This window comes from Acomys russatus, chromosome 16 (genome assembly GCF_903995435.1).
Source record: "Acomys russatus chromosome 16, mAcoRus1.1, whole genome shotgun sequence".
Taxonomy (NCBI): Eukaryota; Metazoa; Chordata; class Mammalia; order Rodentia; family Muridae; genus Acomys; species Acomys russatus.
Window position 1 is genome coordinate 40,780,774 of NC_067152.1, and position 520,425 is coordinate 41,301,198.

The following is a 520,425-nucleotide window of genomic DNA, read 5'->3' on the forward strand; positions in this document are numbered from 1 at the left end:
CTCTTGAAAATTTCAACTTCTAAGTTGCATGTGGTGGAGCTGTCCTAGCCCTTGGGAGGCTGAGATAAGAGGATTTTGAGATTGAGTTTAAGGCCAGCCTCATCTAATAGTGAGTTTTGGGCTAGCCTGAGCTACATAGCAGATACTGTCTCAAAACAAACAAACGAATAACAACAACAAAACTGATGTACTCCACTATTGTGATCAGGCTGTGTGCTCTGCCATAAATTACTTCGTATTGTGTGAAATACTTTTCCAGATTATGTCTTGCCACAATGAAAGATTTCTATTTTTTTAAAAAAGATTTTTACATTTTATTTTACATATGTGACATGAATGCCCATAGAAGGGAGAAGAAGACGCCCGGAACCACAGTTAAAGAGGTTGTGAGTCTCCATGTGGGTTCTAGGAACCACATCTGGGTCCTGTCTGAGAGCAACAAGCGCCTTATCCATTGAGTCACCTTTGTAGTCCAGAGAGAGAGACTATACTCTGTGAGCAGATTTTGACTCTCTTTTGAGGAATGGGGGGAAATTGCACACACCTTGCTGGACACACAAACACTATCATCCAGCTCTACCTACAGGGCTCAGATTGATAGCTGACTTATTCCTGGCAATAAAAGGGGGTCACCCTATAGATTTATTGGGGTAAACTGCAATAGGTAGGGCCATATGAGCAATATAGAAAGAAAGAGAAATTATGGGGACATAAGAAAGTGGAGCCCCCTTTCCCTACAGTCTGGTGGGAGCCTCTCAGTAGCAGAGGAGAACGTTCTAAGATAATATTTGCTATAAAGGTTGATGTCACAGAATTATTCATTATACATATTGAATATATATTCATTGTGTATGTATGTATGTATGTATGTATGTATGTATGTATGTATGTTTGTATGTATAATGTCAAAGTAGAAATGATCCAGGCTTAAGGTTTGAATGTGCATGACCTTGGGTAAGACTTTTTTCTATTCCTCACATGGTCCAAGAAAGTGGTATCTTAGAGATACCCTGCTTCAAAATAAAATAAAATAAAATAAAAAAAAATAAAAAAAGAACAAGAAGGAGGAGGAAGAGGAAGAGGAGGAGGAGGAGAAGGACAGGAGGAAGAGAAAAAAAAGGAAAAAAGAAAGAAGCATTTTTAGGATTATTAATTGTTTTGATATACCGTACTCCATTAAACTGGGAGCCCAACTCCTTCCTCCCTTAATTTTGCATCTTGTCTGGTGTTTTGTTACAGGGAGAAAACTGATACATTGTAGCAGCAAGACCAACAGGAAGCATCCAGAGCTGGTTCTTGAACATACCAGCTTGTCTGGATTCTTGACACTTGGTATAGCTCAGTGGAGGAGATGGATCTAGGCATCATTTTCAGTTCTTTTTGTAGTTGCCTCTTAATGTGTGTCTGTAAAATGGGGACAAATGCTGTCTTCTCTGCTAGGTCACAAGTGGTTCATAGGCTTACATGGTATTAACGGCCCATATAAGACCCGCTACTGTAGACCCCACACACTGCAGAAAGCACATGGTATTCACCAGCCTACACTTCAATTGTTTATTGTTATTATTTTTTTCCATTAAAGATTATTTTGCTCATAGTATGTTTTCTAAAAGAGAAGGCTCTTGTGAGTCATCTTTGGAAGTTCTTGGGCTGTTTCAAGACCACGTTTGCTGGACTGAGCATTTCAGATGGACTTGGTGTCATCTCAACTAGAAAGAGTGAATGGTGAGGAAAGGTGAACACTGAACAGCGTCATTTTGTGTCAAGTGAGAGACTGAGCCAGCTGAGGACATGGAAGATGTGGGAGTCTGTGGGGCCAGACTGTTCGACTGTCCACCCAAGTTCCAAGCTGAGCATTAGTACAGTCTTCATGTCTCCAGATGGAGACTGCCTTCCATCTCCAGGGTCCTCACACTAGGAAACTGGATATGATGGTGTTCTCGGAATCTCCATGCAGCCAGTGGAGAGCAGGAATTTGGTAGACACTGATTTAATCAAACCTAAGAACCTTCCAGACTTTGCAGAAAGGAACCCGCCTCTCCAGTACATAACAACAGGGCCAGGACAGAAATGCCTTTTGTGGTTTTGTTTTTGAGACAGGGTTGCACTATGTAGCCAAATCAGCCTTGAACTCAAGATTTTCGTGCCCTGCCTCCTGAGTGCTGGAATTACAGGCATGAGGCATCACACCCCACGGTTTGTTTTATTTAATACAATGTCCTCAGGTTCTTTCGTGTTTTCATGAATGTCAGAACTAACTTGAGTATTGCAAAACACGTACAAACATCAAAATAACACGTTGTACCCCATAAGTATATGCAATCATCATTTTAATTTATTTCAGTCAAATAAAATCCTAACAACATACAACAAACTTGAAAGTGTGGACTATAAAATATACAATGAATAGAGGTTCTAGTTTCTCATAATGTGATTTCTTTTTTCTTTTTTCTTTTTCAAGACAGGGTTTCTCTGTGTAGCCTTGGCTGTCCTAGACTTACTCTGTAGATCCGACTGCCTCTGCCTCCTGAGTGCTGGGATTAAAGGTGTGCGCCACCACGCCCAGCTCAAGTTTTTGTTTCTTTATTTATTGGTGGGGGTGTAGTGTTCACAGAAATCAGACAGCAACTTTACAGAGTCAGGTCTTTCGTTCTACTTTGTGGGTTCTGGGGGTCAGACCCAGAGTGCCAGGCTTATGTGGCAAGCACTTTCACCCATGAGCCATCTCTCCGGTCCTAGCTTTGTTTGTTTGTTTGTCTGTTTGTTTGTTTATTCATTTTTGTTTTGGTTGTTGGTTTTTGCTTTCTCTTTCTCTCTTTTTCTTTCCTCCTTCTCCTTTTTCTTTAGACAAGCTCTCCCACCCACTCCCCTTGCCTCAGCCTGAGAGCTAGGACTATAGAGTGTGGCACCCCACCTGGCTATTTCTGTTCATTTTATATCAGAAACCACTTCCTTTCTCTTTGCCTTTCCCCTGCTTGCTCTGGAATTGTCCCTTCCATCTCTCCCCTTCTCATTCTTCATCCTCAGTCTCACAATATAATATAACCCCATATGGGTCTCCTTTATAAAAATATAAAATGACTGCCTTTTCCCAAACCATGTTTACAACCTTAGCTGTATACAGCGGGTGGAGGGGAGTGTTATGAAAGAGGGCAGTACACTAGGGCTGACATACTGAAGGAGAAGTGCACTGTATGTCAGTACAAATTACTTCAAAATTTAAATCTGGGCATGAGCACTCTGCCTGCCTAGGTGCAAATAAACCCTTGGTGAAAAGGCGAATGAGCAAGGGTGGGGAAGCCAGCCCCTGAAGGATGGGTAAAAGAGATTTTCCTCACCTTAGCTGCACTGAACTACAGCACTTGGGGGATTTTGTCAGATGTAAACAAGCTGATTCAAAGAAGCAGCTGTATGCTGGGAGTGGTCCTGCTCTGTGGTGTTTGTGACTACTGTGGTATCAATATTCTCATCACGTCTGATGTGAATCTTTCATTTCCTGTAGAGAGGGAAAAGCCAATAGCCAACTCTTGTGAGCTGGGACAAGGCAGCTCCATTGTTTCTGAAATCTACTTCAGTAATTACAAAATTTCGGCCACACTCTCCGGATTGTCTGAAGATTATGTCATCAGCACCATCACAATCATCGTGATAATCACCACCACCGTTGTCATCTTCACCACCCTCGCCACTAACCTCAGCATCACTATCACCACCACCATCATCAGATCATCACCACCGTCATCTTCACCATCCTCGCCACTAACCTCATCACACTATCAACACCACCATCATCAGATCATCACACCATCATCTTCACCACCCTCGCCACTAACCTCAGCATCACTATCACCACCACCATCATCAGATCATCACCACCGTCATCTTCACCATCCTCGCCACTAACCTCAGCATCACTATCAGCATCACCACCACCATCATCAGATCATCACCACCGTCATCTTCACCATCCTCGCCACTAACCACCGTCATCTTCACCATCCTCGCCACTAACCTCAGCATCACTATCAGCATCACCACCACCATCATCAGATCATCACCACCGTCATCTTCACCATCCTCGCCACTAACCACCGTCATCTTCACCATCCTCGCCACTAACCTCAGCATCACTATCACTATCAGCTTCACCACCATCATCATCAGATCATCACCACCGTCATCTTCACCATCCTCGCCACTAACCTCAGCATCACTATCACCACCACCATCATCAGATCATCACCACCGTCATCTTCACCATCCTCGCCACTAACCTCATCATCACTATCACCACCACCATCATCAGATCACCACCACCGTCATCTTCACCATCCTCGCCACTAACCTCATCATCACTATCACCACCACCATCATCAGATCATCACCACCGTCATCTTCACCATCCTCGCCACTAACCTCAGCATCACTATCACTATCAGCTTCACCACCATCATCATCAGATCATCACCACCGTCATCTTCACCATCCTCGCCACTAACCTCAGCATCACTATCACCACCACCATCATCAGATCATCACCACCGTCATCTTCACCATCCTCGCCACTAACCTCATCATCACTATCACCATCACCATCATCAGATCACCACCACCATCATCTTCACCATCCTCGCCACTAACCTCATCATCACTATCACCACCACCATCATCAGATCATCACCACCGTCATCTTCACCATCCTCGCCACTAACCTCAGCATCACTATCACTATCAGCTTCACCACCATCATCATCAGATCACCACCACCATCATCTTCACCATCCTCGCCACTAACCTCAGCATCACTATCACCACCATCATCATCAGATCATCACCATCAACATCGCCCCGCCGTGAGAGTAATCCAATCCACCTAATGGTCTAACTTACCCTAAAGATCTAGATTTTGTTTTGTTTTTGTTTGCTGTTTTTGTTGGGTTTTTTTTTTTCTGAGACAGGGTTTCTCTGTGTAACCTTGACTGTCTTGGACTTGCTTTGTAGACCAGGCTGGCCTCGAACTCACAGCGATCCGCCTGCCTCTGCCTCCCGAGTGCTGGGCTTAAAGGCGTGCGCCACCGCGCCCGGCTTTTGTTGTTGTTGTTTTGAACCAGGCTATCGTGTAGCCAAAACTGACCTCAAACTAGCTACATAGCTGAGGGCTCCCCTGAGCTTCTGATGTTCCTGCCTCAGTCTCCCAAGTGCTGAGATTACAGGTGTGTGACCCAACACCTGTTGAAAGATCTAGATCATGAAGGTGTTGAGGGATCCGGGAGATCACCCAGTCTCCTCTCATTTTACCTACCAGAAAGCTGATCAGGGGTCATCAAGATGGCACAGTGGGCCCTTGCTGTGCAAACCTGGCTCCTAGAACTCCCATAAAGGTGCAAGGAGAGAAAGGACTCTTCAAAATTGGTCTCTGACTTCACATTCCCACCCACGACTGCACATACTGTGCACACACATAATAAAAAGAGAAAAAGGAAAAAGAAAGGCGTGTGTGTTTAGAGGCACTCAACTGGCCTCCTTCCTTTAAATCCTAGCCGTGACTGAAGAAAGAATGCAGGTAGACACAGGATAGTTTCTACGTCCTGTGAGGGTCCTACACCAGGACACATACACACACACACACACACACACACACACACACACACACACACACAGAGAGAGACAGAGAGAGACAAAGAGAGACAGAGAGAGACAGACAGACAGAGACAGAGAAAGAGAGACAGAGAGACAGAGAGAGACAGACAGAGGCAGAGAGGGGGGGGGGAGAGATCCATCTGCAAAGATGGCAAATATCCTCTAATTTTCATCCTCAACTATTTCTCCTAGGAAAATGTGTTTTCTTCCTTTTTTGTTTGTTTGTTTTGAGACAGGGATCTCACTATGTAGACAAGGCTAGCCTCAAGCTCACAAAGATCCACCTCCATCTGCCTCTCAAGTACTGGGACTAAAGTCATGCACCACCACATCTGGCCTAAGTATCTTTTAAAGATTTTTTAAAATGCAAGATCTCACTAGGTAACTGAGGCAGGCCTACAACTTGCAACCCCCCTGCCTCAGCCTCCTGCATGCTGTGAAACAGCTGCCCAGCACCACTCCTGGCTGTGCGTTATTCCTTACAAATCTTTCTGACCTCTTTAAATTAAATTTCAGCAAAAACAAGACCTTTTCTGACTTCCGCACTTATCACAACCTTTAAGATCTCTATCTACACTTAGTATAAATCATGGCTTTTCTGTTTCACTGGCTGGTTCAGCCTTCAAGCCTGACTTCTGTGACACCTCACTGAGGCTCTCCGTGCCTCTGAGAGCAAAACTAGTTCCTGATGTAGTCGATTTCTGCATGGTCTGTGTTGCAGCAAGTCCCACCCCATAGTATAATGACTTGACTCCCTCATTCAAATACGATTCCCTTGACTGGGGAAGTTACTTTATAGTTACAGCATTCAGAACAATCCAGGGATGCAGTTGGTGCTTAATAAAGGTTTGTAGAATCCAAAGATGAATATATAGCCAGACAGCAGAGAAAGTGTGTGTGTGTGTGTGTGTGTGTGTGTGTGTGTCCCGCCCCCACCACTTCCGCTGACACCTTGATTCTGGCTCACACCCAGGACTCCCACTCCTCCACCCTCTGCAAAATTAAGCTCACAGATCCACAGCCCCACTCACCTTGGAAGCAGAGAAGGAGCAAGCCAGGGCACTGCCACATGCTCCTGCCTTGCTGGGTGCTGTGTCCGGAAAACCCCATGTCGCCGCTGGAATCCAGATGTGTGTGACAGAGCCCCGGCACCCACCTTCTTGTTCAAGTTTCTCTGCAGTTGTTTGTTTGTTTGTTTGTTTTTTTCCTCACTTATTCTCACTCTGTGCTACTTCCTAATTTAACAAAAGAGGAAGAGTCGATCCAGAGAACAAACAAGAGCAAGTTCATCACATGAGCCTGCACTTAACGAAAGCACATTTGTCACTGCCTGAACCTTCAGGAAAACCAATTGCTATGTACAAAAACGCCAGTCCAGGAAATTACCGTTTAGTACACTCCTTGGATCTCCGTAGCTTCCATTTGCTATGGCTACTGACTTTGGGGTCATGAGTGCCCCAGTCAAAGAGCACAGAAGAGGACTCTGTGTCTTTCTCAACCATGACCTCTGTGTAGTAGACCTCAGACCTCCTCTTCCTCCAACCCAGTGTCTCAAAATCCCTCCAGATACAATGTCCTAACTTCCTGTGGGCAAGGGTTACTCAGTTATCAACTGTTTGCCTAATTCAGAGTCAGGCTTCCCCATTCAAGGTGTAAGTCCCAGGGTCACGCCGACTCAAATTCTGTCTCTATCATTTTATGATATTATGTGTTTATCCACTGTGTGTATACACTCATGTCACTGTGCATGTATGGAGATCAGAGGACAACTTGTGGCAGTCAGTTCTCTCCTTCTACCATGCGGGGCTTCAGGATCAAACTCGGGCCATCAAACTTGGCAGCAAGCACCTCTAACCACTGAGCCAGGCCCCTCCCCCATTTCTACCATAAGCTACCACTGCACCATTGAGCGTGTTGTAACGCCATTCTTCCTTCTCACTTCTTAACCTATGAAGCAGAATAATCATGACAATTCTTGTGTCGCCCCTTTCGCTTGTTTATTTATTATTGTTTGGCAATTTTATGTGTGTGTAGCATATTTTATTTTCACTTGCATTACCCTTTCTCAACTTCCTCCCACTCCCACTAAATCTTTTTTTTTTTTTCTTCTTCTCAGCACACCCCCCTCCTACTTTCATGGGCTTTGTTTGTATTTTGTGTTTTGTTCTGTGACCCACTGCGTTCAGTTACAGTTGCCTGAAGGAGCATGGGGTGGAAGCCTACTTAATGGAGCATAGACAACTTCCTTCTCTTAGCAAAATAACAATTCTTTTTGAAGGTTTTATTCATTTTTAGTTTGATGTATGTGAGTGTTTACCTGAATGTTTGTCTGTGTGCTACATACATGCCTGGTGCTCAAAGAGGTCATTGGACCCACTGGAGCTAGAACTATAGAGAGTTGTGAGCCAGTGTGTGGGTGCTAAGAAGGGGAAACTTCAGGTCTCTCCACCAAGAAAGTCAAACTAGGGGCTGGAGTGATGGCTCAGCGCTTAAGACTCCTACTGCTCTTCCAGGGAATAAGGAAGTCCCCAGCCCGGCAGGGCAGGTCACATTCATCTACACCTACAGTGCTAATGGGTTCAACCCCTTCTTCTGGCCTCTGTGAGCATGAACTTGTGCACATACACACCAACAGGCAAACCGCTCAGACACAGGAATGAAAACAAATCAACGTTTAAAAACAAACAAAAAAGATTAAGCAGGTCTCTAGCTCTCTCTCTCTCTCTCTCTCTCTCTCTCTCTCTCTCTCTCTCTCTCTCTCTCTGTGTGTGTGTGTGTGTGTGTGTGTGTGTGCAGCCGTGTGTTTTTCCCTGCTGAATCTGATCTCTAGAGTTGTTTGTTTAAACTAAAACACTTCATACGAATGTCTGAAACTCTCAAAGCATAAATAAAAAATTGAAAACAAAACCAAGCAAGTTTTAAAGCCAAAAATCAAAACCAAAATGGCAGCTGGTTGTGGTGGCACAAGCCTGTAATCTTAGCATTCCCAAGATTGATACAGGAGGGTTGTTGCAAATACAGGGTTAGTCTGAGCCCCAGAAGTGAGTTAGGGGCCAACCTAAGGTACATAGCAAAATGCTGCCTCAAAAAAAAAAAAAAAAAAAAGCAATAAATAAATAAGAATAGTGGGAGTGGGAGCTAGCAAAGGCAAATGTGCTTTAAGAGATACAAAATAGGTGTAACTTGATGTCATCTCATTGTACCCCAAGTTCCATAGGCATCACTAGGTTGTGTCCATAAGAGCCTCTCCCAGAAACTCCAACTATGGAGAGTCTCTACAAATTGTAGTGCCAGGGTTTTCATCCTCAGTGAATAAAGACAGAAAAGAAAACTGGCCAGAGTTGGAACTGTACAGGCAACAGAAAGGCTACAAGCATAAGGTGGTGGTGGTGCTGCCAGAAGGCCAATAGGGAAGTGGCCATAGGCTCTCTTCTCAGGGAGGAGAAATCTAAACAGGCAGGATGGGAAAGAAGCCAACAGCTCAAGCCTCTGCCAGATAAAGTTCAGCAGCTGAGCTCCCCACTGCAAGTGGGGATCCCCCCAAGGGTCACTGCAGCCACAGAACAGCAAGGGAGGTGCTCATAGAAGCACTGAGCTATCTTGGGACTCATGAGCCACCAAAGACTCCTAGAAAAACAGGCACTTAGGGCCAGCGAGGTAACTCATTGGGAAAAGGAGCTTGCTGCTAAACCAGACAGCCTTAGTCCTTGTTCTGTTTTTGGAAATGCCTTCTTTGATAAGAAAGAACAGGAAGTTGAAAGGACACTTTTAAAGGGGCTGTGAAGATGGCACATACACAGGCACATACAGAGACATACACACACATACAAAGGCAGACTCACACACACTCACAATCAGCAATATCTATATATATATTTAAGGGGAAAAGGAGAAAGGAGAAAGGGAAGCCAATGCTACTTCTCCTCCCCCCACACCGGTGCTTCCCACCTGTAGTCACACTGGCCAGCTGCCTCTGTGGTCATCACTTCTTCCCCACCATGGTGAAGCGTACCCTCAAACTGTTGGCCACACCAAACCCTTTCCTCACCTAACTTGCTTTTGGTCATGTTTATCCCAAGAAAAGAGAACAAACTAGGACAAATGTTCCCAGCTCATGGGACTTTCAGTTAAAAAAAAAAAAAAAAAAAGTATAACTCAGAAGCCAAAGGCTCATTTGTCAGAACAGATTTCCAAAGCAGCCAAGGCCCTTGCGGCCCTCAGTACCTGTCTGCTATGCATCATGTGTTGATGACAGCCCTAAGAGCACCCAGTTATAGCATCACATCTACCTCGAGCTTAGCTCATCCTCCATGTAAATCAAGTTTCACTATGTCTTTCCATGAAAAACTAAAAGCCCAGACATGGGTGACTGAAGAATTTCCATGAGGCCAGTATCCCAGTTGCTAGCTTCCTGCCACCTGCTTTGTCTGTCTCTGCCCTTTGTACATGAGTTAATATATCAAAATTGCCTGCCTGTCTCCACAGAGATCCCACAGTGTTTAGCAGCTGAGATCATCAGTACAGTCGGTGGTCTCACTGTGTGCTTTTCTTGCTGTTTGTTTAGAGCTGAAGGCACAGTCATGCCCTTAAGAGCTCCACAACACACACACACATACACACACACACATACACACACACACACACACACACACACACACACACACGCATACAGTGCTGTTCCTAGACCTCTGGAAAACCAGCCTTGGCTGAGTGGCTTTCCTTGGCTCTTTGATGGGCAGAGACCCCCTGCCCACCTAAGGCTGGAGCCTGAAACTCTATCCTCCCTTCTCTCCCTGTCCCTCCCTAGAGCAGCCCCACCCCTGTCCACGCTCTCCCCACCCCATCAGGCCAGGTCTCCCTAATGACCCAGCACCAACCTCCCACACTGACCCAGAACCAGAGCATTACCTTGCCCCTCTGCCTCCTGTGTTGAAACCAGGCCTGGGGGCTCTGCCAGCTGGCTTGAGGCACTTTGTCCCGTCCCGATTTTCTCACTTGCACTTGGGTTTCTGTTTGTTCCTCATCTCAGGAGTGGAAACTCCAGCTTGCCAGAAAAAAGAAGAACTGGAGGCAGGAAACCCGAAACTTTGTGGCTTCATAATAATTAACATAGGACTCCCAGTTTCTAAAGAGTGGCCCCCAGCTTCCGCAAACAGACAAGCCGCGCTTTTATGTATCACTGATTTCTCAAGTTCATGGTGCAAGCAGAATTATCTGTAGGCAGGACTGGAAATTGGACATTCAATTCTTCTTCTTTTTTTATTATTTTTCTTTTTAAATATTGTGTGTGAAGTTCCTGTGTAGGCCAGAAGAGGACAGTGATTACCCCAGATTTGGGGTTTCAGGCAGTTGTGAGCCACTGGGAACTGAATGGGGGGGGGCTATATGCTCTTAAGCAGCGAGTTATCTTACCACCCCGACACTAGCAAATCTTGGCAAAATATTGCTGACACAATCAGTGTAACATACATTATCACTAGTTGTACAGTCTGTTAATGAATATTTTAGTTTAGATCACTACTGTGGGGGGTGTGTGGGGGGGTGTCAGTGAGCATCCTGGTAGCAGGCAGACAGCATACTCAGATGCATAGTGGAGGAGATTTTAATTAGGAAAGAGTTAAGGAAAATCAGCAAGAGACAGAAAAACAAACAAACACAACCAGGAGTAATGATAGCAGGAAGCCATTACTTCTCTAATCAGAGCTCAGTAGGCACTGACGCTCAGTGTTCTAGCCTGGTTGGGTGGGTCACAGCACTAAGCGGGCTTGAGCAGGGCCACCTTCAGAAATGTTAAGAACAGAGAGGAAAGGCTCATGGCTTTGTGGACAGGAAGAAAAGGACTTGTTGGTTTGCTCTCCTATTTCTTCAGTGCCCCCATGTGACCCCATCCCTGCTCCTAGCAACACCAACTGGAATGGCTCAGTGAGTTATAGCCATCAAGGGCATCTCCCAGGTGAGAAGGATGCCAAAAGTGAATCTTCAAGTCAGAGGCACTTCTACATCAAAGACAGGCCACAGAGTCATCTGGTCTACCCCAGGTCTCTAGAGGATACTGCAGACCACAGCATGTCAAATTTCTACAAGCCCTTCTGCCTCTGTCATCTGAAGTTCACTTCCTTGGAACCCTATGGACCATTTGTGCAACACAAATAAGCCCCAAGATAGAATGACTTCAAAAGTTAGCACTTTAAAGCTCTTATTTATTTTGCTTTTAGCTCTCCTGGAACTTTTTTTTTCCCAATAGCTGCTTTTCCATCTGAAATCTATTTGAGGATTATTTTCTGTAAATTTCTCCAATAAATGTCTCTTTTGTTTTTTTGTTTTTTTTTTTTTCTTCTGGTGCCAGAGTTCACTGGACGCTCACTGAAGGCCAGTGCAGCAGAGCATGTCAAAAGCAGGGCCAGTTCACTGTCTTTTTATATCCCTCTCACTCGTCGATGAGGTATCTTGAGGCTAGACCTTGAGCTCTGTAGCAAGAGATGACACAGAAATGCACCCGGGGGATAGGCCTTTAAAGTGTGTCCTACTCAGCCACAGCTTAATTACAATTTATGGAATATATATGAAAGGGAGCTCAGGACCACATATGGGGGTACCACAAAGATGCGCCAGGCAGCTCCCAGCCCCAGTGAGACTTGCATGTAGCAGGTAGAGGCACACACATCCAATCATAACACCTTGTGACAAAAGGAAAGGAGACAAGAGGGAGGGGCAAGACCAGCTGAGGTTGGAGGATCAGGGGAGGCTTCAGAGAGGAGATGGTGCTGAACTAAATGTGCCAAGAGTCATTCTGTTAAAGGAGTTCACTAGGCATGTGTGCTTTCTGGAAGGAATCTGGTATTTTGCAAGGTCTGTACCCGCCCCAGAATTGCTTCCAGCCTCTGGCATGATTTCAGGAGCCGTTGATTTGGGGAAGTTCAACAGGCACGAGAGATCTCTGGAAGGGATCTGGTATTTCACAAGGTTTGTACTGTGATGCACCCCAGAATTGCTTTCAACCTCTGACAACCCAGTCAAATGTGCATGGCTTTATCTCTCTAAAATCTGGCATTGGTGTGAACTGTCACTTTCTGGGTATTAACCAGCTCTGATTGAACAAACTTCTATGGGATCTTATTGAAGACGTACTGCTGTCCAGATGAATTAATCCCTGATTATGGGATTTCCTGATTTGATCCAAACAATTTTAAAAGTTAAATTGTTTTAGATCTTCTAAACCAATTTAGAAAGTTTATGGCTGCAATGAACACTTTTGTGGACCTCCAGATGTCTCACTAGGGGACAGTCTTGAAGCAAATTTGGATCTCAGATAAGCTTTCACTCCAGACAGCGCCATGAATCCTGGTATACACTATAAATATAGGCAAGATAGTTTAAACTTCCCATGAACCCAAAACATAATGGGACTACCAATAAATGTCTAAATTAAGTACAAACTTTAATGTCCAAATATACAAACTGTTCTAATTCCTTATACCCTGTCACCATATGGGATTATATGGTGTCATTTTAAATTTACTTTGTTTCTTAGGGTGAAAGACAAATAAAATTATTGTCCTGAACTCACTATAAACTAAGAGATAGCTGGAAATGTGTAGCCAGGTCAGTACTAATTGAAAAGATACATATTCTTGTAACTTTTTAGACCCTGTTAACCTTTAAGCCTTGCCAACCTTTGTCATTCTGAACTCACTATGAACTTATGTAATGCATACATTGATTAAAATGTCTCGCTTTAAAGCACGCAACCTGTTATATTTTAGAATTCATCTATTTTTGTGATTAATTGCCTTTTTGACTATGAGGTAATTCCTTTTCTCAGAAGCATAAATATAATGAGCAACAACAAATGGCATTTAAGTTAAGATGCTTAACTTCATCCACTTTCTCTCTCTCTCGTCTCTCTCGTGTGTGTGTGTGTGTGTGTGTGTGTGTGTGTAAGAAAGAGAGAGAGATCTATTTTCTATCTCTCTCTTATTTCTTATTTTTCCATGTAAATTCATAAAGTTAACAGACTCAGGGCTCCCCATCAGCCCTCTCAGACAAGCAGACATATTTTAGCTTACTGGAGATCTCCACAAAGAAGAAAATTGTGGTCAGCTTAAGTTTCCCTCCTTAACTGCAGTACAGCCATCACTAGAGAAAGAATGCTGGGCTCCCGCTCCTCTTTCTTCTTTCAATCCTCATCAGTTGCCTGAGCCATCAGCCCCAAGAGATAAAGTGAATAGCGATTCTGCATCTAGTACCAGATCCTACCCTGGACCTTGCCAGAGCAAAGAGAGGCCCTGACATACATGTCATGAGGAATCTAAGAGCCAGAGTGGATTTGTAGAAGAAACTGTCTCAGCTCTGAGGACTCACACCTAGGTGGACAGAGCATGCTTGAAAACCCAGAAATAGGGAGGCAAAGGCAGGAGGGTTGAGTGTTCAAGACCACTCAGGGCTACATAGAGATCCCAGGGCCAATCCTAGACTACATGGTGAGATTTCATTCACAGAACAGCAAGAGAGATGGGCCAGCAAGATGGCTCAGTGGGTAAATGTAACTGCCACTAAGCCTGATGATCTCAGGTACATCTGCAGAACTCACATGATGGAAACAGAACCAACTCCTCCTTCAGGTTGTCCTCTGACCTCCTATGTGCGTTAAAGCATGTGCTTGCCCGAACACACACACACACACACACACACACACACACACACACACACACACACACCACAATTAAAAGAAAACAAAAAAACAAAAAGTGTTTAAGGGTATGTGGTTAAAAACCACTGGTGGTCACCTCCTGAACACCGTAGCCCTTTCTCACTCAGCACGCATGTTCCTAGCAGAGGAAATAGTTTGACTCCAGGGGAGCAGCTCACCCAGCCTGATGCCCAAGATACTCCAGTGTTGCTGATACACCATGACCCTGCTCTACCCAAAGAAAGCTTCTAGAATAGCAGTGCTTATCTCAGCCCTCCTAACGCTAACGCTGTGCCCTTTAATGCAGCTCCTCACGTTGTGGTGACCTCCAGCCATAGCATCATTTCTGTTGCTACCTCATAACTGTAATTTTGCTACAGTCGCGACCCACAGGTTGAGGACCGCTATCCCAGATGGTGCTTCCTCCCAGTCCTCTCTAGCCTTCGCTTCCACTACGTCATCACTGGATAAGCCCATCCCTGTCACCGCTGCTTGACTTGCCCCCGAGGAGCCCAGCAAAAGTGGCAAAGCCGAGTTGGTGGCCTTTCTTTCTTGGCCCTCTGGTTTCTGCATGAGCCACGGGCTGTTAGGGCCAGTCTTCAGACCACCCATGGCTCCAGTCTCGAGCCCCTCAAGTCTGCTTTTTTTGCAATCTACCTTGCACTACACCAATGAACATCCACACCCAAACATGTGCATTCAATGTGGTAGCCAGAGTTTGCTGTGTTGTGGGGTTTTCTTTCTCTCTTCCACCCTTCTCCACCCATTTACTTCTTCCCTTTCAACCCCCTAATACTAGATAGGAGAGAAAAAAAGATAGAAGGAAAGAGAGATGTTGATATCATTTAGACTACTTCCTGCTGATTAGGGGCATAGAGTTACTTGGGGGCAAGTTTCATCTTTGCTATCAGGATATCTAATTTCTTCTTCTTGTTCCTTTGCACATGACTATTTGACAAACTACAACCAACCACAACCAACAGCATCCAAAGACCAACCAGCCACACCCATTGTGGCCCTAACATTTATATATCCGCTGAAAAGTCCTCAGAATTCCCAACATCACACACTTGCAGAAACTATCTGCAGTCAGCAAAACCAAGCCCCTGCCAGAGCATGAGGCAAGTCACAGTCAGGTGTTGCAAGCAGCCCTGTGTCCCCATGGCTGGGATTAAAACAAATACATATTCCCATAACATTTCTGTGTTTTAAAAGAAGCCAAAATCACACAACTCTCATTACAAAATGTAGTGTGTAACACATGCTCACAAAACGGACAGACACACAGACCCAACACCCCAATGTACAAAGAACCAAAACCAGAACCTATTGACCCATCAGACACATCGCCTCTGATATCCTGGTTGAAAACACAACAGGTACCACACGAATGTGTGGAACAGATACCCAAGTCACGGTCACCCTCTGTGGTTGTCCGTCTTTGTGGTTGATGGGACTTAAAATCACCTAGGAGACATACCTTTGGGTGTGTCTATGACAGTGTCCCAAGCAATTTAACTAAAGAGGGAAGACCCACCTTTTATGTGCCAGCACCAACCCAAGAGCTCAGGTCCCTGCCCAAAGAAAGGAGAAGCGAGCTGAGCACCAGCATTTTCTCATCTTCTTCCTGATTGTGGACACAAGATGGCTACTCACGCTCTCATCCCCATGCCTCCTGCCACAGTGGGCTGAATCCTCTCAAAGTATGAGGCAAAACAAGCCTTTCCCTCCGTTCTTCAGTTGCTTTTGTCTCATACTTTTCCACAGCAATGAGAAAGGGTAACTAACACACACTACAGGACACACCGCAACATAACACACACACACATGTAAGAGATATAGAAAAAAGCAAACAGGGCGGATCGGATGAGTAAAGATACATGTCATCAAGACCGATGGCCCAAGTTCGATCCTCAGGACCTACATGGTGGGTGGGGAGAACTGAACCTCAAAAGTTGAGCTCTGACCTACACACACCGTGGCATATGTACTCCCCTGATACATAAACAACGTTTTTCTAAAATTGCAGATGCACAAAGCATGCATACAGAAACAGAGAGCATAGAATTCAGCACACACAAACACAACACATTACACAGATACTCACAAATATATACACAGCCAGGTGTAATGGTTCATGCCTATAATTCCAGCACTGGGGAAATTGAGACAGGAAGATCTTGGATTCAAGACTAGCCTGGGCTACACAGCAAGACACTGTTAATCCCATCATGAGGGAGATAAAGGGATATATGTATTAAGTTACAGGCCACTCAGGGCTGCATTGTGAGAAGTTGTCTCAAATCTCAACTAACAATAACAATGACAATAATTATAACTATAATAGGAACTCCTGTTTTCTGAGGGATTTCTGTGTCTATTATCTCATTCCATGCTGACAATCACCCTGAAAGAAGAACCAATTATTGTACCCAATTTTGCACAGGAGAAAACTGTATTGTACGGAGAACAACCGGTCACACTGAAATGAATGCCACCATTCAGCAAAGCCAGAGTTCAATACTGAGGCCTCGCCTTCCAAAGCCAACACCTTTAGCCAGTTTACTCACAAATTCTATATCTGAACAAGGACTGTGAAGACTGAAGAGCAGTCACGCCCACCCCTAACCTTTCTGTCCCTGCTCTGGATTTAGGGTTGTGTCACTCACACTCTACTAGTCACTGGTCAGTAGAACCACAGAAAACAACTTCTAATTTGGGAATCCCAATAAGCTACACTGCAGTCATTGCCAGGAATTGGCCAGCACTTCATTGCACAATTCCGTCCAGGCCCAGCCTGCAGGTTCACTCCCACAGAAGCTTCGCTGTGACCACATGTGGTGAGGAAGAGGGCTCTCTCTCTGTCTCTCTGTCTGTCTGTCTGTCTGTCTGTCTGTCTGTCTGTCTCTCTCTCTCTCTCTCTCTCTCTGTGTGTGTGTGTGTGTGTGTGTGTGTGTGTGTGTGTGTGTGTGTTCAGCCAAGTGGAAAGGTATAAAGCAACAATGAGCCATGGCCTCAGAGCAGCTTGGGACCTTTTGGAATCACTGGAGAGGAGAGTACAGCATATTACTAACCTTCTGTTCCACGAAATCTATAAGCAATGGTACGCAGTGACCAATGGGACTGTAAAGAGTAGATTCATGGTCAGTTGACTGTCAACCACAACAAGGCAATTAGATGGAGAAGCAATGGTTTCTGTGGCTGGGGAGATGGTACAGTTGACAAAGTGCTTGCTGCCTGAACATGAGGCCTCAATTTGATCCTCAACGGGCATATAAAAAGCCAGGTACAGAGATGCGTAAGTGGAACCCCAGTGTCAATGAGGCAAAGACAGGAGGATCCCTGGGGCTCCCTGGCCAGCAAGATCAGTGAGCCTCAAGTCCCAGTGAGAGACCCTCTCTCAGAAACCAAGCTAGATAGTGCCCAAGAAACCATATCCAAGGTTGTCATCTGGCCTCCACATGTCCATGTACACAAGCACACACACACATACACACACACACACACACACACACACAGAGAGAGAGAGAGAGAGAGAGAGAGAGAGAGAGAGAGAGAGAGAGAGAGAGAGAGAGAGAGAGAGAGAGAGAGAGAGAGAGTTCCCTTAACAAATAGAGCTGAGAGCTGGATATGATGGCACACAAGGGAAATCCCAACATTTAGAAGACAGAGGAGGCAGGAAGACAGTATATTTCAAGAAGTCATCTTGGGCTGGAGAGATGGCTCAGAGGTTAAGAAGACTGCCTGTTCTTCTAGAGGTCCTGAGTTCAATTCCCAGCAACCACATGCTGGCTCACAACCATCTACACTGAGATCTGGTGCCCTCTTCTGGTGTGCAGGCACACATGCAGGCAAAACACTGTATACTTAATAAATAAATAAATCTGAAGAAGAAGAAGAAGAAGAAGAAGAAGAAGAGGAGGAGGAGGAGGAGGAGGAGGAGGAAGAAGACGTCATCTTGGGCTCTTGGGCTCTGGTTGTGAAACCCTGTCCCAAAGTAAATAAATAAACAAACAAATAAATAAATGAGATACTGAAGTATAGTTCTGCGGGCTAGGGAGATGGCTCAGTGTGTGAAGACCTAACTTCAATTCCCGGAACCCATGAAAAGGTAGAAGAGAACTGACTCTGACCTGTACATGCGTGCCAGTAATGCACCCCTCCCAATATCATGTGCATATGCAATTACAATAAAGTTTATGGTGGATAAAATAGACTTGCACTACGTAAATTTTACATGAAAATAGCAGACAAGAGGGACATGGACACTTAAGAGATTGCCCGAGCATGGGTATCATAATCCTTGGGAAAAGACGTGGCTACATAAAGGGGCTGCCCCCACTGCACACAACATCAAGGCCACGACACAGGCCCTGGCTGCAAGAGACCTGCCAGCCTCTCAGACCAGTAAAGGTTTCTCTCACTGTTTTGCCTTTGAACAGACTCTATGTCTGTTTTTCTCCATGAACCGATTTCTCACACTATGTATATATATACACATGTCCACTCCATTCTGTTTTCCTCTCTGTTAAGCCAGGCATGATGGTGCACATCTGCAATTCCAACACTCAAAAGGCTAAGGCAAAAGAACCAAGAATTCTAAGCCTCTGTCATCAACCTCCCACCCCAGTGTGTGTGTTTGATTGAGTATGAAGCCCTATGGTAGTAATACATGTGTGTGTGTGTGCATATGTGTGAAGGCCAGAGGCTGATGTCCAGTGCCTTCCTCCATAGTGCTCCACCTTATTTATTTATTTATTTATTTATTTATGAGGCATGGTCTCTTGATGAACCTGGAACTTGATTCAGCAAGTCCATCTAGCCAGCTTCTCCCAAGAATTCTTCTGAGCACCGGGACTGCAGCCCAACCGGGCATGGCTTCTAAGGATCCAAACATGACTTTCCAGGCTTGTACAGTGCCTATTAGGTTTTTGTTGTGTTTGAAACAGGGTTTTACTATGTAGCCCTGGATAGCCTGGAACTCACTGTGTAGACCAGGCTGGCCTGGGACTCACAGAGATTCACCTGCCTCTGCCTCCTGCTTAGTTTTTATTATCAACCCCACACAACTAAGAGTCACTGAGGGAGATGAGCCTCAGGTGAGGGATTGTTCAAAGCAGAGTGGCCGGCAGCCATGTCTGGGGCCGGGGGTGGGGGCAGGGGGCAGGGGGTCATTGTCATGACTGTTGCTAGATGCCAGAGCACCCTCCCTGGGCAGATGGTCCTGAACTATATAAGAAGCCAGCTGAGCCAGGCAGTGGTGGTACATGCCTTTAATCCCAGCACTCAGGAGGTAGAAGTAGGTGGATCACTGTGAGTTCGAGGCCAGTCTGGTCTACAAAGCGAGTCCAGGACAGCCAAGGTTACACAGAAAAACTCTGTCTGGAAAAACCAAAAGAAGAAGAAGAAGAAGAGGAGGAAGAGGAAGAAGAAGAAGCCAGCTGAGCGTTATTCCATGGTTTCTGCTTCCGTTCCTGACCAGACCCCCCTCAGGAATGGCCTGTGACCTGGAGGTGTAAACAGAAATAGCCTTTCCTCCTCAAACTGGTTTTGGCTGTGGCATTTATCACAGCATCGGGGAAAGCAAACTAGACTCACAATAGAGCCTTATCCACCAGGCATCCCCCAGCCCTTCCTCCCAGCAGGGAGAACCACACCTTATCCTCTGGATAAAGGATGTTCAAAGATGCAGCAGAGACGGCCAACCTTCAGCTGAGAATCCACCACACACTCCGTGCTTGGCTGGGCTGTGGACAAAGGCTTCTAGGGCATTCTTGTTTACAAAATTGCGTGCTCTCCTTTTTCCCTCTTATCTCCAGAGATGCCTCGCGCTTTCAGCCCAGTAAGACATCACTATCAGTCACGTTTAGTCACCGGATACTGCCCTGCCGGACACAGCAGCATGTGCTTTATCAGCCTCCTCATTTTAAGTTAGAAGTAACAATTCTTGTTTCTGCTCCTACTTGGAAAACAGACTGTCCTTTTAGAGAAAAAGAGAGAGAGAGAGAATACCTGAGGAAGCTGGAGGCTCACTCTGAGCCACATTTGGTAGAGACAGAATAAGTCACTAGAAGGGTCATTGGCAAAGGTTCCCTGGGTGGAGCATGCTGTTTTGTATTCTATTGCAGGCTGTGCCACCTCGGCAATAGACTGCCACTTCCTGCTGGATGGACATTAACGTGTTGTCACTTTTATTTATTTATTTATTTCTAGATTCTTTCCTGGTTGTTAGCTTGTACTTAGGCTCAACCTGTCTCAGAAACGGAAAAGACGGAGAGGAGGATAGAAGGGCAGGGGACTAACAAAGAATTGGAAGGGAGGAGGGGGAGGAGGGGGAGGAGGGGGAGGGGGGAGGAGAAACTCCACAAGTGAATGCTTAGGGGTCTGGCTTCTCAAACTTGGCATCTGCTTCCATTCCTGACTCCACTGATCAGGGCGGCTGTGCATGAGCTGCTGGTGTCGCCACACACCTTCCTGTCCTGGGCCTGTGGCCAGCTGTGACTGCAATTCCCCAGGAAGCCCATCCCCATAGGTAAAGATGCCTGCTAAAAAGTTACAAATAAATCATGCGGTTGAAAACTTGCACATGCCCTGGCATAGTGGCACACACCTTTAATCTCAGCGCTCAAGAGGCAGGGGCAGATGGATCTCTGTGAGTTCAAAGCCATCCTAGTCTACAGAGCAAGTTCTAGGACAGCTAGAGCTATATAGTGAGACCCTGTCTCAACATAATTAAAAGAAAGAAAGAAAGAAAAGAAGGAAGGAAGGAAGGAAACGAAGAGGAGAAGAGAAGAGAAAAATAAATTTCTACTTGCAGAAGCTAGAGCGATGCCTCAGTGGTTAAGAGTCCATACTGTTTTACAAGGACCTCAGCTCCGTCCCTAGCACCCTTGTCCACTGACTTACAACCAAAGCCTGGGTGAGACCTCTGTGTCCCTAGCACCCTTGTCCACTGACTTACAACCAAAGCCTGGGTGAGACCTCTGTTCCCGTGGAGCCCGTCCTAGCCAGGACCATTTTGTTTGCAGATATCATAAACCCACCTGGAACACACATAAGGAAATGGGACACACTTTAGATGAATGCTGGCTTGTCACACATCTTTCCTTTAAAAAAAAATTCCAAGGAGACTGCTGAGGCTCAGGGACAGTGGGAACTAAGCAAAAGGGCCCCAAGCCAGGGCCTCTGTTACTTGTGTCCTGTGGCTCTGTTTTCTCCTCCCTCCACACAGCCTCCTCTAAGGGATAAAAATATATCCCTGACATGACCCAGATTCTGTATCTCTGAGAAAGGCCTCCCTTCCTGAGTTTCCATTTAAAGGAAAATGAAATTCTGGGAAGAACTGAAATTGGTTTGACAATCGTCCCAGCAACTGGGGGGATATCCAAGACTAAAAGTAGCAGTGGATCCCAACCACGGGGGTGTGAGGGGGGGTGTTTGGGAGGGTCGGCATCATAAAAGTGGCTGGAAGGGGGCGGAAAGGGCAAAACCCAGGGTGAAAATGGGGCACCCTGTAAGGAAAGAGGAAGTGATGAGAAGATGAGAACCAGACAACCAGAACCACAGGAGCCAAGAAGTCTAGAGGCTGAGGGAGGGGGCCCAGCGAGCTATGCAAAGGAGGCCCTGGGATCTGCTGGTAGGAACCCACTGCGCATCTGTTCAAATGCCACCTTGGTGGAAGGGTAAAGTGGAGGCCAGGTAGATGCAGCCCCAGGAAAGGTGAGCATGTGGGTGAGAGGCAAAGTAGGAGGGACAGGAGGCATTCCCCCCCCCCCCATGATACCATAACGCTAAGGCCTTTGCACGCAGCCCTCCCACTAGTCAACCAAATCACATCAAAAGCTTGCATGCACAAATACACAAATGCAAGAAACAGTTTCCACTAATAGCAGCTAATTCTTTTTTTTTTTTTTTTAGTAGTAAAATCTTTATTTTTATTTTTATTTATTTTTTATTAATTTATTCTTGTTACATCTCAATGTTTATCCCATCCCTTGTATCCTCCCATTCCTGCCCCCCCCCCATTTTCCCATTCTTCCCCTCCCCTATGACTGTTCTTGAGGGGGATTACGTCCCCCTATATATTCTCATAGGGTATCAAGTCTCTTCTTGGCTACTTGCTGTCCTTCCTCTGAGTGCCACCAGGTCTCCCCCTCCAGGGGACATGGTCAAATGTGAGGCACCAGAGTACGTGAGAAAGTCGTATCACACTCTCCACTCAACTGTGGAGAATATTCTGACCATTGGCTAGATCTGGGAAGGGGTTTAAAGTTTACCTCCTGTATTGTCCTTGGCTGGTGCCTTAGTTTGAGTGGGACCCCTGGGCCCAAATCTGCCTATCATATTGTTCTACTTGTAGAGCTAATTCTTATTGTGGTGATTCACACTGACCTGGCTCAAGGTCGCACTGCCTTCTATTACTATGACAGTCTTGGTGTGAGTCCTGAGACTCTGACTAGGGCTGGTGAGGGAACGAAGCAAGGACAGGCACACAGACACACATCCAGGAAAGCTGCAGTCGGGGTCGGGGTGGGGGAGCGGGGGGGGGGGCTCATTCTGGTGGGACACTGCTGCTGGAAGCCAGAACCGCAGCGTGTTTATAGGCACAGCACAGGGGAAGGGGTTAACCAGTCTTGCCAGGAGGGCTCTATGGGGTGCAGTCTCAGGCTGTAACATGTGGGAAGTGGAGGAAGTTACAGTTGCTAGTTTTTGTACAAACTGGTCAATTATCGGTAAATACTTACACTCGGGCAGAGGAAGGCTTTGCCAGCCAACTATGAGCCTGGCCCATATGGAGAACAACTTTGCCAATTTCCCACCAGTTTGCGTATTTGCATCTTTGGCATGGCTCATGCCCACAGCATAATACATAATTCGCCCAGAACTTCACTCAGGGCTTCTTCCATGTCCTACAATCCATTTTATTTTTTTTTATTTCATGTGCATTGGTGTTTTGCCTGCATGTGCATTTTGTCTGTCTGAGGGTGTTGGGGGCCTATGGAACTAGAATTACAGACAGTTGTGAGCTGAGCTGCTATGTGGATGCTGGGAACTGAACCCAGGTCTTCTGGAAGAACAGCCAGGGCTCTTAACCACCAAGCCATCCTCTCCAGCCCGTACAATCCATTATTCATGCGTGTGTGTGTGTGTGCGTGTGTGTGTGTGTGTGTGTGTGCGTGTGTGTGATATTTGCACATGTGTCGTGTATGTATAACTCTAGGATACGCATGTGGAGGCCAGAGGTTGGCACTGGTTATCTGCCTCGGCCACTCTCCACTTTATTTACTGAGGCAAGTTATAATGGTTAGTTCTGTCAACTTGACATAGTCTAGAGACATCTAGGAAAATCAGGCCGGCCTGTGCTCATATCTATGGGAGAGTATCTTGATTATGTTAATTGAGGTGGGGAGCACTGTCCACTACATGTGGTACCATTCCCTAGGCAGGTGATCCTAAACTATAGAAGAGTGGAAAAATCAGGCTGAGCACATGCGTGCATGCATGCATTGATCTCTTGCTGGTTATGGATGTGAAATGGCCACCTCCCCCAGGTACCTGCTGCTGCGACTTTCCTTCCATGACAAACCTGGTCAAGGTATTGTATCACTGCAACAGAAAAGGGCATTACAGACTCTTGAAGCTTGTTGATGTGACCGGACTAGTTAGCTAGCTTGTCCTGGGGAATCCACCTGCCTCTACCTCCCTCATGATGGGATTACAGATAGGTTTCCATGCTTACCCGGGTTCTGTATGCGTGCTGGGGATTCAAAATCCAATCTTCACACTTGCAAGGCAAGTGTTTTATGCACTGAGCCATCTCCCCGGTTCCCTTTCCCCTTCTCTACCCATCTACCTCGCTGTGGTCCACACAGTGGAGGGGACACCGGGCCGTAATAGAGCAACAGGAAAATCATGCCCACAGACTGAGGGTCTCCTCCTAGTCACGGACATTCACCTCCACTCTACAGGACCCCACCAGCTCCGAGGGAAGCAAAGCCCGCGGGGCTACATTTTCAGGCCCTAGCATTTGTTTCGAACCAAACAGCGATTTCACGCAGCCACAAAGTGTTCTTTGCACCCACCCCTGTGGAGTCCACACTGCCCCTTCCCTGCACCTCACACGACACAGAAACTGCAGGGTAGCAATGAGGTTGTAAAATGACAGGGTTACCTCAGAGATACAGACAGTGTGAGACTCCGGAAAACTATTCCTGGCCGGCTTTATTTAGTGTGTCTCACAGCCAGCAGCCACTCATTACCTGCCAGCCTGTGATGTCACAGCTGACAGAACAGCACTATAGCATAGACATGACCCTGCTCTGTGTCCCCAGGAAAAGATAATGCAGAGTACCAAAGCCCCTATCCTCTGAATTTGTCTTGAACCTAGATCGCCCTGTGCTCAGCCGCATCCTCTGCCTGGTGGCCTCAAACTCCACTGTGGTTGGATGTCACTATGCTGCTGATACTCACGTGACTGTCTCAGACCTTGTCCTTTACTATCTACTCCCAGTTGAGGACACTATTTGTCTTCCTCCCTGCCCATCCATGCTAGTTTTTAAGGGCAGACTTTGTTCGTTCGCACTGCTAAAACACCAGGCGTAAAGGAACAGTCTCTCTGAATTAACGGGCTTCCACTTTGAGGCACTAACTTGAAGGTAACTATTTACTTTTCCCCTTATCTCTTCCTTTCTTCCCCTTTCATCCCTCTAGTCCACCCCTGTCTCTACTTCCATTCTGTCAGATAGCTAGTTAAATATTAGCAGGCTTAAAGGTCACTGAAGATGGGCGTCCTCCCTCATAGACAGCAGCTCGCAGAGCCAGGAGGGGAAAATGAATCTCTCTTCCGGTTACTGGTCTGAAAGATGAGGCCTGAGTCCTAGTTCTGGTCCTAGGGAGGGGATGTGGCATTTTGAACTGCATGAAAGGCTGTGAGATTACTCTGCAGCTGAGAGTTTCTGGTAAAGAACAAAGCCCTCTGCCAGGCGTGGTGGTGAACGCCTTTAATCCCAGTACTCGGGAGGCAGAGGCAGGTGGATCACTGTGAGTTCGAGGCCAGCCTGGTCTACAAAGTGAGTCCAGGACAGTCAACGCTACACAGAGAAATCTTGTCTAGAAAAACTAAAACAAAACAAAACAACAACAACAAAACAAACAAACAAACAACAACCAAAACAAAAACAAAGCCCTCCCAGAAAAGTCATCACAATGGTCTTGTCCATCACCTGGTCAGGAAACACCCCCGCCCCCCCAGGAAAGCAGTCTATGTGAGGGACTTTAAGAAATAGTAATATTAGCTGGGCATGGTGGTGCATGCCTTTAATCCCAGCACTTGGGAGGCAGAGGCAGGTGGATCACTGTGAGTTCAAGGCCAGCCTGGTCTACAAATCGAGTCCAGGATGGCCAAGGCTACACAGAGAAAACTTGTCTTGGAAAAAAAAAATCAAGAAAGAAAGAAAGAATATAAAGCCTATCAAAGGTATGGGTTGACATGATGGTCACTTTGGCCGTTGCCTACTCACACCCGGGGGAACACTCCACTTTATACTATAATAAATGCTGTGTGTCTTTTGGCCTATACTCTCTGTTTCCTCTGAATGCTTTCAAAGAGGTCACAGGGGTAGGGAGCTCAGGGGAGTTCAAAGTAAGACCCCAGTAACACTCTCTTTTCTCTGGTTCCTAGTCTTCTGGGACTCAGCCCCACTTCCTTCCACGGTCAGAACTGCATGAAGATAAGAGAGCCACACTGAGCGAAATGTGGGGAGTTCTTGGACTAGCACAGTGGTTCTCACCCTTCATAACGCTGAGGCCCTTCAGTACAGCTCCCCACGTCCTGCTCATTGCTAACTCATAACTGCGATTTTGCTACTGCTGTGAATCATACTTCTGGAGGTAGAGGTTTGCCAAAGGGGTCGCGACCCAAAGGTTGAGAACTGCTGGGCTGGAGGGCTGGCTCAGCAGTTGAGAGCACAGTCTGCTCTGTATAGAGGACCTGAGTTCAAGTCTCAGCCCTCACATCAGGCAGCTCACAGCTGCCTGTCACTCTACCTTCAGCAAACCCGACACCCTCTTCTGACCTCCACAGGGGGGGCTGCATGAAGGCACACAAACCCACACACACATCTACACCTAAGCACAAATACAAATATACATTATGTAGTATATTGCACATATGTGATGTGTATTGTTTGTTTGACACAGGGTCTCTCTCTTATAGCCCAGGCTTTGAACTCTTGGTCCTCCTGCCTCCCTGTCTCAACTGTTGAGATTACAGGCATGCACTACCTTGCTTGCCTCTTCCCTGTGTTTTCTCTTTGTATTATCAACAGAAGGCTTTCCATTCATCCTTCCTTATTCTTTTGTTCTTTTAGGCCACCTAGGAAAACGGTCACCCCTTAAACAGTAAACAATTACATTATTTAGTAATAAAAGATAATTTACCTGGGCCATCTATGAGATAGAAAGTATCTGTTTAGCTGGAGGTATAGTTCAATGGTAGCATGCTGGCTTAGTATGTTTCAGGCCCTGGGTTCACTCACAAGCACTGACAAACAGAATGTAGTGAGGGGTGTCACTCAGTGGTCTGACAAGAAGAGAGGCTGGATCTAGGGTTTGATGCCGAGCACAAAGGAAAAACAAATTTGTTTTTCTTTCCTCCAACATTCCAAAGTGAATAGTCCAAGGCTGGTGTGGCATCTCTGCGGGCCTCAGGGCCCCTCTGGTCCATGACTGAACCCTGCAGTACTTGGTCACCATTTCAAGGCAAGATGGCTGCTCTAGCCTCTGTAGCCACCAGCAAATTCCATCCAGGTGGAAGCGGAAGAGAGAGAGAGAGAGAGCTCGCCCTCTCCTTTTAAAGGATTGACTTCTGACCCAATTCTCATTGGCCGTAAGTTAGTTATGTCACCACACCTTGTTGCAAGGGAGGGCGAGAAATGTGGCTTTTATATTCCAAACTATGTGCCCAGCTCACACTCCTGTTTCTGTGAAGTCGCAATAGATTAGCGGCAGTGGTTTCCCTGTTTTTAATTGTACTGAGAATAGTATGTTTCCCCTCAAAATAATTAAGGAGCAAAAGCCCATCGCTATGTTCCTTCTTTGCTTTTATTTAAAAGCACCGGTTGTATTCTAAGTGATCAAGGAGTCTTGCAGGTAGAATTTATGATACGATGATAATGGTGCTGATGATGGTGGTGACAAAGACAATAACAAGGTCGATGTTGGTGATGGCGATAGTGATGATGGTGATGATAGCGATAGCAGTGATGGTGAAACAATAATGGTGCTGATGATGGTGGTGACAAAGACAGTAACAAGGTCGATGTTGGTGATGGCAGTGATAGTGATGATGGTGATGATAGCGATAGCAGTGATGGTGAAACGATGATAATGGTGCTGATGATGGTGGTGACAAAGACAGTAACAAGGTCGATGTTGGTGATGGCAGCGATAGTGATGATGGTGATGATAGCAATAGCAGTGATGGTGAAATGATGATAATGGTGCTGATGATGGCGGTGACAAAGACAGTAACACAGTCGATGCTGGTGATGGCAGCGATAGTGATGATGGTGATGATAGCAATAGCAGTGATGGTGAAACGATGATAATGGTGCTGCTGATGGTGGTGACAAAGACAGTAACAAGGTCGATGCTGGTGATGGCAGCGATAGTGATGATGGTGATGATAGCGATAGCAGTGATGGTGAAACGATGATAATGGTGCTGATGATGGCGGTGACAAAGACAGTAACAAGGTTGATGCTGGTGATGGCAGCGATAACAGCGATGGTGAAAAACCAGAGATGTGGTGCCTACGTCTCACTTTCTAAGTACAGGAAGCTATTCTGAGCCCTTTTATCAAGCCATTTTCCTAGTTTCGTTCTGCTGTTGTGATAAATGCCACGATTAAAAGAAACTTAGGGCAGGAAAGAGTTCCTTGGCATATGCTTTCATGTCACTGGGCATCGCTAAGTGAGGTCAGGGAGAAAACTCAAGGCAGAAACCTGAGGCGGGGACCTTGGAGGAACACCGTGTCCTGGCTCACTGGCAGCTCATGCTCAGCTATGATTCACACACAGCCAAGGAAATGTGCAGCCCACAGTGGGCTGCACCTTCCTGCAGCAATTAACAGCCAGGGAAGTGCCCCACAGGTGTGCCCAAAGGCCTTCGTGACCTAGGCAGTTCCTCACAATGGAGACTCCACTCTTGGATGACTCTAGGCTGTGTCTGGTTGACAGTGACAGCCAAGCAGGACAGATATATTATATTTCCACTCATTGCCCTTGCAACAATCATGGGAAATGTGTACCATCAATGTGATAGTTCTATAGATCATGTCACTAAGACACAGAAGTCAGTGACACGGCCAAAGTCCCATAGCTAGAAAAGGCTGGCCTCAAACTTAGTGTATTAGTTACTTTCCTCTCCATGTAAAAAAAATACCCCAACCAGGGCAACCTGCAGACGGAACGAGTTGTTTTGGTATAATGGTTCATCGTGCTGTGCCCAGCATGGCAACAAGCACAGGCCTGTTGCCTGGAGCAGCAGCTGGGAGCTCTCATTTTAGGGCACAATCCAGATGCAGAGAGATCTAACTTGAAATGACTTGAGTCTTTTGAAACCTCAAATGTCCAAGACCTATGGGGTGTGGGCAGGGGGGTAGGGGCCAGCATCTCACTCAAATGACCATACCTAGGTGTTCCGTTCTTAAACAACAATAATAACAAGATAAATAATGGTGAATACTGACCGTCTAGTTGGACATGCCTGTGAGGGATTTTATAGACTAGATTAATCAAGGCAAAAAGACCCTCCCTAACCGTGGGCACCCATGTCACCGGCTAAGGTTCTAGACTGCTCTCTGCAGACTCAATGTGACCAGCTGCCCCACAGTCCTGTTGGCATGGCTTCCCTCACCTGCTGCCTCACCCTCCTGTGGCCATGGCTGCCTCACCTGCTGCCTCACCCTCCTGTGGCCATGGCTTCCCTCACCTGCTGCCTCACCCTCCTGTGGCCATGGCTTCCCTCACCTACTGCCTCACCCTCCTGTGGCCATGGCTTCCCTCACCTGCTGCCTCACCCTCCTGTGGCCATGGCTGCCTCACCTGCTGCCTCACCCTCCTGTGGCCATGGCTGCCTCACCTGCTGCCTCACCCTCCTGTGGCCATGGCTGCCTCACCTGCTGCCTCACCCTCCTGTGGCCATGGCTGCCTCACCTGCTGCCTCACCCTCCTGTGGCCATGGCTTCCCTCACCTGCTGCCTCACCCTCCTGTGGCCATGGCTGCCTCACCTGCTGCCTCACCTTCCTGTGGCCATGGCTTCCTCACCTGCTGCCTCACCCTCCTGTGGCCCATGGCTTCCCTCACCTGCTGCCTCACCCTCCTGTGGCCATGGCTTCCCTCACCTGCTGCCTCACCTTCCTGTGGCCATGGCTTCCCTCACCTGCTGCCTCACCCTCCTGTGGCCATGGCTGCCTCACCTGCTGCCTCACCCTCCTGTGGCCATGGCTGCCTCACCTGCTGCCTCACCTTCCTGTGGCCATGGCTTCCCTCACCTGCTGCCTCACCCTCCTGTGGCCATGGCTTCCCTCACCTGCTGCCTCACCCTCCTGAGGCCATGGCTGCCTCACCTGCTGCCTCACCTTCCTGTGGCCATGGCTGCCTCACCTGCTGCCTCACCCTCCTGTGGCCATGGCTGCTTCACCTGCTGCCTCACCCTCCTGTGGCCATGGCTGCCTCACCTGCTGCCTCACCCTCCTGTGGCCATGGCTGCCTCACCTGCTGCCTCACCCTCCTGAGGCCATGGCTGCCTCACCTGCTGCCTCACCCTCCTGAGGCCATGGCTGCCTCACCTGCTGCCTCACCCTCCTGATGCCATGGCTTGCCCTCACCTGCCTGCCTCACCCTCCGGAGGGCCATGCCTGCCTCACCTGCTGCCTCACCCTCCTGTGGCCATGGCTTCCCTCACCTGCTGCCTCACCCTCCTGAGGCCATGGCTGCCTCACCTGCTGCCTCACCCTCCTGAGGCCATGGCTGCCTCACCTGCTGCCTCACCCTCCTGTGGCCATGGCTTCCCTCACCTGCTGCCTCACCCTCCTGAGGCCATGGCTGCCTCACCTGCTGCCTCACCCTCCTGAGGCCATGGCTGCCTCACCTGCTGCCTCACCCTCCTGAGGCCATGGCTGCCTCACCTGCTGCCTCACCCTCCTGAGGCCATGGCTGCCTCACCTGCTGCCTCACCTTCCTGTGGCCATGGCTGCCTCACCTGCTGCCTCACCTTCCTGTGGCCATGGCTGCCTCACCTGCTGCCTCACCCTCCTGAGGCCATGGCTGCCTCACCTGCTGCCTCACCTTCCTGTGGCCATGGCTGCCTCACCTGCTGCCTCACCCTCCTGTGGCATAGCTTCCACTCTATGATAGAGACTGGGTGCACTCAGACTGTAAGTTGTGATAAACCCTTCCTCCTCAGAGCTGTTACCCTCCTCTATCTTTGGAGCACGGAAAGGCCTTTCACACCGATTCTCCAGGGCACACTGACTGAAAGGGACAGTAACAGGCACTTAAACCTTTGCTCGTGCCTGAGCCCTGACCCCACCCCCCACTCCAGAGGTCGCAACAAGGCAAATTTCCAAGCCAAATCCCAAGAGAGACTGAATCAGAGAACCTTGGAGTGTGTTTCCAGAAAGACCCATGGGCAGTCTCTATGGGGAAGTCTAAGTGCTCTCTTATGGCTTCTATTGCTGTGATAAGCACCATAGCCAAAAGCACCACGGGAAGGAAAGAGTTCTTTTCGCCTTACAGTTTATAGTAGGTCATCCAGAGAGCCAGGGCAGGAACTCAGAGCAGGAACCTAGAGGCAGGAACTCAGAGTAGGAACATGGAGGCAGGAACTCAGGGCAGGAGCTTGGAGGCAGGAACTGATGCATAGGCCGTGGGGGAGTCCAGATTACCATCTTGCTCCCCATGGATGGTTCAGCCTGTTTCCTTAGACCCATACAGGATCACTGACGCAGGGGCCACACCACCTCGGTGGGTTGGACCCACACCAAATCAATCATTAATCAAGAAAATGCTCTGCAGAATTGCCTACAGGTCCAATCTGGTGAAGGTGTTTTTTTGTTGTTGTTTGTTTTTTAATTAAGGTTCCCTCTTCCCAAATGACTCTAGCTTATGTCAGGCTTGCATAAAAGTAGCCGCCTTCCCAGATAAATTTGCTGTGGGATCTAACACCTCTCTTCGTCCCCACCCAGGGGAGGACACTCAATCTATGGAATCAGCTCACACAGTGTCTGGTCTAATAACACAACCTACTTCTTGGGCATCTATTGTGAGCCAGGCTCCAGGGAAGATCTGTGGCTATCTCATTTAAAAAACAAAACAAAACAACAACAACAATCTTGCCAGGCAGTGGTGGCGCACACCTTTAATCCCAGCACTTGGGAGGCAGAGGCAGGCAGATTGCTGTGAGTTCGAGGCCAGCCTGGTCTACAAAGTGAGTCCAGGACAGCCAAGGCTACATAGAGAAACCCTGTCTCGAAACAAAACAAAACAAAACAAAACAAAAAACAAAAACCACCCCAATATTTCATATATTTACATGTTTATTTGCATATGTGTGTCTGTGTGCACATACATGTGTGGGAGCATGCATGTCAAGGCACACATGTGTACATCAAAGGACAGCTTGTGGGAGTCCGTTTGCTCCCTCCACCCTGGCAGTCAGTCTCAGGGATGGAATTCAACTCACCGGGCTTCAGGCAAGGATCTTTACACACTACACCATCGTACCAGTCTCTGGATCAATTCATTTAATCCACATGGGAGTCCTAATGGCTCAGATCAGTTTCTACCCAGCTCTGGGCAGAGAGACGTCAAGTAGCAAGCATATGCCCCAACGAGGCTTTGATCTGTGACCGTCACATGCTATTCTTGGTCCCCAAATTCCTGTAACTTGCAAGTTTTACTACACACAATGTGTAGCCTAGCACAGTGGTGATAGCATCCGGGGGTGCTATAATAAAAAAAACTTCTTCTTCTTCTTCTTCTTCTTCTTCTTCTTCTTCTTCTTCTTCTTCTTCTTCTTCTTCTTCTTCAATTCTTCTTCATTGCTCTCCACAGTCCTGTAAAGTGAAGGATATTGTTGCTCCTTTTATTTTATTTTAAACATTTGTTTCATTTTTTATATTTATTTTTTATTTATGTATGTATGTCTGCACACATTTATATGCAGCAATACACAGAGGCACCTGCAGGTGGCAGAAGAAGGCATCAAATCTCGTGGAACTAAAGCTACAGGTGTTTGTGCACTGTCTGAGGTAAATGCTGAGAACTGTATTGTAACTGGTTAACCATTTCTCCAGGCCCAATTCATTGTGTTTTTAAATATGCGTGTGTAGACACGTATGTGGTGAAGGGGTGGCAAATGCACGTGAGTTCAGGAGCCTGCAGAAATCAGGAGAGAGCTTCAGATCCCCTGGAGCTGTAGTTACAAGTGGTTGTGAGCCTCCCCACACAGGAATTGAACCCTTGTCTTCTGAGAGAGTACCAAGTGCTCTTAGCTGCTCAGGCACCTCAGACCTGCTGTTCCTCATTATTGCCAGATGGCGGCAGCACTTGCAGTTGGTTTTGAATAAAGGACTCATGCAGAAACAAAGCCGACCTCTTTCTAAACCGACAACAGGAAACATGTGTGTGCAAATCCACAGCCGTACTGTTTGTATCAAATAAAAACCAGAAGCCACCATGTGTCCTTGGATGGGAGAATGGGTGAACACTTGTGCGTATTCATTCAACTTAACACTACCACGCAGCAAGTGCTCAGAGAGCTAAACTACAGCCGCAGGCCAAATGACCTGAAGCGAAGCCAAGTGTGGTAGCTGTTGCTTGTTAATCCCAGCCCTTGGAAACTGAGGTGGGAGGATTGCAGTGGATTGAGGCTGACCTCGGCTACATTTCAAAAGTGAAAAGCGACCAGCAACTCAGACTGTGTAGTACTCTGGAAAACGATTTGTTTCCCAGCAGCCAACTCAGGCAGTTCAGGAGTGCCTGTAACTCCAGCTCCAGGAGATCAAATGCCCCCTTCTGGATTCCAAGGGTACCTGCACTCACATGTGCCAGGCATGCACCCCTCCCCCAAAACACAGAAATAAAAATAAAAATGTTAGCCTGGCAATGGTGGTGCACCCTTTAATCCCAGCACTTGGGAGGCAGAGGCAGATGGATCTCTGAGTTCAATGCCAGCCTGGTCTAGAGAGCAAATTCCAAGACAGCCAGGACCACATAGAGAAATCCTGTCTTGAAAAAAATGAAATAAAATATTTTAAAAAAAAAAAAAAAAAAAACGAAGAAAAGCAGCTGGGTGGTAGTGGCTCACTTCTGTAATCCCAGCACTCAGAAAGTAGAGGCAGGTGAATCTCTCTGAGTTTGTTCCCAGCCTGGGAAGTTTCAGGACAGCCAGGGCTACACAGAGATATCCTGTGTCAAAGAGCGCGCGCGCGCGCACGCGCGCGCACGCACACACACACACACACACACACACACACGCACACACACAGAAAAGAAAACAAGAAAGAAAAAGAAAAGAAAGGAAGGAAGTAAAAGAAAAAAGAAAAGCAATTAAAGTTTTTAAAAAATGCATTTTAGGAAAACAATTAGATACTCCACCAGATCAAAGATTGCTGAGAAGTGTACAGTTAAAGCAGGATTACCAACAGGCTCTTGGCCTCTCCTTAGGGTTTCCATGCTCCTACTGTGTGGAATGAAAGAATGTATGAACAAATACCATTTATACATGAATGATAAATGTGCCAGAATTCAATTTAGCTCAACCACAGTCCAGTCCGATTTCATATACCTTGAGTTCCATCTTAAAGAAAATCTAAAAAATAAAAAGATAAAAAACAAATGAAATAAAAATAATAAATAATAAAAAAGAAAATCTAGCTGAGAATTGAATAAATGGTTCCATCGTGGACAGAAGAGTTAAGTTATCCTCTCCCCGTCCTCATGCTCAACTGTACACCTCAGGGTAGGGACAAGTAGCCGAGAAGACCTGGGAGGACCGTCTGTCTCCTTTCGGGAAATGCCTGAAATTAAATCCACAGATCCCTGCGAGCAGGTGGCAGGCTGGGCAGGAGAGGACGCTGGGAAAGGATCATAGCCGAGTGAGGCATGACGTCAACACAGAAAGAGCTTCAAAGGTGTGATGCCACCCTCCAAGAGATGTTCTGCCACTCGTGCTCTGACAGCTGCTGCCGACTGTGGGGGTTATCTGTACTGTAATCGTGACCAAGGTTGGTGCTTAAGGAGCAAGCTCCTCCCCAGTGGACAATATGCATACTTGAAATCACAGAGCGTGGGCAGTCACAGACAACTTCTCTTAGCAAATAATAAACAAATAAATAAATTTAAATTACTTAATTGGAGAGGGCATGGGAGGGAAATCAGAGGACCACTTCCTGGAGTTTGTGGCAAGCACTTTTACCTGCTGAGATGTATTTCTGATTCTGATTTATTTTTGTTTTGTTGTGTTTTGTTTTTTCAAAACAGGGTCTCTTTGTGTTAGCCTTGGCTGTCCTAGACTCGTTTTGTAGACCAGGCTGGCCTCAAACTCTAGAGATCCACCTGCCTCTGCTTCCTGAGTGCTAGGATTAAAGGTATGCACCACCACTGTCCGGCTGATTTATTTTTAATTGACAATTATTATTGATGCATTTATATAGAACTATGTGATGTGAGATATTTGCCATACACCTTGTCGAGTTATGAACTCTGCCACCTGGAATTTTTGTGGCAAGACTTTCTGAGATGTATTTTATTTTTAATTATATGTACATGTGGGAGTGGGGTTGCAAAGGAGTGCAGGTACAGAAGCTTCCAGAAGCATCAGATGGTCCCTGGAACTGGCGTTACAGTGCTGGTGAGCTGGGAGTCAAGTCCTTTGAGAGAACAGCATGTGCTACTCACTGCCGAGCCACCTCTCCAGCCCTAAACCTTCCAAAATGGAGCGTTACTGTGACCTGTAGTCACCGTGCTGTGGAACTGGTTGCTAAAATGTGCTCAGTAAATTGAGCATGCGTCCTTCTTCCAGACTCTTTCCTAGAAATAAAAGTGAAGGAATGGAGCAGGAACAGCAGCTAAAAGGCTGCAATTAAATTGTTTGTTTGTTTGTTTGCTTGCTTGCTTGTTTGTTTTGGTCTGGTGTGTTCTGAATATCTGATGAACTATTCTCTCTTCTCTTGGGGGACTCTGAGTTATCCATTCCCAATATTAAGGTTGCCAGGAGACCCTGCTGAAGACAAATGTCCACTAGGAGGTGGCAGTGAGTCACAAAGAGCTTCGCACTCCAGAGGAACCTCCTGAAGGTTCGGCCTCTTCCTGGGAGAGAGTGGAGGGCTGAGGAACCAAGGGCTCCTGGAATCCACGCCATGAGCTGTCTGCATAGGCAGAATGTTGTAGTAGACGTGACATGCGACGGAGTCCTTAGATGCTTCCCGAACCCCTCTGGAGAAGCGAGTCCTCTTAACTCTGGAGCAGCAGGGAAGGACTGAACTAAGAGACGAAAAAGTGGCTGAGCTGGGAATGTCTTGTTTTTGTTTTTTGTTTTTTTCAACTACTGAGCTGAAAGCTCTGTCTAAATGTTCACAGCCTGAACTGGGTGTGGTTTGGGACTCTTTATGAAGCAGCAGCAGCAGATGATGGGAAGGGCCTCAGCCCGGGTCAGCGTGGCTGGGGGCTGCCCACACTCTGCCCACCATCGGCGTGAACTTGGTAGCACTCACCGTCTCCACTTCTCATCTTCACAGCTCTGAACTGGGAACGGTACCCTCCACCAGGAGGTTACCGGGCGAGATTAAATTATATCAATTAAATAGGCAAAAGAGCCCAGCATGTTGATTGCCACAGAACATGGTTCATTCATTATTCATCCTTGATTCTCCCAAAAACACATGCTAAAGGAAGACAAAGGGTGACCAGGTGGCAGCCTGTGTCCTGGAGAGTTACCTAAGTCTCTCTCTCTCTGTCTCTATTTCTCTGTGTATGTCCGTCTGTCTGTCTCTGTCTCTCTCTGTCTGTCTGTCTCTGTCTCTGTCTCTCTCTCCTGTCTCTGTCACTCTGTCACTCTCTCTCTCTCTCTCCTCTCCCCCTACACGCTTCCTTGAGACAAGGCCCTCTCACTGTATAGCCCAGGCTCACCTCAAACTCATGATCATCCCACCCACAACGCCCAGATGGAGCGCATATAGTGGGCCTGACACTGTGCCAAGTGCTTCTACGCATCCTTCAGTGAGTTTTCACAACAACCTCGTGAAAGAGCCACGTGAAGATTAGCAGGATGCGAGAACAAGCCAAACCACACACACGATAAAAGTCAGGTCAAGATGGAAACCCATGTCTGCTGGGTCCAACCCTTGAGTTGTAGCCGTTTCCACTATTCCTTCTCCTTCATGGGCCAGGCTGGCCCTAGTCACGTGGTATATGTGGCTGTACCTGTCAGTCACACAGAGCACACTGCCCCCTTGTCAGAGGCAGGAACTGCGGCTCTTTTGTCTGTGTGCCCTGAGCACTGGCACAGGCCTGCCTAAGGATGAATGGATGGCTGAAGAATGCGCCTCTCGATGCTCCCAGGAAGAAGCCAGCACCATTGTTTTCTCTGGGTCAGTACAACCCATAACCTCCATTCCCATCCAGGGAGGGCAGGCTGCGTTGGTGGAGGTTGCCCCCTATGGCGCAGCCCTCACTCCTGTGGAACTTAACCCTGGGACCCATACAAGCCCTTCCAGAGAAGAGACACTGATAGAACTTTGAGGATGGGAAAGCCGGCCCACACCCCATATTCACAGCCTTCTTCAGAGCTGATTGTGGAGTTTTCTATAAACCCTGACCATTGGACTCTGCAGTTTGCCAGCCGTGCCTTTATCAGTATGGTTTAGGCACAATTCCTTAATGACCCATAGTGCACCTGGTGATTAATCTGCACTTTAGATCCAATTTAAAACTTCAAGATGCAAACAGTTTTCTGGTTATGAATGGGTTCAAATTCCAGATATCTCTGTATCTTGGTGTGTGTGTGTGTGTGTGTGTGTGTGTGTGTGTGTGTGTGTGATCTTGTGCAATGGTGGAGCACACCTTTAATCCCAGCATTCAGGAGGCAGAGGTAGGTGGATCGCTGTGAGTTTATGGCCAGCCTGCTCTACAGATTGAGTTCTAGGACAGTTTGAACTACTACACAGAGAAACCCTGTTTCAAAAAACCAAAATAGCAATGAAGAAGAAGAAGAAGAAGAAGAAGAAGAAGAAGATGATGATGATGAAGGCAGCTAAACAAGCCAACGGAAGTAAGCTAGTAAACACTGTTCTTCCATGGTCTCTCCTTGGGTTCCTGCTTCCAGGTTCCTGCCTTGACTTGCCCTGATGATGGAAGTGCAAGATGAAGTAACTTTTTCCTCCCTAAATTGGGACATTCCAGAGCAAGGCAGAAAAGGGCAAAGAGAGTGGATGTGGGTTGTTATATAAAATGAACAAAAGTAGCCAGGCCACACCCATAGTCCCAACAGTCAAAAGCTGAAGCAGGAGGATAATGAATTGGAGGCAACCAGGGCTACAGAAAGAGGCCAACCTGAGCTACAGAAAGAGGCCAACCTGGGCTACAGAAAGCATTCTTGTCCAAAAATGAAAAGAAAAAAAGGGGGAGAGGAGAAAGACCCAAATCAAACAGCAAAAATACAAATAAAATGAACAAAACTAGAGCCAGTGGGTGGGTAACAGTTCTTGCTGCCAAAGAGACCGACCTAAATAGAATGATTCAAAGAATAAACTTGTCATTGAAAATTAGCATCTTATTTTTTAAAATTTTTCAAAAGATCCAGAAGCAGATATTGAAGATTGCAAATATTTGGGTGCTCCCCTCCCCAAGAGAGATACTACTTCAATTCTAAATTTGGGGTTTAGTGACAACAGGTAAAAAGCCGGAGATTGTCATTGCCAGACGGACATCAAGAAAAAGTTGGGCAAATTGAAAAATCAATAACAACTCTTGGCCCATCTGAGAGTTGGGTTTCCAGGGCAAACTGCTGCCCTGGATGGAATCTGCAGAGACCGTGGACTCAAAAAGCCCCAGTCGAGATCTGGCCCCACAGAGCCGGAGCCCCAGCCTAGTGGGGAACCTTAACCGTGGATGCTGAGAAAGAGCCACGGAAACTGGATGTGGACCAACGTGAGTGTGGCTGCCACCGGCCAGCGATGCAGACTCACAGACAAGGATCACACTGGAGGACTCCCACCAAACCGTCGCTGAACTAGCAAGGCTCTAATGTCAGAACTGTGGGTGCAGCTGGAAAGGCTGTGAGACACTGGGCCATTCTCTATAAGCACAGTGATTTAGGGAAGCCCTGTGTTAAGAGGGAGAAAAAAATGCTGGAAGGTTTTTTAAAAAATACTTCTGGAAAAAAATACTTCTGGAAAAAAATACTTCTGGAAAAATACTTCTGGAAAAAATACTTCTGGAAAAAATACTTCTGGAAAAATGCTTCTGGAAAAAATACTTCTGGAAAAAAATACTTCTGGAAAAAATACTTCTGGAAAAAATACTTCTGGACTTATTTAAGATAACTTGATAATGCATTCAGGGCTATTGTTAATAAAGTGAACAACGTGTGGCAATGTGTTATAAACAGCAGGATGTTAAGTGTGAGAGGGGCTGAGGAGATGGCTCAGCGGCTAAGAGCACTCACTGCTCTTGTAGAGGACCTGCCTTGCCTCCCAGCACCTACGTGATGCCTCAGAACTGCTTCACAATCCAATCCCAGGGACCCGATACCTTCTTCTGGCCTCCAAGAGCTTCCTGCCTACATGTAACTTGTGTACACTCACGCAGGCACGCACATGTACACATAAAATTTTAAAGTAAACATTTTCTAAAAAGTGTATCAGCAGTGACCTTAATGGGCTTGGCAGTAGACTAGAATGCCTGAAGGAAGAAATGCTAAACTTGGAGAGAGGCCAGTTGAAAGTTCCCACATGAAAACACAGATGCCCAGTTGCCTACTGGGTAAGGCCCTGCCGCCCCCCCCCCCCTCGATGAAAAACAAAAACAAAAGACAAGAAAAAGAAAGAAAGAAAGAAAGAAAAAGAAAGGAGTTCTAGAAGATTCAAGAGCTGTATGACAATTTCAAGCTTTATAAGCATACATGTAGCTGGAATGCCAGGAGAATCAAGAGAAAACAAAGCAGAAGAAATCCGTGGAGTCCTGGTTGTTGAGAATTTTCCAAAAGCAGTTACAGATCACACACCGCATATCTTAAACATAAAACATAGTATGTTTTAAATACTCATTTTAAATATAAAAATATTTATTTTCGTTACTTTAAATCATGTGTATGTACATGTGTGCACATGACTGCAGTGCCCATAGTAGCCAGAAGAGGGCGTCAATTCCCCCAGGAGCTGGAGTCACCTGCGGTTGTGAACTGTCCAACATGGGCTTTGAGCCATCTCTCCAAGCTCCCAGAATGATTTTGTTTGTTTGTTTGTTTGTTTGCTTTTCAAGAGAGGATTTCTCTGTGTAGTCTTGGCTGTCCTGGACTCACTTTGTAGACCAGGCTGGCCTTGAACTCACAGCGATCCGCCTGCCTCTGCCTCCCGAGTGCTGAAACCAGAATGATTTTTTAAAGCCCCACATCAAATTGTATCTTTTTCAAAAAGCACCCAAGGACAAAAAGATCTTTTTTAAAAATTTTATTAATTTATTCAGATTACAACTCAGTTGTTATCCCATCACTTGTATCCTCCTGTTCCTCCCTCCCTCCCGCTTTCACCCTATTCCCCTCCCCTAGGTCTAAGACCGAGGGGTACCTCCTCCCCCACTATATGGTCATAGGCTATCAAGTCTCATCTTGATAGCCTGCTTATTCTTTCTTTGAGTGCCATCAGGCCTCCCCACGAAGGGGAGGTGGTCAAATATGGAGCACCAGAGTTCATGTCAGAATCAGTCCCCACTCCCCACATAACTGTGGAGAATGTACTGCCCATTGGGTAGAACAGAGTAGGGGTTCAGTGTTTACTACTATTGTCCTTGGTTAGTGCAATAGTTTGAACAGACCCTCCTAGGCCCCGATCCACCCATCATGATGTTCTTCTTGTAGGTTTCTAGGACCCTCTAGGTCCTTCTATTTCCCCATCCCCTCTATTTCTCTTACCTAGAGTCCCAGTAGGATGTCCTCACATCTATCCCAATCTCCTGGTAGGTGAAGACTTTCATGGGACATGCTTTTTTTGGGCTAGTGCCCAATTATAAGTGAGTATATACCATATGAGTCTTTCTGCTTCTGGGTTAACTCACTCATTACGATCATTTCTAGTCCCATCCACTGAACAAAAAGATCTTGAAAGACCGAGGGAGGAAAAAATAGCCTTCACACAGGGACAAAACCAAATGCAAACAGGAAAGAGGAACAGCATATGTTAAATGCTTGTGAGAGCGTTTGTCAATGTAGACTCTTTTCAGATTTTCTCAGACAAACAACTGAGAGACGTACCATAAGATGGAATGAAATGCTAACAATCAAACTTCCTAGCGGAGAGCTCCTGTGGTGTTAGAGGCAGCCACCAGAGCTCTGTCTACTCACCTGGAGAGTGTACTACCTGCATTTACTAAGCTCTGAGTATATTCCAGGCACTTTTCCAGGCATGTGAAGTCACCCACTAAATCTTCAGAACCAGGCCTGGACAGATGGCTCAGCAGTTAAGAGTGCTTGCTGCTCTTGCAGAGGACTGGAGTCCCCATATGCAGCATCTCACAGCTGCTTGTAACTCAGGGGATCTTATGCCCTCTTCAGACTTCTGTGGGTGCCTCTGCCATGTGTGGATATACACAGATACACACACGAAAATAAAAAGAAAATAAATATTTTGTTGTTTGAGACATGGACTCTCCATGTAGCCTTGGCTGTTCTAGAACTCAGTATGTACATGAGACCGGCCTTGAACTCATGGAGCTCTGCCACATTTACCTCTGTCTTCTGAGCATTGGAATTAAAGGCTTGTGTCACCACACCCAGCAAAATATTTTTATTTTATTTTAGTGTCTATTCTTTTATATACATTTTATTAATTTATTCATATTACATCTAAATTGTTATCCCATCCCTTGTATCCTCCCATTCCTCCCTCCCTCCCGCTTTCCTCCTACTCCCCTCCCCTATGCCTGACTGAGGGGTCCTCCTCGCCCCTGTATATGCTCATAGGGTATCAAGTCTCTTCTTGGTAGTCTGCTATCCTTCCTCTGAGTGCCATCAGGCCTCCCCATCCAGGGGACGTGGTCAAATATGGGGCACCAGAGTTCGTGTGAAAGTCAGTCCCCACTCTCCACTCAACTGTGGAGACTGTCCTGTCCATTGGCTAAATAAATCTTTTTAAAAGCTTATTTAAAAAAAAAAAAAGTCCTGCATCGTGGTGCACACCTTTAACCCCAGCATTTGGGAGCAGAGGCAGGTGGATCTCTGTGAATTGGAGGCCAACCTGGTCTACAAAGCAAGTCCAGGATAGGCAAAGCTACACAGAGAAGCCCTGTCTCAAAAAGCCAAAAACAACAACAAATGTCTACACCATAGATATTACAATCATTTATTTATTTTGCAGTACTGGGTCTTGCACACATTAAGCAAGCACTCTACCATTGAGCCATAGCTCCAGGAAGCCCCATCCCCAACATCCCACCCCACCCTCATCCCCACCAACCCCCTTAGGAAAGAATAAGTGGCTTCTACCCTCTCTCTCACCCTCTTACCCCCTTCCTCTCTTCCACAGTCTCTGTCTCTCTGTGTCTCTGTGTCTCTGTCTCTCTCTCTGTGTCTGTCTCTCTCTCTCTTTCTCGGGTAACCCCCCTTTCCTTCTCTCCGCATACTCATTTAATAAGCCTCATATAGTCTAATACCCGAAAGAGAAAGAAAGAAAGAAAGAAAGAAAGAAAGAAAGAATGATTAAGTGTCTGGCTCAATGTTAGAACTTTCAAAGTTGAAGTTTGGGATCCTGTGCCCTTACCATCCTGCCTCTCCCGAGTCAACCGCTCTTAACTTTAGGGTCATATGTCTTGAGAGGGTCTGTGTACTCTCCCTCAGCTGAACAGAAGTTTGCCTATTTCAAAGATCTCAGCCTCCACTTTCTATCAACCGCTACCAGCCTCAGGCCAGTTATTTATTTCCCGGAGGGAACCGTCTAGAGACCAAAGGAAAAGCGGAGCCAGCACCACGGCTGAGGAGAGCTGAGTTGAGCGCTGAGGGAGGTACTGGGTTACTGAGGATGGGGAACCTGGAGCTTTGGGACCGCAGCGTCTGGAGGGCGCATAGCTGAACCTCCAGAATGCGATGCGCACATACATTCCTCAGCTAGCCTCAAAAGCTTGCGTCGCTCCCAGCATCTTGGAGTCACAAGACAGCTGATCCTGGGCTGTGAGTATCTCAGAACTCTGCTCCCGGGTGCACAGCGGAGATTCTCCTGCTGAACTCTGGGATCTTTGAGGGGAGAAAACCTGTCGGTATCGCCCCAGCCGCCTTAGGAGCTGTCCAGTGCTGACCACGGATGCCTCTGGGCCCCAGGGGTGCTCGGACCAGAGCCTGCCGCGCCCCGCAGAGCCTGGGCTAAGCTGCTGGGAGCGCTGACGCAGAGCGCTTGGAAAGCTGGGAGCAGTTGGCTCTGAGCTGGACATGGATCTGCAGAGACCCGACTCCTACCAGGGCGGAGCTGGCCCTCAGTTCAACGAGCATGTCCTACATAAGGTAAATCTCTCCTCCGGGAGCCCACCTCAAGTTCTCTCTGCTCCCCGGACTTTTTGCTTTGGGACTTAAAGGAGAAACTAGCTAGTATCTGTGCTCCCGGGCAAAGCCTTTCTGTGTGATCCTGTTTGATGCTCAAAATACGTGCGCGTTGGGGGAGGGGCCGCCTCCTGAGGCCCAGATTATCGTGTGCTGTATTCATTCATTCATTCATTCATTCATTCGTTCGTTCAGTTAACCCTCTCTTCCCCGCACACGCATCTCTTCCCCTCTCCCTTTCCTCTGCCACTTGAAATCCTGGGCGCAAGTGGCTGAGCTCTCCCTAAGGCTTGTGGGAAGCTGCATTTCTCCTCCCAGGTGTGTATGTAACCTCCAGCTCCATGGAATCTGGGAGCAGTGGTCCACCTGGCTGAGACAGTCATTGATAGCAGTGATCTGGAGGTGGGACGGAAGTTGCACGCCTGTAATTTTAGTATTTGCAGGAGGCAGATGGTGCTGGGAAATCACGAGTTCAAGTCCAACTTGGACTACATGGGGAGTTCCAGGTCAGTCTTGGCTATGTCAAGCCAAGAGCGTGTGTGTGTGTGTGTGTGTGTGTGTGTGTGTGTGTGTGTGTGTGTGTGTGTGAGAGAGAGAGAGAGAGAGAGAAGGAGATTAGTGTTCAAATTGCAGACAAATTGCTATATTCAATGTAGACGCACCACACATACACACCCCAGCAAGAGGTCTATAGATGCAAGCCTTGAAATAACCTGATTTGTCCTTCTCTGTCTTAAAATTAAAAGTCCAGAGAGGCAAAGTGACTAAAAGCCAGGGACCATGAGTCCAAGTTCAGCCTCCTGTTTGCTGCACCCCTACAGAAGCTCTCAGCAGAGTGCAGTCCCGGGGCCAGCAATGTGAGCGTTACCTTGGGAAGCCTCCGTTAGGAAGTCACAGCTCAGATCCGCTGAATGATTTTTGCATTTTAACAAGAGTAAGCATGTGCCTCTAAGTTTCAGGTGTATGTCTTCTGCCCTGCTGGTTATTTCTGATCCGAATGACAGAAAATCACTAGTGGGGGTCGGGGGAGCAGGTGCACAAGTTTGAGAAGCCTGGGTGCCCTTTCCCTCCAACTCTCTGAATACTCAGCCCAGAGAAGGAGAACTCTGAGAGTTTGAGGTAAGAGAGTAACGGCTGTGTTCTTTGGAGGCTGTGAACACAGCCCACTGTAAGCCACATAGGAACAAGGGACGGTAGTAATAGGCCAATGACAAAACCAGCTTGGTGACTAAACATAATAAATATATGGTCTCTCTCATATTTAAAAAGACTTGTTTATTTTTATTTTATGTGTATGGGTATTTATTTTGTCTACATGCAAGTCCATGTACTGTGTGCACCCAGTGCTGGCAGAGTCCAGAACAGGCCATTGGATCTCATGGAGCTAGAGTTACAGGCTGTTGCAAACCACCATGTATGTGGGTGATGGAAACAGGACCCGGGTCCTCTGGAAGAGCAGCCAGTGCTCTTTACCACTGAGCAGTCTCTCCAGCCCCAGGCTTTCCCTAATTTTTTGTTTGTTTTTGTTTTCTTGGGTTTTTTTGAGACAGGGTTTCTCTGTGTAGCCTTGGCTGTCCTGGACTCACTTTGTAGACCAAGCCGGCCACAAACTCACAGCGATCCACCTCCCTCTGCCTCCCGAGTGCTGGGATTAAAGGCGTGCGCCACCACCACCGCCCGGCACTGTAATTTGAAAACACGATATAAATACATAAGCATTTTTGAAAGATTTAAGATTGGGAAGCCATAGTTTTCACATTATTGATGAGCTGTGGTCCTTCCTGCTTCTCTCAACTACACACAAAAACCTTCGCTTCCTTTGGGCTTATTGATCACCAGAAAAAGAGTGATCTTATTCTACCAGGTATCATTCTGCCTGAAAACAGGTGTCCACTTACTGCAGTGAAAGCCTGGTCTTTTCGATGTGGCTGTGAGCATCTTGACAGAAGTTCACCTTGACTCTCTGTGGAACTCAATGCAATGACTGTGTGTGTGTGTGTGTGTGTGTGTGTGTGTGTGTGTAAGGAAATCTCTTGTTGTACAGTGCTGACGATCTCCTCTTAGAATACTTTTATTGTTTCACATGACTTTTTAAAGATTTATTTATTATTTACACAGTACTCTGCCCGCACACCAGAAGAGGGTCCAGACTGCATTATGGATGGTTGTGAGCCACCATGTGGTTGCTGGGAATTGAACTCAGGACTTTTGGAAGAACAAACAGTGCTCTTAACCTCTGAGCCATCTCTCCAGCCCCCCCCCCTTTTTTTTTTCCTTTTTAATTGTGATCCACCTGCAAAACCCTTTGTGAAGGATCCGGGCATCAACACAGTGGGATTATTTTTAATTTTGCCTTCTACTAGAGTACAGGAAATTCCTGTTGATTCATTAGAGCACACTATCAAGAAAGGCAGGTTCTCCAATACAACACTAGTGGCTAGGGTTTTATGTGTGTGCAAATGGTGTGCACCTATATGTTTGAGCACCTGAGCATACATGTGTGGAGACCATCGGGTGGTGTCAAGTGTCTTCTTCTATCGTGTTCCACCCCTAGCTCTCCTCTTCACCTCCCAGAGATGAACCTACAGAGGAAGAAGTGCCCTCCAATGGGTGATGGGGCTGTGCTGGGTGGCCCAGAAGCTCACCAGACAAGGAACAGTGTGGTATGTCAGGAAGAAGCCCCTGACTTGGGTGCCCTCTGTCCCTAATATGACTTCTAGCAACATCTGTAAGCCTCACTTGTCTTCTGTTTCTTACTAACTTTTTGTTAATGTTTAAACACAAACAAGTGGGTTTTGCTATGACGCCTTTAAACACCTGTATCATTACTCTCTGCCCTTTATCTCCACCACCCACCCACACAGACTTGTTTTTCTAAGCTGTGAAATATTATCTGGCTTGCTGTGTTTTGAGCGTGGATCTCAGACACCATAATGCTGAGCACTGGTGTAATCTTGAGAATATTGGGTGTATTTAATAAATGGCAGTTGCTGTTAAAACACACATCTTGGGCTTCAAAGCAAGATCAGTAGGGGTCACGATTCTTTGTGAGAAAGTAGTCTCATGCCCTGAAACTCAAAACACACACACCATGCACACGCCACACACACACACACACACATACACACACCACACACACATGCTTACACACACAAGCACACAACACACACACACATACACACAACCCCATCAGAACAGCTCATGCTGAAAGGATGACTTCTGTGCCAACATCCAGTCCCAGTTTCCCAATGGGGCCGTCTCCTTTCTCAGAGAGGTGGGGCATGAGACGTGCTGAACCCCAGGAAGGTTCACTTCTGGGACTAGGGTTTCCAGCTGAGCTTCAGTCAGTCCTGAAGCAGCAGCCTGGACCAGAGGGGCACAAGTCACTCATAAAACATGCAGTGTGGGCTTGCTGCAGGGACTACTGGGAGCCACTCAGTTCATCCATCGAACGCTTGGAGTTTTAAAATAGAGTTTCTATTGTTCTCACATATCTGAATATTTGATGCAACTAAATAATTTAGATCATATGGACAACCATGTTGCACTTTTCTCAGAGAACTCTTGGTCGCTGTCTAGAGCCACACAGGGCGATGATGACGGGGAGAGGCTCAGAAGCAGCTCTTGGGTTGGAGCCTTGTGGTTCCAGGCCTGATCTTGGTGGAGCTTTGGGCCCAGACAAGGCAGGACACAGGGACGTCAGCTCCTGCTTACTCATGCTAAGCTTGTCCCAAGAGGATCAAGCAGTTAATTACTAAGCTGAAGTTAGCCTCCTCCCTGCATCTCAGAAAAACAAGAAGAGCAGAAAGACTTGGCTGTTCATTCATTTGTCCCAGGCTTGGTCTTTTTGTTGAATGAAATTAGCAGACAAATAAGGGCAAAAAGTCTGAATCTGCTGTGGTTCCACCTCTAGTGGATGATGAAGGGGGGCAGGGACTCTCAGCCACACCCTGTCCTCTTTTGAATTTTCATCTGTCCCTGCTCTCGCTTTGTGATGATGACATCCCATAGTACCCCACGCATCTCCTTTATTCATTCATCAAACATAGATCAGGCATTCCAAAGTGTAAGGATGTACACTATGGGGCACTACAGAGCATTTGCACAAGGACCTGAGTGTAACCCCCTGCTTCTCCATACAATCTGGACACAGCAGTGTGTGCCTGTCATCCCTGCACTGGGGAGGCAGCCACAGGAGGATCCCTGGGATTTACTGGCTCCAGAGTCTGAGTCCCAGGCTCAACAGTAGCAGCAACCAAGCACAATAGAGAACAACACTCAACATCAGACCCTGGCACTCCCACACTCATCACTCATACACACACACACACACACACACACACACACAGAGGCACACACACACACATATACACACGTATACACAGACACACATACACACACATACATGCACATACACAGACACACAAACACACAGACACACACATACACACAAACACATATACACAAACACACATACACACACATACACACAAACACGCATACACACACATAACACACACACATATACACACGTATACACAGACACACATATACACACATACATGCACATATACAGACACACAAACACACAGACACACACAGACACAAACACATACACACAAACACACATACACACATATACACACAAACACGCATACACATGCATAACACACACACATATACACACGTATACACAGACACACATATACACACACATACATGCACATACACAGACACACAAACACACAGACACACACATACACACAAACACATACACACACAAACACACATACACACACAAACACGCATACACACACATAACACACACACAGACACAGACACACATGCATACAGACACACACATATACACGTACACATGTACATACATACACGCATACATACATACACACACATACAGAGTTTGCTTTAATATTGTACATCTTGTCTCAAATGCATTAATAAAGGCTTGAAAAGCAGGCCACGGTGGCTCACGCCTTTAATACGAGCACTTGGGAGGCAGAGGCAGGCAGATTGCTGTGAGTTCAAGGCCAGCCTGGTCTACAAAGCAAGTCCAGGACAGCCAAGGCCACACAGAGAAACTCTGTCTCAAAAAAAACCAAAAAAAAATAAAATAAAATAAAATAAAATAAAATAAAATAAAGGCTTGAGATTTGTAGTGGAATAACCTAGAAAGAAGTGACCCCTTCCAGCACAATTTGGAACATTCCTTTCACTTAATAGCCTCAGACTAAAGTTAACATCTGAGGTAGGGGTGTCATAGTTGCACATCTGTAAGCCTAGCACTTGGAAGACTGAGGTGAAGACTCTCTGATCCAAGGCCAGCTTGGGCTACATAGGGAGACTCTGGCTCACACAAACAAAGTCAGCATCTAAGACAGACAGAATCCCACATGCCAGCCAGCCTTCCCCGTCCACTGAGCTATCACTCACAGGTTCTGAGGAAGGCCGTATTAAGCAGGGCTGTTCTTCCTTACCCACGCCTACCCAAGTTACGAGGCAAAGACAAACCAATGGAAGACTGTACCCACTATTCTGTTTTTCTCTACAAATCCTTTATTGATCAAAGTATCTTTATCAAGTAAACAATGTAAGTAGAACTTGATGTTATGGTCAAGGGACCCAAACCCACAGGAAAACACATGCATGCTCTGTGAGTGAAGAGATAGTTACTTTTAACCGGAGGGAACAGCTCCAGATCTTGCCAGATTTTCGACCTCAGCTCAAGAACAAGCTGGAGAGCCAAGGAGAGAGAACTGCTGGCTGTATAGTGTTTCCATTTGCTTGCTTTCCTCTCCCAGGCACCCTGGAGGCTCTGGATAAATAAAGGAAGTGTAGGTTACATCACTGGCAATCTGGAGCCATCTGGGACTCTCTGGGCTGAGGAACTGGCCCTGCCCAGTTCCCAGAGCAGCCAGCTGGCTTGGGGAGAGGCACTGGCTTGTTCCTTGAGATCATTTTAACAGGAAATGGTGGTGACCTGGGCCAGCATTAGTGGCTTTTCCAAAGCCCCCAATTTTCATCCTTTGAGAACTCGCCCCTTTAATTTAAAATCTCCCAAGTATTTTGTGAGAGAACATGTGAGACTCACTAGTTTGAGGTACTGTTTTCTCTTGAGAGCTGGTCTGAGGAAAAGGCTGAGCTTAGGTATGTACACTTGTGTGTTCATGCATGTCTGTAAGCATGCATTTGTGTGCACATGGTATAGGTACGTGTGCATGTGTGTGCATGGTGATATGCACTCTGAGGACCTGGTAGGTCTCCAACTTTTCCCACAAAAGACCCTGGGGACTCCAAATCAAAGGGAAGCTACTGGGAGGGGGTGGGTTGGGGGGACTCAGAGGCATTTAGAAAATTACCACTTTTCTGGCCTCTAGCTGAGTTGGGTGGAAACACAGGTGAGTGCAAGGCTGGGCAAGTGCACTTGCAGCAGCACTAAATTTACCCCAATGTGCTGTTTGCTTCCTTCCTCAACTGCCTCAAACAAGAGACACAAGTCCCCAGGGATGCAGGTGATGGGTAGAGATCACAGCTCCTTTGTTAAGGTGTGGAGAAGTGCTGTGGGGCACTGTTTCCTAGCAGAGACCAGCACTGGGCCAACCAACCACATGAGGTAGATCTTCTTGCCCAAGTTAGAGAGCTGCAAGCCAGCAGCAAACAACAGATCCAGAGTCTTTGCCTCCAAGTGACCCTGAGGCCCTACAGGGCACTGTTCAAATCAGCCAGCTGTCCACAGTTCCTGCTTCCCTGAAACCAAAGCCTATGCCCTCCTCTCTATGCCCTAGTTATTGGTAGCTAGATTTACATAGGCTCATGAGAGTGTTATTTAACAATTGGGTCCTCAGCAAATGCCTCTGGTGTGTTTTGAGGTATCTGAAGCCAGGTTACTATGTATTCAAGAGAGTGTGCACATGTGTACACACACACACACACAGACACATGCACACACAAGTATGCAAGCATACATAGATGAACACACACCTGTCTCATAAGCGATACACTAGTGACAGCGAACATGTTTCCAGCGTTTTCTGGTTGTTTTGGGACCGGGGTTTTTTGTTTGTTTGTTTTGTTTTTGTTTGTTTGTTTGTTTGTTTGTTTTGTCGTTTCAGAGACAGGGTCTCCCTAGGTAGCCTCCTGCCTCAGATTCTCAAGAACCGGCATGACAGGTGTGTGCCTGCCACCCATTCAGCTATTGTGGGCCTTTTAAAAACAAACCTTTCACTTCCTTCTTCTTCCTTGTTCCTCTGTTTAAATTTTGTTCCTGCGTCACACCCTAGCAATTTGCTTTTTTGTTGTTGTTGTTGCTGTTTTTGTTTTTAACAAGTAGATCTATTGGGTCAGAGAAGTGCCCAGTGGACAACTAAGTCTAGTGAGCCCTTCCTTCTGAGAGATGCCCACACTCACATTGAGAAATCACGAAACCTTGGCAAGGGAATGAGACGGCGCTGCTTCTCGGCTATCAGTGAAGCAAGGCCCCTGAGTTCCTCCCCCTCCGAGGCAGTGGCAGACCTCCATAGGTGTATTTTTCTTCCTCCTCTCTGGGGTCCCCTTTACTAGTCTGATTATTTTTTGAACCGAGAAGCGTTCAAATGATTTCTGCACAATAGTCTAGAGGGACCTAGCAGAACTCATCATTATTAATAAAAAAATAATAATTTTTAAAGCACGTGGCTCATCTGTGAAGCAATTTACAATTCACAATTTTTAAAAATATGTGCTATGACACTTTCTTACCACACGCCTTTTGGGTGGCTGTCATTATTAATTCCGTATTATAGCTGGGAAGATGGAGACCAGATGGGGGGTGAAAAACAGAGTTATACGCTGAAGGCCACATCTGGTATTGTGGAAACTCTAATTATGATGGCAGACACTTACATGGCAGGCCCTTCTACAGAGTGGAGATTGCTCCAAGCGTTTATATCTGTGAACTCGTTAAGTCTACTGTCTTCCCACTTGATCTCATTTTACAGACATTAAGATGTCTACGTTTAAATACAAGGAAGAGTGGGGGTGCAGAGTGAGGGAGTTGGGAGGGGACAGCGACTTTGTTAAGAAGGTCACCTATTTGTCATTGCGGTGCAATGTTTAGTTTTCAGATCCATAGAATCAGTTGTCAGTTGTTTTTCCCTCTTAATTTTTGTGTGAGGTGTGGTGTGTGTGTGTGTGTGTGTGTGTCTATGTGTATGTGTGTAGTGTGTGTGTGTGGTATGTGTGGTGTGTGTGGTGTGTGTGTATGTGTGTGGTGTGTGTGTGTGTGGTGTGTGTGTGTATAGGTGTGTGTGTGTATGTGTATGGTGTGTGTGTGTGGTGTGTGATGTGTGTGTGTAGTGTAGGTGTGATATGTGTGTGTGGTGTGTGTGTGGTGTGTGTGTGGTGTGTGTGTGATGTGTGTGTGTGTGTGTGTGTGTGTGTGTGGTGTAGGTGTGTGTGTGTGTGGTGTAGGTGTGTGATGTGTGTGTGTGGTGTAGGTGAGGTGTGGTATGTGTGTGGTGTGTGTGTGTGTGTGTGTGTGTGTGTGTGTGTGGTGTGTGTGTGTGTGTGTGTGGTGTGTGTGTGATGTGTGTGTGGTGTGTGTGTGTGTGTGTGTGGTGTAGGTGTGTGATGTGTGTGTGTGGTGTAGGTGAGGTGTGGTATGTGTGTGTGGTGTGTGTGTGTGTGTGTGTGTGTGTGTGTGGTGTGTGTGTGTGTGTGTGTGGTGTGTGTGTGGTGTGTGTGTGGTGTGTGTGTGTGTGGTGTGTGTGGTATAGGTGTAGTATGTGTGTATGGTGTGTGTGTGTGGTGTGTGTGTGTGTGTGTGTGTGTCTATGTGTATGTGTGTAGTGTGTGTGGTGTGGTGTGTGTGGTGTGTGTGTGTGTGTGGTGTGTGTGTGGTGTGTGTGTGTGGTGTGTGTGTGTATGTGTGTTGGTGTGTGTGTGTGGTGTGTGTGTGTATAGGTGGTGTGTGTATGTGTATGGTGTGTGTGTGTGGTGTGTGATGTGTGTGTGTAGTGTAGGTTGTGATATGTGTGGTGGTGTGTGGTGTGTGTGTGTGTGTGTGTGTGTGGTGTGTGTGTGGTGTGGTGTGTGATGTGTGTGTGTGGTGTAGGTGTGGTATGTGTGTGTGGTGTGTGTGTGGTGTGTTGGTGTGTGTGTGTGTGTGTGTGTGGGTGTGTGTATAGGTGTAGTTGTGTGTGTGTGGTGTGTGTGTGGTGGGTGTGTTGTGGTGTGTGTGATGTGTTATGTGTGGTGTGTGTGTGTGTGGTGTGTGTGTGTATAGGGGTGTGTGTGTGTATGTGTATGGTTGTGTGTGTGGTGGTGTTGATGTGTGTGTGTGTGTAGGTGTGATGTGTGTGTGGTGTGTGGTGTGTGTGTGTGTGATGTGTGTGTGTGTGTGGTGTGTGGTGTGTGGGTGTGGTGTGTGTGTGTGTGGTGTGTGTGTGATGTGTGTGTGTGGTGTGTGTGGTATAGGTGTAGTATGTGTGTATGGTGTGTGTGTGTGGTGTGTGTGTGTGTGTGTGTGTGTGTGTGTGGTGTATTCATGCCCATGTGTGAGTGTGGGTATGCCACAGAGCATGGGCGGAGGGCAGAGGACAACGTCTGATGCCAGTCCTCACATTCCACCTCATCTGAGACAGGAAGGAGATCTTTGCTGTTTACCACTGCCTACGCCTCCACCTCCATCTCACTGTAGGGGCACTGGGATTACAGATGTATTTCTGTTCTGGTTCACATGAGTCCTGGAAATTCAAACTCGGATTTTGATGCTCGCTAGGCAAGTACTCTGCCCACTGAGCCATCTCTACAGCCTTTCTGGAATCAGCTTCGCTTAGTCCCCCTGGGCAGGTTTGTGTTGCCCAGACTTTCATGATCCCTCTACTGCCCTAAATGCCAAGGCATATTATAATCAAGAGATCACTTGTTAAGGGAAAGGGGCTTGCAGGATTCAGGGTATAATGCTGCCAAATGATAAAGTGTAGCCACTCTGTCCCCTGTATGAGGCTGGCCTCAATCGACAGCCCCTGTGACCCCTTTGGCCTCCTCCCCACCTCACCCCAGCCCCCATCAGCTGTGACTGAACACGGCCTTAGTCAGACAGGCAGTCCAGGCTTTCCACACCTATATTTCCTATCATCCTCCCAGGAACCACTTGCCTTAGAGGCAAAGAGTGTCCTGGATATGACCTGGCTGCCAGAGGGGGAAGTGGGAGGAAAGGATGCTACCTTTCAGAGACCTCCATCAGTTATCCCCAGACTTGTCATCTCACTCTCCAGCCTCCATTTAATCCAGGGCCAGTGCCAAGGCCTTGGGGAGTCAGGGCTTGGGAACCATGAAAGAGAAAAAGAAGTAATGGTGAGGGCCTTTCCTTACACACATGACCCTCACTCCAGATGTCCCCGGGGTATCTGCTGTTTCTGGTTGGGGATTTTGAAAATTGATTCAACAACAACAACAAATTGCAGGGTCAAGAGCCCTCTTCTGAGTTGGGAGTGGTGGCGCACACCTTTAATCCCAGTGCTTGGGAGGCAGAGGCAGGTGGATCGCTGTGAGTTCGAGGCCAGCCTGGTCTACAAAGCGAGTCCAGGACAGCCAAGGCTACACAGAGAAACCCTGTCTAAAAAAAAAAAAAGAAGAAAGAAAAAAAGAAAAGAAAGAAAGAAAGAAAGAAAGAAAAAAAAAAGAGGCCTCTTCCACCCCCAGGAAGCTGAGGCCAGTAGGTTTACAGGTCAGAGAGGTGACTTGGGTCTCATGACTTCAGGCCATGTGATACATGGACCCTGGTTCCTGTGATGACGCCTTAAAGGTCAAGAATTTGAGTCTTATATAATTGAACACTGTTCTCTGAAACCTAGCACTAGGGCCTGAATAAACAACTAATTCCAGAGGCTATAAAGCTGAGGGTCTGGGCCAGCCAGATGACTCAGCGGGTGAAGGTGCTTTCCACACCAAGTGTGATGGTGATCTGAGTTCGATCCCAGGACCCAACTGATTCCTAAAAGCGGTGCTCTGACCCCACAGGCGCACTGTGATGTGCATGCACGCGTACACACATATAAATAGACAGACAGACAGACAGACAAATGGAAACCCTCTCTCAGATCCCAAAATGAAGCAGGCACCCCACCCCGTGTCCCCAGATATCTGAGTTGAAAAGTTCCAGACGAATTAAAAGGCATCAGGGCCCTGGCTCTTCCTGATGACAGCTCGGCCCACGAAGAGAAGCTATTGAAGAATGGAGGCTGAGCCCACGTGGACTATAGGATCCTGTCTTCCCGGCCCTGAGCCAGGTCTCTTTCAAACACCGTGATCCAACACCCCAAACTCAAAAGAAGCCACAAGGCGGAATCCCTGAGCATCCCTCTCTCTCTCCCTCTCCCTCCCCCTGGCCCTCTCCCTCACCCTCTTCCCCTTCCCCTCCCCCTTCCTCTCTCCCTCTCTCCTGCCCTTTCCCCTTCCTCCTCCCCTCCTCTCCCTCTCCCCATTTCCCTCCCTCCTCTCCCTTCCCTCTCTCTAATCCTCTCTCCTCTCTCCCTCCCTCTCTCCTCCCCCTCCCCCGCTCTTCACGCTTTGCTATGGCTTGCCTTGATTCACAGGTGAGTGGTTCCTTATAAAGTCATATGATCATCAAAAGCGCCTAAGTCTTAACTTCACAGCAACTAGAGTCAACTGAGACCTGAGGCTCATTGGAGACTGAAATGGTCACATGCTCATCCCTGACCAATCATTGTGGAGGCTGAAACACTCTTGCCCATCACTGAACCAATCGCTGTGGCCAATAGATAGCACAGCTACATGCCTTCCCTCGTGTTTCACCCCAACACCCTAATGATCAAAAATGGGAGCAGGGCTGCCGGCTGTGGTGGTGCATGCACACCTTTAATGCCAGCACTTGGTAGGCAGAGGCAGGCAGATCTCTGTGAGTTCGAGGCCAGCCTGGTCTACAGAGTGAGCTCCAGGCCAGCCAGGGCTACATAGTAAAACCCCATCTCAAAGAGAAGGAGAAGAAGAGAGAATAGGAAAGGGGTGGTTTTGAGAGGTGCTGGCAGCCAAGGGTGAGTCATTTCAAAGCAACAGATGCCCCTGTGGTAATCCTGGGTGAGGTTGAGTCTCAATGTTTTTAAATCTCTAGTGAGCAGAAGCTGAAAGAAAAAAAAAAAAAAAGAAGTCTTTACCATCAGTCCAGCCTGGACTGTTGGTGTTCCACATGTGGTAACAGTTATGGCTGAATAACAGGGCTTGGGTCATTAATGACTAGTCTTGGGAAGGCGCTGGTCCAACCTTATAAATGGAGCCGCTCACTGGGGAAGGCAGATCTCATCCTCTGATTGGGATAGAAGTTTGCCTGATGGAAACAGATGATCCAGCTGCCAAGCAGGAGGTTGGTTTGAGGCAGAGAATCAGCAGTCAGGAGGTATAGTGGTACGGGCAGCAATGAAGGGACCAAAGAGACCTGAACAGCCTACTGCCACTTCAAACGTGGGAAGTAAAGCCAAAGGCCTGCTAAAGCAGGACTAACTTCATGGGTGTGGGATTGTGCAAGCACACGGGGACCTGCCTCCACTTCACAGGGTCTGGGCTCATCTCTATGCTCGGCAGTGGGCATCTTGAAAGCCTCGGTAATTTTTATGCAAAGAACCCATAGATTGTTCCTACTTGACCCTGCAAGACCACCCTGCAGTTGTCCCTACAGGCACATTACAAACCCCTGAAAGGTCAGCATCTGCCTCCGTGCAGGGAGTCTGGGTTGCTCCTAAGAGTGTATTTCCCCTCTGTTGGCCCCATACCATTGAAGATGTGCCTTGAGTAATCAGGAAATGCTCATCTTCTGCTTTGGGTCAAACGGCACAAGAGTGGACAGCTCTCTTCTACCTCAGGTTTAGCTGTGTTAATAGTAGTGTTTCCCGGCAGGGACAGGCTAGCTGCAGGACAGGGTCACAGGCAACAGATAGTGTGATGTTGAAGTCAGGTGACAAAAGGAGGAGTGGGGGCCCTGGCTTCGTGCAGGTTAAGTGAGCTAAGTGGCTGTGACAGGATGGAGGAAGAAGTCAGAAGCCTCTCTGTCTGATTCAAGCATGGCAATGGGTTAGCAAGGGGCCTTTAATACTTGCTGGTAGAAGGAGATTTTACAATAGAAGGATCCATTGTCATTAATACAGTTTATGCCATTTGGAAAATGAAAATGAACAAAACAGTTGCCTGTAGCACTGTTGACGCAAGGTAAGTACTTTCAGCGTGGCAGTGCACGCCTGTAATCCCAGCACTCAGGAGACAGAGGCAGGCGGATCACTGCTGCAAGTTTGGGGCTAACCTGGTCTCTGTATAGAAAGTTCCAGGTCAGCCAGGGATAAATACTGAGACTATGTTCCCGCCCCCCCAAAAAAATAAATATATGGGGGTTGGAGAAATGACTCAGCTGTTAAGAGCACATCTGGATCTGCCAGAGAACCAGAGTTTGGTTTTCAGCACCCATATCAGGTGGGCCACTACAGAGGGCGTTACATCCTTTTATGGCCTTCTTGAATACACATAACCACCCCACAGACACACACACAAGTAAAATAAGTTTTAAAGAAGAGGATGGGACATAGTAGAAAACTTCCTCAACCTAAAGAAAGAGATGCCTATAAACATATAAGAAGCTTACAGAACACCAAATAGATGGGACCAGAAAAGAAAATTCTCCTGCCACAAAATAATCAAAACACTAAGTGTACAGAGCATGAAAGATGAGGGCTCTAAAAAAAAGTCTTATTATTATGCAATGAGGAAATGAGATATTTTAAGAGAGAATTTTCATTCACATAATTCATTATAGTATGTTGTTATAATTGTTCTATTTTGTTATTATTAGCCTCCTACTGTGTCTAATTTATACATTAAATGTTATTTGTATGCATATATGTACATATGCATGTATAAAACAAAAAAAGACATGGATAGATATGGGGTTCTGTACTGTCCGTCATCATATGGAGCTACAGGGTACGTTGGAACACACTGCCCAAGACTAAAGGAAAACTTTGCAGCCACATCTTTATAGGAAATCAAGCCAGACGCCAGACTTCTTAGACACCAGCTCTGTGGCTTGGTGGCCTCTCCCTCGCTTCCCTTTCCCTCCTGGCGACTCCCATGTCTTCCTGTATCTAGTGGTCAAATACTTCTCCACCCCCACACTGGCTCTTTCACTTGCCACCTTCCAGACCATGGGACATTTCTACGAAAGGTCACCTGGGCTCTGGGAGTGTCCTCCTTCTGCTTTTGTGGCTTATTATTAGTGAGGGAAGGCTGTGAGGATTCTCAGAATGAGTAAACTTTTTGCAGCTGCTTCCAATGACCAGCAAGCAGAGAGGCAGCGGGCACTGGCTCACACCAGAGTTGTGACCGATTGCTTCTTTTTCTCACAAACCCCTCAGCAGAGGGGGCTGGAAAGGGGGCTCAGCTGGTACAGTGCTTGCCATGCGAAAATGAGGACCCGAGTTCCGATGCCTAGAATGTATATGAAAAGCTAAGTGTGGTGGCATGCAACTGTAAGCCTAACACACACACACACACACACACACACACACACACACACATACACACACACACACACTCTCAGAGGCCAGATCTTCAACTTCCTAAAGAGAAGGCAGCATTCTTTGTGGGAACACCAGCAATGCCAAGCAGCTAGCCAATAACCAGTTCCTTGAATAATTAGTTCAAGTCCAACTGGCCATTGGCTCATTGACAGCAAATACTATGAAAGTAAGAAGCTCTACTGAGACCTGCCAGCTCATCCCATAGGTAATCTAATAGAGTCCTCCGGTACTTTGCTAATTTACATGGGGCAAGGATGGCCAATGATGGACTCTTGGGCCACCTTATACAAACACATTCCTGCATGGAAAATAAACATGTGAATAATGAATTGTCAACATTGATGCCGGTGATGCCCCATTCTCCAGCAGGAAGCAGGCACGTACATGCCTTACTGTGTAATTTACCTAAAACCTGAGGGAAATCTCTGGTGTGGTGGCATAAGTTTATAATCCCAGCACCAAGAAAGCAGAGCCAAGCAGATCCCAAGGGCTCACCAGCTAGACAGCCTCGCCTAACTGACAAGTTCTAGACCAGCGAAAGACTTTTCTGAAACAAAACAAAACAAAACAAAAAACAATGCGAAATATGACTGAGGAATGGCAGCTGAGGGAACTTCTGGCCTACGCACACACCCACGCACGCACGCACACACGCACGCACGCACGCACGCACGCACGCACAAAGCTAGCAGATGATGGCATTAGAGATGGCTGGGTTTAGGGCACATAGGTGGGTGATGAGAAGGAGGCAAAAAAGAAGACTCCAAATCTTCCACAGGTCTGATTTGGATCTAGGATCTGTCATACTGATCCCCTTGCTTCTCCCGCATGTCTGACCACCCGAGCCTCCCTTCCCCTCCTTAGCTATAAGCTCCTCCTTAGACAAATAAGACAAATAAGCAAGTCACCCTCCCATGAAGCTATAACTGCAAACCCTCAGGAGCGGAGAGGGACATGTGTGGGGATGAGGTCACAGGAGCCTTCTGTGTTGGTGAAGGGACATGCACGGAGCCAAGGGGAGACTGATTGAAGGGCTCTCTTCACAACCGATGGATCATGGGGTCCACATGAGTGACCTCCTTAGTCAGCGTTCAGTCCGCTGTTTGAGACTCTCAGGGCGGGGAAGCCCGTCCACACACGAGCTGGGACACAGAGAAGAAAAGCCCCGTCTAGAGACTGGTGAGGCCCAGACGGATGGCCGCCAATCCCTCATCCGTGTGTAAGGGCCAGCCCTTCACAGAGTAGCAGCTAAATATGTGGGAAATTATGCAAACGTGGCAAAAATAGATGTTGGCATGAAAGCACCTCTGTTGCTTCCTGGAAAAGTGTGTGTCGGTCCGAGGGCAACCTTGAACGCCATCCCTCAGGCACCCATCCACCTTGTTTCCCGTCTTTAACATCTGTGTGACCTGTGTGTGAGTGGGTGTGCGGATCCGGCTGAGTGTGCACATGGAGCCCGAGTTGGTCATTAGGACTCACTCTCACTCATTCTCCGCCTTGTCGCTGAGACAGGGTCTCCCCATCCAACCCACAGCTCACCAATATGGTTTGTCTGTTAGCCAGATTGCTCTGGGGAGCCCCTGTCTCTGCCAGCCGCCACACCCACCTGGTATTTAGGTGGATTTCTGGGGATCCAAACTCCAGGCCTCCTGATTATGTAAGTTTGCATGGCAAGCTCTTTGACCACTGGGCCATCTCCCCAGTCCATGTCCCCCTTTTCTTTGGAGACCAGGTCTCCCACTAGCCTGGAGTTTGCACAGCAGGCTAAGGCTGGCTGCCTGGTAAGCCTCAGGGGTCTGCCCGCCAGACTCTGCCTCACTAGCAGAAGGATGGTAAGTGCACGCCACTGCATTCAGCTTTGTAAATGGCTCTTGTGGGTCAAACTCAGGTCCTCGCACTTACAAGGCAGCCACCTCCCTAGTTAAGTAGCATGCAGAGTCCCCTTAGGAAATATCTTTAGCTGGGCAGTGGTAGGGCATGCCTTTATTCCCAACACTTGGGAGGCAGAGGAGGGCAGATCTCTGTGAGTTCGAGGCCAGCCTGTTCTGGTCTACAAAGAGAGTCCAGGACAGCCAAGGCTACACAGTGACACCCTGTCTCAAAAAACAAAACAAAACAAAGGAAATATCTTTATTGTAAGCCTGAGGCTCTTTCTCTTATAAAAAACAGTTTTAAAACAACTTTCTTTCTTTCTTTCTTTCTTTCTTTCTTTCTTTCTTTCTTTCTTTCTTTCTTTTTCTGAGACAGAGTTTCTCTGTGTAGCTTTGGCTGTCCTGGACTCACTTTGTAGACCAGGCTGGCTTCGAACTCATAGTGACCCATGTGCCTCTGTCTCCCAAGTGCTGGGATTAAACCACACCTGGGTTTAAAACAACTTTTTAAAAATAAATTTATTTAATTTTATGTGCACTGGTATGAGAATGTCAGATCCCTTAGAACTGGAGTTACAGACAGTTGTGAGGTGCCATGTGGGTGCTAGGAATTGAATCTAGGTCTTTTAGAAGAGCCGACAGTGCTCTTAACCACAGAGCCATCTCTCCAGCCCCAAAAACAACTTCCTTAACTTACCCAACTTATTAGACCAACTGATGCCCTCCAGGCTCTTGGTGAACGACTGAATCCGTGTGGCAGTGCTGCATGCTCGCTGTGGAGAGGGTCTTCTCTGGGAGGCCCCTCGCTTCTGCTGTCCCCACAGAAGCTTTTGGTTAGCCAGCCTGTTGTTCAGGGGCCCCCACATTTATCTATACCAGTAATACATGATGTCATTGAGTGCATTCCTCCATATATAAATAAATGAAAAAGTATTCACAGGAAAGATATGGAGGCTGAAGGGATGGCTCAGTATGTAAAGACATTTGCCACCAAGCCTGAGGACTTGAATTCAAGTGATCCCTGGAGCCCACATGGTAGGAGGAGAAATCAGACTCACATAAGTTGTCCCCTGTTTCACACACACACACACACACACACACACACACACACACACACACACACACAACTAATGTTTGAAACAATATTAACCAATGGAATAATAATGTGAACAGGACTGTTATATTGAATGATGAGAATAGAATCTACATAAAGTCTGTGTTTAAAAAAAAAAAAAGATGCCACCAACATCTGGGGAGCTAGTTTGGAGTTAAGAACTCTGGCTGCTCTTCCAGAGGACATGGGGTCAGTTCCTGACACCCACACAGAAGCTCCCAGCATCTGAAAACACTAGTCCTAAAGCATCTGATGTTCCCTGCTGTCCTCCTTGGGTACCAGGCATATCCATGTGGTACACATACATGCAGGTACTGGTACATATATACATTAGATATGCCAATAAAATGCTATGAAATTAAGAATTCATTAGGATTTAGATATGAAACATACCCCGTTGGGTTATGAACTGGGGGACTTGGTTGCCAGCTAACATGCTTTGGGGGAGTAAATGGATCCTGAGGGCTATGAATCAATAGATTGAGTCTTTGATGGTACATGAAACCAATGGATTTGGCCATCTGGTCTTTCTAAACCTCATGTGTCAAGTAAATTCTGTTTTCTAGGTGTCAGACCAAGGGCTGGAGATAAAACCTAGTGCTAGAATGCTTGCCTACCATACACAAGGCCCCACGTTCAATCCCTAGTGCTAAAAACCAAAACAATGTGCTTTGTGCACAATAGCTAAGGTGGTACAGATGCTCAGATGCAAGGCTTGACTGCAAAGCTCTCCTCATTGCTCAGCTTCGAACCGTTCAGTTTAAAGAAGTGCCCATGTAGGCACTTCTTGCTCCATAAATCTCAAAAAGAGTCTCACTGCAAGCAAATTAGTCCAAATAACCAACTCAAGAATAGTCAAGTTTTGGTCAGGTGCAATGGCACACATCTTTAATCCCAGCACTCTGGGAAGCAGAGGTAGGCGAATCGCTGTGAGTTCAAAGCCACCGTGGCCTACAGAAGTGAGTCCAGGACAGCCAAGGCTACATAGAGAAACCCTGTCTCAAAACAAGCAAATAAAGAACAGCCAAGTTTGGAGCTAGAGAGATGGCCCAGGAGTTAAAAACACTGACTGTTCTTCCAGAGGACCAGGGTTCAATTTCCAGCACCTACATGGGAGCTCACAACCATCTGTAACTGCAGACCCGGGGGATCTGATGCCCATCACTATACATGTACATGGTGTGTATACACATCCATTCGGGCAGACACTCATACACATAAAATGAAAATAACAAAATCTCAAAAACAGGATAGTTACACTTGGGGGTCAGCAGGACGGTTTAGCTGGGTGAAGTATTCATAACACAAGCCTGAAGATCTGAGTCTGTCTCCAAACCCAACAGGGTGGAAGGAAAAAGCGTTCCTGCATGCCGTCCTCTGACCTCCACACTCATATGCCCACCTGTTGGAGTGGGTGGGAATAATAAAGAAGGAATGGGGAGAGCCGAGCCCTGAAAAGGCAACAGTATTACTTTGTTAGTCAGATTTCCATTGCACTGACCAAAAAAAAAAAAAAAAAAATCTGAGATGATAACTAATAAGGAAAAACGAGTTGCTCATGGTTTTAATCCACAGCTGCCTGGCTCCATTGCGTTGCACCTGTGGCCAGAGAGAGCATCGTGACGGGGTGCATGTGGCAGAGAAAAGCTGCTCTCTTCACAGTGGCCAGGAAACAGAAAGAAAGGAGAGGCCAGGGTTCCTACATCCCCCCCCCTCAAGGATATACTCCCTGTCACTTCCTCCCTCTAAGCCCCGCCCTCTAAAGGTTCCACAAACACCACCCAATAGCACCGCAGACTGGGGATCAAGTCTTTAGCACCTGGCCCTTGGAAGACATTTCTGGTAAGGAAAGAGGAGAGGCTGGTGTGGGATGGACAGGGCAGAATGAGGGAGAGTAGATGGAGATTGGGTTCACGAGGCAGACGGGGGCCCATGGGTTCAGAGGAAGAGGCCATGGAGGTGATAAGGCAGGAGCCATCAGCTCCAAACTTTGAACAGACTACTCTGCTTGCTCGGAGGAGCATTAACTTGGGCAGAGGAGGGAAAAAAAAAAAAAAAAAAAAAAAAAAACAGGTAGAGATGAGATGGCTGCTTGGACTAGGCAGCAGCACCATGAAACCAAGGACATATTCTGAGGGGACAATTGCTAGGACCCCAGAATAAAGGCACTAAGCCTGATGACTACACCTACTGTATTCTAAGCTGGGTGATGATGGCGCACACCTTTAATCCCAGGACTTAGGAGGCAGAGGCAGGCAGATCTCTGTGAGTTCGAGGCCAGCCTGGTCTACAGAATGAATTCCAGGACAGCCAGGGCTACACAGAGAAATTCTGGCTCAGGAAAAAACAACACCTCTCTTCTTTCATAAGTAGCTATATGTATATATAAGTGTATATGCACGTGCCCAGGAATGCGCGCGCGCGCACACACACACACACACACACACACACACACACACACACACACACATACACACACACACACTCACCTTTCTTGTACAAAGTAGCTAGGGTACTGGTGCAGACTCCAGACTCTTAAGCCTAATCTGGGTTCAAATACACCCACTAAATTATTAGCCATAAACGGCGCTAAATCCCTCAGCCTCTATTCAGGCTCCTCATATGTAGAATGGGACAATGATAGAAGCACCCATGTGAACGTTCAGTCCTGTGCATGAAGCATTTAGAGAAGTTGGCTTCTGGTAGTCCTTGTAACAGATACCCAGTGGCTTAATTTAAAACAATGCAGTTTAGCCAGGCGGTGGTAACAAACACCTTTAACCCCAGCACTTTGAAGGCAGAAGCAGTCGGATCTCTATGGGTCTACATGGTGACCAGAATAGTCTCTATAGTTCCAGGATAGCCAGGGCTATGTAGAGAGATCCTATCTCAAAAAAAAAAAAAAAAGATAAATAAATTAAAACAATACAACTTTATTCTTCTACAATTCTGAAAGCCAGAAGTACACAGTCAATTCAATTCATCTCAAGCTTTAGCATGGGCAGGCCTAATTCCTCTTGGATGCCTCACCCAGGGGACAGTCTGATATGTGCCTTCTTTGGATTCTTGCTCCTGCTGCATCACTATACCTCTGACTCTGTTGTCATTTTGTTCTCTCTCTGTCTCTCTGTCTCTTTCTCTGTGTCTCTGTCTCTGTCTCTCTCTCTGTCTCTCTCTCTGGCTTGCTGTATTCCTCCTTAGAAGGATCCTTGTGATTTTATTTTGGGTCGACTTGGATAAAACAGGCTCATCTCAAAACCCTGACTTAAACACACATAGACCTGTCTTTCATTGTATAAGACAATTCACAAATTACGGGCATTAGGATAAAAATGTCTTGGTGGGAGGGATCATGTGACAAACAATAAATAAAGGTTGACTTGCACCTTCCAAGGTACATTGGCTATAAGAGGGGATCTGAAAGGACCCTTAATTCATTAGAGCCCCTGAGGCTACATGTGAGCTCAAGGTAGAGCTGAAAGCCACAAAGGCTAGATGGACCGAGCTCCAGTCACTCACTAGGCCTGGTAAGAAAGCAGGTACGGAGGCAGGCGTGCAGAAACATGCTCTCAGGCCTTCTTCAGGGACCAAGATGGAGGCATCGCCACAAGCTAGTACCTCCTGACCCTGCTGTACTCTGTGGTCTCCTCAAGGCTTGTCCTGGGAATCTGGGTGACGAGGCATCCAGTGTTGCTGTAAGTGGGCTCCTGACCCAAGGCCACCAAAGACAGAGCTGCGTATGAAATCTCCTCCCTGGGAAAGGGAGCCTGGGATAGAGAGGGTCACAAGGTCAGAGAGGTTAGAGGGGAGCCTTGACTACCCGATGAGACAAAAAAGTCCTCAGAGGAGGCAGGCCAGGGCTCCAGCTTCCCTACATTCTGTTGGGAGCCCCGGATAACCTCCAGCCACAACACAACGGAGGGCCCACTTGTGCCCCAGGAGGAAGGCTTCCAACAGGATCCTGAGCCATTTGGGCAGCCTGACTCTTCGCTACCTCTGGTTGAGATGTGGTGTGGAGATGCTTCTGGAAGCTGCTTGCCCTGCTCAGACTACCCCACCCTCCAATCAGCTGTGTCAACATGGGCGCAGAGTTCACTTTCCAAGGGGGTGGGGCAGTGACAGGCTTACATCTCCACAGCCCCATGAAAGACATACCATGGTGACATACTCCACTTCCTCCTGGTGGGCCTTGCCAGAGGAGGGCATGGAGGAGCCAGGAGAGGCTCTGGGCTGCTTCAGAGACAAGTTTGCATAACAGAGTTCACCCTCCAGAGACTGCTGTACCTGAGGTTTCGGGGAGACAGGATGTGAGTCACGGAATCAGCCTGTGGAAACAGGTTCTACTTTCTCTGCTTTCCTGTGCCCTGCCCCTCCCAGCTCCTTGTGCTCCCCATCACCAACCCCATTATCTTCCCTATGGCTGTTTCTAGACCCTTCATTCTCCTTCCCTCTGGCTGTTTCTAGGCCCCTCGTCCCACAAGCCCTGCAGGGTCCAGGAGTCTGTGGATACTTTGGTATGTGGCTTATCTGACGCAGTTGTACATAGAGGCTCCCGGGAGGTGGAAAATGAGGAAAGGGGCGGGGCACGAAGCCTGCTGGTCTCTCTTGTCTGGCATCTGGGACACTTTTACCTGTTCTGAAGATGGCCCAGCAGCTAAAAGACAAAAAGAAAAAGCAGGGCAAGAGTCTTCAATTAGAAAACCCATCCTTGAAATCTGTGAGGTCTCTCCATGCAAGGGGCGGGGGACACAAGTAAGCCTCCAGCTCAGAGGCAGGACATCTGGTTTCAAATTCTAACCGTTTGGGAGGAGCGCTCTGTGGCACTGGGCATCTCTGAGGTGAATGTTTCCATTTCTCTACTAGAACTGTGCCAACGCCCAGTGGGCTGGCCCTGCCAGCTCTCCTGGAGTTAAGATTCTCCCTGAAGGCTCCTGGGTGTCATTTGTCACTTTGGTTATTATTCTCATCATTCCTCCACCCGACACATCCTTCGAGGCCACCTCAAGACCATACCTGTCCTTGCTTAGCAACTGGACCATCTTGTCCTTCTCATGGCACCTGTCTGTCCCACCACAGCCTGCTACTGAATTCTAGCTCATCTTCAGTCAGGCTGGGAGGCACAGGGTGGCCGGGTCTGTCCCTTCCAGATGCTTGACTCTGCCTGAGAGCTGAGTGTTCTGCCCCAGATAAAGTGCTTGAGTTGGGCCAGCATGGTATAGACAAGCCTTTTGGCGGGGGGGAGTGGGGAAAAGAGGGATTGCTGGATATTTTTTTTTTCTACTCTTGATGCTCCTCCCTGGTCTACATCCCATCCCCTGCTCTGGAGACAAAAGCAGAGACAAAAAATTAGCCTCAGCTTTTAGTATCAAATGACCTGATGCCTAGGAATAGAGAAAATACTTAAACTTGGCCGTGGCCAATGCATTTGGGAGTAGAGGGATGACTAAGCGGCAGCATCTTGGGGCTGTCAGGACAGCTTAGGTGGGCAAAGGTGCTTGTCAACAAGCCTGAGTTTAATTCTCAAAACCTATATGGTAGAAGAAGAAAGCCAACACCCACAAGTCAAGGTGTCCTCTGAGCTTTACACGTGTGCTATGGTACGCACAAGAGGATGCATGATTATGCACACACATACACATAAAAAATTGTTCTAAAGAGCCTAGTCTACCCAGGAGTAGTGGCATGCGCCTTAAGCCCAGCACTTGGGAGGCAGAAGCTGGTGGATCTCTGAGTCCAAGGCCAGCGTGGTCTACATACTGAGTTCCAGGACAGCCAGGGCTGCACAGAGAAACCCTGTCTTGAAGCAAACAAAAGAGTGTAACCTGTCCTCTGAGACTGTGAGTCTCCTAGGCAGAGGTCGGGGTGGAGATGGAGGGGGAGTGGAAACACCTCAGGTCTAGGGTATTCTGAGAAATGTTATACAACCACTTGAAAATGTGGAAGTGAAGGCAGACAGGAAGTGAGGCCAAACCTTGTGATCTCTGAGAGACCTTGTGATCCTGAGAGAAGGGGCTCTTGGCTGAAAAGCAGGGGCACCCAGAACAAGTAGGTCAGCCTGGAAAGGGGCTGATGGGCAGAGGAGGAGCAAAAGTTATAGTCACATTGACATTCCTGGTGCCTACAAACACATGCTCGTGTGTGTGTGCGTGAGCATGCGCGCGCGCATGTGTGTGTGTCTTTCTTCTCCCGTGTGAGTTCAGCACCTCCTTCACAACCACATATCCCTAGATGGGCTGCTCTTTAAAGTCACTGTTATCTCTGCAACCGAGAACCAAACTGGGAAATACAGAAGGAGGCAGGTCAGAGAGGAGCAAGGCTGCGCAGAGCAGGCAGCTGACTCCACACCCTGAAAATGGTATTCAAGCTCCAGATCACCTCCAGCCTCTTGGACGGCCCGCTGCTGGTGGCCTTTCCTGCACAGCCTCTCCAAGACTACATGGATAGTCCCTCAGGCCCACTCTCAGACAGATGTGCTAGCTAGCCATCAGCCCACTTCACCATCCAACCAGCCCCAGCCCGAGGGCCAGACACACTTACCTTTCTTCTGCCTCCTCACCATCCTCCAAGCAAAGATGGAGGCCACCATCAGGAGAAGCAACAGCACCGCAGAAATGGCTGGAAGGAGCACACTGAGATTCCAAAGCCCGCCTTCATCATCACTGCCGTGCCTGGAATGGCAGGAGACATGTACATCCAGGCCTGTGCCTCCCTTCTCTGAGCCCAGTCCCAGCTACCTGGGAGCAGAGGAAAGCCAAACACCTCATGTCCTACAGAACCTAGGCAGGAGATCCTAGCTCTGGACACCTTCAAAGACCGTGTCTAGAAATCCAGCAAGAACTATAGAATGAAAGGCTTGAATCTGGCTTCCCCAATTCTATTCAGACCCTCTCTACAGACTGAATAGTGTCTGCCCAAAGTTGTGTTTTTCAACTTTAAAAAGAGTTAGCCCAGGGGCCGGGCGTGGTGGCGCACGCCTTTAATCCCAGCACTCGGGAGGCAGAGGCAGGCGGATCGCTGTGAGTTCGAGGCCAGCCTGGTCTACAAAGCGAGTCCAGGACAGCCAAGACTACACAGAGAAACCCTGTCTCAAAAAACCAAAAAAAAAAAAAAAAGAAAAAAGAGTTAGCCCAAAGGATCAATCCAAAAAAGACTGGACAAAAATAGATACAGTTAGCTTTTCCAGCGCTTGGCCAATATCTTATTTTTCTAAGGGTACCCAAAAGATGTTTTCCCCCAAACAACAAAAAGTAATTTTGAGAAAATGATGCCCCCATTCCCAATAGGTGGGGTGGTTGTTTTCGGTGGGTTATCAATGTTCGTTTTTGCCTAGGGGAGTTAGTTATAAGTTAATAAAAGTTTCACTTAGGGATTTCTTTCTTCTATCCTTCTTTCTCTCTTATCTATCTAGCATTAGAGAAAAAGGGGGAATAAGGGAAGGATATAAGAGAGGATATCGATTTATAGAATAAAAAGTAGATTATTGAATCTACTATCCTCAAATGTTTTACATTGGTATTCAAATATTTTACATTGGTATTATAGATTGATGGAAATTTAAGACTATTTTATTCAACTTTTACTTTATGCATTGTATATTGTGTGTTGATAGAAACTTAAAACTGTATATTGTACGTTGGTTGAAATTTAAGATAATTTTGTTCGATGTTTACTTAATGAATTATACATGTGCAACTCATTTGAAAAGGTGATATACAGTTCTATTCTTAAGAAAGCTAACTGTTATAACTTGTTCAGGATGGTTGGAGATAGAAATTGGTAGTTGGTCACTTATAAATCTTATTAGATACTAAATTACTTAATTATAAAATAAGCTTTATTTAGTTTCTTGTATATGTTTTTAAAAGGAATAGATAGATGATGGATAGGATAGTTAAATAGATGGTCTTCAAACACTTCAGAGATCCACAGAAAATGGCATTTAATAAAAAAGGGCCTTTATGACAGAGAGACACATCTGCTCCTGTCAGCACCTCTAGTCTAATTATGAGGGCATCAAGAAACGATAGTGGCAGATAGCCATTGGGCTGAGGAATTGTCCTTATCTCTACTGCTGATGACGGATTGATCGTCCACAATGATCAAGCCTGATACTAAGAAATTGGCTGCCCAGCCTTGCAGAGACCAGGTGGGCCAGTCATTTGGGATTCCTGCTTCAGAGCAGTCTGTCAGATGGTTTTAGGCCAACAGGCTGGAGACTGGACACTCCGATGATGAAGAGGAACCTGTGACTGTCCAGGCAGTCAGCTCTCTCTGTTCTGTCTATACTTTTGGAAGTTGCTTGCCTGTACTTCCTTTATATTAGATAATATTTCCTTCTGGGGTCTCTGATGGGGTTGAAGACTAGATAGCCACAGTGTTACTATTTTTGAAAAATAGGATAAGACTCAGTAGGATAGGATAGATAGTGAAATAATTTCTCTAGGATTGTCAAATACGAATGGACTGGTCTTTGTAGGTGTTACTTTTACTGAATAATTCTTTTTTTTTTTTTTTGGTTTTTCGAAACAGAGTTTCTCTGTGTAGCCTTGACCATCCTGGACTCACTTTGTAGACCAGGCTGGCCTCGAACTCACAGCGATCCGCCTGCCTCTGCCTCCTGAGTGCTGGGATTAAAGGCGTGCGCCACCACGCCCGGCTCTGAATAATTCTTATAATTATTTTTATTGTATATAGTTTATTATATTTAATAGAAAGGGGAAGATGAAGAGGAGATAAATGTTTTTGTGTTGATCCCAAGTGTGGGATGGGGAACAGACTTGTGAACAGGATGTTTTTCCACTTAGAAGTCAAACCATTTTGTTGGGGGAGCATGGATGTTGCCAGCTGAAAACATCCTAGTAGAGACTCTGAAAGTAGATATATATATGAGCCCAAACCAAGAGGCTGGAGAAAGAGGACTTGGGATTGTTTTGGCTGTTCATCAAGACTTCGAGAGACAGGGAAAGCTTTAAGGCTGTGGGCTCCAGCTGAGGCTCTGGGCCTCGGCTGCTGTTCCAGGTTCCTTGGTTGAATTGCAGGTTTGCTGAGGTCCTGCTGGCTACACCCAGAGAAGCGTTCCTCAGATCTGATATCCTTAAGGTTTCATTATTATCGTCTTTAATCTCCCTTTCCTATTGTTTGGGACAGTTGGGTTGTAAGTGAGGTATGCTCTGTTAGTAAGTTTACAATAAAATATAATTGTTTTAAAAATTTGAGCCTATAAAATCCGGCTTCCCCAATTCTATTCACACCTTCTCTATAGACTGAATAGTGTCTGTCCAAAGTTGTGTTTACCAAGAGACTATGAGTGTGACCTATGTGGATGGAGGATCTTTGCAGATGTTACTGAGTAGGTTAGAGTGGGCCCAACCCAATGTCCATTATTTTTTTTTTCCAGAGAGAAAATTGTTTCAGGTGTTTGCTTTTGTTTTCATCCTCTTGTCTTTGATGTGTGGTTATTGTTTTGCCATTAGCTGTTGTTTTGTTGGTTTGGGTTTTTTAAGACAGAATCTCAGGTAGCCCAGGCTAATGTCAAACTCAATATGTAGATGAGGATGACCTTGAACTCCTGACCTTCATGCCTCCATGGCCTCTTAGAAGTTGGACCAGAAGGCATCCCTGTGGCCTTACAGCCCTGTGTCACACTCACACACATCCCAGCCATCTTTCTAAGAATCTCTCTCCCACTGAGCACCATACTCATGTCTCTAGAACTCAACACATTCCTACCGGAAAGAAATTAGCTCCAATTTAAAGTAGGATGAATAAATAAATAAATAAATCAGGATGAACGAATGAACAAATGAACCAACAAACCTACAAACTATGCTGTCCTAGGATTAGGGCTTGCTGGGAACTGAAGGCAAGTTGGGAGGGCCAACGTTCTTTTTTTTTTTTTTTTTAAGATGTATTTATTTATTTATTTATTATGTATGCAGTGTTCTGCCTGCATGTATGCCTGTACACCAGAGAAGGCCCAGTTCTCATTATGGATGGTTGTGAGCCACCATGTGGTTGCTGGGTATTGAACTCGGGACCTCTGGCAGAGCAGCCAGAGCTCTTAACCTCTGAGCCATCTCTCCAGCCCCAGCACTCTTAACTATACAAATGGAGGCTAAGACTTGCGAGGCTATTGGAAGAGTTTGGGTGAACTGGACCACAAAAGACAGCATCCTCCAACTGGTTTACCTGTCATCGGAGTAGTGGTTGCTCTGCGTTGAGAACGTGCTGGTCTCTTTTACAGCGACTGTCTCTGTTGTGAACATGGTGGTGGTGGAGGTGATGGGGAGCGTGGTCGACACTGTAATGGGTGCCTCAGGTGCTTGGCATAAGACAGATTATAACACCATTCCAGCCACCCACTCGCAGTGTGCCCTTGCTCTGAGCCTGTGAGGGAGTGTGGGCCATCCCAGCCAGAGGACCCTGGAGCCGGGCTGTGACAAGCAATTATAACTGGACAGCTAATATCCCCCTTGGTCTCTAGGAGAGCCCAGAGCTTCTGGGGCAGTGGGGCTGGAAACAAGTCCAAGGACGATGATGAGCAAAGGGCAGCTAAATTCCCCAACTGCTATGACAGTGCTCCAGCCAATGCCTCCCTCCAACTTTATCAGGCAAGGCCCGGGACCAGACAGGAAACCTGAAAAGTGGCTAGCGCAACCTAGATTCAATACTTGTAAGGTCAGAGTCATGCTGGGGGAAAAACATCTAACATTGGGGTTGAGGAGATGGATCAGCAGTTAAAATTGCACAAGGTTCTTGCAGAGGACACAGGTTCAGTTCCCAGCACCCACATGGTGGCACACAATCATCCGTAACTCCAGTTCTAGGGGATCTGATGCCTTGTTCTGGCTTCCATGGGCATCTGACATGCATGTGATGCAAACACACCCATGTATAGAACATAAAAAAATTCTTCAATAGCAAAAAGCATCAGGAAGATGCTTTCTTGGGACATGTTGTCAGGGTTCAGCAAGGTAATGCAAGGGAGCCCTGGTGACTGTGCACTGACTGCCCTCATCTGTCACCTGTATTTACAAGGGCCCTATGACCTGGTACTGCCTGTCAGAGGGTAGCAGAGCAGAACCCAAGAGAGGAACTACTCCAAGCCAATGTACCAAGACCTCTGAGCTGACACCATCACCACCATCACCGCCACCATCACCACCACCGCCACCATCACCACCACCACCACCATGAGTTTCTGCATAGAGTATCTAAAGGGACTATCAAAGAGAACATAATTAAGCCAAAGATACAAACGGGCTCCTTGGGACATTACAGACATCAGAAATGCAGCCTTTGAAGACCTTGGAAATGAGACCACAACACCCCAATTAAGCTGGTACCATTTCCCTCAGGATAGATACAGAATGTGAGCGAGAAGGGCGTCAGGTAAAGGCAACACCCAGAGCTCCTCAGAGAGCAAGGCACCCACCCTTCCCATGGAACTCCAGGAAAGCATTGGCAGGAACCCTCAGAAGGGGTATCTTTGGCCTATGAGCTGGAGATACAGACGACCACCCTATCCTCTCCTGGTAAGAGACCCAAGATGCAGCTGTGCAAAGAAGAGAAGGGAAAATGCATGGTCTCCTTGGAGTCAGGACACATTTAAGAGAAGCCCTGTCTCTTCTAATCCCAAGCAGTCAATCAAGGGAATATGGGACTTCAGGACTCGACCTTCCCCACAATGCAACAGTTCACATGAGTGACAGCTAATTCCTTTAGGTGGGACCTGAGGGACCAGAAAGGGCACTTAAAGAGATGTGCACACACTCTTACCTGGGTCAATGTTCACAACAACTTTAAACTTGTAATCATATCCAAATCTGTCAATTGCGCACCAGTAAACGTCAGCATCGCTCATCCTCAGATCCTCCATGGTCACTGTGACAATGAGGTCTGTCTGGTTGTCCATGATGGACACACGGTTCTTCTTCACCTGCTCTGATGCATCAGTTTGAATGAGAATCTTACAGGTACTCCAGTCAGGTCCTTGGCACCAGTACTTTCTGTGACTCCTCCAGGGTGAGGTATAACGGCACTGCACAGTCAAGGAGCCCTGCTCCTGACCTCTCACCTCTTCTGGGCCTGTGATTAGATTCTGAGCAGTGGAGCAGCCTGGAAAATACAAACCCACGGACCACTGATCTCCTACTCCAAGGATGGGGCATAACACCAATTCCAAAAGCATCATTAATTGAATAGTGGTCAAAGGGGGGACAACTCTTCTCCAAGACAGGCTGCCTGCCACCCCTTAACATCCTGCTGAGTCAGAGGAGCCAGGAAAAATCTGGAGAGAACAGTTACAGCTCTCAAAAAAAAATGGCTGGGGCTGGAGAGATGGCTCAGCAGTTAAGAACATTGACTGCTCTTCCAGAGGACCGGGGTTCAATTCCCAGCACACACATGGCAGCTCATGACTGTCTGTAACTCCCAAGATCTGACACCTTCACACAGACATACATGCAGGCAAAATACCAATGCACATAAAATAAAAATAAATAAATTATAAAAGTTATGAATTTTAAGAATGGCCAAGCATGGTGGAACAGACCATTAATTCCAGCCCTCAGTAGTCAAAAGCAGGCAAATGGCTGAGTTCCAGGCCAGCCTGGCCTACATAGCAAGTTCCAGGATAGCCAGGACTAACCACAGAGAGAGACTCCAGTGTGGGGCAAGACCCTGGGTTCCATCCCTAACACCTGCCCTTCCCCCACCATAGAAACAACATGCAGGCATGGTGCTGCACATACCTAAACCCATAAGTGAAGAGATTGGAACAAGTGGATCATGAATCTAAAGCTAGCCTGGGCTACACAGTGAAACTCTGACTCAAAAACCAGTTACTCTCCCCCCAACAACAACTTCTTCTTCTTCTTCTTCTTCTTCTTCTTCTTCTTCTTCTTCTTCTTCTTCTTCTTCTTCTTCTTCTTCTTCTTCTTCTTCTTCTTTCTCTTTTTCTTCTTCGCTTTTCGGTTTTTGTTTGTTTTGTTTTTAGAGACAGGGTTTCTCTGTGTATCCTTGGCTGTCCTGGACTCACTTTGTAGACCAGGCTGGCCTTGTCCACCAGCCCCTGCCTCCCCTAAGTGCTGGGACTATAAGCATGCACCACCGTGCCAGGCTCACTACCACCCCTGCACTTCTTTATACCCAACACATATGCCTGTGTGTGTGTGTGTGTGTGTGTGTGTGTGTTGTATGGGGGGCAGCACATGCATGTTTGATGCATGAACCTGACTGAATATGTAGACGGCAGTGAAGACTTGGACGTCCTGTTCTGTTATTTGCTGCCTTATTCCTATATAAGATGTACTTTTATTTTATGTTTGGGTGTTTTGCCTGCTTATATGTCTGTGTGCCACATGAATGCCTGGTGCCTTCAGAGGCCAGGAGAAGGTGTCAGAGCCCCTGGAACTGGAGTTACAGATGGTTATGAACCACAGTGTGGCTGCTGCCAAAGAACCAGAGTCCTCTGTAAGAACAAGTGCTCTTGATGGCTGAACCGACTCTCCAACCCCTCTGCCTTATTCCTTTGAGAGTCTCTCACCTGAGCCTGGAGCTACACTAGTGGCCAGCAAGCCCAAAGAATCCACCCTGTCCCTACCCGCACAGCACTGGGGTGACAGGCACACGAGCAGCCACAGCCTGGTTTATTATGTGGGTACTGGGATCCGAACTCAGGTCCTCTTGCTCACAGTGACGGCTCTTACCGACTGAGCCATCTCACCAGCCCAGAAATCCACATATTGGTGAAGATTCTCTCACAATGACCCTCATGTGCCAGTGTGAGAGGGAGGAGTAGAAGACTCACCTCCACAGGACAAGGACTCTCAGAACCCACCATGAGGAGGTCCAGCGAAGCCACAGCTAACCGCTCTGAGGGGCTGGAGGTTACAGTGGGCTCCTAAAGTCACCCATCGTGGATGAATAGCTCTGATTTCTCTACTCTATGGCTTGTAGCACACAGGCCCTACTGTCTGCATGAAGTGAGTGGGTGCATTTGTCAAAAAAGCAAACCTTTGAGCTTCAGATGGATTTTTCCGTTCTGTTCCTTTGCCTACGTGTGCATCCCACACTGATATTACACTGTCCTGCCACTTAGTGTCACATGTGTTCTAGACAATGAGAGGAGTTTCTTCTGAAAATACATGTTGATTTCTCACCTTTGAAAGATTCAGGACACACTGAAATGTTTCTTTGCAAGAATAATCTTTGGGAGCTATCAAGGCGGCTCCGTGGTAAAGGCACTTGCCGTCAAGCCTGATGACCTACGTGGGTAGAAGGAAAAAACTGACTCCTGAAAGTTGTCCTCTGACGTCAACACCCAAGATCACACGCAATATACTCACGCCCAAACAAACAAAAGGAAGGAGGAAGAAAGTGGCTTCGCAATTATGAAATAGCCTTGAATTTAATTAGGCTCTTCAGTATTTTAACCACGTTTTTATTACACATGCTGGACTGTCATTTCTCTCCCTCCCTTTTTTCTTTATCAAAAAAGTTTTGAAATTTAGTTGGGACATTGGTTAGGTTTTTTGTTGTTGTTGTTGTTTTTGTTTTGTTTTTTGTCTCTGTGATAAAATACCTGAGAAAGGAAGACATTTTATGACTTGTTGTAGCAGGGAGGACATGACAAGAGCTCACAGAGAACTGACTTCCATAATTTATCCTTTGACTTGTGTGCTCACTCTGTCTGTCTGTCTGTCTGTCTGTCTCTCTCTCCCTCTCTCTCTCACACACACACACACACACACACACACACACACACACACACACACTAGAACAACAACAAAACCTGAGCTCTGGGCATGGGAACACATGCCTGTAATCTTAGCACTGCTAGCAGCCAGCATGATCTGTGTAGCTAGTTCAAAGCCAGCCTGAACTACATAAGGAAACTTTGTCTCCAAAAAAAAAAAAAAAAAAAAAAAGGCAGAAACATGGGGACCGCATACATAACTCGATGGTAGAGTGCTTCCTTGGCACCTTGAGGTCCTGGGCTCAGTCCTCCCAGCATGGAGGAAGGTGCCAGGCTGTTAATTAACTGAAGCACATTTAAAGCTAAGAGTTTATGCAGTTCTGCCTTTAAAACTGATACATAATTCACATGCAGTAAATTTAACTCTTTGAACACACCCAACGCAGTGGATTTTACAACATTCATAGCCTTAGGACCGTCTCTGCAGTCTTAGTCCAGAACTTTCTTTTCTTTTCTCAGCATGAAGAGCTACCTCACAGTGCTGATCATTGCTTCCCTTGGAGCCTGTCTCACTACCTTCTCACCACTCACACTAGTCCACTTTCCTGGCCCCATGGATTCACCTGCCCTGGACATTTCATAAGAACAGTATCATGGGGTGTATGGTGTTATCTCGCTTCTTCCACTTAGCATCATGTTTTCTAGTTCCATCTGTATTGTAGCCTCTGTCACTAGGTACTTCAGTCTGGTCTTAACAGAGTTATGTTCCACTATATGGCTATGCCATGTTTTACTTAACCATGCACTAAAGTGGGCCAGACATTTAGACTGTTCCCACCTTTTATAGATTATTAATACCACTATCATGTCCATTCATACTCTCAGCTTTTTCCTTTTTTTTGTTTGTTCATTCGTTCGTTTGTTTTTGTTGTTGTTTGTTTGATTTTTCGAGACAGGATTTCTCTGTGTGTAGCCCTAGCTGTTATGGAACTTGCTCTGTAGACCAGGCTGACCTCAAATTCATGGAGATTTGCCTGCCTCTGCCTTCTGAGTGCTGGGATTAAAGGCATGCACCACCACCTGGTGTATTCTTAGCTTCTTCGTGGATGTGAGACTGTAGTTCATTTTGGTCATGTGGCAACACCATATCTATCATTCTGAAGAGCCACTGTATAGTTTTCCAGAGTGGTCTTGCCACTATACATGTTCATTAACAATGTACATCTTCTGCAGTTAATTATAGACTCTTGGGAGCTGGAGAAATAGCTCAGAGATTAAGAGCATGCAGTGCTCTTGCAAAGGACCCAAGTTCCATTTTGAGCACCCACATCAGGCAGCTCATAACAGTCTGTAACTCCAGCTCCAGGGGATCTAACGCCCTCTTCTGGCCTCTCTAGAACACATGTGCTCTCTCTGTCACTGTCTCTGTCTCTCTCTCAGTGCTAGTCTTTATTTTTATTGTCATTGTTGAAGACTGTATAGTACAGTATATTGAATAAAGCCAAAGCCAGCCATATATCTCATTCCATCAGTGCCCTATTGTTACACATACTAAATAAAATCTTAACAGAAAATGTATTCTTTTGTTGTCGTCGTTTTGTTTTTTTGAGACAGGGTTTCTCTGTGTAGCCTTGGCTGTCCTGGACTTGCTTTATAGATCAAGTTGGCCTCGAACTCACAGCGATCCGCCTGCCTCTGCCTCCCAAGTGCTGGGATTACAGGCGTGTGCCACCACCGCCCGGCCAGAAAACATAATCTTAATCGTTTAGTTCTAGAAAGGTAGAAAGACGGGAAGAGCAATGTCAAAAACAACCATATTCTCTCTAATGGAGGCATTCATTCATGTACCTTCTGTTTGCTAGTTGTCTGATTAGTACTCGCTATGGTTTCAGGGACAAAAATCTCTGCCCTCTGGAAGCTTCCATTCTACTAAGGTCAAGGGGTGAGGCACAGACAATGGGGGAAGGAGCACAAGGGGCTTCTTGTTTTGTTTTTGTGTTTGTTTTCTTTTTGAAGCAGGCTCTCACATAGCTCGTGCCTTGGCCTCTGTAGGTGAGAATGATCTAGAACTCCCATTCCTTTTGTCTATGCCTCCTGTGTGGAGTTGGCCAGACCCTGGAAGGAGCATCAGTTTTAATTAAGGTCATCAGTGAAGGTCACGGTGAGAAATGAGGACACAGGGGATGTGAGGAACCCAGGTCCACACAGGAAAGAGCACTCAGGGCAAAGGGGACAGAAAGCCCTGAGGCCAAGCAAACCTAGTGTGGTCAAAGCCGTATGGAGAGAGGAGCTGAACCAGCCAAGGAAGCAAGAGAGAAAACAGGACCAGGGGTGCGATGCAGGAAGGAATTGGGTAGTGAGCACCTTGTAAGCCCTCTAGGAGGACTCAGGATTTTAATCCAAAGTCAGGGAGAAGGTCACTGGAGATGGATGCCCCTCCAGGTTTGGTCTGCGCACTAAGAAAACATGGAGTTGCCGAACACTAAGACAGGGAGACACAGGGAAGAGGGGGATCTAGGAAGACTTGATCAGGCCATGGTTGAAATTCCTTCCTTCCTTCCCTTCTTGCTTCCTTTTTAAGTCGGGGTCTTACCATGCCTAACTTCTTTCTTTTTTTATGTTATATGTGTGTGAATATACGCTTATGGGTATGTGCGTATGCCCAGTGGTTGCCATGGAGTCCAAAGGAGGCACCAGAGATACATACAGGTGGTTGTGAGAAACCCAACACTGGGTGTTGGGAATCAAACATGGCTCCTCTGGGGAGGGGGTGGGGGGTTGGGGAAGTGAGCCTTTCAGATTGCTGAGCCTTCTCTTCAGCCCCAATGTTTGAAATGTTAGTGTCCAAATGCGAAAGCTGAGCACACAGTTACCTATAGGAGTCTAGAGCCCTGGGAAATGTCTGTGCTAGGGGTATGACATTGAAAGCCATTTTACTGATAATATTTCAAGGCAAAAGAAGAAGCCCAAGGGCACCAGAATACAAAACAAAACCCTTCCGCAGTCGGACTCAACATGCTCTCGGGTGGCAGTTCTCAGCCTTCCTAATGCTGTGGCCCTTTAATACAGTTCCTCATGTTATGACCCAGCAAATAAAAGTACTTTCATCACTACCTCATAACTCCATAATTTTGCAACTGCTATGAGTTGTAATGTATATATTTTTGGAGACAGAAGTTTGCCAAAGAGCCCACAGGTTGAGAACCTCTGCACTAGCGTTAACTGTAGACCCATTTATACCGCAGCGCTAGGCACAATAATCAAGCCATGGGTCAAAGTCCACTGACAGATGACTAGATAAAGAAGCTATGGTGAAATCATATCCGCAGGAAAATACATTTAAAGGGAGATTATCATGCTAAAGAAAATAAGCCAGAATAAGAAAGACAAATAGCACATGTTTTCTCTCATGCACAAAATCTAGATTAAAACAAAACAAAATAGACACAAAAGTAGAAAAGGTATTTAGGAAGAGGGAGGGAACCAGTAGAAATGGGGGGGCGGAGAAGATAATCATCTGAGTACATGATATACACACATGAAAAAATGACACAACGAACCCATTATTTTGTGTGATTTATTTTGAGATAGTGTCTGTCTCACTGTGCACACCCAACTAGCCCGGAACATGCTATGTAGACTAGGCTGTCCTTAAACTCACAGAGACCCACCTGCCTCTGTCTTCCAAGTAAGGAGACTAAAGGTGTGCCTCACCACACCTAGAACTGTCGTTGCGTTCAAATGTAAATTCTCTTCCTTTGAACTCTAGACTGTATCCATCCACTTAAAGCTACATCGATTCAAGCGTGGTGGAACATGCCTATAGTCCCAGGAAAAGAAAACCCCCTGCTGTGGTCTAACTCAGAGTGCACTACAGCAACAGTTCTCAACTTCCTAATCGCTGCGGCCCTTTAATACAGTTCCTCATGCTGTGGAACCCCCAACCGTGAAATTATTCTTGTTGTGGCTTCATAGCTGTACTTCTGCGGCTGTTAGGAATCATAATGTGAATATTTTTGGACATAGAGCCTGAGGCAAGAGGATCATTAGTTAGAGGGTCAGCCTTGGCTACATAGGGAGCCCACCCCCCAATCTCAAAACACAGTAAGTGTTGTCAGCCTTCTACCGGGGGGGCCTTGTCCCTTGCCTCCTCCTCACCTTTTCAGTCCCTCTGCCACTTCTGTTATTTCCTTCTGTGCCAGCTGTCGAGAGTCACCTCCTCCATCTGTTCTGAACAGCAGATCTCTTCTTTTTTTTTCCCCCTTCAGTTCCCTACTCTCATACTTGTTCTTCCCCTCAAAGCCTTCCCTTGCTGAAACACATTCACAAGATGACGACCCAGTTCCACCGTACATTCTCCTGAGCATCCAGGGCTGCCCTGTTTCTCAAAGACCAGCGGGACCCATCAGTGTGTCTGTCTTAAAGACCACACAGCCTCGCAATGGTCTGGAATTGTGCCTGGGACCGGGTTTTAAGGGCTCAATAGTTCTGCCACAAAGGCACCACGACAACGGGGTAGTAAACAGATGACACCTTCTTGCTGGGTACCGTTTCCTTAGAAAAATCACTTCTTCAGTTTGTCTAAGTATTTGCCCGAAGCACAAATCCGGATGCTCACCTGGAATCCAGAGGAGAAAGGGGACCAGCAGCGGCAAGTGCATCTTCTCACACCCGTTCGCCTTGGCGGAACCTGCCAGTGGAAACAGGCTACATGCTCCACTCCTGTGGCTCCTGGGCCTCTGATTTCCCTCACTCTCACTCCGGCACTTCCTCCTAGTGATTAAAACCAAAAGAGGAAGGAGGCACAGTGAGTGAGATGTAATGCAAGAAGTCAGACTTGTGAAAAGGGTTTTTGAGAAACACTACCGGAGCCAGAGTGACTGCTATGGAAAGAGAACTTGGGGGGGGGGACCCCCAACTCTGTATATGTGCACCCAGTGATGCTGGATCCCCTCAGCTATAGCCAGAGTTGCTGGAGCCCAGAAGGCCAGAGCTTCCATAGGTTGAAGGATGTCAGAAGAGAGATTCTAAAACAGTCTGGAATGGGGAGACAGAGAAAGCTGAGGAGGTGTCGAAACCCATCTTCATCATGCGTGGTGGGCACAACTGTAACCCAGAAATGTAAGAGGCAGAAGCGGGGGACTTGGAGGTTTGACAAGAACTTGAGCTGCATAGCAAGTTTAAGGCTAGCCTGGGCTACATAGCGGTACCTATAGTGTTACTCAGTGGAAGAGCTCTCACCTAACATAAGCAAGACCCTGAGCTTGACCCTCAGCATCCCCATCCATCACAAAATTACAAAGAGAGAGGCTCAGATAATTAGGACATGTGATCAGGGGTCTACCTACCTACATCAGAGAGGGTTCTGCTTTGAGAACACGCCTGTTGGTCTGTCCCAGCCCACTGGGTAATAGATATGGACTTAACCTAAATTCCCCCAGAAGTTCAGTGAATATCCCAGGGCTACGCCAACATACAAAGAAACCATCTTGTTGTTCATAACCTCTAACCCTCACTCCCATATGCCCCCCCCACCCACAGTAACCATTTGACCAAATAAGAAAGGAAGGAAGGGCAGCTTTGATGGCTACTTTTCATTCTGACATTATGTCTCCTCCATCTTACACACATACATACCCTTTTCCAGCAAGCCCTTAGAGAGGGGTCACTTTTGGTAGGTGCTGTACACACCCTGGGATATTTTGAATTCACAGTGCCCTCAAGACCTGCCTGGCCAGGCTAACTAGAAGTGAGGAGGCATGTGGGAGGGTTGTTTACATTGAAAATAACCGCTGCTGAAAAGCCACAGCTTTTCCAGGATGTGGCCAGAGGTGGACATTTACTTTACATATTTCTAGACCATAAAGGAAAGGCCAAGAAGGGAGCAGGAGTCTTTGCTCACCACTGCTGATCAAACAAGTCTCTTCCCAGGGCACTGCCCAGATGTACTGAGACAGGTGGCCTCTGCAACGCGGAGGGGAGTGCCTTTCAGGGACACATGGTCAACAGACTAGGGGAGACCTGAGAACCGAGGGCACATGTTCATAGCGGGTCTAGGAGTGACTTTTCCTTTCTTGGGCAGAGGTAGCAAAAAACAAAACAGCACCAGGGGGAGGGGGTAGAGACAGAGAGACAGAGAAACAGAGAGAGAGAAAGACATAGAGAGAGGGGGAGGGAAGGAGGGAGAAATAGAGAGAGAGAGAGAGAGAGAGAGAGAGAGAGAGAGAGATGTCTGTCTATCAGGAGCCTATGGCCAGATTCTGTGATTCTGATGGAGGGCCACCCTTTGAATTAAGAACACAGACTTACCTAAGCTATTGTGAGCAATAACAAGACTGCCCCTCAAACAATGGCCTGTGTGGATTCTGATAGAGGCAGGATAGTCAGGAGCACAGAGTCCTCAAGAGCCACCAGAGGCCCAGGTCTGCCTTGGTCATTGGTTTCCGCATGTCTCAGTTACCTCCCAGGCTGTGTGTCCCCATTGGTAAAAGAGGGCATTGAATCCATTCATGACTGTACACACCAGAGGATCAGGAGTTTGAGGCTATGTGCATGCAATCACCCTATAATAATAACTCTTAAAAATAACTGACATGATAGAACTGAAAACCCACAGAATGGCCAGGCATGGTGGCACACACCTTTCATCCCAACACTTGGGAGGCAGAGGCTGGCGGATCACTGTGAGTTGGAGGCCAGCCTGGTCTACAAAGTGAGTCTAGGACAGCCAAGGCTACACAGAGAAACCCTGTCTTGAAAAAAAAAAAGAAAGAAGAAAGAAAGAAAGAAAACCCACAGAACGAAATCTCACAGTGACAGGCAGCAACTGTCAGTCACAGGTTCTTGAACTTGTTCTCTAAATCCTGACCCTGCCACCGTAACTCGGGCTCCCTGACCTCCTGCTCCCCTTCTCGGCTGCACTTAGTAGGGCTTCTAGAACTTTGTTCTATAGTCACTGAAGCTGAATTCACACCCCTAGCTGGATGGGGCTCCTTTCAAGACCCCACGCTAAATTCAGTATTCATAATTTGGAAACCCTTTTCTTCAAAAGCCCACAGGGTTGCATCAACTTCAGGCCTGAAATAGATCTGCAGTGACCCCTCCCTTGCACTCACATCCTCTTACCTCAGAGCTTTGTCTCAAAAGAGAGTCTGTTCCCTTTGACTGTAAGTCTAACTCGTGACCTGCTTTGCCTACTATGACACAGCAGAAGAGGGGTGTGCCAGCCTCCAGCCCTACTTAGGGTCCCTATCTTTCTTGCTTCTCCCAGAAGCCTGTTGGCCTGCTGGCTGGGCACCAGAGACAAACAGCAGAGCTGAGCTGCCCTGGTCACCAGCCAGCCGACCCCAGACATACCAGGGAGCTCAACTGAGGGCAGAATGGCCACCCAGACCAAGTGCTGAGTCAGATTGTACCCTTGACTTTGGAACAGTTCTCTGCAGCATTATAGTGATGGTAGAGAAAAGCTAGGAAGCCCTGGAAGCAAGACCTGCCCTTCTGCCCTCCAGCTGGAGCTGTGTCAAGCGCTGGTGCACTCTTCTATCTGGTTCTCTCATAACACTTACCCATGGCTCCTCCCGCCTTCGTTCCCCCAGGTCCTGCCTCAATGTCTCCTCCACACTGTTCAGATCACAGCCATCCATGGACCTGTGCCGTTCTTTTAAAAACAGCACATTTGTCTGGGTGACACAAGGTTAAGAGCACAGACTGCTTTTGGAAAGGCCTGAATTTGAGTCCCAATAACCACGTCGGGTGGCTAACAACCACCTGTAATTCCAGTTCCAGGGGATTTAATGGCCTCTTCTGGTTTCCATATGCATATGCCCATAAGCGAACATAGATATGATGTAATTAAAAATAAAATAAAGCCAAGCGGAGGTAGTGCACACCTTTAATCACAACACTTGGGAGGCAGAGGCAGGTGGATCTAGATCTCTGCGTTCAAGGCCAGCCTGGTCTACAGAATGAGTTCCAGGATAGCCAGGGTTACACAGAGAAACCCTGTCTTGAAAAACCAAAATAAAGAGGCTGGAGAGATGGCTCAGCGGTTAAGAGCACTGACTGCTCTTCCAAAGGACCCGGATTCAATTCCCAGCACTCACATGGCAGCTCACAACTGTCTATAACTCCAAGATCTGACACCCTTACACAGACATACATGCAGGCAAAACACCAATGCACACGAAATAAAAATAAGTTAATTAAAAAAAGAAAAACCAAAATAAACAAATAAAAATAAATACTTCAAAGTAGCACATTTGTCCACATTACTAAAGTAGCACACTTATTTATTTTAGAAAACAAAGACGGCAGAAAGGAGGAAATTAATTGCCCCTAATTTCACCATGAGAGATCATGCTTAATATTAAGGTTTATATTTCATCCATCTAATCTCTTTCTACAGAGATGCATGGTCTGTCCTAGAAACCAGACAGGCACACTGATGTGAAGCTCACATCACCCCACATGTTACTGTCTGTCATGGGGAAAGCTGTCCTGTGAAACACTGTCACCAGGAAAGAAAGTGCTGATGGCCGGCCTTAGCACTCTAAGGGTTTGTGAACTCTGATGTGTGGTGGAAACAACACCTGGCCCCCAAGGATCGGCCATAGCCATGCCTCTGTCCTGCCATGACAGGCTCTTATCCCTCTGGGTCCACGAGGCCAAATAAGCCCTTCCTTCTATAAGCTCGTCTGGTCATGGTGTTTTATCGGAGCCCCAGAAAAGTAACTAACACATAACACAGTAATGCTTTTACCCTCTGACCCATCTCCCTGGCCCAGTTTTTCATTCATATGTCTCCACTATTTATATTCTAGGCTTGGTTTCCCTAAGACCTCCTTGATGAGTTATTTCTTCTAGTGAATGTTACTGTGGAGCCTCCTTATCATCTTGGTGTGTGTCTGTAAAAAGAGCCAAAAGAATTTGCATCGGAAAAAAAAAAAAAAAAAGAATTTGCATGGGGAGGGGGAGAATTTGCATCGGCAGCTTTGATATTGTTAGTTGCTCTCCTACAGTTTGCCGGCTACCACTCTGAATGCCCACTCCCCAAACGCAAGCCAGGGTCACCCATTCTCAAAGTTTGTAAACATTATGTTGTCTGCCGGGCTCCTCTAGAACTACACCATGGCTTCGCTGGCTTTTTGTCGTTGTGATCAAAACACCTAAATGGCTCATGAGAAGAAGGAACTACTTTAGTTCATGGCTTTGGAGAGTTAGGTCCACAGCCATTGGTTCCATGTGCTCGGGCAGAACACCAAGCGGCAGGAACGCGAAGCAGAGGAGTACTGATCACTACGAGGCCACCCAGGAAGCAGAGACTGGGGAATACCAGAACTCACCTAGCTTTCTCCTAGTTCCCTTCCATTCCATCTGGGGCTCTAACCCATGGCATGGCGCCACTCACATTCAGTGTATGTCTGCCCAGCTCAGCTAATCCTTCCTGGAAATTCCCTCACAGGCTCACCCAGAGTGTGTCTTAGTAGTCCTCACATGTCCCAGTTAAAGTTGACGGTAAGGATTTACACTCACATAGCAGTTTGTTAAAAGAAATTGGCTTACATGATTGTGGTCACTGGTTAGTCCAAAGTCTAATATAGTGACAATATAGTGAAAGCCACCAAAGCCTGGACATTCTCCAGTGGGAACTGAGGCTGCAGGCATGTGTGCATGTGTGTGTGCATGCATGTGTGTGCATGTAGATATGTGTGCATGTGTGCACATGCATGTGCTTGTGTTGGTATGCATGTGTACATGTATATGTGTATGCGCACATGTGCATGCATGCGTGCATGTGTGTGTGTGTGTGTGTGTGTGTGTGTGTGTGTGTTTGATAGGATCACTGAGCAGCCCAGTTTAATCTCCAACTCACTACATGGCTCCAGTCTGGCCTCTAACTTGCAATCTTCCAGCCCTAGCCTTCTGAGGGCTGGTATTAGACACCTAAGCCAAGATGCTATAGTCTTGAAGTAAAATTTCTTTCCCCTTAAGGAAACCAGCTTTGGTTTTAAAGTCTTTTAACTGCACAGTTGAGGACCGCCGAAGTTGTAAGACTTCAAGTCAGCCGTAGGGAGACGTGAACCATATCAAGTTCCTCTGAGGCAACAGTGAAAGTGAAAGAGGGCTGAAGAACTGGAACCAGTGTCCAGCTGTACACACACACACACACACACACACACACACACACACACACCATGTGCACACCTGCCTGTTCACATACTTTGCTCACTATGCTATTGTGTTCTTTTTCTGGGAGCAGTTTGTGCTATGAAGGATGTTAACTCTTTATCTGTCGTGTCTTACAATATTTTTCTCTCAGCCGTCTTTTTTTCAAATGTCTTCAGAACACCAGGACATCTGGGATTTGTTTGCTTGTTTCTGGGTTTGTTTTTGTTCTGTTTTATTGAGACAGAGTTTCATAGAGCATAGGCTGCCCTTAATGTTGATATGTAGCCCAGGCTAACCTTCAACTCCTGAACTTCATGTATCTGCTTCCCAAATGCTGAGGTTATGGGAGTTTACCACCACATCTAGCTAGATGCATGGATGGCTTTGTTTGGGGAGTTTATCTTGAGTATCTGTTTGTTTAAAAACAATTCTTATGTATCCCAAGCTGGCCTTGACCTCACTATGTAGACAAGGATGACTTTGAACTTCTTGTTCTCCTGCTGGACAGTGCTGGACACTGAACCAAGAGCTTCCTGCATGCTAGGCAAGCGCTCTACTGCTGAGGCTCAGCTTTGCTCTACTGCTGAGCCACAGCCCTGCTAGGCAAGCGCTCTACCGCTAAACCACAGCCCTGCTCCAGATAAATTGGCCCTGATGGCATCTGAATTTCTTGTCTGGTTAAGGAGATCATTCAAAGCCATTTTAGGAGCCAAGAGGGCCACCCCTTCGCCTAGTTTCTAAATATTGACACTGAGCGATGGAGTCCAGGAAAGCAGCATTCAGTGTGGCCCAGAGCACAGGGAGGCCCCGTTGCTCTGGGATTTACTATGGGGCTCCTGCTTTAGCAAGAGTGTGACCCACAGGAACTATAAAAAGAGCTTTGCATCTCTTGCAAAAAAAGGCTGCTGCTCATTTTGTCACTGAGATGACTCTTACTGTCATATGTCTGGAGATAATGATGATTGGTCAAATAGACTTTGTCATACAAATGCCACAGAAGCCTGTCTGGTTTCCATTTTGTCTTGACACCCAAGGAGTTAAACCAAATGTAATGTACTGATGGCTATCTGATCCTAGTGCTCCCCCCCCTCCATTCCTCCCTCCCTCTCTTTCATTTCCTCCCTCCTTCCCTCCCTTCCCCCTCCTTTTTTCTGGCCCTGGCCCTTTCTCAGACACTATCTTTAACCACCCTTTAGCACACGTGGGTCTGCTATAAACTACCTCATATTCCATTTGTAAATGGGGGCGAGACAAAGGCAGACATTAATCAAATGACTTAAGAAAAGCCGCCCAGCCCGTGGTGGCGCACAGCTTCAACTCTAGCACCTGGAAGGCAGAGGCAGGAGGATCAGGAATCCAAAGCCAACTGAGCCACGTGAGGCAGAAGGAAGAGAGGAGGAAATGCAGGCAGTTAATGCAGAAGATTGGGCCAGAAGCAGGATTCATTAACTTTTTACTATTTATTAGTATTATGGTGTATGAGCACAGTGTGTGTGTGTGTGTGTGTGAGAGAGAGAGAGAGAGAGAGAGAGAGACAGAGACAGAGAGAGACAGAGAGAGAGACAGAGAGAGAGAGAAGAGGGAGAGACAGGGAGAGACAGAGACAGAGACAGAGACAGAGACAGAGAGAGCAGGCACACATGTGGAGATCAGAGAACAAAGTCAGTTCTCCTTCCACCTTTTCATGGTTCCCAGGGAGCGAACTTGGTTTCTCAAGTTTGCAAGACAAGCACTTTACCCACAGAGCCATCTTGCTGGCTCAGCTTCATCAACTTAGTTATTAATTAATCAAAACTTCAGAAGCCCATTGGAAGGAAGAAAACACAGTAAAAGATCTGGACAATAGAGGCTAGAGAGATGGCTCAGCTGGTAAAGGTGCCTGTTGCCAAGCCTGATTCCCTGAGTTCAACCCCAGAGAAAAACAAGGCAGAAGGAGCGGGGCATGGTGGCACACGCCTTTAATCCCAGCACTCGGGAGGCAGAGGCAGGCGGATCTATAAAGTGAGTCCAGGACAGCTAAGGCTACATGGAGAAACGCTGTCTTGAAAAAACAAAACAAGGCAGAAGGAGAGATGGAATCCACACGCAAGAAGAAAAAAAGCAACACCTGCCAGTTGTTCTGTGACCTCCATACACACGAACCATAGCATGGGCAAGTACACACACACACACACACACACACACACACACACACACACATACACACACCACACACACGATAGGCAGATGATAGATAGAGATAGATAATAGAGTTTAATAACTGTTTGCTTTATTTTATTTTTTTGGTTTTTCATGACACAATTTCACTGTATAGCACAGGCTGTCCTGAAACTCACTTTGTAAGCCTGGCTGGCCTTGAACTCACAGAGATCCTCCTGCCTCCTGCCTCCTGCCTCCTGCCTCCTCTGTTGGGATTAAAAGCATGTGTCACCATCAACCTGTTGTAATAACTTTCTATCTAGACTATGAACAGGTCTAAGGAAGGTTCTGGGTCTGAGGGAAAGCAATCAACAATGCTTGTTGTTGACCAGCACAGAGCTCTCTGATGGCCCAAAAGAAAAAGAAAAAATTCTTGACAACCGGGCAGGATCAGCACATGTCTGTCACCCCAGCACTCAGGAGGTGGAGCCCGAAGAACCCCTAAATGCTTGAGGCCAACCTGGTCCACATAATGAGTTCTAGGGCATAACTATATAAGGAGACATTTTTTAAAAAAATTAAAATCTCTCAGCACAATTGTTAATATATTCTTTTTAGAAAGATTACTTTATTTTCTGTGTATGGGTATTTTGTCTGCATGAATATATGTGCACCATGTGTGTGCCTGGTGCCCATGGAGATCAGAAAAGGGCATCAGATCCCCTGGAACTAGAGTTATGGGTAGTTGTCAGCTGCCTTGTGGGTGCTGGGAACCAAACTTGGCTCCTCTGCCAGAGTATTAAGTGTTCTTAATTACTGAGCCATCTCTCCATGCCCATTAGTAGATTCCTGGTGTTAAAAAGACCAAGTGAGAAGCCGGGAGTGGTGGCACATGCCTTTAATCCCAGCACTCCGGAGGCAGAGGCAGGGAGATCACTGTGAATTCAAGGCCAGCCTGGTCTACAAGGTGAGTCCAGGACAGGCAAGGCTACACAGAGAGAAACTCTGTCTTGAAAAACAAAGCAAACAAACAGACAATAACAACAACAAAAGACCGAGTGAGAGTAGGCCCCGCCCCAAGCCTGCGTCTCCAGTCCCCATTAAGTTGACAAAGATCCCACGACAAGACTGCTGTTGTGTGTTCCTCGCCCCATAAAGGAAAAGGGGCACAAGAAGAAATGATTGAGTCCACCATGTTCCCTAGGAAGTGAACCAGGGCCTGCAGGCTCTTCTAGACCATTCTCTCTAGGAAGTTTAGTGTAAGATGCAAATTAGCAAAGCCACTATTTATAACGGATGAATGATGCCCTTTAACCCAGGAGGAAATGAAAGCCCAGTTGAATTGCCTTTGGGAGGTAGAAGCTGAAGAGCCATAGTCAGGAGATATCCAAAAGCAACATCACACAGACTGTGCCAAGTTCAACCTACGCTGCTGTGGATTCCCTTCCATGCCAGTCAAGCAGAAAAGTGGCAGGGCACACACCCTGACCCCAAGAGGCCCTAGCAGTCTCTCTGCTCCTGTGTCTTTGTGAATGCAGATGAAGTTTGCCTCTCTTGAGCCTTCCAGAAACCTCCAGTAATTCCCTTTAGAAAGAGTCTACTCCCCAGCTAGAAATCAAGACCTTTTTGTCTTCTCGTCCATCCATTCATTCCTGCACTGAGAGCCCCTGGACGTGGCCTCATAGTTCATGGGTGGTTCTGTCCCATGGCTTAAGATTGATTCTCTTTGGAATATTTGCCCAAGTTTCCCGGCTGGTTCTCACCCTGCTTCCTCTCAGTGCTGACATCCCAGTGGAGTGCGACCTTTGTCCCGTTTCCTAAAACCCTCCTCTCTCTGGAATGCTGCCCTCTCCATGGGTTTGTTCCAGGGTCAGCTGGGAAATATTCCCAAGACTTGCCATAGGCATCCTGATCTTGCGTTCCACACCTGGGTCTTTTTGGACTAGTGCACACGGGAGGTGCATCCTGTTATCTGGCTTTCCGAGGAGCAGACACCAAAATGAAATGGGCCAGGATTTTATTGAGGGAAATAAATGCCTATATGAGAAATGAGGTACATGCTGGCAGGCCAGGGGACGTGTCTGACATTGATCAGAATCCCAGGGGCGGCAGTCCTCCAGCTGATGTCAGCTGTTAGAGGAGTCCAGTGTCCCCACAAGAATAGGCAGACAGTGTCCCCACCATGCTCTCTGCCTTTGCCTCAGGATTGTCCATGGGCCATGTGACCCCAGTGCAAACACAGAGAGTGTGGATGTCAGAGCAGAGCAAGAGGGCTCCCCATCAGATAAGCCGGGATGGGTGGGAATCTGAGGTTATCTAGGTACTATGAACTTGGTTTGGGATTGTTTTCTTTTGTACCCTTCAATACAAATCAGGAGTATGTGTGTCTCTGTGTGTGTGCGTGTGTGTGTGTGTGTGTGTGTGTGTGTGTGCGCGTGCATGCACGCGCATGTGTGTGTTGCCAGGGGTGGGGCACATGCCACAGTGTAGGTGTGGAGGTCAAAGGACATCTTGCTAGAGTCTCTCCTTTTACCCAGTCGGTATCAGGGATTGAACTCAGGTTGTTGTTAGGCTTGGTGGCAGTCCCCTTTACCTGCTGAGCCACCTCATAAGCCCTATCTGTGTGCTTTCATATCGGTATACATATTTCTATATATGCATTTGTGCATTATATATGTATATGTCCGTGTTTTGGCTGTCTGGCTGTATATCTCTGTGCACTGTATAGAAATGTATGCTGGAAGTTTTAATATTTGTGTGTGTTGTCTGTGTTTGGGCACTCTATATGTGTGTAGGGGTGAGAGAGAGGTGGTGTGTGAATGTGTGCATATGTGTTCACACGCACACCACCTCCTGCAGTCACAACTAACCCGCCTGGAGTCCTTACCCCGTCCCTGTGGCTGCTTTTCAGACCATCCTGGTTGGTGACAGTGGCGTTGGGAAGACATCTTTACTGGTTCAGTTCGACCAGGGAAAATTCATCCCCGGCTCCTTCTCAGCCACCGTGGGCATCGGCTTCACAGTAAGTACTCAGAGCCCCTGCCAGCTCTGGAGTCCCAGTAATGTACGTCAGGGTCCAGCCGGAAATAGGCTGGTGCTCATATGAGACAGGTAAAAGAATCTGAGTAAACAGACCATCTCCACAGATGCAGGCCAGTTGATGAGGACTGGAAGGGGCTTTGGTCTTGGGTGGGTTGGAGGCCCCATTCCACTTTGAGATAAAAGACACAGGGGTATGTGGATGTAAACCCTCAGGTTAACCCCACGGCAGCAAAGAATCTGGAAGGGCTAAAAAAAAAAAAAAAAAAAAAAAAAAAAAAAAAAAAAAAAAAAAAAAAAGACAAAACGCAATGTGCAAACAGCATGGCCACATGGGTTGGGAGGCAGCAAGCAAGAACTGAAGTCTGGCTTTTAGCTCCTGCTCTCTCCTGGGACACAGCACTGGGGATGTGGGGGAGCGGTGAATGTGGGAGAAGGGGTGAATGGATGGGAAGTGGAGTCAGGCTCCTTCCCCCACAGTTCTCCACAGACTAGCAGTCCTGCTCTGCCATACACCCTCACCTCCCTGGCTTTCCCAAAGCTGCACATACTCTCTGATTCCCTTGAATTCTTGGAAGAAACTTCCATAGGCTTCCCCCTTTCTGATGCTGCTGGGTCTCCAGCGTCCTAGCATTTCAGAGACTGGGAGAGCAGGTATCCTGTCTTGGACAGTGTGGGAGTTTGAAAACCTCCAGATATGGGCTGGAGGTATGGCTCAGTGGTTAAAAGCACTGACTGTGTTTCCAGAGGTTCTGAGTTCAAGTCCCAGCAACCACATGGTGGCTCACAACCATCTATAACGTGATCTAATGCCCTCTTCTGGTGTGGAGATGTACATGCACACAGAGCACTGTATATATAATAATAAATAAATTTTAAAAAGAAAGAAAAATAAAACCTCCAGATAGGCTAGAGAGGTGACTCAGAGGTTAAGAGGTCCTGAGTTCAATTCAATGGCTCACACTATCTATAATGAGATTTGGTGCTCTCTTCTGGGCATACAGGCAAAATACTATATACTTAATAAATAAATATATCTTTTTAATATAAATTTACTTTTTAATTTATTTAACTTTACTTTGTGCATTGGTATGAGGGTATGAGATCCCTTGGAACTGGAGTTACAGACAATTGTGAGCTGCCATGAGGATGCTGGGAATCAAACCCAGGTCCTTCGGAAGAGCAAACAGTGCTCTTAACCACTGTGCCATCTCTCCAGCCCCATAAATAAATCTTTTAAAAGAAAGAAAGAAAGAAGGAAGGAAGGGGGAAAAAAGAAAGAAAACCTCCAGACAAACCAAAGCACAAGGCCTGTGAGGTCACATTTGAGGCAGGGACATAACATCTATACTGGTGAGAAGAGAGAGCAGGAAAGCCAAAAATGGGCTTTCCCAAGAGGTCAGAAGGAGGAAGCCAAGGGTCCTGCCTGGACACAGCTACAGGTGACTGCCCAGGAGGTAAGTGGGAAGGGCCAGCTGGCCAGCTTGTGAGATGCTTGAGCTAGAACCTGTCTCAAAACACCAGCACCCATGTGCTCCCAAAACTAGAACGAGTTGAACCCTGGCCTTCTCTAGGAAGAAGGCAGAAAAAGGCAGAGCCGAGTGCCAGATGGCCAAGGCTTTTTGGACAGTCCCCAAGGCTTTGGGTCAGTCTGTCTGGAGGTGAGATGTGAGCCTACTCCAGCCGATGCCACTCTGCCTCCCAGACACACCCACATCTTTTCACTTACCCTTGCACCTGCCTTTGGGAGCAGAGTAGGCGATCCCAGGTCCGAAGATTCTGATACACACTCACAGGGTATCTTCTCTGAACTCGTCTACTAGTTTGGCAGGAAAACTAAGGCAAGTCTATGAGCAAGAAGAGTGAATTTAGTCAGACTGAGAAAGCCAAGCAACCCAGGCAGGGTGGGAGACGTCTCCTGCTAACCCTGGGGACAGCCTTCTACATCCTCCGCTGTGCTTAGGCCAGGCCAGCATCCACACAGTTGGCAGCTCGAGTGAAGCTTGCGCCTGGCGACCCCTGTCCCACTGCAAGTCAGATCGTCCTTGTTACAACTTGTCTTTATTTTCCCAAGACTCTGCAGTTTCACCTAAACAGTGTTGCGAAATTTACCTCCAAAGGCCTTCCCCTGTCCATCTCCCATCATCTCACTATTTCCTGTTAAATTTTAAACTCCTCATGGTAGCACACGAGGCCATGGCTCTTAACACTCATTTGGTGTGTGTAAAAGCCTGCAGAGGTGCCAGTTGTAGTAGTACACGCCAGTAGGATTTGCCGAAGGAGGCAGAGGCAGGAAGATCATGAATTTGAGGCCATCCTGGGCTACACAGTTTGGGGCTGGAGAGATGGCTCAGAGGTTAAGAGCACTGGCTGCTTTTCCAGAGGTCCTGAGTTCAATTCTCAGCAACCACATGGTGGGTCATAGACATCTATAATGAGATGTGGCGCCCTCTCCTGGCCTGCAGGCACACATGCAGGCAAAGCACTGTATACAAAATAAATAAATAGATAAATAAATCTTTAAAAAAAAAAAACTGCAGAGGCTGCTTGGGTAGGATCAGAATAGGGACACAGAGCCTGCATTTTGACATGACCTGGGAGCCTTGCTACGGGTGATCTATGCACCACAGTTTGCCAAACCTGAGTGTTGATCTTGTTGCTCCAGCCTCTACCCTAGTCTCCCTTCCACATGTGGGCCCTGCAGACACTGGTCTATGTGGTTCACAGCCTCGGGGTTCTCTTCAGCCCACCTGTATGTCTGGGAGGAACCCAGTATTCCTCTAAAGAGGCAGTAGAAGCACCAGTGTCACTGGTCCATCCTGTGTCAAGAAGGCTGTGTGAGCTGGGCGTGGTGGCGCATGCCTGTAATCCCAGCACTCGGGAGGCAGAGGAGGCGGATCACTGTGAGTTTGAGGCCAGCCTGGTCTACAAAGTGAGTCCAGGACAGCCAAGGCTAACACAGAGAGACTTTGTCTCAAAAAACCAAAAAAAAAAAAAAAAAAAAAAAAAAAGGTTGTGTGAGCCGAGCAGCGGTGGTGCACGCCTTTAATGCCAGCAGTGGGAGGCAGAGGCAGGTAGATCTCTGTGAGTCTGAGGCCAGGCTTTCTACAAAGCTACTCCAGGACAACCAAGGTTACACAGAGAAATCTTGTCTTTAGAAAAAAAAAAAAAGTTGGGTATGGGGCTGGAGAGATGGCTCAGAGGTTAAGAGCACTGATTGTTCATCCAGAGGTCCTGAGTTCAATTCCCAGCAACCACATGGTGGCTCACAACCATGTATAATGTGATCTGATGCCCTTTTCTGTCATGCAGGCAAGCACTGTATACATAATAAATAAGTCTTGAAAAATATTTTTTTAAAAAGTTGTGTGAGTGTGTGGGTGTGTGGGCTGTGACCTCAGCACAGTAGGGCAGGGGCTTCTGACTGGAGAGTGATGTGGTGCGCGTTTCCCATCTGCTGGGGGGACATGAGAGAGGCTGGGTAATTTACACATCAAGTAAGGATTTGAGATACGGGGTCAGTTTGAGGGCCTATGGGCACCGATCTGTTTTATGTGTTTGTAGCCTAGTGACAAATTCTCTCGGTAGTTTCCATGTGGTGACAGACATGCATCTGTTTGGAGTGAAGTGAGGTATGTGTCTGAGGGTCGTGTAAGACATCGTATGCTTGTGCTATGGCAAGAAATGTGTGTTGTGACGTTCCATAGCATGTAGTACATAGTATGTGTCTGTAGCATGAAGCTTATATGTTAAGGTGTGATGTGAGGTGAGCACATGAGGCATGTCAGTGTCAGAGTGCTATGACACGAGGTGTGAGCAGCCATGGGAGAGAATCGGGCTGCCAGGGCATGTACACAGAGCAGAGGTCAGGAAGCCTGGGTGTTGTGTCCTCATCGTCCCCTCTCCTGAAGGCCACATCGAGTGATCCCCTGCCCTTGGTGAGCTCCTCTTCCACACAGCACCACTCTTGCTTCTGGCTCACTCAAGACTGCCCTTGAACACACCCAAGAGATCGCAGTATCCCAGGGGTCGGTCGCTGCATGATGCATTCATACTGCAGACTCAGGGAACAGAGCCCAGAGGTGCTAACAAGCATCACCCAGAAAGAGGACTGCACTCTCCCAGATCTCTGTAAGAATGCTTTTATCAGCTGGGAATGGTGGTGCACGCCTTTAATCCCAGCACTCAGGAGGCAGAGGCAGGCGGATTGCTGTGGGTTCAAGGCCAGCCTGGTCTACAAATTAAGTCTAGGACAGCCAAGTGAAGGAGAGAGAAACATGTGTTTTGTTTAGATCACAAGTGGGGGATGAGAAAAAGACTTGTGAGAGAGCAGGTAATGTTTATCCCCTTAGAAGTTGACCCACCATGTGGGGGAGATTGGTTATTAACCAGCTGAAAAACATCCTTGAACAAATTCTGAGAGGAGATATGAATATGAGCCAAAAACAAGAGGTGGGGACTTTGGAGAGTTGGGATAGTTTTAGCTGTTCATCGCTCCACTTCGAGATGCTCCTAGAGAGAACCGTCAGAGGGAAGGTTTCGGGGCTCAGTGCTCCTGCTGAGGATCCAGGTTCTGGTTACTCCAGGTTCCAGCAGAAGAAATCCTGCTGACTACACCAGGAGAATTGTTCCTTGGAACTGATATCCTTATGGTTTTGTTATTGCATGCTTTAATCCTCTTCTCCTATTGTTTTGGTTTGGTTGGGTTATAAGTGATGTACGCTCAGTTAATAAGTTTGTAATAAAATATATTTGTTAAGAAAATTTGAGCCTACAGCCAAGACTACACAGAGAAGCCCTGTCTCGAAAAAACAAAACAAACAAAAAAATGCTTTTCTCTCTGGAGGTGCCTGGTCTGCTCCAAGTCAAACCCACCCCTACTTCCTGTGACTTACTTCCTCCAGCTAAGCCCCAGCCTCTTGAAGCATCTACCTCCTCCCAAAATAATATGGCGCCAACAACACAAACCAAAGTCCCAAACCAAGGTGTCGGCAGTATCACAGTAGAATTCTCCCTACCGCTTCCCAGCTTCCATTAGCTCCAGGCATCACTCGTGCTCCTTGGAGCCATCAAATATTCCTGTCCCTGCCTCTGTCCTCACAAGGCTGTCTTCTTCCCATGTGCCTTAAGTCCTTTCTCACATCACAGTCACATTGGACTAGGGGCTTGTCGCAGTTACTGTTCCTGTTGCCATGATAAAATACTCTGACACAAACAACTTGTTAAGAAAGGAAGTTTGAGAGCTGGGAGAGATGGCTCAGAGGTGAAGAGCACTGACTGCTCTTCCAGAGGTCCTGAGTTCAAATCCCAAAAACCACATGTTGGCTCACAATCATCTATAATGTGATCTAATGCCCTCTTCTGGCCTGCAGGTGTACATGCAGGCAGAGCACTGTATATTTAATAAATTTTAAAAAATCTTTTAAGAAGAAAGAAAGGATGGAAGGAAGGAAGGAAGTTTGGGGGTTGTGTCATGTCCATCATGTTGGGGAAGTCCCAGCAGCAGGAGCCTGAGGCAGCTGGTCACCTTGCAGCCACTAATAAGCTGCTGAGTGTGATGGGTGTCTGAGCTCAGCTGCTTCCTCTCTTATGCTGCCCTCCTCTAGAGTGGGTCTTCCTAATCAAGATAGCTCACAGTCACGCCCACAAGCTCACCTCCCAGATAGTTGGACCTGCCAAGTTGATGGCCAATGTTACCCAACCCGGGACTCCTGTTCCAGTTTGGCCTGATTCTAACTTACATCTGTAATGATCCTGTTGCCAAGGAAGGTCAGACTCTTGGGTACCAGTGCCTGGGGCTCCAGCATATCTCTTGAGGTGGGGGCACAATGTAACCCATAACGTTAGTTTTCAGTGAAGGTGATCAAGGGGCAAGCTACTTTCCCTCTCCAATGCCTACCTTGACAAGGTCACCTCCATCTGTGCTCTGGACTTTCCAATCAGCTGTCATGAAATAGTTTCCGCTGATGCACATAGCTAGTGCCCCAAGTCTGTAGTGACCCAAAAGCCAGCCTTGCCCTTGCCCGCCTCACTGCCCTCACCTAAAAAGCTTAGGGGAGGATTCCCCTTAGTACACCCCACACCCAGTCCCCCCATCCTGTTTCCTTTTATACAACGTTGGGATATGGATAATTGAAAGATTGGCCTACAAGACATGCAACCCCAGTTCTCCACATCCCCTGCCATCAGGAGCCACGGGGTTCCTGGGCTGTACTGGAAACTCCTCAAAACGACCCATGACTTCATGAATTTCATGTGGTACCCACCTGGTGGCCAGGCCTGAGCCTCACCTGAATAAAGCTGGCCTTACTTTCCCCCTCGGAAAGATGGGCTTCAAAAGCCCGAATTTCCGTGGTGGGACATTAGGAGCTTATACCAGCAAATCAGGGAGAAACGAGAGATGATACATTGCCAAGGGCTCAAAGTGTTAGCACCACCCAGGAGCTCTCCAGATGGCAGTCAGTGCGCTCCAAAGTGAGTTGTCAGTGAACAAACATAGACTCAGATGAGCTCAAGCTGAGGTCTATCAATAAAAACAGAGCTGCCTGGGTGCTATCCTCAGATTGCCGCCCATTGTCAAACACTGCTCAGGAGCATCCCCCAGCCTCCTACTTGCAGGTAAATTCGGGACTTTCAGCTGGCTGTGGCTCGGGCGCCCCCTGCTGGCCACGCTGCACAGCCGCACCACTCCTTCCACTGCTTGCCAGATCTCCTGGGTCAGCTGCCTCGATGGCACCTAACCCCACCTCTGCGACCATAGCGGACTGGTCCTGTACCAGGATTCATACCGTGCTGTAAGAGCACTAAACTAGGCTAATGTCTCTTGGGAGGCAGGTGGTGGTGCTGCCAGTCCCTCGGCCGTGCACTCCGCGAGTCTCAGATGTCTTAGCAGGCGTCGTCGAGTGGATCGCGGGACGGAGGGAGGAGCCTATTAGGGTCCAAGCCGGTTGGTGGATGGGGAGGAAAGAGTGGGCGGGGCCTGGGGCAGGGCGGTTCCGCTCTGTCCCTCGCCTGCAGCCAGCCTAGCTCACCTCTGACTGTCTGGGGACATGACTGGCACGCCTGGAGCTGCTACCGCTGGGGATGGTGAGGCTCCTGAGCGAGGTTCCCCGCCCTGCAGTCCGAACTACGATCTCACGGGCAAGGTGGGTGGGCGCTGCGCCCAGTGCTGGGGACCCCCAGGCCGGCACTGAGGGACATCTCTCCCAATGTCTTTTCCCATAGGGCCCCATTCCTCCCTGTCTACGCCTTCTCTGGGACTATCTAGATTGGACTCAGTGGTTCCTCAGTCAGCTGGGTCTGGGGTCTGGGGCATAACCTCTGGGCCCATCTCAGTCTCTAGGGATATAGCCTGACCTCAGAGGGCGTGGGATAAGGCAGATCAGACTGAGACTCCCCACCTTCCGGACAACAAGCCAGTTCTCTTCTGCCACAGTTTGGAGGTGCTAGGAGATGGGGATTCCCCTAAAGACGCAGACAAGGCATCTCTGCCAGCGGAGGCATCTCAAGGTTAATGCCCTTTTTTGAGCTAAGCCTCAAAAAGTGACACCTGTCACCCATTTTGAATGCTTTAGGTCCCCACCCAGCAAATCCCACCCTTTTCCTCCCCCCCCTCCCAGTCCCTCCAGACAGAGTCTCACCGCTTCTCCCAAACCTTAAGCTAGCGACACCCTGGACCCCACCCCCACCCCTAAGCTGTGTGTAGCCAGCCTATAAGTCCACTTGGGAATTTTCAGAAGCTGAGAAAGAGCATGGCAATTAGTGACAGTGGCCCACCCTCCCTCCCCTGATAGCTGTTAGGGCACGCTCTGGAGTCTATACCTTCTGCAGGAATGCCCTGTGCAAAAAAAAAAGGGGGTGGCAGAAGCATGGGTACTAGTCTGTCTTCACCTCCATTGTCTGTGACCTTGGCATAACCAAGTACACAGGACTCTAAAAGGAGATGCTGAGCCACCCAGCAACTTGCACTCTTTCTCTACAGGATTAGGGAGAAATAATCGAGGGCACCGCCAGGAAGAGCCGATGCCAGGTCTTGAAGGATACCTGCCTCTTTCAGTGTCTTGATTCCTCCCCCAACACCAGGTTTCACTCTCACTAGGAGGCTCAGGTCTCCACCCCAGGGTTTCAGGGGAAGCCAGTCTGCTCGCCTACCAACCCAGAGCCGTTGAGATAGGCGTCCTGTGTGGGCTTGTGGCAGGAAATAGGGCTCTAAGTCCTCAGGGGAGGGGGACTGCTGATTGCCAGCCCCCAAGGCTGATGGGGGGGGGGGGATCTCCTGGCCTCTTTGCCCTACGGCCAGCTGAGCTGTTTACCTAGGAGGTGGTAAAGGCTGAGCAGCTGTTTGTGTTTGGTGGACTTGAGAGGCTGAGTGACTGGCTGCATTGTTTACTCAAGGCAGCTGTGATCTGTAAAGTACACAAATACCAGTATTTGGCCCCCTCCCTCCCCTCTAGGGCTGGGGCCCCAGAGCCATCAGAGTGCCTGACTGGCAGTATATGCAAAATAGCTGGCCCCAGCCTGCCAAGCCTTGGCCCAGTCCTGAGTCCACAGCTGTGTGAAAGGAACATGGTGGAAAAGCTCCTTAGAGCACCTTAAGAAGTCTAGGGTCTCAGGCAGGCAGTACCCCCGCCATGCCACTCCTCTGAGCCCTGAGTGGTTCATATCAATCTTGTTGGCCCTAGACACTGACAGACTCAAAGAAATGAGCCCCACTCCCCTACTCCCCATTTTTCTCCTATTATGGCAAGCAAATTGCAAATAAATAAATAAGAAAATTTCCCCACAGCACACAGTAGGGTTTTTATAATAGAGGCTCTCAGTCTTACATCCCTTCTAATCAGACCCACCCCTACATCTCTTCACTAAAGTCAACTAATCAGTCCCGAGACCCCATGATCTATGGAAGGAAAGCTTTTTGGCTCCACCATCAAATTCAGTGCACCCCAAATAGTTCCAACCTTATTAACAGTCTAACCAGGCAGTTGGAACATTCTGTGTTGACTCTACATGTCTGTTCTCCAAGACGACTAAGCAGAGACTTCCCTTCCACCATACCTATGTGTTCCCCACAGTGACCCAAAGATGCCAATTTGCAGCCATTTGTCCCTCTTGGGAGGTTTCTGCTATTAAAAAAACTTCAAACTAACTGTCTCCCCCATCTCAGAATAAATTCCAACCTTCCCTAATTCCTGCAAGCCTATTATGAACATAAGCCCTCATTAGACACTTCCAAATAAATGTCTGACCCCAAAAGGAAACTCAACCAATAGTAATTTAAAGACAGTGTCCCGCCCATCAAGTTTTGGTTTTTGTTGTTGTTGTTTTTTGTTTTTTAGGACAGGGTCTCACTATTTAGCCTTGGCTAGCCCTTGAACTCACCAGCCACTCACTGGCCTAGATCTCAGAGATCTGCCCAACTCTACCTCCCAAATACTGAGACGAAGGGCATGCACCACCATAGCCCCACCTACCCATCAAGTCTTGGTAGGTCCTTTTCCCTGTATGGGAGCCCCACCCATCTGTGTATACCTGAGTGCACACTCAAACCAGCAGTGATCTCTCTGCACTGTTCAGCAATGGACAAACATACATGGAAAGGATAGGCCAACAGGATGTGAAGTTCTCTGGGGACCTCCAAGCACTTTGGAGGGCTCAGGTCAGCTTCAAGGGCATTGGCTAGTACAAGAAACTCAGAGGGAGAGCCTGGGAGGCTGAGGCAAGGAATGGAGATGAGAGCCCAGTGATAGCACGGGCAGGTTCGCTGGAGGCGAGTGTTCCCGTGTCCTGCTGGCATCCTTCAGCCTTCTCACCATCTCTGACCCTCTCTCCAAGACATCCCTCTCTGGAATCCCAGAAGACCCCTCCCCCTCCCCAGTTGCCATTAACTGCCTGTGCCCCCCCCCCATCTCCTAGGTGATGCTTCTGGGAGACTCGGGTGTCGGCAAAACCTGTTTCCTGATCCAATTCAAAGATGGGGCCTTCTTGTCCGGAACCTTCATAGCCACCGTCGGCATAGACTTCAGGGTGAGGTGGTGGCTGCAGGCTCCTCCTGCAATGAGCTGGGCTGCAGCTCAGGCTCAGGAAGGGTTCCCAGATACTTGTCTGCTTTGACTCCTGAGGGCACCTGGGGCTCACTGCCTGGGAGGCCCCAGAGGTACTCCCACCAAGACCACAAAGATGGCCAGATCAAAGGAGTCTGGGTGGAGTTGGCTTCTTGCCCACCTGCTCTTGGAGAGTGTCCCCAAACAAGGTTGTCTCGTTTTATGGTCTTAAGTTCTGAAAGCCCCTTGCCCATGGCCATGTGAGCTCGGCCCTTCTGTCAAGGTCAGTCTTCAAGAAGTAAAGGGCTGGGTTCAGAGACAGCAGTTCTTGGGGATGCCTCCCACCCCCCCTCAAGGTCTCTAAGATCTCTGTCTTTATCAGTATGCAAGTGGGTACTGTATACCAAAGGATCCTGGAAGGGAAGAGTCTAACCTAGCAGGTGGGCTTGCAGAAGCTCTGTGTGTCTCCCGGAGTGCTGAGGCCGCATGAGAGAATTATGGATAGCTGAGGCAAGATGGTCCTTCAGGTCAAGCCTCTGAAGACTCTGGGATGCCAATGGGTGCCTTATCTCTAAAGTTGAACTCTGGGAGACAGAAACTGAAGTGGGAAAGGGGCAGAGCCTCCCACACCCTCCCTGCTGCCTGCTGAGTCTAACAGAGCACTAGGCAGCTTTGAAGGTTTCCCTTGCCTGCCTGGGTTATGAGAACACTGCCTGGAAGAACTTTGGAGCAGGTCCCCACTGCTCTACTGACTGAAGATGTCTTAGGCTTTACCACGCTGCCTGTAGGTGGGCCTGGAGAGAGACCAGGAGAGGATGCTAGCAGAGCTGGGAGCCAGCCTCCCCGCCTCCTCCCCTCCCCTCCTCTCCTCCCACCCCACTATCTGCCCTTTTCTCTTTCAGAACAAGGTGGTAACAGTGGATGGTGCCAGGGTGAAGCTTCAGGTGAGAGCAGAGGCTGGAGTGGGGGAGGGGTTGGCACTTGCTCCTCAACCTGAACCACAGGCCTACAGCCCAGCCCTCAGCCTGGGGTAACTTCCTGTGGGGCCCATGAGAGGAAACTGCTTTTGCTTGTTTGATATCTGCAGAAAAAGCAGTTCACAGGCATCCTTTCTCCTCCCATGAAAGGCAACTTCAACTAGGCTTACCCTCCCTTGTTGCCCCTCCCCCTCCAGTTTTCTGAGTCTCTACTGCTCTAAGCAGCCCCCCAAGCCCCCCTGGGTTGGAGAAGAGGAAACAGCAGTAAAAGGGTTTAAGACCCCAGAACCACCATTTAAGAGGTCATCAGATGCTCAGAGGCTCGTGAGAACCCACAGAAGGAAACACACCCCACCCCTCCCCCATCTCACTGACAGCTCACACCACAGCATGAGGCCTCCAGTCAGCAGCTAGCTTAGCCCTGCCTCCTTCCCACCTCTCTCTCTCTCTCTCTCTCTCTCTCTCTCTCTCTCTCTCTCTCTCTCTCTCTCTCTCTCTCTCTTCTCTTCCTAGATCTGGGACACTGCAGGACAGGAGCGCTTCCGCAGTGTGACCCATGCTTATTACCGAGATGCTCAAGGTAAGTCCCCTTGTCCTCTGTCCCCTCCCCCCTCCACAGCACCTCTGCTGATGCCCTGATCTCCTGCTGTCTGTCTCTCTCCAGCCTTGCTCCTGTTGTATGACATCACCAACAGATCATCTTTTGACAACATCAGGGTAGGTCCTCTCCTCCCAAGGTCCTTTCCCCACCCCAACAACCCTGCCTGTCATGAGCAGCCAGAACAGGGCCTCTGCAGGCCAGATTGCTTCAATTCTGTATAAACAGGTAGACCATAGAACCTGTCACTTTTGAAAAACCCTCAGCGGTGACTAGGCATTTCATTGCCATATGGGCATAGAAAAACCAAGCAGGCCCATGTGCCCTGTGTGGCCTGTATAGCCCTGACTGTGATTCATGAGTGTAGTTTTGTTTTGTTTTTCTGGTTTTTCAAGACAGGGTTTCTCTGTGTAGCCTTGACTGTCCTAGACTCACTTTGTAGACCAGGCTAGCCTCACTCACAGTGATCCACCTGCTTCTCCCTCCTAAGTGTAAGGATTAAAGGCGTACGCCACTACCTCCAGGCCATGAGTGTGGTTTTTTTTTTTTTTTTTTTTTTTTTTTTTTTTTTGGTTTTTCGAGACAGGGTTTCTCTGTGTAGCCTTGGCCATCCTGGACTCACTTTGTAGACCAGGCTGGCTTCGAACTCACAGCGATCCGCCTGCCTCTGCCTCCCGAGTGCTGGGATTAAAGGCATGCGCCACCACGCCCGGCTTTGAGTGTGTTTTATATCCAAGTTTTCAGTACAGTCCCAGCTCCACCCTGGACAGTTATCTACAGGGACCCAGAGGAAAGCCCAAGCAGAAAACTCCACATGCATTCAGGCCAAGTTGCAATTCAAAAAGACAGAGTGAGTGGCTGTGTCCTCACAACCAAACCATTAGGGAGGCAACAACCAAGAAAGACAAGCGTGACTCTGTGCACAACATTGTTACGGTTTTGCTTGCTTCTAGACCTTGAGGATTGACAAGCAAACTAAGAGGATAAGACAGATAGGTATAAAAGGATGGCTAATGTATAGCATTGCCGCCTCCAATCCTATACTCATGGCAGACATCACTAATCGATCACAGTACCTTTTGATCAGAAAGGCAATACAGAAAAATGAAGCCCAGAGCCTTGTATAGTCAATGTAAATATCTCCTGTAATATATCTCCAACCAAGCTTAGTTGTCTCTACCTCCATCTCCACCTCCAGTTCCTATTTGTTGTTGTTAGGTTGTTTTGGTTTTGAGGCAGAGTCTAGATATACAGCTCAGGCTGGCCCCCAGTTCTGTTCACCTGTGCAGGGAATATAACCCCGTGTCCCCACACATGGCCAATCACGTTGCTTTTGATTACTGAGCCCTTTTGTAGCTTTAAAATTCCAACAGAGAACTCTAGGAGAGGAACACCCTGGTCCTTGGCCTCAGCCCGGCTCGGCTTCCCCTCTCCCACAGGCCTGGCTCACAGAGATTCATGAGTATGCCCAGAGAGATGTGGTGATCATGCTGCTAGGCAACAAGGTGAGTGGTTCTGTGGTACGGTCAGTGTACTCCGGCCCCTCTCTCCCACTGTCTCAGCACTGGCCCCACCCAGCCCTATAGCCACATAAATCCTACAGCCGAGGACTCTGAGGTCTCCAGTGTGGGAGTTCGACATGTCTTGTGGCTTCTGCCTCTCCCACCCCAAAGCTTTAGCAGTAACCCCTTCCACCATCTGCCTCAACTGCTGCCAGAGAGATGCCAGGTGACTCAGCTGCCAGCCATCACTAGAACCTTATGGACAAGGCCAAGGTCAAGGGTTAAGTACAAAAGGTTTAACTCAGCTCCTATCACCTGGTAAAGCTGAGTCACCGCACCCTTTGCTAGAGTTACACACCTCCCCAAGTGCTCAGGGCCAGCATCTGGCACACAGCCTGAACACAGAAACTCTGGCCCCTGGCCAACCACACTTGCCTGCAGTCCCTCAGGCCACCAGAAGAGGGCAGGCAGTGCTTGCTCCTGGAGCAAAAGATGGGCTTCCTGGGGTCAAGGCTTCCTTCCCAGGAGGTGATTGACCCACATGGGCTTGACAGGCGGATGTAAGCAGTGAAAGGGTGATCCGTTCAGAGGATGGAGAGACACTGGCCAGGGTAAGTGACTGCCAATAGGGTTGGGTGAATGGTGAGAGAGGCCAGAAGCAGGCTCTGAGAACATTCTCTCCTGGGCAGGAGTATGGCGTTCCCTTCATGGAGACCAGCGCCAAGACTGGCATGAACGTGGAGCTGGCCTTCCTGGCAATTGCCAAGTGAGAACTGAACAAGGAAGGAGAGCCTGAGGTGGGGTGGGGGGGGGGGACAATCTGGAAAGCCAGTGTTGGGGGGTAGGGAAACGCCCAGGTCTACACTCCCAGCCCAGCACATGACTTTCTATTCCAGAGAGCTAAAATACCGTGCAGGAAGACAGCCTGAGGAACCCAGCTTCCAGATCCGAGACTACGTGGAGTCGCAGAAGAAGCGCCCCAGCTGCTGCTCCTTTGCATGAGTCCCAGGGGACGAAGAGGAAGCCCAGAGAGACTCTTGGGGATGCAGTTATTCCAACTGCCATACTAACTAGGAGAGAGATAGGGGTTCAGTGGGCAGCCCCTGCCAGGGAGAGAGCTCTCACCCTAGGGTCTTTAGCTTCCCTGTGTCATGGGAAAGATAAAATATTCATATTTTATTTTAATATATATAAACTAATACCAAGAGAAAAAAAAAGGTACCAGCGTGCCCCCAAACCAAAATAAGTAGGACTTGGTAGTCCTTTGCTTTCTGGGGCTAAGTTCTAAAAAGGCTGGGTGTCCCTCCTAGCCAGGGTATTACTGTATCGGCATGGTGCCAGGGGATGCCGCACTGCTAGGGTGTGGCAGCTGGTTGTGATCTCATCACCATCCTCACTAAGGAGGCTAAGGAGACCTCAGCCTTCTCTTCCTCCAGCTCCCCGAGAGATAGCCCTTCCCAATAAGAAAGACCTTAGTGCTGGGAGCTAGCCCAAAGCCTCAGGAAAGATAAACACGGAGACTGGAGTTGGGGATGTGTGTTAGAAGATGTTACTAGGATGGTCTGCTTAGCTACCTCTGGCTTGCCTCCCCTTCCACCTGGGAGTGTGCCCATTTCTCTCTAGCACACAAGCACAGTGGGGCACCTGAAAACATTACCTCCTATTCTCTGGACCTCACATCACAGGGGATGCCCCAGCATCCCACAGAGTCCCTCTCATCAGCTTTGTGCCTGGGGTTCCTAGACACCAGAGGTCAGAGCCAGGAAAAAAAAAAAAAAGTCCCCTCCTTCCCAATCCTGTGGCAAGGTATACAGCACCACAGCTATTTAAGGCAGAAGTCAGAGCCAGATAAAGAACCTGCTGCTGGCTCCTAGAATAGATGGAAGGCAGAACTGAACAACCCCACAGTCCATCTCCTTCACCCCCCCCCCCCCACCAATTAAGCCCCAGCTCTGTCGTCCTCCCTACTCTTTCCTTTAATACCAGGGCCAAAAGTGTTTTATTTTCTCCTCTGCCACTAAGTCAGGTGAAAGGGTGGGAAGTTGTCCATTTCTGGATAAGACAATGTAATATGTACGAGGCAAGGTAGTGTGGGCAAGCCTGGGGTAAGGAGAGGGGTAGCAAGAAAGTCCTATAGGCCCAAGACCTCATCCTTAGGGCCTTGGAGGTGTGCAGACCCGTGACATACAGGCACCTTTACTGCATCTCTGTAGGCTGGGCAGAGACCAAGGCATAAAAAAAGGATGCAGTGCACATTTCTGAGGTTACCACATTTTCTTTAAAGGCAGAAATCTCGCTCTCTGAGCAGAGTCAGCATTCTAAACTCGGGTTGATAAGGAAGCGCCCTCTCCCTAACCTCTCACAGACAGATCAGGGAGGAGCCTGGGCTTGCCCGTTCTCTTCTGGGGCTCTGAGCGGATTACAGGAGCTCTGGTCACATAGCTCTGGGCCTCTGGCATTTGTGTTTTTTCAGAATTAAATTGCAGTATTTTGGAAAGTATACCATGACTAGTTTTTTTTTTTCCTGTTCATTCCCAGAGGAAGAAGGCTCATCCTTCTGCAGAGTTTGTTATGTGTCTTGTTGTGGGAGACTGGTACCCAGTGCTCAAGTCATTCCATCCTCATCCTTCGGTGTCCCATCAGTTCACCTCACCCCTAACTGATAACCCTTCCCAGCTTCTGTGACCAGCATCTCCCCTGACAAGAGGGAGCTGGAATGCTTATCAACTATCTAGGTCATTTTTCTTTCTCTTGAAAAAAGCCAGTCCTTCATTCCCTCTGAAGTGAGTCCTGAGATTGACCCACCTAACTGTCCCCCACCCCCACCCCCCTAGCCAAAGACTGCTGCCAAAACCAAGCCTTAAAAAAAAAAAAAAATCTGCCCTCAGGCAGCTTGTCTTCCAAGTGGGCTTGAAGGAGCCCTTTGCCCAACCCTCATATTCCTAGAAGGGATAAGAGCCCAAACCTCGCTCTATTGGCCAAGTCCTAGGATGGTCCGGTGATTCCACAAGTAGAAACTTTGTTAAACAACCCTACTCCGGAGTTACTCTGTTACAGTTACCCTGTTACAGTGTTACTATGTTACAGAAGACATCCGTCCGGTTCGTAAACTGGCTCAGGGGAGGGGGAGGAGTGAGTGGGGAGGGTATGGGATGGTTTCCTGGGCAACTGTCGCTCCCCCCCCCCTCCACCCCAACCCCGCCCACGGCCTCCTGAAGCCAAGCTGTGCAACAGGCTTTGGCTAAAGGCGGTTAAAGCGTTGAGGATCCTTTACTCCGAGACTGGCTCTTCTAAATCCCCCTCCATGGCGTGGAAACAAGAGCGGAGCCCGCAGGGGCCCCTTGGGCTCAGTACCTGGAACCCGGCCCCGTCCCGGGCCCCGCCCCATCTGCCCAACTCGGCACTTGGTAACAAACACTTCCACTTCCTGGGCTCTCTTTTCTTCTCCCGCAGCGGGGAGCCGCGCCGAGCGCAGGCCACACCTCCACCGTCCTGATTGGCTAGATTCGTTCACCCCGGCGCAAGGGCCCCTGTTTTTGATTTTTGGTTGGTTCACGGTGATCCACACCCACGGCACGGTCCCGCCCCCGAGTTTAGGTGCTGGGGCGGGCTCTGGAACGCGCAGACGCCGCGCAGGGCGGGGATTGGCGGGCTTCTTTCCTGTGCGTTCGCAACCGCGGTTCCCAGGACACCTGTTCGCTGTGCCCGGTGCGGTGCTCAGCTTCTTAACTTGAGCTCCGTGGCGCTGGGAGAAAGGTCCTGCGTCCCCGGCCTCCGACGGGACCCGCGCTGAGCGTTCGCAGGGCAAGATGAGCGCGGACGCGGCGGCCGGGGAGTCCCTGCCCCGGCTTTGCTGCCTGGAGAAGGGTCCGAACGGCTATGGTTTCCACCTGCACGGGGAAAAGGGCAAGGTGGGCCAGTTTATCCGGCTGGTGGAGCCCGGCTCGCCGGCGGAGAAGTCGGGGCTGCTGGCCGGGGACCGATTGGTGGAGGTGAACGGCGAGAATGTGGAGAAGGAGACGCATCAGCAGGTAGTGAGTCGCATCCGCGCAGCGCTCAACGCCGTGCGCCTGCTGGTGGTCGACCCTGAGACCGACGAGCATCTCAAGAAGCTGGGCGTCCCGGTCCGGGAGGAGCTGCTGCGCGCTCAGGAAAAGTCCCAACAAGCCGAGCCTCTGGCCGCCGCCGACACGCAGGAGACTGGGGACCAGAGTGAGGCCGAAAAGAGCCACCTGGAGCGGGTAAGTGCGGGCTGGGCTGAGTATGTGACTAGGATTGCGGGGAGACTTGGGCGCCCAGTACGTCCAGCACTTTCTGAAACGCGAGGAGCGAGAAGGAAACGGCTTCCGCCCTCTGATCGCGGAGCCTTCGCAGTTTCTAAGACAAGTTTCGGACTGCTATCCGCAACCCCATCACCCTGTCCCGGCTGGCTGGGGAGCGGAGCGCCTTTACCGCACCTCCTGTCTCCTTTAACTTTGAAGAAGCGGCGCAAAAGAGCTCAGTCCCCCGGTGGTGGCACACGCCTTTAATCCCAGCATTTGGGAGGCAGAGGCAAGCGGATCACTGTGAGTTCGAGGCCAGCCTGGTCTACAAAGCGAGTCCAGGACAGTCAAGGCATCACAGAGAAACCCTGTCTCGAAAACAACCCCCCAAACAAAAAACAGCTCAGTCTCCTTCTCGGCTCCCATTCCTTGGATTCCGGCCCCACAATTCGGACTCTTTCCTGGACTTCCCCTGCCTACAGCTAAGCTAGGAGCGCTCGCGCTCTCTCTCTCTCTCTCTCTCTCTCTCTCTCTCTCTCTCTCTCTCTCTCTCTCTCTCTCTCTCTCTCTGTCTCTCGCTCTCTCGCTCTCTCTCTTTCCAGTCCCTGTAGCTGAAAGTGGCGTGAAGACTGAATAACAAAGGGTCCCAGCCCTACCCGCACCTCCTGGGTCCCTAGTTTGTGCATCATTAACTCACACCGATTGGACTTCATCCTCCTCAAGTCTAAAGTGACTTCTAAGAAAGAGAGGAAGTCCCAACGTCTCCGAGCGACGGGTGGGGGTGGGGTGCAGGGAGGAGGCGCAGAGGCGTCTGGGGAGGGGGGTGGCTGTGCCACCCGGGAGGATTTATGGTCCTCTGGAATGTGAGGAGTAAGCTCTCGCTAGCTGGTATCTGGGAGCCTGGTGGGAGGATCTTGGAAGAGGAGAAAGATGGTTGGGGGAGGGAGCAGGAATAAGGCCAGGCGGCGTCCTGCAGCGCCCACCGTCTGGCAGGTGGTCTCGCCCTGGTATTGTCACTGCTCACTCCAGTGTCCCGTTAGTGAGCCGGCTGGTTGGTTTTTGCCGGTGTTTGGTATTTCCCCTAAACAATCCCAGTTTGGATCAGCTGCTAGAGGGGTAGCTGGCAAAACAGGAGCTGTTGTGCTGAGCCTCCAGGTCCCTGGAGAGCAAGGAAGAGGAGGAGGGAGGCCAGGTTCAGACTATAGGAGCAGGGTCCCTTCGCTGTGCACTAGCTCTCTACCTGACGTACATGTAGCAGCGGTATCCGCTGAGCCAGGAAGATCCTTCCTCAACCGGGAAAGGGCACTGTTTAGCCTTAAGATTTAGAGGCGGAGCCTGAGAGTACCAACTGGTTTGGTGGAAGTGAGGTCACAAGAAGCCCTGTCCTGCCAGAGTTTGGTGCTGGGAATGCCAGGGCCACCAAGTTCCCACTTCCTGCCAGTGCCAAATTGGAATTGGCAAGCAGTAGCAGAGCCCCTGGCTGCAAGTTGGAACAGGCGACCTCTGCTCCTAGGCACAAACCCAATTTGAACTTTGTGCTGAGTCCATGGATTCCCCATTACCTTCGCCTCCACCTCCTCCCCTCCCCCCCCACTTCGGACTTTGGCACCAGAACCGAGAGCTAGCAGCTTCCTCTCACAATCCAGGTACACACCAAGTTGCAGTCGTACTCAGCTCCTCCCCTTGCCCTTTTGGTTGTCCTGCTGGGTGCTGGGTGCCGGGTGCTGGAGGGCTGCGGTGCGGTTGTTGTGGAAGGCACCATATCACATTGCCTGGTATCTAAAAAGGCAGTGGGCTGGGGCTTCCTGCTTGGAGATCTGTCCTCTGAGAGAACACAGAATCAGGGTCCCCATGTGGTAGTGGGACACCAGACGCAAAGTAGAACCATCCTGGGGATGATGATATCATGGGCATGCCAGTCATTTTCTGACTTTGACTTTTCCCAACTCTAAAACAGGGTCAGTGGGCTGTTAACATGGTCTGTTTTCTCAGCAGTGATCAGAAGCGTGGGGAGTGTTTGTGCCCTGCCAGGTGGCTAAGGACATTGTTGTCCCAGTCCCTTCAGCTTTATTCTGCTAAGCTCCTCTAGTATAGAGATCCCATCTCCTGGTGTGGGGAGCTTGCAGAGGACACTCTGCCACACCCCATCCAATACTGCCAAATATGCCACTAAACACTGAGAGGCATCCCATCCCTCTACCTAAAGCACCCAGCTGAGATTTGACAGTTAGCTTTAGCCTGGATTTGTTTGCAGAGTGGGAGCTGCTCCCTTAATCGCTTCAGTTCTCATGTGACAAAGGTGTGAGCAGGAAGATGCTGTTGCAGAGACAGGCTGAGTGGTATCTTGGTGGGCCAAGAGCAAACAGGCCAGGTCATGAAAGGAGCCTGGAACAATGTAACAGTCCTGGTAGCCTGCTGAGGTCCAAAGGGCAAAAGGAAGTTTCTTTTTCTTTTCTTTCTTTCTTTCTTTCTTTCTTTCTCTTTTTTAAACATTTATTTATTTATTTTTGGTTTGTTTGGTTTTGGTTTTTCAAGATAAGGTTTCTCTGTGTAGCCCTGGCTGTCCTGGACTCAGTTTGTAGACCAGGCTGGCCTCGAACTCACAGATCTGCCTCCATCTGCCTCTTTGAGTGCTGGGATTAAAGGTACACCAGGCTGGAATTTACAAATCTGGCTAAGCTGCCTGGCCAGTGAGCCCCAAAGATCCTTCTGTCTCTACTTCCCTAGTGCTAGGATTACAAACCTAAACCACCACTGCAGGCTCTTTGGGAGGGGTGGGGGTAGGGGTGGGGGATGGGGTTGCCTGGGGATTGAACCCAGGGCCTCATGATTGTACAGTAAGAGCTTTACCATCTGAGCCATCCCACCAGCCCGTCTGCTCCCCTGTTGTCTTCCCCTGTTCACAACCAGACAAGGGACAAGGCCTAAATCCTTGAGTTTTGGCCCCAAGTGGGGCCTGGGCAGACCTCCTGAGCCAGCTCAGCTGCATTAGCCGGACTGCCTGGAGGCCAGTTTCTTCATCTCCCTAAGCCTCTGTTTCCTCCTGTGTAAATTGGGGGTGATGGCAGTGACCTCACAGGTTATTAGGGTTACATAAGGATGTGTGTAAGTCACTCAATACCTGGCACCAAGTGAGTGCTCAGTAAATGTTGATTGTTGGCATCTGAAGTAATAAATAGTTCACAGTGATGATTCCTCCCTACCTGCGCAGGTGCAGCTGTGGCCAAGCCCAACTCCCAGAAGCGCTCAAAGATCACTGTTGTTTAATGTTTATGTGATGAGCTGGGTGTGGTGGCTCAGGACTATAAACCCAGCACATGGGAGGCAGAGGCAAGAGGACTGCCAGTTCCAGGCTAGACTAACAGTCGTCCTCCGTAAATTTGGCGACTCACTCTCTCCTCACCGCCCTGCTCATTCCCGGCCACACCAAAGTCCTGAATCCCCTCAAGCAAGCTGTGTGTCCCTGTGGCTCTGCACACACACAGGGCTGTAGGTCGTGTGTTCACAACTTCCATCTCAACTGCACAGGAAGCCTTGGGGGCACAGCCTTGGGCTTCTCCTATTGCTGTCACCGACACTGCTCTGTACCTACTGTAGGAAGGTGTTCAATAAATGTTTCTGAATTAATGAGTGAACGCCTCGCACCTCTAAGGGACCTTTATCCCAGTTCACCAGGCCAGCACACCTGGGCTTGTTTGTGCATCCAGTCCTCCCAGAGATGGAATCCCAGATAGAGTCAACCCCACTCTTTGCTTACTGGCAGCTTCCCTTTGGACAGGGAGGCCAGAAGTCTAGGCTTTGGGGTCAGGCCCAGTACTGTGGAGAGTCTCCGCTCAGCCGCTTCCGGGTTCTAAATCCCAGGTAGTTCCTTAGTCTCTGCAAACCTTAGCCTCCTCTCAGTGAAATGGGGTCCCAGTTCCCAACCTGCAGAGTTGTTAGGAAGATCACTCAGGTTCGCGCTGGCTCCTCCCAGCTTTGACCCGGATCCTAGAGTCAAAGATAGAGTAGCTACTACTCCAAGAAGCATGGCAGGGGGGTGGGCACGACCACAGACGGGCAGCCTACCTCCTCCTCAGGCACCTGGCAGGTTTACTTTGGCCAAGATGGCGCTTCAGAAGGGCAGACTTTGGGAGGAAGCCACTGGATGTTTGACTTTGAAATGACAGGTCAAGGCCCTGTGTGGTGGTCCATGCCTTTAGTCCCAGCAAAGGCAGGTGGATCTCTATGAGTGTGGGGCCAGCCTGGTCTATGTAGCAAGTTCTGGGCCAGCCAGGGCTACACAATGAGACGCTGTCTCAAAAAGAAAAAGAAATAGACAAGTCATGGCACATTTGGGGTCATTTTCTCTATGGGTTAAACTCCCTATTAGCCTCAGGCCATTGGGAAGTTAGTCTGTCTACAATGACTGTCCTAGGGACAGAAAGGGGTTTCCTTCTCAGGAAACCTCAGACCGATGGGGAAGGGACTCCCTGTCCCTGGAGCCTCTGGGAAAGTGGGGGAATGCTGGGGAGTTAGACGGGCAAGGAGCAGTGTTCAAGTCTGTTGGAGCTATGGTCTCTTCTCTGGGGAGAATTGAACTGCAGATGCTGATCCTCAGGTCCTAGCCTGCCCTTCTAAGGAAGAGTGGCCCTATTTGGAAAGGAAATTTACTCAATGCATGCGATCGCCATCACTCCAAGCCTCTCTTGCAGGCACGGAGATAGCTATTAAGACTGTTCTCACCTAGCAAGCGAGGCCTCTGTTTCCTAGCCATGACTCCATTGTGTGTGTGTGTACCTCTCCTTGGCTACACAGTTGGCTTGTGCTCTCCAGGTCAATCCGGACCACATCAGGACCATCACAGTAGCCTAGGGGCAGGCTTCTCCATGCACAGTGGTAATTTGTCAGATATACAAGACTGGCAATTCGGACTACTTGAGCCATTTTCCCATAGGGGTGGAAGTGGTTGGGCTCCTGATGGACCCAGAAAAGTGGGATAACCCTGCATGGGTGGGGTGGAGCCTGGGGAACAAAGTCTTAACCCCTACCCACCCTTTCTAACCCTACTTTCCCTTGCTAGTTCTCCTGCAGCTCATAACCACCCCCCCAACACACACACACACACACACACACACACACACACACCACTCCCCGCCAGAGGCTGGCCTTGATTGTTGACTGAGCCTTTCCCCCCTCAGGAAGAATAGCCTACTCTTCTTCATATCCCAGCCTTGACGATGTTTCAGTCCCTATATCCTAAGGAAGGACAAGTGCTAGAGATTCCCCGGGGTCAGATGGCTTCAAAGGTGACAGGCTGAGAACACTGGCCAGATTCAAATCTCACTCGATCACAGACGAAAGTGGCCTCTCCCTTTGCTTGTCAGGTCAGGGCCCAATGCCCATAGCAACTTCACAGGGTAGGGCATGTTTGGGGCTCTCGGACAACATAGCAGCGGAAAGTGGGGTGTCTGGATGCTCAGCCATTGGCCACATGAGGTGTCCAAGTGGAAGTATGCTGGACACGGGGTCTGGTGCAAGGTGTACCCCTTATCTAACATTCTTGGGACTAGAAGCGTTCTGAATATTGGATGCTTGCCAACTTTGGAAGACATACACAAACCTGAGCTATAGGGGCAAGATCCAAGTCTACGTGAGCAATTCACCTGTGCCTCACATTTTGTTTAGGGACCAAAGCTTCCTAGTATGGAATTTTCCATTTGTGGTATCATGCAGGAATTTTCAGATTTGGGCACAGTTCTGTCGATAGAGTGCTGTCCAGCAGGTTTGATGGCCTGAGATCTAGCCACAGTACCACATAGAACTGGTGGCGCTCTCCTGGACTCCCTAGTCTTCTCAGAAGTAGAGGTAGAAAGGGTCTTTGATTCTTCAGTGAAGTTGAGGCCAGGCCAGACTGGGTTACTGGAAACCCTGTCTGGGGGAGGAAAATCAGATGATTGGAGCAATTTGCACCTTAGAGTTTTAGAGTAGGAATGTCCAGTCTGCACAAATAAAAAGAAGTAAACTATAGACCAGGCTGGCCTTGAACTCAGAGATCCACCTGCCTCTGCCCTCCAAGTGCTCGGATTAAAGGCATGCGTCACCACACCTGGCAACTATTTTCAAATCTTTAAACAAATCTACATGTTGGCATGATAACATTTTATATTTTGATTACGTTGTAACTATCTCCTTTTATTTACTTGTTTATTTACTTTTTGGTGGTGCTGGAACTCACGATGTTAGACCAGGCTGGCCTCCCACCCACAGATCTGCCTGCTGTTGCCACTGTGCCTGGTTCTTTTTGAAATTCCCCGTGTCTGGTATATTTGTACTCCTTAAATCGTGGCTTTTCCTCTTATCAACTGTGTGTAGTTGAACAACTTACTCTTATACCTGGCTTTCCTCTCTATGAAATGTGAGCATAGCTCCCTTACAGAGTTACAAATGGGAGGTTTATATGTATGTGTGTGTGTGTGTATATATATAAAACCGTATGTATGTATGTATGTATGTATGTATGTATGTATGTATGTATGTATGTATCCCGGCATAGTTCTGGACATTCAGTAAACCATAGTTGTTGTTTGTTACTTCAAAAATGAGCCCCAGTTTCACAATGAGCTCCTTGAATGTCCTTGTCCTCGCTTAGTCTCATGGGACAGCCCAATAATCAGCAGCTTCTTGGAGAAAGGTTGGGGGTTGGTTAAGGGCTCACTGCCTGAGGGGGAAGCAGGAAGGCACCTGGCGGGCAGCCTTGGATGGTGTCCAGCTAGGCAGCGGCCCAGGTACCAGTCTGCTCTGTCTCAGGCCTCCGCAGCCTGGGAGAGAGAACTCAGCCCAGCTCTACTTGACCGCACTGAGAGGAAACACTGGGCAAGTAGTCACAGTGAGGACCTGGCTCAGGGCCTCTGTCCCAGGAGTACCCCTGTCTCTAAAGCAGCACCCACGTTTGCTCTCATGGTTCCTCCTGCTACCTAGCTCCTACAAGGAGCACCACCATATGCATGCACACAGGTGAGCACGAACACACACACACACACACACACACACACACACACACACACACACACACACAAGCAAACTAGCAATTGGGACCAGTTTCTGGTCCCAGGAAGCCACAATATCAAGGACCGGGAATAGCATCCTTGTTTGCAAAACATTACTTGGCCTGAAGAGATAAAAGAGGAAGGGTCCTACAGGGACCATGAGATGAGGCTAAACTGTTCCTAGCCTGTGGTCACTCCCCAGCCTGCCTAAAGGATAGCAATCCATGCAGCCATTACAAGGCAGAATCAAGCCTGTGTTCCAAGGGAAAACCACCAGCTGTTTCCCACAACAGAGCAGAGATGTCCCCAGCCCCTTCCCCCAGGGCTCCTCCTCCTGCCTCCCTCAGTCCCTCATCTCTATCTGGGGCTGCTTCTCCTGTGTGGGATAGTAGGGGCCAGGCATATTTCTATGAATAAGAGCCCTGGGCTGGGCTGGGCTGGGGAAGAAGTCTTAGAAAGTGTTTCCGGGTCACCTGGTGGTCTTTCCACCCTCACTGCCCGTCTCTCCTGGGGCTTGGAGCTGGCTGGCCTTTGGGAAATGGTAGAAAGTATCCGGCTGTTTCTACTGATCCCATCTCCATAGCATCAGCCAAGGAGGGGCTGGGCCCAAAGGGGCTTTGGTCCCCCGGCCACCTAGTAGCCCTCCCTTAATGGGGAGCAGGGAGCAGCTTTGGGCCTGCTCCCAAGAGACAGCACTAGGATTAGGGTATCGACTTTCCCCAGCTTTCCAGGTGGCTGTGGATGCTGCCTATTGAATTCCGTGCCCCCATCCCCTCCCTGGCATGCAAAGCGTGGGTGGGGGTGATGGCTCAGCTACTTAGGGTGGAGTCAGGAGCCTGGGTCAGACAGCCAAGGGGCAGCCCAAGAACTGAAGAAAGGAGGGTTTGGTGGCAGTGCTCCTGGTCCTCTCTGGAAAGCTGAAAGATGGCTCCAGTCAGTGCAGCCCTGACCCATTCCAGCTTATTGACACCACCCTCTGCCACCATTGTCTGGGCCTCTCCTGAACCAGTCCTGATTTTTACTTCCAGCTTGGAAGTTCCTATGAAACCTTTACGCAGGCAGCCTCTGGGCCCATGTTTCCATGAAGGTGTACCCCCCCCCCCACCTCTCCCCTATGTGCATGCCCCTGAATCAAGCACAGAGTCACCCAGAGAGCAACAGAGGATGCCTTATCCCTTTAGGCAGGATCCTCCAAGTCTTCCTGGTCCTCATGTTGCCACAGGGATGTAAGGTGGACCTTTGACTTCTGATGAGATGTGTCACTAGAAAGGGGATACTGATATTGAGGTACCGTAGGGAAAACCCAAAGCACAGACTTGAAACCAGAAGGTGGGCATCACAAGGGCACCTTGGCACAAGTCCCAAGGTTACTTGGGGTAGCAGGGACACACACACCAAGTCCAGGATAGTATGGAGTTTTCCCAGAGACAGACTCCCAAGCTCTAGTAGCTTGCCCCCTCCCCCACCTCTACTTGGCTTGGGAACCAGGGGCCTGCCTCCAGGGGACTTCTCCAAGCTCCACCCAAGCCGGGATGGGCTGACTCAGCAGCTGCAGTGACATCTTCTGGGGACAGGCTAGTTTCTCTCTGAAAGTTTAGGATACTTCCCCTCCCCTGCTAGTGAAGGAAGAGACTCTCTAGAGGTCTAGAGGGTTCTCAACCCTCCTAATGCTGCCACCCTGTAATGCAGTTCCTCGTGGTGACCCCCAAACCATAAAATTGCTTTTGTTGCTACTTCATAACTGTAATTTTGCTACTGTTAGGAATCAAAATGTAACTAACTGATGTGCAGGAGATCTGACATGTGACCCCTGTGAAAGAGTCCTTCAACAACCCCCCCCCCCCAGGAGGTTGCGACCCACGGGTTGAGAACTGCTGCTCTAGAGACTTTGGGAAGGGTCTGTGAGTGCTGCACACAGAGGGTGGGGGAGCTTTCTGGGTAATACTAGTCACCCTATCCCACCACCCACAGAGCCTGAATCAACCACAGAGTCACCCAGAGGGCAACAGAGGATGCCTTATCCCTTTAGGCAGGATCCTCCAAGTCTTCCTGGTCCTCATGTCGCCACAAGGATGTAAGGCGGACCTTTGACTTCTGATGAGATGGTTACTGATACTGAAGTGCAGTAGGGAAAACCCAAAGCACAGACTTGAAACCGGAAGGTGGGCATCACAAGGGCACCTAGCTCAGCCCTGCCCACTAGGGAGCCACCTCCCCTGAACCCTCAGCCTGGTTTTAGCCACAGTGCCAGCCCAGGCATGCTCACAGCCCGTCACCTAGGCCAGCTTTTATCCTTCCACTCAGGCTGTGGCTCTGACTGCATAAGGTGTGGAGCTCCCGGAAGGAAGCCTGTGCTTTTGTTAGCTCCCAGACACCTGGTCAGTGTGAGGAGAGCCCCCACCATCTGCCCTTCACTAGCTTTGCTCCAAATGGGCTGCCTGGCTCTAGCAATGGTAAAGGACACAGCCCGATGCGGTGGGAGTAAGGCGGGCTGGTCCCCAGTGAAGCTGAGGTGGGCTTTAACAGTGAACCAGCTTCAAGCTGGCTATTGCGGGAAGCTTAGGGCAAGAGAACCCTAGGGAGGGTGGGGAGGAACCAGAGGCAAACTGAGATTCCACAAGCTGAGGGCCACAGGAGGTGTGTGGCTGAGGTAGAAAGCTGAGCCTGTCCTGGTGGCAACAACTGGTCAGACCTGTTCCGGCTCACCTAGGTAGCCTGGGGGAGGGCCCCGGCTGGCAGCTCTGTGCAGGGATTATTAGCTAGAAAGAATCAAATCCTAGTTCCCGGAATGGCATGGTGCTAGGAGTCTACAGGAGGGCCTGGGTCCCAGCAGGGTTAGGGGCTAGGTAGGCTGAGCGAGGGAGAGCCTCCTGGGGGCATCTTCTTTTTTGCTGCCAATTTGGTTGTCTTTGCTGTTTGAGGTGAGGGGTAAGTAGCCACTGGTGAAAATCCCAAGTGTCATCTTCTCTGTACCGTCCACAGTCCCCCCACCCATGCTCCAAAGCAGGTACAGTGCCTTCTCAGGCATTCTTTTTACATCTTTAAATTTTACTATGTGTGTATATATACATGTCTGTTGTGTGGGGGTGACAGTGCCATAGTCAGAGGACAACCTGTGGGGAGGGGGGTGTCACTTCTCCCCTTCCACCATGTGAGTCCCAAGGATCAAACGCACAGGTTGGGCTTGTCAACAGGCACTTTTACTGGATGAGCAGTCTCTTCTGCCTCCACCCAGAGTGAAGGGATGGGACGGCAATCCTGGTAAGGCGGGGCTGGAGGCCCTCAGGCCCTCCCTTCACTCTTTCTCACCCCTTCCTTGCCTTTTGTACCTCCAGCTGAGGATTTGGGTTTCAGAGCAGCCTGGCGCACCACCCTCCCTCCCTTCCCCAGTATCTCACAGTTACAGGAACAATGGTAAAGTCCCCGTATGTACAGGACTTAGTAAGAACAATGGCAACATCCAGGCCTGCGCAGGGGCACTTAGGAGTTCCCAAGTGTTGCCTTATACCATGTCATTATGTCATGGGGCCTCCAGGACAACCATAGGAGGTAGGTAGCAATAAGCATCTGTAAAGGAAGACCCTGAGGCTCAGAAACAGAAACGATAGATAGCCTCAAGTCACAAGCAAGTCTTGTTGCCCCATAGGGTAGGTGGCAACCCAGGATTAGCCAACTAGCCAGTGGCTGACCACCTGCCCCAGGCTTGGAGTTAGGATTAGGGTGTTGATCGGGCTCCAGCTCTGCGGGCTCGAGTCCATATTCTGTCCATCTGTACGCTATGTCATATGAACATCAAGGATATGGCTTCAGAGCGGAGCCACCAAATAAGAATGAAAGATGTTCCCAGCTGAGTGTCAGGGTGCACAGAAGACGCCTGTGTGTGTCCTTTGGGAGGCTGGTGAGATGATGGCTCAGCAGTCAAGGCAGTCACCAAGTCTCACAACCTAACCTCTCACAGTGAAAGGAGAGAACCAACGCTCACAGTTGTCCTCTGACCCTCACTTGTGGACGTGGTGGCTGCACGCTCTTTTTCACACACAAAATAAAATGTTAAAGTTCAAAGTAACAGGCCCTGCCTTCCAGGCCACGGTCTCTGACGACACTGGCCCTGCCCTGCCTTTCATGGGATTAGTGAGTAACACCCCACCCACCCCACCTTCCCATTCCTGTCCTGTTGCTCCTCCTGTCCTGGGCTGGCTATGGAGTACATGAGGGTGATCCCATCCACCCCAGGACCCTTCATCCTGACACCTCCTGGGGTTCATGTTCTGCGGCTCCCATTCGGCCAGGCCATTAGGTTCGCCCGCTAGAGATGAAAGGCTTTACTGTAAACAGGCTGTCCAGCTTTCAGTAAACAGCTATTGTTGACTTCACGGCAGAGGACAGATACGTGGGCCAGGTCCCCACTCAGGAGCCTTGGGTGGAAAGGATAAGACCAAAACAACACGTGTGTGATACAATGGCGACGAGGGAGACCAGCCTCGGGCAGGGACAGTGGCTTATCCAGAGCCGCTCAGTTTGTTTCAGTGCCAAGTGTCCTTTCATGTCTTTTGAACCCTGGGTCAGATTCTCTTACAGTGCTCTATGGGTTCTGATCACATTAGATTATTCCAGATCCTTCTAGGTGGGGAGGTAGAGTTGGGCAGAGGGAGGTAGGAGGAGACAGAAACGGCAGGGTTGGGATGTTGTGGAGTGACATGGATGCTTCCTACATCCCCACAGCGCGAGCTCCGGCCTCGGCTCTGCACCATGAAGAAGGGCCCCAATGGCTATGGCTTCAACCTGCACAGTGACAAGTCTAAGCCAGGCCAGTTCATCCGAGCAGTGGACCCAGACTCACCGGCAGAGGCCTCTGGACTCCGAGCCCAGGACCGCATTGTGGAGGTGATACCCTTTACAGTGTTCCCCATACTCTTCCAGGCTCTTCTTCCTAATCTTTGGTGCTCTGGGGGCAGCCTTTTTTATTAACCCATGGGAAATGGCCAGCCCGGGGATGCTGGACGGTCAGCAGCTGCACAGGCCAATAGGAGGAAAGGGAAGGATAAGTGGTGGGTGAGCACACAGACAGGCTGACTGACTTATTTTCCCATCTCTTGGGGTCTGATTTACCAACTATACACTCTACACCCATGATTTGCCTGCCAAAATCCAGGCAGATACCTGCCAGAGGCCACCCAGTTGGCCTTCTTGATGCCTGAGAACTCCGCGCCAGGCACGAGGAGATATTAAACCCTCTCCTGAGTTCAGCTTTGAGACACTCTGTACTACTGCTGTGCTCACGAGAGAGGAAACGTGAACTAAATGCTTGGGCTTGTCCCAGAATCACAGTCTGAGAACCTTAGAGCCACAGATCAGCTCTTCCAAGACTTCTCACTTTACACGTGAGAAAACCAAGGCCTGGAGAGGGAGGTCGGAGGAGAGCCCAGCCCAGGCTCCCAGGCCTCTCCTCGCTAGCAGCTGTGTTTGTGTAGTCTCCTCTGGGTATTTTCCTTGGCTCTTCCCATGTGTCTGGATTCCCAGCTGGCTGTCAGAGAAGCACTGGCCTGGGTTCTCAACTAAGCAAATGAGGGAATGCAGCATTCCCAAGTGGGACTTCCTCTACCTGCCCTCCCCAGCACGGAGACCTGTGTGGGTAACCCTCCACACCCTTATCTCTGTCCTGCCTCACAGGTCAATGGTGTCTGCATGGAGGGCAAACAACATGGGGACGTGGTGTCTGCCATCAAGGCTGGAGGGGATGAGGCCAAGCTGCTGGTGGTAGACAAGGAAACAGATGAGTTCTTCAAAAAGTGCAAAGTGATCCCATCGCAGGACCACCTGGATGGTGAGCACACAGTTGGGTGCCCCCAAGCCAGGGATGTAGCTAGTGCCTAAGGCCTGGCCAGAGATGGAGGTGGGTAGCTTCTTAGATTGCTCTCCTTTCCCCTTCAGAGGTTGGTAGAGAGTGGAAGCAGGGATGGGCCCATGAGTGTCTGAAGGTGGCAGGTGACAGGGATTAAATGGCATGAAAGAAAGGTTAGGGGGTTCAGTCAGTACCAAGGCGTGGTCCAAGCCTCTCCCTAACACAGTGAGTTCTAGCATGATTCCTCTGAGAAGAAAGAGTTAACTCTGGGGCAGCCTCCAGCCTCCCTGGGTAGATCAGAGTCCAGTGACAGGGGCCCAGTGCTCCCCTCCCCCTTTCTGTCAAGTTGCCTTGGAAACTCAGGCTTGCTGGCTCTAGAGAGCAGTGGGTCCCCTTCAGTCCTTGGGCCCCTGCCCTCCCCCTCCCCCATCCTCATCCTGCCAAGCCTGGCACCTCCCCCTGTCTAAGCCAAGCCAAAGTGAGTAGGGCCCCTACACCAGGCAGGAGGGGGCCAAGCACCCCCTACTCCTGAGGCCAGACTTTGTCCCTGGGGAGACCTGTGTGGAAAGTGAAACCAATCTGGACTTTGCTGTGGGTGGGGCCTCCCTGAGGATGGCAACTGTAGTAGTAGGTCAGGGTCCACATAACTCAGATCCCCAAGAGGAGGGGTAGGTACAGTGGCCCAGCCCAGCAAGAGGTACCATAACCTAAGTCTACAGAAGCATCCACCCCTCCTTGCTCCCCTTCACAGGCCATGTGGGAAGTGACCCGAGGCCTGCCTTTCTCTTCCATTGGCCTCCTGACTCCACCCAGGACACTGTCCTTGAACCTTCTTCTTGTCCCCTGATTTCCAGGTGGCAGATAGTTGGCACTGTTTTCTCTCCAAGGCAGCAGTGCCAGCTATGTAATCTGAGGTGTGGCCTCAAATCTGCTGTCACAGCATCAACCCCTGGGATGTGTGAAAGCCAAGGCCCAGCCCTGGGGTGTATGTGGAGGCCTGAGGGCGGGTTAGATGACTCAGTTCTCCCCATCTGCCTTCTGGGTCATCAGGCTTGGTGGCAGGTACCTACCCACTGAGCCATCTCTCTGGGGGGACCTGCCTTTGACTTGGCTACCCTAGAACTCCATCCTGTGTTAACTCTCCAACAAGCTGGCAACTTGACATTCTGAGGGCACTTGTTTAGTCCATGTGGGGCTGTGTGTCTGGTCCCCAGCACTGCACAGAGCACTGCTCCATTATGGGGAGCCGTCTTGTTCATCACAGATTGCTAATCAGCATCAAGTAGCACTCCTCAAGTATGATCTTTCCTGATACCTACCCCCACCCCAAAGTTCCCCCAGTTTGCCAAATGAGGCATTTTAAAAATAAATTTTAGTTGAAAATAACAAAGTATTGCACAGTAGTAGGGTCTTGTTTTCTGAAACTGTCAAAAGTATGTGTACTGGGTCATCAAAATGTCAAATGTACATGCCCTGGTTGTAGCCACTGACCTCTGGAATGAAGTCTGGTGAGCTGCCCGAGCCATAGGTCTGGTCTCCTGCAAAGTTTCTGGACTGACCTTTGCCCTCTCCCTCTTCTAGGCCCCTTGCCTGAGCCCTTCACCAACGGAGAGATCCAGAAGGTAAGGAAGGGGTCCTACCCGCCTCTCTGTGGAGACAGTGCAAGTGGTGGCGTGGATGGGAGGCTGGCTCAGGCTACCATATCAGGGCCTAGCTCCAGGTCCTTCCAAACTACAGGACTGCCAGAGTACCCCAGCCCTGGGCAAGGGGTAAGGCTGTCACCAGGGAGAGGCTTGCCTGGGGCCCCTCACCACTACCCCCTCTTCCCACTAGACTCCAACTCCCACCACACAGAAGAGGCCATTCTTCCCCTAAGAACAGAACCTTAGTGTCTGCCTGCTGGTCCTGCTACTTCCAGCCCCTCCTCCTCGGGCAGAAGGGAAGGGGGTGAGGCTGGGAACCAGCCGAGGCTGTGGAAGGACCCAGGAAGAGGCTGGGTGCCAGGCTCACGCCCCAGCCAAAACCTCTACCCAGGCATGGGCTGTCTCAGAATCAGACCACAGAGCGGGAGTTGGCAAGATCTGCTTGACGTTTCCTCCACAGGGACCTAGTGGAGGCAAGAGTCAGTCCACGACCCCAGCCTTCTGCCACTCCATCCATGGTTCTAGAATGCTCTACCCATCTTAGTCCTTAAAGACCCTGGTTGGTTACTTTGGAGTTAAGGCCTGGAGAGGGCTGCAAAAGGTTAAGAGGGAGGGCCCTGCTGGGTCTGTGCTGCAAGAAGCTGCTCCTGGGTCACTGATGCAAAAAGTGAGTCAGTGCTCAAAAGTGTTGGGGAGGATGAGAGTTCAGCAGGTCCCTGCCCCTGCCTAGGTGATGGATGGAGCCAGCCTGCCCCAATCCTTTTAGGAATGCAGCAATGTAAATCTGGAATTTGGATGATGGCTAAGGCCTGAGTGAGGACCTTTCTCTAATGAGGTCTCTCATCAGGAAGTTTCCCCTCCCCATCCCCTGCCAACCCATACCTTTTCCTCTCTGTGCTAGGAGAGCAGCCGTGAAGCTCTGGTAGAGCCAGCTTCAGAGAGCCCCAGGCCAGCCCTGGCAAGATCTGCCTCCAGTGATACCAGTGAGGAGGTAGGCTGGCCCTGTGGGGGTTGGTGACTGAGCCATTTCCGGGCCGCTCTGGTTCCTGGCACACTAGCCTGCCTCTGAGGTCACATGCTAAGGTGCAGTTTGTTCTTGTGACCTGGCTACCCTGGCCATGGCCCCAAGGGATCCACCTCTCTGAGGCCAAGGGACAGGGAGCCCTGAGGGGTGGACACTGACTCCTTCCTCCTCGTTACAGCTAAATTCTCAAGACAGCCCCAAGAGACAGGACTCCACAGAGCCCTCATCTACCTCCTCCTCCTCCGACCCCATCTTGGACTTCAACGTCTCCCTGGCTGTGGCTAAGGAGAGGGCCCACCAGAAGCGCAGTAGCAAGCGGGCCCCGCAGATGGACTGGAGCAAGAAAAACGAACTCTTCAGCAACCTCTGAGCAGCGGCTGCCTCCAGCTGGCTAGTGCTGGAAGGGTGGAGCCACCCACCTACCACCTTAGGGCCCCTTCTCCCCTCCCCAGGTGCCCACCAATCAACATTCAAATCAGCATCTGCCCCACTTGCTGACAAATCTATTTCCCTAGGAATTCTGTCCTTCCCTCACCGTAGGGAAGGAGGATGTTCCTGTCCTGCCTCCCTGCTCCTCCCTGAGAGCTTCTTCCCACCAAGTCCCCCCTCACTAGTCTGCCTAGGACATCACTGGGACCTGCACCAAGCAAGGACTTTTGGACCAGACAAGAAGTCCTCCCTCAACTATGTGCGATGACCAAGTTCAGGACTGACCATAGCAGCCACTGCTTATCATGGATAAGGTGCCCACGGTCATCAGAGCTATGCTTGGCATCTTTAGTTCATTTGATTTCTTCTTCCTTTTCTTCTTCTTCTTTTTTTTTTTTAAAGAGTGTAGCATTGAGAATGTAGAGGGATTCTTATTTCCATGATTCCTGTGATTCTCATGGTTGTTGACCCCAGGGCATGGTAATGGCCTCATCCTTAAATTTTTATTTCCACCCTCACCCTGAGAGACCTGGGCAGCTTGGGGAGAAGCCTGGTTGCCTCTACCTGTGCTGAGCCAGGTGCCCCCACTGTAAGGAAATGCCTTCTGAAATTCACTGGTTCCTTCAAACTGCCTGAGCCTGTGTCTTCCTTTAGAGCTTTGCCTTCCCGCCCATACCGTCCAGAGTGGATAGGGAGTGGGTAATGAATGGGGTTCCCAGGTAGCTGGCCTTTGGTTGAGAGGAAGGATACTCACCCCTGGGGGACTACATAGGGCTCCCACAATCCCAAGCTTGAGTGGCCTTGCAGCTACTCTGGGGTCCACAGGGCCCTTAGCTCCCTGTCAGTGCACCCTAGTGCACCCTGGGGCACAGGATGCGGGAAGAGGAAGCCGAGGTGAGGGCTCTGGGAGGACTCCTCATTCCAGAAGTACTACAAATGACTCATTACAGAGCTGGGCTCAGGATGTGAGGACTTGACTTCCCCCGGCCCTCCCCCACCCCCGACCAAGGAGTACAGGGTTCTCAGCAGCCTGAGCCTGACACACATGCGCACGCACACTTCCCAATGGCCTGCTTGGAAGGCAGATAGAGATCCAGCACAGGAGAAGCCCACTTAGCCCCAGGACACACTGTGTGGTGGTGGGATGGAAGGGACTTTGCAGCGGGGTATACACTGCCTCTGCCAGGAGGCCTGTGAGTGTCAGGGCTGCAGGGCCAGAGGGTTCTAGGACAGGTATTCAAAAAAGGAAGTGGATGTGGCCCCAGACGAGTTTCCATTCACCTATTCTATAGACAGGCCACTCGACCAGGTTGCTGGTCTGAAAGGAACAAGTCAAAACAGTGGATTTGGTTTAGAAGCCCTGGGGCCCTCTGGGTTGGGAGAAGGGTCAGTCACTATCTGGCCATCTCAGCATTAAGGGCTGGATTCCAGCAGCCTTAAGGAGACCATCCAGAGCCCTTATGGCAGTACCTATCACGTGCTGCCTGCTCAACGGGGCCTGGCCACCCATGCTTCTACCCTTTGACCCCAGGCTGGTGTAACTGGCCTCAGGATTGCCCCACAGGGCTTGGAGGAGCCCCTCCCTACCTCACCTGCTGGGTGGAGAAGCTCTGGGGGACCTTTGGCTCTAAGCTGGACCAGAAAGGTCTGGAGCAGAGTCCAAACAAGCTTCATTCCAGATTCTTGTGTTCTGGAGAGCAGTTTCCCCCGGGACTGGGAGCCATCACTCTCTCACAAATGCACTTCTAACCCCCTGTCAGCTGTTCTGAAAACATGCCTGGCCTTTTGGATAACGACAGGGTATGGGGGCACCCTCCTGCAAGATTCAAACCCCCCGCCCCCCCCCGCCGCCCCTGCATTGCAAAGAGAACGTTTGCTAGCAGTCATCTAGAACCCGTGCCTCTGCTGCTCCCTAGTGGCCAAGTTCAGTGCAGCTGCCGGGAGGCACGGAGCTATCCGCTTAGTGAAGTCGCAGGAGGGGCTGAGGGTGGCTTCTGGTTCTCTCACCCGCTCCAGGCTTCTCTGACAGGGATGCTCCCCAGATACAAGGAGCTGTATGCAGAAGTCATTCTTCTTCCCTCGGACCTGTCTGGCTCTAAGAACAGAATAGGACCAAGGACACTAGGCTGAGGGGCCAGCCCACTCCTTCACTAGGTTGCCTGTGTTTCCAGGTTCAAGCCCACTTGGTCACTCTGGTCTGCTGACAACAGGATTGAGCACCCTGCCTCAGCCTTCTCCATGAGGAGAACGGATGAAGGAACAAGGGAAGCTGCCTAAACAAATGTTTTACTCAGCCAGGACCCTAGGGAAAGGCTGGTTCTCCACACACTTCCGGCTTCCGGTTCCCACCTCCACCTTGACTTCGATGGACTACAGCCATCCATTCAAGCACAGTTAGGGTCAGCTTATGGTTGGGAGTAGGAAGGAGTCTTCTTGGCCACTGGCAGCCAGGGGAGGCCAAGGCAGGCTCAGGCTCACGAGGGCCTGGCGCAGACTGAAGGTACTGTACATTTATCTCCCATGCAACTGTCTGGCCTTGGGAGTGGGTGGTTCCAACTCTCCTGCTCACACTGGGTAGCTGTCACAGGCTCTGTCATCCCACCTCTATAGGGTTGCTCTTCCATGTGGCTTGTCCGCTCCAGAATCCACTGCCGCTCTGGCTCACTCACTGCCAGCCTGAGTGTCACCTCCTGGAAGACGTTGCTCACAGCCACCTGTAGGAGCCAGAGGAGTTATAGCCTCCAGTTCTAACACCAACTGCTCTACTTCCCTAGGGCTCCCCACCAATGCCCTTACCTGCTTAAAGTGAAGTTTCTGGAACATCCGGATGCTGGGTTCATTTTCTTGCCCGATTTTGGCCTCAAACTTGGTCAGACCTAGCTTTGTCACTCCTCCAGAGTTATAAGAGAGGGGCAAAGAGTAAAACCTCCACTCTTCTAGCCCTTTGTCCCAGTCTGCAGTACAGGGACCTGTCAACTGCCTCTTCCTCCCTGAAGAAGGCTCAGCTGAGGCCTACCCATGTGGTCAATTATGTTTGTCTTACCATAAGCCATCATCAGGAGAGAAGCCTCGGAACCAAGGCCCTGACCTCTGCAGCTGGGCTCTAGGAGGAAAAGCACAGTGTGACTGGTACCAGACGCCAGGCTCCAGTGTGTATACCTGACAAGCACCGGCTCACTGATCTACCAAACTCTACTGTTAGCATTCTGCCCAGGAAAAAGAAAGGCACAGAGAAGGGAAAGGACACGCGAGGCTCCCAGCCATCTGAACTCTTGGCAGAAGCTAAGGACCAGGGATGCAGAGGCAGAAAGGGCTCCTCCACAGCATGCAGACATCTCCTGGATCGCTGCTTTTTGGAGGATCCCTCCTAAGCAAGGAACAGAGAGAGTTTTGAAGAGTGAGGAGATGGCTCAATAGTAAAATGCCTGCAAGGAGGACCAGAGTTTCATGCCCAGAATCCATATAAAAAAGTCAGGTGTGGTGGCATGCATTTTGAAGCCCAGTACTGGGTAGGCACAGGCAGCTAGCCTAGCCTCCAGGCTGGTGAGAAACCCTGTCTCAAACAAACAAAAACCTACATAGAATAAGGTTGATGGCATGTAAGGAACAAAAGCCAAGAATGTTCTCTGGCCTACATACCAAACACATACACACACACACACAGGCATACACACACCCCCACCGCCCCGAGACAGCAGACAGAGAGCGAGAGAGAGAATCAAAGGTTAACTTCATATGAAGACATATGGCAGAAAGTGAAGCCAGGGGTTAGTCGCCATACCGAGTATTGGACAGGAGACAGCCAGCTCTGCCACAGTCAAGAGCTGGCTGACAACCAGGGTAACCAACTGAGGTACCCTTGGGCAGCTGCTAAGCTCTCTGAAGTTCTGGCTGAGAGGGACACACCTGCAATCATGACCTCAATCTCCCCCAAGGTGGGGTCCTCTAGATCTGTGAGGAAGAGGTTCACATCTCCCACCATGCAGCTCTCTTCGGGGGGGCGGGGCTGGGCCTGCCACTTCTCTGCATCCAGCACAATGAAGGTACACTCTGAGGGCGGAGGCAACAAGGTTAGCGCTCAGCGTCTTCAAAGGAAAGAGGCAAGGCTGGTGTTCCCACCCAAGCCAGAGAACTGCATTGTTCCCTGCAAGAGAAAAGGAGCCCAGAGCCTAGTACAGAGTGCAAGGTCACGTCTGATCTCAAATGGAAACAGCCTTCTCCAAGAGGCATCTGTATAAAAAGGAACAAGGAATTCAAATGGTAGGACCTATTCTAGGCTACGGCAAGGGACATGAGAGCAGAGCCTAAATTAACAACTGGAGATCGACTTGCTTTATTCTCTCTAAATCCCTTCAAGGTGGTGTCTGCTCAGGCAAGAGGATGTAATGTCAGCTGCAGGGACCACTTCAAGTGGTCCAAGTATAAGCAACCTCCAAAGTTTTGACCATGGTCTAGTGAGGGCCCCAGAGGGGCAGTAGCTGAGGTGTGGGAGACAGGGAGGAAGAGTGGAGGCTGTCTGTGGGCAGGGGAGGGGTCTCCTCACTGTCTTCATCTTCACGCCAGCTGCACTGCATCGCATATTCCTGCTCTAGGGTCAGGGGCTCTGAGGCTGTCAGATGCCGCAGTTCCTCCGACTTCATCCACTCATGGTACCTGCAGGGGGTGGGGTGGGGGGAGACTTGTCTTAGATGAGTGGTACTAATTCAACAACATGGGTTCTCGCTGGGTGTGGAGGGACAGGCCTGGCTGCTCAGCACCCGGGAGGTGGAGGCTGGAGGATCTGGAGTTTGAGGCCAGCCTGAGTTACAGGAGATCCTTTCCTCAAAGCCGGTGAACAAGGAAGAGGATGAGTGTTCAAGCTTTGGCTGTGGAGAATTCCCTTCCCGCCTCTCAACACCACAACTCCAAGTAGCTATGAGGCATGAGGTGCAGACAAATGAACGAACACACAAGAGTCTGACACTGGGTGTGGTGGCACATGCCTTTATCCCAGCACTGGGGAGGCTGGGTATTTCTGTTTGAGGCTAGCCTAGGCTACACAGTTCTAGGCCAGCCAGGGTTGCATACACAGTGAGACCCTGTCTCCAAGCTGACTGGTTCAATCTGGCTTCTCTCTTGGTTTCAGACAGAACTGCTCTGCTTGGTCTCAAGCTAACTCCAGCAATCTGCTCTAATCCTCTGGCTCCTTCTCATTCTCTGGCTCCTTCTGTCTTCACCTGTGTCGAGCCTGTTCTGTAAAACTGTCCTGGTAAAAACTGCCTCTGAATTGCACGAACTGCACTGCCTCTCAACTGACTGAGCCAATGAACTCACGCCCATGTCTTCTGAGTGCTGGGATTAAAGTTCTGAACCACCACACCTGGACCTACGTCTCCTTGATCTGTCTCTCCTGTGTCGTGTCGGCATTCAGCTGGGTCACACAGACCTAGAAGGTCTTTGGATGTGATCCCTTGCCAGAGCAGGCATGTGGATGGATTAAATCCTCTACAGACCTCAGCCAACAGAGTTGGGCAGACCTTTACAAGACAGGGTGTCGGGGACCGCCCACAAATAAAACGATTGGTAGAGGATGCCCCAGTCCCCTACATAGCCAGTTTCTCAACCTATCAGATGTTTACCAATTAACCCCACAGAGTCCCTGTAACTCACCCGGGCCGTTAAACTGTAGGCATCAAAATAACGCAACATTCAACACCTGGGACAAGCCCAATATAAGTCTCCAGAATGAGAGCATTCCTATTTACTGATACCAGGAAATGCCACCAGTAAGTTAGAACAAGGGAAGGAATTTCTTTGTTCTTTGCGACATAGATTTATATGATGTAATTCCTAATTGAAAAGCTAAAAAGAAAGTCAAGGGATGAAAAGGGGGAAAAAATGGGAAATAGGTTCTCCACTTCAGCTTTATTCTTCCTGCATGTGAGTTTTTTTTCTCCCTCTTTGAGATGCAGTCTCACTACGTAGCCCTGACCGTCCTGGAAATTACTATGTAGACCTGGTATCAATCTCACGGCAGCCCACCAGCCTCTGCCTCCAAAGTGTTGTGCAGCACCACACAAGAAATGCTTCTTAGAACAAAACGGGCTCCTAGATTAGGACTGAGGTAGGCCTCGCCCTGTTTCCAATAGCCCTTCAAGCTACAAGCAGTCAGGTGAATAGTTACCTAGGCACATGCTCGGAAGTGTAGGGTACCAGGACCACCTTCTTGCCCAGCAGAACTGTGTTCTGATTCAGCTTCATTGTAGCTGCCTAGAAATGGGGGCAGTTCAAGATTTCTGAGCTTCAAGTGTCTTCAAGTGTCTTCAAGTGTCTTCCCACACAGGGCAGGAGGAATTCAAGCTCTCCCTGTAGAGGCAGGCCTGTGTTGACAAGGGAGCGTCCTGCCTTTCCCTCGGGAGTACTAGAAAGAACAGAGATTCTTAAAACTCTTGTAAGAAAAAGAATCGAAAGTGGCCAACAAATCTCGGCTCTCATCTCAGGGGGCAAGTTTTGGCTGCGGGTTCCATCCCCAAGAACTTGCATCTATCAAATCTGAGCGCCAAATAACCAGGATTCATAAGCGACGTGCCCCAGTCCAGGGAGTCCACCCAAAACGACCGGTTAACCCTCTTTTAAACCTGTTTTCAGCCCTTCCCTCCAGCGTCCACGCCACCCTGCTCTGGCCCTCCCCTTTTCCCGTCCCCAGGCCCCACTTGAAGTCCTCCGGCCTCAGCCCTTTTGCGTGGCACGAAGGCGGTTCCTCGACCCTCTAACCGCCTTAGTCTGCAAACCGCCAAACTCACACCCATCCCCCGCCGAGGAAGGCGTCCCCAACAACAGGCGTCAGCGCCGCTGCCAGAGAGCCAGGCTTTCCGCATGCGCGTGGGTGCGCACCGCCCGCTTCCGCCAAGCCGACGGCAGCCGCCGGGGCCAATCCCGGCCCCGCCCCCACGAGGCGACCAATCAATGCACTGTGTCCCTCTCCAAGCCCTCGCCTGGAAGGTGGGGCCGGAAGCATGCGCATGCGCGCAGAGGCCGCCGGTGCGGGAACAGCTGGTGCCGGGTGGCAGCAGCGGAGCTGGAGGTGGTGGCCGCTGTGGCCCGGAGCTAACTGTGCTGCAGGTCTGGGACGGACAGGAGGGTAGAATGGGGATGGAGATAGATGGAAATTTTGGAGTCTCACCAGGAGGGGAGGGGGAGTCTCGGAGATGGGCTCTTGAGAAGAGAGGGTGGCTTAAGGGTGGCGAAGGCAAGGTAGAATGCAGGTGAGGGAGCAGGAGGCCCCACTTAAAAGAAGAGGCTTTGGGGCAAGGAGTCAGCATGGAGGGACAACCTAGGAAAACCTGGCTCGCTGCTGTGGGCAGAGAGGCAGACAGTTGCATGGGCTGTCAAGTGTAGTCGTGAGCTCACAGATCCTTAAATGCACCGGACACAAGCGCCTTAGGGTAAAGGGGGCTGTGATGGTGAGCGAGACTTAGTGGCCTCGGAGGCCCTTCAGTTACTTGAGTGTTAGCAGCACCCAGGCACAAGGAAGTAAAGTTAGAAGGCATTGTCCAAGCAGCTACGTCCCACCAAAGCTGCCTCATGACAGATAGTGAGGCCGAAGTATCTGAGACAAAAGGAGTACAGGTGAAAGGGACAGGTCGCAAGCCTTCCTCCGTTCCCATCTCTGTCATTAGAAAAATTAATTCTACTGTTTTGTCTTAGGAGCCGCAACAGCCACCTGCCTTGCACAGAAGTAACGTCTCCGGCCGGATCTGTCTCACTCTTTGGAGATGGCGGGTGAAATCACGGAGACTGGGGAGCTCTATTCTCCTTATGTGAGTTTTTCCTCTGTGAAAGTGTTCTGCTCGCCACCGTGCTCCTGGTTTCTAGAGAATGCCCCTGCTGTGTGTGAACTGTACTCATGTTGTTGCCCTGGGTTAAGTAGACCCTGGTGAAACCGAGACTGAAACCTCAGGTAGCTGCGGTCAGCGTCCAGCTGTCTCGGCTTGGACTATAAATATCAGACTTATTCCATTTCTGTTGATTTATTATTTTTTTGAAGTTTTACTTTTTTGATTGTGTGTCTGTGGGTGGATATGCACATGCCTGCCAAAATCCAGAAGAGGGCACCAGATGCCCCCGGAGCTGGAGTTGCATGTAGGTGCTGGGAATTGAACTCAGGTCCTCTGCAGGAGTAACAGGTGCTCCTAACTGCTGAGCTGTTTCTCCAGTTCCACGTCCCTTTTATGATGCCTATCAGAGATTATCAAGCCAAACAAACCGCTTGCTGGTCTCCCATAGCATCTATCTCAGGGCTGCCACAGATTGCAGACAACGCTGCCGTCAGACGGGCAGTCAGTCACTGACAGCTGTTGCCTTGGAGTTTTGTTCATCTCAGCAGTCTGTACCCTCCTTCATCTTCACTGAATTTTAAGTTGCACAACTTTATGGTTTGGGATGTTGAAAGAGGTGCTGAACTGCAGAGACCTCCAACTGCAGTTTGCTAGAGTCAGCAATTATGGCAATTAGCGCGACCGATTTCTCTCTGTCTGTACTCCGAGGCCCCCTCACTCCCCCACACACTGAGTTTATCTTCTCTGTGTGGTACCCAGCCGGCGGTGGTTCTTGCATCACAGGGCCTTAACTGGATACGTAGCTGGAGGGAATCGTGTTAACAGTCAGGACTGACTCACATTGCTACCAGCTCTCACCACGGAAAGCGGCTCTTTTTCGTGGAGTCTCCTTTCTAAACTTTTCCCGGTGTCGACAGCAGCCCTGTCATTCCCAAGCAGCCACAAAGGCTCCCCTTCACCTCTGCAGCTTACCAGGGAAAGCCTCTCTTGAACGCTGGGATGGAATGGAGAGTCATCCTCTTTGTGAGGTCATGTGATAGTTCCTTGTCTCCCCCGCCAGCAGTAAGATGTCTGCACTATCACTTATAAGTTGCCGCAGTTCCTGCTTTTTCTTACAATAGCTGCAAACTTAGAGATGAGGAAATGAGTCACTGCTATGACTGAGTTTTAGAAGGAAAGTAGTTTATGGCCCCATTTCTTGTGCCTCCACTTGTTCAAGTAGTCACTCACACCTGCCACCGTGTGTCCACTCAGGCCTGGACAGTTAGGCCTGCATGTCACAGCAGCTCCACTCTCCCTACCCCTTATCCCTCTCTTTAATTTACAAAATAATAATTTATTTTTATTTATGTGCATTGATGTTTTGTCTGCATATCTGTGTGAGGGTGTAGGATCCCCCGGAACTTGAGTTGCGGACAGTTGTGAGTTGCTGGGAATTGAACCTGGGTCCTCAGGAAGAGCAGCTAATGCTCTTAACCACTGAGCCTTCTCCCTGGTCCCTCCCCTTCCATTTTGTATGTGCTTTATTTTACCCAGGGTCTCAGCAGTTGCCATGAACAAGTGGTATGTTTCCTTATCTTAATAATGAAGAGAAAGATGTGGGGGGAAGATGGGTGCTGGTGGTGATCGAGTCATGTTAACCAGGAGATGATGGTCAGGGTTATGAGGAAAGAAGCCATCTTCTTCCTATGAGTATTTGTTTTTCTTTTAAAGATTTATTTTTTATGTGCATGAGTATTTGGATATATATATTTGATAGATTATTTGCGTGCAGTACCAACAGAGGCCAGAAGAGGGCGTCAGATCCCCAGAACTGGAGCTATATCTGGTTTTAAGCCACCATCTGAGTGCTGTGAACTGAACCAAGGTCCTCTGCAAAATCAAAAAGTGGTCTTTATCACGGAGCCATCTCTCTAGCTCCTAAAGGTTTTTTTTGTTTTTGTTTTTGTTTTTTTGAGAATTTTGTACACTGTGTTTTGAACATTGACCTCCTCCTCCTTCAAGTCCTCCGAGATCCACCTCGCTTCCCTACCCACTCAACTCTGGGTCCTTTTCTTTTTTTGGTTTTTCGAGACAGGGTTTCTCTGTGTAGCCTTGGCCATCCTGGACTCACTTTGTAGACCAGGCTGGCCTCGAACTCACAGCGATCCGCCTGCCTCTGCCTCCCGAGTGCTGGGATTAAAGGTGTGCGCCACCACGCCCGGCTTGTGTCCTTTTTAAAGACAAAAGCAAAACAAAAAACAAAAGAAGCCATCAAGTTCAGTTTGTGCTGCCAATACATCCTGGGCCCTGTGGCGACCTACTAGAGCATGGGTCCGTTACTGGGGGCTACTGATTTCCCCTCCCTTAGCAGCTCTCAATTGCCAGTAGTCACTTGACTTCACACCCTCTTTCCCCCTCGATGCTGGTGGCACTGGGTCTGGCTCGAGCTTGTACCAGTCTTGTGCACGCTGGTCTTGTGCATGCTGTCACGACCACTGTGAGTTCACCCGGAAGACACTGTTTGCTTATACTCCTCCCCAGCCTCTGGCTCTTTTACTCCTTTCCCCTTCTGCTGCTTCTTCTGAATTACCTTAGGGTTCCTTAATCCACCATCCTAGAAGAATTAGGTCTGGTGTGTTGGGAGGGGGTTGGTTGGCTGGTTGGTTGGCTGGGTCTCTATTGTTTTTAAGTTTTATGTGTTTGCATGTATGTCTGTGTACCATGTGCCTGGTGCCCACAGAGGCCAGAAGAGGACATCGGATCCCCTAGAACTAGATTTACAGATTGTTGCGAGCTGCCATGTGAGGAGCTAAGAATTGAACCCTGGTCCTCAGAAAGAGCAACCAGTGGCCTTAACCGCTGAGCCATCTCTGTAGCCCCGTTTTTGGTTTTTGAGACTGAGTCTTGCTGTGTAGTCCAGGTTGTCCTCAAACTCATGATCTTCTGCGTCAGCCTGTTGAATTGCAGGCATGTGCCACCACGCCCAGCTGAGGAGTCATCATCTTTTAAAGATTTATTTATTTATTTATTTATTTTGTGTGTGTTAGTGTTCCAGGTGGTTGTGAGCTGTTGTGCAGATGCTGGGAACTGAACTCAGGTCCTTTTCAATAACAGCCAGTGCTCTTAACCACTGAGCTATCTCTCCAGTGGCGTAATACCCCCACCCCACCCCACCCCCGCAGCCACTTCTTTCTTCCCTCTTCCCCTCCCCTTCTTCCTCTCCCTCCTCTTTTCCCTGTCTGTTTAGGTTTAGTCTTATTATTTAAAGCTCTGTTATGTGTATGTGTGGTGATGGGGCTGTGCAGATGCCCTTGTAGGCAAGAAGAGGGCATTAGACCCCCACAACAAATTATACATGCTTGTGAGCTGCCTGGCTGGGTGCTGGGGACCAGACTCTGATCCTCTGCAAGAGCAGTAAACACTCTTAACCTGTAGTTTGCCAATTCAGTTAGGCCAGTTGGACAGCAAGAGGCCTCCCATGTCCACCTCCCTAGCACTGGGATAATAAGTGCGTGCTCCCATCCCAGGCTTGTTTGAGTGTTTATCGTTGTGAGACAGTCTTACTATGCAGTGGCTAACCTAGAGCTCACTATGTAGACCAGGATGGCCTCAAACTCACAGAGATCCACCTGCCTCTGCCTCGTGCATGAGTGCTGGGATTAAAGGGATGTACCACCACACCCAGTTGAAAGGGAGGCAGGCAGATAGAACCCTGCTCTCTAGGGCGTGGAGCTGTTGGGACTGCAAATCCCTAGTTCAGCACAGAGGAGTCAGGCGAGCCCATATGTGTATGTTTATCTATGGAGAACACAGCAGGGTCTTATTCCTCCACTTTCTGCCACCCTTCCAAGGAGGTTGCCCTCCTCCCCCACTGTCATGTGACCTCTTTTTCCCTTTGCATAGCTCCTTTTAACCTGGCCTGTGGCTGAGTTGAGAGTGGCTTCCTTTAGCTGCTCCTCATGACCAGGGTTCACTGAGTGCCTTTCCTGAAAGTAAAGAGGATTTAATATGTGCCCAGACTGCTGAGGCCCACAGATGGCAAGGAAATCTTGCCTTGCACAGCAGGGCTCTGAGCTCCCAGCGGACACACAGCAGTTACTCTGCACCTAAAAATAGCAACAAAGCAGGACAAACAACTTCTGTCTATTTCCTAGTTTACTTTATTTTTTAATTAAAACAATTTACGGTGTTTTCCCTGAGTGTATATATGCCTGTCATATGATTGTAGTTCCTACAAAAGGCAGAGGAAGGTGTCAGATCCTCTGGAATTGAAATTTACAGATGCTTGTAAGCTATCACCTGATGTTGAGAACAGAACCCATGCCCTTTGGAAGAACAGCTAGTGCTCTTAGCCACTGACCCATCTCTCCAGCCCTACAGATGTTTACTGGTTTGTTTGTTTGCTTGTTTGTTCTCAAGACAGGATTTCTCTGTCTAACCTTGGCTGTCCTTTGTAGGCCAGGCTGGCCTCAAACTCACAACGATCCGCCTGCCGAGTGCTGAGATTAAAGGTGTGCACCACCACACCCGGGTTCTACAATTGCTTTTTTTTATATTACTTAATTCTCCCATAAACTGTCTAAATAGTGTCACTTTCTCAAAGCCTTTTGCCTTTTCCTTGCTTCTGCCATGAGAAGCCTCACCCAAACTGTGAGGATCTTACCCCTGCTTGGTGTTTCTTTTAAAAGTGTTAGGTGGAGAATAAAGCTGGTGGGACTCCAGAAGCAGTGTGTACGGCAGTTGCATCTGTTGTTAGTGTACACGGGGAGTTCACCAGAGATGACCGCCCATATCCTGTGTGGAGCCAGTTGCAAGTCTTTCCTCGAGCTGGCTGGGACCATACCCAAGTGGGGTGTGTGTGTGTGTGTGTGTGTGTGTGTGTGTGTGTGAGTGAGTGACACACACACAACGCATGACGGGGACCTAGATGTGGCACCGAGTCTCTGGAACATGGGATGTTGAAGGACAGAGACCTCATCCAGACACCTTGCTCATCAATTGGAGAGTGGAGGGAGGGCACAGTTAGGTGTCTTCACAGAGTCCGCAGTTTGAAGCAAGCAGTGTTAGCAACACTAGCCTCTGAGATAAGAGGTTATCTGGAGGAGCCTCCTCAGAAAAAGACTTAGCACCAGCTCATATGAGTTGGTTAGGACATCCTGACCTTTGCTTCCTAGAATAGAGTTGTGTAGTTTTCCATGGAATTCTCCATCAAGACTATCAGATTCTAGATAAGCCTGGAAAGGGCTTCAGCAGCAATGCAAGATGGAGGAGTCTCAGCCTGTCACACCTGCTTGACACCCTCCAAACCATGGCATGCCCATCTCTTCCACAAAGGCCTGTGTTGTCCGAGGGTTGTTGACCTCAGCTGCTCTGTGGCTGCCAGAAAACCCTACAGATACCTGTAAGAATGGGATGTTAGGACCCAGCTCTGGCTCAGACCACAGTTCCTGCAGTGGCCTTCCCCCTAAAACAGACACATTCCCACACCTTTCCCTGCAGCCCAGCAGTCAGAGAGCCTGGCTGCAGGCTACCTGAAACCCTCCTCATCCTAAAAGCTATGAGGCACCTCCCACTTATGCCTTGAGGGACCTGGTTCCTACAGAGCCCTCACCAGGCTGATGTTAACTGTTCGTCTACCCATAGCATTATTAACTCTTAATAAAGTCCCTACCGCCAGCCATCTGTCTCAGTGTCCCCTTGAGCCCCATTTGAGGCGCTACAACACTCCCGCCTCTCCCACTATACGCCTTTGCACCAGGAAGTCCCTTTGACTTTATTTCCTTGTGAAGGGGGTCGGCACACAGAGTGGGGGATGAGCTAATGGTGCAGGCCATGTGTGAAGGTCAGAAGACAATTTTGAGAGTTGGTTCTCTCGCAGCGTCAGGGTGTCAGAGCGTCGGGCTTTCCCATAAACACTTTCACCTGCTGAGCCATCTCATCACTTCATAGTTTTCCTTTCCTTTCCTTCTCCCCCCCTTCCCCAGTATCTCATTGTGAAACCTAGGTTGGCCAGATCCATATCCCTCTTCCCTTAGACTCCAAGATTATAAACCTGGGCCACCAGAGCCAGCTGAGCACCACTTATTTAAAGTACTTTACATTATCTCTTGCAACAAAGCCACAGGTCTTCTCTTCATTCCATTGTCCCACACTGTAATCGCTGTCCCTGCCCTTACTGTCTCTCCCCTCTGTGGCCCACCCGTGGCTTTATCCAGTGAAGGGGTGTAATCTGTCTGGTGCCATTGAATCCTCATCTCCGAGCACAGGACAGGGCCCACTGGAGGCCCAGCAATGGCTGAACGAGAGAATGAGCAGAACTGAACTAGCTGATTTGTTTTAGCCAGGTACACACTGGCTTCCATGTGCTAGTGATGGAATTGACCGCAGCCAAGGTATCAAAAAGTGTTTGCTATAGACACAGCCACTTGTAAAACACCTGATTACAATTCAGAAGGCCAGGGCTGTGCTGTCATGCCCAGGATAACCTGAGCAGGGTCTGCTGCTGTCCTCTGAGTTCAATTATATAGCATGTGAATTATGTGCCAGCTTTTACATTTTTATTCAGTATGTGTATGTGTGTGCACATGCATGCGCTCACAGGGGTGGCAGTCAGAGGACAACTTGTCAGATCAGTGGGTCCTGGGGGTTGATCTTGGGGTTGTCAGGCTTGGCAGCAGGCACCGTTACCCGCTGAGCCATCTCTCTAGCCCTGTTCCAGGTCTTACTCTTGTTTTAAATCCTGAACTTGGTAGTTAACTATGGCGATGCACGACTATAGTCTTGGGACTTGGAAGGCTGAGACAGAAAAATTGCCATGAGTTTAAGGCCAGCCTGGGCTTCGTAGTAGTAGGCCCAACAGGACTATGTAATAAGGCTTTGTCTCAAATAAAACAAAACAAAATAAAACATAAAGCCTCAATCCTGAAGTTGGTATAGCAAGAAAGATGTAGCCAAGTATATGAATGTCACTGCCCAGTGGACAGTGGCAAGAGTTGGTGCAGGAGAGGAGGGAATCAAGGGACCAGCCGTCTCTAGGTTTTCTAGAGGTCAGCAGTCTTGTTCAGCCCTGCGCCAGTGTCCTACCTGTGGGACTCCGGCTTCAGGAAGCCCCAACCAGGTTGAGGAGAGCACAGCTGACTGTGACACGGCTTTGGATAGCCAGAGACAGACTGAAATTGACAAGAATGACAGTCATGGAGCTGCCATCCTCTTCACGTGTCCATGGAAACGCTTGGCTTCCCAACACTTGCCTACAGATCCTGGCTCCTTGGGATTCAGGTGCAGTCCCTCCCCAGGTTCCCTGGTGAAGACCTAGGAAGACCTCCACAGCTGTGAAGTCACCCAGGGCTGTCCCTGGGTTCATCCCCTGGCTGACTGTTGTTCCTGTTTCCAGGTTGGCCTGGTGTACATGTTCAACCTCATCGTGGGCACAGGCGCACTCACCATGCCCAAGGCCTTTGCCACTGCTGGGTGGCTTGTCAGCCTCATCCTGCTGGTCTTCCTGGGCTTCATGAGGTAAGAGCTGACGGGGAGGGGGAGGCTGCCACTCTGGGGCTGGTGACAGAGATGGAGGAAGTCCACCCAGGGAGACTGAATGTCACTTAATTAACAGAACTCTTGAGGGGTTGTTTCCATATATGTAGGTAAGTGAGTCCTAAGCTAGATGGCCCAGAGCAAGGAAAATGGATCCAAAGGTCACCAGGGACTTTTGCTTCAGAACAGTTTCACAGTCCTAAGCAGTTAAGCCAGGACACCAGACACGGCCTTGGGGGTGTCTCTCAGGTGATTGCCAGCTAGTCCTGACAGACTCAGCCTCCCAACTCTGAATTTTCTCTCTTTAAACATCATTCCTTTCTCTCTGAGAAGATAGCACCTAGCCACTGAAGAGGACTCTAGCAGAAATGAAGACAGGCTAGGGAATCAGTTTGCACCTTAGACTTTGCTTAAAATAATTCACCACAGTTACATGTGCACATGTACACATGTATACACACATGCATGTGTATATGCATGCACACACACATATGGGACAGTCATTTTCTTTTCTTTTCTTTTCTTTTCTTAATCTTTCTTTTTTTTTTTCTTTTGTTGGTTTTTCCAAGACAGTGTTTCTCTGTGTATCCTTGGCTGTCTTAAACTCACTTTGTAGACCAGGCTAGCCTGGAACTCACAGTGATTCGCCTGCCTCTGCGTCCCAAGTACTGAGATTAAATGTGTGCACTACCATGCCCAGCTATAGCCCAGCTATCGCAGTTGGTTTCTTAAGGACCTGCCTGGTATCTGCCACACTCACCCAGGCCTTCAGGAACACTTACTTGTTTGAGCAGATGTTAGAGGGGTCAGCAGCTGGTGCCTCTTGGCGACTCCTGTGTCACTCTGAAGTCCCATCACAGTGGCCCAAGCTGTGAAAGTATTTCGAACAAGGCAAGTCAGCCCCCTCCACCAGGAAGGAACCCATGTTAAAGAGATGGGAGGGTGGCTGGAGACTTGGCTCAGCAGTTTGGAGCACTTGTTGCTCTTGCTGAGGAGCCAGGTTTAGTTCCCAGATCCCACATGGTGCCTGGCAACCATCTGTAATTCCAGTTCAGGGGATCTAATGGCCTAACCTCCATGGGCAACGCAGTTTTTATGATGCACATGTATACATGTAGGAAAAAATATATAAAAATTAAAATAAATAAAATTTAAAAGCAGAAGAAAGCCAGGCGGGGTGGTGCACACCTGTAATCCCAGTACTTAGGGCAGCTGCAGGAGGAACAGGAGTGGAAGATCATCCTCAGCTATATAGTAGATTAGTCCCCCTTCCCCCCCCCAAAAAAAAGTGAGAGGGAAACTTGGAGACCCCTCCAAGGGGTGCCTCCCTTGGGAGACAGCACTTGTCCTACCCCATCCTCGGTGTTTGGGACTTTTCACTGACTAAAGTGAAGAGCTCTCTGTCCTTGTGGACTTGACCACATCTTGGGTGGTTAAAGATTAGGGAAGTCCGTTCATAGTGTAGAGCAAATTGCAAGGTGATAAGAAAAGGAAAAGATAGCCCAAAGGGGGCTGGGAAGGCGGAGACTGCAGCTTTAATTAGGACCTGGGCTGTGGGGAGGGGCTATACCACATCAAAGGCTTGAGGAGAAGGGCCCCCTAGAAAGAATGAAACAGAGTTGAAGGAAACAGACCCAGAAGAGGCTCATGAGGGGGGATCACATCCAAAGTTTGGGGGGGGGGTTGTGCACTTATTTTGAGGACCTTGAAGTCTCCTTGACTACTTTTGGCTTATTACATACTTCACGCTCTTGTTACCAAGAGCTCTCGACCAAGAGTTCTCAAAAAGTCCTTGTCCTTATGTCACTGTGTCCCCTTTAAAGGCTTCTCAGCACAGGCAGCCATCTGAACAGGAAGTGCTTATCGGAGGCCCCAGGTAGGGGCTGCCATGCCCCTCTCTGCTAAGCCCACTTATATTTGAATGTGATCAGTGAGTTGGTTTTGTGCAGCAGCAAGAAGCTTTCTTATGCCTTAATTAAGATTGATTTCAGTTTCGCTCCCAGTAAGAAAGGCAGAGTCCTTAGAAGGGCCAGTTAGGCAAGATAATGAGAAACTTTTCTGAGGGCTTCCTCAGGCTTAGAGCCACAGCTCCCACCCCTTACCCTCCAGGGGAGGGATGTGGTTTCACTGTGAGCTGCCCAGGCCCAGCAGGTCCTTTCCCGCCTGATTGTAGGGCTGAGTATTTACTGCTGGCTGCTGTCTGTATTGTAGGGCATGGGGACAGAGCTATGCTGGCCTCAAAAACCAGTAGATTTGTGTCCGGGGTTGCAGCAGCCACAGGCAGCAGCACCTTGTGTCTCCTGTGCCTGGGAGCATGGTACATTCTAGCTGCCCTCCTTATAGGCTGTGGACAAGTGTCTGGTACCACTTCCCAGCGCCCCTTTAGAGAAACAGCTTATTTTTAAAATGAGCCAAGTTGCCTGGTGGTGGTGGCGGCAGCGGCGCACACCTTTAATCCCAGCACTTGGGAGGCAGAGGCAGGGGGATCATTGTGAATTCGAGGCCAGCCTGGTCTACAAAGTGAGTCCAAGATAGTCAAGGCTACACAGAGAAACCCTGTCTTGAAAAACAAACAAACGAAAAAAAAAAAAAAAAAAGAGCCAAGTTATTTAGATGAAAGAGCTGCCACAGGAAATGGGTTTGGACCCCAGAGTCAAGTCGCATTTCAGTCATCCGTCCCCACGGCTCTCACTTTAATGTGCAGTTGCAAGCTGGCTGCTGGTCTGCATTCTGGTAAGAAGTGAAAGTTGGCCTGCTGTCCTTCCAGAAGTCATGAGTTAGCTTGCCACCTCGGACCACCATTTAGTGTGTGCCCCAGCAGGCAGGCCCTTCCTGGGTAGCAGGGCCGCATGACTGCTTGCATGCCGTCTCCACCCCAGCTTGTCAGTCACCCTCTGTCTTGCGAAGCATCACGATCAGAGAAACCTGGGGAGGAAAGGGTCCACTTGGCTCAGTCTTCACATCACTGTCCACCAGGGATGTGGTGTTAGGACGGGAGCTCAATCAGAGCAGGAGCCTAGAGGCAGGGGCTGATGCAGAGGCAGCTTGCTGCAGGCAGGCTGTTTACTGGCTTGCTCCCCGTGACTGGCTCAACCCGATGCTTTCTTATGGAACCCAGGACCACCAGCCCAGGGATGGCCCCACCCTCACCGGCCTGAGTCCTTCCCAATCAATCACTAATTAAGAAAATGTCCTATAGGCTGGATCTCATGGAGGGATTTTCTTAATTGACATTCTCTCCTGTCAGTTAACTCTTAAGTTTTGTCAAGTTGACTTAAAACTAGCCAGCTTGTTTCATGCCCTTTCTCCTGTGCACTGGAGATGGACTCTGATGTCAGTGGTGACAGTGACATCAGGCAAGACAGTGGTGCACAAGTGTGCACAATGACACTTTATTTATTTATTTATTTACATTTACTTAGCATGTGTGTGCATGAACATTCCTGTAGGACTGGTTCTCTCTTTCCATCATGTGGGTTCCAGTGGTCAACTCAGATCATCAGTCTTGGCAACCAGCACCTTTACTCACTGAGCCGTCTTGCTGGCCCAAAAACCATGGGTTTAACCAGGGAGTACAATCTTGGAATGTCTGTAGGGAACAGTTCTCGGGAGAAAATGCTGTGGGCTTGCTGGTCGGGTCAGATTGTACTTCCTGCAGCCTTCTTCACATGCCATTAACATGTGGCTTCCCCCTCAGCTTTGTGACAACCACCTTTGTGATGGAGGCCATGGCTGCAGCCAATGCCCACCTCCGCTGGAAGAGGATAGAGACCCACAAGGTGTGTGCACCACCCTCGTCCTCAGTGGTACCTGTGTTCAGTTGCGCACCCAGGGCAGCCTCGGCAGGCCTCTCCTCAGCGCCGCTGGCCCAAGTTCCAGGCCTGCAGCTAAGTAGCCACATAAAGTCCAGGGGACACACACAATGGCTGCTGTCTTAGCATTGCGACCTTGGTCCCCAACACAGCCGCCTGGAGCTCACTCAGTCATTCTGGTCCTGTGTCCCAGGAACTCTGCTGCCTCCACCTTCTGATGTTACAGGACACACAGAGCCTCCAATGGACACTTCCAGAGAAAATGAGCAAGGGAGGGCCACTGTTAACTGGGGTTTCTCGGCACTGTGCACTCGGCTCTCTCTTGACTTTTCCTCCTCTTCTTCTGCCTTGTCTGTCTTACTCTCCCCCAGGAAGAGGACGATGAAGATTCGTCCACAGCCTCAGACAGTGACATCCTCACCCAAGACAACTATGAGCGGGCAGAGAAACGGCCCATCCTGTGTGTGCGTAAGTCTTGGGCTGCTGGGCAGGCTCCACCCCTCCCCCTTTCTGTGGAGACAGGCTCCTAGGGATTTTCCCAGCAGGCATCTCAGTCAGTTCAGATGGCCTGGAGTAGGGCACAGGTCTCAGTCTCGGGATCCAGAGCACAGGCCTGGCCTCTGCTGGCTCTGCCTCCCATGTGTAGCTTGGCACATTACCTGAGCTCTGTGCCTCAATTTCCCACCCTTCTCCTATGACTGAAGTAATCAGAGATCTCCTGCATCCTTGGGGCTTCTCTGGCTTCATCCTCTCACCCTCCCACCCCCACCCAAAACACACACCCTCCTCAGCTCACTGCCGCATCCCTGTGCAGGGTTCTCCTCAGACCTCTGGCTGGGGTGCAGCTTGCTGGCAGTACACTTCTCTAGTGTGTCCTGGCCTCTGGGCTTCATCCCCAGCCCCGCACACACAGATAAATAAACAAAAAGACTTCAAGTGCTTGAAGCAAGAACTCTTAGGAAAGGAGAAACAGAGGTGCTGGAGAAGAGTGCGTCTCCGTGGGAGAGTGCCCACTCGGCGTGTGAGGACCCGGAAGTGAGGGGAGGGAAGGTTTGAAGGGTTGGAGAAGCTTGGTGATATACTTGTTCTAGAGAATTCCCAGAGTTCAAGCAGCACCCCCCTGCCCCCCAGGGCTCTTCTGGTGAACAACCCTCACCCTCTCTTTTCCGGCCCCACAGAGAGACGCTCATCAGCCAACCTTTTTGAAATCACAGACCGGGTGGAAATGGGACAGATGGCTTCCATGTTCTTCAACAAAGGTAACAGTCATCCTGGGGTGGTGTGTGGGGCAGAGGTGCATTGGACCTTTGCTAAAGTCCCGCCCTTTGTAAGGGGTTCCATGTTGAAGGGCAGGGCAGATGGGCGGGAGCAGAGCACCAGAGGGACCGTCATGCTGTGAGGCCTGACCTGCTCTCCATCTCCATCTCCTTCCTGGGGCTCCCTGCTGTGCACTAGCCGGAAGAGTAGAAAAGTAGGGCTTCTCCATCCACCTAGTCGGTTTCCAGCAAAAGAAGCCAACAGTTATAGAATCAGCCTTACACGCCTGCCCTCTGTCAGCCAGCAGAGGGCGCTAGGAGCCCACACCGGTATTGCCCAGTGACAGTCAAGCCCCTGAGAGCTGAGGCGACACGTGCCTTCCGGGCTCTGCTTGTTCCTGGCTGGCATTTGCTACAACCTGCAGGTGTCCACCTGACTCTGGTATCTGCCAGTGGTAGCCATTTCTGCCTCTGTGGTAAATCTTATTTTTTGGAAAATGAGCCGTTTTAAGAGTTTAATATTTAGTGCCTAACCTATCCTGTCCTTACTTCCTTGGGTGTGGAGCACAGCCTCCGCAAGGCCTTCTCTCTAAGCTGTCTTAGAAGATTTTATGTCCTTTTGTCAAAGCCTCCCCATTTGCCAGGTGGGCATCTCTGCCATTCTTTCTGGTCCTGAGTGTGGCTGTGGAGAGAGGGGAGCATTGCAGAAAAGGGAATCGTCTTGACTTGGACTAAACACCAGGCCCACTGTTTGTCATCAAAGGTGCAGGTTGATGATTGGTCCAGGAAAGGTGATTATGGGCACAGGCTGGCTGCAGCTGGCTCTAACCTCCTTTCTGGGCCAGCCTAGAGAAGATTTCCACAGTTCATCAAAGCCCACTTTTGTGCCTTTTCTTTGTTCCGTTTCTATCATTCGCCATCCACTAAGGGAGAGCACATGAGCGTCCCCTCCCCTCCTGGCAGCCGCTCAGAGGTCTCCAAATCCAAGGTTGTAAAACAAGGGCACCTCACTGGGAGAACACATACATTCCAAACCACCTTATTCATCGATATGCTCTGTAGCCTGCCCTGATTTTTCCTGTTATTTGTATGTGGCCACGTATAGAGGCCAAAGGCCGACATCAGATGGCCCCTCCCCCTCTTTCCTGTTTATATTTTGAGACAGAGTCTCCCACTGAACCTGGAGCACACTGATTCAGCCAGGCTGCCTGGTCCACGGTCTTAGCAACTCTCCTGCCTCCTGTCCCCAGTGCCAGGATTACAGGAGCATGTCTGGCTTTCTTATGGGGTGCTGGAGATCCGAACGCATGCCCCAGGCTCCTGATTTCTTGAAGGTTTCTGTGCACTGGTGGTTTGTTCTGTCTTGTTTGCCCTCATCTCCTCTAAAGTTGCACATTTGTGTAGCACATGGGCCGGGGGCAGCCCCAGCTACCTAGGAGCTTTTCCAGTACATGCGGCAGGACTTCTAAAGCTTGGCACTGGTGATACTGGGCTATAACCCTTTGTCATGGCAGCCTGTCCTGAGCATTGTAGGACAGTGATATAGCATTTCTGGCCTTTAGTTCCAGAATTGCCTCTTGGCTGTAGCTATCAAAACTCCTCAGGCGTTGACATGTGTCCTCTGTGAGGGCTGGCTCTGGGCCCCACCCCTGCTCTGTTCTGTTCAGTAATTTACCCACCAGGTTGTTCCTGTTACCTTTGTTGGAGCTGCACCCTCCACAGAAGGCTCCCCAGGGTTCCACACTCATTTCTTGTAATTAGAAATGCCAGGCCCGACATTAAGGTCCTCTCAGGAAGTTCATTGATCCGCCCACATTGTGACTAGTAATGAAATTTTATTGATCAAGGAGGGCTGACGGCAGTTCATAAACAGCCAACACAGTAACTGCTGGAGGAGGACAGAAAGGGGCTGGGGAGGCAGTAGGGCTTTCTCACTGAGAGCATTGGTGTCAGAGGAAAGGCGGCTGGAGTGGACCGTACCTAGAGACTCGGGTCATGGATGACAAGACAGCTCCAGGAGCTTCAAGCCACATCAAGGTCAATTCTGACACATCAGGGAAGGGTATGACGCCTATCATGTTTAAAAAGCACACGCCATGCCCTCATGGGTTCTTTTTTTAAATTGTGTTTTCCTGGCCATTTTTCTCAGGATTCTGAAGAGCAGAGCTGACCTCACATAGCCCAGGACTAACGTGTCTCAGGCTTTCCCCTGGGGACCTGTAGGCTGTTGTGAGCCACTAGGATTAGAAGGGAACTGTCACTTTATTTTTCTTTCTGTTCTCAGAGAAGCCAGCAGCCTAAGACTGGTGACATCAGAAACTTGAGCACTTAGTCTAAATGCAAGTTTGAAGCTGGTTTTCTGGGGCCATGGCCCTTAGGTGTCAGCCCTGGCTACCAGGGCCTAAGCTTCTCTGGGGCATCTGCCTGGATCTTTTAAACATTCATTTCTTTATTTTGTTTGGGGAGGGGCATGGGTGTGCCAAGGCCGAGGCGTGAGGCACAGGCCAATCTGCTGAGATTGATTCTCTTTCCACCACGTAGACTTCCGGGACCAAACTCAGATGACCAGGCATGGACACGGGCGCTCCTACCCACTGAGCCATCTATCTCTCTGGCCCTGCCAGTGTAGATTAAATTCCTCTCTCTGATCCCCAGGCCTCCCCGAGTCTCAGGCCACAGTCCCAAGCTGATGCATCTTCTGCCAGCCTCACAGTTTAGCCAGCCAGAATAAGAAACAGGAATTTGGGGTCACCCTTCCCCCACTTTTTGTAGAAGGCAAATGGCCCTGAAGAACTGAGGGCAGAGGAAGCGGTAAAGAAAGACTTGGTTGTCAGAAATGAACGCACACGCGCCTCTGGCTCCCTGACCTGTGACTTTGTTGCTTTCAGTGGGAGTCAACTTGTTCTATTTCTGCATCATTATTTACCTGTATGGAGACCTCGCCATCTACGCTGCCGCTGTGCCCTTCTCCCTCATGCAGGTGACCTGGTGAGTAGCCCTCTCATCTTCCGTCCCCACACTGTTTGCAGACCCACAGGCCTGCTCCACCAGCAGGGCAGAGCGCTGTCCACAGAAGCGCAGCCCTAAACAAACTCACAGCCTAAGGAACATCACATGTAAGGTCCTTCTCCACCATAGGGCCAGCTGTGCCCTCTGTCCTCACAAGGCACATTCTATACTGTGCTGTGCCCTGTCCTGTTCCGTGGAGAAGGCAGCTTGGATTCCCAGACCTCTGAGACAGGCTGCATGAACAAGTGGTGATTGTCCTAAGAGATCATTTATGAAAAGTGAGAGATGCAGCCCTGTGGTCTCTAACTGGCCAATCAGGGGCATATGCTGAGCCCAAGTTCGCCATTGCTCTCTTCAGCAGCATCTCTGGAAATGACTCCTGCGGCGTGGACGCAGACGTCAAATACAACGACACCGATCTATGCTGGGGCCCCCTGCGCCGGGTGGATGCCTACCGAATCTATCTGGTGAGTATCCTCGGCCAACGTGGGTCACACCAGGCCAGCGTGAGTGCCGGAAAGTGTTTGAGCCACCTTTCTTTTCTGTCTCGGCCCTTTCTCCAGAGATGAGTCCTGCACACTGCCACCCACAGTCTGCCTCAGGAGTGAGGTCTTCGCCTCAGGGTCAAGTGCGGCTTGGAATGGTCTCCGGGTGCAGGCCGGTGGGTTGCTGGGAGCTTTTGCAGTCTGAGGGGCACTCTGCAAAGGTCTTGTGTTCCAGAGACTGTCCATGTCTCAGCCTTACTCCAGGCCAGCTGGGTGCACAAATAGGTACTATGTCTTGTGACAGGGTAGACAAGCCTGGTCCATCTTGCAGCTGACCCTGACCACAGATAGCCTCCACAGGCAGGTTGGGCTCAGCCCAGCCTTCTTCCTGTCTTCCCATGGACGAGGGAAGAAGATGAATCGCCTGCCTCACTCTTGATTGCTTCGTGCTGTGGTGGGGTGGGGGTGGAGCTGACTAATACGCCAGACAGGACGCAGATATTAGGACGACGCAGCACCAGAGGCCATTTGTCTCTGCCTGCTTCAGAGGCAGCTCAGAAATGCCTGTCTTCAGCTTCTGCAGCATCTCCAAGTACTTTCTGCCCCAGCCCTGGCACATGGTCAGGTGTGCTGGGTGCCACTCAGTCCGGGCCATGGCTGCTTTACTGATGTGAAGGGGTGAGGGGAGAGCAGGTCTTTCTGCCAGTCGCCTCTTGACTTGGGTTATCCCCATCCTGGCTCAGGGCTCCATGGACCCTGTCAGCTGTGTTGCGGGGGTCTGAACTTATTAACCCCAAGGATTACTGAATGGGTTTTATCTTTCTGGCCAAGGAGGCTCCCAAAGGACCCCGCAGGCTCGGGGTCAGGAGAAGTCTTGCCTGTGTTTCTATAGCCGTCGCTCAGGGTCTGTTTCCCCTCTGGGGCATACAGCCCTGCCGAGGACTCCATGTGTTTGTAAAAGTTCTTCCCTGAGGAAAAACATAAGAAGTTTATTCTTGACCCTCCCATCGAAAGTCTGACGGTTTTTGGTAGCAAGTTAAATTGCTGGTGCCCAGTTCTACCTCTGCAGCCTTGAGAGTGGGCAGGCAGTAGAGGTCCAGCCAAGGTTTTCTTAGCCTCTTAGCATTTCATGATTAAGAAAAGTGCCATAAGTATTCATTAAAGCCCCTCAGAACCAGTTCCTCCTAAGCTGTAGTGAGCAGGAGAAAGAGGAAGAAAGACGGCTGGGTGGTCCAGGGGGAGGGAGAGCAGCTGAGCAATTCTGGTGGGTCCTTAGCAGGGGAGGCCACACACTCTTTAGTCTCTGCCTGGTGTACTCCCCACCCCGCAGTGCTGTGGATCCTGAGCTGATACGGGGTGGGGTGGAGGTGGTGGGTATCAGCTGCTGCCATTTGCTCTGTGAATTATTTAGAAGCATTGTTATTGCTGTGTTAAATTGTCCCTTCAGTCTTTTCTATAAACCCTCTTCATGACAGAAGCCTCCCTCCCCGAGTCTCAACAACTCCAACGGAACAGAAGGAACCCCTCAGGAAGGCAGACAGGCATTAATTACTGCCTTCATTTCCCAGATATTGCACTTGTAACTCGGGGAGCAAATTGTCCTGGTGCCTGCAAGCACTCCAGGCCTGAGAGGCCACGCCTTCAGTGCAGAAAGGGGAAGACAAGGAGCCTACTCTCTGGGTAACAGGCACTATCACTGCCTGCGCCCCAGTCTGCCTAGAACCTTCACTTCACCTGCATTCTTTGACCCAGTTCAGAGGGCTGACAGTCCAGGCTTCATCTTGGAAAGTTGCTGTGCAGCTTTGCATGCAGCTCCCAGGGTCTGTGGTCCAGTAAAGCAGTGCAGCCGCCTGATCCCAGGTAGGGCTTGTGTCTGTCTCTATACCCCCTCCCCCAAGGAGCTAGAAAAAAGGTAGCAAAGATGCTGACAGCTTTCCTCAGGCCTGGATCTCCTGGCAGACCACCAGGGCATCTTTCCTTCCCAACTAAAGGGAACTAGACCCCAGCAGGTAGCCCCCTGGGATCTCAGAAGTATGGCCAGCATCCTCTAACCTGACCTCTTCGTCATTCAAGTTCAGGTGGGCCATCCTGTCCCCAGGCTCTAGCGTGCCTCTCTCCACCAGCTGGTCTGGTTTTGCTGCTCCTCGGGGTCTACCCCAAATGGTTGCAGGGCAGCAAGCCGGCGGGAGTGGACTGAAAACACCCTCCCACCCCATGCATAAATCACCTCAGGTAAAGGATGCTGTCCCCAGCCTGCGTCTTTAAAAAGGACTTAGGAAAACCGTGCCTTCATTGCTATTCTGGAACCGTATGTTCTCTGGGAGAAAGAAACAGGCTTTTATACTGTGGCTTAATTTTCAGAGTCCTCTGGAAACCAGCTTAGGAAGGCCCCTGAGAAGGAAAACAGGTGGGAAAGTAACTACCTCTGAGGCTGGCCTGTGGATAGCGTCACGGTCACCTCAGGAAGGGAGCTTTCCCCAGTGGCAGCTACCAGCTGCCTCCCAAAGCCCCTTCCCTTAACTGACAGAAAATTCCTCCTCCCTTCCCAGTGGCCGTGGTGACTTCCCATGAGAGTTCACAGGGTGTGCCCTCAGCCCCCTTCTCCTTCTCCATCGAAAGATGAGATGGGAAAGTGTCAGGTAGCCTGACTCTAAAAACCTGCAAGCTTGCCTCTGCACTGGAGTATGTCATAGCCCGGGCTTTGGGAGAGAATGGAGTCATAATGTGGCAGGGAATAGGAGGGTTGAGTGCTGGGGTTGAAAAGAAGGCTCAGCGGGCAAAGTGAGGACCCGAGTTCAGATGTCTGGTGCCCATGTGGGAGCCAGGCTCAGAAGCATGCATACCTAACCCCAGTACAGGGCCAGAGGAGATGGAAGGTAGGCAGCCAAAGGCTCCCAGGGGCCCATAGCCAGCCAGTCTAGTGAAAATGGTGAACTCCAAGTTCAGTAAGAGACCCTGCCTCAAAAAATGAGGTGGAGGGTCTGCCTCCATGGGCCTGATACAGGAGCATGTCACTGGCTTTCACATGCTCACATACAGGTGGGCACACCCTCACCTGCATACACCGTACACACTTGAGAAAAGAAAAATGTGGCATTTTGATTCTATGCCACCGCACCAAGGAGCCAGGTCCCCGTGAAGCAATGAGATTGATTGAATGTGACTTGAGCTCTACCCCGTGCCTGCTGTGGTACTTGTCTGCAGTCCCTTGCTCCAGCAGCGTCTTCAGCCTGCCATTCTACCTCTTGTCCTAGATCTCCATCCACTTCCATCCCTCCTCCCAGAGGTCCTCACAGGTCAGTGGGGGAGTCCCTGAGAGCTGAAAGCTGGCTACATCTGCCACTTACAGGTGGGCAGATGCTGCTGGTCACGGTCAGACCGACAGGCACAGCACAGAGCCCGAGCACAGATGGCAGAAGGGAGCTTATCCTGTTGGAAAGCCAACCACAACCTGGCCACATTGAACAGGGGCCCTTCACTGGCTGCCTTGGGACGGGACAAGGTGACCCCAGTTTGCTCTCAGCAGGAGTTACCAGACCCTCCTTTGGAGCACAGGTCACAACCAGCAAATACCCCACCCTCACCCCTGTGGATGGGGGTTAGGGGGTTGGCATCTCCCCATACCCCCTCTAGATGCCTCCTGCTTGCCAGTCACCCTACCAGGTTACATTAGGGGGCTCTCCTGAGCCTCCTCCAGAGCCCCGCCTGCCCACTCCTTCTGCCCTTCTTTTCACTCCTGTGCTGTAACACTGACCTTTGTTTTTGACATTTAAAGCAGCAGTTAGCTCCTCTTTCCCACCCAGATGTTTCTTCCTGTAGTATTGAAGGCACAGACAGGCAAGGACAGAGTGTCCTCTTCATGAGGGTGTGGAGACCTTGCAGGCAAGCTCTGAAAGCTCCGCTGTGGCTTGGTCAGCTCACCTTGGCTTGGTGATTTTCGGGTATTGTTTTGTTTTGTAACTAGGGGCTCTTGTAGTGTAGTCTGTCCTTGAACTCCCCACATAACCAAATCTGTTCTCATCCTCCTGCCTCCACCTCCCAAGTGCTGGGATTACAGGAGTGTTCCACCACACCTGACTTAGGCATGGCTTGTTAGCAGTGGCTTCTGTGTGTCTAGTTTATGCCTCCTAGTCACACCATCAAGGGCATGCTGTCATCCCAGAGAATGACTTCCACGGGGTCCCCACACTGAGCAGACAGCCCAGCTCACTAGGCTGTCCTCAGGACCGCTTACAGACTCAGGAAGAGTGCTCTGTGTGCTGGCTGTGCTGCACAGCTTGGGAAATACCAGCTTGCCATTCCCAGAGCTTGACTTCTGCCAGGGCCTGGGCTGCACTGGCCTGACCCTCCTGTGGATTTCGTAGCATTCTCTCTTACTGCCGCTCATTCCCAGGGAGCAAAGTGGACTTTTCCTAGTACCTCAAGTAAGGATGGAAGTGAGCGTCTTTTCCCAAGGACATTCCCTTCCACTGCCTGGATTGCTTTGTACTTTCAGCATCAGCCGTTGTGCCCTGGGGCTGTCTAGCATCTGCTAATAAGTGGGTCACCGCTACCATCACTTGAATATTCATCCTTGCCCATTCTGGGGCAGGAGGTGGCCTAGAGGCCTTCAGGACCAGGGAGAAAGGAACATAAACAAAGGCAGGCCCCGTCCACCGTGCTGCACCTCCAGGCAGGCACACGCTCTGGCTGCCTTGTTCTGTGCCAATGACTCCAGGAGAAAACGGGTAGACGCTGCCCCCCACCACCCCATTGTGTGCAGTGCAGACCCTGGATGGAAATGGGACCCCATGAGACAGGAAAGGGGTTCTTGCTTGGGATGGCTCGGTAATAGCTCTGACTAGCCCATTGTGGAAGATCCCAAAGCCTTGGTCCCTCCTAGAAACTGAGGGCCCAGAAAATCAGGCAACATGGTGAGAGGTCCCTTTCACCCTCTCCCATCCCACAAGAGGACTCAGCCAGCATCAGTTTGGAGTGATTCCCAGTGCCTGAGGTGGGGAGGGGGTGCTTACAGATTTAGGGACATCATGGGCACAATGAAAGATACCTATCTCCTCTCCTCTTTTTCCACCCACCATGCCTTTATTTAATTCTGGAGGCCCTGCGTACTTAGGTTTGTTTTGTTGGTCATCACCTCACTCCCTCCTGAGAGGATGCGGGTCACCAGCCCTAGGCGGCCCCACAGGTGTGTGAATAGAGCAGAAGTTACGCCAGGATCCAGTCCTGTAGCTCTGAAGGTGTGGCCATAAACTCTGAGGTATTCCCCAGACCCAGTTGATCCCCACATGTGCCGAACCCTCTGCTTTCACCCTAAGTCAGAGGCTCTAGTGAGGGTGGATTTCTTACCTACTCCCGGGGTCTAGTGAGCAGAGCAAGCGAATCCCAGCAACTGGCAGGAACCAAGCTCAGGTTCGAATGACAGACGTGGAAGGATTAGCTTGTCTCTTTCCTTTACAGTGAAATCAATAACACAGAAGCAGGCCTGAGGTTTTTCTTTCTTTCTTTCTTTCTTTCTTTTTTTTTTTTAGATTTGTGCTCAAGTGGTTTGTGTGACAATTTTTTTTATTTTTTTGCATATACACTTATATTATTACACATGTATACAGTAAACTACCTACAGCAAGAAGAACAATGAAAGAATCAGAAGTTATATAAAGGGCCTATAGTTTTCTTTCCCAGAGAGCTAGCTTTGCATCTCATACAGGGGCCACCTCGCGTGTGTGTTTGTGTGTGTCTGTCTGTCTGGGTCTGTCTGTCTTTGCGTGTGTCTGTGTCTCTGTGTGTGTGTCTGCGTGTGTTATTTGTATGTGTGTGTATGTCCATGTGTATCTGTGTGTGTCTGTCTGTGTCTGCGTGTGTTATCTGTATGTGTGTATATGTCTGTGTGTGTCTCTGTGTGTGTGTGTGTGTGTGTGTGTGTGTGTGTGTGTGTGTGTGTGTGTGTGCCCTCTTTCCCCACCCCCTCTCTAAACGACATTCAGACCATCTATCACTTGCTCCAGCACCGTCTTAGTTTGTCATCCCCTATCTAGGGACACCATGGACCCTGCCATGCCACCGTCACTCCACTGTGGTCTCTCTGACCTCTGTGTTCCTACTTGTCCACTGTCCAATATTGCTGCAGACCCACCCTCTCCTTCCTGAGGACACCCGGGTGTCACCTCCCTGAGCCACACTATGACAGCTTCCCTCTCCCCCTCCCCCACTGGGCGCTCTGGGTGTTGGGCTCAGCTCCCTCCTCCTGCTCGGTGGGAAGGTTGTTTTTATTTTTAATGGCACTCTCGGGGACATGGGTTCTGTCAGCTGGCATTAAGCCCACCATCCATCATGCCCCGTGTCCTGCTGCTGCCATGGCCAGTACCTGATGCGTCACCTTGGAGGACAGTGTATGATCCTCCTGCCACCTCAGCAATGAGCCCAGTTCAGGGACTCAGGATCCTGAGGCAACCGGCAAGTCTTCTGCCTCACCTGCTTCCTCACAGCCTCTCATGAGTGCTAATCAGGGTCCTCGGGGTAAAAGGGGTCATTCAGACCCCCTGCTCATCCTGGCCCTGGTAGGATGTCTCATGTGTCCCAAATCTGGCTCCTTTGTCTAGAAACTAGTACAGCTTTACAGACAGCATGTCCCCAAAGTGAGCCAGGTCACTGTGGGGCACCTGGGGAGATAGCGGCTGGGCTGACCTAGCTCTGGCCCTTTCTTCTCCTTATTCCTTAGTTCAGGGATGCGTGAGTGTAGAGACATGCGCACTGCTGTCTTGTCTCCGCCCCCAACTTACTCCAGTTACATGAAAATGCAAATGTGCAAAATAAACTGGAGTAACTTTGTTGTTCCTTACCTCACAGGAGGAAAGGCCACAGTCCCCCATGTAGCTAAAGTGTTGTCTATTGAAAACTGAGCTTTTGAAAGTGGAACTTTTAGGCCCCATCTCTTGTGTAAAGAGAGGCACTGGGCATCTGTGTACATGGGGACAGAAATTCAAAGCCCTGCTAGGGTATCTGGAGAAGCAGGCAGATGCCAGATCTCGGTGGTCACCATAAGCAGCCCACCAAAGGGTAGTCCCAAGGACGGCCCCACACAGCCCCACACAGACCCCTGAGCTAGGAAAGCATCCCAGAGCTGTGGTGTATACCCACGCCCACACTCACACACTCGCCAGTTTGGTTGGGGAGCTTCCAAGTAGGTCTCGATGGGGCGCGTTCATCCCTGCCGAGGACCTTCTGCACTGTGCTTATTTGGGACTGTTTCTGTGCATCCATGGATCAGTCAGGCCCCAGGCTGGACACTTGAGCCCAATTTGTTTGTGAGCAGCAGAGGCATGGAGTTAAACCTTGGTACACCGTATTTCCCCAGCTACCAGGCTGATCTTTGCCTCTGGGTACATGTAAAACCACTCCCCGCTCTGTGTGCCCTCTGCTTCCAGAACTCCCATGACTGGCACAATGCTAAAGATGACTTCCTATTCTGGTTGGTTGGTTTAGGTTTGAGGTGGTTTTCTTGTGTATGTGTAAAGGTTTGGGGCGGGGAGTATGTGCACATGTGAGTACAGGTGATTGTGGACTCCAGAAGAGGGCACTGGACACCCTAGAGCTGGAGTCATAGGCAGTTGTGAGCCACCCAGTGTGGGGGTTGGGAACCTAACTCTGATCCTCTACAAGAGGAAAAGACACTCCTAGCTAATGAGCCATCTCTCCAGCCTGGTTAGTTGTTTGAAAGTGTCTTGCTATGTAGTCCAGGCTGGCTTTCAATTCACTATGTAACCCAGGTTACCTTTGAATCCATGATCTTCTTGCCCTCACCTCCCAAGTGCTGGTATGATCAGGCTGTGACACCTGGTGACTCTGCTGGCTTTGGGCAGGCTGGACTGTCCTCTGAGCAGTATCATTCTGTTGCAGGATGCATGTTGTGAGCAGAACCCTGCTAAATCGTGGCTGTCCTAGTCAGGGTTACTATCGATGTGATGCACACTGCCATCGCCAAGGGCAGCTTGGAGAGGAAAGGGTTTACTTGATTTACATATTCTGAGTCAGAATCCATCCAGGGAAGCCAAGGCAGGAACTCAAGCTGGGCAGGAACCTGGAGGCAGGAGCTGGTGCAGAGACCATGGAGGGGTGCTGCTTACTGGCCTGCTTTCTTATAGAACCCAGGACCACCAGCCCACGGATGGCTCCACCCTCAGTGGGTGGGGCAGGACCTGCCCACATCAATCACTAAGTAAGAAGATGCCCTGCAGGCTTGCCTATAGCCCAATCTTTCAGAAGCAGTTTTTCAATTGGGGTTCTCTCCTCTCAAATGACTCTAGCTTGTGTGGAGTTGACATAAAGCTCTCCAGCACAGTGGCCCTGGGGGCAGCAGTAATTGCTTAATGAAATGAAGCACTCTAAAGTAATAAGCATGCTCCTCCATGTAGCTGTGTCCCAGCACTGGCCCTGCACACTGGCTCCAAAGCAATCTGTGTATGTGTTCTCCAGTGTACCCAGGTCCTGCCGAGGCAGAAGGAGCCATAGAACCCTAGGGGCTTTATAGGCAGCAGAAAGCTGTGTGGGGCACAAGTGTGAAGGACGCGATGCAGAGCTAAACAATTAGGTGCATATTAATGATGCCATGTGATTAATGAGCAAGCGCTCAGGAAGTCTTGTGGATAAGCTGAGAAGATGGAGGTACATCTTAATAAGCCTTCCGCACAGAGGGAAGTGCCACCTAGGCATTGCTAAGCAGGCCCTGTGGGAGTGTGAATCTAGAAGGTAGGGTCACAAGCCACCCAGGCTGTTCCATTCAGCCTGTGGCAATAGCTTACTCAGGCATGGATTAAAAAAAAAAACAAATGGTTCCAAGAAGCCGTGATGGGACCAGGGCTCAGAGGTTCTGATGCCTTGTGAAACCCATGTAGTGGTCCCCCATACACATATACACACTGTTGCAGAGAGGCTGTTTTCTCCCAACCCCAACAGTAGGTAAACACTCTTAAGAAGACTTCCCTGCTGGCCCTGCCCCAGATCAGGGAGGAGGGCCTTGATGGTGATTGTCAATGTCTGGGTCCTAGACTACTGACCAAGATGTCCTTTATCAGAAATATGTGGCTCAGTAGATAAAGTCTGGTGCCCTGAGTTTAGCCCCCAGACTTGACATAAAGGTGAAAGGAAAGAACTGACTCCACAGAGTTGTCCTCTGACCTCCACATTCATGCTATAGCCTGTGTGCGAGTGTGTTTGCGTGCGCACACGCACACACACACACACACACACATTTTCTTTTTAAGTAGTATGGGCTGAGAACTCCAGGCTAGAAGCAAAGCCCTTGCCTAGCTTATAGAAGGCCCTAAGTCTAGTTGTTAGCCTAACCTAGCAGATGCCTAGGTTTCATGAGGGAAGCCCAGTAATTTGCATTTCACATTAGTAACTTTGTCAGCACACTGGCCATTCTGGTCTTCTTTGTGGACCTACTCACCAAGTACTGTCATGGAAGGGTAGTCAGGGGCTTCCAGGGAAAGGAGGTTGGCGAGACTAGCCACAGGTACCCAGCCTGGGGTTCACTAGTGACACCCTGAAATGTCACTAATGGTGCTCCCACGCCCACAAGGAGTAGTATCTGACTGCACAGGCTATCTCAGACAGAGAAGGCTGCTGGAGGCTGCTGTATTACCTGAGATCAACAGGTGCCTTCCATGTCCCTACCAGATGGTGCCCAGCTTCCTTCAGACTTGCTGCTTGGGGGCTGCAGATCCCACAGCTTGCCAGCTCCCCAAGGAGGGCACCTCCCACCGACCAGCAGCTGGAGAGGAAGTTGGGGTTGCTAGCGTGATACTCTTACACCCAGTTGAACAGCGCAGGCAGCAGGCAGCTCGGTGTGCTGTCTCCCTCCTTCCCTGCCTCCAGGTTACTCGGTTGCTGGTCTATTTGGAGGTCAGACATCAGCAGGGAAAAAGAGGTGAAGCCAGCCTGGCCGGTGTGGTCCCACACACAGGGCTCCTACACCCTGGCCACCTACCTTTACTCTCCCTTTTCCTCCCTCCCTCCAGCTCCAGAAGAGAGTCTAACCAGGGAGGGGGGATACTGTCAGCCCCTCAGGTGGTCACCTGACACCTGACAGCAAGGCAACTGCAGACGATGGACCTGCCTCTTGCTGTTCCTGGAGCAGGACAGATGAAGGGCCAGACCCCAGCCCACGAGCACTGGCATTCCAGCTGGCCAGGAGATGCGAACAGCCACATACCTGGATTGCCCACCACCAGCTGTACCTGAGCAGGTTCATCCTGACAGAATCAGGTAGCTGGAGTATGTGGGCTTTTCCCAAGGGAGCTAGGGGCTGGAACAATGGCCCCAGATGGTCTCCATGCCCTCCTCACTCCTGGCACAGCCTGCCTTTCCTTAGGAGTCTGTGGTTCTTAGAACCTGTGAGAACTAAAGTGACCTTCAGCAGAGCTCCTGCGGGTTCCCCAGCCCACAGTGCTTGAGGTCAGCTTTCTCACGTAATTGCAATATGGCTATTTGCCTTTCCTTGACATCCAAAACTAACAAATCTGAGCTAGGGGCTTAGTAATTAAAATGAGGGACAGTAAGCTAGGCATGGTGGTACAAGCCTGTAATCCCAGCACTTGGGGAGGCAGAGGCAGGCAGATCTCTGTGAGTTCAAAACCAGCCTGGTCTACAAAACAAGTCCAGGATAGCCAAGGCTACACAGAGAAACCCTGTCTTGAAAAAAAAAAAAACACACACACAAAGAGGGACAGTAACCCAAATCTGTAGTGCTCAGGAAGTTTTGAGCTTTATGCCTGTCGGCTTTGCCCTGAAGAGGCACCCTGCCCTCCTCCAGAGCTTTCAAGTCCCTGCTACCCTTCATCAAACCCTAGTTTTAGTTCTATCCTTATGATAAAAACACATAGTCAAAAAACAATTTAGAGAGCTGGGCACAGTGGCACACACCTTTAATCCCAGCATCCAGGAGGCAGAGGCAGGAGGATCTCTGTGAAGCCAGCATGGTCTACATCGTGAGTTCCAGGACAGCCAGGGCTATGTAGAGAGACCCTGCCTCAAAAAACAAACAAACATACAGAAACTTTTAAAAAGCAACTTAGAGGAGAAAGGGTTTTATTCAACATACAGTTCCAGGTCACAGTCCATCAGGGTAGGGAAGTCCAGAGCAGAGAGAAGATGAGTGCATGCACACCTGCTAGTGTTTGGATCATTTCTTCACTTTCACAATCCAGGACCCCTGTCTAGGGAATCGTGCTGCCCACAGTGGGCCAAGTCTTTCCACATCAGCGTAATTCACAGACATGCCAACAGGCCAAACTGATGTAGGCAATCCCTCGTTGAGACTTTCTTCTCAGGTAATTCTAGATTGTGTGAAGCTAACAATTGAAATTATCCTCCCCCACCCCCAGTCCTCTCCTTCTCTCACCGTGGGGTTTCTACAGAGCCTGTGCTAGGCTCCTGCCACGCTGTCGGACGGCCTCCTAGGAGGGCCTGGGCTAGTTTTCATTCCTCTGTCCCTGTGGAACAAGTGAATGGCCCTGTTGTTCTTGCTGCGTCCTTCATACTGCGCCTGATTGAAGCCCCCTTTACATTCATTACAGCCAGCAATAGTTGCACACGCCTTTAATCCTAGCCCTCAGGGAAGCAGAGGCAGGAGGATCTCTGTGAGTCTCAGAACAGCCAGGGCCACACAGAGAAATACTGTCTCAATCAATCAATTTATTTTAAAAATTGAAAAAAAAAAGCAAGCCTCATTAAAACAGAGCGGAGCCCCATCCAAGGTCCAAAATATAAACTAGGTGCACCCATCTGATTGTTATTTCTTTGCTTGAAACCCCTTGGCAGCACTTCCACTTGGCATACTCTGCCCATCCCTTAGAACCCCTTCCGTCACTGTCTGCCCTCCTATCAGCATCTTTCAAGGATTCTGGGAACTGGGAAGCTTTGTGCTCTGAGGCCTTGCCGTGCCTTGGCTCCCCTCCCCAGCTTCATACATGAACTTCTATCCTGCTGGACCCTTAGGACCAGCCACCTCTGAGTAGCCACTGCCCTAGCCCAACTCGCCCAACTCCTCCTATACTGCAAGGGACAACATCTTCCAGTCCTCACTGTCAGGCAGACTCTTCCTCAGCCAGGGCCAGAGCATCTCTGGGGGAGCAGTTAAAAGCCTTGGGCATTGCAGGCTCCAGCTCACCACTCCTCTCTGCACCTGACCTGCCAACAAGGGAGTGAGTTATCAGAACACAGCTGCCTCCGAAGTCAGCTCTGGTCCTCCAGGCAGAGGTCTTGGTCCTGCGCTGCTGCTGCTGCTCATTGAACGTGTGTATGCATGCCCATTTTGTGTACACAGGAACACGCAGGCACACATACTATCCCACCTCAGCTCCACACGTAACCTCTCAGAGCCTTCCTGCTTCCATCTGTTCACCTGGGCCTGGTGTCGCTGGATCCCACCTCACTCTGTCTCGCTTGTGAGGAGACAGCCATCCATTATAAACCCTGATGGCTCATAGTCATTAAGTGAATGACTGTGTGGGTTTTCCACAATATTTATCTTTTCCCCCAAACCACAAAGGTTGTAGCTCTGGCACCAGATTCTTGGAACTCTGCCCACCACTGGGTGCCATCTGGCCTGTCAGCTGAGAAAGACCACACAGGCATGCAGGCATGTCCCCAAATGACAGGGCCAGAGAAACAATGGCTATGCCAGGCTAAGGCCATTCCCACCTGCCCAGCCCTCCTCCCATAAGGGAGCCAGGTCTAAGGAGGGGATGGAGGGACAGGGGAGAAGTGGACCTTTGTCTAGGCAGTTTGGGAGGTGGTTGAGTGTTCTAAGCAGGAAACAGGCTTTGGATACAGGTGATCTGGGCTCTAATCCCAGCTACAGCTAAGTAATTGAGATTTTGGACAAAGCTTTTAATCCCTCTCAACACCTGTTTTCTGAAGTGGAAACAGTAGCCAGGATTAGAAAGAGGTCCTACCTGGGAGACTCTCCAAAGGGCTGGTTCACCTGCCAACTCTCAAAGCCCTTTCTCCCCACCCCCAAGGCCAAGCCTCTCTAGAGTGACAGGCGGCTGCCCCACAGGGGCCTCAGAAAGCAGGGAGGCACCCTCTGTAGCTGCCAACAACACCCCCCAAAATGCAGCCCCAGTGCCACCTTCCATCTTCAGGCTTCCCACCCACTGGGGACATTGCCTGTACCAAGTATTGGGCCTTGTCCTGGCTTTAAAGGCGGGGCCAGAGGTGCTGGCGATGTGACAGTGGAGTCAGCTGCCAGGGGCTGCGGCTTCTGTTCTGGGAAGACATGGGCTCCTTTTGGCGGGGGAGATGGCGTGTGGAATTTCCAGAGCATCAGGTTGATGTTGCAGGAGCCCCCCAGTGCCCTCCCAGGTTGTTCAGCATGACTTTCGTCCTCTCTCCCCCCTTTTCCTTCATGCAGAGGACAGAGGAGAAAGCGTTTAGATCTATTTGTGTTTATGTGTGTGTGCAGATGCTCTGTCTGCATGTACACCTGCATGCAGGTAGAGGCCATCAGATCACATCGATGGTTGTGAGCCACCATGTGAGTGCTGGGCGCTGAACTCAGAACCTCTGGAAGAGCAGCCAGTGGTTTTAATCGCTGAGACATCGCTTCAGCCCCAAATAAGTTATTTTCAATAGTAAGCAGAGGGCTGGAGAAGTAACTTAGCAGTTAAGAGCTCATACTGGAGCTGGAGAGATGGCTCAGAGGTTAAGAGCGCTGTCTGCTCTTCCAGAGGTCCTGAGTTCAATTCCCAGCAACCGCATGGTGGCTCACAACCATATATACCCTCCTCTGGCATGCAAGTGTACATGGAGATAGAACCTCATATAAATAAATAAATATTTAAAAAAAAAAAAAAGAGCTCATGCTGCTCTTGGCAGAGGATCTGAGTTCACTTCCCAGCCCTCTTATCAGGTGGCTCAGCTGCCTGACTCCAGAGTCAGGGGGACTGTGATGCCTCTGGCCTCCATGGACATTTGCCTATGTGTGCACATACTCACAGACACACACAGTTAAAAATAAAACAAATTGCAAGAAAGGAGCAGAAAGTTTGATAAAGGGACCTGGGAGGGGGGGTGTGAGACATTCAAAAGTGACCCCAAGAACTGCTTCCTAGTTGCTTCTGGTGGTTTCCCTAGGGCAGGGCCAGGTCTTCAAGGAGGCAGTGGTGTGCCTTAGGCTCTACGGAATCTTCAGGCACTCAGTGCCTTATACCTTGAACTTCCACTGGCTTCCTCCTCCCTTCTCAGAGCTGGTCTGAAAGACCCCAGCAGACCCCAGCTTCCCTGACTGCGCGGCCTCTCTCAGCTCCATGCAGGACATCCCTTCCAAGCCACAGCAGACTGGATTGGCATCCTGTGGGGACGGAGAGCGGGCTTACGGGAGTTAATGCTGCTTACACTCAGGACCAATAGCTCCTAAGACAAAGCAGCTGTCCTCTCCAGTCTTCCTTTAGAGCCATCCTCTCCAGCTCCCAAGGTTCGAGAGGGCCCTGGCATCTGCATGTGGCCATTCTGAATCTGTCCAGGCAATTCTGGCAGGTTGCCAAGGATGCTGGTCCCCTCCTGTGCCCTGGTTGCCCAGCTGAGGCCACAGGACCCTCCTGGTTGTTAGACTACTGCTGGGTAGTTTAGTTAGTGGGGTCCTGCCTCCTCTCCCCAATCCTGCAATTCAGTGGTTGCCTCCTCCTCCTCCTCCTGGAATTTTCACCTTTGGTTCACTATAGCCTCTTCTTAGGCTCCACCATCTTCCGGCAGGCTACAAGCATTTTGCCTCTCCACTCTGCAGCCTGGAATGGGCCGGGTAGTGCAGCAACAGAGGAGGTTTCCTGCCGAAGGGTGTGACAAGATAAAAGCGAGAGATTTGTGGAGTTGGCTCCTTGTGCTTGTTTGGAGTGGCCTGGCATCAGCTGTCACTTGTTGTCTTCCATCATCACCTGCATCCTCCGGTCCTCAGTCCATCCTTCATGCACCCTTCTTGGTGCTGGCTAGGAGAGGGTAGGGTAGAACCAGACACTGAGACATCACTCTACTCTGTCAAGCAGTGTGTTCTGCCAGGTGTTGGACAGACACCAGCCACTGCTGTGGGGCCAGGGGGTGGGGAGGTCAGTGTACTAGAAGAGATGTCTCAACCTCCTCCATCTTCATTTTTCCTGTACCATGGGAACTAAAGGATCAGTGAAGAAGAACTTGCAACATCTCCCCTGTGGCTGGGTTAGTGCTGGACCCTGTCCTGGCACAGGTGCTTTCTTCTTCCACCCTCTAGCTCAGCCCACCACTAGGCTGATCCTTATCAGGGTCACAGTTCATTGTCTGTCGAAGGGCAGTTTGGTATGAAAAAGCCCTCCTCTGCGCAGCCATAGTGGGTCTTGTCCTACAACTGTGGGGAATGCAACATGACAGCAGGTCACTGGGCTTGGCGCACATGTGTTGGTGACATGGTTTCCAGTGCGACCTGTTTCCCCACTGAGTCATCTCCTGCAGGGTGGTTGGTCCTCTCCTATACGATCAGAAGTACTTGAACTTCATTGGTATTTGGGCCATTACTAGACTTGTATGGGCAATAAAAATAAAACAAAGTAATGCATGGCAAGGTGTAGTGTGTGTACTGATTGTCCCAGCTGCTCAAGGGGCCAAAGCAGAAAGATCGTTTGCATTCCAGGAGGGACGTAGTAAGACCCCATTTCAAAGATATATGAAGATGCATAGTGTTGACAGAACTTTCTTCGCATGTAGGTCTTGGCAGTACCATCGTCCCATACCCAAGATGTTTCTTTCTTTCTTTCTTTCTTTTTTTGTTTGTTTTTTTTTGTTTGTTTGTTTGTTTGTTTGTTTGTTTTTTTTGAGACAGGGTTTCTCTGTGTAGCCTTGGCTGTCCTGGACTCACTTTGTAGACCAGGCTGGCCTCGAACGCAGGATCACCAGCGCAGGTGACCACATAATTGGCTGAGCCCTCGCTATCAATCACTAACTAAGAAAATGCCTTACAGCTGAATCCTACAGAGGCATTTTCTTAGTTGAGGTTCCGTCTTTTCAGCTAACTCTAGCTTGTGTCAAGTTGACATAAAACAGGCCAGCACAATTGACTCCTTGTCAACTTGACACACAAACACATCATTGTTAAGCCATAATCTTTCCTTTCTTATTCTTTCCCAGGATTAATATTAACGTTATAATATAAACATTCCAAATTTTAGAAGTCCCACGGTCTTTAAATTTTTAAACACTTAAAAATTCACTTTCTTTTTAAAATTTATTTTGTGTATATGAGTGCTCTGCCTGCGTGTAGGCTTGCAAACCAGAAGAGGGCATCAGATCACATTGTAGATGTTTGTGAGCCACCATGTGGTTGCTGGGAATTGAACTCAGTACCTCTGGAAGAGCAGCCAGTGCTCTTAACCACTGAGCCATCTCTCCAACCCCCAAATTCAGTTTCTTTAAAATCCAAAGTCTTTCACCTTATACCTCAGCTGTTCTCCATGACCCCTTCATTCCTTCAAACCTAGCACCACCTAGGTGACTCTTACACTGCCAAGTTAAGTTGGCAGCACAAAGTACAGCCTTGGCCTCCTCTGGACCACAGCATCTGTGCTGACCCTGAGGAGACACTTCACAGAAGACTCCACCTCAATGATGCTGCTGTCTTCTTAATCTCAGCTGATTCTTCAGCCCCAGCTGACCAGACACCACAGACTCTTCACACAAATGACTCAGTAGAGTCTTTGCATCCTTCTGAAACTTCACAAGCCATGCCTCCTTTGTCAGCTTTTTTTTTCTCAGCATTCTTATCTCCCAAGCTCCTATATAATCACTCACCAAGCTTTGAACACTCAATGTCTTTCCTTGCCTGAAGTTTCAAAGTCCTTCCACAGTCCTCCCAAAACAGTACGGCGGGGCCTGTCACAGCAATACCCCACTATCCTGGTACCAGCTTCTGTCCTAGTTAGGGTTGCTACTGTTGTGATGAAACACCACGGCCAAGGCAATTTGGGGAGGAAAGGGTTTATTCTGCTTACACTTCCAGGTAACAGTCCATCACTGAGAGAAGCCAAGGCAGAGAGTCAGGCAGGGCAGGAACCTGGAGGCAGGAGCTGATGTAGATGCTGTGGAGGGCTGCTGCTTACTGGCTTGCTCCTCGTGGCTTGCTTACCCTGCATTCTTATAGGGCCAAGGACTACCAGCGCAGGGATGGCCTCACCCATAATGGACTGGCCCTCCCCCATCAGCCACTAATTAAGAAAATGCCCTATATATGATGTACTTTGAGAAGTTGAGTGACTCTACAAAGCTGGCTTAACAAGGACATCTGGACCCAGTCTCGACCCCATCCCTGTGATCTGAACTCAGTGCCCCTCAGAGCTCACCTGCCTGTTGTAGAAGTTGTGATTCAGTTAGGTAAATAAAACCTCCCAGGCCCAAATGTTCACAGCCACTTGAGAAATAAAAATAGAATCCTTGAGCATTTCTTCACTATGCTTCAAGGACGTGTTGCAAGTTCAGCTAGAGATGGGTTCATGCCAAGATGCCATTAACCCCAATTAGCTTTTAACCCCTGGCACTCAACAGGAGCAGCCCCGCAAGCCTGAGCCCCTCCCTTTCTCATCCGAGATACCCTCCAGGATCAATACAGACAGCTCAGCTGCACGGTTGGCACATGGCCATTGCCACTTAACCCCTCCTCCCGGCCTCAGGGAAGCTCTGACATTCACATTGCAGCACTGTGGTGTCTAAGGCTGAGTTAACCAGGAAAGCCAAGTTACCACCAGCCTGGAGTAAGAAGGTAGGGTGCATCACCTATTGACCTTTTGTGCTGTGACCCCAGGAACCGACAAGTGCCAGATGCTTGAAAGCCCCATCCCACTATTCTGCAGGTATCACAACACACACACACACACACACACACACACACACACACACACACACACGGCGTGCGGGGGGCGGGCAGGGAAAGAACTCCTCTAGGGGCATGTAAGTAAACAGGCACTTGGGAAACTTCACCCACTTGGTAAGGAGGTGGCCAGCAGCGTCTAGCATGCCCTCTGCCAGTGCCAAGCCTTCTGTAGGCGTGAAGGCTACCACGCAAGCACACCATCCTGGTGCTTCCTCCCCGGGCTGGATCGACAGCAGCCGGCTTCTGCCTCCTTGAGTGTTTCCCATTATCTTATTGCCAGAGTTGAAATTCTAATCAGAAGCTGCGGCCCGCCCGCCTCCTCTCGTAAGGGAAAATGAGACACGTGCTTTAGGGGCGCTTTCTGTTCAGGGAGAGCTGATGGCTGGCCTTGTTACTAGCAATCCTACCAAGTAGGTGCTTCAGAAAGGCCAACCCCTTTGCAGGCCTTTAGTTTTTTAGGGTTCTTCTGAGATGTGACCTTTTCTGGAGACCATTGCAGAGTCGCTGTTTGGTTATAGTTCAGAAGGCTCTTTTGGCGGGGTGTTGGCGCTGTTGTTGGGGGCCCCCTCTCCTTCATACCTTACCCTCTCCCTCACTTCTGGGATGGAACGGAGGACCTTGCATGTGCCAGGCAAACACTACCATTGAGCCACACCTCCCGGCCCTCCAAATTGCTTTTGGAAAGAGATTTCCCCTGCAATATGGTGATTGCTTGTCCACAGAGCAGGTGTGCTCCTGCATAGCTACCTGGCTGTGGCAGGAAGGGCAGTAGGTGATACAAAGCAAGGCAACAAAGCTAGGGCTGCCTCTTCCACCACACAGTGTGACACCTTCCTCTCAAGCATTTCACCAAGTGCAGCATAGTCCACAGCGCTCCTTCATGCTTACTGGTGTCGTGTGTGCACAGTCTTCTCTGGATGTTGGGACAAGCAGCGATATGGCCCTTGCCTTCAGCATGCTGACTCTTCTGCTGGGATGCAGCAGGAGCTCTGTTCCCTGCAGGACAGAAGTCATGTGGTGCCACCCGTGCACTGGTGATTTAGTCACGAGCCCTAGAGAAGCTGGTGGTACTGCAGAGGAGACTGGCATTTGAATGAGTTTTGAAGGCAGGGCCAGAGAAGGGAGACTCTCCGTCATCAGGAGGGTCCAGAGGGCAAAGGCCAGTGGTGGAAATGAGCTTGGTGGGGGACAGGAGAGGGCACAGGCAAACAGCCTCCTGTGAGATGGACACAGTGAGCTGGGTTAGCAGAGAAAGCTGCTGTGTCCAGAGGTGTCGGTACTTTTCTGCAACTTTCTTCCTCTGACCCTGAACCGCTCCAGTCCCTGTCTCCTCAGTCACTCTGCCTGCTCTGATGTCCTTGCTGGTGAGGGAGGGTGTGAGGAAGCCACACATGTGAGCGCTTTGCAGATGTGAAGGGGCCTGTGGCCTTGAGTGGTGACGTCATCACAGGGTGACTTGGATAGAAGTGGAGTGATGAAAAGGAGGACAAGGAGGTTGAGGCTGTGATCGATTCCTCTCTGGCTGTGGGACCTGAGACTTTGGAACCTCTTATGGGACAGTCAATTTGTGATTTACACCAAATGTATGTTTCTGTTTTGTTTCTCTGGCCAGGAAACTTTGGGGGCAGGGAAAGTCAGCATCACAGTGCTTTACCTGGTGCCCTCATGTGGACTGTCACTCATGGGCTCCCCTCTAAACAGCAGACAGCATGCCTGACACAAGACAGGACTGAGAGCCTGGAGCCTTGCTTCAGTGCATGCCAAGAGTGGTGGGATCAGGCCCAAGGTGAACATGGCTCAGCCTCAGCAGTGTCCTTGATTTAAAGACCATTTGTTAATAGCACAGTATTGTTTTCCCTACTCTGGAATGGAGGCTCCAGTTAAAATGGCACTTCTCAACCTGTGGGTCATGACCCCTTTGAAGGTCAAAAGACTCTTTTGCAAGGGTCACGTAGACCACTGAGAAATTTATATTACAATTTGTAACCATCGCAAAATTACAGTCATAAAGCAAAACAAAAATAATTTTATGCTTGGGGGTCACCACAACATGAGGAACTGTAGTAAAGGGTCACAGCGTTAGAAAGGTTGAGAACCACGAGTTAGAAGCTGAAGCCTCAGCACTTCCTGGCCTCAATAAAACTCCGTATTAGCTGAGATAGGGGGTGGGGAGCCCACACAGCCTTGCCCAACCTGTGTAAGGCTGCCAGCGCCTGCCCCAGGGACTTCTAGTCTCTAGCCTGTTTCCAGAAGCGCTCTCTTCCCCACTACGTCATTGAGGGTCATTTCTAACACAAGTGGGAGAAATTCAGCTTTCTGGCAGCCCCATGCTTGGTTCATGCACTGGGTGTGGCTTCTTTTGCAGGAGGTGCTCTGTGGCACCTTTGGGAGCCTTGCTGAGCTCTATCTTGGACCCCTGGCCTTTGAGAGACTCTGTGGCTTGGAGCTATTTGTTGGGTGGACTTGCTATGGCAACCACAAATATCTAGTGCTTGAGGCTGAAAGAGGTTGGAGGTGGCTGGACACTTGGCACCTGAGCAGCTGGGATGGATGTCATCTGCCTGGGGGACACAGGAAGGCAGACAGCACTGATAAACAGTTGACTCCTGAACATTCTAAAAAAGCAGCAGCTGCGTGCTGCCCGCAGTGCCTTGGGAACAGGAGCTGCCTCATGTCCATCAAGGCTCCAGCATGGCTGCTGTGGAGCCTTTGGTACGTAGCAAAACTCAGTGACCCAGAAAGAGAGATTTGAGTGGCCCCGTTTGCCCCCTCCTAGTCTGTCTCGGACTTTATTCCCAGAAACCAGCTTGATGATTTCATTAGAAATCAAAGCACTGCTGGTTCTTTTTCTTTCTTTTTTTAAGGAAACACACTTGGCTGCTACGGCCAGTGTCCCTGCTTTCTATAATGAGAGGGGCGACAGGAGTCCTTGAACAGAGACTGAGTTGGAACTGATCAATGGCATTTGGGGGTTGGAAAAATTTGCTCAGGAGCCGACTAATTTATAATGTCATATGGGCTAGACTGGAAGACCCAAGAGGATAGGCTGTCTCTTGGCTTTCTCCCTCTCTCTTCATGTCTTTCTGTACAAGGAAAGAGAGCGTGCCTCCCTCTGGCTGGTGACCACTCAGTGCTGGGCTCTGCCCTGCTAGACCCCAGAACACCTCTCTCCTCCCACTTGCACTCCCGTCCTCTGTCACTGTGGATGCCCACTCCCATGGTTGATTAGCTGGGGCTTGAGCTAATTTGCAAAGGACACCTGTTCGTTCATTAGCCCCAGCGCCAGGTCCTGCTGCCACATCTGGACTTCCTCCCGCCAAGTGAGCTTGCAGGGGCTGCTGTTTGGCATTCTCTGTGTGCTGCCTGCAACTCAGGACCCTGAACTTCCTGACCTGTGTCCCTGGATATGGATGAGAAGCTCGGTCCTATGAGAGCACTGTAGCACCAGGTCCCTTACCAGGTCGCTTCCCTGGTGACTAAACCAAACATGGAACTCTAAGCAGATGGGCCCTCATCCTGACTCTGTCACTCACTCTGCCCCCAGGACCCACTGCACCTAGGAGTCCACCCATATGGTTTCACAAAGTGGGGCATCCCGTGTCTTTACAAATGTGCACTGAGGGTGAGGGAGATGGATGAGGCCTCTGTGCAAGGGCCCCTGCAGGGTGACCCTGGGCCTTTGCAGCAGCAGGATGCTTAGCTGCCCTTCAGAATGGCTCCACTACCACCACTCTGTTTTTATGCAATAGAACATTCTAAAAAGCAGGAGTCATGCTCTCTATGACATCTGACCTTTCACATAAGCCACCCCTAGATGTCTGGCTTCTAGAACAACTGGAGGCATCACAGGTCAGAGCCAAATTGTCCAACCCTTCAGGCATACCAAAAGCCCAGTACCAGCAGACCAAAGTCATTTGGACACAGTTTGTGTTTATGCTTCACCCTGTCAGCCCCTTCTCTCTGCTTCAAAAGAGAAACTCATCAATGGAAAGTTCCCTGAAGTGGTAATTTTCCTAAATGACTTACTGCTGGTGCTGCATCCGGACAGGCTCGGCCACGGGTGGTGGCTGGTGTGCGTGCTTTACAATAGTCCAGCTTTCCTACCTGACCCACAGACACCTGCCTTTGCCTCTCCAGAGAGTCCCTTCCTCTTCCTTCTGCTGTCACCCAGGCCTAAACAAAGGTTCCCTGTCCTACCGCCCCCCCCCCTCGCCCTTTTATTGAAGAGAAGCAAGACTGGTTTTGAGGCCCCCAGCAGAAAGACCTTTCCAGAAATCTCCCAGCCAGAGTGACTGCCAGGGCGCCTTCACCCACCCCTGCTAATTAGAGCCTTTCTTAGGCGGCTCTGGAGTCCTCCTGTCACTCATTCTCACAGTGATAATGGACTTGGATAAGAGGTCACAGCTTCCCCCACTTCCTGCCCTCCTTGTGGAGGGGGGTGGAGTAGGCTTCCCCCTCCTCTGAGGAGCTCCCTCCTGCCTGTCACAGGAACTGTCTGTCATTCCCCCCCCACTTGGCAGCTGTGATGGAGTCACCCCACTCTTAGGGCCAGAGCTCAGCTCCCCCCCACCCCCAGATCCCTCTCCCCAAGTTCCTCAGGCTCCGCACAACACTGTATGCTGCATCTCTGGTGAGTATCATTAGCATCAACGTGATGAAATGGCACAGTGTAAATGTTAATAAGGGCTGATGTTTCGCCTGCTTCCGAGTGGCAGATTGGAAATGGTACCATCTTAACTCGAGGAGCAGCTTTGACTCCCTCTGCTTCCTGCATAGCCAATTTGGCATGGAGAGCCCTGCCCCTCCCCCTCTGAGACACCGCCATATCTTCCTGATTGCTCTTTGGGAATGGGTCACATACTCCACAGGCCAGCTGTCTAAGGCAGGGTTCAAATTTTGTTGGTTTGGTTTGGTTTTTCAAGACAGGATTTCTGTGTAGCCTTGGCTGTCCTGGACTAAATTTGTAGACCACGCTTGCCTTGAATTCATAGAGATCCACCTGCCTTTGCCTCTCCAAGTGCTGAGATTACAGACGTGTGCCACCATGCCAGACTGCCAGACTATTTTTTTTTTAAGATTTATTTATATAATATTCTGCCCACATGTGTGCCTACCTGCACAAGGAGGAACCACGTTTCGTTACAGATGGTTGTGAGCCACCATGTGATTGATGGGAATTAAACCTGGGACCTTTGGAAAAGCAGCCGGTGCTCTTAACCTCTGAGCCATCTCTCCAGCCCCGCTCCCCTTTTTTAAAGTTACACATTTTCCCTTGTTCTCCAAAGAAAAGAAAACAAAGTGTGCCCCACCACAGTGGGTGCTCTAGCAGCTTACCTCCCACCCCCGGGCTCTTCTGTGTAGATGAGGATGACCTTGACCTTCCAATCCTCCTGCCTTCACCACCGGAGTGCTGGGACAACAGGCCTGGGATAAAGAGTGTGTGCCACTTCTACAGAGCTGGGGATTGAACCCAGGGCAAGCACTCTACCAACTGAGCCACTCCCCAGCCCCACTCCCAGATCATCTAGGTGACTCCTTTGCTGTTAATCCAGGACTCTTCCCTAAGTGGCGCCAGCCGCGCTGCCTCTTGTCCTCTGGCTTCCCCTCCTTGTTGAAAGATGATGTCCTTATCCTCTCAGCTGCCTCTACCTATCGGAGCCCTCCTGTCCCCTGTCCCCTCTGTCCTCCTTTCCCTGTGGTAGTGAGGGCCTGTCCCCTGTTCCTCTGTCTTCCTTTCCCTGTGGTAGTGAGGGCCTGTCTGGTATTTGTTCTGGCTCATCTCACTGGGTTTCATCCCTGAGCCACACTCGCGCAGCACACCGCTGGGCCTGAGGCTCCCTCATTGGTGCCTGCTGAAGTCAGCGGAATGGGTTGGGTGGAGGTCCCAGGATTTAGCCTGGGCCCTGCCTGGAAGTGGCAGTGACATCCTAACAGGAAGTAGGAGTCGCAGAGAAGTGAGGCTCTGGTTCTCCCATCCTGCCCCTGTCCTTGCTGTTCACCTTCAGTGATGCTGAGGAGCCTGGGGAGGCTCTGTCCGCAAGTCCTAGTGTTCGCCTGTGCTACTCCCAGGCCTTAGCTATGTGCACAGCCTCAGTGCCCTCACAGCCTGCGTTGTGTATCCACCTCTGCACACCACCTAATTGTTGTTTCATCCCCAGGCTGTCTTCACCCTCCTCCTTGGTCCTTTCACCTTCTTCGACGTACAGAAGACAAAGTACCTGCAGATCTTGACCTCCCTCATGAGATGGATAGGTGAGTCTAAGAAATCTCCCAGTTATCTACCCTTCTCCCCATCCCCCCACCCCCACCCCCCACCTCTGCAGAGAAGCCAAGCAAACTCCCAGCTGGGATGTGGTAGTGCTTGTTTTAGTCAGCCTTCCTGGTCCTCTGACTTTTTCAGAGGGTGAGAAGGAGGCAGGTGCTCTGTTGGCCTTTTACTGCTGGGGAAATTTAGTACCAGAAAATGTGAGTGCCTTTTTTCAGGTCACCTTGACTGGATGGAACTGGGCTAGGACCTGAACTGCTGATTCTGGTCCAGCCTCCTTCACATGACCATGCTGGGTTGGGCTGTGCCCCCTGAAGAGGACAGGAACACCCTCCCGCCTTCTCCGGGGTGTGATGTAAGGCTCATCCACAAACCCCCGTGGGTCATGGTAGCAGCTAGCCTCAGCCTTTGAATTTTGGACCACTGCAGTGTGAAGATACCCACACCGTCTATAGTGGCTTCTGACTGGCAGGTACCCCGGGTGACAGTACCCTGTCCTCAGGTTGATGTTGAGGATCTTCCCCCTTAAACTGGGTATCTGATCAGTTCTGCCATACCATCCCGGCCACCCCAGGGAAGGAGCCAGCCGCTGTGCAGCAGGATTGACGTCAGTCAGCCGTGGGGCTACTATTGCCTCTCCACTGACTATCTGTGGTGCATCTGACTTTTCTCATTATAAAAGCTAAAGAGGATGGGCTGGGGCTGTAATTTAGTAGGGTGCATGTATGCATGAAGCCCAGATTGGGCCCCTAGTCTAGCACTCAGCTAGTTCAAGTTCAGGGTCACATTCAGCTACAAAGTAAGTTAATTCCAGGCCAGCCTTGGCTACATGGGACTTGTTCAGGTCCCCTGGCCCCATGGCCCAGAGTCTCCAGAGAAATTTAAATTGAGCTTCTTCCTGGCTGCCCTCCTGAGACCCCTTAACCCTCATCAGGACCAGGGCTGTAGGCTGCTGTTGATTGCATGCCCTACCACAGCAGGAGGATGGATGACTCTGCTAAGTGCCGTTCACACTAAGGATGTCTGCTAGTTCTAGGAAGTTCTCCCAGCCTCTGGCTCCCACAACGTAGTAGAGGAACAACGGCAGTCCTGGTTTCCACAGAAGGAAGGCAGATCAACCTCCTAAGCAACCTGGCCTGCTCCAGCTAGAGCAGGTTCTGTAGCATGGGGGTGGGGGTGGAGGCAGCCCCCCCCCCAATATCTCTCTAATTCAGGAGTTCTAGAAGGCTTGGTGCCTAGAAGTCAAGGTTGGCAGGGGTCAGAATGCAGTCTATTCCCCCATCTCTTATATCTTGGCTTGTGATGTGTGTGAGAGAGCTCCAGGATGTTTTTGCTGTTGTTGATGATGCTATTGTTGCTTCTGCTGTGTTTTAACATCATAATATGCACTATGCGCCACACAACAGATATGTTATGGATAAGTTTATTATGTGAGCATGGGAGGAGAAGGGAGGAGGGCAGCCCCAAGAGAGAGGGAGGAAGAGAGATAGCGACATGTAAGAGAGCAAGAGAGAAACAGGAGAAAGAGACAAGGTGGGTCTGTCCTTTTATAATCCTGGGTAGGGTCACTCCTAGAGACAAGTAGGTAATGACATCATAGGTTGCCAGGCAGACTGGGGTCATAGGTTGCTAGAGAGGCTGGGGCAGCATGTGGCAGTGGTTGCTGCTGCTGTTATTATTGCTGTTGCTGCTGTAGTCGCTGCTGTCGGCAGGTTTTGGAGAAGAGTGATCTGTCCCCCGCCCACCCATCTCTCGCCCAGTTGTGTTCGCTGTGTGGCTCGGTCCTGCTGGTGCTTGCCTGGCCTTGGCCTGGGAAGGGGATCTGTGGCCTGAAGTAGCACCCTTTCTCATTTCTGTCCTTGCTGGGATGACACTGAGGGGTGAGCAGAAGTGAGGGGGGGCCAGCACCCCCTATCAGCTCAGAAGAAGACAACAGTCCTGACAATGAAAGTTAACTTATATTTATGAACAAAGTATCCATCTAAAGAGGGAAGCTTGGGCCCAGTGTAGTGGCACACACCACAGGCACTTAGGAGAGGGAGGCAGGAGGATCAGGAGTTCAAGGCCAGCCTCAAACATATAGAAAACCCAGCTTGAGCTACATGAGACCCTGTCTCAAAAAGGGCGAAAGGAAGTAGAGGGAAGGAGCTTGTAAAGGGGAAAGAGGCTAACAGTGGTAAACATTCCTTGCGAGTCCTAGAATGTGGTCAGAATTACAGCAGAGCTCCTGATGCCCACAAGCCCCAGATCCTAGAAGCCCCCCCACCAACCTGTCTTTGTTGCTTCCTTTCCATTCTACCCTTCCCCTGAATCAGGCCAGACACCTGGGTGTGTTACGGAGATGGCTCAATAGGTAAAAACCACTTCCCATACAAGCCTGATAACCTGGGTTTGGCTCCCCAGAACCCACATGAAAGCTGCACATAGTATCACAGGGGCCTGGGATCCCAGTTCTTATAGGAAGATGGGGGCTGGAGACAGAGGACCTTCAGAGGCTCAAGGTGTATGCAGCAGGAATGAGAGAGACTATCTTACAGCAAGGCAGAAGACGAACACTGACATGCAGAGTTGTCCTCTGACCTCACACACTTGTCACCAACATTCACAGGAACAAGTGCGTGCACACGTTCCCAGCACCCATGAGTGGTTTAAACCACCTGTAACTCTAGCTGCAGAGGGATCTGATGCATCTGCCCCACTGACACCTGCGTGTATGTGCACTTACACACAGACAGACAGACAGACAGACAGACAGACACACACACACACACACACACACACGCATACACACACAGTTTAAAACAATAAAAACAGGGCTGGAAAAAGGGCTTTAGTCACAACCAAAACTCCAAAAATAAATCTTGAAAAAGTAAGACCAGTCAGTGGTGACACACACCTTTAATCCCAACACTTGGGAGGCAGAGGCAGATGGATCTCTTGAGTTTGAGGCCAGCTTTGTCTACAGAGTGAGTTCCAGGACAGCCAGGGCTGACAGAAAAAACCGTATCTCCAATAAAACAAACAGAAAGGAAAGAAAGAAAGAAAGAAAGAATGTTCAAGGCCAGCACTGGGTACATAAGCCAAGTCCCTGGCTCAGAGGCACTGTTCCTCTGTGGAACTGCCATCTCGCCTCTTACAGGGCAGAAGAGCCCCAACTCTACCTTAGGACTCCTGGGCCTCCAAGCAGCTCCTGTGTGCTGCGGAGCCCGAGACAGTGGCCATGGGGGTCTGTGGCAGCAGTGGGAGCCTGAGCAGGGACCAGCTAGTGCGGGTCCAGCACTTGTCTCTTGGTAGCAATGCTGCTGTCTTGACTCATTGTCTTTGCCATCGGGTGCCTCTCTTCTCCCTTAGAGCGGAGAGATAATCAAATGTCAGGAGGCTCCCAGGCGCACTGCTGTGGGTGACAGCACAAGGCAGTCATTTTTCACCATGAGAGACTCAGACCTTTGGACTTAAAAAGCTGGGCCTGCCAGTGACAGAGCCGCCCAGGAAAAGGAAAATTGCAGTTAAGTAATGTAAGCCACAGTGAGTGTGGTTAAACACCCAGCTGGGCAGAGGAACTGCCAGGCGGTTCTCCTCAGCTAGAAACAGGCACTTTCCTCCACCTGACTCCAGGCCTTGCTCTGAGGAGGACCAAGAAGCAGAATCCACCAGAAGTCCCCAGAGCTACACCAAATAGGCAGTCCTTTTCATGGAAGTTACCTCAGCCTGGGCCACAGTAAGTGTGTCTCTCCTCTGAGCCAAGCTCACCCCCAGGCAGTTCTTCTAGAACTCCCTTTGGGCAGTGATCTCAGAAGCCCTCTGGAGCCTCTGCCAAGTTGTCATTCTGCCTGAGAAGCAGCTGTGTGGCACGGGGCCCCCCAAGACCTTCCTCCCTCCTTCCTTCCCATCCTCCTTCCCACCCCTTGCCAACACACACCCCTCTCTCCTCTCTCCCCTCTCCCCAAATGAGGGCTGTTCCTTCTCAAGAGCTGAGCAGGGAGCTTGGGGAAGCAGTAAGCTGGCTCAGAAGACAAGCAGGGAAGAAGAGTGGGCACCCAAGGGACCGGAAAACCGTGAATAAATGTGCCGAGCCGGAAAGTTTCTCGCGCTTAATTAGGAATTTGTTCTGCCATCTGTTGAAATGAAGCTGGGGTCGTTTGCAGGCCCCCAGAGCAGTGCCCAGGAGCTCCAGCTTCCCTCTGCCCTGCACTGTGTTAGTTGCTAAGTCTCCTTGTGGTCCCACAATGAGGTGTGAAGTCTTAGATGCCTTTTGCAAATAGCTGGTTGTCCAGGGGAAATGTCAGAATAGAGGTGACAAATGCCAACATGGATTCAGTTCTCATGACAGACTGGATTTTTTTTTTATGTATATGAATGCTTTGCCTGCGTGTGTATGTATGTGTACCACACAAGTGCCCGGTCCAGAGGGTCAGGAAAAGGCATCGGATCCTATGGAACTGGAGTTACAGACAGTTGTTAGCGGCCATGTGGATACGGGGAATCAAACCTGAGTCCTCTGTACAGAGCAATCGGTGCTCTTAACTGCTGAGCTACCACTTGAGCCTGAGGGCACTTGGACAGTCAATGCCTCTGGATTTACAAGAACAAGGAGAAGCTCTGCTGTCTGCAGAATGGAGATGACCCTCCAGGTTAGCACTGAGCTCCCTGCCGGCCTAGGGCCTTCCAGTGCAGCCTGGTGCCTCAGCTGTGTGAGCACAGTACCTTAGCAGGGTGACACACCTGCTGGGTATCATTGCACCTGCTGGCCTTGCTCCCTAAGTGGCCTGATGGCATCCTCTCCCACAACGCACAGACCAAGCTTCCATCTTCTGGGCCCCTCTTGTGTGCTGTGGAGAGGAAGATTGCCTTGCTGAGGGCTGTGAAGACACAATAAGACCCGCTTGAAGGTGCTTATTAGACCCATGCCTGGCACCTGCTCAGCGCACAGGCAGGAGCATTGCCCTCATTGCCATTACAATCAGCTGCCACATCCTGAGAGTAGCCACAGAATGAAGCTCCCTTGGGACTGGCTGTGAAGTCAGGGACATTACTTCAGCCATGGTCCAAAATAAACAAGCTATGATGCCCAGTACCAGCAAAGCAGTCTCTTTCCCTGCCCCTCCCGACCCCCACCCCAGCTGTGGTCCCTGCACCCAGCCTCCACCCCCACCCTCACCTGAGAGAGATGAGCAGACTCATCGTGTTGTTGAGGTTAGGGAATTGTTTGTAGTCCTCTGTGAGCAGCAGGGACACGTGAGTCAGCCAAGGCACCATCCCTCATCCCCACAGGTCCAGCAGCCAAGCCTTCAGTCCTGAGCCCTAAGCAAGTATACCTGTTGGTGTCTCCCTCCCTGAATATCCAGCTGGCTGCCCTATGGGAGTTCTTGGGGATAGAAGGGGCCACGACAGTATTATTACTTCAGTCCCATTACCCACCCACTCATGCCAGCTCGTGCACAGATGCCTCCCACCTCGGCTCTGCCGACAGCTGGCTCGGCTCAGGGCACCCCATTGGTGTTATTAAAAAACGCAATTCTTTCTAATAAAGGCCTCTGTGGAGCACCACCGCCCTCCTCTGGGCTGTCATGGACCCATAGGGCTTCCTCCCCTCTCCAGCTCCTCGCTCCCCTCAAAGTGGGTCAGACACCATCCTCGCCAGGCATCCACAGAAGAGCCAGAGCTGTTCTGCCTGGGGAAGTTGTTCAGTCCTGCTCTCCTACCCCACCCCCTACAAATGCCCCAGATTTGTTTGCCAAGCCAGCAGCCGGGGTGCAACTAGGTAGTGATGGCAAACAAGGCCACAGGTCCCCAAAAAGAGACCTTCACCTGTCTCACAGGAGGGCTTTCCGGTTTCCACCTGTCCCCAGGGCTGGGGTGGCCCCCAGTGGAGAGTCTCCTAGTGGGGCTGCTCTGATCTTCCACAGCCAGCAGTTAGGGGGCTTGTAAGCCTGGGCCGTCTGTCATCTGCTGCTGCTACCCAGGAGTCCAGGAAAAGCCTTGTCCCTGTCTGCATGCAGCTAGCCTCCGTGTGCTAGCTAACACTGCCCTGCCCTGTGGCCACTCTCCAGGACTCTCTGTGGCTACTCCATAAGTAGAGGGGACCCAAACAAGCCCTGGGTGATCTTCACTGCACTCTTGAGTTTTCTAGACATTCTCTGTGCACACGCAGAGATCAATGTGTAGAGAGGAACTTGGGGTTTCTGTGGACAGGCCATTGGGGTGAAGCAGACATGTTGTGACCCTTTCCTAGAGAAGAGCCAGCCAGCAATTGCACCCTCGGCCAGCTTCAGTCAAGACCAACCAGAACGTTGTGCTAGGTACCAAGAGAAGGCAGCCATTCTTGTCCAGCCCCCCGTCTCAGCAGGCCCACTTGTTGACAGCTCTGATCTGCATGCATCTCAGCTACATGCAGATCTACCCACCGTACCAGAACTGCTGATCCACCCAAAGATTGGTGGGACAGCTACCTGGACACTCCAAGGCAAGGGAAGGCACCTGTGGTCGGCAGAAGGAAGGACCTGACGTCACGGTGTTCATAAGCACAGTCACAAATACAGTCCATGCCCAAGGTTAGCCTTTACAGCCACCACCTACAGAGCCATGGCAGCCCCACCACTCCTAAGCTGAGGTTTCTTTAGGCCAGGGGACTTGAAACCCCCTGGGCCTGGTGTCTGTCACTTCCCCTCGTTTCTGAGCCCCTCTGCACCAGCTGACCACTTTGGAGGGAAGGCCCAAGCAGCCTTCAGTGGTGATGGCTGCTGGGCCTGAAGTTTTATGTTTCAATCTCCAGGAAGGAGATTAGCTGGCCCACAGCCAGGCTCCTGACTCTGCTGTCCCCACGGTCACTAACCAAGCTGCCCTGACAACTCAGGAATGAAAAATGGAGACTCTGTCTCCCAGGCGCCACCTGTGTGCGCCGAGGGGGGGACAGTGAAGGATGACAAGGCCAGAACTCCTGCTTTCAGACTAGGAGCTTGGCTGCTCTGGAGACTGAGTGCCTGCCCTGTTTCTTCTACCTCGGGCAGAGAGGGAGAACTCAGCTCCAAGCCCGTCCAGCAGAAGCCTGTAGCCACGGGGTGGAATTAGTCCTGAAAGTGGATGGGATTGGGTCTTCGGGAAGGCACAGGGAGCCGCCTAGCACCAGGAGCCAGGCTAGCTTACATCCCCTTCTTTCAGCAGAAAAGGCATTAAGAGTGAGTTGTTACAGGCAAAGGCAGCAGAGGCAGACCATGTAGTCTCAGGAAAAGTCTCACCCAGAACCCCAAAGTACATCAGACATCTTCAAGCTTCTCTTGTTCTCCCAGGGAACACACGGGAGACCTCTGGTCCCTGCTCAGGTAGATGAGTGACAGCCAGGAAGGATAGACCAACTCAGGCATCGAAAAATCTGTGAAGAGAGGACAGATAGACAGACATACACACACACACATACACACACACATACACACACACACACACACACACACACACACACACACTGCTAGATGAGGTAAGAAGAGGCACCAAGGTTCTTTGCAGAGCAGGTATGGGCTGTCTGCACCTGAGTCCCCCATCCCACTCCCCTGACCTCCAGAGCCCCTCAGATTAGCTGGTACCAGTGCCGGGCGTACAGGGCCAGCTCCTGTAGCTCGCGGACAGACTGGAAGGTGGAGTCGCCAGAGTGATCCCAGTCTCCTCCTTTGAGCACATGGAAAAGCGTATGCCACACGCTGTGTTGGGAGCCACACCTCAGCATGGAAAGTAAGGCCATGCGATGGCGATGATAAGGGGACAGCTTTCTTAGTGACTACGCTGAGTCAGTCCCTGCCCATGCCAGTCGCCACTATGCTGGCCACTTTCTTCTGCTTAGCCCTAACCCCCCCAGTACCTCCATTTAATTTTATTATTATTATCATGTGAGGGTCTGCCTGTCTATCTGCGGCATGGGAGGAGAGAGAGAAGGGGAGGCAGGGCATGTGTCATGGTGACCTGTTGAGGTCCTTTCTCTCTTTCCACCTTTACATGGGTTCTGAGGAATCAAACAGTTGTCATACTTGCACTTGCCTGCTGGCCCATGCGGCCAGCCTTCTAGCGTGTCTGTTTTTAAAGGCAGTACAGCAAGCTGCTGAAGATGAACAGCACTCAGGTTCAGCCCAGACTTTTCCTGATTTTTTTTTTAAACCAGACTCTGTCCCTCAGCCCTCTGTAAGATGCAGCCCCCCACCCTTCAAGCTCTCTTCCTGTGTCTGAATGTGCCCTTCCCCCTTTTGCAGGCAGTTAGTCCTATTGGTTAAAGAACAAACACCAATCACACGCACCTGTTTTAGGGCTAGGCAGCATCTTGCTTCTCAGCCCCGGCTCCTATTACTTTGTCATTCTCCCACCCCGCCCCCCTATGACCCAGCTTCAGGCAGGACCCATGGTGCTGTGTCCTGGGAGGGCAGTGTGGCGGTAAAGTACAAAGCTGTATTGAAGTCCTCCACCAGCCCCAGCTCCCTGCCACTGATGCGTGCGCACCGGCCATTCATTATCGTTAGCTCTGGCACGTTGATTCTCTGCTTGGAGAAGGGAGTGCTGTCCTCCTGACAGCAACCTCGATGGATGGCTGCTTCCCTGTATGTGCTAAGCTGGAGCCAGAGCCACAAAGGAGACTTAGAAAACATGTTCCATCTCCGGGAAGCACAAAGGAAAGTGTCTGCTGGGAAGGGCCTAGGGCTTGACATACGGGGGCGGTATTTGTTGGGTCCATCCTCAGCTGTGAGAGTCATAGTTTCATGTATCTGTGTACCTCTTGAGCACTTGGGCTAAGGCGGGACTGTAGCGTGTGGTCCGGCCTTAATGAACATACACCTTCCTTATCCACCACAGCTCTATTTCTTGTCCTTTGAGGTCCTGCTGTAGGACACAGGCTGGGGGCAGGGCTGTGCTCCAGTTTCACATGCGTCAACCCTCTTCCGGGATGGCTTGGGTCCCGTACTATTTCTTTAGCCCCCAAGGCCAAGCCAGCACCTCCTTTCTGCAGAGTAGGACACCCTGGCTGTCACCGCCCAAGGGGACCATATCATTCAAGATACAAGAGATTGAGCTTGGGCCTCGCACATGCCAGGCAAATGCTTTGTCCCGGCCCTCCTATCACCTTCTAGAGACAGTGTCACACCTCCAGCCCAGACCTATCGGTTCCCCATCAGGAGAAGCGACAGAGGCGCAGAGTTTGGTTACTCACTTCTTGTCATGCTTAAACGTTAAGGTTGAGGTCCAGGCAGGAGGCAGGAATCTCAAATCCCCAATAAGTCAGTACATTGCAGGTACCCACAAAGAACAGTGAACGCCCCTGACCCATAGGAATATACTCGCCACGTTTGGGGCTGTAGAGACAGCTAACTGATTCAGAATGCTTCCTGCTCTTCCAGAAGACCTGAGTTTAGTTCCCAGCATCTGTGCTAGGCAGATCAAAACTGCCTATAACCCCAGCTCTGGAGGCTTCGACGACCTCTTCTGGCCTCCCCATCCACCCACACATATGTGGTATAGTCATGAATGAAAGTAAAAGTAAATCTTTAAGAATATGCTCACTTTAAAAATACTTATTAAGCATATCAAAGTATCTTTCAGCTATACTCAGTATGAAAAAAATAATAGCATTGGGCATGGTGGTACACACATGTAATCTCAGCACTTGGGAGGTGGAGGCAGGAGAGTAAGGAGCTCCAGAGCATCCTTAGCTATGTATAAGCTGGAGGATAACCTGGACTGTATGATTTCTGTGTGGTTGCATGCATGTGTGTGCGCCATGGCATACATTTAGAGGTCAGCGAACCCCTTGCAGGAGTCAGTTCTTCAGCATATGCGTCCCAAGGATTGAACTCAAGCTGTCAGGCTTGCCTACAAGCTCCTTTACCCACCCAGCCAACTTGCTGGCCTAAGCTCTGTGGTTTTGCTGCCACCTTCTAGGAGTGACTTGGGCAGCATTCAGCGTACTCAGAAGTACCCCGTGCCAGGTCAGAGCAGGTCACAGGGAAGAGGGAAAACATAAAGCCACTAAGAAGGACTCCAATGCCCCGCATTCACCACCATAGTGCCCCTAGGAAAGGAGGTGTGACAGCAGTGGTCCATGTGCCCCAGCATCAGTGGTAGCTAAGGTAGGTGGTCCAACTCATGCCAGCCCCACAAGATGCCAGGATCCTGCAAGGAAGGCAAGGTCCTCCCCTCCTTCACACCACACTGAGCCACAGGATGCTCCTCACCGAGACCCAGAGAGCAGGAATGTCAGCCAGGTCACTTGCTGCACAGAGGGAGCTCAGAAGGAGCTCTCCCCTCCACACCTCCAGTGCGAGCTGGCTCTTAGGTGGCTGCCCCAGGCTGCGTTTCCAGGGTGTGAGGAATGGAGCTGCTCTCTGACAGCTCTGGTTTCTGCCAGGACTGAGGGACCGAGTGTGTGCTTAGGAAAAAATCAAAACCGTTTCCTGTTCTCTCAATTGCCCTAAGACATCTGCTATGGGAACCCTACTGTCAGACTCCTGCTTACCCTGCCCTGGGCCCCAACAAGTCTAACTCCATCAGCCTTCACCTGGCCAGTAAATCCCTGCTCACCTTCCCTGCCCTGGGCGAGTCCTGGGAAGGCAGGGCCTGCTCTGCAAGGTAGGGTTTAGGAGGGGTGCTGTTAGTTTATTCTGAGGCTCTTAGGAATCAGCATGCCTCTGTCCTTGGCACTTATCCAGGAGGGTGTGGCTTGCCCTTTCTCTCTGCCAAGAAGATGTTCTGAGGTCAGACAGACAGCATTGGGTCAGACAGCGCCCAGAAGGCTTTATCTGCCTCTTGCCAGCAGAAAGGGAAGAAAGCCACCCAGGTGCTGCTGGTGCCGTAGGGCGGCTCGGTTCCCGTGTTGTTTGAGATGAGACGCAGCGCCTGTTTTTGTCTCTGCTCCTCAGATAATGACTTGCCTTCTGCACCACACCTGTCTCCCTCCCTCCTTCCAAGGAGTTAGATGCTGGGGAGCAAGCTGCCCCTCAAGGTGAATCAATATGGCAAGGCCAGCTTGTAAAACTTAGATCAGCTGTCAGAAGTCTGTCTGGAAATGGCTCATGGCTTCAGGCAGAGTCAGGGAGCCTGGAAACTGGAGGGGAGGCCGGCTCCCCATCTTTGCCTTGCCCTGAGCCCTCCTTGTCTTTCTCTCCTAAACCAAGACAGGTGTGGCAGCCACCGACCCTGGAACAGAGCAGCTGCAAGGTCCTTATATGCCCTTCTGGCATCTGGGACCTGCCTCCCCTCTCCTCTGCTAGGTAGGCTTCCACCCTTGAACTTGGACCATTCTTACCAAAGGGATGTCGTCATCATCCTGCCGCTAAGGTGACCACTAGCCAGTTCCTTTTGTGGTGACTGTCTTTGATACCTCTCGCCTGTTGGTTCTCCTGCTTCTGAACTCCGTGCCAACAGGGCTTGTGTCTGCCTTGTGCACTCACTCCTGAGAGACCAGAATAGTGCCAGCTCTCAGCAGATACTCAGTGAGTCTGGTGAGTGAATGAGTGAGTGGTCCAGGCCAAGCCTCGTGTTATACAAAGCCAACACAGTTGTTTCTTCTATAAATGAAAAAAGTCTCCTCCACCCCCTACCCACTCCATCATTGTACAGATGATCTTCCCAGGCCCACTGTCCCCATGTGACCTGATGTCAAGCTCTCACCAGCTTTCTGACTCCTCTCTGGCTCCTCGATGCTTCTCCACACCCCTTGGAGTGTGACTTCCGGTGTGGAAAGCAGGTGTATGCAGATTTGGCTTCTCAGCGCTTAGCCTAGGATAGGGCAGAGACAGGGCCACCTGGGAACTGCAGGCTCTGCTCAAGGGCAGACCCCTGCATCTCCAATGGGGACATCCTGAATGTCTGGGGACTACTCGACATCTCACCTCCATGTCCACCTGCGCCTCCCCTGCAGCTGGAGGTGAGCAGCTAGCATAAGCCAGGGTGGCATGGCAGTCCCCTATGCGCCTTCTGCACTGTCAGTTGCTCACAGCCTGTCATCTTATTTCACCTTGATTTATTAGCAGACCTAATGAGTTTTTGGAGCAGCCGCCTCCCCAGGGACGGGGCGATCAATCTAGGAGATAGCTGGTGAACTCTGCTGCTCCTCTGGCACCTGGGGAAAGCAGGAGGTGGCAGGGACAAAGGAGTCTGGTGTCAGGAGAGTGAGGTTTAAAGCCTGTAACTTGGTCTTGGGACCCCTGAAGGTCAGAGCCCCCAGGCTCCCCGACCCCTGCTTTCTTCTCTTCTCAGTGTCTGTCCAGTTAGGGACATAAATGTTTCTTTTGGAGGTAACTGTTTGGAAGCCAGACCAACACTCTTCCCTTCCCCTTTCTGTTCCCAGGGGACAGTGCCATCTGAGTGTGCTTGAGGTAGTGGTGGGGAACCAGTGGGCCTCTTCTGTTGGACTTGCCTGGGGCTCTCCCTCAGACCTCTATGCACTTCCTCTGCCTCAACGAGTGTCCCCACCTGTGGCTGGCCAGTGTTCCTTGGGCACATGTGTGTAGAACTACCTTCCTTCCTCGGGTGTGAAGATATGTCTCCTTTTTTGTTCCCTGGTGCTGTCCCTACAGCTGGGGCACATTTGACAGATGGTGCCGGGTGTGGCTAAGGGGAGGGAGGGAGAAAGGGAACACAGATGAGCCTGTCCCCTTCAGGTGAAGCTGCCGTTCCACAAAGTCCAGGACAAACTTAGTTTTGGAAAGCGGGAGCCGGGTGGGGAGTTTGTTTTAGTGGAGATTAAACCTAGGTAGGTCCTTGTGCATACTAGGCAAGCAGTCTGCTATTGAGCTCCAACTGCAGCCCTCTTTGCTTTCATTTTTTAAAAAAATTTTATGTGTATATGTCTATGTAAGTATATACCACATATGTGTGCCCAACTGGTGTTCCAGGCGATTGTGAGATGTGTGCTGAGACCTGAACTCAGATCCTCTGGAAGAGTAGCAAGTGTTCTCAACCACTGCCGAACCACTTCTCTAACCACTTTCATCTTGAGACAGAGCCTCACGTATTTCCCCAGGCTAGCCTTGAACTCACTGTGTAGCCCAGGCTATGAACTTGCCATCCTCCTAACTCAGCTTCCTGAGGAGCTGGGATTCTAGGCCTGCACCATTGGACCCAGCTGAGTCACTAATCTCTGGAATCGCATCGACAGATAAGACTAGTTAGGGATGGGCCATCCTGAAAGCTCTAGAAAAGCCTGACCAAAGGATGCAGGTGCTGGAAAACCGTGGCACAGGTAGGTCCTGGAGGAATGGGACCCAGCCGGAGCTGTCCAGGCGGCCACCCTGAACAGGCAGGCCAGCACCTAGTCGCAGCTCCTAAGGCTGTCTCAGAGAACAGAGAAGGAGTAGCCAGATAGCACCTGATGCCAAACCCAGCCATGAAATGCTGGCATCTTTACTGCCAGACTCTTCCTGCCGTCTTGCCTTCTCACATGACCCAAGGCCAAGGTTAAGCAACAGACAGCTGCAGGATTTCTCCACTGGCCTCTTTCCAGATTCTTGCTGGCTATGCCCAAGGCCTGGAGCAGGGCCAGGTCACAGGTGGCATCCCAAACAGTGGTGGCAAAACACAATTTAAATGTGGCCTTGCAATGCCTACTCCCTTGGCTCTCACCCAGTGTCCTCCCTGCAGTGGCACAGCTGCTCGCTCCCACCTCCTGAATAGTTGGTTACCAGGCACCCAAGTCACCGTGCAGCATCTCTGCTGTTCTGAGGCTCCGGGGCCCTCACCGGCACATACAGTACCACCACTTCCAGCCCACTGGAGGCTTCCCTCACATCACATCCCAGTACACCACCTGCTTCCCACACCTCTGGGATGAGCCAGACTCCTGGTGTCTGGGGCTGAGGCTCAGAGAGGAAGTAGTGGATGCTTCCCCTCGACTAGCCTTGGCTGGAAAGATTTGTGATGCCCTGGAGCAAGAGGAGTGGTGGAATTGAGCCTCTGTAAGAGCTAAAACAAATCATCATCTTTATTGGCAGTTTTCGCAGGCCTGTTCAGCTCCCCCTCCCATCCTTTCCCCCTGCCATGTCAGGCAACTCTGATTAAAAGTCATAGATGACTCCAGCCCACTCTCAGGTATCCTCATGGGAAGAGAGATTAGCCTGGTTTCCTGTGTGTCCCAGCAGTAACAGCCTCACCCAAGAACCAAGGAGTGTACCAATGTCCCCCAGCCTCATGTTGAGGAAGAAGAGCCCTGATTATCTGCCAGACTCTTCATCCCACCGCTCACAAAGAAGTGCCATGTGCCCTGTGGGCTTGTCTCAGACTACAAGGAGTCTCAGACCTGTTTGTAATAGAGACAACAAAGACTAAGGGGTCTGTGTGTGTGTTGAGAAGTTACAGCCCGTCATCATGCTGGGTGATGTCAGAGAAAGATAGCAGAAGCCAGAGAGATCTAGAAATGCCATGTCAGTAGGCAGGAACCCTTGTCTATTGCTTTGCTGTAGCATATGAGCTTCAGGTTCTAGAAGCAGGCCTAGTGAGCCAGCCCACAGATGGAGGGCCTGAGAGGAGGCACAGCCAGCTGTCTCTGCAGAGCCTGATTGCCCTCAACATATAAGGTCACAGATGCCCTTCTACAGCAAATTTCCCATCCTCTAACTATGTCACCAAGCCCAGAGAGCTGAGCCACATGCCATTTGCTGCCAGCCTTAGGGCCAGCATTGCTCTCTGGTGCCCTCTCTTCCCTGGAGTGACCCCTTACCATGCCCCACCTGCTGCAGACCCTGGTCATCCTGCCCACTCCAGCACTCCTGCCCTCTTACCCACAGGTAGCAGGAGGCTTGTGCCTAAGAGATGCCTCCTTCCCAATGTGCCGGGCCTTTCAGCCCTCAGCTCCCCACATCCCACCCCACCCCCACCCCTGGCTCTACCAGCAGAGGTCCTGCCTCTGACTGGAAGCTGACAGAGCCCCTGAGAGAGCTTGAAGGATAAGGAGAAGCTGGTACCTGTCACCCCATCATCTCCTTTCTCTGGATCCAGAAGAGGGAGAAGAGAATGTGGGTACCCTGCATGGCTTTGGGAGATTTTCATGGTTCCTTCTGCTGGGCTGACCTTCCACAGGACCCGCAGAGCAGGCGAGGCAGCTCATCCTCACTGGTCTCCTCCCTGTCTTGCAGCGTTTGCCATCATGATTGTGCTGGCCCTGGTGCGCATCGGGGACAAGCAAGGAGAGGGGCACCCACCCCTAGCCAACTTCTCGGGGATCCGGAACTTGTTTGGGGTATGTGTCTACTCCTTCATGTGCCAGCACTCCCTGCCATCCCTCATCGCCCCCATCTCCTCCAAGCGCCACATCACACGCCTGGTGTTCCTGGACTACGCGTTGATCCTGGCCTTCTATGGACTTCTCTCTTTCACGGCCATCTTCTGCTTCCGTGGTGACAGCCTGATGGACATGTACACCCTCAATTTTGCGAGGTGTGACATCGTGGGCCTTGTAGCCGTCCGATTCTTTCTGGGCCTCTTCCCTGTGTTTACCATCAGCACCAACTTCCCCATCATTGCGGTGACCCTGCGCAACAACTGGAAAACACTCTTTCACCGTGAGGGTGGCATGTACCCATGGGTGGTAGACCGTGTGGTGTTCCCCACCATCACCCTGGTGCCCCCCATTCTGGTGGCCTTCTGCACCCATGACCTGGAGTCCCTGGTGGGCATCACCGGAGCCTACGCAGGCACTGGCATTCAGTATGTCATCCCTGCCTTCCTGGTGTACCTCTGCCGCAAGGACACCCATCTGGCTTTCGGCTACGGAACTGTCAACAAGCACAGGTCCCCATTCCGCCATACCTTCTGGGTGGCCTTTGTGCTGCTATGGGCTTTCTTCTGTTTCTTCTTTGTCACAGCCAACATTGTCCTCAGTGAGACCCAGCTCTGACAGCAGGATGTGCGTGACAACAGTAGGCTGGGACAGCCCGGCTCCAGCCTCCCTGCGTGAGATTTGCTGCCACCCAGGTCTATAGGAGCACGCGAGGCTGGGGATCTTGGCCCCACCCTGGACTTCACCCTGCAGGACAACCCTCCTGCCTGGGAACATGGTTGTTACACGCGTTCCTCCACTCCTGCCACCGGAGGCTGGCTCCCTCCTCTGTGCCGTGGAGGAGACAGTGCCAGCACTGCTGCTATTTATACTAGACCCCGTGCCCTGTCCTGCATCCTTGACCGTCCACTAGCAGCTGCTGCCTCTTCAAAGGCAAATCCCAGGCGCTGGCTCTCCTAACCTGGCCTGCTTGAGATGGGCAGGGCCCACTTTCCTGCCAGTCCTGATGGTTGCTAAGTTTTTCTCTTATGGGAGGCCTGGCCAGCTCTAGTGACAAGGACAGGAAGTGCTAATTGGCACCAGGGTCCCTGACAAGAGCCATGAGAGCTTTTGCTGTGGGTGCCAGCTCTGTTGCAGCAGGCGGATACAGCAATCCCTCCACAGGGTTTAAAGCCCTTTGCTTAGGTCCCTGAAAGAGACCCTCTATCCCCTGGCTTCTCCTTTGGAGCCCAGGGGCCCCCTGAAGTGCAGGGTACCACTTGAGAAGCTGCCCTCATCACCCCACCCACACCCATAGTGGCTGCCTGCCCTGGGCTTACAGCAGGGAGACCTCTGCAAAAGGTCAGGCTGGTAGTATGCAGCCTAGCTTGCTCCCGTACTGCATTGCAACACTAAGGCGGTGCCCTTAGGAGCCTGATCCTGGGTGCTCAGTGGCCACAATCTCCAGATCCGTGGCTACCATGGGGTTACAAGGAGTGCCTGCCACCATTCCTGTGGAAGGAGCCAGGCTCCCTGCTGCCTCCCATTCAGTCAGGCATGCACCCACTAGGCCCAAGGCCTTGGAACGGTGAGTGATTAATGAATTGCATTTTTGATGTGCCTTCTGCTTTGGGCGCCAGGAACCCCTCCTGATCCTGACTTGCCCCAATCCTGGGCCTGGTCCCACCTGCCCTGGACAGAACTGCCTCTGGGGTGGAGGGTCTCAGACTCCTACCCCTCCTTCTTGATTTCAGTGCCTTGCTCCACCCTAATGAGGGAACTTGCGCCAGCGCCCTCTTCCCTTCTGCATCTTGCCATATTTAAAGCTTGAACTCTGCTATGTTGTTGGATGTCCCAGGACCCAGAGGCCTGTGCAGAACCTGCAGAGAAGGTAGGTCCCAATGGCAGCACCTGCCACCTCTGGCCCCAGCATCCCTGCCTCTGAGAATCTCTAGATCGCAGCAGGCCTGCCCACAGCTTTCTCACCACTGTCACACATCTTAAGCATCATCATTGCGCATCCTCCTGAAAAGCAGACTTCCCTACAGTGGTCGCCGGTGCAGCATCTTAGACCATGGCCAGGGAGGGACAAGTGAGGAAAGCAATACAGTAGCAGGTTCAAGCATAGGGAAGAGCTGGCCCCCCTCCCCCATGCTCAGTCTGTTTGCTGAGAACTCAATTAAAACGTCTGTACTTACCCTTCTCCCTCTTGCTTAAGGACAAAGCCGATTAAATCATCTAACTGCAACACACACCTCACCCCACCCCCAGGCTCTAAACCAAATTTTGGTGGAAAGTTTATTAGCATCATAAAGCCCAAGTTGATTTATGTGGCAGTCTGGAGCTGCACAGAGCGGCTAAGTGGCTGCTGCATTCCCCTCCACCCCCAAGTTAAGTTAGGGAAGCCCCAGCCCAGGAGGGAGGAGGGACCTGGTGACCACATCACTGATCCCAGGGGAAGTCCTCTCCACTGCTGCTGTCTGCTTTCTTTGCTCTTTGCCCTCCACCTGTTGTCTGGCCTGCTAGGAGTCCCATGAGGTCACCTTCCTCCTCACACCAGCCTCTGTCGCTGGTAGCCAGGAGAAGGACTCTAAGGGGTTAGTGTTTGTGGGTGTAGTTGGTCCCCCCCCCCCACAGGCATCAAGCACATTAAAAATCTATCACCTGGGTAAGGTGATAGGCTAGGTCACGGTATTGGTCTGCAAAGAGGCCCTGAAGTTAGTGGTCAGGAGGGCAGCAGACAAGCCACCTAGCCTGGCCCCAGACCTCAGTCTCTTTTAGAGGAGGTCTGAAACTCAGCAATTGTCACTGCCATCTATCTGCAATGCTCTGGACCAGCCCCAAGGGCAGGCCAGGTCAAGGTGGGAGTGAGCCTTCTCCATAGAGCACTGGCCCAGCCAAGCACCAGAGCACAGTGCCAAGAGATCTGGCTGTGCCTCACCTGATGCTGGTAGCTGGCGCAGATGGCAGGTGACAAGCTGTGAGGCACTGCGGAGTGGTAGAAAGTGGCAGTGGGCACCATGCCAGGCCCAAGGCCACGCAGCTGTCCTCATCGCATGGAGCCAAGAGCAACCTCAGCAACAGGCAGTGCCTGCTTCATGGAACTCTAGCTGAAGGAATTGGTGGTTCCGGACCCAGGGGCAGAGAAAGGCTGATGTCTGCCTAAGGGGTAAAGGACTAAGCAAGACTGACTATTGCTAGGGGCCACTGAGAAGTTGCCAGGCAGACACAAGCCCTGTCAGCCTTCTGCATGCCCCTCCACATTGTGAGGACCAAACTGTCATACCCCGTGGCCTTTGAGCCGTAAGCATCTGTAAACCTCCAGAACATAGGTCATGGAAATTCAAGGACTGAGCTTATCCCAGCACCAAAGTCCTTAATAAAGCTGCTATTGCCTATGGTTGTCGCCTATGTCATCTGCCAGCCGTGACTGTCCTGGTAACCCAGGACTGACAAGACTTACTTGAGACTCCCAGATATTATGTAACGTCATCACCTCCTAATGAGGTGGTAATCCTGTGGCTGCTGCCTGCGGCACCCCAGAACCAGGCTATGGGCCTGGAGTCATCCAAATCTAGGAGGCTTTGGGAGAAGGATTGGCTGTAGATCCCTAGTCTTCTAGGAAGCTGGAGGGAGGGTCATGGTGAGAGGTACCGTGTTACCCCCACCCCCTTTGTGAGCACTGGCTCCCTGGGAAATGGTGATGTGCATATGAGCTTTTGACTAAAGACAGATGAGGGAAGCAGCTAGGGCAGCCACAGGAGGAACTGGGTCAGACTGTAAGCATGTCCCACTGTGAGACAAGTGGCAGGGCCTTGTTTTTCCCATGTCGCATCAAAAAGGGGAAAAGCAGCATTGGGGGTGGGGTTGTTAGGGCCTGTTAGAATGCTTCCCCCCCCCCCCAAAAAAAAAACCAGGCACCGTGATCAGGCAGCAAAGGCATCTGCGCTTGCATCTCCTGCCCCTTCATACATTCCTAGAAAAGAGCCAGGCTGCTGGCACCTGAGCCAGTGAGCCGACAGCAGGCTCAGTTCCACATTTGACTCTTAATTATCTTTACAGTTCTTGGTTATTAATGATCTTGGGCAGCAAGCAGAGCAACCTAGACCTCCCACCTCTTCCCAGTTTCACCGACTGCAACCTTCTCTCACACAAACCCTGACTCCCGGGGCTGTCAGTTAACCCTGTCACTGCTGTGTCCCTTCCGGAGGGCACTGTCATCAGTGCTCACCTAGACTTGGGACCTCCACCTGTTGCTGTTGCCTGGCTCCATCTTGTGACTAGCCAGCTGTCAGACAGCCTGTGAGCATGTCCCTGATAGATGGGCCGCCCGTTCCTAGAATGATCAGACTCTGGCCATAGATAGCAATGTGTCTGACCTTGCAGTTTTCCCCAAAACTAAAAGGGCTTAGTTCTTGTGCATGGTCATTGGAGATGTGAGAGTCAACGTAAGCGACCATAGTAGAGGACACTAAGTTGGCTCCGGGGGGGGGGGGTCACTGTATCTAGCTCTCCTCCCCCCAACTTTGCCTCCCTCTCTGTCACATGGGAGAAATATCTGCCAGCCTCCACCTCACCTAGCCTGTCCAGGACAGCAGGACCCTAACTTTACATTCTTAGCAGTGCATGAGAGTCTGACTGGATCCCTATGCTTGCCCTGTTTGGGCCAATGACCGATACTTGCTTCACAGAGTCATTGTTGGAGAATAGATGTAATTGCCAATGGGAAATTTTGGAAGACTGCAAAGGCCATCTTTACCAAGGTCCCCAGAGCCAATGATACATGACAGTGAAAGTCAGCTGAGAACTCCAGAGGGGTAACAGGGAGCTGGGCAGTTGGCGGATTGTCCCAAGTGCAAAGTTTTGGCACAGTGAGGCTGAACCATGCCTGACTCAGGATGGCACCTGTGCCTAGCTTCCAGAGACCATGGGCCAGGTCTGCAAACAGACCTTCTGCAGCCTTTACCACTGTGACACTGTCAGGCTCCCGGTGGCATCTCCTAGCCTGTTGAGACAGCCACTGTCCCCAGCAAGAGCCTCCATACTGAGCTCATTTGTCACAGAATACCTGGAACTGACCCCAAGTACCAACAGACATCTACAGCCCAGAGCCCCTCCCCCAGCCTCACCTATTCCCACCTTTCTCTTAGACACCCTTGGACCTAAGGCTTCCCCAGACAGAGCTGTCCATGTGTTCCACTCAAATGTCCCCCACCCAGAATGTGCCTGAGGCTGTACCTTGCACCCTCCAGGATACAGAATGAGGCAGCCAGGACCAAGTGAGTTGTAAAACGTTGCTTTAATGTTCCAGTGCTCCTATGAAAAGAAATCCCAACCTATTAGAGCAAGAAGTAGGATGCTCCCATCCCAACCTTTATTTCCAATTTCTGTGTCCCCAACCCAAGGCCACAGCAACCACAGCTAGGAACTGGCTGACACCAGGACAGGGACCCTTTTTTTTTTTTTTTTTTTTTTTTTTTTCTCTCTGTGACTTCAAGACAATGTGATGAACAAGATCCCAGTCCAAAAACCAGGACCTAAACCTGCTAAGGTCATAAGCTGGTCATAGAAGACATCGTCTTCACTGGGGTCCAGAGGGGCCCAAGCTTGCCTGCCCCCAAAAACGTGGCCAAGGCCAGCCTCAGAATCCAGTCCAGCAGGAACCAGAGCAGCCAATACCTCACACTTCTGATTCCAGGCTGGAAATCCGCCTCCAGGTACAGGACCTTGAAAAACCTTGTGTTCCACAGGCTTCCCTGCCGACCTCTTCCAGCATCCCATTGTCCCTGTAGCCCGTGCCTAGCCCCAGGGTCCTGGCTCTGCGTGATGGAGGCTCCCAGGCTCCAATGAGCCAGGGACTGTGCCTGGCAGAGGGTAGAGGGTGACGGCAGACAGTCCCCCAACAGAATGGCAGGTGGGTATGAGTGTGCAGACAGACGTGCTGTCTGGGCTGCCAGGTGGCTACCCCTGTTGGTATGCCCTCCACACAGGCCTCCCGGTAGAACGGCAGCCGCATCGACTGTGCCTGAACCAAGTGCCTACAGGATGGCCGGCTTTGGGGGCATGGACAGGCACAGGCGTGACCGGTGCACCTGGTAGGCAGTGGGTTGGATCGAGTGAAGGCTTCTGCCACCGAGGTGGGCAGGGAAGCATGGCGAGGGCGCGGACCCCGGGCCCAGGCCGCGCGCAGCAGAGCCTCCCGCCGAGCCAGCTGCTCCGGCCCGAGCAGCGGCAGGTCGTCAGGCTCCGGGGGCTCCGGGAAGAGCTGGAGGAAGGGGCGCCCGGACCTTTCCGCTCGAGGGAAGGAGCTGTAGTGGCAGTGTGCGTGCAACAGGGGGCGCTCCGGGAGAGCACGCCTCTCGGAGGCTGAGAGGTGCTTCCCCGGGGGCCCGACTCTCCCCGGCCACCGTGCATCCCAAGTATGCCTGCAGGATGCTCGGGGCACATTGGGCAGAGGCGGCCCGCACGTCGTGGGGCTACCCTGGGGCTGAGGGGCCCTGCGCACTACCGGGGTGCGGCTCCCACCAGGAGGCCCCCAGCAGCTCGGACTCGGTAGTCCCGGAGGACCCGGGGTGGATGACCGCGGGCCCGAGCAAGTGGGAGCAGGTGCGCAGCGGTTGCTACCCCAGTTCTCGATGGTGCGAGTGGCGCGGTCTAAGGAGCTGCTCACATCTGCGGTGCTTACCATGTCTCGAGCAGCCTGCAGCATTTTCAGCACATTGGCCTGGGCTGAGCCGGCTGTAAGGTCCGGGCTGGGCGGCCGTGCAGGGCTGGGGAGGGTCTGTACTCCGTTGAAGCAGCTGTAAATGCCCTAGTGAATAAAAGGGAGAAGGGCTGTGAGCTGCGTCGCCTTCTCAGGAACCAGCCACCACTGTCCCAGGCCTTGTTCCAAGCAGCAACCTTTAAAAGATCCAACTGTGTGCCCCCTGTATGTCAGGCAACCTGCTGTTCTGCAGATGAATGAGGTCTCTGGTTTACTCATTCTAAGGACATGGCCTAGCAATGGCGGGGGGGGGGCGGGGGCGGGGGGGAGGATTCAAAGCTCACTGTGCGGTGAAGGCGCAGCACACCTTTAATCCCAGCACTCAGGAGACAGAGGCAGGCGGATCTGTGAGTTCGAGCCCAGCCTGGTCTACAGAGCGAGTTTCAGGACAGCCAGGACAGAGAAACCCTGTCTCTAGGGGGGGGGGGGGAACAAAAACAAAAACAAAAAACTGGCAAACCACACCCCTTCCCAAGTCGGTAAATGGGTCCACAGCCAGCTGTGTTGCTGTGCCTGATGCTGAGACCTGTGTAGGAAGAGGCAGGCACCCACCCTGCTGAAAGCCAGCAGGAAGTCCAGCTGGGACGAGTTGGGCACTGAGTGGCGAAGTTTCCAGTAGACCAGGTGCTCCCAGGCAAAGACCAGCAAGGCCAGCCCCATGGCCACCAGCAGCATGTAGAAGACACCTGCCATGTTGTCAATGTCCAGCTTGCTGCTCATCACCTCGTTTTTCTCATTCTGGCAGATCCCCGAGAGCCACACAGTCTCCAGCTTCTGAGTCTCCCCTGGTGGAGAGTACATGCAAGACTCGGGAAGGCCGCCTTCAAAAAACCAACCAACACTCCCCCAAAGCCTAGCTAGAGGACCATTCTACACCCTTTTTTCCTAGTGAGGGAGGGGTTGTCCAGCAGAGGCAGGAGGCGGGCAGCCAATAAGCACGAAGAAAAAGCTGCAGAATTTATGTCTGCCGTGCATCCTTTATCTGCCCATGCCCATATGCCCAGTAAGGTAAAAAGCTGCAGAATTTATGTCAGCCTTACATCCTTTATCTGCCCATGCCCTTATGCCCAGTAAGGTCTTGGGTTGGTTGTTGCTTTGTTTGTTTTGAGACAGGGTCCCAGGTAGCTCAGGCTGGCCTTGAACTTGACAGTAGCCGAGGATGAGCTTCCTGGCTCCACCTCCCAAATGCTGGGATTACAGGCTGACACAACCACGCCTGGCAGTCAAGGCTTGTCAGTGAGTTAAACCTTAGTAGTCACACATTTACTCCTCATCATATGCCCTGGACCGCTGACATGCCAAGCACCAGCTGGTCCCCTGGGAAGTCACAAGCACTCTCATTTGCTCTCATTATTACGGGGAATTTATGGTATTGACAGTGTCTTGGTTTTGAGGTTATGGGGGATTATTTTTATTTTTAATTGTGTGTATTATACATATGTCTGTGTGTGGGTAATCTTGTTGAGTGCAGGTGCCAGTTAAGGCCAGAGGTATCCAGTCCCCCCCGGAGCTGGAATCAGTCAGTCGTGAGCTACCTGATGTGGAGGTTGGGAACCAGACTCAGGCTCCTTGCAAGAGCCGCACACAGCCTTAGCTACCGAGCTGTCTCTGCAGCCCCGAGGCATAGGAGTGTCTTGTTTTATTTTGAGACAAGCTCTTGATTTGTAGTCCAGACTTCAAACTCACGATCTCTGCATCTCGGTCCCAAGCGTGCCAGCATTACAGGTGTCTACTCGGCTCAGACAACAATTTATCGCTAAGGCTGGAACTCCTGCAGACTGAGAGCTTTCCCTGGGTTTAGCACAGGCTGGGCTGGCCAGTCCAATCAACAAGGCCTGCAGCCAAAGCTAGCCTGCCTCCAGCTTGGGAGTAGGCCTGTGTTTGGCCCTCATCTAGGGAGGACCAGGAGAAGGTTCTTGAGGGAGGTGCTCAGCCACTCAGAGCCCCCCATCAGGCAACTTGAGTGTTTTCTTGCCTTCCTTGCCCTTTGGGGGAACCCCTAGCTCAAGTTATCCCTTCTGAGATCTCATCAGTTTTTCCTCATATTTGTAACCCAACTGCTCCAACCTCACCCCCAGAGGCCTTTCCCTGCGGAGGCTCTGTGCACACAGACGTGATGGTGGAGATGCTGACAACCTCAGGCTCTTTGGTCCACCCTGGGCCCTTCCTAAGTGGTGGTACTCACCATCCCCCAGGAACTGCAGGAGTGCCAGGTCTATGGCTCGCTTCCAGTGGGAGTCTTTCTGCATGGCAATGCCATAGCCAGTGGTGGCAAAGACCTTGCCAGACCCAATGGTGACCAGCTTACAGCCTTCGTCCTTGCCCGCCATGTAGTTGAGGACGGCAGCATCGTAGATAAAGGCATCCAACTTCCTAGAGACAGGCTGAACCCTCAGGGCCAGGGAAGCATCAAACCAGGGCCTAGTCAAGGGTCTGTCTGAGTACAGGAGCCTGCAGCTACCGTCAGCCCTTTCAAAGGACCCCTCCCTCACTCCTCAGAGAGGCTAGGGGACTCTCTGCCTCAGAATATCCAGTCACTCCATCTGCTCATCCCCTTTTGCCCTTAAGAGCGTGCAAGCTTTATAGTCATTACCTCAATGTATCACTTGCATTTCTGGGTCATAGGGTAAATACCCATTTTCACTTTCAACTCCACTCTGCCTCAAGACCTTGTCGTCCCTCCCCAGGAGTCCCACAAGACAAGCCAGCTCTACTGTCTCCATCTTAGGTCTCTAAGAAAGGGATGCCTAAGGGTGCCTCCTGGGGAGACATGGAGCCAGAGGCAGAAGAAGGTACAGGGCTGAGGACCCACCCCATCTTCAGGCTTGTGAGAGCATCCTCCACCGAGCGCTGGTTGAACTTGACCATGTGGCTGTGCATGTCACGGTAGTTGCTGCGGATGTTCCTTTCTGTGCTGCCGTTGGGCACCGTGCCAAAACGGAAGGGTGGGTATTGATCTTGAGGCCTCTGAAACTATAGGCAGAGAGCAAGTCACTCCCACCCTCTTCGTCTGACCTCCCAGGTACCAGAGCCCCAGCCCCAAGTCTGACTTGCACAGCCTTAGACACAGCCCAGGCCTCTCCTGGCTTTTACAAATGGAAATTCAGAAGCCTGCGACAGGCGGAGACTTAGCCAAGGCCACTCAGTCTGTGGACCTGGATCTTTCCTCCCAAGGCCCCAGATTATTCCCACTCCAGCCTTAGTTCAAATTCCTCAGACTCTGTTTGTCCTGTGTCTGCCCCTCTGAGGTCTATCCCCACCCTCCACCTGGCTGTGGCCCAGGAACCTTCTTGTCACTAAGGCCCGACACAGTGTCGATGTATTGCTCCTGGATCATGAAGGCTGCCAGATTGGCCGTGTAGCTGGCAAGGAAGATGACAGCGAAGAAAGCCCACACCAGGACCATGATCTTGCTAGTGGTACCCCGGGGGTTCTCGATGGGAACAGAGTTGTTGAAGACCAGTGCCCACAGCAACCACACGGACTTGCCAATGGTAAAGGATGGTCCACCAGATTCTGGGGAGTGAGAGGTTGGGTGTTGGGGCTTTCCTGGCCCACAATGAAAGGCAGGGCTCAGGGCCTGGTGGGAACCTCCTCACCGGCCATTCCACTCTGCCCCTCCACCCAGGCCCATGTAGCAGCTTACTCTTGCCCTTGGTGAGGTTCTGGTTGTAGCTGACAGGGCTGAAGTACTCGAACATGAAGACAGTGATGGCGACCACCGTGAGGCACATAACAAACATCATCACCCACACGGCAGGGCTGTAGGGTTCTGGGGACCAAGGCAAGTGGCTCAGAGACCTCCGCCCCACCCCATTCCAACAGTCCTGAGGAGCAGCAACAGCTGGAGACATGTGCAAAGGAGGGGCCTAGCAGCCCTGTAGGTGGGGCTAAAGGCCCCTGGTCCTCACAGCAGCCAAACCCACAAAGAGCCTAAGGGAAGACAGTGTACAGTGTTCAACACTTCCTCCTTTCTTCAGCTGTGAGATAACACGTCACTCCACTCTTTTTTGTTTTTGTTTTTCGAGACAGGGTTTCTCTATGTAGGTTTGGCTGTCCTGGACTCGTTTTGTAGACCAGGCTGGCCTCGAATTCACACAGATCCACCATCCCTTGCCTCCTAGAGTGCTGGGATTACAGGTGTGTGCCACGGCACCTGGCTCACATCACTCCATTCTTAAAGTGTGTGTGTGTGTGTGTGTGTGTGTGTGTGTGTGTGTGTGTGTGTGTGTGTGTGTGTTCGTGGCTGGCCTGGAACACACTTATCACTGTGTAGACCAAGCTGACCTTGAACTCACACAGATCCTCCTGCCTTTGCCTCCAAAATGTTGGGTTCAAAGGTGTGTGTGAACACTCTTGCTTTCTTAGAGCAACCCAGCAAAAAGAGGCAGAGCTGGGGTCTCACACTGGCTTAGCCAGCTCTCAGCCCCTCCCCAGCATCCCACCTGTCCTCACACCTGTCCTCACACCTGTCCTCACACCTGTCCTCACAGCTCTCTGAGCCACTTCATGCTGCAAGCCCCACCTGACCTCCCACTGGGCACTCCGGAAAGGGAGGAAAGATAGTGTGTGCTGCAGCCCTGTACCTGGCTGGGGGGCTGGGCACAATAGGGCTGACCCCACGAATTACAGGGTTCCTAACGGAGTAAGGAAACCATTAGTATCACTCTCGTGCTCCCCACATGCTTCATCCTTGGTCCAGGGCCCAACCCGAAGCACAGCCTATAGCCAGCCTGCCAACCTATCTTCACATCCTTCCCAGAGGCTCCATTGGCCTGTCAAACTCTTCTCACCTGACCTCACTTACAACCCACTAACATTAGCATCACTCCTTCCACTTCCTCATCACTCACCTCCCACCCCACCCCACCCCCAAGATTCCCAAGGATAACATGCTTGGCTTTGAGGGTCCACTTGAAAACTTCACCCCTCTGTTCATATACCCAGCACCCACCCCCGGACCATTGTGCTCAGGCACTGAGCACCCAAACCTCACCCAGAAAAGCTGAGGGGGAGACAGTTCCATTGCTTCTAGCCACCATCACACTGATGCCAGTCTCCACAAAAGGCACAGAGAAGTCTATAACCTCAGAGCGTTCCTCATTGATGGTGAGGGAGCCGATGGCCATGTCTGCCCGCTTGTAGTATACCTAGGGGTCAAAAGGGCACCAAAGAGGTTCCCCCCAAGGACTCCAGCATCCCCCCTAGTCCTCATCCAGGAAGTGCATCCTACACCCACCAGTGGGTCCTCAGAGTTGAGGTCCCAGGACCTCTCTCATCACTGCAGAACTGACAGCCCACATGGCTGAGGGAAGCATGAAATCTGGCAGCAAGCAGGGCGGCCCCCAGGTGAACCTGCGGTGGACCTACCTCTCCGATCATGCCGTTCCACACCCCGCGCACCCTCTTGCCGTGCTTGCCGTTGGTCACCAGGTACAGGTCGTAGGAGAACTTGACCACCTTGGCCAGCTTTTTGAGGATGTCGATGCAGAAGCCCTTACAACAGAGCTTGGTATAGGGGGTCACGTCCCCGCTGCTGCAGCCACCACCACGAGTCAGAGCCCGTCATGAGGCTCAACCCCAGCTGCACACACACACACACACACACACACACACACATACACACACACACCCGCCGCCCAGCCTGCCACATGATCCCCAGCCCCGCCCAAGCATGAGACACACACGGTAGCTGACTCTCCCATGGAAGCACCCAGCTCACACCAGACCTGAAGGTGTGGTTGCTCTGTCTACGGCAGGGCACCGTGTTGGGTACACAGCCACCTGTGCCAGGGTCGGGGCTCTCCACGATGACAAAGGGCCGTTCTTCCAATGTAGCCACCGTCAGGTGCCGGCTGTCTACCACAGGCTGCAGAGAAGTGCTGTAGCGAGGCCATACTGGATACTTCATGTACAGGACCCCATGATCCCAGCGCCCCACCTGCAGAGGACAACCAACCTCAGCCAGAACCTGCAGTACCGCTACCGACCCGCAACTCACTAGCCAGGGCTTCTGGGGACCATCTGCCAAGGCCAAGAACCCTACAGCTATCCAAGGCAGACAGATTAGGGAGGTTTTCGGCAAAGGCATTTGCAGGACAGAAAAACAGGCCAAGGGCTGAACACAGACACAAGGGCAGGCTCACCACATCCTCCTCTAGGCCCTGGGCACTGTGATCTCCAAGGTTTTCACCACTGGCCCAAAACGTCTTCCTAAAGCTGAGACTGTCTTGCCATGTTCACTTCCCCATGACCTCAGCACAAGGTGTTCCACCAACATCTCCCCATTTTTAACCCCCCCCAAACCATCCACTGCATCATTTAATAACAGCCTTTTGTCTACACCAGGTTAGCACCCCTCCCTACTGGACTCTCACTGGGTCCTTCAGCCCACCTTTCGTAACGCCTTCCCTAGTTTCCTTTGAAAGCAGAACAAATTCTTGTCTTCCTCTCTCTCGGCTCACTTGCTGTTTGGGGTTGATAGTTTTGTTTTCTTTTTATTAGGGGGTGAAGCAGGTTCTCGCATGTGGCCCTGCTGGCCTGTAACTTACTGTGTAGATCAAATAGATCAAGCTGGGCTTGGGTTTGAAGCAATCCTCCTGCCTCTGCCCCTTGCGTACTAGGATTACAGGCATGACTAACCACCCCTGCATCCATGATGTTTTGCATACATCTCTACTTAAGCATGGATCTCTCCTTATTCTACTTAATTACACGCCCATCTGGCCAGCACAGACATGGGTCACTCCTCTAGGGCCAGGACTATGTAACAGAAATGCTTAAGTTCAGTCATACAAGGAAAGTAGGGGTAGAGTGGGGAGACGCCATGACATGGGACATGGGGACTAAACCATCGAGGAGGCCTCAAAGGTTTCTCAGTAAAGGATGTTTCAGCTGAGAGATAAACAGAGGGACTCTGCTCAGCTGTGGGAAAATAAGAGGAAACAGAGGGCCCCTGGGCTCACCCACTTCTCACCATCTCCCAGAGGCGGTGCCGGTTGAGAGCTATCACAACCATGGTGGGCTGGACCAGGTACCCACCAGGGCTGAAGGAGAAGTCTCGGCCCTCCCAGGTGACATTCAGTAGGTGCCTGGGGAGATAAGGTGGAGAGATGCCAGGGTGTCCCAAGACTCCAGGATGTGGCTGCCTAGGACACATCACACCACCACCATCATAGGGCATTTGTATGCTTACTTTAAGAGTCTCCTTGTGTTGACCTCATGGACTCTAAAACCTGCTATTTCATTAGATAAGGATTCTAAGGTCCAGAGGTCTAAAGGAACTTGACCCCAAGTGTATGCTAGTGGGACGTACAGAGAGATGAGACCAGGGGCCCAAGCTCACTGCCATTTGAGTCCCGTGAGGTGGTCCACATGACTGGGTAGGTATTCACCTGTAGAAGGCCTCCCTGGAAGGGCTGACAGGTCCGGGGTGACTTCGGCAGTCCCCAGACGGGGCTGGCAAGGTGCCGTACTGGCGTCGGTAGCTGTGAGCACCCAGGGCCAGAATGGCCACACCGTCGCGGACCTTCTGGTGTAGGCTAAGGCGCCAACTCTCGGTGACCACACTGATGAGGCCCACCGGGAAGGCTGCCGGGGGCGCGTCGGTGCTTCCCAGTGCCAGGTTAGGCACCAGCCACACGTGGCCGGGTCCCACCAGGCCGGCCTGGGCAGCCTCAGCGAACAGCACCTCGGCCTCCTCACGGGAGCAGTAGGCCACCAGCACGGGCGCGTCGACCTGACGGAGCAGGCGCTGAGTGCGTGCTCGCGGCCCGCCAGGGCCCAGCTCCAACGTGAGCACGTCCAGCAGCCGCCAGCTCAGGTAGCTGGCGTCGGCTACGGCGCGCACGCCCTCGAGGAAGAGCGCGTGGCCCGGGTGCAGGCTGGTGATGACGGCGAACGCGCTCCAGTCGTATTCTTCCAGCACCTTGAACAGCACCTGCAGCTGCTGCTCCAGGGACACGCCCAGCTGCAGGAAGGCGGAGCCTGGCTCCTGGGGGCGGGACGGGGTGAGGCGGGGCCTGAGTGGGCAGCCGGTCAACAGGAAGCCTTGTCCCGTGCCTCTGTCCCCACCTTTCCCTGTTCCGGAGACCGAGTAGGAAGGGCCTCAGTGTCCCGAAGATCCCTGAACTGGGACCAATTGGAGTCACCTGGGGAATTTTACGAACTAAAATTCTGGCCCCCAACCTGACGCTGCTGGACCACGGACCAGAAACATCAGCACCATCAGTGAACTGATTAGAAACGCACCCCAACACCTATGACATCCATTAGAATTTCGGAGTGACCCCTGGAATCTGCCTATGAACAAGTTCTTCTGGTTTTCCCCTGAGCCCGCGGATTTGAGACCAGCAGAATCTGAGTCTTGGAATTAACAGCGTGAGCCTCAGCGCTCTTTGTAAGCACCATGAGAGCCAAAGTCCTGGGAGCTGAGGCCCAGCCCAGAGATAGATTACAGGGAAGCACCATCCTGCCCAAAGCCCCTGGAGTGAGAAAGCACCCCCTTCACACCACCTCTACCACCCCAAAGCTCACAAGCACTGCCGGCTTCCCTGAGCAGTTTCCTTAAAAGGTCTCCTTGGGGCCACTACAGCTGCTCCCAAGATGCCTGGTCACTGTCATCATTCCAATCTTATTATTTTTTTGTTTTTATTTTTGTTTTTGTTTTTCAAGACAAGGTTTCTCTGTGTAGCCTTGGCTGTCCTGGACTAACTTTGTAGACCAGGCTGGCCTCGAACTTACAACGATCCGCCTGCCTCTGCCTCCCGAGTGCTGGGATTAAAGACGTGCGCCACCACCGCCTGGCTCCAATCTTATTTTTAAAAGGGGAAACTATAGGCTCCACACTCCATTTCTTCAGTAGACCCATTTCAATTAAAAGAAGACCAGAGAAGCAAGGTGTGGTGGCACATGCCTGTTGTCAGCACTGCACATGGGAGACAGAAGCGGGAGGGACGCCACAAATTCAGGACCAACCTGGCCTACACAGCAAGTTCCAGACTGTAGCCCAGGCTATAGATTGACACCCTATCTCAAAGAGAGAAAGCGCAAAGGTGGAGACTTGGAAGCCATAGCTACCAGCCACCGTGTGTGAGCTGATCCAAGCAAACAGACTTAAAAATAAACATGGGTGACATTTATGAGGTGGTGGGGAAATGTGGACCCTGGCTGGATATTTGAGAAGGCCGAAGGATCTTTGTTATTTATTTTAGACATGATAATGTATGACGGGTTTTTTTTTTTTTTTTTTTAAGCTTTCGTCTGCTGGAGGTACACACTGAAATATTTATGGGTAGGATAATAAGCAGTCTGGACTTTTGCTTCCAGTCCACCACAGCAGAGGAAGAGCTGGGCAGGAAGGAGCCCGGGGAGGGGAGATGGGCCAAGGGGGACAGAAGGTAGGTGGCGAGCCTTTACACTCCGTCCATAAATGCTCAAAAGCCTCTGTGATGACGTAGCAGGGAAATAGAAGCAAATCAAGCCACTGTTCTCCCTCACCTCCTTCCCTGACTCCCTTACTTAGAAGATAGCTAAAGGTGGTGTGTCCCGCCTCCTTCTTCAGCCTTCTCTCTGTCATCCTGACACCCCTCCCAATTCCCCCTTAGCTTTGCGCCTCAAAGCAGACATCTTTTTTTTTTTTTTTTTTTTTTTGGATTTTGGTTTTTCAAGACAGGGTTTCTCTGTGTAGCCTTGGCTGTCCTGGACTCACTTTGTAGACCAGGTTGGTCTCGAACTCACAGCGATCTGCCTGCCTCTGCCTCCCAAGTTCTGGGATTAAAGGCATGCGCCACCACCGCCCGGCACAGACATCATTTATTAAGAAGTCATATCTGGCGAACACCCTATCCAAACAGACCCTGTGAGGCTCCTTCCCCAGGGGCATCTGTCTTTCCTTCAAAACGCCTCTGTCACTTGGGATTATATGTGAATCTGTGTTGGAAACTTTCTCCCCAAGAGACCAAGTGTGTCTGTCTTCGCCTTGCCTGGAGCAGTGACCTGGCCCTGTAATGTCGTCCCTTGCAGATGAACACTGATTATCCAAAGGATCTGAGGCCTGCCCAATGACAGCTGGAGAAGCAGAGGAGGTAGCCTGGCCACCACTGCTGGAAGGCCATCTGCCCACCTCATCCAGGCACAAATGTGACAGCAGCAATTTAGGGCACCCTTCCCACAGTCTCTCCCTCCCTTCCCTCTTCACATCTTCAGCCCCACCCAGTCTCAGCTTCCAAAGACTTCCATTGCTCCCTAATCCAAACTCAGCTCTGGACCCCAGCTCCAGCCTAGCTCTGGGCTCAGGGAGGAAGGGATGGAGATTTAGACAGGCACCTTGGGGGTGAGGACCACAGCAGAGCCTCCGCTGATGCTCAGGATGGGCACGTGCGTCTGGGAGGAGACGAAGTCCAGTAGCTGGGCCACGGCCTCGGTGTCCACGTTGTCCTCAAAGACGATGCCGTGGACACGGGCAGCACCCAGAAGCCCACAGATATGGGTGAGGATGCTGCTGGGGTTGGTATTGTTGACCCCAACTGTGAGTGGCTGGATCTCCAGAGGCAGGTCCAGGAAGTTCTGGGAGGTGAGCCGAGTCCGTCCCTGGGCCTGCACTGGCCCAGAGCTGCCAAACACCACTGCCACCGTCACTGCCTGTTCTTCCTGCCCTGCGCTCAGCCCCGCCCAGGCACCAAGGAATGAAGTGAGCAGCAGGGCCGGCCCCAGGGCCCCACCCATGTCCACTGGACGGTCCTGCAGAGAAACCAGGACAAGCAGAGAGAAAGATAGATGGATAAACAGGAGGTCAGGACCAGAGAACACACAGAGGACAGAGAAGAGAGAACCTCCCTCCACAGGAGAGGCAGATACAGACAGACAGACAGATACAGAGAAAGAGGCAGGTTAGCTGAGCATCCCTAGAGTACCTCAGAGAGGCAAGAACTGGGGAGAACTGAAGAAGCCAGAACAAAGTTTATCACCCTTGTTATAGGTAGGTAGAAAGGTCATAGTGCCCAAACACAGTTCTCTGGGCTCTACCCTAACAAAGACACTGAAATGTTAGTGTGTTGTTCAAGAGCACCGAGCAGAGGTGGACAGAGTTGAGTTCAAGTCAGGTGTGCCACTTACTACCTGTGTCATCTTTAAAACAAACAAACAAACAAAAAAAGATTTCAAAACTGTGTGAAGATGTGTGTTTGTGTGGGGGGTCTGTGCACACGTGTGTGAGCAGCTGTAGAGTCCAGAAGGAAGGAGGTTTCCCGGAGCTGTGTTGTTACAGGTACTTGTGAGCTGCCCAACATGGGTGCTCGGGGTGAAACTTGGGTCCTCTGTAACCCCCGAGCCATCTCTGCAGCCTCGGCTGTGCGATCTTTGAAAAGTCCCTTAGCCTTTCCAAACTTCTAGAACAGGAGATCCATTTATTCACTGCCATGAGCAGTGTGCCCTGTAGGTGACAGCCTCTCTGCCATATGAAGAGAGGTAGAGTCCTTTAGCGCTCCTATGACCCAGCCCACTCCACAGCTGAAGTGGATCTTGCATCTCTGCCTCATCAGAACAAATACTACTGCTCAGTCTGTCCTGCGTGCCATGGACAGGCGCTGGCCCTCTGCTGTGTGGCTTTGTCTGACAGAAACTCTCCTCTAGAGCTTGGATGTCATTGCCACCTTTCCCTCATGGAGCTCATTTAGGACAGCCCTCTAAAGCAGGGTGGCCAAGGCCGACTCATTTGGGTTCAGGACACCCGAAGCCCTGAGGTGTCTGACTTACGCCTACAATATTACACATACCACTGCTGTGTACAGAATTTTTTTTACACCTAACCTAAGGGCCCGAGTGTGTCTGCTGCACAGATCCATTCTGGCCAGAGACCAAGTGCCAAGCAAGTGAGAGAAATACGACTCCTGGGTGCCTGCAGATGTAGCTCATAGCCACTCTCTCCAGTTCCCCTCCCACTTCTAACAAAACTAACCAGGGAGAGTCAAAGGAGGATCAGAGCAGGCCTACCATTCCAGCCCCCCCCCCCCCCCACGCAGGAGGTTTGCACACCGTTGCCACAGAAATGCAGATTAGACTCAAGCAGCCCAACCCAGGCACCTGGCATCCTCCATGGCTGGGGCTTAGGGAGCTCACGGGGCAGTCCTGGCTCCTTCTAGACCTTTCTTTCCTCTGTCCTTCAGGCCACTACGTCTCTCCTTTTTGCTCCGAGTCTAATTTCTTTGTGACACCCTACAGAGGCATCCCTCCAGAGTCTCCAGTTCTCTCTAAGGAAACGGGGCAAAGAAATGCAGGGGTCCCCAGGGAGTGTGCAGGAAACCTCTTCTCTTTGCTCAAAAGACAGCTCTGAAGAAGACCACAAAAGAAAACTTCCCAGCTACTCGGTACACATGTGTGCAGATCGCCTTCTGGGATTGAGTTGCTGGATGGGAAGATGTTAACATGGGGGAGACGTGGTCCCCCGGAACTCCTAGTCAGAGCTGCAGCTCCAGCGACTGCTATGAGCTCCTCCCACCTCCCTTCTCTAAACTCGCATCCTTTTCCATCTGACAGTGGCATCCCTACACCCCTTGCAGCATCTAGTACTTGTTCACAAAGGTACAAGGAGCTGGCAACAGCTGACAGTTTTTATCCTTGACAAGTGAGATGAAATTTAACAAGACACAGCTTTAAGCTAATTAACATGCCAGGTGGTAGAAGTCCAGGCTAAGAAGAGAGCATTGGTGGCAAAGAAGGAGTTCTGTAGAGTCACTAGAACTTGTGAGCTCTTCCCGTGTCTATGAATGGCAGCTCGGAGGCATAATCGAGTCTGAAATGAGATCCCAAGTCGCACCACACCACCATGTGACGTGGACTATACCATTTCCTCAAAGGGCACTGTCATGCTCACTGCTCCTTTGAAGGCCTGTTCCTTTAGGTTCCTCCCCCCAGTGGGGAGCCACAAGCTTCCCCAACCTCTGTCTGTCTGTCATGGGCTCTCTTCACCTGTGCTGACCAATGCAGTAGTCCCAAGCCCACGGAGCCTGAAACGCTTCTCCGTAAAGTGAGATATGCTGTCAGTACAGAGGCATGCTGGATATTGGAGGTGGTGTGAAAAGTGTGTAAAGCAGTGTGCAAACTACCTCAATAATGTTCTTTTTTAATTTGGTGTGTGTGTGCATGTGTGTATGCATGTGTGTGTGTGTGCGTGTGCATGTATGTGTGTGCACAGGCACACACGCGTGCATGCATGTTTGTGGTGTACTCAGATGTGTACAGGTGTACATGTGCATGGGAGGGCCTGAGGCATGAGAAGTCTGCGTGGCTTACTCCCCACCTTATTCACTGAAGTAGTCTGTCCTTTGAACCCAGTGCCCTGGAATTACAGGCAAGCTACAGTGCCCATCCAGCACTTACATGAGCTGTGGGATCCAGACTCCGGCCCTCATGTTATATGGAAAACTCATTGTCCATTGAGCCAGCTTGTCGGCTCTTCCCATTAACGTTTTTATATTCACTACCTGTTAGATAATATTTTGGATATGTTGAATTAAACTATAATATTAAGCCAGGCATGGTGGGGAACTCCTTTAATTTCCAGTCCTCAGGAGGCAGAGGCAGGTAGATCTCTGAGTTTGAGGCCAGCCTGGTTTACAGAGTGAGTTCCAGGATGGGCAGGGCTACACAGAGAACCCAGTTAAATAAACAAACTATACTATACTACTAAATTTTCATCTGTTTCTTTTTTCATTTTATTGGTTTATTTATTTTGAGGCAGAGTTTCATTGTATAGCCCTTACTGGCTTAGAATTCACCACGCAGATCAGACTCACAAAGGTCTGCCTGCCTGTGTTCCTAGTGCTGAGATTAAAGATATGTGCCCATCACACCTGTATCTTTTCTCTTAATGTTGGTACCAGAAAATTTTAAATCACACACGTGCCTCCTGTTTTATTTTCTTCAGACGATGTGAGTCTGGGGAAGGCTCAGGTTGTCTCCCAACCCTGAAGGCAGGCTTTTCCTTGCTGCTTTCCTCCACTGTGAAAATATCCTCCTGGGTTAAGGGTAGGGAGGAGGGGAAACCTGAGGCAGATTGGAGGGGTTGAAAACCAGCAGGTTCCTGAGCTTACAAAGCAGTGTGGCAGGACGTCTCCTCACAAGCTCAGACATCCTATTCCGTGTCCCTGGCCCCCAACCTCTCCTCCCCATCTGCTTCCTGCCCTCCTAGCGGCTAGAACCTTCGCCTGGTCCCCGTGACAAGTGTCAAGCAGGATGGCACCTTTCTAGTGCCTACAAATGAACTACCAATGTCCAACAAGCTAAGCCAAACCCACTCTCTTCTCCTCCCTGGATACTCATCCCTGCTAGGCTAGTGGTAACGATGTCTTCTTCATCTACTGGCCTTGCTTCCTGCTGTTCCTCAGCTCAGAGAACTCTCCTCCTAACAAAATGCTCTTGTCTTTCTGTGCCCAATCAAAGTTCCTCTTCCATAGGCTTCTGCCCCTAATCTTGATTCATCAACTCTGGACCCCCAGGAAAAAGGCAGGGGCCCCCCATCAGGTCCCCACCATTATTGGATCCTTTTGCATCTCTGATGACACTCTCACCCGAAGGGTCTTTCAATTAGTGTTTGCTGAGCTGAACACCTTGTCCCAAGTACAGGGGGGAGATTGTCAGTGGCCAGTCCTTTAGGACACTGTGCACTCCTTGAAGGATTCCACCAGCCCCACATGTTCAGGGACCTTCTCTCTGCTTCCACCAACCCCCAGTCACATGCATGCTCCTTGACAAGGCCGTGTATACACACATACACACACTCATCTGACCCAGGACACTAATGAATGACACCCCGACTCCCAAGGCCCAGAAGCTCTGGTCCCAAAAGCTAGTATCATCCACCTGGCTGATGATTCCTGCCAGTGAGAGACCCTCACTCACTGCAATGACCCTCTCTACCGTTTTCTCTTTCCTTCACTGCCTCGCTACCGCCCCAGTCGCCTGGAAAGAGAGCCCCTCTATGTTGTCCACACCTGCCTCTTCCAATACTAACTGCCCCCTCCCAGCTGATCCCTCTCAGCCCCCGGGGGCGCCCCGCCCCCTCCCCTTGCAAGAATCTTACTCTGGGACTGTGAAGTTCGGGGTATTTTTAGGCCGGCGATAAATAATTCATAGGGAACGTGGCATCTGGCTGCCCCTGGGGGAGGAGGGGGCGCAAGCACCGAAGAGCCATCATCACTTGCCGCTCAAGGACACTCGCGATGCAGCGGAGGCAGTGGCGGTGACTCCGCGCGCCGGGACCCGCGCCACGCCTCCTGGCGGCCAAATTGAGCACCACGCACTCTGAGCCCCTAGCCGGGCCACTGTCCCCCTGAATTCTTCCCCCAACCCTAGCCCCCAGCCAACTGCCCCACGTTAGGTCTGTATCTCAAGCCCTAGGGCAAGAGGTAATGGAGTTAGCCTGGCAGGCGAGCCTATGGGTCAGGACCCAGTGCAGGTGGTCCTCCAGAGTAAACCCTCTGGCGTCCAGTTTCCTGCCGACCTTCCCCTTTCACTTTTTTTTTTTTCCTGAACAACTTTAGAAATTAGCTCAGAGTCAGGCACTGGACCTGCTCCAAAAAGCCAGTGGGATGGCATCTTTTCCAAATACGTTTTTTTTTTTTTTCCTTCTCAAATTTTCTTGTGGCTGGGGGTGGGGGTGGGGTTGCTGATGGGGCCAGGACTGGGCCACCAACTGAATATGGAGGGTGCTATACCAGATGTCCCATTGGGAAGGGAGGGCTGGAAAACAGAGTGAGCAAATGGGGTCAGCATCCGACCCAGCGGGAATTTCTGCCTCTCACCCAGCAGGTCCTTTGAAGGGCCGCCAAATGAGCCCTTGGGAGATTTGCAGCATGCTAGGTGCCTTCACCTTTGGCAGTCCTCTCCCTGCCTGCCTAGGCCAAGCACAAAAAGCCTTCCGCAGCCGGAGACTCGGGCTTCTCCTCCCAGCCGTCGGGGAACGTGGTTAAAATCCCAGGAGACCATAGCTGCCAACCGGTGCTTCCAGGGCCCAGGGCACCCGGGGCGCAGGCTCTCCCATGGCCTTTTTGGCCCACTCTCCTTTTGGAGCCCTCGGAGCCCGGGGGACCCAGGACGTGGGGTTCAGCATTTAGGGAAATCCTGTCACCCCAGAAACCCACTGATTTTTGGAGGTCAGGGGATGGAGTGTTAGGAGCTACCAGGAAAGGAAGGGAAGAGGTGGGAAGCGGAGGGCCTGGGGGGCTCACCCCAAAGAGGGAGTCGGTGAAAGGCAGATGCGCGCAGCAGGTGCCCAGCAGGGACCAGCTCGCCAGTTGCCACAGACCCCTTTGTGCTCTCTGAGCTCTGTGTGCTTTTCAGCTCCCGAAGCTCTGGTCGAACCCAGCCTCGGCCCTAGGTCTTAGCCCCTGCCGGGTTCCTTGCCCCAGCAGCCGGCTTCTACCTGCAACAGTTGGACCGGGCAATCCAGACTCCCGCGTCCGGGGACTATGCCTAGCCTGGCCGGGCCCCGCGCCAGGCGAAGGGAAGGAGGCACAGCCACCCTAGGGACAAAACGCCTTGAGCCCTACGCCCGTGTCCTTCCCCGCGCGCCCGCGGCCAGTCTGTCACCCCAGCCTCTCTCTCCTTGCCTCCTCTACGCCGGGGTCCAAAAGTCCGGTTCGGCTCCCGAGGGTCGCGGTCCCTCCAGGCCCCTGTCTCGAGCTGGCCGGACTGTCTCGAGTGCCCCGCATCTGTCTCTACCGTCCTTGCCCGTGCGGCACTGGAGCCCCGTAAGTTGCCCACGAAGTTGGCGCCCCCCACTCCCCGTCAGCCCCACGGCCGCCACTCACCCAGGGAAGGGGCGCTGCACACACGCCCAAAGCACGCGACTGCCTCCCGCGCGGTGCTCGTCCCGGAGCCAGCCCCCTCGAGCTGGCACGCTGGCTGCGAGCTCGGCGGGCACCGGAGCCGGGCGCGGCGGGACTAGTGCGGGTGGCGCGGCCTGGATGCCGCCCGCCCCCGCGCCCGGCCCGCGCCCCGCGGCCGGGATGTGTCCCGGGCTGCGCAAAGGCGCACCTCCGGTTTTTGGGGCTCACCAGCCGAATGTGATGGAGCTCGCCCGCCACCGGTCGCCTCCGCCCCGCCCCAGCCCGCCCCAGCCGGCCACCGGCGCCCTTCTGGCCCCTCCAGGCCCCTCCCTTTCAGCCTGTGCTCCTAGCTGGCCCCGTGTCCTCTCTCCTGCTCAGGGACCCTGTCCCCTGACCCGACTCTCAGAGGCAAGGGAAGCCTCAGAGAAAAACACCAGCTTGCCAGGAGCCCTGGGTTTGAGCCCTTAACTCCCTAGCTGTGTGACCTTGGGCCAGTTAATTTCGAGGCTCCTTCAGTTATAAAGTAAGCCCAGCATCTTGCTGCCATAAGAGGCCGTAGACTGCCGTAGGCTGAAGTAGTTTTTGAAAAGGCGTGTAGATTTGTCTGGAAGCTTGAAAATGGAAAGGTACAGAGCGTAGAGATTGGCGGGCCAGGCCAAGCCTGCCAGCAACCAGGAGAGACGCAGGGCAGACTGGGGCAAGCTCTGCCTGGTGGTGCCCTCGCGGGGCCTTCTTTCTCTTCTTTTGTCACTGTTTCTCTGTCCTGGGGGCGCCAGGCAGTGAGGCCGGCAGGGCAAACAGATAAGGGACTCAACATAGGTGACTGAAGTGTAAACTGAAGATGGAGGGACCACAGCAGCTGAGCAGACAGGAAAGGGAGGGTGGGTGCATGCCAGGTCTGATTGCCAAGCCCCCCACCCCCGTCCTGTCCCCAGCCCCCCAACCCTCATCCGCAAGAGGCTCTTGAGCAAGGATCAGTTTCCTCGGTTCTATCTGGCAGCCATAAGCAAACTGGGGCCAGAAAGTGACCCCTCTCCACAAACGAGCAGCCCGTTAACCAAGGCTCTTAGGTACAGCTGTTTTATTTCCATTGAGTTCCGAAGTCCATCAGGAAGGAAGCAGGACCGGTATTTCCAGCTCAAACCCATACTGGGAGAGCTCAGAAGGCAGAGCTCAGAAGGCTCTGGAAGGGCCACAACTCAGCCTCCAGAGCAGTCAGCACAGCCCAGACAGCCCAGGCCCCTCCTCCTGCGTGGCTCTTCTCTTCCCAGTGGAGGCTGGAGCCCAGGGTCAGTGGCCCAGCAGCTGCAGCATCTCTCGTGGATCCACCAGCTTCTCCCTTGGTTTCCCAGTGCCCTGGCCTCGAGAGACCTCCTCAGCATCCAGCTTCTCCCAGTCTGAGAAGGAAACTGGTCGGACCCCTAAGGCATATAGGAAGCTGAGCTAAGGCCCCTCCTCTCACAGGGTAAACTTCCCAAAGACAAGCCGCCCTCAGCCCTCCCCACCCCCAGACCTCAGCCTTAGGCTCAGACCTCTTTTGCTGAGCAGAGCTTGAATGGCTGAATAGCCAGGTCTGGGGTCAGAGGGCAGCAGCCCCGCCTTCAGGTCCTGCAGCAGCACCTGGCTGGTGAGGAAGCTGTCAGTCATGGTCGTGGTGATGACACCTGTGGGTCCCCTCTTCACCCAGCCACTGCAGTAGAGGCCTGAGAGGAGCAACAGAAAGAGGGTAGCTGAACACTGACTGGCAAGTTTGTGTCCTAATCTACACACACACACACACACACACACACACACACACACACTCGTGCGTAAACATTCCTCCATGTCTCACAGTTGACCCCATAGGCTAGGCCCACTTTGGCTACTGTTTCACCATGATAGTTTTTGAGTGTGTGGCCTACATCTTTAATCCCAGCACTCGGGAGGCAGAGGCAGGTGGATCGCTGAGAGTTCGAGGCCAGCCTGGTCTACAAAGCGAGACCAAGAAAGCCATGGCTGCACAGTGAAACCTTGTCTCAAAAACCAAACCAAACAAACAAACAAACAAAAAGGTGTACGCCATTATGCCGGGCCCATGATAGACTTTACTTGTCTTATCATGGCACCCTCCTTTCCTCAGCTTCTGCGTAGATGAGCTGAGACTTGCTCACCACAGCTCAGCAGGCCCTTAGTAATATTTACTGAATGAAGGAACAAGGTGAGCACAAGGCTAGGCAGACTGAAGCTCCCCAAGGACAGAGGCTCTCTCCAGCCAGTGTCAGCACTGGCCCAGGGCAGGCCTCGGTAAACTTTTATTGAATGGCGTCCCAGCTTGCCTGAGAGCTTGCCTAGAGGGCAGGAGGAGGGAGGGCTATGTTCTAGAACTGGGCCTATCCCACGAGCTGTGTCTCAGACTACATTCCCGCAGAACGAGTGGTCTTGGGACACCAGCCTTCCCGCCTCCCATCATAAGTAGGTGCCCGGCCTTCTCCTGCCCTCTCACCTGGTACATTGACAACCCGGCCCTCTACGTTGGGAATGACTCCAAGCTTGGGGTCAAAGGGCACACTGGGGTCGATGGGACGGCTCTTATATCCAACGCTGCTCAGCACCAGCCCACAAGGGAGGTCCTCCACATCTCCCGTGGGCACTGCCCGAGTGGACTCACCAACACCCTATTGGGGAGAATGTGGGTAACACCAGGTTGGGATGCGGGAGACCTAAACAGGGGAAGTTTGGGTAACACGAACTCACTTCTAATCTGGTAAATGCCAGGCGGATGCCTGCTACCCGTCGCCCATCTGGTGTGGGAAGCACCTGCTGGGGGCTTCGGAAAAAGCGAAGGCCCCAGGCTCGGGAGGCCGTTGCCTGGCGGGCAGCCTCTTCCATCCCTGGCTTCTCTGTGGCTGTCCGAAGCAGTAGTTCTGTCAGCCGCCTCCTTGGACGGGGGACATCTGTCAGGAACATGGAACATTTCAGGGCTGTTCCTGCTGGTCACCCTCCCCCAAGCCTTACTTAACCCAGGACATCCCCTTCCTGTGAGCTGGGGGGGGGGGCTGGACTTGGCCCCTCACCCTTAATTTTGTCCTGGAGGCCCAAGAAATCCGAACGATCCAAAATGGGCCGGGTTCCTGGCAACTGAATCATCTCTCGGAGCTCCTTGAGGGTGGAAATGGGAGTAAGGGAGGAGGTCAGGTCTAGAACCGCTGTGTGGAAAAGACCACTCCCCTGTTCCACCCAGGAAAGCAGCTACACCCAAGGGCTCTGCGGCAACCCTGACACACACAAAATGGAAACTTCTACTTGGGACCCTGGCTCCGCCTCTTCTCGACCCAGTACCTTAATGGTGAAGGCCACTTGCAGGGGTCCACGTCGGCCCACTATCCACACAGTCTTCACCCGACTCTGCCTCAGCACCCCCAAAGCAGTCTCTGTGATGTCTGTTTTCTGGCACGAAAGGAGGAGACTCTTAGGGCCAGGCCGTGGAACATGAGACTGAGGCATGCGTATCTCTGTGAGTTAGAGGCCAGCCTGATCCACACTGAGTTCCAGGCTAGCCAAGGCTACGTAGTGAGACCTTGACTCAAAAAAAAAAGGGGAGGGAGGGCTTGACTTGGGGAAAGGGACGTGGCCAGGCCAGTCGGTCTAGTTCCCACTCTGATCCAGAGAAAGCCAGTGGCCCAAAAACTATCCCGCTGCTCCCCCTGGTGGCTACATAGAGCATTGACGCCAGCACTGCAAATGGCTCCTAGGTAACTGGATTCCCGCTAATTCTTCACCCAGTAAGCATTTACTGATAGAAGAAGCACCTACACAGGACAGCCTGGAAGACCGCTTGGCAGAAGGACTAGTTGAGCCAAGAATGAAAAGGGAGGATGTTAATTCTTAGCTAGCAGGTCAGTCCGGATGTTCCAAACAGGGAGACTGTGTGTGCAAATGCTGTGGCACCCTGGAGTGTGTGCAAATGCAGTGGCCCGCAGGAGTGTGAAGGTATCTGCCTGCGCTCATGCAGGAAACAGACACTGGGCTGTTTGGAGGGGTGAGACCTGAACCCCTCAGGCAGGGGCATTCTTTCCTCAATGTGCTCCCACCTCCACCCCTCCAGCCTCTGACTGGCCCCTCACCTCTAGGTGCTCAGGTGGGGTCAGAAGGATCCGGGCCACATCTAGAGCCACATTCCCCTGTCCCAGAATCACGGCGGTGTCACAGCTCAGGTCTGGCGCCAGCTGGAGGAGAAAGGTCTTGAAAGGGTGTCCCTATGCCCAGCTCCAGTCAGGCTCCAGACACCTTAGGCCATGTCTGCTGTGCCCTCAGGCTGCCCTAGGCAGTCCACTCTACCCCAGCAACCTCTCCCGCAGCCCTGCAGAAGCTCTCCCCGGCTGCCCTGCCTCAGTCATTGATGTCTCACATCTCCTCAGCTTGCTTCTCACTGCCTGGGGCCTCAAACTCTCAACACCTCAGGGATGTCCTGACTCTAGCCAGAAGCATCAAGGGTGCCCCCCAAACTCACCTCCTGATTCTCGGGGAGCCCATTGTACCAGCCCACAAAGGCTCGGGCTGAGACCACCCCAGGCAGCTCCTCACCAGGAATCTCCAAGGTCTGGTGGTCCTCTGCTCCATAACTCTAAGGAAAAGACGCAGCCCCCAGTCGGGGCCCAAGGCCTCAGCACCAGCCTCCTCATGCCTCCCAGCAGCCCTTTCCACCCACCACCTTGCAACCCCTCCTCTCACACCCCTCCACTCAGCACTCACCAGCACCACGGCATGGTAGGCTTCCTGAAGCTCCGGAACCGACACGTCCCTGCCCACTACCACATTGCCCCGGAAGGCACAACGGTCTGAGCGGGCTGTCTGTGTAAACGTGTTGATGACATTCTGCCAGGCAGCAGGAGGAGAAGAGACATCAGAAGACAGGGCAGCTCCTGGGAGCGTGCCAGCACCACTGTCACCCCATGACCCCCAGGATGGAGCTGGGGTCCCATCACACAGAGAGCCAAGGGTCACTCTATTACGTCAGGGAGCCTTGTCTTTACCATCTCCAGCACTATCCTGCTCACCGAGAGACAGACACCCACCTTTACTTCGGGATGGTCAGGTGCCACACCAAAGCGCACCAGGCCGAAGGGCACAAGCTGCTTCTCATAGATGTCCACGTGGGCCAGAGTATGGTGCTGTGGGGAGAAGCACAGGTGCTGGGCTCAAGGGGGAGGCTGGGCCCCCCACAGGGCCTCCCTTCCCCAGACAGAGCAAGGAAACCTAAATGGCTAAGGAAGCTGGCTCCAGCCACCCAGGAGCAGAAAGAAGGCCCCAGCTCTCCTTCCATCCAGGTTAAGGGCTCTGGAGGAACAGGCGCAGTCAGACAAGCTGAGGTCAGATCTCAAGAACTTCTGACAGAGAAAGTGAGGAACTGGAGGTATTAGGACTTCCTCCCCAGGTCAGATGTAGAGCTTCGCCTTCTAGAAATGCTGGCCATGGGATCTGAGAACCTGCCTTACCTCTCAGGCTCCAGGATGGTACCACTGGGACAGGGGTGGGGCCACAGCTGGGGCATGTGGAGACAGACAGTGGCAGTGGGCCTACTCCCAGCTTTAGAAAGAGTCTGGCTAGCTCAGCTGCCCAATGTATGACACTTGTCCTCCCAGAGCACTTTGCAGGGTGCAGGGAGGATTTGAGATTGCAATTGGCCAAATGAGCCCCATCTGGCTCTGCTGCCACCAACAGAGTGAGCCTGATAAAGTCCCAGGACAAGCCTGGGCCACAGTTGCCTTCTCTGTGGACTGAGAGGAATGGGGAAGCTAGGATGGTGAGAGAACAGGGAAGAGAGTTGTGACGGTAAAGCCTGTGCCCTGTTGACCTGTTCCACCATGGCAGGTGAGTTCCTACCACCTCCCCTGGCCTTTGTCCAAACCCTGCTTCCCTCTCTTCCACCGCCTGCTCTGAGTCCAGACCATCTGCCTGTTTTGTCCTTGGCCAGCCCACAAGTGGCCTCCCAAACGCTGTGGAAACTGAACCCACCAAGAGCTCAGGCCATGAAGCCAATGGTCACAGAGCCAGGCCCAGCTCCACCACTAACTGCTTTGTCCCAGGGACTGTCCCGTCCCCCAGGGTCACACTCAAGGCTGAGTGAGTCAGGCTCAGGAGTTCAGCCTGTGGCTCCCCCAGTGTGAGGACACCATGGCCTCACTCAGGATCCTTACAACTGCTGCTGGGCCACATCGTTTCTTGTTCAAAACCCCTCCCCCATCCTCTCTCCCGGCCACTGCTCAGCCCTGCTTGTCACCCCTAACACAACCTGGCATCACCGTCTCCATCTTCCTTCCCCAGAAGACTCTCGCCCAGCCCACCTCCACAGCAGGCCTGATCTCACACACAGACCCATCTTCCAAGAAGCCTTCTCTCTCTCCTCCTGCCAATGGTTGCTTCTCTGTCCCTTTTCCTAAAAAGGGCAGTCTCTGAAGCACTTCCGGTCTGGGGTTCTCTGTTCCTCCTGGACACACACTCAGGATGCCCTAGGAAGGTCTTACCTACTCCATCCTGTGACCTCAGATTCCTGTAAGTCTGATGTGGCCTCTCTATCTCCCCACCCACTCCCCTCACTCTCTCTCTTTTCCCATCCTGAGACCTCAGGATCTGAGAAGTCTCAGTCCACACATCTCAGCCCATCCTTTGTCCCCTCCCTTCTGCCCTCTCTTTCTGTGTCCCCCTCCATCTTGGCCCCTGGAGTTCAACTACAGCACTTGGCGTCCCCTTTCACCTTGTCCTATTAGTTCCATATCCTTCCCCCCAACTCTCTTGCCCTCTGGGCAAACAGCCTTGCTGAAGGCTACCCATCAGGAGAACATTCCAAAGGAAAACTGGGCTGAGGGTGCAACTAACTGGTAGAACCCCTATCTACCACTCACAAGATCCTGTGTTCAATCCCCAAAAGGATCCAAAAGACAGCTCCTTGTTTTTCCTTTCTTAAATATGTTTTTTTTAATTATGTGTGTGTGTGTGTGTGTGTGTGGAGCATATGCATGTAAGTACAGGTGCCTGAAGAGGCCAGAAGATGGGTTCAGAGCCCCTGGGGTTGCAGGTGGTTGTGAGCCACCTGCCATGGGTGCTGGGAACCAAACTCCGATCTTCTTCAGGAGGAGTCTACACTTTTCATCACTGAGCAATCCCTCGCCACCACGTGCTTCAGATGCTTCAGTGAATCCAGGTTCCCATAGCTGTGGAGACCAGAATCCCCCAGGGCCTTTCCTTAAAATTGCTGATTCTGAGGGTCCCATAGAGTCTGATTAAATCTGAGGTGGGCCTAGAAATGTTCATTTAAACAAGACTTCCCCAGCAGGGGAGATGGAGACTGCTCAAAGAAAGCCACTCAATTCTACAGTGGTTCTAGGCTCCCTGTGGTCTGGGCCCCAGTTGCCTCCTCAGCCCTAGCTCTCACCTCTTCGCCCTCAGATACTCGATAACCCCCTGAAGTAGGCTGGGGATGATGTCAAAGGGCTCTTCCTCATGTCTGAAGCACTCCTGCTAGTCTATCCTCACACCCTCCACAAAATGCAGTTTGGACACCTCTCCCTCTAGACTGGTCAGGGGTCAATCCTAGTTTAAGCTCTAAGACAACCTTGTAAGGCAGCCACCTCAAGCTAGAATGTCAGGTCTATAAATACAAGAAACCACACCCATGTACCTGCAGGTCAAGAATCTGGCCTACTGAGAAGACTCCAAGAACTCCCCTCCTTCTAGGTCTATTTTCTCACCCTCAGCTAACACAGCCAGTGCCTCTTACAAAGAAAGCCTCCCCGACACCACCCACCTACTCCCCCCTCCCTGCCACCCCAATCCTGAAGACGCTTGAGTCTCCATCCCAGAGGCCAGGCTGTCCTTCAGCAGTGGCCTCGCATTCCAGGCGGACTCCTCACATCCAGGCCAAAGCTCACACAGGGTCTTCAGTGCACATCACATGTACATTTTCTGGAGAACAGAGTCTGATCATGCTGACCTGTGTGCATCACTGTAAGTAGCTGTGGGGTCATGAATGAGTCACTTCTCAGCAGTGGTCTCCATGAGGCAGACCTTCCTAGTGTCAGCCCCACGTAAGCCAGGCCAGTGAGTCACTCTACCTTTCAAATATCTGTGCTGTCACTCTAACCACCCTTTCTCCTGTCTGGGAGATAACACAAGTTCCTCTAAAGTTCAGATGCTGCCTCATCTCAGCCAATCTTGGTATCCCTTATTCTTTTTAAATATTTTATTATGTTTAGCTATGTGTATGTGGGCATGTGTATGAATGAAGGTGCAAGCAAGGCCGGAAGAGGATGTCGGATCCCTTGGAGCTGAGTTGTGAACCACGGTGTGCTGGGTACCCAATTCCCACTCCTAACCATGGCGCCTTCTCTCCAGCCCCTCCCCCCTTCCTCTTTTGCCCTCATGTCTGAGATAGTCTTGTATATCTGGTAGCCTTGAGGCCTGTCTGGCAAGACTAATACTGAAAGCTTTGAGACCTTGGCCTTTAAAGGAGATACTGGGCTTGGGGAGGGCTGGGGCTATGGGGAAGGCAGCAAAGCTGAGGACATAATAGCCTTGAGATGTACAAGGTTGGAGATGAAGAAGTGTAAAAGGATGAGAGAAGGCTTAAGGCCATCCCATAAGAATGAAAAAGAAGAAGAAGAAAAAAAAGCCAGGTGGTGGTGGTGCACACCTTTAATCCCAGCACTCGGGAGGCAGAGGCAGGTGGATCCCTGTGAGTTCGAGGCCAGCCGAGTCTACAAAGTGAGTCCAGGATAGCCAAGGCTACACAGAGAAACCCCGTCTTGAAAAAACAAAAACAAAGAATGAAAAAAAGAATTCACTACTTAGAGAAGCAGACACAGCTGCCCACCTGTCATTAGCCACCAGCCAGGGGACAAACACATTTCTCTCACAGCTGAGAGCGTAGGTGGGAGCCTCAGACCTACGTGTGGAATCGGGTAGAAAGGACACAGCTTAGATGAACTGGAAGCCCCCCCTTCCTTATCAGGCAAACCAAAGGCCTGGAGCCTACCCAGACCTGTGGTGGATGGTGAGAAAGGAAGCTGGATGGAGTGACGGCTTACCTTCAGCAGGTGTTGGGCTGTGTAGAAGCCAGCCGGGCCACTGCCAACCACACAGATCTGAGGGGTCCTCTCCTGTGTGCAGAACTGATGATGGCAGAAGCCTGGGGCTAGGCAGAGGAGGGGACAGCAAGGTCAAGTCAACGCTCCCCTACCACCCCAAACCAACTCTGTCCACCTGCATCTTCCCTTCTCCTGTTCCTTAAAGCTTCACCGTTTCATCTGAACGCCAGAGGCTGTCTTTATCCAGGACCCCATACCTCACCGATAGCCATGCTATGCTGACAGGAATAGCCTGTGCTGGACCCCATTAGCCCCCCGGAAGCTGTCCTGCACAGCACTTCATTTTTCCTGTGGGGTTCCCTGTGTATCTTGCTTTTTTCTATTCCTTCTTTACCAACAGAACTCTATTGTCCATATCCTCACCTCAGATTTCCCTGTTTAACCTCCATTCACCCCGCATCCATCACACATGCGGACCTCATGGTCTATCCTCTTAGCCTTTACTGACCCGTGTCTGACCCAGGACGCCTTACATCTCATTGCACAGACTCCCATTTCTCCAGCAAGATCAGACACCTTCAGCTTCGCCTCTCTCCAGCCTTGCCTCAGCCCTGCCTGCTCTTGATCTCAAGACCCCTGCTCTTGACCACAGGCCTCCCGTCGCCCTGGTGCAGCCCCACGAGCCCTGCTCCTACTCGGAGTGCTCCTGGAGGGAGGGGGCCGGACCCGAGGCCACGCGGACCACCAGCGCCAGCAGCGCGGACCCATGGCTGAGAACAGCAACGAGCAGGCGGAACTGCGTGCAGTTACTCCTTAGTGCTGAGCTCTAGTCCTGCAGTCCGCCGGGGACACTCCTCTGGGCCCGCCCATCACTGATCCCCGCCCCAAACCTCGCCTCCAGCGTCCTAAGAAAGCTCAACTTTTGAGACTCTACCTTGATCTCCAAAATAACCACGCCCCTAAAGAGAGCCACGCCCCCAAAGCTTCCTAAGCCCCGCCTCAGAACGTCCCACCCTCAAAAAACTTTACAAATTTCTGTTCGGTCTTCCTCATCCCTCCAGGTGCCGGAAGTCTAGATTTGAGGAAACACGAATCGTTTATCCTGTTTCAGTTGCTTTTGGAATGAGGAGCCAATTAGAAAGGAGCTTGCTTTACTACTTCAAGTCGCCCGCTGATGACGAGAAGCTCCGTTGCCGGTGCCTTTTGATAGGGTGTCTTTCTGCTTGAGTGATTTTTGTGTCACCCAATCAGGAGCCCAGACCTCCTAAGTTTCTGTCACCACTGTTCCTGGACGCCTGTTTTTTTAAGTCCGGGTGCTGAACTGCTGTGGCCCCAAACAATGCTGTGCGTGTCAAAGCAGGAAAAGTATTAAACTCTGAAGAGCTTATTTCTGTCACTTTCTTCCCACTGTAGAGGAGAAAACACGCGAAGAGGTTCCTCTGTGGCACTGAGAACAGAGCCGGACCTTCAATCCCCGTTTTGCAATACGCGCATCAGGGTGAGACAGCGGTACCTTAGGGGCACCCAGATTTAAAGGGGCACCCAAAAGCTTAATAATCTAGGTAAATCATGCATATTATAATTGTATCTTTAAAAAGAAAATTGATGCAAAAATGTATAAGCAATATCTATTTTTAGATTTTTATTACATTTACCTATTATTTATGGGGGCCAGTGTACACGTGCCACAGTGTTCACGTGGTATGCAGCAGTCAGAGGACAGCTTGTAGGAGTTGGTTCTCTCCACTACGTGAGTTCCTGGGGTGGGGCAGACTCATGTAAGGCCTGGGGCAAGCAGCTTTACCCTCAAATAGTTGCCACACAAAAACAGGAGCTGAGGATGCCTGAGTGTTGGCTTAATGTACACAAGACCCTGGATTCAATCGCAACACCAATAATATAATTACAACAAGGACAGGATATAGTGTCATCTTTGGCCAGACAAACATTAGACTTGCCTAAGGGTCTTTCTCCTTCTTGGAAGACTAACCTATCCTGTCATCTCCACAGCGTCTGACTCTTATTTATTTTTGTTGAAGATTGAACCCAGGCACTTATGCAATTGCTCTACCTTTTAACTGCAGCCCTTGTCCCCCGGCTCAATTTTCTATTATGTAACTCAGCAACAAAGCCAGCCTGGGCTGCAGACTGATACCTGGTCTCACAAAACAACATGCCATTTCTTTTGTGAAAGGTTCAGTGGCAGTGGAAATGTCATCATACCAACTGAAACTGGCTGACTGGCCTGACTCTAGTCTGGATTTCTTGGCCAGATAAAAGGCTGGGTGTCACCTCGGTGAGCTTCGTGGTAAGTGACTCCATTTTGACTTTTAGGCTGATTTGTTGGAGCCTTGTGTAAGAGTTTAATAATCTAGAATGGGGGCTGGAGAGATGACTCAGTGGTTAAGAGCACTGCCTGCTCTTCCAAGGACCTGGGTTTGATTCCCAGCACCCACATGGCAACTCACAACTGTCTGTAACTCCAAGATCTGACACCCCCACACCAATGTATACAAATTAAAATTAAATAAATATTTTTTTAAAAAGAAAAAAATAATCTAGAACGGAAGCCTCCCCCTTTTTATATGTCATACTTTTTACACTATTTTAAGATTATTTTTTAGCCAGGCTGTGGTGGTGCACACCTTTAATCCCAGCACAAGAGACAGAGGCAGGTGGATCTCTGAGTTCAAGTTCAGCCTGATGTACAGAGTGGGGAGAGCTGGGCTACAAAGAGAAACCCTGTCTTGAAGAAACAAAAACAATTACAGTAGCAGCAGCAGCAGCAGCAAAGAGATTCTTTTTAATTGAAGTTTTACATACAGAAAAGTGCATACATTATAATCATAGCTTGGTTGATTGTGAAACCATAAGGTGTATTAATGTGACGGACACCCAGATTGAGAACCAGACAGTAAGTATCCCGGGAGTCCTCTGCTCTACTTTCGAGACATTGTTTCCCTGTATAGCCTTGGCTGTCCTGGGACTCTCTTCGTAGACCAGGCTGGCCTCGAACTCACAGAGATCCGTCTGCCTCTGCCTCCCAAGTGCTGGGATTAAAGGTGTGCGCCACCACACCTGGTTCCCCATTTTCTTATTTAGAGGTAAGTATTATTCTCTAGTTGTCATTGTGTTTTGAGCCTGCCCCTCAAGACTAGAAAGCAAGCCAAATGCTGCCCACAGACCTATTTGGTGACCCACAAAATTATGGGTACTTTGCCTGTCTATCTGCACACCAGAAGATAGCATCAGACGGGTGTGAGCTGCCACGTGGGAATTGAACTCAGGACCTTTGGAAGAACAGTGCGTGCTCTTAACTGAGTATATCTCTTCATCAATAACTAATTACAATATATAATGTTTTGTTTTGTATTTTGAGACAGGGTCTCTCTATGTGGCCTTGGCTATCCAGGAACTCATTCTGTTACCAGGCTGCCTTCTACCTCATAGAGATCCGCATGCCTCTGCCTCCCAGGTGAGTGCCTGGTGTGTGTGTGTGTGTGTGTGTGTGTGTGTGTGTGTGTGTGTGTGTGTGTGTGTGTGTGTTCATAAGTGCTAGCACCTTAGATGTCAGAAGGCTTCAGAACCACCTTAGCTGGAGTTACAGGCAATTGTGAGCCATCTGACATGGGTGCTGGGAATTGAACTCTGATTTGCCGCCAATGCAGCAAGTGCTCTTAACCACTGAACCATCATCTTAAATGGTAACCTAGTTAAAATTTTGTGGCATGAGAATTACTTGTTTATAAGTAAGTTTTATTGGGACACTAAAATGTTCATTTTTAAAATATATATATTTATATTAAATTTTGAGAATTTTATACAATGTACTGTGATCATATTCACTTCCTATTTCTCCCCAAGTCCCTCCTAGATTCACCCCACAACTGCAAGTTCATGTCCTCTTTTTTTTTTTTTTTTTTAATAGCCCGCTGAATCCAGTTTGTGTTGCCCATACACTCATGGCATGGCACACCTACCAGGGGCCACACCCTTAAAGAAAACTGACTCACCCTCCCCCAGAAGACATCAACTGTCACTAGACCCTCAGTTGTACACCCTTCTCCCCTCGGGATGGTTTAAATGACAATTGCTAGCATGGCCCTTTAGGAGGCGTGGCCTTGTTGAGGGAAGTGAGCCCCTGGAGGCCGACTCTGAGGTTTCAGGTGCTCAAGTCAGACCCAGCATCACTCTTCCTGCTGCCTGAGCATCCAGATAAAGAACTCTCAGCCCCTCTCCAGCACCACGTCTGCCTGCACTCCATGGTGCTTCCACCATGTTGATAATGGACTAAGTCTAAGCCAGCCCCAACAAAATGTTTTACCTTATAAGAGTTCCCGTGGTCACGGTGTCTCTTCACAGCAATAGAAACCCTAACAAGATGCCCTTGTATGCTATAATTTTCACTGGCTTGATCTTGTGTCAGCAACCCCAGGCTGCCGTGAATTCATCCACACAGCGGTCCTATCACGTCCAGAAGACACTGTTTTGCCCTGATCTTCCCCAACCTCTAGTGCTTAGTCTTTCTGCTCCCCGTTCCACATGGTCCCTGAGGCTTGAAGTATGTTCATGTGGCTATTTTAGGCACAGTTTAGTCGTTGTAACAGAGACCATGCTGTTCACAACACCCAAAATACTTAGCTGGACTGTTTCACAAAGTTTATTTGACACCCTGCTGTAGACTTTGAACTTTGTCAAAGCCACTTTATTTGAGGTTTTTTTTAATGCATATACCTCCCTCCCAAACCACCTACCCTAGATAGGAGAGAAAAGAGGTTCATGGGAACAGGAGAAGGAGACCTTTTAGACTCAGTTCCTTGGAGCAATTCCAGTGGTGTAGTCAGCAGGATTCCAGCAGAGCTGTTAAACAGCAAACCAGAAATTCAGCAAAGGTGACTACAACCACAGCCACCGGAACCCGGAGCAGCAGCCAGAACCTAGAAGTTCTCTCTAGGAGCATCTCGAAGGGGAGCGATGAACAGCCAAAGAGTAGGAAAGGATGCCAAGACAAGCAAAAAAACAAAAAAAACAAAAAAAACAAAAAAAACAATCCCAGCACTTGAGAGGCAGAGGCCAGCCTGGACTACAGAGGGAGTTCTAGGACAGCCAGAGCTGTTATACAGAGAAACCCTGTCTCAGAAAAAAAAAAGGGCCCCTCCTCTTGTTTTGGGGTTCATTACGTGTCTCCTCTCAGATTCTGTACTAGGCTGTTTATCAGGTGGCAAAGACCATGTCCCCATCCCGGCACTTGGGAGGCAGAGGCAGGTGGATCACTGTGAGTTCGAGGCCAGCCTGGTCTACAAAGCGAGTCCAGAACAGCCAAGGCTACACAGAGAAACACTGTCTCGAAAAACCAAAAAAGAAAAAATAATAATAATAATAATAATAATAATGATGATGATGATAAAGACCATGCTCCCACAAGAGGCAGTTCCTCTTCTAGTGGACAAACATCATCTTTTCTTTCACATCTGTTTCCAGTAGGAAAACACCACACACCCTCACATAAGTCTATTTCACATCCCACACTTGGGGTCAAAACAAAAGCATATTTACATGTACGACACCGTGCACTGGTACGTCGGTTTCATGAAGGTGGTGATGTGAAGGGCCAGTCTCATTCACTCATTCATTCCCAGAGCGTTGCGCAGTGCCCAGCATCCAATGGGTGCTCATAAGGATTTTATCTTTCTCGCTTTTTGTTTGTTTGTTATTTTAGACAAGGTCTTATGTAGCCCAAGCTAGCCCTGACTTGCTATGTAGCTGAGGATGACCTTGAACTCATCCCTCTACCTCCTGAGTACTGGGAATTACTGGCGTTATCCATACAATGATGACAACTGACTGCAGGGTCTGCTGCATGCTAGGCAAGCACTCTACCTTCTGAGCCTCAACCTCAGTCCCTAATGAATTTATCTTAGCTGGGGGGGGGGGGGGGGTTCATGCCTCTAGTGCCAGCACTCGGGAGGCAGAGACAGGTGGATCACTGAGTTCAAGGCCAGCAAGGTCAACCGAGCGAGTTCCAGGACAGCCAGAGCTACGGAAAGAAACCCTATCTGAGAAAAAAAAAAAATCTTAACGATAAATTCACCAATTATCCTGTAGCATAGAATGAGAGATAAATTCGGGCTCAAACACCCAAAATCTCTACAGGTCTTCCCACTGAGAAGCAACATCTCTGAGGGTCAACGGTGTGGATTCTGGAGTCGCTGATTGCAGATCCCTAGTCTGAATTGCACAGGGTTAATCTCAGTTTCTTCTTTTCTCCATTTATAGCATGAGGGAAAAAATTCTAACTTCTAAAGATTAAAATTAGATGACAGATAAAAAAAACCCAGCCAGCCTGGCCTAGTGGGATACCTGGGATACCTTTAATCCCAGCACTGCAGAGGTAGAAGAAGAGCAGTGGTTCTCACAGTAGGTCAGGACCCTTTGGGGGGAGGGGTCAAATGACCCTTTCCCAGGGGTCACGTATCAGATATACACAGATAAGATATTCGTGTTAGGGTTCATAACAGTAGCAAAATCACAGTTATGAAGTAACAACGAAAATAATTTTATTGTTGGGGACCACGGCATGAGGAACTGTATTAAAGGGTCTCAGCGGTAGGAAGGTTGAGGACCACTGAGGTAGAAGTAAATGGATCTCTGTGAGTTCAAGGCCAGCCACCCACCAAGTGAGTTCCAAACAAGCCAGGGCTATAGAGTGAGTCCCTGTCTCAGAAAAAAGAAATCTGTATTTGCGGTAAGCAAACATTGGCTATAATTGTGGTTGTCGGTGTCTTCGTTCCCTTTTGCTGCTCCACATTAGACCAGAGGACGCTGCAAAGCCCCAGAAGTTCTTTGTGCACCCCTAATCTTTCCTCTTCATTCTGTATCCCTGCCCATACCCTGAGACTAACAGATAGTCACATCTCAGAGAAAACTAACTTGCTCCTGGTGGGCCGTGGTATGTACAGTCAGGTCTGATACCAGGGCCTCTAGCTGCTGCCCTGGAATGAAGCCCATTCAGGCTCAGATCAATAACAGTGAGTCACTGGTCATACAGTTGGATAGTTTTAATCATTAGCTTACAGTATGCTACCAGGACCCTTTACTGACATTGCATTTTTCATGGGAAGAATTTGCAGTTTGATGAATCACACTCTCAGACCTTAGGGCCCCTTCTTAACTGCTAATGCATTTCAAATGAGCAGCAATAACAGATAGCAAGACAGCAGGTGGTGGCGACTGCCAAGCCCACCCCATTCCAAGAGGGTGGCTTGTGTCCAAAACTGCTGTGAGCAAGCCTCCCAGCAGGGAACAGAAGGCACACACTCAAAAAGGAATGAGCGAAGCGGAACTCTGGGCAGAGATAAGGAGGCAGAGAGCCACCTAGGGGCCAACAGCAGCTAGAAGCCACTGCCAGGTCAGACAGGCCCTGTCCAGGAGGAGCCCAAAGGACAGGCTGCCAACAGCCATAGCTGGGAGGAAGGGCTCTGGAAGATGTGGTTTCTGCTGGGGGAGGGCCAAGAGAAGATAGCAGGAAAAGGATTGCCAGTGCAGTGACAGCACTAAGCCACATCAGGCACCAGAAATGGGTTCTAAAAGGCTGGTCTTCCCAGGTGCCTGCCCACCCATGGGTTCCCTCTTGCTAGCATTTAGCATCCCATCATCGGGGCAGTACACTCTTCCGTGCAATGACTTAATTGAGAAAGCACACATAAGAATGACTCGTATGTTGTCAGTCAAGGACAGTTTTGTCTCTCTGGAGACAGTTGACTATATCAGGAGACACAGGCATGACTTGGGCTTCTGACTTGTGGTCAGCACTCTGCCCAGCTTGGCAAAAGTCAGCCAAATAAAATGTCAGTAGGGCTGAGGTGAGAAGCTAGGTTATGAATTATCTGCCCTAGCCAGGTGCAGGTCCCTCCTTCATTCTCCACCTTCCATGACCCTCTGCTCCATCCCCTGGCTCCATCCTCAGCCTCTCTCAGTTGCCTGTTTGGCTGGATCACAGTATGGTCTCCCAGCTCAGTGTCTTCCTAGGTTTGACATTAGTAGCTCCCTTAGATTCCCACCCAGCTTGCCATCCTCCCCCCTCCCCAGCCAAGCCTTGCCTTGATCTTCAACTCTCCTATTCAGCCCTCCCCCACCCCACCCCCTTTGCTCATCCCTCTCTGCCCTGCGGGCCTAGTTCCAGTTTTCCTCCTCCGGCCTCAGCCACCACCCAGGTTGGATCCTTCTAAGCAAGGGACAAAGCAGTCTGGACTAGAGCTAGCCAAGGTCTCATGCAAAGCTTTCTCCAATTTTGTGCCTGCGTTTGCTTCCCTCTGGAGCACTTTCCTGGAAATACACTCACTTTTATCTCACTGATCCTATGGGTCCTGGAGCTGATGAGCCCAGTATAGCACAGAGTCCTTCAGTGAAAGAACTAGGGGTGTCTGATGATGATGATGATGATGATGATGGTGGTGGTGGTGGTGATGATGGTGACAATGACAACGATGACTTCACCCTGTTGGCCGTAGGGAGGGGCCCTAGCCCCTCAGAAAGTACAAAAGGAAGCAGCAGTTTAGGAAGTGTATGGCTCCTAGGCACCAGAAGGCTGGCCCTTCTCTCTGTACCCCCCTCCACCTGGACGTAGGATCCCACTTCACTTGTCACAAGCTCCCTTATCCCTACCCTGGCTCAGATGCAGAAGGGGGGCTCCTGAGATAGAATCAGCTGAGGCATAAGCGGCTTGGGGTTCATAGCCTGAGCCACCTAGGAAGGGAAGTTTCTGTCCCTTCTTCCAGCACCCCACCCCCACTCAAACCCCAGAAAAGCAAACAGCGGGAGGCCCCCCAACCTGCTCTGCTTCCCAGTCTGCCTGAGACCACTATATTTCAGCTGTACCCATCCCCTCCCCCACAAGACCAGTAGTGCAGGAGGGCCAGGACTGGGCTAGGGAGGGCACCCAGCCTTCACTGAAGCCCCACCAGCTCGGTGATGGGCGGAGCATGCACCATTAACTCCTCATAGCGACTGAGGAACAGCTGGAATCGAGCCAGGTAGGAGCCCTCATTATAGGGTAACTTCTTGTCATGAAGAAATTTTGATACCAAGGGCTTCACCTGAAAGACAGAGAGAGACACACAGGAGAGCCCTCTGAGTCGCTGGCCCGCCTGCCCCAGGAGCTCTCCTCTGTCCAGCCCTAGCCATTACCTGTGTGGGAAAGTGAGGCTCAGTGAACTTGCCCAGTCACACTGCTACTAGGAAACCCATGTGACTCTGACCTAAAACCTGTTGTCACTTATACTCCAGGCTGCCCTTCCTAGGTGACCTTTGAAGAGGCCAATGAGGGGACTCAGGGTTCACATGTACCCGGAGGCTCCCACTGTCCACCCTCACACGGGCCCATCCCCCCACCCCTCTGCCCAGCCTTTGGCTACCTTCAGACACATGTGGTCAGAGAGCCGGGGGAAGAGGTGGTGCTCCACATGGCAGCTGATGAGCGAGTGGCCGAATGCCCAGTCCAGCACTGGCTGCCGTGGCAGATTCAGCACTCCCAGGGTCATCATGTGAATCCGCCTGGGCTTCTTGTCCGGGGAGAACATGGGCAATCCGATGTGCTGTGATAGACATACGGATCACACCCTGCAGGGGCTTAGGCAGCCCTGAGGCTGCCTTCACCAAGCATATGGGGGCCTGTGGAACCCTATGGGTGTGCAAAACAGGAGTCTAGCCCAGTTCCAGTGCTGACTCAGACTACAGTGAGCTGAGTCCCACATCCGGGCTTCCCTCCATTTGGACAATGAAAAGCTTTCTCTATGCATTTTTTGAGGGCCCATGACTTTTATGTCCATGACTTTCCCTGCTTGTTCTTGTGACCCCATATGCCTCACACTGGTGGCATTTTTTTTTTTTTTTAACTTGTGTGTCAAAACTCAAGTAGAGAAAAGTGAGGGCCTGGCCAATGCCGTGAGGCAGGCCAAGAGCAGGGGCAGGAGATGGAGGGTCTTTGAGAACAACCCGGAGTTCAGCCTTCAGATCTGGCCCCATTTCTATAGGGAGACCTCCCTGTTTCCCGATGGGTAAAGACCCCTGTTAGATCTCTCTCAGCAACTCCCAGCGCTCAACACATCTACAGCTAATGTCTTCATCCCCGCATTGTGTCCCATCTACTTGTCTTCATTTGGCTGGAGTACTTGCTCACCTCCAAGTACCCTACCCCAGCATGGAGCCTAGCCAAGAAGGTACTTGTATGGACTAGTTGAACGAAACAGCAGAAAGGGGTGCCCAAACTTGACCCTGAATGAATGAGTAGGGTTTAAACTGGAGAAGAAAACAGGGAGAGTCTCTCCAGGACAAACCAAAGGCCTCAATGAAACCCAGACTTCCTGTGATGGCCCACCGGGACAGGGGAGGAGCAGAAATTGGGGGAAGCCTCCTTTGGTGACCTCTCTCTCTCCCGAAGCCTTGAGTCTAGCCTCCTGTCGGATCCCTATAAATGCTCCTCTTCACTGCCTGGATCCAGGAGAAGGGGGCTTACCTGGAAGATGTTGACGTAGAGAAAGGGGTGGGCGAGCAGAGATCTGGAGAGCAGCATGCAGGCCAGCGCTGAACTGGGGCTCTTGATGCCTGACACGTTCAGGAACATCCAGTACTGAGAATAAAGGCCCAGGGACATGAAGGCCAATGTCCGCAGGGCTCTCCTCAGCTCTTCCTTCCTCAAATGCGCTGTCAGAGGGGCAAGAAGTATGCTAAGGTGGACCCATCGTGAGCAGGCTCCCTGGTAACCGGGAGTGTTAAGGTAGAGGGATGCTCTGGGTGTCTTCAGTGAACCCAGGCAATACAAAAAGGAGGTCTGCCTTCTGAATGGATGAGGAAGTGTAAGTCTGAAGCAGCCTGGCCAAGGCCAAGGTCTGCTCCATAGCCCTGTTCTCCTACTGCTGAGCACTGTCCAGTGAGAGCAATGATTGTAGCATGCAATGTGGTTTGTGTGGGGCATCTACAAAGTGGCCCCCCTCACATGGTGTGTGTGTGTGTGTGTGTGTGTGTGTGTGTGTGTAAGAGCTGCTGCCCATGGAAGCCTGGGATATTGTTTGATTCCCCTGAAGCTGAAAGTTTCCGAGGATTGCGAGCTGCCCATCATGGATGCGAGGAATTGAAGTGTGGGCCTCTGGGATAGCAGGAAGCCCTCTTAACCTCTAAGGCATCTCTCCAGGCCCCTACAAAAACTCTCTTACACCGTGGTCTCCTTATGATTTCACACTATCCTTGAACAAGTGAAGAGCCTGAGGCAGGCAGGCAAAGTACCGGCCCACAGTCACCAGCCAGTAAGTGAAGACCAGCCCTGGACCAGGTCTGGGGTCCTTTCCACACCATTTGGCTGCTGTTGGCCATCTTGACTCCCAGCTATCTTTACAAAGCAGGGTCCACAGGAAGGAAGGAAAGAGGGCTGGGACAGGTCTAATCCAGTACTCACCAAGAGCTACCAGTGGAGTTAAGACGGGGATGGAAAGTGGCCCAAGGAACATGTAAATGTAGCGGTTGAAGAAAGGCGCCTTCCACGTGCTCGAGTCTCCCAGCCCCACCACGTTGGTGTAGCCATGGTGCATATTGACGTGGTTGAGCTTAGCAAACTCTGCGGGAAAGGCAGTGCATACCTAGAGAGAAAGCCAAGAGGGCACTGAGTCCCTTGGACACATCTGAACAAAGCAGAACCCAAGGAGCCTCAAGAACACGTCCCCTCTCCCCGAACCCTATCACTCCTGGGTCCACCCCCCTCTGCATCCACAGCCAACCAACCTTGTCCATCATCTCTCAAGCATGTGCGACCCCAGATTGGCAACACACCGCCATCTACTCGGTGTGGCTCTGCAGAGCATTTAGGGTCAAGGAGGTTGGGTCCCTGGATTGCCACTCTCCCACTAGCCACCAGCCAGGCAACTCCTCAAACCCGAGACACTGTCAGTGCAGGTAAAGCTGAAATCCACCACAATTTTGTGTGTGTGCCTGGGAAAAAGGCTGTACCTTCGTGACACTACTGGGCAGCCTGAGCTCAGGGCAGCAGGGAAAGGTTTCCAGGATCTGAGGGTGATTTGAAGGTGCATGGGGGTCATTTCCTAAAGAGCCCACCATGCAGGCTCGAGGGACGTTGGGTACTAGTATGCACTGAGCCAATATCTTTCCTGAGTGACTCTTTTTGACAAGAGTCCACAATGGGATTCTCCAACGCCAATCACAGAAACCCCGCCGGCTCACTGGCTCGACTCACTCAGAATGTAAAAGAGGTGCTAGGTTGTTTCTTATGCAAATGTATGTAAATGAGCATGCAGATGTGAGGCTTCAAGTGTTTTATCCAGGCCAGAAGATTTTGCGGATGCTGGTGAAGATGCTTTCAGCCGCTGTGAGGTGGGTAGACTGCAGGGGTGTGCCCTGAGGACCAGGTCTCAGAGTCAGGCCTGCCTTGCCCACTGGTATGTTTTATACCCCAGGGTTGTCCCATATAATGGAAGAAGCTAATTCCTTTTACTTGCTTTATTAATTAGTGTGTGTTTGTGTTATGTGTGTGGGCACACAAATGCCGTGATGCATGCGTGGAGGTCAGAGGAAAACTTTGTGGACTCAGTTCTTTATGCAGGTTCCAGGGACCAAACTCAGGTCACTAGGACTATGTGTGAATGCTTTTACTTTCTGAGCCATCTTTGTGGTGCCAGTTCCCTCTCTTCCTGCAGGCCAATAGTAACTGTTCGTGGAGAGTGTGGTGGTTTGATAGGAGTGGCCATGCTTAGCCATGGGGAGTAGCACTGTTAGGAGGTGTGGCCTTTTTGGAGTAGGTAAGCTCTTGTTGGAGGAAGTGCGTCACTGTGTAGGTGGGCTTCGAAGTTTATATATGCTCAAGCTACACCCAGTGTAGACACGGTCTCCTCCTTGCTGCCTGCGGATCAAGATGTAGAACTCTCGGCTCCTTCTCCAGCACCATGTCTGCCTGCCCGCCGCCATGCTTCCCGCCTTGACGATAATGGACTAAACCTCTGAAACCGTAAGCCAGCCCTAATGAAATGTTTTCCCTTGTAAGAGCCTGGAGCCTGACCGGAACTGTGTATCTAGAGATAGGTACCCACAGATTCCTGGAGGCCTCTCAACAAAGTCCCAGGCACAAGCCCAGGCCCTCATTTGTGTGTATGTGTGTGTCCGTGTGTGAGTAGGCACATATGCCCAAGGGCCCATCTGAGGCCAGAATGGGCCACCAGATCCCCTGAAGTCATAAGACAGTTGTAAGCTGCCCAACATGGGTGCCAGGAACCGAACAAGGCGAGAGCACCAAGAGTCTTAACCCCATCCAGCCTCCTCAGTCCCATTTAGATTTTCTCTCAGAGAGAGAGAGAGACAGACAGACAGACAGACAGAGACAGACAGACAGAGAGAGAGAGAGAGGGAGAGAGGGGGGGGGACGGTGGTTGGGGAGAAAAGAGGAAGGTTGAATTGTAGTATGTTTTATATGTCCTTTACTTATTTGCCTAAAAACAATGGAAATAAGCACATGCTGCTGCGTTACTTGTAAAAATAGATTCTTGGGGCTGGAGAGATGGCTCAGAGGTTAAGAGCACTGTCTGCTCTTCCAGAGGTCCTGATTTCAATTCCCAGCAACCACATGGTGGCTCACAACCACCTATAGTGAGATCTAGTGCCCTCTTCTGGTGTGCAGGTGTACCTGCAGGATACTGTATACATAATAAATAAAATCTAAAAAAAAAAGAATCTTTTCCACCCGCAGCTGCCTTTTTTGTTGTCATTGTTTAAGGTAGGGTCTGAACATGTAGCCCAGGCTGGCCTGGAACTCTGTCTGTCTTTCTGGCTTGGCCTTGTAAGTGCTGGGATTACAGATAAACGCCACCGCACCCAGATGTAAAGGATCATTTACAAGTCTTACCCAAGGGATTCTCTCCTCATCCAGATCCAGAAAAAGTTCCAGAAGCCTCGAGGTTGGTGTGGCTTCTTAAGACCACTCACCAACCTCTGCAGTGGGCGCCTTCAGCAAGACCCCAAAAGCTCTCTATCTCTACAGCACTCATAATCTGAACATCCTCCCTCCCCCCCCAATGTTTTGAGGGTGGTATGGGGGGGTTGGGGCTTCCTCTTGAGATCTGATATCCTCTCTGGTATACAAGCAGGCATAACATTGTATAATAAATAAATAAATCTTTAAAAATGTAGATTCTCATATCTTTTTATTTAAAAAAAAAAGACTTGAAAGTTTGTATATAGCACTGTATTTTGTACTGAATATCTGCACTGGTCCTCTAAATAGAAATGTAAAAGGAGAGAGAGAGACAGAGAGAGAGAGAGAGAGAGAGAGAGAGAGAGAGAGAGAGAGAGAGAGAGAGAGACTATAGTTAAGGGTTAAGGGCTAGGGTACAGCTCAAAGATGGAGCAGGCGCTTGTCATGCACAAAGGCCTGCGTTCAATCCCTGACACCAAGAAAAAAAAATTATCTATCATGGCCACTTTTATTCAAACAAGAGTCCTGGATGGGATCAAGTGGGAAGACATGAGGGAAGGGCCAGAGGGCACAGCCTTCATGGGGCTGCACTGAACTCAGCCAATGGGGAGCAGATGAAGATCATGACTAGGCTTGGCACAGTCTGTGGTTGATACCACAGGGGCCTGTGGATGGTGACAGGCATTCCCTTGTGTGACATCCCTCTAGAAAGGGCACAGCAGGCTGTGTGGCATTCCTAGTGGACCAGCTGTGACTCCACCCCCACACACAGACACACAGACACACAGACACACACACACAAAGCTGAGTCTACAAGGAGGATTTAAAGAAGAAACATAATAAATAGCTTTGTGACTGGCATGGCTGGCTCCCGCCCACACATGGGAGCATCCTTGCCTGTGACACTAGAAGCCTTTCAGAGGTTAATCCTTCTCAAACTCAGGACATAAACCATGTGGCTTACTCATTCTACCTTGGGCCCGGCCTTCTGGTAGCCATCCTAGCATGGCATCCTTCCCTGGCATATCCAAGGCTATGCCTAGCAGCCCGGGTGATGTAACCAGGATAGAGACTGCTTTCTAGGTAAGGCAGGGTGGGAACTTTCTTCAGGTAGGCCAGAAAGGGGTCTTCAGAGAAAACTCGTGTGGTGTGTGTGGCTAAGGTAACGTGAATACAGCCTAGAGTGGTAGACCTATTCTAGCCGGTCTATTCCAGTTCTCCGAGCCACTGCATCAGAGAGAGCCTGGTCTCACACCAGCTCAGAGCCAGCAGGTCCCAAGATGATACTATCAAATGCTGGATTACCAAAGAAAACCAGAGGGACTCAACTGATGCCTGCAGCCGCAGACTCTGTGGGACCCACTAAGGAACCCAGAGCCTAAGACCAGACGTCCTATGCGATGGTGTCTCCAAGTGTGTAGGTGACAAGAGGAGGATGAAAGAGAGGAGGGACCAGGATTATAAGTGAGATCCAGGGATTCAGGAAGGGTCCTGTGCACCCTCTGAGGTTCCCAGGCTACGAGAGTCTGTCCTTTGCACCAGGTAACCCAATACCAACACCTGCGAATGCCCCCCTCCCCTTCCAGGCTCTGCAGCCTCTCAGGTAGCAAGCACCAAACAACAACAGAACAAACATCCTTAGAAGCAGCCCACGCTGCCCATGCAGCTGCTGCTGTGTCCCCACCAGGTAGAAAGCACTAAGCAAGGCCATGGTTCATGGAAAGCCTCTGGAAAGTCTGCACTGGCTCATCCTCCAATGCCCTCGCAGGGTTAATGAGGAGGCAGTGTTTCACACTTGCAGATTCCGTGAAGAAACTAACCCCAGATATAGAATTAACCACCTTGCTTAAGGTCAGGGCAACTACTGGGCCTGGGACTCCAATCAAAGCTTTGTAAAGGCTTCGTAAAGGCTACAGAGATGTCGCCCCATACAAGCCAGCTAGGTGGAGCTGATCTGCAGTCCACCATATGTGGGAACCAGTCCTAGAGAGAAGCCAGAGTTATTCCCTAAGGTTGGAAAATAGAGACCCCCCCCCCCCCGACTACGTTACCTGCAGAGTGTGACTGACAAAACTACCTCTGCCCTGATCACAGCTCCGATTGCTTCTATGAGCCAACACAACCTCGGAGCAAGAATGGACAGTCGCAGGCATCCTGGAAGGAAGAAGAAAGTCTGTCCACCTTTGGCCTAGTGCTACAGAGAGGTAAGAAGATAAAGGGACAGGAATTATGTTGTGAGAAAGGTTTCTGTTGCCCAACCAATGAAAGTTATCACAAGATAAGCCAAGTCCATTGCCATGGGGGGGGGGGGTGCCCACTCCCTAACGCCAAGTCCCTCTCGAAGGCTTGGAGGACTACACCGACACATACACACAAACTGTACTGCACACTGCATGCTGCACGCTGCACACTGCACACTTGGATCGACCTGCCCACTGCAGCAGCTGCCTGCTCTTGTGGATGGACACACAGAGATACCCCACCTCTGCCAGGCTCACCTCCATAAAGAAAATCATCAAGATCTTGCTCCATCGTTTGGATTCTGTGAGAGCACTGTGAGAGGCCAGGTGGCTGCCCTTGACTGTGAGTGTGTAATGGCACACACCCAAGATTGTGATGCCAGCAGCAAAGGCCAGGATATTATGGAAGCGTAGGCACAGAAACCCTGCAAAGAGGACAGTCTCTGTAGGATTTGGGGCACAAAATCCAAGGATATTCTGCTGTCTCATTCTGCCAGGTCAGCGTCCCGAGCCCCAGCCCTAGCAGAGATGCAGACTGAAAGTCACATTGTGCCCTGTAGAACACGGTCTTCCCTTCCCCGCACGTCACCATCCCTTTCCCCATCCCTCCAGGACTCCTTGGGCAACTTTTCCCTCCACCACTTTCACGCAGCGGACTCTCTCCCACCTCCAGCGGGACATAGGGTGGGCACTCCCAGCTCGACTTTGGATGTGGAGGTGGAATCCAGAATCCTGGAATCCCGAGGTTCCCCCTCCAGCTTGCACCAACTTCAACCGCGCGCCCGGCCCCCCCCCCGCCCCCCCCGCAGCCGGTGCTCCTCTCTCACCCGCTGGCAAGGCAAGAAGGCTGAGAGCAAGGACAGCGCAGTCCACACCATGGCGCTCCCACCACGAGCTCGTCCGCACCACATCCTGCACCTGCCGCTCCAGCTCGCTCAGCAGCACCTCAGCAGAGCTGTCCCCCAGGGGCGCGCTGTGAGCGGGCTCCATGGGTTCCCTAAACACAGGGGGCTGGTGACAAGCGAGGACTGGAGGAGTAGGTGTGTGCGCCGCTGACCAGTAGAGTACACTCGCAGGGTGGGGAGCGGAGCCACGCGCCAGCCTGGGCCACCTCCTGCCCCGAGGTGGCGAGGTCACCGCGAGAGGTACGAATCACTCGCAGCTGGAGCCTTAACCCCGTGACCTAGGCGGAGCCTAGATGCAGCCTCCCTGCCAGCCCGCTGCGCCAAAGCAACTTGAGAAGGGAGGAGCCAGGTCAATGCACTGGGTGGAGAGGTGGGGTGTCCCTGAGACAAGAACCAATCTGGGGGAGAGGGAACAGGCTAGGGGAAAGAAGAAGACCCACGAAGGCCTTAGCTGTCCCCCCACTTCCTCTCCATCTCCTCTTAGTCTCCACCTTGGCCTTGTTCTGCGTCCTTAGCCCCCCAACCCCGAGTATTTCTCTTTAAAATTTTTATTTCATTGAATTATTAATTTGCACGTATAAATGTGTACAGTGTCCATGTGGAGTTCAGAAGACAACTTGTGGGAGTCTCATCTTGCTGCATTGTGTGGGTCCTGGCACCCCAACTCAGGTCATTAGGCTTGGCAGCAAGCCCCTCTGCTACCTGAGCCATCTGTGACTACCTCAGGACCTTCCTCACAAACGTGCATTTTCATATTTGGTTACCTAGAACATAGCTATTTCTGGATTGCTGAAGCAGAAAACCCAGGGACTCACTTTGCAGATAGGGAGCGCATGAAGTGGGGGGGGGGGTCCACTCTGAGTGTGGGTTTAGCAGAAGTGACTTTTGCAGCCAGGTAACGATTCAGGAGATGGGATAGCTGGCTATGGAGAAAATGTGTTGAGAAGTCACCACTAGGGGAGGTGGGTGGACAAAGTGTCCACTGGATGGGGCAGCCAAGCCTGAGACTTGAGAACTTTTCTCTCCCTCACATTGTGTTGATCCCGCTGCCACCCGTGTGACTGAGGTGGTGTTGTAACCTGCTTATGTTCCAAATCCCCTCCATTGAGACCTACTTAGTTCCTAGCACAACTGTGGCTCCTCAGAAACACCAGCTATCGCTCTTAGCTTATCAGAAGCCATTTTACTCATGAGTCTCCACTTTTATTATATGGTGAAATTCAGTTCAAGTTCTCAGAACAGATGCCTGGAACCAGGAAGGTTCAATGCTTGCTGCTTAGAAAAAAACAATAGATGATAAATGCATGTTCTGCTTGGGTTAAAGATAAATGTATGTTCTATTAGAGTTAAGACCACAACATCCTGCTATGGTCCTTACTCCCAGAGAGCTGGAAAGCCCCCAAGAGCTCTCCTACCCTAGCCACCTGGATACGTTGTGCTCAGAACAAAATCGATTCTTCTTGTGTTCAGCTAATGAAAATGATGTAACGCTGCCCTCCTCCCCCTTGCTTCCACCTGGTTATTTGGTTGTTACCTCGTTACTGTTTTTTATTATAAAAAGCCTACCTCGTTACTGGTACTGAACCCAGGTCCTAAGAGAGGAAAGTGATGCTCTTAGCCACTGAGCTATTTCTCCAGCTACACAACACACACACACACACACACACACACACACACACACACTTTAAAAAACTTAATCCTGCTCATTCAATTAATGAAAGATCAGAGAAATTAACCGGTCTGTGCCAAGCCCCAGTTTCCGAATGGCTGAACTCCAAGTCCAGTTCTTAGACAGAGAAAGGGTGTTGCCTTTCTCCCTCCCTATCTTCCACCTAGCGTCCCCACCACCAGACTAGACATTTTAGGGAGGAAGATATACAGGCAGAGGCAGGCGGATCTCTGAGTTCGAGGCCAGCCTGGTCTACAGAGCGAGTTCCAGGACTGCCAAGGCTACACAGAGAAACACTGTCTGGAAAAACAACAACACTCAGATGATGGAAAAGATGTCGTCTAAGGCAGGGTCAAATAGGCCTTCCCACACACCCTGAATGGGATAGAGGTGCCAGCCAGGCAGAGACAGCGAGGCAGGGTGAAGCTAGAAATACAGGCCTCTGGAGTTTCCCCTCCTGAGGCATCGACGATTGCTCCCCTGTGATTTGAATCTTTATGTGCTGAGTTCATGGGGTTAATTATTGCTGTAGCCAGGGTGGGGTAAGCCAGAGTCCCACCCTGGCCCAGAGCCCAAAGGGGGGCTACTGAGAGTCACTGGACACAGAGCCCTGGAGGGCTGTGGGGTGACACTTATTGCTAGCAACTTAACCATTTCCAAGGTCTAGGCCTACTTGCCCGAGTCTTTGGCCCTTCCTTGTCCCCACCCATTTCTACCTCACCTCCCCTCAACTCATCAAAGACCCAATGAGGCTCAGCTCCCCAGGCAACTAGCATTATTCACCAGGGCGGGGCCCCGTGCAAGTCAGGAAAGAAGTGATGGGGCTCATGGCTCAGATCACAGCCAGCCGAGGAGTGGGACTAACACCCCAAATTCCTCCAGCTCCAGCAGGACAGGACTATACCTGCAGCATCTCAGTACCAGCTTTGCCTCACTGCCCACTTCCCCCCCCCCAGCTTGAGCAGCCCCCTCCACTTCCAGCCAGCCTTCCTGGCTGCCAATATTCTGTGGAGACAAAGACTGGTGAGTGATGGTTCGGGGATCCAGGGAGGAGGAAGGAAGAGAAGAAGGCAGTTTGCTGATGCTCCAAGGTCTCCTAGGGGATCTCCAAGGCCCCTCCCACCTTGCGGAGAGCCGATCCATAGGCCAGGATGACCCTCAAAGTTACATGACAAATTAGACCCTTCAGAACTAGAACTGAAACTGCTGGTGTCATAAGCTCCCTGTTGGTGGGGTCTTCCGGGGACCACTGGTTCTCTCCTTTCACATCAGGCCAGTGCCACTGTCTGCCTTGAGATACAGATGAGCTGAGCCAATGTGTGTTGGGCCTGATGGGTACAGTAGCTGGGCTAGAAAGGGCATGAGGGCTGGGAATTATGTGGAGGAAAACTCTAAGAAGAGAGTTTCTAGAGCGAGGTTTGGACTTGCTGTGTGGCCTTAGGTAAATGATGTAACCTCTCTGAGCCTCACTCAGAAAGTTAAGGTGGAAGGGATGAAGCTGGGTCCCTGGAGAGGAGTAGTGCTGGGGCCATCGTGAGCACTCTGGGCTTGAGTAGATTTCATTCAAAGATGTTTGTTGTGCTGTTGTGATTGTAACAGCACTGTGTTGTTGAATTGTTGAAGTTGTTAATTAAACCCAGTGTGCGTTGGTATGAATACTGATAACAGATGACTGTTTCACAGCAAGGAGACAAGTATGTACTCCTCCAGCCCTCTCCTTCCCCGTGTTTCTCTGTGTGTGCATGTGTACAGGTGTGCATGTGTGCACAGCAAAAGCTGGACCCTCAGGAGAGTGATCCTTCCCCTCCCAGCTCTGGTCTGTAATAAGAATATTCCACACAGACCAGGTGGGGGGATTTGAGGAACCACACAGTGTGCCAGCCCCCACTGCCATCAGCTCAGGGATGCCCAGACTCCCGTCCTCCACGCCTCGAGGCTGGTCCTTCACCTGGAGAGGGTTGAGGACTGAGCTAAGCCACGCTTCGTTAACCTCACAACTGGTTGTAATTGGAGGGGACAGTTACCTCCATTCATAGATGGGAACACGGGAGCTTGGAAAAGAAGACCCACCATCCTAATGAGGGGCAGGCTAGCCTTCTGACCAGATACTCTAACACAGGGAGACCCGTGTGTGCCTGCCAGATGATGGCTCCACATGCTACCACCATCTTCTAGAACACTGGACTTCTCAGCCCTCTACACTGACCACACCCTCCCAAGGACTGAGGTTCACACACACACACACACACACACCCCACACATACATACATGTACTCACACATACACACACATACACACATCCCACACATACACACACACTACACACACACACCATATACACACACACACACCTCACACAAACACACATGCATTCGCTCATACATACACACACACTACACACACACACACTTCCTGGCAATCTGGAGATACTGAGGAACAGACAAACGAGCAAACCCATAGACACACATTTACTCAGCTCACAAATAACTGCAGCCTTCCAGGGGAGCTCGGAGCCAATGTCATATCTGCAGAGAATTCTGACAGCGCCCTCACTCCATCCCTCACACACGCTCCAGGGCTTCCTGTGTTCCCTCCAGGGGCTGCCTACACAGCAGCTGTGCTATCTATGGAGGGTGGCAGGCAGCACAAGCCCCACCGTATCTCCCAAGGTCTGGCCAATTGAGCCCCTGCTCCTGGCTTGAGTCAAGGCCAAGTGAATGGGTGGACAAGAACGTGTACAGAGTGGTGATGAGAGGTGCTAGGGAGTGGGGTGAAGGGAGGCTGGGACTGCCAGGCAAAGACTCAGAATTAGGGGTTCAAATCTCACCATCCCAGCACCTCTGCCCCGAGAGGTGGAGCATGTGCGCAGACCAGACAGCTTTATGGAGCCTGCTTCAGGGATCCAGCTAGGTGTGTGTGGCAAGTGTGTCACCCACGGAGCCATCCCACAGGACCTATTTTATTTTAAACAGCGTCTCTTTACATAGCACAGGCTGGCCTTGAACTCTCAATCATCCTGCTTTGGCCTTGTAAGTGCTAGGATTAAAGGGGTGCATCACTATACTGGCTTCTTTCCCCACTGTCCACCACCTCCCAAGGACTGGGAACCTCCCACCCAGCAAACCAGCCACCCAGAGAAAGGTGAGGACATAACTTTTGTGAGTCTTGTCTGCCTAGGTTGGAGTTCTAACACCAACCTTAGCACCTTTGACAAACATCTCTGCTCTTCGATTTTCTCATATGAAAAAAAAAATGGAAATGACAACAGCCCTTCCATGTGTTCTGTAGCAATAGACCGAGTGAGTGTCTCTACTAATACAGCTGGGTCACCTATAGGTGTGAATCTCACTAGTCTGGGAAGCCAGAATGGGTTCTATGGACATACTTGTGTCAAGAAGTCTCACACTGGAAAGGCAGCTTGAGATCCCTTTTGTAGACTTATGTGACTGGACCAGGTCATGGCTACTTAGCATCAAATCTGGAGCATGAAGATGGGTTCAAGGCTAGCCTGGGTTATATGATGAGTCTGAGGCCACAGGCTAGCCTGAGCAATGCAGTAAGACTTTTTAAGAGGGAGATGGGGAGGGGGGAGGGACAGAGAGACAGAGACAGAGAGACAGACAGACACAGAGAGACAGAGAAATAGAGACAGAGATCTTTGGGGATCAGGAGGGAAGAGAAAGCCAAGCAGAACGCTATTCTAGAATAAAATGGGACAAAGAGAAAGATGACAGAGAGAGAGGTAAGCTCCCATGTTGGGGGAAAATTCTCCCCCCAGCCTCCTCCCTCATCTCACCAGGCTTGAGATGCATTTGTCTTCCCACATGCCTTCCCCGAGCATCCTGCCTGCAGCCCCACACTCCATCCTGCCTCTATCCATCCCTCACCCCATCTGTTGCTGAGCCTGGCACCTGCCTGGCATCTCAAGCGTGCCTAGGTCAAGAAGTCTCAAATCAAAGGCATCCCTCATGGATGTGCAGGTCCTGTGCTCAGACTGCACATTCCAGAATCTAGGAAATCTCACAGCTCGAAGCCTCCGCTTCCCACCTCTAAATGAAGATAGTGACAATGTAGTTACTCGCTCCCATAAACAAAGGTCAAGGTTTTGTTTATATTTTATATGAGCAAATGTTTGCCTACATGTTTGTGTGTGTGTGTGTGTGTGTGTGTGTGTGTGTGTGTGTGTGCGCGCACGCTACATATGTGCAGTGCCCATACAGTCCAAAAGAGGGCATGGGATCCTCTGGACCTCAAATTACAAAGAGTCATGAGCAACCATGTGGGTGCTGGGTACCAAACCTGAGTCCTCTGGAGGAGCTCTTAACCACTGAGCTATCTTTCCAACCCAAGGTTTGGGGTTTTATTGTTAGGGTTAAATAGGCATACAGTACTTAACATACATTCTGGATACCTTATAAATTTCAACAAATAATTAAAAACTTGAAAATAACCAGGTGTGGTGGTCATACCTATAATACCAGCACTTAGAGGGCAGAGGCTGGTGGATCTCTATGAGTTCAAGGCCAGCTTGGTCTATATAGCAAGTTCCAGGACAACAGACAGCACTACATAGAGAGATTCTGTCTCAGAAAAACTAAGTGTGTGTGTGTGTGTGTGTGTGTGTGTGTACCTCCGAGAGGATTCTTATGATAAAGCTTAAAGTTCAGATCCTGGCATAATGAGGGGAAACTCCTCCAGAAAACATGCTTAGCTCACCGGACACCCCAAGAACATCTTTGGCCCTCCCTGGGGGTCTCCCACTGGATGGGCTGGTCTATCTTTGATTCTCTGTTCCCTAGCTCACCGGACACCCCAAGAACATCTTTGGCCCTCCCTGGGGGTCTCCCACTGGATGGGCTGGTCTATCTTTGATTCTCTGTTCCCTGAGCTGTGTTGCCAGCACCTTTACTAGTGTGGCAAAGACGCTCCTACTGTTCCCTCCACTGGGAGCCAGGGTGGCATTGAGAGTAGGGGTGAGCCATGCTCTCAGAAGCAAGCCTGAAGGGAAGGCTGTTCCCTGGAATTGTCTAGGACCCACCTACCGGGTAGCTGTGCACGCCACAAATATGAGTGGTGCCCCCTGGGCCATTCTAGATCCAGCAATAACTGTGATCACTATTAACTGAGGTGTACTAAATAACAGGTGTGCACAGGATTAAGCATTAACATGCACCCTAATAACCTGTGGGTGACCACTATGATTATAACACCCAGTCTATACATACATAAGGACACAAACCCAGACAGTAACAGAGGTAGAGGAGGCAGGTCAGTTTTTTCTATACAGACCTGACTATCCCCTGAGCCCAGATGTCTCCTCACTCCGGTTTCTTTAAAAAGCACTTGATTCAAGCACGTACCACGGACACAGGGAGATCGCGGTATCTGTGGTCAGTAGCCTAGAGATGGGTGACGTCAGGAGTTGAGCTCTTGCCCTGTGGCTGTTTTGTGGCATTTGGCCAGCTCCTCCCCTCTGGGTCTCCGTGTAATGAAAGAGTTAACCACGTACTAGGGAACTCTTCTGACCCCAATTCACCCCGCACCCCACCTCCATTGTAACATGCTAACTTTACAGCCATCCAAGCCAATGCTTTACATTTTTTTATTTTATTTGTGTGAGTGTTTTGCCTCTGTGTGTGTCTGTGCACCACATGTCTGCAGTGCCTGCAGAGGTCAGAGGGGATGGTGTAACCCCTGGAACTGGAGTTGCAGATGGTTGTGAGCCACCGCTAGCAATTATTCGTTTTCCTAAACTTGTAGACTTTCCTTGTTTTTCAAAGCAAGGCTGTATGCACAACGGAGCAAGAAGTTCCCCAGGCCCTTTGTAAAACACAGAAAGACGTGAGAACGTGGCACGCTCTTCTAGTCCAAGAGGGACAATGTTGAATTATGCAAGTTTTACCTATCACAAGCAGATTCTGTTTGGATTACACTTATTTCGTGTATGTGTGTGTGCACACGTGTGTACGTGTGCATGTACTAGCGTGTGCTATGGTGCACATGTGGATGTCAGAGAATAACTTAATGGCAGCAACTTCTTTGCTTCCACCACATGGATCCTGGGGACCAAACTTAGGCCACCAGGCTCAGCAGCAAGCACCTGTACCTACTAAGACATCTCACGGTCCTCCAGATTTGATAAGCACATATTCTCTATGGCTAAATGTCTATGGGGCAAGGATTCCCTTTATCTGTGTTTGAAGTTCCCTTCGCCTGCTACTGCCACCCCAGGATCCCATCCTTGAGCCACACTGGCCCCTGGAGACCCACATTACCGTCGCCTCCAGTTAGACTGTGCCTGGACATCGACACCCCAACCCACTTTGTCTTGTCTTTGAGCTTCTTTCTCACCCTCTATGTCCTCCCCCAGTGTGCCTTTCCAGAGGTAGCTGCAATAACTAAGCTCACCAGCCGTGGTCACAACTGCACACTCTTTTCTCATCTATAAAGTGGAGACAGGTAGCCTAGAACCATGGGATGGTTGCTAAGCTACCCACAGAGCACCTATATCCTACCTACTTTTTTTGTTTGTTTGGTTGGTTGGTTTTTTGAGACAGGGTTTCTCTGTGTAGCTTTGGCTGTCCTGCATTCACTTTGTACACCAGGCTGGCCTCGAACTCACATTGATCCATCTGCCTCTGCCTGCTTAGTGCTGGGATTAAAGGTGTGTGCCACCACGCCCGGCTTCCTACCTACCTTTCTAACTGGTGCTGGGCCGGGTACGTCGTTAGGAATGGAACAAAGATGACCTCAAACTTGGCTGAGAAAGCAGAGCCTACTGCCTGCCTACTTGGAAAGACATCTTTGGGAGAAGAGAATACCAAATCTGGCACCCTAAAAACACTTAACTGGGATAGTTAAGGAAGTTGAGGGCTCCCTCCTTCCCCGACTGGAGACTCTCCAGGGATGAGAAAGTTTAGATCCTGGGTGACAGGCAGGAACCTCAGGAAAATGGCTTTTTGCTGACTTCCAAAAGAGCCCAGGTGGGCCTGGTGGGAAGAGACAATGCCATCCTGGCCTCAGCTGCTACAGGCTTTGGAACCAGAGCACAGGAGGGCAATGTCCCAGGATGCTGGACTGAGCCCTGCAGACATGTGCAGGGGCAGGGGGCTCAAGGAACCCTCCAATGACTAGACCCCACATTATGCCCACCTTCCACCCCAGTGCCTACAGAACAGAGGGCAGACATGACAACAGTGTACAAAAAATGTAATTAGCCCAAGAGAAGGGTTTGGGGTACAGTAGTGGGGATCACAGCATCTGGCCCACCCCAGCACAGGGAGAACCAGGAGGGGCTGAAGCAGTAAACAGTCAGAAGAGGTGAGAGACAGCAGTCCCTGGGGCTCTGAGAAAGACTAGTCGGCACTTGGAGGTGGCCCCAGGCAGGCCCAGAAAACAAGAAGGCTGGGGGTAGACTCAGGGTGAAGGTGAGAAAGGAGCCACCTCCTCCTCCTCACTCAGAAGTGAGTGTACATGGAGAGCGTGCCTCCAGACAGAACACGGAGGTCTTTGAAGGTGCTTCCCTCTGCCCAGTCAAGGGAGCTCAAGGAGGAGCTAGAGGCTGTGTGTTGCTCCCTGCTTTCCAAGCTAGGGTCTGCAATGGGCGTCCACTGCTGACAGGACGAGGAGCACATGCACAGGAGGATGGAGGGAAACCTGTATGTGAGTGGCTGCTGGGGGTGTTAACCACGTCCATAGCCTCAGTGTGGTAGAAGAGCTGTGAGGACACACTCTGGGGGACCTCTGAGCTAGCCTTTGCTCTGGTTTTTCACCTCCATACCAGCACAGGGTTGGATACACAGTGAGTTCTCACTTCTCCACGATCCATGAAGAACCAAGAGCCCCCCAGGCCCCTCCAGACACTGAGGGAATCCTCTGACTAGAAAGGGGGGGAGCGAGAGTGGGGAGGTAGGGTGGGGGGCTTGGGAGCCTGGGCACAATCAGGACCTCAGATTCTTTACAGCCTCCAGGATCTTCTTCCTCACAGAACTTTCCCACACTGGGCCAGCCACGGATGTGTTCAGCCCCTGCCTGTCTAAGTCTGGGAGACTCTGAGGCAGTTAGCCGATGCCATTCTATCACCACCTGTGACTTCCAGGCCTGGGATGGGGGGATGGGGGGGGGGGGCGGGGCACGGGGCTACTTTGCTTAGGCTCCTTGGACCTCTGGAGACCCTGGGGAGACCAGGCTGCACAATGGAGTTGAGTGAAGCTAAAGGAAACAGTCTGGGCCCCCAGAATGAGCCCTCTCCCCAAGCCTGGCTTTTCAGCTGTGGCCGTGGCAAGCGCTTGAAAGAGAGAGGACTGGCCTTCTGTGTAAGGGGGATTTGCTGGGGAGTGACAGATGGGCATTTGGCTGAAGAGTTTGCCTGGGGAACCTCCTTCTTGGGTGTAGGAGGAGGGGGTACCCCAACTCTTCTATTACAGAGAGTAGGAAGCAACAAGTTTCCAGCCTGAGGGGTGTAAAAAACCCAGGCATCCGCCCCCACATAGAAGAAGGCTGGAGAGGATGGGTGGGGCAGGTGATGTACCTGCAACAGGTCAAACGTCCCCCTGTTCTATTTCTAACTCAGCCGTGATGTCATCGAGTCTCCAGGGCCAATCAGTCCATGATCTCTTTCTGGGGCTGACCTTCCACCAGTCCTCTTGTGATTCAGGGCTTTTCAATGAAGATGGCTCACGGGGCGGGGCGGGCGGGGTGCGCTCCAACACCCCTCAGAAGTGGTGCTCTGGAATGCAGGGGTCCCTCTGGGTGCCTCCAGGCTATGCCTCTTGCTTCAGAGTGTGGACAGGGTTTTGAGGGGAATGACCCATGTGACCCTTGCTCCCGGAGAAGGGGTTGCAGGGATGGCAACTGCGAGGCCCGCTTGGCCCCACTATGGGTTGTGGCAACTTGCAACTCATTTGGTCTGAGGAGAGGAGCCCTTTCATCTGTGGAGAAAGAGACAGACAGAACCCGGGTTTAGAAGACAACCTTCAAAGACCTCATTTCCTTCCAAGACCAGCCACTCTGATGACTTAGCCACCACCACCACCCCTTTCCCACAGGCTGGTGGTCAGGAATGGGGGAGGGTTCACTGACTCCCCAGTTCATGGAATCGGGAGTCATACTGCCTTCCCACAGCCACCGCTGCCCTAAGCATTTGGGGTAAAGGCCTTATAGATGCCAAACGAAGGGCAGTGGGCTTGTGGGATGCTACAGCAGACAGGAGGAGTTGTGCCTCAAAGGCTGCTGTTGGGCCTGTTGGGAGCAGGGCTTGGGGGCGGTGGGTAAGACACATCTGCCTTGAGGGTGTGGGCAACTGAGATGCATGCTGCTGCTATGCCCTCCTTCCCAGGGTGCCTTGGCACAGAGGAGCTGTGGTAAAGCATGGAGTGAACTCCACTTGCTCACCTGTGGCATGCTGGGATCGGAGCTCAGGCCTCAACAAAAGCACTTGTTCGAGGACCTGGGGAGTGGCGGGGCTTGAAAGCACCCCAGCTTTGAGGCTGGTGGTGTAGCTCAGTGGGTAGAGACTGTTTGCCCAGCATGTACTAAGCCCTGGGTTCAGACCCCAGCACTTGGAAGGTGCGGGTAAGAGGGTCAGAAATTCAAGGTCATTCTCAGCTACACAAGTTCAAGGCCAGCTTGGGCTACAAAACAGACCCTGTCTAAAAGGCTTCTAAGATCCTAGCCATGATTACTATAAATGTATCCCATCCATAATAAATGCTCATTTTCCCTCATTTAGGTTACCCCAGCACTGAGTGTCAACTGTGATAAGAAAGTCTCCAATTATCAAACTGTCAGTATTTTTCCCCTAAGCTGGTGGTAAATACAATGGGGTCTCCTGTAGTTGGTTACAGCTCGGAATTTTATGCAGTATGGTGTTAGGCACCCTCCTACTCCTGAAAAGGTCGACACCCCCGCCCCTCCTCCACCTGGCACTCACAGCTCTGTGTCCTCTAGGGCCGGGGGTCTCTCCAGCGCCTGCCTGCGCCTCCTCACGGCCCCCATGATCTTCTTCCGAGGCCCCAGGGGCACGCTGATACTGCGGAGGTCGAGATCAGAGCACAGCATCAGGGCCTCCAAGTCAATCTTCTCCTGCCGCAGGAGGGAGGCGAAGTCCTCCATATGCAGTGAAGCCAGGAAGGTCTCCAAGGGGCTGGTCTCAGGCTCCAGGTCCTCATCCAAGCCCAAGTCCAGCTCATCCCAGGGCAACTCCTCCCCGCAACTGCGGTCCTGCAAGCTGTTGGCACTGCCCAGGCTGTCGTCGTCCAGGCTAGGGGAACTCTGCAGCCGACCTCTTGGCGTGCCTGCCCCGTCCAAGCCCCCGTCCTCTCGGCCCAGCCCGTGCAGCCCGCTGCTCAAATAGTTCCTTCGAAACACCATGGTACCCAGGCCGGGACGGGTAAACAAGGAGTCGTGGCCTGAGTCGGTGCTGACCTCCGAGTGGGCAGGCTCGGCAGCCAGCGTGGCACGAGAGACGCTGTCCTCGTCCGAGAGGAACATGTCCCTGAGTGGGGCGCGGCCCCACTCCTTGGGGTTGGCATAGGTGCCCTGGCGCACAAACATCACATCGCTACCCAGCTGCAGGCCGGAGAGCGATCTGACGCTTTTGCGTCCGTCCTCAGAGACCTTGAAGGTGCCCTCGCCCCCCTGTTTGCGCCTTTCTAGCTTCTTCTGGATCTTGGCCTTGCCCTTGGCCGTGCCGTGCAGCGTGGCCTGCGAGTAGGGCAGCTGGCTGCCCAGCGTCAGGTGCTGCAGCCGGCGGCTCAGGGTGCTGGACGTGAGGCTGGAGAAGCTGAGCGTGTCGGAGCGCTCGGCCAGCTCGCGCCGGTAGCGCCGCTCCATTCGTTCGTGGTGCTTGCGCTGCATCTTGGCGCACTCGCGGATGCGCCGCTCCGCCTCGCGGAAGGCCTTGTCCTTCAGCTTGCCCACCAGCTTAGGGTTGAGGCTGCTCTGCTTGGCCGCGATGGAATCCAGATAGCGCACACACTCCATGTGGCCCTTCATAGCAGCCATATCCAGCGGCGTGTGGTAGTCATTATCCAGGCACCAGATGTTGGCCCCGAAGGACACAAGGAAGGACAGGCAGTGCAGGTGGCCATTGGAAGCAGCCAGATGCAAGGGTGTGTTTCCCCAGATGTCGCACTTATCCGGGTCGCCCCTGTAGGGACAGCATGTGGAGAAGAAGGGTGAGTGCTTTTAGCAAGCCAGACCGTGGGCTCTGACTGCCGAGGCTCTCAACTTGTGGGTCCCAACCCTCTCAGGGTCATGTATCAACTGTTCTATACCTCAGATATTTACGAGCCATAATGTAGCAAAATTACAGTTATGGAGTAGAAACGAAATAATGTGGTTGGAAGTCACCACCACATAAGGAAAACTGTATTAAAGGGTCGCAGCATTAGGAATGTTGAAAACCACTGCCCTAAATAGAAACCCGTGGGGCTGAGACCTAGACTTCGAGGAGACCAGCGATCCTGAGCTTAAGGGCGCATCTGGACTAAGCACAGAAAGGGGTGGGGCGGGAGGACGGATGGGATGGCCAACCCACGAAGGGGCGGGGCGACCTAGGAGGCGGGGTGGGGCGGGCCTTCCCCTAGAGAACTAAGGGCTGGGAATCTCAGGGGGATAAATAATAGATGCGCTGAGAGAAAGGGGTGAATTATTCATGAGCCCTGCGGGGAGCTGGCCCAGAGAGGCGGTGGGCCAGGCCTGAGTCTGGGTCTCTGGGCAGGTGAGGTGGTTTGTGAAGCCACATGTCCCAAGGTGACTGTGTTAAAAGGACTAGAGGGTGGTGTCTGCTGGGCATAAGCCTGGAAGAGTGTGAGAGGGTGCCTTGTGGCATGCAGTGAGCACAGCCATGTCTACAGGGAGCGGGGCCAGGCCTGGCAACGCCAGTGTTAGAGCAGGTGTCGGGTCTTGGCCTGGGCCAGGAGGGGACTGTGGGGACAGCCAGAACTGGAGAGAAAGAAGGCGGCGACCTGGGCGGGCTGTTGTCCCTTGTTCAGGTTGCCCTATGAAGCCGGGTAGCTTTGCCCCCTCCAGCGGGCCTCTTCTGTGCCTTCCACGTCTGACTACAGTCCATAAGCCTAGCTCCTGCTGGCTTCTCTTGAAATCTTCTCTCTCGGGGTCTAGAGGGGGTGGGGTGGGGGGCCACCCGACACTAAGGCCACAAGGCCAGCTCAGGTCCAGGGGAAGAATCACTCCCTTGTCTCAACACCTCCTGCTCAGCTTCCCCTACTGATTGCCAAGTCCTGTAGGATACTGTGGGGAAAGATGCCTCAGCAGCAGAGCCTCCCTCACGGCGCACAAATCCTTGCTCTGTAGAACTTGAGGGCCTTGAAGAGCCCTCTCGCCCAGCATGATACTCCCATGAGTCTCTCTGATGGATGGGGGGTGGGGAGGGAGGGCATAGTGGCACTGTACGTGCTCCTAGAGAGTCTAGGCCTCTAAATGCCTCAGCTGTCTAACCCCACATTGTTCCCGCCTGCTGCTAAACCCAAGGAGCAGTCACACAGAGGGAGAGGGAAATGTTTCCCCACTCCCCCCACGTCTTCAGGCACTCCAAAAACCAGGGTCAGCTCAGTCCCTGCCCCTGCTCTTGGCACCCCACCCCCCCCCCCCCACCCCACGACCCAGGACCCAGCCTGAGACATTCACATGAAACCCTCTTGGAGCATACTTTTCCTATCCAGGTCCCACCAAGGCCAATGGCCGCCAGCCCTACCAAACTGTTGATGGGTAGGTTATTTCCAGTTACGTGATTTAGCACCCCTCCCCCAGGCCACATTAGCGACCCTGGATCCTCCACGGCTTGACTCCTCCTCCAAACCCCTGGCCTCTTGTGTTCACCCTCCCTCCCAAGACAACCCCAGAGTGGGGATGGGGGTAAGGGGGAGGGTAGCCACCCTTTCTGCACATTACTGCGTTCTGCAGTGGGGGAGGGGCACAGAGAGTTAATCACAGGCTGAGCCAGTGACATTTGGTAGTGTGGACAGTGCCCATAAATCCTAGGAGTGAAATGGTAGGAAGGCACAGGTCAGTGTGAGACCCAGCCTGTGGGAGGCATTGGTGTTGTGAAGACAGCCTTTGGCTCCTAGGTTGAGGCAAAGGTCTCTCCTTCCTGCCTCCCCCTCCCCCCACTTCCTGGCCCCTTGGAGACTTCTCAGCCCAATTCCTACCCACCATTCATTCTTGCTTCCAGGTACCCCCAACACAGAAATGTCTTTTTTTTTTTAATCACTCTTAAGCCCCCATCCCTCAAATCACGGACAGCCCCCTCATCGCAGTGCCTCTCCTCTAAGCCCTACATCCAGCCCACAAGTGTCACAAGCTCAGCTGATGTCCCCTCCACGTGTGCCTCTCAAAGTATGGCAGGCTGCACAGCCCCACCTTAGGTGCTGAGGGTAACCGATGCCATGTGAGGTTTTGGGACCCAGGGTTCCTGGTCCCCTGCTGGTTGGGCAGAGGGCATACTCACCCCCGGCTCACAATGAGGCGCAGCGACTCCAGGTTGCCATGGTAGGCGGCCCAGAGGGTGGGAGTCATGCCATCCTCGTCGGGGGCATTCAGCTCCTTCCGGGTGGCCTCCTTGAGGAGCTCCAAGTAGCCATCCCTGGCGGCCCGGTGATACTGGTCATTCATGGCCATGGTGTCCGAGTCGGGCTGGGTGGGCAAGGGACACCGAAAAATGTCCCCTGACTAGGAGGGCAGCCAGGTTAGGACTGAGACATGGAGTTGAAGGAAGAGGCTGGGCAGGGGCCTGGGCCGCCAGCCCCTGCTGCCGCAGATGGTGGATGCGGAGCGCCAGAGCCACAATTATAGACCGACTACAGACTACCGGGACATCTGAGCTGCACACCCGGGGAGGGGGGGAGGATCTATCACTGACCAGGGTGCCGCCCAGGAGCTTCCCCTGGGTCCTAAACGCCATGCTTTTCAGCACACAGGAGTGACTCAAGTCAAGTCCAGCTCTCTCGCGCCAAAAGCGTCCACTCCGGCGTTGCGGCCCTTGAGGCCCAGGATAGGGACGTGTAGTATGTCCTGGACAGAGCTCCGGACACTGGACTCCCTGATTTCTTCACACGTCAAAAGGAACAGGACAAGGGTTGGAGAATGGTGTCTGAAGGTGGAATAAAGAGGCAGTTGTGATCCAGAGGACAGTGGGCCTAGAGGTGGAAGAGGACCCACCGCAAGAGCACGGTGCAGCTGTCCCTGCAGAGCTAGCCTACTCGCGTGGGGCTGGACAACAGTTCTCCAGCAGGGGGCGCTAGACGACTATAGGCCTGCTGCGGGCACCACGTGGAAATCAAACTTTGCAGCATCCAACAAGCTTCTCTGGGCAGCAGTAGTAGGGATACAGAAAGACCGAACTTGGATCACTCTGAGGGCAGGTGGGGAAAGGGGGAACTGCTGTCCCGATGTCGGGGCAGCAAGCAAGATCCAAAATTTAGATGGATTCTGAGCTGCGATGCACTGGGGGTGTGCCGGCGTGCATTGGGGGTGGGGGTCAGCTCTGCAGGCTTTGAGTGAGTGTGATCTCTGAGCACTAGGTTGTGGTGGGTGCTAGGAGCGGAGGAACCTCTGGGTACCTGAGTATGAGGTCGCGCCGGAACCCTGGCCGCGCTAGCGCGACAGGGTGAGGGGATCTTAACAGGTAAATATAAATCTCACCTTATCTGACTTCCCTAAATTCAGCTCGGAGAAAAGATGGATCATGTGAGTGGGACTGAGAGGTTTATGGAGCCGAGCTCTTGTGGCTGTAAATCACTCTGCCCTCTCCGGTATAAAGCACCGGTCCAGCCCGGCGTGGGAGAGAGGAGACGCTCGCTGCCCCTTGACCCCCATCTTGGTGTTGGCTCCCAGTGCAGCCAGGTGCGTGCTCCTGGCCAGAGGACTGTCAGATTTGGGGAGTGGGACCTTGTAAGGGATCCGGCCTAGGGGTGCTGCTTCTTTCTCTACAATATTTCTGGTCCAGGTGGGAGAGGTGCAGCCTTCCGTTTTTCCCTTCTTCCCAGAGTGCTTGGTCCAGAACCCTTAGTTCCCAAATACAGGGGTCACGAGGGAGGAAAGGAGAGCCCCCTAGGTTGACTTGGAATCCTATTCTTCCCCCCCTCCCCGCCCCCGCGACCCCGGCCTCGCAGTGATCCCCAACCTCCTCCAGTCGCCCCCACCATGTCGGAGGAACTGGTCCCGCACCCCAAGGAGAGCCTGCCGGGTCCTCGGGCCAGCCCCCGCGAGGTGTGGAAAAAGGGCGGCCGCCTGCTGTCGGTGCTGTTGGCTGTCAACGTGCTGCTGCTCGCTTGCACGCTCATCAGCGGCGGTGCCTTCAACAAGGTGGCTGTGTATGACACCGACGTGTTCGCTCTGCTCACCACCATGATGCTGCTGGCCGCGCTGTGGATCATCTTCTACCTCCTCCGCACAGCGCGCTGTCCAGACGCGGTGCCCTACCGGGATTCGCATGCTGGCCCCATCTGGCTCCGAGGTGCCCTGGGAGATGGGGACAAAAGTGGGGTGGGCATGGTGGGGAGCTGCAGTCTGGGGCTTATGGAGGACCTGCCTGCCAGGTGTGACTTTGGGTAGACAGGTGTGAAGTTCCCTGGGGAGAGGGTATCCGGAGAGCTCAGTGCGGTGGGATGCAGTGAGGGGGTGGGGTAAGAGAAAGGGGCCCTAGAGGATAAAGAGAGGGGGAGGGAGCTTCTTTGCCTTGTGTAAAGATGGGAGAGAGGTGGTCGTAGAGGGCTTTGACTGTGAGCAGAAAAGCAGAAGATAGCAGCTACCAAGGTCTGCCTAGAGGAGGGGACACGTTGGACGGATGCCCATCCCTCTCTCTAGTCAATCATGCACTCATCTTCCACCCATCCGTTCGTCTTTCAGCCCTTCAGTCTGCCCATTCACCCATTCACCCCCCATTTATCTGTCCTCACCCCGCTGCATTCATTCATTCATCCACCCACCTGCTCACGCCCTCATCCACCCACCCACCCAGTAATTTCTCAGTCCATCCATTTGTCCATTAATCTACTCACTCATTCTCCCAACGTCCCGACTCATGCATCCACCTGCCCTTCTGTGCACTCAACCCTCAGGCCACCCCGTTCATCCATCTTTCAGACACACAGTGGTGGCCCCACTCGGGTATTCATCCATCCATCCACTCACTGTCCCCAGCCACTCTCCCCAATCTGTTCTTCCATCCAGTTACCCACCCATTCCCACGTAGCAGGCCCCTCACCTTCAGAAGCTACACCCCGCGCCCCCCCCCCACCCTCCGACCCTACAAATCCTGTCTCCTGCCTCTCTGATACACCACTCCCCTGCTGGCCCTGGTTCCCAGGTGGGCTGGTGCTGTTTGGGATTTGCACCCTTGTCATGGATGTCTTCAAGACTGGCTACTATTCCAGTTTCATTGAGTGCCAGTCAGCCATCAAGATCCTGCACCCCATCATCCAAGCTGTGTTTGTCATTGTCCAGGTGGGTAGAAGGAAGGTCCCCATGTGTGTGTGTGGGGGGGGGGAAGCCTGACGCTTGGCAGTAGGTCAGGAGATCTGAGCTCCACACTTAACCCTGCCCCCCCCTTCCACCCTGAGCAATTCAGTAAGTGGAATTGGACTGTGGGAGAAATCATATGAGGCCATAAACAAGGAAACACTGACTCATGAAGAGGTGTCTAAATGTGAGCTTCTACTTAGGGGTGCTGCAATTTTATTTCAAACTAAGTGGTGCCAGTAATTAACACCCGAGAGGTGCAAGTTGTGGCAGCTGGCCCTGTCTGACAGAACCTTGGGTGTCCATGGAGGGCATCGGTCTCTGCCTACAGTTGTGCTGTGGCCGCGACTATGTCTGTGGCTTGTTTGATCTCAGCCATAGCTCTACGTTTGATATTTGTTCAGGAGGGCGGGGCGTCGCGTAACTTACAATTTTTCAGACGCGTTCAAATCAATTTCTTTTCTTTTCTTTTTCCTTTTGTGACTCACTTCAAGCAGCCAGACAGGCCTTGGACTCCTGATTTCACTTCCCAAGTATGGGATATTTCAGGAGTGAACCACACCTGGTTCTCAGGGTTTTTTTGTTGTAGTGTGTTACATAAAGACCATTTTGAAAGAGCTAACTAAGCTGAGGCAGGACTGCTCTCGCACAGGATCGGAAGAGAAGCTCACTTTGTAATGTAAGCAAGACATCCACAGGGATGCCTTGAAGCATCCCCCTGCCACCCAGATGTCCACAGTGCCACACACACATATGGCTATGGCACTTAATGTAACTTTAGTCCTTTACATTTTGTAAGTTTGAAGAATGCTCAGGAAAAATGAAAACACAGACACCCCCGCATCCATAAGTAAGTCCCATGGCGGAGATTCAGGGTTAGTCAGATGAGAGCAGGGTCTGGTCCACAAAGAAGGTAACAGGGATGTGGAGAAAGAGTCCAGAGGTGTCAACAGGACCATCAGGAGCTCAAGGTCATTCGTCATTACATCATGAGTTTGAGGTGAGCCTGTAGGGAGCTTGAGACAAGCAGGTACCTACCTGTGAGCTTGAGGCCAGCCTAGCCTGCAGATGGAGTCCCATGTCCACCAGGGCTGCCTAGAGAAACCCTGTCTCAACAACAAAAATCCTCAAAGGCCATTTTTACCTTGAGAACTTGAGCAAGAGCTAGTCTCTGAGGCTGACCTTGCTCCCCAAAGTACATCATTTGGCAGCCAAGACTCCATTTGTCACCTCTATCACCCCAGCGCCCCCCTCCAACTTCATCAAGATGAAACTGTCTTACAGGTGACATTTCCTCAAACTTTAAGGAACAGAGAGAGAGCCACTATTTAAAAACAAACAAACAAACAAACAAACAAACAAAAAACAAAGTTGCAATATAGTGTAGAAAGAGAAATTATTCATTCTCCTTTGGAAAACTAAAATAAACCTCATCAGTTAGTATAAAGGTTCCTGGGGTAGAAAAAATGTCATAGCGGGTGTGGCTGGGCTCTGGGCTCTAGAGAGTAGTCCATGTACACGGTAGTGAGCCTGCCTCACTCTTCCCATTACAGACTTACTTTCTCTGGGTCTCCGCTAAAGACTGCATCCACACCCACCTGGACCTGACCCGGTGAGAACCACAGCTCAGTGTCTGTGGGCCAAGGGCTCACCAGGCATGAGTGATAAGCCTTGTCATCCTGGGTGTGGCTCTTCTCTTTCAGTCCTGGGTGGGGTTTTAGCTACCCCTTCCTCTTTGTCCTCTTACTTTCCACTGCATGGATTGTGCCCTTTCCCCTAGTGGGGCTTGAGCCTCGGGATGCCCACTGGCTCTCTCCTAGCTGCCATCCCACTAGGGATGAACGTGGTGTCTTGCTTCCAAGTACAACTCCCAACCCCCAGTTCGTATGGGTCCATCTGTCTTCTCTCTTCAAAATCTCCTCTCTCGGGAGGGATCCCGACCCTGCCTTGCTTTGCCAGGGACCCATAATGAGTCCAAGACTCACGAGTCTTTTCTTCTCCTCCTCCATCACTCTGAAACAGATGTGGGCTCATGTTCACCCTCGCCACCAACCTAGCCATCTGGATGGCAGCCGTAGTGGATGAGTCCGTGCACCAGGCCCACTCCTACAGTGGTTCTCATGGCAACACCAGCCACACCCGCCTCGCCCCTGCCCGTAAGTTCCCTGTTAGCACTGGCCGTTTGGCTGCTTTGCGTGTTCACAGCCAGTCAACCATGCCTTTGCCAGGGCATGGTGGTAAAGGTAGAAGGTGGGGGTGGGGGCTCCTCCCACTCCAGGCACTCCCTCAGAAGTGTGGGGTGAGGCAACAAGAAACAAGACAGCGTGTTTCCTCATCCTTGAGGGTCCAGTCTTGGCCATACTGTCCAAGTCTCCCTTCAATTGTGAAGGAGCGTAGGCTTCCTGAGGAAAGGGTGATGAGGCCGAGGAAGGAGAAGGGAGACAGAATGGTTTAACCTTTCCAGCTGGGAAAGAAGACAAGAAACACCCCAGTGGGGGGGGGGGGGCTATCACGATGACATCACTTGGACACATGACTGCCCCGTGCAGTGCCACGTGCCTCAAACATTCTACTTAACAACTAACTATCCTATCAATGTTTCCATTTGATAGACTCGGAGAGGAGAGGTTAAGTGGTTGCCCAGGGTCACAGAGCCTAAAATTGACGTGTTCAAACGTACCTTTGCTTTTAGCCAGTGAGCTATCCTAAGAAAGAAGGTCCTTCCCAGCCCACTGGTTCTAGCTCTCCGGACTTCTCCTCTGTCCGGAACCAAGCTAGATAACTAAGACACCGCATGTTCTCGGAACCCCTACTGCCACAAGGGAGGCTTCGGAAACTGGAAGCAAGGCCCTAACCTGCAATGAGACCCCAGCACAGAAGGACTGATAACGGGGCTGCCTGGTGTCATTGGGGAATCCTGAGGGTGGGCAGCACAGTCCCAGGCATGCCATCAAGGGGCTGCCTGGTATCATGGGGGACACATCCTGGTGTGTGTGCATGTGCCTGTGCATGCGTGTGCGTGCGTGCGTGTGTGTGTGTGTGTGTGTGTGTGTGTGTGTGTGTGTGCAAGCCAAAGGTCAATGGGAAGTAATTCCTCAATTCCTTTTCTTTTATCCTTTATGGCCATTTATATATTTATGGATTCTCTGTCTCTCTGTCTCTGTCTCTGTCTCTCTCTCTGTGTGTGTGTGTGTGTGTGTGTGTGTGTGTGTGTGTGTGTGTGTGTACAGAGCTCAGGAGTTGGGTCTCTCCTTCCACCATGGGGCCCTGGGGTTGCACTTAGGTCAGCAGGCTTGGTGGCAAACACCTTTACCTGCTGAGCCATCAGACCGGCCCTCCACCTTACTTTCCGAGACAAGTTATCTCACTAACCTGGGACCTCACAGCTTCAGTTGCACTGGTTGGCCAGCAAGCCCCAGGAATCCCCCTGCCTCAGCTTCCTCAGCACTGGGATTATAGACGTATACCACCATGTCACTGTTCCGAGCTTCTTACACGGACACTGTAAAGTCACACTTGTGCCTGCATGAGACAAGTTGTCTACAAACTGAGGCTTCTCCAAGCCCCAGACTTTTGTTTGTTTGTTTGGTTGGTTTTTGGTTTTTTGTTGTTGTTGTTGTTGTTGTTTTGTTTTTCAAGACAAAGTTTCCCTGTGTAACCTTGGCTGTCCTGGACTCGCTTCGTAGACCAGGCTGGCCTCAAACTCACAGAGATCCTCCTGCCTCTGCCTCCCGAGTGCTGGGATTAAAGGCGTGCGCGCCGCCACCACCACACCCGGCTAGCCCCAGATTTGTGCTGTTTTAGTTGTTATTTCCAGCACCGATCTGTCTTGTAGTGTCTGGCACAGTGAATAATTATGGGACGAGTGGAGCTGCTAGGCACGGTGACGTCCTTTGGGCTGCAGTGTAACTGGCGGAGAGAACCCCTGGCCTCGCTTATCACAAGGCCGAAGGGGAGAGGCTAGAGCCCAGCCCTGTGTCCGTCTCTCCACAGCAGAGCGGGCAGGTGGCGCAGCTGGAGGAGACCCGTGCCCCTGCAGCACAGCCATCTGCCAGATCTTCCAGCAAGGCTACTTCTACCTGTACCCGTTCAACATCGAGTACAGCCTCTTCGCTTCCACCATGCTCTACGTGATGTGGAAGAACGTGGGCAGGCTGCTCGCCGCTACCCACGGCCACGGCCATCCGCCGTCCAGGGTCAGCCTCTTCCGGGAGACCTTTTTTGCCGGCCCAATCGTGGGCCTGTTGCTCTTTGTTGTAGGGCTGGCTGTCTTCATCCTCTACGAGGTCCAGGTGAGCGGAGACAGAGGCCACACCCAGCAGGCCTTGGTCACCTACTACAGCTTTAATATAGTCTGTCTGGGGCTCATGACTTTGGTCAGCCTGAGCGGCTCGGTCATCTATCGTTTTGACCGCCGGGCCATGGACCACCATAAGAACCCAACGCGGACCCTGGATGTGGCCCTGCTGATGGGCGCCGCCCTGGGCCAGTATGCGGTCTCCTACTACTCCATCGTGGCTGTGGTGGTGGGCTCCCCCAGGGACCTGCTGGGGGCACTCAACCTGTCCCACGCTCTGCTCATGATTGCCCAGCACACCTTCCAGAATGTGTTCATTATTGAGAGCCTCCATCGGGGACCCCCTGGGGCTGAGCCTCGTGAAACAACCCCCAAGGAGCCCTGCCAGGGTATCACCTTCGCCAACCTGGATGCCATCCATACCTTGCCCTCCTGCCCGCCCACCCCAAGGCTGGTCAGCCCCAACCCAGAAAGTCCTCAAGAACCGGTGGCTATCATCTCAGCCCCCAGGTGCCACTGGCGACGTCGGTGCCTAAAAGACATCTCTCTTTTTCTCCTGCTCTGCAACGTCATCGTGAGTAGTCGAGGGATGTGGGGGGGAGGGTGTCCCTAGGTTGGGGGAGACTTGATCACTTAACCTTCTCTGCCTTGTCCCAGGTTCATTCTAGGATCTTATATAGGAGCAGATTCAGAGAGGGGACAACTGCAGCCTCTAAGCAAACAGCATTTTGGGGCACACAGAGAGAATGCAGTCCCAGCCCTCTGGCATGCAGGCAGCTGATAGAGGGGGTCCCAGGGAAGGCTGACATGGGGGCTGGGTGAGAGTGAGAGGGAACTTGAGAGCTGATGTGGAGGGTGAGGGCCCTCCTCCCCAGGTAGGAGGTGTGACTGCTCCCCGGAGCTTGTGACCTGCTTGCTTCTCAGAATAATTGGAGCAGCCTCAGGAAGTTGCAGAGATCAGCGTAAGTGTGAGCAGTCTGTTGGCAGGATGCGATGGAGGGCTGGCTGGCTTGGAAGAAGGGTGTGTGCGCGCGCAACAGCTGCCCCCTCCCAGGTGACTTGGCAAAGCCAAGTATAAAGAGTGAGAGGCTTCATCCAGTACGCGCATGTTCTCGGGAAGGAAGCACCCCAATGCAGAAGCCCTCATAAGAGGGTACCCCCAAAGAGATTCCCAGCAAAGCTACACCCAACATAGCCATGCCCCAGTGTAGACAATGCTCTGCAACACAGAAGTACCTAAGATAGAACCATGCTCCTGTGGGAACGGCAAGTCCCATGCCCCAGGATTTAGCCAACCCTCAGGTGGAAAATATTAGGGGAAAAAATCCAACCATATTGAACACATGGGTTTTTTTTTTTTTCTTGTCATTCCGCCCTAAACAAAACAAAGTACCAACTATTTACATATTTACATATTCTGAACACAGTAATTTGAGGTATACTAGAGGAGTGTGTAAATTATTTTATGCAGGCTGGGCGTGGTGGTCACCTTTAATCCCAGCACTCAAGAGGCAGAGAGGCAGGTGGATCGCTGTGAGTTCGAGGCCAACTTGGTCTACAAAGCTAGTCCAGGGCAGCCAAGGTTACACAGAAAAACCCTGTCTCGAAAAACAAACAAACAAACCAAAATTTATTTTATGTAAGGGACTTGAACATCCTTGTGTGCTAGCTCCCTAGAATACCGTTTCCAGGGTGAGTTCTTTAACCAATCCCCCACCTACACCAACTGATAACTGCACCACAAGCAGAAAAGAAAAAAAAAATGCCTCTAATGAAATCTGACTCAACAGAAAACCAGCTGTTTTGACTAAACCCTACCTCAGAATATCCCTAATATAGAAACACTCTTAATGCAGGCATAGCCCAAGGCTGAGAATATGACCCCCATGCAGACTTCCAATAGTTAATTTTACTTTAAAGAAAAAAAAAAGTTGACCATTAAAAATTCTGGCTTCACCAGTAGAAGCAGTGAGGCTCAGAAGCTCATCGTGTCTGGGGCCCACTTGGCGTATGGGCTCTCTGCCCTTGCCCCATGTTTGTTTAGTCTGGCCTTGCTGTTGGGGGATACACTCCAAAAGGCAGTTTTTGCTCCAAGCATCTGAGTCGGAATCACTCTTGGCATCCTCCTCCTCCTCCGGAGAGGATGTGATGCCCCCTGAGAACGGGGTGAGTTGACTGACATAGGGGTTAGGCTGGTCTTAAACACTTACTTGGTCCTCTGCCCCGTATCCCACAGCCATAAGGTCTGAGTTCTTAACTGGAGGTGAAGTAGAAGTCTAGCCTTAGACTTCTTCCACACATTGAAAGGGACAGGGAGTAGACGTAAAACAAAGAAGCAAAGCTTGGGGAGGCTTGAAGCGGGGCAGCCCGTAGGCTTGACTGGTTCCGTTTTGCCACCAACACTCAAGCCAGCTCCTCTTTCAGCTGTTAGCATCAAATCCTCATGTCACCTAATGAAACTCCCACCTCATGGGGAGGCCAGGATAAGAAGGTGGGAGGAGTGGCTGCAGGTGGATCCCAGCTTGGGAGCGGGCCAGTGCTGTTAGACACACTTCCTCAGCGCCACATGCTGGAGGTCAGCCCTGGGTGAGACTCCGGTCCCTGATGGCCACCAACCTAGAAGTCCGGGGCCCCATACCTTCATGGCCAACAAAGCCCACAGAAGTCACAAGCAGGCTCCTAATGCACACCTCTCCCCTCTCTCCCACCCCGCCTCCCCCCCAGCTGTGGATCATGCCTGCCTTCGGAGCCCGCCCGCACTTCAGCAATACCGTGGAGGTGGACTTTTACGGTTACTCCCTCTGGGCAGCCATCGTCAACATCTGCCTGCCTTTCGGCATCTTCTACCGAATGCATGCTGTCTCCAGTCTGCTGGAGGTCTACGTACTGTCCTGAAGCTCAGCGCAGAGACAGGGCAGAGGAAGCCTAGCACCTGGAAGTGAATCAGGCAGGCACTCACTCCCTGACTGCCTCAGACTAGAATTTTCACTAAAGTTTATTTTTCCAGGATGCCATTTTTAAGTCAAACCCAAGACATGCCCATTTATTCCTCCTGCATGACCCTGGAGCCTAGGGAGACTGAGGCCGGGGAAACGACTGCCGCAGCGTCCCCCAGGACTAGACAGGGTCTGGAAATACAGTGTCTGGTCCTCTCTCTAACCCCAGGCATGTGGCCTGTGCACTGTCTGGACCTGGAAACCAATAAACCTGCAAGGCATCCATTTGTCCCTCTTCTTGTCCTAGCTGACACCCACCTTTTCAGTAGGTGAGCTGAGCTGAGTCCAAGCTGCAGACTGTCTAAACAGTGGGTGACGATGACAGGAGTAAACAGTGGAGTGCCCGAGAGTGTGAGCATCTTTTCCTATGGTGCAGGGGAAGTTAGGGAGAACTGAGTTCATCTGGTACCCATGCTTTTCAAAGAAGGAAACTGATGCTCACGCTTATAAAGAGCCAGAACCTTTCTGCCAAAAACACTTGCACGTACGTGCAGGTGGGTGTAGAGCCAGAGGTCAACCTCAGGAGTTCTCCACACGGTCCTCCATTGTGTGTGTGTGTGCACACGCATGTGCATGTCTTCGTGTATATGTGTGCACACGTGTGTGCACGTGCGAGTGTGTGTATGTGTGTGTGCGTACATGTGTGTGAGGGCATGTGGAAGCCTGAGGCTGATGTCAGGAATCACCCACCTTTCCACTTTCATCTTATTCCTTAAGGAAGGGTTCCTCAATCAAATTCAAAGCTCACTTCATTTGGCTAACTCTGGGGAGTCTGAGTATCCACTTTCTAAGACTGGGATGGCAAACAAACTGCCACAGCCACAGGGCGTTTGTCATTTCCGTGAGTTCTGTGGATCTGCACAAATGCTTTAACCCGTGAGCCAGCATTGGTATTGCCACTTATGCGCCGTCAGATCCTGTGGAACCGGAGCTACAAACAGTTGTCGACCGCCACATGGGTCTTCTAGAAGAGCAGCCAGTGCTCTTAACTGCTGAGCCATCTCTCCAGGCCCCTTCATTTAATCCCACGAGGGTTTCTCACAGGGAGCTCACCAAATCAACCTAGCCACTGAGCTCTGGAGATCGTCCTGTTCCTTCCAGCCCTTGTATTATAAGTGTGCCACACTACGCCCAAGCTTTTATGTGCTGCTGGAGAGCCAAGTCAGGTCCTTGCTTTGTGACACTTTGCTGACTAAGCTATCTCCCAGCCCCTCAAACTTTTTTTTTCCTTTTTTCTTTTTTTTTTTTTTTTTTTTTTTTTTTTTTTTTTTGAGCAGCAGAGGTTTTTGTTGCTGCTGCTCATATGTTCTGTTTAATTGATAGATAGCAATTGTAAGTGTGGCGTTTCAGATCTGAGCACTGGCATATTGGGTGCCTCAGACGAAGACCATAGTAGTGTGTTGGGAGCATTCAAAGTCCCCTCTGTTTGCTGTTGTGAAATAGGCAATGGTTGCCAGCCATTGTTAACCTCCTGTGCTATGGAACTATGGGAGGTTGTCCTGCCCATCTGAACTCATTAACCCTGAGCGGTAGACTTATTCCTTCAAATCACCTCAGGAGTGTCAGAAGCAGGAGTACAGATAGGAATGTAGTAGTAAGCTGGGGGAGTCCTCACACCCAGGGGCCCCCCTTTACTTCCTAAGCTTGAGGTCCTTGAGGACCCCCTGGAAATCCCCCTCTCTGCTCTGCCACAGCTGTGCACAGAAATGGAGGCAGGCGGGAGGTACAGCCAAAGCTAGAGGGTCAGCATTGGTCTCATGGAGTCCAGCCGCCGCCCCCCCCCCCATTCACCTGTTGTGGTGTACCAGTCGAGGTCAGAGGACAATTTGCAGAATCAATTCTTTCCCTCCACTTTATAGGTACCAGGGATGGAACCAGGCCAACAGGCTTGGTGGCGAGTGCCTTTACCCACTGAGCCCTCTCACCAACACCAACCAGGCCTTTTTTTTTTTTTTTTTTTTTTTTTTCCCCCTTCCTTTTTTGTAAGAGTCAAAGATTAGAACGAAGGCCTCACAGTCAGAAGAGAGGGAGAACCAGGCCTGGATTAGGCTGAGGGCTGTGGTGGGAGTGATGACATTTGGGGGTGAAAATAGTAACACTTAGAAAACAGGAGACATCAAAAGAGTCTTGCTTCTGTCATGAGCTTGAGGTCCATAGGTCTTTGAGGCTAGGCATGGTGGGGATGTGAGGCAGAAAGGGAAGGGACACAGGAAGGGCCTCAGCACTACCTTCTCCTCTGCCTCCTAATCTCATCTCTCACCTTGGCTCTCTTCAGTTGTGATGTTTTAAGGCACAGAGATAATACTGAAAGGCCACTTTGGTGTTAGGTCAGGTAGGGAGGGTGTGGAAAACAGGTGACCTGGACCTAGAGAGGAGAGGGACCCATTTGCAGCTCAGTGGGCGTGTCTGAGGACAAAGCACCCCATTCCACCTTGGGGGCTGCCCCCACCCAGACCCTGCAGCCGTCGTCCGCCCCGCCTCCCGCCACGCCCTCTCGCCCAGCCACCCCGCTATTGGCTGCCCGGCCTGTGCCCGAGTCCTGGTGGAATAATTAACGAGGGATTAATGAGATTCCCAAAGTCAACAGAAAAATCGATGAGCCTTGGAGCCCGAGCGGCGGCTGCGCAGTCTCTCGGGGGGGCGGGGTGGGGGGGAGGAGAGGAAAGGGCGTCGAGGCATCTGTCCCAGGGAGCTTGGGGCCTCACCTGGCCAGAGGATCCGCGCTGCAACCCAGGCGGGTGGGGACCGCGTCGATGGCTTCGATGGCTTCGATGGCTTCGCAGACCTCAGGTAGGACTCCCCTGCTCCAGCGCATGGGGACAGCTGACTGAACCTTCCTCAGAAACTCATCCTCACACTCGCTGCTCCAAAGTGGGGTTCGTGAGCCTGGGACTGCAAGGATTGGGGAGGGCAGAATGAGTGGGGCGACCCGAGGTTGTTTCCTCTGAATCGTGCATCCCCAACTCTGGCTCTGTGCCCCATCCTCCTCTCCACCTCATCCCTCACCCCGGGTTCAAGGGTCCTTACAGGCCAAATAGGGCGCCCAGGCCTGAAAGAAGCCAGAAACCTGGATGTGTGGTTAGTTAAAAGAATATAACATTAGGGCTGCCTAGACCTCTCCCTCCTCCTGCTCGGAACAAAATCCCGACGCCTCCCTCTTCGCGCTCCTCAGCCTCTCTTGGAGCTGGTCCTGCACTGCCCGCCCTGTGGTTCAGACGGTCCCTCTTCTTTCGTCGCCCGCCTCTGAATGCAACCCATAAACCAGTTTGGTGTCTAGGACTTCCCTGGGGCTGGCGTCATGCAGGGAGGCGTGCCAAGTGCGATGGAGTTCTAGTTCGTTCCAAGCACGTAGCTTTTTTCTGCCCCCCCCCCTTGATGCCCACCCTAACACCTTGCCTACATTGTACCGTCCTTGCCCCTTGATGGTGGAGCACTGAACCACGAACGTGAGAACAGGAAAGCCATCAGAGTGTGACCCTTCCCAAGGGAGAGGACCTGGAACTTTCTTTTCCAGGATCTCCACACACTCCGCGTCCCACGGCCTGCAGTCTGAGTAAAAACCCCAACCCTTCAGTCCCTCTAGGATCTTGATCTGTGGGGAAGTTCACAAACATCTACCAGACATGGTTCTTCGTGTATTTTCACGTGACAAATCTCTAAGTTCTGACAAAAGTCCTGAGGTAGTAATCACGTATCCATTCCTTCATTTATTCATTCAGTAACTTGTTAGGCTCGAGGTGGAGCTCAGTGGTACTGTGCCAGTGTGTCACATACAGGGCTCCCTCCGGGAGATGGGGGGGACACCAGCTGGATGGAGCATGAGCTAGTGGGACTTGTTGAGCACCAGGCATCACTATCCCAAAATTGTGCATTCATTTCACCGATGGATGAAGACGCTGACTATAGAAACTAAGTAGCTTGGCCAAGATCACAGAGATGCTAAATGCCATCTGGGCTCTCTTGATCAGCAGGGGGTGGGGAAGGGATGGCAGGCTGTGGGGAAGATGAGGTGGAGCCACCAGGGCTGTCAGCAAAGGAGCAGGGAGGTGCCCTGGGAGCCTTACCTTGTGCAACCTGGGCGAGGGAAGTGAAAGATAACCATCTGAAACACCTCTTCGGCTGTACCAGGATGGATAGGGTTAAGGGGCAGGGTCTCTGTCCGAAACTCAGGTGCTGAAATTCCCTGACTCCCAACAGCCAGAGTCCAGGGTACATGTTGAGCCGGGAGGCTGTAGACAGGACCTCATCTCTGCCCAGGAGCAGTGCCAGATCTTGAAGGGACCAGCCCATAATAGTGTACATTCATCAGAGGAGTGGCCCAGCAAGGTAGCCACATGCCTGCTTGGGTAGAAGGAACGCTTCCTCCTGAAAAGACGGGGCGAGGGTCGTTGGTGGGAGCGGAAGAGGGAGCCAAGAGACCACCCAGGAAACATGAAGTCTTCTATCTGGCCTTGAATGGAGAGGAGCAGCCTGGGGTGTGGCCAGGGGCTGGACAGGGAGGAGGTAGAATTGGCCCAAGGATGACAACATGGACCAGCAAACAAGAGAGAACTGTTTATAAAATCTTGAAAAGGGCCTCAAGTTTAGTTCTTCACTGTCCAACAGAGAAGAGCAGAAGGTATCAGTTCTCTGTACTGCTCAGGGTATGTGTGTAGGGGGGGAATAGGGCCCCAGAGAGGCTGTGGTTAAGGCTGTTGTAGTAAGGGTATCCTGGTAGGGTCTTGAGCAGTGATTGCCAACCTCTGAGTCATTGCTCCTTTGGGGGTTGACTGACCCTTTTACAGAAGTCACCTAAGACCATCATCAGAAAACATATTTACATTACAGTTCATACAGTAGCAAAATTACAGTTACAAAGTAGCAACAAAAATAATTTTATGGCTGGGGGGGGGGGTCACCACAACATGAGGACCTGTATTAAAGGGTCACAGCATTAGGAGTATTGAGAACCTTGGGGGACAGACAGAGAGAGCAAAGCTTCATTGATGAAGATGCCGGGCAATGCAATGAGCAAGGGATGCTGGGAGTGGCATGAAAGGACGCTCCTCGCTTAGCCTGGCTGAGTCCTGAAGAACCAGCTAGAGTCGCCGAAGAGCAAGGGGGCGGGAGCCATAGACAAAGGATGGGGCCATGTGCAAAGACAGGGAGGCAAGCAGAGTAGAGGCATTCTGGGAACTACAGCAGGGCATGGCAGCCCATGGGGAGAGGGGTGGGGCCTGAGGCTGTGCTGGGGAGGTAGGTGAAGGCGGCAGCAGCCACTGTTTCCTGAATTCTGTGTGGATGGGGCCCTAATTAGCACACATTGCCTTGGTGTACTCAGAAAAGTCACATAAGTCTCAGACTCTATACTGAGGGCAACTGGCTGTCTTTGCAGACAGGCACCACGAGCAGGAAAGCCAGTCCAAGAGAGAGCAGATAGGTTCCAGAGGAAAGTAGAAGTCAATCTAAGAAGCCAGGGAGGCACAGCGGCGCAGGTGTGTATAATCCCTGCACATGGGAGGCAGAGGCAGGGAGTTGAAAGTTCAAGGCCAGCTTGGGCTACAGGGCCAGTCTATAAAGGAAGCTAAAAAGAGAAACCAGGAGGGAGAGGGAAAGAATGGAATGAAAGGAGGAAGGCAGGCAGGCGGGCGGTGTGGGAGCTGGGACGGACAGCCTTGGGGTCTGGTGGGATGCAAAGATGGAGCTCAGCTCACAGCTAGGAGCTGCAAACCCAGAAACTCCCCAGGATTGTGAGCATTACAAAGCAGGAGGTGGGGTGGGGGGGAGGGGCTGGAGACATGGTGGTTAAGAGTGGCCACCTGCCCTTCCAAAGGTCCTGAGTTCAATTCCCAGCAACCACATGGTGGCTCACAACCATCTGTAATGTGATCTGATGCCCTCTTCTGGTCTACAGGTGTACATGCAGGCAGAACACTGTATATATAATAATAAATAAATCTTTAAAAAAAAAAAAAAAAAAAAGGCAGGAAGTGGGTCAGTATGTACTGACAGCCCTGAGGGAAGAATGCCTCGTGGCAGGGGTTCTGGGGGAGCAGCTCTTGGACGCATGCAGAAGTGGTAGAGCCATGCGTTCTTTGCTGCAACTTCGTCCAACTGGGGAGGTGCAGTGGCCAAGATGGCCCAAAGGGACAGCACTGCAACTGTTGGGTGGCCCAAAGGCTAGGCTCAAGCAAGTGGCTGGCCTGAGAGAAAGCTTCAGATGACGATGAGAGACATTCAGGAAAAGAGGAGAGTCAAGGCCGTGTCCTCTTGCAATTCAGTGCGTTCATAGGACAGGCGGGAGTAGAGTGGGGGCAAACAGAAGTCGGGGCAGCTCAAAGTCAAGTGCACAGCACTCGTGCTGGTCCTCGGCCATCCTGTACACATGGCGGGCACTGCAAATCAATCACCCTTGGCCATCCTGTACACATAGCGGGCACTGCAAATCAATCACCCTCGGCCATCCTGTACACATGGCAGGCACTGCAAATCAATCACAGGTTTTCTTCCAAACCTTTAATGAGTTTTTTTGTTTGTTTGCCAGTTTGTTTGTTTTTCGAGACAGGGTCTCTCTGTGTAACCTTGGCTCTCCTGGACTTGCTTTGTAGACCAGGCTGGCCTCGAACTCACAGAAATCCGCTTGCCTCTGCCTCCCGAGCGCAGGGATCAAAGGCGTGCGCCACCACGCCTGGCCTTTTAATGAGTTTTAAGATGAATTTGTGTTTTACTAATTGTTTTTAATTATTATTTAAGAAGAGCACTGAAGCGAGAAGGAACTCTCCCTCTTCCAGTCCTTTCATCCCTCCTCCGGAAGAAACTCTATTGTGAACCCAGTGGGTGTCATCTAGACCTTGCCAGTATCTATAGCTAGATACTCCAGTGTACCCCTAATAGGGTATTATTCCAGACCACACCCCCAGAGTAGTATTCTTTCCCACCAAGCCCAGACTCAACCTGAGGATCCTACTCAAGACAACACTGGACAGTCACTATCAGGGAGACAGCCCCGTGTCCTACTGATGTCACACGCAGAGTTCCTCCATAAGTTGCCAGGTCCACACTGACTTTAGCTGACGGACGCCCTAGCTCTGAAAAACATCCAGTGACAGGAAGTGGGGGGGGGAGGGAGGGGAAGGAGAAAGAGAGTGAGAGACCCTCACTGCCTGGACAAAAAAAACATCATCTCACTCCCACTTTAGGACATGGCATCAAGTTGAGAAGTGAGGTGGCCCAGTCATGATTGGGGAAGGAGAAATGGTCCCTCCATGTATTCGAAACAATCCTCTGTGCCCTTGAGCAGCAAGCAGGGCCTCTGTATGGCTCTTGATCTGTCTCAACCTTAGGTTCCATAAGGTATTTGGGGCAGCTCCAGTGTCCCAACTAGAGAGGCTCCATAGTATGTTTTCATCATACAGCTGCCAGGATCTGGGCTGAGCTCCAACCCAGGGCCCCTTGCCAGCCAAATCTATTTAATCTCTCTCCCTCTCCAGCCCCTGCTGAGGCTGCACCCATACCTTCTGCAGCATCAGAGACCACTGAAGCATCATCTACCTATGACCAAGCAGGCATGGAGACCAAGCACACAGGGCGCCCAGGCCCCCCACCGCAAAAGTCCTGGCTGGCGCGGCATTTCTCGCTGCTGTTGCGGAGAGACCGACAGGCCCAGAAGGCGGGGCAGCTCTTCTCGGGGCTCCTGGCCCTCAACGTGGTATTCCTGGGTGGGGCCTTCATCTGTAGCATGATCTTCAACAATGTGGCTGTCACTCTGGGGGACGTGTGGATCCTGCTGGCCGCGCTGAAGGTCCTCTCGCTGTTGTGGCTCCTCTACTATGCTGTGGGTACCACACGAAAGCCCCACGCAGTGCTGTACCGTGACCCTCACGCGGGCCCCATCTGGGTTAGGGGTGAGTGCTCGGTGCTGCGTGGGTGGAGAGGGCTGGGGAAGGAGATAGTGCCCAGGGGCAGGTGTCTAGCCCCGCCTTCCCCTGCTCTCCCGGCCAGGCTCCCTGGTGCTCTTCGGCAGCTGTACCGTCTTCCTGAACATATTTCGCATGGGCTATGACGTGAGCCACATTCACTGCAAGTCAGAAGTGGAGCTCATCTTCCCAATCATCGAGATTGTCTTTATGAGTGTCCAGGTGATCATTCTCTCACGCGCCCCCCCCCCATACCTCCGGGGACACACGTACCACCCAACCTATACTAAAACCAGCCACATAGGCAATGTCTCCAGGCCCCAGGGTGTAGACACACGGCAGTCACAGCCCACCTCTGTGTATCCACACCCACACACATGCTCCTCTGCACACATACCTGTCTCTCAGATGTAGACATCTAGAAACACATTTGCCTATATGTGCCTGTGCATACTTAAACTCAGCTCCCAGATATCCCTGCTTCTCCATGACTCTCTGTTATGTTCTATTTATATCACCCTTATTCTCCTCCGACTAGGTATCTCCCCCTCCTCAAGAAGTAGCAATCGAGTCCCTTTTCATAGCTGAGGAAACTACAGCATAGAGTTGTTTACCACTGGCCACACAGTAAAAGGAAATGGCAGAGCCAAGATTCCAACCGAGGCCTCCTTATGGGGTCTTCCATGGAAACACGCACGCATGCACACACGCACGCACGCACGCACGCGTGCGCTGGGTGATCGTAGCACAAGCCTTTAATCCCAGCACTTGGGAGGCAGAGGCAGGCAGATCGCTGTGAATTCAAGGCTGGCCTGGTCTACAAAGCAAGTCCAGGACAGCCAAGGCTACACAGAGAAACCCTGTCTCAAAAAAAAAAAAAACCAAAAAAATAAAAGAAAAAGAAACGAAACACACACACACACAGCTGTGATGGTTCCCCTATGTAGCAGCACACCACTAGCCCCTGGGCTCAAGGCCCTGTCTCTTTCAGACTTGGGTGCTCTGGAGACATTGTAAGGACTGTGTCCAGGTGCAGACCAACTTCACCAGGTAAGATGTCTCTCTGGGAGGAGTCTCCTGGGCCTCTTTGTTTCCACACCCCACCCTGTTTCCCCAGACAGGAGGAGCCTGAAGCTGTGGGATAGTGTAAGGTGCATCCCAAGTGACTCCTAAGGGCTCCTGGGATCTTATCACCACGTGCTATCTACCTCTGAGACTGAGTGGTCACCCCCCCAACGGCAGTGGGTGGTGAAGATGGGGCCCTGGGAGCTATTCAGAGTGTGAGCAGAGTGTGGCCCTTCCTCCAGGTGTGGCCTCATGCTGACTCTGGCCACAAACCTGCTGCTGTGGGTTTTGGCTGTGACCAACGACTCCATGCACCGTGAGATCGAGGCTGAGCTGGATGCCCTCATGGAAAAGTTCGCAGGTACAAAGGGGACCAGAACTTCCCCCATCACATTTGTACACACACACACACACACACACACACACACACACTATGGAAGCACACATAGTTATGAAGTTGGGAGCACACTCAAGGTCTGGTCATTGTTAAACAGAAAAGTGTGGGCTGTGGAGACGGCTCATCTATAAAGTGATTGTCACACAAGCAGAGGCCTGAGTTTGGTTCCTAGGATCCCATATTTTAAAACGCTAGGTATAGCCAGACACAGTGGCACATATCTTTAATCCCAGTACTCGGGAGGTAGAGGCAGGTAGATCTCTGTGTGTTCAAGGATAGCCTCATCTACATAGTGAGTTCCAAGTCAACTAGGGCTACACAGTGAGCTCTTGTCCTTAAAAAAAATCCAGGACAAAGCCGGGCGTGGTGGTGCACGCCTTTAATCCCAGCACTCGGGAGGCAGAGGCAGGCGTATCGCTGTGAGTTCGAGGCCAGCCTGGTCTACAAAGCGAGTCCATGATGGCCAAGGCTACACAGAGAAACCCTGTCTCGAAAAAAAAAAAAATCCAGGACAGCCAAGGCTACACAGAGAAACCCTGTCTAGATAGATAGATAGATAGATAGATAGATAGATAGATAGATAGATAGATCAAGGATGGCCTGATCGGTCAATTTCTAGGACCCACTAGCCAGCCAGCCTAATTGACAATGCTAGGCTGATAAAAGACTGTCAGAAGGAGGAGGAGGAGGAGGAAGAGGAGGAGGAGGAGAAGGAGGAGGAGGAGGAGGAGGAAGAAGGAGGAGGAGGAGGAGGAAGAGGAGGAGGAGGAGGAAGAAGAAGAAGAAGAAGAAGAAGAAGAAGAAGAAGAAGAAGAAGAAGAAGAAGAAGAAGAAGAAGAAGAAAAGATACTTCCTAAGGAATAACACCCTCTTGGGTGTCTTCTGGTTTCTACTTGCACATACACACACACACACACACACACACACACACACACACTTCATGCATCAATGGTCTCCTTCATGTTCCAACCCCTGCAGCCACGGTGCTGTCAACAAGCCAGCCACTAATTCTAGTTGAGTTGGTCACTGACAAGTCTTTCAGGCATGCTCCACCCCATGATATTTGTATTTTACTTGTAAGAGACTAAAAAGCCTTTGGGGCTGAAAGGAATGCTGTCCTAATGCAATCTTAATATCTAAACATGCCAGGAGGAATAGGAGACTTGTGGGTAGAAAACTCCCTAGATTATCCCATCTGGCCAATCCTGAACCTGTATAGTCCACCTTTGGAAGCAACAACCCATAAACCCATATGAGGAGCTTGCAGTCTGTGGGATTCAGCCACACCCATGTGCCTGCCCCACCCACAGGTGGCATCATGACCTGCATGCACCAGCTCCCATGCATCGACACACCCAGCACATGAATCATGTCATGTCTGTATGTTGAGGCCATCTTTCACATTCTGTTTGTACTTTGCACACACAAAAAGAAAAAGTGCAAAGGAGGAACATTGGTCAAGTGACATCATAGATGTGTGTGTGTGTGCATGTCTGTGGCCAGGGGTTGGGACAAAGCCTCATTCATACTAGGGAAGCACTCTACCACCAAGCCACACCCACAGCTTCAATTAATTATTATTGTGTAATTCCTAGGGCTCAATGGATAGTCAGTTTAGCTAAAACAGTGAACTCCAGGTTCAATGAGAGACCCTGCCTCAAAACATGAGGTGGAGAAGCAATTAAAGAAGACAAATCAACATCAAACCTGTGTGCAGACACATGCACACGCACACCCACGTCTCACATATACAATATAGTTGATTACGGTTTTTGAGACAGGGTTTTATGTAGCCAAGGCTGACCCCAAATTCTCGATCTTCTGCCTCAGTTTCCCAAGTGTTGGTATTACACACGTCAGATGCTATTCCAAGTTTGCTGTTTTGGCAGTATAAGGGTTCAAACTCAGGGCCATATGTTAGGCAAGTGCTCTACCTCAGAGCCACATTCCTAACCCTTGGCTTTCTGAGACAGAGCCTAGCTATGCAGCCTAGCCTGGCTTTGCAATCCTGGCTTTGCAATCCTTCTATGTCGGTCTTGCAAGCCCCGGGATTGTAAGTATGTGTCGCCATGCTTGGCATTTTGGTAAAGAGTCTAATTTCTTTCTTCTTCTTCTTCTTCTTCTTCTTTTTTTTTTTTTTTTTTTTGTAATTTATTTTATTCTTAGTGATAAGGTTTTGTGTGGGGCTATGTGTATGAGAAGAATCTGTGCACATGAGTGTGGTGGGTGTCTGCAGAGCAAAGGCAGGAGAGCATTGGATCCCTTGTTTATTGGAGTTACAGGTGTTTGCGAGCATCTGATGTGAGTGCTGAGAACTGGAGCTGGGTCTCCTGCAGCAGCAGCCCACTAAGCATCTCTCCAGCCCCCTGTTAAGGTTCTTTTTTTTTTTTTTTTAATGTGCATTGATGTTTTGCCTGCATGTATGTTGGTGTGAGGGTGTTAGATTTTGCAGCTACAGACAGTTATGAGCTGCCATGTGGGTGCTAGGAATTGAAGCCCCATCCTTTTGAAGAGCAGTCAGTGCTCTTAACCACTGAGCCATCTCTCCAGCCCCCTGTTAAGGTTCTTTTTTTTTTTTTTTTTTTTAATTAACAACCTTGAGGGTTTTCATTTGTTTCCCACAGGTGGCATTTAGCTGCTTCCCTGTCCCCTGCTTTTCCTAGTACTGGATGTACAGCCCAGAGTTTGACTTGGATTTAGCTCAATCCCTCCAGCACCCATGCGCCCCAGTGTGTGACACCATGCACTCCACTCACCCAGAGGGGCTGACTTCTAATTACCCCAGTAGGTGCTGCATTCAGGTGTGGCAGCCCGATTTCATATTGCAAATGATGGGTTTGCTCTGCCAGCCAAGCAGCACGTGGAGGCAAAGCTTGGCATCAGCAACAGCATGTCTGAGGTGCTTTACGAAAGTCTGGCACCCAAAGCCTTGAATCCCTTTGTAAAAACAGAAATCGTTTTGTGATTTCCAATCTTCTGTGCTCCAGCCTCAGATGTTTCCACATCTGTAAAACGAACATCTGGCTGGGTCCCGTCCAAATCCAGCACGCTCCAGGAGGTGGGCGAGAGTGATCGGTGCCACTAGGCTCTTCAGTGCAGGACCTGCCTGAGAAGCTGCCCTTCCCCGCCCTGTCCCCCTCTCAGGTAACGGGACCAACACTTGCATGTGCCTCAATGCCACAGTGTGCGAGGTCTTCCGGAAAGGCTACCTGATGCTTTATCCCTTCAGCACCGAGTACTGCCTCATCTGCTGCGCCGTGCTGTTCGTCATGTGGAGGAACGTGGGCCGCCGCCTGGCAGCCCACTCAGGTGTCCATCCCAACAAACCACCCTTCCGCCTGCACGGGGCCATCTTCGGGCCCCTGCTGGGCCTTTTGGCACTGGTGGCTGGCGTGTGCGTCTTTGTGCTCTTCCAGATCGAGGCGAGTGGCCCCGACATAGCCCGCCAGTACTTCACCCTCTACTATGCATTCTACGTGGCCGCCCTGCCCGCCATGAGCCTGGCGTGCCTGGCAGGCACAGCCATCCATGGGCTGGAGGAACGAGAACTAGACACGCTCAAGAACCCCACACGCAGCCTGGATGTGGTGCTGCTGATGGGCGCCGCGCTGGGCCAGATGGGCATTGCCTACTTCTCCATCGTGGCCATCGTGGCAACACAGCCACACGAGCTGCTCAACCAGCTCATCCTGGCCTATTCACTGCTGCTTATCCTGCAGCACATCACCCAGAATCTCTTCATCATCGAGGGCCTGCACCGCCGCCCCCTCTGGGAGCCCGTGGTGCTCTCCGGTGTGCCGGAGAAACAGGATGCTGAGCTGCCCCGCAGAGGCTCCCTGCGGGAGCTGGGCCAGGGCCTACGGAGAGCCTCAAGGGCCTACATTCACTCCTACAGTCACCTCAACTGGAAACGAAGGATGCTCAAGGAGATCTCGCTCTTCCTCATCCTCTGCAATATCACGGTGAGTGGCTGGGCAGAAAACTCGTGGGGCGTGGGTGTGGTGTGTGGACCCAGAGCCCCTCACTCAGAAAGTCACTCGTCCCTTTCCCAACGAGCCTGATGTTGCTTTGAGAGCCAGGGGTGTCTCCAGCAGCTCCCTGCAAGCTGCCTGGCACAAATTAACGCGCTCAGCACCTAGCAAAATGCACTTTAAATGTGTGAGATTCTGACTTTGACAAGTGTAAGATCTAGATGGGGGAGATGCCACGGGACCCATCAGAAAATGACCACCGAACTCATCATCCGTTGAATTTGGCCAAAAGAGCAGCCCAGAACTACTTGTGTTGGATAAGGTTGGCATTGATCTTGTAGGTTCTGGTGGCTGCTAAGTCACAGACCCAAAAGCCAGTGCACTATCTCCACACCTCTTTTAATCATCACAGTCCCTCTAAAGGACAGGCAATGTTACTATGCGTCCCCCTCTGACAAACTGAGGCTTATGTTGTCTGATCAGTCCCAGCTCTCATAGCCTGTAAGCGGCAGAGAGGGGACAACTCCGGGTTGTTTTAGCTCCAGGCCTCTAAAAAGCACTGAAAACTGCAGATGTGGGACAACAGCTAGTCCACGCAGAGAAGAAATGATAAATTGACTTTAAACTGTGTCAGGAGTTCAGAAACCGAAGTGTGGGTCCCAAGAGCCAAGGCAGGTTTCTGGGAGGTTGATAAGGCTGGTCTGGGCTTTGGAAAATGGGATGCAGGTGGCTGTAACTAGCAGAAACAGCCTGAGCTCGGGGCTTAGGGCACAAACAGTTGAGCTTGGCAGCATAGCTTGCTGGCTGGGAGGTCCTACCAGTGGCCATGCATAGAAGCAGCCCTCTTGGGGCTCAGCCTGGCCTTGGGTAAGCCGAGGTAGCCAGGGCCCTCTGTGTCATGGGATGAGAAAGACCCAGGGTGGGGAGACCTTGCTCTGAAAGTCCCAGGATGATAATGTGGGGACAGGCTGCAGCAAGCACTGGTTCTGGGCGAGCCCTCCCCTCACCCAGCAGCCTCCTCTCTCCCCAGCTGTGGATGATGCCCGCGTTCGGCATACACCCCGAGTTTGAGAATGGGCTAGAAAAGGACTTCTATGGCTACAGGACCTGGTTCACCATTGTCAACTTCGGCCTGCCTCTGGGGGTCTTCTACCGCATGCACTCTGTTGGGGGACTGGTGGAGGTCTACCTGGGGGCCTGAGTGTGGCAGGAACCCCAAAAGTGCCAAGGCACTTGGGGTATCTGGGCAGACACATCAAGAGGTGCAGAAACCTGCCTGGGGAATCCCAAAGTGGCATCTCATCAACCTGACTGAGAGGAGAGGGTATGCCTGGAGCTCAAAGGGCAGAGCTTGGAAAAGGAGCCTGAGCACAAGCCTGCCTCTTCACAGTAGTCCACACAGTCGAGGATGCACCTGGGGACAAAAGCTACTGTCTGTGAGGGTCAGTATGAAATCATGGAGTCTGGGGGCTGGAAGAGGCTGATTTCTCCAGTGGGAGGGGCATCCAGGAGGCTCAGAATTCCTACTGGGAGCTCAGAACCCAGCACTTGCTTAGCAGGCAGCCCTGCCCCTCTCCCCAGCACCCCTGCCCCACCCCATCTCCTAATGAGCTCATTAATTAGCTGCCAGGCAGGACCCAACAGCTCTTTCCTGCTTCCATAAACCTTGTTTGTTTGATCGATTCCATTTCGGCCTTTGTGGCATTTGTTCCTGGGGACAGAACTGGCACTCCAGGTGTGGTGGGAAGGATGGTGCTCTCAAGCAGGACAGTCCCGTTCCTCACCCAGTAGTGGTCTACACCACATCCTCCCTGTCTGATCCATGGGCAAGCAGGAAGAGATGGGTCTGGGCTTGCACAGCCCTGACATCCACCCTTTGTCTCTTGAAATGGAGCCTCGGGGACATTTTTGCAACTGGCTCACTATGGGTGGTCACTATGGCCTCTTCCTGCCCAGTCCCCAGGCCTGTCTGGTCCTCTGAGCCACTGGGTGGGGAAGGAAGGTGAGTAAGCCAGCAAAACCAGCACTCCATCCATCTCTCTGAGCCCAGAACAAATATGTCCAGGGCGAGGCCCCAAGAGTGTGGCCCTGGTCCTGCAGCCACGTCTCTGCCCTTTCCTGGAATCCCCCTGCTCCCATGATGCTCCACTGTCAAGCCCAGAGATGATGACCTAAGCCTCCTCAGCACTCTGTCTGGCTACCTGAGACCATCCAAAGAACTTAGTCAGGCCTTTGGCTTCTCCTGTGTGGGCTTTTCTCTGGTAGCCACAGTTAAACCCTGGGTGGCAAGAGCCCAGGTGCAGTTTCACAGTCTCCCCCCCTCCGGTTGCCCCAAATGACAGATAAGGGCTCAGTTAAGGGGGCAAGAGCCCTCAGGGGATAGACTCTGGGGTGTAGAGTCCCCAACTACCCCGAGGATAAGTGCCCTAGCCAGACACCTCCCCCAGCTCCAGGCACAGAGGCACAGCACAGAGAGGGACGTTTTATTGTGTGAAGTGGCCGATTGTACAGAGCAAAGATTGTACTGACACAGGTGGGGCAAGGGAGACCCGGAGGCCAGAGCTGTGGCTAGTAGAGTGTGGCACTCCCACTACCCAGGCAGTGGGTAATGCAGAGACACTGACATCCTTCAGGCTCTACCAGCCAAGCAACAACTACTGGCCCAAGGTCAGCAACAGGGGACCCACAAAACCCCACTCCAAGCCCCTAAAGGCACACTCTCCAGTCTGGCTTTATAAGCTGCCAGCCCCCAGCCTCCTCGGCCAGCAGCTCAGCCACTCTTTCCCCTAGGGCCCTGGCAGGGAGAGGGCCTGGCCACAGTAGTCTCAGGCGAGGTGGCCAGGACTTCCTTGACCATGACCGGGTACCCCATGGGGCAGCACATGGTTCCTTTTTGGAGAAACCTATTAGGGCACAGTGACCTGGCAGCTTCTGGGGGCAGGCAGCACAAGGCCAGGGCTCGAAGGAGAAGGGGCTGTGGTGGGACTTGTATCTCTGGAAGCAAGAGGCTCCCAGGAGAACAGCCTAGAGGGCAGAGGGAGCACTTTTTCCCCCCACTCCCTATTGTCTCCAGCCACAATGGGCTCCTGGGACCTGCCATCCAGGACCTGCCATCCAGGACCAACCTACTTGCCCTACACCCTGATAACGGACCTTTAAAGCTCAGAACTGTGGGTTGGGGGAGCCCTAGGGACTAGGACCAGTCCTCCCCATCCTAGTCCCACAGGTCTCCGTCCTCAGACCCGCTGGATCTCAAACAGCTTCACGTCAGTGTCGTACCAGATGGGTGGGTCCACGTTCCTACAGGGGGAGTGGGCTATCACCTTCTAGAAGGGGGTACTTTGTAAAGCCCCCCTCCCCATGAAAGAGCTAGGTAGGCAGCTACAAGGCCATGCCCATCCTGACCCTCCACCGGATCGATTGGACGTCAGCCCCACTGTGGAGGGAGCCACACCAGAGCTAAGTCCCTGGTGGGCGGGTGGTCCCACCCCAGGATGCAACTTCCCTACCCCTCGCAGGGCTCACCTCAAATAGATGACGCCCCACATGTAGGTGCGGAACCACATGGCCGTGCCCGAGTTTGCCTGGTACTTGCGGATAAGGATGGGATGGGGTACGGGCAGAAGCCCCACTAGGGTACCGTGCTGCAGGAACCTCAGGATCTCAGACTCATCCGTCAGGCCCCTGGACAAAGAGGCGGGGCCTCCAGCAGGCTCATGTGTCCTCCCCCATCACACCCACCCCATTCCGCCTGGGCTCACCCCTCCACAAGGCCGCCTGTCTGCCCAGTTTCTGGACTCACTTGTCAATGCAGATCTTCTCTACCTGGGGAACCAGCACCTGCAGCAGGCGCATGATGGTCTGCAGCGGCAGCTTTGTCTTCCACGACAAGATCTGTGAAAGCCGCCACACCCAGAGCAATGGGACAGGCTTGACCTTGACCCAGAGCCACAGGCTCCCCAGGACAGGAAGTGTGCGTGACACTGCACCAAGTGTGGCCTGCACCAAGCAGGGCCTGTGAAGGGGCCAGCTGCCGTGCCCCGTGCCTTCCGGAAGACTGTCCCCTCTAATCCCCAGGATGGCTGGATGGCACGATCATAAGGGCGTTTATTATGGCCATCCAGAGCAATCAGCGGGGCCCACAGGAAATGCACAGGGAGTGGAGGCGATTTGGGGAGGAACTCAGTGAGGGTGATTGACAGAGGAATGGGCCATGTGGGCAACTGCTAAAAAGGTCAGACAGGAGGCAAGGTCACGCAACTGGAAAGACTGTCTCTCCTCAGTCTGGTCTCCTTTGCCTAGTCTTTCCTGGGACGGAGTACCATCTGCCCAAACCCCAGCTTCCAGCTCCTCCCCCATTGTGTCCCTCACCCAATCTGATGTTGGGCTCCACTGGCCACTGGCTGACGCATTGGACAACCGCCGCTGCTCTCTCCACGTTTGGTTGGGCTCCTGGTTCCCAGAAAGGAATGAAAAATGACCAGGGAAGGAATGGGTACCGCGTGGAGCCATAGAGCAACACCGTGTCTCCTCGGGGGCCCCACTGCAGGGCTATGGGGGAGGTTTACTAAACCAGAGGGTGAGTCCAGACCTGTACCCTTTGCCCTGGGCCCAAAGCCCAGCCCAGCCCAGCCCAGCCCAGCCCACTGACAGGTTTAGGGCCGGTGGGGCGGGGGGGGGGGGGGGGGGGCTGACAGAGAAGGCAGGGTAAAGGCCAGACTCAGATAAGGATAATGGATGAGGAAGGAAGGTCACAAGGCTTTGCTGTGACCAGTAAACAAGGGAGCAAGGTCTGTAAATGGCCCCCTCCCCCTGGTTCAGCAACACCAGCCCTGATTGCCTTGTTTTAATACAACAACCTCGGAGTGTCCTAGCCTTGCCCACCCCTCCAATGAAGTGACATTCAACACCACCCCCAGATGTGCCCAATACCTACCCCCTCAGATGGGCTGCCTTCTGCTGAGCTTTGCTGGGATTCGGGCTCTAGGGATCGCAAGGTACCATCTTCTGATACCTGCGATTTCTCTGTCAGCTTGTCGATGCCTGGGTGGGACACAGGAGGGAGGGACATAGTGCCCTTTCTGACCCAAGAGCCTGTGTGCCCCCCATTCAGGGCAGAGGTAGTATGTCTGTCCTTCCCTCCTAGAGTCACTTTCAGCTCTGAGACCTGTCCTTGTCCCTCCCCGCAACCCCCACACCTAATACTTCCACCCCCCACATGCTGTTGAATTCCTTTGCCTCAGATTCCTAGATAGGAACAAAGCCACTCCCTAGCAATGCCATCCCCAACCCAGCCCCCGCAGCATCCCAGCCTGATGCATCCAGACCTGGGGTGGCTGCCAGGCTGGTCTTAAGAGTGCCTGGTTCTGCGGGGGCAGCAGGGCGGGAACCCTCCATGGAAGCGCCCTCCTGGGAACCAGCGCGGGACAGGGGTTCTGGCGTCCTCCGCCGCCGCTGAAGTGCCTTATGGATGGAGGGTGGGTCAGTGGGCAGGTTGGCCAGCTGGTGGAAGACTCCACGCTTACGGATGATGGCGTAGACTAGGTTGGAATTGCCTGTAGGAGGAACATGTCTATCCTCAGAGAGCCGCTTTGCAGTTTATGAGACAGGCAGGCTTCTTCCCCAGGGACAAGAACTGGACAGGGTGCCCAGAGAGGGAGCAGAACAGGACCAGAGTATGGGTATCAGTTGCCATGGTGGCTGGTTAGGCTGGGGGAATGCCTAGACATTGCGCAATGGGGGTGCCCAGATGTTAGGTTATGAAGATGCCCAGATATTAAGCTATAAAGATGCCAAGAAATTAGGTAGTGGGGATGCCCAGGTGTTAGGCTATGGGGATGCCCAGGTGTTAGGCTATGGGGATGCCCAGGTGTTAGGCTATGGGGATGCCCAGGTGTTAGGCTATGGGGATGCCCAGGTGTTAGGCTATGGGGATGCCCAGGTGTTAGGCTATGGGGATGCCCAGGTGTTAGGCTATGGGGATGCCCAGGTGTTAGGCTACGGGGATGCCCAGGTGTTAGGTTATGGGGATGCCCAGATGTTAGGTTATGGGGATGCCCAGGTGTTAGGCTGTGGGGAAACAGCTCAGGCCTGAGCTCCTCAGTACCCTTATGGTATCTTGAAATCTCCTTGCAGCTGAGCACTACTGGGGTGTCATCTGGCATGGTGGGGCAGGCTGAGCCTACACTCTCTACACCAACCAAACATTAAGTATGCACCCCTCTTAGTGAGCCACAGAGAAGGCCAGGAGGACACTGCTGTCCGCACCTGTCCTCCAGCATCTACCTCCAGGTTCACACAGCTGTCAGGGCAAGATGCACAGCCTTGGAGAGCCCTCAGTACCCCCATCTACCTCTCTATCCTGGCTCACACCACACTGCCTTTAGCATAACATCCACCCCAGGGCCTTTGCACACGTCCCTTCCCCTGCAACACTTTTCTGCCCACCTTATCATTACTCATTACTCATATATACATCTAAATTTTACTTATTTTGGAAATAGTACAATAATTGCTGATAGATGTTATGCAGGTGCTTTTTCTGTGAGTAACCTTCCCAATATGCACTAAGAGAGGGGTTTTTTGTTTTGTTTTGTTTTGTTTTTATGGTGGTTGTTGTTTGAGACAGCATTTCTCTATGTAGCCCTGGTTGTCCTAGAATTTACACTCTAGACCAGGCTGGCCTCCAACTCAGAGATCTTCCTGTCTCTGCCTCCCTGGTGCTGGGATTAAATATGTCTACCCCGTGAGAGGGATTTATAGCAGCCTCGTTATGAACGTCTTACAGATGAGGGACCAGGGCTCAGAGACTGACATGCTCCTGGCCACAGAGTAACCGGTGGTGAGGTCTGGGTTTGCACCTGTGATATTGGTAAGGTGCCTCTTGTGACAGCCCGCAGGCTCTTTCCACTCTGAGCTTCCCAGCTCCTCTGACTAGTGGCTCTGCCTGTCACCTGTCGGCCTAAAGCCCTCCTCTGTGACTGCATGCCTCACTGTGAGCTCCTGGAGGGGTGAAACACACCCCCCCCCCGCATCTCTCTATACCCAGGTACACTGCAGGTACTCAATAAGGGCAAGATTCCTGGGCTGGGGCTCAGGCCAGTGTCTCACCGTCAAACTGGTACTGGATAATGTTGTTGAAGACCTCGAGAAGGAAGAAGACCAGGTGGTGGTTCTGGGACGCTGAGAAGAGGAACCAGGTGGTCGAGAAGGCCTCAAGCAGGTGCAGCAGCTTGTTGGCGGTCACCATGGACAGGCTCTTGAGGTAGGGTGACACTGCAAGGGAGAAGCCAGCTTGCTAGAGGCCATCCCCACAAATTCCAGGCCAGCGCAGAACAGCTCACCTCAACTGATCCCCCCCCCCCACCCCCTCAACTGATCCCCCCCCACCTCCTCAACTGATCCCCTCCCCCCACCTCCTCAACTGATCCCCTCCCCCACCCCCTCAACTGATCCCCTCCCCCACCTCCTCAACTGATCCCCTCCCCCACTCCCTCAACTGATCCCCTCCCCCACCCCCTCAACTGATTCCCTCCCCACAAAGTCCCCCCCAGAGACTATGAGGCTCCAGTGTCCCGACAGCCCTGCAACCTTAAAGGCCCACTCAGCTCATCTCTCCCAGGCATCTCCCCAACCCAGAGAAAGGAAGAACAGGGTGACAGGTGTAGATGCAGAAATCGGGATTTAGAGAGGCTTATAAACTGAGCCCAAGGTCCCCAGCAATAAAATGACAGGGCAGGGCTGCTAACTCGGTACAGGACATCTTTCACGAGTGACAAGCTGCTGTTGTCAGATGTGTATTCCTCCTTGGCAAAGAGCTTTGCAGAGAGGAAGCCACAGCTAGACCCCCTGAGTGTCCCTGTTGCCCGCCTTTTGCCCCAGAGGGAGGGCACAGGGACTATCTTGTGCTCAGAGTTGGCATTGTTAGTCAGGGACTCACTTAGGGCTCATAAAATAGAATCAAGCGACCAAGGGGGAGGTCCAGAGTTTACAACCCGGCAAGAGCCCTTAGGACCCCTGTGCCATCTCACCCCCACCCCCCACCCCCAGACACTCAGGAATTCAAATCGCACTGTGGTCAGTATGCTAGCTAGTGCTTCCGGTCAACCTGACGCGACTGAGAATGGTCTGGGAAGAGAGCTCAATGAAGAATCCTCCAGATCACATTGTAGCTTGATTGTTAATTGAGGTGGGAGGATCCACCGTTCCCTAAGCTGGGCCCTGAACAGTTAAGCAGAAAGCAAGCTGAGTGTCACAGCCAGGCAGCAAGCAAGGATCTGTTTGTTCGTTTCTCTCTTCCCGGCTATGAATGTCATGTGACTAGCTGCTTCCGTTCCTGACTTGACTTCCCCTCCTTGCTCAGTGATGGGCTGTAATATGGAATCATAAGCCAAATAAACTTAAGGGTACTTGGTACAGCAACAGGAATGTAAACTAGATGCGTCAGTGACCTGACTGGCCAAAAGACACCCACAAAAGTCACTCTGCTCCAGAGCTCTCTTGCCTCCTTCCCAGAGAGCAGCCTGCAGCCCTTGATGATACTGTTGGCATCCGCACACCGTGACTCCAACAGCCCAAACCTTTACTACCCAGCATCCACATGTGGCCATTAAATGTCTACAACATAGCCAGTCTTAATTGAGATGTCCTGCATGGGACAGACACACACAAGACTTTGAAGACTGGATATAAAACAGAATGTAGGCTACCTCAATGATTTTCATAGTTTCTTCATATCTAGGAGGCAGTATTTTGAATTACGTGGATTAGATAAAGCATATTCTAGCCAGGTAAATTGCGCGTGCCTGTAATCCCAGCACTAGGGGAGGTGGATTTCTGTGAGTTCAAGGCCAGCCTGGTCTACAAAGCAAGTCCAGGGCAGCCAAGGCTACAGAGAGAAACCCTGTCTCAAAAAAACCAACAATAACAAAAACAAGCAAACAAACAAACAAAACAAAAAAGATAAAGTGTAGTCTGAAGCTTTTTAGAAGTTGTAGCTATAAGTCAGACTGTGGTGGCGCACACTTTTAATCCCAGCACTCGGGAGGCAGAGGCAGCGAATCTCTGTGAGTTTGAGGCCAGCCTGGTCTACAAAATGAGTCCAGGACAGCCAAGGCTACACAGAGAAATCCTGTCTCAAAAAACAAACAAAAACAAAAAACAAAAAAACTTGTATTTATTATTGTGTGCATGGTGGGTGTGGGGGTGTGTGTGCATGCGCATGAGTGTGCATGATGTGTGTGAAAGTCATAGTTCTCTCCTTCCACATTTACACCAGACTTCTACAGCAAGAGCCCTTCCCTGCTGAGCCACTTCATGGGCACTCTGAAGCTTTTATCGCCTGTTCCTGTTGCCCCTTATACAGCACTAGAAATTTAGTGGTACCATATGGCTTGCTATTCCGGGCTATGAAGCTATATATGGTTTGGAATGGTAGCCAGGCCTGTGTCCTGGCACCACCTGCAGGTGATCATGGGTAAGTTAGGCTCTGGGCCCCTACCGTTGACCACAATGGTGAGCAGGCAGTCAAAGAGGGGTTGCAGCCGCTGGTGACCACTGGTGATGATTTTGTGGAATACCTGTCCAGGGAGGAAGAAGGGTGGTGTGAGTTACCCACCTCTTCCAGACTCAGCCAAGAAGAGGAAGTCACCGCAAACCCCCAGGGCTGACCATGCACACTCCCTTACCACAATGAGCAAATCTGCATGTGTGCCTGTGAAGACAGGGATGTCCATGGGCACACGCACTGAGTAGGGCTTGTTCAGCCGTACCCCAAAGTTCCTCTCCCCACTCAGAAGCAGCAGGATGAACACCCCGATGTGCATCAGGCCCACACGAGCTGGAGTACAAACACAGGAGGCGTCACATGGAGCAGGGAGGGGTGCAGAAAACTGAGAGTGAGAACCCATCTTCAGGGGCTCAAGGGATCCCCGTGTGAGAGGTTAGGGGTCCAAGGGAACCCCACATGGATGGTTGGGGGTTCAAGGGAGCCCCATATTAAGAGGTTAGGGGCTCAAGGGACCCCCACATGGGAGGTTAGGGGCTCAAGAGAACCTGGTGTGGGAGGTTAGGGCACCAGGCTTGAGGCAGGTCCTGAGAGGCAGGACCACCTGGCTGTACCCCACCCAAATTCAAGACCCCAAATCTGGCAGCATCACAGGCCCACCACTGTCATACACTGATCTGCCCGGGCATCGTTGAGAAAATAGAGGACAGGAACCAGGATATCCAGCACGTCGCTGCTCTTCAGCACAAAGAAGAGGAATTTCTGGAAATGAGAGAGGGGACAGGAGGGCTAGGTCAGAGAGAGGACCCGCTCTGCCGCTGACCCCCACTCCCCTCCCCGCACCTTCTCCCTCCTGGGCTGGGGAATCCCAGATGCTATCCTAGTCCTTGGACTCTGTGGACCCCCCCAAGTCATCCGCTATGTCCCCTCGTGTCTGTTACCCACAGGCAGGGCCGGAGCCCATTCACCTTGTTGAAGTCGCAGAGTTTCCAGAACAGAACGAGCAACTCTTGGTGGAACTGGATTTTCTTTGTGGAGTTGGGAAGGTAGGTCTGGAGCAGGGGATTGGACAGCAGCCGAGCTACCCCCTTGAGGATGAACTGGAAGTCCTGGGAGGGCAGAGCAGGGGCCCTGCCAATCCAGCTCCCTCCAGCTCTGGGTGCCCCCTATAAACGCCTCCTCATTCTCCTAATAGCCTTGTCAATCTCCAGACCCTGGGTGTGGGCGCCTGGGTTTGGACATTACTGCCCCACCTCCAGCAAGTCAGAGGATCCCCAGCTCCTGCAACCCCCAGATGGACCCCTGATGCAGGCTTCCTGACCACCTAGACTCCATGCTGATAGGTGCTGTCCTTCTGCCCCACCCCTACACAGGAGAAGTACTCCACGGTCTCACAGAGCTGTCAGTTACTGAGCACACACCGCAAGCTGGGCTGTGTGTGACTTGGATCTTCATGGGGTGGGGGCACGCTCAGTCCCTCGCTGTGCATTCCAGGAGCCAAACATCCCCCCTCCATTTGAGTCGGCTTGGATGTTAAGGTCGCAGTTCCCCCGGCATCCTCCCACCTTTGAACCCCAACATCACAGCAACACACCCCCCTCCTTCAGGAAGCCCCTCTTGGTTGTAGCTGAAGCTATGAATCCTTTGTTTTCTTTCCTGCTTGCTTTTACTTATTTACTTTTAAGGATGGGGTCTCCCGTAGTCCACGCTAACCAAGAGCGACTCTAAACTTCTAACCCGCCTGCCTCCACTCCATGGATGCTGGTTTTACAGTCAGACACCACCATGTCCTGGTTGTTTAATGCTGGGGATGGATGGGCGCTTTAAGCTTGCTAGGCAGGTGCTCTGCCAACTCTATCAGTCCTTTCAATGTATCAAACCCTCACGAGTAGCACCATCATTATTTTGCTTGAAGTGGCTATGCTCCTTCCTGCAGGGGTGCGTGAAAGAGTCCTCTAGCTCCCCAAAGCCACAGCCATTATGGAAGGTGGGCAATTAGAAGCCCCCAGACACGCCCAACTCACCTCCTCACGATGAATGCGGGACAGGTAGTTCACAAACAGGTTCTCAGGCCCTGGAGGCTGCCAAGGGGGGGAGGGGGGAAGCTAGGGTGAGCAGGTCCCTCACTCTGGTCTGCCCGGGTAGCAGCAGTGAACTCTCCGAAGTTGGACAGCCCCACACACACCACGAGGCGTCTCCCGTGGTGTGCCTCTTACCCGGGGCCTCATCTGCCCACAGCCCTCTCTCCCTCCAGTCCTTACGTCAGCATCATCCATGGCAGTGCCCGTGGTGGTGCCGTCCACAGTGGGGCTGGTGCTGGTGGCATTGTCATGGTCCAAGGTGACAATGAGCACCTGAGCAGCCTCCTCCACCAGGGGCTCCCGGTAGTCCGAGAAGAGCAGGTGGTTGTAGGGGATCCCGTAGCCCACAGGGTCATAGGCACACACGGTGTTGAGGAGCGACGTGAAGAGGGGCAGTGCATGTCTGCAGGGGACAGCAGAGCAAGGCTGCCTAGCTGCTCCCTCCAGCCACAGGGGAGGGGCCCGCTGAGCTATCAGGCTTGTCCCTTCCTGAGTAGAAAAGGCTCTCCCTTCTCCATGCCTGTGGCTGGCTCTGACCAAGGCCAAGCTGAACCAAGAACAGAGGGCTCTGTTTCGCAGGTCAGAGAGTCCCTGTGGAGAATGTGCTCACACCCCTTTCAGTTCTTGGGGGCACACATCCTCCATGGGGGGGGGAGGTTCAGACAAAAGGTTAGAAGAGCAGGCAGCGCAAAGCAGCTTCCCCTTGGGGAGCCGAGCCCAGCTCCATGGCCCCTTCCCCCTGCCCCTGCCTCTACCCTCACTCTCCCCACCCCCATCCCCCACCCCCAGCCTCCCAGGCCACAGGATGACTTGAATCAGGGCCAGAAGAAGTCAAGGCCCAAGCTCCTCATCTTACACGTGAGGGGACTGAGATCTGAGAGGTTAGGTGAGCGACAAGAAGGTGGCAGGCTGCCTGACACAGCTATGACAGGAAGCTCTGGCCAGGCTCTGGTTGTGGCCCGGTGTGGAGGCGTCCCTTGGGAGCTCTTCTCTTCTAACACAAAGAAGTCCAGCAGGGATGGCAGCAAAGCCCAGAGGAAGGAGCCTGCACCGTGCAGGGGTCAGATTCCAGAACCGGGAAGGTTAGAATGCTCACACCTGTGTCGGCTGCACAGCTGCACAACTGGGTGTGCACTGATGACTGTGTGACCCCCCCACATGTACTCATAAGTCTCCCCATATTCCTTGAGCGGCCCCCCGACATGGTGCAGACTCCTCTATCTACAGGGTGCTCCTCAAACCCTCTTCTCCACCCACTGTCCCAAAGGGCAATCACAGCCACATGTGGCTGGCTACTGGGTACTACTGAGTGGTTGGTCCAGTTGAAAGCAAGCTGGAAGTATAAGCTACGTGCTGGCTTTGGGGAAAGAAGGGTGAAAGAAGGAAATGCAAATGATCTGGATGGTTCTATATACTCATTACAAACGTAATGCTCAGCCAGGCGTGGTGGCGCATGTCTTTAATCCCAGCATTTGGGAGGCAGAAGCAGGCAAATCACTGTGAGTTCGAGGCCAGCCTGGTCTACAAAGCAAATCCAGGACAGCCAAGGCTACACAGAGAAAGCCTGTCTCAAAAAACCAAAACAAAAAACAAATGTAATACTCACCTTTTTTTTTTTTTTTTAACATACTGCTAAATAAAATATATAAATTGTCTTTCTTTTTGCTTCCCCTCACTCCCCAAGAGAGGGTTTCTCTGTCCTGGACTCACTTTGTAGACCAGGCTGGCCTCGAACTCACAGAGATTTCCCCTGCCTCTGCCTCTGCCTCCCAAGTGCTGGGATTAAAGGTGCGTACCACCATGCCCAGCCTTCTTTTTGGCTTTGAGACAGGGTCCTATGAACCCCAAGTCTACCCTAGAACTCACTAGGAGCCAAGGATGACCCTGAGCTTCTTGATTCTTCTGCCTCCAGAGTGCTGGGATTACAGTTGTGCACCACCACACCCAGTTCATCCAGGACTCCATGCGTACTAGGCAAGAGCTCTACACACAAAGCTGCACCTCAAGCCCCTCACGTTACATTTCTACTGATGAAGACCTGGACCTGGGCCCCTCAGGGGCCCTCGGGAGGTTTGGAGCCTTGATGGCTTAAAGGTGTGACTAAGGTATAGTATCATGCCACTAGGGGGCAGCACATCTCAAAGCCAACAGGGCTAGCACCGGAAGTCTAGAACAAAACTCTAACCTGTTCTCTGTGGAACAAAAGAACTGAACCCAAGGGTTGGTGCTGCCACTGTCTGAAGATGGGGGCAGGTACATGGCCTCCGAGAAGCATGTCAACAGCAGCTTCAGTAGCTCCATTCTGCAGGAAGGACGGGAAAGGCTTACGTTAGGACCCCAGTCTCCCTCTAGGAGGTGCCGCCAAACCGGCCCACCGCCCGTGGAAAAAAGTGAGGCCTGTTCCTCCCCGTGAGGCCGAGGTTGCATGGTAACCGGTCGGGGTCTTCTTGGAAGACCCTCTGGGTCTCTGAGCTTACGGAAAGGCCAGCCTGGCCCAGCTCACCGGTTCATGTCATGGATGTAGTTGGGCTGCGGGGAGTGAGCAAAGCCCACACCAGCCTCCCAGATGTATTCACAGCTGTCCAGGGAATGAACATCTTCTGCTGAGTCCTGGGAACAGGGGGTGGGTTGGGGGGGCGGTGTCACAAAACAAACAGCAGTGTGAGGCCCTGACTACCCAAGCTGCCCTCTGTCCCTGGTTACAGCAGCACACCCCAACATTCTCCTAAAGTCACTGCCCCCCACCCCCCATGCCCTAAGTCCTAAGGTACAAGGACAGAAACAACAACGTCTGTTTAGATTTCTTTTAACGTCATTTTTCTTCGGTCTTACATTGATTATTTCGCCTGCTGATTCCAGTCTCAGGCAGGGAGAGGAGGGAGGGAAGGTTGGGGCGATGGGGTGTGGGAAACTGAAGGGAGAAAATATTCCTCAAGGAGTCCCTGAGTGAAAAGGCCAGCTCGGCTTCCTGGTTGCAGCCCTGTGCCCCTCCTGCCTCAGGCAGAGAAGACAACAAGGTGCTTGTTCGTGGCTGCCTGGGAGACAGGGACAGGCTGGATACCGGCTGGCTCCTCTCCAATAGTACAGCCCCTACCCCACCCAGGACATGTATACCCTAAGAGACCTGCTCTCAAGACCATCCCTGCTCCTGCACCCTGCACCCTGGGGACCCTTAACTAATAGGGTCAGAGCCCGGCCTGGGGATGTCCTCACCACATTGCTCCTCCGGTGGTTCTGCACAGTGAAGTCTGGGCAGAAGAGCAAGTCGGCAATGGCCAGGAGCAAGGACTCAGCCAAGGGTCGAGCGTTCTCATCCTCTTCCTCACCCTGCTAAAGATGCAGGCTGCTCAGTGGAGGCTGGCCAAGGACAGGTGGCCCCAAGGGCTTGGGGGGAGTGGGTCTCGGTAGGCTGGTGTGGACAAGGAGAAGGAGGAAGAGGAGGGGTAGGAAAGAGAAAGTGAATTCCTGCTAACCTCCCTTAGCCAGAACAGGGCTGGGCAGAGACAAAAAACCGGGACACAGTGAGGAAAAGTCCCCTCATCAGGGGTGCCGGGTACCAAGCTCAAGGGTCTCAGGCCTCTAGGGAATCAAGAAGCCTCAAGCCTTGGCACTTGCCTAGATAAACCCAGAGCAGATGGGGTCCAGGAGAAGACAGTATGGGCCCCCTGGACCTTCTAAAGACATAGTTGATGGGCCCTATCCTTGCGCCCCTGCTCCAGGCTGTAGGAGACAGGGGCCCCTTGGGAGTGAAGCTGAAGGCCTGAAAAGGTGGTACTGGCTCCTTCCCATCAGTGGCCCCCTACCCCTGGTCCCCATCCCCCACAGTTCCTACATAGCAGCAGGTGGCCCTACCAAGGGTCCTCCCACCCCCCTGGCCAGGCCCACAGACCGCTCCACGCCCTGCCCCGGGCACAGTGGACCAGAAGAAGCCTCTCCAGTCGGGGTCCTCAAAGATGTAAGGTAGCACTCGGGTGAGGAGCCGGCTGCAGTTCAGAACCACCTGTCTCTCCTTCTCCGAGTGGCAGCCACTCTCCGCCCCTTGCACTAGCTTCTCCACAGCCTGTGGGGACAGACAGCAAGGGAGGGGCCTGTGAAGTGGCCCTTTGGGTTCAGGCCACCCAGGCTTCAAGGGCCAGCTAGCTCAGGGGGATTGACATGTGGGGAAAAAACAGCTCAGAGCATCAGGAGAGCAGAGTCCAGTCCACTGGATGGCCAAAACCTCCTCATCTGTGGTACTCCTCCCTTAAGGGGTGTGTACTCACACCTGGGTACATCTTACTTTCTTCTGAGAGCCTCTTTTTTTTTTTTTTTTTTTTTTTTTACCTATTCTTTTTTTTTTTATTATTAATTTATTCTTGTTACATCTCAATGTTTATCCCATCCCTTGTATCCTCCCATTCCTCCCCCCCCCCATTTTCCCATTATTCCCCTCCCCTATGACTGTTCCTGAGGGGGATTACGTCCCCCTATATATGCTCATAGGGTATCAAGTCTCTTCTTGGCTACTTGCTGTCCTTCCTCTGAGTGCCACCAGGTCTCCCCCTCCAGGGGACATGGTCAAATGTGAGGCACCAGAGTACATGAGAAAGTCATACCACACTCTCCACTCAACTGTGGAGAATATTCTGACCATTGGCTAGATCTGGGAAGGGGTTTAAAGTTTACCTCCTGTATTGTCCTTGGCTGGTGCCTTAGTTTGAGCGGGACCCCTGGGCCTAAATCTGCCTATCATATTGTTCTACTTGTAGATTTCTGGGACCCTCTGGATCCTTTTATTTTGCTCTGAGAGCCTCTTTTTCACCTAATCCTTTGTTTAACCCTATCTAAAAATATCCTTTTTAAAGCTGGCAGTGGTGGCACACACCTTTAATCCCAGCACTCAGGGAGGCAGAGGCAAATGGATCTCTATGAGTTCAAGGCCAGTCTGGTCCACATAGCTGGTTCCAGGACATCCAAGACTACACAGAGAAACCCTGTCTCAAAAAACCAAAAAGAAAAAAGAAAAGAAAGAAAAAGAAAAAATATCCCTTTTTTTTTTTTTTTTTTTTTTTTTAGTTTTTCGAGACAGGGTTTCTGTCCTGGACTCACTTTGTAGACCAGGCTTGGCCTCGAACTCACAGCGACCCACCTGCTTCTGCCTCCCGAGTGCTGAGATTAAAGGCGTGCGCCACCACCAAATAAATAAATAAATAAATAAAGAGCCAGGCTGGAGAGATGTCTCTGCGTTAAGAATATGTGTCGTTTAACCGGACATTGTTGTCCACACCTTTAATTCCAGCACTCAGGAGGCAAAGGCAGGTAGATCTCTATGAGTTCAAGGCTGGCATGGTCTATATGGTGAGTTCTAAGATGGCCAGGGCTATGTAGAAAGACTCTCAACAAAACATAAGAAACAACAACAACATTTTTTTTTAATTTTTTTATTAGCCTTGCAGAGGCCCAGGATTCAGTTCCCAGCACCTACGCGGTGGCTCACAACCATCCACTATTCATCGTTCAAGGCATCCAACGACTTCTTTTGATCGCCACAGGCATCAGGCATGCACGTGGACCATATACATACATGCAGGAAAAACACTCATACAAATAGAATAAAGCCGGGAGTGGTGGTGCTCGCCTTTAATCCCAGCACTCAGGAGGCAGAGGCAGGTGTATCTCTGTGAGTTCGAGGCCAGCCTGGTCTACAAAGCAAGTCCAGGACAGCCATGGCTACACAGAGAAACCCTGTCTCGAAATAATTAATAATAATAACAATAATGATGATAACAATAATAAATTAAATTTGGGGTAGGTATTAAGGCAAGGGTTTTCTGTGCAACCTCGGCTGTCTTGGAGCTTTGTAGGCCAGCATGGCCTCGAACTCAAGATCCACCTGTCTCTGCCTCCCTGAGTGCTGAGATTACAGGTATGCACCACCGCACCTGGCTTAATTTTTTTTTTTTAAAGAGCTCATTTGTAACAGGGAAATTAAGAGCAGCACCTCACAGGGAAAGCAAAGCGAGCTTGTGTGTGGAAAGTGCTGAATAAGACAGGAAAAAGCTCTCCTAACTGGCAGCTGCCATGACTACTTCCCCTCACTCCACTAAGGAGAACCTCAAGCAAAGAGACAGACCCTCCCCCCAGCACCTGCGGATGGGGTGTTGCAAATGAGTGCCCTGTCCTCTGCAGACTACTGCCATTCGGCCACCCCGGGGAGGGTGGGAGCAGCAGTGAGGGGCCAGGCAACACTTACCTTGTAGCACAGGGTGGCCAGGTTAGAGGGTGATTCCTCTCGCACAGCTCGGATCTCTGCTGCCGGCACCAGGGCAAAGACATCCTGCACAGAGGTGGCTGTGTCTGCCCAGAACTGGTCCCAAAAGGCATCATCAGTGGCTTCCACGGGCTAAGAGGGAAATCCAGTGTCCAAGAGTTATGCAATCCTTCCCAAGAGAGTCACTGAGGAACCCCCGGCAGGAAGGCCATAGCCACGCCCTCCATAGCCACGCCCTCCATCTCAGGCAGCATGGAAGAGGCTGCCAGTCTGGATGAGCTGCTACGAGATGGGGTCAGCAGCTAGAGATGTGTGCATGGTCAAGGGGCAGCTAGTACTAAAGCAAGGGTGTCCTCTGCAAGAACAACAAGTTGTTGTTGTTTTGTTTTGTTGAGGGTCTCTCTACATAGTCCTGGCTGTCCTACAACTCACTATAGACCAGGCTGGCCTCAAACTCACCAAGATCTGCCTGCCTCTGTCTCCCCAGTGCTAGAATTAAAAATGTGAGTCCCCGGGGATTTGTGTATCCCTGGCTAACTCCCTACCTTCCTCTGAAAGAGAAGCTGATATCCTCTCTGGGCCACATCCAAGGCTACAGCAGTAGGTCAAGTGTCTAGGACCTAGACCAAGGCTTTCACGGAAGGACACAAGCACTCCAGTCAGAGGCACCAACGCTGTTGTCTCCTTCTCAATCCTTTCTCCGCCATCCACCAAGTGCCAAACACACTGACCCCCCCCCCCCCACATGCTCCTCTCAGCCCCCAGTGCTGGTCCAGGCTGCAGCAGATCCAGTTACTTTCTGGGAACCCCAGCCTCCAAATCCTACCTGCCGCCTTTAGCGCTGTTCATAGACGCCCCCCCCCCCCATGCACCAAAGCAAAAGGTCAAAGGTACAGCAGCCCTTCTGGGGCTCTCCACTGCTTGCTGGATCAAGTCTAAACATCAGCTCAACACTCCGGCTAAGAACTTAAACACAAAGCCCTAGAGGGGATTTCCAGCGCCGCATACATTAGGATTGATGGTGGTAAAGGCCTGCAATCCCAGCACTTCGGAAGATCACAAGTGCAAGGTCATCCGCAACTATGTAGTGAGTGAATTCAAGGACAGCCTAGGATTCAATAGACCAAGTCTCAAAATACCACTACCACCACCACCACACACACACACACACACACACACACACACTCACACACACACTCCTATATTTACCACCCCTAGACATGACCTCAGTAAAGTCCTTTTTGCTCAGGCTGTGCCCATTTCCCAGTATACTCTTTTCATTTCAACAATAATTACAAAGTCCAACAGGTTTTGGGCTTGAGGCATCGCTCAACTGATAACGGGGCTTGTCGCCAAGCCTGATGATCTGAGTACTGAAACTTATAGGAGGGATGAAACAACTCCTACGAGTTGTCCTTTGAGCGCCACACATGTGACCTTGAACCAAAGAAAACCTTCCTCGTATACACAGAAGCACATGCACACAAAGGTGTTGTTTGTTTGTTTAATTTTAAGGTGCTGGGTGTAGTGGCATATACCTTTAATTCCAGCACTTGGAAAGCAGACACAGGCGGATCTCTGTGAGTTTGAGGCCAGCCTGGTCTACAGAGTGAGCTCCAGGACAGCCAGGGCTACATAGTGAGAGTTTATATCAAAACAAAGGTAATAAAGTCCCAGAAGTCCTACTGAGACAAGCCTTAAAAATACATATGCTTGGAGCAGTGGCTGGCTTAGCGGCTAAGAGCGCTGGCTGCTCTTCCAGAGGTCCTGAGTTCAATTCCCAGCAACCATATGGTGGCTCATGTCCATCTATAATGAGGTTTGGTGTCCTATACTGGTGTGCAGACATAACACTGTATATGTAATAAATAATTAAAAAAAAAATACATATGCTTGGGGGCTGGAGAGATGGCTCAGTGGTTAAGAGTGCTGCCTGCTCTTCCAGAGGTCCTGAGTTCAATTCCCAGCAACCACACAGTGGCTCACAACCATCTATAATGTAATCTGATAGCCTCTTCTGCAGATAAAGCACTCATATGCAATAAATAAAATAGATAAATTTTTTTTAAAAATACACATGCTCATGGGGCTGGAGAGACAGCTCAGAGGTTGAGTATGTGCTGCTTTCAGTGAATTCAGGTTTGGTTCCCTGTAACTCCAGCTCCAGGGATCTGACACCATCTTCTGGCCTCTGAAGACACATGAACACTTGTGGCATATACACAAAGAGATACACTTAAATAAAAATGAAAAATTAAAATACATAATCTATGGCCTTTGAATCACAGACAATCACACAGGCAAATGACCAAGGCAACCAGTTTTCTTGATAAATTTCATTTTTAGAATTCCCTCTGTGCTGGATAGTTTTATGACAATTTGATGCAGGCTGGGGTCATCTGAGAGGAGGGAACCTCAACTAAGAAGTTTCCTCCTAGCGTGGTGGCGCACGCCTTTAATCTCAGTACTCAGGAGGCAGAGGCAGGCGGATCTCTGTGAGTTCGAGCCCAGCCTGGTCTACAGAGTGATTCCAGGACAGCCAGGGCTACACAGAGAAAGCCTGTCTTGAAAAATTAAAAAAGGAGGAGGAAGAGCAGAAGGAGGAGGAGGAAAGAAATTGTCTCCAGCCAGGCACTAGTGGTGGGCCTTTAATCCCAGCACTTGGGAGGCAGAGGCAGGTGGATCTGAGTTTGAGGCCAACCTGGTCTACATAGCGAGTTCCAGGACAGCCAGGGCTACACAGAGAAACCCTGTCTCAGAAGGAAATGAAAGGAGGAAAAGAGGCCTCCATAAGATCAGGTTGCTGAGCCAGGCGTGGTGGCGCACGCCTTTAATCGCAACACTCAGGAGGCAGAGGCATGCGGATCGATGTGAGTTCGAGACCAGCCTGGTCTACAGAGAGAGTCCAGGACAGCCATGATAAATAGAGAAACCCTGTTTCGGAAAAACAACAACAACAATCAGGTTGCTGGCAAACCTGTAGGGCATTTTCTTGCTTAGTGATTGATGGGGGAGGGCCCAGCCCATTGTGGGTGGCGCTATCCTTGAACTCTATAGAACTAGTCCTGGGTTCCACAAGAAAGCACGTTGAGCAAGCCATGGGAGCAAGCTGGTAAGCAGCACCTCTCCATGGCCTCTGCATCAGCTCCTGCCTCCAGGTTCCTGCCCTGCATGAGTTCCTGCCTTGCCTTCCCTCAGTGATGGACTATGGTGTGGAAGTGTAAACAGATTAAACTCTTTCCTCCCCAACTTGCTCTGGTTATGGAGTTTCATTGCTGTGTATAGGCATGCCCCTGCCTGGGACCCTCCAGCCCCAACCTCTATGCATTGCATTCTTGAACTCAGATCCAGATGCCAGCAGCCCAGCATGGTCCCTGCTCTTGCAGTTAAGGCTGATGACAGGTGCTGAAGCTGTCACGAATCCTGACAAGGCTGAGTGCCAGGGGGCACTCAGGGCTGGAGCTACATGCTTCACCAAAGTGCCCCCCAACCCCCCCAACCCCCACCCCTGGCCACAGTCCACTCTGGGGAGCCCCAGGGTAACTTGTGGCAGCACCCTCAGTCCCAGAACTGGTAGAGCAAGTTAGCCGGAGGTAAACAAAGACCAAAGGAGAGGCCCTGGAGCTGGGGTTTGCTGGACCTCAGTCTCACCAGCTATCTGATACTCACTGGGGGTGCGAGTGGTTGGGCAGCAGCAGGAGACCCCATTCCTAGTGGCCTGGAGCCAGAGTGGGGTGGGAAAAGACATCTCAGAGGAAAGGCCTGTGGAGCTCCCCTCATTGTTAATACCTTTGGAAATCTGCCACCTCTAATACTTGGCCCACCTCCCAGGTAGTCACCACCCCTTAAAGGGACAGAAGCCCCCCTCTCCCCACCCCTACCACCAAGCTGAGCACAAATGGACCTGATCTCTGACCTAGTTCATCAGGCAAGCATCACCTAGGAACTGAAATCCAAATCAGAAACAAGTGCATCTTTCTGCCCACTCCCGCCTTTTTTTCATGTAGCCAGGGCTAGCCTGGAAGTCTCTGTGTAGACCAGGCTGGCCTTACAACCATAACCCTGCAGTCTTGATCTCCCAAGCCCTGGGATTACACCATACCTAGCTGTGGAAATCAAACATTCCCATCTTCACACTCCTCTGAGTCTCTCTCCTAATGGATGCTGAACACACATCCACAGGGTTGCTAGTCTCTGTGTTTGCTCACTTCCTCCCCTGATCCCATGGTGCCTTAAGCGTTTATATCGGCAAGGGACCAGCTGGAGCTTGAAAACATTTATTTCATTTTTTATTTGTGTGTAGGTGTGTTTATCTCTGTGGGTTCACATGCACGACGGTGCTCGCAGAGGCCAGAAGAAGGTGTTGGGTCTCCGAGAGCTGGAGTCATAGGTGGCTGTGAGCCACCAAATGTGGGTGCTGCAAACCAAACTCTGCTCTCTGAAAACTCTGAAAGAGTAGGGAACTCCCTCCTAACCACTAAGCCACCTCTCCAGCACCCAGCTGTGGTTTCTTACAGTCTCCTTCTGAGGTGGGGGTGGGGGGTGGGTGATGGGGGGGGTTGAGCGGGGAAGGCAAGAGGCAAAACCAGCAGTGGTCTAGCCCAATAAAGATGATATGTCCTGACACGTGACCAAAGTATTTTACACACACACACACACACACACACACACACACACACACACACACCTATCAGCTCTGGCCCTGGCCTGCAGCAGAGCATCCTCAGATAGGCAGGATCTGGGGGAAGAGTCTCTGACCCTGTAATTCCCCAGTCTGGAGCCCCAGCCAAGTGAGGAAAGAGTCAAGACATGAGGCCAGTGTTGCTGGCCTCAGAGTTAGGGTTAAGCCCTGCCCAGGGCTGGCCAACATGGCAGGAAGAAAACAGGATGCAGGGCAGGAAGGCAGGGAAGGCTGACCTACAAGAGCTCAGGCCCAGGCTACAGGAAAGGGTCCACTTGTCTACTACCCAAAGCACAGCCTCTGAGGGCCTAGAAGTGGAGTCATCCTGTGGTAGACACACCTGCAGAACCTTAGGGATCTTGAGAGCTAAGACCCAAGAAGACCATCTCAGACTGGCTTCTTGAGACCCAGCTGCCCAAAGCTGATGACTACAAAGAGTCCAAGGCTTTGGCCCCCTCCCACCTGTGAGAGAGTCCTATGCTTACAAGAAGGCCCATGGACTGGTGAGATGGCTCAGCAGTAAAGGCACTTGATAAAAATGCCTGGTAAATGCACTTTACACTTGCTGCCAAGCCTGATGACAGAAGTTCCTCCATCCCTAGGATACACATGGCAAGAGAGGACGACTCCTACAAGTTATTCTATGACCCCCACACATACCATAGTGCCTGTGTACACACACACACACACACACACACACACGGAGGAGACAGATGGGAAAGGAGGAGGAGAAAAGGAGAAAGAGGAGGAAGAAGATGACAGAAAGAGGGGGGAGGGCGAGGAAGAGGGGGAGAAGGAAAGGAAGAGGGGAGGTAGCCCAGACTGGGTCTCCAGCCTACTCTAGCCCCTCCTAGTCCAAGTAACTGACTGCCTTCAGCTGAGGAGAACAGACCATGTCAGCCAGGGACAGACAGACGGATGCAGTGTTCTGGGAGGGTGCCTAAGCGGGTCACTGTCCACATTTCTAGATCTAGTTGGGTTCATCCTGCTCCCAAGGGAGCTGCTGTGCTAGCACGCCCTCTTCCAGCCAAGGCAGCTCCTCCCCAGGCAGGTAAACATGGGAGACTCCCCCCTCCCTCCCTGTGTGTTCACATGTAGATGCCACACACCACCCTCTTCTGCTACACATAGGCCTAAAGTCTCGTCTCTAAGGTTCTGGAACAAGTCATGGGGAGCAAAGAGAAGCAGTTCTGGTTTTCAGTCAAGTGCCTCTCAGCTGGAAATGGGCTCTCTAGAGGCCCCGGGTTCTCTGTTCTTGGCTTCTGACCTTTCCAAGGTGGGTAGCAGAGTGTAGGAGTAGGGGCCTGCCCTCTGAGGCTGTGACTGGCTGCCTGTAGGAAGAAGGCTCTCCTGATCCCACTCAAACTGGCCAAGAACAACATAGAAGCTCTGAGAAGAGGAGGAGGGGGGTGGGGATCCAGATGGCAGCAGGTCCAGAGCCCTTTGACAGTCAGGGCCCTGGCGAGGCATGGCTGGGCACCTCCACGGCCATAGTAGCCTGGGTCCAGCACTAAGTATTGAGCGAAGAAGAGGGAAGGAACCTTGCTGGGTCAAGAGGTTTGTGCCAGATATCGGAGTCTTCCATGACACTTGTGGACTCATGGGGAAATGTGGGAGCATCGGCAGGGCTGGACTTACTCATGTCTCTCTCTTCAACAGACCAAAGACAATCTCCCCATCCCCGAATGGGGATTCCGGGTACCAGAGAGCCCAGCCAATCAGCTCCACCGGGCCTGGAGAATCCCCTGGAGCATCTCTAGCTGGAAGGCTGGGTTCCCTAGGCCTGAGGACAAGTCCTCTTACCCGGCTACCGCCGCCAACTACTCTGCGAAGCTCCCAAGAAGACCTGGGCCTTCCCTGCCCTTAGGCATCAACCAAGGCCCAGAGAGGCCGCCGCTGCCACCGCACACCAGCTGTTTTTTCTAACCTAGGCAGGCGCCAGCCCGGCTTTGTTTGCGTTGAGTCAGCCGGGGCTGTGCGTCCGGGATCCGTGAGCACTGAGGGGCCGGGAGGAGAGTGGGACGATGGATGGGTAGGTGGGAGCGGGAAGAGGCTGGATATGAGAGGCTGTGGGCACTGGGGGGCGGGACAAGGGGAGGATAGCGTTGTCGCCGCCGGCTCCGGGAGTAGGCACACGTCAGCCTAAGGTGGCAGCAGCAGTGCCCGGGAGAGTGTTCCCAGGGGAGAGTAGGCTTAGGGTGGGCTCCCAGAGGTAGGGATGGAGCCCAGAGGTATAGAGGAAAGGTACCTTTCCGGTGCTGGTCCCAGCAATGCCCTCTGGACTAGCCGGTCACCCCATCCACGGCTGAGCCAAGTCCATCCAGCCCCCGGCCCTGCCCTGCCCCCCAGCCTGGCAGGTGGATGGAGAGACTGGGGCCCCTGGGCGCACCTGAGTCTTGGTGGTCAGCTGGATGACCGCCTTCCGGAAGTTGAGCTTGGAGTCTGCGGACCCCATGTCGATGGAGCCCGCTCCGGCCGGGCCCCGGGTTCCGACTCTGCCGCGGGCTCCCGCTCTGGCTCCAGCTCCAGCAGCTCCAGCTCCGCGGCGGCGGCTCCTCTCGGAGAAGCGGAGCTGCGAACCCCGCCCGCCGCCAGCGTCGGCCCCGCCCCCTTGTGGTCCCGCCCTTAAGCCCGCCCCCACGAGGTCCCGCCTCTGCACCTGCCGTTCAGGCCTCCAGAGAAGAGACCCAGAGTTCTCAGTGGAAGCCAACTTCTGGTCCTTCCTTTGGCTGTCCTGGCTCCATCTTCCCCTCCTGCCACTCAGTCCCTAAGACCGAAACTCTGCTGGCACATCAATCTCTGCTTCCACCTTCGTTCTTCATTCCTGCTCGGTCCCCACAGTTTCTCCTCCAGCCATCTCTACCTGACTCTCACGTTTCCCTATTGTTATTAGCTGAGCTTTTTCTTTTCTTTTCTTTCTTTTTTATTTTTTTCTCTTTCTGACCTGTCAAACCCCTGTGTCCAACCCAACCATAATAACAGGGTTAGCCCTTGCTGGTGTGAAAGGAGGAGCTGACACAGTGTCCCTATTCAAGGAAGGCAGCTCAGCACCTGGCTGGCAGTGAAAGATTCTCTCAGGTCTTTGACCCTTGTCTCGTCCCCTGGCTTCCGTGAGAACTCTTTGAAGCGCCGAGGAGCTGGCATACACACTACAGAGCCTGCTTTTAGGAGAAGAGAGGAGTTACCCAAGTTACAAGCCAGTACACTTTGTTTTCCCCGAGGAGTTTATCTTAGGCAAGCCTCGAACTCGCTGTTATGAACTTTTGAAAAAAAAATTTCTGCTAAAGGCTAGACTCATGCTAGGCGTAGTCGCTCACGCCTTTAATCCCAGCACTCGAGAGACAGAGGCAAGTGGATCACTGTGAGTTCGAGGCCAGGCTGGTCTATAAAGTGAGGGCAGGACAGCCAAGGCTACACAGAGAAATCTTGTCTCAAAAAAAAAAAAAAAAAAAAAAAAAAAGAAAGAAAGAAAGAAAAAGGAAAAAAAAAAAAAGGCTAGGCTCACAACCAAAAATATAAGATTATGAACTTTTAATCCATCTCCCAAGTGCCAGGGTCACTGGTTAACACAGCCATCCTTGGTATTATGAGTGCTGCAGACTGAACCCAGGGGCTTCTTGTATGCTAGGCAAGCATTCTAATTAGAATAATAGCTGACTACATAACAAAAATAGCTGGCATGGGCTGGAGAGGTGGCTCAGTGGTTAAGAGCAGTGTCTGCTCTTCCAGAGGTCCCGAGTTCAATTCCCAGCATCCACATGGTGGCTCACAGCCATCTATAATGTGATCTCATGTCTTCTTCTGGTCTGCAGGGGTATGAGCAGGCAGAGCACTGTATACATAAATAAATAAATTTTTTAAAAAATAGCTGGCATACATCTGGAATGTCAGAATTCAGGAAGTGAAAGCAGGCGGAACAGACGCCCTTGTCAGTCATCCTTGGTAAATAGTGAGCCTAAGGGTGACATTGGCAAACATCAAATCAAGTCCAGATTCATAAAAAAGAAAGAAAGAAAGAAAGAAAGAAAGAAAGAAAGAAAGAAAGAAAGAAAAAGTGGTGCTTGATCCACATAGCAAGCCAAGACAGCCAGGGGTATGGGATAGGGGGTGATATTTTTCCCCCACACCATCATCTTACTGTGTCTAAAAGATTCTGGGAATCTTGGATACTTCAAAACAAGGTGACTTTCGGCTAAACAGGAATCCCAGAGTTGGAAAATAAGGCGCATTCTCCATCGAGGCAGCTGGAGCAGGCGCAGAGGTAGGTAGGGGGGCACGATGTCACTATTTCCCAGAACAGACCACAGCATTGGGTAACTCTAGCTCTTCTCCAAAGGTGTGTTGTCCCTGCCCTGGACAAAATCCTGGGCATACCCCGGGGCTTTTCTTACCACTCTGAGATAACGAATGGTTTCTTTATTAGGTTAAAAGAAAACCCATACCACCTAGCCAGGGATAGTAGCACAGGCCTTTAATCCTAGCACACGAGAGGCAGAGGCAGAGGCAGAGGTAGAGGCAGGTGGATCTCTTTGAGTCTAAAGCCAACCTATTCTACATAGTCGGTTCCAGGCCAGTCAGGGCTGCATAGTGAGACCATGTCTCAAACAAACAAACAAAAATGCATAGGTATCTTCGACAAGATGTTCTGTGGAGCAGAGCACTCAGCACCAATGCCACTAGCCTGTGAACTTCTCCAGAGACTCCAAAGCAAGCTACCAAACTCCCAACTTTCCAGCTTGCCCTAAGATAATAGGAAACTTATCTGCCTCTGCGGCTTAATTGGTTAGTGGGATCAGCTATTAACTGGTTAACTGAAAGCAAGTTATTTTTGTTTCTCTGCTTATTTGGAGAGAGAGTCTCATGTAGCTCAGGCTGGCCTGGAGCTCCTGATGTACCTGAAACTGGCCTTGAACTTCTGATCTTCCCGCTTCCACCTCCTGAGTGTTGGGATTACAATGTGTGCTACCCTTCCTGGCTATAATATGCCATGTTATCATTTATAGGCATTCTGGGAACGGTGGGGCCGTGGGAGAAGAAAACAAACGAGCAGTTGCCGTGAGCTAGAGGTGGGATGGGTGGACTAAGAAAGATAACGAGGGAACTTTGTGGGGCAATGAAACGTTTTGTTTGATTGTTCTCATAACTCTGTGCCTCAGGAGAGTGAGCTTTGCAGTATGTAAACTGCACCTCAATAAACTAGACTTTAAAAAATGAAGGGCAGTGAACACGGGAGGTAGCTTAGTTAGCAGACCGCTTGCTAAGCGTGCAGGAGCTCCTGGGTTCCATCTCCAGCCCTGCAAAAATAAAGAAAATTAAAAGCTTTTGCAGCAAAGAAATTAACTCGACACACTAGTCTCTCTACTACTGTAGACATGTAAAAAAAAAAAAAGCTTACAGTAAACATTGTAAGGAAGCAATCTGTGTGTAAACATACCATCAGTAAATAAAGCAGCACTTTTGAACACTTACAGAAATTATTCTTTTCTTGTCAATGTGACAATCTTCTTGAAGGTCCTTGGCTGTGAGAAAGCAATGGTGTGTCCTTGTTTTGTGGTCGGAATAAAAGACTCAGTGTTCTATGGCTCCTGTGGCCCTCCCTGAAGTCCGTTCTCAACCTCCATCCCTCCAACAGACATTGACTTAGAGCCTAGTAAGTGTCGGGTACCACTGAAGGGGCTAGGGCCTGAGCTATGCTTTCTACTGCCAAGAAAGCAAGGCATTGAGAACTAGGACACTGAAAGTAGGTGTCTGTTCATGGCCTCGGAGAAACAGGTATCAGAAAAGGTGACAAAGTATGGGAGTCTAGGATGAAGCTCGGAGGGTGACTGAGAATATTAGTAAGAGCCCCAGCTGTAAACAGATAGAAGACAGAGAAGTTAAAGGGTCCTCAAGAGGCTATGCACAGGGAAGTATGCTGGGGTCAGAATGGGTTACTGAGACCCATAAGGAGCAAGGAAAAGACTAGCTGCCAGCCCCTAGAGACAAGAAGCACACCGCAGGAGAATTACCACAGACCCTGTATTCTCCCTGAAGGAAAGAGATGGAATGGACACTCCACTTCACTCTTTTGCTTCCAACTTCCTGCCAACCAGGTGAACCCATGAAAAAAAGCAGAAGGATGAGGAAAGCCACTGGTAGGGCCCAGGAAAGCTCAGCCATCCGGATATGGAACAGAGTGAAAGAGACGGAAGGAAATCTACACAGACAAGTGGAAAATTTTCAGTTTCCAGCTGTTAGGGAGAGCAAGGGGGGAAAAAGAGTCCTGGAGCATAGAGAGCCTCACAGCCAGAGACCTGGTTGGAGGGGAAATGCAGGCTGTGACCAGAGATAACATTTGAGAAATTCCAGGAGCTGACTATAGAGAGCTACATACAACCTGAAAAATTTTAATTTTATTGCACGACCAATAAAAAGCCTTTGAAGTGGAGAAATTATGTCAATGGATAATGTTAAGTCTTAGCTAATTGTTTTGACTGAAGCGGGAGAGACAAAGTGGCCTGAATGCGGGGAATAGTAAGTGGGGAAGCCAGCTTATAAGAACTGAAACCAAGGCAGTGACAGGAGGGATAGGGGTAAAGAAAGCTTTTGAGGGCTGGAGAGATGGCTCAGCAGTTAAGAGCACTGGCTGCTCTTCCAGAGGTCCTGAGTTCAATTCCCAGAAACCAAAGGGTGGCTCACAACAATATGTAATGTGATCTGATGCCCTTTTCTGGCATACAGGGGTACATACAAATGGAGCACTCATATACAATAAATAAAATAAAATCAAAAAGAAGAAGAAGAAGAAGAAGAAGAAGAAGAAGAAGAAGAAGAAGAGAGCAAGCAAGCATTTGGAATCCTGGAATTTGGTCATCAGATGGGTGTTTTATCATGTATTTCCACAAAATAACTTCCCCACCAAATGGCATAAAATAATAGTCAGTTTACTGTCTCCTTGATTCCCCGGGTGAGTGATTCACCTGGGCTGCAGCTGAGATGGCTAGTCTCTGCTCCAGGATGCCTGGGTCTCAGCTGGAAAGACTGGAGTGGCTGGTGCAGGGCTTAGCTCTGAGTAGCTGGGGGATGGAACCACCTGGGAGCTTTGTCATTCACACAACCCGGCCCTGGGCTGAGAGAAGCCCAGAGACTGGCCTCAGCTGGGGCTGAAAACAAAACACTGACACATGGGGCTGGAGAGCTGGCTCGGTGGCTAAGGGTGCTTGCTGTTTGTCAGAGGGCCTGAGTTCAGTTCTAAGCACCCATGTTCTAAGCACGCGCACACAACCTGTAACTCCAGCTCCAGGAGACCCAACACCCTCTTCCGGCCTACATACTCAGCATACACTCCCACACAGACACGCATAAATAAAATAATCTGTTAGAATATACTGACATGTGGCCTTGCTGTGTGGCTTGGGCCCCTGCAGCAAGGACACTGAGCTGAGAAGGGACATCCCAACAATGATCAAAGGTGTTCCCAAAGAGCTAGCGGAAGCTACAAGGCCCATTAATACTAAGTTTGGAAAATAACATATAAAATTACTGTACCAATAGACCAATAGTCACAGGCAATGTATTCAGAAGTCAGTCCAGTCATCTGTCTTCCAAGAAGGAAAAAAACCAAAATCCAAGTTCGGGGTGACCTTGAACTCCTAATCCTGTCTCCATCTCCCAAGTGCTAGGATTACAGGCATGCGCCACTGTGCTAGCCCCCATGCTCCAACTCTGGTGCCACATTTAAAAGTTGTTGCCAGTGTAACACCTTTAATTCCAGCACTCGGAAGTCAGAGGTAGGTGGATCTCTGTGAATTCAGAGTCAGCCTGTCTACATAGCACATTGAGTCCAACCAGGGCTATGTAGTGAGACTCTGTCTTTAAATACACGAGAGAGAGAAAGAAAGAGAGAGAGAGAGAGAACGTACTTTCTTCAGAACAGCCTTGTCAAGGCCCCACCACAATCTCAGTCCCTAGCATATTATCCACTATTTTTATTTTATTTTGCTTTTCTAAAAAATTACATATATGAGTATTTTGTCTATATGTATGTCTGCATGCTGCTGCCTGTGGGGGCCAGAGAAGGGCAGTAGATACTTTAGCCATGTGAGTACTGAGACTCAAACCTGGGTCTTCTGGAAAAGTAGTCAGAATTCTAAACCACTGAGGCAGCTCTCAACCCTTGTTCCTTATTTTTATTTGTTTACTGTTTTTTGAAACAGGTCTCGCTGGGCAGTCCCGGCACATGCCTTTAATCCCAGCACTCGGGAGGCAGAAGTAGGTAGATCGCTGTGAGTTCGAGGCCAGCCTGGTCTACAAAGTGAGTCCAGGACAGTCAAGGCTACACAGAGGAACCCTGTCTTGAAAAAAAAAGAAAAGAAACAGGTCTCCTGTAGTCTGGGCTGACCTCAGACTCACTGTGTAAACATGGCTAGACTTGGACTCCTAGTTTCCCAGTTACTTGGCGATATGCACTCTGGCCCCTGGTTATAGATTGAAAATATGCGTTTTGAATGCTGTTTTGTTTTGTCTAAGATCTACTTATTTATTTATTTATTTATTTATTGTTTTTCAATACAAAGTCTCTCCATGTAGCTCTGGGTATCCTGGAACACACACTCTCTCTCTCTCTCTCTCTCTCTCTGTAAACCAGGCTGGTCTCAAACTCACAGTGACCCACCTGCTTCTGTCTCCCAAGTGCTAGAATTAAAAGCACGCACCACACGTGTTTGTTTTCTTTTTAGCTCCGTATAGATGTGTGGTATGTGCATATGCAAGCAACAATACCTGTAGAGTCCAGAAGAGGGCGTAGGATTCCTAGGAGCTGGAGCCACAGGCTGTTGTGAACTGACCATCGAGAGCTCTAGAAACCCAACTCAGGTCTGGAAACAGAGCTCAGGTCCTCTGTAAGAGCAGAGTACATCAACTCTAAGCCACACAGACATGCATCAGCACTTTCGATATATTTTGCATTTTTGTTTTGTGTCTGTCTCTACTTTTCTACTTCTGTCTCTAATTCGTCTCGCCCCCTGCATCCCCGCTCTCAGCACACACAGTGTTTAATCAGGTAGAGGAGGGTCACGCCTGATTTTACAAATTCTTGGGTAATCTGCATTCCACTTAAGGCCGTGGGAATTGTGTATATTGGCCAGCTGTTTCAAAATCATCTCTCATGCTCTTTGGAGTTTTTTTTTTGTTTTTTGTTTTTGGGTGCCCTGGGGTGAAACAATATGGGGCACTGTAAAATGTAGAGTTAGGGGATCACAGGGGGGAAGGGTGAAGAAAGCCAAGGAATTTGATTCTGCCACAATTTTTAAAATGCTTGTGCTGCCTGGGTACCTGTCATGTGCCACCAGAGGCTCTGCCCTTGAGGAGTTTACAGGCATCTCAGGCAGTGGCACAACACGCCATCACGTGACCTGAGACCTACAGTGGGCGTCAGAACAGCCAGAGTGAGCCACTGTGCCCCAGGGCTTCTTCACAGGTCTCCCTTAGAAGCTTAAAGCCTGACACTGTATTCCACACACTCTGACTGAGGAAGCAAGGATTCTGGGCAGACTTCTGCAGCCAGATGCCTCGGGAGTCCTACCAGAAAGGGGATGGAGGGAGTGGGAAGAGAGGCCAGGAACAGCTTTAAAAGTACATCAATTAAGTGAGCACAGTGGCTCAAACCTGTCACTGTAGCCCTTGGGAGGTAAATGAATGAAGGGTTAGGAATTCAAGGTCAGCCACAACTACACAGTGAGTTGGAATATAGCCTGGGCTACAAAACAGCAAAAACCACACACGCAAAGGACTGGGGTACAGCTCAGCTGGTGGTGTCCCACTCACAAAGCCTCAGGGTTCAGTCCCCAGCGTACACCAGGCGTAATGACGTATGCCTGTAATCTCAGCGCTTGTGAACTAGAGACTCAAGGATCAAGAAAGTCAGGGTCATCCTGGACTACGGCTTGAGGCAAGCCTGGGCTACACAAGAACCTGTCTCCAAGGAAGATAAGTAGTATGTTAGGCAAGGTGGCCCACACCTTCACTCCCAGCAAAGTGTCAGGCCAGCCAGGGCTTTAAACGAGACCCTCACTCAAAACAAGACAAAATATAGGTAAGTGATTGATGCAGATGCTGGATATAACTGTAAGATGCTCATATCAGACACATAGCTCCAGTTGTCCCATGACTCTGCCCTGGTTCTGAGCACTTGGCACAAGTCTTTGAGTCCCTCCCATTAACCTCTAAGTAAGGATGGAGACTGTCTGCATTAGCACCCTAAAAGTTACTCCATCCACGAGAAGCCCGGAGGGTTTGCGCTGTAAGGATCTGAGGCAGACACGTGGAAGCGCAGGCCCCCACCCCCGTCCCCCCTGCCCCCCTACACCCCCACCCATCCACTCACCCTCCCAGAAGAACTGTGGAAATCTAAAATTCTCCTTTCAGTTGTCTAGGACAACCTCAGATGGAGTATGGGGGAGGGAGGAGGGACAGCAGATGACCTCACCCATTCAGATGTATTGCGTTCTTTACACTGCCAGGCGCTGACCTCATACTGGTAGAAAGGACAGAAAGAGATCATTGGGTGGCATTTGTCTCTTATATTAGAATGGTAGGGAATGGAGACACGGAGGCAGCCCCGCCTGCATGAGAGGTGAGGACCCAAAAGAAAGATCCCTAGCGTCGCCTCTTTCACTTCAGTCCAAGATACAGCGTGCCTGCTGACATAGGAGGCCGGAGATTCCAGTGACACGCCCCCATCCTTTTCCCAAGGAGGCTGGGAAGCCGCAGGACCGCCAACGTCAGCGCTGCCAGCGTGAGAGCCGTCATTTCCGGCCAGCTGTGCTGTGCTGGATGCGGAGGTGGAGGACCGAGGCTAAGGGCTGGGCAGTGGCGACTGTGTGACTCCAAGCTGTCAGATGGGCTTCCAAAGTCTCACCCCAGTGGTAGCTGGGCTGACAGCCAGGGGGTTCCACTCTTAGCGGCTCCTGAGGTCAGACGCGGTTGGGCTTGGTGGCCCATTCCGCTGTCGGAATCTGGAATCGCATCCCCAGGACCTACCTGGTCTCGCATCTTCGGGATCTGAGCTTGCGTCTTCAGGTTTCCGGGCATCCAGACTGGAGATAGAGAAGTACATCTTGCTATTAGGAGTCAGCACAGACCCCTAAGAAATTCTATTGCCCAAGATTTGAGACGGCATAGAGTCTACCAAAGGCTCTGGCCATCGATTCTGCCCTTTGATGCCCCCAGGCATGGGTTTTATAACCCAAAGGTCAGGAAATTGATTTGTATGTCTGTCTCCTATCCAACATCATCGTGTCCCATCCCATGCCTTACCCTCATGTTCCCAGCCTTACCCTCATGCCAGCCACCTGGGATGTACATTGAGATTACAACTTTCTTTTACCAGCATGTTTGGAGAGTAAAAAACAAAAAAATAGATGCCAGCACGACCCACCCCACATGCACCATGTCTCCATAGACTGACACACAACATGTCTCTGCAAGCCATGCTGAGGGTTTGGTCAACATGGGAAAGGCCAGGTGGCTCTCAAGCACCAAGGACATTTAAGTCACCACTGGGAAGCAGCTTTAGTGCCAAGGAATGGAGTTTGGGGTCTGCCTTCAAGTGCCTGAGCAAGGGGCTGGAGATATGGCTCAAAGCTAAGTGTTTGACCCCCTCTTTTTTATACTTTTATATATTTATTATTTATACAGTATTCTGCCCGCATGTGTGCCTGCATACCAGAAGAAGGCACCAGATCTCATTATAGATGGTTGTGAGCCACCACGTGGTTGCTGGGAATTGAACTCAGGACCTTTGAAAGAACAGATGGTGCGCCTTAACCTCTGAGCCATCTCTCCAGCCCATTTGCCTCTCTTTTAGAGGTCTGGAATTTTATTCCATGCACTCGTGTCAGGCAACTCACAACTGCTTTTAATTCCAGCTCCAGAGCATCTGATACCCACTTCTGGCCTCTGTGGATGCCCCCTTCCCACTAATATACATAACTAAAATAAATCTGGAGGAAGAGGAAAAATAAATAAAATAAAACATCTCTCTTTTTTTTTCTTTTCTCTAGTAAGGGGGATGCCCTATAGCATCCTTATTGCCCAGGCTGGGGAAACTGAGGTAGCCATCCTCAGACCTGATCCTCAGTACTTGCTTGCCCCTGGATCCTCCAGAGCTCCCAGGGGCAGCTGTGGCTCACGAGTACTTTCCCACAGAGCTGCAAGAAGAAGGCATGATGGGTGGGGGCAGACTGAATCTGTGAACACTCAGTGGGTTTGGGGACCTGACCAGATCCCTTTAGAACTCCATCCCTCAATCCATGTGTCCCTCAGACTCACCTCTGAACGACATCACCACTGCCCAGTTACTACTAACGCTAAGCCTGTGTGAGCATCGCTCTGATAGGACAGTCAGCTCACGTGCCTGTCCAATCAGTTATGCATCACCACCATCATTGTCTCTCTCTACTTGCCTCCCCACAGCCTCACCCATCACACAGTTACCACCACTCTAGGCAATGGCAAACGTCTCTACGTTTGTCTTGCCTCTCTGCAATCCCGTGTTTCCAAATTATCAAGCTGATATTTCATAAGTGAAAATAAAAGGACTCTTGTTGGCTCGTTTGGGGGTTGGTTTCTACAGTTCTGACTCACCCCTCTGCTTGCTCCACTCCAGTTCTGATGCGTTTCCCATGGATCCTACTGCAAGCCAAGCTCTTCTGTCCTAGGAGCTTTCGACCTTGCTGTCTCCTACACCTGGAGCAGTCTCCTGAAGAGTGTAGCAAAGCTGCCACTTTATCCTTTAAGTATCTGCTTAGACATGACCTTCTGAGGGAGGCACCCCTGTAGTCTGGATCTAAGTATCTCCCAAGCTCTCAACATACCATACTTCCTTCTTAACACACAGTGGTTTATAGCTACACTAGAGCAGAAATGGGATATTTTTATGTCATTTTTCTTCTTCTTCTTCTTCTTCTTCTTTTCTTTCTCTCTTTCTTTCTTTCTTTCTTTCTTGTCTATCACTCAGAATGACCTCAAAGTTTGCTTTCAGGGTCTTGCCATGTCGTCCGGGCTTGCCTTCAACTCCCTACATAGACCATGCTGGCCTCAAATTTCTGGCAATCCATCTGCCTCAACTTCATGAGTACAGTGATTTCAGATATGGGCCTCCATATCCTATTCTGTTTTTATCTTTAACTTTTATTTTATGTGCATGGGTGTTTTTGCCTGCACCTATGTCTGTGTGCCATGTGCAGTGCCTGCAGAGGCCAGAAGAATGTAGGATTCTCTGGGACTGCAGCTATAGAGACATTATGTAGGTGCCGAGGATCAAACCTGGGTCTTCTCAAAAAGCAGCCAGCACTCTTAACCACTGAGCTGTCTCTCCAGCCTCAGTTTTGAACTTTGGATAACTAGAGTAATACAGTATTGTGACAGGCAAAACCATGGCCCACAAAGATGTTGACAGTGCAACCCCCAGAGTCTTTGAGTGTTTTGCCTTGCACAGCAGAAGGGATTTTGCTGATGTAATTAAGTGAAAGACCTCAAGACAGGAAGGTTACTGGATTGGAAGGTGAGCCAAATGCCATTACAAAGGTTCAAACAAGGGCCAGCAAGGTGGATTTGGCCTGTAAAGGAGGTTGTGTCAGAAATCTAGATACCTAAAACAAACAAACAAACAAACAAAAAAACCCAAAACAACAACAACAAAAAGGCCAGGCATGGTGGTACACGCCTTAAATCCCAGCACTCGGGAGGCAGAGGCAGGGGGATCACTGTGAGTTCAAAGACAGCCTGGTCTACAAGTGAGTCCAGGACAGCCAAGGCTACACAGAGAAACCTTGTCTCAAAAAACAAACAAACAGCAGGGCGTGGTGGTGCATGCCTTTAATCCCAGCACTCGGGAGGCAGAGGGAGGCGGATCGCTGTGAGGTCGAGGCCAGCCTGGTCTACAAAGTGAGTCCAGGACAGTCAAGGCTACACAGAGAAACCCTGTCTTGAAAAACCAAACCAACCAAACAAACAAACAAACAAATCTGGAGACCTGAGTTCAATTTCTAGAAGACACATAAAGATGGAAGGTGAGAACCAATTCTACAAAGTTGTCTTCAGAGCTCCACAGATGCACCATAGCACACATGCCCAAACACACACATCGTGCGCACACAGCACACAAAATAATATTAATAAAGCAATTTTTTGGTTTTTAAAAGCAAAGTTCCAAATAAGACACTGATGGCAGAAGAGGTTGGAGCAATATAGTGTGACAAAAATGTAGCCCTCTTGTTCCTGTCTTTGAGGAAGGAACCACAAGCTAAGGAGTGTGGGTGGCCTTTAGGAACTAGAAAAAGTAAGGAAACAAATTAAGGGGCACAGCTCTGCCAACATCTTGAGGCATCACAAGCCCCATGAAATTTACAAACCACAATTATATGCATTCAGCTGAGTGTGGGAGTGTACAGCTTTAATCCCAGCACTTGGGAGGCAGAGGCAGGCAGATCTTAGTGAGTTGGAGGCCAGTCTGGTCTACAATGCCAGTCCAGGACAGCCAGGGTGACACAGAGAAACCCTGTCTTGAAAAACCGAAAAACAAAACAATATATGTGTTCAAACCAGTTTATTTGAGAGTTTATTACAGAGAGAATGGATACAGGTTTTTGTGTCTGGCATCTTTTACCCAGAGTTTAATTTGTACTATATTATATGTACACTTTATTAGATAAATATACCACATTGTACTTTTTATTAATATTTAATATTAATTATGTGTATTGTGATGGGAGGGTGCAGCTGAGGGCAAGTGCTCACACAGGCCAGAATAGGGCGTCAGATCCTCTGGAGCTGGAGTTATGGGTTGTTATAAGCTGTCCAACTGGTGCTGGGAACTGAACTCACGTCTTCTGCAAGAGCAGTGTGTGCTTACCTAACTGTTGAGCCAGGTCTCCAGCCCCTAATTGTTTGTTTTTGTATGTGTGTTTGTGTGGGTGTGTGTCATAGCACTTGTATGGGGGTCAGAGGACAATTTGCAATAATTAGTTCTTCCCTTCCACTATGTACGTCCCAGGGAAAGAATTCAGGTCATCAGGCTGGGTGTGGTAACACACAGCTTTTTAAAAAAAAATATTTTTATTTAATTTTAATTTATGTGCATTGGTGTGAGGGTGTCAGATCTTGGAGTTACAGACAGTTGTGAGCTGCCATGTGGGTGCTGGGAATTGAACCCAGGACCTTTGGAAGAGCAGACAGTGCTCTTAACCACTGAGCCAATTCTCCAGCCTGGTAACACACACCTTTAACCCCAAAACTTCGGAGGCAGATACAAGAGGATCTCTGTAAGTTCAAGGCCAGCCTGGTTTACTCAGCAAGTTCTACCACATACAGGTTTACACAGAGAGCCCATCTCAAACAACAAGCACAAACAACAAAGACAAAACAACAAAACAGCAGCTGTTAGGTCAGGTCACCAGGCTTGGCAGCAAGCACCTTTCTCTACTGAGCCATCTTGCCAACCCCATCAAGCGGTTTTCAAGGTGGTTTGCCCCAATGTCATTCCCTCCAGGGGTAGAGAACATTATAGATGGTCAGTATTCTTTTTGTTTGTTTGCTTGTTTGTTTTTTGAGACAGGAGTTCTCTGTGTAACAGCACTGGCCGTCCTGGACTTGTAGACCAGGCTGGCCTTGAACTCACAGAGATCTGTGCACCTCTGCCTCCCCAGTGCTGGAATTAAAGGCATGTGCCACAGTGCCCAGCACCAGATGGTCAATATTAACAATGCCATTTACTCTCTGTCTTTTAAATTTATTATGTGTACAGTATTCTGCCCGCATGTGTGTCTGCATGCCAGAAGAAGACACCAGATCTCACTATAGATGGCTGTGAGCCACCATGTGGTTGCTGGGAATTGAACTCAGTACCTTTGGAAGCACAGACAGTGCTCTTAACATCTGAGTCATCTCTCCAGCCCCTGTCTTTTAAATTTAATTTTTTAATTTTTTAATTTTTTATTTTTTCGAGACAGGATTTCTCTGTGTTGCCTTGGCTGTCCTGGACTCGCTTTGTAGACCAGGATGGCTTTGAACACATAGCGATCCGCCTGCCTCTGCCTCCCGAGTGCTGGGATTAAAGGCGTGTGCCACCACGCCCGGCTGTCTTTTAAATTTAAAACAAAAATGTTACAGCCATTCTGCTGAGCAGTGCATGTTAGTTGGCTTTCTGTCAGTAAGCGCACACCTAGGTGTCACAAAGATGCTTGTGGCAAAGGCTTGGTCACCAGCCTATGGTGCCAGTGGGCCTCAGGAAAAACAAGCATAAATGCTTCAATGTGAAAACTGCTTTAAGGAAAAGAAATGTTTGCATGGATTAAACCGTGTAACAGGATATAAGATTTGGGTCTCAAGCAATACGAAACGGAAGCTTAAAGAGAAAGGCCAGAATACAAGTAACACATCTTCAAATACCATTACTTCCAGCATGTTTTCAAACATTCAGGCTCTTTTTTTCCCCCCTTTGGTTTTTTGAGACAGGGTTTCTCTGTGTAACAGCCCTGGCTGTCCTGGACTCGCTTTGTAGACTAGGTTGTCCTGGAACTCACAGAGATCCGCCTGCCTCTGCCTCCTGAGTGCTGGGATTAAAGGCGTGTGCCACCGCGCCTGGCCATTCTGGCTCTTTTTAAAAATTTGTAATATTTCAGGTTTTGTTAAATAACATTTGTAGAATAACAGATGTAGAATAAATATTTATTCTGTGTGTATGTGTATGCGTGTCTGCCTGTATGTATGTATCTACACCATGTGCATGCCTGGTACCCAAGGAGGGCAGAAAAGGAGACTGGATCTGCTGGAACCAGAGTTACAGATGTTTCTGAACCACAGTATGGATCCTAGGAATGGCTTTCCAGGTCCTCCGCAAGAACAAGCGCTCTAAACCATTGAGCCACCTGCAGCCTGAGACTCAGGTTTTTAAAGGTATCTTTGTGTGTATGTGTGTTTGTGTGTGTTCATGTGTGTGCACAGGACAAAGGACAACCCCCAAGTGTTGTTTCTCAGGAACTGTCCACCTTGTTTTTGAAACAGGGCCTTTGACTGGCCTGAAGCTCACCAAGTAGGGTGACTCTCCAGTCCCAAGAGCTGCAATTACAAGAGCAAGCTTTTTTTTTTTTTTTAAACTTGGTAAGCACTTTAAATGTAGTGAGCCACCTCCTCAGCCCCTTTAAGGTAATGTTTAGCTTTGCTTAATTTAATTTACAGGAAGACTCCCACACTGTCCTTCAGTCGCCTGGCCTGGAACGCAAGACAATCCTGCTTCAGTTTCCCAAGTCCTGTTTTTAGAGGAGAAAGCCATTGTGCCTGCACTCTCCTGATCATGTGTGTCTGTGTTGTGTATGTGTGAGAGTTTGTGATTGAAGGAAGATGCAGAGATCAGAGGTGTCAGATTGTCCCTCGAGCTAGGGTTACAAGCTGTTGTGAACCGCTTGACGTGGGTGTAAGGAACAGAACACAAATCCTTAGCAAGAACTCTTAACCCTCCTCCAGCAGCCAAAGCCGCATTCCAGGTTCTTAAAGATATTTGTAAATTAATACCATCTTAAAGAACGCTCATAGACTATATCAATGGGTCAGCACGGTGAGGACCACTGTGGACAGCAGATAGACCCTTGGTCTCAGGAAAGCCAGAAGGACAGACAACAAACGAGCAAAATAATTCCAGATGGACGTAAACAAAAGTCGGACGTGGAGGAAAAGCAGGACAGAGGGTTGGTCCAGCAATTCCCGGACCAGGACACCAGGAAGGTCCCGGCCCTTGGACCCGCCCCCTTATTTGCATACGTCTTATGATTGGCCTCCGGCGGCAGGCCCCACCCCGCAGAGCTGGCGGCCTGGGAAGCTGCAAGCGGGCCGGGCGGAGATGCAGCGGCGGCTCCGGGTGTCGTGGCGCGGGCCGGGCGGTGTGCGGACCGGAGGCGGGCAGGGGGTACCCGCCGCAGCACCCGCACTCTCCTGACGCCCCAGCCCTGCAGGCGATCCCGGGTCGCCCCAGCCGTTGTCCCGCTTTGCAGTCCCCACCCCTCCGCCCTTTGTGCCGCCGCCACCGGGCGTCCCTAGCTCGGCGGAACCCGGGGCGCGCGGGAGCGAGAGGCCCCGCTGGGCGCACGGCCGGTAGCGGATGGCGAGCGCGCGCGGCGGGCGCAGGGGCTCTGCAGCCCGAGCCCGCGACGTTGGAAGCCCGGGCCGCCTCCGCCGCATTGTCCCGGGCTGCGAGCTCAGGCCCTGAGCTGCCGCAGCGCCCGCCCACCGCCACCCGCGGGGCCATGCGGAGAGCCGCCGGCATGGAGGACTACTCCGCAGAGGAGGAGGAGTCCTGGTACGACCATCAGGACCTGGAGCAGGGTGAGCGCTTCTGGGAGGGAAGCACCGAGTGTGCCCTGAGACCCCCTGACCGCTACTCCATTGTTGGGCGGTATCACCTAGAAAAGGGCTGGGCTGGACCTGGTGCGCCCAGCAGAGAGGGCATGATGTGTCTTGAGAAAGGGGACGTGGACGGAGAGGGGCGCTGCCCTGGAAGATTCGGACGCGGCAGAGGGAGATGCAAAAGTGTCTAGTTGACAGGTCATCCATCGCCCCTCTCATCTTAGTAGCAGCAACTACTCGGGTGTCCCTGGTAAGGTATTGTTAGGGGGCCCTGGTACTAGGTGCAATGAAGTCTTGGGGATTCCCTGGTACTTTTGCTAAGAGCGCACTGTATGTTGAGATAAGTCATCTCTCCAGATCAGCAAGCAGCACTTGTCCCAGCCAGAATTCCTGAGCTCTAAGACTTCCAGAAGTTTCCCCAACTCCCTTCCCTCTTCCCAGAGAGGAGGTGGTGCAGGGGAGCATGCAGACGAAGAAGCCAAAAAATCTCCTGTGTGCCTTCCTGAGAGGTGTCCCCTGGTCTTTCCGTGCACTGACTGGGCTTCTACTCAAGTGGCCCAGGATGTGGAGGATCCTTTTAGAAATCTTGACTTTCTGCCAGATGAAAGCCCCGGGGAAAGTGGGAGCCGCTTCCGTGCCTTTCATCTGAGGGCCCAGAGAATGACTGAAAGGGGCTTTAGAAGCGGGTGACGAGGTGACTAAAGTGACATCACTGAGAGGAGAGGTGGAGCCATCTTGACAAGAGCGAGGAGGCCTGAGAGGGTCAAGGCCAAGGCCTACAGAAGTAGTAGGGTTGGTCCCATCCTCTTCTCTGCCAAGGTGCCTGTTTGGCTGATATCCTGAGGGTGAGGAAACATCTAGGGAGAAAGGACCTTCCCATAGTCACCCGAAAACCCTGAGGTATTAAAACACAGTGCGTGCCGTGGAGGAGGAGGCCCAGAGCCCCGGTTTTGCCAGGCTGGGAAGCGTTCGCTTGGATCCTGGATCCTTTGTCTCCTGACCCACTTCCCCACACAGCCGAGCTTCACCTACCTGCAGATGAAGGGCTGCCCCTGTACTGTCAGAGCGAGCCAGAACATTGGGATACTTATGTAGGAGGCAGAGTGGTGGGCTTGACGTTGATTGCTGTGCAGTGAGCTGCCCCCATGTGCTTGTGGCACCTCTCCTCTGTCCTGGCCACTAAACTTTTCCATCCCATAAACACCTTTGGCTCCATTTGAGTGCCAGACATCATCCTGGGTAACCAAGGGCTGGTGGGGGGGCGGGGAGGCGAGAGCAGGAGGACACTTGTCAGTTCTAAGTGATTATGGGATGGCTTCCTGGGAGAGGCTAGCTCAGAAGGAAAGATGATAAAGCTGAGTTCTGGGGAAGATAGCCTCCAGGGGAGGAGGATGCTAATACCATGGCAGTCTCATTTAGTTCCCGCACCCCTAATGAAGGCCTGGCACCATGCCCAGCCCAGATGTGAGAGGAAGAAGCCGGCGAGTGGGGTGGGAGATGTGTGGCTTCTGGTGAGGGACTGAAGAGCTCCATACACTCCACCCCCACACGTCTTGGGTCCTGCTGGGTCTGGCCTACTGCTCCAGTCGTAGACAGAGCCCAGGAACTCAGGGGGATACTCAGTAGTGGAGAAAGTGGTCCTTCCTGCCACGGCCTGTGCTGAGTCTAGGGCTGGAGTCTCTGCCCTCCAGATCCTGAATTCCAGCAGAGGAGGCAGAAGTGGGAGGTCAGAGTGATGGTATGGCCCCCTCAGCAAAGAGCTCTGAGCTGGAGAGCAGAGGAAGGAAGTGGAAGGCATGGGGACAGAGGGGGTGTTTGTACCAAGGCTTGGACCGAGTGAAGGACAGGGGAAGCAGGGGACAAAGGAAGTCCTAGCCTCTTGGCTCTGCAGGCCAGGCCAGGAGAGCTGGGTGATGGGCTGGAGTGTCTGCTAAAAGACAGTCGTGTCAGAGGTCCCCTGTGTGTGTTCCTCTTCTCTGTACTTGAGTCCCCAAATTCTTTTCGTCCCGTCTCCTCTGTGGCTGCCTTGGCATGCTCCACACATGCCGTATCCTTCCCGCCTATTTTCCCTTACCCTGGACCAAGCCCCAACTTAAGTCCCATAGAGACTGGCTTTGGTGTGGCTCTGTCCCAGAGGTAGGAGGAGGTGGGCAGGACAGGTGGGGTCTTGGATTTTGCTACATTCCTTCCACCCGCCGCCATGAGCACCCGTAAAAATAGAAAAAGTCATGAATTAATGATTAGGCATTGGCTCTTTCTTTGCCTTATCCCCTCCTCCACCTGTGGCCACCTCTGTCCAGGCTGAGGGACATGGCACTGCTGAGTCACAGATTTTGAGACCTGACCTCCCTCCCAGCCTGACCTTGAGTCATTCCCCCCCCCCCGCCCAGGGAATGCTCAGACTGGTAAGGAAAGGGATGTCCTCCCTCCCCCCTGGTTACCCCCAGAGGCCTTTCTGAGTTCCCGACTCTTGTGTCCTGTGTGGTAAGACCCCCCCAGATCCAACAGCTGTAGCCTTCTACCTCAATCACCCTTTGTCTGTCTTGGCCTATCCCTTGTCCCTTTCCTGCCTCTCTGTCAAGAGTCTGTTTTGCAATGGGTTCCAGGCTTTCTTTTGTTTTTCCCCAGGGCATTGCCTTATACATAACCAGTAATGTCTCCTGAAGGAAGCCACAGAGACCCGCTAGGGCCAGGCAGAGGAGGTGGCAGCCCAGACTCAGTGCCTTCCTTGATTTGGTTCAGAGCTGCCTGTTAGCCCAACCATAAGAGGCTGCTTGTCTCTCCATGCCTGCCAGCTTCCAGTGCCTCGGCATCCAGGCCACCCTCTCCCGAGTCCAGAACTGCCGCTATCCTTCCGCAAGCAAGCCACCCCTCTGGTACTCGGTTTCTCTCAGTCCTCTGCTCTACAGCTTCTAGACTCCTCCCATGGTCCCTCCAGGCAGCTCTGACCAGCTTAGCTTGCACTGTGATCCAGTTTCCCTGCGATTCTCCCCAGCTCCACCCCAGCAGCTTCCTTCCTGTCGCCTTTGCTGTCCCTGGATCACCAGGCGGCCAAGTCACATTCTCTGCTTTTACAAGGCGACCTTCAGTGTCTCTCTGTTCATAGTGTGGCCTACCCCCCCCCACCACCACCACCACTCGGATCCCAGCCTACGAATTCACACTGCCTGGCTTGCCTGGAAGGGAGGCGCGTGGCATTGAAATTCCCTTGGCCTTTCCTCATTCTTCTGGCTTTGAATTCTGGGTAAGCTGCAGGGCCTTGTCATTGGCCACCCAGGTATCTGGTATAGCAACGGTCGCTCCCTAGACCACCTAACAGTTCCACGGCCTGAACATTTAGGAAAAGATGAGCTGAACCTCGCCATTCTGTTATACACTAGGAAGACCGTGAGGTCTCCTTAGAGCCAACCACCCCACCCCCACCCCCCACCCCTGTCATCCCAAGCACATGACGTATCACAACCAATTGATATCTATTGAATATAGGCTTATATCAGGTGCCTGGGCCTTTTGGCATCTTCGTTCAGCAGGCTACTTGCCCCCGGCTATGGAGTTTGTATCTCATTTAGTTTTGTTTCCTTCAGGAGAACCGTTTTTGTTCTGGGCTGTGTCATTACAGTCTAGCTAGAGGGGAGCTGCTGTGGTCCGCTTCCCCACAACATCGGGACACAAAGCCTCCCTCTCTGATTAATTTAGCTCCAGAGGGCCCCATTCTGGCTATTTCGGAACCTCACCTCTGAGCTTGTCTACAGCTTACCACTTGGGAGATACAGGTGATGTGATCGGGAGTTTAAAGCCATCCTTGGCTACATGTCAAGGGAAACCTGGACTACGTGAGACCTTACCTCAAATGCCTGCCTAGCATGCAGGAAGCCCTGGGTTTGATTCCCCAACACTGCAGAAAACCAGATGCTGCGGCACATCCCTACTTAGGAGGTACAGGCAGAAGAATGAGAGTTCAAGGTTACCCTCAGCTACATTTTGAGTTTGAGGCCAGCCTAAGCCACAAGATACTCTGTCTTTAAGAAAGAAAGAAAGAAGAGCCAGGCGTAATCCCAGCACTCAGGGGGCGGAGGCAGGCGGATCTCTGGGAGTTCGAGGCCAGCCTGGTCTACAGAATGAGTCCAGGACAACCAAGGCTGCAGAGAGAAAACCCTGTCTCGGAACAAAAACAAAAAGAAAGAAAGGAGAAAACTTTACCCTTACCTTAGGAGCGATTTTAGGCTTGTTCCTGATAAGACTAGCCTGTTGCCTAGGTCCCATGGCTGATGGGGCTGCTCTGGTTCTCACAAGGAAACACCAGTCCTGTCCTCAGCTTAGCTGAAAGAACAGAGGATGCTCTGCCCTCTACCTGTGCAGGATCCCTGCTCCATAAGGCTCCAAGAGGAAGGCCTTTCCTGGGCCTGTCTGCTGCACGGTAAAGAGTGTAGCTGAAACAACCGCATATCTAAAATTTTCTGGGAGTTGGGGGAAACTGGGGGCAGAAATCTCACCTGTCTTCAAGGGAAAGCAGAACACTGTTATTGTGTGTCAAATAGCGCCACATCTTATTGGCCCCAGAAGAGTCGCTTTTACAAATCTTGGTCCAGATTTCCACCATCAGCCTAGAATGAAGACTGGTGTAACAAATGGGCTTGTGATATTAAATAGGAGAAATCAATCAGAGCTTTCCTGCTTGGGCCGAGCAGATCACATAGGCCAGTGATTGCCCCGCTAACTCTCTTCTGGGAAGGTGTTCTCACAAAAGGTGGTGACTTGCAGTAACATTTGGGGGGGCTTGTTTTGGTTTGGTTTTAGTTTTTCGAGACAGGGTTTCTCTGTGTAACCTTGGCTGTCCTAGAACTCTCTCTGTAGACCAGGCTGGCCTCGAACTCAGAGACCCATCTACCTCTGCCTCCCAGGTGCTGGGATAGAACTGGGATTGAAGGGTGCGCCCACCACCACTGCCTGGCTTGCAAAAAGGTTTTAATACAATGAAGTTAATCCTGGTTTGGCTTGCATTCTTCAGAACTAGACACTGAGCCCAGATCCCCACACACTCTAGGCAATCTCGCAGCTACTTCCGTCACTGAGCTACGTCCCCAGCCTTCTTTCACTGTTTGTTGTGAGTGGCTTTTAACAAATTTTCTGTATGAGTGCTCTGCCCACATGTATGTATGTGGGTGTGCCATCTGAGTGCCTAGTCCCCAGAGAAGCAAGAAGAGAGCGTTGGGTCCCCTGGGACTAGGGTCACCAGCAGTCGTGAGCTGCTGAGTGGGTCCTCTGCAAGGGCAGCAAGAGCTCTTGACCAGCACAGTGGTGTTTAATACAGGGTCTCCTCCCCCTGTAGTCCTGACTGGCATGGAAGTTGATGCAATCAATCCCCCTGTCTCTGCCTCCCAAGTGCTGAGATTACAGATATGAGCTACCATGCCCAAACCTTACCCGCCTTTTTACTTTTCATTTTGGGACAGTGCCTCTGAGCTGCCTGAGCTGGCCTTGAACTTGTGGTCCTCTTGCCTTGGCCTCCTGAGTAGCTGGGATCTTGGGCCCATGGCCTAGTCACACAGTTTTGTTTGTCTTTTGTTGTTGTTGTTTTTATCAAGGTCCCGTGTAATTTAGACTGACCTTGAACCAACCATGTACATCAAAGGATGACCTTGAACTCCTGATCCTCAGTAGTGGACTGCACGTGTCCAGTTCCACACAATGTATGCAGAGCTGGACACTGAGTCCAGGGCTTTGTGCATGCTACCAAGCACTCTGCCACCTGAGCTTCACTCCTTTGCCTGGCTTTGGTTTGTTTGGTTTGGGGTTGGTTGGTTGGGTTTTTTTTGTTGTTGTTTGGTTGGTTAGATTTGTTTGTTTGGGTGGATGGTTTTTTTGTTTTTGTTTTTGTTTTCTTTTCTTTTCTTGGTTTTTCGAGACAGGGTTTCTCTGTGTAGCCTTGGCTGTCCTGGACTCACTCTGTAGACCAAGCTGGCCTCGAACTCAAAGTAATCTACCTACCTCTGCCTCCCGAGTGCTGGGATTAAAGGCTTGCGCCACCACGCCCGTCTGCTTTTGTTTTTGTTTTGAGACAAAAATCTCATGTAGCCTAGGCTGACCTCAAACTGCTGGCTCTCCTGCCTCAGTTTCCTGAGTTCTAGGGTTACAGATATGCAAACCCCCTTGGTCCATAGTTTCACTTTTAATAGGAAAAAAAAATGCTCAAAAAACGCTCTGAACACCCAACAATAAGGATTATCAAGACAAAGGTGTTCAAAGCCTGTATACAACCGCATTTTCTGCACCCACCAATAGTGTGCATAGCAACTGTGACATATTGTTGTAGGAGAAAAGCAGGCACAGACAAAATACAGCTGTTTGCACAGTGTGTTTGTGTTGCATTTTGTGTGATATATGTATGTATATGTGTGTGGGTGTGTATATGTGTGTGCGTGCGTGTGCATGTGTGTATGTGTCATGTTTGCACAGATGCCTAATGAAAACTAGAGGAGGACGTCTGAGTGCCTGAAACCAGAGTTACAGATGGTTGTGACTGCCTGCTGGGAATCAAACTCAGGCTCTCTGCAAGAGCACCAAAGAGCTCTTGACTGCTGAGCCACCTCTCCACATCCTTTTATTATTGTTCTTTTCCTCTTTTTGAGATGGAGTTTCACTGTGTAGCCCTAGCTGACTTCAGTCTCACAGAGGCGGTCTACCCGCCTTTGCCACCAACTGCTGGGATTAAAGGCGTGCACCAACACGCCCAGCTCAGTTTTTTTTGTTTGTTTTTTTCAAAACAGGGTTTCTCTGTGTAGCCTTGGCTGTCGTGGACTCCCTTTGTAGACCAGGCTGGCCTCAAACTCACAGTAATCCTCCTGCCTCTGCCTCCCGAGTGCTGGGATTAAAGGTGTATGCCACCATGCCCAGCCCAGCTCGATTTTTCTATCGTTGGCTTTTTACCTTTCTGCCCTATATGTTTGAGATTTTTTAGATACCAAGCATAAAGAAATACCAAGCTGGTTGGCAGCACACGTCTACAATCCCAGCTCTCAGGAAGCTGAGGCAGAAGGATAGTGAGTTCCAGGCTAGCCTGGGCTCCACAGTAAGATCCTGACCAAACCAAGCAAAACCAAACCAGAGACTTGAAGGAAGAGAAAGGAGTAAGCCTGGAGCTTGTAGGGAAAGGCATTTCAAATGGGAGGGACGCCAGTGCGCAGGCTCAACCCTGGCTTCCATCTCTTGCCAGGCTGTGGCTTCTAAGTAGCCTGTGTGAGGGCGAGGCTGCAGTCACTAAGAGCCCATCACTGATGAATGCTGAGGCGTGATGCAGGCTGCCTGCCTTCCTCACTGTGTCCTTTGCTCTGCCACTGCCTGCAGACTTGCACCTGGCTGCGGAGCTCGGGAAGACCCTGCTGGAGCGGAACAAAGAGCTGGAGGGGTCCCTGCAGCAGATGTACGCCACCAACGAGGAGCAGGTGCAGGAGATCGAGGTGAGGCACCTCTCAAGACCTTTGGCCTAGGCTTGTGTGTGCCTCTGTACCACTCGCAAAAGGCATCCCAGCCTCTCCCTCACGGTTCACCACCTACCTGCCCGCCAATCGCAGGCAGCCCACTGCAGCGTGGTCTTCACCCACATCCTAGGAGTGGTAGGAGGGTCAGACAGCGATATTTGTTCCTGCCCCGTCGTTGTAAAGGTTTGTTCCACCCTTACCTCCTCCTCCCCTAGTACTTGACCAAGCAGCTGGACACGCTGCGCCTCGTGAATGAGCAGCATGCCAAAGTGTACGAGCAGCTGGACCTGGCGGCCAGAGACCTGGAGCTGACCAACCAGAGGCTAGTGTTGGAGAGTAAGACTGCCCAGCAGAAGATCCACGGGTGAGGGCCGGGACGGTGAGGAGGCCCAGGGTGGTACACACGGGTATGTGGACTAGTCGGGAGACCCACACCCTTCTAAAGAGCCTGGGACTGGAGCGAGGTCATCCCTGTCAGCCATGTGCCCATCCCCTCCTTACTTTCTTTTCTTTCTTTCTTTTTTTTTTTTTAAGATTTATTTATTATTATGTATACAGTGTTCTGCCTGCATGTACACCTGCAGGCCAGAAGATGACACCAGATCTCATTACAGATGGTTGTGAGCCACCATGCAGTTGCTGGGAATTGAACTCAGGACCTTTGGAAGAGCAGCTGGTGCTCTTAACCTCTAAGCCATCTCTCCACCCCCTCTTCTGGGTTTTTCAAAACAGGGTTTCTCTGTGTAGTCTTGGCTATCCTGGAACTCACTCTGTAGACCAGGCTGGCCTCGAACTCACAGAGATCTGCCTGCCTCTGGCACCCAAGTGCCAGGATTAAAGGTGTGCGCCACCGCCGTCATCACCACCTGACCTTTTCTTTCTAAGATTTATTTTTATTCTGTGTGTGTGGGTGTTTTGCCTGCATGTATGTCTGTGCAACATGTGGGTGCCGTGCCCTCTGAGGCCAGGAGAGGGCGTGGGAACTTCTGGAACTAGAGTTACAGATGGTTTGAGCCACCATGGGGACGGTGGGAAACAAACCCAGGTCCTCTGCTAAAGCAACAAGTGCTCTTACCCACCGAGCTATCTCTCCAGCCCCCCACAACCGATGGATGAAAAGTCACCCAGAGTCCAGGAAACAACCTCCCACCTATGATTGCGCACCAGGCTTCGTTTGAGATGCTGGAGATTCAGTGGCCATGACCTGCCCTCTGGGACCTCACAGTGGGAAGGAAGGCAGGCATGTAAATGTGCCTCTGTGTTGTGAATTGACACTAGATGCTCGAGGGCTCTTCTCTGCCCCAGCTAGTTCCCAAATAATCAAGACAGAGACCTTTTAGAATTACAAAAGCTTTTAGGCACCGTAACTGAACAGATACCAACCCTCTAAGCTATTTTGCTATTTCCCAGCTACACACACACACACACACACACACACACACACACTTGCCATAATTGTTCCTGCCTGGGCTGCTTCCGTTCCTTCAGGCCAGCCCTCATGGCCACATGCTCATGGTCCTTACTGCCCCATGGCCACTTCCTTCTCTCTGGCTTCCTCTCCTCCTGCTGTGGCTCTCTTCTTCTCTGTCCTCATGGTCCTCTTCTGACCCCAAGCCCAGGAACCTAAGCTCCGCCTACTTCCATTTAGCCCAGCTGTGTAGGCTGTCAGCTACTTTTATTAACCAACCGACTTGAAATTGGGGGGGGGGGGCAAGGTTTACAAACAACACCTGGCGCACATGAGAATGTGCTGGACAGCCACCAGATCTTGGGGGTCAGTATTTAGAATTGGAATGCGTAGCCCCCATACCAACCCCAATGTCACTGCAGTGCACAGTGGTAGTGACAGAGGGGTGTGCAAGAACCTGGGGTTGGGTTGGGTAAATGGCCTGTTTGCTAAAATGCTTGCTGCATGGGCTTGAGAGCCTGAGTTCAAGGCCCTATGTAAAATGTAGGGCACAATAGCGTGCATTTGTTGATTCCAAACCAAGGAGGGGGTGATGGGTGGACCCCACCCTAGCTGAATCGGCAGTCCCTGGGTTCTAGTGGAAGCCTGTCTCAAGAACACAAGCTTGTTGAGGCATGATGCCCAAGGTCATTTTCTGGCCTCCATCCGTAGCTACACACACACACACGTACACGTGTACACAGATACAGAAGGATCAGACGTGGCTGAGGAGGAATGCCTGGCTCAGACTGGGGTGCACAGGCAATGGGCAGGTCCTCGGGTATGGCACCCTTCTCTGACTTGAACACCAGACAGCAGGCTGAAGATTGTCTGTCCTTAACTCCACGTTCTCTGTGTTCTCCACCTAACTCCATGTCCAAGGATCCTGGGCTGCCAAAAGGAGGCTATGCCAGTCTCCTGAAGACTTCCCCAAGGCGGGACTTGAGAGATGGCTACGAAGTAGAGTGTGCCAGGCAAGGTGGCGCACGCCTTTAATCCCAGCACTTGGGAGGCAAAGGCAGGCGGATCTCTGTGAGTTCAAGGCCAGCCTTGGCTACAGAGGGAGTCCAGGACAACCAGGGCTCCACAGAGAAACCCTGTCTCGAAAAACCAAAAAAAAAAAAAAAGAAAGAAAGAAGTTAAGATTGCACCAGGCGAGGTGGTGCATGCCTATACTCTTAGCACTCGAGAGGCAGAGACAGACAAATCTCTGTGAGTTCAAGGCCAGCCTGGTCTATACAGCAAGTCCAGGACAGCCAAGGCTACACAGAGAAACCCTAACTCTAGGCCTTCCACCCCCCACCTCACCTCAAAAAAAATGCGTGCTTACTGCCCTTGGGCCAGAGTTTAGTTCCCAGCACCCACAGTGCCATAGCAAGTGGCTTGAAATCATCCAGCTCCAGGGGACCCAAGGCACCTGCACACAGACACACACACACACAGGCCCCTAAAAACCAATTTTAACATTTTGATTATGAACCTAGCTTCTAATGGCTGAGACACATTTCTCCAGCCCTAACAATCTTTACCCCCCCACCAAAAAAAATAAATAAATAAAAAACCAGAAAAAGAAATATATATATGTATCCCTCATGCATTTCCCCATCCTATTCCAGGCTGACAGAGACCATTGAGCGCCTGCAGTCTCAAGTCGAGGAGCTACAGGCCCAGGTGGAGCAACTGCGAGGCCTGGAGCAGCTTCGGGTTTGCCGGGAGAAGCGGGAACGCAGGCGAACGATTCATACCTTTCCCTGCCTGAAGGAGCTGTGTACAAGTGCTCGGTAGGCAAAGGCCCTGGTGTGTCTTAGAGTCAGTCTCAAGAGCTCTGACTGAAGGATGAAAGTGCACAGTGCACAGCAGCCGGGAAGGAGGCCTGTGTCTGGCCCAAGCCATCGGAATGCCTTAAGTGTTACTGTGCTAAAATAAGCCATCACGGCCGTTTTGCCCACTAGTCAGATGAGAAAGGCCTAAGCCTGGCAGTTACATGGCTCATCCAAGGTTGTGTGGTTAGTACTCAGCATAGTCTGGCTTCTAACCTAGGAAGAGTTGAGTACTGTACCGTTTGATTCCCATTAAATCTTTTGTTTGTTTGTTTTCGAGACAGGGTTTCTCTGTGTAGCCTTGGCGCACGCCTTTAGTCCCAGCACTCTGGAGGCAGAGGCAAGCCGATCACTGTGAGTTCGAGGCCAGCCTGGTCTACAAAGGGAGTCCTGGACAGCCAAGGCTACACAAAGAAACCCTGTCTCGAACCTTCCCCCTCACTCCCCCCCCAAAAAAGACCCTGGTTTTTTGCTTTGTTTTAATAAGTTGAAAAATAAGAAGTGTGATGGAAACTAGGTTCCGGCTGCAACAGAACAGGGTCACTATCATCTCTAAGCCTCAAGGTCTAAAGGAAGGGAGATTACCACACCCTAGAAAGTATGGAGAGTGTCTGGCCAGCGCCAATTAGCGAAAGACACGCCTGGAGATCTCCCTTTGTGCCTGCCTTGGACCTTCCCTGAGCCTCCCAGGGCTGAAGAATCCTGGGTGAGCCTCAATGGGTCATGGGCCTCAGACACACAGCCAGGAGAGAACGATAGAAGGGTGGAGAAGGAAGGGTTAGCGCCCGGTGTGTGACACTTACACCCGCGGCCTTGGCCATGACCAACTTCTGCTGCTTGCCCCCCCCAGCAGGTGTGAGGATGGCTTCCGCCTACACAGTTCCTCACTGGAGCTGGGCCCTCGGCCCCTGGAGCAGGAAAACGAACGGCTGCAGACCTTGGTGGGGGTGCTGCGTTCCCAGGTGAGCCAGGAGCGACAGCGCAAGGAGCGAGCAGAGCGCGAGTACACCGTGGTGCTCCAGGAGTACACGGAGCTGGAGAGACAGCTGTGTGAGATGGAGGGCTGCCGCCTGCGCGTGCAGGAGCTGGAGGCCGAGCTGCTGGAGCTGCAGCAGATGAAGCAGGCAAAGACCTACCTGCTGGCCCGGGATGAGCACCTGGCAGAGGCTTTGCTGGCGCCTCTCACTCAGGCCCCGGAGGCTGACGACCCCCAACCAGGCAGTGGAGACGACTCCAATGCCCAGGATGGTATCTCCTCACCTGCAGCCTCCCCGAGCCACGCCGTGCGCAAGAGCTGCAGTGACACAGCACTCAATGCCATAGTGGCCAAAGACCCAGCCAGCCGACATGCTGGCAACCTCACGTTGCATGCCAACAGTGTGCGCAGGCGCGGTATGTCTATCCTGAGGGAGGTGGATGAACAGTACCACGCGCTGCTGGAGAAATACGAGGAGCTGCTGAGCAAGTGCCGGCAGCATGGTGCCGGGGTGCGGCACGCGGGCGTGCAGACCTCCCGGCCCATCTCCCGGGACAGCTCATGGAGGGACCTGCTGGGAGGCGAGGAGGGCCAGGGAGAGGGCAAGGCGGGTGAGAAAAGCCTAAGCCAGCACGTGGAGGCGGTGGATAAGCGGCTGGAGCAGAGCCAGCCGGAGTACAAAGCACTCTTCAAAGAGATCTTCGCCAGGATCCAGAAGACCAAGGCCGACATCAACGCCACCAAAGTCAAGACACACAGCAGCAAGTGATCTGTCTCTAGGCCCGCAGCCTCCCTCTGCCTCCTAGCCAGAGGGGTCCCTCATCCCTTGATGGCAGCCTCTTGGCAAGTGAGAAAGCCCCTTAAGCAGCAATATATCATAGCAGGTGGCTGGAGCCTATGCAAGGAGGCCTTTCTGATCTGCAGACACAGCGTATTTCCTGCTGGTGGCTCGGCGCACCTGTCCTGCCTCCCTTGGCCACTTCGCTTCAGCTTGAAGGCACAGCTTAATTTAAAAGCCAAACACCCCACCCCCACCTCTCCACCCAACTACTGTCCCTGGGGGGGCTCTTCAGCCTCCTCAACCCTCTGTTTCTGAACCCCAGGCCTCACTCTCAGATTGTCGCCAATCTTCTGCAAGCCTTTCTGGCTTAACTGGTGATTTTTTTTTTTTTAACCCCTCCAAAGTTGGTTTTCTGAGAGATTTGTAAAGCAAGGTCTCCTTCAACCTTGCCACAACTGGAAACACTTGAAAGGGAATCTCAGAACCAGCCGTTGCTGGTGTCTGGGGTCTCGTAGACCATACACTGCTTCTTGCCAGCCATGACTGTCCTTCCCTTAGCGCCAGCTGTAGCTCTCCCAGAATTCTGAGCAGGACACAGCTAGCTCCCACCTTGCAGAACAGGAAGCTTTAGTCAGGAGTGTACCCGCTCCAGCCCTGGCAAATACCCTCAGCTCACCACAGATCTGTAGCCAATCCGAATAGAGGAGGGGAACCCCTCAACAGCCATGCATGGGGTAGAGTCCCTTTCCTCTCAGGGCCAACCTCCTTAAGTTCCCGTTCCTGGAAACACCTTGTGGGCATGAAGCTTTGCAGGGGCTCAGATGGTGGGGAGGGCCCCAAGCCTGTGCCACCTCTGCGTCCCTTCCTTTCTCTGTACCTGCCCCATCTCAGGGACCATGACGTCTCATCCACTCCTCACTTCCTCAGGCCAGCCCTGCTACAGTTCACATCTGCAGCCTTCAGAATGTCCCATGTAAGTGTCACCAACCCAGGTCCTAGTGTCCATCCCTACTCTTCACCAGGGACTGTAGGATCCTTATTCCATGTTGAGTTTTGTTTTGTTGTGTTTGTTTGTTTCATTTTCTTTCTTTTCTTTCTTTTTACTTTTTTTAGAGACAAGGTTTCTCTGTGTAGCCTTGGCTGCTCTGGATTCCCTTTGTAGACCAGGCTGGCCTTGAACCCACTGAGGGCTCACAGAGATCTACCTGCCTCTGCCTCCTGAGTAAAGGCGTGTGCCGCCACCACTGCCCAGCCCGCAAGCTGAGTATTCTGAAATTGAAGAAATCCCTCCCGTCCCACCTTCCTACAGAACACCTGCTCTTCACCGCCCACCTTTATGGGGGGCAGTTCGAGACCTGGGTCAAGGGTTCAGTATTTTAAGCCTAAGACTTCAGAAAGTCAAGCTTCATCTGAGAGATACCCAGGTCCCCAGCTCACCCTCAGCAGTTTTTTCGGGGCTTCTGGTTCCTTCTGCCACCCTTCCCAAGACCCTAGAAATCAAAGGAGCCATACAATCCAGTGGGAGGCAGTGACTCTGGCCTCAGTGCCGGGAGCCCAGTAGGAACCGTCACGCCTTACCTCTTTCTAATGGGTGAAGAAGGCTTTCTTATAAGCATGTCTGACATCCCTGGAGAGGCTACATTGCTCCGGGTGGCACTGTGATGTCAGCTGGCAGCTGGATCCTTCTGTTCATGCAACTCGGACCCTTTTGTCCTTTGGGGCTGGTCACCTCCAGGCCCTCTGTGTCTCTCTGTCACCTGGGGATAGAGGAGGAACTCAGGCCCGATCACTTCCCCGGTTCTGTAGCAGCTGACCAGCATCACCTTCGAAGTATACATGAGAGAAATATATTTACAAATGCTTTATTCTCGTCTTTAATAAAAGAAAAAATGCACCAGTATTCTAAAAGTAGGGGTGGCCCTGGGGCCACAGTTTCGTCCTTGTGTTTCACGGGCTTGCCTCCTGTCTTGCACCGCTGCGGGTGAGAGTGTATCTGAGCTCCATACCCCTTAGCTTTGCTTTTCTTCGAGGTCACTCTGCCCCTTAAAGTCTCAGCTTTTTCTTGATTACTTTCTCATACTTAATACAGCCCAGGATCAGCTCTTGGAGAGAGCTGTGTACAGAGCCAGCTGTGCCAAGCATGTTATCAAGCAAAACACAAAGGTCTGTATTGCCCTAGTATGTACACTCTGGCTTGGGAAGATCCCTCAAAGCAGCTAAAAATAAAAGCAGGGTGATCTGACGGGTCAGGAACGTGGCGCCGGCTCACACAAGGTATTCATCACCAGCAGTGTGTGGGAACTGCTGGTTCTTCTGCCTTCTCTTCCCAAGTGCTGGGATTACAGGCATTGGCCACTACATCAGGTTTATTTGGTGCTAGGGCCTGAACCCAGAGCTTCCTGTGTGTTAGACAAATGTGGTCACTGGGCCCTGGCCCCAGCCTTTTTCACTTATCTTTTTTTTTTTTTTTTTTTCCATTTATTTATTTATTTTTAGTTTTTTGACACAGGGTTTCTCTATGTATCCTTGGATCTCCTAGACTCGCTCTGTAGACCAGGCTGGCCTCGAACGCACAGCAGTCTGCCTGCCTCTGCCTGCCAAGTGCTGGTATTGAAGGTGTGTGTCACCATGCCCGGCTTATCTTTTTTTCTTAAAGACATGGTCTTGGGGCTAAAGAGACGGCTCACCAGTTAAGAGTGCTTTTTGTTATTGCAGAATACCTGGGCTTGGTTCCCAGCACCCACATAAAGGATTGCAGTGATCTGTAATTCCAGTTTCAGGGGATCCAATGCCTTCTGGCTTCTGCAGGCACACTGTGTGTGTGTGTGTGTGTGTGTGTGTGTGTGTGTGTGTGTGTGTGTATGCACACACACACACACACCTGTCTGGAACTCAGAGAGTCGCCTACCTCTGCCTGCCAAGTGCTGGGATAAAAGGCATGCACCACTCTGCCCTGCCCCCCCCTTTTTTATCTTAATATGTGTAGATCTTAGATACAATATATGAGAAGATAACTTTTCAAAACTTAGTCATAGAGGCCTGCTGTAAGATGGCTTAGCAGGTAGGGAACTTGCCACAGCTCTGACAACATGAGTTTGAACCCCCAAAATCCATGTAAAGTTGGAAGGAGAGACCCCACTCCACAAAGCTGTCCTCTACCCCTCCACGTGTGTGTGTGTGGATTGCAGGCACATGCCCCGCCACACCAGGCCTTCACTTCTTACTGCATCTAGGGTAGCCAAACCTTTCTGAGGTCATCAGGGGCCTGGAACCCTTGGTCTCCACCCTCATCCCTGGCCCTGACATTCCTAAACTCTCATTACTCTCCCCAGTCGCAGCATCATCCTACTGGACGGGAGGCACCCATGACCACTTTAGGCACTTTTGTAACTAAGTGTCCTGGAACTTGGTATTTACCCAGGCTAGCCTTGAAGTTGGAATTCCTGAGCCTCCAGAGTGCGGAGATTGTGGGTGCGCAGTGCCACGCTTGGCTCTGCCTTTCTTTTTCATTGTTTATTTTTCAATGTCAAACTTGTTTATTTCACCTATATTTTTCATCTATATACATTGGTTTGGTTTGGTTTTCATGACAAGGTTTGTGTAACTTTTGGCTGTCCTGGACTCATTTTGTAGACTAGTCTGGCCTTGAACTCACAGTGATCTGCCTGCCTCTGCCTTCCAAATTCTGGGATTAAAGGTGTGTGCCACCACACCTGGCCTTACTTGTGATTTTTTTTTTAATGGTGAAAATAATATACATTTAGAACTAGCCAGCAGGACTCAGTTGGGATCGTCCCAGTTTTGCTGGTAGCATCCAAGGCACGGTGATGAGGAGCCAGTTGAACATGTGCCCTGTCTCCATCCAGGCAGAGGATGTGACCTTGATCACATCAACCACACACAGTTTCTTCCAAGTTCTGTTCAGCTTGGCACTTAGCCCCGCCTTCCATAATGACTACCAACATGTCACTTCTGTCTTCTTCATGGCTGACTCCATAGCCAGGAAAGCTGATGATGGTCAGGGATCAAGCCGGTTTCACCAGAGGACCCTCTTCCCAGGATGCCTGGGCTGTGGTGGCCATTCCGCATGAACTTCTAAGCATTCAAAGCCCTTTCTTTTGTCTTTAGCTCAGGAGGCTGGGACGGGGTGGGTTCTTCCTTGCTTTGGTCCTATTATGGAGAAAAGGTCCTGGGACCTCTTTTTTTTTTTTTTTTTTTAACATATATAGGTACTGTTTCTTTACATATGTCTGTATACCGTGTGGAAGCTTGGTGCCTGAGAAGGCCAGAAGAAGGCACCAGGTCCATGGGCACTGGAGTTAACGGACAGTTTTAAGCCCCCAAGTGGATGCTGGGAGTGGAGCCCAGCTCTTCCGGAAGAGCAGCCAATGCTCCTAACTGCTATGCCATCTCTCCAGCCCCACCTGCTAATTTTTTATTCTTAGTGTGTGAGGAGTCCCGCATACCATGGCTTGAGTGTGGAGGCCATAGAATAACCTTCAGGAGTTGGTTCTGTGTTTCCACCACGTGGGTTCCAAGAACCAAGCCGAGGTCCCCTGGCTTTAGCGGTAAGTGCCTTTACTTGCTGAGCCGTCTTTCTGACGCTGGATTGATTTTGAAAAGGTTTTCCTGGCTTGCGACATCAAGGTGGAGTGAGCGATAGGCGGAGGGAAAGAGACTGATACCTTGAGGGCCACGAAGGAAGAGAGGAGTCCGACCAGACCCTGCGAAGTTGCCCTTTGAGACCAGAAGCCAGTTATAGGAAAAGCAAGAGGGTCATTTCTCTCCCGGTGTTTTCTTTAACTTACGTTCCATCTGCACAATTCTCACAGCTCCCATCTGTTCCCAGGGACCTGTTTCCTCCCAACGGTGTGGAGAGGACAGTGCACACACCACTGTGAGCTTGTCATCTGGGAGGCCTGTCATCAGCAAGGCTCCACTTGGCCTCCATGGGACTCTGGTGCAGGGTGCAGAGCACAGAGCTGCTGGTTACAAGAACCAACAGCCTGGTGGTATCATGTAAAGCAAGCATGAGAAAGTCAGAGAAAGGAACACACACACACACAAGGGGGGGGGGGGAGGCTGTTCCCAGGAGACCAAGCAGGGCACGTGCTGTGTTGCTTATCCCTCTGGAGAGGAAAAGGGGTCTAGCGAGCTTGTCAGAATGGATTTCCTACCCTAGGGCTGCAGAGAAAAGCTATCAGATCTTCTTCAAGGGGCCTATGTGCACAGCGTCTCTCTGAACAGTGCCTGGCTTTTGTGTGTGTTGACTTGCTGGCTCTGTGGCGAGGAGTTGCAGTCTGTTTAATATCTCCCCACCACAACCAGGAACTTTGAGAGAGATTAATACAAAAGCTCTCATTTATGGAAGAGGGTTTTGAGGCTTAGAGGTTAAGTGAGTCATTCAAGGTCACACACTACTATTCCATCTCAGGCTAGGGGTTGTAGCTGATGGCAGAGTGTTTCACTAACATGTGCAAGCTCCCATGGTCCATCAGTCCATCACAGCAACACGCACACACGGCATATTAGCATTTTTTTTTTTTTTTTTGGTTTTCTGAGACAGGGTCTCTGTGTATTCTTGGCTGTCCTGGACTCACTTTGTAGACCAGGCTGGCCTCGAACTCACAGCGATCCGCCTGCCTCTGCCTCCTGAGTGCTGGGATTAAAGGCGTGCACCACCACCGCACGCATTTTAACTGAACCCCAATGCTGCTGCCAATACCTCACTGAACACTCCCTATGGCCACAATATGGGGAGTTTTAAGGGATCACCTGACTTAGGGAACTCAGAAGGGAAATCCTGTGGATCCCTTCATATGGTTGCCATGTGTCAACTCACAAGCTGTACAGCAGCACTGTGTCTACAAGTTCCTCCTTGCTGATTCTTTTCTCACTGCCCTGCCCCCCTCCCAGCTAGGGTTTCTCTGTGTAGCCCTGGCTGCCCTAGACTCTTTGTAAACCAGGCTGGCCTCAAACTCACATCGATCGGCCTGCCTCTGCCTCCCAGGTGCTGGAATTAAAGGCGTGAGCCACTAGGCCTGGCTCAGGCTTGTTGGTTCTTAATCCTTTCTTCTTTCTTTATTTTGAGTGAATGGTCCCTTCCTGAGACACCATCTCAGCCCATCCAACCTTTGGAGGACCAATGAGGGGAAGAGAAAAAGTGTTTTCCACCTTCAGTGCCAGCCTTTCTATTGTTACTGTCTAACACGAGGTCTTCTTATGCAACCTAGCCTGGCATGAAACTCAAAGTCGTCCTCCTGCCTCAGCCTCCCCTTACAAGCATGCTCCACCACACCCCACTTAGTGCTCGCCTATCCAGGGGAACAGCTGTCACCTCTCTGGCCTGCTTCTCCTCCCAGCACCGCCCTCCCTGCCCCCCTTACTGAATGGGTCCCTGGCAGCAGCCAGTGAGAAGAAAGTGCCAGCTGCTCTTCTCCCCACCCTAGGGCAACTTGTCTCATTCCCAGCTCTGCTCCCATCTCTTCCAGAATCCAGGCCACCAGATGGCCTGAACAGGCTGTGTTTATTTGGAGCTATGGAAAATGTGCAGCTTCCTTTTCCAGAGACTGTGGGTCAGGCGCAGGTTGGAGCCGCACCTCAGAGCAAAGATGCTGTGGAGCCTACTTTGATTGTATTATTCAAAATCCATAACCCAAGTGGATGTCTGAGGTTGCTCCCCTGAGTAGTTTATTCTAGTCACTATGGAAACGTCTCTGCTCCCTCAGAGGTTCTGAGACTAAGTCAGACAGGGAGAGACCCAAGAGACTTCTTCCAACCCAGAGCCCCAAAGGAACGCGTCAGTTGCCAATCCTTCAGTTTACAGAGTGCCGAGGGGCTGGTTTATCTCCCAAGTAAAGCTGAGACCATAAAGGCTTGCTTCAATGACAGTCTCCTGTTTCAATCAGCCAGTGTCCCAGGGGAACACTTAAATTATCCGGAGAGGGGGGGGCATGGATATTTTTCTAGGTAATGGCACTTTCTCCTAAAAAAATCAAACCCTTCATTACAAGTTAACCACAAGCATTACTATCAATTACTAACATTTTTTACCTTTATTTTTTTCTTTACTTATTTTTTTTTCTCTTTTGGTTTCTCAAGACAGGGTTTCTCTGTGTAGCCTTGGCTGCCCTGGAACCTCAGCTGGCCTCTAACCCTCAGAGATCCACCTGCCTCTGCCTCCTGAGTGCTGGGATTAAAGGCGTGCACTTCCATGCCCGGCTTGACGTCTATTTTCATCTACACAGAACCCTCAACTAAGTAACTATGCCAAGGATTAGTCACCTTCAAACATTGCTCATTTCACTTGGCGCCTTAGCATTAGGACTTCACCAAGTTCTGGATCACTCACCTTAACACCACTATGAAATGGCCCTGCTTAGCCTGCAGCCATCTGAATTCTGTGCCGCCTTCTGCAGCTTCTCTTAAGTGGCTAGAAGAACCTCCTATGCTGCTCCGTAAAGCTTGAGGGAGGAAAAAGGCCTGTGTTTAGAACCATTTCTCTCCAGTGATCTGCCTCCCATCCCTGGCTGGATATAAGCAAAGCCATTCATTACCATTCTCACACAGGTGTGGGTGGCTTATAGCCTGTTTTTGTGGGGAAACAAAAACAAAACCCAAAACCTGAACTCCTACAATTCAACTTGATTGAAACTCAACTTTCAAAAAAAGAATTGCTGCTGGTTGTGGTGGCACATGCCTTTGACCCCAGCACTAAGAAGACAGAGTTAGAAAGATCTCTGTGAGTTCGAGGCCAGCCTGGTCTACAGAGCAAGTTCCAGGACAGCCAGGGCTACACAGAGAAACCCTGTCTTCAGCAGGAAAAAACAAAACAAAACAAACAAACAAGCAAAAAAAACAACCAAACAAACCAACAACAAAAAAGTGAACCGCCAATGGATTTACTTGGTCCACATGTGTGGTGTATCTGTGCTGTGCCACACACTGTATGTTTGGGATACAGCAGGGAGCTTAAATTCTAGCTAGGAGACAGGCAATTACATTAGAACACAAGGCTGGGTCCTTGCAGGGTTGTAATCTAATTAGTAATTAGATTACTAATCTGAGCATTTGGGAGGTGGAGGCAGGTGGATCAGGCATTCAAGGCCAGCCTGGGCTGCATAGAAAATTTCTGTCTCAAAACACAAACAAAAGCCAGACCTGGCTGGGTAAGCCGATGCTCTAGAGAGAAAGGCAGGCTACATAATTGAGATTCTGCCTAAATAAATAAATACCACAAAAGCAAGCCTTAAGCTCAAAACCACATACACAAAGATTGGCTGATTATCTATGTGTCTGTCTGTCTATCCACTCATCTATCTAAAAGAGGCTAGGAATGTAGTTCACACACTCAGAGTTAGGAGAGGGCAGAGATAATCCAAGCTAAGCAGGTAAAATCTTCTTGCTGCGTTTGGTTAGATTGTTGAGGAGTCCCAGTGAGGAGAACGGACTCAGAAAGAGAAGAGTGTTTCTGGGGATGTGGCATCCAGTCTTTTTTAGTTCCTTTACGTATTTATTATTTTTATGACAGGGGCTGACCATGTAACTAGGTTAGGCTTAGCTTTAGCCTCGAGTGCAGTGCTGGGACTGCAGGTGAGCACTACCCAGCCAGCCAGATACAGCAAGTCTTCTTAAGAAGAATCTCCCGTAGGTGGTCTCTGTCTGCAGATGCCAGCTGGGTGCCCACCACCACAATCATCACCAAGGTGGCCTGACAGGAGCTCGAAAAACCAGGCGGAACTCAAGTCGCGAGCATACGCCAGCTTGCGGACCGTAGGGGAGGGTGCACACCGGAAGCGGTCCTGAGAAGTGAACATGGCGGCCGCCTGGGGCCTACGCTGGGGCCTGAGCCGAGCTGGAACCTTGTTGCTCCCGCCGCCCGCGCGCTGTGCTCGCCGGGCTCTGCACAGACAGGTAGACGGCACCGAATTCCAGAGCATCTACAGCCTGGATAAGCTGTACCCCGAGTCCAAGGGCGTGGATACGGCCTGGAAGGTCCCGGTGAGCCGAGGAAGGCGGGAACGGAAAGGGCGGTTCCTCTCGCTGCTAAGTGATGCGTGGAAGCCGGGAGGCGTACAACCTTTTGGTTGCCTCGGGAGGAACTTGTCGTCCTAGCAACCGGGGGCGCGGGGGAAGGGGGCGGGACCGTAGGGTGTGATAGCAGCCCTCATGGCTCGAGTGGTGCAGGTCCTGGGAGAGAAAACCCGGCACGTACGCGTGTTTGAAGATCATCAGCTTTCCTACATTTGCTTCCCGGTCCTGAGGCCCACATTCCATGGGAAAATCTGCATTGTGGACCATCAAAGTGGGCAATAACAGCAGAGGTCCGCAAGTTGGAACGTTACTCGGTCTTTTGCCCTAGAAACGTCAGGAAGCCCGAGACGAGGCTTGCCCCGGGAAGACACGCTGCCTCGGGCCAAAGGGAACCTATTTAGCTGCACCTGTAGAATAGAAAGAGCATCAAGTATTTTCATTCATTCACCCACACCACAGGCAGCAGATTTCTCTTGAGAGCATGCTGTGAGCACAGTGCTAATTTGAGGCAGAGAGTAGTAGTAAAATAAATCCTATGGCTGTGGAGTTTATTGTATCCTGGAGGGCAACAGACAAAAAAATAAATGAATAAACCCACGGAACACTGAATTTGACCCATTAGAGAAAATAAGACCCAGAAGGAAGAGGTGAAGCCAGAGATATAGTTGGGGGTTTGTTTGTTTTGACAAAGGAGCTCACATAACTTAGGCTAGCCTCGAACTTGCTAAATAGCGAAGGGTGGCCTTGAGCTGCTCCTTCCACCTTCATCTCCCACTTGTAAAGATTACTGGCATTTGTCACTAGACTGGCCTATGTGTTCGTTGTGAGAAAGACTCTTTAAAAACCCTGGCTGAGCCTGGTGGTGATGGCGCACGCCTTCAATCCCAACCCTTGGGAGGCAGAGGCAGGCGGAGGTCTACAAAAGTGAGTCCAGGACAGTCAAGGCTATGCAGAGATACCCTGTCTCAAAAAACCAAAAAATAAATAAATAAATAAATAAATACCCTGACTGAGCTGGGCACAGTGACGCACACCTGCAGTTCGAGCACTTGGGAGGCAGAGGCACGTGGATCTCTGTGAGTTGGAGGCCAGCCTGGTCTACAAAGCAAGTCCAGGATAGCCAAGGCTACACAGAGAAACTCTGTGTAGGGGGGAAAAAAGCCCTAAGGTGATCTCCACTTTGTAGTTATCCTGCCTCTAGAGAGCAGAGATCACAGGCATACAAGCACCAAACCCAGCTTAGAGTTGCAGTTTTAAGTAAAGTGGTCTGGGAAAGCCTGGAAGAAATGGGGCACTGTGTGCTGTATCTGTATTCCTAGCACTTGCAGCAGAGTCAGGAACCTTAGAAGTTCAGGGCCAGCCTCGGTTATATGAGACCTTGTCATAGACAAGGCAGACATGAGAATACTGGGGAGGCGAGGGTCCTAAGCAGAGCGAACAGCAGGTCCAACCACCTCAGGGTTGTAACATGCGAGGTGAGTGGGCCTAAGCAGGCCTGTCTGATAAGGGGACGCTAAAGAGGACAGATGTGGGTAGAAGCCAGGAATGGGATGATACAACTTAGTTTTACAGGGTTGAGTGTTACAGAAGGCAGCCTGGAGAACGGCAAGAGCTAGAAGGTGAGTTAGGAGTCCTGCATATGTCAGATCCTTTGGATATTTTGAGGAAAGTCTACAGGATTCACTGCTAGATTGGATAAGAAAAGTGAGAGCAAGCTGGGTATGTGGGACTGTTGTTGAGCAGAGTGGTTTACTTGAGCCTAAGAGTTGGGAGTCACCAACACAGATGGCATTTTCATCAGCTTAGAAGGATGAAATGTTTCAGGGAGGAGGAGGAGGAGGATTTCAGTGGCACATCAGAGTTTTGCCATCACAGAACACTGGGAAAGGCCTCTTAGGAACAGGCATAAAGAGGCAAGAGGAAAACTTGAGGAGGGTGTCTTAGCAAAGAGGCATGTAGGCTTCAGAAAGAGAGAAGATGAAGGAGGCATCGAAGGGCGTACAGATGAGGACACTTCAGGCTTGGAGGCCAGACCAACCCCTGGGGTTGGTATCTGCTGGACTTTGTGGTCCCGAGGACGTAAGGCTGAAGGGCATTGCTGCTGGATGAAGAGATTGGGTGAGGACAAGGTTTGGTATGAGTAGCTCAGTCTGGCATGAGACCTCCAGGCAGGTGGACCAGCATCTGTTCAAGGCAGACTGCCTCGGGCACCAGCTTCCTGTGGGTACCAGAAGAAGCAGGGTGGCCACTAGGATTGTTGTACCAGGTTGCCAGAGGGCATTTAGTGTTCCACATGTATGGTTCTTTGGCTTGTGTCATCCATCCTGTCCGTTTCCCCATGAGCTAGGCCGCTGATAGCACCCAGAAATAGCTTAAGCAGGGCAGGGACAGCTGGAGGCGGGAGTTCCATCTTCAGAGGTAGGGCCTGAGTGGCGTGTGGTTTGATAGCGTGATTTTGCTCGAAGCCTGAAAAGAGTAATGCATAGCTTTTTTTTTTTTTTTTTTTTTTTTTTTTTTTTTTTGAAATTTTTCAGGACAGGGTTTCTCTGCATAGCCTTGGCTGTCCTGGAACTCACTCTGTATACCAGGCTGGCCTTGAACTCACAAAGATCCCCCTGCCTCTGCCTCCCAAATGCATGCGCCACCACCTCCCTGTGAATACATAACTTCTTAAAAGTGTTTATTTCATTGATATTGTGTGTGTGTGTGTGTGTGTGTGTGTGTGTGTGTGTGTACACACACGTGCGGGACAGGGGACAACACAGGAGTTGGTTTACTAATTTTTCCTGTCTTGGGCCAGTTAGGAGTAACCTGGCAGGTGACTTCTCTCTTTGACGCTGTGTATATCATGTTACAGGAGGATGCAAAAGAAGCCAGCAGTGACATTCCTCTCGGTAAGTACTTTATTACAAATCAGACACTTTAGGCTAGGGGTCTAACTCAGAAGTAGTGTGCTTGCCTCGCATGAGGTAGGCCCCAGGGTCAGTCCCAAGCACCACACACACAAAACCATTTACCAAATCTTTCACATGTTCCTTCTAGATCTCTCCAGACCAGTAAAAGACAGTAGAGAGACCAACAGTGGGTATGAAAGGAGAGTCTTTGCAGCATGGCTTAGGACAGTGAATAACGATGGTGTGGGCACACACGGGCATACATGTGAAGAGTTGTTGCTGTGCTTGTGATTGGAACTGTCTTCATGGTACAGGGATTGAGCGATGTAGGAAGAAGGAAGGTACAAAAGAGTGGACAAGCCACACTGTGTGTCTCACATATACCCGAATCTATATCTGTATTCCCATATTCTTGTCAATATCTATATATGTATCCAAATAAGTTTATAAAACACACATATAAAGCTGAGGATGGCTGAGCAGTGAAATCTAAAAGCACGACAGAACTTTGATAGAGTGACTGCTTCAGGGAACAAAAGGAAAGACATGCTTGGGTGCATGTGGTTGGCGCATGTCAAAAGCCCCACAGCCAGGAGACTGGGCCACGGGGATAGCCATAAGTTTGAGGCCATGCTGTATGGTGAGTTCCGTGCCAACTTCACTTTGGTTTGAGATCCTACCTAAAAAGAAAAAAGAGAAGAAAAGGAAACCGGGAGCTGGACATGATGGCACACGCCTTTAATCCCAGCACTCGGGAGGCAGAGGCAGGTGGATCACTATGAGTTCAAGACCAGCCTGGTCCACAAAGCTAGTACAGGTCAGCCAAGGCTACACAGAGAAACCCTGTCTTGAAAAATGAAAATGAAAATAACAACAACAATAATAATGATGATGATGATAAAGGCAGGAGAATTAGGGGTTCAAGGCCAGCGTTGGCTCCATAGCAGTTCAAGAACAGCTTAAGCTATACGAGACCCTATCTCAGGACAAACAACAAATTCTGTACCTGCCAGACATCATAGGCGTGGCCTAGAAAGAAGTGTTGATCCCCAACACCCGCTAGGTTTTTTGTTTTGTTTTGCTTTTGAGACAAGTTCTCACTATGTAACCCAGGCTAGCTTGGAATTCATGATAGAGCCCAGACCATCTCAAAATTATAATAGTCCTCCTACCTAAGCTGGCCATATTACCCAGCATTGATCTTTTAAAAATCAAATGGTATATGGCTCCTATGGGCCGTTAAAGGGAGGATACCCAAAGTCATTGGCTCTCCATGGTCCTTGTTTAGGGTGACCAAAACAAAGACTACCACACAGGCGTAGGACACCCAGTAGCCGCAGAGCTAAGGTCTGCATGGAGATAGGCCTGCAGCCTGCAGCTGTCTGAGGGGTGCCTGTGGAGGGAGAGGCAGGAAGCTTCTCCACAGAACTGGAGGCCAAGGGAAGTGCCTCATCACAGTCTCTGGGGAAACAGGCACCCCATGTCCTGGCCTCCTGAGCTCTCTAGAGCAGCATTCTGTTTCAACGGGCTCCGCTGCAGCCAGCATGACCCACACGTGTTACATGCAAGATCGCTCGGCTCCGTAGTGCAGCCGTGTCCCTGCAGTGCCAGGGGCCTTTGTTACCTAGTCAGAACAGGGAGGGAGACTTGGGAGGTGGTCTCAAAATGGTGCACTGCTTCCTGCCACCCTGGTGCCACGGTACTTCAACACTTCTAATAACTACCATTTACCAGCTGGTCTTCTTGTGGTTTCCTGCTTCTGTGTCTCCCCTACCTAGACACTATCAAAGCCTTTACAAGAGTTATAGAAATGGGAGCAGGAGGCTGGGCGTGGTGGCACATGCCTTTAATCCCAGCACTCAGGAGACAGAGGCAGGCGGATCACTGTGAGTTCAAGGACAGCCTGGTCTACAAAGGGAGTCCAGGACAGCCAAGGCTGTCTCAAAAAACCAAAAAAAAAAAAAAAAGAAAGAAAGAAAGAAATGGAAGGAGGAACCTCATCTTCCAGTTTAAAAATAAATGCGATAGAGGGCTGGAGAGATGGCTCAGTGGTTAAGGACACTGCTCTCCCAAAAGACCCAGGATCAGTTCTCAGCACCCACATGGCAGCTCACATCTATAACTCCAGTTCCAGGTGACCTGACAGCCTCACATCAATGCACATAAGCTAAATAAATTTTTTTTAAATTAAAACAAAAAAAGTTTTTTAAAATGAGGTGGACTTTGGTGGTGTACAACTTTAGTCCCAGCACTCTGTGAGTTCGAGGACAGGTAGGGCTACACGGAGAAACCCTGTCTCGAAAACACAAACAGACAAGGCTTTGTTAGAGAAGCCATGGGTCTTTGCCAGGATCATATATAGATAGTGGCCACACTGCCTTTCAGGGTGAGAGCTCCCCAACTGAAGGTCAAGTTCTCATCCATCCAGCAAATAATTTCAACCCAGATCATGCACTGGGCCCCGAGAACACACAGCCAGAAACAGTACTCTCTACTCCCTGTCTGACTCACTGTGTAGTCTAAGCTGGAGGCCTCAGGCTCCCAAGTGCTAGCACTACAAGGAGTTTGCCCTCCCACCCGCCTTGTCTTGCCCTCCTTAGCTTCTGGCCCATCAGGATTCCATATCCACCACACTTTGAATTGTGTGACGCTAAGCCTGTCCCTTAGCTTATGCCTCTGAAAGAACCTTCACTTGAAAACAACAAGAATCCCAGAGCAGAAGGGTGTGGCAGAATGTGCTAAACTTAGGTCATAGTTTTCTTCCTCCACTCTGGGAGGCCTTGGGACATTCAGTTGTCCTGATTTTAGCTTTGACGTCTGTGAATGGTGTCCAGCTTTACTGATCTGTATGGTGCATGCATGAGTGCAGGAGGAGAGTAACAGGTGTGTGTGTGTGTGTAATAGTCACGTTGACTACATGAGCAGCCTCTGTGTTCGGCTAAGGGGGAATCCTTGTGTGTGTTCTTCACTTCACAGATCGGTTGAGCATATCGTACTGTCGGAGCAGTGGTCCTGGGGGGCAGAACGTTAACAAAGGTACAGGCTCCGTGGTGCTCCCTTAAGTCTCAGCTGGGAGGGTGTGAGAGGGAGCGCTGCAGCTCTGCAGCCACATTCCTGTGGAATAAAGGGGTTTTTCTGCTCGGCTCACACACCTCCAGCTTATAATAATCCTTTCTATTCTCCTGAATGTGGCTGATTGTCTGCTTCTCAGCTGTGGCTTGCTAGGACTAGGGTTGGCTTTTGAGGATAAACAAAGAAACTCACAGCATGAGTGGGCAGCCTGCTTGGATCCACAGAGAACAGGTTTCCTTTGCTCTCATGAAACCCAACCCCCCTTGCTCTTTTCAGAGTCCAGGAAAACTGTTATGAGAGGCCCTTGAAATTTGAACACCAGAAGTCTAGTTGTAAACCAGAGAGCCTCCTTAGCCCTGCAGGCTGTTGCATGGCCAGACTCAGCATAGGCTAGAACATTCCTGGTTAGGGGGTCGGCTGCCCTCGGCTTCAGGACTGTCCCTGACCACCTGGGCACTGTGGCTTCCTGAGTCTCAGGACCCGTCGCTGCTCCCTCCTCCATCCACAGTGAATTCCAAGGCTGAAGTCAGGTTCCACTTGGCCAGCGCAGACTGGATCGCCGAGCCTGTGCGCCAGAAGATTGCGCTCATGGTACCCACCGCTTTCAGTCCCTGTGGACCCCTGGGGTGGGGATAAGCCTATGGGGCTTGTGGTATTCCTCATTTTTCTCCTTGGTAGCATAAAAATAAGATCAACAAGGCAGGAGAACTGGTTCTTACCTCGGAGAGCAGCCGCTACCAGTTCCGGAATCTGGCAGAATGCCTACAGAAAATTCGAGACATGATTGCCACGGCCAGCCAGGTGCCCAAGGAGCCATCCAAAGAGGACGCTCACCTTCAGAGACTCAGGTACAGAAACAGCCTTGACAGCAAGTGGGTTTGTGAGTGAGAGGGCTGGGAGTCCAGAAGCTTCCAGCAAGGGCCAGTGGGGAAGCTGCTGAGAGGAGCAAGGTGCTGACCCAGGCCCCAGTGCGTCTCTGGCTCCCGCTGACTGGCTGCTCTGCTCCCCCTCAGCTTCCAGCTTTGAAGAGCACCAATTGCACATCTGGGCCTCATTGCTGTCCTTATTTTCAGGGTAGAGAGCATGAATCGGGAAAGACTACGACAGAAAAGAATAAACTCTTCCATAAAGATGAGCAGGAGGGTGACCGTGGACTAAGGGCACCCCAACTGCTGCCAACGACCAGGGTGTTCGTGCAGCTCTGCAGAGAGCTGCCACACCAGGAGACCTTTCTTGATTGATTGGAGCCTTGCCAGAACGTTCCTTTGGCGGGAAAGCTACGGGTCACCCAGGGCTGTCCCCTCTGGTGTCCACCTCATGTATTACTGGCTGCAATAAACTTCTAAGAATAAGAGCCTGGCTTTTCAGTTAAAGCTTTGCAACAGGGTTCCTACCTTTCAGCCTAAATCCACCTCACAGTTGCGTACATAGAGCAGCAGAGGATTATGGGTCAATCTACAAGGAGCCTACAGCTAGGAGGGCAGAGATAGGTGACCAGGCTTTGAGCTGGACCTTCAAAAAGACGGCCCACAAGTGGGCAGGAAGGAAGCTGCGTGGCAGGAGGTAACAGGGAAGCAGGAATAGCAAATGACAGATTGTACATGAGGCTTTTGAGAGATGTTCCTGGGAGGTAGACATGGAAGCACCTCAAAGTCCATCGAGGTCCAGCCCTAGGCCCAGAAGCTTAGGGGCTCCTTAGCTACGCTGTGGGTCGCATTTGTGCCCCAGGCACATACAGAGCTTAGACAGCAGCTTGCAGTCACCTCGCTTCCACTGTAAGGATGGAACTCAAGTCTCAGGCTCAAGGGCGAAGAGCTTTACTTTAGGAGCCATCTAACTGGCCCTGATTGTATTAATTATTGGGAGAGGCATGCATGAAGAACAGTACATGTCTGATGGTCAGAGGACAGTTGGTGGGAGTCAGTTCTCTTCCTCCCAGGAACCAATCAGGACTGGCCACAAGCACCTATCACTGCTAAAACATCACCAGCCCCTGTGGGTTGTTTTTATGCTCCCCACCCCTACACTTAAAAAAAAAAAAAATGGAGCCAGGTGTGGTAGTGCACGCCTTTAATCCCAGCACTTGGGAGGCAGAGGCAGACGGATCGCTGTGATTTCTAGGCCAACCTGGTCTACAAAGCCAGTCCAGGACAGCCAAGGCTACACAGAGAAACCCTGTCTCGAGAGGGGAAAAGAAAGCCAGAGAGGTGACTCCGGGATAAAGGGCCTTGCTGCCAAGACTGCCATGAGTTTGCTCCCTGGTGTCCACGTGAATAAAGAAGAGAACTGACCCATGAGAGTTGGCTTCTGCCCTCCACAGACATACACACAAACATAACTTTTTAAATCATATAAGCTTTACCCTGGACAGATTTCCCAGAGACAAACCAGAATTTGGATTCCATATTAATTTGAAAATTGGGCATCGTCCACAAGAAGAACATCAAGGCTGGCGGATCTAGACCCAGAGAGGGGGGCCTGCAGAAACCGCCGTACCAACCAAGACCAATGCATTCAGTAAACCTAGACCCCCTGTTCAGATGTAGGCAATGGACAGCTCATTCTCCACCAGTGTGAGCACTTCTCTCATCCAGATGAGACCTGATAGTCATACTGTGGGGAGGAAGTCCCCTTCTGTCAAAGGTCTATGGGAGGGGAATAAGACGAAAGAGGAGAGGAGGAACGGGAAGATACAAGTGAAGGGATAACAATCGAGATTAATCTGAATAAATTATTTAAATAAGAGAATTGAGCATCGTTAGTGTCGGGCAGGAGTCAGTCATCTACAGAAGATAAAACATGGTGCCAGGCTGCAATGCAATTCTCTGAATTTGGTTTGCACTTCGGCATCATTTTATCTTGCTCTGGGTTTTTGGCATGCAGGAGAACCCAAGCCTAAAATTTAGTACCTCCAAGTTGATATGAGCTGTCACTGGGCTTCGGTGAGGGTTTATAAAAATCCTATATTAATCTTGTTGCGGGTCCCCTGGGTTACTGCTGAGCCACAGGGTCTCCCCCATCACTGCTTCCTACAGTGTCCGTAACTTCCGTCTGTTCTCACTCTCCTCCACATCACTTCAAATGCTTTCAAACTTCAGCGTCATCAAGCTTTAGCTCTAAGCCCGTTGGGTTCTGTTCCCCTCTGTTGCCGCATTTAGTGAAGTCAGCATTGAGAAACAGGCCAGGGAACTGTTAGGATTAACTTCGGGGACCAATTATTCCACACGGATAAGTCATTCGCTAAACAAATGCTTCCTGTGTTCACGTACACTGTTAAAAACCATACATACCTATGCTTTCAAGCCTCAGCCCTTCCCCGGCGCCTGCGATCGAGCCACTATACTTCCCAGGCTGCTCAGCGCCTCCGGTCCCGTAGGGTTTGGTTTGGTTTTGAAGTGCCTTTTACCGTTTATTACAATACTAGGATCTCCCTCTCTCCTTGTCTAGCTCCCTCCCCTCGCTCTCCTCCCGCCCGCCCTCTGCGACATTACATATTTGCCAATGACATACGGAGTGTATGAATGTTTCAATCGTTACTGGAAATACCGGGAAATTTTTCAGTGATGTTTCAATACTGTGACTGATATTTACTTCTTGTCCTTTCCGAATTCACTGTTAGTTCTTTAGGGGTGCATGAAGGGACAAAATAGCCCTGGAGGAGGGTACAAAATTGACGGCCCGGAAACTTCCACGCGTTCCCCGTCCTAGTGTGCAGGCGACTCAAAGCGCCCCCTAGGCGGTACCCTGTTCCCGCCATGCAGTTGGAGCTTGGCGCTGGCCCAGCACAGGCATTTTTGGTTCAGGTCCTAGCTTCTCCCCCGGGCGACATCCAAAAATCACCCAAAAATGGGAACATTCAGCGGCACAGTCATGCACCCATTAGAAGGGAAAAGGCGCTAGCCACGTGCCGCGGGCCCCAGTGGCCTAATGGATAAGGCACTGGCCTCCTAAGCCAGGGATTGTGGGTTCGAGTCCCACCTGGGGTAGAGGTTGTCTGCTTGCTTTTTGTTTTGTTTTGTTTTTTGAGATCATCACCTTAGACAAATGGGACGCAAGGCCAACCACAGCCCGTACAGCCTTGCAGGATGTTCAGATAAATAACTGGCCGCGCGCTCAGCGGAAAGAGGACTTACAGGTCCACTCACTACTCTCGTCTGCAAAACTAGGCGCACACCACCCCAGGTGGGACTCGAACCCACAATCCCTGGCTTAGGAGGCCAGTGCCTTATCCATTAGGCCACTGGGGCGCGATAAAAAGCCCTGTTCACGTGGTCCGTGATAGCGCGGATCGCTGACGTGGCCAACCAGATCCCGGAACAGTGACTGCGCACCTCGGCTCTAGCCTGGGGATCTCATACGGAGATCTCGCGGACTCGGAGAGAAGGCAGGCGGCCACGCCGTGCTTCGCGGAGCGCTGCGAGACGAGAAAGGGTCGCAACCCAGCCCGTGGGCACACCGGCTGACCACAGAGGCAGTCGGATGAGCTGCTATCCGCCAAGCTACGCAGACGCGCTAGCCGGCGCGCTGCAGCGGGTCCAGGTGTCGTCCCTCGGAGCGAGAGGCTACAGGCCCCACCCACTGCCACTGTACTTCATCAAATAATATGTTCTGGTGAAGCGGTAAGCCTAGCGAGACCGCGTGGCCTAATGGATAAGGCGTCTGACTTCGGATCAGAAGATTGAGGGTTCGAGTCCCTTCGTGGTCGAAATGTTTTCATCCCAACACCTGTCCTTACAAAGCAATCTTAAACTTTAGTAGACACTGGGTGGGACTCCGGTGAAAACCACTTGGTTCTGGCTTTGGAAAACGTCCTCTGTGCTGCCCTTATTTTAAGGGGTAATTTTAAGGGGTGAATTACGGAGCCCTACACCCAGCAAGTTCTAGTGTCCTATTATGTAAGGAACTTGAGCAACAGATTTGGTGTTCAGAGTCCCATCTTATGTGGTTCGTTTCCTGTTGTTTTATATTTACTCCCCCCACCCCACCCCTTTTCTTCCCAAAACAGCTTTTTTCTGTGTAGCCTTGGCTGTCCTGGACTCTATAGACCAGGCTGGCCTCAAACTCAGAGATGCGCCTGCCTCCGCCTCCTGAGTGCTGGGATTAAAGGCATGTTGCCACCACACCCAGTTTCAGATTTACTTTTGATATCCATGGCCTTGTGAGAATCAAACTTGCAGTCCGTCCACTTTAGACTCTTGAGTGCTGGGATTGTGGGTATATGCCACCTTGTGTACTTTCCAGCTTAAATCATGTTTGTATGTATATGTGTATCTATTTTACTCTTGAATGAGACGGTCTACCAGAAAAAATGCCCAACTCCGTCCTCTCCTGCTGCTGAGGTCCTTGTGCAAGAGAATAAATACAGCTTTGGGATGTCACCCAGAACAGTGGGGAGTAGCTCTCACCCCGCACACCCACTGTGCTTCCACACACAGCCCTCACAACCCTTTACACTCTCTCAACTCTTAAGGTTAACAGCAATACTTTCTAGACTTGTCTGAGGCAAGAACATTTTTAAGAATCTGCTAAAAAAAAAAAGGTGCACACCTGTAATCTCAGTTGGAGCAGCAGAGACAGGCGGATCTCTGTGAATTCAAGGACAGCCAAGGCCACACAGAGAAACCCTATCTCGAAAAACCAAGAGGGGAGGGGAGGTTTCCTTAAAAACAAATCCAATGTCTCCTACGGTAGATTATTCCCCAAAAGTAGACAGAAGGTAGTAGGTAGGTCTGGTTCCTGGATCTCGGGGACGTTTACATGTAGCTATGCCTTTAATGTCCACAACAGCAGACTACCACACTGAGTTGTCCCTAAGTCATGGGACTGGCACCTCACTGAGGAGCTATGGGTTCTTCCCCCAGGGCCCACCCTACAGCCTAGGGGCACCAAACTGATGCTCAGCCAGCCTCTGCTGCTCCATGGAATCTGTCGTTTCTGGCCTGCGCATGCAGACCCTCCCTAGTCATGCTCTCCCTACAGGATTTAAGCTGCAGGCGAGATGGGGTGCTCAGATATTTAGAAACTTTGCAGGCTACCTCACGATTCTCATAACAACCCTGGTGCTTGTGAGAATAGTAGAATCCCAAGATAGTTAATTCAGCCGCTGTGCACTGATCACAGGCCCTGACCTCAGGGCTCCAACCACTTCAACTTTTTCATCTTTCCATTTTGTGTATGTGTGATCTAGGAGCCAGGACACACATAGAGCTCAGAGGACAACCTGCAGAGAATGTTCTCCCCGCAGTGTGGTCGCTGGCTCTGCTGTTAAGCTTTAGCAGCCCCGAGGCCACAGTAACTGGTGTCCTAGTCTGCCCCTTAAGGTCCACACAGAAAATGCTTCTGGTGGGGCAACCTCAGAAGTGTTTACCTACTTAAAGACAAGAGCCAACACTGTGTAAATGTTTTATTTCAATGCGGCCGGGGCTCCGTCCTGGCCTGCCTCACAGGTTCTCGATGGGCTGGTGGGGCCAGTATGGGTACTTCTTCTTGTCCAGCTTGGTTTCTGGGAACACTTCATTCAAGTCATCAATGGTCATCTGGTCAAAGGGAATTATGTTCTTCATTTTCTCCAGCTACAAAGAGGAGAAAGGTGTTAGCTGTCGGCAATGGGCAAGGCCACCGAGATCAAAACAAGAAGCCAAGGAAGGTCACCGCCGCGCAGTGACAGAAAGAGGCCATGGTCTATCCTTACCTGTTTCTCATATCCCTGGATCCTGACCTGGGATCCAGACACGAACTCAGCACAGTTCTTCATCTTTAAGAAAAAAGAGAAACTGTCCTGAAGCCAAACTGTATCCTGACCCCTGAGCATGAGGGGCTCAGGCCTGCTGCTTTCCTGCTGTCATCCCCAGAAGAGCATGGGCTGGTCTAGTCTTGACCGCTTTTGTAGAGAACAAACTACAGCTTTCTCAATACCCACAAAGCAGCCAGGCAGGAAAGCAGCCTAGGACTGATCACTGACTAGTCAAGATAAAGTAGGTGCTCCCAGGCCAGGTCCCAATGTTGGCCTGAGGTATTTTCAAGTAAATAGGTTTTGTCTTGTTGTTTGTTTTTCTTTTCTTTTTTTTTTTTTTAAGATTTATTTCTTTATTATTTATACAGGATCCTGGCCACAGGTATGCTGTAGGCCAGAAGAGGACACCAAATCTTATTATAGGTGGTTGTGAGCCATCATGTGGTTGCTGGGACTTGAACTCAAGACCTTTGGAAGAACACACAGTCTTCTTAACCTCTGAGCCATCTCTCCAGCCCTTGTTGTTTGTTTTTCAAGACAGGGTTTCTCTGTGTAGCCTTGGCCGTCCTGGACTCACTTTGTAGACCAGGCTGGCCTCGAACTCACAGAGATCGGCCTGCCTCTGCTTGCCAGAGTGCTGGAGTGTATTTTAGTAACTATTAAGTATTTGAATGCTGAAGGGTTGTCCTGTGTTTAACAGATCTGTCGGGTATAAAATGACACCGAGAAACCCACATTTACAGCGCTTCCGTAAAATCGTGTATCCAGTGGCCACACTGTCATCATATTCCAAACCGTGGCGTAGTTACCAGCTCACCCCCACCTGTCCCCAGGCAGCCTCCCAGGCTGTTTAGTTTGTCACTAAAGATAAATTGCAGCCGGGCGCGGTGGCGCACGCCTTTAATCCCAGCACTCGGGAGGCAGAGGCAGGCGGATCGCTGTGAGTTCGAGGCCAGCCTGGTCTACAAAGTGAGTCCAGGATGGCCAAGGCTACACAGAGAGACCCTGTCTCGAAAAACCAAAAAAAAAAAAAAAGAAAAGATAAATTGCATTTCCTAGAGCTTTATAAAGGCAGGGAGGGCCTCACTGTGTAGCTCTGGCTGGCTTTCAACTCAAGAGATCTGCCTGCTTCTGCCTACAAGTTCTGGGACACTGAGGCATACACCACTAAGCCTGGGCTTGCTGGCTTCTTTTACTCAGTATTATTTTTAGATTCATTCATCCTGCTGCATTTATTAGCAATCCATTCTTCTTAACTCTTACAACACTTTAATCTCCAATTTAATTCACTACCTGCCCTTGCTATGAAGAAATATACAATGGTCATCAAGAAAACCTCAGGGTCTGACCATAGTGGCCTACTCCTAAAATCCACACACTTGGGAGGCTGAGGCAGGAGATCACCATGAGTTTGAGGTCAAGCAAGGTTACACAGTGAAGCCTTACAAAAAAAATAAACAAAAACCAAGAAAATTTGGAGGGGGGGGAAAAGCACCCAGTACTTACATCCTCCTTTTCCTCATTGTTCACCAGGGCTGTGTACTTATCCTCAGGCACCGGGATCTTCAGGGCGTTATACTATAAGCAAGGACAGAGAGGTCACCCAGCAGCCTGAAGGACTGAAAGCCTCTATGCCTCCCGGACCCCATGGAAACACTCGTTCCTTCAGGGCTCTTTGGTGTTGTGGTGAAGAGTTGGAGGGCATCCTCAGCCCGCCACTACTCACCCCGAGGACCTCCCACGTTTCTTCATCACAGCAAACATTAGTTGGGGTTTGAAAAGGATTACCAGACTTAACACCAGCCACTAAGCATCTTGCAGTCTAAGAAATTCTTTTTCACACAAAACCCTCCAGGGCTTAGTGGCAGGAATCTTGAGTTACAAAGGTAGAAATGGTCCTTTAGGAGATTATTTAGGGTTACAGCCTTGGCACTGTATGCTAAGCCACACACAGCAGGCCTTCTAGAAGCATCTTCACATGAATAAGCAAATGTACTCTGGATACTGAGACGTATTATTGCACTTAATGTGCAGATATGGAAAGAAGACATCACTGATGGGGCTGATGAGATGGCTCAGCACTTAAGAGCACTGACTAGTGTTCCAAAGGACCCAGGTTCAATTCCCAGCACCCACATGGCAGCTCAAACCAGTCTATAACTCAACCGGACATGGTGGCACACACCCTTCATCCCAGCACTCAGGAAGGCAGAGGCAGGTGGATCGCTGTGAGTTCAAGGCCAGCCTGGTCTACAAAGCAAGTCTAGGACAGCCGGGGCTACACAGAGGGTGGGGGAAGTCTATAACTCTAATTCCAGGGCATCTAATTTCCTCACCCAGCTGCTTCTGGCACCAGCCATGCAATGGTGCACAGAAATATATGTAGACAAAATACCCGTACACATAAAATTATTATTTTTTTAATAGAGGAGCGGGGAGACAGAAGGGCCAGGGGAGTGAAAAAAGAAAAACATGTTAGGTTATAAAAAGGAGACTAAAGGGGAATTCAGGAGGAGAGCTAGTCCTAGCAGCCTTTTAGCTCCCAGGAGCAAGGCTCCCTTGCACTGTGGAGTGACTGGACTCTGATACTTTACAGGTGCTCACTAAACCCACCATGAGGCATTTGGCCACACCCATTTTCCTCCCAACCCACCACCCCCTTACAAGATAGAGCTTTAACTATGTGAAGGCTCACCTTCTTTTCAAAATCATCCACCAAGCCCGCCTTGGCCACATTGGCCTTGTAGTAAGCCCAGTCGATCGCTGGGGGTGTCTCAGACAGATTAGCCAACCTGCTCATATGGGAAAGTAAAAGTCAGGCCTGGAGTGAGCAAGACACTGCTCACACAGCAATCTCCCTGTCCCTCATCACACTGGAATACCAGCACACTTTTCCCTCAAGGGCCACCACAAGAATGCCAAAAATGCTTTTATTTGCAAAACACATCGATTTCTTTACCAGACTATTGAAACCCCTACACAGGGCTCACAAGAGGCTAAGTGGGTAAAGGCCCTTGCTGCTGAGCCTGAGGACATGTTCAAGACCTGGTAACTCACATGGTAGAAGGCAGAAAGCCAAGTCCCACAATTTTTCCTCTGACGTCCATACACAGTGGCAGATACCCACTCACATACATACTACGTAAATGTAACAAATGCCAAAACATTGCTTCCAGGTGCAGTGACAAGTATGGGGAACAGACTCCTTCTCACAACACACTGACCTGGTGTGGAGGGTCTCACTCCAGGACTTTAGGGAGTTTGCAATTGCCTTTTGGTTTCGGGGTATGATCTCCCCAAAAGCTACCCAGTCAATGGTTTTTAGAGCAAGTTTACGCCCAGCCATCTTGGGATCCTAGAAAACAAACAGGTCATATTATACGGCGTCTTGGAGAGAATCCCCGAAGGAGAGCATCTCAGGGAAACACAAGTCTTTAAGAGACAAGCCAGCATCACCTACGTATCTGGTAGGGTATGCAACAGATAAGGGACTTAGCCAGAAACGGGGCTAGGGATGCAGTTTAGTTGTTAGAATGCTTGCCAGGCACGGACAAAGCCCTGCGTTCTCCAGCACCACATAAGCTGACAGAATTTAATGTTCAGAGTCATCCTTGATTACACAGTGAATTCAAGGCCACCCTGGAATACATGAGTCTGCCTCAATAAGTCAATAAATAAAGCTGCATAACACAGAATATAATATATAATTTCTTACTAGGCTGCCCTTCCTCTACTCCAACCCTTTACCTTTAGAAACCCATTTCTACTTTTTGCTCCGTATGTGTCTTTGCAAACCCTGCTGAAGGACATCATAAACTGCACAAAAGCTAAATAACCACAGTGTTTTAGCCACTGACTCTATCCACCATACAGAAATTTTACACAGAAAATCTGATAAGGCTTCAAAAACGGCAGACAAAATTTCCTCATGTGCAAATTGGCAGAAAGAGCTGTTAAAAAAAAAAAAGAGCCGGGCGTGGTGGCGCACGCCTTTAATCCCAGCACTCGGGAGGCAGAGGCAGGCGGATCACTGTGAGTTCGAGGCCAGCCTGGTCTACAAAGTTAGTTCAGGACGGCCAAGGCTACACAGAGAAACCCTGTCTCGAAAAACAAAAAAAAAAAAAAAAAAAAAAAAAAAAAAAAAAAAAAAAGAGTGAAAACTGTAGGCATCAATTTGTCCTAGTTTTACACAGACGTCAGGGGTTGTTAACCCCTGCCACTCACTTGACCCTTCATAACTCATGTCATATTGTCCAATGCACGTTCAGAGGCATTTTACACAAATGACAGTGAGAAGAAAGAGTGACTGCAGCTGTCCTTACACCAAAACAAGACAAAAAACAGAAAATAAGCACGGCCAGTGGTAACCGTCTATACAAGCTCTAAGCTACCTTCCTAATGATCAACGTTGTCATTAGCCGGTCCCCTTCCTTCCTTCCTTCCCGCCCCAGAACAGCTTATGTCTCTAGATGGGAAGAGGCTAAGGCAGCTGTCAGGTTAACTAAAGACACCGATAAGTGCACTAGGGGAACGCAGTAGTCAAGACTTTGTTACTTGGTTAATCTGTAGCGTTGGTGGTTTCTCAGATTAGCCGGCCTGCTCACATGGAAACAGGTAAAGAGCACAGCAATGACTACTAGTTATCCGACCAAGCGGTAAACCACAGTATTACCCACTAGAAATGCGCATAACCCTCCGTTGGGAGAGGAGGACATAGCGTTGGAGCCTGCTGGGCGTTCTGCCCCCTCTGAAAGCTTATCACCATGACTATGTGACGTCTCCCCAACCCCTAAACTGCACTTCTGAGGTCGCCACACAGTGTGATCTATGGTTTGTGGATCTTAACTAATCGTGTTCGGCCCAGTCACGGCCATGCCACTGGCAGGCCCCAGCCGCGCGAGGGGGAACAGGGCAAAGCAGTGACCTCGGGCGCTCGGCCAGCAGGGCAGCTCTGAGGCCCGACGTCCTCCACGGAGGCGGAACAAGCGATGAAGCGAGGTCTGGAATCTAACGCAGAAGAGCCCTCGAGAATCGGACCCAATACCTCGAAACCCACTCACCTTCACCGACCCCGGCAGAGCGGTGTCTCCCGCAGCAAGGAACGGAAGTGTATTGACGGAAGTTCTCCCTTCGGCCAATCCGAAAACGCAACGGGCGGGGCTTATCTTATACATCAGCCAATGATCATGGGTACAGGAACAGGAAGTCCCGCCCTCAAGGGCGGGCACAGCGCTTGCGCCGTCGGGGTCTCTGCTGGTTGGGGGCGCTCCCGTCCCTTTCCCCCGGCCCCACCCCCGCCGATGGGCCGGCCCGGCTCTCCCTGCCGAGGAATGGGCCGGCCCGGCGGCGCGCGGGCAGCGGCGGCCCAAGATGGCGGAACTGCAGCTGGACCCGGCGATTGCGGGGCTGGGAGGGGGTGGCGGGAGTGCGGTGGGCGACGGCGGAGGCTCGGGCCGCGGACCCCCCAGCCCTCGGCCGGCCGGCCCCACACCCCGCGGACACGGCCGCCAGCCCGCCGCCGTCGCGCAGCCACTGGAGCCGGGGCCCGGACCTCCGGAGCGGGCGGGGGGCGGCGGGGCGGCCCGCTGGGTCCGGCTTAACGTAGGCGGCACCTACTTCGTGACCACCAGACAGACCCTAGGCCGGGAGCCCAAGTCCTTCCTCTGCCGCCTGTGCTGCCAGGAGGACCCGGAGCTGGACTCGGACAAGGTGCGCCCCGCCCTCGGGCGCGCCCCCGGGCTTTGGGACCCCTTCCTGGCTAGTGTCCCGATGTCAGGGACGCGCTTCCCTCCAGCAGGTCCGGCAAACCCGTACTTCAGTCCCCTTTCGCCCCAGGGGTTAGCACCTGCCACCTCTGAATGAGCTTCTCCCCCCCCCCCCCCCCCCCCCATCTTCAGGCACACTCCAGCTTCCCTTCTCGCCCCGCCCTCTTCGCTCCTTCGGACGCTGTCCACCTGCGTCCACCGGAGCCCCTTTCGTACTCCCCTCACATTCTCTGTCCTTCCTGAGGTTCCCACCTTCTCAGATCTGCATGAGTTTATCCCTGGCTCTCGTACAGCCGCCCCCCGCCCCCGCTGCTGGTGTCAGATGCGTTCGGAACTGGGTCAGGGTGAATGACCATTTCTTTGTCACTTTCCCAAGACTCAGGTCCTGTGCCATCCCCGTGCAAAGTGGTGGTAAACTTGGGCCTTAACGATAGCGTCCACCACAGGAACTGCTTGTGGCGGTGTTAAAATCCTGGTGGCAGACCTTGCATGCGGTAATAGTCACCGTTTTTGACACATTTTTTTGGAAGTAAATGCATTCCCTGGAAAGATGATTGCATTTGTCTATGAAAATCTAAGCTGACTCGTTAGAACCCAGAGCATGTGTAGACAGAGGAATGATGTTAAACCGCTAATCAAAGGGTTGCGGGGTGGCAAGACATGCCATTAATTGCCATTTTGCACTGTAACTTTTACAGGCTCATCTTTGATTCTCAAATGCATCACTGGCTGTAGCTTACCCTGCTCCCCATGCCATAAAGCGCTCCCCTGGTTAACAGACTTGCATGGACACTTAGCAGTTTCGTCTGTTCTCTGATGGGAATCCAATCCTTCCAAACTGAAGAGATTCTAGAACTCCTGTTTATAGAGACTTATTTTTACATACCCTAAATCTTCCTTATGGCCACAGAAGCTAGTTTCTTGTTTCTTTTACTGTAAAGATGAGAAGGATTAAAGCTACTCTGAGCCAAGTCCTGGCAGTACCGCGCTTCCTCTGGGCACAGCTAGGGTGTGTGAGATTACAGCTGGCAATGCGGACTCCCACTGATGTTGGCCTAGGGCTCAGGAGAGTTGCCAATAGAACGGAGGTTTTCTTAGAATTAGGAATGTAGTCCAGGGGCAATGAAGAAATCAAAATGGTCAACACACAGCTGTGTTGTTTCCTTTGTCCCCCGTAGCTGGCATCCTACAGAAGAATGTTAAATGATTGTGGGCCTAATGGGGATGACCCGTGTGTCTAAGAATGACACTGACCTGAAATGATCTTAAAGCCAGCCTCTTGCCAAGAGTTTAAAATACGCAACTGTAGCAAAACAGGGTCACTAAAGTAAATACATAAATAAAGAATCTGTCCCTTTAATCCCAGAGCTTGGCAGGCAGAGGCAGGTGGATCTCTGAGTTCGAGGCCAGCCTGGTCCACACTGTGATTCCAGGACTACACACAGAAACCCTGTCTTGAAAAACCCAAAAAAAGAAAAGAAAAGAAAAAAATATGTTGCCTGAGTGCACTGACAGATGAGGGGGAAATGCTATCTAGAGACTGTTTCTGAGAGGGTCACAGTACTCACTTGTGCTTGGTTGGCAGGACGAGACTGGAGCATATCTGATTGACAGAGACCCCACCTACTTTGGTCCTATCCTGAACTACCTCCGCCATGGAAAACTCATCATTACCAAGGAGTTGGCAGAAGAAGGTAAGGAGACCTCACTGGGTGGTTTTGAACTCCCAACTGATTAAAACGGCTTTGCAGACTTCAGTTTTGTGTGGGATCCTCCCTGGGCTTTGTATATGTGAGTTAGTGCAAGTAGGCAGGAGGCCTCCAGTCCCCAGGCTTGTCCGGGAGCCTTGAAGGACACTGCACAGGTTCTGTTCGGCCACAGTAGTGGGGAGCCAGGCTGCTCTGCTTCGCAGATTTGCAGAACTGTCACAGTCCTTTCGTGTGTACTTGATTCACTGGCGGTGAATGCCCGTAGCCTGAAGTGCCACTTCACTGGAGTTCAGTTATTTTTATTTTTCCATTTTCCTTTGGACTTGCAAAAATAATATTACTAAAGGCCTGACCTCATTTCCTTAAGACTCTGGTCTCAGGCTTCCCTGTGAGGTATGCAGCTGACCTGATTCCCTCCCCAGCCCATTGGCAGCCGTGTCGCTGGCTGCCGTGTCGTGGTTGCTTTGTAGGGCATTCGGGTTGTAAGTGGGTCTGGTCCTCTATGTCAAAGGCCTGCCTGGTCTTTCTGGAGGCATCCAGTGGAAATTTGGGGTCCTTTACTAAATCCAGGGCCCCTGATCTAGAACCATTACTTCGGGGTAGAGAAGCTTGTGGCGGCCATCCTCACTAATGGCTTAAAGACAGCCCTGTAGTCAGCAGAGAGGAACTGCGTGCTGGGCATTCTCTTCCTCACACCCCTTTTCTCACTTACTCTTTCTCCCTGAAGGGAGCTGGTGTATAAACAGCCTTTTAAAACATCATGGCTGGCAGTGTTGGCTCATGTCTTTAATCCCAGCACTCTGCAGGCAGAGACAGGTGGATTTTGGAGCTTGAGGCCACTCTGGTCTTCCGTGCGAGTTCCAGGACAGATAAGCCCACACAGAGAAACCCTGTGGGAGGGAAACACATTTCAGATCCATATATAAGTAATAGAAAAAAAACGTAATAAATTCCACATGCTCAGTATCCTACGAGCTAGACTGACAGTCTTTTTTGCCTTTAATAAAAAGACTTATGCTGAGCCAACAGGAGGTTGCCAACCCTGATAACTTGAGTTCAGTCCCTGGCACCCACAAGGTGGAAGAAAAGGATCCATTACAGCAAATTGTCCTCTGGCCTCCGTGTTCTTGCCCTTCCCAGCCGTACAAATAGATAAATATGGCTTCTTTGGTTTTTTAAGATAAGAGTCTCAGTATGTGGCCTGGCTGACCTCAAACTCAGAGACCCATCTGCCTCTGCTGAGACTAAAGGCATGCACCACCACACCTAACAAAAATAAATAAGTAATTATTTATTTGTTTGTTTGTTTATTTTGGTTTTTGAGACAGGGTTTCCTCTGTACAGCTTTGGCTGTCCTAGACCAGGCTGGCCTCCAACTCACAGAGATCTGCCTGCCTCTGCCTCCCAGAGTTCTGGGATTACAGGTATGCACTACCAGGCATGGCTTGATAAAAATATTTTTATTTTAAATGTTTATTTTAACTTACATGTATGAATGTTTTATCTGTACACCACAAGTGTGCCTGCCAGAAGAGGGTGTCAAAGCTTCTGGCACTGGAGTTACAGATGGTTGTGAGCCATCATGTGGACGCTAGGAATTAACCTGGGTCCTCTACAAGAATAGCAAGTGGCCATGTGTGGTGGAGCACGCCTTTAATCCCAGCACTCAGGAGGCAGAGGTAGGCAGATCTCTGGGAGTTCGAGGCCAGCCTGGTCTACAAAATAAATCCAGTACAGCCAGGACTACGAGAGAAACCCTGTCTCAAAAAAACCCCCCAAAAAAAAAGAACAAGTGCTCTTAACCCCTGCCTGATAAAAATAACCTTTAAAACACTTTATTTTCAAATAATTTTGGAGCTAAAGAAAAAGGCATGAATAATACAAAGTTCCCTTTACTAAGATTCACCAGTTTTGGACAGTTTTTGTTATGTTTTCTTCCACTGTTGAACTTCGTGTCCTCCTGCCAGTCATCTCTTCCACCCGCCTCTCGTCCCTCGTCGTCCCGAGAGTTTTTATTTCTGACTGAGAATAGATGGCAGATTTCATGCCTTAATAATTCTCTGTGTTACTCTAAAGACAGGAACCTGGCACAATCCTGTTAACAACTCAGGAAACGTAATATTGATTATTTATCTGCATTGTCTTATCAGCTTGTCAATTGTTATAGTAATGTTCATTAGAGCATTTTTTCTGATGCAGGAGCATACATCCCATAGTTACTCTAAGAGCTTTGGTTTTGATTACCATGAGAGGAGTCAAGGATTGCTCACCACCACCACCACACAGACACACACCACACAGACACATACCACACACACACACACCACATACACGCACGCGCACACACCCCTTTCTGTCAGCTGGGGATCAGGCCTCCCTAGGTAAACATTCTGCAGCTGCCCATCCCTCACTGCCTTTTAGTCTTGCTCAGATAATAATTATCTTATTATTTTTTTTTCTTTTCAAGACAAGGTTTCTCTGTGCAGTCTTGGCTGTTCTGGACTCACTTTGTAGTCCAGACTGACCTCAAACTCATAAACATCCGTCTGTCTCTGCCTTCCGAGTGCTGGGATTATAGGCATGTGCTACCACGCCGGGTACTAAATTCTTAAGTTTATATACATGCGCTTACCCACCAGCTCTTTTTAGGGAAAACAGGTAAGTACTGCAGGATCAGGAGTTATCCTGTGTGACAGGTTCCAGGAACAAGGTGACATATGGACATCTAATGAGCAGGTGCCAGGAGGAAGCATGAGGGATGATGGGGGCGGGTGCAAAGAAACCCCTGGTGCTTGATTTATTTAGTGTGGGGACGGTTATGGACATGCCCTATATATAATTCCGAGGCTGAAGGGGAGATGAGATGCATGTTCGAAGACAAGCCTTGCCATGCTGTTTCCTGGTGGCTCACACGTCTCTTCTAGGTGTGCTGGAAGAAGCAGAGTTTTACAACATCGCATCTCTCGTGCGCCTGGTTAAGGAGAGGATACGTGACAATGAGAACAGAACTTCACAAGTAAGGTGTCTAGAACTGCAAGGACAGAACCTCTCCTGGGGGCTCTGTCTGCGCTGTGAGAGGATGCCATTCTCCTCAGGGCTGGAGGGCCAGAGTGTCAGAGGAAGGGACTGAATGAGAGTAGCAGAGAGAACAGAAGAGCCCACCCCTTAGGACGCTGCTGCTGTGCCCCGTGTGGCAACGGGAGGAGCCCAGGCCATTGAGGGCCAAGGCTTGTCCTCCAGGTTGTAGCCCAGCCTGGTCTTGTGCTGCCTCGTCTTCTGTAGTGCTGGGATTGCCGGAACCAGAAAGCTCATTCTTACCGATGGAGCATCTGTCCCCTCCATGGGAAGCCCACAGCCTCGCTCGCATGAGCCCTTTCCTGGGACTGTCTTTAAGCTGTGGTCTCACATCCAACTTCTGCAATCACCTGAAACCGTCTGTGAATCGTGCTGCTGAGAAAATGACGTGCAGCCTCTTTTTATTACAGCATCTGGATTTTCATATTAACTCAGTGATAACACAAATGCCACTGTAAGGGGAGGGCAGCTGGTAGGGCACACTTAGCTGCTACGCATGTCACTCATCGCATGGCGAGCAGCTGCTGGGCTGTGTTCAGCCCTTGCTCCCAAGAACGCTGGAGTCCAGCAGGAGAGAGCAGACTCCAGGTTTGCAGCACTGCCAGGCTGTGCTCTTCGTGACCCCTGTCTGGTGGCACAGGAGTGGCTCTTGCCTTAGTCTGTCACTAAGGCAGTCAGATTTGCTCAGCCATTTCTCTCAGGCATTTGCAGAGATGGGAGACTTATTCTGGCCATGTAAGAAGGCTTCTTGTTGATATCCACAAGCAGAGACATGAACTAAGACCGTGTGTTGTCTGTCCCTGCCACCTTACATTCCCATGGCACCTCTCCCTGTGTAGCTATGTAATAAGTAGATGCTTAGGGGGTCTAGCTTTATCCCCAGTTCCCACAGCCTAAAGTAGACTGGACTGCTTGGTAGATGTTTGGAGGGCACCTGGTTGTGTAATCTGAAGCCCTCCCAATCATGGAGCCTGAGTGTTCTGCATTCTCAGCCATTAGCTGATCCCTTGAGAGCATCCTAGGATTTCTGTTTGATGGCAGCAATTAGCTTAATTAGTCCTCTAGACTCTGAGAGCTTAAAGCTTGAAACCCAGTTGGAAGCTTTTTGTTCCAGGAATGTCAAGGCCTTTTGATGCTGATTGATGTTTCATCTGTCCTTTTCGTGTAGTGACCTCTGAGAAATGGGTTGATAATCAAAGCACCCTCTTCCTTTGTCCACAAGCTGCTAAGCTACAGTTGACTGTAGATTTCCAGATATTACCTCTTTGAAATTGTGCACTGTCGGTTGTACCCGGCAGGCCTTCAGGCAGAGCCTAAGAGGTGGGGGCTCTAAGCTCCTGTTTGCCATGGCCTCTTAGCTCCTACTTAGCTCCTAGTGACTGCCACCTTTCTAAGTACTTTTCTGTTCCTAATTTATTTATTTTTATTTATTTATTTTTGTAGTTAGTCTTGGTTCTTCTTGGAGCACTAGTGGGCTGACTCTGGAGGAGAACCAAGGGGGTTAATGGCGGTGTAGATCTTAGAGACTTTGCGTACTCTAGCCACTATCTTCTGGGATGCCCTGAATTTTGTAATATAAACCTGATCGGTCCTATCAAAGGGGATTGTGGGGGATTTGTGTATATTCACAGAGAACAGCATGCGCCACCTTAGGGCTGTGAGTAGCAGCTGCTCTGCAGTTTACTGTTTTGTCTTTTAAGGTGCTTGGGGTGGAGCCAGGACCTCACAAATGCTAGACAGTGGCACTGCTGAGCCGCCCACGCCATCAGCCCCGAAAGACAGTTTTTGTTTCTTGGTGTTCTGACTCGCAGCCTCTTCGTGCAGCCCCAGCCTGGGCTCTCGGGCCTCCTGGCTCAGCCCTCTGACTGCTGTGTTTACAAATGTGCTCCATTTGTCACTCAGGAAGTCCTAGGGGGCTGGGAACCTCGGCAGGAGTGCAAACAAACAGATGTTTAGTTCCTATCATACCTCACCTCTGTAAGAGAAATGTGCTGTTCAGCATTGACAGCTTCCTGGTAGCATCAGCAAAGGGGACTAATGAGTACAGTATGTGTTTTCTCCTTACTATGATGATATATTAATACACATTTCCCATTGGCAGGTGGCATACCATAATACCAGCATATGGGAAACTGAAGCAGGGGCAGAACTAGGAGTTTGAGACCAGGTTGGGATATAGGGTGAATTCCAGGACATTTTGGACACACGTGCCAGGTGTGATGGTATATGCCATTATCCCAGCACCCAGACTCACAACCACCTGTAACCTTAGCCTTACACATGCTATACACACACACACACACACACACACACACACACACACACACACACACACACATAAACAAAAGTGATTTTCATAAAGGTCATGGCCATAATTACTTATATCCAGTCTGGAGCACCAAAATATGGTGTGTATTTTAACATCCAAATCACATATAAAAAGTGACTTTCAGCCAGGCACAGTGGTGCACACCTTTAATCCCAGCACTTGGGAGGCCAAGGCAGGTGGATCTCTGAGTTTGAGGCCAGCATGGTCTACAGAGTGAGTCCAGGACAGCCAGGGCCACACAGAGAAGCCCTCTGGGGTGGAGAAGTGACTTTCCTGGTCAGTGACTGGTCACAGAAGCTGTCCCTCTGCATATCAGGGTTATTGTATGCATTGGTTCATATCCTTGGGGCTGTGGGTGATCCGAGAACCCCCCGAGGCAGCTTTGGGCAGTGGGGCCCCGATGCTGTGGTCCTCCTAGTGTGCCTCTTCTTTGCAGGGCCCCGTGAAGCACGTGTACAGGGTCCTGCAGTGTCAGGAGGAGGAGCTCACTCAGATGGTCTCCACCATGTCTGACGGCTGGAAATTCGAACAGGTATATTTCTCAAAGAGAAATGACCCCAGCACTTGATCCCAAGGAGCCAGGACAGCCAGTAGGTAGCCCTGGGAGTGGGAGTGGATGAGGCGGTGTGACCCCATTTCAAAATTGGGAAAGAGCTCCTCGGTGTGCAGTGCTTGCCCAGTGGCATATGATAACTGAAGGGTGGAAGGGGACCACATCTCTTGGCTTCACATTTAGAGTTTGCTTTGCTTTGCTTTGGTTTTGTTCTTTTTGTTGTTTTCTGAGACAGGGTTTCTCTTGTAGCCCTGGCTGTCCTGGACTTGCTTTGTAGACCAGGCTGGGATTAAAGGCGCACACCACCACGCCAGCTCCCATTGCTTTTCTTTGCCTCAGAAATTTCCTTTCAGAAGTGCATGGCTGACATCATTCTGAGAGTCCTAAAGAAGACTGGCTTCAACAACTGGATGTATGGATCTCAGGTGTGCTAGGAGGGACCAGACACAGGCGTGTGCCGCCATCCTTTCCCAGCACTCTCTCCCCTTCCTGTCTTTTAACTCTGTGCTAAAACAAAGCCCCTGAGAATCTGGCTTTTACCGTGTTCTTCCAGTAGATGGCAGCCTCATCCATCTCCTCTTGCCTCAACTGAAGCCGAGCTCCAATAGAGGGAATGTGGTTTTGTGTGGAGGTGACTGTGTTTACATGGAGCCGCAGAGCCAGCTTCACTGACGCTCACTTACAAAACCAAAGCCGCAGCTTGCGTAGAGGCTGTTAGGCTATAGCTAGAGGGAGAGCTCCCGCTGTCCCCACTGCAGAGTCAGCCCCGTCACATGGGGAGCCAAGTGCTGCACAGGGTTTATTGTCACAACTGTTTTTCCTGATGCATAATCTTTTTTTCTTTTTCTTTTTTTTCTTTTTTAGTATTTTTATTCTGTATACAATGTTTTGCCTGCATGTACAACTGCAGGCCAGAAGAGGGCATCAGATCACATTGTAGATGGTTGTGAGCCACTATATGGTTGCTGGGAATTGAACTCAGGACCCTTGGAAGAACAGGCAGTTCTCTTAACCACTGAGCCATCTCTCCAGCGCCCTGATGCATAATCTTAATCAGGTTATTTTAAAGTAGATATGTGACTATTCTTTATGAAGGTATTGGATAATTTAAAATGTTACTTATTATGTTATCGTAGACCTAGGGCTTGAACCCGTGGCCTCACAAAGTCTAGGCAAGTGGCCTGCTGGAGACCTGTACCTCCAGTCCTCGTATGGCATCTTGCTAATGTCCTGAGGGAAAATGAAATCTATTCTTCTTGCATCCAAGGTGTGATGTGAAGTTGTCCAAAGACGCTGCAGCCTTGCCGCAGGAGAGCTTGTGAGGCTGCACTTGCTCTCTGCCAGGCTTCTCTACATGCAGACTTCCAATTGAAACTTACATGCTGAGGGTGTTTCTCCAAGAGGGTTTCAAGTACCATGGCGTGTGGCTTTGGTGGCTGCAGGGTGGTTCGCTTGCTTGGGACTTCCCAGTTCTCTCAATGTTCCAGTCTCTGGTCTGCAGAGAGCACCAGTGGCAACAGCGGGGGGCCGAGCAAGTACTCTCTTGCTCATCTGACCTCATGTTGACATAGCAGTGACCCAGTGATGCTCCTGCTGCCTTTGGGATGGTGTTTGGCCCTGGGGGTGGGGGACAAGGATGGACAGACCTTTATCCATGGTGGTACCTAGATTAGGATCCACTTAGTCCCTGGACTTTGGTTGTCCCCAGAGAACTTTTATCCTTTGAAGCGTAAAACTACAAAGTCTAGTTAGAGCGGATGTGACTTGTGTGGCACTGGGTGCCTTTTTATTGGGTTTGGTTGGTTTTTTAAGACAAGGTCTCACTAAATAGTCCTGGCTTCCCTGAAACAATGCGAATCAGGCTAGCCTCAAACTGAGAGAGATCTGTTTAACTCTTTACCCAGAGTGCAGGGATCAAAGGTGTGTGCCACCATGCCTGGCTTGGCACTTGAGTGTTTTACGGTCCGTGTTTATATGGTTGACAGTCACGGTCTCCTTGTGTTGCCAGCTTATCAGCATTGGCTCTTCCTATAACTACGGAAATGAAGACCAGGCAGAATTCCTCTGTGTTGTCTCCAGAGAACTAAATAATTCTACCAACGGCATTGTCATAGAGCCAAGCGAAAAGGCCAAGGTAGGACCTGGCTTCCCAGGCTGTCCCTTGCCTCCTCAGGCTGTCCCCTGCCTCCTCAGGCTGTCCCCTGCCTCCTCAGGCTGTCCCCTGCCTCCTCTGTACGCAGACTCTGCAGCTTTACTGAGCTGCTGCTGGGTTCCTTCCACTCCTTCCGCAGCCACAGTGTTGTCTCCTCTCAGATGCTGGATTTAAATCAGGATTTGTAGGGCTGAGGAGACGGCGAGCTCCAGCTTCAGGGAGAGACCTTGTCTCCAAAAAGAGACCATAAAGCAGATGGAGAGCAGCTGAGGAAGATGCCTGATTTCCACCCTGGCCACCACAGCAGCATGAACCCCACCCCAGCACAGGCATTGCACACGCACATGCACACATACGCACACACACGCAGTCAGTTCTCTGGATTTGTAAAGCAGTGATGGGAACAGCCTGGTTAGGATGGTGAAGAGGCTGGGGCTTGCACTGATGGCACTTCTCCGTGTTGCTAGACTCAGCCAGGCATGTCTGCCTTGTTCCTTGACAGCCATGATTCCCTTTTCCTCCTGCACGGTTCCCCACAAGCACACACGACACTGTCACCAGCTGTAGCCAGTGATTTGAGTCCTGCACCCAGTACTGGTGCTGGGGACCCAGCCTTCCCCAGGTTGAACACATATTTTACCTCTGGGCCTCGCTGCACCCGTGGGCCTTTGGCTCCCTCAGCAGTTGCTCGGCTGACTCTGTCTTTGTCCATCTTCCACTCTTAGATTCTTCAGGAGAGAGGCTCTCGGATGTAAGCAGACAATCTGAAGTTCCAGAACCCTGAGGCAAGAGAGTGATCGGCCGAGCAGCTGCGAGGGGATATCCTGCACCTGTACAGTAACGAGCTACTGCAAAGCAAAGCTGCACCTGGTCCTGGAGAAGTGGTGTCTGGCCAGAGCCAGAGGAGCCCCTCCCGCCTGGACGACGACAGTGGGCGTCTGGCCGCACGGCCCCTTTTCAGAAACCTGCTTTTGTTTCCTAGCCAGTGTTATGACAGACCTTCACGACAGCATCTGGGATGGGTCCCTGGCTGGAGCCTTGTGGAGAACTGAGGAGAAGCAGGAAGCTCTAGCTCCCTGAAACGTCTAGATGCAAAAAGATGGAGCAGAGGGAGAAGGCTCGTCCTGAGCTGCGCCCTGGCTCGGCCTGCGTGTGCCCTGCCGGACGCTGACAGTTGCTTTGACCATTCTTCCCTGACCTAGACACTCCTTGAGGTTGGAGGAGAGTTCAGCATTGGTGTGTTGAACTGAGGTTTGGAGTATAGACTAACGTTGCCAGAGGACCCACAGTCCTATGAACAGAGCCTCCAAGGCAGGAGGATGCAGGGTCCTGTGCTGTGGTTGAGGGGTGGCGGTTGCTGTTCCTGTTCCCACAAGTAGCTTCGCCCAGTGTCTCTCCCACAGCTGGGCCGCATGTGGCCCCCCCCTTCTCCCAGGAGGTTTGAGGCTGCAGCATCTAAGCCGGGCTGAACAGACAGCAGCTGGTATGACTGCTTCTGCAGCCTTGTACCTGATTGACCCCGTTTTCCTCCCCCAGCATCTTGAACTGGACCAAAGAGCAAGGACTTTGTGGACCCTCTGTAACAGCTTGGGGTGAGGAAGCCTGTTTCTGTGGAAGCTGCCAAACGTGTCATGTTGTAGCTAAAAGTGGTGGTGTTTTTGTGACTGTCTCTTGAACATGCACTGACCGATAGGTGATACCTGTGTCTCTCCTTGATTTGTGTGGTAAACCAGCCCTTTAGCATCATCCCTAGCTCTGTTTATGCATGCATGTGTGGGTGTGGGTTCACACACAAGGTGGCACAAGGTCTGTGTACTCCCTGCGTCTACCAGGCATGAGCTGATGGCTGCAAGGTTGCAGTGCTTGTGTGAACGGTGCTGCAAAGCCATTTGAAACCATCAGCCTGGAACTGATAGCTGCCTGGGCTCCTCTGAGCTTTGGAGTCTCTACACACTTATGAATATAACTTTAAACTGACTTGTACAAAACAAGGAAGGCTGCCTCAGGATTGACCCAGGCCAAGCACCCAATGGTGCCTTCAACACCAAGATTTGTCTGCATTCAATGGGTGTTATGGCTCTTGCCTTTCATCCGAGTACTTGGGAAGCAGAGGCAGGTGAATGTCTGTGAGTTCAAGGCCAGCCTGGTCTACTTAATGAGTTTCAAGACAGCCAAGGCTACATGGGGAAACTCTAGCTCACAAGGAAAAGAACTCTGCATTCTGTAGGCCAGCTCCTTACCAGGGACTGGAGGGTAGGAACTTGTGGAAAGGCAGTGTTCTGTGCCAGCTGTCAATCATGGCTGACCGTGCCCAGCTGGAGTCTGCCTTGTCCACATCTGTAGTGCAGCACAGAAGGGCACCTGTCCAGGGACCCTGTGTATCAACTAATGTTGGCACCTCAGGAGTCCAGTGGATGTAGCACTGTTTGACATCTATGCCATATTAGATGGCCTGCCCAGGAAAAATGTCCCACCCCTTCCAAAGGGTCCCAGGCATTAGCTAGAACTCAGAGAAGGGATCTTTGAAAAATCAACAAGAACAAGTGATGTGAAGTCAGGAGAAGCAGCACATCATTTGGAGCCTCCTGTTCTCTCTCTCGCTCTCTCTCTCTCTCTCTCTCTCTCTCTCTCTCTCTCTCTCTCTCTCTCTCTCTCACACACACACACACACACACACACACAGTTAAGCCCTCGTTCAGCAAGGAGTGAGGAGATATTGGGGGATGGGGGAGCCAGACATTAGTCAAGTGCCTTGTAAGCATTATCCTCACTCTACAAAGAGTACCACTGCGCCTCAAGCCTAGAAGGGAGGTGGGCGTCCTAGATGGCAAGTGTTGATGGTTCCCTAGCTGTAGCCCAGTGTTAGCTCAACAGTCCTGTGCTCCAGGCATCAGGAGACTTACTGCTTTCCTTGATTTAGAAAACGTTGCTGGAGTTTGGCAGGTCACTGCAGATAGAATTCTCTGTCGTTTGGAGATGTCCCGTGTTCCCGCTGTTCCCTAATGGTCCATTAGGTCCCTAATGCACCATTAGATGTGGGTGTCTTCCTGTGTTTTCATTTGTCCTAGGTCTTTTCCTTGGTGGTGATGGGCCCAGCCTCCTCTCAGGTGACTGCAGGTGCGGGGAGGGAGTGGTAGATGCTAAGGGATTAGGGCCAGAGAGACGCCCACGCCTTCCAGCACAGCCTTTGTTCTGTGCTTCTGGGACCATGCCAGTCACTTTCTAGTGTCCCTTGGGCCTGTTCAATGTTTCAGCTTTTTTGTCAATAAAAATAAGCAACACAGGGGCTTCGACCGTGTGTCCTTTTGCTAGCTCCTGGCTCCCGCGGTCATTTCATGATCTGGCTGGTTTCAGCAAGTAACTTCTGCTCTTGAGTGCTACTTAGAGAGTTGCTAAAACTGCCAGAGGCATGCTGGGCCCTCTGCCTCCTCCCTTTCATGTGTTGGAATTGAAAGGCCCCAAGAATGCTAAGGACGGAGGAATGGTGGAACAAGGGAGGAATTCCTGAAAGGAAGTGACCAGGTTCCCATATTCTTTCTTTTTTAGGTTTTTCAGGACAGGGTTTCTCGGTGCAGCCTTAGCTGTCCTAGACTCACTTTGTAGACCAGGCTGGCCTCAGAACTCACAGTGATCCACCTGCCTCTGGGATTAAAGGCGGCGGCACCGCCCAGCTCACGTTCCCATTTTCTACCAGGCAGAGGCAGGGTGAGGAACAGGTGGTGAGAATGGAGGAACCAGGTGACAGGTGTTGATCACAGGCAGGAGGAGAACCTGGGAAGGCCTTGGTGGGTGGGGGCCGCAGCTGAGAAGGGGAGATCCACACAGGTGCTGAACAGGCAGGCAGGTCACAGGGTCACTCCGGAGACAATTGGTTAGTGCAGTTACCCCAGGGGGATGGGGAGGACCTGAGTACCACAGCCACAAGGATGAGGGTCAACTGCTCTTCCCTGGGAGATGAGAGGGGGATGGGGGGGGGGTGTTACTGTGGAGGAGCACTGCTGTCCCCAGGCTCAGTAAGGCAGCTGTTGGCATCAAAGCAGGAGGCTGTCAACGATGGCAGGTCAGGAGGCTCACAACTCTCCAGCATCTGTCTGACACACTCTTCTGATCTCTGTGGGCACCAGCACATGCGCTCTTGAGCACGCGCGCACACGCACACACGTATGCATGGGCACACACACATCACATAAGCATAAAAATATCTGAACAAGTGCTGAACATCTGCTGTGACTCATCCATAGTTAACCTCTGTCCTTTGTACATACATCGCTGGGGCATTTTTGTTGAAAGTAATTGTAGACACTGTCTCACTTTGACCTTAAGTACTTCAGCCAGCGTTTCCCACAAACACAGGAGCAGTATCACAGCTATAAAAATTAAAAATTCCACCGGGTGGTGAGTTCGAGGCCAGCCTGGTCTACAAAAGTGAGTCCAGGGCAGCCAGGACTGTAACACAGAGAAACCCTGTCAAAAAAAAAAAAAAAAAAAAAAAGCGAACCCTCCTCTCTGCCACCCTCAAACAGCATCCTCCTGTGGCAGGCCCAGGAGCTTCCTTCCAACATCCAACGGGGAGCCGGGAGGTGATGGAGTGGGTATTCAGGAAACAGTCCCCAAATTCCTGCTTAGTCACACAGCCAAACCCTCAGTGCTGGCTGGCTCCGCGGCTGCACATGAACATAACTGAATCTTTTAGTAAAAGGGCCAGCGGAACAGCGGATGCGATTCACATTTCTCCGCACGGTGAGAAGGGGCACGTCTGGGGCTCTCGGTCGGCTGGGGCCTTCATTCCCAGCTTCTGGTTTGAAACCCTCAACCACACACCGGCCCAATCACACAGACTGGCGCCATGGGGAGAGATGTGTGTGGTTTCCTAGGATGGAACTCTTGAGAGGGCAGAACCCCATAAAAGGCGAGAAAATGAGGAAGCAGCAACAGGAGCCTGAGAAATGCTCGGGGATGGAAAACAATAAACTAAGCGCTAACAGGCAGATCCAAAGTGATGGTGACGCTCTGCTGGGAACGCATCCGGCTCCCAGCGGGGAAGGCGAGCCATCTGCTTCTCAGGAAGAGACAGGGCTCAGTCCTGGAATAAAGGGAGCCGGGCCAGTAAGGTGAGAGTAGATACTGAGGTACAGACAATCAAGGGCCAGATGACTCTGACCAGCATTCACTCTGGAAATAGCGGGATATTGGGGCTGGGGGCGGGGCTGGGGGCGTGACTGTGTACGCAGGCACTTTGGTCTACCAAGGAATTACAGGATGTCAGTCCAGAAGGAAACTGAGAAGCAGCACACGCTATGTGGTTTCTGGTGGAATCTGCAGAGTCTGACAGATGGGGCTCACAAAGCTTTCCTTAGCTCCCAGGGATGTAGAGAGGGAGGCTGCAGGCCAAGGTGTGCCAGGTAAGAGGCACTGGTAGAAGCCCCCTGCTGTGGGTTGACGTCCTAAGGGATGGGGGGGAGGGAGGAGGGGGGCGGAAGCACATAGCTGAGGCAGATTAAACAGAAAGGGGCGAAGCCAAGGCTTGGTTCTACTGATCTCTAGTTGGACTAAGATGCCTCGGGACTCCCAGTGCCCCTAACCTCTTGCTTGCGTTTCTTTCATTTTGTTTTTTTAATTTCGTATGAGTGTTTGCTTGCGTATATGTCTATGCACCACATGTGCGCTTGGCGCTCACAGTGGTGGAAGAGGGTATTGGGATCACCTGGGACTGGAGTTACAGGTGGTTGCAAGCAGCCTAATGTGGGTGCTAGAAATTTAATCTGGGTCCTCAGGTTTAGATGGGCCTTTCTGTTTCTCCCCTACCATGCCCAGTATGTGATGACTATGACCCAGACAGAAGCAGCCAGCCGCAATGGGCCTCTTGCAGCCTAGCAATAGGGACAATGTAGCACATATAAGAGACACTTGCTGAAAGCCTGAACCTGAGGTTTGTGTGTGTGTGTGTGGTGATAGGAAACCTAGGCCCTCACACATACTGGCTAAGTACTTGCACATACATTCCTATCCCCTTGAATATTTTTAATTATGTATTATTTAATTATGTATTAGCCCAGGCTGTCCCAGAACTCACAATGTAGAACATACTGGCCTTGAGCTCAGAGATCTGCTTGCAGCTGACTCCTGAGTGCTGAGATTAAAGGCTCCATGGCTCCATGCTCGGGTGTGTGTGTGTGTGTGTGTGTGTGTGTGTGTGTGTGTGTGTGTGTGTGTGTGTGTACTAGTGCATGTCTGTTTATGAGAAGGTCAGAGGGTCACAGCTAGACTTAATAGGTAGTTGTGAGCTGGAACTGGGGCCAGGAACCAAACTCGGAGCCTCTGCAAGAGCCGTATGCACTCTAAATCTCTCCACCCTCAGAACTGTTGTTTGTTTTTTGTTTTTTGTTTTTTTTAACTGAAAATCCCAATCATTCAATTTTACTAATAAAGAATCAGGAGCCAGATGCTGGGGTTAAAACCTGCTAGCTTGGAGCCGGGCATGGTGGCGCACGCCTTTAATCCCAGCACTCGGGAGACAGAGGCAGGTGGATCTCTGGGAGTTCGAGGCCAGCCTGGTCTACAAAGAGAGTCCAGGACAGCCAGGGCTACACAGAGAAACCCTGTCTCAAACCTGCCTCACAAAGTAAATAAAATAGATAAATAAGGAGAAAGTTCTTGTATTAAAAGTATGTTAGAGCTGAACCTACCAAACAAGAAACCGGTTTGTACAGTTCACAATCTTGGGATTCACAATGGGATCAAATATCCTGCAGCATTTCCCCCTTTCTGTCTAAATAAAAAAAATTTTTTCCCTCTAACATCAACAAACTATAGCTATCAGGTAAAAATTACACTTGCAATGTCTAGTCCATATGTGTATAGCAACGTTGGAGAAAGTATTCTACTATCTGTCCCATGTGGTGAGTCCAAAGTTCTGTGCCTAAATCACTTTGTATCATAACTTGCATTGTCAACCAAAAAACATTTTTTTAGGCTTTACAACGTCTCCTTAAATCATAAACAACTAAGCTTAACTGTGAGACTGTAACTACCCAGTCTCCAACCCCATCAGAGACCTTAGAAAGATAAATACTATCTGAATAAACAGGAAGCGCAGAGCAAGCTGTAGAAATGACAGATTCTGTTGGCTGCCTGGACAGTCACCCAAGATGTCTCTATAAAATTGGAGCATCATCTCAGCCTTCTGGCTCAGAATACCTGACAGACTCTCCTGTGAGACAGATAACATGAAGGATTTGTCTACCTTGTCCTTGGCAAAGCTCAGCAGTCAACTTTCCTGCATCCAGTTTGTCCAGTATTCTGTCTGCAGTAGAAGCAAGAACAATTTTTGCCTACTGGCTTGCTTGCCACATATGAAGCCATCTCCTAAAGATGGATTTCTGGATGTTCATCATCTTCAAAGTCAAAAAGGGGTGCTTCCAGGAGCTGACATGCCTCATTGCCCCAAAATTCTCAGATTAATAAAACATCTTTTTTTAAATAAAACATCTTTAAATGCTATATTCTATAGACATCTGAGGCTTTTGAAGACTATCTATCTCTAATATATCTGAATTACTTGTTTCTAGCTATACACTGACTGATGAACTGAGAAAGCATCTGTGATTAACTAAACTAGTACCTAACAAAACCACAAGTTTGCTTGACTATGAGTTTGCATTTCTTTTTTTTTTTTCTTGTTTGTTTGTTTGGTTTGCTTTGTTTTTTGAGACAGGGTTTTTCTTATAGCCTTGGCTGTCCTGGATTGGCTTTGTAGACCAGGCTGGCCTAGAACTCACAAAGAAACGCCTGCCTCTGCCTCCCGAGTGCTACGATTAAAGGCGTGCGCCACCATGTCTGACTTTGTTTGTTTGTTTTGTTTTTCAAGACAGCCACCACATCCAGCTTTAGTTTGCATTTCTTAATTATTCTAAACAGATTGTGATAGTAACTTTCAAAAGAACTTAAACTTCCCAACGTCATGTTACATTTTTAAGAATTACATAGGTACAAAACCTTAAAAAAGAGTTGATACATAGTATGCTGTAACCAAAATATAACCTCAGTTTTGTATTAATGAACAAAAGACCAATGCAACCAATTATAATCTTAGTTTTGTATCAATATACAAAGATGTATAAGAGTGGGTTCAGTAATCTACCCTTTTATCCTATCGTTCCTATATTATTTCTGTATCTCCCAATTTTCTTTTTGGTTTGTTTGTTTTTGGTTTTTTGTTTTTTGAGGCAAGGTCTCTCTATGTTAGCCTTGGCCACCCTGGACTCACTTTGTAGACCAGGCTGGGATTAAAGGCGTGTGCCACCATGCCCCGCCCTCTTTTTCTTTTCAACCTTCTCCCCCTACATAAGGATAGAGAAAAGAGAGAGAGAGAAATATCCCTAAGTCTAACCGTCTATACCTTGCTTTCTCCCTGACCAAGACCATTAATAACTTGCAAACCAAACCCCCGAAATAACAATAAACTTCCACCACCTACCAAAAGACCAAACCACCCACCTCACCTTGGGAATGGGGCATCGTTCTCTTAAAATTGCTTCCTGCTGATTTGGAATATAGTTTCCTTTTGGGGACCCCAGAAATTGGGTAAATGGTCAAGTCTTAAGAAAGCTAGCTAGAGCCGGGCGTGGTGGCGCACGCCTTTAATCCCAGCACTCGGGAGGCAGAGGCAGGCGGATCGCTGTGAGTTCGAGGCCAGCCTGGTCTACAAAGTGAGTCCAGGACAGTCAAGGCTACACAGAGAAACCCTGGCTCAAAAAAAAAAAAAAAAGAAAAAGAAAAAGAAAGCTAGCTAGCTGTAGCATTTACTGTTTAGTCTCTGTGTGCTGGCTTAAGTGAAGTCCTGACTGGACCATCTTAGCCGGTTTGAAGTTGTTGAAGATGCAGATTTCTGAGGCAACAGGTATTGAGTCAGTCTGTGGGGCTGGGTCATCTGGGATACCTGTCTTCTCTTTGGGATCTGGTCCTTTTTCTTCAGATGTTTCACTTGTCCAGTGGTCTCCAGATTACTTAGTTGGATGCTTTTGTTCTTCTGGAAAGATAAAAACTCCACCCCTACCCTAACTCTGGGGGTTTCCTTTTTTTGGGTGGGTTATATCTTTCCTAGGGCAATTATTATTATTATTATTATTATTATTATTATTATTATTATTGTTGTTGTTGTTGTTGTTGTTGTTGTTTGCAATAGAAAAAGTATTATCTTTCAATTGAAAATTAGAAAAAAAAATTTTTTTTGGAAATTTGAAAATAAATATAACTTTAGTAGTGTTTATTTTTAGGTCACAAAGGACATTCACTTTGGGTCTCAGCCTGGCTTTTGCAAGAGTCTTTTAAGTCTAAGCATTGTAATTCTTATGTGCCTGCCTCTACTTCCCAAGTGCTGGGATTAAAGGTGTGAACCACCACACCTGTACCTAAATTTTTCTCTGCTTGGAACTTGCTCTGGCTGACCTTGAACTCAGAGATCTGTATACTTCTATCTCCTGGGTATTGAGATTAACGGCATATGCCTTCCAAGTGCTGGCATTAAAGGTGTGAACTATCATGACCCTGTTCATTGTAACGCTAGAATTTAGAAAACAACTGCTTTATAGAGATCCCCTGTCTCCGATGGGATTAAAGGCATGGGCTACCATGGCTCTACTCAAATATTTTATTTTAGCTCCAACTTACTCCATACTTTAGAGATTTATGAAACGAACTTGAACTGTAGTAGCCCTTTGAAGTTACTTAAAACATTTTAAATCTCTCAACTGCATTTTAAAGATTTATTTATTTATTGTATATGAGTGCTTTATCTGCAGACGAGGGTACCAGATCTCATTATAGATGTTTGTGAGTCACCATGTGGTTGCTGGGAATTGAACTCAAGACCTCTGGAAGAGCAGACAGCACTCTTAATCACTGAGCTATCTCTCCAGCCCTCAACTGCATTTTTAATACCAAGCAACAAAAATATCCTTTTTTATTTAAGAAGAAAACTTTAGTCTTTTTTTTTAATAATTTTTATTTTTATTTTTTTTAAGATTTATTTATTTATTATTATGCATACAATGCTCTACCTGCATGTACATCTGCAGGCCAGAAGAGGGCACCAGATCTCATCATAGATGGCTGCGAACCACCATGTGGTTGAACTCAGGACGTCTGGAGGAGCAGTCAAGTGCCCTTAACCTCTGAGCCATCTCTCCAGCCCGAAAACTTTAGTCTTTATACATTAGTTTGAACTGAAAACTTTAGTCTTTATACATTAGTTTGAACTGAGTTATCAAGCTATCTGATGAACTATTGCCTCCCCCACCCCCCCTCCTCTCTCTTTGTTTTTCAAGACAGGGTTTCTCTATGTAGCCGTGGCTGTCCTTCTCCACAGCTGTTATTCCTTTCTTGTTAGCATTTAAAAAGTTTAAAGTGAACAAAACCCTGTGTGATCCTACCCTAAGACAGCCAAATCTGTCCATGCCTTGAGTGCCAGACACTAGAAAACTAAGGCAAGACGATCCTACCAAATAGCACACACAATAAGACATACTCTGGGGTGAGGGAAGGGGGGAGCTGGGCCCAAGACTAGCATACTCCAGTCTCATCTACTTGGGAGGCTAAGGCAGAAGGATCAGGGATTTGGGCCATCTTTAGATATGCAATGAGTTCAAAGCCATTCTGAGTAACCTAAGTAACCAGCGGAGGAGATACCTCAGCCCACCACACTTGCCCAGAACACACAGGGTCACAGTTTCACACCTGAACACCAACCATGCTCTAATGGAATCCTGATTTGATACATGCTGAGGAGTGCAGTAGTTACATTGTGTATTTTTGTAATTAAACCACTGTTTCCATAAGAGCAGAACGTATGTACAGTCAAAACACTGCACTTCACAGCACACAACAGCCTCTAATGGGGCAGAGGCATGTGAGGCAATGTTTGTGGTTCAACGCTATGCATTGAGCAAACTGGACGTGGTAGGTGTGCACTAAAGTTGCTAATGCAAGCACCCTGAATACATTCTGCGTTTGCTCATCCACGATGAGCAAACGCCGCCTTCTGTTCCCTGCTTCTGCTCAACAAGAGGACTTGGGCTAGGGTTTTGAAGCCGATTAATGATCAGAAACTTTTTAGAGGCTTATTCCTGTGGGGTTCAGAAGGACAGGAAATAAGACTCAGAAGAAGCCACTAAGTCAGGACAATGGCGATTCTCTCCAGCTTCCACGTGCCTGATTTTTCCTTCTAAGGGATGGAAACAATGTGAAACAGACAGACAGGTTTTCCCACAAGATCAGGCTTGGGCCTGTGCTGGGGATGTAACTCAGTGCTACAGCATTTGCCTCGCATGTGTAAGGCCCTGGGTTTGATCACCAGCATGGAGGAGGAGGAGGGTGAGGAGGAGGAGAAAGGAGGATGCTGGAGAGATGACTCAGTGATTGGGAACACTTGCTACTCTCACAAAAGACCTGGGTTCAGTTCCCAACACTTAATACAATGACTCACAATCATCTGTTAACTCAAGTTCCTGGGGATCTGACTCCCTCTTCTGGCCTGCTCAAGAACTGCATTGCGTATGATGCACACACAAGCAGAAAGAACTCTCGTACATAAAATAAAAACAAATAAATCTTTGAAGAGAGAAGGAGAAGAAATACCAGAGTGAGACTTGGATTCTATGTTAGCCCAAGAAGAGGCTTGTCCTTCTGAGTCACAAGAATTGCATTTCAAGGCCGGGTGTGGTGGCGCATGCCTTTAATCCCAGCACTTGAGAAGCAGAGGCAGGGGGATCTCTGTAAATTCGAGGCCAGCCTGGTCTACAGAGAGAGTACAGAGAGTTCCAGGCCTGTTATACAGAGAAACTCTGTCTCTAAAAACCAAAAAGAAAAAAAAAAAAGAATTGTACTTCAGAGAGAAAAACCAAGATCCCAGGACCCTCCAGCAGCCAGCCCACTGGCTATTTTTCCTCTTTGGTCAGCAATATGAGTGGATATTATATCAACTGCAAGTGCCAAAGAGATGGAGATGGAGGAGCTGAAAATTCATACGCGGGCCGGGCGTGGTGGTGCACGCCTTTAATCCCAGCACTCGGGAGGCAGAGGCAGGTGGATCGCTGTGAGTTCGAGGCCAGCCTGGTCTACAAAGTGAGTCCAGGATGGCCAAGGCTACACAGAGAAACCCTGTCTAGAAAAAACCAAAAAAAAAAAAAAAATCATACGCGGGAGCAGAATGCATCAGCACCTTGGCCTGTCCCCTGGCACACCTGTGCCCTGATGATGTCACAGGCAGGGTGCAAGGGCTAGCTGCACCTGGATTATGACATCAGCACAATTTGGGTCATCCTCAAGGACAGGGCATCTGGGGACAAAGACCATGAAACAGCAGCTTCAGGGAAAGGTGAGAAGGCAGCAGTCACCAGCCACCAGGTAGGACACAAGGGGACAGAAGGGGGACACTCCCAGAAGCTGGTGAGCGAGGCTGGGGTAGTTCCTGGTAGTGGAGTGTCCATCAGGCTTTTCCTTTCTGCCTCAGGGTAGCAAAGTATCTGGCTCTTGCTAACATGAGGAAGATCTCACGTGAGTTGACGCTTCTGCCTTTCCCTCCTAAGTGCCAAGGAAGTGGGCCCTCCCGTGTCATCCTGTCCTTTCTTCCTTTTACCATCTTACCCAGAACTGGGGCTGGGGCCAGGAAATATGATTCTCAGTGCCCACCCCATGGGGGGTTGGCTGATGCCACAGCGCGCCCCCCCGCCCGCACCCCATGGCCAAACAGCTGCTTCCGAGGGAATGATATAAAAAGAAGCACGCCCATGGTATAAAACACAGATCCTTGGTGGAAGGTGCTGTGCCCAGGGCCCCTGCCATGCCTGGGTTTTTCTCTGTCTTCTCAGGGTCATCCCAGGACCAACTCCCCTCCCAGCTCTCCTCCCAGGCCTCCAGAGCCCAAATCCAGCTCCTGATGAACAGCAACAGCAGTCAACACATGTTGGAAGAGCAAATCCTCTGTCCCATTTGCCTGGAGGTGTTCTGCAACCCAGTCACCACAGCCTGTGGCCATAACTTCTGCATGACTTGCCTTCAGGACTTCTGGGACCACCAGGGTGCCACTGGGGAGACTTACTACTGCCCCCAGTGCAGAGAGACCTTTCCCACCAGGCCCCGCCTCTGCAAGAATGTCATCCTTGGGGAGATGGTGACTTGCTTCACGCAGGCCAAGGGCCAGACCTCGGGGCCCTTGTGGCATCTGGCTGGCCCCACAGATGTGTCCTGTGACTTCTGTTCCCCACAGAAGTTGAAAGCGATCAAGTCATGCCTGCAATGCATGGCTTCCTTATGCGAGAAGCACCTGCGCACCCACTTTGAAGACCAGGTGTTCCAGGACCACCAGCTGTTGGAGCCTGTGTGGGACCTCAAGAACCGCTTGTGCCGCAAGCACCGCAAGCTTCGGCAGCTGTACTGCCGCACGGAGGGCAGCAGCGTGTGCGGAGCCTGCCTGCTTGAGGAGCACAAAAACCATGACACCATCTCCCTGGAGGATGAACGGGCCTGCAAGGAGGTGAGGAGGGCTAAGGAAAGGGATAGATGCTCGAGGCTCTCGGAGTCGGTCGGTCGCATTTCCTTGAAAGAAAGCAATAGGGATCATGACACGTCGAAGTATTTAAATGCGGGCTTTTGCCGGGTGGTGGTGGTGCACGCTTTTAATCCCAGCACTCGGGAGGCAGAGGCAGGAGGATCGCTGTGAGTTCGAGGCCAGCCTGGTCTGCAGAATGAGTCCAGAACTGCCAAGGCTACACAGAGAAACCCTGTCTCGGGGGGAAAACAACAACAATAAATAAATAAAATATAAATGCAGGTTTTTTGGTTAGGAGGTCCCAAGAAAGGGGCCAGGGAAGTTGCCATGCAAGGGTAGGACAGAAAAGCAGGGGAAGAGAAAGAAAGTGAGCCGCGCACAAGGGGGGGGGGGTGGGGCAAGGGGCAGGGAGGAGAGGGAGAACCAAAGTATCTGAATTATATAGCAAAGCCCGGCACCTGGGCTGCAAAGGTCGGGGTAGAGGACCAGGTATGCCAGACAGGCCCTGCAGCAGGTAGGGACAGAGGGATGCTGGGAGAACCTTGATGGCAGGTCCACCTGGGTTCAAAAGGCTCTTGTCCCAGCTGATTGTCTCAGGTCTGAAGTCCAACAGAAAGAAACACAGCTCAAACCAGGTACTTTAGAGGTGAAAGGAGAACCCGTCACAAAAGGCAGGCAGGGCCAGGAAGACGGAATGGGGGAGGGGAGGTGCTTGCTACCCTCATATCTAAGCTCCATCCTCAGGACTCTCAAGACCTAAGTGGAAGGAGAGCGGGGTAGGGTAGTGCACTCCTTCAATTCCAGCATCTAGGAAGCAGAGACAGTTGGAGTTCAAGGCCAGCCTGGTCTATATAGTGAATTTCAGAATAGCCAGAGCTATAAAGAGAGACTATGTCGAGAGAGAGAGAGGGGGGGGGGGGGGGAGAGAGAGAGAAAGTGAAAAAAGAGAACCAGCTCCACCAAGTGTTTCTAGACATCCATCCATGTGTGAGCTTTGGCATGCACACACCCCCCATGATGATAATTTTTGAAGTTAGGCAGCTGCTAACATGATGGGTTATGTCAAGGTATGGGAAGGCATTGGCGAGGTAAATTAATTAGGAAGCCTACAGATCTGCATGCCAGAAGTGGTTAAGAAACCTGGGTTCAGTCCTCAACACCCAGATGCTGGCTCACAGCTCTAGTTCCAGGGGATCCAGTGTTCTTCTCTGACTGCCACGGCCACCAGGCACACAGGGAGTGCACTGTTCTTGCAGAGGACCTAGGTTCAGTTTCTAGCACCACAACCTTCTATAATTCCAGTCCCAGGAGATCTGATACCAGGCAATCATATGGTACATCTACATACATACATGCATACAAAACACTATACAAGTAATTTAAAATATGCACAACACACACACATACATATATACACACACATTGGTTTTTCTTTTAAAAAAAAAATAGTATACATGCAGTATTTTGTCTGCGTGTACACCTGCAGGCCAGAAGAGGGCAACAGATCTCATTATAGATGGTTGTGAGCCACCATGTGGTTGCTGGGAATTAAACTAAAGACCTTTGGAAGAACAGCCAGTGCCCTCAACCTCTGAGCCATCTCTCCAGTTCCCTACACATTGGTTTTTCAAGACAAGGTTTATTTGTGTAATCCTGGCTATCCTGTAGACCAGGCTGGCCTTGAACTCAGAGATTCACCTGCCTTTGTCTCCCATATTAATATTAAAGGTGTGCACCACCACTGCCTGGATTTTTTTTTTTCCAAAAAGAAAATACAGCAGCAAGTGATTGAGGAAAACATCTAATATCCTCTGGCTTCAACATATACATGCATTCACATACACATGTACACATATACATACAAACACATGTATGTACACACACACACACACACAAATTACAGCTTAAGTTGGTTAACTTCCTCTCTTCTTCTACTCCTGCCACCCACCCAGGCAGGGTCTCCAGTAGCCTTGAACTCTCTCTGAGGATGACCTTGAACTTCTGGTACTCCTCCCTGTACCTCCTCAGTACCTGGCTGTTTATTCTACTCCCAAATTTTAATGAGCTTCTTAAATATTTTGTGTAGCCCTGGCTGTCCTGAAATTCACTCTGTAGACCAGGCTAGCCTGGAACTCAAAGAGATCGGCCTGTCTCCGCCTTTGCCCCTGCCCCTGCCCCTGCCCCTGCCCCCTGCCCCTGCCCCCTGGCCCTGGCCCTGCCCTTGCCCCTGCCCCTGCCCCTGGCCCTGCCCCCTGCCCCTGCCCCCTGCCCCCTGCCCCTGCCTCCTGCCCTTGCCCCCTGCCCCTGCCCCCTGCCCCTGCCCCTGCCCCTGCCCCCTGCCCCCACCCCCTGGCCCTTTTAGTTAGCCTACCCATCTAGTGCAGTCAATAGCCCTGTTATCTAACATAACCAACCATCATCAGTCTGGTAAGACAAGGAGCTCATGTCAGGAAAAAAAAAATTGTATCCCTAAACAGATCATTTAGTTTGCTGCACTATGAGACTTTTTTGTTTTTGTTTTTCGAGACAGGGTTTCTCTGTGTTAGCCTTGGCTATCCTGGACTCACTTTGTAGACCAGGCTGGCCTTTAACTTACAGAGATCTGCCTGCCTCTACCTCCTGAGCGCTGGGATTAAAGGCCTGCACCACCACGCCTGGCTGCTGTGAGACTCTTTTTTTTTTTTTTTTTTTTAAAGATTTATTTATTATGTATACAGTGCTTTGCCTGTATGTACATCTGTATGCCAGATCTCATCTTATATATAGACGGTTGTGAGCCACCATGTGGTTGCTGGGAATTGAACTCAGGACCTTTAGAAGAGCAGTCAGTACTCTTAACCTCTGAGCCATCTCTCCAGCCCCCTGCTGTGAGACTCTTAACAGAAGGAAACACCACCTGGATTTACAGCTGGTCAGCACCATTTCCTATATAGGAACTCGTCAAAGCACCATTCTCCCTGTAGGATGATAACATAAGTCCCTGTGGGCTTATGTCATACCGGAGCTGGGCAGCATTGCCCTGGGGGACCTAGGTAGCTGCATGCATGCTCTGCCCTGTGTGGCTTCAACACCTTCTACCTAGCTCAAACCACTGATCCCTGCCCACCTCCCTCCTGTGTCCTGCAACTGACTCCTAAGAATGAAGCCCGCCAGGCAGTGGTGCACACCTTTAATCCCAGCACTTGGGAAGCAAAGGCAAGTGAGAGTCTAGGCTACCGAGAGAAATTCTGTCTCGAAACTGCGCCCCCCCCCCATACGCACACAGGCACACACACATACCCCAAACCAAAAACAGAGGCCTAAGTGATGGGACATCTGCCCTTTTATCCTGGTCTTAGGTTCACTAAAGCCTATGAGTACAAAGGGTACATCTCTTCTAGAATTGACAGCTTTCCCCAAGGCCCACTCTCTGAATCAGGGCGCTCAGTCACTTCTGCCCAACTGACCATCACCCCTTACAGGTGGAAGTTCGGAAGATTCAGGCCAATGTGGAGAACCAGATGCTCATCATCGCCTCAGACAGCCAGAAGCACCAGGGACGAGTGAGCTTTCTCTCGGTAAGGTGGGCTAGCAGCCACCCCAGGCCCAGGCTGTCCCAGCGTCTTCCACGGGGCTCATGGGGTCTCCCAGAAGCTACAAGGGATTGTGGGGAGGGAAAGCAGTGCACAAATGAACAGAACAGGATGCTTGAGGTGGCTTTGGACCGGATTAGTGGGGTATGGGAGTGGGCTTGAGGGACGCTTCCCACATATCCGCCCCAGAAACTGATTCAGACAATGCGAGACGAGGTGAACACCTGCTTCTCAGAGATCTTCCATGAGATTAAACAGCTGCAGATAAAGCTCTTGGAATTCGTGGAGAAAGAGGAGGCTGCTGCCCTGGGAAAGCTGAGCAACTCTATCCAGCAAAGCCACAAATGGCTCCTCAAGTTGGAGGGGGACAGTGTCTGGCTCCACAGTCTGCTCACCAATCGGAGTGATGAGCAGTTCCTACAGGCAAGACCCCCCCGCCCCATTCCCCCAGGCCCTGTGTCTCTACTTGACACACAGCAGGGAGAGGTGTACCAGGCCTGGGACAAAGTGATGTGGACCTCCATCATCTTGCCTTCTTGCCTACTCTCTGACTGGGACAGCATCCTGAGCTCGCCCCGCCACCCTCGGCTCTTGCCTGTACTGCCGGCAAGAGGCCAGCTGTCCTGCTCTCGAGTCACAGGAAAAGATGAGGAAGTGCCCTGGGAATCTGAGTGTGTAGTGTAATTTCCCCGATCCCCCCACCCCCACCCCAAACCACAGGCAGAAGTGAGGTCAAGCCAGTCTATGTGTTGAAATCCATAGTCCTCCTCCTCATCCATGGTCCCGGGGATACTTCAAGGTGGGGGTTGGAAGTGAAGGTAGTAAGGTCTAGGAAGTGCTATGACCAGAAAGTGGCAGTGACTTTCCCCTATGCGCAGGGACCAGCCCCTCTGACTGGGACCTTCCTTAAACTGCCCTCACACCCCTAGACAGATTTCAAAGACGGTTGCTTAGCCTGTCCCTCTCTGGACAGCAGGATAAACTTAGCAATGATCTTTATGGGCAATTAGCAGCTCAACTGAGATCCTCCAGGTGTTTTCTACAGCAGCCAGACCACAGCCCCAACCTAAGCTGTCCAGACAACTAGGCGAAGGATGCTCACATTTGAAAATGGGACTCTCCCACACCTGCCCATGGAGGAGCCCCTGGCAGGAACCTGAGCCCTGGCTACCAGGATACTAACTGCCCTCTCTGCACACAGGAGTTTCCCAGACTGAAGCACCTCCCTGCCTGCACGGAACCGTTGATGGGCACCGACTGTGAGGAGACGCAGAGCTTCCTTCAGTTGCCAGAGACCTTGGCCCAGCTCCGCACCAGGCTACTGGACATAGGCCTCAGCTTCGTCAACAAGCTACTCCTGAAAGGTCAGTCTCTGAGAGGTCCGGAGTCCTGTAGCTTTGCGAGTGGCACCTCCCTACCACCAGCGGTTGTGGAGCCCGGCCTGCCTGCATGCAACCCTTCCCAGGTCCCACGAGGCCCTGGAACTGGCCAAGCCTCTCTCTGGAAAGATGCTGGGCTCAGCAAAGTTTGTCGGTCTCCCCCAGGCATCAGGATGAACTCCTATGAAGTGCTGCCTCCATCTGTGGACAGGAAGACACTACTTCAGTGTGAGTTTTCAAACCAGAGGCCACCCTGGGAGAAGGGAGGAGGACAACTGGTCGCTGTCTTGACTTCCTGCCTCACTTGCCTTTGGGGCTCCAGAGCACTTTCTGTTCCCAGCCCCTCCAGAAAAGTCCAACATGGCACGGGGACGTAATTCCTCCAGGCTGTGTGCTGCAGCTCTGCCAGAGTTAGACGGTTTTTTTTCCGTTCGTTTGTTTTTTGGAGACGGGGTCTCTCTGTGTAGCCTTGGCTGTCCTGGACTCACTGTTTAGACCAGGCTGGCCTTGAACTCACAGAGCTCTGTCTGCCTCTGTTTCCCCGGGTGCTGGGATTACAGGCGAGCGTGGTGAGTTGAGCTGTTTGAAGGAGTCAAACTGACTGTGATCTAGCACTATGAGAGGTCAAGGCACAAGTTCAAGGTCAGCCTGGACTAACCCGGGCTCAACAAAAATTAAGTAAATGAAAGCAAACCAGTAGCTAGAGAGGGTGCAGCCTCTAGGAACTGGGGTGGGAAGCAGCCTCTGAGATGTTTGCAAACATTAGCTCTTAGCCAGCCCCCCTGCTCTGGGGACAATGACCCTGGCTCCTTTGCGCCTCCATTCCCAACCCCCAGGCTACTGCAATCTGAACTTCGACCCTGCCACAGCCAGCGACGAGCTGTTCCTGTTCAAGGAAACACACTCAGTGTTGAACTTGGGCATCCTCCTGGAGCCTTCGCCCACCAACAAGCCTTTACCGGCTTTTAATCAGTGGCCCCAGGTACTGTGCTGCCCAGGCCTGGCTGAAGGCTGTCACTACTGGGAGGCCGAGGTGTCCAACTCATGGATGTGCCTGGGAGTCACTTACCGCCACAACCCTCCACTGGCCGGTCGCTCGCGTCGCAACATTGTCTACCTTCTGGGCCGCAACTCCTACTCCTGGTGTCTGGAGTGGGATTCCCTCAAGTTCTCAGTGTGGCACAACAACACGCAGACGGTGCTGCACGGCTCCTATCACCACACGCTCGGTGTATCGCTGGACTTTGGCGCCGGCTGCCTATCCTTCTATGGCGTGGCGGGTGGCACGAGCCTCCTGTATCGCTTCTTCACCTCCTTCCTGGAACCTCTGTACCCAGCGGTCATGGTTAGCAGCGGAGCCTCCCTCACACTCAAGCAGTATCCCGAGGCATAAGGCAGCACCCGCCGGCCCAGGCTGCCTGCCAATAAAGTTAGACTCTACGTACTGACCGGACAGAAGTGCAGACAGAGTGGCTCCCTGCGTGGTCCCCTGTGCCCAGGATGAAGTGGGTGGCCCACCCGCTCCCTAGCCTCCGTTTGTGGCACCTGCCTGGAAATTCTAGATATTGACTTTCTCCGTGACATCGGAAGGGCTCTGAACCACACTGGAGGGCTCCTGGGGATGGCAATAGCCCGTGTCCTTCAGAGGGCAAAAATCCTGCTTTAAATACTCACTACCCCTTCCCCACCCTATTGGCAACCCTAGGCCTTGCTTCTCAGGCCCATCTTTGTCGCTTCCCAGTGCCTTCAAAGGCTGTGAAGCTTCAGACTGGGCAAGGCTTGAGCCAAGTGACCTTTCTCTCCAGGTAGCCATACTGTAAGGTAGCACAGGACAGAGATGGGAGGGTTGGCAGAGGTCTAGCTTATGTGGGGACTGGAAGGTTAGGACCCCAGAGCCCAGCTCTATCTTAAGATCAAGACTAGTGGGCTGAGGACCTAGGTCCAGGTTGGTGGTGGTGGTGACAGCAGTTTTACCCTACTCACTAGAGCAAAGTGGCTCTGTCAGCGTTTTGCAGCACAGAAGGCTGTGGATAAGGAGCGGGCAGTTTACACCTCCCATCCTCAAATTTATGGTTTGTGCGTCTTTCCCTGCCTTCAGTGATAAGCCCACTCCACTCTCGGGGCTTGGACGTGTGTGCAGCGAGCAGCTTCGTCCACCACCAGGCCTAGGCCCCTGTTAGGCGACCCTGACTGTTGGATTGAAGCCCCGCCCACCCCCCCCCCCACCCCACCCCGCCACCTGCAACACCCCCCACTTCCCCACTGCCCCCATCCCCTCCCCACCTGCCAAGGGTTCCTGTCCAGGGGGAAAGTACTTGGAGTTTCCAGACTCAGCCAGCACAGGTTCCTGTGGATTTACACCAAGGCCTTAGCCGAGTTAATGATCTACAAGCTGATTAAGGTCATAAGAGAGAAAGCCCCTAGGGCAAGGCAGCTGGCGGCCAGACTAGGTGGTACCCCAACACGAGGGCACTTGGATATTCAACCCCTGCCCTGCTGGTTCCTGGAGAAACTAGTAAGCCTGTTTTCTCCTTGAGGCACTCCTAGGGTGGGGAGAGCAATGGTATGCTCTGACAGTCTCCTGAGGTGCGGTCCTCTGGGACCTCTTGAGAAAGCTCTAGATGTGACCTTTCATTCTCTAGAGTCTTCTGTGGCTTTGGGCTACTGTTCCTGTAGGGGCCAAGGCTACGAACCCGCTTCTTTTGAGGAGAGAGCCTTTCTTTACTCCTAATGCCCTGCCCCCTTCCCCCCCCCCCTCCGTCCTGGCACCTGACTCATTCTTCCTGGGTCAGGAGAAGAGCCAGCTGAGGCATAGTGGATTCAATCATTCAGGAGACTGAGGCAGGAGGATTGCTGCAAGTTCTAGACAAGTCAGGCTATATAATGAGACCTGCCCCCCCCCCCCAAAAATAAATAAATAATAAAAGACTGGGAAGGAGCCAGGCCTGATAGCACGTGCCTGTAATCCTGGCACTCTCGATGATGACAACTTTGAGGTCATCCTCAATGGCATGGCAAGCTAAGGGAACAAGGGTGACAGGAACCAGAGGAGGGCAGAGTGTCCTTCACAGCTGTCCTGAGGGCAGGAATACCTAAGGAGGAATATATACAGCCCAGGTAGACAGTGGGGTGACAAAGTCTTCCCTTCCCCTCTAGGGAGCTGACCAATCTTGCTTTGCCAACCCTCCTGGCTCCCCTGGACAGGTAGCTATGGGATGATGTGGGACAAGCCATGGTGTCCTGGGACACACATCCAAAGACAGGAGGGTGTTACTACTTTCTTAAATGTTTGCTCTTTATTTGGGGGTTCCTTATTTGGGGATTCCTTAGGACTTCACATGGTATCCCTGGAGGGAGGGTCCCCAGATCAGTACAACAAAATATTGGGGTCCCTTTGGCCATAGCTCAGCACACAATTCACAGGAGAAAGTGTCCCAGAGGTTAAGAAATAATATTGGAGGAAATGGACCTTGTAATTCCTTTGCTCTGATTGGTGCACATCATGCGGGTCCCCGGCTGAGGATGTCACTCAGAGTGCTCTCCAGCACCTCAAAGCCCTGGGCTCACTCCCCAGCACCGGGGTCAAAATTCACTTGTGCATGAATGATACTATGTCCGATAGGGAAGTGCAAATATATTAAATGTCAATTTAACCATGGATCATAGAAGGGTACTTGCAGTGACGAGGTCAGCAAAGCATTCTAGAATGACTGTGTCCTTGTCCCGCCTCATTCTCTCCCCTGGTAAAGATGCAGAGCAGGGGAACTCACTCTGGAATGGCCTCCCTGAGATTCCCTTCCAGGGAAAGTGCAGCACAGCTTTTATACACCGGGAAGGAGCTCTACCAGGGTATCCCAAATAACTAGCTGGAGGGAAGCGTGGAAGGTTCTGTGCCAGGCTCTGGTCTTTTTATTCCAGTCCTCTCTGCTTGCTACTGATGGGAACGAGATGATCCACTTGCATCTTTTGGCCCTTCTTGGACCCTTGGCTCTGGCCAAAGTCTAGCTGGGCAGTGGTTGTGGCACATGCCTTTAATCCCATCACTCGAGAGGCAGAGGCAGGTGCATCTCTGAATTCTAGGCCAGCCTGGTCATCTCATTTCCACCTTCCCCGAGGCTGAAGATCCTCCAGACTGTGACCTGTGAGCAGGGGTTGACAGACCTCTCAGTCCTTCTCCCTGACTTCAAAAGAGCATGCATTTGGGATAGCGTATGTATCTGCTGTGGGGATTCGAGGACTCCTCAGGAAGTGGGTAACGAGTTAAGGGTGTGTGCCACCCTGCTCAGCTGACTTAAGTTTTGAGCCCCAGGCAAGGGGTTTAGTTAACTAACTCTATTTGGAGGTTGCACGGGGACATGGAATGTCTACAGTGCTTGGAAGTCAGGCTAGGACACTGACAGCATGCCTGTTGCATGTGCACCAGCTCTGCAAATGAAATGTTGAACTACATACACCTGTTTAGGGCCTCAGCCTTTCCAAAGTAGGTAGCAAACTGCCAGAAGCACAAAGCCACCACTTAAACTGCTTCTGGCTTCCTGCCAGCTGTTTCTAGACACCGCATCTTCCTGCCAGGAGGACGAGGCCCATGATACTTTTCTCTCCCATAGCAACACACAGAGCTAGAGGTGACACAGATCACTGCTCAACTTGGTCCAGGGATCCACACATATCCCCTAGGTGGCCCAAGGCTCAGCACAGTAGACTCCTTTTCTGTTCTGGTACAAGATGCATGGGTGAGGCACTGATTCAACTTGTAAGGGGGGAAATGGGGGGGCAGGTCAGGGAGCTTCTAATTAGCTTAGTTGCAGCATGATCTCTTGATGTCCTTAACCAAAACATATGGCATCTTCTGCAATGGGTTGTAACATCTGGTTCTGGCACGTGACCAGCGGTTTTGGTAGTAGTGTGGTTTGTGGGGCCTCAAGCACTTTCCTGCCCAATAACTTGTAATGAGGTAACTCTGGTTTGGTTTATACAAATGGATAGAAGAATATGACATTTTAAGAAAACATGCCGGGTGGTGATGGCGCACGCATTTAATCCCAGCGCTGGGGAGGCAGAGGCAGGCAGGCAGACCTCTGTGAGTTCGAGGCTAGCCTGGTCTACAAAGCAAGTCCAGAATAGGCAAGGCTACACACAGAGAAACTTTGTCTTGAAACACACACACACACACACACAAAGAGAAAAGAAGCTCTTTCCGCCATCTTTCCGCGCCGTCACCATGGTGCGCATGAACGTCCTGGCAGATGCTCTCAAGAGCATCAATAACGCCGAGAAGAGAGGCAAACGGCAGGTGCTCATCAGGCCGTGCTCCAAAGTCATCGTCCGCTTCCTGACCGTGATGATGAAGCATGGCTACATCGGTGAATTTGAGATTATTGATGACCACAGAGCTGGGAAAATTGTTGTGAACCTCACAGGCAGGCTGAACAAGTGTGGCGTGATCAGCCCTAGATTTGATGTGCAACTTAAGGACCTAGAAAAATGGCAGAACAATCTGCTCCCGTCTCGTCAGTTTGGCTTCATTGTACTGACAACCTCAGCCGGCATCATGGACCATGAAGAAGCAAGACGAAAACACACAGGAGGGAAAATCCTGGGATTCTTTTTCTAGAGATGTAACACATAAATAAAAAGCCTCCGTGGACAAAAAAAAAAAAAAAAAAAAAAAAAAAAAAAAAAGAGAGAAAAGAAAACACTTGCTTGGTGATGGTGGTGTCTGCCTTTAATCCCGGCACTCTGGAGTCTGGCAGTGAGTTCCACGACAGTCAGGGCTACACAGAGAAACCTCAGCTCAAAAAACCAAAAAACAGAGAGACAGACAGAGGAGAGAGAGAAAGAAGAAGAAGGAAAGAAAAGAAGAAGAAGAAGAAGAAGAAGAAGAAGAAGAAGAAGAAGAAGAAGAAGAAGAAGAAGAAGAAGAAGAAGAAGAAAAGATTTAACTAATGCCAAAGCTTGGGAGAAAGAGGCATGTGGATTCTGTGAGTTTGAGGTTAGCCTGGTCTACATAGTGAGTTTCAGGCCAACCAGAGCTACAGAATGTGACTTTGTTTAGAAGGAGGAGAAAGAAGAAGAGGAGGAGGAGGAAGAGGGAAGGAATGAAGAAAGAAAGGAAAAGAAATGTTAGCAGCAATCAACAACCATATAGATGCCATCATAGCTGAGCATGGTGGCGCACGCCTGTAATCCCAGCACTCAGGGAGGCAGAGGCAAGTGGATCTCTGTGAGTTCAAGGCCAGCCTGGTCTACAAAGTGAGTCCAGGACAGCCAGAGCTACACAGAGAGACCCTGTCTTGAGAAAACAAAAACAAAAACAAACAAAAGCAACATTGGATGTAGTTGCATGGATCTGTAGACTAGCCCGTCTAGTCCTGCATAAACTGTCCAGCCATCCTCAGCCACCACCTGTGGGCACCCCGGTGCTTCCGTGGTGCCGCTGTGCACCTCCTGTCCCCAGTAAGCTAGGTGGAGCAGGCTTGTCCTTGCCTGAGTGGCAGGAATGGAAAAATGTTTGCGTGCTCTCGGACCTGCTGCTCAAGTTGGCTTCCCAGGTGTGACAGGCGCCTTGCCTCTCCATTAGCTGCACCTGACTGTTGGTGGGGGTCCCTGGGCTGCATGACCGTTTTCCTGCCCCTAAGAACATTCTTTCTGGGGAGAGAGACATACACAGCATACACTGAACTGCACACAGGAACTGCCTACTCCTGGGACACGCTGAGTCCTCTTCACCTGCACCACGGTGCCATGCGCTCCTTCGTTCACACCATCGGTGTGCAGTTGCCCGGGCTTGTAACACCTTCCAGAGCCTCTCACACACATCTGGCTTCCAGTCTTCTCCCTATAGGAGTTTTTGTCTCAGTCCTGCCACATTTGCTTTTAAGTAACTGAGAGAGACCGATCGTCTGCTCTGGCGCCTTTCAACCTAATTGACATGCTAGCCCACCGCCATTCAGTTCTTCTGGAGCCTCTCTTACCTGATGAAGAAAATGTTCACCAGAGAGCTCAGCAAAGCCCCCGGCCCACAGCTCCCTGCTTGCCTTAGTTGGGGTTCTAGAGTAACAGAACTTACAGGATGGATCTCAAACATATGAGTGGGGGGGCGGGGGAGGGGGGGCAGGGAGGGTGTTATTAGAATGACTTACAGGCTGCAGCCCAGCTAGTATAACTGTGCTGGCTGATCTTCTGTTTTTTGGTTTGGTTTGGTTTGGTTTTTCGAGACAGGGTTTCTCTGTGTAGCCCTGGCTGTCCTGGATTCACTTTGTAGACCAGGCTGGCCTCGAACTCACAGCGATCCGCCTGCCTCTGCCTCCCAAGTGCTGGGATTAAAGTCGTGTGCCACCATGCATGGCAGGCTGGTCTTATATTAACTCGACACACAAACTACAGGTATCTGAAAGGAAATTTGGGGAGGGGTTATTTGAGACACAGTTTCTCAGTGTAACAGTTCTGGCTGTCTTGGACTCACTTTGTAGATCAGGCTGGCCTCGAACTCACAGCGATCTGCCTGCCTCTGCCTCCTGAGTACTGGAATTAAAGGCATACGCCACCATGCCCGGCTTAAAGGAGGAAATCTTTTTTTTTGGGGGGGGGGGTTTTGAGACAGGGTTTCCCTGTGTAGCTTTGGCTGTCCTGGACTCACTTTATAGACCAGGCTGGCCTCGAACTCACATTGATCCCCCTGCCTCTACATCCTGAGTGCTGGGATTAAAGGCATGCACCACCATGCCCGGCCAGCCCTTAATTTTTGGATTTTAGTTCATCACAGATGTACTTAAGTTGACAACCAAGAATAGCCATCACAGTGCTCAACTAACTTTAAAAATGTTTTTAACGCTATTGGCTTAATGTGAATTAGTGTTTGCCTTCCTGTATATATGTGTACCACATGTGTGTAGTAACTAAGAAGGCCAGAAGAGGGCACTGGACCATCTGGAGCTGGAGTAATAGACAGCTGTGAGCCACCATGTGGCTGCTGGGAACTTGAACTCAAGTCCTCTGAAAGAGCAACCAGTGCTCTTAAATACCGAGCCATCTCTGCAAACCCTGAATTAACTATGTTTGTTTGTTTGTTTGTTTTTTTCCAGACAGAGTTTCTCTGTGTAGCCCTGGCTGTCCTGGACTCACTTTGTAGACCAGGCTGGCCTTGAACTCACAGAGATCCACCTGCCTCTGCCTCCATAGTGCTGGGATTAAAGGCCTGTACCACTGTCCGACTTAACTTTTTTTTTTTTCTTAATCTTCATGTGCGCACACCCTATCTGACCCAGTGAACTGAGCATCACACACTGCCTGTTCCTTGGCCACTGTCTTCCAGTCCCACACACATACAGGGACCTCAGCCATCAGTAACCTCACCTGAGCCCGCTCATCGGTGAAGTTGTTTTCTCCATATCGCCTGAGTTGCTACACTCTTTGTCTCAAGAAGGGATGGATGGTTCTATCGCCCAGTTCCTTTGCTTCTGCTCACTCAGGCTGAGGCCGTGTGATGATCTTTCCTGTTTCAGTGCCTTCCCCAATCCCAGCAGCTCTGCGGGTAAGACCTCCACCCCCATGGTGAACAATAGATGTTTCCCTTCCCTCTTAAAGTTTGGGCCCGAGGGGTATCTTCTACCACCTTTATTTTGCTTTCTCTCTCCTCACCGTCTGACTTCCTATGGGTTCCAAATTTTGGCGGCTGTGTATCTTAATGCTTTTCATAGTGCAGTACCTGTGGAGGCCAGAAGGGGGTGGTAGATCTCCCAGGAGCCAAAGTTGTGAGCCACCAATGAGGGTGCCACAAACCAAACTCAGGTCCTCTGTAAGAGCAACAAATACTCTTAACCCCTAAGCTATCTCTCTAGCCCCAGAAAATGTAATTTTTAAAAGGTAAAGTGGTTGCCATGCAGACAGAAGTCTGAGAGGAGGAGCCCGTTAACTCTGTGGGACAGATGCAGAAGGGAGGGTCACACATATAAGGAGACAGCCCAGCAACCAGCCCCATTAAAACCCAGTCAGTCCAAGGTCCTGATGTCCCAGTAGAAGGCACTCTGGATGACTAGTCCAGAGACAAGGAGCCCGCCTTAGTTCCTGGTCCTTGCTAGTGTTAGTTTTTAATTACCCTGGCCCTCAGAACTTGCTAAGTGTTGGGAACTGCCAACTCTTACGGCGTTTAATGTGAGAGAGCCAGCATATGACAGATGGATGCCTCACTTTGGAAGAGGCCCCAAAGGTGACACCTGAACGCTACCTAGGTAAAGAGAAAGATTGTGGGGCAAAGTATCCCACAGATAGGAAGAAACCATGCATACATAGATGTCCAGTTTTCTGGGTAACCAACCATCAGATACGATGATGTCATGCTGGTCTATGATATATTGATATTATTACCAGTCATTATTTTTTTTCTGCCACATGGGCCAGCCAGGTGATGGTGGTGCGTGCCTTTAATCCTAGCACTCTGGAGGCAGAGACCAGCGGATCTCTCAGAGTTCAAGGCCAGCCTGGTCTACAGAGGTGACCAAGGCCACTCAAAGAAACTCTGTCTTGAAAAAAGAGAGAGAAGACGGACGTGGTGGCGCACGCCTTTAATCTCAGCACTCAGGAGGCAGAGGTAGGCGGATCGCTGTGCATTTGAGGCCAGCCTGGTCTACAAAGCAGGTCCAGGATGGCAGAGAGAGGGGGGCAGGGGGAGAGGGAGCGCTGGTGTGAAGCTACCCTGCTGATGTGAAGCTATGAAGCTACCCCTCTGGTGTGAAGCTACCCCTCTGGTGTGAAGCTACCCCTCTGGTGTGAAGCTACCCCTCTGGTGTGAAGTGCTAGGAGGATACCAACGCGTCCTACTGTTATACCACCACATGTCTATTGTTTTAGTAGAGGTATTTGTTTTTCTACTCTTGAGTTGGGAGAGTTCTTTATGCTTGTGAGTTTTGTTTAATTAATTAATTGACTAATTAATTGATGTATACGTGTGTGGGTGCAATGTACATATGTACCCATATACGTGGAGACCAGAGGTCAACTTTGGGTGGTCCTCCGGAGTCACCCATCTTGTTTGTGGGTTTTGTTTTTTTTTTAACTTGTTTTGTTTTGTTTTGTTGGTTTTTCAAGACAGGGTTTCTCCCTGTAATAGCCCTGGCTGTCCTGGAACTCTCTTTGTAGACCAAGCTGGCCTGGAACTCTCTTTGTAGACCAAGCTGGACTGGAACTCACAGCAAATGATCCACCTGCCTCTGCCTCCTGATTAAAGGCAAGTGCTACAATGCCTGGCTGGTGTGTCTGGTTTTTTTAAAGATTTACCTTGGTGTGTGTGTGTGTGTGTGTGTGTGTGTGTGTGCGCGCGCGCGCGCGCGCGCACATGCCTGAAAAAGCCAGAAGAGGGTTTAAGATGTTTTACAGCTGGGCAGTGGTGGTGCACGCCTTTAATCTAGCACTCGGGAGGCAGAGGCAGGTGGATCACTGTGAGTTCAAGGCTGGCCTGGTCTACAAAGTTAGTCCAGGACAGCCAAGGCTACACAGAGAAACCCTGTCTCGAAAAACCAAAACCAAAAAAAAAAAAAAAAAAAAAGTTTTAGACTTGGAGTCCAGACGGTTGTGAGCTGCCCAATGTGGGTGCTGGGAACCAGATCTCAGGGTTCTGGCCAGGCAGGGCAAACAGGGTTTGGCGAACAGCTGTGGGAACTGGCTCTCTCTTCCCATCCCAGCCGACCTAAGCATTGAACTCAGGTCATCAGCCTTAGCAGCCCCATTCATCCGGAAGCCACCTGAGCGGCACAGAGGAGCAGTCTCTTTGGGACTTTCCTGTGCCTAGTCCTTGGACCTTGAAGCCAAAAAAACCAGTGTGTCTGTGGAGTATGCAAATTAAGTGATATGCAAATGTTCCTTAATCCTGACTCTAGACAGTGAAAGTTACCATTATTCTGGTCCCTGCCCAGTTGCCCCTAACATCCCCATGAGACCAAATCTCCTTCAGAATCTCACCTGAACTTCCTGGGGAGGTTGGAAGGTGTGTCCCAGCACTACAACTTGTAGCCCAACCCTCCTCCCTACCAGGATTCTCCACCTGTCCCTGCCTCACCCCCAAAGTAACTCAAAGTCCCTGTAGCAGGAGGGGGAGGCAGCTGGCCATAGGCTTAGAGGGAGTGGAACAGTCTCTACATTGTAGAAAGTGCCCGCAGTAGCCCTGCTGGTAGGTCTACAGGGTCCCTTCCTGATTGTGGAGACTTCTTTGGGGGGTGAAGAGCCAGGAAAGCCTTTCTCCTAGGTCTGACTTCCAAAGCATGGGGTGCCTGAGGACTGTGGTGCTTTGAGGAGGGGTGTTCTCTAAAGCAAATCCCTGATCTCTGGGGATAAACAGCAAGGCTGGGACTGTCTAGGATGGCAGAGCTGCACCTGGTGGGGAATTCTGGCTGTGTAAGAACATGCAAGTAGCTGTGCGTGGTGGCACACACGCCTTTTAATCCCAGCATTTGGGAAGCAGAGGCAGGCGGCTCTCTGTGAGTTCGAGGCCAGCCTGATCTACCAAGAGAGTCTAGGACAGCCAGGGCTTTGTGTAACAGAGAGAGACCCTGTCTTGAAAACCGGGAGGCTGGGGGGAGGGGCAAGAATATGCAAGTAGATGTTTAGAAAAAAAAAGGAAAAAAAAAAAAGAATATGCAAATAGCCCTATTCTGGTAGGACAGCAGGATAGGCCAGAAAGAGAGACAGTAAGGACATTGTGTATGTGGAGACCCATGTTCCATATTTGCTCTGCTCTAAGTGATGGCCATATTGTGTAAAAGAGTGGCTTGAGCCTGGGCCTTGCCCCGGGGACACCCCATTTCACAAAGCAGCATTTGGCTTCACTGTGAATTCCATTGCAGAGCCTAGAGGACTGTGCATCCTGTGTGTGGGGGTGCACATCTTTAATCCCAGCACTCAGGGAGGCAGAGGCAGGCAGACCTCTGTGAGTTTGAGGACAGCCTGGTCTATAAAGGGAGTCTAGGACAGCCCAGGCTACACAGAGAAACCCTATCTCGAAAAACAAACAAACAAACAAACAAATAAATAAGGACTGTGTATCTCATCTCCTACGTAGACACCACCACCTGCCCTGGGGTTCAGACTAATAAAGTAAAAAACTTATAATAATAATAATTTTTTTAAAGTAGATAGAGATGGGAGGTGGCTCAGTGGGTAAAGTGCCTCTTGGGGTTTGTTGTTTGTTTGTTTGTTTTGGTTTGGTTTGGTTTGGTTTTTCTAGACAGTTTCTCTGTGTAGCCTTGACTGTCTTGGATTCACTTTTGTAGACCAGGCTGGCCTAGAACTCACAGCGATCTACTTGCCTCTGCCTCCTGAGTGCTGGGGTTAAAGGCGTGCATCACCACTGCCCGGCCTAAAGTACCTCTTGAGCAAGTATGAGGACCAGGGTTCAGATCCTCAGAGACCCAGGTAAATACCAAGTTGTCCTGGTGGCCTGCCTGTAAATCCAGCCTCAGAAAGCAGGGACCGGCATCTCCCTGGCAAGCTGGCTATCAGTTCTAGCCTTACCAGTGAGCTTTGGGTTTGCCAAAGAGAGCCTGCGCTGTGGAAGAGTCACAATTCCAATGACATGACCCTCAGGGCCGCCACAGCACATGTGCAGAGGTGCAGGGGCACCCAACACAAATGTGCACTCACATGTGAAGAACACTTAGAGGACCATGAAGCTTGGCCTAGTTAGGCAGAGTGAAAACCTGAAGCCTGTCATGGAGTCGGTCTAATCAAGCCAACTGGGGTCTTGGGGGTGGGTCTGGGGCTCCTGGGGGAGGGTCCCATCACAAGGATCTTCATGTGTACATGACTGTGTGACCTGGAGGTTATCAGCTCCTGGAGCAAAGATCGTCTAAGGCCCAGTGAAAGGGAATGTCAGGGAAAGCCCAACTAACAGATCTGAGGAAGATAGAGAGACCAGAGTAAAGGTCACAGGCACCTGTGCAAAGTCCTCCAATAAGGCAGTCCACGCATGATGATAAGGGCACTAAAATAAAGTTTTCTTCTTTTTCCCTGCGGCAGCTTCGTTGCTTGGAGGCGGAGGCTCGGGTGTGTTCAAGAGTCAGCCTGGGGCTGGGGAGATGGCTCAGAGGTTAAGGGCACTGTCTGCTCTTCCAGAGATCCTGAGTTCAATTCCCAGCAACCACATGGTGGCTCACAACCATCTAGAATGAGATCTGGTGCCCTCTTCTGGCCTGCAGGGGAAGAGGCAGGTAAAAAACACGGTATACATAATAAACAAATCTTTAAAAGATTTGGCCGCCCCCCCTAATCCACCACCACGGCTGAGGAAGGCATTGCTGCTGGAACTGTAACGGATGTCAACACTGCTCTACAAGAGGTGACCGCCCTCATCCACCGTGGCCTAGCACTTGGCCTACGCGAAGCTGCCAAAGCCTTAGAAAAGCGCCAGGCCCACCTTTGTGTGCTGGCATCCAACTGCGATGAGCCCATGTATGTCCAGCTGGTGGAGGCACGGTGTGCTGAGCACCAGACCAACCTGATTAAGGTTGATGTCGACAAGAAACTGCGGGGGAAATGGGTAGGGCCTCTGTAAAATCGATCAAGAGGGGAAGCCACCCGCGGGAAGTGGTTGGTTGCAGTTGTGTAGTAGCTAAGGACTATGGCAAAGAATCTTGGGCCAAGGATGTCATTGAGGAGTGCTTCCAATGCAAGAAATGGACAAATAAAATTTTTGACTCAAAAAAAAAAAACACAAAAGGAGGAACTGGAATATGTCGATAAAAGACATGGAATTGTAGAAGGTGGAAGGAAGTGAGGTAAGGCTTGAAAACCGGAGAAAGAGCAAATATGAAGGCTGGAGGCTGGGCACATTAGGGAAGACAGTTTGGCCTTAAGGGAAAGGGCATAGAAAAGACCATGGGGCAGACAGGATCCAGAAGCACCTGTGGCTTTTCCATTGGCTGCAAGAACAGAACTTGAGGCCAGAACCAGTTTCCTGAGGCAGTGGACATCCAGGGTTCTCTCATTGCTCCTGGCCTGGAAAAGGCCAAGAGAAAGATGGGCCAGGGACGCTCAGGGGCCGGGGAAGGAAACATGAGATGCCGTTGTCCTGCACATAAGCTCACACACCCTGAGGCTGTGATGGATGGCATACCCATCTTGGCAGAGCCCCCCGGGGGCCTCTGTGTAGGGAGGAGGTTTGGGGTTAGAAGAAGACGACCAGGGGCGATTGCTATTAACATAGACCAAGGTGTTTGTGTCTTTCCATGCTTCCAGAATGTATCGACTATCAACAGTTCACAAGGAGTACCAGTGTCATTGACTTTAGTCTTAGTGTCACCTGGAGACCAGACCACACCACCTGTGAGTCCTTCATCAAACTCCAATTTTTGCAGTGGCATGGGGACCCACACACATGCCGCGGCACTCAGGTGGGTATCGTAAGACAACTTTTAGGAGTCAGTCCTTGCCCTCTGTTTTGTGTTGAGGCAGGAGCTCCCTGGTCATTTCTGCTGCTTCTCCACGAGCTTCAGGCTAGCAGGTCCCCAAGCTTCTGGGTGACCTTGCTGTCTCCATCTCACTGCCGGTCACGGCTTGAGTGCTGGATTAGAGATGTTCAATGTCCGCTTTTGTTCTTAATTACACCTATTTATTTGTGTATGTACATAGCAGACACAACTTCGAGAGTCCGTTCTCCCTTTCTTCCATGCAGGTCCCATGTAGGTCATCAGCACTGGTCACAAGGGTCTTTACCCACTGAGCCATCTCAAGGGCCCGTAGCTTTCTAGGTGGCTTCTGGGGACCCAAGCTCAGCTCATCAGGGTTGCACAGCAAATGCTGTCATCCTCTGAGCCACCCACCTGCTCCAGTCTACTGATATCTGTTAAGACTCAAGTTAGGCAGGGCAGTGGTGGCACACACCTTTAATCCCAGCATTTAGGAGGCAGAAACAGGAGGATCTCTGAGTTCAAGGCCAGCCTGGTCTACAGAGTGAGTTCCAGGACAGCCAAGGCTAACACAGAGAAACCCTGTCTTGGTAAACAAAAAGCAAAACAAAACAGAAAGACTCAGGTTAGGAGCTGGAGAGACGACGCAGCAGTTGAGAGCACTTTCTGCTCTTTTAGAGAACCAGAATTCAGTCCCCAGAATCCATATTAGGCAGCCCACAATTGTCTGCAACTCAACCTTCTGAAAATCCAACGCCTCTGGCCTCCACGGACACCTTCACTCATGTGCATATACACACACTTTAAAATATACAAATAAATCCTTAAAAAAAAAAAAGACTTGCCAGGCGGTGGTGGTGCACACCTTTAATCCAGCACTTGGGAGGCAGAGGCAGGTAGATCTCTGAGTTCAAGGCCAGCCTGGTCTACAAATTGAGTGCAGGACAGCCAAGGCTACACAGAGAAACCCTGTCTCGGAAAAAAAAAAAAAACCAAACAAAAAAAAAACAAAACAAAAGACTCAAGCTGGGCATGCTAGCGCACACCTGTAATCCTAACACTCAGGGAGGCAGAGGCAGGCAGATCTCTGTAAATTCAATGCTAGCCTGGTCTACAAAGCAAGTCCAGGACAGCCAAGGCTACAGAGAAAAACCCTGTCTTGAAAAATAAAAAGCCGGGCGTGGTGGCGCACGCCTTTAATCCCAGCACTCGGGAGGCAGAGGCAGGCGGATCGCTGTGAGTTCGAGGCCAGCCTGGTCTACAAAGTGAGTCCAGGATGGCCAAAGGCTACACAGAGAAACCTTGTCTCAAAAAACCAAAATAAATAAATAAATAAATAAGACTCAAATTGCACACCATACTTCACATAACGCACAGGTCACAGTAGGTACTGAAGAGAGACATAAGCAGGCTGTAAATCAACAAATCCATAGTTACAGCACATAGCCAATTCAGTGGGGCAATAAAGTGAGGGCTTATTGTTGGTAATCAGGTGCTGAGTCAGCCACTGACAAGAGACAGAAAGGCAGAGCATCCTACCCCCGCATGCCACACACACACACACACACACACACACACACGCCACACACATATATACATACATATCACACACACCACACAGACATATACACATACCAAATACATATGCACATACCAAACACACACACACACACACACACACACACAACACACACACACACACACATACACACACACAAATATGGGGACAGGTGACAGGCTGAGCTTAGTCACAGTCAGAATTGGTCACCTGGCAATCTCTTGGGCTCAGGCTGTGAGATGTCCTTTGGAGGGGTGTGACACAAAGTGAGGAGCTGGTTTCCTGTGTTATACTCTCACGTTGTGTCTTTGATGAGGAGATTATATCCTTCCTTGGTGTGATGTGCCCAGGATTTACAGGAAGTCATTTGTCACCTATGCCCTTGAGCCTTGCAGTAGTACTGGACACAGATGTTCATGTGCAAAACAAGAGCTCAGCATGTGGGACGCTGAGGCAGAAGTGCCACTAGTTCAAGGCCAACATTAACTACATGAGTTCTGAGTTATCTTGGGCTACAGAGTAACACCTTCTTTCACAATGTAAATAGGTAGATCAAGAGATAGATAGATAGATAGATAGATAGATAGATAGATAGATAGATAGATAATAGATAGATCGATAGATAGATACAGTGATAATGCACACCTTTAATCCCAGCACTCAGGGAGACAGAGCCACGTGGATCACTGTGAGTTTGAGGCCAGCCTGGTCTACAAAGAGAGTCCAGGACAACCAAGGCGTTACAGAAAACCCTGTCTTGAAAAACCAAAGAGAAGGGGCTGTAGAGTTGGCTCAGTGGCTAAGAACACTGTCTGCTCTTCCAAAGGACCCAGGTTCAATTCTCAGCACCCACAGAGCAGCTTAAAACTATCTGTGACTCCAGTTCCTAGGGATCTGATACCCTCACACCAATGCACATAAAATAAATTAAATAAATTATTTTTAAAAAAAAGAAGAAGAAAGAAAGAAAAACCAAAGAGAAGCCGGGTGTAGTGGTGCACATCTTTAATCCCAGCACTCAGGAGGCAGAAGGTGGATCTCTGTGAGTTCGAGGTCAGCCTGGTCTACAAAAAGAGTCCAGAACAGGCAAAACCAAGGGGGAGAGAGAGAGACAGAGAGAGAGAGAGAGACAGAGACAGAGAGAGAGAAGAAAGGAAAAAGATTGGAATGATGTCTCCACAGTAGAGAGCACTGGCTGCTGTTTTAGAGGACCCAGGTTCCATTTCCAGCAGCCACATGGTACCACACAACCACCTGTAACTCTGGTTTCAGGAGTTCTGATACCCTCTTCCAGCCTTCAAGGGCAGCGGGCATGCGGGTGGTACACGTAGACATACACGTAGGCTAAACACCCGATACAGATACAATACAAATAATTTTTATTAGGAAACCAATACAAGGGCACACACATAGACTCTCTGAATCGGATGCTGAGTCATTCTAGCTTAGCATTCTTCTAAACTGTGTGGGGGTGCTGGTGACTGCGCCTAGAGGCTCCTGCAGCTAGGCACCTGCTGCACCCCCAACAATAGCTTATCTCCAGACCCTACCTTATCATTTTTACCTCAGGTTTTGGCACTTGGCAAAACAGAGAGCTCAGAGCATGGCATGGTCCGCTTCTCTGTACGGTGTTTTCCATCTCCGGGGCCAGCTGGTACTGCAGGACTAAGAGCAGGCTGAGGTGGAAGGGTCATGCCGGGAGCAGGAACGGCATACCGGTTTGGGCAACATAGCCAGACCCCCAACTCAAAAAAAAAAAAAAAAAAAAAAAGGAACGAGTGGAGGGAAGGCGATAGAGGGAGAGAAAGAGAGAGAGAGATGCCTTCATCTCCATACATGTGGAAGAGGGTTGGAGGTGTTACTCAGAGGCAACAGAGAATTCAGCAAAGCTGTGGAACTCGACTCTTGATCTTCCACACGTTGTTAAGAGGAGTGTTGTGAAGTGGGTTCAAAGGGCTCTCCCCACACCTGCACCTGCAGATCAGCTGCCCTTGCTGCGCTGTTGTGTGTGTACCCTCTGCACCCTTCCTCAATGGTGGTGAACTTAGGTTGATCTTGTGGTTTTGTGAAAGTCGGTACTGGTAAGCAGGCAGGTCAAGTCACAGAAGTTTAGGAATAGATCCATAGCCATTTGGGGAGACAACAGGACTTTTACTGTTGTCCCATAGTCCTCTCATCCTGAGACAGTTATAAAGTGGTTTACAGGGCACTACCTGGGAGTTTTCAGGTGATGTAACATCGAGAGAGAACTCCACTGCCCTACCTGTGCCATTGGTCACTGCCTGCCCCACCCCTGCTGCTTTCTTGCCACCTCCAGCCAGGCTGTCCCTGGGAAGTGGGTGAAAGGAAATGCCAAGGCCAATGCAAAAGCCTCCTGTCACCTCCCAGGGGGGCGGTGCACCTCCTTGATACTTGGGGCCAGAGCTGAAGAAAGAAGCAGCAGTTCCAGTCACCTCTGGCACGGTGGCAGGTGGGCTGAAGAAGGGCTGGCAGCCTGCCAACCCCAGGCTCCGGGCTCTCCTCTTCCAAGCTGTGCTCACAAAGTGCCAGCAAGCCTGAGAATGGCCCCGGCCCTGGAGCAAGCAGATGGCAGATGGGCCTGGGTAGTCCTACTGGCCTCCCTGGTGAGCCAGGCCCTCACCGTGGCCTTCCCTTCCTGCATTGGCGTCTTCTTCGCTGATTTGATGCGTGACTTCCAGGCCAGCAACAGTGAGATCTCATGGCTCCCCTCTATCATGGGGGCCATGCTCCATGCTGGGGGTGAGCAACCTGAAGAGGGAGCGAGGGAAGGAGGGTCTGTTGGGGGCTAGGGGGGGGGCCCTCTCTCTGAGGCCACTGGCTTCCTTCCCTTCCTGGATGCATTCTTGAGATTTATTTGATTTGAGCCGGGCCTGGCCCACCTGGCCAGAATCCAGCTGAGCCAGTCAAGCCTTGTCGTCCCCCCCACCCCAGGCTGCAGTAGGGATGGGAGAGTGGAGGGGAAACTGAGGCACAAAGCCAATCCATGATTCCAGAGTCCTCTTGGCGAGTGATCTGGAGCAGAGTCATTCAATGACAGGCTGAGTGACAGCTGGTACTGGGACCAGCAGACCCAGGCTGGGCCATCTCTCAGGACCTTTCTAGCCTTGCAGTAAGGGGATAAAAGCCAACATCCTGCCTAGCCCCATGTGATGTGGGAGGAGAGACCTCACGGGTCCTGGACTAGCTAGGACCTCACTCTGGCTCCAGAATAGGAAGAGACAAAGCCAGAAAGAGGGGACACGGGAAAAGCCCCATCTCTCTCTCTCCCTCTCTCTCCCCCCCCCCCCCTCTCTCTCTCTCTGATGGTCCTCCACAGAATCTAGAGCTTAGAGAGAAGGCAGACTCCACCCTCCCCTTCACTTTCCAACTACACCAGGTAGCACCATGAACCCTGCCGATCCAAATTCCAAATCTGTGCCCTGAGTTCAGTGACCTCTCCTCATTGCGTGTGAGGGTGACTCAATAGACAGAGACCTCAAAGGGGGCTGGAACTATCCACAGGCTTCTCTCTCTCTCTCTCTGTGTCTCTCTCTCTTACACACACACACACACACACACACACACACACACACACACACATACACGTGTTGATCCCAGCGCCGAGGCTCCCTTTCTGCCTCTTCTTCCCTTCATCCAGTAGCAGCGGCCTGACTCTGGGAAAAAGGAAGCTTGCGCAGAGGAGGATTGTCAACCTCCGTGATGACGCCCCCCTCACCCCCCCGCCCCGAACTGACCCAAGAAGTGTAGACTCAGGGTAAGGAAAAAAAAAAAAGCCTGGCCCAGAACATGTGGCCTCTTGGCCTCCAGGGCTAGAGCTAGAGTGCAGTGGGAATCTTGGGTAGATCTTTGTCCTGCAGGCCAAGAGGGCCCTGGATTAGAAACCGGCTACCAGGCATCCTATGTAAACCCCAAGTCGCCAGCCAGCTTTGAGCTCACTACCCTGGTGCAGTCATAGCCCCAATTTCTGTTGGTGTGAGATTCCTACCTGCTTGTCCTCTCACCTACATAAGCAGGCTAAGCCTGTGGCTCACCCAGAGTATTGGAGAGTGGAGCACAGCAAGTGCCAAGCGCAAGATCTGCAGAGACTGGGGAGGGAACCGAAGGCAGGAACAAGGCCTGGCCAGGCAGAGGGCACCGGTGGCTCAAAATCCCCACCCCAGCTCCACTCCCTCCTCATTTATGACTCAGAGCTCTTTCCAAGGTCACCTTCCTGAGTCAGGTAAAGTCTGAGAGGTGGGGAAGACACGTGGGCCACCACCAGTCACACCAACTCAAGGCCTCCTTTACACTTGGCAGTGGTAAGGGTAGGCTGTCCTGCAGCGTTGGCATGACTGGATATGAGCCCCAGACAGTTACCACACTTCCTCCCATCAAAGATGTGTGTGTGTGTGTGTGTGTGTGTCTGTCTGTCTGTCTGTCTGTCTGTCTGTCTGTGTGTGCTGTGAGTGCGTCCACCTTCTCTGCCCTCTGGGAAAGTCATCATGAGAAACTCTGTTGTATGTTTTTCCTGGGAGCAGGATGCTCAGGAGTGGGCCTATGGGATATCAAGGAGCCCCTGGCCAGTCTGACTGGCTTCTACTTCTCAGAATGTAGGGCTAGTGAGAAAGGAACTTGGGGTGAGACAGGCCCTTCTCTACATGAAGCCAAATATTTAAGTGTTGGGTTCAGGGAGCTTCAGGTTGGATTTGCTTTGGGGTCCTCCTTCCTTCTTCCTCCCTCCTTCCTCCTCCCTCCCTCCCTCCCTCCCTTCCTTCCTTCCTTCCTTCCTTTTCTCTTCATCTCCCCCTCTCTGTGTCTCTCAGATTCTCCCACTTTGAGCCTGTCTTTCTGTTTCTCTCTCGCTCTCTCAAACTCTCTCCCTTTTTCATTCTTTCTCTCTCTCCCAATCTCATTCCCTCCATCTCTTGTAAAAGTCACTTTAAAGGGGCCAGAGAGATGGATCAGAGGTTAAGAGCACTGACTGCTCTTCCAAAGGTTGTGAGTTCAATTCCCAGCAACCACATGGTGGTGGCTCACAACCATCAATTCTGGCCTGCAGGCAGAATGCTGTATACATAATAAATAAATAAATCTTAAAAAAAAAAAAAGATTTATTTATTCATTATGTATACCATGTTCTGCCCCCATGCCAGAAGAGGGCACCAGATCTCATAGATGGTTGTAAGCCATCATATGGTTGCTGGGAATTCAATTCAGGACTTTTGGTTTTGTTTGTTTGTTTGTTTTTTCTTTTTTCCTCCAAGGCAGGGTTTCTCTGTGTAGTCTTGGCTGTCCTGGACTCGCTTTGTAGGCCAGGCTGGCCTCGAACTCACAGCAATCCACCTACCTCTGCCTCCTGAGTGCTGGGATTAAAGGCGTGCGCCACCACGCCCGGCTCAATTCAGGACCTTTGGAAGAACAGACAGCACTCTTAACCTCTGAACCATCTCCTCAGCTCTGTAAAGTCCACTTTTATTCTCTCTGCAAACCATTTCTTTATTATTGGCCTGTAAAAACTGCCTCCTCTTTCTGAGAAAATGCCTCTTAGTTTCCCTTTCCTCTCTCTTCTCATGAAAATTTGGGTGTATCCTATTCTCTGATTCTTTAATTCATTCTCACACCTCCTCTGATTCAACACCTTTTCTGCCACTCAATTAGACATCACTTTGAAACATGGGTGGGGCTAGAGAGATGGCTCAGAGGTTAAGAGCACTGGTTGCTCTTCCAAAGGTCCTGAGTTCAGTTCCCAGCACCCACGTGGTGGCTCACAGCCATCTATCGTGAGATCTGGTGCCCTCTTCTGGCCTGTAGGTGTACATGCAGGCAGAGTGCTGTATACATAATAAATAAATCTTTTTTAAAAAGAAAGAAAAAAGAAACATGGGGGCTGGAGAGATGGCTCAGTGGCTGAGAGCACTGACTACTCTTCCAGAGGTCATGAGTTCAGTTCCCAGCAACCACATGGTGGCTCACAACCATCTATAATGTGATCTGATGCATACTGTACACATAATAAGTAAATCTAAAAAAAAAAAAAGAAACGTGGGTGTAAGCTGGGCGTGGTGGTGCATGCCTTTAATCCCAGCACTCGGGAGGCAGAGGCAGGCGGATCGCTGTGAGTTCGAGGCCAGCCTGGTCTACAAAGTGAGTCCAGGATGGCCAAGATAACATAGAGAAACCCTGTCTTGAAAAACAAAAAACAAACAAACAATCAAACATGGTTGCTTCCTTCTACAATCTAACTTTACCTTTTTTTGGGATTAAAGGCATGTACCACCATGCCTGGATCTAAGATTTTCTTTACCTGATACTTGCTCTATACCTGGCTGGCCTTGGATTCAGATCTGTTTGCCTCTGTCTCCTGGATTAAAGGTGTGATTGTATTCCAGCCAGATCACACAGACCTAGAAGGTCTTTGGATGTGATCTTTTTTTTTTTTTTTTTTTTTTTGGTTTTTTTGTTTTGTTTTGTATTGAGACAGGGTTTCTCTGTATAGCCTTGGCCACCCTGGACTCACTTTGTAGACCAGGCTGGCCTCGAACTCACAGCGATCCGCCTGCCTCTGCCTCCCGAGTGCTGGGATTAAAGGCATGCGCCACCACGCCCGGCTAGGATGTGATCTCTTGACAGCCAGATCACACAGACCTAGAAGGTCTTGCCAGAACAGCCAGGTTCTGAATTAACATTCCTCTATAGTCTCTCCTCTTAATATCTCTCTGCCTCTGCCTCTCCATCACTGTCTCTCTTGGTCTCTTTCTGTCCAAAGGACAGAGTCCATGGCTTACATGCCAAACATGCTCTCTACCCTGAGCCACATCACAAGCCCTAGGTGCAAGGATTGGGTAGTGGCTACTCTCAGTGAGAGGGGAGAGGGCATCTGGTCTGATTTTTCTCCCTGACACTCCAAAGGTTGGGGAGAGGAGGTGTGGGGTGGTCCAGGACCCAGGCAAATGTATGAGGTGTGAAGAGTTCAGTCTTCCAGAAGCCTGTGGCGGGGGGGGGGGGGGGAGTAGGCAGAAGGGAGGACTGCAGGTGCACGCTGAGACCAACTGTTCTAGGAGATGCTCTCTGGAGCAAACCCCAAGCAAGGCTGCGATGCTCACACAGATCGTGTCCTCGGCTTAGGTTAGTGAAGAGCGTGGTGTGCCCTCTAGGCGTCCCTACTGTGGTCACATGTCACCTAGTGTGACCACTCACTCTGTAGGGGAGGAAACTGAGTCAGAAAGGAGCATCAAGGGCTGGAGAGATGGCTCAGAGGTTAAGAGCACCACCTGCTCTTCCAGAGGACCAGAGTTCAATTCCCAGCAACCACATAGTGGCTCACAACCATCTATAATGAGATTTGGTGCCCTCTTCCGGCCCCCAGGTATAAGGCAGTTATATACATTAAATAAATAAATAAGTAAATAGTAAAAAAAAAGGGAGCATCAAGCCTTGCTAGGGCCACATGACCAGACTGGCAGGGTGGTGAGCAGGATCCATGCCAGCAGATTGTAGCTTTTTTGTTTGTTTGTTTGTTTGTTTGTTTGTTTTTGGTCTTTTGAGACAGGGTTTCCCTGTGTATTCTCAGCTGTCCTAGACTCGCTTTGTAGACCAGGCTGGCCTCGAACTCACAGTGATCCGCTGGCCTCTGTCCAGCTACATTTTAGCTATTTCATAACCCCACTGGCTAGTTCCTACTAGGGCTCCTCCCCAAGCCCTACTGTGCCCTGACTCTGGAGCCCCTTACCCACTTCTGTTGTCTTCCCTACAGGACCCCTGTGCAGCATCCTGGTGAAACGTTTCAGCTGCCGAGTGGCCATGATGGTGGGGGGTGTGCTGGCCAGCCTAGGCATGGTGGCCAGCACCTTCTCTCGCTCCCTCATTCACCTCTTCCTCACGGCAGGACTGGTCACAGGTAACTATCACTCTGTCTAAAGCGGCAGGACAGGTGGGGGGCTGCCTTACAGCCCAGAGGAGAAGTCAGACAGGGGACAGGTACATAAGAATGTTTAAACACTTGAGAGTACATAAGAGGACAGGGCTGAGGATGTGCGAGCACCCTGGTCATTCATCCCTAGAGTCACCAGTAACAGCTGAGCAGGGCTGAGCTTGGGCAAAGAACCCCAGAAGCTGATGGTCAGACAGGTGTCATGAAAGTGAGTGATGGAGTGTGTGCAATGTGCCGGTAGGTGGGGTTAACCCTGGGGCCATGTTTGCCTGTCAGCACTGGGATCTTGATAAGCACCAGCCTGGTGAGAGGGAAAGGTGAAGGTATGGAAGGCACAAGTTCAGCTCAGCAGTGAACAGGAGCGATGGAGAATACACTCAGTGCACAGTGCTTGCCCAGCCTGCTTTGATCCCCACTATTCCCCTTCTCTCTCTATCCCTCCTTCCTTTCTCCCCCCTCCCTATTATCTTCTCCTTTTTCTACTTCTTTCATTCTTTTTTGTTGTTGTTGTTGTTGTTGGAAGGGTTAAAATAGGGTCTCACTTACATCCTTCAGCCTGGCCTTGAACTCACAGCAAGCCCTCTGCCTCAGCCTCCTGAGTGCTGGGATTACAGGTGTACACCACCATGTCCAGTTCCTTCCCCTCCCTAGTGCTAGGGCTTAACCCCAGAACCTTACTCGAGTTACACATGGGTGACACACTCCTGTAATTCTAGCACTTTTGGGAGGCAGAGGCAAGTGGATCTCTGTGAGTTCAAGGCCAGCCTGGTCTACTAAGGGAGTCCAGGACAGCCAGGGCTACACAGAGAAACCTTGTCCAGAAAAAACAAATGAACACGAGTTACACATGTTTTCTACCCCTGACACATCCACAATCCCTCTGTAAGAGAAGCAGAGAAATGAACTAGTAACCAGAAATTGTGGTGTTAAGAGATTTTTTTTTTTTTTTTTTGAGACAGGGTTTCTCTGTGTAGCCTTGGCTAATTCTGGACTCAATTTGTAGATCAGGTTGGCCTTGAACTCACAGAGATTGGCCTGTCTTTGTCTCCCTAAGTGGTGCTGGGATTACAGGCCTGTGCCACCACACCTGGCTGGGGTTTTTTTATTTCTTGTTTTGCTTATTGTTTTGTTTTGAGACAAGGTCTCTCTGTCTCTCTGCCTCTGTCTCTGCCTCTGTCTCTGTCTCTCTCTCTCTCTCTGTCTCTCTCTCTGTCTCTCTCTCTCTCTCTTTTAGACAGGGTAGCTGGCTGGTTTGAAACTCACCAGGCTGGCCTCAAACTCACAGAGATGTGCCTGCATAGCCTCCTGGGTGCCAGGATAAAATGCATTTGCAACCACAAAAAATGGCCCAGTAAAAAAGAGGAAAGAATGATGTAAGACAGAGAAAATTGCTGGTGGGAGGCTTGAGGAGACAGACCAAAGGGTAGAAATAGCTGGGCGTGGTGGTGCTCGCCTTTAATCCCAGCACTCGGGGGGCAGAGGCAGGTGGATCGCTGTGAGTTCATGGCCAACCTGGTCTACAAAGTGAGTCCAGGACAGTCAAGGCTACACAGAGAAACCCTGTCTCGAAAAACCAAAAAATTAAATAAATAAATAAATAAATAAATAAATAAATAAAATGTCACTGTGAAGAGCTGGCGAGATGACTCAGTGGCCACGAGTACATTACTGCTCTTGCAGAGAACCTGAGTTTGGTTCTTGGAACCCACGGAAAGTGGCTAACAACCACCAGTCACACCAGCTCCAGAGGCTCTGATGCCTCTGACCTCTGCAAGCACGAACACACACACACACACACACACACACACAAACACACTGACACACAAATACACACATCCACATTCATACACACATATATACATCCACACAAATACACACATAGACACACATTCACACCTATACACACACACAAGCACACATATACACACATATACACATACACACAAATATACATACACACAAGCACACATATACACATACATATACACACATACACACAAACACACACATATACACACATATATATATATATACACTCAGACACACCCACACAAATTCACACATAGACACACATTCACACTATACACACACACACACACACACACACATATACAGCTGGAAACATGGCTCAGCAGTTAAGAGCACTTGTTACTCTTGTAAGAGGACCTGGTTTCAGTTCACGGGAACCCACATGCTGCCTCACAACTATCTGTAACTCCAGTTCAAGAAGATCGTATGTCCTCTTCTGAACTCTACAAGTACCAGCTATGAACATGCAAGCAAAACACTCATACACATAAAATGAAAAACTCTAAAAAAAATTTTTTCGGGGGACAAGTTCTCACTATGTAGCCCTAGCCAGCCTGGAGCTCACTACGAAGGCCAGGCTGGCCTTGAACTTCTAGAAATCTGCCTGCCTCTGCCTCCCGAGAGCTGGGATTAAAGTCTCTCACCACAATGATACTTGGCAAAAGAAAGAAAGAAAGAAAAGAAGGAAGGAGGGAAGGAAGGAAGGAAGAGAGAGAAAAGAGCCGGGTGAGATGCTCACAGGGAGGTGGCCAGGGACCTTCCATCATGAAGACTTGGAAGTGTGTTTGTCCTAGAGGCAAAGGAGACAGACATGGAAATGAGCCAAGGCCCCGTCTCCACATGGAGGTGGCAAGTCCTAGAGTGTTCCTGAGATAATGTCCCCTCTTGCACTACAGGCCTGGGCATGTGTTTCAGCTTCCAGTCAAGCATTACAGTGCTGGGCTTGTATTTTGTCCGGCACCGGCCTCAAGCCAATGCACTGGCCTCCATAGGCATCTCCATAGGCGTCACCCTCTGGCCACTGCTGGCCCGCTATCTCCTGGAAACCCTGGGCTGGAGGGGCACCTTCTTCCTCTTCGGTGGCATCTTTCTCCACTGTTGTGTGTGTGGAGCCATCCTAAGGCCTGTTGCCACCGCTGTGGTCCCCGAGCCGAGAGAAGACCCCCCTCTGCTTCCCAAGACACCTACACGCAGCTGCCTGGCAACATGTGTCTCAGCTATCCAGCACCACCTGGCCTTTGACATCCTTCGGCACAATATGGGCTTCTGCATATATGTAACAGGAATGACATGGATGCTCCTGGGTTTTCCGCTGCCGCACATCTTCCTGGTGCCATACGCTTTGCATCATGGGATAGATGAGTATTGGGCAGCCATGCTCATGTCGGTCATCGGCTTCTGCAACATCTTCCTGCGGCCAATAGCAGGGCTGCTGGCAGGCAGGAAGAGCCTGGCTGCCTACCGGAAGTACCTGTTTACTGGGGCAATCCTCATCAATGGGCTCACCAATCTAATATGCACAGTGTCAGCGGACTTCTGGGTGCTCCTGAGCTATTGCCTGGTGTACAGCCTATCCATGTGTGGATGTGGGATCCTCATCTACCAGGTCCTCATGGACATTGTCCCGATGGACCGGTTCCCCAGTGCCCTGGGCCTCTTCAGCACCCTGTGTGGCATTACTTCTCTCATCTCTCCACCATTGGCTGGTGAGAGCCTGGGAGGGAGGGAAGCTAGGCGTGCCCAGGTGGGCCGGTATAGGTGGGGCAAAGGGATACAGCAGAGGAGGACATCTGAAGAGATTTGACCCCAGTCTACCGCTGTGGCAAGGGACTTGGAATCTGTGGTCCTCCCCTTCCCCCAGCAGCATAGTCACCTGGCCCTCCAGGTAGGCAAATACAGGCTTGGCCAGACATTGAGACACATGCCTGTAATCCTCCTACCAGTTGGGACTGGAGGCAGGAAGATCAAGAGTTCAAGGTCATCCTTGGCTACATAGCAAGTTTGAGGCCAACCTGGGCTGTAGGGAACCATGTCTCAATCTCCCTATCAGAGAAAAAGAGATTGGGGGGAGCGAGGGCTAAGAGCACCGGCTGCTCTTACAGAGGACCCAGGTTTATTCCTAGCACCCAAAACATGGTGGTTCACAACTGTTCTTAACTCCAGTCCCAGGGAATAGGGTGCCCTCTTCAGCCCTCTACAGCACACTTACATGCAGGAAAAACAATCTTACCCATACAATAAATAATTTTTTTTTTTTTAAGGGAAGGCAGGGCTGGAGCAATGCCTCAGAGGTTAAGAGCACGTGCTGTTCTTGCAGAGGACCCCGAGTTCAGTTCCCAGCACCCCACATGGTAGCTTGCAGCCATCTGTAAAAGCCTCCAGTTTTAGGGGACCCAGTGCCTGCTTCTGGCCTCTGTGGGTGCTGCACACCTGTGGCAACTATACATCCGTGAAGATAAAATGCTCATATGCTTAAGAAAAAGATTTTTAGTCAGGGAGGGGGTGGGAGGAAGGCGAGAAGGAGAGGTTCACGCTCCAGGCCCATATGAATCTGTCCTCTCACTGCCTCAACCTCTGCTCCTGTCAGTGAGGCACAGTGATTAGAGGCATGGCTTTATTGTAATGATCCCAAGGTATGAAGAGGCAAAGAGCACGGCTCATGATAAGAGCTCTGCCTGGGTTTACTAGAACGGATGGCCTGGCTCTCCTACTTCCCACCTGAGTCCCGGGCAAATGGCCTGTCTTCTCTGAGCCATAACACCAACTACAAAATGCAGAAGGGAGCGTGTGCCATCCTCCCAGACCAGTCACCGACTGAGTGCACCCTGTCAGAACCACACTCTTGGGGGTTACTTTCAAGAGTGAAGGCGAAGAGAGATGTGGGGATTGACACTGGGAGGGAAACAAGCAGAATCTGCAGGAGGAGCCTTGTAGGGGAAGGCTACTGCACAGCTGAGACGGACCTTCAGCTTGGTGGGAGGAGGCTGGTGCTGGGGGCGGGGTAGTTGTCAATCATGTTTTCGTGGAGGTTACTATGGTCAGGCCCTGGAGCTCAGCTCTGTGAGTCTCTTCCTTCCTTCCTTCCTTCCTTCCTTTTTAGTTTTTCAATACAGGGTTTCTCTGGGTAGCCCTGACTGTCCTGGAACTTGCTCCGTAGACCAGGCTGGCCTTGAACTCAGAGATCCACCTGGCTCTGCCTCCTGAGTGCTGGAGTTAAAGGCGTATGCCACCATTGCCTGCCCTCAATGAGCCTTTTCTCCCCCAAGTGTGAGTTACAGTTTCCAAGGAAGTTCTGCAGGCAAATGAGTGCTGAGAGTTACCCAGAAAAAGGGGTAGGGTTAGGGCCTGAGGTAGGCTTAGGGCCTGAGGTAGGCTTAGGGCCTGAGGTAGGGTTAGGGCCTGAGGTAGGCTTAGGGCCTGAGGTAGGCTTAGGGCCTGAGGTAGGCTTAGGGCCTGAGGTAGGCTTAGGGCCTGAGGTAGGCTTAGGGCCTGAGGTAGGCTTAGGGCCTGAGGTAGGCTTAGGGCCTGAGGTAGGCTTAGGGCCTGAGGTAGGCTTAGGGCCTGAGGTAGGCTTAGGACCTGAGGTAGGGTTAGGGCCTGAGGTAGGGTTAGGGCCTGAGGTAGGGTTAGGGCCTGAGGTAGGGTTAGGGCTGGGCAAACAGCTCATATTCCAATAGCACTTCTCTGTTTTCTCTGCTACCAAGGGTAAAGGTCCGTTAGGCTCTCTCCTGAGGAGGACATTTGCCTAGGCCAGAAGCCAGTTGTTTCCGTCCCTCCTTTCCACAGGTATCTATTGTGTGCCTCCAAAGTGCCAGCCACAATTCCTTGTTGAGTGGGAGACAAGACTAAAATCCCTGCCCTGCCCCCACCCCTTGAAAACACGTGTTAGTAGGAGAAGACTTTCTGGCTCCCATGGCAGATTAACTTCTTCTCTGTCCCCCAGGACTGCTGCTGGACGCAACCAACAACTTCAGCTACGTTTTCTACATGTCAAGCTGCTTCCTCGTCTCAGCCTCCCTCTTCCTGGGTGTGGGCTTCTATGCTGCAGACAAGAAGCTGAAGAGAGAAGATGGACAAGCCAAGATGGAACCCACCGCCTCGGAGATCACCCCAATGGGAGGTCTTACCTCAGAAGACAAGGACAGGACCAAGAGGCAACTGTGCCCTGAAAACATGTATGTGACCAGCGTCTGAGCTCCAGAGGTCACACAGGACCTGCTGCTGAGCTCTGAGGTCAGTGAGGGACCTTCCGGCATGTAGAGAGTAGAAGTGGACCTGCCCGGCTGGCTTCCTACAGTCCCGAGAAGATGGGTCTGAGTCCTGCTTGAAGCTCGCTATCCTGGGCTGGCTCCTCAGTTGCTCCCACAACCCAGTATTCTAGCTTTTCTCCTCCAACCTTCCCACATCAACTCTCTTTGTCCTTCTTGGCCTCCGAGGACTCTGAAGAATTTGCCTTTCTTCCCAAATCACCGCCCCTGACCCCTTAGGTCAGGAAGATTAAGGGCGCTGCTTCAAGAAGATGAGATTCGATCCTCAGCTCTGGAAAAAAAAAAAAAAAAAAAGAAGATGATGATGATGAGGCTCACACTAGCTAACTGGAGCTATGGGAGAGGCAGAGATGGAGGGCCAGGATGAGAAGTCGGCCTCGGCACAGGATGGGAACAAACTGGCTGGTCGGTGGAGTACTGGTCCTGACACCTACGCAGAGAGCGGGAGAAGAGATTTTTTCAACTGTCCTGGAAGGGGCCCTCCTGCTTGGGTCTCAGACGTTACGGAGTCTGAGGAGCCTTCTGCCACTGAGCAGGGCCTGAGCCAACATCTCCTCTTTTATCCCACTCTGTATCCATGAGGGAGAAGACAGACCTTTGACTGACCAGGAGACAAGAAGGCTGTCTAGGCAGCCTAACAACATTCTGAAAACTGGCCTTGTATGTGCAAATGGAAGCCTATGCTCTGTTCTTGGCCATCTTAGGTTCCTCTTTCTCCGGGATCAACCTGGGAGTACCAACCCTGAGGCAGTCCCTGCCTAAGTCAGCTGCTGCTGCTAGCCTGAGCCCATTGCCTGGAGCTATTGTGTACACACACACACACACACACACACACACACACACACACACACACACACACACTTCTGGTGCTGCTCTCTGAGGTCATCATCACCCAAGGCTAGCTGTCATCAGCTCGCCCGGGCTTGTCCCAGCAGGGTACTCCAGGGAATGGAAAAACAGTCTGTTTGAATTATACACAAAAACATTCCCTGGGAGCAGGTCATGAACTCTGGACTAATAAAACAGGAAAACAGGACTGAGTAAATTTCCTCCATTTCCCCAGCTTGGCAGGAACTTCAAGGCCTTGTTTGTTGGTTCAGGTTCAACCAGGCTCCGACAAGAAAACCTTATCAGGAAGAATGATTTTATTTTCATGACTGATGCCAGCCTTCCTCCTCCACGAGTCCATCTGGCATGAATAAGCATCTTTAGGACTAGCCTGTCTCTTCCAAGATGCTGTCCCAAGCGCCCACTTGTGGCCAGAGGCAGTACTGCAGGAGTGTGCTTGCTGCCTTGCTTAGGGCATGGTGTTCACTCTCTAGTCCTGGGTAGAGATGGCTGAGTTGGTAAAGGTGCTTGCTGCCAAGCCTGACAGCTTAAGTTTGACTCCTGGGACCCACGTGGTGTAAGGACAGACCCCACTACCACCAGTTGTCCTGTGGCCTCCACATGTGCACGGTGGCAGGTGCACACACATAAATAAATGAAATTTAAAATAAATTTGGCCTGTATGAGATAACCTCACTTTCAGATTAAAAAGTCTGCCTCTGTGTCTCACCTTCGCTGCTTTCCTAATCCCAACTCGGTCACCAGGCCTACTTTGCGCTTTGAAGGGGAAATGCCAGGACCTATTTTTCCATTCTAACAGAAAGCAGAGTTGGGGCTGGCTGACAGGCTCACTTCCAGGAAACATTAAAGGAAAAATGGTATCTGTGAACTTCCAGCTCGGAAAATGTGGTCTTACTTGCCCATTGGTAATAATGACATTAATCGATGGGCAACAGGCAAGGAAGAAATGAGGATAGGAAGGCCAGGCGTGGTGGCACACGCCTTTAATCCCAGCACTCGGGAGGCAGAGGCAGGCAGATCGCTGTGAGTTCGAGGCCAGCCTGATCTACAAAGGGAGTCCAGGACAGGCAAGGCTACACAGAGAAATCCTGTCTTAAAAAACAAAAACAAAAACAAAAACAAAACAAAACAAAAAAAACCCTGTCTTGAAAAACCAAAAAAAAAAAAAAAGAAAGAAAAAAGAAAATAAGAAGTGAGGATAGAAATGTAGCTTAGAATAGTATGTGCACCAAGCCCTGGGTTCAATCCCCAGCCCCACCTAAACCTAGGAGTGCTGTAATCCCAGCAATCCAGAGGTGAGGGCAGGAAGAGCAGAAGTTCAGGTAGCATAGTAAGTTCAAAAGAAATCTCTGGGCTAAATTCCTTTACCAAATATTTATTGAGCATCTACTGTGTCCCAGGGACTGGGAGGGAAGGAATAAGTCCGTGTCACCTGTCCTCAGCAAAACCCAAAAGCTAAGAATTCCTCCTCTGAGGAAGGAACTGCAAGTGAGGAAGGCTTGAATGGCCTTTGAGATTCCAGAACCCACACACTTTGCTAACTCCCCTCAAAATCCTCTAGGGATGGTTTGAGGCAGTTCCTGGCCACAAAGGAGTAGAGCTTGCTTCCATGTTGTCCCCAAGTCCTGGTCCCCAGGTCTTTGATGCTCTAATTAGTCAGAGGCGGAAGAGACCCATGGCCATCTTGAGCTGAGATGTGCTTCCCCAGGCTAAACAGAAGGTCACCGAGTTCTCACGGAGCAACCTCAGTGCTTAAGCACCCAGACCGAGGTCAAAACTCTTGGTCTAGGTTGACACTGGGCAGGGATTGACCATAGGGACTTGAACCCCAGAGGTCGGGGGGGGGGGTATTGTTTTTAAAAATGAAAATCCCAATCATTTGATTTTACTAATAAAAACTCGGGAACCAGATGCTGGGGTGAAAATCTGCTAGCTCAGAGTCAGAGAAAGCACCCAGCTGACCTTCCTGCTTAGCTCACATCTCAGAGGGAAAAGTCCAAAAAGCTCACTAGCTAGCTGACAGGCCAGGAGAAAAAGGCCAAAAAACCCAAGGCCAAAGGCTTGCTAGCTCAAAGTTCAAAAGTCCCTTCTTTGTCTCCGCTGCCTTAAATACCCCTTAACTCAAAGTCCCTCCTACTCTTTAATCCCTGTCAGCTGGTTTCTTGTTCCACCTTTTGACCTAGGGTTAACTTTATTAAATCCTGTGTGCAGAAAGCTCTTCAATTAAGATATGTGCTAAGGCTAGCTGAACCATAACTTAATCACTTGTTTACAATAAACAGAAAGTTCTTAGATTAAAGGTATGTGTTAGGGCTCAACCATACCAAACAAAAACCGGGATTTTGGGAGCTGGAGAGATGGCTCAGTAGTTAAGAACACTGGCTGCTCTTCCAGAGGTCCTGAGTTCAATTCCCAGCAACCACATGGTGGCTCACAGCCATCTATAATATGATCTGATGCCCTCTTCTGGCCTGCAAGGGTACAAGCAGGCAGAGCACTGTATACATAATAAATAAATAAATCTTTAAACAAACAAACAAAAAACACGGGATTTTTACAGGTCAGTCTCAGGATTTGCAATGAGATCAAATATCCTGCAACAGTGCAGGCCAGGGAAAGGTGAATGAAGTACATAAGCCATTCTACTGTGATTTGGGCCCCTGGTATTAAACACAGAGCTAAACACATGACACTTGCCCTAAAAAAAAAAACCTCACTGCTGGGCTGGAGAGGTGGCTCAGTGATTAAGACCACTGTCTGCTCTTCCAGAGGTCCTGAGTTCAATTCCCAACAACCACATGGTGGCTCACAACCATCTATAATGTGATCTGGTTTGTTTGTTTGTTTGTTGCTTTTTGAGACAGGGCTTCTCTGTTTAGCTGTGGCTGTCCAGGACTCACTGTATAGACAAGGCTAGCCTCAAACAGCGATCCACCTGCCTCTGCCTCCAGAGTGGTGGGATTAAAGGCATGGACCACCATGCCCGGCCTATACTGTGATCTGATGCCCTCTTCTGGCATGCAGATGTACACGAAAATAGAGCGCTTGGATATACATTTAAAAAACAAAACAAACAAAAAACTAAATCTGTAAAAAAAACAAAACAAAACCTCACTGCCTGCCTCCTCCACCTTTATGATGACAGCATGGCAAAGCCGCTTCCCTCCCTGATGATCCTTGTGACCCTAAGATCTTGTTTTGGATTTGAGGGGTGTTCTGTTTTAAAGACAGTGTCTTGCCATGTAGCCCTGTGTGTAGACTAGGCTGTTCTCAAACTCTGACTGCTGGGATTAAAGCACCACCATGCCCAGGTGACCATAAGGTCCATTAGTACGCCGGTCCATCGGTCCCGTCCATCTTTCCCTCGCCCCCAGCCTGTCTCTTTCCCTCCTCCCTTCGATCCTGCCTCCCCAGCAGACACCCAAAGCTCAAATAGCTCGAGAAATCTCGCGGGAGGCCCAAGAGGTGCACAGTAGCCACGCCCAATCCCGTCCTGGTCCTGCCCATTCCGCTCTTTGGGGCGGGGCTAGAGAGACTTCCGCCCTGAGTCCGGAAGCGGTATGTAGAGCGCGGTGAGGAGTGTAGAGAACTCGGTGAGGGGGTGTGCCTCCGGTTCCAAAAAGCCACGGCTTGTCACCGGCTTGTCACCGAGGCTGAATTTAAACGGCCCATCCCCACAGCGCACCTCCAGCTGCCAATCACTGCAGACTCTCGGAACCCAGGACAGGACTGGGTTTGCCTGCCGTTCTGTCTACGTCGGGCCGCTTCCTTCCCACCCGTCCTCCCAGCTCCTTCACCGCTCCAGCCATGGCGCAGAAACCCAAGATAGATCCCCACGTCGGGCGGCTAGGCTACCTGCAGGCGCTGGTCACGGAGTTCCAGGAGACCGAGAGCCTAGGTGAGAGGTGTGGGTGGGGGGTGGGCGCGAGGGACCGGGCAGGGCTCTTGACGGCAGCAGCTGCACTGGCCCGACCGCACTGCCGCCTCCCATTGCAGATGCCAAGGAGCAAGTCCTTGCTAACCTTGCCAACTTCGCCTACGACCCGGGCAACTACCAGTATCTGCGGCAACTGCAAGTCCTGGATTTATTCCTCGATTCGCTGTCGGAAGAGAAAGAAACCTTAGTGAAGTTTGCTATTGGTAAGACTTAGGCGCCCCCCCTCCCCCAAGATAAGGGCTAGATCGGAGAGTCGGGCGGGAAGGCACTCGCCTGTAAACCCAGCATTCTAGGATGCTGACTTGGAGGCCAGCCTCGGATACAGAGTAAGATACTGTCACTAAACAAAAGAAACTAGTCTTTGGGATTAGGATCTTACCTGCCACACATTGTGCAGGTCGCAGCTAGTCCAAAGCAGGTCTGGAAGTCACTGCCAGCTCTTCGTGTGTCCTTCCTCTTAGAAAAGAGGTAATGAGCAAGAAAATGGGTTGAAACGCTTTGAAAGAAGTTTGGAGTTTGCTCTTGCAGAGTTTGCTACCAAGCGAAACAAAGGTTACTTGGAATCTGTAGCTTAGGACTCCTGCAGTTGGATGATTGTAATTCTTGAATTATTCATGATAGATTTGTATTTATTCGGTTGGTTGGTTGGTTGGTTTTTCGGTTTTTCCAGACAGGGTTTCTCTGTGCGTAGTTATTACTGTCCTGGAACTCACTTGGTAGACCAGGCTGGCCTGGAACTCACAGAGATCCCAGTACTGGGATTAAAGGTGTGCACCACCACTGCCTGGCTCATGGTAGACCTTTTTTTTTTTTATTTTAAATTTACTCTGTGTGTGTGTGTGTGTGTGTGTGTGTGTGTGTGTAAGAATGAGTATGGGTGTGTGCACCGTGTATGCATGAAGGTCAGAGGACAGTTTTTAAGTCAGTTCTCACTGAGTATGGTGGCGCATGCCGTTTATCCCAGCACTCAGAAGACAGAAGTGGGTGGGTCTCTCTGAGTTCAAGGCCAGCCTAGTCTACATACTCAGTTCTAGACCAGCTAGGGCTACATAGGAGGATGCTGCCTCTAGAGCTTCCAGCTGATTCTCTTGTCTCAGCCTCCCGTCTCTCCTCAGAGTGCTGCGCTCACAGAGGCTTACCGTTGCGTTTCACTTTTTTATGTAGGTTCCTAGCATCCAACACGGCTTGTCAAGTTAGCATGGAAGCTCTTGTGCCCACTGAGCCATCTCCTGGGCTCCATGATACAGACTTAGTATGAGATGCTCTGTAAGGAAGGCAGTGGTCCAAGTTCTGGAGAGATGGTGAGCAGGCTGCGGAAGCCTTTGCCCTGCAGGAGTTTGTATTGTAGAAGGGGAGGTAGATAGATAGGTGGTGAACAAACAAGCTGGTGCAAACAGCAACCTCAGCTGGAGCAGTAAGAGGCGGCCCCAAGCAGGAAATTGGTTGTTAAAGGGAAGGCTCCTGTGCTGGGCACATTTTAAGTGAAGAGGCGCGGGTAGGACTGAGTGGATTTAGAGGGCTTGCTACAAGGGCTTTGCATCTAGGTCATGGGAAGACGTTTAGAATTTAAGAACGGACAAAAATTCTTTCAGCACATACCTTTAAAAAAACAACATTTCTGGGGCTGGAGAGATGGCTCAGAGGTTAAGAGCACTGACTGCTCTTCCAAAGGTCCTGAGTTCAATTCCCACCAACCACATAGTGGCTCACAACCATCTGTAATGTGATCTAATGCCTTCTTCTGGCCTGCAGGTGTACATGCAGGCAGAGCACTGTATGTAATAAATAAATCTTAAAAAAAAAAAACATTTCTCCTAGCTGGGCGTGGTGGCCCTCGCCTTTAATCCCAGCACTCGGGAGGCAGAGGCAGGTGGATCTCTTGAGTTAGAGGCTAACCTGGTCTATGAAGCAAGTCCAGGACAGCCAAGGCTACACAGAGAAACCCTGTCTCAAAAAAACCAAAAATAAATAAATAAATAAATAAATAAACAAAATCTCCACATAGAGTGTAAAAGGAGCCCTATGTACACTGGATAAGGAACCCTTTAGGGCTGGAATGCAGCTCAGTGATAAACTGCCTGCACTGTGGTGTACCAGCCTGTGTGCTCAAGGCTCTGTGGGTCAGTCCTCAGCATTGGAAGAAGATAACTCCAGTGATGCTTAATATTTAATTATGCAAAATTTTTCCCTAAAGACATTTCTTTTTTTATTTATGGGGGAAGGGAAGGACATATACTGGGACAAAAGATAATTTCTTTGGTTGTTTTTTGTTTGTTTGTTTTAAGGTTTTAGTATGTGGCTCTGCCTCATGGATGCTGGGATTAAAGACGCATAGCACCATTTCTAGCTTTCAGAGGACAACTCGTTGAGTAAATTCCTCAACTATGTGGGTCCTAGGGATGGAATGCAGGTTGTGAAGCTTAGTGGCCAGTGTCTTTACCCACCGAGCCATCTTGCAGGCCTAAGAGGACATTTTTTGTTGCTTTTTTATAAACTAGGTTCCAGTCCAGGACCAGAACATTTCATCTGACTATGTTCCTTAGAGAGATGTCTTTCTGTTCCAAAAAAACCTTTTTTTGTTTTGGTTTGGTTTTTTGAGACAGAGTTTCTCTGTGTAGCCTTGGTTATCCTGGACTCTTTGTAGACCAGGCTGGCCTCGAACTCACAGAGATCAGCCTGCCTTTGCCTCCCCAGTGCTGGGATTACAGGCATGTAATACTGCACCTGGATCCAAATAAATTTTTTGTTTTAAAGCAAGTTGAGAAAACTTGAAGAGGCTGGGGTGAAAGCTCAGTTCTTTTTTTTTTTTTTTTTTTTTTTTTTTTTTTTTTTTTTTTTTTTTTTTGGTTTTTCAAGACAGGGTTTCTCTGTGTAGCCTTGGCCATCCTGGACTCACTTTGTAGACCAGGCTGGCCTCGAACTCACAGTGATCCGCCTGCCTCTGCCTCCCGAGTGCTGGGATTAAAGGCGTGCCCCACCACGCCCGGCTCCACAGCTCAGTTCTTAAAATATGTTATGGCCTGCACTTGAATCCTAGCACTCAGGAGATAGAGACAGGTACGTGAACTCAGGATAGCAGTTCCAAGCCCAAGTCTCTAAAGACTCTTTCTCAGCAAAGAAAAAAGAAACAGAAAATTCCCAAGATAAAGAGTTCCCGCTTTTTTTTCTTTTTATTTTTTTAAAGACTTACCCATTTATTATGTATACAAGTGCTCTGCCTGCATTACACCTGCAGGCCAGAAGAGGGCATCAGATCACATTATAGATGGTTGTGAGCCACCATGTGGTTGCTGGGAATTGCACTCGGGACCTCTGGAAGAGCAGTCAGTGCTCTTAACCTCTGAGCCATCTATCTCTCCAGCCCAGTTTTACTATCTATTAAAGACATACTAATATGTATTGTTTGTTGATTTTTCACATAACTGGATGTTGATTCTATGGGACATAGAATATCTTTTTTTTTTTTTTTTTTTTCCCAGAGTTCTGATGACTTTGATTTTATAAAGTCGTGGTAGCTGTGTGTTTGGGCTGGAATTGAAGCTGTGCCTGCCACAGAAATTCCAGCTGTGCTCATCCTTCACAAGCAGCTGCTGCAGGAAGTGCAGCGCTGAGGGAAGTCACCCCAGGACTGAGGGCCCAGAGGGGATCTGGGCAGCTGTAGGCTGGGGTTGGAGCCTCAGATTCAGGGGGAATGGTGAGGCTGTGGGTGGGATCAGGGAGTCTTCAGAGCACTCCTATGGGGCCCCCTACAGTTGGACTGTGCCAGGATCCATTTGTCTAGGTCTTACTGCCTCAAGCCTGTATCTCTGCTCTTCTAGAAGAATGCTGTACTAGATTAGTCTAAAAATTGGCCCCAGAGCCGGGTGGTGGTGGTGCACACCTTTAATCCCAGCACTTGGGAGGCAGAGGCAGAGGCAGATGGATCTCTGTGCATTGGAAGCCATCCTGGTCTACAGAGTGAGTTCCAGGACAGTCGAGGCTACACAGTGAAACCGTGTCTGGAAAAACCTAAATAAATAAATAAAACCCTACAAGCAAGTATTAGCCTTTAGATATGTCCCCAAATACCTCCACATTTGTTTGTTTGTTTTGGTTTTTTGAGATAGGGTTTCTCTGTGTAGCCCTGGCTGTCCTGGACTCGCTTTGTAGACCAGGCTGGCCTTGAACTCCTAGTGATCTGCCTGCCTCTGCTGAGGTTAAAGGCGTGCGCCACCACGCCCGGCATACCTCCACATCTGTATGTGTGCCCCACTGCTGTTGCCCTCTGAGTGGTGACAGTGGCCATGCCACCTGAGTCACAGGGTTCCTCTAAAGTAGGCTGCTGACACTGAAGAACACTGCCCAGTCACAGAACAGCAATTCCTCCAGGTTCTGAGGGTCTGGCCTGCTGCTTCCTCAGCCTCAGGAGGCAGTCGGTGTTCCCCGCATAGGGCGCCTGAGATCCGCCTCTGCCATGTTGGAGGCTCCATAGGAGACTTGAACGGGTGACTGTGTCCCATCCCTCAGCAACTGTCAGTATCTTCACTGTTTTCCCAACACTTTGCTTATGCCTGTCCATCTTCACCCAGTCTAAGTCTCCTGTCTCAAGTGCGGAACCAGTTCTCAGCCTTGAATCTCTGGGATGCTGTGTGGATTCGGTTGACTGCTCCTGTGTTCATTGTATACAGCTTAAAAGGAGAGTCCTAGCCGGGCGTGGTGGCGCACGCCTTTAATCCCAGCACTCGGGAGGCAGAGGCAGGCGGATCACTGTGAGTTCGAGGCCAGCCTGGTCTACAAAGTGAGTCCAGGACAGCCAAGGCTACACAGAGAGACCCTGTCTCGAAAAACCAAAAAAAAAAAAAAAAAAAAAAAAAAAGGAGAGTCCTGGCGGGCCCTAGAAGTAGATTCGATGGCTGTTATCACTTCCGTTCCGTGGACCGCCTCTGGCACTAGAGGGGAACACTGCCAAGCACCTGCTCTGCTCTTGAGAGTGCTGTGTCCGCCTTGGAGCTTCTAGTCTTTGTCCCTGGTAGGAACACTAAGGTGCTGATCTCCCCAAGAAGCAAGCCTGGCTGTGCTCACCTCTGCAGTTCAGTAGGCTCAGGTGCTTTGGTAGGGGAGGAAGATGGAAGGAGAGGGTGGGAGGTGGACCTGAAGCAGCCATGACTTGAGGCAGAGGACTTATGAAGGGCTGGTTCCACAATGAGCAGACGAGAGGCGAGCTGGCCATGTCTCCCAGAACCCAAACCAATGTCTCTGTTGGTGAGCAGCATAGTAAGTTTGGAATGAGTAGGCTGGGCTTGGAACAGCAGACCTGGATTCAGTCACTATCTGGATTTCCCTTCAGTCGCCAGTCAGAGGGAGACTGTAACAAGCTACTTATTGAGAGAATTAACTGACTGGCCTTTTAGGGTCATTGCCTGCAACTGCACAACCCTCTAGACCTCCACCCGTGGACCTGAAGCCAGATTGCTTTAGAGGTGACATCTCTCTTCTCTCAGGTAGGATGGGACAATATCCCACCAGAGAACCTTCTGCTCAGAGATTCTTGTCCCCTAGAAAAGTACCTCATGTGATAGGGCACAGTGGACCAGGGCGCCTTTGCCCCACAGCAGGTGCCTAGGCAGGTACTAGGCACGCTACTTGTGCCCTGCCCTGACTCCCAGGCCATGCCTGTCAGCTCCTGCAGGACTAGCACTCAGGCATGCTGTGTGTGTCTGTCCTGTCCTTCCTGCGTGGTATCACCTCTCACCCTGGAAATAGCAGCTAGGAGATGCACTGGGACCCTGCTGGTGGCCTGAAGGACCTCCACCCAGATAAATCTGTGTCCTTGGGAAGAATTTGAGGATGAGTCAGAGTGAAAAGTTAGCAAGTTAGTAAAAGTGAGATCTTTTATGATGTAGGTACAAGTGTGGGCGTTCAGAGCAGGGGGGGTGTAAGAACAATAGTGCACACCCGAGACGTGGGCGCAGGTGAGAGGGATGTGTGGCTTTTGAAGTTACATTGCTCAGTCTCAGTCTGTCTCTCTCTCTCTCCCTCTCTCTCTCTCTTTCTCTCGACAGGGTTGCTCTGTGTAGCCTTGGCTGTTCTGGAACTCTCTTTGTAGACCAGGCTGGCCTCGAACTCAAAGAGATCTACCTGCCTCTGCACCCCTCACACCTCACCTCCGAGTGCTGGGATTAAAGGCGTGTGCCATCACACCCGGCCTGCTCAAAGTTTCTCTTACAACCAGGTTCAAAGTCTTAGCAAAGTTTAAGGACTGTGTTTAAAAATTAAGTGAACATGGCCAGTGAAATGGCTCAGTGGGGAAAGGCGTGGGCTGCCAGGCCTGGCTACGTTTCAGTCCCCAGGACCTGCACTGCAGGAGAAGAGACTGACTGTCTAAGGCTGGGAGCCTTAGATCTGCTGGAGTCAGTCTGGCTGCAGTTATTCCACAGCTGTGGTAGTAGCCTGAGAGCCACCGTAGTCCCTGGCCAGCATGGCCTGGCCTGGCTGTCATTTCCAGGGAACGGCAAGTAGCATTCTCCTGTGCAAAGTGAGGAAGCACTAAGCCTTCCTTACACTTCAGGAAACCTATCCTCAGGTTGACGCCCACTAGTTGCCATAGCTAGAGCCAGGTTAGCCTCGGGCTCCAGGGGACCCAGCAGACAGAGCCCAAGCTCAGCTCCAAGGCTTTATCCTCCCTTTGTTTCATGGTGTGTCTCCTCTGCCACAGTTAGGAGTTAGCTCACCTGCTCTACCTACTGGTGTCTAAAGTCCAGGGTCAGAGTTGATCACGGAGGAACTAACAGCCGCTGAGCAGTGGTGTTAGTCACGCAAAAGCTGCCATGATTGTAACTTTGGATGGGAAGTGGGTTAGTTATGGGGAGAACCAGATACAAAGCCAGGATCTCAGTAAAGACTCGATAATGAGTGAAAGAATTGAGCTGAAGCCCCAGTTAAAGCATCCTAGGGCAACCTGGAGATACAAAGAAACCACGTGAGTACTTCACTTCTGTGAATCCCAGGACACCACAGGGTACTTGGCAGTCTTGTTGCTAAGGCTGGATACAAGCCTCTGAGAAATCGCGTTAAATTGCCTTCCAAGCCATGCAATACAAAACTCTGCCACTAGGTGGTAGTGGTGTTCAAAGGCTAAATCCTCGATAGCCGCTTTGCAAAGCAGCCGATTAGATTAATGTTTTCAGCATTGGGGTTGTCTTTCTTTTCTTTCTTTCTTTCTTTCTTTTTTTTTTTTGTGGGGGGAGGGGTCGTTTGTTTGTTTGGCGTTCTCTAGACAGGACAGGGTTTCTCTTTGTGTAACCTGGCTGTCCTTGAACTCTTGAACTTGCTTTGTAGACCAGGCTAGCCTTAAACTCACAGTGAGCCACCTGCCTCTGCCTCCCAAGTGCTAGGATTAAAGCTACCACATCCTTCTTTTTTTGGTTTTTCAAGACAAGGTTTCTCCGTGTAGCCTTGTCTGTCCTGGACTCCCTTTGTAGACCAGGCTGGCCTGCCTCTGCCTCTGAGTGCTGGGATTAAAGGCATGCTCCACCACTCTCGGCTTGTGTTTTTCTTTTTAGGGAATGTTCTTTCTTTCCCTTTTTTTTCGAGACAGGTTTCTCTATGTAACCCTCTCTGTTCGGGAACTAGCTTTGTAGACCAGGCTGGCCTTGAACTCACAGAGATATGCTTGACTCTGCCTCCCAAGTGCTAAGATTAAAGGCATGTGCCACCATGCCAGGCTGGTCTTTTTCTTTTTGAGTAAAGCACAGTGTCATTCATGTACAGTCCCAGCTGCTTGGGAGTCCTGGTACGGAGGCTCTCAAGTCCTCTAGTCTGAGACCAAGCAGGCTTGTATTAGGCATACCAGGTGTGTGTGTGTGTTTTATTTATGTGACAGGTAACAACATGGTGGTGCATGATGTAATCCTAGCACCGAGAGACAGAGACAGGAGGATCTCCAAGAGTTCAAGGCCAGCCTAGTCTACATGGGGAGTTCCAGGCCCCCAGGGCTACACAAGAAGGCCTTGTCATGGGTGTACATACATGACATGAAAATGTATTGCTCTTTCTTTCTTGGTTGCTGCTTGTTTGTTTTTAGATAATATCTCATTATGTAGTTCTAGCTGGTCTGAAACTCACTGTATAGATGAGACTAGCCTCAAACTCATAGAGATCTGCTTGTCTCTCTCCGAGATGCTCAGATTAAGGGTGTGTGTCACCACCTTCTGTGGTTGTTGCTACTGTGCTAGGGTACGCACTCCGAGACTCCTGTGTGCTTGCACTGCACTCTGTTCTGTATTCTCTAGACCTTTGCTAATGCTTCCTACAGTTAGCTTCTAGCACATTCTTCAGAGATATTTTCTGAATTTATAAATACATATGTAAGTACCTGTGTAGTTTTTGTATAATGTATGTATTAGGTAGCCTGTATTTACCCATATATGTTTGTGTTATTGTTTGAGGCAGGGTCATACTCAGTAAGCCAGGATAGCTGTTTTGGGTTTGGATTTTTCAAGGCAGGGTTTGTCTGTGTAGCCTTGGCTGTCTGAACTAACTTTGTAGACCAGACTGGCCTTGAACTCACAGAGATCTGCCTGCCTCTGCCTCCCAAGTTCTGGAATTAAATGTGTATGCTGCCACTGCCTGGCTAAATTTTGTTTTGTTTTTTAATGTAGTTATGTATCTTGGTATATATCCTTGGCCTGCAATATATCTTGCCAGCTTGGCCAACATAATGAAAAAAGTAATATCATCTACCAAGAGTGGTGGTACACATATACCAGTAATTATTATTGTTGCGCGATGTGAGAGGGGTGTGCCTGCCCATGTGTGCGTATGGGCTCAGAGGACAGCTTTCTGGAGCCAGTTTTCTCCTCGCACCTCTACGTGAGTGCCTGGGTTGGGCTCACAGGCACACTCATGGACATTCACCTGCTATCTCACTAGCAGGACTTTGTTTTTCTATTTTATTTTATTTTTAACTGAGACAGGGTTTCTCTGTTGAACAGTCCTAGCTGTCCCGGAACTCTCTGTAGACCAGGCTGGCTTTGAACCCACAGAGATTTGCCTGCCTCTGCCTCCCGAGTGTTGGGATTACCACCTGGCTTGGTTTTGTGATTTAGAGCGAAGGAAGGTCTACTATGTTGTCCAGGCTGCCCATGGGCTCCTGAGCTCAAGAGAGCCTCCTGCCTCAGCTGCCCTACTAGCGAGGACTATGAGGGTATGCCACCTCATCCCACTCCGAGAAGGGCTTGACAATGGGCTACCTCAGCCTTGTGCCCTGGTGTGTGCAATTCCTTAGGTTGAGATAACATCTTGGGCCTCCTCAAGGAGAGCTCACCCGGTCAGCAGGTGCCTAGTGCTGGTCAGGCCTTCCTTGTTCACTTCTCTCAATCCCCAGACAATCCCTTTGAGAGCCCTTTCCAGCACCAGCTCCTGCTCTGTGACTCCAAGTCACCAGCTCTTCTCACGCAGGTTCCACCTTTCAGGGGTTTCTATGGTTACTGGTGCCCGGCAGAGCCAGCCTTTGCCTCTAGCTCTTTTTCCCCTTGTCTTTGTCTGTCCAAAGCAAATTCCTCCTCAGCTAGTCAGAACTTGCCCCTCTATTTCTTTTTGGTGGTGCTGGCTGAGCCCAGGGACCTAAGCAAGCACTCTACCACCAAGCCACACCCCAGCGCTCATTTTTGTTTTTAACTGTCTGGTAAATGCACTATAATGAGTGTGCAGTAAAGTGCACACAAGTGGCAGGTTGATTGACCCTTAAATTCATTAAGGTGCATGCCTCTACACGTAACGGCTCCTTGGTCAAGATGTGGCTTGTTTCTCCCACATGTCCCATGCAAGCACAGCTCTTACGTCTGTCCCCAAGTGTCGCTTTTACCTGGTCTATAAGTGAGATAATGCAGGCTGGAGAGATGACTCAGAGGTTGAGAGAGCACTGGCTGCTCTTTCAAAAGACCTAAGTTCAGTTCCCAGCAACTACATGGTGGCTCACAACTATCAATAATAAGACCTGGTACCCTTTTCTGGTGTGCAGGTGTACATGCAGGCAGAACACTGTACACATAACAAATAAATAAATCTTAAAAAAAAAAAAGTCTGAGTCCAGGACAGTCAAGGCTACACAGAGAAACCCTGTCTTGAAAAACCAAAAAGAAAAGAAAGAAAGAAAGAAAGGTAAGATAATGCAAGATCCATCCTGAATCTAGTTTTTAAAATACTTTTTAAATTTTCCTCCCATATATTACATCTCGACTGCAGTTCCACGCCTGCCCCCCAGCCTTTCCCCCACCATCACCCCTCTTCCCAAGAACCACCCCCTCTGCCTTCCCTCAGAAAAGACCAAGATGAAACAAGCTACAATAAGATTAGGCACATACCATCACATCAAGGCTGGATGAGGCAGCTCAGTAGGGGGGAAATGTCCCACAAGTAGGCAACAGAACCCGGGACAACCCCCACTCCCACTGTTAGGAATCCCACAAGAACACAAAGCTCCTCAGCCATAACATGTGCAGAGGACCTAGGTCAGACCACCCCTGGCTCCCTGATCTCATCACACCACATGAGTCCTGGACTGTTGTTTCTGTGGGCCATGTTCTCCTGGCATCCCTGACCCCTCTGGTTCCCCCAGTCCTTCCCCCCCTTCCTCTGCAGGACTCTTGAACTCTGCCTAATAGTTGGCTGTGGTACTCTCCCACCGGTCGCTGGCTAAAGTCTCTTTGGTCTCTTTGATGATGATTCTGCTAGGCTCCGTTCCCACAACGCTCTGCAGGCAGGACAAATTGTGCGTTGAAGGTTTTGTGGTTGGGTTGGAACCCTATTCCCTCTACTTAGGCCTTGCCTGGTTGCAGAAGTTCAGGCTTCGTGTGCCCCGTTTCTCAGAGTTTTTGCTAGGGTTGCTCTCATAGATTCCATGGACGTTGTATTGCACTAGGTTCCACCTTGCCCCTGAAATGCCCGCCAGTTCCAGTCGATTCTCCCAGTATTTTCTCTCCCTCCCCTCCCTGCCCCCACTAAATCTGATTTTTTTTTTTTTTTTTTTTTTTTTTTTTTTTAATGTAAAGGGTTGTAGGAGGGCATGGTGGCACAGGACTTTAATATCAGCATTTGAGAGGCAAAGGCAGATGAGTCTCTATGAGTTCAGTGCCAGCCTGGTCTACATAACAAGTTCCAGACCAGCCAGAGCTACACCGTGAGCCCTGTCACATACACACACACACATAAAAAATTAATTCTATGTCTATGTTTATGAGTGTGAAAGCCAGAGATGAACGCTGAGGATTGTCTTCTGTGGCTTTCCACTGTGGTTTTTGGAGACAAGGTCTCTCATTGAGTCTGGAGCGCAACAAACACATACAGACACACACACATTCCTGTCTCTCCACCACCGCAGTGAAGAGGTTACAGACCCACACAGTCATGTCTGGTCTATTTATATGGGTGCTAGAATCAAGCTCAGGCCCTCATATTCTTATTTTGTTTATCTTTAGGATTTCTAAAATTCTTATTTTGTGTGTGTGTGTGTGTGTGTGTGTGTGTGTGTCGGGTAAAGTGTGACAGGTCCATGTGGGCACAAGTGCCAGTGGAGGCCAGAAAAGGACATCAGATCCTATGGAGCTATAGTTAGGGTGCTTGTGAGCTGCTTTGTGTGGGAGCTGGGAACGGATCCCAGTCTTCGGCAAGAGCAGAGTGTGCTCTTAAATGCTGGGCTTTCTCTCCAGCCCTGTGTTGTTTGTTTGTTGTTTGTATTCGCATATAGGGCACGTCTGTGTGTGAACACTATGTGCACACCATGGCTTCCTGTGGAGGACATAAGGTTTTTGGATTCCTTGGAGCTGGAATTACTAGCAGTTGAGAGCTGCCTGGTGTGGTCCTAGGAAGAGAAGCTGGATGCTCAAGACGAGCAGGAAGCATTCTTAACCAGGGAGCCATTTCTCCAGCCCCGTGTTTTGTTTTTGAGAGGGCTGTACTCTGTAGCAGGGAGAAGCATACTTGCGATTTCATGCTTTAGTGCGAGCCTGTAATAGAAGCACTCAGGAGGCTGACCTGTGCTTCAGAGCGCCACTCTCAAAGCTGTGCACATGAGTGCAGGTGTGCAGTGTGCACAGAGGCCAGAGAGGGGCTAAGACCCCCTGAAGCGAGCGTTCACGCTGCCGTGAGCTGCCCAGAGGGGATGCTGGGAAGCAGACTCAGGTCCTCTGCAGTATACACTCTTAGCTGTTGAGCCGTTGCTCTGGCCTGGAGACCCTTTTGTTGTTGTTGTTTTTTGAGACAGGGTTTCTCTGTGTAGCTTTGGCTGTCCTGGAACTCACTCTGTAGTCCCAGCTGGCCTTGAACTCAGATAGATCCACCTGCCTCTGCCTCCCAAGTGCTGGGATTAAAGCTGTGTACCACCACCGCCCAGCTTGGAGACATGATTTTTAAAGCTCTATATGATTCTTCATTTAGTAGGCTTGCTGTAATCTACTTATTGAATGAGTTTGCTCCTTACTTTTAGCATGTCATGAAATTTCTAGTTTCTTTTCTTTCTTACTGTCCTCACTATTTCTCACTCTCACCGTTTGGGGGAGGGGAGATGCTGGGGATAGAACTCAGATGCTTGACAGAGTGTTCTTCCTCTGACTAAACCTCAGTCCTGTGTGTTACTTTTCCTCCACAGCTCTTCTCTTTTTTGGGGTGGAGTGGTGACAAGGGAGGTTGGTTGGCTATTGGTTTTTTGAGACACAGGGTTTCTCTGTGTAGACCAGGGTAGCCTTGAACTCAGATATCTGCCTGCCTCTGCCTCCTGGGTACTGACATCAAAGGCTTGCACCATTACTGCCCAGTTCCATAGCCCTTCGTAGCTCTTCATGGCAGGCAGGCTCAGGGGTGGGGGCTGGGTCACCTGGTACTGACGTGGTGCCCTGTCCACTCTTCTTGTCTTGGAAACTCTGTCCTTTTCCTGGGCGCTCACCCTACTCTTCCTCTCCAATGAATGCTGTCAGCTAGGCAGAGGGGCCTAGAACCCTGACGGCAGGAAGCTGACTCAATGAGTACAGGAAGTCATCTTCCTGCATTGAGGAACCAGAAGTAAGCAAAGTATTCTTCTAGAAAAGGTAGCATCAACGGGGCGTGGTGGTGCGTGTCTTTAATCCCAGCACGTAGGAGGCAGAGGCAGGCAGGTCGCTATGAGTTAAAAGTCAGCCTGGTCTACAAAGCGGTCTAGGACAGCCAACGCTACACAGAGAAACCCTGTCTCGAAAAACTAAAAAAAAAAAAAAAGAAAGAAAGAAAGAAAGAAAGAAAGAAGGAAAAGAAAAGGTAGCGTTCATCCCTAGGCTACCAGGTGTTGAGGGGACCTAACCTGAAAGAGTGGAGGGAGGGGTTCTTGGTCATATGCCCTGTGCAGACACAGGCTCCTGTTGTCCTGTCAGTGTTTGCCTGCACGTATGTGCATATACTGTATGATACCTGGTACCTGCAGAGACAGGAGGGCATTGGAACCCCAGGAACTGGAATCCCGGGTGATTGTGAGCCACCACGTGGGTGCTGGGAACTGAACTTGGGTCCTCTGGAAGAGCACCCAGTGCTCTTACCCTCTGAGCCATCTCTTGGCAGTTTTTTTTTTTTTTTTAAATCTAGAGACAATGGTCTATCCCTCTGGACCCTCCTACTCCTCAGGGTTCCGTTATCAGTGAGCCATGGTGTCGTGTCTGCCTCACTTGAAGGGTGGGTAGGTCATCATGACAAGCTGGACATCCGGAAGCCTGGGGAGAGGACTGGGGCCTGTGACTTGGCAGTCCTTGTCCATGGGCAAACTTCTCCCCAGGCCTGGGCACTTCCCCAAGACTCACGAGTCAGGAGATGAGAAACCGGGACCTAAGCACCCCTGCTCACCCTCGCCTCTCTCCAGGGGGCCTCTGCAACCTGTGCCCGGACAAGGCCAGCAAGGAGCACATCCTGCAGGCAGGAGGCGTCCCGCTCATCACCAACTGCCTGTCCAGTCCCGACGAGGAGACCGTGTTATCTGCTGTCACCACACTCGTGTACTTGAGCTCACCGGGCATCCACTCCCACCCTGAGCTAACTTCCTTGCCTGTGATCCAGTGCATGCTGCGCTTCTCTCTCTCTGCCAGCACAAGGCTCCGGAACCTGGCCCAGATATTCCTAGAGGACTGCTGCTCCCCGAGTCAGGTGGCTGAGGCTCGCAGCCGGCAGGCCCATTCTGCCCTGGGTATCCCCCTGCCACAGACCGAGGCCCCACAGCAGCCCTGACCCAAGGAGCCTCCAAGATCTTGCCACTTTCTGCCTGAGAGCAGCCCTGGCACAGGCACCGGAAGCAGAAGGCTGATAGCATCTTGAGCCTGTGCTGCCCAGGTGCTGGCTGTCCATCTGGTTGCAACATGCAGTCTGAGTGTGGTGGGCATTTACAGCCAGGAAAAGCAGTAGGAATGAAGAAGCCAGACTTGAGGTGCTGAGAGGAGAGAACCAGAGCTGGCACGGCTTTCTTGCACTGGCACTCAGCAAGCTGCAGTCAGAAGACCACCTCTGTGCCCCCAGGCCCAGCCTTCCTCCCTCCAGTACTGAGGCTGAGCACTGAGCATGGTACACATTGCGTGGGCAGCTCTGCAGCCCACTGACAACGGCCCACATGACTCTGCTCCATGCACCATGTAAGGAATGCAGAGATGAGGCCTCTGCCTGTGGGTGTCATAGCTCTGGGTGTTAAGAGTGGAATAGAGGGGCTGGAGAGATGGCTCAGTGGTTAAGAGCACTGTCTGCTCTTCCAGAGGTCCTGAGTTCAATTCCCAGCAACCGCATGGTGGCTCACAACCATCTGATGCCTTCTTCAGCAGATAAAGCACTGATATACAATAAATAAAATAAATAAATCTTTTTTTAAAAAAAGAGTGGAATGGAGAGAATAGAGCTGAGTGTGGAGCTGCATGCCTTGTCTCTTTGGAGAGATCCACATAGGCCCTGGGATGGAGACAGAGACGTCAGCTCTCCTTGTCCAGCCTGTGGACTGCTCGTGTACCAGCTGCTAACTGTGGCATCCCTGTCCCTTCAAAAAAAGTTGCTCTCAGATGGGCAGTGGTGGCGCACGCCTTTTAATCCCAGTACTCGGGAGGCAGAGGCAGGCGGATCTCTGTGAGTTCGAGGCCAGCCTGGTCTACAAAGTGAGTCCAGGACAGCCAGGACTACACAGAGAAACCCTGTCTTGAAAAACCCAAACCAAAAAAAAAAAAAAAAAGTTGCTGTCTTCCCATCTGCCTGCGATCAGATCTTCTGGACATGACCCCTTCCTGGGCTGTCCAGGCTTGCTGCCTGCCCTTCTCCAGCAGCAGTCAGTCCCTCAGGGCTCTGATGGAGATCTTCAGTAAAGACACCGGGAGACTGGATGCCAGCGAGCTCAGTGGCTGGAACCTGTGATCTTACCACTTGAGAGATGGGTTTGAGAGCAGCTCACCTACAGACTGCCTGGTCAACAGGGGTCATGGGAGTAAGAGGGACCCAGTAATGTCTAAAGGACAGCAAAATCCTGTGACTGGTGACCCCTCCCACCTCTGCCATTGAGAAGAAACCTAAGGGGATAAGCCTGATGAGAAGTTGGGGTTCAGGGAAAAAGGGGGGTCCTGGTCTCAGCATTGTCCCCCTTAGATGTGCAGCAAAAAGCTAGCATGTGGAGTTGGGGCTGTCCATACAGCCACTGGGGGAGGGAAGGAGAGAAAGCCTGTCCGTGCCGCAGTCTCTCCCGCCCTAGGAAAAGGGTCTTCAAAGAACCAAAACCTTGCTTTTGATTTTGTTTTTATTAAAAACCTCCTGTTTGATTTTCCCACTGTATTTCTATGCCAACCTTCTGGGAGTAGCCATCTTGAGAGGGGCAGAAGGCAGAGTTTGTCCAAGTGGAGGTTACAGTGGCTCCCTGCTTGGAGAAAGTCCTGTCCCTGCAGATTCCTGTTGGCCCACCTCAGGGCCCCTCACAGGCTGGCTCGCTTGCTCTCTATGATCCCCCTCCAGTCGTCACTCCAGGAAAGTAGCCGCCTCCGGGTGGGGGGCAGGGCCAGGTGCTGATTGTGGCAGCAGGTGAACAAGATGTGCTCCCAGCTTGGGGTCTTCTCCAGGCCTGGGGCAGGAAGGCAAAGCATGCAATCGGTAATCGGGTTATTTTTACTCCTCTCCCTAATCCCAGCAGGCCAGATGCCTGGAGGTTGTCAAGGGTAACTGGCCCAACCTTGAATGGTGTCTTTGTCATCAATGAGCAGGTCCCCCATGACCAATGTCTTGTCCCTAGTCAGGATAATCCGCTCCACAAACTGAGGTCCCAGGTTCTGTTCCACCCAGCGGTACTGTGTAGGGGGGAAAAAAAAGCAGTGGAGCTCGCTAGGCTCTGAATGCACGGTCAGTGAGAAGTGGGACCAGGCCTCAAACGCGCATGTACCCCTTTAGCCCAGCCCCTACTTTCTGTGGCTTATATTTAAAATGAAATTTGAAAAGCCAAATCTGAGCAGATACCTTCTCTTCCACGCAGTGGTCGTACTTCAGCAGTGGGGTGGTGCAGATGAAGACCTCGGTGCTGCGGAAAGAGGGGGCAGTCAGGCCTGGCGCTGGCCCTCCCCACCGCCCCCTCCCCACCCTCCTTACTCCTGCATGTCGTTCATCTCTCGCAAAGCATCCAAGGCCCCAGGAATGGGCTCCAAGTTTAGGAAAAAGCCTGGCGCTTCATACACGCTGGCCGCTTTCTCCTGAAAGAAACAGATCTCTATCCCGCTCCTGCCTTCCAGCAGGGGGAGCCCGAGAGAGGTTCCGCAATAAGCAGTAGCAGTCCTTGTCCACACTGAGGATAAAGGAGTGGGGGAGGGCGAGATGGGACGCTATCAAGCTTTCTGGTACGGGGTGAGCTATGGATTCTGAAGCTCGGGGTGCCTGGAATAAGACCCAGAAAGCCCTGCTCAGGGGGGAAGGGACGAGTGGTTTCCCGTTGGGCCTCCTACCGCCAGGTCCGGCCGCAGGGCTCCGTACTGCTCGTTGGCTAGGAAGCCCCGGCGCTGTTCCAGCGGCACGTACGGGTCCCCGGGGAAGCGGCGGAGGAAACCCTGCAGGAGGCCTGACTCGAAATCAGCCAGCACGCCATCCATGTCCACCAGCACCCGCACTGGCCGCCGCACCGCCATAGCCACTCCCGAGAGCACAGAAACACTACTGAGGTTTGCCAGCTTCCTGTCTGCGGGTAGGGGCGGGACCAACCCGGCTCATTTGCATAGCGTGACTGGAGAGCTGGGCCTGCCGATCCTGTGCAGCATCAGTGTCCCTCTCCCCTGACCTACGAGATCCGAAATACTTCTGCAATTGGAAACCTGCTGCACATGATGCATGCATACTCACTCCCTTGCTTGTCCAGACAGGAGCGTTAGGCTCCCAGATCAAGGGAGGTGAAAGGACCCCTTAAAGAAAACTGTAGGCGCCAGGCGTGGTGGCGCACGCCTTTAATCCCAGCACTCGGGAGGCAGAGGCAGGCGGATCACTGTGAGTTCGAGGCCAGCCTGGTCTACAAAGTGAGTCCAGGATGGCCAAGGCTACACAGAGAAACCCTGTCTCGAAAAACCAAAAAAAAAAAAGAAAGAAAACTGTAGGCAGCCGGGCATGGTGGCGCACGCCTTTAATCCCAGCACTCAGGAGGCAGAGGCAGGCGGATCTCTATGAGTTCAAGGCCAGCCTGGTCTACAAAGTCAGTCCAGGACAGCCTGGGCTACACAGAGAAACCCTGTCTCAAAAAAGAAAAGAAAAAGAAAAGAAAAAAGAGAGCCGGGCGTGGTGGCGCACGCCTTTAATCCCAGCACTCGGGAGGCAGAGGCAGGCGGATCGCTGTGAGTTCGAGGCCAGCCTGGTCTACAAAGTAAGTCCAGGATGGCCAAGGCTACACAGAGAAACCCTGTCTCGAAAAACCAAAGAAAGAAAGAAAGAAAGAAAGAAAACTGTAGACATGCGCTGGTCTCTGGAGATGCACTAATGAGCCAGAAATGGTTTGAAACAGCGTTGATTTCAGTCTGAGTCCACTGCTTTTTCTGTGGAGCTGAGTTCTCCTGTGGAATCAAATTCTAGAAAATGCTAAATCTTGACATACACAAATGTTTTTGTAGATTTCACAAAGTTCATAGCACATCACATTGATTTACCAACCTATAAATGCAGATTTCAATGAAATTTTTTTAAGATGTATTTATTATGTTGTATGCAATGTTGTGGCTGCATGTACACCTGCAGGCCAGCAGAGGGCACCAGATCTCATCATAGATGGTTGTGAGCCACCATGTGGTTGCTGGGAATTGAACTCAGGACCTCTGGAGGAGCAGACAGTGCTCTTAACCTCTGAATACCTCCCCTTAAAAAAAAAAAAAAAAAGATTTATTTTGTATATACAGTGCTCTTCCTGCTTGTACTCCTGCGGGCCAGAAGAGGGCATTAGATCATGTTATAGATTGTTGGGAGTCACCATGTGGTTGCTGGGAGTTGAACTCATGACCTCTGGAAGAGCAGTTAGTGCTCTTAACCACTGCCCCATCTCTCCAGCCCCATGGGTGAACCCTCTTGCTAGTTGTTTTTCCCTATTTAATGACTTCTCTTTTTTTTGTTGTTAAAGACAGGGTTTCTCCACATACCCCCTGGCTAACCTGAAACTCACTATGTAGAGCAGGCTGGCTTCAAACTCCCGAAGATTCGCTTGCTTCTGCCTCTCATGTACTGGGATTAAAGGCGGGCACCACCCACACCCCACTATTGCATGTCTTCTAAGCCATTGTCATAAGAGGCCTGACATCTCACTTGAAGAAAAGCTACTTTAAAACAACAAATAAGCCAAGTATGGTGGCCTACATCTTTAATCCCAGCACTCAGGAGGAAGAGGCAGGCAGATCTCTGTGAGTCCCAAGACAGCCAAAGCTACACAGTGAAGACCCTGTCTCAAAAAAGCAAAATAAAAATTAAAAGCCTATAAGTCCTTACTTTCACTCAGCCAAGCAACTCACATGAACTGAGTTAAAAGGTCCATCTTCCAGTGTTTCTCCTGTCCCTTGGGTAACTTTTAGTTTTGGGGGGGGGGTTGTTGTTGTTGTTTTGTTTTATTTTTTATTTGTTTGTTTGTTTTTGGTTATTCAAGACAGGGTTTCTCTGTGTAGCCTTGGCTATCCTAGACTCGCTTTGTAGACCAGGCTGGCCTCAAACTCACAACAATCTGCCTGTCTCTGCCTCCCAAGTACTAGCATTAAAGACGTGTGCCATCCAGCCCTAAAAATCTTTCTTTCGTATTCTTTTTCTTTTCTTTCTTTTTTTTTTTTTTTTTTGAGATTTATTATTTATACAGTATTCTTCCTGCATGTGTGCTCACATGCCAAAAGAGGGCCCCAGATCCCATTATAAATGGTTGTGAGCCACCATGTGGTTGCTGGGAATTGAACTCAGGACCTTTGGAAGAACAAACAGTGCTCTTAACCTCTGAGCCACCTCTCCAGCCCTTAAAATATCTTTATTGAGAATTTCATAATGTATACAATATGTTTTTACCTTATTCACCCCAGACTTCCTCCAACACTTCCTGGACTCTCCCCCCTTCCGAAACACTGTTTTATGCACCCAGGTTCGCCCCGAATTCACGATGTCCCCAGATGAGCCATTAAGTCCAGGTGCTCCAGACGCCTTCCCTTCTCAAGAGTTCCAGTAAACACAAGTACCGCCACACTCAAGTGGGGGGTTTTGTTGTTGTTTGGGTTTTTCAACGAGACAGGAAACTCACAGCGATCCTCCTGCCTCTGCCTCCCAAGTGCTGGGATTAAAGGCGTGCACCACCAATGCCCGGTTTACATATTAAAAAAAAAAAAGATTTATTAGTGTTTTGACTACATGTATATGTGTGTACCACATGCATGCACACAGAGGCTAGGGGCTTCAGGGGCCCTGGATCTGGAACTAGGGCCACTTGTGAGCTAAGAGGGTGCTGAGAACTGAACCTGTGTCCTCTGCAACGTTCTTAGCCACTAAGCAATCCTCCAAGCATACTAACCCCAATTTCTTAAAAATTGAAGACCACGGGACTTTATAGATTATCTAACTTGAAGTGCTGAACCCCCTCGAGCAAATGTTTCCAGACAGTCCCTTAAAATCTGCTCCGACAATGCTGAGACGGGCTGAACAGCCACTCCCTCAGAACACCTGTGACCAGGTGCTTATCTCTGTAATAAAAGTTAAGGCCAACTATCAAGTTAGAATACCAGCTAGGGAGCTTTCTTCCCAGGAGCCCCACCCTTGCTAAGAGGCTGAAAAAGGTAGGTACATGTCCCCTCCCTGTAATATACATAATAGAAACTTGGGCCAGTAAAAGCCATGTCTCTATTCATAAGGCTAGGCTGTTTCAGTACACTGAAATGACCTTAGACTCCAACTTTATAACCCACCTATCCCTGTGTCTTTTTAAAAATATTTTATTTAAATTTTAATTTATGTGCATTGGTGTGAGGGTGTCAGATCTTAGAGTTACAGACAGTTGTGAGCTGCCATGTGGGTGCTGGGAATTGAACCCGGGTCCTTTGGAAAAGCAGACAGTGCTCTTAACCACTGAGCCATCTCTCCAACCTTCATGTCTTTTCTAAAAAGATTGTTGTGTCTGCCATGCATGTATAGGTGCATATGGAGGTCAGAATATCAGGTCCCCTGGAACTAGGCAGTTGTGGGAACCAAGCTTTAAGAGCAGTAAGCAGTCTTAACTGCTGAGCCATCTCTCCAGCCCTGTAATCCCTTCTCTCAAAGATATGCCTAGTGGTTCCAAGGCCTCACTTCGCCAGTAAGTAGAAAGCCAAAAGGCATGGCAAAGGAGCCTGTCAGAAACACAGGTGGACCTACAAGCCAGGTCTTAAAGCCAGATTTGGACACTGCCCATGACACCTATGTAAGGTATATAAAACCATGTTTTTGTTTTGATCCCAAGTGTGGGATGGGGAGCAGACTTGTGAGAACAGGTGATGTTTATTCACTAGAAGACTAACTACCTCATGCGGGGCCTTGGTTTTTGCCAGCTGAAACACATCCTCTGGGAGGAGATTAGATATATGAACCCAAAACAGGAGGTGGAGCTTTTTGGGTCTTGGTGTTGTTTGACTGTTCGTTGCTCCACTTTGAGACGCTCCTAGAGAGAACCACTCCAGAGAACGCTTCGAGGCTGCAGGTTCCGGCTGCTGTTCTAGGGTCCAGCAGCAACTTTGGTTGAATTGCTGGCCTGCTGAAATCCTGCCGACTACGCCAGGGGAATTGGAACGGAGTCAAAAAAGGTCTACTTCTCCTGTTCCCATTAACCTCTATTCTCTCCTATCTAGGGTAGGTGGGTTGGAAGGGAGGTGTAAGCATTAAAGAACCCCAAATAAAGTAGGTTTGAAAAAGTTCAAAGCCTACGGGTATGGCCCAACATGCTTTGGGCATAATGGGTAATTTAACTTCTAATGTTGTGGAGGAAGATACAGGTTTTGAAGATATGGTCATGATGTTTCAAGGTGTCAGCAAAATTGCAGCTGCTGTTGCAAAGTTCTTTTCTGCTTTATACCCAGAGGGAAATTTCTGTTTTTTCTTTCTCTTTGAACTGTATTATATTGTTTAAAAGACTGGAAGAAAGACCAATAAGATAGGAAAACTGAGCCGGGCATGGTGGCCTTTAATCCCAGCACTCAGGAGGCAGAGGCAGGCAGGTGGCTGTGAGTTCAAGGCCAGCCTGGTCTACAAAGCCAACCCAGGACAGCCAAGTCTACACAGAGAAACCCTGTCTTGGGGGGCGGAGGAAGATTTTAAAAAAAACCAGAAGGGTCAGTAAATTCTATCATTCTGGAAAGGATTGCAGAGTTGGCTGTACAATTTGTGGGTAGATGTTGAAACATTTGGAAGTCAAAAGGCCCCCATTGGTAAAGGAAAAACACCTGGTACCCGAGAGCCAGTGTTTCCCACAATTGCCACCCCAGCATGCTGATGGGGGTGGAGAAAAACGGGAAGCCATAGAATTTGTGAAGATTCTAGAGGAACAGGAAAGCAGAGACGCCAAAAGAGCTTGGGAGACAAGTGCTCTGATAGAGGAATTCTCTAGGCTGTACAGGCACCGTCAGCTTCTCCAGTCTTTGTGCAACATCTCCCTGCTAATGATGGTGCTGAGGCTCATGATGAGATGGCATGGCGTCCAGTAGATTTAAAGCGTTTTAAAGAGGCTATTGTGCCATATGAATGCATTCACCTCTTGTTAAGCAAGTCAAGTAACCGGGCTATGCACCATAGACTTATTCCCCAGATTGGAAGGGATTGGTGTCAGCTGTGCTAAAAGCTGCTCAACAGTTAACAGTGGTTATCGTGGTGGAGAAATGAAGCCATGAGAACAGAACAACAAAATATAACAAAAGAGCCGGGTGTGGTGGCGCACACCTTTCATCCCAGCACTCTGGAGGCAGAGGAAGGTGTATCGCTGAGTTAGAGGCCAGCCTGGTCTACAGAGTGAGCCTAGGACAGCCAGGGCTACGCAGAGAAACCCTGGAGAGAGAGAGAGAGAGAGAGAGAGAGAGAGAGAGAGAGAGAGAGAGAGAGAGAGAGAGAGAGAGAAAGGTGAACGGTGTTATGCTGACTTAAGAGAACAAACCCAATCTGAAGATGTAGGAATTGAACAATGTCGTGTTGCAGCCTTAAGAGGAGCTTGGGACACAGTTGAGGAGCCTGGAAAAACAACCACCACATTTACTCAGGTATTTCAAGACGCTGGAGAAGCCTTCACAGAATTCATAGAATAGAGATTGGGCTCAGCTCTAGATGGAGCCATACCAGATCCTGAGCCCAGACCGGCACTGACACTGATGATGGCGTGTGAGAAGGCGAATACGGAATGTAAGAGAGCAACTAGACCATTAAAATCACGAGGTGCCCAGTTAGAGGAGTGGGTGAGAGACAGTTAACATTAGCTCTCAGGCGCATCGAAACAGTATCATAGGACAAGCTATAGCTAGAGGTCTCAGATATCAAAACACCTGGTGTGGTAAATTGGACCATTTTCAAAGAAACTGTAAGGTTAAAAGTTCCAGACCTCAGCTGGGCGCGTGGTGGCGCACACCTTTAATCCCAGCACTTGGGAGGCAGAGGCAGGCGGATTGCTGTGAGTTCGAGGCCAACCTGGTCTACAAAGTGAGTCCAGGACAGCCAAGGCTACACAGGGAAACCCTGCCTTGAAAAACAAAAAGACTTTGCATGTGTATCAACTTAAAAAGGCTAGCCCAAAGGATCAATCCCAAAACCACTGGACAAAAACATACAGTTAGCTTTTCCAGTGCTTGGTCAATATCTTCTTTTTCTTTTTCTTTTTTTCCTGAGACAGGGTTTTTCTGTGTAGCCTTGGCTGTCCTAGACTCATTTTGTAGACCACGCTGGCCTCGAACTCACAATGATATGCCTGCCTCTGCCTCCTGAGTGCTGGGGTTAAAGGCGTGCGCCACCATGCCTGGCTCTTATTTTTCTAAGGATACCCATAAGACGTTTTTACCTCTAGACAGCAAAAAGTAATTTTGAGAACACAACACCCCCATTGCCAATAGGTGGGGTGGGTGTTTTTGGTGGGTTAGCAATGTTTGTTATTGTCTAGGGGGATTGGTTATAAATTAGTAAAGGTTACATTTTGGAATTTCTTTCTCCCCTCTATCATTTTTTTTTTTTTTTTTCTGAGACAGGGTTTCTCTGTGTAGCCTTGGCTGTCCTGGACTCACTTTGTAGACCAGGCTGGCCTGAAACTCACAGAGATCCGCCTGCCTCTGCCTCCCGAGTGCTGGGATTAAAGGTGTGCACCACCACGCCCGGCTCCCTCTATCATTCTTTATCTTTCTATCCTATCTAGTGTTAGGGGGAAGAGGGAAAAGGGAATCATAAAAAGGGAGGATATATAACTATAGGATAAAAGGTAAATTATTGAATCTATTAGCCTCAAATACTTTACATTGGTATATATAGAAATTTAAGATTTTGCTCATCTTTTGCTTTATGTATTGTACATATTGCATATTGATAGACTTTGTTCAACGTTTGTATTGTACATATGCAACTCATTTAAAAATGTGATGTGAAGTTCTAGTCTTATGAGAGCTAACTATTACAGCTGTTCAGGATTGTTGGAGATACAAGTTAGTTGTTAGGCATCTGTAAGTCTTTTTTTGTTTTGTTTTGTTTTGTTTTTCGAGACAGGGTTTCTCTGTGTAGCCTTGGCCATCCTGGACTCACTTTGTAGACCAGGCTGGCCTTGAACTCACAGCGATCCGCCTGCCTCTGCCTCCTGAGTGCTGGGATTAGAGGCGTGCGCCACCACGCCCGGCCTGGCACCTGTCTTACTTGTAGTCTTGTTAGATACTAATTACAGAAGGAGCTTTATTTAGCTTCTAGTATAGGTTCTCAAGGTTAAGCAGATAGTGCATAGCTAAAAACAAGCAATGCCTGTCTATTTAGATATACTGATAGCTGTCAATCAATCCATAGATACAGGATAGGTGATTATGCACTATATATTAAATTGATGGTCTTCAAACATTTCAGAGATCTACAGAATATGGCACTTAATAATAAAGGGCTTTTCTGACAGAGACACACATCTGCTCCTGGTAGCACCTCCAAGCTTCCGTGAAGATGAGAGCATCATAGACACAAGTGTGGCAGAGTAGCCACTGGACAGAGGACTGTTCTTATCTCTACTGCTGAGAGCAGACTGACGGTCCAAACTGTGACCAAGCATGACACTGAGAAATTGGCTGTCCAGCTTTGCAGAGACTAGGTGGGCCAGTCCTTCCAATATCCTGCTTCGTAGAACAATCTGTCAGATATTTTGGGCTGGCAGGATGAAGACTGGATGCCCCAATGATAGAGAAAAACCCGTGACTGTCCAGGCAGTCAGCTTTCTCTGTCCTGCCTATACTTTTGGAAGTTGCTTGCCTGCACTTCCTTTACATTAGATAATACTTCCTTAAGTCTCTGAAGGGGTTGAAGACTAGGTAGCCATAGCAGTACTGTAAGCATTAGTTTAAGGGCTAAATCATGTTTAGAGGTTGATAAATGTAAATTGTAGAAAAAGTGATTTAGGAAAACTTTGGGCACTATAAGAGGACAGAATAGATATTGGAATAATTTCTCTAAGAAATATGACTTACTGGGTAATTCTAATAATTATTTTTATTGTATAGTTTATAGAAAGGGGATTATGTAGTGGGTGTACACATTTTTGTTTTGATCCCAAATGTGGGATGGGGAGCAGACTTGTGAGAGATCAGGTGATGTTCATCCACTGGAGGATGAACCACCTTGTGCAGGGGCTTGGTTTTTACCAGCTGGAACACATCTTAGTACAGACTCTGAGAGGCTCTCTACGATATAGATAGATAGATAGATAGATAGATAGATAGATAGATAGATAGATAGATAGATAGGAGCCCAAAACAGGAGGTTTTTGGGTCTTGGTATTGTTTGGCTGTTCATCTCTCCACTGAGACCCTCCTAGAGAGACCACTCCAGAGAACACTTTGGGGCTCCAGATTCCCGCTGCTGTTCAAGGTTCCTTGCTGTCACCTCAGTTGAGGGGGCATCCTTTTGTAGTTATATACCCTTTGCAGCCTTCGTCTTTGAAAACCTTTATGATCTCAAGGTTTGGTATTGGAGGCCGGGGAGGGGGTGGGGGCAAATGAAGGGATGGGACACCAGTAATGGTGAACAGAAAGGACCTACATGTAGAAAAGACTGGCTGCAGAGGTTCAAAGTCAGGGCCTCCTACATCTGTCCTTGGCTCCGAGAGACTTTGCTTTATTTTTTTCCAGACAGGGTTTTCTTGTATAGCCTTGGCTGTCCTAGACTCCCTTTGTAGACCAGGCTTGGCCTCGAACTCACAACGATCCTTCTGTCTCTGCCTCCTGAGTGCAAGACAGACTCTTAAATGTTACTAGCCTACACAAAGGATCAGAGGTAAAAGAGCTGGTGCCAGCCAGTTATGGTGTTATACAGCTGTACGTCTGTTGACAATCTGTCCTAAGAGGGGGGAAAAAAATCTAACCTTTATCTTTTGAAGAAAATTCCACTTCCCTTTTGACTTTCATTATACTGTTAACCCTGAATGCTTTATCAAACCACGGGTGAGATGGTTCTTAGGAAAGGTCCAGGAGGGACATTCAAATTCAAAAGACAGGGCTGAGATGCAGCTCTGTTAGTAGAAAGTTCACCCACCTGGCATGCAGGAAACCCTTCAGGGGTACCATCCCCAGCACTGTACAAGCTAGGCACAGTGGTGCATGCCTACAATACAGCACTTGAAGCTGAGTCAGGAGTTCAAGGCCAGCTTCAGCTACACAGTGGACTCCCTCCCTCTCAGTCACACACATCCCTTAAAAAGAAAGAAAGAAAAGGATGACACAGTGCTTCAAAAGGCGGCATTGTTTACTGTAAGCAACAGTCCAGGACTGACAAGTACAAGTTTCACGGGTGAGACTTTCTTCATGGCCAAGCACCAGTCATGCACACGGCGCACATCGAGCTGTTGGGTTAGGGTGTCCCTGTAGGACGCACACCTACGCCCCACTCTGGGACTGCCTCCGTGTGTGCTTCACCTTTCAATTCCAGGGCAGCTTGGTTGGATGCCTGAAGCCATCTGTGTGCTCAGGTGGCTCTGCCCAGCAGCTGGCCAGTCACAGTGGCCCCTGGCATCATCAGGGTACAAACAGCAGCTCCTTTGCTTTGCGGGCAGCGGGGTGTGAGGTACAGCTGCTTTCATCATTCCATGAGGCACAGGAAGGTGCTGCTTAGCAAAGGACACTGGTGGTGGGACAACACCAAGGAAAGCAGAGCGATGACCTGAGACAGCTGGTGTAAGGGGGCTGGCTGCCAGGCAGTGCCCATGGCTGCTGTCTGTCCCATCACAGGAAGCCAAGTACAGCGTCAGGATCCTGGTACAAAAGAGTCTCTAACACATCAGGAACCAGATCATTTGTTCTTAGAAACAGTCTACTATTCCAGGCTACTACTAGAAAACATTCATGCCATGGCCCACAGACCCAGGAGTCAGACAGAAGAAAACAGAACAGAGAAAGCAGGGAAAGAAGAAGAAGAAAAAAAAAAAAGACAGCAGTACATAAAGTGCTTCTCTTTTAATGAAACAAATCCAAAAGATGTACAGTCAGGCTCACGTTGTGCAGTTCACAAGCATGGAAAAACACAGAAGGACAGAGTTCCAATAGAAGAAGCTAACCCAAGACCAGGCTGGATTTGCCACCAGGGGGGTTTCTCCTGGATGGCGCGGGGGCTGGAGCCACTGGGCTGGGCACAGGCGCAGCGGGCACGGGCTTCTCTTCAATCTGCCCCAGGTTGGCTTGGAAGTCTGTGTCCACATTTTCTAGGAAGACAGAGTTTAAGAATAGTTCAAGAGCACGAACAGAAAAACCATAGCAAAGATATCAAAAGTCACCAAATGAGGTCCTGTGCCCCAAATGGAGCCTGTTAGTGTGCTGCCTTCTTGTTTTGTATGTGTGGGAAAATGAAGGTCATACTTTGCTACAAAGAGTGTTTGAGGCCAGATAGAATTACAAGGTGACACCTTTTCTTTTTTTTTCTTTAGTTTTTTCAAGACCGGGTTTCTCTGTTATCTTAGCCATCCTGCACTCGCTTTGTAGACCAGGCTGGCCTCAAACTCACAGCAATCTGCCTGCCTCTGCCTCCCGAGTGCTGGGATTACAGGTATGCGCCACCACGCCCAGCTTTTCTTTAAAAAATAAAATATATGGCCAGGCAGTGAGTTAAAGGCCAGCTTGGTCTACAAGGCAAGTCCAGGACAGCCAGAGCTAATAGAGAGAGACCCTATCTCGAAAAACCAAAACAATTTAAAAAATAATTTTTAAAAAGATTTTATGTATTACATAAAGTGTTTTGCCTGCACACCAGAAGAGGGCACCAGATTCCGGTATAGATGGTTGTAAGCCACCATGTGGTTGCTGGGAATTGAACTCAGGACCTCTGGAAGAGCAGACCACTGAGCCATCTCTCCAACTTCTAGCCCTAGGACCTAACTCTTAAGCGATTCGCCTGTCTTAAGTACCGGAATTAATGACTCAAGACACTACCCCCCGGCCTGGCCTTGTTTTTCTTTTGAGACAGGGTCTCCCTATGTAGCTCTGGCTGTCCTGAAACTCAGTATATGACCCACACCTTTAATCCCAGCACTCAGGAGTCAGAGGGGGGTGGATCTCTGTAGGCCACCTGGTCTGTACTGAGTTCCAGGAGAGCCAAGGCTCAAAAAACCAAAAGAAGTAAATAAAACAAGCAGCGCCAGGAGGCAGGGTGTGCTTGTTAAGTCACTGTGGTGAAGGTAAAGGAACATGCTGGCACCCAGCAGGGACCTCAGGGCTTTGGGAAGTGCTGAGAGAAACAGTTCAAGGCTAGCCTGGGCTACCGTAGGACCTTGCCTCAAAATAAAAATGCCAGTCAGTATGAGGGAGGCAGAGGCAGGTAGATCTCTTAAGTTTAAGGCCAGACTGGTCTACAGAGTGAATTTCAGGACTGCTGGGGCTACACAGTGAGATCCTGTCTCAACTAACCAACCTCTTACTCCAGTCCCAGCGCATCCAACACCCTCTTCAGGCCTCCTTGGACGACAACTACATACATGGTACGCAGATATACATGCAGGTAGATTACCCACATACATAAAATAAAGTTAATAATCCCAGTACTCGGGAGGCAGAGGCAGGTGGATCTCTTGAGTTCAAGGCCAGCCTGGTCTATAAAGTGAGTCCAGGACAGCCAGGACTGTTACACACAGAAACCCTGTCTCAAAAAAACAAAAACTAAAAGCAAGCAAGAGTGTTACTTTCATGGCAATTTGAAAATAAATGCCAGTATTTTAAACTAGTGATTCTCAAGAGAAATACTTTTTCACAGCAACACTGAAGATCAAACCTAGGACCTGAGCCAGGCATGGTGGTGCATGTCTGTAATCCCAGCACTTGGGGAGGCAGAGGCGAGTGGATCTCTGTGAGTCCAGGTCGGCCAAGGCTACACAGAGAAACCCTGTCTTTTTTTTTTTTTTTTTGGTTTTTCGAGACAGGGTTTCTCTGTGTAGCCTTAGCCATCCTGGACTCACTTTGTAGACCAGGCTGGCCTCAGACTCAGTGATCCGCCTGCCTCTGCCTCCCGAGTGCTGGGATTAAAGGCGTGGCGCCCGGTGAGAAACCCTGTCTTTAAAAAAAACCAAAAACAAAACTTAGGGTCTATACATCAAAAGAAACATTGTATATACTAACTTGCTATTGAGCCCTTCAATAAGATAACTAAAAGAGATATTAGTTGCCTGAAAAGAATGATTCATAGTAAGTTTCAGAATCTATCTTGCCTGCAAGTAGGAAGAAGAATGCTGCCTAAACTTCCTTTCTCTCCCACAGACATCTGCCTGGCTTTATTTCTGCAGAGCTGACAATAAGCCCAGGCCAGTCATTTGCTATGGCCAACACTATCAGTGAGCCTCACTCTACACTCCAGACTTGTCACCCTCTTTTTCCCCTTTCTTTTTTCTGAGACAGCGTTTCACTCTGTAGCCCTAGGAACCTGGAAATAACAGAGATCCTCCTGCCTGTCTCCCAAATGCTGGTATTCAACACTAAAAACAAGCTGGCCGTGGTGGCGCTCAATTTTAATCCCAGCACTAGGGAGGCAGAGGCAGGCGGATCTCTGTGAGCAGAGTGGGTTCCAGGACAGCCAGAGCTACACAGAAACCCTGTCTCAGAAAACAAACCTAAAGACAGACTAGCTCCCCATCACCGCCGCCTCGTCCTGCAGCCTATAGCCCACAATGAGCCTTGAGCTCGTCTTGATTGTCCTGTTTTGCCTTCCCGTGTGCTGGGACTGTGGGTTACAGGGCGGCCAGATGCAGCTCCCCCCAAAGAGCACAATTTGCCTTACACTGAAGCCAAGCCTATGCCATTTAAAGATGTTGAGTGCATCCTCCCTTGAAGCTGACTGTGGAGCACTGGGGCTGACCTTTAATCCAAGTACGTATTAATTGTTACTTTGTGACAAATGGGCTAAAAGCCACAGCAGTCAGAAGCCCACAACAGCCAGGGGACATATTGCTGCTGCCCATTTAGAGCAGACTCCACACTTGAGTTCCCCACGTGCTGGGCAGCTCTGCTAGGGCACAGAACAGGGAGGAACCACTGCTTGAGACACACTGCCCCTATCTGCAGGGCGCTCTCATCTCCACGATTTCCAAAGCTTAAATTTTAAACTACATGCACTTGCCCAAATCAGATTAGCTGGCTAGGGGTGTAGCTCAGTGGTAGAGTACTTGTAGCCGTCACAGGTGGGGAGCTGGTGTGGGAGGGGCTGTTTTTAGCAGGTTCTGTTAAGTACGGTCTAACAGTGGCAGTGCTCTGAAAGTGAAAAGAGAAGCCTCGCCTACAGAGAGCTAGGTGTGATGACCAGCTCGCCCCTACATTAACAGGGCCCTGAATCCAACTCCTCGTGCTGCCAAAAGCAAGATCAACAAGCTATTACACGGGCTAGGTAAGCCTTTAATCCCAGAACTCAGGTTTCTATGAGTTCCAGGCCAGACTGGGAACTTTTTGTTTGGAGACAGGACTTTTCTCTGTAGTCCTGGCTGTCCTAGAACTCACTCTTAACAGGCTGATCTGGAACTCACAATGCCTGTCTCTACCTCCTGAGCGCAGAGATTAAGGCCCGTGAACCACCATGCATGACTTAAAGCTTTATCTATTTCTGTTTGTAAATGTTTTGTCTGAATGTTTATCTGTAAACCATGCACATGCATGATGCCCACAGAAGTCAGAGGAGGGCCTTGAATTCCTTGGAATTTGAATTGGGCAGTTATAAGACACTGTGTGGGTGCTGGGACTCAAACGTGGATCCCCTGGAAGAACAGAGTGCTCTTCCCCAGTAAGCCATCTCTCCAGCCCAGAGCCTCTTATGAAAACATTGGCCTGATTAAACTATGTCTTTTAAAAGAGATCTTTGATTTTGTTTTGCTTTTCCTTTTTTAGTAGCCGATTAAACCTTAGATACCACCGGGCTGGCTCAGCTGTATCCATCTTCTGAGTGCTAGAATTAAAGGCTAGCTGACTTAAATAAGTAAAATAAACATGGCTCGCTCCATCATTCCCTCCTCTGGAAGGTACGCCGCCCCAACACACGGGGATCGGAATGCTGCCTCAGACCCAACAGCAGTCCGCACCCAGATACTCACCATGCAAATCACCTTCTCCCTGGAAAAAAAAAGTTCACCATTAGTTCCTGTTTTTAATTCTGCAACACGTGAAACAACCACACTTCAGAGCAGCTAATCCTGCTGAACCTAAATATGAAACCCTAGTCGGTGGTGGCGCACACCTTTAAGCTCAGTGCTTAGGAGGCAGAGGCTGGTGATCTCTAAATTTGAGCCCAGCCTGGTATACAAAGTGAGTCCAGGACAGCCAGGGCTACACAGAGAAACCCTGTCTCAAACGAAACAAAACAAACAGAAAGGAAAAGAAAAGAAGAAATTCTATTTTGTTAAGTGTAGGATCCGGTAACAACCTCAATGCAATCTTGAGCAACATTATACAACTGTCCAGAAAAATAAAGGGCCCCAAAGCTAGTAACACAGAGACAGACACCCTTGACCAGAGGATATTTTCTCAAAAAGAGAAAGAAAAGCCTAAGTTTGCCCTTCTCTCTCCTTCCCTATGTAGCTGCTGAAGGGCCCTGACCACCCAACAGCTGCTGCACGGGCTCCTCACACCTAGAGGGTGCTGCCTTAGGTACTCCGAGGTACCTAGTCAGGAAGACTTCCTCCCAGACACACACCCCGAGGACCCAGTCACAGCTCTATCTGCAGGTATATCCCACTGTAACATCAGTGCTGCCATTTCCTGGGGTTAACTCAAACATTCAAACAACTGACACAGCCCTACAACTCCCAGAATGCTAGACTAGAAACATGAGGTTCAAAAGAAGGACGAGGGATCCCAAAGGCCGCAGAACCAATCCTGAAGGGCTTAAGACTAATCTAACACCGAGAGACACCTAAGTGGGTCAGGCCAGGTTAGTTAAATCACTTGCCTGGTTTTTGGAGATAGGGTCTCTATGTTATCTTGGCTGTCCTGGACTCACTTTGTAGACCAGACTGGCCTCAAACTCACAGCAATCTGCCTACCTCTGCTTCCCAAGTGCTGAGATTAAAGGCATGTGCCACCACGTTCCAGCCTCTTAAAAGCTTTTTTTGAGGAGGATCTCATGTAGTTAGGCTGACCTAGAACTCCCTGTGTAGTTGATCTTGCTGCCACCAGCTCCCAGGTACTGAATTAGTTCCTGTTCTGGTCTTGTGTGGCAGTGGCTGGAGATAGGCCCAGGACTTTTGGCAAGCTAAGAAAACACTCCATCAACTGAGTTCCACCCTCAGCCCACTTGTCTGGCTTTCTGTCTGATTGTACACTTTAATTTTCTTTTTCTTTTTGGCCTTTCAAGACAGGGTTTCTCTGTGTAGCCTTGGCTGTCCTGCACTCACTTTGTACACCAGGCTGGCCTCGAACTCACAGCGACCCACCTGCCTCTGCCTCCCGAGTGCTGGGATTAAAGGCGTGCGTGGCTCACTTTAATTTTCATCACCAAGATTGCTCCACTCATTTAGGAGAACTGAGCAATTAAGAAAGAAAAAAACAAAACAAACAAGGGGACATTTAACTGCAGAGCCCTTGGCTAGCCCATGAGCCTGTCTTGTTATCACACTGACCTTGAGGTCTAGGAAGTCTCCAGAGCTTGCTTCGGAGGAGTTACTTCTTTGTGTTCCAGGCGAATCCGAATCTTCCCTGCCGCCACTAGACTTGGCACCTAGAAACCAATATATTCAAATAATAAGGGGCTAGAGAGATGCCTCAGTCATCAGAACACGGCTCACCTAGGTTCCATTCGTAGCCCCACATACATTCAGGCAAAACAGTCATACATACATTTTTTTTCTTTTCTTTCTTTCTCTCACTTTTCAAGACAGGGTTTCTCTGTGTAGCCTTGGCTGTCCTAGACTCCAACTCACAGAGATCCGCCTATCTCTGCCTCCCAAGTGCTGGGATTAAAGAGGTGTGCCACCACCACATGGCTTCATACATGTAAAATTAATCATTTAAAAAAATATAGTAGTTGAGTGTGGTGGCGCACGCCTTTAAATCCCAGCGCTCAGGAAGCAGAGGCAAGTGGATCTCTGTGAGTTCGAGGCCAGCCTGGTCTACAAAGTGAGTCCAGGACAGCCAAGGCTACACAGAGAAACCCTGTCTGGAAAAACAAAACTAGACAAAATAAATATATATGTATATATATATATAGAAGACCAAAAACAGAACACTGTGTTAATTTCATATCACAAAATGAAGAAAGACACACTCAAGGCAGGCTAGCAGAAAACTATTTGTGGATACTCTGCTTCTTACTCCAAGCTCCACATACTCTCTCAGGAGCTCTGGACCTCCCACAGGAGCCCAGAATCCCCAATCACCCTGCCTGAGTCTGCCAAGTACTGGATTCCATGGTATGAAGCCACACCCAACCAGTGTTGCCTTTCTTCTTTGTTTTGGGCTCAGTAGTACCAAATCCAGCTGATAGGTAACTCTGAATAAGGGCACCTTTGTAAAACCTGCTGACAAGTGTGGAGGCACACAATCTGAGTTTGAGGCCAGCCTGGTCTGCAGGATGAGATCTAGGACAGCCTGGGCTATACATAGTAACTCTGTCTTGGAAACAGAAACAAACCAACCAATCAACCAGCACCTGCTGACTTGGCCCAGGATGGGGGGTTTTCTTCAGGTGTCCCAAAGATGCTGGAGGCCATCTTGTTCTTCCTCACAGGCTGTTCTGTTGGCTCATCAAAGCCTAATGAAAAATTGGACCCGCCACCTGGAGGCCGCAAAACCCTGGAAACAACAGTAAGATGTTAACTTCGGATCACACCAAAACTCTCCTTGGCATAGGTATGTTCAATACCTTTCACCCTTCTCCAAGACTGCTGCTGACAGGAAGGAACTGACCCATCCAGATGCAAGGCCACTGCTGCAGGTAAAGACACCAACAGTGCTTCATTTACCCATCTGCAGTGAGGCCGGCCACCACACGCAAAAGCTGCCACAGCGGTGTCATCACAGCTAACAGGCCGTGTCCCTTTGAGAAGGGTAAGAGGCAGAAGGGACCTTGTCTCTCTGGGCTTAGCTAAACATTTGCAACGGAGGTCAGAACAAGACAGCACACCTGTGCTCAGCACATGGGAGACGGAGCAGGACTGCCAGTCCCCATGGACCACAGCATCAGATCGTCACCCCCAAACAGATGGCTAGACATATAAAAGCTGTCTTGAGGACAGGCGAGATGCTCAGCACACAAAGGTACTTGCCTACTAAGCCCAAAGACCTAAGCTGGATCCCCAGCACCTACATGGCGGCTCACAACTCTGTAACTCCAGTTCTGGAGGGTCTGACACCACTTCTGGCCTCTGCAGGCGCTGCACACCTAGTGCCTGTGAATACACAGGCAAAGCATTCATATGCATATATTAAAATATCCGGGGCTGGATATGTCTACATCACAGTTCCCAAGTCTACGCAGCTCACAACCATCTGAGTGTAGTACAGGGAATCTCATGCTCTCCCCTGGCCTCCATGGGCACCAGGCAAGTACACTGTATACATACATACATGCAGGCAAAACACCTATACACATAAAATAAAAAGAAATGCAATCTTTTCTTTTTTTTAAAGATTTATTTATTATGTATGCAGTGTTCTGCCTGCCCCCCAGAAGAGGGCACCAGATCTCATTATAGATGGCTGTGAACTACCATGTGGTTGCTGGGAATTGAACTCTGAACCTCTGGAAGAGCAGACAGTGCTCTTAACCTCTGAGCCATCTCTCCAGCCCTTTGCCCTTTTTTTTTTTTGGGGTATTTTTGAGACAGGGTTTCTATGTGTAGCCCTGGACACACTTCGTAGTCCAGGCTAGCCTCAAACTCTGCCTGTCTCTGCCTCCCTGAGTGCTGGGATTACAGACATGCGCCACCACGCCTGGCATTATGGTTTTTTTTTTTTTTTTAAATCAACAAATATTGCGGAAAACCCTGAATAATCCACATCTACAGAAGAAACTAGATCCCTATCACTCATCTCTTACAAAAATCAATTTAAAATTATAAAAACCTAATGTAAGACCTAAGACTCTTAGAGCTAGAGAGATGGTTCGGCACTATATGCTGCTCTTACTGAGGGACCATGTTGGGGCACACAACCACTTCTAACTCTGCTTACTGCAGTCACATGCACAAACACATAGATATACGCCTAACTAAAATATAAAAATAAAATCTTAGCCAGGTGTAGTGGCATGTATGTGCCTTTAATCCCAACACTGGAGGCAGAGGCAGGCAGATCTCAGGAAACGGAGTTCAAGACCAGCCTGGTCTACATATGGAATTATAGTCTAGCAAAGGCTACATGTGTGAGACTCTGTCCCAGAAAAATAAGATATAAATAAAAACACACTTGACTTGAAGCCAGTTTGATCTACAAAGGGAGTCCAGGACAGCCAACGCTACACAGAGAAACCCTGTCTGGAAAACAAACAACGTAACACACTTGGCATGATGACTCAGTAGGGTAAGTAGGTAAAAGCATTTGTTGTGCAAACCTAACACTGGGAGTTATAGCTTTTTTTGGATGGGGGTGGGTTGCTGTTTTTTTGAGACAGGGCTTTTCTGTGTAAGCACACTAGCTGTACTGCTGGCCTCCAACTCACAGAGAATCCCCAACCTATGCCTCTCAAGTGCAGGGATTAAATGTGTACACAACCACCACCTTAGGTGTAAAGGACAACTTTCAAGTGTTATGTATTCCTCTTCCACTTGTGTGTTCCAGGGATCTAGGGCTTCAAGCCTGGGCAGCAGGCGCCTTAACCACTGAACCATCTGACAAGCTCCTGAAGAACTCTGCCATAAGCATATGACAGAGGTACATGATGGTCCATGTTTGCTGCAGTACTGTTCACAACAGCCAAGTGAGAAGCCTAGGAGACCCACCACTGAAACTGTGACAAACATGTTCCACAGAGCCACAGGGAGGCGGTGGAGGCAGAGCTTGCCTTTAATCCTAGCACTCAGGAGGCAGAGGCAGGTGGAGCTGGCTAGCCTGTTTTTTGGTTTTTGTTTTTTTTGGGGGGGGGGGGGAGGGTTGGTTTGGTTTTTAGAGACAGAATTTCTCTGTGTAGCCTTGGCTGTTTGGACTTGGTTCGTAGACCAGGCTGGCCTCAAACTCACAGCGATCCACCTGCCTCTGCCTCTTGAGTGCTGGGATTAAAGGCGTGCGCCACCACGCCCGGCTGCTAGCCTGGTCTTTAGACAGAGCTTTATTCGGGCACACAGAGGGCCAGGAGGGGGTGATTTGCTAGAGCATGGTTGTAATTGGAGATCGGTGCATTAAATGAAATGAGCCATCTGTAATGTGATCTGGCCGACAGGTGTACATGCAGGAAGAACACTCAATACATAACAATAAATAAATATTAAAAAAAATAAATGAGCCAGAGACCGAGACAAACACATGTGCTCGTTTATGGATCCTAGATTGCAGATACATAAAACTGTATTTTTGCTGGAAGAGCTGAAGGGAGGCCAGCAGGGAGGACGGGAAGGAGATACACTGGAAGCACAGAATATTTTATTGAGGAACTGTCTATGAGCTAAGCAGCAACTTATACCTGTAACCCCCAAATCTGGGAGTTGGAGGCTTGAGGATCAAGGAACTCAGGGTCATCCTTGGCTACATGGCAACTTCAGGCCCATCTTGGCTATGTGGGACCCTGTCTCAAAAACCAAAAATACCTGCCCTAATGAAATACATCAGTATGTACAATTGGCACGGGCCAGTTTTTCTGTTTGCTCTGAACTGAGGGCTGGGTCAGCGGTAAGCGATCTTGTTGCTTTTGCAGGGGACCCCGGTTTGGTTCTTACTACTCAGTGTTTGCACAACCATTTTTATTTTATTTTTGTTTGTTTATTTTGGTTTCCTGAGACAGGGTTTTTCTGTCTAACAGCCTTAGCTGTCCTGGAACTCACTCTGTAGACCAGGCTGGCCTCAAACAGAGATATGATCTGCCTGCATCTGCTTCCCCAGTGCTGGGATTAAAGGAATGCGCCACCCCCACCAGGCAAGGCAGCCCCACCAGGGTAAAGCGATCAAAAAGCATGCAACAGAGTCCATGTCAGAGACGCCCCCCCCACACCCACCCCGACTAGGGGACCCACATGGTGAGCTACTCACCAGGTGCATCTGTGTATGAGACCTAGGTCCAGTCCATGCATGGTCCTTGGCTGGTGCTTCAGGCTCCACACGTGCCCCCAAAAATTGCCCATGTTTCTCTAACAGGCTTAGTGGTACGTGCCTATAATCCCAACACTTAAGAGGCCCAAAGAGAAGCACCAGAGTTAAATTCAAGGCCAACCTGGGCTACTCAGACTGTGATCCTAGCACTAGGAAAACAGGAGGAAGACAGCTTTGAGCTGGAAGACTGGGCTGGGGGAGTGGGGGAAGCACAAGTGAGAAAGGCTTCCTAGGCACAAGATAGAAGCCAGCCACAGAGAGCACAACAGAAGATATACTCTGAGCATACAGAATGCTTTTCTTAGGGGAGGGTGGGAAGGAGAGAGGGTGCCGCATACTTTTAATCCTAGCACTCTGGAGGCAGAGGCAGATTGCTGTGAGTTCAAAGCCAGCCTGGTCTGCAAAGCAAGTCCAGATCAGTCAAGGCTACACAGAGAAACCTTGCCTCAAAAACAAACAAACAAAATGCTTTTCTTCTTGCTTTGTTTTGGTTTTGGGTTTGTTTTTTTTAGAGAGTTTCTGTGTAGCCCTGGCTATACTAGAACTCTCTTTGTAGACCAGTTTGGCCTCAAACTCACAAAGATTTGCCTGCCTCTGCCTCTAGAGTGCTGGGATTAAAGGCGTGCGCCACCACTGCTGCCACCACCACCATCATCAGGGACAAAATGCTCTTCAAGATACTAACAAGTTGGGCTGGAGAGATGGCTCTGCGGTAAGAACACTGGCTGCTCTTCCAGAGGACCCGGGTTCAATTCCCAGCACCCACATGGCAGCTCACACCTGTCAAATTCCAGTTCCAGAGTTTATGACCCCCTCACACAGACATACATGCAGGCAAAAACATCTATGCACAATAAAATATTTTTTAGAAAAAGATACTAACAAATGCCGGGTGGTGGATCCCTGTGAGTTGGAGGCCGGCCTAGTCTACAATGCGAGTCCATGACAGCCAAGACACCCCCTGTCTCGGGGGTAGGGGGGTGGGAGGGAGAGAAGATATTAAGAAGAAAGAAGCACAAGGGTAAAGAAATGAAGATTTCCATATTAACAGGAAGCTTAAGGAGCTGGAGAGAAGGCTCAGCAGTTGGCAGCACCAGCTGCTCTTCCAGAAGACCCAAGTTCAAATCCCAGCACCCATATGGCAACTCACAACTGTCTGTAACTCAAAGATCCGACACCTTCACACAGACACACAGGCACACAGGCAAAACACCAATGCACATACAATAAGGATAAATAAATTTAAAATTTAAGAACTTAAAAACCTCACTGCTGGGCAGGTAGCCAGGCCTGCGGCCTCAGGTACTTATGATCCAGACCAAGGCAGGAGAGTTGTGAGTCCAAGAAGTAGGTACCACCTGGGGTAACATATGCCCCTAATATCTGAAGAGTGTCATTAGCTATGGCTCATGTGTGCCTCAGTTTGTGTCTGTGGTTCCTGGGCATAACTCCTGCCCCGCCATGGGAAGCACTGACAAGGTAGGCACTTCTGTCACCACGTGTCCACTGCGAACACTGTGATGGAGTAAAACAAACTGCGGTCTTTCTTTTTCTGTTTTTGTTTTTTGAGACAGGATTTCTCTGTATAGCCTTGGCTGCACTGAAAGAGACAAAGGCAGAACAGTCTACTGTTCCCTAATCAATCTGTTAAGAGACCACAAGCTCCATTTTTTAAGACAGGGTCACAGGTAGCCCAGGCTGGCCTAGACCTCATGGGTTCTCTTGCCACAACCCCTGGCCTGGAATGTGCCTTTTGTCTAACCACGTTACACAGCCTCAATTGCAGCTATGCACAGAAAGCAGTGACGTCTCTGTAAACCCAAAAGAGGCCAGGCATGGTGGGGCACGCCTTTAATCCCAGCACTCGGGAAGCAGAGGCAGGCGGATCATTGTGGGTTCGAGGCCAGCCTGGTCTACAAAGTACCAGGACAGCCAAGGCTACACGGAGAAACCCTGTCTTGAAAAACCAAACCAACCAAAAGAGAGCTAGGTGTAGTGGTGCACATCTTTAATTCCAGCACTCTGAGAGACAGGGACATTTGCGTCCTAGGCCAGCCTGATGATCTACATAGTGAGTTAGTTCCAGGACAGCCAGGACTACGTAGATAGCCCCTGCCTCAAAGAACAAACAAAAGACAAGAGAGCTTCTGGGCAGCTGACACTGGAGGCTCCTGGAGGCCGCAGGAGCCCAGCACCTTCCTCTCACACTCTATACCTAATTATACCCTTCAGGGTGAACCCATAATGTGGGAGTTTCCCCAAATTTTATAGCAAATGAATTAAACCTAAGGACAGGTTAGAGGAATCCTGATTTACAGCAGCAAGGTGGTCAAAAACACAGGGAAGGCCGGGCGTGGTGGCGCACGCCTTTAATCCCAGCACTCGGGAGGCAGAGGCAGGTGGATCATTGTGAATTTCAGGCCACCCTGGTCTACAAAAGCGAGTCCAGGACAGCCAAGGTTACACAGAGAAACCCTGTCTCGAAAAACAGAAAACAGAAAAAAACAAAAAACAAAACCCGATACAGGGAAATAAGGGTCGTGTGTGTAATAACTTAAAAACCATGCACTGTAACTCAAACCTGTAATCCCAGAAGGTGGGGTGCTGAGATAGAAGGACTGCTGTGAATTTGAAGCCAGCCTAAAGTCAATGTAAGGTTACCCTAGGCTAGAAATGAGTCCTGCCTAAGACTAAGAAAGTGGTGGCGTGGTCAGTAGAGTTCAGTGGGTAGGCCATTTGCCTAGCATGCATGGAACCGTGGATTGGATTCGCAGAACCACAGAGGCTGGGCATCGTGGGCACCCTCAATGTGTGGGACATACTATCTCCAGGTGTCCCGACTCAACTGGATGAGAGAACACCCAGCAGGTGTCCCCACCTATGAAGCCTGTGAAGGTCCCACACCTGAAGTGACAGGTGTCTGCTGTGATTTTCTGATCTGAGGGAAAACATGGTTGGTTTTTCCTCCTCAGACTAGAAAATAAATGAAGTCTAGAACAAAAGGGTGTACTGCTTGCTTAATAGGGTGAAAGGGCATAAATCTGAACAAACCACCTAAATGCACAAGCATCCTCCCAGTCTCCTGAGTGCTGGGATTACATGAGTGAATCACCATGTCCTGCTCAGGACCAACTTTCTCAGGGACACAGTGTGTGTTGCCTAACCTGTCTATGCCTCAGGTCTCTCCTCCATAAAATGAGGGCAGGCGGGAGTATCTGTCCCATCAGACTGTCATTATAGGAACATCAAACTTATATATAATCTGGAACATGGCAACATGTAAACTGTTATTAAAACCATGTAAATGTCACCACAGTGCCGCCGGGTGTCCCCTCTCACTAATGGGTTTCAGATGACTGTCCTCCTGCCTCCTGACTGCCATTGGCCTAAGTTATTTTAAAGAGTGCTTCTGGACGGATGGGTTAGATAAGTAAAGGTGCTTACTAGGAAGCCAACAACGGGCGTTAGATCCCAGGAGCCCACAGCAAGAGCAAAGTTCCCCTCTGACCTCCATACATGCCACAGAAAATGCACCACATGCACACACACATTAAAGTGGGGAAGAGGGCAGAGAGATGGCTCAGTGTAGAGGACCTGAATTCAGATCCCAACACCAGTATCAGGCACTCACAATGCCCTGGAACTCCTGTTCCTGCAGACTCAATGGCCTCCAAGGGCACCTTCACTCACAAATACAAACCCCCACACACAATTTTAATAAGTGTTCTTTAAAAAAAAACAAAACAAAACAGCTTCTGAGGTAGACAAGGTACTAGAGATGGAACAGTCTGAGGCAGCCCTGCGCTGCACAGCAAAGGTCAGGCCACAGAGTGAGAGTCTGACTTAACTGCTTTTCCTCCTCTCTACAGATGATCTCACGGCACAGCCTCAGTGTCGTAGACACTGCCGTCCTACTGCCTCAGACCCCTGAGTGCTGGGATCACAGATGTGAGCCATCTCTCTCAGCACCAGAGACGACTCTCACAACATCACTGTCCCTGCTGTGCACACTGGCTCCCTGGATAGAAACCCTGGCTCCTAGGCAGGTGTGATGGCTCACTCTAATCCCAGCACTCAGAAACAGAAACAGGCTCTGTGAGTTCGAGGCCAGTCTGGTCTATAAGGCAAGTCTAGGACAGCAAAGGCTACACAAAGAAACTCTGTCTCAAAAAAACTAAAATCCAAATCAATCAATCCTGCCTCCTCAGCTCCTCCAGGCTGATTCCAGCCTCAGTACTCGGGAATACTGCCTTCCCACACTGGCCTCACAAACTGCCCATTTCTGTATAAGCAGTGAAACCTGCCCTGCTCTGCCTTGTCCAGGTTTCTAAAAACAAAACAAAACCAAGACTGTTGGAGCCACCGTCCTCTCCACTTCCTTCATGTTGCATGCTATCTCCACTTGGAGCCTTTCCTGGCTCAAGTGTGCTCCACCCCTGTCCTCAGAGCAATCTCTTAAACTCCACTCCCACACCCTACCCCTGCTTCCCTCCCTGGGGAGGGAAGCACAGCACTTCTGGAGCAGGCAGCACAGAGGGAGCCACATGGCGCGGGATGAAGTGTCTGCAACAAACCTGACTTATGGACGCTGCAAATTTACTGTCAGCATTTCCTCAGTCACGCTTTCTCGCTTTCCACAACCACTTAGCAATACAAAGGCTGCCTATAGTTTAGGGGCCCTGACAAAGCCTGGCGCGGCTAAGGCTGGCTAGCATCCTGGCTAGCTTCTGGTCAGGAAGGCAGAGGCAGACTCTGGGGAAGCCCAAAAGTCGCTGACTGACAGAGGGACTGCCGTGCTGCGGCCTGGGAGACTGTGGCAAGTGCTCAAAGTGCATCATGGACAATGCATGTTTGTCTTCAGGGACGAACCAACTCACGGAATTACTTTAAGGTTTTCTTGTTTCTGCCATCTTCCTAGAATATGACAGTTATTGCCTCACTCAGTAAGATGCAGTGCTCAAGGCCTGGAGAGAGCTTGCTGTTCACTGCACCCATGTCAGGCAACTAACGGTCATCTGTAACTCTGGGGGATCCAACACCTTCTGGACTCTACAGGCATCCCTCCAACAAACAGATAATAATTTCTTATTTTTTTTCCAAAACAGAGTGCCTCTGTATTAGCTTTGGTTGTCCTGGACTCACTTTGTAGACCAGGCTGGCCTCGAACTCACAGCGATCCGCCTGCCTCTGCCTCCCAAGTGCTGGAATTAAAGGCGTGCGCCACCATGGCCCGCAACAAGGAAACGGGCTAAAGAGATGGTTCAAAGGTTAACGACACCGGCTGGCTGCTCCTCCATAGGACTTAGATTCAAAATTCTGAGCACTGACATGGTGGCTCACAACCATATGCAACTCCAGTTCTAAGGGATTTGACATACTCTTCCGGCCTCTGTGGTGACCAAACACACATGTTCTACCCATACATACACTTTCAGGCAAAACACTCATACACATAAAATAATAATTAAGAGTATTTGGGGGCTGGAGAGATGGTTCAGTGGTTAAAAGCACTATCTGCTCTTCCAAAGGATCCGGGTTCAATTCCCAGGACACACATGGCAGGTCACAACTGTCTGCAATTCCAGTTCCAAGGGATCTGATACCAATGCACATTAATCCCAGCACTCAGGAGGCAGAGGCAGGTGGATTGCTGTGAGTTTGATGCCAGCCTGGTCTACAAAGTGAGTCCAGGACAGCCAAGGCTACACAGAGTAACCTTGTCTCAAAACAAAACAAAACAAAACAAACAACAACAACAAAACAAACCAAAAAATTTATTTGCTGCTCTTGCAGAGAACCTGAGTTCAGATCCTAGGACCCACATCAGGTGTCTCACAACCTTCTGTTACTCCAGAGGACTGAATGCCTCTGCCCACCTCCGGATGCACAGTAAGACACCTACTCATAGCCCTGTGCAGGCCTGAGCACTGCATCTTACTGAGATGCTAATGTCACATCCAAGGAGAGGGCAAAGATGTACAGAAGAAACAGTGCACAGTTAGGAAACAAGAAAACCTGAAAGCAACTCCATGGGTTTGTTTGCCCCTGAAGACAAACATGCAAATAAATATTCAGCTGAATGTGGTAGCCACACCTTAAATCTCAATACACCAGAGACAGAGGCAAGTAGATCTTTGTGAGACTGAGGTCAGCCTGTTTTGTTTTGTTTTGTTTTTTTGAGACAGGGTTTCTCTGTGTAGCCTTGGCTGTCCTGGACTCCCTTTTTAGACCAGGTTGGCCTCGAACTCACAGAGATCCGCCTGCCTCTGCCTCCCGAGTGCTGGGATTAAAGGCGTGCGCCACCACGCCCGGCTTGAAAGCTTTAATCTTAATACTCAAGAGATTGAAGGTCACAAGTTGGAGGCTAACCTGGGCTACATACTGGAGTCCAGACCAGTGTAAAGCCACATGGTTGAGAGTCTATGCCAAAAAACAAAAACAGCTATTATTTCTTAAGTCTTAGATATTAAATACACCCAAAATAAATTTATATAAATCAAGATAAATATGTTCATACAGTTTATAAGGATGATAATCATACATTGTATCTAAACAATTTTGAAGCAACCTATCTCTACATAGCTGTAGATGGCCTCGAGTTGACTAAAGCCGCCCTCCCACTTCTGCCTTCCTAGTGCTGGGATAATAGGCTCACACTCCCTCATCCAGGCTCCCAGGTAATTAAACTGTTTAAATTATTTCTAAAGGTATAGATAGATTCTGAGGTGATTTTTTTGGGGGGAGGAGGTGGGAACTCCTGAGGATGGAAGGCAGGGTGTAGCCCAGGCTATGGACCATGAACATGCTAAGCTGTCATACCTCCAGCCCTAGAGGTTCTTAATGGGGTAGGACTGTTTTACAGTTTTACCTTAAATGACCAAAGGCACTTGAAATATTAGAATCAAAATCAAAGCGTCTTTGTCCTCCCTCCTTCCTCAGGGAGGAGGGGAAGCTTTATTTGCTAAGTGTAATTAAAAACCTTATGAAAATTCTTCAGAACCCTAGTGGACTTGTAAATATTTTTTTCAGCCATGAAAAAAAAGGGGGGGAGGCAGCGGGTACTAGCACCCAGCTGGCTTAAAAATATGTCAAACCTCTGTCTAGTACAACTTTTACTGGTCCTGCCATAGCAGGTACTACCTCCCTGATGACGTCAGTGTTACAGAGACCATCTGAACTAGAGAGCGGCTCCCAAACAAAGGACTTGCTAGCAAGACAAAGTACCTGAGCTTTGGTTTTGCCACTTCCCTTCTGAACCACATATGATAACTGCTTCAGGACAGCCAAGTTAAGACCCAAAAATGTTATACCACAGATAGCTATTTAAATAATAACTCCTTTCTTCCAATCCCAAGTCCCCATCACGACTACAGCACATTCACCACAGAGGTTGCAGAGCAAGAAAAGCACAATCCTGGGGAGCTGTGGAGATTACAGGAGGACCGGGCAGAACCTGAGCACCAGTACCAGAGGGCAAGTGATGGCAAAGGTGGCCAGAAACACGTGCTTTGCATTTATTTGTCTCATATGTCAAACATACATGTAAGGAACCTGGGCTCTGAAACGCTTTACAAAGGCTTGAGCTAAGCCTGGACCCCCCAAAAATAAAACCCAGATTACACATTAGCACACCAGTAACCAAAGTCAGACCAGCAGAAAGTTGGCCTCTTCACAGGAAACAAAAACCCAGGGTTCAATCTGCCCCCGTGTCCTCTGTGACAAATTACCTCATTTGAAGGATGACAAGAGCGAGGAGGTAGGTCTACACGCTCAAGATCCGCCCCGCCCTGCAACAGCGCCTTCGGTGCACTTCCATCTCAGTCTTTTACTACTTCGTGAAACTGAAAGCAGTGAGTGACATGGCCTGTCCCTCCCGGTGCTTCCTCCAAGAAGGCTGCTTTTTGTTGGCCAGTTGTCAAACCCCTGTGAGATACTGCTATTCCACCGCTGTCTTCTTAACCCCACAAAATGGCTCCCTTTGTGCCATTTGGCCAGGACCCCAAGGCCCACACACGACTGCGGGTCATCATCAATGGAGAATAGATGGCCAGAGAACATGGGAACCAAACCGTTAGGAAGATCTGAGAGACGCCTCGAGGACGACGTCAGGGACTGTGTGCTGAAACGATGTGGACTCCCTGCACAGAACCCAAATCCTCCCACCAAGTTAAGTGTGGGTTAGGAAAAGGGTCCCCAGTCCAGACACCCCGCTCCTCTCCCAAAATGCAGTCGACTGGGTGGCAAGCAAGGTCCCAGCTTCTAGAAAGGGATACAACATACTACTGGAGAGACAATGGATGTCTCCCTGGCCCCGCCCAAGCACAGGCAACCTCCTCCTCCTCCAAGAGAAGCCTGCTCTGGGGTGAACTCATTCGGCCAAAGTCAACGGGAGAAGTGAAGAAGGTGGCGTGGAAGGACTGAGGTCCGAGGGTCTGAGCGCAGAAAACCCACGAGCCGGTTCGCGGCGCGGCGAACTAGGGAGGTGGGCGTGGGGAGGGGGAGGAGACCGGGGTCTCTCCTTTGTTAGGCGCGGGGAGGCACTCGGAGAATAGGATCCAGGGCTGGAAGTGGAGGGACGGGATGACTCGCCCCGCCCTAACAGAGGTGCACCTGCTGCGCAGTCGGGGCACCCAGCCGGCCACCGCGAGGACAAGAGCCTGCAGACACGCAGGATCAGGGCTCAGATTTGATCGCTGCGCCCAAGGCCGGGGCCAGCCCACGCCCGAGGCCAGAAGCAGGAGCGCGTGGCCCGCGGGTGGGACAATGGGCTCGGGACCCACGGCCCTGCAGGCTCCCTGGGCTCCTGGGAGACCAAGCCCACCATCCTGGACCCGACCAATACCGCCCCGGATGACTGGAAGCCGATCCTCCCGCACACTCTCAGGGACTCCAACCTGCCGTAAGGCAAAGGGCCGCCACCCACGGTCCCCTCAGCCGTCGCTCCGAGCCGGCCGGCTGGGGCGGGGCCACAAGCCGAGGCAGTCCCGCCGCACAAAGCGGCGCCCACTCCTCGCTCCGCCACCCTCCGGGGAGCGAGCGCGCTGCCCCCGGCCCGTTACCGCCAACGCCCCGCGGCTCCCGCAAGCCCTGGAGGGCTCGAGCCCGGCCCCGTCGCCTTACCGGGAGCTGTTCCTGCTGTTGGGGTCCACACCCTTGAAGGTGGTAGTAGTGGTCATGGCGCCAAGGGGCGAGGTAGCCTCGCGCGGAGAGAACGCCGAGGGGACTGGGATCAACCGACACAGACAGCTCCGCAAACACGACCAGCCGCTCTCCACGAGCCTCTGCCGCCGCGGCACTCTCCGGATTCCTACTTTATAGGGTTTTTAGGGCCCACCCTCCGCATGCCGCCATTGGCCGATTTGAAAGGCTCTCTTCACTTCTATTGGCTATCTGCATTGCTAATCACAGTTCGGCATCAGGACGGGCTGCGCAAACCAAGGCTCAGCCTAAGCCCCGCCCCCTTCCTGTGCACGGACTGGCCCCTACCGTCGCCCCTCCCCCACCCCCGACAATCCGGTCTTGCTCCCCACAAGTGTTCGCTGTCACTTAAAAAAGTTACTGGAGGGGCTGATAGGTGCTTGCCTCCCAGCATGACAACCTGAGTTCAATCTCCAGGTCCCACAAAGTAGAAGGCACCCAACTCTGACCTCCAGATGTGTGCCCTGAGGTGTGTGTACACACACACACACACACACACACACACCTTATAAAAAGTTACTTCAGCAACTTGGGAGACTGTAGCAGGAGGATCACTTTGAGTTGGAAGCCAGCCTGGCCTATATAATGAGATCCTGTGTCCAAAATTAAGGAAAGGAGGCAAGAAGACAAAATATAAAAACCATGAGAGCCGGGCGGTGGTGGCGCACACCTTCAATCCCAGCGCTCAGGAGGCAGAGGCAGGCGGATCTCTGTGAGTTCAAGGCCAGCCTGGTCTACAAAGAGAGTCTAGGATAGCCAATGCTACACGGAGAAACCCTGGCTAGAAAGAACAAAAAAACAAAACAAACAAAAACATGAAACTGTGTTCTGCTGATTTAGCCTGTGCAGCTGTTTTACGTTGTCATCCCACTGCCGCGGTTTTTAGTACCTTCCCAGTGTGCTAAACCAACATTCTTCCCTACCCCTCGGTAGTATGGGACAGCACTATTATGCAGGGTAGATGGCTAATGAAAATTTTAAATATGCTCTTTAACCTGACCAACATTTAGGAAATAACTTTGCCTTCCCTGGGCCCCAAATAAGCCGTCAGCTGTCGACCCTTCTGGATGTGATGAGATCTGTCACTAAGGCATTCTTCTTAAGGCTTGGGAGTGAGTGCTATGAACTGACTGGGGTTTTTTTGTGTTGTTGTTTTTGCCCCTGACACTGGGTTTCTCTGTGTAGCCTTGTCTATCCTACACTCACTTTTTAGAGGAGGCTGGCTTTGAACTCACATCAATCCACTTACCTCTGGCTCCTGAGTGCTGGGATTTAAGGGCATGTGCCACCAAACCCAGCTGATTTTTTTGTTTGTTTGTTTGTTTGTTTGTTTTGTGACAGGGTTTCTCTGTGTAGCCTTGGCCATCCTGGACTCACTTTGTAGACCAGGCTGGCCTTGAACTCACAGCGATCCACCTGCCTCTGCCTCCCGAGTGCTGGGATTAAAGGCGTGCGCAACCACGCCCAGCTCCAGCTGATTTTTTTTTTTTTTTTAATACTGTGAATCCCATTGGAATACCTAACAAAGCAATCTCAAAGAGTGCTGAAATCATAGTGGAGGAGGGTTGTTTTGTTTTAAATATTATCCATGTAGCTCTGGCTGTCCAGGAACTCACTATGTAGACCAGGCTGGCTTTAACTCTCAGAGATCCACCTGCCCTGCCTCCCTGAGTACTGGGATTACAAGCCTGTGCCACCGCACAGGCCTCAGAATTTCTTCTTTTGTTTTGTTTTGGTTTGGTTTTGGGTTTTGGTTTTTCGAGACAGAGTTTCTCTGTGTAACAGCTCTGGCTATCCTAGAACTAGCTCTGTGTCCAGGCTCTCCTCACACCCACCTCACACCCACCAAGAACTGCCTACCTCTGCCTCCCAAGTGCTGGGATTAAAAGCCTGCACCACCACCGCCTGGCTCTTCCTTTTAATATTAGCCTTTTAGGCACGAGTGGTGGAGCCCTCTTTAATCTCAGCACTGGGGAAGCAGAGGCAGGAAGATCTCAGTGAGTTCGAGCCCCACCCTGGTCTGCATACATCAAGTTCCAGGACAGCCAGGACAACGCAGAGAACCCGTCCGAAAACAATTAAAAAAAAAATAAACAAAACAAAACAAAACAAACGCCGGGCGTAGTGGCGCACGTCTTTAATTCCAGCACTCGGGAGGCAGAGGCAGGCGGATTGCTGTGAGTTCGAGGCCACCCTGGTCTACAAAGTGAGTCCAGGATGGCCAAGGCTACACAGAGAAACCCTGTCTCGAAAAAACAAACCAAACCAAAACAAACAAAACTTAATATTATTCTTTAAGCTCAGATGGGTGGCACGTGAGTAGGCCCGAGTGACGGTTTGCTCTTAGAGGCTGTTTTAAAGCTGGTTAACGCCTGGTGAAGGGATAGCCTAAATCTATTGGAGCTGCCCGAGACGCTGCAGCTGTTTCTAACTCTTAAGTCATGACTCTTGCACCTGTCTGGGTAAATTTATCCCCGCACCAAATGCAGGCAACACTTGGAGGACTCAGGGGGCTGTTTAAAGATCGTAATAGGCAAAGCCTTAGGTAAAGGCGTGTAGGCAGCTGATGGGTGACCTTTTCTCATGTCAAATGTACCCCCTAGAAGTAGATGTCTCCCGTCCTCTGTAGCCTGGGGATTTCCATAAAACTCGGCAACTATCTCTTCCCGTGGCCTAACCCACGGTGGTTGGAAGTTAAGTTATTTCAGCAGTCTCCCCTAACGACCCTCCCTCCAGGCTTTCCCAGAAAACAAGAATTCCCTTTTCTCTAGAAGTATGATCAGCCACCCTTGTCTTGTGTTAACCGGCAGTAGCATAAAGGAGACTTCGTGTCTAGTAGCCTGGAATCTCTCCATCCTGTGTCTGCCGCCCATGCGCAGGGATTGTAGGTGTGTACCTGCCTGTCAGCTGGACATCCTTTGAGCAGTAGAGTAATTACCATCAGCTTCCAGTGGTTTGACTTGTCAGGAATAGGAAGAGCGTTTGTTCAGGGCCAGGCAAGATGGCTCCATGGCAGAGGCATCGCTACCAAGCCTGGGGATTCATGGTCAATTCCCCAGGCACCATATGGTAGAGAGAACGGACTCCCTGAGATTGGTCTCTTGACCTTCACCCACACTTGTGTTCATGCCTACAGATATACATGCACATATACACACACACATAAAATAAAGCCAGGTGCCAGGCAAGAAGAGACAGGGTTTCTCTGTGTAGCCTTGGCTGTCCTAGACTCGCTTTGTAGACCAGGCTGGCCTTGAACTCACAGCGATCGAACTGCCTATGCCTCCTGAGTGCTGGGATTAAAGGCGTTTGCCACCACAAGGGGTTTTTCATTTTTCAAGATAGGATTTTTTGGTGTAGTGTTGGCTATCCTGGACTCACAGAGATCCACCTGCCTCTGTTTCCCTGAGTGCTAGGATTATAAGTGTGTGCCATCGCACCCGGCTTTCTTCCTCCTCCTCCTCCTGTGTTTAAGACTGGGTCTCACTATGTAGCTCATGCTGGCCTCAAACTCACTTTGTAGACCAGGCTGGCTTTGAACTCAGAGATCCTGCCTCTCCCTCTCTAGTCAATAAAGGCCTGGCTATTAAAATGTAATCGCAAGCAGAGTATGGTGGCACAAGCTGTAAAAGATATTTTCTTTTTCTTTTCTTTCCTTTCTTTTCTTTCTTTTTTTTTTTTTTTTTTGAGACAGGGTTTCTCCCTGTAGCCTTGTCTTCAAACCCAGATATCTCCCCACCTATGCCTCCTGAGTGCTGGGATTTAGAGCCATGTGCTACCACTGCTGGCTTGTTTGTGTTTTTTGGTTTTTTTAGTCAGAGTTTCTCTGCATAGTCCTCTGGCTGATCTGGACTCGCTTTGTAGACCAGGCTGGTTTGTTTTCTTTTCCAAGGCCCTCTCTGGCCTATTTATTCCTTTATCCCATCCTCTGAGGATGCGGGCTAAATTGTCACTTGTTAACCTCTCATCAAATGCATCCCACGCGTCACTTCTAAAGCCAAATTTAGTATCCATCTGTCTGTCCTTTTCATAGCTGTGTCTTCACCAACATCAGAGATCAGTGCCTTTAAGATACTGCCCCTGCTTCCAAACCATTTCCTTTTTAAGTAAATAAGCAGCAGCACCTGGCTAGAAAAGCCGCAGGGCAGAGGATGCCCTTCAGGCACATGTTTGTGTAGTCCCTGTAGTTGGGAAGTGGAGGCAGGAAAGTCAGGAGTTAAAAGTCATCAAAAAAACAAACAAAACAAACAACCTCTTTTCATCCCAATCTTGTTGCACTTCTGTGGATAGATTTAGTCTCCTTCACAAAAATAAGGGTTTTGTTTTGTTTTGTTTTGGAGACAGGGTCCCACGTGATACAGGCTCACTTTATAGATGATAATGACCTTGGCCTCTTGGACAGTGTTGCTCGGTTTAACCCTGGCTGTCCTGATACTCGCTCTGTAGACCAGGCTGGCCTCGAACTCAGAGATCTGCCTGCCTCTGTCTCCCAAGTGCTGGGATTAAAGGTGTGTGTGTGTGTGTGTGTGTGTGTGCGCGCGCCACTGCCTCCTGACACCCTTGAACTCTTTTTTTTTTTTTAAAGATTTTATTTATTATGTATAAAATGTTTGAAAGCCAGAAGAGGGCATTAGATCACATTATAGATGGCTGTGAGCCACCATGTGGTTGCTGGGAATTGAACTCAGGACCTTTGGAAGAACAACAGAACAGTCAGTGCTCTTAACCTCTGAGCCATCTCTCCAGCCCACCCTTGAACTCTTGAGCCTCCTGCTTCCTAAGCTAGGATTGATTATCTATTTATTTATATTCGATGTGTATGAGTGTTTTTGCCGGCATGTATGTCTTTGCAATGAATGCATTCCTGGTACCCAAGGAGGTCAGAAGAGGGCATTGACATGCTGAAACTGGAGTTACAGATAGTTGTGAGGCATCATGTGGGAGCTAGGAGCTAACCTCAGGTCCTCTTCAAGAGCAGTAAGTGAGAATAGGGACCAGAGAGAGGACTCAGCAGTTAGGAACACTTATTCTTGCCAGGCGTGGTGGCACACACCTTTAATCCCAGCACTCAGGAGACAGAGGCAGGCGGATCATTGTGAGTTCGAGGCCAGCCTGCTCTACAAAGTGAGTCCAGGACAGCCAAGGCTACACAGAGAAATCCTGTCTCGAAAAAATAAACAAACAACAACAATAAAAGAACATCTATTCTTACAGAAGACCTAAGTTCTCCCATCAACAACATGGTGGCTCACAATCTTCTATCACTACAATTCCAGGGGATCCAGGGCCTTTTCTGTCTTCCATAGGCTTCTGCATGCATGTTGTGCACATACGTGAATGGAAGCACACACTTATACACATAAAAACAAGACAAGGGGGCTGGAGAGATGGCTCAGTGGATAAGAGCACTGTCTGCTCTTCCAGAGGTCATGAGTTCAATTCCCAGCAACCACATGGTGGCTCACTACCATCTATAATGAGATCCGGTGCCCTCTTCCAGAATTCAGGTGTACATGCAGGCAGAACACTGAATACATAATAAATAAATCTTAAAAAAAAAAAAAAAAAAAAAAGACAAGGCTAGGCGATGGTGGAACATGCCTTTCACAGCACTTGGGAAGCAGAGACAGGTAGAATTCTGAGTTTGAGGCCAGCCTAGTCTACAGAGTGAGTTCTAGGACAGCTGGGGCTACACAGAGAACCCTGTCTAGGAAAATAAAAATGAATAAATAAATTATAAAGAAAAAATACATGAGGATTCTTGGACTTTGAAGTTTCCCAAGAGTATATTAAATCCTAAAATGACCTCTTAGTCACATGTCATTGCTTACAGTGAAATAACACTCCACATTCCAAACAGATTAAATTCCAACCGGTTTCACTGTGTTCTAATTGTGTCTCTTCCGAAGGGGCTCCTAAAAGTGGACTCATTAGAACACATGCATTTCTTCCTGTGTAGAGGGTTAACTTTCAGAGCCCCACCTCAACAGTCAGGAAGCTAAGGCGCCTGTGGATACCTCACTGGCATCTTAGTTTCAAGGACTAAGTAAGTTACACACAATTTAGGAAATAGTATAAAACCAAAAAGGCACCACACACCTTTAGTACTAGTACTTGGAAGGAAGAGGCAGGTGGATTTCTTTGAGTTCAAGGCCATCCTGATATACACACAGTGAGTCCCTGTCTCTAAGAAAACAAAAAGATATCTGAAGAAAACATTTTCTTCTTAGATGTTTATTATTATTTATGAGGTTTCTTTAGACAAGGCTGTCCTGAACTGTGTAGACAAAGTCAACCTGGAGCTGACAGAGCCCCACCTGTCTCTGCCTCCCAGGTTAAGATTGAAGGAGTGTGACACGACACTTGGTTCACCTTTTTTGTTTAAAAGATGTTCTCTGTGTGTGTGTGTGTGTGTGAATTTGTGCCTGAGTGAAGGTATGTGCACCACAAAGAAGCCACACAGGCAGCCCCAGACCCTCTGGAACTGTAGCTATGGAAGATTATGAGCCTTTGCTATGTGGGTATTGGAGAATACAGGTCTTCTGCAAGAATAAACTTTAGGATTTTATTTAACTAATTTATTTATTTGTGGGGTTTTTTGTTGTTTTGTCTCTGTGCTGGCCTTGGCGGTCCTTGACTCACTTTGTAGACAAGGCTGGCCTCAAACTCACAGCAATCTGCCTGCCTCTGCCTCCCGTGTGCTGGGATTAAAGGCGTGCGCTACCAAGCCCGGCTCTTATTTTTGGTTTTTCAAGACAGGGTTTCTCTGTGTAGTTTTGGTTGTCCAGAACTCCCTTGGTAGGCCAAGCTGGCCTCAAAATCACAGAGATCCGCCTGCCTCTGCCTCCTGAGTGCTGGGATTACAGGCGTGTGCCAGCATGCCCAGCTAGGACTGTATTTTTTTTTTTTTTGGTTTGGCATTTTCAAGGTAGGGTTTCTCTATGTAGCTTTTGTTGTCCTGGACTCCCTTTGTAGACCAGGCTGGCCTCGAACTCAAAACCATATTCACTAGGCCCCTCCCTGCCAAAGTAAACAATGAAAGCTGAGTCCTTCTCAAACTGCCTAGAATTAAGACTGCAAAAAAGGCAGCCAACAATGCGGCTGCCTGGGAGAGGGCTAGACCAACTGAGGCACCCAGAAAAGACCCTCGGAATCTGCCTGCGGGCTGTGCTGTGTGCTTCTCCACTATCCCAGGTTTGTGAGCTGTAACCAGTAATGGGATGGGCTTCAGTAATGCCACTGTCTTGGGAGTCTGTTTCTGCTTCTGTCAGTAACCCCTCACCCATATTCCTGTAATTCACTCCTATAAAACTCACCGGTGGAGCTGGAGAGATGGCTCAGAGGTTAAGAACAGCTTGGATGCTCTTCCAAAGGTCCTGAGTTCAAATCCCAGCAACCACACAATGGCTCACAACCATCCATAATGAGATCTGGTGCCTTTTTCTGGCCTGTAGGAGTTACATGCAGGTAGAACGCTGTATACATAATAAAAAATAAATATTAAAAAGCTCATTGGTTTACCAACTTTGGTAACTATTGTGGGTACCCTATCTGGAGTGTGTGTTGTCTTCCCCAGGAAAGAAAAGCTTTGTTACACAACGCAGGCAGTTCCTGAGTTGAAGGACAGCTGTTCTACACAGGGACGCCAAGCCATCCACGGTTTCAGTGGACACTCAACCTCCTCTCTCCTGAGAAAAGAAAAATACATGAACAGAAGATAGAAGGGGCCGGAGATAGGTAGTGCACGCCTTTAATCCCAGCACCCAGGGAGGCAGAGGCAGGTGGATCTCTGTGAGTTCGAGGCCAGCCTGGTCTACCAAGTTAGTCCAGGACAGCCAAGGCAACACACATACACACAAAAGAAGAAAAAAGGGCCAGCTAGGTGTGGTGGTACATATCTTTCATCTCAGCACTTAGGAGGCAGGTGAATTCTAAACTAGCCTGGTCTATAGTCTACATAGTGAATTACAGGAAACACACCCCTTAAAAATCACTGGCTTTATTTACCTCATGCGTACAGGTGTTTTGTGACACACTTTTTGTGCACACTTGTTTGGTCCTCAGAGGCTAGAGGGTAGGTATCAGATGTGCCAAACTGGAATTAGTTGTGAGCCACCAGCTGGGGGATGGAAACCAAACCAGGGTCTTCTAAGTATCAACTGCTAAGCCCTCTCCTGCCCTTTTAAAATTTACTTACTTACTTTTGGTTTTTCAAGTCAGGGTTTCTCTGTGTAACATCTCTGGCTGTCCTGGACTGACTTTGTAGACCAGGCTGACCTTGAATTCACAGTGATCCACTTGTCTCTGCCTTCTGAGTGCTGGGATTACAGGTATGCATCACCACACCTGGCCTGATAGTCTTACTATATGTACCCGTGGCTGTTCTGGAACTGGCTATGTAGACCAGGCTAGCCTCAAATTCTGATAGCTCCACTTGCCTCTATGTGCTGGGGTAAAAGGGGTGAGCCCACCCCCAGACTTCCTATTTAATATTCCTCAGAATAAAGAGAACAGCTCATTTTAAACAAGAAGTTTATTTAAACAACAAGACGCTTGACTTGAAGGGAAAACTATCTAGGGTCATTTTGTTCAAGAGTATTTACCCCTACTTAAAGACAGATTGCCCTACATGTAACAGCTACGTACAAAAAAGTTATAAAATTGTCCTTGGTTTTACAATGATAAATGAAAAACATTAAAATTCTCCAATCGAACAAGGTATGCGGGGATTTATGTTGTTGGGTTCTTTTGTTAAAACAATGAGAGAAAAATAACTTACTGGAATATAAAGATAAGAGCTGAATGAGCATGCCACTAGTGGAGAAAGGGGGGGTGTTTTCACAGAACCAGTACTTTCCCCAGACCGTCTCCATCTGATGTCAACCAAAGCAGAACATTGGCCATTTAGTTCAAAAAAGAAAAAGAAGAGCAATATGCTGTGCACATACACCAGTTACTTTATGTACAATAAAGAAATGGGGACAGGGAAATGAAAGAATAGAGAAAACTATACTGTAGTAGTCAGGATGGTGGAACCAAATTGCGGCTTTCTAATTGAGAATGTATTCTTGGTCTATAACAAAATTCTGGAGTAAAGTAGCAGGTTCCCTTTTTAGTAGACACCTCCTGTCTGCTGCTGGAACACATCAATCGTATCTTCGTCCTCCATTTCCAACTAGCACAGAAAAGAAAACAAATTTTAAGACCAGTGAGGAAGAATTTAAAATGTCTAGTTTTCATATTAAATTTACAGAAAACTACATGTCCCATACCACTCCAGCCTTCACTATTATGTCAGGTTCATAAAAAACTACATAAAAACTAATACAACAAACTTGTATAAAACCCCAGCATTATGGAGCCCAAGAAAGGAAAATGAATGTGCTGCCAGCCACGGGCTGGTCTCAAATGCTTGCAATCCTATCTCAGTCTATCAGACATTGGGATTTAAACAAAGTTTTGACTACCCTAATCATCATAATCAAACACATAGCTGCATACACCACACACTTGTAATCTCAGCATTCTAGGAATTGAGACTCTGACACCAACCTAGACTACAACATGATGCCCAGTCTTCCAAGAAAAACAAACTAATGAAAGCACAAAACTGGTAAGTTAAACATTCACCAAAATATAAACTTTAAAAATCAGGGGCCAGGTGTGGTGGCGCACGTCTTTAATCCCAGCACTTGGGAGGCAGAGCCAGGCAGACTGCTGTGAGCTCAAGGCCAGCCTGGTCTACAAAGCAAGGCTAGGATAGCCAAGGCTATAGAGAAACAATGTCTTGAAAAACCAGAAACAAACAAAAACAAAAGCAAACCCCAAACTGCACAGTGATAAATACTGTTATTGCGTCTGCATTGTGTAGAGTTATGTACAGAAGCACACGCACATCTGCATAGACAGGTTGATCGCCACCTACACAGAAACCCTGCTATGCACCAAAGTAGTAGTTGTTGGTTTTTCTAGACAGGTTTCTCTGTGTAACTGCTTTGGCTGTCTTGGAATTCACTCTGTACACCAGGCTGGCTTCAAACTCACACAGCCCAAGTACTGGGATTAAAGTGTACACCAGAACACCCAACTCAAGGTAAAATTTTAAATTGCTCACTTGTTTAATAAATGTTAGAATTTCAAGACTCATTGACCACATAAATCAACAACCCCAATAACAGTGAGGTCTTAACACAAAGGGCAGGTGGGTGTGGTGACCACACCTTTAATCTCATCACTTGGGAGGCCGACTTCTTTGAGTTCGAGGCCAGCCTGGTCTAGAGTTCTGGGGCGCGCGCGCGCGCGCGCGCACACACACACACACACACACACACACACACACACACATCTTAAAAGACAGCACTGTAGAGCCAGGCGTGGTGGCGCACGCCTTTAATCCCAGCACTCGGGAGGCAGAGGCAGGCGGATCACTGTGAGTTCGAGGCCAGCCTGGTCTACAAAGGGAGTCCAGGATGGCCAAGGCTACACAGAGAAACCCTGTCTCGAAAAACCAAAAAAGACAGCACTGTAAAAAGTGAAATCAGCTCTTAACTATCTTTTTTTGTTTTTGTTTTTTCTGAGACAGGGTTTCTCTGTGTAGCCTTGGCCATCCTGGACTCACTTTGTAGACCAGGCTGGTCTTGAACTCACAGAGATCCGCCTGCCTCTGCCTCCCGAGTGCTGGGATTAAAGGCGTGCGCCACCATGCTCGGCTCCTCTTAATTTCTTTAACTATTTTTAAATTTCCTTTTTATGGCAAGCCAGTTGACTCTGTGGGTAGAATGCTCGCCTTGCAAGGTAGTTACCTTACCCTGACAACCTGAGTTTGATTTCCCAGAACACAGTGAAAAAAGAGAAGTGAAGCCAGGTGTGGTGGTGCACGCCTTTAATCCCAGCACTTGGGAGGCAGAGGTAGGTGGATCGCTGTGAGTTCGAGGCCAGCCTGGTCTATAAAAAGTCAGTCTAGGACAGTCAAGGCTACACAGACAAATCCTACATGAAAAAAAAAAAAAAAAAAAGAAAACAAACATACACACAGACAAATTTTCTTTTTTGGTTTTTTCCAGACAGTTTTCTCTGTGTATGTAGCATTGGTTGTCCCCGTGCTGGGATTAAAGGTGCGCATCACCACGCCTGGTTTTAAAAAATCTAATGCAGGTTGATAATCCCAGCTTTTGGGAGGTGCAGAAAGGAAGATAAAGAATTTAAGATCATCTACAAGTCATGTTTGTGCCAGTCTGAGCTACAAGAGCTTGTGTGGAAGGGTGGGCATGGGAGCCATAGGACACATCCTAAAACTTACAAAAGATACAATCATATCTCTTGGACACTGAAAAAAAGGGAATTTAGGCCACCATGCCCAGCCTATGAAAAGAAACTATATGATCTAGCACAAATACACAGTCACCTCAGCATCCCCAGCACTAGATACAGTCATATCTCTATAATACTTGGCTAAACATCTTTTTTTTTTTTTTTTTTTTAAATAAATAAAAAACAGCTGCTAAGATACTGACTTACCACAACTGTAGCATTTATCCTTGGAACCATGGTGCATACCTGTACTGAGTACTCAGGAGGCTGAAGCAGGAGGATTGCAGGCTTAGAAGCCAGCCTGGACTACGTAATGAGATCAGAGCAAGCTAGGCTATGCAGGTGGACCCTATCTCAAAATATGGGCTGGTAAGGTGGCTGAGTGGGCAGAGGTACTTTATCAAAGCCCAAGAACCTGAGTTGCATCCCTGGAGAGAAAACCGGCTCCCCAAAGTCATCCTGAGAGCATATATAAAATGCTCAGTAGATGAGGCAGGCCTTCAACTCACAGTGCTCCTCTCTGCCTAGGACTAAAGATGTGCACCACTGGTGGACTAAAAAAAGTTTTCTTTTCCTTGTTTTTGGTTTCTTGAGACAGGGGTTCTCTGTGTGCCCAGGCTGGGCTCCAACTCACAGTGATGCCTGCCTCTGCCTGAGTGCTGGGATTAAAGGCATGTGGCACCATGCTTGGCCTTCCACGAAGTTCTAAATAAATTTTAGAGGGAAAGAATACAATGATTCAGATAGAGACAACCATATAGAGGGAAAAAAAAAAAAAAAACCCCTCAGTGAGTGCCATCTCAAAGAATTAAGGGAGATTACCTTTTTTCTTTTTTAATTTATTTATTATGTATACAGTGTTCTACCTGCATATAACTCCTGCAGGCCAGAAGAGGGCACTAGATCTCATTATAGATGACTCATATAGTTGTGAGTCATCATGGGGTTGCTGGGAATTGAACTCAGGACCTTTGGAACTCAGGACCTGTGGAGAACTCTTCTAGGTCTGATAATTCTTTATTTTTGGGGTGGGGGAGGGAGAGGGTCAAGACAGGATTTCTCTGTGTAACAACTCTAGCCTTTTTTTTATTTAAAAATTTACTTATTTATTGCATATGAATGCTCTATTTGCATGTACACCTGTATGCCAGAAGAGGGCATTAGATTACATTATAGATGATTGAAAACCACCATGTGGTTGCCAGGAATTGAACTCAAGACCTCTGGAAGAACAGACAGTACTCTTAACCACTGAGCCATCTCTCCAGCCCTAGGCCTGATAATTCTAAGCAACAAAGAATGAAAAGGAACAATACTCTTTGTTTTTCTTTTTCTTTTCTTTGGTTTTGTTTTTCGAGACGGGTTTTTCTGTGTAGCCTTGGCTGTCCTGGACTCGCTTTGTAGACCAGGCTGGCCTCGAACTCACAGCGATCCGCCTGCCTCTGCCTCCCGAGTGCTGGGATTAAAGGCGTGCGCCACCACGCAATCTTTGTTTTTCAAGACAGAGTTTCAGGCCAGGTATGATTGAGGCCGCGCAGGCTTATAATCCCAGCACTTAGGAGGCAGAGGCAGGCGGATCGCTGTGAGTTTGAGACCAGCCTGGTCTACAAAGTGAGTCCAGGACAGCCAAGGCTACACAGAGAAACCCTGTCTCGAAACCGCCCCGCCCCCCCCCCCCCCCCCCCCCCCCCCCGCAAAAAAAAGGAAAAAGAAAAGAAACAAAGAAAGACAGACAGACCCTGGCGGTCCTGGACTCACTTTGTAGACCAGGTTGGCTTCAAATTCAGAGATCTGGCTGCTTTTGCCTCCCAAGTGCTGGGATCAAAGGCATGCGCCACCACCAAGACTGTCTTGGTTTTATTTTATTTTTTTTGAGTGTAGGAAATGGAATTAAGTTACAGAATGACTAATACACAGTAGTACTAACTTAAAGCCATTGCAGTTTCTGAACATATTTCTATTCCTTCCTTCCTTTCTCTTTTGGCCAATTTCACAGCTTTGCTCTCTGAAAAAAAAAAAAAAAAAAAAAAAAAAAAAAAAAGCATTTCTAAAAATAAAACAAAAAGGCTAAAATGTAGTTGGGTTGGTAGTGCCTGCTAACATGTCTGAAACCTTGGGTTCACTCCCTAACACCCGACAAACACAAAATGGAGCTGTGGGCCTGTTATGTCTGCTTTCAGAAGGCAGAAGCAGAACAGCCCAGCACCTCCAAAGCTGTCCTAAGCTATACAAGTTGCAGGTTAGCTTGGGACACAAAAGGCCCTGTCTGAAAAACAAACCAACCTGACCTTACACAAAAAGATAAACAGATGAAGCAGGAACAATCAAGAAAAGAGACATGTTAAAAAATAGGTATATTCCCAGCAGATAGGGGAGGATGAGTAGAGCTTGAATGCAGCCACCCTCCAGGGTCAGGGACAGAGAGACCAATTCTCACAGGACTGAAGCTAAGAACAATATAGAACTGGACGCCTGATGTCCTCCCCTACTACATAAAAATATGCAAACAGATATGAAACAAAATTTTCATAAGCGTAGCGATCTTTACCTGTGCAGGTGTGTCTGTTTCATTGATTGGTTGCCCATCAAACCGGAATCTGATCTGCCTCATCGACAAACCCTACCAAGAAATTAAAAGCAAACAGCACATGATCATTACCCTAGTTTACAGAGTCTAGGACAGCCAAGGCTACACAGAGAAACCCTATCTTGAGAAACGAAACAAAACATATATATATAACCATGAAATTTTGAGGCATTATGAGGATCACCAATATATGCTAACATTTTCCATGCTCTGTTGAGACCTTCAAAATCAAGAGGGTACACACGTTCCTGCAGTAAGTAGTGCCAGCACTTTAAAAGATCAGGAAGTACGAGACCAGCATGGAATACATGAAATCCATCTCAAAATAAAATATACCAGACAAAACAGAGGAATTAAAGCATTTATTTTTCAAGAGATTTCTAAAATCATTTATTTAATTTCTCTTGGTGTTTTTGCCAGCATGCATGTCTGTGAAAGGGTGTTGGATTCTCTGGAACTGGAGTTACAGACAGCTGTGAGCTGCCATGTGGGTTACCGGGATTTGAACTTAGGACCTCTGGAAGAGCAGCCAGTTTTCTAACTGCTGAGCCATTTCACCAGGCCAGCATTTAATTTTTTAATCTAAAAATCCTCCCCTCTACCCCCAAGCAGGGTTTCTTTAACAGCCCTCGCTGATGGGCATGCCTTTAATCCCAGCACTTGGGAGGCAGAGGCAGTTGGATTGCTGTTGAGTTTAAGGCCAGCCTGGTCTACAAAGTGAGTCTAGGACAGCCAAGGTTAACACAGAGAGACCTGTCTGAGGGGAAGGAGGGGAACAGCCCTAGCTGTCCTCAAACTCAGATATCTGCCTGCTTCTGCCTCTGGAGTGCTGGGATTAAAGGCAAACAATACTACACACAGCTACACTAAAATTTAAAAACATGGGTACTGACATTTTATAGCACTTCTCAATACTGGCCACAATCCAAGTGGTAATGTGTCCTATCGCTTCTGGTTATTACTAACACAGATCAGTATCTGCTGATAGATCCAACAATAATACCAAGGATTCCAATGTTTTGGCCTCAACAGTTACTGAGTAGAGATTCCAGAGGTAAATCTTCCAAGTTTGGACAGGGAGTATGGCTTGGTAGGTATAAAGCTTGCCCTGCAAGCCTGGTAACCCATGTTCAATCCTGGGACACAGGTAAAGACAGATGGAACCTAAGTGGGGGATGTGGTGGCACAGCTTTACTCTCAGTGCTGGGGAGGCAGGGGCAGGCAAATCTATAGAATTCCAGGACAACCTCACAACACAGGTTTTTCTAGACAGGGTTTCTCTGTGTAGCCCTGGCTGTCCTGGACTAGCTTGGTAGAGCAGCAGGCTGGCCGCAAACTCAAGGGAGCTGCCAGTTTCTTCCTCCTGAGTACTGAGATGACTGGCATATGCTATCACCATCTGACAAAGGATGACTTTTTTCTTTTGGTTTTTCGAGACAGGCTGTGTAGCCTTGGCTGTCCTAGACTTGCTTTGTAGACCAGGCTGGCCTCGAACTCACAGCGATCCACCTGCCTCTGCCTCCCTAGTGCTGGGATTAAAGGCGTGTGCTGCCGCCACCGCCGCCACCACCCAGCTTCTTTTGGTTTTTTAAGGCAAGGTTCATCTGTGTAGCCCTGGCTGTCTTAGACTAGATTTGTAGATCAGGTTGGCCTCAAACTCAGAGATCCACCTGCCTGCGTATGCCTCCTGAGTGCTGGGATTAAAAGCGTGTACCACTACTGCCCAGCCCAAGAATGACTTTAAGGCAATTCTACCACATCCACCCCAATGTTAGGATTACAAGAGTGAGCACAACACTGTCAGTTTCTTCTGCTCCTTGTTTTATCAGAGCCTTGCTATATGGCCTGGACTAGCCTTGATTTTTGAGATTCTGCTTCAGCCTCCTGAATGTTGAAATTATAGGCTGTGCTAATACATCTTACACTACTTTTCTAATATCTAATATTTGAAGTTTTCATAACATTTTAAAATATAACCATTTAAGTAGAATTCTGTGGTAACAAATTTTAGATAATTTATGAAGATAATAAAACCTCCCAAATGTGTGCTGGAGATATGGTTCACTTTGTAGGGATCTTATCTTGGAATGGATCTCTACCATCACAAAAACTGTGTGGTAAGGTATGCCTACAATCCTTAGACACAAGCTAGGCGTGGTGGCGCATGCCTATAATCCCAGCCCTCGGGAGGCAGAGGCAGGTGGATCGCTGTGAGTTCGAGGCCAGCCTGGTTTACAAAGCGGGTCCAGGACAGCCAAGGCTACACAGAGAGACCCTGTCTCGAAAGACAAAAAACAAAACAAAACAAACAAACAAACAAACAAAAAACCAAAAAACAAAAACAAGGGCTGGAGAGATGGCTCAGAGGTTAAGAGTACTGACTGCTCTTCCAAAGGTCATGAGTTCAATTCCCAGCAACCACATGGTAGCTCACAACCATCTCTTCTGGCCTGCAGGCAGAATGCTGTACACATAATAAATAGATAAATAAATCTTTAAAACAAAACAAAACAAAAACAAAAAAAGTCCTTAGACACAGGACTTTTAGAAACTCAAGGTCAAAGCCAGGTGTGGTTGCGCACGCCTTTTAATGCCAGCATTTGGGAGGCAGAGGCAGGTAGATCAATGTGAGTTCAAGGCCAGCCTGGTCTACAAAGTGATTCTAAGCCAACTAAGACTACACAGAGAAACCCTTTCTTAAAAAATAAAAAATTTCTAAAACCCCTTGGGTGGATATTCAAGAAAGATGCCAGACCCTATTCCCAACCACCTCTTCCTGGGGACTGGCCTCTTGGCCTCCCCACGGTGGGGAAGTGCTCCAGCATGCGTATTCTTAAACCTAGAGTCTAGGACAGTAAAGGCCACACAGAAAAAGCCAGTCTTGAAAAACCAAGGGCGGGGGCTGGAGAGATGGCTCAGCGGCTAAGAGCACCGACTGCTCTTCCAGAGGTCATGAGTTCAATTCCCAGCAACCACATGGTAGCTCACAACCATCTCTTCTGGCCTGCAGGCAGAATGCTGTACACATAATAAATAGATAAATAAATCTTTAAAACAAAACAAAACAAAAACAAAAAAAGTCCTTAGACACAGGACTTTTAGAAACTCAAGGTCAAAGCCAGGTGTGGTTGCGCACGCCTTTTAATGCCAGCATTTGGGAGGCAGAGGCAGGTAGATCAATGTGAGTTCAAGGCCAGCCTGGTCTACAAAGTGATTCTAAGCCAACTAAGACTACACAGAGAAACCCTTTCTTAAAAAATAAAAAATTTCTAAAACCCCTTGGGTGGATATTCAAGAAAGATGCCAGACCCTATTCCCAACCACCTCTTCCTGGGGACTGGCCTCTTGGCCTCCCCACGGTGGGGAAGTGCTCCAGCATGCGTATTCTTAAACCTAGAGTCTAGGACAGTAAAGGCCACACAGAAAAAGGCAGTCTTGAAAAACCAAGGGCGGGGGCTGGAGAGATGGCTCAGCGGCTAAGAGCACCGACTGCTCTTCCAGAGGTCATGAGTTCAATTCCCAGCAACCACATAGTGGCTCACAACCATCTATAATGTGATCTGGTGCCCTCCTCTGGCCTGCAGGTGTGCATGTAGGCAGAGCTCTGTATACATGATAATAAATAAATAAATCTTTAAAAAAAAAACAAACAAACAAACAAACCAAGGGCGGGGGAGCTACTTACTGAGTGTCTGTGGAGCATGTTGAGTGCTGGGAAACAGATCAGTGGTAGAATGCTTGCCTAGTATAACAGTCTACTACTGTTTTATGTAAGGGTACACATGTGCTACAGTGCATGCATGGAGGTGGGTCCCAACACAACTTCAACTTTTACAAGTCAGTGGCTCTCTCCCTCTACTGTGGGCTTCAGGGATTGAATACAATGAGACTTGCAGGTCCACCTCAAAAGGCCCTTTCCCAACATCTTTGTTGACTAATTCCTTAGGGAGATTTCACAAAAAGTCATATTATGTGCAATGAGCAGGTATGGTAGCATACGCCTTTAATCTCAGCACTTGTGAGGCAAACACAGGTAGATTTCTGTGAGTTTCAGGTCAGACAGGTATAACAAAGTGTAAGAATGCTAACATAGTAACTTAAAACAAACCTGGAAGCAGTCTTTTTATTATCACATTATAAAGAAGGCATCAAACAGGAATTAGGATGGCATGCGCTTATAATCAGATTAGCGGGGAAGTACTAGAGTAGAGTTCAAGGCCAACCTGGGCACAAAATAAGGGCCTGTCTTGAAAACAGAAGTGAATGCCCCGATTTTCACATCTTAGGACAGGAAGATTCCTATTTCTGCCATATTACAGTGATAAACAAGTGTGGGACAACGGCCATCTCTAGTGTTGCCCTTGCTGTACTGACTTAGCATGCCAGAGGAAGCTCCAGTAAAGCTTGCGATGACTTCCCAACAGTTGTCCAAATCAGGAGAATGAGCCTGGCTTGGTATTCCAGCCATGAGGAGGAAGAGGCTGAAGGACTGCCTGAGTCAGAGGCCAGTCTAGTCTATACAGTATGCTCTAGGCATGTCTTCTTCCACAGAAAGACCCTGTTTCAGAAGAAAACAAAAACCACCCATACCACAAAGAGAATTTTCTATTTCCTCTTGACACCTATATAACAATTTTCTTATTTAATATACAGTATCCCTAAAGTATAAAAGCAAGGTGTTCATGCTTTACTCCAAAGGATTAAAACTTCCTACTCTGAAACTGGTAGGTAATTTTTGGTTTATTTTGTTATTTTGTTTTTCTGGCTTTTCTTTCCTTTTTTAAAAAAATATTTATTTATTTGTTTATTTATTATGTATACAGCACTCTTCCTGCAGGCCAGAAGAGGGCATCAGATCTCGTTATGGATGGTTGTGAGCCACCATGTGGTTAACTAGGAATTGAACTCAGGACCTTTGGAAGAACAGCCAGCAGAAACTGCTTTTAACTTCTGAGCCATCTCTCCAGTCCCCGTTTTTCCGGCTTTTCAAGACAAGGTCTCTCTGTGTAGCCTTGGCTGTCCTGAACTCACTTTGTAGACCAGGCTGTCCTTGAACTCGGAGCAATCCACCTGCCTCCCGAGTGCTGGATTGAAGGCGTGTGCCACCACTGCCCAGCTACTTTTTTTTGTTTTTTGAGACAGGGTTTCTCTGTGCCGACCAGACTATCCTTCAACTCAAGAGATCCATCTGCCTCTGCCTCTGCCTCCCAGAGTGCTAGGATTACAGGAATGAGGCCCTGCGCCAGATCCTGGGTAGGCCATTTAACGGCATAGTGAATGCTTAGGATACACAATTCTGGCTCCAATCTCCAAAACATGCACACACATTGACTTTTTTGACTGTTAAAAAATTTTTTTTTTCCTTTTTAAGTCTGGAATCTACATGCTTCAGAAAAACCGCAATACCATACACTCAAATTAGTTAAAATTCTCACTCTTTCTTACATGAGGTTTCTCTGTGTAGCCTTGGCTGTCCTGGAACTAGCTCTCTAGAAGAGGCTGGCCTCGTATATGCTTGCCTCTGCCTCAGTGCTTAGAATAAAGGTGTGTGCTACCACACCAAGATTTCTCAAATGTTTTAAGAGAAGGCAATGCCTAAGTGGTAAAAGAAAAAAGTACACCATTTTTCCCTGTGAAAGCACAAGTATATCTCCTTGGGAACTGGTAAAGGAGTCTAACGAGGCGTTACTGGTTTAGCACTAGAATCATATTAAACCTACCTACCCGCGAAACAGTCCCACTCATCTTACAAAAGTAGTCGTGGCAGTATGGTGTTAGCCTATTTTCTACTCCTAATTCGGGTGTGTAAATGGATGATTAAGTGGAAGTACACTTATCAATTCCTCACCTGTCGTTCACAATAGGCTTTCATTAGTTTACTAAGTGGTGTGTGCCTCTTAATCTTAAACTGCACCACAGAACCATCCTGCCCCGCCACCTTCAAATTAATATGATCGTTGTTCTCAGTCTTGACTCCTTCCTGTTGAAAGAAAAATAAGAGTGTAATTTGGAAAATGTGAAACACAAACACCTTTAAAGCAGCAGCAGCAAGCCCAAACACTTCAGAATCAACAGGTTTTTCTTATTCTCTGTCAAACACTGTACAGCTGTTCCCAGCCGCTGATCAGAAAGATGAGAAACCCTGCAGCAAGTGTTACAAGACTGTTACAGAAACACTGATACTAGCAACGGCAACAATACACTTACAAGTCTCGTTCAATTTACTGTTACGTTAAAGCTGGAATTTCTAAAATGGCATTTCCCTTCATGGCTAAAAATTTTTGCTTCCATAAAACCCCGTTGGCTTTCTCTTTTCAAAGCGTTTTAAGTACAACAACAGGGTGTGTGTGGTGTATGAGAAAACCATACATACCTTCTATTTCAAAACTCCTTCCTATCCTTGATAAAGTTAACAAACTCCACTCAATGACCATATCAAACAAATATATCTTAGGGCGGGGGGAGCCAAGCAGCCTCAACTGAGGGATATCCCGATTCTGCCTTTTGCGTTGGCAGATTAACGCTCCACTCCTATTTAGCTGTTTCATTTTAAATTCAGAGCTTATTTTTCCCCTCCCCTTTGCTGTCATGGATCGAATACGCAGACTTCGTTGTAAATCTTCCCATTGATTGCGGCCCCGACTGAACTTAAGCAAAAGCAAACGTAAATGTCCAAGGATTCTTAAACCCGAGTCCCCAAGTAGGTAAGAGTCGAGGCGGGATGGTGCCCTGGAGACTGATGCGCGTCCCCTCATCCGCAGCCAAGTCTCCTGGTGCCTCGGAAGGCGCGTTCTCAAGTTGAGCCCATCATGTCTCTGCTCGCACCTCAGCCTCCAACCACAACAAGCCACATGGTTCCCGCCAGGGTCCGGGTTTCTGGGCGCCCTGCAAAGCGGCGCTGCCCCTCCCCCGCGGGCCACTTGGGCCTCGGGTGGGACCTACTCCGGAATCCCCCATTCTGGGCTGGCCGATCACAGCCCATTGATTCGGCGCAGCCCCCGCCCCAAGAGGGGAAGCCCGGCCCGCAGGACTCCCGCCGCCGCCGCCCCGGGCTCCGCGCGCCCAACGCTCTTCTCACACGCGCCGGCCGCCGCTGAGGAGCCAGCGCGGGGCCGCCCGGCCCGCGGGCCCCCGCGATGCGCCGCCCGCCCCGCGCCGCGCGCGCTCCGAGGGCCCGGGGGCGGGGGAGGGCGGCGGGCCTCCTCCGGCGCGGGCGGGAGGAAGAGAGCGAGAGAGGAAAATGGCGCGGAGCGCCGGGCCTGAGCCACGGCTGGCCCCGTGGGGGGCCCCGGGCAGGCAGGAAAGCCCGCGGCGGGCTTCGGCCGGACCCAGGGCCGCGCCACCCACCGGCCCGAACCCGAGGCGGAGACGGCGGCCCCGAGCTCACCTTGGGTTTCTCGTCGGCCATGGCGAGCGCCGGAGTCTCCTCAGCTGCCGCTTCACAAAAGAGGCACCAGGTCCGCACTGAAGGAACACACAAGCAGCACCAGGAGCGGCAGAAGAAGGAGGCGGCAGCGGTGGACGAGGCGGAGGGCGCGCGCACGTCGTGCGCTCCCTCCCCCCACCCTGCGTGCGCGAGCACGAGCGGCCGGGGCTTCTCATTGGTTGCCGCCTCGCGGGAGCGCGCAACGCTTACATAACCACCCCTCCTGCCCCCCCACGGCCCGCGCCTCCGCCGCCTGGGCCAGGCGCCCGCCAGGCCGGCGGGAAGAGGCGCGGACACGCGCACCAGTCCCGCCGCGGGGGCGCGCCTGGCTCTGGGCGGGGCTGTATTGTCCTCCTTCTGCGGTGGAGCATAATCAAAATGGCTTCCAGCTGGTCCTTGGCGAGGACAAGAAGGCTTGTTGTGGCCTTAGACGTGAGCCTAGGCCGGGGAGGGCGGACCAACTCCACGTGGAAGGGGGAACCTAGATCACAAAAGCAGCAGCATCGGGTTCTGAAACTCTTGTTGAGTAGAACAAATGCAAACCTCTGCACGTCAAACTTCCCAGGCCCTTCATCCTTCACCCTCAACCAGCTTCCCACCATACTCTCAAATCCCTTCCAACCTGTTGGTAACCCTACACTAGCTGAGGAAAAATGTTTCCATATCCACTCAACGAACTCCTTGTTTGTGACCTGTCTCCCAACTCAAGAGAACACAGTCCATCACGGAAAACATCGGACCATAAAGCTTACAGGCCAATCAATCCTTTCCTCCCTTTATTCAGTAAGATCCTCCCCTTCGAAGAAAGTCCTGCTGTCTGTGCTGTGCATCCCATCCTGTGCCTCTCACTTGGCTTTATTATTTCCTGTATCCCTGCATTACCAAGGGAAAAAAATTTTTTTTCTTACACCACAGCCACGATAGTGTTCCTTCTTGGCCAAACAGCTTGAAAAATGCCCGTGACAGCTGTCTCCACCCCCTCAACTCCCACTCGCTTCTCAATCCACTGCAATCTGTTGCTGTCCCCATAGTTCCACTAAAACTCCCTACAAGGTCACCTTTGCTGGATCCAGGAACGTGTCGCGTTTCTCCTTTTGAACTCCCTGTGACTTTGCAGAAAACAAGTTTTTCCCCCCTGTAACCTCAGGCCTGTCCTTTAGCACACTGGAATCTTTTTCTCTATCATTTTTTTCTTTTGTTTTGTTTATTTTTGCTTTGTTTTGTTTTTCGAGACAGGTTTCTCTGTGTAGCTTTAGCTATCATGGACTAGCTTGTAGACTAGGCTGGCCTCGAACTCACAGAGATCCCCTTGCCTCTGCCTCCCCAAGTGCTGGGGATTACAGGTGTGCCCCATCTTGCCTGCTACTTAAATTTTCTTTTGTTTTTTTACAGACTTGAATTTTACTATATTTCCTCTACAAGGAGGTATCAACTCCTTCCATTACCATCGATTTTCTAAACTCAGATCTTCTAACTTAAAAAATTAAAAATAAAAATCCTTGCACGTTAGTGGTAGCTCACTCCTTTTATCCCAGAACTCCAGAGGCAGATGCAGAGGCAAAGGCAGGTGGATCTCTGAGTTGGATGTCACCTGGTAAACAAAAAAGTTCCAGGACAGCCAGGGCTACACACTGAAATCCTGTCTTGAAAAAATAAAAATAGGCTGGAGAGATGGCTCAGCAATTAAGAGCACTGTCTGCTCTTCCAGAGGTCCTGAGTTCAATTCCCAGCAACCACATGGTGGCTCATACCATCTATAATGTGATCTAATGCTCTTTTCTAGCATTTAGGTGTACATGCAAATAAAGCAGTCATGCATAAAATAAATAAACAATCTTTTATTTAACAGAAAGAAAAATAAAAACAACAACAAGAACACAAGTCCTTCATTTGGGCAGAGCCTAGTGGCACTTTTTTTTTTTTTTTTTCTTTTGCATGGCGGCCTGCCTCTTCCTCCCTGAGTGCTAAGACTGTAAGCATGCCCCCACAATGCCAGCCTCATTTTTTTTTCGAAGACAGGGTTTCTCTGTGTAGCCTTGGCTGTCCTGGCCTTGAACTCAGTAATCCACCTGCCTCTGCCTCCCAACTGCTGGAATTAAAAGCGTGCACCACTACTGCCAGGCTTCCCACACCTTCCTAATTTCTGCACTAAGAAGGCAAGATAAGCAGATAAGCAAGCAGGCTACACAGTACTGGAACTCCATCTGTAGACTAGACTGGCCTTGAACTCAGAGACCTGCCTGCCTCTTCCTCCTAAGTGCTGGCTTTGGGCATTTTTTCCCCCCTGAAACATCCAAGTGAGTGGAGTAAATATTCTGAGTACTGAAAACTTTGTGTTTTGTGTACTGTCACAGAGCTTGCAGGGAGTGGACACACTGTCCTGGTCTATGAAGTTCTACTACACCTCAGGTTTTTATTGCAGAACGTGCCTCTCCATCTTATAGAACTGTAGAGACAAATATGTGGTTTAATTCACCCTCATTAGCATGTGGGGCTTCCAACAACACAAAGCTTGCTTAGGTATTACCATCCGGGAGACAGGAATCTCTGTATAATATACCCACCCCCACCAAAGTTATGCTAAACTGCCAAATCACCTTCAGGCAAAGAAGGAGTTTATATAAAATGCATTTTCAAATGAGTGAACTACACGCATTCCAAAAGCACACAAGTATTCTGCAAAATGGATTTGGGGAAGTACTGAAACCACAGAGGCTGGGTGAAGTGGCTCACTGGTTACGGGCTTCCAAAACACCTGGATTCAGTTCAAAATCCCCACATAGTCTGTAACTCCAGTCCCAGGATGGATCCAATAATCTTAACAATCTTTTCGGGCCTCTGAGAATATTCTATGCTCTTGGTGTACAGCATACATACAGGCAAAACACATAAAATAAATTAAAACCACACATACACACACACACACACAGGCACAGACACACAGTGGAGTCTCATAATCCCACCTACATGGTTGAGGCCTGCTTGGGCTAGGGATGCGCTTTATGCCAGTCTAGGCAACTCAGAAAGAGCCTAGCTCAGAAAAGCAAAAGAGAAAATAAAAGAAGAAAACATGGCTGGAGAGGAGGGTCTCAGGTAGACACTTTCCTAACATACCCTGGGGGGACGGGTTAGTCCCCAGCACCATAAAATAAAACACTGAAAACCTTGTGATTTACTGGAGACATGGCTCAGAAGGTAAAGGTGCCTGCCACTGTACCCGTTTCTTTAGAATCCATCTGGTGGAAGGAAGTTGTTCCCCGAGTTGTCATTTAGCACACATGCAAACTGCCCAGATAGACAGAAACAAGGCCGGGCAGTGCTGGCATATGCCTTTAATCCCAGAAATCTAGAGACAGTTGGATCTCTGCATTTGAGGACAGCCTGGTCTACAAAGCAGGTTACAGGACAGCCAGAGCTACACAGAGAAACCCTATCTCAAAACAAAAACAATTAACAGCAACAACAAAAACCACAACTAGGGGTTACAGAGATGGATCCGTGTGTAAGAGTGCATGGTGCTCTCACAGAGGACTGGAGCCCAGCTCCCGACCCTCAACCACCTGTAACACCAGCACCAGGGGAACCTAACAAATATTTTTTCAAGAGGAAGTGCAGTAAGTTTACACAGAAAACAGCAGCAGCAGACATTAACTGAGTGACTATCAAGTGAGGAGAGTGAATCCTTAGTCCTCAGGAAGCCTCTATGATAATCATTTTCATAGAGAAACTGCACATCTTTATCAACTGCCCTGAAGTGGTAGAAACGTTATGGAATGTAGACCTTGTGACTCACACCCCAGACCTTAATTTCCTTCCATAGTAGGCTGCAGAGAAAGAAATGTAAAGAAGCCAGGTAGAGCCGGGCGGTGGTGGCACACGCCTTTAATCCCAGCATTTGGGAGGCAGAGGCAGGTGGATCACTGTGAGTTCGAGGACAGTCTGGTCTACAAAGTGAGTCCAGGACAGCCAGGGCTACACAGAGAAACCTTGTCTCAAAAAATCAAAAAAAGAAGAAGAAGAAGAAGAAGAAGAAGAAGAAGAAGAAGAAGAAGAAGAAGAAGAAGAAGAAGAAGAAGCCAGGCAGTGTAAGCATTGGGTGCCTATTGTAGCAGACTTTCTTGGATCACCAGCTCCCAATAATGACACAGAGACCTTTTATATTTATTATGAAAGCTTGGCCTTAGCTTAGGTTTATTCCCAACTAGTGCTGTTTGTTTGTTTTAAACTAGTGCTTATTTTAAATTAATGTGTTTATATTAATCTACGTTCTGTCATGTGGCTTGTTACCTTTCCTCGGTCTCTCAGTCCCAGCACCTATTTCTTCCTCAGTGTCTGTCTGTCAAGCCTTTCACCCTTAATTCCTTCCCAGAGTCCTTTCTAGGCCTAGAAGTCTCACCTTCCTCTCCTGCCTTTGCTATTGGCCGTTCAGCTCTTTTTATTTTGTTTTATTTATTTATTTATTCATTTATTTTTGGGGGGTTTTCAAGACAGGGTCTCTCTGTGTAGCCCTGGCTGTCCTGGACTTGCTTTGTAGACCAGGCTGGCCTTGAACTCACAGAGATCCGCCAGCCTCTGCCTCCCAAGTGCTGGCATTAAAGGCAGCGCCACCACTGTCTGGCAGCCTTTCAGCTCTTTATCACACCAATCAGAAGGTGTTGGAGAGAATGATCGCAAAACACGATGCAGAACAATACCAAATTGCAGGCTGTAATCAGATCTCTGCTAGTACAGAGATCAGCATCTGACTGTACCAAGAGGCCGTTCACAAGGCGCATTAAAAGGTCACTCCAACATCTCCCCCTTTTAGTCCGATAAAAGGCTCTTTCTCTAACATCAATAGACTACATTCAATAAGCACAATTCCAGGGCTGGAGAGATGGCTCAGTGGTTAAAAGCACTGTCTGCTCTTCCAAAGGACCCGGGTTCAATTCCCACTCACCCTCATAGCAGCCCACAACTGTCTATCATTCCAGTTCCAATGGATCTGAAACCCATACACCAATGCATAGAAAATAAAATAAAAAACAAAAAGTAAAACAAAAATAAAACGAAGAGGCCAGGCATGGTGGCCACTCCCCTTCAGACGTGAGGCATCACCTGCACTGATGGCTTCATGATCCACATGGGCAAGATGAACCAGGTTCACCAGGTGGATGAGAAGAAGCAGGTAACAGTGGAAGCTGGTATCCTCCAGGCATGGCACGGCCTTGTCGAATCTGAGAGTGGTGTATGATGTGACACTTGCTGGCATCATTCGGTCTGGAACACATAACCCAGGGATCAAGCAAGGCCCTGCCCCTGACGGTGGCTGATGGGACAGCTCTGAAATGCTCTCAATCAAGCAATGCAGATGTGTTCCAGGCTGCATGGGTACACCTGGGCTGCCAGGCGTCATTCCCATGGGCAGTCTGCAGTGCGTATCACAGTTCCACCTGCCGGAGACAGCCTTTCCTTCAGCCCTCAAAGAGGTCCTCAACAACATGGACAGCCACCTGATTTCGTCACACTGAGAACATTAGTCTCATCTACCAAGACCACACTGACAATCCCCCCCTCCTCTGCATCTAACTGGTTTTGGGACTGTGCCATTGGGGTCTACCTCCTGGAGTTCTTGCTCTGGATCAGCACCTACCTGCCATGCCTGGTGGGCTAGATCAACCGGCAGAAGAAGAGCAGCAACCTCAGGTGCGAGGCCTTCACCTGTGAGTGTCACTTCAAGCAGCATGTCCAAGACTGGGCCCTGCTGGAGCCACAGGTAACGCTGGAGGCCCACTACCCAGTGGAGGTGCGCTTCACCCAAGGAGATGGAATCCTCAGGAGACCCTGCTTGCAGGGGACAGCTGCTACTGGAACATCGTTGTGTACAGGCCCTATGGCGAGGACGTGCCTTGGCTGGCCTCAGAGCTTCATGAAGAAGTTTGGAGTCAGGTCCCACGGGGCAAAGGCCTACAGCTGCACCAGAAAGGACTTGGAGAAAATGTACCCAGCCTTTTGCAAGTTCTGTGACAACCGTGAGAAACTAGAGCCCACCGGAATGTTCTTTTTTTTTTTTTTTTTTTTTGGTTTTTTGAGACAGGGTTTCTCTGTGTAGCCTTGGCCATCCTGGACTCACTTTGTAGACCAGGCTGGCCTCGAACTCACAGAGATCCACCTGCCTCTGCCTCCCGAGTGCTGGGATTAAAGGCGTGCGCCACCACGCCCGGCCTGGAATGTTCTTGAATTCATACCTGGAGGTGTTCTATTAAAGCAGGACCGGAAGCAAGCTGCCTCACCCCCTCACACTTCTGTTGCCTTAGGTGGGTGTGGCACAGAGCAGTGTCTCATAGGCACAATAGAGGGGTGGGGTGGGGGGTGCACAAAGCAGTGTCTCATAGGCACAATGGGCCCGCCAACTTTCCTCATGACCACAGAGAAAGACTGGACCCTGGGTAGGGCCTCTCTGCTCCTTTCTCTGGCATCTTTATAACACTCCAGGCAAGATGTGGCCTCTCACTCAAATTCCTGTTTGCATTTCCCTGAGTCACACATACTTTAAGATCGTCCCAGTACAAAGGGGCCCCCTGATGGGTCACACCTGTCCTGATTAGGGATTTGGTCATTCCTAAACTCTGCCTGTCCATCAGGTACACAGATTCCTGGGGCCTCTACAGTTCTCCATCCCTCTTCAGAAGGGATCCCTTGCTGGGCAGTGGTGGCGCACACCTTTAATCCCAGCACTTGGGAGGCAGAGGCAAGCGGATCTCTGTGAGTTCGAGGCCAGCCTGGTCTACAAAGTGAGTCCAGGACAGCCAAGGCTGCACAGAGAAACCCCATCTCAAAAAACAAAAAACAAAAACCTAAAATAAACAAACCAGAAAGGATCCCTTAGCAAGACTTTTGGTCCAGATTTGGCACGGAGCATGGTCTGCTTTCTGTTCTCCTGAAAGGTTTTTTTTTTTTTCAAGACAGAGTTTCTCTCTGTATAGCCTTGGCTGTAATGGACTCACTTTGTAGACCAGGCTGGCCTCAAACTCACAGAGTTCTGCCTGCCTCTACCTCACTGAGTGCTGAGATTACAGGTGTGTGCCACCAAGCCTGGTTAAAGGTCTTTTGGATGTCCAGAGACTGTCTAGTTCTGGTGAGCCATCTGGAAGATGGATTCCCCTCACAGTGTCTCTTTTAGGAGGTTTTAGTGTGGAATTTGCCTCTCCTCCTCCTTTTCTTTTCTTTTTATTTATTTATTTATTTTTTTGGTTTTTCGAGACAGGGTTTCTCTGTGTAGCCTTGGCCATTCTGGACTCGCTTTGTAGACCAGGCTGGCCTCGAACTCACAGCGATTCACCTGCCTCTGCCTCCCGAGTGCTGGGATTAAAGGCGTGCGCCACCACGCCCGGCTTCTCCTCCTTTTCTTATTCTTTCTCCTCTTTCTTCTCCAAAACAAGGTTTCTCTGTGTAGCCCTGTCTGTCTGTCCTGGGCTCTCTTTGTAGACCAGGCTGGCCTTGAACTCACAGCGATCCACCTGCCTCCTGAGGGCTGGGATTGCAGGCGCGCCCAGCTACAGTTCTCACCCACTGCTTCACAAATGTGATTTCAGTTTGCTTTGTGGCCTTTCGGGGTATTTCTTGGAGAACTAAGATGCTCCAGATACTTTGTAGGAATTAAAAGACTCTAAAGGTTAAAAAAAAAAAAAAAAAAAAAAGACCACGCTGGGCATAGTGGCAGATGCCTGTAATCCCAGCATTCGGGGAGGTAGAGGGAGGCAGATCTCTGTGAGTTCAAGACCACCTTGGTCTACAAAAAGAGGTCCAGGACAACTAAGGCTGTTACACAGAGAAACCCTGTTTTGAAAAAACAACAACAAAATAAAAAAACAAACAAGAAACAAACAAAGCAAACCAACACTCCCCCCCCAAAAAACCAAAAAGAAATAATTCCATTCACAATGTCTCTTGTCTTTGGCAATCACAAAGAACTCCATTATCTGTCCTATCTTGGTAAGTCCAAAGTTCTGTACTTAAATCATTTTCTACCATAACTTGCATTACCAACCTAAAAACGTCTTTTAGACCTTAAATCTTTTCTTTTTAAAAATATTTATTTATTTACTTTATGTATATGATAAAATATTCTTGTGTTTTCATGCACACAAGAAGAGGGAATCAGATTCTATTGCAGATGGCTATGAGCCACCATGTGGTTGCTGGGAATTGAACTCAGGACCTCTGGAGGAGCAGTCAGTGCTCTTAACCACTGAGCCATCTCTCCAGCCCCTTAATTTTTTTTTTTCTTACATCCTTCACAGCTTAAGCTGCTTTGTCTCTCAACCTTCATAAACCTTACATCTCTCTTGTGAGTTGTTTTTCTGAAATTGGTAACAAGAAAAACTAAAACTATAGCTATCTAGTCTTCAACCCCAGCAGAGACATGAGAAGGATAAATATTACCTGAGTAAACACGAAGTGCAGAGCAAGCAGCTTCAGACACTACAGAAACCATAGAGGCTGCCAGATGCCTGGACAGTCACCCAGGAGTCTTCTGCAATGTTAGAACACCCATCTCTTTGGCCTACAGGCCCAGAATATCTGACAGATTTTTCTGTGAAGCAGGAATTATGGAGGACTAGCATGCATTGTCTTGGCAAAGGTTGGCAGTTGATTTCTCAGTGTCTTACTTCTCTGATTAACTAAACTAATACCTAACAAGGCCACAAGTTTGACAGACTGACTATTAACTTCCTTTAAAAAAAAATTTTTTTTAATTAATTAAAAAAAATAAATATATATATACATATATATTTTTTTTTTGGTTTTTTGAGACAAGGTCTCTCTGTGTAGCCTTGGCTGTCCTGGACTCACTTTGTAGACCAGGCTGGCCTCTAACTCACAGCAATCCACCTGCCTCTGCCTCCCGAGTGCTGGAATTACAGGTGTGCACCACCACGCCCAGCCTAACTTACTTTCTTGATTAACTAAACAGTTTGTAATAATAGCTTTCCAAGACTAGAACTTCACATTACATATTTAAATGAGTTTCATAGATACAATACCTAAAAGAAGAAACCCTGTGTGTAAACCAAACAAACAAACAAAAAAAAATCTTTTCCCATTTAAAATATTTGAGTCTTGTTGGTTTCTAGAGTAAAAGTAGATCCAGTAGTCTACCCTTTCTTTTATCCTGTTTTTTTGTTTGTTTGTTTTGGTTTTTTGAGACAGGGTTTCTCTGTGTAGCCTTGGCTGTCCTGGACTCACTTTGTAGACCAAGCTGGCCTTGAACTCACAGCGATCTGCCTGCCTCTGCCTCCCGAGTGCTGGGCTTAAAGGCGTGCGCCACCATGACCTGCCTTATCCTATCATTCTTTTTTTTTCTTTTTAAAGATTTATTTATTATTTATACAGTATTCTGCCCACACGTGTGCCTGCCCACCACAAGAAGACACTCATTATTATAGATGGTTGTGAGCCACCATGTGGTTGCCGGGAATTGAACTCAGGACCTTTGGAAGAGCAGATGGTGCTCTTAACCTCTGAGCCATCTCTCCTATCATTCTTATATCCCTCTTTTTTCCTTTTATCATCCCCTCTCCTCTTTTTGCCCCAACACTAGATAGGAGAGAAAGAAGGACAAAGCAAAGAAAAAAAGAAAGAAACCCCTAATTCTGACATCCTTTATTTTGTCTCCTACCTGACCAAGACCACTAACAACTTGCAAAGAACCCCACTTAAACAGCAACAAACATCCATCACCCACCAAACACCCAAAAACCAACCACCCCTCCTGTTGGGAATGGGGGTGCCATTTTCTTAACATTAAGAAAACTGAATAATGCCCAAAGTCCTGTGAGAGCTGGCTGTAGTATTGCTGTCCAGCCTCTGCATAACAGGAAAGTTAAGGGCTTAACTGAAGCCCTGCCCAGAACAGTCTGAGGCTGACCCATTCTTGCTAGCTGGTTTGAAGTCGTTCTGGTTGAAGATTTTTTAAGTTTGTTTGTTTGTTTGCTTGCTTGTTTTTGTTTTTCAAGACAGGGTTTCTCTGTGTGGCCTTTGCTGTCCTAGACTCGCTTTGTAGACCAGGCTGGCCTCTAACTCATAGCAATCCTCCTGCCTCTGCCTCCTGAGTACTGAACTGGCTTTGTAGAACAGGCTGGCCTATACCTCACAGAGATCTGCCTGTCTCTGCCTCCTAAGTGGTGGGATTACAGGCATGCGCCACCATGCCCAGCACAGATTTTTTTGAAAAGGTTTTTTGAGACAGGGTTTCTCTGTATTTCCTCGGCTGTCCTGAACTTGCTTTGTAGACCAGGCTGACCTCTAACTCACAGTGATCCACCTGCCTCTGCCTCCTTGAGTGCTGAGATTAAAGGCGTGGGCCACCACCGCCAGCTTCTGGATGCAGATTTTTTTTTTTAACTTTTTTTTTTTTTTTTAAGATTTATTTATTTATGTTTACAGTGTTCTGCCTGTACATATGCCTGCAGACCAGAAGAGGGCACCAGATCTCACTATAGATGGTTGTGAGTGGCCATGTGGTTGCTGGGAATTGAACTCAGGACCTTTGGAAGAGCAGACAGTGCTCTTAACCTCTGAGCCATCTCTCCAGCACCTTTTTTTACGTTTTTTGAGACAGGGTTTCTCTGTGTAACAGTCCTGGCTATCCTGGACTCACAGTGATCCGCCTGCCTCTGCCTCTCATGTGTGCTGAGATTAAAGGCGTGTGCCACCATGCCTGGCAGAATGCAGGTTTTTGAGGAAACAGATATTGAGGCAGGCTGTGAGGCTGGATCACCTAGGATACTGGTGTTCATTGGTGTCTTCTACTTTTGCTCTGAAAACACACATTCAAAGGTAATACATATTTCTGCATGATCACATGTATGGAATGTGCAGTGTGAACAAATTAGCTAGAGGCGAGCCTCTGCCTTTTTATTAATTTATTTTAAGATTTATTTACTATATATACAGCATTCTGCCTGCATGCACACCCACATCTCATTGTAGATGGTTGTGAGCCACCATGTGGTTGCTGGGTATTGAACTCAGGATCTTTAGAAGAGCAGCCAGTGCTCTTAACCTCTGAGCCATCTCTCCAGCCCCCTCTGCTCTTTGTTTGAGCAGGTGAAAGGCATCAAGATTTATTGGCTACACAGAGGCATTTCTATGTCTCACCCAGTCCCAGAGCTGATTACATGTAGAGAGAGCAGCAGGTCATGTCACCTGTTTGATTCTTCTTTTTGGTTTCTTCATGTCTGTAGCCAAGGTTTTCAGGAGGTCTCCCTTGGTCAAGTCTAATCTTTATTAACTTTGATGGAAGTCACAACTTTATAGAGGAATTTTAATTCAGAATATGGCAATTTTGGCACGAGATCACATCCAAAGACCTTCTAGGTCTGTATGACCCAGCTGGAATACAAATGCACCTTTAATGAAGGAAACAGAGGCAACCAGATCTCTGAGCTCAAGGTCAGCTTGATATAGAGCAAGTTTCAGGTAAAAAATAACTTAAACTGGACAGTCGTGGCACACACCTTTAATTCCAGCACTCGGGAGGCAGAGGCAGGCGGATCACTGTGAGTTCGAGGCCAGCCTGGTCTACAAAGTGAGTCTAGGACAGCCAAGGCTATACAGAGAAACCCTGTCTCGAAAAACAAAACAAACTAAAGAAAAAATAGCTTAGGTCCAGATGTGGTAGTACATGACCTTAACCCCAAACAATGAAGGAAAAATTAATTTGTAGAGGAAGCACCCATGTTTGAAAGTGATGCTTAATTGACTGGCAGAAAAAGTCATGAATGAGAGAAAGATTTGACAGAATAGGATATGACCAACTCTCAGGAGAAGAGAGAGGAAAGGGAAGAGAGAGAGAGAGAGAGAGAGAGAGAGAGAGAGAGAGAGAGAGAAATAGAGATGAGGAGAGGGAGAAAATAAAAGAGAGAAAAAGAGGAGGTAGTTTAGTTTTACTGGGGCAGTAACAGAGAGATAGATTGCAGACAGAGAGAGAATAAGGTAGACTCTCAGGTGAAGAGCAAAAGTGCTCGACAGTGAGTGAGAAGCCAGGAGATTAGACCAGATTACAGATTGCTGTAGTTGGGGTTGGGGATTTAGCTCAGTGGTAGAGCACTTGTCTAGCAAGCGCAATGGCCTGGGTTCAGTCCTCAGCTCTGGGGAGAAAAAAAAAAAAAAGATAAAATAACAGTTTGCTAGAGTTATTTTGAGGCCAAGCAGAGCAGGTCAGGGGCTGAGATTGAGCCAGAACAGCTGAAACTGAACCAGCCTGGCCACAACAAGAAAGGGTGAGCTTATTAAGCAATAAGTCTCAGAGGCTGAAAACATTGTAGGCTTACCTAGGTTAGAGTGTATGGAGGCTAGAAGCGTCTAGGACAAGGTTAGCAGACAGAGGTAATAATCCTCTGAGTAAACAATTGAAACAGGCGAATAAAAGTTCCTTTTACACAGCTTTTCTTGTCCTGTGGGAACAAAGGCATAACCTTTCCTCCAACGCAACACACTTCCTAATTTCCATTCTGCAGTTAGGACATCCTTGTATATAGGCAAATTTAATTCCAAAGTCTCTCAGCAGCTGTTTTTTTTTTTTTTTTTTTTTTTGGTCATAAGCATTTAAAAAAAGCTTTAGGTTAATAAAGCATTGTGTAATCTATCTCTGGGAGTCTTTGTTGGCCTTTTCTGTTTATTAAGCATGTCTTTTGTTTTGTTTTGTTGGTTTTTAAGTCAGGGTTTCTCTGTGTAGACTTGGCTGTCCTGGACTTGATTTGTACAACAAGACAGCCTCGAACCCAGAGAGATCTGCCTGCCTCTGCTTCCCCAAGTGCTGGGATTACAGGTGTGCCCCACCACACCTGACTTAAGCGTATCTTTTCTAGTGCTTGTCCTGTATGATTGTGTGGGATGCCTGTAATATGCTTTATGTTGCAATATGCAAAAGACTGTTTCATTTTACTAGAGATATTTGCTGGGGCTTTGCCAGTCTTAATTTGTACAGGTATCCCCATAAAGGCCATAATTTCTGTTAAAGGTGTAATTACAGAATCGGCATTTTCAGAACTTAAAGCAGTTGCCCATTACAAGCCTGAATATGTGTCTATCATATGGTGCACATACTTTAATTTTTCAAATTCTACAAAATGAAACATACAAGCGATTGTATGACATTGCTCTAAGGTGGTATCATTAAATAGAACTTGTAGTCTTGATTTAATTTTATTTACATACTTTCTTTTTTAATGTAGGGGTGATTTGTCTGTATGTGCACCTACATACCAGAAGAGGGCATCAGATCCCTTTATAGATGGTCATGAGCCACCATGTTGCTGCTGGGAATTGAACTTAGTACCTCTGGAAAAGTAGCCAGTGTTCTAACTGCTGAGCCATTTCAATTGTTTACTCTGAGTAAACAATTGAAACAGGCGAAATAAAGCTGAGCCATTTCACCAACCTCAGAACGTGTAGTCTTAAATTCACTATGTTGTCCTTCATCTAGCAACTGATCTTTGGTAATATTTTTTTTTTTTTTTTTTTTTTTTTTTTTTGGTTTTTCGAGACAGGGTTTCTCTGTGTAGACCTGGCTGTCCTGGACTCACTTTGTAGACCAGGCTGGCCTCGAACTCACAGTGATCCGCCTGCCTCTGCCTCCCGAGTGCTGGGATTAAAGGCGTGCGCCACCACGCCCGGCTTGATCTTTGGTAATATTAATATAATATCTAGTCTGATTATGTTGTTTCGTAGCTGAAGATTATTTTATTTTATTTTTTTGTTTTGTTGTTGTCCTGGATTCGCTTTGTAGACCAGGCTGGCCTCGAACTCACATTAATCGGCCTGCCTCTGCTTGCTGAGTGCTGGGATTAAAGGCGTGCTAAAGATTCTTTATCTATCATCTCTATGGGCTGCTATTCTGTACTTTTATCACAAGGTGTGCTATAGGGTTTAGATTGGAGTCCTCCGAAGATCTTTTATTAAGAACCAAAGGATTTTTAATCTCTTTTTTGTTACCTCCACTCTAGCATTTAGGTTTTCACTCTTCTTCTTTAAGTATGTTTTATTCTGTCCTTTTTTTTTTTTTTTTTTAAGATTTATTTATTTATTATTTATACAGCATTCTGCCTGCAGGCCAGAAGAGGGCACCAGATCTCATTATAGATGGTTGTGAACCACCATGTGGTTGCTGGGAATTGAACTCATGACCTTTGGAAGAGCAGTCAGTGCTCTTAACCTCTGAGCCATCTCTCCAGCCCTATTCTGACCTTTCTTAAAAGGATATATAATATTGCAATCATTGAAGCCAGGCATGGTGGCGCACACCTTTAATCCCAGCACTCAGGAGGCAGAGGCAGGTGGATCTCTGCAAATTGGAGGCCAGCCTGGTCTACAAAGTAAGCTAAGGCTACACAGAGAAACCTTGTCTCAAAAAACAAACAAAAAAATTGTAATCATTATCGAAAATATTATTATTTGTATGCTGACAATTAAAACATTGAAACAAAATTACACTGGATTCACATTTCATTGTATTTTCCACTTTTAACATAAAAATATTTTCTTTAAGGGCTGGAGATACGGCTCAGAGGTTAAGTGCACTGACTACTTACTCTTCTAGAGGTCCTAAGTTCAATTCCCAGCAACCACATGGTGGCTCACAATCATCTATAATGGGATCTGATGCCCTCTTCTGGCCTGAAGGTGTACATGCAGGCAGAGCAATGTATACATAATAAATAAATACATCTTTTTTTTTTTTTTTTTTTTTTTTTTTTTTTTTTTTATTAATTTATTCTTGTTACATCTCAATGTTTATCCCATCCCTTGTATCCTCCCATTCCTCCCCCCCCCCCATTTTCCCATTATTCCCCTCCCCTATGACTGTTCCTGAGGGGATTACGTCCCCCTATATATTCTCATAGGGTATCAAGTCTCTTCTTGGCTACTTGCTGTCCTTCCTCTGAGTGCCACCAGGTCTCCCCCTCCAGGGGACATGGTCAAATGTGAGGCACCAGAGTATGTGAGAAAGTCGTATCACACTCTCCAATCAACTGTGGAGAATATTCTGACCATTGGCTAGATCTGGGAAGGGGTTTAAAGTTTACCTCCTGTATTGTCCTTGGCTGGTGCCTTAGTTTGAGCGGGACCCCTGGGCCAATAAATACATCTTAAAAAATATTTTCTTTATAATTTCTCTCTCTCCTTCTTTGGTGTAATGGAACCTTCACTTTTTTCTTTGTTTTGGTTTTTCAAGACAGGGTTTCTCTGTGTAGCTTTGGCTGTCCTAGACTGGCATTGTAGACCAGGCTGGCCTCGAACTCACAGGGATCCATTTGCCTCTGCCTTTCGAGTGCTGGGATTAAAGGTGTGCGCCACCACGCCCGGCTCGTTATTTCTTTCTATGATTGTTTTTGTTCAGTTTCTTTCTTTTTTCTTTTTTCTTTTGAGACAGGGTTTCTCTGGCTGTCCTGGACTCAACTTTGTAGACCAGGCTGGACTCGAACTCACAGATATCTGCCAGCCTCTGCCTCATGAGTGCTGGGATTAAAGGCGCGTGCCACCACACCTAGCCAGACCACACTCTTGTGTCGTGAACTTTTTTTTTTCTTCGAGACAGGGTTTCTTTGCAGTCCTGGCTGGCTTCGAACTCATAGAGATCTGCCTACCTCTGCCTCCTGAGTACGGGGACTAAAGGCATGTGCCACCACGCCAGGCCTTGTATGCTGAACGTTTAACCACAAAATGAGATATCACACCATATATTGGTGCTAAGCACAGATGACCAGGTTTGGAATAAAATTCGTGGTTATTTCCTAGCTGCCCTTTTCTCTGATTGGCTGCCCCTGGGGTGGTGGGTCTTTCCTGGAACTGATGACTTTGTGGGGTCATGCCTAGGTAAGGCCTTATCCTGGGCTGCCCTTTGGGTCGGGGGATGGATATTTATTTATTGCAGACAGGGTTTCTTTAGCCCTGATGTGAGCTCTACCTCGTTATATAGCTAAGGCTGGCCCCGAACTCCCGATTTTCCAGTCTCTACTTCCTAAAGTGCTGCGATTGCCTGCTTGTGCCACCATGCCCTACTTCCAAGTGATGTATGTTCAGGAATTCAAGGAGGTCATTCAGAATAATCCCAGGGAAAGTAAAGTTGCCAGTATTTAAAAGGTTGATGAAGTCGCGTTGTTTTGGGGTGGCAGTGTCCGTGACTAATCCCAAAATAAGCATTTTATACCCGTCGGAGTTCGGAAAGGGGACCCCGAATATTCTAATAACATAGACTAGGAGGGAGAGATCACAAACACCGTTAAGAGATAAGGTGGGCTTACTTGAGGCCATGAAACTTGGGTAGTCAAGAGTGTATACACCAGCCCACACCAGCGCATGCGCAAATCCTTCCAGTCGCCGCCTCTCCCGCCATCTCCGGGGGCCTTTCTCTTGACTGGTGTGGGACTGTCCACGGCGCCGCCTGATCTAGTGGAAACATTCCGTGAGGATAGGTGGCCTCTGGCCCTGTTTTTCCTGCTGTGTTGTCTAGGCCAGAGTTGTGGGATACTAGTGGAAGCCGCAGAGGGCTGGTCTGTGGCTGAGACGAAGGGCTACGCGGTGTTGAGGAGTGCAGGCTTTCCGGAAGCCTCCCAGGCGGGGTCCTCTTTGGCAGCTAGCTGCGAGCGGGAGGCCTGAGCGGTGCAGTGGCTGCGCGGCGAGGTTCCGGGCGCAGGAGCACCGCGGCGCTATGGAGGAGCTCGATTGCGAGCCCGCAGTTACTGTAAGGGCGCCCTGGAGAGGCTTGCTTTGTTGCGGTGTTAGGGCTACGTCTCTTCGGTCACTTCAGGCTTGCCTCCCTGGCTGCGGGACGCAGGCTTCTTCCTTGGACTGGGTTGCCACCGTCCGGAATGTCAGATTAGCTGGCCACTGGGTGAGGGCGGTGGTGGTCCATCGTCTTCGGGTCCTGTGGATACTGAACGGACCGCGGAGGCCCCGCTGTATCCCGTTCGGCCCTTGGCTTTCTGACTTTTCTGCGTCTTTAGTTTTTCCCCTCGGTGTAAGCCCCACACCGTCTCTCCGAGACTTCAGTCCGCTTCTACCTCTCCTGCTGTCCTGGCTTAATATATAAGCAGTTTATTCTCTCGGGAGAGTATAGACTACCTGTTTCTGTAGTTTTGTATTCTTTTCGCTTGGGTTTAGAAAAACTGTAAGTTATGTGTATGTGGCTGGATATGTGCACAGAGGCGTCGGATACCACCAGAGCTAGGCTTCCAGGTGATTGTTAGCTGCTATACTTAAGTGCGGGGAACCGAACCTTGGTCCTTTGCAAGAGCCTTAAGCACACTTTAATTCCTGGGCTCTCTCTCCAGCACCTTTATTTGCATTTTTGGTTTGCTTGTTTTTGTTTTTTGAGACAGGGTTTCTCTGTATAACAGTCCTAGGACTCGCTTTGTAGACCAGGCTCGCCTTGAACTCACAGAGATCCTGCCTCTGCTGGACTAAAGGTGTGCGCCGCCACCACCCGGCTTTATTTGCATTTTTTCAGGAGTGTACATCAGGTGTAGATGGCCTCTGGTGGATTCATAGCCAGATGTTTGATGCCCTTCCCTAAGCTCAGCACTTTGGAGGCAGAGGCTGCTCTCACCAGCTGAGAGTAGCCTCTCCAAAAGCGAGGGGGACACCCCAGCTCCTGGGAGGTGGGTACTGGAGTATCAGAAGCTCAAAGACCCGAATTATCTGAGTTATCTGAGCCCTTGTTTCAAAAATGAAAATAGGGCCAGGCGGAGTGGCGCATGCGTTCAATCCCAGCACTCGGGAGACAGAGGCAGGCGATCGCTGTGAGTTCGAGGCCAGCCTGGTCTACAAAGCTACTCCAGGACAGCCAAGGCTACACTGAGAGACCCTGTCTCGAAAAACCAAAACGGAAAAAAAAGAGAAAAAAAAAAGTACACACAAATGAGACTTGTGAATAAATTATCTCTTAGGGGAGATTTATTCTTTTTGGTTCTTGTCACTGGGTTTAGCTCTGTAGGTCAGATAGCCTGCAGCTGTATGGCTTGTGCAGCGGATATGAGTCTAGGTTCCAAGGGATCCCTCTAAGCTGGAGAGAAAGTATAGATTCATTACTTACAGAGGTGACACAGGCTGAAGAGAGTTTCTTTTAAGTAGTTAAGTGGTTTTGGTTCCGTTTTTTTTCCTTTCGGTAAACTGGGCTTGCCTTGAATTTAATGATCCTCCAGCTCCTAAATCCTGGCATTACAGCCGTGCCCTGCCAGACAGTTTCCTCATGCAGCCCTTGGCTGGCCTGGAACTCTCTCTTAGAGGAGGCTGGCCTCCAACCTCCCTAGTACTGAGATTTAAAGGCATGAGCCCCCACTGCTGGGCTGGACTGTGGATCCCTGCAGTTACTCTTGGAAGTTGAATGAGAAGAAAACCCTAGGAGTAACCAACCGTTCTGTGCCTTGTGTTTCACTAGTGGATTCCAGGAGTGAATTCCAAGAAGAAGCAAATGTGTTTTGACTGGGGACCTGGGGAGATGCTCCTGTGCGAAACTTCATTCAACAGAAAAGGTAGCTAGCTCTTGCTTGTTTCTGCCCTGGCACATTTGTTGACGTCCTGGGGCAGGAAATGAAGTTATTTGACATAGTTTTTAGTTTTGAAACTTTGTTGTGGTTTTGAGACCCCCCCCACCCCCTCCACCCCCCTGCAGCCCTAGGCTACTAAATGAGACCCCCAACTCAATATGCCCCACCTTTTTAAAAAACTTTTTTTCTTTTAATGTAGCTAGCATGGCCTAGTATGAGGGCAAGTTTAATCTGGAATTTGTAATCCTCCTGCCTCAATCCTCCAAGTGCTGAGTATATAGGCATGTGCCCATTCTCAGCCAGTTTTTGTAATTAAAGAATTAAAAGTAATAGAATGTTTTCTTTTTTGGCGGAAATGATAGATGTTCCTTTTTTTTTTTTTTTTTTTTTTTTTTTTCTTTTCTGTTTTGTTGCAGACAAATCAGAGAGCCTGCCAAGCTGCCCCTTTATCTATATTGTACGGAAAGATGTAGATGTTTACTCTCAAATTTTGAGAAAACTCTTCAATGAATCCCATGGAATCTTTGTTGGCTTGCAAAGAATTGAAGAAGAACTGACTGGAAAATCCAGGAAAGCTCAGTAAGTGGTGCTGGAGGTCGAGATGAAGTGGTGACAGGCAGACTGCCTCGGCTCCAGGCCCTCCTGTGTGTCTTCAGGACGCAATTGCAGATTGTGTAACTGTTGGAAGACTTACTTACTGGCTTGATAGGCTTCTGCTTTTGGAATCCTACTTCATTTGTATGTCTCCCTTTAACACAACCGCCACCCAAAATAAAATACGGCAAAAGGAAAGCTAGTCCAAATAAGCCCTCAAATTAGATCTCATTTTTGGGAGATTTGAAAATGAGGTCAGTGGATTTTTATTTTTATTTTTTTGGTTTTCTGTGTAGCCTTAGGTGTTCTGGGCTCATTTTGTAGACTAGGCTGACCTCAAACTCACAGCGATCCACCTGCCTCTGCCTCGAGGCCAGTGGATCTTCTAAGAGCTAATGGCCAGTGTGGTCTGCATAGTGTGTCCCAGGCCAGCCAGAGCTGCCCAGCAAGACACTGTCTCAAAAAAAATTATGTATAAGGGGTCAGCAGACAAGGCAGTGAGTCAGAGACTGCTGTGCTCTGTAGGCCAGGATCAGCTGGCTTTTTGCTTTTGAGATGGTGGGGACCAAGCTTCCTCTGTGAGGCCTCAGCTGCTGAGCAGTGTCACCAGGTCAGCCCTCCAGGCTGGGATTTGTCTTCTTTCTTCCTTTTTCATTTTTATTTTTTTGGTGTGTCATGTAGCTTATGTGACCTTGAGCTTTCTAAGTAGATGAGGATGAAGTTGGGCTTCATACCTGGTAGGCAAGCAGTCTGCTGCCTCAGCCACATCCACGCATCATACCTGGTAGGCAAGCAGTCTGCTGCCTCAGCCACATCCAAGCATCATACCTGGTAGGCAAGCAGGCTGCTGCCTCAGCCACATCCAAGCATCATACCTGGTAGGCAAGCAGTCTGCTGCCTCAGCCACATCCAAGCATCATACCTGGTAGGCAAGCAGTCTGCTGCCTCAGCCACATCCACGCATCATACCTGGTAGGCAAACAGTCTGCTGACTCAGCCACATCCATAGGCCTTTTATATCTTTTCTTGGATACAAGGTCTAATGTAACCCAGGCTGTGTAGGTGTATATTGAAATGTATGTATTCTTGAACTTGTGATCCTCTTGCCACCATCTCTCAAGTTCAGGATGATAGACGGGCAATGGGGATCATTGCAGTCCGGGCTCTGTTCATGTGAGGCAGCACTACATCAGTTTAGTAGGGATTGATCCAGAAGCCGTGAAGGAGTGCTGTTCTCTGGCTCACTACCCATGGCTTGCTCAGTCTGCTTTCTATTTGTTTTGTTTTTTTAATTTTTTTAAAGACAGGGTTTCTCTGTGTAGCTTTGGCTGTCCTGGACTTGCTTTGTAGATCAAGCTGGCCTTGAACTCACGGAGATCGGCTTGCCTCTGCCTTCCGAGTGCTGGGATTAAAGGCCTACGCCACTATGCCCGGCTCAGTCTGCTTTTTTATAGTAGCCAGGACCACTAGCCTGGGTGGCACCTCCTAAATCAATATCAGTCAAGAATATGTACCACAGGCTTGACTGCAGCGGCTAGTGCTTTTACTCTGAGCCATCTATGTAGCACAGACTTACTTTGTGTGTAGGTAGACATTAATGCAGGTACCCGTGGAAGCCAGAGATGGCATTGGATCTCTTGGAACCAGAGTTACAGGCAGTTGTGAGCCATCTGATATGGATGCTGGGAACCAAACTCAGGTCCTGGCAACTAAACTCTGGTCCTTTCCAACAGTAGTATGCACTCTTAACATTGTGCCAAATCTCCAGCCCTTTGTTTATTTGTTTGTTTTTTGTTTTTTGGTCTTTTTGTGTGTATGTGTTCTTAGTGAGTTTCTATGCACTGGAGGCCAGAGCACTTCAGAGCTCCTGGAACTGGAGTTGCAGATTGATGTGGATGTTGGGAACTAACCCTGGATTTTTCTGCAGGAGCAGTTCCGCTACCTCCTGTCTTCTGATTCCTCTCTTTCTAGCATCAAGATATGTTCCCCGGTCATTTTGTATGTCATTTCATTTTTTTGTAGATTGGTTCGAGTGAGTAAAAATTACCGATCAGTCATACGGGCTTGTATGGAAGAAATGCACCAGGTTGCAAGTAAGGACCTTGTGTATATTTGAAGTGTGTGTCTAGTGCTGTTTTCTCTAGTGCCCTTTACGGAAGCTGCTCTGCAGTTCACAGTATAGGGCTCTTGGTGTGATACACAAGCATTTCCAAAGAAAAAGGGCAGGCATTAAAAGAAACAGAGACAGGAGGCGTATGGGCTTCTGAGGGCATAATAGATTGAATATGACCAATGCAGGTTGATTCACTTAAGATGTTTTGTATTCTGCTAGTTGCTGCTAAAGATCCCGCCAGTGGCCGGCAGTTCAGCAGCCAGGTAAGAGGTAGCTACTTTCATTGGCAACCTTGTGTCTTTCTCTGTCCTCAGTGCTAAGGGTGGCTTTGTGGTCACTGTTGCAGAATGTCTCTTTGGGATGGTTATTTGCTTATTTGTTTGGTTTTTTGAGACAAGGTTTCTCTGTGTAGCCTTGGCTGTCCTGGACAGATTTTGTAGACCAGGCTGGCCTCTAACTCACAGAGACCGGCCTGCTTCTGCCTCCTGAGTGCTGGGATTAAAGGTGAGCACCACCTGGCCTGCTTGCTTGCTTTCTGTCTTTCTTTCTTTCTTTCAAAAGACTCTCATATAGTTCATGCTAGCCTGAAAGCCCTGATCTCCCAACCCCCACACTGCTGGGATTACAGGTCAGGCCAGGTAGGCATGCAGCTCTTGACACTCCTGCCTAGGTCTCCTCTGAGTGGCAGGCCTACAGGTGTGTGCCACTGCCTTGCCTCTAACTTTGCAATGTGGTTTTCCTTTTTTTTTTTTTTTTTTTCCTCTTAATTTTAAAAGTTTTAGTGTTTTGGTTTTTTTTGAGACAGTTTAAAAAACTTTTTTTGACAAAGTTTCTCAAAATTATTATTATTTTTTACTCAAATAACTCTTTTTATCTCCCCCCCCCTCAACAGGGTTTCCCTGTGTAGCTCTGGCTGTCTTTGTCTTGGACTAGCTTTGTAGACCCGCTGGCCTTAAACTCACAGTGATCTGCCTGCCTCTGTCTCCAAGTGCTGTCTCCAAGTGAGTGTGCCACCACAGCCTGCTACTTACTTTACTAATTCACATTAAAACAAAATCACCAGTATTAAAATTATACAGGTCTGTAACTCCTTGTCTGAAATCTCCTCCTGGGCTGCCTGGTGGGACATCCTGCCGTAGGGAGATCAGTGAGTTGGGGGTTGGGACTCAGGCTCTACTATATTTCTTTGCTTTCAGTAATACTTTAAGTTAAAACTTGTATCTATTTCCTCCTTAGGTCTCCATTTTGTCTGCCATGGAGCTCATTTGGAATCTGTGTGAGATCCTTTTTATTGAAGTAGCTCCAGGTAAGCCCATGTTGTCTGTTTGATGTAGCCTCAGTTAGCCCAGGCTACCCCCGGCGTCCTTTCCAGTTGCAGGGAATAACCCCCTTTCCAGTCAGGGTTTCTGCGCTAGCATCGGTGTCTGTCCTGTGGGTAGAGCAGCTCTTGCTGCAGATGGAGCTGGGTGGGGTCTCTGTATGACTTGAGTCTCTCCTCTCAGCTGGCCCCCTCCTCCTCCATCTTCTTGACTGGGTCCGACTGCATGTGTGCGAGGTGGACAGTTTGTCAGCAGATGTTCTCGGCAGTGAGAACCCGAGCAAACATGAGAGCTTCTGGAACTTGGTGAGTGTGGTGTCAGCTGGGCTCTTCTTCCTTTGTCATGCGTTCTGCATCCTGGTCTCCAGGCCTTGATTTGACTGTAGATCTGAGGAAAAGAAGGCATGAGGGTAGTAAAATGGTTGATGGGGGTAAGGTAGGGGGTTAGAGAGCAGCAAGTGCAAGGCAGTAGAGTACACTAGAGCCGCAGTTCTCACCCCGTGGGTCATGACCCCGACAGGGCTGGCATACCAGATACCCTGAACTACATTAACAGTAGCAAAATTAGCCGGGCGTGTTGGCGCACTCCTTTAATCCCAGCACTCAGGAGGCAGAGGCAGGCGGATCACCTTGAGTTCATGGCCAGCCTGGTCTACAAAGTGAGTCCAGGACAGCCAAGGTTACACAGAGAAACCTTGTCTCAAAAAACCAAAAGAAGAAAAAAAAAAGTAGCAAAATTACATTCATGAAGTAGCAATGAAATAATTTTGTGGCTGGGGGTCACCACAACATGCGGAGCTGTATGAAAGGATGGCAGCATTAGGAAGGTTGAAAACCACTGGTCAGGGAGCCTGAGGTGCTAGCATCTGGGCAACATGGTCTCCAGCACCACAAAAAGAAAAACAGTAGCCTTTTTGGTTGTTTTGTTTGGGGGAAATATATATTTTATTCAGGGTTTCTTTGTGTGGGCTTGCCTGTCCTTGAACTCACTCTGTACACCAGGGTGGCCACGAATTCACAGACATCTATGTACCTTCGCCTCCCACGTGCTGGGGTTAAAGATATGCACTACTACTGCTCTGACTGGCTTTCTGTTTTGTTTTGTTTTGTTTGTTTCCCTGAGACGGTTTCTCTGTGTAGTCCTGGCTGTCCTTGAACTTGCTTTGGCTCAAATGAAAAAAAAAACAATAAACAAATAAATTTAAATAGAAGAGAAATTATAGCTGGGAGATGGCTGAGTCTGGAGAGAACTTGTGTATGCTGTGCCTAGCTTCCTCCTTTGTCTTGAGACGGGGTCTTGGTTTATAGATCTGTGTTATCTTGTACTTTCATAAAAGCGGGCAGGGAACTGGAGGTGTGGTGTGGTTGAAGCTATTGCTAGCATGTGTTAGACCTGGGCTGGACTCCCACCCCCACCAGAAGAATGTTGTCGGCAAGCATTGCTGATGGGCTGGGTGAGGATGTGTGAGAAAAGGTGGGTAGGAGGGGCCACCCGGTGAAGGAGACAGACTGCCCCGTAGTTTTAGACTTAAAGTGTATGACAGCTGTTGGAGATCCAAGTTTACACGCTGACTAGGTCATTGGAGAGGAGTCTAGAGTTCAAGGAATCTAGCGGAAGGGGAGACTTGGGATTTGTCTACGCATGCACTGGTAAGTTTTTGTATATCTTATATAAATTCACCTGCGCAGTCAGTTCATTGTCTGTGGGTGTTAGAGCTACCTGGAACCAAACTGCTAGATGCTGAACCATTGCTCATAGTTGACTCCGCTGAGCCTCTGGTGCTGGGGTGCTGGGGTGCTGGGGATTGAGCCCAGCACCTTGGAAATCTGGACAAGGGCTCATGTGTAGTGGGCAAGCTGTCTTCTGGTCCTGAGCTCCATCCCCAGGTCCTGGTCAGTGTCGTCACCTGAGGGTTATGATGGCACTTACTTCTAGGTGCACTGATTTGGTTGTTGAGGTGGAGGGAGCACATGAACTCAGGGGTCTGAGACAGCCTGGGCAGTACAGTGAGGCACTGTTTCAACCAGCACTATACATATTAACCTTTGCTTCTGCATTTCACAGATGATTTTAGGCAGTGGTGGCGCACACCTTTAATCCCAGCACTCGGGAGGCAGAGGCAGGCGGCTCTTTTGAGTTTGAGGCCAGCCTGGTCTACAGAGTGAGTTCCAGGACGGCCAGGGCTACACAGTGAAACCCTGTCTCAAAAAAAACCAACCAACCAACCAACAACAAAAGATTACTGTTTTCAGTTGTATGAGTGTATAGGTGTTATGCGTGTGTACTTGCAGTGGTGATTGTGAACTGCCACGTGGGAGCTGAATCTCGTACCTCTGCAAGAGCAGAACGTGCACTTAACCGATAAGCCGTCTGCCCAGCCTCTGGGTTTTGTTTTTGAGACAGGAACTCATATGGCCATGACTGTCCTTGAGCCAAGCAGGAGCTTGAGTTTCTGATCTTTCTGCCTACAAGCATTTGTGCCATTTTGTGTTGTGTGTGGTGTTGGGAATGACCAGGACTTAGTGGAGGCTTTAGCTGATCTGTATATCTAGGCCCAGAGCGTTGCTTTATGTGTGTTTCTGCTTAAAGATGCCCCTGTGTGTGTTGGGAGGAAGGGTGCTCACTTGCTTGTTTGCTTGTGTTTTGTTAGTTTCTGATGGTTTGAGACAGTCTCACACTATGCTGGCCACTCATGGCGATGTTCCTTCCTCCGCCTCCCACAAATGAGGGTTACACATGTTTGTGTGTGTTTGATATACTTGGTATTTTTGGTCTGTTAAAGCATTCTTTCTGCTGTGGAACAGTATATCTAGCCAAACATAAATGAGCAGACTTTTTTCCTCATTGTGGTAACCCTGAATATTTTTATGAACTTGACTTTGATTGCCCTGAGTTAGCAGTATTTTTTTCTCTTCCCATTACTGTGATTGACTATGTGACAATACCTAACTGAGTCCTGCTTGTCCTGCACACCTGACATATTTACATGGTTTCTTTGGATAAAACTCACCTCCTTTGCTTACCAGACAAGTTCTCTCCAGACTCAGCCATCTCCCAGCTATAATTTCTCTTCTATTTAAATTTATTTATTGTTTTTTTTTAAATTTAATTAATTTTTTTTTTCAAGACAGCTTTGTATACCAGGCTGGCCTCAAACTCAGAGATCTGCCTGGTCTCCTTTTTGAGTGCTGCGATTAAAGGCGTGCACCACCGCCCAGCTAGAAGGGAGTTCTTGCTGACTTAGAGTTAAGGGCAGCCTGGAGCCTTTTGCTAGGGCTTATGTTCCCACATCTCTTTCTAGGTGACCGTCTTGGTGCTGCAGGGCCGTCTGGATGAGGCACGGCAAATGCTGTCCAAAGAAGCTGATGCCAATCCCTCTTCTGCAGGCATGTGCCGTATCCTTGGGGATCTGATGAGGACCATGCCCATTCTCAGTGTATGTGGGAGCTGCCTTGCCTGCCTGCTCTTGGGAGGTAGGGATCAGGGAGCATGTAGGTCGTGGCGGCTTAGAATCTCACCGCCAGTCTCCTCCCTAGCCTGGCAACACTCAGACGCTGACAGAACTGGAGCTGAAGTGGCAGCACTGGCGTGAGGAGTGTGAGAGGCACTTGCAAGACAGCACATTTGCAGCCAGCCCCCGCCTGGAGTCTCTCTGCAAGGTGTGGGAGAGGGGTCAGGTCAAGGCTGGGGACTTCCCGTAGGACCTTGGCATTCCTGAGATTAAGGAGCTGGCTTCTCCTTGGAGAGGGCTGTTAAATCACTTGCTGCAAAGGAGGGAGCTTTCAGCTTCCAATTGAGACCCATGGTATAGTCATAAAAAGTGTTCTCTGCCAGGGCGTGGTGGCGCAAGCCTTTAATCCCAGAGGCAGAAGTGGACAGATCGCTGTGAGTTCGAGGCCAGCCTGGTCTACAAAGTGAGTCCAGGACAGCCAAGGCTACACAGAGAAACCCTGTCTCCAAAAACCAAAACCAAGAAGTGTTCTCCCTGAGGACAGCTCAGAATGTTTCTCCTCAGATAATGCTAGGGGACGAAGCCACCTTGTTGGAGCAGAAGGAGCTTCTGAGCAACTGGTACCATTTCCTAGTGACGAGGCTGCTCTATTCTAACCCCACAGTGAAACCTATTGACCTGCACTTCTATGCTCAGGTGAGTGACAGTGTGGGAGGCTTCTCTGTGTGGTCTCCATGCAACAGGAACGCCTTTTCGTTAGCCCTTTGGGAAGGAATCCTCCCCCCCACCCAAAGTCTCTGCTTCCATCTTGGAGATTGAGTGGGCTATCAATCACTCTTCTACAGTCCAGCCTGGACATGTTTCTGGGAGGTGAAAGCAGTCCGGAACCATTGGACAACATCTTGATGGCAGCCTTTGAGTTTGACATCCACCAAGTGATCAAGGAGTGCAGGTCGGCCGCCCTCACTCGAGTGCTCTGTGACATGGTCCTGCCGTGTAGCTCCTGCTGTCCTGCAGCTTCCTGTTCTCTTTGTCTTCTCTTTTAAAGATTTATTTATTTATTATGTATTCAGTGCTGTGCCTGCATTACACCTGCAGGCCAGAAGAGGGCATCAGATCACACTGTAGATGGTTGTGAGCCACCATATGGTTGCTGGGAATTGAACTCAGGACCTCTGGAAAAACAGTCAGTGCTCTTAACCTCTGAGCCATCTCTGCAGCCCTGTCCTGGAACTTACTTTTTTTTTTTTTTCTTCTCGAGACAGGGTTTCTCTGTGTAACCTTGGCTGTTCTAGACTCACTGTAGACCAGGCTGGCCTCTAACTCACAGCGATCTGCCTGCCTCTGTCTGAGTGCTGGGATTACAGGTGTGCGCCACCACACCCAGCTGACCCTTCTGTCTTTTTAAAGCATAGGGTATGTGGGTTTCCTGCTCATCTCGGTCACTCAGTGCGGCCCCTCCCCTGACTTCCTTTTTACCTTGGTGTCTGGATTTGCAGCATTGCCCTGAGCAACTGGTGGTTCGTAGCTCACCTCACAGACCTCTTGGATCACTGTAGACTCCTCCAGTCACACAACCTCTAGTAAGTTGGTCAACTGCACTGACCCTTTCTTACATCACCAGGCATTTGAGGGGCAGGTAGGCTGCAAGAGCAGCCTTGCAGTCCTGTGTTACTGGTTTTTTGCTTTTTGTTTTTTGTTTTTTTTCTCATCCAGTTTTGGTTCTAACATGAGAGAATTCCTCCTGCTGGAATATGCCTCAGGACTGTTTGCGCATCACAGGTAGGAGATCTCGTGGGGTACTGACCTTGTGGATGCCAGTGGAATTTCACTGTTCTCTCTTAGCTGCTTCTGAGTGCTCAGAGGGGGTGGAGGAAGGGTCACAGGGGGTAGTTCCCAGAGCCACAGGGCAGCCCATCTAGCCTCTCAACCTCTGCCTTCCTTGCACTTAAGCCTGTGGCAGCTGGGGGTGGATTACTTTGACTACTGTCCGGAGCTGGGCCGAGTTTCCTTGGAGCTACACATTGAGCGGATTCCTCTCAACACAGAGCAGAAAGCTTTGAAAGTGCTGAGGATTTGTGAGCAGCGGCAGATGACTGAACAAGGTGATAAAGCACTTCCCACAGCCGACCTCTGGACTGTCAGGGCATCCCGAGACTGAGCAATACCTATAGCAGCTTGCTTCTGTACACTGGGGAGAAGCGGTGCAGTTCATGTAAAGACAGAGAGCGAGCCAGGTGGTGGCAGTGCACACCTTTAATCCCAGCACTTGGGAGGCAGAGGCAGGCAGATCACTGAGTTCCGAGGCCAGCCTGGTCTACAAAGTAAGTCCAGGACAGCCAAGGATACAAGAGAAACCCTGTCTCAAAAACACCACCAACAACAACAAAAAAGACAGGGTTTCTCTGTGTAGCGTTGGCTGTCCTGCACTCACTTTGTTGACCAGGCCGGCCTTGAACTCACAGCGATCCGCCTCCTTCTGCCTCCCGAGTGCTGGGATTAAAAGTGTGCACCACCACCGCCCAGCTGAAACCCTGTCTTAAAAACAACAAAAAAAAATCCAAACAAACAAAAAAGGTCAACCTGTTCTCACACTCCAATGTGCTCAGGCCTGTGGTCAGAGCTGAGAATCCTATGTATGTGGGCAGTTGCTACCAGCAAAACCTGGACCAGCGGGGAAGCTGGGCAGGAACACAGCCACAGGGACAGGTTTGTGCCCATCTTCCCATTCCTGCTGAGTGAGAAGCACTTGAACCCCAAACCATCTCTTGGAAGCCCACAGTGTTCAACACCTGTGGTCTCAGTACAGATAATGGTGGGACCGGTATGTGGAGGAAAGCCAAGACTTTTTCTGCCACCCAAACACAAACACTTAGAAACCAGTGGGTGGGTCGTTTGTGGCACTGAGCAGAGTGAAGACCGAAGAATAAACTCTGAAGCTTCTGGTTCTTCTCATGTAGCTGTAGACTGAGTAGACTGTAGTGAGGCGGCAGGAAGGCCAAGCCAGTCTCCACAGGGCTCTTCCTGGGAGGGCTTATAGAGGGTAAGCCTTGTTCTCTTGTCTTTTTTCCTGCAAAGTTCGAAGCATCTGTAAGATCCTGGCCATGAAGGCTGTCCGCAATAATCGCCTGGGCTCAGCCCTCTCTTGGAGCATCCGGGCCAAAGATGCTGCCTTTGCCACACTTGTTTCTGACAGGTAGGCAGCTATTTGGTTGTCTGGGAGGCTGGAGCTTGAGGAGGGCCTACTACTGCTGCTCTAACCTCTGGGTTGGGCTCTGCAGATTCCTCAGGGATTACTGTGAGAGAGGCTGCTTTTCAGACTTGGATCTCATTGACAACCTGGGGCCAGCCATGATGCTCAGTGATCGACTGACATTCCTGGGTAAGTCTCTTCATACTTTCCCCTAGGTATGAGTGGACATTTGCAGAGATGGGAGAAATCTTCCTAGATTTCTTAATCTACATAGAAACCCCCCCAAGACAGAGCTTCTCTGTGTAACAGCTCTAGCTGTCCTGGAACTCTCTCTCTGTAGACCAGGCTGGCCTTGCACTCACAGAGATCCTTCTGCCTCTGCCTCCCGAGTGCTAGGACTAAAGGCATGTACCACCACCTCCCAGCTGACCCTTTTTTTTTTTTTTTTTTTTTTTTGGTTTTTTTGAGACAGGGTCTCTCTGTGTTAGCCTTGGCTTCCGTGGACCGGTTGACACTTTTTATATACACTTTTCATACTCATTTTTGTTTTGAAGACAGAATCTGTGTAGCTTTGGCTGCCCTGGAAATCCCTATTGTGGACCAGGCTAGCCTCTAACACAGAAGTCTGTTTGCCTTACCTCCCCAAGGCTAGGATTATGGGCCTGGAGTTTGGGATGGCTCCCATGTCCTGTGCCCCACCACACTTCCACTAGAGATTTCTCTCATCTCTTGTGTGAGCTGACAGTTCACTGAAGGAAGAGTTATTGTTGTTGTTTGGTTTTTCAAGACACGGTTTCTCTGTGTAGCCTTGGCTGTCCTGGACTCGCTTTGTAGACCAGGCTGTCCTCAAACTTACAGCAATCAACCCACCTGCCTCTGCCTCCTGAGTGCTACGATTAAAGGTCGGACGCCACCACCGCCGGGCTCTAACTTGTTCTGTGTATAGGGTTTTCAGCCTGCATGTCTGTCTGTACCACATATACACCTGGTACTTGCAGAAGCCAGAAGAGGGTGTAGTTAGTGGGTTGTGAGCTGCCATGTGTTGCATTGAATCCATGTCTTCTGTAAGAGCAGTTAGTAAGCTTAACAGAACCTTCTTTCAAGCACTTCAATTGCTCTCTTATAGTCTACTGCACTGCAGATATTTAGAGTTGGTGCTCCGAAAGGCCTGTCTTTGACTACTGTAATTCACTTATCTATGAACTTGATAACTTATATGAACTTGTAGACCCTGTTCTACATGTTCAGGTGTATCGAATTCTCCTAGTTAAAGGCCAGGTGGCTTTTCTGAGCATCAGGTAAGTGGAATGTTGAGGTGAACTCACATCCCTCCTAACAGGAAAGTACCGGGAATTCCACAGACTGTACGGGGAGAAGCGATTTGGTGACGCTGCTTCTCTCCTACTGTCCCTCATGACCTCGCAGATCGCACCCCGTTCTTTCTGGATGACTCTGCTCACAGATGCCTTACCTCTTTTGGAACAGAAACAGGTAAGGCTTCATCACGTCTAATCAGAGTTTATTCTGTACGTTTGGTGGTTGTCTTCATCTTGGTTCTGTAGCCCTACAGAAGCTCCTATGTGCCTCCTCCTTCATCTTGGTTCTGTAGCCCTACAGAAGCTCCTATGTGCCTCCTCCGACAGAGTCCTGTGCATGCATGTGTAGCATAATGCACAGGCTCCAAGCTGAAATGACGGCACCCACCAACAGTGCTCACCAAGCCTTACCAGAGAGGTGGATGTGGGACTAGGAACCACACCAGCAGTCCAAGGCTCTATCCAAAGCATTCTCCCCAAAGCCTTGGGTCTTCCCTGAATTTGGACCCATGCTTAGACCAACACAACCTCTGCCTGGGAGCAGGTGAGTGAAGCAGCCTCTTTTCCCTAGGTAATTTTTTCAGCAGAGCAGACCTATGAGCTGATGCGCTGCTTGGAAGACTTGGCCTCAGGGCGGCCAGAGTGTGGCGAATCAGACATCCAGCGACTCCAGGTTATTTTAACTTTGGGGGAGGTGATTCCATGTTGAGGGGGAAAGGATTCTGTCTTAGGATTTCCCTCTGTTCGCCCACATTCCTGAAACATTAGCCTCTGCTCTGTGACACACCAATGATTCCAGTCCTCCTGTCCCTTCAGTTATTCACTGCAGCCATCCTTAGTGCACTGGTCTCTGTGCTGTCCTGGAAAGCTGCCTGTGGTACCTCACAGTGCCTGTCTGCTCTTTAGGACGACGACATAGAGACCACCAAGGTGGAGATGCTGAGGCTGGCTCTTGCCCGGAATCTTGCTCGGGCAATTATAAGAGAAGGCTCACTGGAGGGCTCCTGAGAGATGGTGAAGACACCTGCAGGACAGTAACTTTGTATGGCAATGTAAATAAGACTTTAAAAGAATAAATTCCCTTTTGCAAATACAAGGCCAATCATTAATCTGACCAAGGAGATTTTTTTCCCCCGAGACAGGGTTTCTCTGTGTAGCCTTGGCTGTCCTGGACTCACTTTGTAGACCAGGCTGGCCTCGGAACTCAGTGATCTGTCTGCCTCTGCCTCCCAAGTGCTGGGATTAAAGGCTGACCAAGGAGTTTTTAACCACTGTCTCTCCTGACCCTAACATAGCAAAATGAACAAAATGTATTTTTGAGATGGATATTGCCATACCTCACAGGCTGGCTATATTCAAGCAACATGCTACCACACCTAGCTTGTGACCTGATAAGAGAACGGTCATCCTCCATCTCACTGGAGAAGCCAAGAGTAGTTACCACAGGACTGGTACATGCAGAGTCATCCCGCCCAAATGGAAAGTTTGGCCTCCATGTAACTTCTATGGTTATCTTCTTTCAACAAAAGGCTTCAGAAACCTATGTTCTAAAATCATGGTGCCTGTGTCAGGATGCAGTGTGTTTTGTGTTGAAGGATTACACCGAGCAGGGTGAAAATGGTTTATTTCACATGCAGCAAAACAAGGGCAGGAGGTGGTACATCTATATGGCTGTTGACCATTAAGCAGTGACCTCAGTAGTAATGAGCAACACTCGTGATTGTATGTTTAAAGGTTAGTAAAGATGTGCACTGACATGATCTATAGATAGTCCAAGGCTAAAGTAACCAGTTTCTGGAAAGCTCTTGGATTTATAACATCATCAGCGGAAAAGATTCTTCCGACCTGTCCTGAGGCAACTGTGAAACCTGCTCGCTAAGGACAGTAGCTGGGAGGTAGGTCAGATGACCTCTTAGACAAGGACGCTCCCAAGATACAGGTGACCAGGGGATCCAACTGTGCCACCTTCCCTTTCCCAAAGGCAGCAGAGAGCTGAGCCTGTTGGACTTGGCTGTTTGTCCCTTCCTGGTTTCTATGGCAGCAGAGTTCCCTGTTGTCTTGAAGTCTCTGGCCTGGAGCAGCTGGGTCTCGCTGAAGCCCAGCACTGTTGAAGCAATAGGGCCTGGTAATTCAGTTCAAGCATGATGCCTCTCATCACCTCCAGACCCAACATGTCGCAC

At 50.1% G+C, this 520,425-nt stretch overlaps 24 protein-coding genes, 1 long non-coding RNA gene, 3 other non-coding genes and 2 pseudogenes across 39 annotated transcripts; 17 read left to right on the forward strand and 13 right to left on the reverse strand.

Moving 5' to 3' along the window:
- Window positions 1-42,635: 42,635 nt before the first annotated feature.
- Window positions 42,636-105,401, forward strand: Rab37 (RAB37, member RAS oncogene family). 4 transcript variants are annotated; one of them, XM_051159007.1, is made up of 10 exons: window positions 42,636-43,100; window positions 90,616-90,726; window positions 100,656-100,766; window positions 101,686-101,727; window positions 102,274-102,340; window positions 102,425-102,477; window positions 103,798-103,863; window positions 104,415-104,471; window positions 104,550-104,626; window positions 104,757-105,401. In XM_051159007.1, exons 1-10 carry the CDS (start codon window positions 43,029-43,031, stop codon window positions 104,860-104,862), a joined length of 762 nt encoding a protein of 253 aa, XP_051014964.1. In that variant the 5' UTR covers window positions 42,636-43,028; the 3' UTR covers window positions 104,863-105,401. The 4 variants fall into 4 exon arrangements, with proteins under 4 accessions (XP_051014964.1, XP_051014966.1, XP_051014965.1 ...); XM_051159009.1 differs by lacking the exon at window positions 100,656-100,766 and having other exon boundaries at window positions 42,638-43,100; XM_051159008.1 differs by lacking the exons at window positions 42,636-43,100; window positions 90,616-90,726 and adding an exon at window positions 97,738-97,888.
- On the reverse strand, window positions 64,243-73,337 carry Cd300lf (CD300 molecule like family member f). The gene is made up of 6 exons (XM_051159011.1): window positions 72,479-73,337; window positions 70,889-71,000; window positions 67,238-67,368; window positions 65,326-65,354; window positions 64,856-64,975; window positions 64,243-64,467 (listed from the first exon to the last, which is right to left on the reverse strand). The coding sequence occupies exons 1-6, from the start codon at window positions 72,891-72,893 to the stop codon at window positions 64,312-64,314; spliced, it is 963 nt and encodes a 320-aa protein (XP_051014968.1). The 5' UTR covers window positions 72,894-73,337; the 3' UTR covers window positions 64,243-64,311.
- Window positions 105,402-107,475: 2,074 nt separating the features above from the next.
- Window positions 107,476-124,224, forward strand: Nherf1 (NHERF family PDZ scaffold protein 1). The gene is made up of 6 exons (XM_051159012.1): window positions 107,476-108,101; window positions 119,870-120,031; window positions 120,818-120,971; window positions 122,571-122,611; window positions 123,534-123,623; window positions 123,835-124,224. Exons 1-6 carry the CDS (start codon window positions 107,670-107,672, stop codon window positions 124,024-124,026), a joined length of 1,071 nt encoding a protein of 356 aa, XP_051014969.1. The 5' UTR covers window positions 107,476-107,669; the 3' UTR covers window positions 124,027-124,224.
- Window positions 124,225-126,129: 1,905 nt separating this feature from the next.
- Window positions 126,130-130,995, reverse strand: Nat9 (N-acetyltransferase 9 (putative)). 2 transcript variants are annotated; one of them, XM_051159014.1, is made up of 7 exons: window positions 130,870-130,995; window positions 130,249-130,334; window positions 128,629-128,738; window positions 127,992-128,135; window positions 127,129-127,188; window positions 126,882-126,976; window positions 126,130-126,799 (listed from the first exon to the last, which is right to left on the reverse strand). In XM_051159014.1, the coding sequence occupies exons 2-7, from the start codon at window positions 130,323-130,325 to the stop codon at window positions 126,560-126,562; spliced, it is 726 nt and encodes a 241-aa protein (XP_051014971.1). In that variant the 5' UTR covers window positions 130,326-130,334; window positions 130,870-130,995; the 3' UTR covers window positions 126,130-126,559. The 2 variants fall into 2 exon arrangements, with proteins under 2 accessions (XP_051014971.1, XP_051014970.1); XM_051159013.1 differs by having other exon boundaries at window positions 130,778-130,917.
- An 825-nt stretch (window positions 130,996-131,820) lies between these two features.
- Window positions 131,821-189,224, forward strand: Tmem104 (transmembrane protein 104). Of its 2 annotated transcripts, none has more exons than XM_051159017.1 (9): window positions 131,821-131,884; window positions 139,278-139,399; window positions 143,115-143,196; window positions 143,601-143,697; window positions 144,408-144,488; window positions 147,374-147,473; window positions 147,853-147,961; window positions 172,022-172,115; window positions 187,230-189,224. In XM_051159017.1, exons 1-9 carry the CDS (start codon window positions 131,840-131,842, stop codon window positions 187,988-187,990), a joined length of 1,491 nt encoding a protein of 496 aa, XP_051014974.1. In that variant the 5' UTR covers window positions 131,821-131,839; the 3' UTR covers window positions 187,991-189,224. The 2 variants fall into 2 exon arrangements, with proteins under 2 accessions (XP_051014974.1, XP_051014975.1); XM_051159018.1 differs by having other exon boundaries at window positions 147,856-147,961.
- Window positions 189,225-192,713: 3,489 nt separating this feature from the next.
- On the reverse strand, window positions 192,714-211,065 carry Grin2c (glutamate ionotropic receptor NMDA type subunit 2C). The gene is made up of 13 exons (XM_051159016.1): window positions 210,923-211,065; window positions 204,441-204,854; window positions 201,509-202,107; window positions 201,091-201,205; window positions 199,844-200,055; window positions 199,485-199,650; window positions 199,111-199,264; window positions 197,761-197,886; window positions 197,401-197,630; window positions 196,927-197,087; window positions 196,300-196,487; window positions 194,667-194,899; window positions 192,714-194,162 (listed from the first exon to the last, which is right to left on the reverse strand). Exons 2-13 carry the CDS (start codon window positions 204,837-204,839, stop codon window positions 193,032-193,034), a joined length of 3,714 nt encoding a protein of 1,237 aa, XP_051014973.1. The 5' UTR covers window positions 204,840-204,854; window positions 210,923-211,065; the 3' UTR covers window positions 192,714-193,031.
- A 1,046-nt stretch (window positions 211,066-212,111) lies between these two features.
- Fdxr (ferredoxin reductase) lies at window positions 212,112-220,770 on the reverse strand. Its single transcript, XM_051159286.1, has 12 exons — window positions 220,698-220,770; window positions 220,003-220,109; window positions 215,995-216,090; window positions 215,672-215,794; window positions 215,430-215,543; window positions 215,044-215,145; window positions 214,259-214,366; window positions 213,994-214,078; window positions 213,674-213,873; window positions 213,423-213,594; window positions 212,473-212,643; window positions 212,112-212,361 (listed from the first exon to the last, which is right to left on the reverse strand). Exons 1-12 carry the CDS (start codon window positions 220,768-220,770, stop codon window positions 212,231-212,233), a joined length of 1,482 nt encoding a protein of 493 aa, XP_051015243.1. The 3' UTR covers window positions 212,112-212,230.
- An 8,124-nt stretch (window positions 220,771-228,894) lies between these two features.
- Fads6 (fatty acid desaturase 6) lies at window positions 228,895-237,233 on the reverse strand. Its single transcript, XM_051157879.1, has 6 exons — window positions 237,039-237,233; window positions 236,470-236,636; window positions 231,452-231,632; window positions 230,516-230,703; window positions 229,416-229,595; window positions 228,895-229,097 (listed from the first exon to the last, which is right to left on the reverse strand). Exons 1-6 carry the CDS (start codon window positions 237,199-237,201, stop codon window positions 228,948-228,950), a joined length of 1,029 nt encoding a protein of 342 aa, XP_051013836.1. The 5' UTR covers window positions 237,202-237,233; the 3' UTR covers window positions 228,895-228,947.
- Window positions 237,234-248,712: 11,479 nt separating this feature from the next.
- On the reverse strand, window positions 248,713-252,589 carry Ush1g (USH1 protein network component sans). The gene is made up of 2 exons (XM_051157880.1): window positions 252,254-252,589; window positions 248,713-249,934 (listed from the first exon to the last, which is right to left on the reverse strand). The coding sequence occupies exons 1-2, from the start codon at window positions 252,421-252,423 to the stop codon at window positions 248,713-248,715; spliced, it is 1,392 nt and encodes a 463-aa protein (XP_051013837.1). The 5' UTR covers window positions 252,424-252,589.
- A 1,358-nt stretch (window positions 252,590-253,947) lies between these two features.
- Otop2 (otopetrin 2) lies at window positions 253,948-262,891 on the forward strand. Of its 2 annotated transcripts, none has more exons than XM_051157881.1 (6): window positions 253,948-254,260; window positions 255,113-255,249; window positions 256,818-256,876; window positions 257,287-257,420; window positions 259,258-260,135; window positions 262,286-262,891. In XM_051157881.1, exons 1-6 carry the CDS (start codon window positions 253,948-253,950, stop codon window positions 262,454-262,456), a joined length of 1,692 nt encoding a protein of 563 aa, XP_051013838.1. In that variant the 3' UTR covers window positions 262,457-262,891. The 2 variants fall into 2 exon arrangements, with proteins under 2 accessions (XP_051013838.1, XP_051013839.1); XM_051157882.1 differs by having other exon boundaries at window positions 259,261-260,135.
- A 5,871-nt stretch (window positions 262,892-268,762) lies between these two features.
- Otop3 (otopetrin 3) lies at window positions 268,763-277,111 on the forward strand. The gene is given in 9 exon segments (XM_051159287.1): window positions 268,763-268,816; window positions 269,996-270,440; window positions 270,538-270,674; window positions 271,444-271,502; window positions 271,760-271,878; window positions 274,578-274,585; window positions 275,009-275,032; window positions 275,034-275,876; window positions 276,916-277,111. Coding segments are annotated over 9 exon segments (1,860 nt in total). The 3' UTR covers window positions 277,087-277,111.
- Window positions 277,112-278,333: 1,222 nt separating this feature from the next.
- Hid1 (HID1 domain containing) lies at window positions 278,334-300,988 on the reverse strand. 2 transcript variants are annotated; one of them, XM_051159020.1, is made up of 19 exons: window positions 300,792-300,988; window positions 293,704-293,853; window positions 291,361-291,531; window positions 290,685-290,798; window positions 289,975-290,081; window positions 289,657-289,773; window positions 287,652-287,874; window positions 287,415-287,471; window positions 286,359-286,499; window positions 286,062-286,152; window positions 285,572-285,723; window positions 285,385-285,463; window positions 282,996-283,160; window positions 281,213-281,440; window positions 280,822-280,928; window positions 280,257-280,337; window positions 279,688-279,779; window positions 279,411-279,569; window positions 278,334-279,185 (listed from the first exon to the last, which is right to left on the reverse strand). In XM_051159020.1, exons 1-19 carry the CDS (start codon window positions 300,855-300,857, stop codon window positions 279,122-279,124), a joined length of 2,364 nt encoding a protein of 787 aa, XP_051014977.1. In that variant the 5' UTR covers window positions 300,858-300,988; the 3' UTR covers window positions 278,334-279,121. The 2 variants fall into 2 exon arrangements, with proteins under 2 accessions (XP_051014977.1, XP_051014976.1); XM_051159019.1 differs by having other exon boundaries at window positions 290,685-290,801.
- A 15,270-nt stretch (window positions 300,989-316,258) lies between these two features.
- On the forward strand, window positions 316,259-329,275 carry Cdr2l (cerebellar degeneration related protein 2 like). The gene is made up of 5 exons (XM_051159021.1): window positions 316,259-316,759; window positions 324,125-324,237; window positions 324,474-324,622; window positions 327,322-327,486; window positions 328,379-329,275. Exons 1-5 carry the CDS (start codon window positions 316,681-316,683, stop codon window positions 329,268-329,270), a joined length of 1,398 nt encoding a protein of 465 aa, XP_051014978.1. The 5' UTR covers window positions 316,259-316,680; the 3' UTR covers window positions 329,271-329,275.
- Window positions 329,276-338,054: 8,779 nt separating this feature from the next.
- Mrpl58 (mitochondrial ribosomal protein L58) lies at window positions 338,055-345,650 on the forward strand. Its single transcript, XM_051159022.1, has 6 exons — window positions 338,055-338,282; window positions 341,173-341,209; window positions 344,186-344,245; window positions 344,790-344,872; window positions 344,960-345,129; window positions 345,355-345,650. Exons 1-6 carry the CDS (start codon window positions 338,097-338,099, stop codon window positions 345,437-345,439), a joined length of 621 nt encoding a protein of 206 aa, XP_051014979.1. The 5' UTR covers window positions 338,055-338,096; the 3' UTR covers window positions 345,440-345,650.
- Window positions 345,651-348,194: 2,544 nt separating this feature from the next.
- Window positions 348,195-348,267, forward strand: Trnar-ccu (transfer RNA arginine (anticodon CCU)). Its single transcript has one exon. It is a non-coding gene; the product is annotated as a tRNA-Arg (tRNA).
- A 188-nt stretch (window positions 348,268-348,455) lies between these two features.
- On the reverse strand, window positions 348,456-348,528 carry Trnar-ccu (transfer RNA arginine (anticodon CCU)). The gene has a single exon. It is a non-coding gene; the product is annotated as a tRNA-Arg (tRNA).
- A 385-nt stretch (window positions 348,529-348,913) lies between these two features.
- On the forward strand, window positions 348,914-348,986 carry Trnar-ucg (transfer RNA arginine (anticodon UCG)). Its single transcript has one exon. It is a non-coding gene; the product is annotated as a tRNA-Arg (tRNA).
- Window positions 348,987-350,669: 1,683 nt separating this feature from the next.
- On the reverse strand, window positions 350,670-356,141 carry Atp5pd (ATP synthase peripheral stalk subunit d). The gene is made up of 6 exons (XM_051159024.1): window positions 356,075-356,141; window positions 354,239-354,369; window positions 353,710-353,806; window positions 352,521-352,592; window positions 350,973-351,035; window positions 350,670-350,853 (listed from the first exon to the last, which is right to left on the reverse strand). The coding sequence occupies exons 2-6, from the start codon at window positions 354,358-354,360 to the stop codon at window positions 350,722-350,724; spliced, it is 486 nt and encodes a 161-aa protein (XP_051014981.1). The 5' UTR covers window positions 354,361-354,369; window positions 356,075-356,141; the 3' UTR covers window positions 350,670-350,721.
- Window positions 356,142-356,338: 197 nt separating this feature from the next.
- Window positions 356,339-368,458, forward strand: Kctd2 (potassium channel tetramerization domain containing 2). The gene is made up of 6 exons (XM_051159025.1): window positions 356,339-356,723; window positions 358,365-358,473; window positions 361,413-361,504; window positions 364,329-364,424; window positions 366,454-366,579; window positions 367,323-368,458. Exons 1-6 carry the CDS (start codon window positions 356,385-356,387, stop codon window positions 367,350-367,352), a joined length of 792 nt encoding a protein of 263 aa, XP_051014982.1. The 5' UTR covers window positions 356,339-356,384; the 3' UTR covers window positions 367,353-368,458.
- Window positions 368,459-378,839: 10,381 nt separating this feature from the next.
- Window positions 378,840-386,550, forward strand: LOC127200644 (E3 ubiquitin/ISG15 ligase TRIM25-like). Its single transcript, XM_051159027.1, has 8 exons — window positions 378,840-378,999; window positions 379,106-379,149; window positions 379,464-380,128; window positions 383,605-383,700; window positions 383,905-384,138; window positions 384,917-385,079; window positions 385,260-385,322; window positions 385,931-386,550. Exons 1-8 carry the CDS (start codon window positions 378,890-378,892, stop codon window positions 386,485-386,487), a joined length of 1,932 nt encoding a protein of 643 aa, XP_051014984.1. The 5' UTR covers window positions 378,840-378,889; the 3' UTR covers window positions 386,488-386,550.
- On the reverse strand, window positions 385,393-387,622 carry LOC127200645 (uncharacterized). The gene is made up of 3 exons (XR_007832037.1): window positions 387,378-387,622; window positions 386,164-386,512; window positions 385,393-385,496 (listed from the first exon to the last, which is right to left on the reverse strand). It is a non-coding gene; the product is annotated as an uncharacterized LOC127200645 (long non-coding RNA).
- Window positions 387,623-390,290: 2,668 nt separating this feature from the next.
- On the forward strand, window positions 390,291-390,755 carry LOC127199894 (40S ribosomal protein S15a). The gene has a single exon (XM_051157883.1). The coding sequence runs from the start codon at window positions 390,316-390,318 to the stop codon at window positions 390,706-390,708; it is 393 nt and encodes a 130-aa protein (XP_051013840.1). The 5' UTR covers window positions 390,291-390,315; the 3' UTR covers window positions 390,709-390,755.
- A 1,083-nt stretch (window positions 390,756-391,838) lies between these two features.
- Window positions 391,839-398,825, forward strand: LOC127200821 (40S ribosomal protein S12-like; annotated as a pseudogene).
- Window positions 398,826-403,536: 4,711 nt separating this feature from the next.
- Window positions 403,537-415,301, forward strand: Slc16a5 (solute carrier family 16 member 5). 2 transcript variants are annotated; one of them, XM_051159029.1, is made up of 4 exons: window positions 403,537-403,808; window positions 408,802-408,945; window positions 411,684-412,493; window positions 414,731-415,301. In XM_051159029.1, the coding sequence occupies exons 1-4, from the start codon at window positions 403,610-403,612 to the stop codon at window positions 414,979-414,981; spliced, it is 1,404 nt and encodes a 467-aa protein (XP_051014986.1). In that variant the 5' UTR covers window positions 403,537-403,609; the 3' UTR covers window positions 414,982-415,301. The 2 variants fall into 2 exon arrangements, with proteins under 2 accessions (XP_051014986.1, XP_051014985.1); XM_051159028.1 differs by lacking the exon at window positions 411,684-412,493 and having other exon boundaries at window positions 403,541-403,672.
- A 4,372-nt stretch (window positions 415,302-419,673) lies between these two features.
- Window positions 419,674-434,210, forward strand: Armc7 (armadillo repeat containing 7). Of its 3 annotated transcripts, none has more exons than XM_051159030.1 (3): window positions 419,674-419,802; window positions 419,901-420,044; window positions 433,700-434,210. In XM_051159030.1, exons 1-3 carry the CDS (start codon window positions 419,712-419,714, stop codon window positions 434,059-434,061), a joined length of 597 nt encoding a protein of 198 aa, XP_051014987.1. In that variant the 5' UTR covers window positions 419,674-419,711; the 3' UTR covers window positions 434,062-434,210. The 3 variants fall into 3 exon arrangements, with proteins under 3 accessions (XP_051014987.1, XP_051014989.1, XP_051014988.1); XM_051159032.1 differs by having other exon boundaries at window positions 419,687-419,802; window positions 419,901-419,980; window positions 433,700-433,840; XM_051159031.1 differs by lacking the exon at window positions 433,700-434,210 and adding an exon at window positions 425,263-425,599 and having other exon boundaries at window positions 419,687-419,802.
- A 1,452-nt stretch (window positions 434,211-435,662) lies between these two features.
- On the reverse strand, window positions 435,663-437,020 carry Nt5c (5', 3'-nucleotidase, cytosolic). Its single transcript, XM_051157884.1, has 5 exons — window positions 436,782-437,020; window positions 436,432-436,532; window positions 436,303-436,363; window positions 436,022-436,136; window positions 435,663-435,913 (listed from the first exon to the last, which is right to left on the reverse strand). The coding sequence occupies exons 1-5, from the start codon at window positions 436,959-436,961 to the stop codon at window positions 435,768-435,770; spliced, it is 603 nt and encodes a 200-aa protein (XP_051013841.1). The 5' UTR covers window positions 436,962-437,020; the 3' UTR covers window positions 435,663-435,767.
- Window positions 437,021-446,920: 9,900 nt separating this feature from the next.
- Window positions 446,921-466,492, reverse strand: Jpt1 (Jupiter microtubule associated homolog 1). Of its 2 annotated transcripts, none has more exons than XM_051159034.1 (5): window positions 466,326-466,492; window positions 453,616-453,758; window positions 452,588-452,685; window positions 451,064-451,082; window positions 446,921-447,205 (listed from the first exon to the last, which is right to left on the reverse strand). In XM_051159034.1, the coding sequence occupies exons 1-5, from the start codon at window positions 466,379-466,381 to the stop codon at window positions 447,057-447,059; spliced, it is 465 nt and encodes a 154-aa protein (XP_051014991.1). In that variant the 5' UTR covers window positions 466,382-466,492; the 3' UTR covers window positions 446,921-447,056. The 2 variants fall into 2 exon arrangements, with proteins under 2 accessions (XP_051014991.1, XP_051014990.1); XM_051159033.1 differs by having other exon boundaries at window positions 453,610-453,758.
- An 8,426-nt stretch (window positions 466,493-474,918) lies between these two features.
- On the reverse strand, window positions 474,919-487,855 carry Sumo2 (small ubiquitin like modifier 2). Its single transcript, XM_051159036.1, has 4 exons — window positions 487,688-487,855; window positions 486,149-486,280; window positions 480,262-480,333; window positions 474,919-475,578 (listed from the first exon to the last, which is right to left on the reverse strand). Exons 1-4 carry the CDS (start codon window positions 487,706-487,708, stop codon window positions 475,516-475,518), a joined length of 288 nt encoding a protein of 95 aa, XP_051014993.1. The 5' UTR covers window positions 487,709-487,855; the 3' UTR covers window positions 474,919-475,515.
- Window positions 487,856-488,104: 249 nt separating this feature from the next.
- Window positions 488,105-493,971, forward strand: LOC127200822 (L-gulonolactone oxidase-like; annotated as a pseudogene).
- A 10,344-nt stretch (window positions 493,972-504,315) lies between these two features.
- Nup85 (nucleoporin 85) lies at window positions 504,316-519,345 on the forward strand. Its single transcript, XM_051159037.1, has 19 exons — window positions 504,316-504,455; window positions 506,151-506,244; window positions 506,676-506,838; window positions 508,876-508,946; window positions 509,186-509,229; window positions 510,203-510,272; window positions 510,469-510,590; window positions 513,587-513,721; window positions 513,822-513,944; window positions 514,301-514,432; window positions 514,582-514,688; window positions 515,236-515,319; window positions 515,453-515,518; window positions 515,690-515,841; window positions 516,815-516,932; window positions 517,018-517,118; window positions 518,269-518,420; window positions 518,817-518,918; window positions 519,152-519,345. Exons 1-19 carry the CDS (start codon window positions 504,423-504,425, stop codon window positions 519,251-519,253), a joined length of 1,971 nt encoding a protein of 656 aa, XP_051014994.1. The 5' UTR covers window positions 504,316-504,422; the 3' UTR covers window positions 519,254-519,345.
- The last annotated feature ends 1,080 nt before the right edge of the window (window positions 519,346-520,425 follow it).

What these genes read in the sequence shown, in the direction of transcription:
- Nup85 (XM_051159037.1), top strand. Translation starts at nt 504,423, where the DNA reads ATGGAGGAGCTCGATTGCGAGCCCGCAGTTACT. An exon ending in ACCTGCACTTCTATGCTCAG is followed by an intron (nt 514,433 to 514,581) that starts GTGAGTGACAGT and finishes ACTCTTCTACAG; the next exon opens with TCCAGCCTGGACATGTTTCT. An exon ending in TGATCGACTGACATTCCTGG is followed by an intron (nt 517,119 to 518,268) that starts GTAAGTCTCTTC and finishes CCCTCCTAACAG; the next exon opens with GAAAGTACCGGGAATTCCAC.
- LOC127200644 (XM_051159027.1), top strand. Translation starts at nt 378,890, where the DNA reads ATGACATCAGCACAATTTGGGTCATCCTCAAGGACAGGGCATCTGGGG. An exon ending in TAACATGAGGAAGATCTCAC is followed by an intron (nt 379,150 to 379,463) that starts GTGAGTTGACGC and finishes CTGTCTTCTCAG; the next exon opens with GGTCATCCCAGGACCAACTC. An exon ending in CAGGAAGACACTACTTCAGT is followed by an intron (nt 385,323 to 385,930) that starts GTGAGTTTTCAA and finishes CCCAACCCCCAG; the next exon opens with GCTACTGCAATCTGAACTTC.
- Atp5pd (XM_051159024.1), bottom strand. Translation starts at nt 354,360, where the DNA reads ATGGCTGGGCGTAAACTTGCTCTAAAAACCATTGACTGGGTAGCTTTT. An exon ending in AGTGAGACCCTCCACACCAG is followed by an intron (nt 353,807 to 354,238) that starts GTCAGTGTGTTG and finishes CCATATGAGCAG; the next exon opens with GTTGGCTAATCTGTCTGAGA. An exon ending in TGGATGATTTTGAAAAGAAG is followed by an intron (nt 352,593 to 353,709) that starts GTGAGCCTTCAC and finishes CCTTGCTTATAG; the next exon opens with TATAACGCCCTGAAGATCCC.
- Fads6 (XM_051157879.1), bottom strand. Translation starts at nt 237,201, where the DNA reads ATGGAGCCCGCTCACAGCGCGCCCCTGGGGGACAGCTCTGCTGAGGTG. An exon ending in CCTTCTTGCCTTGCCAGCGG is followed by an intron (nt 236,637 to 237,038) that starts GTGAGAGAGGAG and finishes TCCTCTTTGCAG; the next exon opens with GGTTTCTGTGCCTACGCTTC. An exon ending in TCTACGTCAACATCTTCCAG is followed by an intron (nt 229,596 to 230,515) that starts GTAAGCCCCCTT and finishes TGTCTATCACAG; the next exon opens with CACATCGGATTGCCCATGTT.
- Nt5c (XM_051157884.1), bottom strand. Translation starts at nt 436,961, where the DNA reads ATGGCGGTGCGGCGGCCAGTGCGGGTGCTGGTGGACATGGATGGCGTG. An exon ending in CCCTGCGGCCGGACCTGGCG is followed by an intron (nt 436,533 to 436,781) that starts GTAGGAGGCCCA and finishes TGTTTCTTTCAG; the next exon opens with GAGAAAGCGGCCAGCGTGTA. An exon ending in TGACAAAGACACCATTCAAG is followed by an intron (nt 435,914 to 436,021) that starts GTTGGGCCAGTT and finishes TTCCTGCCCCAG; the next exon opens with GCCTGGAGAAGACCCCAAGC.
- Armc7 (XM_051159030.1), top strand. Translation starts at nt 419,712, where the DNA reads ATGGCGCAGAAACCCAAGATAGATCCCCACGTCGGGCGGCTAGGCTAC. An exon ending in CCAGGAGACCGAGAGCCTAG is followed by an intron (nt 419,803 to 419,900) that starts GTGAGAGGTGTG and finishes CTCCCATTGCAG; the next exon opens with ATGCCAAGGAGCAAGTCCTT. An exon ending in CTTAGTGAAGTTTGCTATTG is followed by an intron (nt 420,045 to 433,699) that starts GTAAGACTTAGG and finishes GCCTCTCTCCAG; the next exon opens with GGGGCCTCTGCAACCTGTGC.
- LOC127199894 (XM_051157883.1), top strand. Translation starts at nt 390,316, where the DNA reads ATGGTGCGCATGAACGTCCTGGCAGATGCTCTCAAGAGCATCAATAAC.
- Nat9 (XM_051159013.1), bottom strand. Translation starts at nt 130,873, where the DNA reads ATGGGTGTGAGTTTGGCGGTTTGCAGACTAAGGCGGTTAGAGGGTCGA. An exon ending in ACTTCCGAGCATGTGCCTAG is followed by an intron (nt 128,739 to 130,248) that starts GTAACTATTCAC and finishes CACCCCCTGCAG; the next exon opens with GTACCATGAGTGGATGAAGT. An exon ending in CTGGCGTGAAGATGAAGACA is followed by an intron (nt 128,136 to 128,628) that starts GTGAGGAGACCC and finishes CTCCGCCCTCAG; the next exon opens with AGTGTACCTTCATTGTGCTG.
- Cd300lf (XM_051159011.1), bottom strand. Translation starts at nt 72,893, where the DNA reads ATGATGCTTTTGGAATTGGTGTTATGCCCCATCCTTGGAGTAGGAGAT. An exon ending in TGTTGTGAACATTGACCCAG is followed by an intron (nt 71,001 to 72,478) that starts GTAAGAGTGTGT and finishes CACCCATTACAG; the next exon opens with TGTCGACCACGCTCCCCATC. An exon ending in CATCTTCAGAACAGGTAAAA is followed by an intron (nt 64,976 to 65,325) that starts GTGTCCCAGATG and finishes CAGGTACAGCAG; the next exon opens with TCTCTGGAGGGTGAACTCTG.
- Grin2c (XM_051159016.1), bottom strand. Translation starts at nt 204,839, where the DNA reads ATGGGTGGGGCCCTGGGGCCGGCCCTGCTGCTCACTTCATTCCTTGGT. An exon ending in CAGAGCAACCACACCTTCAG is followed by an intron (nt 199,651 to 199,843) that starts GTCTGGTGTGAG and finishes TGGTGGCTGCAG; the next exon opens with CAGCGGGGACGTGACCCCCT. An exon ending in CTCACAAGCCTGAAGATGGG is followed by an intron (nt 196,488 to 196,926) that starts GTGGGTCCTCAG and finishes GCCTGTCTCTAG; the next exon opens with GAAGTTGGATGCCTTTATCT.
- Tmem104 (XM_051159017.1), top strand. Translation starts at nt 131,840, where the DNA reads ATGGCGGGTGAAATCACGGAGACTGGGGAGCTCTATTCTCCTTAT. An exon ending in ACGGCCCATCCTGTGTGTGC is followed by an intron (nt 143,698 to 144,407) that starts GTAAGTCTTGGG and finishes CCGGCCCCACAG; the next exon opens with AGAGACGCTCATCAGCCAAC. An exon ending in TCCCTCATGCAGGTGACCTG is followed by an intron (nt 147,474 to 147,852) that starts GTGAGTAGCCCT and finishes TGCTCTCTTCAG; the next exon opens with CAGCATCTCTGGAAATGACT.
- Nherf1 (XM_051159012.1), top strand. Translation starts at nt 107,670, where the DNA reads ATGAGCGCGGACGCGGCGGCCGGGGAGTCCCTGCCCCGGCTTTGCTGC. An exon ending in CCCAGGACCGCATTGTGGAG is followed by an intron (nt 120,032 to 120,817) that starts GTGATACCCTTT and finishes CCTGCCTCACAG; the next exon opens with GTCAATGGTGTCTGCATGGA. An exon ending in CCAACGGAGAGATCCAGAAG is followed by an intron (nt 122,612 to 123,533) that starts GTAAGGAAGGGG and finishes TCTCTGTGCTAG; the next exon opens with GAGAGCAGCCGTGAAGCTCT.
- Jpt1 (XM_051159033.1), bottom strand. Translation starts at nt 466,381, where the DNA reads ATGACCACTACTACCACCTTCAAGGGTGTGGACCCCAACAGCAGGAAC. An exon ending in AACAGCAGGAACAGCTCCCG is followed by an intron (nt 453,759 to 466,325) that starts GTAAGGCGACGG and finishes TGTTGTTTCCAG; the next exon opens with GGTTTTGCGGCCTCCAGGTG. An exon ending in GGCCAAGTCAGCAGGTGCTG is followed by an intron (nt 452,686 to 453,609) that starts GTTGATTGGTTG and finishes ATTGGTTTCTAG; the next exon opens with GTGCCAAGTCTAGTGGCGGC.
- Hid1 (XM_051159019.1), bottom strand. Translation starts at nt 300,857, where the DNA reads ATGGGGTCCGCAGACTCCAAGCTCAACTTCCGGAAGGCGGTCATCCAG. An exon ending in CTGCCATGGATGATGCTGAC is followed by an intron (nt 287,472 to 287,651) that starts GTAAGGACTGGA and finishes CCCCCTTGGCAG; the next exon opens with CCTCCAGGGCCTGAGAACCT. An exon ending in CCCGCATTCATCGTGAGGAG is followed by an intron (nt 286,500 to 287,414) that starts GTGAGTTGGGCG and finishes CTGCCCTCCCAG; the next exon opens with GACTTCCAGTTCATCCTCAA.
- Fdxr (XM_051159286.1), bottom strand. Translation starts at nt 220,770, where the DNA reads ATGGGTCCGCGCTGCTGGCGCTGGTGGTCCGCGTGGCCTCGGGTCCGG. An exon ending in CCTACCATGCCGTGGTGCTG is followed by an intron (nt 215,544 to 215,671) that starts GTGAGTGCTGAG and finishes TCTTTTCCTTAG; the next exon opens with AGTTATGGAGCAGAGGACCA. An exon ending in CCGGGTTGTCAATGTACCAG is followed by an intron (nt 212,644 to 213,422) that starts GTGAGAGGGCAG and finishes TGCTCCTCTCAG; the next exon opens with GCCTCTACTGCAGTGGCTGG.
- Slc16a5 (XM_051159029.1), top strand. Translation starts at nt 403,610, where the DNA reads ATGGCCCCGGCCCTGGAGCAAGCAGATGGCAGATGGGCCTGGGTAGTC. An exon ending in GGCCATGCTCCATGCTGGGG is followed by an intron (nt 403,809 to 408,801) that starts GTGAGCAACCTG and finishes TCTTCCCTACAG; the next exon opens with GACCCCTGTGCAGCATCCTG. An exon ending in CACGGCAGGACTGGTCACAG is followed by an intron (nt 408,946 to 411,683) that starts GTAACTATCACT and finishes CTTGCACTACAG; the next exon opens with GCCTGGGCATGTGTTTCAGC.
- Ush1g (XM_051157880.1), bottom strand. Translation starts at nt 252,423, where the DNA reads ATGGCCATGAATGACCAGTATCACCGGGCCGCCAGGGATGGCTACTTG. An exon ending in CGCCTCATTGTGAGCCGGGG is followed by an intron (nt 249,935 to 252,253) that starts GTGAGTATGCCC and finishes CTGTCCCTACAG; the next exon opens with GGGCGACCCGGATAAGTGCG.
- Cdr2l (XM_051159021.1), top strand. Translation starts at nt 316,681, where the DNA reads ATGCGGAGAGCCGCCGGCATGGAGGACTACTCCGCAGAGGAGGAGGAG. An exon ending in AGCAGGTGCAGGAGATCGAG is followed by an intron (nt 324,238 to 324,473) that starts GTGAGGCACCTC and finishes CTCCTCCCCTAG; the next exon opens with TACTTGACCAAGCAGCTGGA. An exon ending in GCCCAGCAGAAGATCCACGG is followed by an intron (nt 324,623 to 327,321) that starts GTGAGGGCCGGG and finishes ATCCTATTCCAG; the next exon opens with GCTGACAGAGACCATTGAGC.
- Kctd2 (XM_051159025.1), top strand. Translation starts at nt 356,385, where the DNA reads ATGGCGGAACTGCAGCTGGACCCGGCGATTGCGGGGCTGGGAGGGGGT. An exon ending in CGGAGCTGGACTCGGACAAG is followed by an intron (nt 356,724 to 358,364) that starts GTGCGCCCCGCC and finishes CTTGGTTGGCAG; the next exon opens with GACGAGACTGGAGCATATCT. An exon ending in ATGAGAACAGAACTTCACAA is followed by an intron (nt 361,505 to 364,328) that starts GTAAGGTGTCTA and finishes TCTTCTTTGCAG; the next exon opens with GGCCCCGTGAAGCACGTGTA.
- Mrpl58 (XM_051159022.1), top strand. Translation starts at nt 338,097, where the DNA reads ATGGCGGCCGCCTGGGGCCTACGCTGGGGCCTGAGCCGAGCTGGAACC. An exon ending in GCCAGAAGATTGCGCTCATG is followed by an intron (nt 344,873 to 344,959) that starts GTACCCACCGCT and finishes TCTCCTTGGTAG; the next exon opens with CATAAAAATAAGATCAACAA. An exon ending in GCTCACCTTCAGAGACTCAG is followed by an intron (nt 345,130 to 345,354) that starts GTACAGAAACAG and finishes CCTTATTTTCAG; the next exon opens with GGTAGAGAGCATGAATCGGG.
- Rab37 (XM_051159007.1), top strand. Translation starts at nt 43,029, where the DNA reads ATGGATCTGCAGAGACCCGACTCCTACCAGGGCGGAGCTGGCCCTCAG. An exon ending in CCGTCGGCATAGACTTCAGG is followed by an intron (nt 100,767 to 101,685) that starts GTGAGGTGGTGG and finishes TTTCTCTTTCAG; the next exon opens with AACAAGGTGGTAACAGTGGA. An exon ending in CATCTTTTGACAACATCAGG is followed by an intron (nt 102,478 to 103,797) that starts GTAGGTCCTCTC and finishes CCTCTCCCACAG; the next exon opens with GCCTGGCTCACAGAGATTCA.
- Sumo2 (XM_051159036.1), bottom strand. Translation starts at nt 487,708, where the DNA reads ATGGCCGACGAGAAACCCAAG. An exon ending in TGGCCGACGAGAAACCCAAG is followed by an intron (nt 486,281 to 487,687) that starts GTGAGCTCGGGG and finishes TTCTTTCAACAG; the next exon opens with GAAGGAGTCAAGACTGAGAA. An exon ending in AAGCCTATTGTGAACGACAG is followed by an intron (nt 480,334 to 486,148) that starts GTGAGGAATTGA and finishes ATTTCTTGGTAG; the next exon opens with GGTTTGTCGATGAGGCAGAT.
- Otop2 (XM_051157881.1), top strand. Translation starts at nt 253,948, where the DNA reads ATGTCGGAGGAACTGGTCCCGCACCCCAAGGAGAGCCTGCCGGGTCCT. An exon ending in ACCCACCTGGACCTGACCCG is followed by an intron (nt 256,877 to 257,286) that starts GTGAGAACCACA and finishes ACTCTGAAACAG; the next exon opens with ATGTGGGCTCATGTTCACCC. An exon ending in TCCTGCTCTGCAACGTCATC is followed by an intron (nt 260,136 to 262,285) that starts GTGAGTAGTCGA and finishes CCTCCCCCCCAG; the next exon opens with CTGTGGATCATGCCTGCCTT.